This window comes from Podarcis pityusensis (genome assembly GCF_964106645.2).
Source record: "Podarcis pityusensis genome assembly, chromosome: 1".
NCBI classification, from domain to species: domain Eukaryota; kingdom Metazoa; phylum Chordata; class Lepidosauria; order Squamata; family Lacertidae; genus Podarcis; species Podarcis pityusensis.
The window spans coordinates 7,138,115-7,714,830 of record NC_138028.1 but is presented as its reverse complement, the minus strand read 5'-3'; the positions used below and the strand labels follow the sequence as shown (position 1 = coordinate 7,714,830).

Genomic DNA, 576,716 nt, shown 5'->3' with positions numbered 1-576,716 from the left:
AAGTTGTTGACCTTTTTAAAGGAGTAAACCCTACACAATGTCAGTTTGCATTTCTTAGTGCAGAAATGCAGAAAGTATTGATCTGATGTGTAGAGATCGCTCCTATTCTAATTAATTTAAGAGGGTTCTGGAAGCTTCTCTGTGTGAAACAAGCAAGAAGAAGGTTCTGTACATAGTATGTTAGGGTTTAGCCTTATTGTAAGTTACTGTAAGTTTAAGTTAAGTCTGCTGCAACTGGATTTCTTATGGACTGGGCCAATCCTGAATGTATTGGATTTGTGACCGTTATGCTCATTTGCCTTCAGTAGCAGTAAAGCTCTGCTGGATGAAATATTAATTGCCTCTGGTCTATTTTTGGGGGGAATCCTGCAACGTGTTTAAGTTGTAACTCTGCTAACTATACATTGGAGTCTACTCTGGATCAATGCTGAGTAGAATTTCATAACACACAAATCCGGAGTGGAGTCCCTAAGACAGTTGGGACGGTGGCACCTTGTACGATACAATACAATACAATACAGTAATCTTTATTGTCATTGTCCCATACAGAATAACGAAATTGAAAATCTAAAACAGACATTCAGAAACCAACAAGCCTGCTATCCCAGCTATCCCAGCCTGGTTAGCCCCCTAAAAACTCTGATACCCCATAATTAAATTCACTATACTCCCATAGAGACTACCTTACACTGCATTTAAAGCCCAAATCGCATTTTAATAGAAAATGTTTCTCAGGTGGCAAGTCCTAGTCTTTATAACCCTGTACAGTGGTACCTCGGGATGCGAACAGGATCCGTTCCGGAACCCTGTTTGCATCCCAAACAGAAACATAAGACGCGACAGCACGTCTGCACATGTGCGGGTCGCGTTTCGCCGCTTCCGCGCATGCGCATGGTGTCATTTTGTCCATCTGCACACGTGCGAGCGACGAAACCCGGAAGTAACACGCTCTGTTACTTCCGGGTCACCGCAGAGCGCAACCCGAAAGCGCTCAACCTGAAGTGTATTTACCCCGAGGTATGACTGGACCTTCTTCCAGAAGGCAAAAGTTGAAAGAGATCATTTCTGGGGTGAGCACTATCCTGCAGCCTTCTTATGGCACCTGGAAGCATAGATTTGATCCAAGGTAGGGAGAGTGCACCCAATTATTCTCTCCGCAGTCTTTACAACCCTTCTGGTGACTCCTGCAGCCCAGCCAGTGCCAAACGTTTTGCTCTGCTTTCCTTTGGGCGGCCCAGGGCCTCCAGACACACTGCCCAGCCTCACACCCCAGAGAGGTCATTCGGTGCTGCTAATGCAGCGGTTTGACTTCATTCCTGGAGGTGCACTCCACTGCCTCTCAAGACAGACAGATGCCAGCAACTTTTCTGCCCTGCATTTCCTCCAAGGGCCTCCCTCAGGTGATCTGCAGTATGTCTGTGAAGAACGCTTACAATCTGAGTTATGCAGAATTCTATGGGATTCATAATGCAATACAGCAAAATAAATAACTGGAGTGATTAAAATGCAATGAGAATCCATGCAGCACCTAGCACAGCACGTTACAGTTCCTGCAACAGGGAGAAGAAAAACCACAAAGCTGTTAGCCAAGACTCTCAGCAATTTTCACGTGATCTGTGTGTGGGGAGGGGGAAAGCTTGGGAACCACTGATGTGCAGGATTTGCTCTTTCCTGCCCCCTGACCTTTGCAACAACCGTGTAAGGTAGGCTGGGTTGAGAAATAGTGGCAGGTCCAGGTAATCATCCTCTGCCACTTTTGCATGTAACGCAGGCCCCATCTACAACCTCTCAGTCATTTGCCATGCATCAGGTGTACACATGTGTTGTGCTGATTACAAAGACCCAAAATGTTTATAGAACTTTTTTCTCCCCTCAAGTTAGAGCCAAAGACCTTCTTTTCTTTTTTTATTAACATATAAAACACATTCATATATTACACAATGCACATACACAACACACTACCTTATTTTCATAACATAAAACATACCTACATTACTCTATATAATACCTACCTATACTGTACATAGTAACATACCTACACACCTACCCCACACGGACACCCACCAAGTGACTTGACTTCCAGCCGTTCTTGTTAAGCTACTTTATTTTTCCAACTAGCTTAAACACATTTCATTATTTCTTTAATCTCTTCTTCTATCTTGACTTCTCTCTCCTTTCACTCTAATTTTCTGGATTCACTCAATATCTGTCAGAAATTCTACTTTTGGATCTGATTTGATATGTGAATTGGATGTTTTTATTGGAAAATTAATAAACGCTTTAAAAAAAAAAAAAGAAATTCTACTTTTTTCCACATAAATTTTGATGTATTCCTTAAAGATAGCCCACCCCCTTATTCACTTTTTGTATCATATCTCTCCCAAAGACCTTCTGATCCAGGAGCAATTGCGGGAGTGACCTTCCATGCAAAAAGGAGACACAAATACACCCCTGCAAGACCCACTCTGACCATTTTTATTTGCTGTAAATTATTCCTCAAGAGCAAATCCATCCTCTCTAACACACACACACACACACACACCCCTCAAGCCAGGATGCAGCCTGAAGCCAGACACAGATCTGGTGTATCCTCAACAAGCTGGCTCTCGCCTCTTCCAAAAACTGCAACAGAAAAGAGCTTCTTGCCAAGAATTCATTTCTTTGGATCACTCGGATAAAACCTCCCTCAAGACATCAAGGAAGCTGGTATATCCATCTCTCGGAAGCTAAGCACTGGGAAGGACGCCCACGCAATCTTCCCCCATAATCTTCAACCTTCTGTCAGAAGCAGGGGGACTAGCAAAGGGGGTCAGGTTTTTTTCCTGGCTTAATTGCAGCACATTAACTCCTGGCCTGCTAGAGGTGCTTTCGAAAAAGGGGTGGGGGAGAAGCTTCTGCAGCTTTCTGGGAAACAAACCTGACATTCTCAGGTGCGAATGTTGTTACACCCCACCCCTCTCTGTGAGGTCACATCAGCTGCCTGTTCTGGTGGGGGGAAATAATAACAAAGGAAAATAATCCGTACTACTTCCTCCCTCCTCAGAGTTCAGTCTGTTTTTCGCCATGTAGCTGAAGAGGAAGGATGCCTGTTCCGTGCTCTCCTGAGTTTCCACATTTTAGGTTGCAAAGGGTAATTTTGAACCCTGCTAACTAGACGCTGAACTCTCACAAATAGGCAAAAGCAAGGATAAATAATATCCTAACCCCGCCCTCCAAATCCATCCACACAGGCTGGCAATGACTATCTGGGGTTTCAATCAGAAGTCTTTCTCAGACTTACCTGGAGATGATCAGAACTGAACTTGGGATTTTTTTTGCATGCAAACACTGAGCTATGTAGGGTTGCCACCTTTGTTCTGGCAAACTACAGGGTGGGGTGGTTGGGGGGCATTTTTAAAAAAATAAATAAATATGGTGCTGAAGTGACTTCAAAGCAATCCATTACCATCTATTGCACAGGGACACAGGTGGCGCTGTGGGTTAAACCACAGAGCCTAGGACTTGCCGGTCAGAAGGTTGGCGGTTCGAATCCCCGTGACGGGGTGAGCTTCCATTACTCGGTCCCTACTCCTGCCAACCTAGCAGTTCGAAAGCATGTCAAAGTGCAAGTAGATAAATAGGTACTGCTCCTGCCAGAAGGTAAACGGCGTTTCTGTGTGCTGCTCTGGTTCACCAGAAGCGGCTTAGTCATGCTGGCCACATGACCTGGAAGCTGTACGCTGGCTCCCTTGGCCAGTAAAGTGAGATGAGCGCCACAACCCCAGAGTCAGCCACGACTGGACCTAATGGTCGGGGTCCCTTTACCTTTACCATCTATTGCAGCCTAACAGGATGGCCCCTCTGGAATGTGTCACACACACACACACAAATTTGTAAATCTGTCTGTGCTTGGCTACCCTAGAGCTCAAATACATGACCTTTCACACACCTGCATTTGGAGAGGATCCCTAACTTGGCAGAGAGAGAGAGAAGACCTGAAATACAGGACCAAACTCTATCAATATAGGACAGGTGGAGACTCTATGGGCCTTCCACTAAGAACGCAAAGGAAACACAGGCAGGAACTAAGGACCTCTGGGACTTTTAGTTCTTGAGAGCTTGTGGCATGGCAGGAGAGGGGATTCAATGTTCCTCCAGATGTTGATGGCTTCCAGCTCCTATCATTCCTGGCCATTGACCATGCTGGCTGGAGCTGATGGAAGCTGGAGTCCAAGAACATCTAGAGGTCTTCATAAACCTCAGGCACGATCTCTGTTGTTTCCTCATGATGATGGGTTTGCAGTCAGGAACAAAGCCACATAGATCTGATAAAATATAACCTGCTTAACACCCCCCTCCATGCTTGTACCCCAATATTGCTGTTGTATTAGAGTGTAATAAACATGGTTCTTGATTATGACAATGACCCTCTGTCAGGGACTGGCTGGATGAGGAAGAATGGTGGAAGGTGCTCACCCAGGGAAGACACAGAAGACGGTGTCTTAGATCCTGGACCGTGGTGCTGGGACACTGAGGACCAGTCTGGGGAAGGAAGAAGAAGAGGAGGAGGAGGAGGAGGAGGAGGTGGAGGAGGAGGAGGAGGAGGAGTATGGATGTGATATCCAGCTTTATCACTACCCTAAGGAGTCTCAAAGTGGCTAGCAATCTCCTTTCCCTTCCTCCCCCACAACAAACACTCTGTGAGGTGAGTGAGGTTGAGAGACTTCAGAGAAGTGTGAGCAGCCCAAGGTCACCCAGCTGCTACATGTGGAGGAGCGGGGACGCAAACCCAGTTCACCAGATTACGAGTGCACCGCTCTTAACCACTACACCACACAAGACGAGCTGGGAGGTGCTAGAAGCAGGTTGTTGAGCAATCAAGGGGGCAGTCAGGAGAAGGAGGCCCTCCCAGGACAGGCTTAGAGGCTGAGAGTCACAGTGTGAATGCAGTCCTGCTGGGTCTCCTTCCCCCCTGACATCCCAATTAAGGAGAGTCCTGCATGTTGCTGAGAAATGGACCAGACAGTCCCAGAGGAGAAGCCCACCCGCTCGATGCAGCCTTTATTTGCTAGAGGAGGAAGCTGTGAGGCAACATCTCAGCTGGACAAGCCAGGGGACTCTGCTGTGTTGTTATTTTCTGTTAATAAATCACTTTCTGTGCCTCCCATTCTTTCCTGCTCTGTGGATGACCTGGGCTTGCTTGACAGCCCCTTGACACCCTCCAGGCCTAGGTTGCTCTGCAGCCTGGCAGATGATGGTGAATACTGGTTGGTGGCCATTGATGACTGGTAACTATTGCAAACCCCAAGAATCCATACCTCTCTCCATCTTAACCACATAGGGGCTGATACAAATATTGTTGGGAGTTTTAATTGGTGTGAGGACTACAAAATGCACACTACGATCTGAAACATCAAAAAGAAAATCAGCAAAGCCTCATTGCCTGTAATTCCACCATTGTAGGTGTATGAATGACTTTAGCACATTAGCAATAAATGTGAAGGTATTCGTTCAACAAAAAGATTCTTTGTTCCGGGAAGCAACTGCCAATGTTTTGAAGGCTAAGTCAGCCTCCTAGTACCCATCTGTGTCTATCTGAGCAATGAGAATCCATTTGCACTTTAGCATGATGTACCAAACTTTCTTTCAGAATTTCTCAACAGACAGGAGCTCAGATTTATTTTATTTAATTCAAGGTTTGGCAATTGGCCATTTTGGCAGTTTCATTGCATGTGGAGGCACATCTCCTCTCTGAATTTTATAAGTTTACCATGCAAACACTAGAAGACTCTCAGCCTGGTTGCTGGGTGTAAGATGTGGTCACAAAGGGATCTCTCCATATGTCACACTCTTGCTCTGAAATGCTGTAATAAAGAATAAAGGAAGGAGCCATGGACCACATCTAGCTCAGTATTCTCTACACGGGCAGTGACTCTCCAGGGCTTCAGGCAGGGGATATTCCCAGACCTACCTGGAGATGCTGAGGATTGAACCTGAGACCTCCTGCACACGGAGCCAATGCTCTACCACTGAGCCATAGAGAGGAATGCCAGAAGAACAGCTGTGTTGGCCTGCTTTCTGCTGCAGACTGAAAGTGGCAGCACAGTGCCTTGGAGATTAATTGCCTTAGCTGCTAAACCATCTTCTTTCTTGTTAGACCAGCTGCTTAGGAAGTACTCTTGCACTTCCTTGTTGTTTCTTACCTGATGCCAAAAGGGAGAGGCAAATTCTAATGCAATGTGCTCGAATCATCACAAAAAAGATGTCGGCAACGGCCCTCGCAGCAACCCTGAGCATATTTTCTCCACTGTGATGTTGCTAATAGCACCCAGCAATTCACATTTTAAGCCAGTCTTCTATTCCCAAGCACTGATTTCCCCTCCTCTCCCTGGAAAAAACTTGAGCTGTTGAGCTTTAATCAAGGAACATAATGTAAACTAATCTCCCATGTCTACAAGAAAAGGGAGCAATCTTGGGCAATTAAGCGCTCCAGCTGATCCCTTAGACAATGAGAATCTCTTTTGAGATTCTAACCAAGGGAGCCACACCCCTTTGCTCAAACTCTTTGCAGGCAAGCCGCCCAATGCCACTGTGCAAGAAAGCACCCTCCATTCCTGGTTGACAGGCGATGGCTTTGAAATCTGGATTCAAATCGCTTTGGTTCACTGAGAAGAAGAAGAAGAGTTTGGATTTGATAGCCCGCTTTATCACAACCCGAAGGAGTCTCAAAGCGGCTAACATTCTCCTTTCCCTTCCTCCCCCACAACAAACACTCTGTGAGGTGTGTGAGGCTGAGAGACTTCAGAGAAGTGTGACTGGCCCAAGGTCACCCAGCAGCTGCATGTGGAGGAGCGGAGACGTGAACCCGGTTCCCCAGATTACGAATCTACCGCTCTTAAGCACTACACCACACTGGCTCTCGCCAGCTCTTTAACTTAGTTCAATTCCATGCCACAATCTGCATGCCGTAGGAGCAGAAATGGGCATGAATATTCCTGCCTGAGAAAAAGCTGCTTTCTAAGGTGCTTCTAAGGTGTTTTGAGACCCGTGCGTCTTGAAAGCAGGCCCAAAACATTTTGCTGCCTGAGTCAGAGGGCAAGATGCTATGATTCTATTTCCCTGCTGCCAACTGAACCTTACTTCGACGCTGGCAATGGGGCAGTGCTCTCTAGGGCACCTGAGGACAGCAAGCTAGTGTGCAGGATGCATGCCACACACTCAGTTCTCCAACAAAGGGGAGTGGCCAAGGACTCAGGAGGAATGGCTGGGAGGGCAGGGGAACTGCTGCCCATCAGTATCTGTTGCCTGAAGCAATTGCTTCACTCTGCCTTGTGGTCTCGTCGGGAAGGTGTCTCTCTCCAAAACCCTGGAGATCTGCTTCCAGTCATTGTGGACAATGCCAAGTTAGACGGACCAAATGAACTAACTGAGGCCACATTCCCCCCCCCAAAAAAAAAAAATTCCTGGTGAAAAGGGGTTGATTGTTAAACCACTTTGTGTTAAGGGTGCCGCCCCCCCCCCCAGCCCAAAGGAAATGCACAAGACAGAGGGTTAACTCCATATTGCCGAAAATAACACAGTCGTTTCTACAGATCTGGAGACCTATGCACACCGATTCAGTGTTGAGGCAGCTATTCCTAGGTCTGCACTCTATGGAGCAGTTGTAGCGACTGGAGACCACTCTCCCTTCACCTTCCTCCGACAGACTGTGAGCATGTAGCTGGAGACTATGCCTGTGTGGAAATTTCCTCTGCTCTTCCCTCTTCAGTCCCCTCCTGGTTCTGGGAGACAGTAGTTCAGGGGAGGGTGGGGAAGCACCTAGCCCTTCACTTGCCTGACCTGCCTCTTCCTCCAGCTCTGAAGCTTCCCCTGCCTCTGATTCTCGCCTCCTGGCTGGTCCAGATCCCCACAAACCACTGCCCCCCTCTCCCGAGTCAGACTCCAGCCCCGCTTTTCCCAGGGCACACTTGTCAGCATCCTGCCAGTCCCTGATGCTCTGGCAATTGTACCTCTGGGAGGGGAATAGAGGTGTTTCCTAACAACTCTGGGTGCCCATAACAAACTACAGCTCCCAGAATTCTTTGAGGGAAGCCACAACTGTTTAAAGTCACAGTGCTTTAAATGTATTGTGCGAATGTGCCCTCAGTATAAGACAGCTTCCTATGTTCCTAAATTAGGCCAGAAAAATGGAAGGGTGGAAGATTCTTAAAATATCGGTCCTGGGTCAGAAACAAAGGCTGCCAATTTGGAGCAAACTGCAGGAAGAAATTTGCACAGGAAGAGACTCTCAGCAATATCCCTATGGCAAAGGCAGAGAGCTGGCTGCAGTTTGACTCCCTGTCCGCCCAGAATGACAACTTTTTGAAGTTTTGTAAATGACTGCATTGAAATCCAGCTAACTGGAGTGATTGTCTCAGTGCCTCAACTTGCCAGCCCTTTCCGACGGAGCTGTAATTATCTTATTAAGCGGCATTTGAGATGTAATGAACCAAAGGTGCTTATTTTCTCTCTATTACGGCAGGCTCTGCTATCGTTTAATCACCCTGCCACTTAGGTTGTGTTCAGACGTCGCTCACAGGGGAGGTCTACAGTCCTGTGCCCCAAAATCTGTAGTTTTCCACAAAAATGAAATTGGGGAAAGAAAAGGAAGGTATAGTAAGGACGGATCCTCAAATCCACTACTCTCTGTGCACTTGAGAGTAACATCTGTCCAAACTACGTGTTATGTCTCAGTTTATTAATGGTATCCTCAAACACGCCCTTATTGATAACAATCCCCCCCTTAAAGGTATTTATTGATTGTGTGTGCTTTTTGCTGCTGCTTCTTTTTAGACCTGGTTGCATCAATATTCTTTAGCTGCAATGATACATTTTTATCAAACAATCATGCAATGTTAATCAAAGCACAGGAGCCCATAGGTGTGGTAAGCACGTATTGGACAGTGCCCGTAATATCATTGATGATGACAACTCTTCCCTTTGCCCCATAATTTTTGGTAATTTTCAGGTGAGAACTTTTCTGTTGTCTTGCAGAAGACGTAAATTTTTGCAGGTGAAAAAGTGGCAGGAAAAACACGAATCCTGTCAATTTCCCCCCCTGTAGAAATAGCTCGCCGCTTCCCATTTTATTTTCTGCCTGCATATATTTTCCTTAAACATTTAAAGACGGAGACCTTCCCCCTCCGGGAATGTCTGACTCCGTTAAAGAACATGCTGTTTGAGTTGCCTGTGAGGTGCTGTTTGAGTTCTCTCCGTGGTGACAGATCTCTGTGATGGCAAATTCACACAAGCAAATCTTCATCTGATGATCATTTCCGAGTGCCAGCCCAGCCGATGAATGGATTAGAGAGATGTCATTACTTGGAGAGAGGGAAAGTAGATGCATACACAAACTATTATTCTTCTCACATCAGCCTCCTCTTCACAGACCACAGGCTGTGGCAAGGCACCAAATGGGCTGGTTTGCTTTGAAGCCGTCCCAGAAAGCTTACAGACTCCCCTGGTGTCAGAAGTATCTCCTCTGTTGGCTACGTCAGGGTCTCCAGCGACTACAAAGTGCTGATGTTGCCAAGTTTGGGAGGGGGTGCTCCTTCATCTACCACATCAAAGACCGGTTCATCCCACTGTCATTTACAGACACTTATATTATGTGTCTATTTACCTTGCATGTGGTCCCAAAGGCATGCAACTTTATGTTGGCAATTTAAATGAATAGTCCATTTCGGACAGTTTAAAGGAAGAAGCACTTTTGCTTTTTTAACTGTTCCATTCATAGAATTATAGTGCAATGCAAAAATCTTAACTCTGCTGCTGCTGCTGCTGCTTTGGCGATCCCTCATAGCCAAGTAAGATTGTCTTCCATGAACGCAGGATCTTAACAGGGAGTCCGTAAGTGACTGTGGAGGCCAATTCTGGATCCACATGTCCTTCCACAGCGGGGACATAGGTTTCCGGGCAGGAGTTGATCACGGTGAGGGTTTGCCAAGCGTGCCTTCCTCTTAGCACGTTTCTCCCTTTCGTCCTGAGTTTGAGCGTCTTCAAAGTCCATGACACCTTTTGTCAAGGCTGTTCTCCCATTGCAGCTCTCGCAGACCAGTGTTTCCCAGTTGTCGCTGTTTATACTCAAGCATCCATGACAGATGGCTATCCAACCTCTGCTTGAAAACCTCCAAGGAAGGAGAGTCCACCGCCTCCCGAGGGAGACCGTTCCACTGTTGAACAGCTCTTACTGTTTAGTTGGAATCTCCTTTTTTGTAACTTGAAGCCATGGGTTCGAGTCCTACCCTCCACATTTTGATGTGTCACTGAACAGTGTAGCAAATATTAAGCTGATGAAAAGCATAAGGACACAAGAAGAGCCTGCCTGCTGGATCAGGCCGGTGACCCACCTAGTCCAGCATCCTCTTCTCTCAGTGGCCAGGTGGACATCTATGGAGAAACCTTCAAGCAGGATCTGAGCAGAAGAGCTCTCTCCCTTCCTGCCGTTTCCAGCAAATTGGTGTTCAGAAGCATTACGGCATCTGACTGAGCATAGCCAACATGGCTAGTAGCCGTTTATTTGTTTATCACCCCCCCCCAAAAAAAAACAAAACTGTCCAGTTTTTAAAGGATACCTAAAAAGAGGACGCGGGTGGCGCTGTGGGTTAAACCACAGAGCCTAGGACTTGCCGATCAGAAGGTCGGTGGTTTGAATCCCCACGAGAGAGTGAGCTCCCGTTGCTCGGTCCCTGCTCCTGCCAACCTAGCAGTTTGAAAGCACGTCAAAGTGCAAGTAGATAAATAGGTACCACTCTGGCAGGAAGGTAAACAGCGTTTCCGTGCGCTGCTCTGGTTCGCCAGAAGCGGCTTAGTCCTGCTGGCCACATGACCTGGAAGCTGTACACCGGCTCCCTCGGCCAATAAAGCGAGATGAGCGCCGCAACCCCAGAGTCGGCCACGACTGGACCTAATGGTCAGGGGTCCCTTTACCTTTTTAAAAGAGATGGTGAAATGGGAAAAAATTCACCAAATGATATGACATAAATCCTGCCAAATCTTTGGCCCAGATGTCTGCATTTGATTGCTTAGGGAAGAGCAGCACAAGTCAAGGGATCTCCTGTCCAGAATAACTGGGGGCCCCTCCAGACTGAGTTTTGTTTTGTTTTTTGTTTTGTTTGTTTGTTTGCAGTTTATTCTGCAACTTGTCATTGATGCAATAACAGTGCATTTATTTGTGCATTTGTACTGGGCCATCCACACCTAGTTCCCTTTTCTTAGTTGTTCAGCGATGTTTCCCCAACCATCACCACCTTGGAAGATTTGTGCTGTAAGGTAAAAGGTAAAGGACTCCTGGATGGTTAAGTCTAATCAAAGGCAACTATGTGGTTGCGGCGCTCATCTGGCTTTCAGGCCGAGGGAGCCACCGTTTGTCCACAGACAGCTTTCTGGGTCATGTAGCCACCCTGACTAAACCGCTTCCGGCGCAACGGAACACTGTGATGGAAACGCCGTTTAACTTCCCAGTGTGGTGTAGTGGTTAAGAGCGGTGGACTCGGAATCTGGTGAACAGGGTTCGCTTCCCCGCTCCTCCACATGCAGCTGCTGGGTGACCTTGGGCCAGTCACACTTCTCTGAAGTCTCTCAGCCTCACTCACCTCACAGAATGTTTGTTGTGGGAGAGGAAGGGAAAGGAGATTGTTAGCAGCTTTGAGACTCCTTAGGGGAGTGATAAAGCGGGATATCAAATCCAAACTCTTCTTCTACTTCTTTTCCTTCTCCTTCTCCTTCTTCTTCTTCTTCTTCCTCTTCTTCTTCTTCTTCCCCCAGTGCAGCTCCACCTATTTATCTACTAGCACTGGTGCACTTTCGAACTGCTAGGTTGGCAGGAGCAGGGACAGAATGATGGGAGCTTACTCCATCACAGGGATTCGAACCACCGACGTTCTGATCGGCAAGCCCAAGAGGCTCAGTGGTTTAGACCACAGTGCCACCTGTGTCCCTGTAAAAGGTGCATTGCAGGAGGGGGGAAGCCGACAAGACGACGGAGGCGACACTTGCCGGCCGAGGGAGTTTGTAAGAAGCCGATGGAGCCGACCTTCACCATGCCTGGCCCCAATCCCAGTGCCACCAATGTGGGCACCTCCGGCCACTCGCCCAGCAAAACCGTCGCCTCGCAGGCCCCAGGATCCACTGTCAAGCAGAGGAAAAGTGCTAGCTGTGGAACAAGGAGTGCAGGCCATACAACGTCTGCAGGCACTGGAGGGATGTAGAGATTTTATACAGAGGATTCCCCTGGCCTCAAAGTTGGTCCTGTTATGAGTCTCTTTATTACATCTGAATTCATGTTGCATATCTGGGGCAAATATACTCGGTCATGTTGTTGTTGTTGTTGTTGTTGTTGTTGTTGTTGTTGTTTAGTTGTTTAGTCATGTCTGACTCTTCGTGACCCCATGGACCAGAGCACGCCAGGCACTCCTGTCTTCCACTGCCTCCCGCAGTTTGGTCAAACTCATGCTGGTAGCTTCGAGAACACTGTCCAACCATCTTGTCCTCTGTCGTCCCCTTCTCCTTGTGCCCTCCATCTTTCCCAACATCAGGGTCTTTTCCAGGGAGTCTTCTCTTCTCATGAGGTGGTCAAAGTCTTGGAGCCTCAGCTTCAGGATTTGTCCTTCCAGTGAGCACTCAGGGCTGATTTCCTTCAGAATGGATAGGTTTGATCTTCTTGCAGTCCATGGGACTCTCAAGAGTCTCCTCCAGCACCATAATTCAAAAGCATCAATTCTTCGGCGATCAGTCTTCTTTATGGTCCAGCTCTCACTTCCATACATCACTACTGGGAAAACCATAGCTTTAACTATACGGACCTTTGTTCGGTCATAGACTTCACTATATCCTACCTGCCAACTCGAAAACTACGATTTGGACCAAAAGTATGGTAACTTTCAGAGTTTACTTGGAGTAAAGTCATTTGAGCTGTTTCTCTGGATAAAACTTGATTTTTTTTCCTTAATTGGTTTTGCTGTTGAATGGACTCTTAAACTTTCTCTAAGAAGGGTTTTTGATTCCTTTCTGTCAAAGTTTATTGCTATTTCCTATGCATACTTTAAAGTGCAAATTATTTCATTAAAATTTGTCTACATAAAAAAAAAGGTGCATTGCAGTGGGTTGGAGTAGATGACCCTTAGGAACCATCCCAGCTCTAAAATTCTGTGGTTCTTGGGTTTCAGCTGGAACTTCCAGGACACGCACTGATTGGAAGTGAAGCAATAGGCCCAACCCCAAAACCTTTGCAGGAGCAGGCAGTCCTGGAAGTGGGATATGTTACTACCATCATGAGCTCATATTATTCTGAGTAAAGTAGAATTAAAAGGGCCACAATTCTGACATAAGAAGAGATCAGTAAGCCCTGTGGTTCCCACAGAGTCTTACACACACTCATAAAATGAGATTATTATTATTTTTAAAAAAGCAACACTATTTTCAATCAAATGGCAGGTCATTTCCTCATCGGAACAGCTGTGTTTATTCTCCCTGAGTGTGCAGCAGATGTGCTACAGTTTCCCAAGCTTAAGAACTCTCTCCCTTCCCTCGGAAAGCAAAAACCAGGTTGCAAAAAGGCAGGGGTGGGTGGCTTCTGTGCCCCCACCTGACGTTGCGGCAGCCACCAGGAAGATGTTGCCTTTATTTAACGCTCCAGACAAGCAAGTCACGGTTCAAAGATGGAGAATGTGGTTATTTTCAATTCCAGGGCTGAACGCAACCTGTTTTCAGAGCCCAGAGAATCTACCCGTCAAATTGTAGCTGCTCAGGAGAGACAAATGAGTATCGCAGTATTAGCAATGGCAGGGAGAATTGCATACGGTTACTATTCTTTCATCTGTTGCAGGGAGAGCAATAGCAACCGAATGAAAAGATATTAGATAAAGATTCCACATTGCAGATAAAGATGTCTCTGGGCAAGGTTTGCTATGGTAAGAAAGGGTTTAGAGACTGCATAAGTTTGCAGCAAATGGGGGTCCCCCCCCCCCAGTGAGAACCCATAGGTTAAACCATGGGTGTAACCATAGGTTTAAACTATAGGTTTAACCACACGTTAAACCAGAAGGCGTGACCAAGATGTTAATTGTTGTCTCAGGATTTAAACAAAAAAGGAAACACTGGTTTTTCTCCCTCTACCAAACCCCATAAATGCTCAGGACCACAATACCTCAAGAACTGCCTAGGCAATTGTTAAGCGTGTAAGGACAAAAGAAGTAATTATAATTTAACAGTTTTCATGTTATTCTATTTTATGAAAGCAACTAGAAAAAAATATTATGATGGGAAGATCTCACACAGGTGAAAGGAAGCAGTGGGGAGGAAGGGAGGGTTAGGTTGAATTTGGGAAATAAAATAATATATGGGACAGCAAAGGATATAATAGATTCTTATAGAATAGTAATATATTGGGGGGTGTTGTTGTTTTGTTGTTTTTGTTTTAATTATTTCCTAGTGTTTTTATCTTGTATTTTATTCTGTGAACTGCCCAGAGATCTTGTGTTGAAGGGCGCTGCATAAATTTTAAGAATAAGAATAAGAATAAAGATCACCCAACAAATCCAATTTACCCCCATCTGCATTGTTCATTTAAAGTAGTATTAAACCACTTTAAACAGTCACGGCTTCCCCCAAAGAATTCTGGGTGCTGCGGTTTGTTATGGGTGCTGAGGATTGTTAGCAAACCCCTCTTCCCACCCACCCACCCCAGGTACAATTTCCAAAGTGGTTTAATCATCAGTTCATCTTCACAAGGAACTCTGGGACCCCTGTACAGACATACCTCTTGTTACATTTGCTTCAGGTTAAATCTTTTCAGGTTGCGTCCCGCGGCGACCCGGAAGTACCGGAAAGGGTTACTTCCAGGTTTTGCCGCTTGCACATGCGCAGACACTCAACATGACGTCACACGCATGCGCAGAAGCGACAAATCGCGACCCGCGCACGCGCAGACACAGGTTGCATTCTGCTCATGTTGCGAACGGGGCTCTGGAACAGATCCTGTTCACAACCAGAGGTACCACTGTAGTAGAAAACAGCCCAACAGAACAGTTTCTTATTCAAAACAACCTTACTCATCACTCTGTTGTTTTTTAAAAATATTTATTGCATTTGGTTAGAATGTCCCGCAACACAAGACAGAACCCTGCATAGAGAAATGGCTATATATATATATATATATACACAGTGGTACCTCGGGTTAAGTACTTAATTTGTTCCGGAAGTCCGTTCTTAAGCTGAAACTGTTCTTAACCTGAAGCACCACTTTAGCTAATGGGGCCTCCTGCTGCCGCCGCACCGCTGAAGCACGATTTCTGTTCGTATCCTGAAGCAAAGTTCTTAACCTGAAGCACTATTTCTGGGTTAGCGGAGTCTGTAACCTGAAGCGTATGTAACCCGAGGTACCACTGTATGTATGTATATGTGTGTGTGTGTGTGTGTGTGTGTGTGTGTGTGTGTATCATCCACATCTTTGACACCCAATCCTTATTGAAGACCCGGCCTAGGAAAGGTTAGCAGGTCTGCTTAATGCACCCAAGATGCTATCTCTGGTTTGTCTAAAATCCACAGCAAATGCCGGAGATTAAAAGTGCAGGCACCACATCTTTGAACAGCGGTGAACTCCTGAGCTGCATTTGCCCACAAAGAGCTTCTCGCCTGTCAATCACTTTTCCTCTAAGTGCCAGAGGCAGAACGATATAGATCTTTGTTGGGTTTCCACGAAGAGGAGCTTTGATGCTCCGTCTTCCACGGGGGCGGGGGGCGGGGGGAGCCTCCTCTTCTAGGAAACAAAGCAAAGGTCTAGCCAGTTGTCCAGGTATTAGGTTTACTGTACCAGATTTGGGGCAACTTTATCCCCGTGACCTTTAAGCAGTGCCTTCTGTGGTCTTCCATCTGTGCAGCCTCCAACAGAATCCATTTTGGGGGTTTTTTGCAATATGAAAATGCAGCTTTTCCTGGCTCAGTAAAGCACTGGGGGGGAGGGGGGGGGAATACTGTTTCCAAGAGTATCTGGGGCTTGGCATATATCGCTAAGCTAATTTTTAAAACGTTCATCTCAAAATATACCTTTGCTTACAACCCTCCGGAAAACATGGTTGCAAACAGAGATGCTACAACTAGCCTGCATAGATTTGTTCAGTGCTTCAGACAGAGTTCCCAAAATAATAATAATAATAACAATAATAATAAATTTTATTTATACCCCACCCTCCCCGGCCAGAGCCAGGATCAGGGCGGCTAACACCAGTAAAATTACAGTAAAAACATAATAGGGGAAAAAAACCAATTTAAAATACAGGTTAAAATGCAATTTAAAATGCAGCCTCATTTTAAAATTAGCCCATAGATCAAAACCATAAGGGGAGGGAAACATAAGGGTCAGACTGAGTCCAAACCAAAGGCCAGGCGGAACAGCTCTGTCTTGCAGGCTCTGCGGAAAGATGTCAAGTCCCGCAGGGCCCTGGTCTCTTGTGACAGAGCGTTCCACCAAGTCGGGGCCAGTACTGAAAAGGCCCTGACCCTAGTTGAGACCAATCTAACCACCTTGCGACCTGGGTCCTTCAAAATGTTGTCATTTGTGGACCTTAAGGTCCTCCACGGGGCATACCAGGAGAGGCGCTCCTAGGCTGCTAGCAAAGTTGTTATATCACATGCTGAATGCGGAATAGAGAGGAATTATTACTTCTCGTGATCTGAGCACTGTGCTTTGGAGAAGGGCTATAGCATGGATTTGCTGTCACCCATCAGTCTCGGGAGGCAATGCAAGAGTGCATCTTTAGGAAGCTACCGAAATGATTGAGTTGTTTTATTTTACAAACAGGCCAAAACGCCGCAATTTTTCTATTGACTTGCCTAAGATTCAGGACAAAGTGCCGCCTTTCGAATGCTTCTCTCCCAGACGTCAATTACGCCTTTGAAATCCCAGTAAAATCTGGGAAAATCCAGACATGTGGCAGCCCAAGAAAGTTACAGTGCTTACTGTGGCTGTAAAGACTGATATAGGAGAGACATGTTTTGTTGCAGCCTGGAGGAGGCCAGTTGCTTTGCTGCAGGGCGTTTCTTATCTCTGCACTCCTGCCGGAAGACATTCCTTCTCTGGTCACTTCTTTTGAAATGTTTAAGGCTTTTTGTTAACTTTGCTGCGTTGAATGTGCATTCTGTAAGCATAGGGGCCAACGCCCTGGGTGCCCGAGCACCCACAAAATACTCCAGGAAGGGGCCAGACACCCACACATTTCTGTGCCAGGGCCATGCACGCTGCATGGCACCCATGCCCCCGGGCACCCACGGTTACATGTCCAAGATGGCACTCCTGTTCTGTAGTTGATCTTCTTTGCAATGTTTTATTTTGAAATCTTTAAGATATACCGTATTTTTCGCTCTATAAGACGCACTTTTCCCCTCCTAAAAAGTAAGGGGAAATGTATGTGCGTCTTATGGAGCGAATGCAGGCCTGAGGCTCTGTCAGCACTCCCATTAAAGAGCCACGCGAAGCTCTTGGGGGCTTTTCCCGAGGAGGGAAGCACGGCTCTAAGGGGAGCCTTAGCCACGCACAGCCTCTCCCGGGTTGTGCGTGGCTAAAGAGGAAGCCAGGACAGCGAGCAGGATCCACCCCGCTGGCTGTCTTGGCTTCTGCCATAGAAGCCACGCAGCCTCTCCGGCTTCCTCTTTAGCCGCGCACAGCCTCTCCGGCCGGGAGAGGCTGCGCTCAGCTAAAGAAGCCAGGAGAGCCAGCAGGATCCATCCTGCTGGCTGTCTTGGCTTATGCCATAGCCGCGCGCAGCCTCCGCAGGGCAGCAGGGAGCCTTCAGCCCGCTCCCCTGCGGAGGCTTTGTGCGGCTATCCCTGGCTTTTGCAGGAGGTGGGGGAAGGGACAGAGCGTGTGGCTCTATCCCTTCCCCCACCTCCCAGAAAAGCCCCCAAGAGCCGCGCTCCCTTTAAAGAGCGCACGGCTCTTGCGGGAGGAAAGCCGGTAGGCTTGCTTTCGCTGAAGCCAGGAGGGCAAGAGGGATCGGTGTGCACTGATCCCGCTTGCTCTCCTAGCTTCAGGGGTAGCCCCGCAAAGCCTCCTGAGCGAAGAGGGAGGAGCGCTCCCTCTTAGCTCAGGATGCTTTGCGTTCCTTTCTTATTTCTTGTTTTCCTCCCCTAAAAACTAGGTACGTCCAATCGTCCGGTGCATGTAATAGAGCGAAAAATACGGTAATATTTTAGTTTCCTGTTAATTACATTGCTTTGAATGTATATTTTATATTCGACTTTCTTTGGTAATGTTTCATTCGGGTTTATTTTATTTGATGATAAAGAATAATTAGTAATAAAGAAAAGTTAAAAGCAAAAAGAAATGAAAAACATGCGTCAATAGACCATTGTTGGGGATGTACTCTTAACTGCCTACTAAGGCCTGGCAAAATAAAAGTTTTCAGCAGGCGTTTAGAAGTTGGCACAAAAGACACCTGCTGAATCTCCAGTGGCAGGGTGTTCCACAGGACTGGGTTGATGAAATTAAGGCTCACTTTCTCATCCTTTTCAATTGAGGCTCACCAACTCTGGGAACAACCCAAGACACTTTATCATTACAGTGGTACCTCAGGTTACAAACACCTGGGGTTACAAACACTTCGGGTTACAGACTCCGCTAACCCGGTAGTACCTTGGGTTAAGAACTTTGCCCCAGGATGAGAACAGAAATCGTGCTTCGGCGGCGCAGCAGCAGCAGGAGGCCCCATTAGCTAAAGTGGTACCTCAGGTTAAGAACGGTTTCAGGTTAAGAACGGACCTCCAGAACAAATTAAGTTCGTTAACTAGAGGTACCATTGTATAATCATTGTTGCTCCCCTTTTCTCTGTATGCTAATTGCATTACTAACCTGCACTGGATATTAGTGATTTACCTGCACACGGCATGTGGAAAATGAATAAAAAGTTGTTTTGTGTTTTAAACCTCATTAGCCACTCGGAGGATTAATCACTTGCAGAGCAGAATTTTTTTAAAAACCCACAAGAAAATTAAAATCACCAACAGCAAAAACCCAACAACAACAAAAATGCAAAGGACCTTGTCAATTAAATTTCTCTTGCAAAAATTTAATTGCAGGGAGGATAATTTAATGGGCACAGGATACTGGGATGAAAGTCAGATAAGGATGAGAGACAGGGATGGGGCAAAGGTGATGCTTCTCATTTCAAAGGGGGAAGGAAGGCCGCGGCGAAATTTGAGAGCTCTAAGCACTCACAGAGCAGACTGTTATAGATGAGAAAGAGGAAGAGTCAGACAACTTTAATCTAAAATCTCTGGGGGGGAAACGACTGGGACTCACTCTCAGACACAAATTAGTGTCGTAGGGCTATCTGTCAAGTGGTGGGGGAGAGACAGCTAGGGAAAGTCAGGAGTCAGGGAGTGCAGCTTTAACACTCATTTTCGAGATCTAATTAATCTAATTAGTCTCTCATTCCTGAATTCCTGGGGCTGAATAGGTGCTTCAACAGATGTGCACTCAACTCAAGGGCAAAAAAATCCAGTGCTTTCCATCACCGCAAGGAAAGCTCTCCTAGGTGTACATATGAACATCGGAAGCAGACTCCGACAAGGCATTCGCACACCAAACATTTAAAGCACTACGATGCCACTTTAAATAATTCCGGCTTCCCCCAAAGAATTCTGCTATTTGCAGCCTAGGTCTAGATGTCTCTACAGATCTCCTGTTATTGCTCTGATCTCCCAGCCCTTCAGAAACCCCCATAACGTAAAGTTATTTGTTGATGTATGCTCCAAAAAATGGAAACAATGAAAGAAGAGTGGCGGATGAAGATGATGGACTTTGCAGAACCGGCAATGCTGACAGGAAAAATCCGAAACCAGCATGATCAAGTATTCCAAAAGGACTGGAGTAAATTTATATATTTGAAATATTATTGTAAGCAGTTTACATCATTAGCAGGGTTGTCCAAAGACTTGTAATGAGAAATTTTCTACCTTTCTATGTTTATTTAAATTTTGAGTCATTTTGTAATGAATGCAATTATAGAATTGGAAAACGTACAAAATGCAATGATATAAAGGTTTATTTTGATAGCCATGAGGCGGGAGGGAAGGAAGTCAATGACTCTGAAGATCCAGGGTGGTAAAGTGGATAATAATGATGTGAATGTATATAATTAAATGGAAAATAAATTTTAAAATGTACACACACACACACAATTCTGGGAGGTGTTATTGCTGCTGGGGGCTGTTAGAAGACTCCCATTCTTCTCACAGAACTACAATTCTCAGAATTTGCAAGTTGTAGCTCTGTGAGGGGAATGGGGTTCCTAACGAATAATAATAGTAATAATAATAATAATAATAATAATTTTTATTTATATCCCGCCCTCCCCAGCCAAAGCTGATTACCAAAGGAGGGGTCAGACTGCGCCTTGGCCAAAGGCCTGGTGGAACAGCTCTGTCTTGCAGCCCCTGAGGAAAGATGTCAAGTCCCGCAGGGCCCTAGTCTCTTGCACCAGAGCGTTCCACCAGATCGGGGCCACAGCTGAAAAAGCCCTGGCTCTGGTTGAGGCCAGCCTAACCTCCCTGTGGCCCGGGACCTCCAAGATGTTTTTGTTTGAAGACCATAAGGTCCTCCATGGGACGTACCAGGAGAGGCGGTCCCATAGGTACGAGGGTCCTAGGCCGTATAGGGCTTTAAAGGTTAAAACCAGCACCTTAAACTTGATCCTGTACTCCACCGGGAGCCAGTGGTCCTTGTATTCTCTACCACATCACTTTCTACCAGAGATCCTTTTAAATTCGGATTCCAGGGATTACACCTGTGGCCCTCCAGATTTTTCCTGAACTTCAGCTCCCTTCATCCCCAACTGATTTCCTGTGCATTCAGTTCTTTCCTTCTCACGTGCAATCACTATATATGCATCAAGGTATTACTTACTACAAAGATTGTGTGTTTACAAAGCCTTGTACGCTGTTGGGGGGCACCACGGATAAATAATTCCCTATATTTTAAATGTTCAGGAGGCAAGTGCCGATCATTACATATATCAGTAGCTCTGGAAGCACCAGCAGATTTGCAGAAGTGCAGAAATCTTTAGGGAAGAGCTCTACATAGGGGACGCTCCTTAAAACATCCCGATGAAGATGACCGATCACACATTACTGATTGACTTGAGCAGGGTTCGGGGAGGGCATATCCTGAGCAGAAGCAAACCACACTGCAACATTGAGTTGCAGCTCCCACTGATAAAACAAGGCAGCTTCAGCGTCACTTGCAAAAACACCCTTAGCAATGTGTGAATTTATGATCCTGTAAATATTATGTGAATTATGTATGTAGAAAGCTTCTGACCTGTCTGAATTTGCTTGTTCTCCAAACCCTGCTTCCCGCCACTTTCTAAATTCGTAATCCTGTTCAATTGCAAGCCTTTTGGCAAGGACTAGCACCTTTCACGGTCCTCATACAGTGCCCAGAAAACTTTAGGCACCTGACTAATAATAATTTCCACGATACTCCCAAATTTCAGTATTTCTATGAAAATCCAGCCTCACCAAATCTCTGCTGAAGCCGATTTTGGGACACAATTTTGAAGACAATTCTTTTTGTCTTTCTTTAAAAGAACGTTCCACCTTGAAAAGCCTCAGAAACTCATTACTAAGTGGAAGATAAGATCAACAAATCTCACCAACTACCCTTAAAGGACCTAGCAGGGATGTTGCTACTGCTGTCGGCCAATCATTCACTTTTTTTATATATGATGGGGAGATTTGGTTCCTCTTGTCTCCTTATCAAAAAGGCCATTCCTTAAGCTGTTCGGCTTAAGTTGTCTTTAAAGGAGGGCTCAGCCACTTGACAAGGGGGATAAGATGCAATCGCACTGCAATTAGTAGGAATCATTGGAAAATTCCTGATTTATAACTCTTCTTTCCAGTTACAAGGGCAGTAGTTCTTTGTGGCAACGCCTGACACTCCTCTTTGCAGGAGATAAAACTGGGGAATTCCTTGTCCATTGCCGACAGATTTGGTGGTGCAATTAGAAATATCTGGAGGGGTGTACGAACTAGATTACAGAACAAAAGGAAGTCTCCTTCACAGAACACATAGTTAAACTGGGGGATTTGCTCCCAGAAGATTTAAACCAGCTTGGGTGGCTTTAAGAGACAAATTCACGGAGGATCAGCCTTATCAGCTACAAGCTATGATGGCCATGTTCTCCCTTCACTGTCAGAGGCAGTATGTTTCCAACCAGAGACGGAGGTTATGCGCTTCTTATTACAGGGGAGAGACGACCTGGAGCTCACCAAGACAGTAGCTAAGTTCCTCTATTTGATTTTTTGTCCTGTATGCTACAGGATCCTGCCCTTGCTGAAACCCACAGCGATGAGGCGGATTGCTCCCCTCTTCTGCCCTTTGGCGGGTCACTGTGCGGTTGGGGCGGCGACGAGATCGCACTGGCCTATCTATTCTGAATGTATTCTGAATGTTCTTATGTGATGCCAATAAAGGTTACTTGAACTTGAACCTGAGTATGTTTCCAATAACCTGTTTCTGGGAATCATAGGTGGAAACTGTTCATTTAATTTGAAACTGCCCATGGTTTCCCTGTTATGGTTTTCCCAGTAGTGATGTATGGAGCTGGACCATCAAGAAGGCTGATCGCCGAAGAATGGATGCTTTTGAATTATGGTGCTGGAGGAGACTCTGGAGAGTCCCATGGACTGCAAGAAGATCAAACCTATCCATTCTGAAGGAAATCAGCCCTGAGTGCTCACTGGAAGGACAGATCATGAAGCTGAGGCTCCAAGACTTTGACCACCTCATGAGAAAAGAAGACTCCCTGGAAAAGACCCTGATGTTGGGAAAGATTGAGGGCACAAGGAAAAGGGGATGACAGAGGACGAGATGGTTGGATAGTGTTCTTGAAGCTACCAGCATGAGTTTGACCAAACTGTGGGAGGCAGTGGAAGACAGGAGTGCCTGGCGTGCTCTGGCCCATGGGGTCACAAAGAGTCGGACACAACTAAACAACAACAATGGTTTCCCTGCTCCACAACAACCCTGTGAGGTAGGTAGGCAGTGGCCGTATCACCCAATGAACTTCATAGCTACAAAACCCAGTGGCTATGTTCTAGCTCCACTATCTGAGGCAGGAGGAGTCCGAATGCCCATTGCAGGAGGGCAGAGGGCTCTTGCGCTCAGGTGAGGCTTGCGAGCTTCCCATTGGGGCATCTGGTTGGCCACTATGAGAACAGGATGCTGAACTAGGTAGGCCACCAGCCTGATCCAGGTGCCAGGCTCTTTTTACATTCTAACAAATCTTGGCCACAACATGCTTGAGACGACCCTAAGGAGTTGGGTAGTGTACTTAAGAGGAAGGAAAGGAAGGAAGGAAGCCTAAGAGTTTTAATCTTCTTCCTCGGAGGTTTATAAGCAGAGGTTAGATGGCCATCTGCCATGGATGCTTGAGCTGAGAATCCTGCATTGCAGGGGCTGGACTAGGTCAGTATTTCCCAAACTGGGGTCTCCAACTGTTTTTGGACTACAGTTCCCTTCATCCCTGACCACTGGTCCTGCTAGCTAGGGATGATGGGAGTTGTGGTTCAAAAATTTAATTTGTGGGTTTCACTTCATGCGTTCAAACATGTTTCATTCCCCATTTGTGGGGTTTAAATAACAAATTCCTGAAAGTTATTGGGAAACAGGGTAGACTGGATTTTGAATGACACGTGTTCTCTTTATGTCTTGTCGTCAATGTCCTGTGTTTTATTGTATGTTTTATTTTAAAAAAAACACAACTTTAAAAATGGAATGGAAATGGACTCACTCATCCCTAGTCCATCCCTAGTATTTACTAATCTTAAAACCAAAAGGAAGGGTCCATAGCATAACATTCCACCAAGGCAGGTCTGGAGAACCTGTAGTCCTCTAGAGGTTGTTGGGACTTCAGCTCCCATCAGTTCCTAACAGCATGGCAGCCAGGAACAGGTGCCAACAGGTCAGCAATAACTCACATGGTGTAAAGTCTTTATTAGAAGAAACAGGATCTGCTATGGGGAACCTGGTCCAAAGAGCACAGCAACTCTTCTCCGTAGATCTTGCTTCTCTGAGGCAGTTGTGGAGACTGAAGGTTCCCACTTTCCCAGTTGCCCGAGTCTCCTCTTGTTCTGGGTCCTTCCCAAGCAATCTGAGACTACACTGACATGCATGGCTCTGCTCCTCCCTCTTCAACCTCTTCTGGCTCTGGAAGACCAGGTGGGAGGGGAGCTTGTCACAGCAGGAGCAGGAGACGCCCTGGCTTCTTTGCCAGCCTGACTCATCTGTCTCCTGACCCCTTTCCTCTCCTGCCTCTGATTCTGGACCGCTCTCTGCCACAGCCTCTTCCTGCTCACTAAACCCTGTTGCCTCTTCAGCTTCCACCACCTCCTCCTCCAGTCTTCTCCCTCTTACCACTCATTGTTGTCCCACAACCAGTCCCCAGGCTTTGAACCTCGATCCCTTGGGGCCTCCCATTGATCCTCTTCGTCCAACCAGTCCATCTGTCTATAGCAAAGGACAATAGGAGTTGTAGTTCAGCACTTTTTAAAAGTGGAGTTGTAGATCAAAAGCATCATGTGCAACACAGGCTTAAAAGACAACTGTTTATTACAGCATATTGATGCATTATATTAATTTACAAAGCGATATGATTTTTATATAGCTGTAAAACACAGCTGCTTATTGGACAATGACTGAAGTATCAACATGACAGACGCTCATGCTCACAACATGCATATTTGTGTGTGTTTTAAGAAAGTGAATATTATACAATATACTAATTTATTTATTTATTTTTTTAAAAAAACCAAACCTTTCTTGGTTTTCCCCAGAGTTCACAGGGTGGGAAATCAAGAATACTGAATACTGGGTATAGTTCTGGCTGCCGCATCTCAAAAAGGATACTGTGGAACTGGAAGAAGGTTCAGAAATGTTCAAGGAGATGCAGCGAAAAGTTGCATTGTGTGTGTGTGTGTGTGTGTGTGAGAGAGAGAGAGAGAGAGAGAGAGAGAGAGAGAGAGAGAGAGAGAAAATAAGGAAAAATAAGGCCAGGAAGGGGGTGGGCACGTTAAGAGGATTATAAAATCACAGATAGCATGAAGTAGAAATAAAGTTTTTCTCCCTTTACCAAACCCAAGGTCATCCAATAAAGCCAATTTATCCCCATCTGCACTATGCATTTAAAGCACTATCATACCACTTTAAACAGTCATGGCTTGTTGAGAGTTGCTAGGAGGCCCCATTCCCCTCACAGAGCCACAATTTCTAGAGCAATTCAACATCCAATCCCTCTTCCAAGGGAACTTCCCAGTGCATCTGCAGGATCACACCTGACTGTCCTGACAGCATCATGAGCACAAACCATGATGACTAAAAGCACCATAAAAAAAGGGCTGGCTAGTGGGAGCATCTGGGAACTGTAGTTCTTCAAAGAGCACAGGGGGCCTATAGCAATTCTCGGCCATCCTTAACCAACTACAGTTCCCAAGATGCTTAGGTGACTATCTAAAGAGGTATGAGACTGCTTTGTAAGTTGACAGTGCCTAACCAGAGTCCAGGATAGAAGACTTCTTCACGCAGCACAGAATAAATAATGGAATTTGCAATCAAACACGGCGACAGCCAACTTGTGGCCACTTTAAAAGGGGATTAGACAAATTCACGGACGGTAAGGCTATTTATGGTTACCTAGTCAGGGTGCCAGAATAGTACCTCAAGAACCAGAGACACCACATCACTGAATGTCACGTCTCAGGGGAAGAAATGCAAGAGCTTTGAGCTCATGTCCTTTTCGTTGGCTTTCCAAAAGAGGCCTCTGGTTTGTCACTGTGAGAAACAGGATGCTTGGCTAGAAGATGGCGCGTTGGTCTGAACATGCACACAGCTCTTTACACATCCTTAAGACGTGAAGTAGACAGGGCCTGCACAGCATAATCTGAGCCGCAAACGTGGCAATGGAAAGAAACGGCTACACCCTAACTGCACCACATTTTATGCTACGGGATAGTCCCATACAAAGCCCAGGAACATATTAACCAGAGAAGTGCAAGGCTGGATGAAGCACCATGCGACAGAACACAAAGCTCATAATCTCTACTCAAACCGAAGTTCGGACTGGACTGTAAACACCAGGTCTTTTTGTTAGGACACACACTGAACTCGTTCCTCCTCAGCGTCCATTCAGTGTTCCTCAGAGATTGCAAATCTCTGTGTTTCACAGCCGCCTAATGCCCTTATCTGAAGCACCGCCACATAATATTGCCAAGGTTGTTCATTTCCACATGACACAAGAGCAAAGGCTGCTATTTCAACAGCAGGGGATTTTTGTTTATTCCCTAAAGTTAGCCAGACCCGGTGAGCAGAAAGGGTGGAAGGTGTTCAGCCAATGTGGCCCTTCAGGTTTTTCTGTCTGGCCCCTGGAACTCAGCCCCACTCACCTCAGCCTGCCCACTTCACAGAATCACAGACTTGTTGAGTTGGAAGGGACCCTACGGGTCATCTAGTCCAACCCCCTGCAATGCAGGAATCACAGCTAAATCGCCCGCTTCCTCCTCCTTACTCTGCCCTTGCAAAACTCAGCAGGGAGGACAAAGATAGAATTAGCGGTCTCAGCCTATCACACATTATAGATCTGCCATCTGCTGGGCTCCCCACTTTCTGCCCTACCTGCTGTCCCTGCCCCCCCACAGCACCAAGCTCCCTGCTGCCTCTCCTGGCAAGTGGCAGCAGCCCCACAGGAGGGAAGTCAGGTGGGCACCACAGTGAAAACCAACCTCTTGACTGAATGTAAGCCACCTTACAAAAGGTTAAGAACCAACTCTCTGTTGCTCCACCCACTTCCCCTCTGGCTCCACCCACCACTTCCGCAAAGACTTCCGCAAGGCTGTCTAGGAGAGCTTCTCATAGCACATCAGGGGTAAAAATGGCCTATGGAAGCGGTCTTTGGGGGCTATCAACTTTCACAGCCTTCCAAGACTTGGTTCAGGCCAAGGAGAAGGGACTGTCGCTTGGTGGTACAAGTCCATGCTTTGTGCACAGTAAGATCCCTGCTTCAATCCCTGTCATCTCCAGGTAGGGTTGGGAACATACTGTACTTGTGTTCCCCACAGAGCTACTGACAAGTCCTTGTAGACCAGAGGAAACCCACATGGTCTCCTCCAACTATGATTCCCAACGTCTCCATGCTAGTTTTGGCTGGCAGTTCAGCAAGACCACTGGCCTTGGCGGAAGAGAGCGTCGCAACTGGGTAAGGGCACAGGGAGCTGCCTTAAAACAAGACACAGCATAGGCTCATCTAGCTCTATATTGTCTACTCGGACTGGCAGTGGCTCTCCAGGGTTTCAGAAATGTCTCTCTCCTCACCTTACCTGGCGATGCCAAGGGCTGGACCTGGGACCTTCAACATGGAAGGCAGATGTTCTGCCACTCAGCTAGTCCCAACTCTCTCTTGAGTTGTTACAACTAGGCAATGCACATGTATCACGCTGAACAACTGCATCTAAAAGGCTTCTTCCCAACCTATTGGCTGAAACTACAAACGTTTAGGGGAAGAGGAGACCAGGGTGGTTGTTTTGTGCAAAAGGCCTGCAAGTACGTCTTATTTATCTGCATGCCTGTCTCCTGCCACTACTTATCTCTGCTTGGGGTTCTAGTAAAAAACAAGGTAGATGTCAGTAGCCTGATCCCTGCCCACCTGTTCTCTAAAGCATCTCCTCCAATCTGGCAATTCTTATTTTTATGTCATTTTTTATTTAACCCCCCCCCCAAAAAAAACCCCTACTTATCCTTAACAATTAACCCACTTGGAGATTTTGACATTCCAAATTATCTGTTTAGGTGGTTTTGGAATACAAATAATATCTTCACGTATTAAAATCTTGCACGTTGATACTGAACATTACAGAATCTAAGTTGCACGTATATTATTTTGTTTTTTAAGTATCCCCATAGTGTTGAAGTTCAAAACATGTGAAAATCGGTTTGCAATTGGAAACACTAGATTTCAGAATCCAGACCCTTTACTGAATTTCAAGATCTGCGCAATATTTTGTTTCAGTGCCTCATTTGGTGTTTGGAACACAACTTCCAGGTCTTCGTTCTCAGCTGTGAACACTAGAGTTTGTTCTTAAAACAAGGCAAATAATAATAAGCATTTAGAGGGCATGCTCTTGAGATTCCAGGTCATCCAGCAGATTCTGCTACAGGAAACATTGGGCGCTGTGTCCAACCACAGCCAATGAGGTTTTCTGAACCAGGGATGGAAAACTGGGGTGGACCACCTATTTAATATCTGTGGCTCGCAGGGATTTTAAAACAAAAATACAAGACTATGTGCACCTCAGTCTCTGCTATCAAGTAAGAGTGCTTAACATGGGCAGGACTGATGCTGCAACTGGGAAGGGATCGGAAGAGACCAACAGCTCAGAGGTAGAACATGTGCAGAAGGATCTTTGATTCAGCCCCCAGCATCTCAAGGACATCATTTAGCCATGTTCAGAAAGAGGTCCACCTTTGGATTCTGAAGAACTCCCGCTAGACAGACACTGGGTTAGCTGGACCAGTCCCCCTAAGGCAAATTCATATTTCCACAGCTCAATGGCAGAACACCTGAAGGCCACAGGTTCAATCCCCGGGATCTCCAGGTAGATGGATGGCAGGTGGTGGCATGACCGACCTAGACAATGCTGGGCCAGATTGACAAATGATCTGGGATAAGGCAGCCTCTTACGAGATCCTAAAAATGAATTCTAGTTTTATTTTAAAAGATTAAAAACCACATCCAGACAACTCTAGGGATTCTGTTTGGAAAAAAGGGAGGAAAAGGGAGGAAAAGGAAGACCGCAGGAGAGGGAAGTCACGTTGCCCCTGCTCAAAAAAAGCCACCAGTCTTTTTTACATTGTGTGTGTTGCATGCATGTCAATTGTGTGTTTCTGTCTCTGTAAGAAGAGGTAGAGGAGCAACTTTTCTGTATGAAACAAGGATGTTTAGAAGCCAAAGTAAGGTTCAGCATAGGGTCCAGATGTCCTTCGACCCATCCCCGACTAGGAGAGAAATCAACGCTCGCTGCAGACGTTTTTCCCACTCCACTATGCACTTGAAGCCATCACAGCTGAAAAAGTGGTGGTACTGTTCCTTTGTTAAAAACTAGCACAGTGGGTTTTGCCACTTAAAAGGCACTAGTATCCAACAAAAAAGTTGGGAGGTTCAAGTAACATCATTTAAGCAGTCCGTCAAGATTTAAATATGTGCATTTAAGGAACTCAAAACAACAGCATTCTGGGAAAATATTTACAAGAAGCACCTTGTTTCGTGTAAGTAGCGAGAGGAGCGCATACACGCTCGGCACGTCTGCATGAGACCGTCATTTTGGCATATTAGCACACGTCCGGGAAGGAGGGAAGCAGCACCAGAAACCAGGGTGGGTAACGTTTCTGCATAGAGAAAGGCTTTGCTCATTTTTCTGCTCTAGCAGGCTTGCAAATAGCCACTTGCCCGGTCGCCTAGTGACCGACACAGGCGTGTGTGGTCTGGCGGGAGAGTAAATGTTTTGTGAGCTAGACACCTACCCTCTTTGCAAAGCTGTTATTTACTTTGTTTGTTTATTATATCTGTTTGCTGCCCTTCATCTGAAGGTCTCAGGGCAGTCTGTCTCAGGAAGGGCCTTGACCTTGAGATGTACCGGAAGGGGCAGCACTGTAACAAGGCTGATTGCCATAGCCCAAGTTCCATGTTATGTTAAATGCATAATTTGCCATGGCCATTGTTATTGTTATTACTATTATTTAAATAAACAGCTCCTGCAGGGGAGGTACTCATCAGGATCAGGACCACAATGAAAAGATTAAAAACAAAACAAAAAAACTTTTCCCCCAGCGCCATGATCCCACTCAAATTAACTCTCTGAACCCCCCCCCCCTTTTTTCCCATGCCAAACAATAGCTTCTTAGAGGGAGTGGGAAGGGGGATTTTCAGCAACGCAGAAGAAGAGGGTTAACTGCTCGTCTCCCTGTCCATCACAGTCCCAATCCTGATTCTCCCCTGTCCCAATGGCTGGCTATTTAGCGTTAAAAATAATAATAATCACACAGCACCCCGCTTTGCATTTCACAGGATATATATTGCTTGCTCCCTCGGTATCTCAATAAAAAGCTACTAACTTCCCTTCAATGTTTTTCAAAGACTGGAGAGGCAGCCTTGGAAGCTTGAAGCATCTACCTGCAAGCGGATCTGGCAAGCAGCATCCTAGTTTGGTGTTCCGGGCAGGCAACAGGCATGCAAGCCCACAAGAACATCTACTGGCCCCAGCTTAGCATTTCAAAAAGAAGCCAAGAGGAGCTGCTCTCGCTTGCAAGTAGTTCTGGGCTGCTCTTAGTGCAAGTGGACAACCTTTGAGCGTAAGATGACCAAGGAGAGGTCAGCTTGACTGTTGGGCACGTGGTCACAGGGGGGAGAGTCTACTGCAAGCCTCATGGGGCACCAGCTTTCCTACTTGGCTTGCAAAACCCTGCTGCCCAGGACCCTCGTGAGACAAAGGGGCTGCTCAAGTATTCTTGTCCTTGTAGGGAATGCTCTTTGCCTGCCAGAAACACCGATGTGCACAGGTTTTAATACTGCCGAAACATTTTGAATTTGCATCGTTCTCATTTGCTCCATGTTGCGCTTGCGTTATTGTCTTTGTATGCATCTGTTTGTTCTTGGGAGCACTTTTGGCTGGCAGGCGGCATGTATACACAAACAATAACGTAACGCAACATGGCTGCCTCTCTGGAGGGTGGCGGGCTGAGCGCTTTGCTGCTCTCAGCAAAGGGTCCTGTGCCTTCCAGCAGTGAAGCCATGAGGTGACCGGATGAATTCTCTGCTGGGGTGCCTCGCCTCTTGCAAGGGAAGCCCCCCCCCCCGAAAAGTGCATTTTCTCTTGAAGCTGGCTTGTGTTGCTTCTGTGCCCTGAATAAGTGTGCCCAAGACACATCGAAAACTCCCAAATGCAGACATATCCTTACACCACACCTCCCCTATCTGGTGACCTCCAAATGTTTTGGACTACAACTCCCATGAGCCTTGACCACTGCAGTCCCTATGCTCCCCGACCTCTGCAATTCCCATGATTCCCAACCACTGCAGTTTCCCCTGAACCCCGACCTCTGCAACTCCCGTGACCTCCAAACTGCAGCAATATAAAACTGCTAGCACATTTGCAAAGCTAAGCAGGGTCCAGTATGGTTTGAAATTGGATGGGGGACCGCATGCTGAGATTTCGGCATTGCAGTGGAGTTGGACTTGATGACCCTCAGGGGTCCCTTCCAACTCCACAAATGTCAAAGACATTTGGAGGTCACCAACTTCGGGAAGGCTGCCTTAACACACACACTCTTCCCCAGTAGGCATGTCAGTCACCACTGCCGCCATCTTCAGCTACTAGTTATGCGTTTCAGACAGTAGTCATCAGTTTGAGAGAGCCGGACCGAAAGCGGAGGATCTTCTTCTTGAGGTTGTGTGAGGCTTTAATCTTGACGAAGGCTTTGGCTGCGTTTTCATGGAGCTCGGAAGCGGCGGCGACCGCCTGGATGGGGAGCGTCTGCACAAACTGGGACCAGATGAGCCCCCCGCTCTCATCCGAGTCGCTGGTCGTTGTGCTCTCGCCCACAAACTCCACCTCGCTCAGGCTGGACTCGCTGTCCCCAAAGCAGTTCGTGGTGTAGTTGCTCCTCTCGTCCTCGCTGGTGTCCACCACCGTCGAGTGGAAGAGCGACTCGCACTCCGCCGAATACTCCGAGTCGCTCGCGACGTAGGCGTAGGGGCTGGCGTACGGGTGGGGAGCCTGAGGGTAGGCCCCAAGGCCTTCCCTCCGGTTCCGCCTCGCCCTCCTCAGGGCTTCTTCATAGGAGACCTCAGCCGACAGCTTCCAGCGGCGATAGTCGGCCCTCTTGTGCTTCGGTTTCGCCACCACCGGCTCCCGGCTGTGGGGCCTAACCGCCGACTTGAGGACGCCGGGAGGCCGACTCAGGAGGGCGGCCTCCGGCAGCAAGTGGCCGCTTTTCTTCCCTCTCGCGGCGGCCTTCTTCGGCTTCTTATTTGTATCCAGGTCGTCGGGGAAATGGCACTTCTTGCCGGAGGGTTTGGCCTTCTCCCTGCCGGCCTGCGGCCCGTTTTCCAGCACGGTGACGAGGTGGGATCTGTGCTTCACCAGGGAGCTTTTGAGTATCCTGACGCTCCGGCTGCCCTTGTGAAGCCTGACCGTCTGCGGCTGAGCCGGGATGTATTTGGCGTTCACCAGCAGGCCTTCCTCCAGGCCCTGAGAGGACGACCCGTCGCTCTTCAAATCCAGCGGAGGCCTGGTTTCCTGAGGCGGCAAAACACCGTGGACCGCTTGTGCCCCACTGTTTTTGAACAGGATCTTTCGGGGCAGCTGAAGGGTTTTGCTTTCCTTCGGGGGCGTTGTGTTTTGGGGAGGGCTCTCCGCAAAAATCTGGCCACTTTCCTTGGGGACGTCGCCCTTGCTTGCGACCGGACACCGCGGCGGCTCTGGCGGTTTGACGTTCCTCGCCGCCTGCTGGCTTTGAAGTTCGTGGTTAGCATTTGGTGGGAAGACCACGGGCGCAGGAACCTTTTTGCTCTCCAGATGCTCAGTTTCTCTCGAATGCTGCTTCAGAGGGGAGAAGGCGCTGCTGTCAAGCGGTGTGCTGGCTCTGCTGGAATGGGGGAAGACCTGATTTGGGTTCTTGAGAGCAGCGGCCGAGCTGCCGCTTGCAACCCCAGGCGCTTGCCGGACACACAGGCTCCCGTGCCTCAAAATCCCTTTGGCGGGCTCTGCATTCAGATTCGTCCTCAGTTTGTTAGTCCGCACCAAAGGGGTCTTTTTTTGCACAAGGCTCAAGATGTAGCCGTCTATTTTCTTGCTGGCTGGGGGACAGGACTCGGGAGGAGAGCTATGCGGGAGGCAGGAGGCGCCCGCTTTCGCAGAGTCGTGCTCGGGTCCCACGCAAAGGTCCGCAACGTTGTGCTCTGCCTCTTCCCTCGGGGGGTTGTCTGTCACCGGCAAAAGGAACATGGGGCTCTGTACCGCGACGGCGTGTAAAGGGCTGGGGTAGCGGTAAACGTCGTTCCCGTTTTTCGACACCAGGTCACACTGGTATTTTGGATGCACGTCTGCAACCACCTCAAGGGAATTAGAGTGCGGTGTGGACAACACTCGGCAGGCCATCCCCACAGACGGGTCTTCATGCTGGTTCCCTTTGTTATATTCCAGCCAGCCGATGAGATCTGAAAGGAAGAAATGGGGGAAAGTGAGGAAATACTCCACCGTCAAAGGAAACAACAATATCCGTGGATGGTAAATAGGCTGAGAAATTTTAACCTTCCAAAAACCAAAGTTCAAAATCCATATCCAGAAATGCTCAAGGACACAGTTTCCTGTAGAATTCAGATTTCCCAGAATGCTACAGAAACATGGATTTCTCCCGCAAAACAACAACCACCTTAACAAATACTAGATTTTAAATATTGCTCTTCTGGTCATGGCAGGGCTCCCCTGTCTGCAATTTCTTTAAATGTTTCTGGAGATAGGAATGTTCCCACCAAAACTCAAACCTTAAAAGATGGAAACTGAGTCAACTTTCAGAAAGGTTTCGCTTCATCCTTTCACTTTGAACAACAAGAGATCCTTGGCCTAAGCCCAGTACACCTGAAGGAGCGTCTCCACCCCCATCGTTCAGCTCGGACACTGAGGTCCAGATCCAAGGGCCTTCTGGCAGTTCCCTCCCTGTGAGAAGTAAGGTTACAGGGAACCAGGCAGAGGGCCTTCTTGGTAGTGGCACCCGCCCTGTGGAACGCCCTCCCACCAGATGTCAAAGAGAACAACAACTACTAGACTTTTAGAAGACATCTGAAGGCAGCCCTGTCTAGGGAAGTTTTAAATGTTTGATGTTTTATTCGTTCCGGAGGTCGGTTCTTAACCTGAAACCGTTCTTAACCTGAGGAACCACTTTAGCTAATGGGGCCTCCCGCTGCGCTATTTCTGTTCTCATCCTGAGGTAAAGTTCTTAACCTGAGGTACTACTTCCGGGTTAGCAGAGTCTGCAACCCGAAGTGTTTGCAACCCGAGGTGTTTGTAACCCAAGGTACCACTGTATTCTGTTGGGAGCCGCCCAGAGTGGCTGGGGAGGCCTGGCCAGATGGGCGGGCTATAAATTATTATTATTATTATTATTATTATTATTATTATTATTAAGCACACCTGTATAGCTCTTATTAGGAGAAACAAGTCTTCTGTATCAGTAGACTTGATCCCCAAAGTCCAGGTGTGACCCTGATTGACCCAGCAGCCACGATGCATGGAACCAAAAGTTTTGTCCCACAAGCAACCTCCAGTTCCACATGGCTCACTTCCTGCATTCACTTAAAGAATGCAGAGGTGAATGGGGAAAGGTTCACGGTGCTCAAGCCGTCCCCGAAGCCACTCCAGGGAATCCCCCCCCCCTTTCCCATACCTGCAGACATGGGCCGTCCATCAGAGCCACTCAGGGATGTGTCCAAAGGGCTGCAGAAGCAGGTGCTGGAGTGGCAGCTGGACAAACACTCGCTGAAAACAGAGTTGGAGGAGTTGGACAGCGACCCCGAGGCCCCGTCGCTCAGCTCATAGAAGCCTGTTTAAAAAAACACAACACAAAAAACCCCATTAATCATGCGACACCTAGTTGATAGAGAAAGCCAAGGCTCTATCAACCTAGTTGATAGAGAAAGCCACATAACACACGTTACATAATACACCTTACAGCCATGTCAATGAATGAATGAATGGAACTTTATTTGCGTCAGCCATCGGCCATAGCAATAAAACAACAATACGATATACAAAGAATAGAAATAAAAAGTCAGTTATATAAAATACATTTTAAGGTTTTGAATCAATAGTCAAAAAGTGGGTCTTATTCTGATTGTCCCAGCTAAAAACCTTGCACCCTTTGTTGTCGCCTGCTCATCTTGATCTGCCAAGAGAAAGGACACTGGGGCAGAGGTTGGGTGACCCAGAATGGACAATAAAAGAGGGGTGATAATCTCATCCCTCAAGTCTTTATAAAGAGTGCAAGCCAGAAGGGTGTGCGCCACCAATTCAGTACTGCCATCTCCACAGGGACATAAGTGTTTCTCGTGTTCCTGGGAGTGAGAATATACCACTGTACTTCAGCTTGGCAGCTGCAGCTATAAACCGAGGCTGAAATGAACAATACCGTTCTGGCAAATACCATATTTTTCGCTCTATAGGACGCACCGGACCATAGAACGCACCTTGTTTTAGAGGGGAAGAACAGGGGAAAAAAATTCTCCCCCTCTCTGCTCAGCGCCCCTTCAGTGAAGTCTTGCTCTCCTGGCTTCAGCAAAAGGAACCCAAAGCCTTCGGAGCGCAGCACGAGTTCCCGCTGTGCTCCAAAGGCTTCAGGTGGCTATCCCTGAAGCCTGGAGAGCGACACATAGCCTCTGGAGCTTGGAGGGAGCGCACCTTCTGCGCTTCAGAGGCTCTGCGTTGCTATCACTGAAGCCAAGGAGACTGCATTCGCTCCATAGGATGCACACACATTTCCCCTTAATTTTTGGAGGGGAAAATGTGCGTCCTATAGAGCAAAAAATACAGTATTTGAAACGGGCCAAAAAACTGCCGCATTTCCCCACAATGCAACATTGTGAGAAGCCGAGTCCACTTTATGTCTCCTTCGCAGTGTTGCTATCAGCGGCCTTCTCTGCACAAAGCCCTCTGCATGCACAGGTGGAAAAGGAATCGACGCTTAATGTGTAGCACGATTCAACTTTGGAACTCCCTGCCTATTGAAATCAGACAGCCGCCTTCACTGTTCTCTTTTTGGTGCCTGCTGAAAACATTTTTTGCTGGAACTAGTCTATCGAGACTTGCAGATGCTGACATGTTTGCATCTTTTTGGCTGTTGATGTCAATCATGTGTAAATGTTTTCACTCATCTGGTTTTATTGATAATCTTGATATTTCTCGCAAACTGCTTAGATGCTTCCCTACAATGGAAGAAGATTGGAAGAAATTTAAAGACTATTTACAGAAATATTGTAAAATTAATGAATGATAGAATGATGTTGGATAGTAATTAAGCGGTTTCCAGCTGTAATGCTCTAAGAGAATATAAAAAAGGGTTATAAATGGGTTAAAATCTAATGGTAAGGATTTGCTGAACCAAGAAATTGAAGTGGAATACAAAAAAGGGAGGTACAAGGAGGTCCGGGAAACAAGCTAAAGGAAAATAAGTAATAGAAAATATGTGTGTTTTTAACTGTTTTTATTTTGTATTTTTCTTTTTTCTTTTTCATTTTCACTGTAATATTTCAAAAAACCTTAATAAATATCTTATATATATATAAAAAAAAACTGTGTCAAATGTATGTAGGAAATGTAAGGAAAAAGAAGGCACCTTTTATCATATGTGGTGGACATGTAAAGTAGTAAAAGAATTTTGGGAAATGATTTATGATAAATTGAAAAAAATATTTTAAATAACTTTTTCTAAAAAAAACAACAACCCAAAGCTTTTCTTTTAGGAATCCTAGCTGCCGAAATCCAAAGGGAGCAGAAAAAAATACTATTTATGTTTGCGACCACAGCTGCACAGATGTTATTGGCCCAGAGATGGAAAGAAGATAAAGTCCCTACCAGAGGAGAATGGCAGATTAAATTGACGGATTATGCCAAATTGGCAAAAATGACCAGAAGAATCAGAACAGTGAGCTTGGGTAGCTCAGTTGGTTAAAGAGCGGTGCTGATAATGCCAAGGTTGCAGGTTCGATTCTCCATATGGGACAGCTGCATATTCCTGCATTGCAGGGGGTTGGACTAGACGATCCTCAGGGTCCCGTCCAACTCTGCAATTCTCTGATTCCCATAAGAAGAACCTTGCTGGGTCAGGCCAATGGCCCATCTCATCCAGCTTCCCGTTATCACAGTGGCCAACCAGTTGCCCCAATGGGAAACATGCAAGCAAGACCTGACCACAAGAACACTCTCCTCTCCTGTGGTTCCAGAAACAATTCTTTCAATAATAGCCCTGGTTCATTCCTACCTGAGCTGGGGCGGCTGTCCGTCTCGAGCTGCTCATCGGCCGTTTTCTCAACATCCAGCCTCAGGTCGCTGATCTGCTTGTCCAGTTCTTGCAACTGGTTTAACAAACCCGCGTCCCTCCGTCGCAGGCAATTCTAAAAAGCAACGAAAAGACAAAGAGTCTCCTAAGCGATGATGGGTCAGGAAGAGAAAAAAGTGCTGCAATAGCAGAGATCTGCAAACTTAGGACTGGGCTTGGTACTTTGCTTCAGGGACCCAAGTGTCAGGCTTCGGGAAATCGACTTCCTCCCCCGTGGCAGTAAACAAAAGATCAAACGAAAGGAACTTATTACCAGTTAGAATCTTTAATAATCACAATGCAAGAACAAAGAACACGTCTCCTAGAAATGGTGGTGCTCCCAATTAAGGCTTACACCCCCTCCATCCCTATTAAACTACGTCACTCCTATGCCTTGTAATCTGAGCTTGTACCCTCTGCGCTTTCTGTTCTGACACTTTCCGAGCTTTCCGTGTCCTTGGAGAAGGGGGTTGGATGCTTTCCAGGGATTGTGAACCTTTTAACTCTCTCTCTTCCACTGTTTCTTCTGCTAGCTGTTCCCCATGAAGCATTTCCCAGCTTCTGCCTTCTGAACTATGCCCCTCTGCAAACCACTCTTCCAAATCTATGCTGTCCTCCTGTTCCTGGGAAAATTCAGGCCTGGTCTCCTCAATCCTTCCCTTCTGCACTCATCACACACCTGGGATTTATTTGTTTGCAGGTGCGGTGTGGCCATTGTTCGAGGCCTGTGGTACAGTCCTACCCATGATGCTGCCCTCTAAAATCCTGCACGCCTTACTGACCAGGAAGGAGAGTGTTTCCTCTTCCTCCCACCCATGTCGTTGTATCCCATCCAAAGCCATTTTTAAAAGAAACACCTTCTGTGCCCCTTGATCCTGGAAGCTTTATTATAATTATTATTATATTAAAGAATGTTATAACCCCACCTGTCAAAAGTGGCCCCTGGAGGATGCGCCAGTTTTGGACCCAGTCAAACCCAGTTTCCTAACTGGATTCTCGTTGTACTCCCCCCCCCCCCCCGGGCACGTCAACAGAATCGGAGCCCTGTGTGTTTGATCCAATACAGTCTTCAGGAAAGTAAAGGACCCAGGGTCTGAACATGTCAGGCTACGAATGTGTTTTATAATGCAGGCATTGAGTTATAACCTCTGTTGCAATCTATATATGCTTATAAGCATGCAAGCAAGAGAGCTGGATCAACGTTAAAAGGGGGATAAAGGCACACAGTAATTCCCTTCACTATCCTCAGTTACACAAATGCATTACTTTCTCAAAATAACAAGAGAGCTTAAGCAAATTTGCAAAGGTGTTCTTGATGCAAACTGCTATAAAGAATGTATTTAGAATACGATCATTAACCTCCGGGTCAGAGCAATCAGTTTTCCTGCTGAATCTCATAATTATATCTCTCCATCATCTTGCCTGTCTACATTGCTTTGTACGCATCATTGTTTTGCTGCATTTCCTCTGAAGAAAAAAAAAATGTTACAGGGAACGGTGGAAAATTCATTAACTTATCAGGTCTGATCTGATGACAAAAAAATGTCAACGCCTTTGCTTGCGGGATGTTGTCATTCAGGTTCCACACAACGAAAATCAGCTAGCAGTCTCAGGTCAATTCTATGACACTGTGAATATATCCAGCATGTGGCTTAGTGGTTAGAGTGTTGAACTAGGACCTAGGAGGCCGCGGGTTCGAATCCCCACTCAGTCACATGAAGCTCACTGGACAACACTGGGCCAGTTACTATCTCTCAGCCTAACCTAATAATTTAATAATAATAAGTTCATTATTTATATCCCACCCATCTGGCTGGGTTACCCCAGCCACTCCGGGCGGCTTCCAACACATATAAAAACACAACTAAACATCAAACATTTAAAGCTTTCTGATACAGGGTTGCTTTCAGATGTCTTCTAAAAGGTGTGTAGCTCTTTATTTCCTTGACATCTGATGGGAGGGCATTCCACAGAGCAGGTGCCACTACCGAGAAGGCCCTCTGCCTGGTTCCCTGTAACTTCACTTCTTACAGTGAGGGAAACACCAGAAGGCCCTTGGCGCTGGATCTCAGTGTCCGGGCTGAACGATGGGGGTGGAGATGCTCCTTCAGGTATACTGGGCCGAGGCCATTTAGGGCTTTAAAGGTCAGCACCAACACTTTGAATTGTGCTCGGAAACGTACTGGGAGCCAGTGAAGATCCCTTAGCACTGGTGTTATATGGTCGCAGCGGCTGTTCCCAGTCACCAGCCTAGCTGCTGCATTCTGGATTACGACTTTTTGATTCCTGAAATTCATTCTGATTGTACAAATAAAATATCAGACAGAATTCTGAAGACTATGTTGTTAGTGTGTGAAAACAGGTAAGGTCAAAGGATCCCCAGGTATGCGCCTCCAGATGCTGCAGAAACCTAGCTGTCTACTTTTCCCTTTTTTTAAGGGAAAGTCCCTTATTCCGAATAGGATTCCTCGCAAGAAATGGGAAAAGTTGACAGCTATGTAGAAATCAGGTGCCATCATGGCGTCTTCACTTGGTAGCAAGTGGCCGATAGCCAAGTGCAAAATGCACCCAGCAGCTGCTGAATTTCAAACAATGATGTACGACACAAGATTATTATCCCTCCCCGTTTCTGATCTTCAGGCTGTGTATGCTGTTGCATTTGTGTCCAAAATGCACACCCCATGCTCAAGAAGGGGGCATCCGCATGCTTGGAAGAACCTCAAAGGTTTCTAGAAGACAGAAAATCATCTTAAGAAAATTATTGCTGGCTGGCTGTTTGGGGACAGAGATGGAACAAGTGCGGGAGGAGGGAAAATGCAACAGGTGGAATCCTGAACAGCAACATTCCATGCTGCAATATTTGGTTGCAGCTGCTATTTATATTATGCCAAATGCTTTCCAGCACAAAAGAGCTAAATTAAGACTGAAAAGGAACTTCGCGATACAAAGCATCTTGCAAAACGAAGACCTGAATATATTAGATTTCCCAGACTTGAGTTTCTTTTGTAGGCTGTTGGCAAGGCAGGTCTATCGTCTCTCTAATGATGCCAGAATTTCCTTTCTAGTAGTGCCAGTGTCCACTCCAGCAGGCATAAGACCAGGATTACGTGACGGGCAGAGAACTTTGGCAAATCCCACACAGCATCGCTGATGCTTCGTCTAACTGGGACTAGGACGGTGACCAAACTCTTGCTTACTCAAGTAGCGCAAGTCCCAAGATTTGGTGCTTTCTCCGGGACTCCCCAGCTAATAGGATTACATGGTCATGTTCTCAAATCCGATCATGGTGGCCCTTTCTAAGTAAACAGACAACTCTCTGGGAATCTGAGGCAGACAGCGGTGAGAAGAGATGAAGTTCTAGGCCGAACAGACCAAATAAAAGCTGACAAAACGCTGGGTCCAGATAGCCTCTACTCAAAGAGTCCTCAAAGAACTCAAAAGTGAAATTACTACTCTTCTAACAAAATATGCAACTTGTCCCTCAGATCAGCCTCCACACCTGAGGCCTGGAAAGTAGCCAATGTAACACTAATTTTTTAAAAAGGGATCCAGAGGGAAATGGCAGGCTTGCTAGCTTAACGTCCATCCTGGGAAAACTGATGGGATGGGGAGTATTGGCAAAGATAAAAAAGCCAAGCATATGGAAGAACAAGCCTTGCTGAAGCAGAGCCAGCATGGCTTCTGCAAGGAGAAGTCCTGTCTCACAAACCTATTAAGAGTTCATTGAAAGTGTCAACAACTAAGTGAAGATGCCTGGATGGTGCCTGACGTCTCCACCACCTGGAGGTGCGTGCCTGGGGATCACTGGGTCTTGACTGTTTTCACACACTAATACCCCATCCTGTAGAATTCTATCAGTTATATTTTATCTGCACAATCAGAAGGAATCTGAGGAACCAAAATTGTGGTGTTGTTTTTTGGTACAGCCTGAGCAAAAGCAGTGAACAATGTCAGTTATTTTCTGTAGCTTGTCTTCACTTACCCCTCCCCGCTGCCCTGCTCACAGTCGTGAAGAATATTCTTATGTTATGAATGCTTTAAGTTATCATCAAAGCTCTTAACCTAGCTCAGGGTTGTCATCTGAACTAGCCAGGTGTTTAACTGATAAATCAAACGCAGCCAGTCCATCATTTCAAAAATAAGACTTTAGAGCTGTCTTGTCCAAAAATGGCAACTAGACACCCCGTTTTGGTGCCTGTAACCTTGGTTTAATGAGCCATTTGGCGCCTAGCTTGTATACCTGAGTTTCTAACACTGGGTCATCATGTGCTAGTTCTGGCCTTCAACAGAAACTACTGGAGAGGAAAAAAGTTGAGGCTGTCGAGTACAGTGTGGTTAAAAGTGTCAGACAACTATCTGACTTTTAGAAGACATCTGAAGGCAGCCCTGTTTAGGGAAGTTCTTAATGTTTGATGTTTTATCGTGTTTTCAATATTCTGTTGGGAGCCGCCCAGAGTGGCTGGGGAAACCCAGCCAGATGCGCAGGGTATAAATCATCTATTATTATTATTATTATTATTATTATTATTATTATTAGACTAAGACCTGGGTGGCCGTGAGCCTGCCACACCCTCTCAATCTAAAGCACCTCACATGGTTGTTGTGAGAATAAAATAGGAATTATGGATTACCGAACGCACCACCCTTAAGAGCCTTGGATATAAAGGCAAATAATAATAATAAATAATAATAATAAATTTTATTTATATCCCGCCCTCCCCAGCCGAAGCTGGGCTCAGAGCGGCTAACAACAGTAAAATGATAAAACATTCTAAAATCATTTCATTATAAAATTAATTCCAATCAGATTAATGGCAACCATTGGGCTAGAGTTCTGTGAGGATTGCCAAAGGAGGGGGTCAGGCTGTGCCCTGGCCAAAGGCCTGGTGGAACAGCTCTGTCTTGCAGGCCCTGCGGAAAGATGTCAAGTCCCACAGGGCCCTAGTCTCTTGTGACAGAGCGTTCCACCAGATCAGGGCCACGGCTGAAAAAGCCCTGGCTCTGGTTCACTGGTCATGCTAGCTGCAGCTTGTAAGAGTCCAACAACATCTTGAGAGCCAGGAGTTCCCCATCCCTGAAATAATGCACCTTGATTCACTACATGGCAGAGGGTTCCACTAGATGATCCTTTGGGTCCCTTCCAACTCTACGATTCTGCGATGTGCATTAGCACAAAGCACATCCATGCGTTATGTCCCCCTTCCCCCACATGCACACACCACGCTGAGCTGCTGCTCACGAGATTCATTTCCCGTGACGTCCAGATGGCTGGTCCGACTGTGAGCCATACATCAGGCTCCTATCAATGTGACAGGGCTCTTCAGAGTCCTCTGGCATCTATCTGCCTGCTGTCATCTATGCAGCACAGTCAACCTATGAAGAGCTTTGCAGGATTCCTTAAGCAAAAGACACAGGTCTCTGCCTGCAAAGACCTTACAATGCAACATTTGAGAAGACTACGGGGGGGGGGGGGAGAGAATGCCAAAGATTGATGTCCTCTTTGTACAGTTTTCACCGCATGCTGAAGACACGACTCTTTACTCTGGCCTTTTGACAGTTGTTTTGCAGGACTCACCTCTTTTGTTCGAAATTCGCCAGGGACATTTTGCTCCTGGCTAGTGGCCGCTTGCGACCAAGTGAAGATTCCTGGGTGCCAGGATGGTGCCTGATGTCTCCACCATCTGGAGATGATTGGATCTGGACTGTTTTCACACACTAATAGCCCATCCTGTAGAACTGTATCTGTTATCTGTATCTGCACAATCGGAATGAATTTCAGGAACCAAAATGCCATTTTTTCTGTGCAGCCTGAGCAGGAGCAGTGAACAATGTTCTAGTTAATTGCTCCTGCTTGTCTTCACTTCTCCCCACCCCACTGCCCTGCTCCCAGTTGTGAAGAAGATTCTTACACTATGAATGGTCCATGTCAACATTAAGAAAAAGAGGCAGGAATTGGCCAAATATATTTGTGGACTGTCCCTGGGTCAAGTGACTTTCCTTCTTTAAGTTCTCAAAGTTCTTAGCCTAGAGCTCAAGTTGTCGTCTTAACTAGCCAGATGTCTAACCGAGGAGGAGGAGGAGGAGGAGGAGAAGAAGAAGAGGAGGAGGAGGAGGAGGAGGAGGAGGAGGAGGAGGAGGAGTTTGGATTTGATATCCCACTTTATCACTACCCGAAGGAGTCTCAAAGTGGCTAACTTTGAACTCCTTTCCCTTCCTCCCCCACAACAAACACTCTGTGAGGCGAGTGGGGCTGAGAGACTTCAGAGAAGTGTGACTAGCCCAAGGTCACCCAGCAGCTGCATGTGGAGGAGCAGGGAAGCGAACCCGGTTCACCAGATTACGAGTCCACCGCTCTTAACCACTACACCACGCTGGCCATTCCGTCATTTGAAACAAAGCCGTCATTTGAAACAAAACCCTTCCATCATTTGAAAAATAAGACTTTAGAGGTGTTTTGCCCCCAAATAGCAGGTAGAAATTCCGTTTTGGCTACTGTAACCTTGGTTTAAGCAGCCATTTGGCGCCTAGCATATATATCTGAGTTTCTAACACTGGTTCTGTTCCATTTTTATTTTTTGTTTGTGAACTGTGATACAGTCAAACCTTGGTTCCCGAACACCTCTGTTACCGTATGTTTCGGCTCCTGAACGCCGAAAGCCCAGAAGTACAGTAAATGGTCCGATTTTCAAACGTTTTTCAGAACCCGAATGTCCGACGCAGCTTCCGATTTATGGCACCCATGAGACCATCACATTTGTTAAGGAGGCTTCCTTGCCACTTCTGGGCAGGCAGAAGGGAGGCCCCTTTCTGTGCAAAAAGCAGCTGGCTGGAGCAGGTGCAAAACCAGAGGCCAAGCTGATCAGAGCAGCCTGGCAGGTAGGGCAAGGAGAAAAAGTAGGATGAATCACAGAATCAAAAGATGAAGCTAAACGCCATCAGTTGAAGGTGTCTATCTGCTGCCAGGGCAGATTCAAAGTGGGCAAGGCTCAAAGGGGTGTTTCTTATTTTAAAAGTCCAAGGAGATTCCGAATAAACATCAGGAAAAACTTTGGGACAGTAAGAGCTGTTTGACAGTGGAACAGTCTCCCTCGGGAGGTGGTGGACTCTCCTTCCTTGGAGGTTTTTCAGCAGAGGTTGGATGGCCGTCTGGCATGGATGCTTAATTGAAATTCCTGCATTGCAGGGGGTTGGACTAGATGACCCTTGGAGGCCCTTCCAACTGTACAATTCTACGATTTTATTAAACAACTTGGGAATAGGTTACTGGAGAGACTGACTTCCTGGTGGCGTCAACAGTTTCCACCGTTCACTTTGTGTCCACCAGAAGCAGGGCCTTCTGTGTGGTGGCCCCTTTCATTCATTCATTAATCCACTCATTTAGATGCACACTGAAGACATCTATCTATCTATCTATCTATCTATCTATCTATCTATCTATCATCATCATCATCTATCATCATCCAGCTAGCTAGCTAGCTATCCATCCATCCAAGCCTTTTCAGAATGAAATTTCAATCCTGTAGTGTTGAATTGATCCTGTAGTATCAAATTGAATATTTTCAAGCATGCGCCTTCCCTGTCCTCTTTTTGGCACCTCCTAAAACATTCCTGTTCAGACAAGCATACCCAGATGCCCGGAAAACTGAGGCAACTTTATTCTGTTTCAGTATTCTATATCTTGTATGTTTTAAAGTATGGTTGTGAGTCCACCCCCGCCCTCGATTTTATTATTTTACCTTTAATATATACAGTGGTACCTCGGGTTAAGTACTTAATTCGTTCCAGAGGTCTGTTCTTAACCTGAAACTGTTCTTAACCTGAAGCACCACTTTAGCTAATGGGGCCTCCCACTGCCACTGCACGATTTCTGTTCTCATCCTGAAGCAAAGTTCTTAACCCAAGGTAATATTTCTGGGTTAGCGGAGTCTGTAACCTGAAGCATATGTAACCTGAAGCGTATGTAACCCGAGGTACCACTGTATATTAAAATAAATGGAAAGAGGCTGAGTGAGGCTAGGCCCTCATTTCTCAACCTCCCTCCCTCCCTCCCTCCAAAGTCTGCTGAACAGCAGCTCTCATTGGTCATACTGACTGGGGGCTCCAGCAATGTAAGGTTCTGCACTTGGGCAGAAAGAACCAGATTCAAAAAAAGAAGTAGTTACAGGTGTTGGTCTGCCGTAGTAGAAACAAAATTTTAAAAAATCCTTCCAGTAGCACCTGAGAAACCAACTAAGTTTGTTATTGGTATACAACTGAAGAAGTGTGCATGCACACGAAAGCTCAAACCAATAACAAACTTAGTTGGTCTCTAAGGTGCTACTGGAAGGAATTTTTTTATCTTGTTTCAAAATAAGAAGATTAGCCTTTTTTGCTGCTGCATCAAACTGTTGGCTCATGTTCAGCTTGTGGTCCACCAAGACCCCTAGACCCTTTTCACACGCACTGTTGTAAGCCCGGTGGCTTCCAAAGAGGATCAGACCAACTGATGCAGGATACGGCTGTCAATGGCTACCAGTTACAAGGGCGATGTCGTACCACCACTGCAGGAAGAAGTATTCCTCTGAATGCCAGCTGCCTGAATGCGCAGTTGGGCCGAAGGGCAGTTGTGCTCAGGTACCGCTTATGGGCTTCCCATAAGCATCAGGATTACCATTGTGAAAATCAGGTCCTTCTGATGTCTCCCCCCCCCCCCCAGTTCCATCTGCCTTTGAAGGACAGGAGACAGGACCTGTATTCTATTGCTTGCCCACAGCTCTGATTCCTTCCGGTTCCTTCGAGGAATAGCGGGCATAAAAGATGGCATTACAACACAGAGGAAGCTGGCTTGGGATTCTGGAGGAACATAAGCGTGGTTGCTTTCAGCCTGGCATCTACCAAGGAGATCAATGGCAACCATGGAGATCTCCTAAGATGGCCTTCAAAAATATGCCCCCTGGGACAGTGAGGCCCTGACCTGCATCATGCAGGCTGGAGGAGACTCTGGTGCTGATGTGCATGCGCAGAACATCTGGACCCATGGAGCAAGATTATTGCTAGTGCAAAACCTGCCTGCCTTCATAAGAGCCTGGCTAAATGATCCAGCATTCTGTTCTGTAAGACTCTCGATGCTCCGATGCTCGAGTCGGAAGCCCGGGCGCTGGATCCGAGCACAGCAGCCGTCTCCCATCCTGTGGTTTCCATAACACAATCTGCAACATACTGTCAACAAACACTTCTTTGAAACTATGGGCAAGTCTATGTTCCGAATTACTGCCCCCCGCCCCCCCCCCCGGTTCTCTTTCCTGGCTGAACTATCCAATGGCAGTGGTTGCAATGACAGCTGCTAAAAACGCCCGTGAGTTTTCTGCATTCCTTCATCGCCCAGTTCCCAGCTTACACCTGTAAAACAGGTGTTCCACACACACCTGTACCTTGTTGTGCTTATGGTAATAAAGCCCTGGACACAGGGTTTGAAACTAGCAGGGCGCCAGGAGCATTTTGCACCTAAAAATTCTCCATTTGCGAGCACCTCCAAAAGTCCGGGCGCCATTTTTTGCGCTTGGCTGACACTCAAGGATTACTGAAATGTATGTGCTTTGAAGCCTCAAAGTACAGTGGTACCTCGGGTTACGAACTTAATTTGTTCCGGAGGTCTGTTCTTAACCTGAAGCACCACTTTAGCTAATGGGGCCTCCTGCTGCTGCCGCGCCGCCGGAGCCCAATTTCTGTTATCATCCTGAAGCAAAGTTCTTAACCTGAGGTACTACTTCTGGGTTAGCGGAGTCTGTAACCTGAAGCGTCTGTAACCTGAAGCGTCTGTAACCTGAAGCATCTGTAACCCGAGGTACCACTGTATATGTTAAGGATAGACAATACATTAAGGAATTTAACAATAAAGAGTAGAATGTTTTGAAAACTGAAGTATGGTACCAATATTTCTACTGTAAACACCGAATTAAACATGTATTAACCATTTCTGCTAAAAATGTGATATTAACAATGTGTCACTTATGTGAATTAGTCCATGCTTATCAGAATACAAAATAAAAAGTGTTGCCGACCCCGACCCCTCCCCCCCCCGCTTCAGTAGCGACCAGACATTCTGTTTTGGCACCCACAACCCAGGTCCCAGAAGCCATTTGGCTCCTTGCTTTTCTATCCCAGTTTCTAACGCTGCCTGGACACCAGCTGTGTGACGGCACAGAATGTCCACAAACTTTCCAACTGCTCCAGGAACAGAGCTGCTGGAACATGCGCAGTTCAACTCCTGTGAGGGAAGCGAAAGCTGTCCCTTTGGCTGGGACTGGGCATTCAGGTTCTAGATCCTGAAAGAGCTGTTGTATATACTTTAAGAGTTTGAAGGATGGGGAATCTTGCATGCTACTTCTACTGTCGGTGCAACAGTGACCTGGCAAGCGGGGTAAGGGGAACACCAGGACTGATAAAGTGAGGAGTAGAAGCTATTTGAACTGACCATTCTGCTTCCTAGCTGCAGGCTTCTTGTTTGTTCTAGCAAGTGACCGCTACTTGTGGGTCCTTCACTGTCACCCATCACCCAGCCCCTTTTCGGTCCAGTATACCTGAAGAAGCATCTCCACCCCCATCATTCTGCCCAGACACTGAGGTCCAGTGCCGAGGGCCTTCTGGCGGTTCCCTCCCTGCGAGAAGCAAAGCTACAGGGAACCAGGCAGAGGGCCTTCTCGGTAGTGGCACCCGCCCTGTGGAACGCCCTCTCATTAGATGTCAAAGAGAAGAACAACTACCAGACTTTTAGAGGACATCTGAAGGCAGCCCTCTTTAGGGAAGCTTTTAATGTTTAACAGACTACTGTATTTTAATACTTTGTTGGAAGCTGCCCAGAGTGGCTGGGGAAATAAATAAATTATTATTATTATTATTATTATTATTATTATTATTATTTCGTGACCCCCTGTAATGTTCCCCACTGCAGTCCACTCCAATGCTCCTTGCCTACTCTTGCATGCGCAACACACTGCCTTTTAATATCATGTTCAAAATCAAACATACCAATCGAGCACATTGTTGGGCCATAAGCAACATTTCCATCTATTTTTACTGAGGTGGGGTATTCTTGGCTTCACTGACTTTGACTGCAGAAGCTGAGCTGCTTTCGTCCCCCACCCCCCACCCCCGGTGCATAGACCTCGCCTTCCTTGGCAGAGAAAGTCGTGGCACAGAAGACATGAACAGCCTCGCTTAACAAGCTGCCAAGGGCAAGAGACTCAGAGTCTGACAATCCTTTCTTTTTTCATTGTGGCAAAAGTAACAGCTCCCCTGAAACTTCCCTTGCACAAACCTCCGCTGGAACGGAGCACACAGAAAGGCCTTGGGTGCCAGCAGTCGCAAGCCAGCTGGAACCTCTTGCCTTGCAAGCTGCGCACGGGAAAGGAAGGAAAACCCTCCTTCGCTGCAGTGGGCAAAGATCCCTTTGCTCCTGCACCATCCCCACTGGAATGCAGCAGCAGGATCCAGTCTAGGGGAGCACCAGCCAATTCCCATGCCTTTGCTGCCAGTGTATTTCTTAGCGGCGCTGCAGAAGGTGTTCCCGCCGGCTTTACAGAGTGGAAAGCATGCAAAGCAGCGCCGTTCCCACATTTCAGTGAGGCTTGTGCAGGAGAATTTCCCTGGCACCCATTGTTCTCTGCAGGTTCTCCTCCTCCCAGGACAGGCAGGGCTGTAAGCTCAGAGGCACAGCGTCTGCCTTGCATGCAGAAAAGTCCCAAATTCAATCCCCAGCCTGTCCACGAACATCCTTCATCTGAAACCCTGGGGAGCTGCTGCCAGCCAGTGCAAGCGGTACTAAGCTAGATGGGCCAACGTCTGCCTCAATTTAAGGCAAGCTTCCTTTGAGCCAGGCTTAATCCAGGTACCCAGAACCGCGTTCTTGGACCCCTAAGAGTTGACTACAGAAATAGACTACAGTGATCAGGTGATGCTCTAATCATTTCGCCCAGTTCTTCCTAATTCCCCTTTTACGATTCCAACAAAAGCAATCTCCGAAAGGCCCCAGCAAGGACAGAAACTCAATAAGATAAATGCTTCCTTCCTGGCCCTCATGTCCGCTCTTGCCAACACGGACACACAGTCCCTTAACAGCATCTGCAGGAGGCAAATTAATTCCATGCAGCAGGCAATCTAATATTGGAGTCCGTGCCCAAGGAATACAGCGAGCTAGCGATACACTCATTCGCCAAGTGCCCTCCCCAAATCTTCCACGAAAAGACGAAAGGAAAAACACTGAATTTAGGAAGGGAAAAAAGGAAAAGCCATTCCCTAAGGTCACTTTCAGTGCAGTGCGGTGGCAAACACACCCACCCACAGCTCCCTCCCCACCTCATTTGGAAGCTGCAGTAATTAATCACTACATACTAGCAGCTATGGCTGCTATTGTTAGACCCCAAAGAGGATGAGCAAAGGGGAGGCCAGAGAACAGGAGCAGGAGGCTGGCTGTCCTGCCTAGGATAGAGCAGATTTTAAAAATAATTACCATTCTGATTTCTGCACTAGGATACTACCCGGAGATTGCCTCAGACAGAACCATTCGATTCTTTGAGACAGACTGGTGTCTATTCCGCATCCTGCAGCTCTGACGTTTTGGAGCACTGGGAGACGCCAAATCACACAGTGCCCCTGCGTCTCTCATAAACTGATACAAGAAAGGGGGTGTCCCCACATTTTGTATGGGCCACGGATGAGTGCCTAGATCCACACTCCGCTCCCTCAAATCCCCTGCAATGGGGCTGCCTGCCACTGACTTCTAACCGACTGAGACAGTCAGATCGGTTTTATTCTGCATGCACACTCGATCTCACACACACCCTCACCAATGAGCTGGCGCTTGCCCTTTCTTTCCTTCTTCCCCCCACCCATCTAGAGTCACCCCATAAGCTTTTGGGGGGGTGCTAAGAAAGCAAAGGTGTGTCCCTACCCCCGGACTCGCTCTGTATGGAAGTGACCGGTCATTCCGCTCCCAATGGAAAAGCTCTAAAACAAAAAATCTCCAAGTGTATATCCAGCAGGGAAGATTTCTGAAGCGCCCAAGACAAACCTCTTTTTATCCCCAGCAAACCGCCTCTCTCTGAGCCGCTCCTGATCTGCAACCCAACGAATCCGGCGCTAGGACTCTTAATAAAGAGCAGCCGTTACCCGAGGGAAGGCTCAGACAAGGGGGGCCTCCCAAAGGAGACGAAAATAGACACCCGATTGCCAACTCCCAAGTGCGCCCGGATGGAGACGAGGCGCTTTCTGCACGCGCTCAGAAGTCCCCTCGCCGCGCGCCCCGTGCGCTGCAAAGAGGTGCGGGGGCTGGAGGACGGCTGTGCCGGCACCTACTCCTTCCGCCGCAAGGGGGGCTCTCCGCGACCCTCCGCCCCACCCGCCAGGCTGCGCTGCGCCTCCGCCGCGCCCCCGCTGCGCTGCGCTGCGCCCCTGGGCTCACCAGCTGCCTCCGCAGAAGCAGGATGTTCTCCTCCAGGAACTTCTCCTCCAGGCTGCGCGGGGCGGCGGCGGCGACCCCTGGCGCGGCTGCCTCTCCTGCCGCCGTCTCCCCGGAGCCGCTGCCCCCCGGCCGGGCATCGGTGGGCGCGGCGGCCAGCAGCCGCTTGACGCGCAGCTCGTGGCGCTGGCGCAGCAACTCCAGCTCGGCCAGCCCGGCCAGGGTGGCCTCCAGGCGCTCGCGGGTGCGCAGCCGCTCCGCCTCGCTCGCCTCGCTCTTGGCGCCGTCGCGCGGCCACCGGGCCTCGGGCTCCCGCCCCGACGACGCCGGGGGGCCCTGCAGCTGCCCGGGCTCCGCGATCGCCTGCTTCATCCCCGAGCCGGCACTCCCCCGATCAGAGCATGGAGATCCGGGCGCGAGGGCGAACGAGGAAGATGCGCTCCGCAGATCCCCGAGGCGCTCAGCGCGCGGAGCCCCGTGGCACCGGGATCTGGCAGCCCCCCGGCAAGCGCATCCCTGCCCCACCGCCGCCGCCGCCTCTCCCCGGAGCGCCCGGGCTGCCTCCTTCCTCTGCGGCGTCTCGGCTCGCTCTCCTCCCAAGCCCCCTTTTCCCTTCCCGGCTCCTCCCCTCGCCCTCTCCCGGCTGCTCGGGCGCTGCGCCTCCCCGTCTCCCTCCTTCTCTCCCTCCCTCCCTCCGATTCTCCCGCCCCCCGGCGGCGGCGAAGGAAGCCCCCCTGGAGGTCACGCGCGCCAAGCGGCCGCGGCCCAGAGCCAGCCGGCCAGACGCCGCGGCGAGGGGCGCGCGGACGGAGTGGCGGGGGAAGAGAGTCGGCAGAGCAGCTTGGACGTTGGTTAGAATCATGGAATCGCAAAGTTGCAAGGAAGGGACCTCGAGGGTCGTCGAGTCCGACCCGCTGCGATGCAGGGAATCTTTTGCCCAGTGTAGGACTCGAACCCACGACCTTGAAATGGAGAGTCGCTTGCTGCACCAACTTCTTCTCTCACTTGCCCATGTGAGCCTCGCTGTAAACCCTAGGCCACAATTAGTTGACATGCCATGTCAAGGAAACATATATAATATGACATGATATACCATATAACATATAGTAGAATTGGAAGGGACCACGTGGGTCATCTAGTCCAACCCCCTGCAATGAAGGAATCTTTCGCCAGCAATCTTTCCCTGCTCAAGCGTGGCAGCGCTCAAGTCTGTATAGCATCATGAGACACCTAATCTCACGGTTGCAGGTTCGAATCCCACATCGGGCAAAGGATTCCCACTTCATAGTGGGCTGGACTAGATGATCGAACCCCCTGCAATAGGGCGGTATATAAATTCAATAAATAATAATAATAATCTTCATGGTCCCTTCCAACTCCATGATTCCATGAAATCAAGGCACTGCAAGGGGGAACGCTGGAAGCCAAATTACAATAACCGAGGTTCCCACTAAATATTTGGAAGACCTTTCTGATGGTAAGAGGAGTTCAGCAGCAGAATAGACTTGGAAGGTGGTGGGCCCTCATTCAGTGGGGGATTTTAAACAGAAGTTGGTGGGTGGCTCCCACACTGCATGGATTTGGCAGACCATTGATTCGTCTACCTCAAACAAACCATTGTATGCAATCCTTCCTCAGCTTCTGGTCCACGATTCCTCTGAGGCTGTCTACAAATTGCTTATCAACTGGTCACAAACATTTAAAATACATCCATTGTTTGGATCAGGCCAGTGGTCCATTTGGTCCAGCATCCTTGTCTCACAGTGGCCAAATAGATGCTTGTGCAAAACCTGCACACTCGGCCTAAAGGGATGCGGGTGGCGCTGTGGTCTAAACCACTGAGCCTCTTGGGCTTGCCAATCAGCTCCTGCCAACCTAGCAGTTCAAAAGCATGCCAGTGCGTGCGTTCTGGTTTCCATCACGGTGTCCTGTTGCCGCCTTTGACTGGACTTAAGCGTCCAGGGGTCCTTTGCCTTTTTACCTTTTACACTCTCAGTCCACCTGCAATTCCCAACAACTGATATTCAGAGCCATCCTGCTTTCAATAACTCCTCCCCACAAACTGAATTTCAAAAATCAAAATCTGAAAATGTCCAGAATCTAAAAGAGCTCACATTTCTGCCAATATTGATAGGAATAAAAGTAATAAGAAGCTGTCTTGAATTTATCTGTTTGGTTTGGAACACAAAAAAACTTTAATGAAAAGAAGAAGAAGAGGAGGAGGAGTTTGGATTTGATATCCCGCTTTTCACTCCCCTTCAGGAGTCTCAAAGCGGCTAACATTCTCCTTTCCCTTCCTCCCCCACAACAAACACTCTGTGAGGTGAGTGGGGCTGAGAGACTTCAGAGAAGTGTGACTAGCCCAAGGTCACCCAGCAGCTGCATGTGGAGGAGCGGGGAAGCGAACCCGGTTTCCCAGATTATGAGTCTACCACTCTTAACCACGACACCATTTACATTTTTTTTTTAAAGGAAGCTGTCCTTTTGCAATTATTTATTACATTTGTCTACCACCCTTCATCCATAGATCTCAGGGCGGTTCATAACATAAAAATGCATAATAAAAACACAAAATACATAATAAAAACAAGAACAACAACAAAATCACATGTCAATAACCCCCCCCCCGAAAAAAACACATTTAAAAGGGGTATAATATGTTAATCAGCCAAATTAATCAGTTAATATAGCTGGTTTATGTCAATCAGTTAATTTATCAGTTCTAACATCCAATGTGAATGAATGAATGAACCCTGGGCTCCCAGACCAGGACCTGGGAGATCAGGGTTTGACTCTGCCATGAAACTCGCTGGGTGACCTTGGGGGCTAGTCACTGCTTCTCAGCCTAACCTACCTCGCAGGACTGTTGTGGGGATTAAATGAGGCGGGGAGTACCATATACTTGAGCCTTGAGCTCCTGGCAGGGGTAGAGGGGAAAAGGTGGGATATAAATGCAGAAAATAATAAGTGAATGAATGAGTCACAGTCTACTGACTCCAGTTGTGATATTGCTGCGTCTTCCCTTTCCTGCAATTTCCCCCCAGAAACGCACCTAATGGGATGACACTTCGAAAAGATAACTCATGAGCACATGGAATGTTCATAAACATTCCCTTGCACCTCACCTGCGCAGCCAATGGCTGGGAACGTCTGGTTTCAAGAAAGTGCAGCCAGAAGTTTCAAAAAGTGTCGTCCGTGTTCTGCTTTTCTCTCTTGTCAAATTTTATCTGGTTTGGGGAGTCAATTACCCGAATCATTTGCGTCCTTGGCTTTAATGCGATCCCCATCCGTATCCCTGTAACCAGAGGAAAGTTCCTAGCAGACTATTATTATCCCAAATCCGGCTTTGACTTTGCTAATAGGTATATAGGATAATAGATTGGTTTTTTAATAATGGATTTGCCCTTTAGGCTGAGTTTCTCAAGTTACTGTTCTTTGGTGTCTGTTTTAAACCCGCAGTGCTTTTTTTAAAGGATGGGTTCAGATTGCCTAAAATGTGTGTTGCCGCCCCCACCCCCGCTTGCAATCCTTTCTAGTAATGCGAACCATCTTTCCTGTTAGCCCAGCTGTGCAGAGATGGGGAGGTTGCAGGGGAAAGGAATTTCAAGAGCAGAGAACTCCTCGTTTGCCCCACCCCATTCCTTTCTGATGGTCAGCATTTTATGGATGATTCTGCATAATCACTAGCTCCGAGACTCTCTTTAAATCTGCATAACAGATGAGTTTTGTATCCGGATTGCACCTGCCAGCCCCCCCCCCCCCCAAGTTCTGTGCATTCAAGCTCCCGTGCTGCAGAATATCACATTGCATCCCATTTGGTAGAAGACAGAAAGGGCAACCAGAGCATTGGAGTGTACGTTGATGGGCTCCTCTGCAAGCAGGACCCTCAATGGCACACAGCTTGCGTGTGGTGCTGTGGTCTAAACCACTGAGCCTCTTCGGCTTGCCAATCAGAAGGTCAGCGGTTAGAATCCCCGCGACGGAGTGAACTCCCGTTGCTCTGTTCTAGCTCCTGCCAACCTAACAGTTTGAAAGCATGCCAGTGCAAGTAGGTAAACAGGTACCACTGTGGCAGGAAGGTAAACAGTGTTTCCATGCGCTCTGGTTTCTGTCACAGTGTCCCGTTGCACCAGAAGTGGTTTAGTCATGCTGGCCACATGACCTGGAAAGCTGTCTGTGGGCAAACGCCGGCTCCCTCAGCCTGAAAAGAGAGATGAGCACCGCAACCCCATACAGTGGTACCTCGGGTTAAGTACTGAATTTGTTCCGGAGGTCTGTTCTTAACCTGAAGACCACTTTAGCTAATGGGGCCTCCTGCTGCAGTCGCACCGCCAGAGGACGATTTCTGTTCTCATCCTGAAGCAAAGTTCTTAACCTGAAGCACTATTTCTGGCTTAGTGGAGTCTGTAACCTGAAGCATATGTAACATGAAGCTTATGTAACCCAAGGTACCACGGTTTTGTGGGAATGTTCAGGGAGGCAGGAGAGGATATATTGTTTATTAATATCCTTCCTAACTTGTGCTAGCAAGTTCTATAACTTAGCAGAGTTTTACATTCCCCTTTTAGACACACAGCAGATAGCTGGTTGCAGGCTTGTTTAAGCCTCTCAATATTAGATTCCTGGTAAGTTCCCTTATATCCCTCTTAAAATAATAAGCACGCCACAATCTTGTGTAAAGTATATAAAAGAAGTTTACTCACATCATCAGTTCACAGTTGGATCCCTGAAGGCAGACTTAGTTACAAAGTATATACATGTGGATCTATCCCATATGGGGATAATCGCAGTGTCCTCCGTTGACTGAGAGCCAACAGAGCATTTCTAGCTAAAAGGCTGCTCCAACAAGGGAGGAAGTCAAAGAGAGAGGAGGTGCGCTGCGTGACTTCCCTTTTGTTACCTGGACAGGTAACGTCACACCCACCTCCAGTCACATGCAAAAGGAAGGATGCTCCAGCCCAGGAGGAAACAGGAAGTTTCAACTGGCTGGACCAAACAAAATTTCGGGGTAACACACTTACGAAGCTAGTGAGTTCCATGGTTTCGCCATGCGCTGGGTGAAAAAGTTTTTCTGCCCTGAATCTTCCAAGATTCTGCTTCAATGGACATCCATGAGTTTTAATGTTACGAGAGAGAGGTGGGAAGTTTTCACTCTCTTCCTGCATTATTTTAGAAACGTTCATTGTGTCACTTCTTATTCACCTTCTCTTTAAGCGAAAAAGTCTCAAATGCTGCAATCTTCCTTCCTAGGGGAGCTGCTCTACCCCTTGATAATGTTGTCTGCCCTTTTCTGACCCTTTTCCAATTCTATGCCACTTGCATGACATTGCAGTATTTGCACTTATCGTAGAGTAATTATTATTATTATTATTATTATTATTATTATTATTATTTATACCCCGCCCATCTGGCTGGGCTTCCCCAGCCACTCTGGACGACTTCCAACACAATATTAAAATACAGTAATGCCTCAAACATTAAAAGCTTCTCTAAACAGGGCTGCCTTCAGATGTCTTCTAAAAGTCTGGTAGTTGTTTGTTCTCTTTGACATCTGATGGGAGGGTGCTCCACAGGGAAGGTGCCACTACCGAGAAGGCCCTCTGCCTGGTTCCCTGTAACCTCACTTCTCGCAATGAGGGAACCGCCAGAAGGCCCTCAGCACTGGACCTCATTGTCCGGGCTGAACAATGGGGGTGGAGATGCTCCTTCAGCCCCTAAGAGTCATTTAGTCCAACCCCCTGAAGTTTATCTTCACTCACATCATGGTTAGGAAGACCCTGACAATGAAAGAGGAATGAAGACAAAGGCATTAGAGGAAAAGTCATCTCACTGTACAGAGAGAGAGAGAGAGAGAGAGAGAGAGAGAGAGAGAGAGAGAGAGAGCCAGTTTGACTCTTTCCCAAAGAGAACAGCCTCCCTCCCACCCGGCTCTATTGGAATCTCATGACCAAGCAGCTGATTGAGGAAATTGGATCTTCAGCATTTTGCTTGTTGCTGTTTTATGAGTTCCAGATGTGGAACAAGGGGGGGGGAATGCTCTACAGGAAAAGAAAAAAAGAAAAACACCCGCTCTCCCCCAGTCGTCACTCAGCACTCTGGAATGCATTTCATTTTGCTTCAAAGCTCAGGAATGGCCTTCCAGACATTGCTAAACCAATTAATCCCTATCTATTGTCATGAAACATCGCATACTGCCCACCTCAAGAAGGGTTTTTCCCACTGTGCATCCACTTTTGTTGCGGAGGGATGCAAAGGGATGGCTGAGACAGGCTTGCTGGACACACTTGCATGTGTGAATCAGCATCAAGCAGATCAAACCAGACAGAGAGAGAGAAGAAAAAAAATCTCCATATTTCAATACTTTTTGACTTGCACCTTCCAAAGTGCCTGAATCATCAAGATCTGTGATCCAGTGTGAGTAACGCCTTCCAGGATCCAGCATTTGGGGGGGGCTCTTGCACTATTGTTCTGAGATTTTCGCCTAACCAAAAGCTGCCATCTTACTAAAATGAAGTGAACTTGTGTGCAGAACTGTGTGGCTGAGTCTCCTCCTTTGTTTGTTTTGCTCAAGCCCAGGAAAGCACCAGCAATTACAATCATCAAACTTGTTTTTTCTACTTATGAAGTCTAAACTGGCCTCTCTCTTTTTTGAGAAAAATGTCTTGCTTCTCCCTCAACATCCTGCTTTTGCTCCTGGTCTCTGATGAGGACTGAACTCTCTGCAACGCTGAGATTCTAAATGTTATTGCCATGCATTACACATGCCTTCATTTAGTGTCTTTTACCTAGGCATGAGGCTTTGCTGCGTTTCTATGGGGCTTTCCATAGCTCAATCCATGTTCAAGGCAGCTTGCAACATGAAAAACTTTACATCATTGCAAACACAGCAGCGGGAGTCATAAACAACAAATTAAACATCAAAAAGTATGCAACCCGACTGAAACAATTTCCACACAAATCATATTAAGATACAATAGGTAAAGGGTAAAGGGACCCCTGACCATTAGGTCCAGTCGTGGACGACTCTGGGGTTGCGGCGCTCATCTCGCTTTATTGGCCAAGGGAGCCGGCGTACGGCTTCTGGGTCATGTGGCCAGCACGACTAAGCCGCTTCTGGCGAACCAGAGCAGCGCACAGAAATGCCGTTTACCTTCCCGCTGGAGCGGTACCCATTTATCTACTTGCACTAGCATGCTTTCGAACTGCTAGGTTGGCAGGAGCAGGGACCGAGCAATGGGAGCTCACCTCGTCGGGGGGAATAGAACCGCTGACCTTCTGATCAGCAAGTCCTAGGCTCTGTGGTTTAACCCACAGCGCCACCCGCGTCCCACAATACAATATAAAGATACAATATAAATATACAATACAATATAAGATACAATATAACGATACAAATAATTAATAGCAATAATAGCAACAACCCCCCACCCCCACTCCAACAAAAAACTTTGAGCAATCCCCTAGCCCAAAGTCTGTTCAAGAGGCTCAGCTTTTGCAGCTGGAGTCAGTCCGAGCTCCGCCCTCCCAGGGCAGCTGGGAAAAATCCTGCAAGGCAAGGAGCAGGTCTTCCATAGCTGAGATTGCCCAAGACGGTGAAATAATGGGCACACACCCCTTTTACTACTGAAAGCTACATTTGGTCACCTGGCTTGTGAATGCGCTTTGTGATGATGATTGTGATGTAAGCTCATAGCTTCAGTATTGCCATAGTATTGACAAAGGTGTATAGCCAGAGCTTGGTGAGTTTTTATTTCTCATTTCATAGAACTGGAGAGTTGGAAGGGACCCTAAAGATCATCTGGTCCAACCCCCTGCAATGCAGGAATATGCAGTTGTCCCATCATAGCTGTCAACTTTTCCCTTTTCTTGCAAGGAATCCTATTCGGAATAAGGGAATTTCCCTTAAAAAAAGGGAAACGTTGACAGCTATGTGTCCCACACAAGGATCGAACCTGCAGCCTTGGCGTTATCAGCACCATGCAGCGAGAACGTCCGAAAATGCCTTCATCATAGCAGTATTTATACACTAGGCATGGCTTTTTGTTAGCCTTTCTTGAGTTACTGGCCCTGCGTGCCCTTTGCACATTTTCTCTTTGCTTTGCTTTCCTTTTTCGTGGGGGGGAAAAACCCACCATGAAACTCACTGGTCGACCTCAGGCTAGTCACTCGCTCTCTGCTTAACCTACAGGGTTGTTGTGGGGGGAAAAGGAACAAATATAAATTTGTTGTTGTTGTTGAATAGAAATGCAATCAGTAAATAAACCCCAGAGGAAAAATCCAGGAAGGGAATTCTTATGCATAGGGAGAAAATGCACAAATAGTGCTGGCTATTTGTCATCCTTTCCACTTATTAACCTTAAAAAAAAAAAAAAAAATCCTGTGAAGTGTTAATTGCTGTATCCTTTTGTATTGGTGTAATCAAAGGGGTGGGGGGATTATGAAGACTGCAAACAGTAATTAGCATGCAGATTTTCGAGACAGAAGCACATCTGTGTGTGCTCTGGTTGCTTCTGTGTTTACTTAGGCTGATTCGTCTGTGGCTAAACTGCAGATTCACTTAGCCCTGCAATTAGCAGCATAAATATGAATTTGGGATGACACTAATTATTGGATGGAATGGCTTTTTCTTTTCTTTTTTCCCTTTCCCCCTTAAAAGACTGTGACACTCCGGTGCACCCAGAGGGGCCTTGAGCTCTGTGGGTGGCTTCATGGAGGAACTTCTCCAAATAAGAAAGAAAGAAAGAAAGAAAGAAAGAAAGAAAGAAAGAAAATGAAATGAAATCCCCGTTTTAATTAAAAGGCAGAGGCAGGCTTTTCTAAGAAAGGGGGGGGGGGCGTGCCACATAGCAAGCTGTCATCTCTAATGCATACATTACTGTAAAATGCATGGAAATTAATTGGGCTCATTTCAAGGCGAAGCCACAGAGGTAGCTGGGTTCTGATAATTGCTTTTGTTTTACGAAAGCCTTTCGGGAGTGGGAAGGGGGATATGTTAAACAGGCAGCATAGCAGAAGCCTGAGGCGAACAGTTTCAGGAGAGATGAGCTGGGGCCTACAATGCAATTCTGCGGGTGACCTCCAAACCTCCCTTTCCTCACGCCAGTTGTGTGGAGTTTGGATGCGCAGTCCAAGTAGGGAAAAGAGTTCTGAAATTAGCGCTGGAGAAAGGCACTTCAGCTGTGGCAGGCAGGGGGGGAGTGGGCAGTTCCAGTTCCATCACCAACCCCGCTTGCCAAATGTGGCCCCCAAACTGCATTTTGCGTCTGCCTGATCTCATCCTTCTTTCTACAGGAACAGACTGACCGACCAATGAATTGCATGCAGGTAGTTGTCTCATTCCTCAGATAGAAAAGCAATACACTCAGTGTAGTAGGTCTCTGTTCTGCCCATCAAAAGTACTTAGCGGAGCTAATTTCAGGGTACAAAGAACTGACTGTGGAGTAATTGTGCTAATGTCCCAAAAGATGTTTATTGCTTCCCATAACCATTCCATGTGATAGAAGGTTCTAGTCTTCCCACATTTCCCCATGTCCTTTCAAACTTAAATTCTGCTTTCACTTTTAATTTCTTTGCAATCACGTTATCTCCTCTTGCTGGATTTATGCTGGATTTAACTTCATGGGAACCTATGAAGCTGCCTTAAACTGAGCAGGCCATGTTTCTCACTATTGTCTAGTCCAATGGTTCCCAAACTTTTTCAGGCTACTGCCCCCTCGGTTCCATAAACTCATCCCCAGTTGCCCCTACCCTAGCCTGTAAAAAGCATTTTTCAGAAGAGTGGTTTGCACAGCCCACTAAGAAAGATAATAGCACAGTCAAATTCAAAGCAGTAACAATGAATTGCACATTTATTCAAAATCCAATTAAAAAGGTTTAGTTCAATTACTTCAAAATGGATGAACTTGAGTCAGTGACATCAGCTTCTGACAACTACGGCTTCACCCTTTGCATACTTACCCATGAGTAAGTCTCACAGAACTCAGTGGGGACTTACTTCTGAGTAGACACACACAGGATTGCACTAAACAGCAATTTCATTACTATTACCACTTAGCAGCTCCAAAGGGAGAGTTTTCCCTAGTCCTGCACTGGGAAGACGGTAGGGCTGCTGTACGTCCAAGATTTCCCAGACATATCCTGGATTTGTCTGGCAGAAATAGTGTCCGGGTGCAATATCCGTAAAATGGTGAAATGCCCTGGGAAACCCAGGCCGATGTCAGAAGTGTTGACATTTTGGCCAGTTTCCTTAAAAATCCATTTATCTCTTCTTTGGATTTGCTCAACAAATTTTTTGTCCAGATTTCCATTTTTTGGCAGCCCTAGAGAGGACGGGGTATTTTCTACCAAGACCATGGCTGGAGACAGGAGGCTTAAACGTGGCCCCAGCTGTGGGGCTGATGGTTTCCCTTCCCCTCCCAACCCAGCCTGCTATTAAAAAAAAAAGCAAACCAATTATAAGGTTGCTAATCAGGAGGTCATTAACAGAAGTGCAATCAGCCTTAAGGCAGCCTCTAACTCTGGCCTGCACTTTGAGGTAAGGTTACTGGCATATATACATTCGCGATTCATGCCAAACATTAAAGCCCATCTTTAGGCTTGGTAGCACTCCTGCTGTAGCACCCTGCTTGTGGTTAACGCTTAGCTGGAATGAAATATTCAACGCAGCAATAGAGAAATTAAAATAATAATTTATTTGTCAGACAAATAAATGAGAGGCACAGTGGTATATGGTTACCAAGCTCTGGCCTGGTCTCCTGCCATTATGGCCAGCACTTATATTCCCTCAGCCCAGCTCCCTTGCTCCTCCTTTGGCTGCCTCTGTCCAATCAGCCTGGTTGAATTTCCTATTGGCTGATTGCTACAACCAATCCTAAAAGATACACCCATTTCCTATTGCCTTTTATGGGATACAAAAAGCTATATATTCTTCTATCTATAAATGACAAATAAGTAGTCATATATCTTACATTTGTCTCAACAAGAAACCTTAATTACCAGCTCACCTCTTGCCCTCCTTGCCCTATTGCCCTCCAAAACAGATGGTTAATAATTTTAATTTTTTATCTTAAACAGATGTCAGAGATCTTGGGTTCACATTCTCATGCATCATCAATGAAAGATCTCCTTTTTGGAGGTCTTTAAAACAAAGGCCTGACAACCATATATCAGGAGTGCTCGATGGCGTCTCCTGTCTGGCAGGGGGCTGGGCTCGTTTGCCCCTCTGGTCTCCTACAGCAATATGACTCTATGAAATAAGAATTTAACATTTCTTTCTTTCTAGATCCTTTGCATAATTACATTTAAGCCAGTATATTTCATACATTATCATAGATAGCTTTTTAGAAGAATAAATCTTCTCAAAGTAACAGGAAGGAATCAGTTTACAGCCTCAAAATAAAATAGGAAAAAGCCTCTTTTTCTGTTTACACTTCTCCTTCTCCAGCCAGTTGCTCTTGGCCTTTAACCTTAGAAAGATATGGCTCAAGTTTAATGGTTTTTACTATTTACCAACTCTTAATTATGTAGGGTGGTGTAACCTTGCTCTCAGCTTGTAATTCTCTTTTTACGACTTTGAGAATTGTTTTCTGCTATAAATCAGGGGGCCCCCTTGTCCAGGAGGATAAACATCTTGACAAAGTACTTAGGCAGCTGGTCTTCTGCCTGGCATAAAACATTTGAAAATCTTTAAGCTCATTTTAAAATACAGACCCTAATCAAACTATAAGCCTTGATAAAAATGCAGGCTATGATTAGATGCCTCATTCCCCCCTTTCAAGCTCAAGGACCTTCATCCCAAGTGTCCTTGATAGCTTGACCTTCATCATATTCCTGAGGTAAAGCTCTATATAGGGCCATGATATGAGGTAGAGTTTCATTCGAAATCATCTTGCTAATTGTACTTCTAAAACATGAAATGATACATGGCACCATACATAAAACCATTATTACTACCGTCAAGAAAAACAAGCAAGACAATAGTATCCCTTTGAGTCCCGCAACATTAGGTAACCAGTTGGTGAGCCATCCCATATCCCATCCTTCCCATGTTTGTACTGGGACGTGTGCTATACTCTCCATCTTTGTGGCCAACACACGGATTGCCTCACCATTATCAGAAATGTTAAAGCAACAGGCATTCCCTGTCAAGTTCAAGACTCCACATAGGCCTCCCTGCCTGGCAAGTACATAATCCATTCCCATTTTCAGCTGCAAAATGGCGGCTCTACTTTCATCCAGCTGTTGTGCGATAAGTCTCAAACTCTGGGCTGTTGCATTGGTTACAAGTTCCACTACTGCCTGCAATCGAATTATTCTGTTTAGATTATAAATAGGATCCCGTGCCCCTTGTATGAGCTCACCAGGATTCCAGGAGGCAGGCTCATAATAGGCTATAATGCGCTCTGGTGGCCAATCATCAGTATCGCTCCAACTTTGGGTACTTCCTCCTGCTATACGAGAAATATCAGCGTTTCTTCGTGTACGCTTGGCCGAATTAGTGGGCATAATCCACATTGGTGGTAATACCCATCCCAGGAAACAAGTCCCACTCCATTTGGAAGGGAGCTTCTTGTATGCCCATTCTCCACATATCCACCACAACCATCGGGTCTGAGGTTTTTGGTACGTGGAGTGCAGTAGGCGAAATATCAAAAGGGGTACAGAGTTCACAGTGCAGTATGTTAGATTGCCTTTTTCTGTCACAGTTATGTTCCATACCACTTTCCATGCATGAATAAAAGGAGGTGCACAGGGCAAGGTATTCCGAGTTCGATAGGTAGTACCGTTTACCCAGGTTTGACTATTCTTAATATAATCCCAAGTATAGTGACAATGAGAAGAGCCTATCATGGTAGAATCAGCTGCATCTGATAATTTATGTACACAGAATTCCCCTTGCACAGGTATAACTCGTATTGGTTTAGTTGAGTTCCATCCGGGGAAATTCTGTACTTCTGTTTGGTGTGGCATTTCGCTTACCATACCAATGGCATTTAATGGTATCGGTAATAAGGGCATACCTCCTTCTGAATCATCTGGCCCAAGAGAGCAAACAAGGCAATTGGTCCTATTTGCAACATTGGCTACCATCTCAGCTAAGCCTACCCACATATTGTGGTCATGGCGGAATCCATATTTAGTAAATTTGGTCAGATTCAAGGACCCTTCCCCGTCCCAAGGGATCAGGATTAATAATAAAATCATGTTGATGTGTAGTATATGCATTCCTTCCACAAAAGATTACCTTATTGTGATAGCATAAAAATATTAGCCCCAATATAATTCCCCCAGTGACAGAAATGGGGAACCACCAAGACCAAAACATATATCCCAAGGATCCCCAATGAGTAATATCCTTGATAATTGTTCCACAAGGGGGGGGGGCAGTCAATTAATTGTATTAGAGAATCTTCCCGTTCACAATCGCTGGTTTAGACGCTCCTCAAGCTTCAGGCGTGCGCAGGTCAGCCAGCTTCCAGGTTGTGGCTGCAGCAGGCCGGTCGTCTAATGTTGCCCGTGACCTAGCCCGTTCCCCGTAGGGCTAGATACAGGGGTTTTTGGAGAGAGTCAGTTTTAAAGGATTAGAGGGGTCACCTTTGCACGTCCAACTGCCTTCGGACTTCTTCAAACGGGAGTGATGAATCCAGGGGGTCACCTCAGCTACCTTCACCGCTGTTGGAGTAGAGAGCAAGACGGTGTAAGGTCCACGCCACTTAGGTGCAAGTGGATCTCGTTTCCACTCTTTCACCCATACGCTATCGCCAGCCTGGAACTGATGAATCGGCTCGGCAATGCTGCACGGCGTGCGCTCGAGGGCCCACCTGTTAAGAGAAACAAAAACACGGGAGAGAGATTGCACTTGTTCCTGTGTCACATGGTCTCCTATTTGTTTGAGGTCAGCTGGAATATCCTGAACAAAGGAGGGCGGTCTCCCATACAGGAGCTCAAAAGGTGACAACTTAAGTCTTTTTGTGGGTGCACACCGAACACGAAACAGTGTTATGGGTAACACATCCACCCATCCTAATCCCGTTTCCTGGGTTAATTTTGCCAATTGGGTTTTCAGAGTCCGATTCATTCTTTCAGTTTTCCCTGAACTTTGAGGCCTATATGCTGCATGCAGTCTCCATTTCACTTGTAGGACTCGACATACTTCTTGTACTACTTGATCAATGAACGCTGGCCCATTATCACTTCCAATGCATCTAGGTAACCCAAACCTCGGGATCAATTCAGTGAGGAGTCTCTTAGTTACCTCTCGTGCCTTTTCAGTTCGGGTGGGAAAAGCTTCAACCCATCCGGTAAGAGTATCTACAAACACAAGGAGATACTTGAATCCCTTAGAAGGGACCAGCTCTGTGAAGTCCACAATTAGGCTTTCCATGGGGACATATCCCACATGTTGGATTCCAGGAGGTTGTACCGGTCCCTGCCTGGGATTGTTTTTAGCACAAAGAACACATTTCTGTGAAATGCAAGTTGCTAATTGTGATAGGTTAATAATATACAACTTCCGACTGAGACTCTCTCTGGTTGCAGTACCGCCAAGGTGAGTAGATTCATGATAATTTCTTACAATTGTGCCTGCTAGGTGATGAGGTACATAAATCCTATTGTCCGGCAGGATCATCCAACCGTCCTTCACAACCGCTCCTTCCTGTTCAGCCCACTTCCTCTCTTCTGGGGTATAGTGAGGTTTAACTTCTCCTGGAACTACCTCTGGTATGAGGGCTGCTATAAATCCTCCCACAGGCTTTTGGGCTGCCTCTCGGGCTGCTTTGTCAGCAGCATGATTTCCTCTGGTTATTGGATCCCTTCCTCGTCCATGACCTTTGCAGTGCATTACAGCAATCTGTTCTGGAGCCCATACTGCTTCCAACAGGATTTCTACTTCAGGTCCATATTTCAAGGCCTTCCCGTGGGCTCCGATTAGACCTCTTTCTTTCCATAGAGCACCATGTGCATGCAGGGTTAAGAAGGCATATTTAGAATCAGTATAGATGTTTGCCTTACATCCGGCTGCCAATTGCAGAGCTCTAGTTAAACCTATAAGTTCAGCTTTTTGTGCTGAGGTGCCAGCAGGCAAAGCTTCAGCTTCCACAACTTCCTCATTGGTGACCACAGCATATCCTGCTCGTCTGGCACCTTCATGCAGGTAACTGCTACCATCAGTATAATATACAACATCTGGATTTTTCAATGGTTCATCTTTCAGATCGGGTCTACTGGAATAAACTTCATCCATTATTTGGAGACAATCATGTGATTCTTCATCATCTACCTCTGGTAGGGGCAGCAAAGTTGCTGGATTGAGCATATTCACTACTCGTAGATGAATCCTGGGATTTTCACACAATAGGCCTTGGTATCTAGCCATCCTTGGGTTCGTTAGCCAATAACTACCCTTATATTCCATGAGTGTCAGAACAGCATGAGGTACATTCACATACATCATCTGGCCGAAGGTAAATTTATCAGCTTCTTTGACAAGGCTTGCAGTGGCCGCTACTGCCCTTAGGCATGGAGGCCATCCTTTTGCTACTGAGTCCAATTGTTTTGACAAATAAGCTACTGGACGATTCCAACTTCCTAATCTCTGGGTCAGGACTGCCGCTGCAATCCCATTCTGTTCATGTACATACAGCTGAAAGGGTTTTTCCGAATTAGGCAGTCCAAGGGCTGGGGCCTCCATAAGTCGTTGTTTGATAACTAAAAAGGCTTCTTGCTGCTCAGGTCCCCATACGAATGGGTCCTTTTCTGCACCTCGAGTGCTTTCATGTAAGGGCTTGGCCAGACTGCTGAAATCAGGTATCCATAGTCTACAAAACCCTGCTGTTCCCAGGAATCCTCTGAGTTGTTTCCTTGTGGTAGGTTCCTTGATAAGGCAAATAGCTTCTTTCCTCTCTGGCCTCAATGCTCGTTGTTGGTGTGAGATGTCAAAGCCCAAATATTTGACCTTTTCTAAACATAACTGTGCCTTTTTCTGGGAAACTCGGTAGCCAGCTTCCCAGAGCAAGTGGAGCAGTTCCTCTGTCCCTTCTTTACAGGTATCAAAATCCTTTGCTGCTAATATAAGGTCATCTACATATTGCAGAACCACCTTTTCTCCAGGTATTGAGGGGTAACTTGTTAGATCCTTCGCCAAGGCAGTGCCAAATAAAGTTGGGGAATTTTTGAATCCCTGGGGCAATCTCGTCCAGGTTAGCTGGCCTTTTGTTCCTGTTAAAGGGTCTTCCCACTGGAAGGCAAATATAGGTTGGCTCTGTGGTGCCAGCCGGCAACAGAAGAATGCATCTTTCAAGTCCAATACAGTAAAAAATGTTGCTTCTGGTGGGATCAAACTCAGCAGGGTATATGGGTTTGGTACATTTGGGTGCAAGGTCTCGATAGCCTGGTTTACGAGCCTCAAGTCCTGTACTGGCCTGTATTCATCTGTCCCAGGTTTCCGAACAGGCAATAGAGGTGTGTTCCATTCTGATTGGCAGGGCTTAAGCAGACCATATTTTAATAGGCGGTCCAAATGTTTCTGGATGCCCTCTGCTGCTCGCCGGGGTAAAGGATATTGCTTTACAGATACAGGGGTAGCCATAGGTTTTAGGGTTACTACAATTGGAGCTATATTCTTAGCCATTCCTGGTGGGCTATTTTCGGCCCATACTCCTGATGGCACCTGTAGGGTTCGGAGGAGCTTGTTTAACTCTGTATCCAATGTGGGTTGGACTTGCAGGGCTGACATTAGGCGCCATGATTGTTCCTTAGGTACTGAGAGGGAAATTATTCCTGCTGCCTTTGATGGCAGTTTCATTTCTGGACCTCGAGGAGTGAAGGTGATTTGGGCCTGCAATTTGGACAGCATATCTCTACCCAAGAGAGGTATTGGACACTCAGGTATATACAAAAACTGATGGGTTAAACGATGTCCCCCAATCTGGCATTCCAAAGGTTGGAGGAAAGACCTCTTAGCTGACTGACCAGTGGCACTTTTAATGACTACACTTTTGGATGCCTTTTTCTGCAATAGTTCTGGGAGTACTGAGTATTCAGCCCCAGTATCAATCATAAAGTCTATTAAATGGCTCCCTAATTGAATCGTGACCGTGGGCTCCTGGAAGCCTAACTTTATGGAGTCCGGTCGTTCCTAGTCTTGGGTAAAATTCTCCTCTGCCAATCCAATGAAATTGTCCCTACTCCGTCCTTGTCCAGGTCTCTGATATCTTCCATCTCGGATCATTCCCCGTCCCCGTCCCTGGTTTCTTGGGCCGGAGCCTGGGCCTGGGCCTGGGCGTACTTCTTCCAACCTCAGGGGTTCAGGACACTCCCGCTTCCAATGACCCTCCTTCTTGCAATTCGCACATTGATTCCTTCCCAGTGGTGGATTCCTTCCCCGCCCTCTCCCTCCATTTAAGGGGCGGTAGTCTTGCTTTACTGCTGTGGCCAGCATTACCATCTTTTCCTTCTGCCACTTCTTCTTCTCTTGCTTCTCAGCCTCATCCCTATTCCGATAAACTCGGCGTGCAATGGCCATAATTTGGCTCATCAGCATCCCTTCCCATCCTTCTGATTTCTGAATTTTCTTACGAATGTCAGAAGCGCACTGGGCCACAAATGTAGCAGTAATCATTCTGCTGTTTTCAGGGGCTTCAGGGTCAAAAGGAGTCCATATACGATAGGCTTCCTGCAGCCTCTCTAAAAAGTCTCCTGGACTCTCATTTGGTTTCTGTTCTACTTCTGAGACTTTAGACATATTAGTGGGCTTCTGGCATGCCCTGCGGATACCTTGCACAAGCGTCTGGCGGTAGGTGGTAAGCCTGGCCAGATGAATTGCATTGTTTGGATCCCAATTAGGATCTTCCAAGGGAAAGTTGTCCCGGAGATGACGGTCAACATTTAAAATATTTCCCACTCTGGCCTGCTCACGCAAATATATCTGTGCCTTTTCAATTATGTCTCTCCTTTCCTCAGTGGTGAACAGAGTATTCAGGAGCTGGCGGCAATCTGTCCAAGTAGGACTATGAGTATTTATTATTGAAGTCACCAAGTCCATCATAGCCTGAGGTTTTTCTGCGAAAGATGGGGTGTGTGTTTTCCAATTCATCAGATCCGTAGTTGTGAATGGAATGTACTGGAGGGTCGAAGTTCGAGGTGGCCGTGGTCCGAGTTGCCCGTTAACCAGCACAGGCTCCTCAAGTGCATCAAATACTCTTCTGAGAGGGGCTACTACGTGATCTTTCTCTTCGCTTTGCTCTAGGGGCCTCAAATCATAGGGGATGGTATTTGTCCCAAGGCGTTCTTTTAGCAGCCTTATACGCCTGGCTGTATTGCTTGCTGACCGATTAAGGTCTCCCTGTAACTTCTGTAATAATTCTCTAGGACTTGGATGTACAGGGGTTTGGGGTAGGCAATCAGTTGTTCCACTAAAAGAGACTGTAGATGGAGTTCTACTGGGATTCACAGGTGGAATAACCACTTCTGCTTGGGCTTTATTATAGGCCTCCAATGCCTCCTGAAGATATTTATCATAATCTATCAAGGAATCGAGTTCTGTGACTCCAGCCCCATTATTCATTCCACTTTCTTGCCTTGGGGTTACAACTGGTGGAGTGTTTGGATTAGGCTCCCTTCGATGTGGAGCATAGGGTGGAGGTGGAAGCACCTCTTCCTCTGGTCCCTCAAAAATGGGTTTGAGTTTATTTGGCAAGATTCCTTTCCTAGCTTCGGCTTTTACAGCCAATAATTTGCATCGTTTGACTTTGCATTCCCTTATCCATGGAGGATTTTTATTTAATGTGCTCAGCCAAGAATCTATATATGAAAATTGTTCTGGGCACCCTCCAGTTTCTTTGGCGATGTTAGACCAAAGTTTGCTTACTAAATTTATATCAAAGGTTCCCTGAGATGGCCATTCAGTATTTTGTTTCGGCCACTCTAATTCACATAACGTTCTCAAGCGTTCTGGCGTCATTTTGACTCCATATGCCCCTGAGAAGGCTTTCTTAAAATTATTTAACATACATTCAAGAGGTGTATTTTCCCCCTTTGAACCCCCAACTCCCATTGTATGGCCCTGTGAAGTATCCACTCAGTCACTCACACACACGCTTCGTGAGATTCCTTGCCCGGGTGAAGTCGCCTTACCGGGAACCGAAGTACTACCCACTCCACACTCAGGTCAGCTACAAATTGTACTTTCTCACACATACAATGCGCTGGATACTTCACCATACTCTACCTCCCAACCTTTCCTTTCCCTACACCAGATCACCATCTGATGTACCCAACCACCTAGCGTACTCAGTTCCCCTTTACTGAGACGCAGAAGTTTGATCAAGACTTCTCTTCCTCCCAATTAATTGGAGGGCCAAAAACCCCTTAGTGCACTTACCCTTAGTTGGTTGCCTGTTTATTTCTCTGGTTCCCCCCGGTCCGTCGCCGTCGGTGGGCAGGGTATCAGACAGACGAGACTTCTGCGTTCCCCTGGAAAAAAAACTTCCCAGTGCGCGCTGGGTAAGCAGTGAGTGGTCCTCTCTCTTGTACCCTGCCCAGTAAGGCGAAGGGGCTGCGTTCCAGCAGACCACTTATCCGAGTCGCAGGCACCATAAAATGTAGCACCCTGCTTGTGGTTAACGCTTAGCTGGAATGAAATATTCAACGCAGCAATAGAGAAATTAAAATAATAATTTATTTGTCAGACAAATAAATGAGAGGCACAGTGGTATATGGTTACCAAGCTCTGGCCTGGTCTCCTGCCATTATGGCCAGCACTTATATTCCCTCAGCCCAGCTCCCTTGCTCCTCCTTTGGCTGCCTCTGTCCAATCAGCCTGGTTGAATTTCCTATTGGCTGATTGCTACAACCAATCCTAAAAGATACACCCATTTCCTATTGCCTTTTATGGGATACAAAAAGCTATATATTCTTCTATCTATAAATGACAAATAAGTAGTCATATATCTTACATTTGTCTCAACAAGAAACCTTAATTACCAGCTCACCTCTTGCCCTCCTTGCCCTATTGCCCTCCAAAACAGATGGTTAATAATTTTAATTTTTTATCTTAAACAGATGTCAGAGATCTTGGGTTCACATTCTCATGCATCATCAATGAAAGATCTCCTTTTTGGAGGTCTTTAAAACAAAGGCCTGACAACCATATATCAGGAGTGCTCGATGGCGTCTCCTGTCTGGCAGGGGGCTGGGCTCGTTTGCCCCTCTGGTCTCCTACAGCAATATGACTCTATGAAATAAGAATTTAACATTTCTTTCTTTCTAGATCCTTTGCATAATTACATTTAAGCCAGTATATTTCATACATTATCATAGATAGCTTTTTAGAAGAATAAATCTTCTCAAAGTAACAGGAAGGAATCAGTTTACAGCCTCAAAATAAAATAGGAAAAAGCCTCTTTTTCTGTTTACACTTCTCCTTCTCCAGCCAGTTGCTCTTGGCCTTTAACCTTAGAAAGATATGGCTCAAGTTTAATGGTTTTTACTATTTACCAACTCTTAATTATGTAGGGTGGTGTAACCTTGCTCTCAGCTTGTAATTCTCTTTTTACGACTTTGAGAATTGTTTTCTGCTATAAATCAGGGGGCCCCCTTGTCCAGGAGGATAAACATCTTGACAAAGTACTTAGGCAGCTGGTCTTCTGCCTGGCATAAAACATTTGAAAATCTTTAAGCTCATTTTAAAATACAGACCCTAATCAAACTATAAGCCTTGATAAAAATGCAGGCTATGATTAGATGCCTCACTGCGTCTATAAACTGCAATGCCGAAACTCTCCCCAATTAAATGCTTCTCATCCAGGGAAATCTGAATGTGCATCCAAATCAGGGAACCACGGACAGGGACTGCGGAATCTATTAGTGGTTTAATTGCTCATTTGTACACCCTGAGCAGGCTCTCAGTCCTGTGCCGTCCCCTCCAGGAATTAAGACCTGAGTGAGCACAAATGATTCTTATTTATCTATCAATTGCATTTATAGCCCACTTCCCCACCCCAGGAGATCAAGGGGTTCTCCTCCCACCTCATTTAATCCCCCACAACAACCCTGTGAGATAGTTTAGTTGAGAGGCAATGACTGGCCCAAGGTCACCCAGTGAACATCAAGTGGGGATTTGAAGCCTAGTCTCCCAGGTCCTAGTTTGACACTCTAACCGTGACCCCACACTGGCTTCCACCCTAACCTTCTGAATATTTATTAGTTTCTAAGTATTGCCTGTTGTCTTTGTCCATGGGGTTTTCTTGGCAGGGATACTGGAGTGGCTTGCCGGTTCCTGCTCCAAGTGGATCACGTTTGGTCAAAACTCTCCACTATGACCTGTCCATCTTGGGTGGCCCTGCATGGCATAGCTCATAACTTCTCTGAATTATTCATGCCCCTTCGCTACGGCAAGGCAGTGATCCATGAAGGGGAGCCATTGCTGGAGGAGACTCTTGAGAGTCCCATGGACTGCAAGAAGATCAAACCTATCCATTCTGAAGGAAATCAGCCCCGAGTGCTCACTGGAAGGACAGATCGTGAAGCTGAGGCTCCAATACTTTGGCCACCTCATGAGAAGAGAAGACTCCCTGGAAAAGACCCTGATGTTGGGAAAGATGGAGGGCACAAGGAGAAGGGGATGACAGAGGACGAGATGGTTGGACAGTGTTCTCGAAACTACCAGCATGAGTTTGACCAAACTGCGGGAGACAGTGGAAGACAGGAGTGCCTGGCGTGCTCTGGTCCATGGGGTCACGAAGAGTCGGACATGACTAAATGACTGAACAACAACAAAAAAGTATTGTCTTTACCCTGATGTAAATTTATAGAAATGTCATCAGTACATTAGTTGACTAAGGGGGCAATAATGTGGCAAGATCCCCTAGGATGAGAAGCTTAGGGTGCAGAGGAACTTCAGCTCAGCTAGATGATTCCCACCTCAGCCGGGTTCAGCCACCACTAACTTCCCAATCCCAACCTTGGCTGAGCTGAAGATACGTTACCAGAATTTGCTCATCCTGACTCAGTGTCATGGACTGGTTGGACACAGAGGAATGGTGGGAGGAGCCAGCTGGGGAACAGAGCTGTCTTAAGCATATGCGGCGCCAGGGTGCAAAGATCCGCCTGGTGCCCCCCCCCCAGGTTTCCCAGTCCCAGGCGCACAGGAAGGCAGAGCCAGCCGGCCGCCTCAGCATCTCACTAGCTCGGTCACCCCCAAACTCGAGGCGCAGAGCCGCCCACAGCAGAAGAGCCCACCACGGCGCTCCTACCGAGGGATGGGCTCTTCCCCGGACTCAACTCCCGGGTCCCAGACTCTTGGCCTGGCGCCCCTGAGAGCCCAGTGCCCGGGTGCCCCGCACCCCTAGCACCTATGGGTAAGACGGCCCTGCTGGGGAACCCCCGAGGGAGAAGGCTCAGAGCCCAGGGATTGGGGAGTGGTCAGAGGGAGAAGATTGGGAAGAGGAGGTGTCAGAAGCTGAAGAGGTAACAGGACTTAGAGGGAACAGGGAGAGTCTGTGGCAGAGAGCAGTCCAAAATCAGAGGCAGAAACTGAAGCAGGAGAGGAAGGAGGCCAAGAGGCCGAGATGGGTCAGGCTGGTGAAGAGTCACGGGTGTCTCCCCCTCCTGCTGTGACAAGCTCCCCTCCCTGATGGTGTCCTAGAACCAGAAGGGGTATGAAGAGGGCAAAGGAGAGCTTGGCTTCATGTAGGTATAGTCTCCGACTGCTTGGGTAAATTCCTGGGAAGATGGAGCCTTTCGGTTTTGGCAACTAATCCATGGGGCAAGACCTACTGGGGATGAGCTGCTGTGTTCCTTAGCCCGGACACTCAGTCAAGTCTGTGCAGAGCGTGTTCTTGCTAATGAAGAGTTATGGATGCTTGAGCTGAGATTCCTGCATTGCAGGGGGGTTGGACTAGATGACCCTCGGGCCCCTTCCAACTCTACGATTCTATGATTCTATGGTGTGATTTGTTCCTGGCTTGCTCCTGTCACTCAGCCAGGTTGAGCTGGCTGAGCTGAAGGGGTTAAGCAGAGGTCAGTGTAAGTCCCCCCAAAGGGGTATTTCAAGGCTGTCGCAGGAGCAGAGGCAGGAGACATAGGCTGGATCCTAAACCTGTTCAGTCACATGACTTGGCAATGTGACAGAGAGCACTATTTTAAAAGCTAGTTTTTCCTCTGTTAGGCTTAAGCCGGGCCTCAGGAACAGCAGCCCTGATGCTAAACGAGGTTTGGATCTGGTGCAACTTTACAGAAGCCTAACTTACACCTCCTGGCTTTATGTAGTCTCTTGCATACTGGATTCTTCACAGACCATCTTAGTTCAGTATGGGCTTCACAGGCTAGTACTGACTCTCTGCAGGGGTCAGCAAACTTTTTCAGCAGGGGGCCGGTCCACTGTCCCTCAGACCTTGTGGGGGACCGGTCTATATTTTTTGGGGGGTGGAATGAATGAATTCCTATGCCCCACAAATAACGCAGAGATGCATTTTAAATAAAAGGACACATTCTACTCATTTAAAAACATGCTGGTTCCTGGACCGTCCGTGGGCCGGATTTAGAAGGTGATTGGGCCGGATCCGGCCCCCGGGCCTTAGTTTGCCTACCCATGGTCTAGGGTTTCAGGTATGGGGCATTCCCTCCTGTATGCAATGCAGATCCTCCGCTGTGAAGCTCAGCCCTACTTTATTATACAGAAAGCCCCACTGAATACAGCAAGACTTGCCTCTGGGTAAGCGTGTATAAGATTGTGCTGTGAAACTCTTATGATGAACCAGCTACAATTTCCTTAATTAGATTGCATCCCTGATTATGTCATGATTTCGGGTGCCCATTTCCCTCCTGATTGCCCCCAAGGCAATTGCACCTCACCCACAATAGCTACTATACCTGTGGTTTCAAGGTGACATCGACTAGCAGATGAGAGAGTGCTGATGGTGTGAAACTTGCTAGATGCCACAGCAATCAGGCAACCTCACCTTTCTGGAAGGGGTGCTTTCGTGAGTATCGCTTTCTTATCAGCACAGCTCATAGCAGCCCTTAGGATGCTGAACTCCGGGGGAGTTTGCCATTCCCAGCACAAACGTTGCTTGTGCACCTGATCGGAGACACTGAGTTGCGGCAGTGTCTTGAACACACCGCAGCAAAAACCCTGCGCCATCCGGATGAGAATTATATTGCAGCGTGAAGAAGGAAGGAAACTGCACACAAGAGCGTCATCTAAACACAGCTGTGAGGGACGGAACACGCTGTCCTTAACGCCAATTCATACATCCTCCCATCGTTGCAAAACTCATCCATCCATTTGTCCCTTGTGGTTCAGGGTGGTGCATCGGGGCTTTATTAAATCATCACTGCAGGCCTGTGAGGCAGGCTGTTTTATTTGTTGGTTGTATACATTTATCTTCTTCTTCTCTGGCGATCACTCGTGGCCGAGTAAGATTGTCTTCCATAAACACGGTTTTAACAATGAGTCCGTAAGTGACTGTGGAGGCCAATTCTGGATCCACACGTCCTTCCACAGTGGGGACATTGGTTCCCGGGTGGGAGTTGATCATGGTGTGGATTTGCCAAGCATGCCTTCCTCTTAGCATGTTTCTCCCTTACGTCCTGAGTTCAAGTCTCTTTAAAGCCCAGGACACGTTTGGTAAAGGCTGTTCTCCAACTGGAGCGCCCGCAGGCCACTGTTTCCCAATTGTTGGTGCTTATACTACATTTTTTCCCATTTATATCCCACGTTGGATCCTGGGGATGGTCTGAAAGTACATTTGCTAATAAAGCTGAGCAGGATTGGGTTGGATCAGTGCTTGGATGCGAGACTGTTTGGGAATCACGGTTATGACACCTTGGGTTCCATGATGCCAGAAAGGAGGCCTGTTTTTCTTTATAAGATCACAACAGCCCTTTGAGGCAGGCTATTTATTCGTTGATTACACTGGCATTCCACATTTCTTCCAGCACAGCATCTAGAGTTCGCAGCAATTCCAGGAAGTGACCAGATGCAGAGCCGCATCGCTTCAGCAAGATGACTGCAGTGTGTGCCTTGAGAAAGAGATGGGCAAGCCCAGCGCCACCAAAGCAATGGTGGGCATTTGGATCCTGGTTCTTTTGGTGCTCTATACGCACCAAACCTTGAAGGCATATTCAAAGTACATTATTTCCTTCGAAGGATTCTGGGCACTTTAGTTTACCCCTTGCAGATTTGCGATTCCCAGCAACGCTTAACAAACTACAGCGCCCAGAATTCTTTGCGGTTGGGGAACATGCTTTGAATGAGCTATCAAGGCGTAGCCTCTGACTACAGCCAAACCGTACTAACCATCCGTCCTAATGACTGGTTTGAAAGAGAATTGCCTTGGAAACATTTCTGTGCCACTGTGGACAGCTCAAGGAGCCCTGCAAAAGAAAAAAAAAGCTTAAAATAAAAATTAATAACAGCATCTTCAACACAAACATTTCCAGTAACTTTTTTTTTTTGGCCAACTAAGGCTTCAGTCTTTGCATACTTACCCATGAGTAAGTCTCACTGAATTCAATGGGGACTTAATTCTGAGTAGACATGCACAGGATTGCACTGCACAGAAATCTACTACTACTTTATAGAATCATAGAATTGTAGAGTTGGAAGGACACTGAGGGTCATCAAGTCTAACCCTCTGCAATGCAGGTGGCCTGTACAGAGTTCAAACCGGCAACCTTGGGGTTATCTGCACCACACTCTCACCAACTGAGCTGATTTCTCCCCCACCCTTCCACAGGAGCCCAAGAGGGCATCAATCATGAGAAGCTGCTTTATTATTATTTTTAATCCATTTGTTTAGAAGATTTATAAAGAGCTTGGTCAAGTGGTATGCAAATGAAAGTGTAGCTAAACACAGAGCTAAAACCCACAAACCAATTAAAAAGCAAATCTTCAGAAATAATCATCCTTAAAGTGCAGATAAAATCTTTTTTTTTTTTTTAAAGCAACTATAGGAAACTGATTACATATCTAGGGCTGGCACCAACTGAAAACCAAAACAGGCAAGTTTGGGGCAGTTGTCTAGAACAATATAGGCAGGGAGTTCTAAAGCACCCCCAGAGTTTGTGTGGTTTTCCTTTTTTTCAGGTTAAGTCTGAACATGTTTCTCATATCCTGAATCTACCATGACACACTCCTGAACCCCTCCTCTCTTTTCCTATAAGTGTCGCCAGATCCCATACATCTTTACCTGAGAGCCACTCCTGTTGGACAGAATGGTACTCACCCCTTCTGCCTGGACCAAGTTGGTACCCAACTGCCGCCCCAGTGTGAAATATCATCTTGACATTGTCCAGGCCTGCCGAAACAATGGGACCCCGAGACAAGAAAAGCAACAAAGCCAAGCGCCTCAAGACTGCTGGGAAATTTATGGCTCCCTGGGGTGCCCTGCGGTGGACGTATTATGAAGACGGCCTGTTCTTTCGCACGGGAGCCGAGTCAATGGAATCATGCGCTACGGAATCATTAGTGTCAGCACCCTTGGGAGTGATGTGTATTAATGGCCCCGGCGGTTCAATGTGCATGTGCGTTTGTGTGTGTACACCACTGAGCGACAGGGAGCCCAGAAATGTTCCTTTCCCTGTTTGACACCCATGAATAATGGAAGACGTTGCTTAGCATCTGGTACACATGACTAACCTTTCATCCCAAAGCACCCACCGAGCAGAGGCTGAAAGCAGCGACGCCGCCGGGTGTCACATTCTTCAACCTCCGCCATCATTAAGCCACTTGAAAGCCTGGGATGATACGCCGGCTAATTGAAGCCCTTGCCCGACATGGTTTTATTAGCTGGGCGCAGCGAGCATTAAATGGAATTTAAATCTCAGAGCGCCCTGGTGCACTTGTTGGTCTGCGGCGAAAAGGATCGTCAGTAATTAGACGTGTATTTAAGATGCCCGGAGGGGAGAGGGGAGGAGGCCGCAATAGCACCGTGGCAAGTGACAATGGGGAGGGGGGCAGTGATAACATGTGTACATCCAGGAAGGTGATGGGAGGCTCTCAGCATTAATTCATTACACAGAACCCACCCAGGAGCCAGGAAGTCTGAGATCACAGAATCATAGAATCTTAAAAGTTGCCATCAGCATCAGAATCCAAGGTGTAAAGAAGACAAATTCCATGCTGGGTTCCTTTGGAAAGCAACCAATAATAAAGCAGGCAATTTCATCATGCCGCTATTCAAATCTATGGTATATGACCACATTTGGCTACTGTGTTCGGCTCTGCCCATCCCAGCTCAAAAAGGAGATTTGTAGGTTTGCGAAAGGGGCAGGAAAAAGGGCAAACCAGGTGATCAAGGTAATGGAGAGACTCCTCTTCGAAGGAAAAGGGACACCATTTGCGGCTTTGCAATTAAAAAAAAAAGGCAGGTAAGTGGGGGCTCAGCCTGGATAGCTCAGTTGATTAGAGCATGGTGCTGGTAATGCAAAGGTTGCGAATTCAATCCCTGATTATTCCTGCATTGCAGCGGGTCAGACTACATCACACTCTGTGCTTCTATGATTTCACATTTTTCTAAGGTGGCTTTTTCTTACAACCGACTCGTTCTCCCCTGTTCTTCTTCAAGCGGAGACCAGAGAGGAATGCAACATGAAATAAAAATTAAAACCACTGCTGCTATCATTGGTAACGTAACCCTGTCGCTGCACAGGGCAACACAGACAAACAGCCCCTGTCCTGAGAAATTTGCGATCGACTCCAGTTTGACTCTGGATAAGGAAATGCGAATTCATCATGCGAAAGGCTGGACTGGATGAATCCCAAGCCGGAATTAAGATTGCCAGAAGAAATATCAACAACCTCAGATATGCAGATGACACAACCTTGATGGCAGAAAGTGAGGAGGAATTAAAGAACCTTTTAATGAGGGTGAAAGAGGAGAGCGCAAAATATGGTCTGAAGCTCAACTTCAAAAAACCAAAGATCATGGCCACTGGGCCCATCACCTCCTGGCAAATAGAAGGGGAAGAAATGGAGGCAGTGAGAGATTTTACTATCTTGGGCTCCATGATCACTGCAGATGGTGACAGCAGCCACGAAATTAAAAGACGCCTGCTTCTTGGGAGAAAAGCAATGACAAACCTAGACAGCATGTTAAAAAGCAGAGACATCACCTTGCTGACAAAGGTCTGTATTGTTAAAGTTTTGGTTTTCCCAGTAGTGATGTATGGAAGTGAGAGCTGGACCATAAAGAAGGCTGATCCCTGAAGAATTTATGCTTTTGAATTATGGCGCTGGAGGAGATTCTTGAGAGTCCCATGGACTGCAAGAAGATCAAACCTCTCCATTCTGAAGGAAATCAGCCCTGAGTTCTCACTGGAAGGACAGATCCTGAAGCTGAGGCTCCAGTACTTTGGCCACCTCATGAGAAGAGAAGACTCCCTGGAAAAGACCCTGATGTTGGGAAAAATGGAGGGCACAAGGAGAAGGGGATGACAGAGGACGAGATGGTTGGACAGTGTTCTTGAAGCTATGAACATGAGTTTGACCAAACTGCGGGAGGCAGTGGAAGACAGGAGTGCCTGGCGTGCTCTGGTCCAGGGGGTCACGAAGAGTCGGACACAACTAAATGACTAAACAACAACAACAACAAGGAAATGCAGGGGCAAGGGAAGTAAGTGCTGCATTTGAGCAAATGTAGTGATGGCTGGGGAAGGGCAGTGGTTAAAAGACTGAGCTATGAATCAGGAAGGACCTAGTGGGAGTCTCACGTCTGCTGTGATTTCATTAGGCAGTCTTTAGCAAGGCACTCTCAGACTCAGCTACCTGAGATATGGGCGTGATAAATGCTTGCCCACCTTCTGAAGGTGTTGTAAGGATGGTTGTAACCGTATGAACACTAGATCAGATCATTGGTCCATCTAGCTCACTACTGCTGGCACTGACTGGCAGCAGCTCTCCAGGCGGGGGTCTTCCTCGGTGCAACCTGGATTTGAACCCTGGGCCTTTTGCATTCCAAATACCTGCCCTGCTATAGCATTCCCCAAAGGAAGTGCTTTGAACACCTGAACTACGGTCAGTAGTTGGACTTCATTTCCAGGTTTACCTGATCTCTGTTAGGATGGGAAACAGTGTTCATTCACAATACCCTGAGTCGGAGCAAACAGGTGGATTCACTGATGAGAAAGAGGGATGCGGAGGATTCCAAAAGCAGGCACCAATGTTCCCAGAGGAAATCTCCCTCTTTAAAAACCTACAATGGAATCCTATGCATGCCATGCAGACAGATCTTCTGCATATTTCAGAATTCCAGAGATCTTGTCCCGGGGCTATTCCTTCTACTTAACTCAAACAGTCGCTTTTGAGGGGGCTATTCTGTCTATTGTAAGATTTGCCTATAGTGATTTATTTTTAATGATGGATCCATCATCATACCACTTCCCTCATTTGATATTGTCAATTTCAAAGCTGTTCACTAACGCTGCATTTATTTTTTTTTGCAAAAAAAGAAAGGAAAAAAGTTTTTGACGTGCCTATAGAAATGCTCCTTAATTGCTCCTTGGGTGGCTTTTAAACGGCAGGCTTGGCTTTAACAATGAATCATAGCCTTGAGACAAAACTGTTACTGCTGAGAGTGGCTGGGGAAATCACTGGGGAGCAGTTCCCCTGGCAGTCCCTTGGAGAGACTCGGGGGAGACCACGCTTGGCAATTTCAACTATGGATAAGAACAGAGAATATCCCTTGACAAGGCTGGCCAGGTTGAGACCCAGCGCTGAACCCTGAGGGGCTGGGGAATTGTTATCCAGTTGCACCAGGAGGGCACCAGCTTGGAGAAGGCTGCTGCAGAGCCCGTGTAAGATGCTGAGGGTGGAGCCTTGAGGCAGGGGCTCCAGCAGGCTTTCTTCGCTGCCTTTCCAGAGAAAGTTCCAGGTTCGATCCTGGGTGTCTCCAGAAAAGGCAACGACAGGCCCTGAAGCCTTGCAGAGCAGCTGCCAGTCAGTGTTGGCAAGTACAGTGGTACTTCAGGTTACCGACGCTTCAGGTTGCAGACTCTGCTAACCCAGAAATAATACCTCGGGTTAAGAACTTTGCTTTAGGATAAGAACAGAAATCGTGCGGCGGCAGCATGGCAGCAGTGGGGCGGCAGTGGGAGGCCCCATTAGCTAAAGTGGTACCTCAGGTTAAGAACAGTTTCAGGTTAAGAACGGACCTCCAGAACAAATTAAGTTCTTAACCTGAGATACCACTGTACTGGGCAAAATGGACCAATGTTCTGACTCATTTTAGGGAGTGAAACCTAATTTTTGCCAGTTTCTTCAGTCTATTAAAAATACGTATTTGGGTGTGAGCAATTCAAATCTGCTATTATTATTTTTAAAGTGTCCCCCCCCCCCAGACGCAATGAACTAACTTTAGTCTGTCCCCTTAGGCAGAACTCAGCCTCCAGTTTCATTCCCTACCTTCCCTTGGAATAGGAGAAAAAACTGCAGGCCTGTATACTGGTTGACACCTGTCTGTCTCGGGAGACAATGGAAGAGTGTGCCTTCGGGGTGAGGTCAAACAGTTGAAGAGTTACAGCACCTGCTGTGACTGCAAAGACTGATATGGGAGAGACATGTTTTGTTGCAGCCGGGGCAGATAAAGGCGTCAGGCTGTGCTGTTGCAGATGCACCAAGGCATTTCTTCCCTCGGCGCTCCTCCCAGCGGTCATTCCTCCTGTGGTCACTGCTGTGGATACATGATACTGTCAGGTATATAACCCTGTTACACAAACCGTGGTGTTAACAACGCCCTGGAAGAACCCGAACGCTAGGAAGGTTCAGTGGCCAACCTTGTCCATTACAAGCTGTTTGAGCCTGTTCCAAGAAACGGTATTATATTCCAGAGCTGGAAGATTGTCCTGGAGAAAGTGAGCGAGAGGAGAAGACAGCCGATTGCTTAAGATCCAGACATCTGGCAGGCTCGGCTCCATTGCATGCATGTGTGTGTTTTTAAAAACGAGAGGGAAACCAAGTTGGTTGGGAGATCAAAAAAATGTTCATAGAAGAGCCATTGTCAATTCGTTCCGAGGCTCCACCAGCCTATGAAGCAGCCAAAAAACAAAAACAAAACCCTTAAAACCTTTTTGGGTCAGCATCTAAGGAAGATGAAAAAGAGGGAAGATTGAGCTCTTGAAAGCCTGGGCTTATCCAAAGGGTCCTATTCATAATGCCTTGTCGCTTGAGAAGGTGCACAAAGATTTTTATTGCTTTGTAAAAAAAAAGAAGCAGCAATAATCACATGCCAATATATAAAGTTATCCAGACCAACACAGGAAAAGATCAAGGTAGGATTCCTCTAGTTGCTGGCCCACCAGACACACATTGTTTTCTTCCCTTGAGTTCAGCTCTCAAGCTGATGGTTAAAACTAAACAACCACAATCACACGCATGCTCAAAACAAGTCTTTGACGCAAGGACGTTCATGCTATGAAAGGAGACAGGTGTATGTTATGAGTAACGGCGCGAAGGCCACAGACCGACCAGGCTTTTAAAGAGCTGAGATGCCACTTCAAATAGGCATGGCTTCCTGCAAAGAATTCTGGGAGCTGTAGTTTGTTAAGAGAGCTGAGGAGACTCCCTATTCTCCACACAGAGCTATAATTCCCAGCGTTCCTCAGGAAGAGGGATTTGGTTGTTAAGCCGCTCTGGAAATCGTAGCTCTGTGAGGGGCATGGGGAAGATGGGAGAGCCTCCAAGAGTCCCTATTTTGCAGGGACAGTCCCAAATTGACAGAAGCCATCCCAGTTTCTGATTTGACCCCGTCTTGCTCTTTGTTTGGACGTTTCTATTTTCATCAGAGAAGTGTTGGAGGGTATGGGGCGGTCTCTTAACAACTCTCAGTGCCCTTTGCAGACTAAAACTCCCAGAACTCTTTGGAGGAAGCCAGGACCATTTAAAGACTTACGTTTTGGGGTAGAGGGAGCAACTGGAGGGAGGACCAGGAAGCCTTGGGCAAGAAACCAAGGAAGCCAACTGTTAAGTTGTGGGTGAACATATCAGATGACACAGCAATTCTTCAAACAGCTCTTGTTTATTCACAGGCCAGAACAGAACTGAACTGAAGGGTTCAGCCAGCCTGCTTATATAGAGCTCCACTACAACGCTACAGTAGCAACTTTCTGTAACTAGCCAATCACTGAACGTCACTTTCAATCCCCTATTTGCATATGTGGACCTGAGTGAAAACTATTTACAGTATCCCCCTGCTGGCCCAGGGTGAGAACTTCAGTACATAACACCAACCTTCAGCTTGAGGAAGACAGAATTGCTGCACTCCCTACCCGCAAATGCTTTGTGCCAATGAAACATGGCAATGTGGCAGCGATGGTCCATAGGTGAGCTTCTATGTGTTGGGATACTGCTGGGGAGACGGGGGCATCAGACAGGCACCCAGCTGGCTCCAGCCGCTGGCCGGCAGCTGGGCGATCACCGGTCTCCCTTGGAACAGCATCAAAGAGCAACATGAGCCTCAGATACGTTTAGAGACTCGGCACGCTCTATCAGCAGAGTGAATAAATCTTTGCACAGCAGAAGTGGCAGACAGAGAAATGTGTAAGCATATTTACAGCACTTATTCAGCATAGTTCAGGGACAAAGGAAAAAACATGTCTGCTTCCTTTCGTGTTCAGAGCAAACAGCAAGAGCAAAAGCAATATATAAACGGAAGTTCCCAGCAAGCCTGTGCTGGAAGTAAACACGCATGTGACACACAACAGTCATGCCTGTTCCCTTGTAAGGTGGAACAGAACAATATCCTAACACTATGAGGGGGGCAGGATAGGGTGTGCCCACAGAAATGTGATGGCTGTCAGATCTTCTCGGACCCCAGCTTCCTTCACTCCCAGCCACCTTGGCCAATGGTCAGGGTTGATGGGCGTTGCTGGCCAATAACATCTGGAAGGCTTCATGTATTGGCAACCCCAGAGGATGATGATGATGATGATGATGATGATGATGATGATTTAATTCATTTTATTCATTTTAAAACATATTAATTGTCATACATACCACAAAATTTTACATCAGCACCTCTGATGATACCCCATTTTACATTTTACATCAGCACCTCTGATGATACCCCATTTTTACAATTTCTTCTGCATTTCTTAAATTCATATTGCCTTTAATTACCTTAACGAATGTCTTCCTTTTTATTCAATTATGCAATAATTCAAATTATTCACCTCACAAAACTTCTTCCAAACCTACAAATGTAATCTGATCATCACAATTACTTTTCAAATAGTCCGTAAATTTACACCAGTCTTCTGTGAATCTCTGGTCCCGCTGGTTTCGAATTCTTCCTGTCAGTTTGTCTAATTCTGCAGAGTCCATCAATTTCACCCTCCGATCTTCTTTCGTTGGTAATTCTTCTTGCTTCCATTTTTGTGCCAATAATATTCTTGCTGCCGTCATTGCATATAAGAACAGCTTACAATCCTTTCTATTTAGTCAGATGGGCGGGTTACAGTTATTGTTGGTTTTTTTAAAAAAAGAATATTCCTCGAAGCACATGCCCCAGAGTCCCAGGAACTGCTGTAGTTTTTAAAAGGTTGTTGGGAATTGTAGCTCTGATAGATGAAAACTACAGTTCCCTGGGTTCTTTGCAGCGAAGCCATGTGCTTTAAATGTATGGCGCATATACACGCTTTGGGATAAACCTGGCTGCAAGCTTGCATTCCATTAAGCGCCCCTGATTTTATTATTTAAATGTGAGTTTATTATCCCAGTTTACTAGCGCAGTCTGCTTCCGAAGCACTGCAGAGCAAATAAACACATACAGTGTAGATACAGCAAGCTGAGAAGAGCCTGCAGCCATGTGTGGTGAAGAAAGCAAGGCAGTCTCAGTCAGTCAGGCTAGGAATGCTGTGAATACACAAGTGTTGCTATTTCATCTGAGAAGCTTCGGGGGTTGTGAAGCTGCACACCAAGCAAGATGTACCCTGTACCCCTTAAAAATACAGTGGTACCTCGGGTTAAGTACTTAATTCGTTCCAGAGGTCCGTTCTTAACCTGAAACTGTTCTTAACCTGAAGCACCACTTTAGCTAATGGGGCCTCCTGCTGCCGCCTCGCCACCAGAGCACGATTTCTGTTCTCATCCTGAAGCAAAGTTCTTAACCCGAGGTACTATTTCTGGGTTAGCGGAGTCTGTACCCTGAAGCGTCTGTAACCTGAAACGTATGTAACCCAAGGTACCACTGTAACGCACACCCTAATTTCTTCAGCTGGAAATAATGCTCAGCTGACAGTCTGCTTGCACCTATTTATTTGTTTATTATTTGTTGAATTTCTATCCCCTAGGAATTGATAGCTTTCTCCTCCGTTAACGTGTCTGATCCCTTTTTTAAAGCTGTGCAAGCTCTGACTGCAAACTCCATGGTTCACTACATGCTCTCTGAATAAATCCTGCCCTTTTGCCAGCCCTGAATTCCTCAGCTTCACTGAATGGTCCTAGAATCATGGAATCCTAGAGTTGGAAGAGACCACAAGGGCCATCGAGTCCAACCCCCTGCCAAGCAGGAAACACCATCAGAGCACTCCTGACATATGGTTGTCAAGCCTCTGCTTAAAGACCTCCAAAGAAGCAGACTCCACCACACTCCTTGGCAGCAAATTCCACTGTCGAACAGCTCTTACTGTCAGGAAGTTCTTCCTAATGTTTAGGTGGAATCTTCTTTCTTGTAGTTTGGATCCATTGCTCCGTGTCCGCTTCTCTGGAGCAGCAGAAAACAACCTTTCTCCCTCCTCTAGGTGACATCCTTTTATATATTTGAACATGGCTATCATATCACGCCTTAACCTGCTCTTCTCCATTTTGTGGGAGGAGAATCTTTCTAACCACTTTCTCCACACTACGGGTAATTTTACATCTCCATCAGGTGTCTAAAGGGAATCGCTCACCTCTCCACCTCCCTGTTGTTGTTGTTTAGTCATTTAGTCATGTTCGACTCTTCGTGACCCCCTGGACCAGAGCACGCCAGGCACTCCTGTCTTCCACTGCTTCCCGCAGTTTGGTCAAACTCATGCTGGTAGCTTCGAGAACACTGTCCAACCATCTCGTCCTCTGTCATCTCCTTCTCCTTGTGCCCTCCATCTTTCCCAACATCAGGGTCTTTTCCAGGGAGTCTTCTCTTCTCATGAGGTGGCCAAAGTATTGGAGCCTCAGCTTCAGGATCTGTCCTTCCAGTGAGCACTCAGGGCTGGATTTCCTTCAGAATGGAGAGGTTTGATCTTCTTGCAGTCCATGGGACTTTCAAGAGTCTCCTCCAGCACCATAATTCAAAAGCATCAATTCTTTGGCGATCAGCCTTCTTTATGGTCCAGCTCTCATTTCCATACATCACTACTGGTTCCTGCCTACTAAAAACCCCCAAACGCAACCTTTCCTCCTAAGAGAGTTGCTCCACCCCCGTGCCATTTTCAGAACCCTTTTCAGCACCACAATCGCCTTTTTGAGGGACAGCAACCAGAATGAGACACAGTTGTAGAATCACAGAATTGCAGGGTTGGAAGGGACCCCCAGGGGTCATCCAGTCCAACCCACTGCCATGCAGGAATCTCAACTGAAGCACTCGTGACAGATGGCCAACAATGTATTCCAAGTGTGGCAACGCCATAGACTTGTATAAAGCCATTATGGCATTTGCAGTCTAAAACATGGAAGTCACAGCCCCACCCCCACACACAAAGGGGTGGAATCTACACACATATAAAAAACACTGTAAAATTGCTTTAAAAATGTTTTGAAAAATACATTGAATTTTGCATAGCTCACTGTTGCCATCTAGTGTCACATTTCTATATTCACCTTAAAATGTTTTATTTGCAGCTGTGTAGCTGAGTCCGGGGTCAACTTCCTCTATGAGCACCTGTAAGACTGTAAACCTCATCTTCAGAAAGATTGCAGCCCGTATGAAACGAATTGAGCATCACCTTAAACACACAGCATCTCTGACCCATCAGAATTGGGCTTGGGTTTATTTGCCCTCATTTAGTCCATTAGGAGACTCTGAGGCAGCTCAGTGGCAGAGTAGTGTAGTGGTTAGAGTACCAGATGAGGACCAGGGTTCAAATCCCTGCTCAGCCATGAAACTGACTGGGCAACCTTGGGCCAGTCACTGCTTCTCAGCACAGCCTACCTCACAGGGGTGTTGTGGAGATTAAACGTGGAAGGATGAGCCTTGTACTCCACCTTAAGCTCCATGGAGGAAAAGGTGAGATATAAATGCAACATATAATATAAATCTATGGCATGCAGAAGGTCCAAGGTTCAGCCCCAGGGCATCTCCAGGTAGGACTGGGAGAAACGCCCGTCTGAAACTCTGGAGAGCTGCTGCCTGTCCGTGTAGGCAATACTAAACTAGATGGGTCGACAGTCCGGCTTGGTATAAGACAGCTGCCAGCATTCCTGCTCCTGCTCCCAGACACACTGGCTCAGGATCTGCTCCCCCTCAGATGACTCAGATACAAAAGAGGCTCTGCCTGCCTGCTCTTTAATAAAGGAACTGGGCTTGGGTAGCAGGCGCTCAGATCTCGAAGCCATCCGCACATTAGGAAATAATTACAATGTGCAGCTCACTGTTGGAGTTGGCTTTACAAGTTCCCAGTGTAGGCCGTTGGCTCTAATAGGAGGCAGAAGCAAAGAAAGGCTTTAACCAATTTATTTTTTCAGATGTGGAATTTAAAAGCAGATCTTGCGGCTGCATTTTTGGCCTCTGTGCAATCTTCGCGAAGGAAAGTCAAATCCAGTTTGAGGCTACCTCTGTGCCGTACATTTAAAGCATGTGTCAAGAATCGTGGGAACTGTAGTTCACCCCACAGGGATACCATTTTGAACGCCCTCAACAAACTATGGTTCCCGGGATACTTTTGGGGAAAGCCGTGTGCTTTAAATGAATGGTGGGAATGTGACCTTAACACAGGCTCAGCCCGGCCCAGAAAAGGCAGGGAGCCCCGTTTACAGATCAGAGAATTATGGAGCTGAAAGGGACCACGAGGGACATCTAGTCCAACCCCCTGCAATGCAGGAGGTCTTTTGCCCAAAGTGGAACTCGAACCCACAACCCTGAGATTAAGAGTCGTAAGCTCTACCGACTGAGCTATCTCTCTACACAGGCTCATTCAAAAGTTAGAGGCATGTAGGATGAAGGAGCCAGGACAGAGTATAGTATAGTCAGCATAAAATGTGAAAGGGCTACAGCATGGAGACTGTGGTGCATAAAGTGAATAATCGTAGCAATTCTCGATTTCTAAAGCAATTTGAAAAGCTACGCAGAAGACTGTCCCGTAAACCAGCCCTCTGCTTGCTCCCTTTTAAAGAAAAAAAACCGACTGCTTCCTCGCCCACCCCCTGAAACCGCTTCCCTAAGTGTCAAAGAGGAAACAAATCTGAAGAAGAGGGGAGGACAACTAAGGGCTAAATTGTTGCTGAGTTAGGAATAATATGAAACGGGCTTGACTTGCGTTGAGGAGGGCAGCAGAACTCTTTTTATTAGACTCCGTTGGCTCGTTCCAGGGGCTCATTCCTTTCTAACACATGGCCGGGGTTAAGATCTTCCATCTCACATCTCCTCTCGAAGGCCAAAGCATGATTCATTTTAAACCAGACCGTTCCGTTTCCCCCTCTGTGCATCAATCTCCCAGCAGCCAGAGGGAGAGCTGAAACATGCACCATCCAGAACACAACATAATAGCCAGGAAGGTCGCCATCTATTTGCAAATGAACGGGGGCTGGAAGAGAGGCAAGATTTGGCTTGTGGCAGCCCTGCACGGATCCCTGGGGTTCATTCTCAGCAAATTCCAATCCCAAAACACAGGGCAGGAGCATGCGAAGTTATGATATAGGGGAGAGTTGACGAAGCATAGGAAGAATGGAGTATTTACAGCCAGCTTCCATCTAATACAATATGTTCTGTAATTCCTGTTGCGATATGACAGACACTTCTTCACACTATAAGGGAACTATGGAACTCCCTGCCACAGTGACGGCCACCAACTTGGATGGCTTTGAAAGAAGACCGGACAAATTCATGGAGGAGAGAGGCGTTGCTGACTGCTAGTCCTGATGGCTGTGTTCCACCTCAACATTTGGAAGCAGCAAATGCTTCTGTGTACCATTTTCTTGAAAGAGGAAGAGGAGAATGGGATGTTGCTTGTGGGTTTCCTACAGACCTCTTCTTTTGTTCTTATTTGTTGTTGTTTAGTCGTTTAGTCGTGTCCGACTCTTCGTGACCCCATGGACCAGAGCACACCAGGCACTCCTGTCTTCCACTGCCTCCCGCAGTTTGTAGCTTCGAGAACACTGTCCAACCATCTCGTCCTCTGTCGTCCCCTTCTCCTTGTGCCCTCCATCTTTCCCAACATCAGGGTCTTTTCCAGGGAGTCTTCTCTTCTCATGAGGTGGCCAAAGTATTGGAGCCTCAGCTTCAGGATCTCTCCTTCCAGTGAGCACTCAGGGCTGATTTCCTTCAGAATGGAAAGGTTTGTTCTTCTTGCAGTCCATGGGACTCTCAAGAGTCTCCTCCAGCACCATAATTCAAAAGCATCCATTCTTCGGCCATCAGCCTTCTTTATGGTCCAGCTCTCACTTCCACACATCACTACTGGGAAAACCATAGCTTTTACTATACGGACCTTTCTTGACGTTTGTTGATACCTCAGGTTACAGATGCTTCAGGTTACAGACACTTCAGGTTACAGACTCTGCTAACCTAGAAATAGTACCTCAGGTTAAGAACTTTACCTCAGGATGAGAACAGAAACCGTGCGGCAGCAGCGGGAGGCCCCATTAGCTAAAGTGGTACCTCAGGTTAAGAACAGTTTCAGGTTAAGAATGGACCTCTGGAACAAATTAAGTTCTTAACCAGAGGTACCACTGTACTTGTACTTTCTGGACACAACTGAAGACATTTTTGTTTCGAAGAGCTTTTCCAATGGAGGGGGATAAGTTCTCTACCCGGGGTATTTATTTCTTGTGTCACACCCGCCCACTAGTGTGAATGAAACTTAGTGCAACTGCTGGTGTATCAGTCCAAAAAGCCACTTCCATAACGCAAGAGGTTCATGCAATGTGAAAGGAACGTGAGAAAGCACTACCATTATAATGAGGAAAAGTGATGTAATATTCTGGACGTCTGAATGCGCCCTCCGCTGAGATGTAAGCAATGCCCTTCCTTGGCATGGGATGTCGCCACTCCTGGGCTTCTTCCCATAGCTCTGAGCTGGCGCATGCAACCTCTGCCTGTGTTGCTTGGGCTGAGTGTGCAAGAAAGTGATTGCACCACAATTGCAAACAGAGGACAATTGCTTCCAAAGTACAAAATCAGGGATGACCTGAGATAAGTTGGGAGACATACTTAGAGGAGGCAGGAGGACAGAGAAAGGAGATAAATAATGAGACAATGACAATCATTTTTTCTTTTTCTTTTTTGGTAGCATTGTACCAAACTGGTAGGAAAATGGCTTCTTGCAAAGAATTTTTACTTGTGAGCAAAAATCCACTGCTGCACTATAGGGACATAGGAAGTTGAGTTATACAGTGGTACCTCAGGTTACATACGCTTCTGGTTACATATGCTTCAGGTTACAGATTCCACTAAGCCAGAAATAGTGCTTCAGGTTAAGAACTTTGCTTCAGGATGAGAACAGAAATCGTGCTCTGGCGGTGCGGCAGCAGCAGGAGGCCCCATTAGCTAAAGTGGTGCTTCAGGTTAAGAACAGTTTTAGGTTAAGTATGGATCTCCAGAACAAATTAAGTACTTAACCTAAGGTACCACTGTACAGTCGTTCCTTTGTTCTCGAATTTAATCTGTTCCAGGGGTCTGTTCGACTCCGGAGCTTCCTGCAGCCAATTGGAAGCCATGGAAGCTGCGTCGGATGTTCAGCTTCCAAAAAATGTTCGCAAACCAGAACGCACACTTCTGGGTTTGCAATGTCCAGGAGCCTATTTGTTCGACAACTAAGGCGTTGATCAACTACCAAGATATGACTGTACTGGGATACATTCAACTCATTTTTTCGCATCTGTTCTGGAGGACTGTGGACAGATTTAGGGAATGTGTGCTTGGGAGAGAGGAGGAGAATGTTTCATTGCACAAGGCAGCCCCCTGAGTCCGACCATTGGTCCATCTAGCTGAATATTGTCTACTCTGACTGGTAGCAGCTCTCCAGGGGTTCAGGCAGTAGTTTCTCCCAGTCCTATCCAGAGATGCTGCAAACTGAGCATCAAATATCCACCCACTCCAGATCCTGTTCTCACAATGGCCAGCCAGAGACCTCAAAGGGAAGCGGACAAGCTGGACATGAGAGCGACAGCATGCCATCCACATGGAGTTCCCAGCAACCTCTCAATGGTTTCATGTAGATCGGAGGTTTTCAACCTTTTTGAGTCCACGGCTCCCTTGACCAGCTACATTCTTTCTGCGGCGCCCCAGCCCCTTGCCTGCAGAGCTGGCAGCCTCTCACCCTTTTCCCTTTTATTTTTTAAATCATTTTTCTTGATTTTCCAATAAAAAACATCCAATTAATATATCCAATCATAATACTCCAATTAAAATAAAAAACTAAAATAAAAAAAGAACCAAATTATAGTCCAAATTATAATTATTAATTTTTCGGAGCTCCCCACGGTCTGGATCTCTGAAGCATATTTCCACAGCTCAGTTCTGCCCTCCTTGTTGTTTCCAGATTTTCCACATCTCGATTTTGACGCTTTACAATTCTCCATCCCTGAGTCCACGATTCTCAACCATGTCAAACATCATATGCTTTCATCCGTCGAATACAGCTTTATTAGTATGTATTTTTCCAAATGCCTTTTTACCAGTGCAGCTTCCTCTGACTCCATTCCGATCCGGGATGTCATCCAAGTCTGTTATCTGAAGTTTAATGGCGCAGCAACTCCCAATCATTAATTGTCCAAACCTTCCTTTTGAGCTTTATTAAACCAGTACCTTCCAAGTTAATTGTTAGGCAAAACTGTTTGCAATATTGCAATGTAGATAAACTGTATTCCACAAATATCAGTCATTTGGCGATCAATCAGCCTTTGGAGACCACATTCTGCCCCCCTCCGGGCCTGAAATATACTCGGAGTCGAGTGTGAATTTCATGCTCTTTATTCAGCTCATAGTAGTGAGGAATGCCAGTTCCCCCGCTTTATATACATTATTTACACAATGGGCCCCACGTGATTGGCTAATTCCAGGATTCTCCTATAGGCCAATCAGGTTGGGGATTCACTTCCACCTGGAGCTGGATTGGGTGGTTCCTGTGGACCAATCAGACTGCTGCATTCTGTATCCTATTGTTCTAGGACCAATCAGACTGCTGCATTTTGGAGCCTATTGTTCTAGGACCAATCAGACTGCTGCATTTTGGATCCTATTGTTCTAGGACCAATCAGACTGCTGCATTCTGGATCCTATTGTTCTAGGACCAATCAGGCTGCTGCATTCTGGATCCTATTCAACTCAGTACATAACAGGGCCCTTTTTTGAACACCCTCCCTTGTGGGTTGTTCTCTCATCCTCCTCTCCTTGACAGTCCTCTGGGCAGTCCACGGGGGCCGGGGACTTTTCAGTCCATTCCGAACAGCAAGGGCTGGTGGACTAACTGGCTGGGCTCTCTCGCCCGCTTGCTGGCTGGGCATATGCCGACAGCACATCCTGCCCAGTGCAAACTAAGCTGGAGAACAGCTTCTCAGCCTCTCCTCCCCCCCTGTCATGGCCACCTGCCTTCCATAAGCAGCAAAAGGCCTTGCGAGGTTCACAGCCAGATGCCTCATTTGCCACTTGTTGCTTCCTGGACTGGGGTGGCCACCAAGGGCAAGAGACACACCCCTACCCAGAGTGTTGAAGTCGGGGAGGGGGCAGCGATGAATATTTTTGCCCCCTCCAGCAAAATCTGTCGATCTGGCGCCGACTCTTAACGTTGCTTTCCAAAACAAAACGAAAAGAAAGCTTCTTTTAAATGGAATGCCTTTCCTTTCAACACTGTTGTCAGATCCCTCTAGGAATGGATCTCTGCCTTGTTTTGTTCCCTAGGAGCAATTTTTAAATTAAATTCTGCGGCTGTGCTGAGCCTTTCAAGTGCTTCGTGTTAAATTATACTTGTTAGCACCGTGCCGTGGGAAAACCCGGTTCACTTTAAAATGGAGAGTCAACAGACTTGGAGGGAAGTGATATTCTCCCGGGGTCTCTTGACTGATAAGCAGAGAGCAGATATAAAACTACGTGAGGAGAAGCGCCGAGAGCTTAATCTCGCTCGCCGATTCCAAAAGGACACCCAGTGTCGGCTTTGCAAAGGCACGAATTCCAGCACTCAGCAGGGGAAATCGTCTTTCACACAACCGTTCCTGCTCTCAGAAGAGTTCATCGGCCTTGATTTGCAGTGAAGGGGACAAAGCCTTCTTCCTTCAAGAATGTTCTCTCCCCGTACAAATGTTTCAAGTCTCAAATCTGAAGGAATCCCACCTCCATAAGAGCAAAAGAAGAGACGGCTGGTACAAGCCAGTGGTGGCGCTGTGGTCTAAACCACTGAGCCTCTTGGGTTTGCTGATCAGAAGGTTGGTGGTTTGAATCCAGCTCCTGCCAACCTAGCCGTTCAAAAGCATGCCAGTGCAAGTAGATAAATAGGTACCACTGTGGTGGGAAGGTAAACGGCATTTCCATGCGCTCTGATTTCCGTCACGGTGTTCCTTTGCGCCAGAAGTGGTTTAGGATTCAGAATCATGATTACTGGCTGCGACCATATGTGTGTACAGTTGCATACACTTCATTGACTCTGCTGCAAATCTTCTCAGGATCTGCCAGCAGATCCACACCGCACTGGAGCTAAAACAGCCTCAGTAACATCAAACTGTTTAAGAAAATATGCCTGGGATTGCTCTGGAGTGTCATCACTCAACACAGAAGAAGTGAAGCTTTGCAGGGTGGGAAGGCACAGCCTCAAGAAGACCACATATCTCATAATACAGTGAAGTCAAATATTTCAGGATTCATGCTGTCCCGCTATCCAAATGCTCATTCTATGAAAATTAACCTATCCAAACATGAGATTTGAGTACCAAACCCCTTGTAAACAATAAGCAGCCTATGCAAGCCTTACTACTTTTGCAGCTGTTTTGACAGAAGCCATGATTGCAGTGAGGGGAGGGAGAGGGAGAAATCGGACAAATAAGACAGCATCTTTTCCTTCTTTGCCTTTTGCAATGTTTCAGAGGATTTTCCTGGGTTTCCACAGTCCCTTCCATCCCCGGGCATTTTGCACTCAAAATTAGAAATTTCCAGGGTTTGAAATCAGCAGGGCAGCAGTCGCATTTTGCACCTAAAGATTCTCCGTTTGTGAGCACCTCCAAAAGTCTGGGTGCCAATTTTTTGCACCTGGCTGACACTCAAGGATTACTGAAAAGTATGTGCTTTGAAGCCTCAAAGTATATGTTAAAGATAGACAATACGTTAAGGAATTTAACAATAAAAAGTAGAATGTTTTGAAGACTGAAGTATGGTACCAATATTTTTATTGGAAACACCAAATTAAACATGTATGCCCAATTTCTGCTAAAAATGTGATATTAACAGTGTGTCACTTATGTGAATTGTGTATTAGTTCATGCTTATCAAAATAATAAATAAAAAGTGTTGCTGTCCTGTCCCTCTGCTGCCCGTGGCGACTAGACATTCTGTTTTGGCTCCTACAACCCAAGTCTCAGAAGCCATTTGGCCCCCACCTTTCCTATCCCAGTTTCTAACACTGGAAATTTCCCCATAGGACTCACTGGAAATCGTCAGCTTGTTATGCAAACCACCTAACAAACCATTTATTGAGGATGCATTGTGTTCGGATAGCAGGATCTGCGCACACTTCTTCATATAGTGCAGAACTAAACTGTGGAACCACAGGAGAGAGCTTTAAATTCATGCTGGTAGTAGCTGTTGAGAATTCCGTTCCACCTTAAGGAACAGGCATGGGATTGTTACGTGTCACATGTCTGTTTACATTCCAGCACAGCTTGCTGGGAACCTCCGTTTGTGTATAGCTTTTGCTTTTAGCTGTTCTCTCTGAGATGACATGAGAGAGAGACGACATGTTTCTTTGTCCTGATTTATGATTAATAAATCTGTAGTTGTAGTATGCTTCCGCAAGCCTCATGCCTATTCTGTGTGCGCAGTTTGATCTGCTGATGGTGTGCCCTGGCTTTGAAGCCCAGGTCGCTGATTTACGTCGGAGCAGAAGTGATGGTCTTTGCTCCGGGCCGCTGGAAGGGAACGGCCCAGGCGGGGCTAGCCAGCTGGCCTCCCAGCCCTCTGCATGCCGGCAACAGCAATGGCTACCAACCCTAATGGGCTGTGCTCTGCTTACAGTTGCTGGCAGCCTTAGGGGAGAAGAGTTCTCTTGTGCTCAAAATCTGCTTCTAGGTTTCCCACAGGCAGCTGCTTGACCACTGTGAGAACAGGATATTGGACGTGTTGGGCCATTGTTCTGATCCAGAAGGACTCTTCTAACATCCTTATGGTGGTTTGGTTTCTATCATCATCTTTGGTGTTTCCTCAAACTATCTCAGGTGCCACATTCTTAGGCTACGCCATTTCCAGTTATATATTTGGATTTTTTCCCCCTTGGCAAATCAGGAGCAGATGGTTCTACTTTCCCAAGGAGACAGAAGTTGGGCTTAATCAACTTGGCATCCTGTTAAACACGGAGGTTTTTTATTTATTTATTTTAAAAACTCAGATAATACTGAGCTTGGGGAGCTGTTTCATAATTGGGCAGCTTTCTCTCTCCCCGTGGTCGGATGTCCCCTCATCTTAAACGAGCCGTTCCTCCTGTGCGCACATTTTTAGCGAATGGATATTATTATCCACAGTAGGGAAGGGAACATGCCTCGCGATTTTCTGGCCGCATTTTAAAGTCTAAAAACAGCAGCGCACATCAAAGGAAGCGGCGGCTTTGTAGCCTTCAACCAGGCCAAGATTTCATGAGTGCAGAGTTCCTGATCTGGACTTTTTCTTCCTCTCCCAAGCTGAAATGGTTCCCCACCCCTCCTTTTTATTGTTGTTATAGCTGAGCCAAGTTGGAGAAGCAGAAGAGAAAGTGGCCGGGAGGCGATGAGGTGTTCATGTAGCTGTTTTACGCCAAACACCTCTTGAGTTGGCCAAGAAGAAGAAAATAAAGATAGCGTACCACACTGTTTAGGGATGCAGGTGGCACTGTGGGTTAACACCACAGAGCCTAGGACTTGCCAATCAGAAGGTCGGCGGTTCAAATCCCCACGACGGGGTGAGCTCCCGTTGCTCAGTCCCTGCTCCTGCCAACCTAGCAGTTCGAAAGCACGTCAAAGTGCAAGTAGATAAATAGGTGGGAAGGTAAATGGCGTTTCCGTGCGCTGCTCTGGTTTGCCAGAAACAGCTTAGTCATGCTGGCCACATGACCCGGAAGCCGACTCCCTCGGCCAGTAAAGCGAGATGAGCGCCACAATCCCAGAGTCGGCCACGACTGGACCTAATGGTCAGGGGTCCCTTTACCTTTATATTTGACCCAGCGAAATTAGGTCCCTCCCTGCCCTGTATATGTCACCAGAATCAAGTCCAAACCTATGCAGCCAAGCTTTCCCTTTTGAGAATGCATCGCTGGCCATCATTCCATGTTGCTCAGATGTGGGACGGGGTGTGTGTGTGTGGTCAGGGCTGGTGGCTGGGGGAGAGAGTGTCAAGCTGGAAGTGCAGCGGTGTGCTGGTCTACAATTCCCATCATCCCTGACCACCGGTTCTGCTAGCTGGGGATGATGGGAGTTGTAGTCCAAAAACAGCTGGAGACCCAGAGGTTCCCCACTCTCGAAGAAGCTTCTTCTCCCCTATTGGAACATTAACAACATGTCTTGTGAAATGAAAAAAATTATGAATAGTTTAAAAAGATAAAAAGCAAACTAAGTAAAAAACATAAACATGCCTACCCCTATCAAATTACAGTCTTAATTTTTTAAAAAAATCCCTTTTGGCTTTTTGATTCCTGCTTACTAGAACACACACACACACACATGAATTGAGCTAAAGGTTTTTCAACAACATGGTTTTCTCATTATCCAACCAAAATCCCTTCCCTTTCAGGAATGCTGTGGGGACTTCATATTTTTATTTATTTACTTTTGTGTGTGTGAGATGATGATGGATGCTCTCTACCACGTTCGTTTCATGGGAGCTGCTTTTATTCCTTGCCCCCTTTTGTCCTCTTTTGCAGCAGGCGGAGCAGAGCAGCGAAAACATCGTACATCAACAGTAACAAAAAGGATACACCATAGCAGGGAGAGTTGTTCCCTTCAAGGCCAACTATGCAAATTTAGCATCTGGAGAGCAGATGTCGATGATTGTTGTATATTTTCTGTAGCATCCGTCTACCACCCAGTTTCCATTTGGGCAAGTATTTACCTTGCGGTAAATGGAATGCAGTGGATGCACTGGCCACTGCCAACCTGGTGCCCAAAATCTGGAGGGCACAAATTTGGTGAAGCCTGCAGTACACAACTGGCCCCACAGCTGTTCTGTGTCTTACAGATCTAGAAACCAGTTTCAGTCATAGGTGATAGATTGCCAGGTCAGCACAGTCTCCTGTTGTTGTTGTTTAGTCGTTTAGTCGTGTCCGACTCTTTGTGACCCCATGGACCAGAGCACGCCAGGCACTTCTGTCCTCCACTGCCTCCCGCAGTTTGATCAAACTCATGCTGGTGGCTTCAAGAACACCATCCAACCATCTCATTCTCTGTCGTCCCCTTCTCCTTGTGCCCTCCATCTTTCCCAACATCAGGGTCTTTTCCAGAGAGTCTTCTCTTCTCATGAGGTGGCCAAAGTATTGGAGCCTAGACCCACACAACAATGGGGCTGATGCACTCCTATGCCTGTGGCCCACACTTCCCTAAGATCTGTGCTTTTTTCCCTAAAAAAATGTTTAGGGATACTCTCATTTTGACTCAAGAAAATCACCATTTTATAGTTCAAATCGGGGAAAATAAATACAGTAAATGGACAAAAGTACAAAGATTCACAAAAATTTAAAGGGTATGCGTACCCCTGTGCACCCCCAGAAGAAAGCACTGCCTAAGATTATGTGAAATGGTGAAATCATGTGGTTGGATCACATGGGCTGTCTTCATACCATTGCCCTCAACCGACCCCATGTGATGTTGCTAACCCAGTGGTTTCCAAGCTATGTTCTGGGCAATTCCGGAAGGTCAGCAGGAAGATTAAAGATGGGGAAATAGCTTGTCCAAGACGACTATTTTTTTCCTGCAATACACCATTAAAGTTAAGGAGACCCCTGACCATTAGGTCCAGTCGTGACCAACTCTGGGGTTGCGGCGCTCATCTCGCTTTATTGGCCGAGGGAGCCGGCATACAGTTTCCGGGTCATGTGGCCAGCATGACTAAGCCACTTCTGGCAAACCAGAGCAGCACATGGAAAAGCCATTTACCTTCCCGCTGGAGCGGTACCTATTTATCTACTTGCACTTTGACGTGCTTTCGAAGTGCTAGGTTGGCAGGAGCTGGGACCGAGCAATGGGACCTCACCCCGTCGCGGGGATTCGAATCGCCGACCTTCTGATCGGCAAGTCCTAGGCTCTGTGGTTTAACCCACAGCGCCACCCACGTCCCAGTAATACACCATTACAGGAATGTAATATATATTATAGGTATAGGATAATGTAAGATTCTCTCCAGTTTATGTCTCTCTACGTATTTGGATGTGGTACGGAAGCTGTACTACCCAGGACAGGATGGGGTTGTGCAGGGTTGTTAAGGCAGCAGAGAGCATTGTTGGCTGCCCACTCTCTACCTTAGAGCAGATTTATGCCACAAGGTGCCATAGGAAGGCACTGGACATAGTAAAAGATCCATTGCATCCTGGTCACTGTCTCTTCGAGCTCTTGCCGTCGGGACGGAGATACAGGACGATGAAGACAAGAACGAGCCGTCTTAAGAACAGCTTCTTCTCCAGAGCGATCTCGGCCCTGAATGGGAAGCCCGGACTTTGAAAGTCATCTAATCTCCCTTGCTGTATTATACTGTATTGATTAATTAGTGTTTTTATGGAGCAGTCAAGTAATTTCGTTGTCCCCGAAGGGGGCAATGACAATAAAGATATTATTATTATTATTATTATTATTATTATTATTTTAAAGACAAAGACTCTTTTGTTCTCCATGTTGGAGGCAACCAGAAAAGTGAATTGGAAAACTGCTAGAGGGCCATCCCTGAATGGCTAACAAAATGATGGCATTTCACTGTCATTCATTCGTATCCTGCTTCCTTCCCAAAATGGCTTCTGCCTTCCATAAAACGAGCAGCTCGCTTTTAAAAGGAGCTAGTTCTAAGTTGAGCTTTGTTCAGCTGAATGAAATCATTTCAAGCCCTGACGGTAATCTAACAAACCATAGGCATGTTAGAACTAAGGGCGTCACAAAACCAATATTTTTGTAATATCAAGGGAAAGTCCCTTTTCATAATAATTTCATGGTAGCACCAGTTCCTTATTAATTTTTAGTTATGGAATGTTGTCTTTTGGTCTGTGTTATTGTTCAGCACTTTGTCGACATCCAGTTGCTTCGGAAAGAGAATTATTCCAATTCTTATGGAGCAGCCTGCTCCATAACTCACTCGCTGACTCCTCTCTCCATCGTTTCTCGTTTCTTACTCCTGCCTTAATTGTCTCCCCCGCCTCTTGCCAGCAGCATTTATGTTGTCCTTTTGTAATTACTGTGCTCAGAGAGCAGGGTTTTTGACATTGAGGGTTGATTTACTATGTTTGTGTTAAGAGTGTAATATCACCCAAGCCCTAAGGTTATTCTAAGTATACATACATAACATTGGAAACTGCTACCAGAGAGCTGTGCATTTTTAGATATATTACTTTTTCATGTTTGATTTATTTGATGGTGTTTAAATATGTACAAAGTTGCTGTCACTGCGACTAGGTATTTAGTTTGATGTGTTAAGGATATTTAACCAATAAAATATGATAAATGTATGTGTGTGTATTTTACATGTTTGTGTATATAGATATACACACACACATAAAATACACAAATAAATTTTAAATCCAGAAATTACAGCAGCTTTGTTTCAAAAGTTTCTCATTTTTAAATTCACTTATTTAATAAATTTCTTGTCCATGCTTCAGCATGCATGGCCAATCCCAAGGTGGGAATGATTTTAGCAGCTTTCTGATCACGATGCTGTCAGGGAAAGATGTTAATATATCACCTTGTTTTTTTCTGTTCTCTGTACTCTGCTCTTTGCTAATTCTAGACATGCTTGCTTGGGAAATTCTGGGCATCCTTCTGATGTTTCACAGCTTACTATCCTCGGGGCACCTCTATGACGTGTGCCCTTTCCACAATAAAATTGTTGCCTGCAAAACCACAGGGAGGGGAGCAAATCGCTTTTTGTGCACTCACCACCCTCCAATGAACTTAAAAATTGTCTAGTACAAAATTTCCTGGGCCTGTTTGTAATTTGACAGGTTTCCTACCTAGGGACACACTTCTCTGATGTCTCCGTTTTCAGTACAATTGCCCACAAAACACTTGGGGAGATTAAGTGATGCCATTATTATTATTATTATTATTATTATTATTATTATTATTATTCCCATCCCAAACTGTAAAGACTGCCCTTGTGGAAAAATTGCTGCAGCTCCCATTCCAAAACTTGGCCGGCTTCATCCTAACATGCCTGCAATTTTCATCCAATTCTGCAGATGTGGATCTTCAGCCAAAGCAGGCAGCCTCCAAAAGCACTTAGGAAGAAAGCAGGCTCCTTTCTGATTCGCCCAACTGGAGCCTAAACCGAATCTTGTAGTAAGTGCACATCTGTAATGGACCTTTAGAAGATCCAACCTATCCATTCTTAAGGAAATCAGCCCTGAGTGCTCACTGGAAGGACAGATCCTGAAGCTGAGGCTCCAATACTTTGGCCACCTCAGAAGAAGAGAAGACTCCCTGGAAAAGACCCTGATGCTGGGTAAGATGGAGGGCACAAGGAGAAGGGGGCGGCAGAGGACGAGATGGTGGGACAGTGTTCTCGAAGCTACCAGCATGAGTTTGACCAAACTGCGGGAGGCAGTGGAAGACAGGAGTGCCTGGCGTGCTCTGGTCTGTGGGGCCACGAAGAGTCGGACATGACTAAACAACTAAACAACAAAAATATGGACAGACTCCAGTCTTCAAACCCTCCAGTGCTGCTCCAGCACGAGTCAGCAGGTGCTCCCCACAGCTTCAATACACCTGCTGCTGCGTGTACAACTCCCTTTGGAAGATTAATGAGCAAGGACAATTTTTTTTAAAAAAACCTGTATTGTTTTTGGAGGCAGTAAGAAAGAACTCATGGGATTTACACATCCTGCCCTTTCCAGGTTAGGGAGACCCAATGTGGACTCCTTTTGCAAAGGCTCCCAAACTGTGGAACTGGTGCTTACCTACCGCCTTGGCAGAACAAAGAAACCTTTCTGGCGCCAACTGCAGGGAAGGGTCATAACTCAGTGGCAGATGACATGATTTGCACGCTGAAGGTCCCAGGTTCAAATTCAGGCTTCTCCAGATATGGCTGGAGAAGGCCTATGTGTCAAATCCTGCATAACTGCTGCCAATCAGTGTAGGTTATACTGAGCTAGAGGAACGAATGGCCTGATCCCCCTTCCCCTTCCAAACAGCCCGGTATAGTGAATTTTTAAAGGTTTTACTGTTGTTGTTTTTAATATTTTATTGTCTTCTACCGCTGGAAGCCACCCAGAGCAGCTGGGGCAACCTAGTCGGATGGGTGGCATATACATAATAAAATTATTATTATTATAAACATGCAACAACAAGTCAAAAAAAGGAAAGGAAAGGAAACACAGGGCTTGTAAGATACCCAGCAAGGCTGAAATTCATTTTTAAAAATAAAATATTTAATTTGTTAAAAAAATAGTGTACATATTTCACATGTAAGAAACACACACATATAAAAAGTTTCTAGTGATGAAAGGCAAGCCAATTAATTCGATGTCAAAACATGTGGTTGATGCAATTTCTGCACCGTGTATTGTTTCCGCACAAACAGCTGTCAACGCTCCCCTTTCCCAGCTCATGCGTCTGTGTCACAAATACACATGCACACTTCAAAACGTATCTGCCCCTGACGAATCTGCACTGCTGTGGACAGAACTGAAGCTTCGGTCGTCTATGCTGGCAGATGGTACAATTGTAGACATCTTTGCTGGCGAAGGCAGGAAACTTAAATCAGGTGCCATTTCTCCCCCTGAAACAGAGAGAAGATTTAGTCGACTCCAAGCTGAGCCAAGCGAACAAATGCAAGATGTGCTAAAGCTGCCGTCTGATTTCATCATCTTCGTATGTAAAAACGCCATGAGGCCCTGCGCATGCTGTTTGGATCATCCAGCATCGGCACATGGGAAGACAACGCCAGAAGATTTTATGCAGGCAGCTGAATTGTTGACTCAGATTTTCCTGGGTGTGTTCTCTGACATCTGTTAGCCACCCACACTGCTAGTAACCCGGACAAACACTAAACAGGAGAGGGGCTAGTTTCTTCCAAATCCAAAAATAGGAGAAGAAATGTTAAGCTATTCAAACCGGACTGTATGAGGATTACAAGCATCCATGACTATAATCGCTAAAGACCACTCGACCCCCTTAACTCTGCCCATCTCTCTAGTGGGGCCACTTCAAATTGCGGTTTGCAAGTTTGTTTGGGAGGGTAAGTGAAAACCATCGTTTGCCTAGTCTGATGTACTCCATGAACATAGATGAGACAGAGAACGCACACGTGAGTCTTGGGCACACATGTGTGAGCTGGCCCAGGAAATGGCAGCTTCTTATGTTTCTATGATATGATTCCTGTTCTCTGCACACCAGTGTGGCAACCGTCAATTGACACTAATGTGCTCTGGAACTCTCTGCCTGTTGATGTGAAAAGAGTACAGCGATGATGTCTGGTTACAATCCGGTTACATCTGTTTTAAAAATTGTTTTAAAAATTTCATTGTGCATCTTTTAAGATGTCATAAAGAGCTTCTAAGCATTTTTTATTGTACATTTTAAAATCATGAATGTGTCTGCTGCCCTGGGCCCCTTTGGGAAGAAGGACAGGATATGAATTTAGTAAACATTTTAGAGAATCATATATAGTCTTTGGACTTCTTTTCCGACTGCTAATTTGCACAAAGCATAGACTCTCGTCATTCTACTGGATCGATGTGCACAGCAGCTTGAATGTCCACCACATCTGACTTTCATAAGGCAGCCCCCTCAGCCACAAGCTCAACTAACCTCACCTGAAACTGAAATCCAGAGCAGGCAGCTATTGTTATATGAAGAAACCAGGACTGGCTGCGCATCTTGCCCACCCAAGGTGCAAGAAACCAAAAGGAAGTATCAGTTGAGAGCGCCGGGGCCCTGAGTCCTTAGAAGTACGAAACCCAAGTCTCTAGCGCAGTTTGCATTACTACTGAGGCATGCTACATTAATAATCTTGCTTCTTTCACTGACACGCATAGCAACTAACGTTTTCCCTCAACCCTAGAGGGATAATATTTACCAACTCTTCCCCTGCTTAATTATCTACTGTGGCTATGCAACGGCAGCTCAGATTCATATAGTCTGTTCTGTATTGCGCTTCGGAGACTACTAATTAGCAGATCAGCCCTGGCATTGAAGCTGCAGACAAGCAACGGGTATGAGTTTCTAAAGCAGGGGTAGGCAACCTATGGCCCGGGGGCTGGATGTGGCCCAATTGCCTTCTAAATCCGGTCCGCGGACGGTCCGGGAATCAGCATGTTTTTACATGAGTAGAATGTGTCCTTTTATTTAAAATGCATCTCTGGGTTATTTGTGGGGCATCGGAATTTGTTCCTATTTTTTTCCAAAATATAGTCCAGCCCACCACATGGTCTGAGGGATGGTGGACCGGCCCACGGCTGAAAAAGGTTGCTGACCCATTCTAAAGTGACCAGCAAGAGGCCACTTGGCTCTTCCTGCTCCCCTCCCAGGGTCTCCTCGCCACCAGGCCAGCCCAAGTTTCTGATCTAGCAAAGGGAGTCCAAGTTTATTTAGCATGACAGACAGCGAAGCGAACCGTGCCTTTGCACTTTGGTAAGGCTTCTCAAGGAAGGCAGTGAGGTCAACTATCCAAGCTGCTCTTGCTCAAGATGCTAAGAAGTCTGACATTTCAGGTGCTCAGCACAGCCATGGATAAGAATATGGGTTTCTGCTGTCTCTTGGAAAACAGCAGAGGCATGGAGGCAGAGCGTGCCTGTCTCTCCATGGCAATGATATAACATCCTATAAATATAGGAAACGAGAGTCACATGCCATGAAAGGCCGGACTCAATTAAAAAATTCTTACACTGCCTCTGAAAGATGCTGGGGTGCACACCCTGGCGGGTCATGCTACTCCCAGGAGAAAAGGAACAGACACTTTATTAAAAAGAAAAGTCAATGGGCTCTTCTTGGACCAACTATGTGGAAAGTCACAGATCTCAAGGATTTCACAAGGAGAGTATTTGGAGATCTTGCTGCGAAGCTCCTTTCCAGCTGGCCTGCTTCCTCCTTTCTCAGTTGCGTCTTTCCAGAATGAGAGGGTCTCCAACCCTTTAGAGCCTTTCTTTGCAGAGAAGTGGTTTGGTGTCCTGCTTCTTTCGAGCTGCGCTGTTCCTTTTATTTTAAGGTTGAATGAGAACTGCCGGCTGCTGTTGCAAAGGAAAGGAAAGGAAAATCTGGGCCTCGTGATGCACAAGGAGCTGCCTGACTTGTGAAAACGGTTTTCGAAAGCGATGCTTCCAGAAGCACTAATGCGCTACATGTATGCCTAACAGCATTTTCCCAGTGGACCTAAAAGCTGTGGATCTAATGGCTGTTCACAAAAGATAAAGACTGAAGACTGCTGAAAATGCTCACTTGGCTGCAAGTGAAAACAGCATACAATGAAAGGGATCTAACAACAGTCTTAAAATGCTACAAACTACCATGTATTAAACCAGGGGTCAGCAAACTTTTTCAGCAGGGGGCCGGTCCACTGTCCCTCAGACCTTGTGGGGGGCCGGACTATATTTTTTTGGGGGGGGGGGAATGAACGAATTCCTATGCCCCACAAATAACCCAGAAATGCATTTTAAATAAAAGCACGCATTCTACTCATGTAAAAACATGCTGATTCCTGGACCGTCTGCAGGCTGGATTGAGAAGGCAATTGGGTCAGATCCAGCCCCCGGGCCTTAGTTTGCCTACCCATGTATTAAACTTATTACCGTATTTTTCGCTCTATAACACGCACCAGACCATAACATGCACATAGTTTTTAGAGGAGGAAAACAAGAAAAAAAAATTCTAAACGAAATAGTGGATATATGATTTTTGTGGTTCATGCTGTGGCCACACACATGTGATCTGACAGTGAGTTTGGAGTAGCCCAATGCAAAAATCCTGAGGATCCGTGTGGATCCATGCTTTGTAACCACGGAGGAGGGAAGGAAGGGGAACCATGGATCACGACTGCAGCAGATCCCCCCCGCCACCCGCAGGCATTCGCTCCATAACACGCACAGACATTTCCCCTTACTTTCTAGGAGGAAAAAAGTGAGTGTTATGGTGCAAAAAATACGGTAATTTTGGATTATATTCTGGAGAGCCTTGGGTTTCCTCTGAAGTTTATAAGAAGAGAGGCCTCAGGGCCATAGTGCATTTCAGCTCAATGTCCTTTCAGTGTGTGACAGCAGTGGAAAGGGACTGAAACAAAAGGCCCCATGCCACACTGCCATTATATCAGGAAATGCAGAATCTTATGCTCTCAGCTCCCACAGATCAACAGAGAGAGCGGCTCAACAGGCCTGGCTAGCATGAAGCAAATTTGCCCCAGAATCTTCTGCGGTGAGTAGAGAGGAATGTCTTCATGGCAGACAAAAAAGTGGAATTTGAAAGGGTCCCCTGTCACAGATTGGCCGAATGCAGAGGAATGGTGGGCGGCACCAGCTGTGGAACCCCCACGGGAAGAAGGCTCAGAGCTCATTGCTGGTGGGATAACACTGAGTGGTCAGAGGGAGAAGCCTGGGAGGAGGTGTTGGAAGCTGAAGAGGTAACAGGGTTTAGCGAGAAGGAATAGGCTGTGGCAGAGAGAAGTCAAGAGACTGGAGGCTGGAGAGGAGAGGGCCACGAGGCAGAGATGAGGCAGGTGGCTGAAGAAGCCAGGGGGGGTCTCTCTCTCTTGCTGTGACCAGCTCCTCCGACCCACTGGTCTCCTCAGAGGTCTGAAGAGGGTGGAGTAGAGACAGGCAAGATGACAGAGTCTCAGATTGCTTGGGAAGAACCCCCAGGAGGAGGAGACTTAAGAGAGCTGTGGGAAGGCAGGGACCTTTAGTCCTTGCAACTGACTCATTGGGGCAAGACCTACTGGGAAGAGTTGCAGTGCTCACTAGGCACTCTTTGAATAAAGAGTTAGGTTCACTGACACCTTGTGGGTTATTGCTGACATGTTCCTGATGCCCACCCTGACATCCCTGATAGAGAAATGAAAAACACCTTTTGAAGCATCTGGTCCTCTCTCTAACATCACCCCTGTTCTTTGGAGGTACAGGTAAACGACTTTTCCGTGCGCTCTGGTTTCTGTCACGGTGGTCCGTTGCGCCAGAAGCAGTTTAGTCCTGCTGGCCACATGACCCGGAAACCTGTCTGTGGACAAATGCTGGCTCCCTTGGCCTGAAAGTGAGATGAGCACTGCACCCTGCCTTTGACTGGACTTAACTGTCCAAGGGTCCTTTACCTTTCTCATCTGGAATCAGTACATAAGAACCACTGGATCAGGCCCATGGCCCATGTAGCCCAGCTTACTGTTCTCATAGAGGCCAACCAGACGTCTACGGGAACCCCAAAGTCCGATCTGAGCACAAAAGCCCTCTCCTGCCCCACTGCAGTTCCCAGCAACCGGTATTCAGAAGGATGCTGCCTCCAGCTTTGGAGGTAGAGAAAATCCATCGGGGTTATTAGTCACAGAAAGTCACGGAAAGCCTTCACGGCCTAGGACCCTTGTACCTATGGGACCGCCCCATGGAGGACCTTAAGGTCTATAAATAGCAACACCCTAGAGGTCCCGGGCCCTAAGGAAGTCAGATTAGCCTCAACCAGAGGCAATTTGAATCATAGGGGGCGGCAAGGGAGAAAAAAATCTCTGGATGGTGGTTAAACTGGAGCAGCAAAAGATGTTAACGGGACGAATAATGGGGAGGGACCAAGCAACAAAGGTTAAGGTCCAGGCTGGGTGTGGCATGTGGCCCTCAGAAAGCTGCCCATTTGGGAATTTGACCCTTGGACTGACAAAAGTCCCCCCCCCCCCCAGGCATAGTTGAACACTCTAACCAATGCAGCACACAGCTTCTTGGAATTAACTCACGTCTTTCTGCCAGACCAAACCATGTTTGCCACAGGAGATACCTTTTCATTACTCATTTTTGCTTGATGACTATGGCCTGGGCTAACGTAAAACAGAGAAAGTGGGTGACCTTCAGGTCTTATCCAGTCCTTTATATCTAATGCTTAATGGCAATTATCCCTGTGTCCAACACTGCACTCTCCATTGAAGGTCACTGGACCAGTGACTCCAGTTCTCCCAGAGTGGGTACAAGATGGTTCTCTAAAACCACGGCAGAATTTACATGCAGGACCGAGACACGTTCATGATAATGTGAAGAGTTTAATGGTGTGAAAAGGTCCGCACCTCAGCTGCTTTTGCAGCAGTCTGTGGAGAGGCAGTCTACTGGGCTGAGTGCCAGCACTTCCAAAATTACTCGCAAGCATCTGGGACAGTACTGGAGAGAGGGAGCCGTCAATAAGCAAAAGGTTTCCCATTCTCCTTCATGGATCATGCCACACTGAGCTGCAGTGGAGGAGGAGATTTCCTACAAACAGAAATGGGCTGAGAGGGATGGGCCTTTGTACAGATTGAATAGTTCCAAAGGAACAGGAGGCAGAGGGTAGGAATATAGACCTGATTCTTACAGTACACAGAAGAAGCAAAAAGCTGGCTGCTGTCATTTCCCCTACCCAGATTTTTCTTTTGAAACCCAGAATCTAGAGCTCCGCAGAATCCAGAGTTTTTAAAACCTAGACTGAACCCACGGAGCCATTAAAATCATAAGGGAGCTGTTTCCAGAAGAACAGTGAAGGGATAGAGACTTTGACTATCATCATGGGGTGGTTGGGCTCACTTGCGCTGCCCCATCTCCAGCCCAAGGAACCTTCCGAATGGAATTCCTGCCACTGGCATCATGGATATGTGTCTCTTAATGAACTGAATAGAGTGAAAGATTATGAGTCATGGGACAGGGACAGACAGTGTGTGCATGAACTCAGTTGGGTTTGTTTTGTTTTTTGGTTGCTATTTTGTTAATGTTGTTGCTACTGTTTTATAGATGATAAAATGCGGCATTGATTTGTTAACTGTATAATATGGCTTTTGTTGTAATAGTTCAGTTCAGCTTATTTTTTTAGTTGTTTTGTTGATGGTGTTTTATGGATTGTTTTACTGATGATTTGTTCATTGCTCCTATATGCTGTATTTGTGCTGTAATCATGTTACTGTATTGTTATTTTTTTTATTGTAAGCCGCTTTGGGATTCATTTGAATTAAAAGCGGCACAGAAATATAACAAACCAAATCAGTCAAAATTAATCTGTTTTCCTACTGCAGTGCTTTTCAAGATTTCTGGCCTGCCTTTCCATATTGACTAGCTGACTGAAGGATCTCCGCTTGATAACCATGGGACATCTGTTCTGGACAGACTTGTTGGGTTTTAGTCTCACTCCGTGACCCGTGAGAAAGCTCCAAAGCAGAAGATCAGCAGTGGTGGACAAATTTGCCTTCTGGAACCAGGTTCACTGAGGAAGTCTTGAGAGCTACCATGGATCTCTGAGTCCCTTTCAAATACAGGCCATAACCAACTGATGTGCATCATGCCGATCCTGGAAGTACTTTAAAAATGGCAAAAACAACCCTCAAAGAGCCCAGGCACGAAAACAGCACCTAGCCATCCCACAAGCCTTTGCAAGTGCAATCCCAGGAGCTGTGGCTCTGTGGAGAGTTGGTGTTTGAGCAAGGAGGTTTGGAGGGAGCGATTGTGGTGGAGTTTGGCGTCTGGTAAATGCTGCTGTTTTTTTCAAGGCTTTCCAGAGGTTGAGGGGTGTTTGCAGGCTTTTGACTGACGCAGGCGATACCTCGGAACGTAACCCCTGCATAAGTGGGGAGTTGTCTGTACAATTTGAAAGCCGCTGCCGACGTCGTTTCACTGCTAAGCACAAGTTAATGGAGACAACAAAAATGACTTCAATGTCTTCTTTCAGGACCCTTTCCAAAGATGCTTCCTTTCTGTTTGCTTTTTAAAATAACAATAGTGATGTGTTTGCATTGTTTCCCCATCCAGTTTTTCTTGTTGTTGTTTTGGGGGGGGGGGAAACACTGACCCCCCAAGTTCCGGGAAAATCCATTTTCAGTTATTGTTTATTCTGCACTTCTCACACCCCTCCCCTGGCTTTAAATATGAAGCTTTTATCTTTATTACAAATATTTGTAGCTTATATTCAACTTAATGTTTTATACAAAAATGCTATATAAGGGAAGGCTACGAAGAGGGGAAGAAACCGAAACATAAGCAGATGATTAGACTGGGATAAACTGTTTTTATTTTAGTGAAAGGAGATAGCACTGTTGCTATCACTTACTGCCTGGGCTTGGGTCAAAACTATGCAAACAAGGAAAAGTGTTTTCGCTTTAATCTCATCTCTTTCATCTGCAGCCCAGCCCAGGCTGACTAGGAAAGTGGCCCAGATTTTTAACAGAAACTTCTGGGACTGGAAGAAGTGCAGCCAAGTCAAGCATTAAGTCTGCTTCCTTCTCGCTCACACACCCTAATATCTGCACTGAGCTAATACGCAGATTAAGAGAATCCCTCGAATTACTGTTTTGTTCTATCTGTTTTATAAATGTATCTGCCACCCTAAAGCCAGGGCCTCTGAGGGTGGCTTACAAAATATTAACACCGAACCAGCAAGTTAAGCACAAAATAAAATAATGCAATACTACAGAGTGCACAGGGAAACACACATTAGAAAACAAGAAAGAAAAACAGAACAAAAACCAGCTAGCTGGTACTCTGGCAGTCCTGCATTTGATGGGATTTGACCCAGTACCGGAAAGATATCAAAGGCTATGGCAGGTGAACCTTCCTGGGAAGCACATCCCACATTTGCTGAAATGTCCTAAGTCATTTAGGAGTGTTTTCTTTTTAAAGGTTTTCTTTTTAAAGGGTTTTCCCCCCAAGCAATCCGAGACTGTGCCTGCTTGACACTAACCTCTCCTCTGCCCTCTTCATGCCTCTTCTGATTCAGGGGGAAGGGAGCTTGTCACAGTAGGAGGGGGAGACACCCATGACTCTTCACCAGCCATTTCTGCCTCTTGGCCTCCCTCCTCTCCTGCTCTGCTTTTGATTCTGGACTTCTCTCTGCCACAGACTGCCCCCGCTTACTAAGCCCTGTTACCTCTTCAGATTCCGACACCTCCTCTCCCTCCCAGTCTTCTGTCTCTGACCACTTGTTGTCCCACCACCAATCCCTGGGTTCTGAGCCTTCTTCCCTTGGTGGTTTGCCAGCTGGTTCCTCCCATTATTCCCCTGTGTCCAACTAGTCCATGACATTAATTGCACTGAGAAACAGACTGTCAGCCAACGTAGATGCCCGAGTAGAGGACAGCTGAATGTAAACCCAAAATACACAATGTAGGCAATGGCTCTGGGCAGTCAGGCAGAGGGAGGGAGTGCTGTGCTTCCCATCTGCAAACACGTTCCCTAGTAGAAGCCGAAGAACAGCAGTACACATTCCTGCTGTTCCACAGAGGCTTTTAGGTCCAGTTGTCTCATAAACCGTAAAGCATGTTGATGGCCCAGCACAATTCTGTTTCCTCTCTCCAGAGCTCTGGCAAGGCCAACAGATCAGGTGTCTTTATTACCATTTGAGCTACTAGAAGAATTTGTCCGTAGCTAGAAAAGCATCCTAGCATCAAGGCAGTAAACACATGAATTCCAAGGGTCCTGCTGGGGCCAAGTGCGCCAGATGGCAGAGGTATACAACATAACAGTAACCTGAGTAAATATTGTTATTTATTAAACTTATTTGTCGCTTTTCTTACAGAAACTCAGAACGACTTACAACACAAGCCTTTTAACATTCCAGTTTGGTTCCAGCTGATTTTTTAAAAAAATTAAAGTGTTTCTAGACATGTGAGGATAAGCTTAAATGGATGTGCACGATGGCTGGGAAAAACCACGTTTAGGAGGGAAACAACTGGGGCGGCTTGGCTGTCCTGCTTGCGAGTATCAGCAGACGGATTTACTTGCAAGCTTTGTGTTATACTGGAGCAGAGGAAGCCAGCAAGAGAGAAGCTATTTTAGACAATCAGATCTGTTTCTGAAAGTGACAGCGATAAGAATCCTACACGCAACGGGTGCCAGGAGCAAACAAAATTAATGCAGCGTTGAGGAACCCCCCCACCCCCCCATTTTCACATCAGATGGCGTGCTGGCAACTGTAGCGCTGTGGCCTCACGCTGCTCTTCCAGCATTCCTCAAAGCTGTGCAAGAAAATGTGTGTGTGAGAGACAGAGATCGCATCGCCATGCGCGCGCGCACACACACACACACACACACACACTCAAGAGCAATGTCAGAGCCTTCGCCTTCTCAATCTGTCTCTACAGTGAGCACACACACGTGCAATTATAATACACACACACACACACACAAGGCACATCCATCCACACACACATACATAAGGCACATCTCTGCGTTAAAAAGTACAGTAGGAGTAGCGGTAAGTAATCACTGCTCACTAGAAAGCACATCGACTTCGTAATAATATCTGAATAATTGCCAGTGGCAATACCTACTTTTCCACACGTAGACGATGCCCCGGGGGAAAAGAGGATTGTCATATCACAGACCGAAGGAAGCCTCACTAAGGCCAGCTGTGATTTCCAGGGCTTTAATAGGTCCGGCCCAGCCATTCAGAGAAGGCCTATGAACCTTGAGGACCAGATAGCCGTTTTACAATCTAGAAGCAGGGGCTGCCAGGGGTCCCAACTGGGCTGCATGTTAGAAGAAGAAAAATCCTCATGCAGAAAATGCATGAAGCAGCATAAAGTCAGGGTCTGCAAACAGCCCTTGAAGTTTCCTGAATACAAAAGCAACCTTGTGTCCATTGGCAATCCTAAAAGATAAATAAATGACAGTTTGAACAAGCAAATCCTCCTTGTATTGTTCCACACCAACTATTATCTCGAACAATGCCACAGGAAGCGGTCCAAAGGAACATTAAAGGAGGTGCCCCTGGTTTATGTGTTTGTGTGTGTTTTAGAAATTGCAGTTCTCTCAGATGCTTGCAAATTAAAAAGCAAAAACACAACCCTAGAAAGTTTTAGAAAGAAGAGATGGAACTGGGGGCTCCCACTGCTGAATTGCGGGGTTCAGCAGTACGGTATTCTGTTCAGTGTACACACACACACACACACACACACACACACACCACCAATGGGAATAAGAGCCGGTTCAAGTTCTAAGTTGCCATTATTTGGCTAATAGCTTCAAGCTGCCAGGGCACAGCTGCATGGGTCCAGCCAGACAGGCTCTCACAGCAATGCTTTGATAGCGTGGGGGCCCTTAAGTGTCAGGATATAGAAAAGGCAGCAGTTGTTGGCTGTGAAAACAGTCTGATGCAAACCAGATGGTGGCTCGCTTGACGGGCAACACAAAAGGAAAACAATTGGTTCATTCAACAAAAGTCAAGCTACTGCCCAAGAGAGTTAGCAGAACACAACAACAGTCAACCAGAGTGGAAGCAAACAAGAAACGGTTGTGTGGCTCTGGTTAAGAGGGGAAATTGCTCCTCTTTTGTTTAGGCTGAGGAGTTTTTATTTCTAATTCTTACATTCATTAATTTCAGTCCAGATTAGCCTCCCGATCCCCCTTTCCTCCAGAGTGCTTCGAGTGTGTGTGTGTGTGTGTGTGGTTTTTTTTGTGTGTTGCTCATTCTGCTTCTGCCTTAAGGCACCTTAAGAAAACTGTAAAGTATATATTTATTTTACTTGGAATTTCCTCTTGGAAATTTCTAAATAAGGCGGACCTTCTTTTCCTCGAACACCTCCCAGAAGGTGTGGCCATCTCACTGCTTTGACAGTAAAAAATGAGTTATCCACATAGTGACAACATTGGTGAACCCATTTTTATCTAAGTGGGCTTTGTTGTGCTGGAAGCATTCCCTCTTTCAAGAAATCCTGTTCACACCAACTTGCCTACTGAGGAACTCCTGCAGGTATGTGCCACAACAACCCAGCGTGGTCCAGAGGATTCTGGGATATGTTTTTTAGCAGGTGCACACACAGCACATAGCCAGGTCTGCTGGACCTCACTGTGGCCCCTGCATCAACTGAAAGTGCTAACTACAGCAGACACTCTTATGTCTACCGATTGGCAGTATGGAGGCAAGGGAAGATTTCAGGGAGTCTTCTTCACCATTACTGACCATCCAACTGAGGACCATGCATAAGATATCACAGACATCAGGGTTCACTCCTTATGCCAGATACACTATGCAAACTTTTCAGGCACTCAGAACACCTTTAATGGTCCCTTCCATTTGGCTGATTAACATCCTGTACCCTTTTAAATACATTTGTGGGAGGGAGGGTTATTGCTTTATTTTTGTTCTTGTTTTTATTATGCATTTTGTGTTTTTATCTTGTATTTTCATGCTGTGAACCGCCCTGAGTTCTATGGATGAAGGGCAGTATACTTTTTTGAATGTCCCATATTTGCCTGTACTATCTCTCTGGTTCTTACCTTTCCAAATTATCATCACAGGATTAGCATGTCACACTAAACTGTGGCCTAGTGCAAGGGTGGGGAAGCTTTGGTCCTCTGGATATGGCTCATATAATTCTCTTCCATCCCAGCAAGAATGGCTAACTGCCAGGGATTATGGGAATTCAGCAACACTTGAGCAGCACCCCGCGCCTGGCGTAGTGCAACATGCATGAACCACAGCAAGCACGACACTGTGTGCTTCTCTGTTCCCTTTTCTCCTCCTGCGCAGCCGGCAGGAGGAGCTCAGAAGCTTTTGCTCTTACGACAAGCAGAGAACTAGAGAGTCCACACCTGAACCAGAGAGCCAGTGGTGGTTTAGTGGTTAAGAGCCTTGGACTAGGACCTGGGACTGCAGGCTTCGAACCCCCACTCAGCCATGAAGCTCACTAGGTGACCTTGGAGACAGCCATCATCTCTTAGGTCTAACCACCCTCACAAGGTTGTTGTTGTGAGGATGAAATGGGGAGGAGGAGGAGGAGGAGGAGGAGGAGAGCCACATCAACCACCTTGAGATTCTTGCGAGATAAAGGTGGTATATAAATGTGAAAAATAAATAAATTCAAAAGCCAGGCAGCCACGTACATGTGTGGGACACAACAGTGGGAATAAGAAGCATGTTTTCTAAGTAGCATATCACTGTGCTCAAGCAACGGGGAATAGTATTAAATATTCCCTATTTATAATTTTTTCATAAAAATAATAATTCACGACTGCAATCTGCTAAAAGAAACCTTCATTAAGGCCTGCCATCTATGCGCAGCAATCACTTGAACTACAATTATGCTCTTAAGAGAGGGAGAGGGAGAGGGGGAACACTGGCAATTAGGGCGCTACCCAAATAGGCCTGGCTTTTACTTAAAATCTTAAACGGCTTTTCTGAGTTAAGTGCTGTGTTTCATTGAACTAATGTAAACCTATTTGATGTCAGATTATGTACAGAACAACACATGCGCGCAGCCTGGCAACGGTGGAGTGTCACACAAGCAACTAGCCAACATGGTTGGAGTTAAATATATAGTACCGGAACATCCCTCTGCTGCAATCCTAGACATGAGAACCAGGAGATAAGTTACAGTAAGTTCAGGGGTCAGAGGAAGTTCACTGCACCCAGTTCTCATTGAACTCAGTGGGATCCCATAAGCTATGATTGCCATTACCTTTGAGCCTGCTTGGGTTGTGCACCAGAGAGGCAGCCATGACTCCCTGTGACGTTTTCCTCCCTCTGGAACCCTGGGACTGAGTCCAATGAAGGTAGTGCTAAGGGGGGAACCTCAGACCTGGCCCCCAAGCCTCCATCACCTCCTCAGCCACATTCATCACCGACCCTTTAGGGTGGATTGTTTTGTGGCGGAGACCAACAGCCTCTCCTCCCCCCAGCCATGTCCCTCTGCCTCCACATAATTTTTATCATGAATCCCCATCACACCATCTCAACAATTACTCCCAGAAACGAAACAACTGAAATTCCATACATACAGACGCACGCACGCAGCACCAGCTATAACCTGCTCAACTTTTTCAGCCTCTAATTTAGCCCCCAGCTTTCTGCACTGTATATGCCAGGGGGGCAGTTAAGGACAGCTTTATATTTTCTGCTTGGCGCAACTCGGAAGTGACAGGCACCATGCTGCTGCGGCCTTAATTTGCAAGAAGCGTAGGGAAGGGTAACTAAGCGGCTCCTGGGCTAATACAGTCATTAGCATCCCAGCGTGCCCCTTCCTTTAAACATCCATTCATTCTGCTTTTCGGTTCCCTGTTTATGTAAAGGGACGTATGCCTGATGGGGTGAAAGCAGGTCAGCCTCGCCAGCTCAGCATCACCCTCATCTGCTTTTATTCAGGGCCACTCAAGGCGGGTGCCAGCGGGATCCTTGCCCATCTCGCCGTTTCACTTTTCTCAATGAAGGCAGTGGCAATTACTAGTTTCATGAAGTGCACAATGTAGGGCGCTCAGAGCTGTTCCAGCTATATCCTAGAGTAAGTGTCCGGGTCCTGCGAGGGACTGTGAGAAAGACTTGTTTCTGGCAAGAAGCCTTTTGGAGGGGAAAGGAGGAGAGAATAACAATTGTTTTTAAAAGCGTATTTGGCACAGATGACAAAGCAAAGGCCCTACAGGATGAAGTTTCACCAGTAGCATAGGAGTCCAAGGTAGCACCAAGAAGAAAACAATATTAATGTTGATTTCTATTGCAGCAGCTGGTAGCACCTCTCCTTCTCTTCCCCACTTTCCCACTTTATACTGAAAGGCCTCACCAGGCTCCACATTACCTGTCATTTACTTTATGTTACTTCTTTAGAAAAAAATATCGATATACTGCTGTATCACAAAAAAATACCAAAGTGGTTTACAATAATATTTTTATGTACCAATGCCGCGTAGCAATTTAAAACCAGAGATTATTAATTCATTATTACTGAATAGTGCGCTTTTAATTGCCTATGTAAAGCCTGGTGGAATACAAAACTTTTCAGCAGGCCTTTAGAGGTTCAAACAGAAGGTGCCCGATGAATCTCTGTTGGTAGAGGATCCTACAAGACTGGGCCGATGACACTGTTTCGTTCTCCTTCATGCAGAGGTCAGCTGCTCCTTGTCAACTGGGGGATGTTGTCACCACCAACACTCCTGCAGATGATCTCAGTGACTGAGCTGGGATCAGAGTTTAGACAGTTCCCCAGGTATTGCTGGACCTAAGTTGTTCAGGGCTTTGTAAATTGGCAAGGACCTTCATCCTGGTTGGCAGCAAATGGGCAGCCTGTGCAGATGTTCTAACAAGGGTGTTATATATTGTTGGCCACGTGTCACCATCAGCAGTCTGGCTGCTCCAGTCTGCTCCAGCAGGAGCTTCCAAGCCAGGCCCAAGGGCATTCCCACATAGGGTGCATTACAGGAATCCAGACTCAAGGTTACAGAAGCATTTCTGGCCTTTACAGAAGACACAGAGATACAAAATCCTGCAGTAAGACCTACTGTCATAATTGTTTCAGCCCCATGCTTTGACTCAAATTCCTAAAGGTTTTTACTCAAGCAAGCAACAAACCAGAACTGGAAGACCAGGCATTATAAGCTTACCAAACCTTATAACCCAGGTAGCAAAATGTGCTTTGTTAGCTACTCATTTTTCTGAACAGCGGAGTAGCAACTTAGTACAGTGGTACCTCGGGTTAAGTACTTAATTCGTTCCGGAGGTCCGTTCTTAACCTGAAGCACCACTTTAGCTAATGGGGCCTCCTGCTGCCGCCGTGCCGCCGGAGCACAATTTCTGTTCTCATCCTGAAGCAAAGTTCTTAACCTGAGGTACTATTTCTGGGTTAGTGGAGTCTGTAACCTGAAGCGTATGTAACCCCAGGTACCACTGTACTGTAACCAACTCTACTCTGTTGTGACCTGGCCCTAAAACCTCATCAACTTTCTAGGCTCAGAAGGTCTTATGGCTCTGAAATCTACTAGAAGTAGTCTGGTGTGAACCCCTCCAGTGATATCTCAAAGGGGGAGGAGTAATTACTAAACTATGGACCCAGGATTGTTCAGACCTTTCAGATGGAAGTCTGTCCCTGAAAGCTGTCCCAGGTTCTGATTCTGGCCAGCTCTATAATGCCACTTCCTAAAGCCACTTCTGGAACACCAGCAAAAAGACCCCCAAAACCAAGCCAAACCAAACAATCCCATAGCCTTATCATTTTCTTGTCCTGATTTGAGCTCCACAGTTGGCTCCAATATCATCCCTTCCAGCTGAAGCATCTGGTAGGGATTTGCTATACCACAGTAAGTACTGTAATTCATTAGAATAATTTCTGACTAATGAAGAGACGACAGCAAACTATCTTGCAAAGCCAAGTAATGAATCTATTAACCGAGGAAATGAATTCTGTGACACATAATAGCTTCCAAATCTAAGGAAGGAAGATGTTTTGAGTACAGAACACGAACCCCCCTGGAAGCTTTCACAATTGCTCTCCAGACTACCCATTTCCCCGTGGAAGCTGCAGCACTTGCTAGATTGGTTGCGTAAGGGTTGATAAGCATTTTGGTTCCGCCTGTGTATCGCATGCACACACAAAAGATCCAGAATACTCATTTTCAATGCCATGTATTCACTATTATGCATTTTTTGCTTGGTAGGAACTGGACTGGTTCCAATACTTAATTGGCTCCATGACCACAAAGTTTTCAGCGAGTGAGATTTCTGCACAAACCAATAGATAGATAGATAGATAGATAGATAGATAGATAGATAGATAGATAGATATAGATAGATAGATGTGATGGGGAAGTGTTTATAAGTCGAATCCCCTTCTGTGACCCAGAAGAGGGCACATCCCACTGCATAAGGAACACAAATCCTGAGCATTGCATGGAAAAGACAACGATCACTCAAACTCACCCTCTGGTCTATGGGTCAGAAAATACTGGTACTTGTGGCTAGTCCTTTCCCTCCAGTTTTGGGGACTACCAACACTTAGGATTGGGATCACAGGTGATTGCATAGTACAGTGGTGCCCCGCAAGACGAAAAACTCGCTACACGAAAGGGTTTTGCTTTTTTTGAGTCGTTCCGCAAGACGAATTTCCCTATGGGCTTGCTTCGCAAGACAAAACGTCTTGCGAGTTCTTGCGAGTTTGTTTCCTTTTTCTTAAAGCCGCTAAGCCGTTAATAGCCGCTAAGCCGCTAATAGCCGTGCTTCGCAAGACGAAGAGACTCACGGAACGGATTAATTTCGTCTTGCGAGGCACCACTGTAAGTCATATTAAGCAGCTGACTGTTCAGCTAGTCGGGAAGAGGAAGACTAGTATCATATATATTAAATGGATTAGATCTTATCTTTAAGCAAAAAGAATAAACAACAAACTTTGCCCTGTACACCCCTAAAAATGGGGCTTTCCTCCTCCCTGAAAAAAGGTCAACAACTGTGACCTGAACCTCATAAAATCGGGGCATTCCTCCTCCCTTAAAAAAGTGCAACAACTTTGACATAACCCCCCCCCCCCAAATCAGGGCTTTTCTTCCCAAAACGGGGGTAGATCACTGCCAGTTTTTAATTCTGTAAGTAGATCGCAGTCTCTTGGGAGTTGGCCACCCCTGTTCTATGTGAAACCCACCCTTGGCATTCTTCCTTAAAAAAAGAACAGAAGCTGCCACCTTGTGGTCAAGAGCTCATATTTAACAGATTGACTCATTCATACATGATGCAGCAGTAACATGTTCTGTAATGCACATGCAGATACATGTTAGCCACATTCACAACATATGTAGGTACACACTTCTACAAAATATCGTATATTTACAGACCCATAGATTTTCTGACATTAGAATGGCTTACTTTACTCTTTTCAGCTCCTGCTGAAAACATCTTTTGTTTACATACATAGATAATTTTATTTATATGCTGCCTTTCCAAACCATGCTCAAGGTTACTTTGAAAAAGTGGAAAAAACACACTACAACATAACAAAAGTAGTCATAATCAATAAATGAAATATTAAAAAATATACAACTAAACTGAACCATTTCCACAGAAATCACAAGATCCAAAATAAAACCAATATCAAGAACAGCAACAATGCCCCCCAAACAAGACCCCAGCCCAAGAACCTATAAACCTATTCAGACTTACAGATCGTTGACATATGTTTTAAGCTGGTCTTTAGCTTATTGAGGATTTATTTCCTTTAGGTTTTAGGCCATTATTTTAAATTGATAACACTGCTTTGTTTTTTAACAATCAAGCAGTATATAAATTTTATGAAATAAAACAATAGATTTCAACTTGTTTTTTAAAAAAGCAAATAAAACGATTTCACAGAATTGCAGTATTTATATCCTTTTTCTTTAGTTCAAATACCACTACACGAGGCTGCTTCTCACATCTATGCTAAGATTCCCAAGGAAGTATATAAAAGTTTACCTTGAAACCTGAAATATGCTTTTAGCAAAGCACATTTCTGAAATTCAGCCTCAATCTATCGTTTCTCTCAGCTTCTATAACATTCTATTCCAATAAGCTGCCTAGCTTAACTAAATTTCAACATACAAATGGATACGAAAGATGGTACAGTATTATTATAAGATAGAATTATAGCTTATTAATTCAGGATCCGAACAAATTGCTATTATTTTACTTCACTGAAGGTTTTTCATTGAGGTTGAATCCTGACAAGACAGAAGTACTGTTTTTGGGGGACAGGAGGCGGACGGGTGTGGAGGACTCCCTGGTCCTGAATGGGGTAACTGTGCCCCTGAACGATCATTTTGGACTCACAGCTGTCCATGGAGGCGCAGGTCAATTCTGTGTCCAGGACAGCCGTTTACCAGCTCCATCTGGTACGCAGGCTGACACCCTACCTGCCCGCAGACTGTCTTGCCAGAGTGGTGCATGCTCTAGTTATCTCTCGCTTGGACTACTGCAATGCACTCTATGTGGGGCTACCTTTGAAGGTGAGCCAGAAACTACAACTAATCCAGAACACAGCAGCTAGACTGGTGACTAGGAGCGGCCGCCGAGACCACATAACACCGGTCTTGAAAGACCTACACTGGCTCCCAGTATGTTTCCGAGAACAATTCAAAGTGTTGGTGCTGCCCTTTAAAGCCCTAAATGGCCTTAGTCCAGTATATCTGAAGGAGCGTCTCCACCCCCATCGTTCTACCCGGACACTGAGGTCCAGCACCGAGGGCCTTCTGGCGGTTCCCTCCCTGCAAGAAGCCAAGTTACAGGGAACCAGGCAGAGGGTCTTCTCAGTAGTGGCACCCGCCCTGTGGAACACCCTCCCACCAGAAGTCAAAGAGAACAACAACTACCAGACTTTTAGAAGACATCTGAAGGCAGCCTTGTTTAGGGAAGCTTTTAATGTTTGATGGATTACTGCATTTTAATATTTTGTTGGAAGCTGCCCAGAGTTGGAAGTGCTCAGAGAGGGCGAACCGGGCACTCGCTGCTCTCCCCCCGCAAAATTACCTTCATCCTTTTGTCCATTTGCTACCTTGAGCACCTGCACTTCGCCAAATGTGCCATGTGCTGCCGAGTGGCACTGCAGTGCAAGGGGGAGGGGCGGAAATGAACAGAAGGCTATCGTGCCAGTTGGTTTAAAGCAGGCATCCCCCTACTTGGCCCTCCAGCTGTTTTGGGAGTACAACTCCCATCATCCCTAGCTAACAGGACCAGTGGTCAGGGATGGTGGGAATTGTAGTCCCAAAACATCTGGAGGGCCGAGTTTGGGGGTGCCTGGTTTAAAGTGACTATCTGATACCATAAAAAATGCGGACCAGCATATCAGGTCTAAGAGAACATAAAAGAAATAATTTACCTGGCTCTTGTGCGACTTCGGATTTCGGTTTCACACAGATGATTCTGGATTTCATGGGTGCTGCCTGCTGTGGCTCCTGGCGCTCTTTCTGTATGTCAGTTATTAAATGTCATTTTAGACCATCAACTAGACGTTGGAATGTTCAGAACAAACAAAAAACGGCTTAATAGGAACACAAGAAGCTGCCTTATACCAAGTCTGGCCACTGTTCCCCCTAGCTCCCATCAGATGTCAAAGAGATAAACAACTACCTAATTGATGCTTTTGAATTATGGTGCTGGAGGAGACTCTTGAGAGTCCCATGGACTGCAAGAAGATCAAACCTCTCCATTCTTAATCAAATCAGCCCTGAGTGCTCACTGGAAGGACAGATCCTGAAGCTGAGGCTCCAATAGTTTGGCCCCCTCATGAGAAGAGAAGACTCCCTGGAAAAGACCCTGATGTTGGGAAAGATGGAGGGCACAAGGAGAAGGGGACGACAGAGGACGAGATGGTTGGACAGTGTTCTCGAAGCTACAAACATGAGTCTGACCAAACTGCGGGAGGCAGTGGAAGACAGGAGTGCCTGGTGTGCTCTGGTCCAGGGGGTCACAAAGAGTCGGACACGACTAAATGACTAAACAACAAACATATAGAAGACATCTGAAGGCAGCCCTGTTCAGGGAAGTTTTTAATGTGTGACATTTTAATGTATTTTTCATGTTTGTTGGAAGCCGCCCAGAGTGGCTGGGGAAACCCAGCCAGATGGGCGGGGTACAAATAATAAATTATTATTACTACTACTACTACTACTAGCTCAGTATTGTCTACATGGACTGGCAGCGACCTTCCAGGGTTTCAGCAAGGGAATCTTTCTCAGCCCTTCTTGTAGATGCCACTGGAGTTTGAACCAGGGACCTTCTGATTACAGATGCTCTACCACTGAGCTACAGCTGCCCCCCCTTTTTTTAAAAGCTCATTTAAGAAAAAAAGGTGCATTAACTATGCATTTATCTTTTCTTAGAAAAGTGTGGATTGTAATGCATGTCCATCTTTTCAGATAAGACTACAATCAAGAAGTAAAATTGAGCTGATTAGATTTGATTGTCCGTGGTTGTCAAACGTGCTAGCTGGGACAGAGGAAGGCACCGATGGTGTGGACTTAATTCAACAAGAAGGCAGGCACCGTTCCATACCCTTCAACATTTCTCCGATGAAAACAGGGACATCCCATTCTATAACGATAATTTTACTATTTACAACCCCACACATCTTACTGGGTTGCCCCAGCCACTCTGGGCAGCTTTCAACAAATATAAAAACATAATTACACATTAAACATTAAAAAAACCCTTCCCTATACAGGATTGCCTTCAGATGGCTCAGGAGAACGGCATATCCTCCAACGAAAATAGGGACATCCTAAGGAAAAGTGGGAGGGGCGCGGGTGGCACTGTGGGTTAAACCACAGAGACTAGGATTTGTCAATCAGAAGGTTGGTGGTTCGAATCCCCGCGACGGGGTGAGCTCCCGTTGCTCGGTCCCTGCTCCTGCCAACCTAGCAGTTTGAAAGCACATCAAAGTGCAAGTAGATAATTAGGTACCGCTCCGGCGGGAAGGTAAATGGCGTTTCCATGCGCTGCTCTGGTTCGCCATAAGCGGCTTAGTCATGCTGGCCACATGACCTGAAAGCTATCCATTTAGATGCGTGCAAGTTGCAGGTTTACTGTCCTGGTCTACTAAAGATGCATTACCTGGGATGTGCCATCCAAGCGCGGTGCCAAATTGCTATCTCCCTGCGCTGTTGGAGAAACTGGTCGATCCAGCTCAGCCATGGTCATTGGCCCACAAGTAGCAGCAGCGCCTCCAATAGCTTCTCCTGAGAGATTTAAACCAGATTTAAAGCACATAGCAAAACTAAAATTAAAAACAAAATAATACATTACTCCAAAAACAACCCTAATGAATCAAAGCGAGAGGGACCGCCATCATCCCAAGCACCTGGGATTCTCTTGGCTGCGAAGGTGCTATTTAGACTCATTTGTAGGCTACCCTCAAAAGACAAAAAGCAATTATCTTGCCTACTCATCATACTCTGAGCACAACTCCCATGTCAAAAAGTCGGGGGCTCTTTGTACTTCTCTGCGTGCGTACTGGTGATTTTTTTCTGGAACAACTGCAGTGTGGACTTTGCCAAGAGCCTGAGAAAGCTTTGAAACTGAGAAATCCTCAGCTTGTTCTCATTGGCATCACAAAAAGGTTTTAGCCATAAATCTCTTTAATATCACTCTTTTGAAATTTTTGCACATTGGAAAAAAGAAAACCACAGTGAATGTTTTTGAAGAGGGTTGGCACAGACAAAATGAGGCCAATCTTTTAACTGAAGATGGGAGTGTTACGTTTGCTATAACTGTGGTTAACGCTGGTACCTACCAGGTCCCCTGCTTGACTAAAGATTTTGAACTAGTGGCTTTAATCCAGTTAGCTTAAGAGTCCTGGTTAAGTAAGGAATCCATCTAGCTCAAAACTTTGGTTGATGCTGGTGCTGATATATTGCTGAATCACAGCTTAGGGGGAATTTGTGTCGGAGACAGGGAAATGAAGCATTCAATCACATGGTTAAGAGACTAGCTCTGTTGCATCAGCACTGGCCCAGACTGACTTTGTGGAATAATTTATTTTTAAGCAGAGCAGACATTAATGCACAACCTCAGAGCTCCTAAGAATCCAAGCACATGAATTTATGAGCCTTCCAAGCAGATAGGTACATTATAAAGGTTTCCAGCACAGAGAGAAAGTCATTTTATTATGTGAACGAGCAAAATAACCCAGCACACTCTAATTAAAAACAGAGTAATTTGCTGCAAGATCCACAACACATTTGCAGACTCTCTGAAAGGAACAGTATAACCTGTTGCAACATCAACAGCACTGAGCCGACTGCACCTCAACTCAGAGCTGAATTTTTTATAGCTAAGCCATTAGCTACAAAAAACACTGATTTATACTGGAAATGTTGATAGCGCCACAATTATCACTTGGCAGCTCAAGCAGACATGACCAGCTCATAAACTCTTGGAACCACTCACAGAATTTATGACATACAAAGCAAAGGCAGCTTACAAGACTGAAGACATGCTATAGGCCATGAGCCCTGGAATGCTGTACTGTATCAGTTGTCACGTGATTATTCCCCCCCCCCCCAATATCCAAACCGAACCCCCACTTTTAAGCAGAAAGATTAGCATAATATGTATTTCTTCAATACATACACAAGGTCAGACTGGAAATATGTAATATTTTATAAGAAGGTGATGTAATGGGCTATTTGATTGTTAAACTTCTAAATTATAACACAGGAACAAGACTGACATAAAAAACAGCACTTAATCGTAACTGTTGATGGATTGATGCATAGTCTCATGCTGCACCTTATACGTATAATTTTTAAAAAAGGAATTAGCCTCAAAAATGGCAGCCATTCAAAAAATAATTACCAAGAATTTTAGTTTTTCCTGGAAAAGACTCTTGTGTGTTGAATGCGCTATTCTAACTGAGCTGTGTTTTTTCCTGCTTTTGCAAAATAAAAGTGCTACTCATGGAGAAGTTAGAGGTTTTCCTACCAGGTTGTTTTCTGGAAGTGGTTAACAAAGAGATCAGCACAGGAAGGTGCTTTATATATAGCCAGACAATCAGCTATCCTGGAAAAACGTGAAAAGTGGGGTCCCACAGGGTTCTGTCCTGGGCCCATTGTTGTTTAACGTCTTTATAAATGATACAGACAAAGAAATTAAGGGGATGCTCATCAAATTTGCAGATGATACCAAACTCGGAGGGGTAGCTAATGCCACAGAAGAAAGAATTGGGATTCAAAACAATAGATTGAAGAACTGGGCACAAACTAACAAAATGCATTTCAATAGGGACAAATGTAAGGTTCTGCACTTAAGAAGAATCAGATGCATAAATACAGTGGTACCTCAGGTTAAGTACTTAATTCGTTCCAGAGGTCCGTTCTTAACCTGAAACTGTTCTTAACCTGAAGCACCACTTTAGCTAATGGGGCCTCCTGCCGCCGCCGCACCGCCGGAGCACAATTTCTGTTCTCATCCTGAAGCAAAGTTCTTAACCTGAAGCACTATTTCTGGGTTAGCGGAGTCTGTAACCTGAAGCCTATGTAACCCGAGGTACCACTGTATAAGATGGGGGAGACCTGGTTTACTAGCAGTACTTGCGAAAAGGATCTAGGGGTCTTGGTGGACCACAAGCTTAACATGAGTCCACAGTGTGATGCAGCAGCAAAAAATGCTAGCGCTATTCTAGGCTGCATCAACAGAAGTATAGTGTCCAGCTCAAGGGAAGTAATAGCACCACTCTATTCTGCCTTAGTAAGACCACACTTGGAATACTGTGTCCAGTTTGGGGCACAACAATTTAAGAAAGATGTTGACAAGCTGGAACATGTATTGAGGAAGGAAACCAAGATGATCAAGGGTCTGGAAACCAAGCCTTATGAGGAGTGGTTGAAGGAGTTGGGCACATTTAGCCAGGAAAAGAAGGGACTGAGAGGAGATATGCATTACACTGCTAACCAGTAGCAGGGGACAATTTCAAGCATATTCCGTACTCTATTTAGGAAACCTCCAGGAAAAAAAAAATTAAATTTGCACCTGCAACCCTGTCATATTGTCCCGGAGATGTTGCGCGCTGAGGTGGCTTTTTAGAAACCCGGCTGCTAGGCTGGTCCATGTAAACGCCACGTCCCATCAGGATGGTTTCTGCAGCTTCCGTCAGCTTCGGCCGCTGCCCCTCGCTCAGTTCCCCAGCACTGTCACTTGTGTTCTGGAGTAAAAGGGAGAGAAACAGAGGTGAGAGAAGGGAGGAGGCAATATTCCGTCCTTCTAGCAATCATCCAGACTACTATGAGGCAGATTTTCTCCCCACACCCCACCCACTCTGACAAACACCCCACACAGAGTGGAGCATGGGATCACAGGTGTGATCTGTTCTATTTTGAGAAATGAACATACCTCACTCCGACAGATCTCTTCCTGGGAAGCAAGTGGTGCTTGGTTTAGTCTTGAGAAAAGGGAGAGCACTGGGTCCTTGTGGTATCCTCTGTGAGGTCTGTGTAACACTTGTCCTTCGCTTGGAGGATCAAAATCCTGAAAGATGAACAACAGCATACTTTAAAAATAAATAAATGCATAAAACACAGTCAAACCTCGGCTCCCAAACGGCTCGAAAACGCATACGTAAAAGCTGCGGTTTTTTAATGTTTTTGGGAACCCGAACGTCTGATGCGACTTCTGTTTGAGTGCAGGAAGTTCTTGCAACCAATCGGAAGCTGTGCCTTGGTTGTTGAACATTTTGGAAGCCAAATGGGCTTCTGGAATGGATTATGTTTGACAACCAAGGCTTGACTGTAAAAGCATTCATTACTGAGGTCAGTCACTCTTCTGAAGCCTTGGGAGACACTTTCAATGACACAGTAGTTTAGTGCATAGGGGCATCAACACACTCTGTGCTGCTGCAATTATCATCACCATCATCATCATTATTAGTGTTCCACATATGGTCCAAGGTGATGTACAAAATATCCTGAAGGAGTGTTTCCACCCCCATCGTTCAGCCTGGACACTGAGGTCCAGCACTGGGGCCTTCTGGCTGTTCCCTCCCTGTGAGAAGTGAAGCTACAAGGAACCAGGTAGAGGGCCTTCTCGGTAGGGGTGCCATCCTGTGGAATGCCCTCCCATCATATGTTAAGGAGATGAGTAATTATATAACATTTAGGAAACATCTGAACGCAGCCCTGTATAGGGAAGCTTTTTAAGGTTTAATGTTTTACTATGTTTTTATATATGCTGGAAGGTGCCCAGAGTGGCTGGGGCAACCCAGTATGATGGGCGGAGTACAAACAAACAATTATTTTTTCACTGTTTTGTAATAGCTTTTATTATTATTATATAATCTCACTCATCCATTCACTCCTAGCTTTGGTTTGGCTTAGATATACCGTATTTTTTGCTCTATAAGACTCACTTTTTCCCTCCTAAAAAGTAAGGGGAAATGTTTGTGCGTCTTATGGAGCGAATGCAGGCTGCGCAGCTATCCCAGAAGCCAGAACAGCAAGAGGGATTGCTGCTTTCATTGCGCAGCGATCCCTCTTGCTGTTCTGGCTTCTGAGATTCAGAATATTTTTTTTCTCGTTTTCCTCCTCCAAAAACTAGGTGCGTCTTGTGTCTGGTGCGTCTTATAGAGCAAAAAATACGGGTATGTGCAAAACTCAGCCACTGCCTCTGACCAAACCGGCCCATTTGTCTATCTGGACCATTTAGAGATGGCTACCTGGGGGGAAACCCAGTTTTCTGCTGCCGCCACCCTGAAGACCCCATCAATTTTGGCAGTGTCTAGTTAAATGATTTCATTACCATCTCATGGGCATCATGAAGAGTGCTGGTCATACTGTCACTTAGATTTGGAAGAGACAATCCTCCTTCTGCAAAGGCTGGAAGGAAAAACATAATAAGCATGCACTTACGCACGGTAGGCGAAGACACAAATCCATTCCACTTGCAAAATAACGAAATACAGTGGTACCTCGGGTTACAGACGCTTCAGGTTACATACGCTTCAGGTTACAGACTCCGCTAACCCAGAAATAGTACCTCGGGTTAAGAACTTTGCTTCAAGATGAGAACAAAAATCGTGCTTTGGTGGCACGGCAGCAGCAGGAGGCCCCATTAGCTAAAGTGGTGCTTCAAGTTAAGAACAATTTCAGGTTAAGAACGGACCTCCGGAACAAATTAAGTACTTAACCTGAGGTACCACTGTAGGAGGTTAAAAACAAGGACTGAAACAAGTTTTGGCACAGAGGGTTCCAAGCTTTCAGGTGGTAGTGGGGGAGGTTCTCCCTACCTTTCCCCCTCCTGCATTTATTTTCAGGCCACTGTGCAGTTCTTCCACCCCACAACTTCTCTGCTTTCCTTTGGGTGAGGTCACACCATAAATGCAATGACACCACAGCATTACACAGCCAATCAGATCTGGAGGCATGTAGGGCTGGGCGATATCAGCTTTTCAACATCGTGGTGTATCGCCAGCCAAACATCGCGGTTTGGCGATACACTGCGATTTTGAAAAAACAAGATGCATTGGTCTCTGCCTGCAAGACACCGGGTGAAACTGCCCCAGCTCTCACCTTGAGAGGTGAGACAGCTTCACCCAGGCTCGCGGGCTCGGACAATGCAGCTTGTTTGTGCCGCTCAGCTGGGGGGAGGGAATGAAAGCTTACACCAAGAACAAACTTAGTTGGTCTCCAAGGTGCTGCTGGACAATTTTTTCATATATTCCTCCCAGCTGAGACAGCCCCAGTGCTCTTGCCACTCGCGTACGAGCGGGCAGAGCACCAGGGTTCCTTTACCTGATCACTATGGGGAACGGCAATCACGCTCCCCTCACCTGGGCAGTTTCACGGAGCCCCCACACTGCCGCCTATGGGCTGGGGGCTCCTCTAACTGCTTGACTGAGGCAAGAGAAGCTACACCCCCCTCAGTCGAGCAGTTTAAAGGAGGAGGAACAAGCTGCTATCAGCTTTCTATCTCTGCGTCATATGAGGGCAGAGTGGGATGGTGATTCTACACTAGCGATATATCGCTGAGTGGAACCGCTACTGCTCTTGACTCCCTCCAGCAGACGCTGCTAGGAGAGGGACCCAGGAGCACTGACGGTTTCACCAGCGATATAGCACTGAGTGAAGCCAACATCGCGGTCAGCTCCTCATACCGGTCCTGGGCTATAAATTGATATATTGCCCAGGCCTAGTGGCATGAGAGTGTCACTGATGGCAAACAAGGCAAACTGTTTTGCTCCAGCTCTGAAATAGTCAGTGTTGTGGTGTAAGGGAAGAAATAATGCATCCCCATTGCAAAAAGATAATGCTTTGTTTTGCCAAGCTGCAAAAGTTTAATTAATTTAAAGCAGGGGAACGTTTAAAAAAGATAGGCTTCCTCTCCCTTGTAGTAAGGTAAAGGGACCCCTGACCATTAGGTCCAGTCGTGGCCGACTCTGGGGTTGTGGCGCTCATCTCACTTTATTGGCCGAGGGAGCCGGCGTACAGCTTCCGGGTCATGTGGCCAGCATGACTAAGCTGCTTCTGGCAAACCAGAGCAGCGCACGGAAACACCGTTTACCTTCCCGCCGGAGTGGTACCTATTTATCTACTTGCACTTTGACGTACTTTCAAACTGTTAGGTTGGCAGGAGCTGGGACCGAGCGACAGGAGCTCACCTCGTGCATGGGGATTCGAACTGCCCACCTTCTGATCGGCAAGTCCTAGGTTCTGTGGTTTAACCCACAGTGCCACCTGCGTCCCCTCCCTTGTAGTATGTAGTGACTAAGTCCAGAATTCTAACACCTCCACCACCGCTTGATGTGACCCCCAGAAAAAAACACGAGTTGCTGATTATAGGAACAAAGGAAACTGCTGGCTCCCAAATCAGACCAATGATGCACCTAACTCAGCGTTGTTTGAACTCACTGGCAGAGGATGGAACTTGGGACATTTCTGCATGCAAATCAGAATCCCTGGCACTGAGCTATGGGCCCTTCCACATGTTCCATAAATCTTGCAAGGTAACCCTCGGAGCTCTCACACTATTAAGAGGGGATGTGTTCGGTCTTGGAAAAATTAGAAAATCAAAAAGAAAATGCTAAAGAAAGACAAAGAGCTGGAAATAGCCTCACCTTTTGCAGCCAGCAGCTGTCCGTAACTGTACAGAATTTCTCCTTCTGAGATTGGCCTCCCCGTGGTCTCAGTTTCCGTGGCGGTCAGACTGCTCTCCTCTGTGGAAAGGCCAGAACTGGGGGTGTGCACAGAAGGGGATGGAGCCCTGGGCTCCTGCAGGGGCAGTTCGTGGGGCTCAGTTGGCTCAGGAGCTGGCAAGACCAAAGTGTCCGGCTCTTCGTGTTTGGCCACAGACATTATGCTAAAAATGACAAATAATAATAATAATAATAATAATAATAAAAAAGAGCACCATCAAAAACTGATGCCACACATTACTAACATTGCTTAAACCTTCACCAGTTTGTCAAAAATGTATTTTCTGTCTTTAATTTTACTTGTCCACAAAATGGTGGGTTTTTTTACTGATCACACTTGTTTGGGCGACGTTAGAGCATAATCTGTTAGGATATTGATGTTCCGTTCCACCTAAACAGGTATGTGGAGCTGTTGTATGTCACACGTCTGTTTACATTCCAGCACAGCTTGTGTATAGCTTTTGCCTTATGCTTCTTGCTCTTAGACATGAAGGAAAGCTGACATGTTTTCTTTGTATTGATCTATGCTGAATAAACTGCTTGTAAATATGCTTTACATATGCCTCTGTCCGCCCTTCCGTCGCGAAGAGTTAATTACTCTGCTGATTAGAGCGTGCTCCAGCTTCTGAAGAGTTCTGAAGCTGCGGGTCACTGTTTGATGCTGTTCCAAGGACCAGAGATTGCCCGGCTACTGGTCAGGGGCCGGAGCCAGCTGGGGGCCTGCAAATTGCCCCCGTTTCCTTGGATGCATCCCAACATAATCAACAAAACTGAAAAACGGTTTGCTATAAAATGATGCACAACCCACAGACACTCTGGCTGGATTGGGGCAACTCATCTCAGCTCTCTCCCTTCTGCTTCCTTGCCAACCGTACCTGTACCCTCTAAATAACAACTACTCATCACACCCACTTCAGGTAATAGTGCCAAGAGGACAACTCCTTCCTTGGCAAAAAAACCTAGCTAGCTAGCCTCACAGTGCACTGCTTTATGGGTGAATAACTGTTAAAGTGACCCGGAAACTGCAATTAATCCAGAATGCGGCAGCTAGACTGGTGACTGGGAGTGGCCGCCGAGACCACATAAAACCAGTCCTGAGAGATCTGCATTGGCTCCCAGCATGTTTCCGAGTACAATTCAAATTGTTGGTGCTGACCTTTAAAGCCCTAAACGGCCTCGGCCCAGTATATTTGAAGGAGCGTCTCCACCCCCATCATTTAGCCTGGACACTGAGGTCCACCTCCGAGGGCCTTTTGGCGGTTCCCTCATTGCGAGAAGTGAGATTACAGGGAACCAGACAGAGGGCCTTCTCGGTAGTGGCGCCCTCCCCGTGGAACGCCCTCCCAAGAGATGTGAAGGAAATAAGCAGCTATCTTCTCTTTAAAAGACATCTGAAGGCAGCCCTGTTTAGGGAAGTTTTTAATGTTTAATGCTGTATTGTGTTTTTAATATTCAATTGGGAGCCGCCCAGAGTGGCTGGGGAAACTCAGCCAGATGGGCGGGGTATAAATAATAAATTATTATTATATTATTATTATTATAATTACGTTCCAATATTTCACTGAATGTTTCTTGATAGACTCTCTTTTTTACTGATACGTTTCATTTTTATATAAGAATTTAATATTAATAATAGTAACATTTGTTCATCAACTTTCCACAAAAAGGCGACTCAAAATAGGACTTCTAGAGCCATAAAACGCATAAGGCTGACAAACATTTATAAGCAAATGCAGTGGTAAAAAGGATGGAACCTAAACTGCCCAGGTGTGCACCACAAAAAGGCCTCTGAATGCCAGTTGCTGGGTATCACTAGCAGATCAGGTCCTGTTTGCGAGTTCCCAGCTGGGATCTGGCTGGCCATTGTGAGAACAGGATGCTGGACGAGATGGGCCATTGGTCTGATCCGGCAAGCTTTCTTATGTTGTTAATCAACCCAAAGCCAGGGGAAACAAGAGTGTCTGAAAGTTGGCAGTGATGGCTCCAGCAGTGTTAAAATGTTGTAGTTATAGATTTTTCTTTTTCAGCAATCTTATTGCGTTTTATGTAAACCACTACAGGATTTTGCATATTAAGTTGAATATAAATATTAGTAATAAATCAGTACTTCTCTTTATTGTTGCAGCTAAGAAGTTTGCAAGAGGAAGATTAGGAGGTGATTTTTTGTCAAGTGTTACGACTCACAGAGCTGCGGGGCGATAGCTCCCTTCTTCTTCACTCTGCAGGCTGGGCTTCTCTTCTTCCAGAGGAAGCTCTGCATCTCCCCAGGGGTTCGGAGGAGTCTGCCTTTCCACCACTCCTCTGCCTGGGACATGCTCGGATACAGGAGGGCTAGGCGTGGCTACTCTGGGCGGTGAAGCCACAGGGGTGACCACAGGGGTAGCCACTGGGCTGATGGCTGCTCCAGTCTTGGATCCTACAAAAAGAAGGGATAAAGAAATGCCAAGCCAAGCTATGTTGCTACAGCAAAGGAATGTATGATTCTTGCCTGCAAACATTTCGCTTGCTGCATGGAGCAAATATACACTCGACAGTCCAGACTGGTCAAGAACAAACTAATTTCTTTCTGTTTCTATTCCCGATTGCTTTGAAGTTCTGAAAGTTCCCCGAGTATGGTTCCAAAGTATGCCAAATCTGATTTCTGTTTTTGATGGAATTACAAACTTGGGGGATCAGGGAAATGCTGTGGACATGATGTATCTCGATTTCAGTAAGGCTTTTGACAATGTCCCCCATGATATGCTCGAGAGCAAGCTGGTAAAATGTGGGCTGAACATTTCCCGACTCTAAGATTCAATGATTCTACAATTCTATGATTGATCCCTTCCCCAAACCTAGATACACAGAAGAATTACTAGAATAATTTTGATAGTTCATAGCAGAAGAGGCTTGTGTTGTTGTTTTGGAGGGTGGGGTGATGACAACACAACTCCCAATATGCCAATCAATCAAGAAAGCTCTTTCTGGACAATTAAAATACACCATGCTTGAAAACAAAGCTGATGAGTGTAATTAATTTAGCAACTTTTCTAATCTGATAACCTGTTTTGATACCTGCTGCTGTTAGCTGCCTCAGATCAGTATTTCCATCAATTTCAGATACAGACAGAGAGGACTCTGGGGTTTTTACTGGAGACGGTTCTTTTGGAGGAGGAGGGGATGGAGGAGGTGTGGCTTCCGGTGTGGCGAGTGGAGTAGACAGTATTGTTTCCTGGAAAAAACACACACAAAGGCAATTGAAAGAAAGTAGTAAAGCTGTTACAAAATATTCCCTCCACTTTATTTTAAATAATCAAATCTGAGTGGAAGAGAAAGAGCCAGGAATTCAAAGCTTACAGGACGTAGGATTTCTGCGACAGTGCACAGTTCAAGGGGAAGTGAGATGGAATATTGATTGGACTTAGTCTAGCTTGCAAATGTTTCTGAATCTCAAGAAAACCCACAAGCAATAAATAAAGGACACGTGCTTATTCTTATGGTTAATAAAAGCTTACCCTTTAGAATCAAAACATAAATGGAGCATAAATGGTATTGGGCTACATTTACAATTTGCAGCAGCTACATGCAGAATGTGTATGGGTTAGCCTCAAGCAATGCCAAGTATTTTCAGTCTGGGCTGATTTTGGGTGAATGCTATTTATTTTTTTCAGGAGAAGGAGCAGTTTCAGGACAAACTGCAAGAAGTCTGAAATTCTGGGTTTTTAAACAACAGTGGACCGAGGGCCCTATATTTAGCAATTTAGCTGTTAACCAGTTGCCTATAGACCCACCTTGCAGCAAGTCCACTTGCCCAGACAACAATTTCTTCTGGTCAAACAAATGACCAAACTTGTTGCTAAAGTCACTGTCTGATATAGGGAGTGTGCACCCTGGCCCTGGAGCACACACCAGTAATGAAAAGAGTGACTCTGGGAATGTGGAGAGTATATTTCTGGCTCATTTAGTTCCTAGCCAAAAGAGAATTGAAGTCCAGGTCAGGAGATGTAACTTCCAGGCTCGTTTCAGTGCTGGCAACAGATTCAGAAGTTGCACACCATCTTTGCCAAACAGGGGCAGGAAGACCAGAAAGCCTCTTATTTCAAACTTTTTGTCATTGTTGCTTACATGCTGCAAGAAGCAAAATGCCAAGGGTGGTATTCAGCTAAGTTTTACTCAAGAGTAGACCCACTGAAATGAATGAACTTGACTTGGGTCCATTAATTTCATTCGGTCCACTCTGAATAAAACTTAGTTGAATATTATCCAATTACTACAAAATAAATAAATAAATTCCCAATTCTTAATCACAGATCACAAACAAAAAGAAACAAGTCACCTTTTCTGGCAAGGGTGTTGTGGTTTGAGGAACAACAACAGCAGAGGCTGCCTGCTGGCTTTCGCTGTCACCCAGCATGACGGCAACTGTCTCAGCAAGAGCTTCATTCACAAAATGTCTAATAATGTCTGAATCCACTGGGAGACCGGCATCGACAAACAGCTGAAACCCCCCGGTACCTGCTGCTTCAACTAAAGATAAACCAGAACACAGGCAAGAACCAAATATTAAGGCTTGTATACTATTTTTTTTGACAAAGTAATAATCATAAATTAGTAAGAATACAAATGGGCACCCAACCACCAAGACCATTCCCACTGTAACTATCCAGCCTCCCAAAATTTCAACACATCTTGCGATGGTTTGACCCCTTTCTATTTTAACAGTACAAATTCTACAAACACCTTCCATACCTCCTCAAGATCGTTTCTCCTGCATATTCCCCATCTTACCTTAAAGGCACATGTTAATTTATCATTAATAGCTATATCCCATGCCTCTTTATACCATTCTTCCATTTTATATTCTACTTGCCCCTTCCACTTCCTAGCGATAATAATTTGTGCAGCTGTCAATGAATTTGTGAGAAAGTCCTTCATAGCCTGTGAACCTTCCACCCCATCGTAAATTAAAAATAATGCTAAAGGCTTGTATATTAAGAATCAAGAGTCCTGTTGTCCTTGGGCAGCAAGAGCTCCCCCAGCCTCTCTTACCCTCCACCCCCCTTGAAAAATAGATCCAGAGGGTCAGGGGGAGGAGCAGAGAGAAATCAAGACCCTCTGCATAAACTTTAAGCGGATTTTCCTGTTTGTGCTAGAGTGATATCTGGATCCAAGGTGACGTGCCTGTGTGGCAAAAGCAGCCCTTGATTTTCAGATTTCTGGCATGCAGAAAAACTTCCTTTTCTTTAAAAAGTATGCTACTTCAACATAAGGCAAAATCATGTATGATATGGATAGAAGAGAAGGAAGTTATTCTTCCTCTTCTATAATATTTGAACGTGGTGGTCACCCACTGAAACTGATTGGCAGTGCATTCTTTTCTAAAATCAGGAAGTACTTCTTTACAGAATGCCTAACTCACTCATGAAGTACACTACCAAGAGATGTGCTGGTGCCTGGTGGCTTAAGTCAGCCTACCCACAACCTGGTGCACTCCAGATACTTTGAACTTAAAGGTGGCTTTAGGAGGGGGCTCAGACAACCTCAGGAAGAAGCCGTCTCTCTAACAATGGCTCTCACCCAGTTTAGCTAAATGGAGACTCCAGGTTCAGGAGCAGTATCCTTTAGAATAGCAGTTGTTGGGTGATAACGTCAGTGCCAATCTAGCTTCTGACTATCTCAACAACACATGGAAGTCCCAAAGATATGCTGGTCTACCTAGGCCAAAGATGGCCTTTGGAGGCCACCAGAAGCATTCTGAATCCGACCAGGAAACTAACTATATGTCAGCCAGCGGAGTTCTCTTAGTGCTGGAGCAATATGAACCAACACCGTGCTGCTGTGTTCTTGAAGGAGAACTCCAGGCACAGAGAACACGTTTAGTGGACCCTACAATTCCCGCAGGCATTCTTACATTACTATACATAATAAAAATGCTTTGCTGCGTTGAGTTTATCTGAGGGGTAGGGCAGGGAAATTACTTGAAACCTAAAAAGGGGAGGGAGTGTTAAGGTTGAGAACTGTGTGGGTTATTTTTTTTTTTGACCTGGCTTGAGCAAGTGTCTTTAAACACCTTTCTCGGTTGAGCTAAACGAAAGCAAGGCTCTAATCTCAAATCAGGCTATTAAGAACATTCATTTTCCTTGGATCAGTCCACTTTCTGTAAATACTTCCCTCCATCGGGGGTTGGGGAAGTGACAAAGAGAGAAAAATATTGCAGCTTTTGCTTACCGATGTCTGAGGATATATCTTGGTTCTCCTCGCTCTCTGATGAGCTTATGTTGGGCACTGCTTCTTTCTGGGGTGGAAACATCCCACTGATGATTCGTGCCATTACTTCCTGCTCCACCCTGGTGGAATAATGATTTCTATATTTAATGCACCTGCCTTTATGCGGTTTATGCCAAATACAGAAGAGCAGAGTTTGAAGCCTTGGCCTGCAGGCTCCCAGCATCCAAATGAGGCAGCCACCTCCCTCTGCCTAATGGAAGGGCTGGCCCTGCTGCAGCCGATGGGAGTTGCAGGTCAACAATATCTGAATGCATGTGGGGGACACCAGCTTAATCCCTTCCGTTGTGTGGCTAACAAAAACCAGGGCCAAGTGCGTGTAACGGGGTTTACCCATTCCTCCCTCCCTCCATCACGGCCTTCACAGCCCAAATGCAAGACCATGAATTTCTAAGAGCAAGGATCTGTTTTGCACAGGTTGCTCTGTAAAACGCCACATACACGGATGGTCCTATAGAGCTAATGACATTCCATCAGCGCATCACCATTGCACAGCGCCTGCTCTGGGAACTCACCAGCCAACCAGCTTGTTTTCCAGGGTCTCCCGTTTTTCTATGATCTCATCCAGAATGTCTGCTGTGGGCTGAGGAGCAGCAGGTGGAAAAGGAGGGCCACTGTATTTTGGAGAAGCGGTTTCTCCTTGTCTGTCGAAATGTAGGACCGGCTCGGAGAATTCCGGGACACCATCGTCTCCTTCGTCCTAATGACAACAAAGGCTAATTTAACACTGCGCAACCAAGCGGTATTTCAGTACAACTCCATTAGCCATAAATTTCATTGAGTTCAGGGTCCAGCACGCTCGACATTCAGAAATGTTGGCAACAATGCTGTGCTTCACAAGAAGTTGTGCAAATTTCAAAAAATGGCATACGGACTTATTCTGCATAGCAAGGCACAACCACAACATTGTAGAGTGGGTCTGGGGACTCTCTAAGTAGCACTGATGGCAAATTTTTAGAACCAGATTCCCCTCCCTGTAAGCTCCATCACATTTCTTAATCCAATTTCCTATTCCCATCAGCTATCAGGTCTTTGTGTACGTTTCCGAGCACAATTCAAAGTGTTGGTGCTGACCTTTAAAGCCCTAAACGGCCTCGGTCCAGTATACCTGAAGGAGCGTCTCCACCTCCATCGTTCTACCCGGACACTGAGGTCCAGCTCCGAGGGCCTTCTGGCGGTTCCCTCACTGCGAGAAGCCAAGTTACAGGGAACCAGGCAGAGGGCCTTCTCGGTAGTGGCGCCCTCCCTGTGGAACGCCCTCCCACCAGATGTCAAAGAGAACAACAACTACCAGACTTTTAGAAGACATCTGAAGGCAGCCCTGTTTAGGGAAGCTTTTAATGTTTGATGTAACATAGTATTTTAATATTCTTTTGGAAGCCGCCCAGAGTGGCTGGGGAAACCCAGCCAGATGGGCGGGGTATAAATAATAAATTATTATTATTATTATTATTATTATTATTATTATTATTATTATTATGGTAGCTAAGTGCTCTGCCAATCCCATCAGCTACGTTGACACGGGTCCCTTATGAGCAGGGAAGACCATACTTTGAAAACAGATATAGCAAAAACAACTTGGAACAGCATGAACCTGATTCAAGAGGGTATTACAAAAGTAGACTATCCATTTACTTATTTATAGTCCAAGATCCATAAAGGTTCTTTAGGCATGGCCAGAAGAATTTTTGACTTCAACCTTTGACCAGAAGCCCCTTGAAAGCGAAAAGCACCTTAGAAACTCTTTTTGAAAATACTCATTTCAAAAAAAGTGGTTGCCACCTGGCTTTTAATACTCCTGTTCACCAAAACCAACCACCACCACAAGCAAAATCAAGGAACCAAGTCCTCCTAGGCATGTGGTTCTCTGGATCACTGACAAATATTTCTATCCAAATTTTCTGTTCTAACTATGCTTCATTTACTTTTATTCTTTTTTTCGTCCTTTACCTTGATGCAGAGGCTGCCCTATCCCTCAAGCTCACAGCAGGTAATGTTTTTATACTACCTCTGCATTCACAAGCCCTGAAAGGTAGGGTTTACTAGCATTCCCATTTTGCAGATGAAAAATTGAGATGGCGGGCAACTTGCTCCAGGTCATAAATTACTCCATGTCAGAAGCAGAACTCAAATGCCGGTCTCCCACTGGCCTTGACCAAGTTCTGCCATCTCAAGCGTTGCTTCTAGAGCAAGCATCTATTCATATGCTGTGTTGGTGCACACTTTACAATTCAACTGGATTTCTGCAACAAATTGTATTCTGCACATTAAAATTTATGTTGCATGTGAATGTTAGAGTTCAAAAAGTGTGTGTGTGTGTGTGTATTCTACCCAGCAAATTCTACTCAATATCTAATTACTGGACAGCATTTCTCCCCACAGGTTTTGTTTGTGTTTCTATTTCAATGAAACAGTCACTGAAGAATTGAAATATATAACACAGAAGACTACTACCCTTAGTTTATATATTTTTCATAAAGAAAAAGTGAGTATTCTGCCAAACACTTTGTGGGCATTTCCTTTGTGTGCATGTGCTCTCAACAAAGCTGTTATGAGGCTTTTCTTCTGATGTCTCAAGTATTTCTCCCTTCAAGTATTTATATGCTTTCAGATTAAAGTTAATCCTTTCACATCTTCAGGCTCATCGTTTAGGCAAACCCAAGCCAAACATGTGCTAGAGTTGGAATGTTTTTGTGGTCAAACACTAGGCCAAGACTGCCAAGGATGCAGGATGAAAGCAACGCCTGAGAAAATGGGAAAAAGGACAAGGGGCAGGAAAAAAACCCTGCCTCTTGCTCACATCTAAAAAGAAAAAAAGGATGATCCTGGTGTCTTTTATTGCTGCTTCATAAGCACAAGCTGGAAATAAATGACCAGGAGGTTTCACTTTACTTATTAAAAAAGAAAGGAAGCATCTCAAAGGAGAAGCATTCTGGCTTCTGACACAGCTACAGCTTAGGTAAATGAGTAGGAAATATTACAACTCCTTCCCAATTAAGAAAATAAATGAAAAAAAGCAAACTGCATGAATTCAACACTGCAGTTATACAAAGCTAATCTCCAATTTTGCATTGCTGAAACTGTTGTCATGACAATGATGATACAAAGTGAAATTGGATGGCCAATTGGATGATACACAATGAGGTTGGATAGACAGCATCTGTCATGGATGCTTTAGCTGAGATTCCTGCATTGCAGGGGGTTGGACCAGATGACCCTTGGGGTCCCTTCCAACTCTATGAATCCATGAAATACAATTAAGATAGCCTTTTGCATTTATGAATACCAGGATTACAGAAACAGTTTCATTAATCTTAACTCAGGGAACATATTTTGGGGAAAGGAACATGGAAATTCAGTGCTACACAGAAGTTAGGACATTCACTGGATTGTGATTAGTGATGCTTACACGCCGTTGTCGACAAAGGTCTGTATAGTTAAAGCTATGGTTTTCCCAGTAGTGATGGATCGAAGTGAGAGCTGGACCATAAAGAAGGCTGATCGCCGAAGAATGCATACTTTTGAATTATGGTGCTGGAGGAGACTCTTGAGAGTCCCATGGACTGCAAGAAGATCAAACGCATCCATTCTGAAGGAAATCAGCCCCGAGTGCTCGCTGGAAGGACAGATCCTGAAGCTGAGGCTCTGATACTTTGGCCACCTCATGAGAAGAAAAAACTCCCTGGAAAAGACCCTGATGTTGGGAAAGATGGAGGGCACAAGGAGAAGGGGATGACAGAGGACGAGATGGTTGGACAGTGTTCTCAAAGCTACGAACATGAGTTTGACCAAACTGCGGGAGGCAGTGGAAGACAGAAGTGCCTGGTGTGCTCTGATCCAGGGGGTCACGAAGAGTCGGACACGACTAAACAACAACAACAAGGGGCTGTGAAAAAGCAGCCAAGAGAGAAGGAAAAACCAGGGACTTGATTGTGCTCAGCATTGGTCGCCTTCTTTACTCTCTCTTTTCACCCTTGATAGCAAACAGAAAGTAGAGGAGCCTATGCCATGCTTGGGGGCTTCCTCTTCCATTCCAGCCCCTCAGAAAGATCTCCAGATGCACAAATTGCTGAATTTCCAACTACTCTGTGGTTTTTTTGTGATGCTTTTAAGCTCCATGTGGTGCAAAATTAAGTAAGGTGGTTGCAAGCTGCCTGGTACAAGCAGGTCTTGCTGTGCAGATCCTGTGGATTTGGTTGCACAATACCTTTTGTCAAAGTCTCCTTGGCCTCTAATTTCCTTGTTCCCGCCTCAGCCTTAGCAGCAGTTTACACGGAGCGGCAGGCTTTTACAATAAGAGGGAAGCTATACAAAGAAGATTTGAAGTGAAACTCCAAAGAAGCAGTGAAGATATCAATAGGTGCATTGCTACTGGCTGCTATAAATGAGGGCTGATTGTTTCTTTAGAAGTAATTTTCACGTTAGTGAATTAAACATTCATCAAATCAGCTTACTAAGAAGAATGTCCTGCGGGTAGCAATGGTGACCCTTAAAAAATAAATATCACATTTTATCCCCTGCAAAGTGAGAAGCTATTGGAAAACCCACCTGACTGACACCAGTAACATCGATGAAGTCAGCACCAGGAAGTTTCAGTTCTTCGTCCTGGGACAGACTGCTTTCTGCAGTAGCCTAAAAAAATACAGATTAAGTGAACCTTGAGATTTAGTAGAGGAAAAGAATGCAAAAAGCCACAACAACCTTCTTGCGACACTGAAAGAAAGCAGGAAAGTAGAGTGGGGAGGCTTATACCTTGGGACCAGTCACCATCCACCCAACCACCAATATAAATATGAATGGGTGCAAGAGGAGAGGTGCATTTGGAGTCACCACCGGGGTGGGAGACAAGCCTGTTTTCCCCAGCACTGGAGACCCCAACCACTAAGAATCAAGCCTTTCTTGGTCATGGAGGATGGAATGTTGGGAACAAGACAAGGCAATCAAGTTTGCATCCTGCCCTTCCTCTATAGAGTTCTCCCATCCCAACAGCCAATGGGACTTAATATTGACTTTAGAGACTTCCAATCAAGCCTTTATCAAAGTGTGTTCTGAGGGACTGGCAGTGAGACAAGTGTCGGCATACAAAAAAGAACCAAATGACAAAGTGCCCTGCAAAGGTGCCCACAAAATATAAACCAAGTTCTTCAAGTTTAGGCAGTTACAACATTTACTGTGCTATCCTTATTCCTGGTTTCTCAGCTTCCAAGCAAAGCAGCCGTGTGAGGAACTGTCTTGGGGCAGTGCTTGCTTCGCAAGAAATTTGCCACATGTGAAGCGGCCATTCGATGCTAAATGTTCTCAACAACAGCCATTCCAGACCTTTTTCCTGTGATAATAAACTGATATATTTATGTATCAGAAACTAGCAAGGGTGAATTCAAATACCTGTATCACCTCCTTTGGAAAGGAAATCTGGTTGACACTGGGGCTGTCGCTTGAAATACTGTCAATGTCAACATTAGGCAGCACCTGGAAAGTAAAAGTCCACAGATTCAATCTAGTTTCTGTTAGGATATTTCCGTTCCACCTTAAAAGGGAGCAGGCTTTGTGAGTCAGAGTCTGCGCATGTCCTGTTCACAGGATGTTTATGTTTGCTATTGCTTTCGTTTCTCTCTCTGTGTCGTAGACACTAAAGGAGGCAGTCATGTTTTTCTGTGTTCTGATCAACGCTGAATAAACTTGTAAATAATGCTCTCCTGAGTGCAACTTTTGGCTGTGCATTATCTGCTGATAGAGTGTGCATGAGCTCTGGAATGTGGCAAGAAATCTTCTAGAAACTCATGTCGCTAATTGCTGATACTGCGTGCCTACGGGAGATCGATGGATCGTCCGGCAGACGGCTTGGGGCCATGATGGGCTTTGTCTCCCTGGCAGTATCCCAACAGTTTCCCATCTTCTGAAGTATCAGGAGGACACGAACCAAGCTTCCGATGAAGTCTTTGTCCTCCCTATACCATTAAATGCTCAGCCTGTGGCATTCACCTGATTTATTATTTACTCAGTTTCTGGACTGCCCTTCATCAGATTCTGGGGAAACCCAGCCAGATGGGCAGGGTATAAATAATAAAATCATCATCACCATCATTACTGCTTTAACCTAATTTTTTTAAAGAAAAGGATGGAGCCAAACTACTGGGTGTGTGGAAGTAGTACATATTCCAATATTCTTATTTAAGTTGCTGACCCCCTAGCACAAGGATGGGGAACCTGAGCTCCCCCCTTTGTTGCGGGACTTCCAACTCTCATCAGTCCCAACAAACCACCATGGTGAATGGTTGGGAAAGATGGGAACTGTGTAGCCTATGCCTGCTGTACCAGTTTCAGTTTGCAGTCATGAGGGCTAGAGCCTTCGATTTGCAAACTGGACTGTCAGGAAACCAACAAGCTCCCAGGAGTTACTTTAAAAGGTGCGGCTGAAGTTCTGCTTGGCCCCTTGAACCTCATAAGTCGCTGGCTTTTAAGCTCTGATTTAAACAAAAGCAAAAACCCACAATCTATGCAAACACACATTTTTTCTGACCACGAAATAAAACAGATCTCAAAGCTGAAGTAACCGGACACAGAAGATGGAGGGGGATCAGGGTTAAATTCATAGAGGCAGCTCTTGCCCTTCTTGTTCCATACCTGGACAGTCAGTTTGGGAGGGTCTTTTTTCTCCGATTTCATCTCTATTATGCCAATGTTGGGCTTCTTTACCTTTGGCTGTGGTTTCAGGGGAGCAGGAGGAACAGAGGATGTCACAGTAAGAGGGTGAAATTCGCCTATGCTTATTCCTGTAGGCTGAGAAGAGATGCTGTTGATTTGTTTTTGACCTAATGTAAGTGCAAAACAAAAGGAAGCAGGAGAGAACCACCTTTAACAAATCCTGAGCCAGAACGCAAATTATAAACAAAAGAGAAAACTGAACATGTGTGATGATCTATAAATCCAGCCAGCCAGCCATAGACATCCAAATACATACCCTTCTAGTAACTGCAATGCTGTATTTCATACCAGACCAACAGTAAACTGCCTGTAACACCTACCCAACCTGTTACTTTCCTCATTTCTGTCATAAAGATCATACACACACACATGCATGTCGCCTTGGAAAAAATGTGTGAAGTTTTACGGGCCGCCTGCTCATTTACTACAGAGCCAAGCTCAATATCCTTGTATTTATTTGCAAAGCCCTGAACCACGATCTGAACCCTTACGTTTCAGCTTGATCTCTGATATCATCTGTAGGAGCACTGCGGTCATCCCGAGTTGGTGGGGCTCATTTAACAATGACACAAAAACGAGATAGTAGCGTTGTCAGCCCTGTCCTGGGAAATGCCTTGCCAACAGGGATTCAGCAGGCACTTTCTGTCTTAACCTTTCAACATTTGCTGAAAACATTTCTGTGCTGCCAGACATTTCCTGTAACAGTTAGATGGTGATCTGTAATCTTAAATATTCATGTGGTTTTTATTGTGCACTGTATATATGTAATTGCTATAAACTGCTTTGCTTTTTCAAAAATGAAGTTTCAGAATACAGTGGACTTTTGGGTTGCGAACGTGGCAAACCCGGAAGTGTATACTTCCAGGTTTTGCCGTGCGTGCATGTGCAGAAGTGCTCCATTGCTCTGTGCATGCAGAAGCAGTGCCTCTAGATGTGGACTTTTCGGGGTACGTACGGACCGTTGGAACAAATTAAGTTCATATCCGGAGGGTCCACTGTACAACCATTTTTTATAAATAAAAATATAGGCACAGGATGTGGGGGGAAGCATACAAAAGGAATCAGAGACTCCCTCTCTCAGGCCACTGCATATATAGTCATACCTCTTGTTATGTTCAGTTCAGGTTACGTCTTTTCAGGTTGCGTCTCGCGGCAACCCGGAAGTACTGGAAAGGGTTATTTCCAGGTTTCGCCGCTCGTGCATGCGCAGACGCTCAAAATGACATCACATGCATGCGCAGAAGCGGCGAATCGCAACCCGCGCAGTCGCAGGTTGCATTCTGCTCATGTTGTGAACGGGGCTCCGGAACGGATCCTGTTCGCAACCAGAGGTACCACTGTAGAATCATAGAATTGTAGAGCTGGAAGGGATCTAACCCCCTGCAACGCAGGAATATGCAGCTCTCCCATACAGGGATCAAACCTGCAACCTTTGCATTGTCAGCACCACACTCTAAGCAACTGAGCTATCCAAGCATGCCTATACACGAGGATAAAGGGTGAACCAGCTACAGTTTGACTTAAGAACCTAAGAAGAGCCCAGCCGGATCAGACTAAAGGCTCGTTTCCCCGAGCAACTTTGTGGGAAGCCAAAAATCAGGACCAGAGCGTAACAGCACTCTCTCACCCATGCTGCCCTGCAACTGTCTCTGAATCTTGGAGGTACTATATAACATCCTGGTACTGTGCCTTAAGCGTGATTTACCGAACCAAGCATGTTCAGGACTGTGTCTACTATTCTTTCACAAACAGTTTAACAGGCTTCAAACCTGCGGCAGTTTTCCTAGAACTGATTGCTCCTAAAAGCACGAGCCTGAATATCAAACTTCCCCACTGTTTTGTGAGAATTTCGTTTACTACAGTGACATCTAGGGATGGTAAAAATAACTACAGTGAAAATAATAAAAGTTACATAGGGGGCGGGGACTCCATATCTGTATGTACACACATCCCAGTGAAACAGCCTCAAATGAAGGTAACAAGTTCATATATACCCTGATGAAATCTGAATTGGAAGCAACTGCCCAGGGAAGAGATCTTAAGATTAAGATGGAAAGGTTGGAGATAACATCTGTTTTTACAGCATTACGCCCCCGCCTCCCAAAGGTGGTGAGGAGGAAAAATCCATGATAGAATATGAGGAAAAGGAGATGAAAATAGTAATAGTACTGCAATAGCCTCAGACAAACCTATGATGCAGTTACATTTGGAATATGGTCTCTGCATCTCAAAGAGAGAGAGAGAAGACACTGGAGTTGAAAAAGGTGCAGAAGGGGTTTAACCAAAATTATCAGAGTGATGGAGCAAGACTCCTAACTAGGAATGGCTGCAACAGTCTTCACCAAAGCTGGTGCTTTGGGCTACAACTCCCATCAGCCCCAGTCCCCATGGCCATGCTTGCGGAAGCTGGTGAGAGCTGTAGTCTGAAACATCTGGAAGGCATCGGCTTGGGGGAGGCTAAGATCTGGAGTAAAAAGAACCCACTGATGTATCATAACCAAGTAATCATATGCAGAACACACACGCAAATGACTGGCCTCTTTAATTTACGAAAAGGGTGAGGAAGGCAACACACTATGCACAGCATAAGGGGGGGAAATGTTTTCTGTCTCCTATTAATGCTAGAATGTGGGGTGCTCTGGTGAAGCCCAAAAGCAGGAGATTCAGGAAAGACTGAAGTAAGTACCTCTGTGCAACACACATCAATCACACACACACACCCACACACACACACCTACCTGTATAGAATTCATAGGTGGCGGAACTAAAAAGGGATTAGACAAGTTCATGGCAGAGAAAGCCATCAGTGGCTTTTGATATGGTATCAGGACCAGTATCAGCTGCTGGAGAAACAGCAAGGGAGGGCTACTCCCTTTTGTCCTGCTTATGGGCTTCCAAGGGGTATCTGACTGGCTGCCATGGGAAATGGGATGCTCCACTCAATAGGCTTCGGTTTGATAAATAGGCTTTCATCTGATAAATTCAGAAGAGCAGCAGCCCTGCTGTACTTTTACCTAGCCTAACCATTTACTAAGAAAGGGTTCCGATTCCTTGGACTTCATTTTTCTAACAGATCCTCTGCACCTCTCATTTGCAGTATTTTTTTCCTCATTAGGATAATCAGACACACCCATGAATACATTCTGGGGCTAAGAATATAATTAGGGACATGGAGCCTTCCCAAAATCATGAGCTGCCTTGCTCCTGCATCCAGAAAAATCCCATGTGAACCTCTACACGGACAAACAAGGAAGAACAATTTGCGGTGTAGCAGCAGACTTTTTTTCTGAGTGAAGACGGCTCATGTAAGTTGAGCCTCTCTTTTTTCTTTTCCATACCTAATGGAATAGCCATTGGGATGAGATGCCCTTCAAGAGCACCTGAGAGTTCAGAGGTCTCTCTGGTGGGGCTGAAGAGATACTGGAGCTCCTGATGAGAAGCAGATCCTGGAGGTGGCTTCCTAGGACTGCTGCGCAAGTAGGGAGCAGTCTGCGTCCTTGCCGATTTCACTTTCGTACCTGGAAAGAAAGTCCGATAAATTGTGAGTCTCCAGCAGCTCAGTGCAAGAGCATCTGATGCCAGTTTCAGTCCTTGGCATCTTCAGGGAGGAAGAGAAAAATCTCCTGCTGGAAATCCCAGACAGCCACTGCCATTCAGTGTAGAAATGGTCTGACATGATATAAAACAGGTTATTTATTTACAGCATTTATACCTCACCCTTGAGTCAAACAGTCTCTTAGAACAGCTTACAAAAATTAACTCTAAACCTGTCTCCTAGGCTATGAGAAGAGCATGAAGCTTTAGAGCTGTGTTTCCCAAAGTGGGTGAAACTGTCCTCTGGGGGGTGCTGGAATGATCTAGGGGGGCAGCAGTAGCCTCGGATGCAATTGGGAGAGCACTGGATAAAAATAAGGGGGTGGAGGAAGAATAAAGAAGAAAATGTTTCATCTGTTGTGTAATGACGCTTAATGCCAGGTTGGGCGCTGTTGCAGGACAGTGGTGAGGGGTTTTTTCTGGACTTGGGTGAACCCTCTTTGGCTTCACCCAGGCCTGAGAAGTGGATCGCAGCTTGCCTGCCTATTTGGCCAATGACAGGCAGGCTGCGGCGCCAGCCCCGCCACTGGGGCAGATTGGACTGAGCTGGCAGGATGTAGGTGGAAATAGAGATACATGAAAGAACCCAGATTTGTCAATGCATCTTTCTGTTTGTTTGCTTAAAGAAGGTAGATTTCCAGGGAGGTGCCGAGTAATTATTTTTTCTGAAAAGGAGGTGCTAGGCCAATTAAGTTTGGGAACCTCTGCTTTAAGCAAGCTTCAGAGGTCTAAAGCATGGAACCTAAAAATGTAATTTCTCTGGTTGTTACACTGTGGTTTTCTTTGCATCTCAGCTTAAAGAATGGAGGGCCGTCAGCTTTCCATTCATCCAGCTGGGGGGGGGGGAAGCATGCACAGGGCACAAGCACCACTGGCCCCTGGGCTCAGACCCTACATGTTAGGAACTGGTTCAGTGCCATGACCTGCCTAAGTGGAGCTGTCCTTTAATGGAGCCAAAGGAAGCTTGCTCTTCTGAAATTCTGGGAGAATGGAAGGCTCAACAGAGTCTCTCAATCCCATAAACATCCTCAAAATGGATAACAGGGCCCACGCTAATGAGCCCCACCAACCTGCCACTTACCCCAAGCAATGCCAATGAAACTGCCATAAAGACTTCTTAAAAGATCAGGGAGAAAGAACGTTTAAACAGGAAATGAAGGCAGACTGTTTGAAACATTGGTTTTTAGGGTGCGGGTGGAGAAGGCGTTTTACCTACCCTTAACACTCTCTATCAGTTTAGGTCTTGGAGGCTTTGATTTGGGAGAAGGCGAGTTGAACCTCAGGTACGGGGATTTCTTAAGTGTGCTCCTGTGACCCTGGTAAATCGGCCGGCCGTATATCTGAGAGAGATAATCTTCATTTCGTGCTCCCGTCCATCTTTTCAGAGGTCCCTGCAAAAAACAGAAAATGACTCTGAAACTTTTTAATAAAAAAGGCAACATGCTGGCGTAGAGAGAGAGAGAGAGAGAGAGAGAGAGAGAGAGTTGGATCTGGATGGCAGAGATTTGGCCTGAAATACCTGATGGGATGGCCTTGGTCAACATACTCTCTCAACCTAACCACCTCTCAGTGTTGTTGCTAGAATAAAACGGGATTAACTATTCCAAGCATTTCGGAAAAAGGTGGGGTGCAAATGTAGGATACAATTACAGTGGCACCTCGGGTTAAGTATTTAATTAGTTCCGGAGGTCCGTACTTAACCTGAAACGGTTCTTAACCTGAAGCACCACTTTAGCTAATGGGGCCTCCTGCTGCTGCCGCGCCGCCGGAGCACGATTTCTGTTCTCATCCTGAAGCAAAGTTCTTAACCTGAAGCACTATTTCTGGGTTAGCTGAGTCTGTAACCTGAAGCATTTGTAACCTGAAGCGTATGTAACCCGAGGTACCACTAGACTGCTATTTATTTGTGCAGCACCATTGGCAGACATGGTGCTTGAGCAAAAGGGCACCAGCAAATGATGCAAGCGATGCCGCATTTGTTTATAGGGATTTATACCTAGATCTTCAACAAAGCTCTCAGGGTAGCTTATACCACCAGTGGCTTTGTACTCGGCGTTGCCTGGGAATGAAAAGAAAACAAACAAAAAACCCCAGCGCATTTCTGAAATCGGTGATTAAAATCAGCGCAGGTTCAAAAGGTTCAGCCTGCCACCTTGATCCAAAAGCAACCACCATGCAAATTTGGTTACAACAACTTAAGAGGTATCCAAATGCATAACCAAAAAAGAAAAACTCGGCTATATGAGAATCCAGACCTGGAGAATGTGTTCCACAACCCAAGGTCCCTGAAATCAGTTGCCCTGAGCTACGGCAGGGAAAATATACTATTTATTTATTTTTTAGAGAGAGAGAGGAGAGCTAAGAATCCCTGACTGTTCCCAAATTCTGCAGTCTCACCTTATCTGCTAGCACTGGAGTGGGCTTTGCTGCAGGCAAATGCCTTTTAGTTGGGATTCCCGTGGGGTACTGAGATTTTGCATGTGTTTCTCTGCTGGCTTTCATTGTCTTGACAGCCCGTTGTGCCTCGAGGACATCATTCCTTGCCATTTCATCCTAAAGGCAAAATGTAAAAGCAGCTGGTAAGGTTAGAGGACAGCAAGGGAGCAGCTTTCGACCAAAATCACTGATGGACTCTTTCAACTATCTGGCCTTCTATTTTGTAACAACATGCACTTTCTCTTTTGTATAATTTTTCCTTCAATATAGCTTTTAAAAAATGAAGACTTAAGTATCAATAGGTGGGTCTTAAAAGCCATACCTGGATTTCCATGCTGATTGTCTTAATCCACTCATCTACAGACTTTCTGATTCGTATCTCTTCTAGGACATCTCTAGATGAGAGAAGGAAGTGATCTAATTTAGGATGGGTTGGGTTTTTTTACTTGCATCTAGTGAACAAAACTAAAAACTTTGAAACCACCAAGCTTGCCTAATACAGTATTTGCTGCTGGCATTTAGGTATATCAACACAGGATTGAAAACAACTGCCACAGAGCTCTACCTGTCTGCTGTCAACTCATCAATGAAGGCGTGCAGAGCATTCCCATCCTTGGCACGGATAATGGCTTCCAGGTTTTCTTCAAGGAGCTTCTTGTTCTTGCGCACTGCTCTCAGGATCTTTTCAGCATCCCTCAGTATGGATTTGGAAGCCATGGTTGACTGAAGAATGGCTGACTTCGAAAGCTCCTGGAGTTCTGGAAGGCTTGGGGCAACAGGGTATTTTTGCTAAAATCCAAACAAAATGGGATCAGAGGTTCAAATATTCAGGACTGTCCTCAGTGCTGATCAGCCAGATACCCTGATAAGGTCAGCAGTGCTTAATGGAAGCAACTGCCCTCCGTTCGACACCAGTATTGTCAACTCCAGTTAAAACCAAAACAAAGCCTTGGGTATTATTTTGAGGAGACTGGAGGGACATCGCTATGCCTGACAACAAATCCTAATTATTGGATTCTTTTGCCCCATCTTTTTGTGCCTGCCAAACAGCCATGTCACACTTATAATATTTTATTCTCTTGGTAAGTACGCTGTTTATAGGGACGCGGGTGGCGCTGTGGGTAAAACCTCAGTGCCTAGGACTTGCTGATCGTAAGGTCGGTGGTTCGAATCCCCGCGGCGGGGTGAGCTCCCGTCTTTCGGTCCCAGCTCCTGCCCACCTAGCAGTTTGAAAGCACCCTTAAGTGCAAGTAGATAAATAGGTACCGCTTTATAGCGGGAAGGTAAACGGCGTTTCCGTGTGCTGCGCTGGTGCTGGCTCGCCAGATGCAGCTTCGTCACGCTGGCCACGTGACCCGGAAGTGTCTTCGGACGGCGCCGGCTCACGGCCTCTTGAGCGAGATGAGCACGCAACCCTAGAGTCGGACACGACTGGCCCGTACGGGCAGGGATACCTTTACCTTTACCTAAGTATGCTGTTTTAAATGTGCGTTTAATATTTGGCTTCTCTTAGCAATATTGTCGTTTGAAATGTTTAAGATTTCGTTTTTGTTAACTTTGTGTTAAATATGTATTCTGTAATTAACCTCCTTTGTAATGTTTTATTTTGAAATCTTTGAAATTGTATTTTGGTTTCCTGTTAATTGTGTTGCTTTGACTGTGTACTTTATATTTGACTTTTTTCGGAAATGTTTGATTCTGCATTGTTTTATTGACGTTTAATATGCTGTGAACCGCTTTGAGATTTTTCTTAAAAATATAAAGCGGTATAGAAATGATATAAAATAATAATAATAACAATTTACTTTTTCATTTATTGCCGATTCAAACATCCTGGAAAACAGCCACAAAACCGGAAATTTTCATTGTATGAAGATCACTGTGCACACCCGTCTTCTGCAATCTTGTGCATTCCTGATCACACAGCCATGATGGTGGAAGTCCCAAATAGGAACCACCCCTTCCTTTCCTTTCCTTTCCTTTCCTTTCCTTTCCTTTCCTTTCCTTCCCTTCCCTTCCCTTCCCTTCCCTTCCCTTCCCCTCCCTTCCCTTGCCTTTCCACTCTTCCTCCAAGGAGATCAGGGTGGTGAACATGGCTCTCCACCCTTTCCATTTTATCCACATAATCACCCTGTGAGGGTTGGCTAGGCTAAATAAGGCTACTAAAATAATTGTAAGCATGAAATATAATAACCACCCACTATAAAGACAACATGGCAGAAATTTAGAAGCAGCACAAAAAGCCTTCAGCCCAGGGTCAGAAAGTCTGGGGAGATGAGGTCTTTGCCTGGTGCCAGGGACACAGCCCTTGTGGGTATCAGGAGAGCATTCTGCAGAAAGGGCACCCCGATCACCACCCACCACAGTTGTGGGAACCTGTAGAAGCACCTCCGATGATGACGGCCACAACGAACAGACAGACTGATGTGGAGGCAGGCGATCCTTCTGTCGGGTGATGTCTCTGCAGTGCGAGGTTGCCTACAAATTAAAAGGAGAAAGTGTGGCCCTTTGACTCCCAAGGCAATCTTCACAAGTAAATAAAACTACTCGGCCATGCAATACGTGTCTGCAACAGGCAAACACCATTTGCGGTAGGAGAACCCACCCACACCACCCCCAGCTTCCAAGCCCTTTTGGAGAATCTTAGTTCTCATGGTATAGGGAACTGGTACACAAGTTTCAATAGAGGTGGTGGGAGCTTCATAGCACTGCATTGCTGCCAGGCCCTATTCAAACTACAGAACAGGAACATTTAAATGCCTGTAGTTTTACTGAAGGTGCACCCAGGCTGTTGCAGTCTGGCGACCGGCTAGCTTGCCGCTAGTGCATGAAGCCAGATGGAGCCACAGACCAGGAGTGCTGATGGCTTCAAAAACGGAATGAACTACGTGGCAATGAACGGCTGGCAGATGCAAGCATCAGGTCTGCTTTTCTAGTTGTACATGGTCCAGCCCTGCTTTTAAAACCCCACTTTTAAGGTTATGGCAGAATCAAGGTAGGCAGCTGGGTGCTATGGTTTTTAGTGATTTCATTGCTCACACGTCCTGCAGTGGAATGTTTAAAGGAGCCTTTCGCCAACCCTCCAGAAATTATGGACTACAACCTTCATCAGCCCCAGTGTTGTACGTAGACCAAAACCTCTGGGGACCAGCAGGCTGCCGTAAACTGGATTAGAGGTATTTGATTTTAGGGTATTTTATTGCTCCAAGGCACTGTCTCCATAATTTAAAAACAAACAAATTGACGCAGAACCTTCATAATACTATTCATGTCCGACTTCCACTCCTTTGCATCCTGTAAGGCAAGCCGGGAGAAAGAATCTGTTACACTTAAGACAAAGTTCCCTACACAGATATAAAGTACAATATACCAGAATCATGAGGCATCTTAAAGGCTAACAGATTTATTATGACATGAGTTTGTACAGACTCAAGCCCACTTTGTCAGATGCTTGACATGATGATGGGCTAAGCTGTTTTTGCTGCAGGAGACGAGCGCAGCAACTTGTCTGGAAAGCAAGTATGCTAGAACTCTCAGTTAAAATCTCACCAAGGCTATCTGTATGGAGTTCTAATATACACTTGTGTCTTCCTACTGTAGGCCAAAACATCACCACCACCTCTGTGACCCTCAAGTAACGCTAGAAGGCCTAATTTTATCATGTGTTGGGAGAGAGAAAATGTTCTCTTCTTGATTCCATCCTTTAGGTTACCCTCCATGCCCACCAAAGTTCAACTCGACAGGACAGCTGAACAGTTACGAAAGCCTATTGTACTGCAATAAAATGTGGATCCAACTTTTAATAATTAACAATGCCTCCGCAACCCAGGAAAGAAGCAAAAGGAGCTTGGGGCAGGAGTGCACTCAGGCTATTCCACATTGCTCCCTCACAACAGTGCTGTATGGCTCCAAAGAACTACATAGGCTAGCAGAGTGCTGACACCAGGTGCCCCTGGCCCAAATTCAACACTACACTGTATGTGCAGAGAAACATCCACTTTCCTCCAGAAGGCAAGCCCTCTCTCCTAAACCCCAAGTAGCAAAGACTGCTTTTAAGCCAACATGCATCAGTAGTTGTAAGGCGCTCACTGAATTACAGCCATTGCATGCCATTTGCATTATTTATTTTGCTCACAGCTGAGAAGAGTCTGAAAAATGGATTTCCTGGCTGCTACATTTTCATTTGCAGAAATCACCTCTGCAAGTTCAAATTTCAGGCTCCTGCTTGCAAGTATTTCAACTTCTCCCACTATTAAGTTGTTAAGTTGTTGTTAAGCAGCTAGAGGAGAGGACAGAGGGTGAAGAAAGAGCTGTGAGTGGAGAAGGGCCCTCTTCCCATCCTTTGGACCCCCTGGGAAACTCAGCAAATCTGCTGCACCTGGAACTGGGTGGAGAGAGGGCAGCTAGATGGGACACAGGTGTGGGCAGCCGGAGGAAAGACCATGGATCTTGGGCCTGCCCAGAACAAGCAAGTCTAGAATGAGAGACTAGGGCAATATCCGCTGTTTGTAGGATCTCTTCTCATTGTGGGACTTCAGTGAGTGAGCTGAGAGTTTGTTTGGACCCGGAGTTAGAACCCGGAGGCTGAGAGGGAGGTAGTGTCAGAAGGAAAGTGAATTGATTTATATATATTAGTAACTTTGTATTAATTTAACATTTCTACATGTGACTGCATTTTTTTGTAGTATTTAGGCTGGCTGATGTTGCTTCAGATTTTTGTACACCGCTTAGAGATAGTTAAAGCTATGGTTTTCCCAGTAGTGATGTATGGAAGTAAGAGCTGGACCATAAAGAAGGCTGATTGCCGAAGAACGGATGCTTTTGAATTCTGGTGCTGGAGGAGACTCTTGAGAGTCCCATGGACTGCAAGAAGATCCAACCTATCCATTCTTAAGGAAATCAGCCCTGAGTGCTCACTGGAAGGACAGATCCTGAAGCTGAGGCTCCAATACTTTGGCCACCTCATGAGAAGAGAAGACTCCCTGGAAAAGACCCTGATGTTGGGAAAGATGGAGGGCACAAGGAGAAGGGGACGACAGAGGACGAGATGGTGGGACAGTGTTCTCGAAGCTACCAGCATGAGTTTGACCAAACTGCGGGAGGCAGTGGAAGACAGGAGGGCCTGGCGTGCTCTGGTCCAGGGGGTCACGAAGAGTCAGACACGACTAAATGACTAAACAACAACAACAAGCAGCACAGAAATTAACTAGTCAATCAATCAATAATTAATCAAGTTATTTCAGCAGCCTGGTCATATTTTGCTTTACCTGCAAGATGTCATGCATGTCCCGTTTCAGTTGCCCGAGATCGTGAAGCACTGCATCTGCTTTCTTAACTGTTCTCTCAACTGGATTGTGATCTTGAAGCGTGCTTTTAGATGCAGGGAAGGGCTCAGTCTGCTGAATGTTCGATCTGCTACAAAGAATTATTTCAGAGTTCTCAGCACTCCTGCATTTCTTCTTATGAGACTGTCTAGACTACAGACAAGTGCTGAATCAAGGTTGAATGAACCAGCAATTGGCCTTCACCACCTACTACTGAGAATCGGGGAAAATCCCAACCAAATTGTGGGTGTTTATGAATCAAGTTACACAACTCTGGAGAGGGACATATATTCCTATAAGAACAAAAAAGTCCAGAAAGGCAGGGAAACAGATGCTTAAGCAAAGCCATGTTATTGGTCACCAAAGCTGCCATATGTTGGCAGAGCTGGTGTGGGTAAAAACTAATTTTTTTACCCAATTTGACTTAGCCCTTTTCATTTTATTTATTAGACTTATATATGGCCCTTCATCATGAGGTTTCAGGGTGGTTCACAAGACAAAAGTTTTACCCACTTTGAGAATTTCACACTTCTCCATCACTTAAAACAAACACAAGACAATAAAATAGCCATTATCCAAGGTAAATAAAGCAAAACACCTGACCATTGGATGGGAACTGAGAACAAAGTTTACCCCAGGTTTTGCTTGTATGCACTGGTTAACGGATGCAGACACAGCATCACATCTTGTAACGGGAAACTCAGGTGGTGAGTGGATTGTAGCCAAACAAGGCCCACTGAGAAGTAAGAGGAAGTATCAGCATGCTTGGGGTTACCCCAAGATTTGCAGAAGTAGTTTTTAAAAAACAAACCCCATAGGGGGCAGGGCAGCCCTCTCAACAGTCGAATGAGGACTGAGCCTGCTCAGCAGCCATGGACTGTTGACTGTCACCTGGAAAAGGAAAATAGAAGGAGGTGCAAGGGGGTGGAAAGAGGACAAAAAAGCCCTGCTAGGATCAAACGGTGGGGGAAATCATACAAGTGCTCCTTTTAGGAGGGAGTATACACAACCACTTTTTCCTGCGGGTTCCACTTGTCTGATTCTAATTCAGTAGTTCAGGCTAGGTACAAAAGAGGTGGACAAAGTTCAAGGGTCAGTTTGCCCTGTTTAGCACAGTTAAGCTCACAGTATGCAAGTGTACTTTTCAACCTCATGCCTATGCAAACAAGGCTTTTAAAGAAAACAGTCTCTTCCATGAAACACACGTCTCAAGCATGTACGGAGTTCAGCTAGGAATTATGGGAGCAGTGTTATATTAATCACCAAAAATGGAAACCTCTTAATTTTCTATTATTTCCGTTATGTGAACTGAGATTAAGATATCGCTGAAGGTCAAATTTAGTTTCTAGGATATCAAGTATCTACAAGCTGTTCGCTTTTTAACAAGGGAGATGCTTACTGCTCTCTTCCAAAACACCACGGCATCACATTGTCACTTCTGGGGTCGTTCCAAGAAGATGCACTCTGGCTTAATGGGGTTTCTTGAGAATTCAAGATGTGCTCTAGAAGTCTCCCTCCACCTAGATGAGAAAAAAGAGCATGCCATATTATAGCGGAATAGGGCAGAGTATAGTGTGCGCGCACGTTCAAATGTGTGTGTGTGTGCGCCCGCACAGAGACACATATATGGGATAGTTACATTCCTGGTTTCCTTCCCAGAATGAATAGCATTTATGTATTTATAAATTATATCTATGCACATGTCTGAGCAGACATCATATGCTGCCCACTGATTTTTAAAGGTAGGCGTGTAGCAAATTGGCTGTAATAATGTTACTTGTCTGAGCATTAGTAAAATACTGACACAACATGATGAATACTAGAGAATTGTAAAATTCACATATGGGATTGTAAATAATAATAATAATAATAATAATAATAATAATAATAATAATATATTTATACCCCGCCCTTCCCTGTTCAGAAAACTGGGCTCAGGGCAGCTAACAACAAATTTAAAACACTTAATTGATGCAACAAAAAACAGCATAAAATACAGTATAAAACATGAATAACAATAAATTAAAAATTAAAAATCAATTTAGGGGGGAAATCCATCCAATAAACATTAGATGATCACCAGGGATAGCTGGCTAAATTAGTCCTATTTGGGCTAGTGAGGAGACCAGGGGAAAATTAGCTGTGGGATCCCAGAGCAGGTAATCTTCATAAAAAGGGGAGAGGGAGGGAAGGAAGGGGAATAAAAGATCAGGCTAAGTTCAAATTGAAAGCCAGGCGGAATAGCTCTGTCTTACAGACCCTGCGGAAGGAGGTTAAATCCTGCAGGGCCCTGGTCTCATGGGACAGAGCATTCCACCAGGTCGGAGCCATCACTGAGAAGGTCCTGTCCCTGGTGGAGGATAATCTGACTTCCTTAGGGCCCGGGACCTCTAAACTATGATTATTCATGGACCTTAAGGTCCTCTGCGGGGCAGACCAGGAGAGGCGGTCCCGTAAATACGAGGGCCCTAAGCCACAAAGGGCTTTAAAGGTCAAAACCAACACCTTAAACCTGACCTGATACACTTTTTTGATACTCTTTTTGAGCTGTAATGGACAAGTTTATATTATAGCTTACTTACTATAAAAGCCTAATACACATTCAAAGAGTGTGAAATGCTTGAAAACTGTGAAGTCTCGAGTGGTGCTGATAAAAAACAATGATACAGCTAATGCCAACCAGAGCACTGTTGATGTAGGTGGGAATAGTCATGGTTGTGGGAAAACAGCAGCAAGTGGGCAGATCCACATCAACAAGGAGAAAGAGCAGCTCTGAAGCTTCCTAGAGCTCACCCAAAGTTCTTCCACGAGTTGACTGTTGCACATTTTCTTTTTCTCCAACCGGTTGTTCTCTCTTTGCCAGTTTCTGTGAGATTTTAGTATCTTTAGACACCGGCACAGGAGCGTATCTGCGTGGTGCTGGTGTCTTCTGCGAACTAATACCGCGGCTGCTTTCATGTTTCCGGGAACATGCTGGAATGTGGGAAGATAGGTTTGCCCAATTAGAAAAAGGCATATTAAAGAGAGTGAGCAGTGAAAAGCAAATCACCAGAATTATGCCAGCGGTTAAAACAACCTCCTCAAGATAGAACAGCCTCAACTTGTCATATAAAGAGAACACACATTTTGCAAAACGGAGCTGGATATCTGGAAGGAAGCAAGTGGCAGATTATAGTCATGCCCGTCTGTTTCATAAGTACTTAAAACACATGTCATGAGCTACAATACGTGCTTGGTGACTGCTCCAGAGTTATGGACTTGTGGAGATCTGCCCAAACCTGAACATGTTTCAGAAGCGATCTTTCAATTTAAGAAACCTTTCAGTAGTCAGTAGAAACCAACAGAAGGAAGTGGGGATGAAAGAAAGAGATTGCTGAAGTTATGCCCTTTTGTCTCTCCTGTCTTCCAGCTGGGACATTTAACCTATTCACAGGCAGAATATTCACAATTCACTATTCTGTTCATACTAGAACCCAGCTACTATTCAGTAGCTGCAGCTACACAAACCTCTCCATTACTTTTTTCACTACTTTGCATTTCAACACAGGGACTCTGATCCAGAAGTCACAGCAACCCTTGGTTAAGGAGGCATAAGTATTGAGATGTCTCAACTGAAAAACCGTCATTTATGATTGCTGGCAAACCACAAACCGCGATCTGAAGTAGGTTTGGTATTAGGATCGTGGCCATTGCTCTGCCACCATAGGCTGCTACACCATGACGTGAATTTAGGAATCTGAGAAGACAATCATGGTTTAGCCATTCCATGGCTGGAAGCTCACATCACAGTTTGGGTTCTGAACTATGATTAATTTTAACCATGTTTTGGTGTGGTCTTAACTGAGCTGAACAGGCCTCTAAAGGCAAGAATTAGTTTTGCCATTATTGCTTTGGGGCATTAAGCAATCCTAATCTCATGCCTGGTCTACTTTTTATGGAGTCTTAAATTGAAGATGACAAGAGCTAGAAAACACACAATTTTAACTGCTTTGCAGTTCTATATGAATCAGAGCAACCCAAGGCCTCTCACCTTGTGCAGGTATGGCGTTGGAAGGAAAAAACCCATGCTGGTGAGCAGATATAGGGTCAGTAAGAGGCTTGCCTGCATTCATGGCATGTGTTGCCGTTCTTTTGGAAGCTGCTGTGTTGACATCTTGGAAGCCACCCGAGTTCAGTGCAGAGCTAATCAAACGGGACTGGGAGAAAGAGGTTTCAGTTCAAACACAGGAATAGCTTGGCAAGAACTTCCGTGCACAAAAAAGACAGTATCAGTTGCAGAGAAAATATCATAAATACTCGCCTGTAGCTCAGGGGCTCTGCCCACCTCTATGGGCTGCCCACATGGCCTCCAGCTTAGCCCTAGACTCCAAAGACCTCCCTCCCTTTAATCAAGGGTCTTCTTGGAAACATGGGTTGTTAATATGCATAGGTTTTAACGACTGCAGCATAAGGTGAGCAACATAAAGGCACATTAAACCAAAACAAGTTCCCTTAATGCAGTTACATTTAAAAATTGTAGCCAGGGGTGATGTACAGAATATTCTCATTAAATGAAACAAGAGGGATCTACATTTTGACCTCGCCATGGTGATCCATGCGATGGTCACCTCCAGGCTTGACTACTGTAACTAGCTACGGCGAGACTCGTGACGGGGTCCTCGCTGCAGGAACACATTCATCCGGTGCTATACCAGCTGCACTGGCTCCCGGTGGAGTACAGGATCAGGTTTAAGGTGCCGGTTTTAACCTTTAAAGCCCTATATGGCCTAGGACCCTCATACCTATGGGACATCCTCTCCTGGTATGTCCCGCAGAGGAATTTACGGTCTTCAAACAAAAACATCTTGAAGGTCCCAGGCCACAGAGAGGTTAGGCTGGCCTCAACCACAGCCAGAGCCTTTTCGGTCGTGGCCCCGGCCTGGTGGAACGCTCTCTCACAAGAGACTAGGGCCCTGCAGGATTTGACATCTTTTTGCAGGGCCTGCAAGACGGAGCTGTTCCACCAGGCCTTTGGTTGGGGTTCAGTCTGATTCTTCTCTTTCTGTATAAGAACAAGCATTAAAGAGGCCTCCTAGCCCGCTCACAGGTCCTTTATAAGACCAGTGGTACCAGTTGGCTCTGGAGAATATTAACCACTCTCAATTTTACCCATGGACCGCCATCTGTCCAGATTTTGCTCTGAACTAATTTCAAGATGTATTTTAACTAATTGATTGCCTGTTTTTATGTTCTTATGCTCTTTGTATACTGTCTTAGTTTCATGATGTTAGCCGCCCTGAGCCCGGCTCCAGCTGGGGTACAAATAAAACAATAATAATAATGATGATGATGCCAATACCTGAATATTCATTTGCTGCTTCTGCAAATTTTCTAGATGCTGAATTCGCTGTTCCATGAACTGATTCATCTGCTTTTCAAGTTCGCCGACTCTCTGGTGGCAAGGGGGCCCCTCAAGCTGTTGAGCCTTCAAGATGGCTTGCTGGTCTGCAACACGCTGCAGCTGTTTGTCTGTCTCCTGCAACTTGGTAAGCATTTCGGACACAGAGCTCACTTTTGCTTCCAAGTCGCTCTGGACCTGGAGGGAAAGACGCAAGCCAAAAGTTGTGAAGGCCAGAACTTCTCCCCCCCAAGCCTAGATGGTTGTCCTTGGGTTGCAAGAAAAGCTGCCCTTTAACATGGCTGAGTCTGGTCCAAGGAACTGGAGGGCTACCCTCCAATTTCTAAGCGGTCTGTTTGGTAAAAAGGGAATTCAGGTTTTCTGAAAACAAGATCTAAATTCTATTTCCAGCACACACACATGCATGCACCTTTCAACACCCCCCCACCCCCCCAAGAAAAAATCTTGGAGGGTTTAGTTTCTACAGGAAGCTTACAAAGGTTTGTTTACATTTTTTTAAATATTTGCAAGTTGTTTCATGGAGGGGAAAGGCGGGGAATATTTTTTTAAACAAATAAATAATGAAGCCAGTTACATACTTTGAAAAGTGGGGCTGTAGAAGCTATAGCTGCTGCTGTGGCAGCTGCGATGGTTGTAGCTGACTCTATCTCGCTTTGTGTTGACTTGGTACTGTCCTTTTTGTCAGAGCCTACATCATCCAGCAGTTGGACCTTCACCTCTTTAAATACAGGAACAGTCTGAATTCTAAATATACAAAACAGGCATGGAAAAGTGTTATTATTATTTTCTTTTGTAAGAGCCATTCCCCCCCACCCTCTAAAAGTATTTTCAGTGAACTAATGTCACTTCAACCCTGGAACATGAAGAGGCATCCAGTAAGATGTTTTACACCAGGACATACTACTTGTTCATCTTAATTGGGATTCCTGCATTGCAGGGGTTGGACTAGATGATCCTTGGGGTGCTTTCGAACTCTACAATCCGTCTACTTCTTGACGCCTCAAAGTATACCCCTGCCTTTTTTAAAAATTCTGAGTCTGGAGATTGCCTGCTCTTTTTGGCTGTGTTTTATTTTATTTTGAGTGTGTTTGGGCTTCTGTTTGGGGGATGGTTCCTAATATCACAAATTTGACTTCAGTAAAATGGGTATTTTGTAGTGCTCATGCAGTAACCCGCTGCCTTGCAGGACATCTTTGGGAGAAGAAAAAGGGCTCAGGAGTAAACCATGCACAAATACAGAATGGAGCCCATAAGGCAGTTGGGTGACGCCTTGTACACCGCCTTCTGGCAACTCCTGCAACCAAGCTGGCACCAAACAACTTGCTTTCCTTTCCTTTGGACCACATCAGCGAGGCTGAGAAGGGGGGTCTTGTCATCAGGGCAGCTCAGGACCTCCAGACACACTGCCCAGGCTTGCACCCTGGAGAGGCCACTTCATTTTTTTTTTAATACAGTGATACCTCTAGTTGCGGACACGATCCATTCTGGGGTGCCGTTTGCACCCCAAAACGTCCGCAACTAGAGTGGCGCTTCTGCACAAGCACGGAGCGCAATAGACCGCTTCTGCACATGTGCAAAGTGCGCAGAACGCTTCTGCGTGTGCGGCGAAAGCCGGAAGTATACACTTCTGGGTTTGCCGTGTTTGCAAGATGAAAAGACACAGCATGCACCTAACGCAACACGAGGTATGACTGTATTTCCAAATGTGCCCCTGGGCTGCTGCAACTTGGAGGAGCTCTCCAGGGTTCTAGGCAGAAAGTTAATTCCCACCACCTGCATACAAAGCTCAGTGGTACAGCACATAAGAAGATCCCTACATAAGAAGCTTTCAATGCTGCCAGTTTTCTCCAGCGATTCTACCCACTGTGTCCCCAGCATATTAGTAGACAGCAGTAACACTTTTGAGCCATTAAGGAATTCATAGATGGAATCAAGTAAACAGAAGCATTCAACATTTGCTTCCTTACCTCTGCTTGAATACAGCTCTTACAGCCTCCTTCTGCCCAGTATCATACTGGGAAATAAACATGTCAGCTAATGTGGAACAACAAAACAGAAGAAACTATACTCATTAGAATCTAAACAAAGCACAACCTTACAAAAAGAAAACAAAGGCCTGTTCGGATACCACTTATCATCAGAATCTCTACAAAGATGGAGATCAGATCTTGGGCTCACTTGTCACCTTATCACAACCTCGCACAGAACATAACATTTTGCTGTACGCTGCCCTGGGCAACTTTGGGAGGAAGGGCGGGATTTAAAATTCCCATCAACATCATAATACCAGAATTTATGGAGACCAGGCTTTATTTTGAATCTGGAATTTCTCTAACATTGTAACCGAAACCCTGCTTTCAAGCAGATTCCGGACAACTACTGTTAGGCACACAACATTGCAGCACAATCAGAACACTAAGATTTTAACTGTTAACAGCTCAAGTCACACCTAAAAGTTATGGACAAAAATATCACATGAAGCCATTGAATTTTTGCCGCATTGATCGATTATGAAACTTAATTTACATTGTGCCTGAGCGACTGTGGTGTCCATTATGCTGTCCCCCCCCCATCGACATCTGCCCTCCCTCTCTGCCAGCTTCTATAGTAGAGAAAGATGGAAAGAACCCAGAAGTTGCCTCAAAAGAACCTGGAAGTGTTGACTTCTTCCTTTCCCTCATTCACGTCCCCAACACTGCTACCATTGTATACCTTTTGTGTACTTGACTACTTCGATAACTGCTCGTTTTCATCTTCAGTATTTAAAATATACCCCGAAATATGGGGGAAATTGTCCCCAAAGGACAAATAAAACCAGGAACAAAAGTTGCACTCCTATGCACATTTACCTAGTAATAAACACCATTGCTAGTTTCAGAGCGCATTTGCAAAGGAGTGAGTTGCATTACCTTTTTGTTTGCTGCCATCCTCTTTTACTTGTGAAGGAATGTGTACTCCAGTGTCGTGTGAATAAGCCTGCTTGGGGGGGGGGGGAGGGATGAGAAGGTAAGAGAGAAATATAAAATAAGCTTTCATGTATTTTATATTTCTCAAATAAAATCACGCTGTTATTTAATTCCAGAGGGTAGCATTGTGACATCTTAACAACTCAGAAATTTATTATGCCATCTGCTTAAATCACAATAAATCTGTTCATTTTTAAGGTCCTAAGGTCTGTTCATTTTTAAGGTCTGGTTTTATTACTATATAACTGTTCCTTATGTGCCAAATATATAGAATATATAGAAGATATGCTGAATAGGTACATTTAAAGCAGCAATCGACAATATTTGACCTGCAAAGCCTCCAGTACAATTGCCAGGCTGCGAACATCTTAACAGCTCACTTGTTGCTGTTTTTAAAAGCTTCTAAACATGGTTTGCAGAGAAGTTTAAGAAAATGAAACACTAAGGTTATAAAAGGAGAGGGAAACAATGAAGTAAAAAGAAAGGCAGAACAATTTTGTCTCAGCTATCACAAATTACAAGTCCTTAAAAGCACCCAGAAACATTTTCAACATATTTCAGTTTGACAGCAGTAACTTCAGAATTACAATACTGTGAAGCTGATAAAACTCATCTTGGGTGGTGGTTGCAATACAGACACAAAGGAAATATGCAAAAGAGAAATACAAATGGACAGTCTTCTGATATTTGGTAAGCAAGGCGTATGGGAACAAGCATATGAAATATCCTCTGTAGACCGAAGAACAGAATACCACTGTGCTTACCTCTGGAGGTAACTCTGAGGGCTCGCTATCTTTTTTAGTTGACAATAGTTCTGAATGTCTACCGGTATACCTGCTTACAACACCTAGAAGAAATGTCAATTCACTGGGTTATATCTCGATTAACTGTTATCTTGCTTATAGCGCTCATACTTTCAGAGCACTGATCAATCAATCAAACCTTTATTACGGTCATAGAGCAGCATAAGTAGGGTGGGGTACAATCATTTAAAATCTGTAAAACATATTGGAAAGCTAAAATTATTAAAAGAGAAGGTATATATAAAAGACGATAATAATCTAAAAGAAGCTAAAAGAAGGGTTAGGAGCATTAAACGGATGCGGAAGAGCTCAAAAGGTTAGTATATAAAAGGCTATGACTACCAATTTACAAAGCACTCTGATATGGGTGTTCATTAAATCTAGTTTGTGGCGCAGGTCATCAACCAACGAATTTTGAACGCTACTGTGCAGAACCTGGCAACACTGTATGTTGTAGCAGGGTTGGTATCTGAAAGCAGCGGGAGGTATAGAATTGTCTTGTGTGCGCTGGGTACTTATGGAGTAGTGGGGAGATGAGGCTAATACGAATGTCTCTATAATATAGGCACTGGAGAGGCACATGCTCTATTATTTCTATCTGTCCAGAATCACAGGGGCATTGTCTCTCCGAGGAAACAATCTTTCTATAAGCAGACTACTAAAGAGAACTACAGAGCCTGTACATGCCATCAACACATACCACTGTAATGTAGGTTATAATCCTTTAAGCTAAACAGCAAACACCGTCCTGTCTTCACTGAAATCCTCCAGAATCACTCAACCAATCTACACTCACTTGGAGCAACTGAAAAGCCACAGCACGCCTGGCAATACAACTGCAGTTTAACTTAACAATGTTTGCCCATGGACCTAGAAACTCATGATGGCTATGCTCTGCCTCACAGTATTGCTCCTGAATATGAGTTGCTGGAAACCACAGGGGAGTGCTGTTCTTATGTTCAAGTCTTCCAAGGACATAGCTGCCTCATACTAGGAAGTCTCTCTTACCTCAGATAAACCACAGTACAGTGGTACCTTGGGTTAAGAACTTAATTCGTTCTGGAGGTCTGTTCTTAACCTGAAACTGTTCTTAACCTGAAGCACCACTTTAGCTAATGGGGCCTCCTGCTGCTGCCGGGCCGCTGCTGCGCAATTTCTGTTCTCATCCTGAAGCAAAGTTCTTAACCTGAAGCACTATTTCTGGGTTAGCGGAGTCTGTAACCTGAAGCGTCTGTAACCTGAAGCATCTGTAACCCGAGGTACCACTGTAAAGGTGGTCAGAGTGGCTGTAAATCTGTCACCACTCTGACAATGCAAAGGGAAGGTAAGAGAAGACAAAACCAGATGTGATCAAATAGATATGATAGATTTGTTTGTTTGTTTGTTTGTATGTATGTATGCAAGCCCACGTTTAGGGGCGCCTTGTTTTGATTTCACGTAAGCCACTCTGGAAGCATTTTTGGCTGAAGAGAGGGGTACAAATGATCTGAATAAATAAATGTGATGGGGAGTTGACGACCAACATTCATAATTTAGTGGACATTTTCCTCGTCAGCTAAATGAACATATTTGACAGAGTCTGTACTAGTTATGACCTATAGAGAGACAACAGCCTCAGACAAACCACAACCGATAACAAATGAAGTTTTTGACTAACTTCAAAAAAATTAAAACTGCGCAGGGCTACAGACATACCCTCCGTTACATCTCCAGAGGTTGCTGCTGTTGGCTTATGAGATGCAGGTCTGTTGGCCAACAATGCTGGTGGAATATCCGCTGCACCATCAACTGTCAACACAGCACATTCTGGACGACGGGGTGGAGGCACTTCCCGAAGCTTCTTCACAGAAATGCGTATTCTTTTCTTAGTGCAAGCAGCAGGCTTGCTGTCCGCGGACACAGCTGTCCGAGGGTCAATGGGCTTCTTTTTCATGGGGAAGCTGGTGGAGCGGACGAGAATGTCACCAGCAGTGAGGCTATCAGAATAACTCTTGTTCACACCAGATGTCTCTTCCACTTCCATTAACAGCTCACGGCACAGGCGTCAGTTTCTATGAAACAAAGCACAAGATGACCCACAATTTCACACATAGCAAATGGAGAAAAGGGAAACACAGGGGCAAGGATTAGGATATCAATCACTTATTGCTGTGATTATGACAAAATTAAAGGTAAAGGTAAAGGACCCCTGGAAGGTCAAGTCCAGTCAAAAGGGACTATGGGCTGCGGCGCTCATCTCGCTTCAGGCCAAGAGAGCCAGCGTTTGTCCAGCATGACTAAACTGCTTCTGGCGCAATGGAACACCATGAAATTTTATGTACATTTTATGACAAAATGTACAAGATGCTCAAAAGATAACCCCCTTCACCCATTTAAACAAAGGGGTACTGCATGTCATCCTCGCGTGCCAAGGGATGTTTTGTTTACAGATGATCTGAGAAGAAAAACATGCACAGTAGGCAACTGTTAAGTCTATCTGAAATGACATCCTACAGAGAAAAAACTAAACTGTGATCCAACCAACTTGTTTAGAGGGATCGTAAGGCTCTTGTTCACAGAGACACAATTCCCTCTGCCATATCCCTATACGGCAAAGGTTGCAGAGTTAACAGAGATCCTGAAATGGGATGTGGATAGAGTGCAAGAGTCTTATGTTCCTCTACTTCTACATGGGTTACGACAATTTCAGATGGCTTCACAGAAGGCAATAATTACCTCCAAGTTCCTTGGGGAAGGAAGACATGGTATTCATCTATAAAGGCACTCAACCCCTTGAACCACAAGGAAAATGTCATCTCCCCAAGATGAACACAAGGGGTCCTAGGCATGCAAACACTTTAGAATTAAAGAACTGTTCTAGGCTTCACCGGACCTAGTTCTGTCAAATGAAAAATTCTGTTTCTGCCGCCCACACTGCCGTAAATCCAGTGCTGGCTGTATCCAAAGGTATGCCATCTGAAAGTTCGCTTAATTTGTTTGTTCGACTGTCTAATGTACACTTGAAGGAGCATCTCCATCCCCATCGTCCAGCCCAGACACTGAGGTCCAGCTCCGAGGGCCTTCTGGCGGTTCCTTCACTGTGAGAAGTGAAGCTACCTAGAACCAGGGCCCATCCTGTGGAACACTCTCCCATCAGATGTCAAGGAAATAAGTAACTATCTGATTTTTAGAAGACATCTGAAGGCAGCCCTGTTTAGGGAAGTTTTAAATGTTTGAGGCTTTATTATGCTTTGATATTTGTCCGAAGCTGCCCAAGGTGGCTGGGTACAAATAATAAGATGATGATGATGATTCAGGGCTTTTTTCCCCCAGCCAGAACTCGCTGGAACAGTTCCGGACGGCCTGTCAGGTGCGTGCTGTTGCCTTTCTAAGAGAAAAAGAAGGAGGTGTTCCTGATGAGTTCTGGCACCTCTTTTTCTAGAAAAAAATAGGTTATAGATTTGCACACTGCCCCTTCATCCGAGGATCACAGGGCAGTCAGTAGGGATGTATGGAAGTGAGAGCTGGACCATAAAGAAGGCTGATCGCCGAAGAATTGATGCTTTTGAATTATGGTGCTGGAGGAGACTCTGGAGAGTCCCATGGACTGCAAGACGATCAAACCTCTCCATTTGAGGTTTTGATCTCCAAGGAAATCAGCCCTGAGTGCTCACTGGAAGGACAGATCCTGAAGCTGAGGCTCCAATACTTTGGCCACCTCATGAGAAGAGAAGACTCCCTGGAAAAGACCCTGATGTTGGGAAAGATGGAGGGCACAAGGAGAAGGGGACGACAGAAGACGAGATGGTTGGACAGTGTTCTTGAAGCTACCAGCATGAGTTTGACCAAACTGCGGGAGGCAGTGGAAGACAGAAGTGCCTGGCGTGCTCTGGTCCAGGGGGTCACGAAGAGTCGGACACGACTAAACGACTAAACAACAACAACAAATAAAAGCACAAAGAAGCACACAAAGAACACAAAACAATAACCTCCCCCCCCCGGTGCCCCATTTATATTCCATGTATTTAAAAGCGGGTGCAGGGAAAGAGGTGGCGCAGGGGGGTCCCCCTAAAGCTCTGCCTCTCTGGAGCTCACCTTCCATCCTCCCCCCCCCCACTGAAGACCCCCCTCCCTTTCCCTTCCTCCCTCCTCACAGCCACCCACCGGGAAGCACCGCCTGTTGCCATGGTAACAGCAGCACCGCCAACCGGGGCTCCCGCCGCTCCCAAACGGACACATTCAGCCCAGCCCCTTCCTGCGCCTGCAAAACAAATCAGAAAGTCGGACGCTAAGCGCGCGTGCGCCGCTTATTTTAAAAGGAGAAGGGAAACCACGCATGCGCACAACTCACGCCCATCGTCCGCACGCGGCCGCCTCCCTCTCGCGCCTCTTTCCCCGCCCGCCCGCGCTTGGTCTGTGTCACGGGAAGAAGTGTCCGGGTAGAAACTAACCCCACTGCGCAAGCGGCCTCACCCATCTAAACTCTCTCTCATTATCGCGCCTAACCTGCCGAAGCCCTCAGGCCCCGCCCGCTCTCTCGAGTTTGCCAGGCTCGCGTCGCTGGGGTAGGACTTGGGTGTGTGTGGAGGGGGGGGCTGTCTAAAGGGGAGGGCGCGGGGGACCCTTTAGGGCGACGCACCCCGCGCGGCAGATGGAAGGTAAAGCTATCCTAGAGTCCGCCGGCGCTGATTCGTCTCCAGCACGAGGGTAATGTAAGATGGGGCGAAGGAGCATTGGGGAGCCCGGGGAGGGGAGACGGTGCTTGCGGTAAGCGCAGGCTGTGGGGGGAGATGAGTTTGTGGGGAAAGGAAGGGCGTGGGAGACCCTAGGGCCCTAGGCGCTGAACAGGGTTGCCATCTTCTTCAATCAGGACTGCGCCTGTGCCTTTAATAGCGGCTTCCCCATGGTAAATCTGCAAGGTGGAGCTTCTCTTAACAGGGAGAGGAAATCCCGCGCGAGAGCTCTGGTTGCATGGATTTCCAAAGCAACCCGGGGCAGGGTTCTTCTTAGGGGCGTAGTTGGACCCAGGGGTAGGTGGCAACCCTGGGGTGAAAGGGAGAGGGAGAAAGAAGCCAGGAGGGGGCGCCAATGGGTTCCCTGCTTATGAGTTCCCTGCTGGCTTCCAGCGCTGCTCCTCTAAGGAGGAGGGAAGGTTGGAAGCATGACCTTGGCTGGCTCAAAAACTGACACTACATGCCCTTCACTTTGGGGAGGGACCTAAGCAGCCGTGGGGTCGGGGGCTTGCATCTGGGAAGCCTGAACTCAAATCCCACCTTGGCTACGCTGCATATCTCTGTATTTCAAAGCCTCTGCCTTAAAAATAAAGTCAAACATGATATCACTGATTCAGACAATTATGGGTGAAAAATGTGTACCTGCTGCCATATCATAGCTGTGGTTAGGGAGTGTGTGGTGTTGCACATGTGTATTACATTTTTTACATGTAAAGGGAACCACCCCCCCCCAACTTGTGAAAGAACCCATACAGGGCTGCCAGAAGATAAACTTGATAAAGATGATAAGCATTCCCATTTATTTGGCACTTTAAAAATGTATCAATATTTATTTGATATCTCACCTTTTTTCATCATGGAACTCAAGGCAGTATGCATGTGGTTCTCAGGTAGTTACTCATCCAAGCCCGAACCTGCTTTGCTTCAGGAAGGTGGTGGCCTCACATGCCTTGAGGCCACACCCTGAGACCTGACTGACAATTGCTGTCCCACAATTGCACATACTTTTCTTTCTGTGCATAACCGTATATTACAGCAGAGTTCTCCCATTGTATTTCTTAGTTCATTTGGGGTATTTATATTCAATATTTGTATACTGCCTTCCATATATAATAACCAAATTGTGCACAAGAGTACAAGAGGATTACAAAATTTGGAATAAAACAGCAGTTGCTAGGTGGGTAGTTAAAATAATTCAAATGGTATTAGTAGCCAGCAAAGGCTTCCAAGAACATATATTCCCCCCCAAAAATGAACAAGATTTAGGCTGCTGTGTATTACATTTCAGGCATAAACATTTCTGAATGATTGTTGATGTATACATCTTGTGTTCACTTTAGGTGGCAGTTATCTGAGCGCTAAAATATGGCTGGACAAATATCAGAATCTGATCAGATCAAGCAGGTAAATGCTGTAGCTCCAAAGGGTGCTTTTGAAATGTCGGTGTACCTAACACTTTGGCAATTTGTGTGGTTTTAATAGCTGTATGTAATAATGTATTTATCAGCACAGAGCTGATGCTCATTATATGCTATGTTAAGTTCATTTCCCTCGGATGCATGTTGCCCCTGCCTACCCCTTGTGTGCTAATTCTTCAAATAAAGCAGGAGTGAGGAACCTTTTGGGCTCCACAGGCCAGGTCTTTATCAGGATTGGCCTGTCAGACCAAATTTGACAGGTGACTACCCAACTGTCAGTCACATGATATCATTATGCCAGCAAATGATTGACAGGTAAACAGCCCTTGTACACCTGTCAGAATCCCTTGCACCTACTGCTGCTGTAGGGAAAGTGGGAATTAAGTTCTGGTGCTTTGCCAAGTAGCAGAAGGCGTTTGGGAACCCTGCTGGCTTCCTTTTCTACCTTATAAAGTGGGGACAAGACCAGACGCTTTCTCTCTCCCCTGTTGGGAGACAAGAGAGATAGCTCTACCCTGTGGAGGAAGGGAAAGAAAGCCTTTTCCAAGTCTTGCTCCTTCCTCCATTAAGTTCCCCAATATCAGGGACTTGAAGCAGGAGGGGGCAGATGGGGAAAAGGCTTTGCGAGCCTCCCCCTCTTCCCGCTTTTAAGTTTCCAGCATTGGGGACTTGAAGGATTAGATGAGGAGACTTGTAAAGGCTTTTCCAAATCTCCCCCTTCCTTCTCTGTGTCCAGTGTCAGGAACATAATGGAAAAGGGAGGAGACTTGAAAAAAGCTTTAAGATGGCCTTTTAGCAAATAGTAGCTTATGAGCTGTCTTAATGCCTCTGCCAAAAGCCTTTTTGAAGTATCTCCCATGCATGAGCTGCTACAAAAGGTGCTTTTGCACAGGGCTTGAATCACCATTCAGCTGATGAATAGGGATTAAATCCTTCTGCCTTGGCTGTGCAAACCTGTTCCTTGCCAAAAATACTATCAAGCAGCCAATGCAGGATTAAACCTGGTTCTCATGCTCATCTGCTGATGTCACCAGTGATGTCAGCTAATGGGCAGGTGTATATGGTGTGAAGAAAATGGCATCCCAGGCCACGATTGGCCCACAGACAGAGATTCCCCACCCCTAAAATAAAGGATCTGCCTAGTTCTGAAGATCTCTCTTGATTTATTAACAGTTCAAGGAATTTCTTGGGACGTATAACAAATTGACAGAAACCTGCTTCCTGGATTGTGTGAAAGATTTCACCAGCCGAGAAGTCAAGCCAGAAGAGGTATGCAGCTATTCTATGCCCTTTGGACTTGTACCTGGTAGAACTTCAGTGTAAATTTGCACGTTAATCAAGAAAGCTAGCTAAACCAAACATTTCAAAAGAGATGTACAGTGGTGCCCCGCAAGACGAATGCCTCGCAAGACGGAAAACCCACTAGACGAAAGGGTTTTCCGTTTTTGAGTTGCTTCGCAGGACGAATTTCCCTATGGGCTTGCTTCGCAAGACGAAAATGTCTTGCGAGACTTGAGATTTTTTTCCCGCTTCCCCCCCCCCTTTATCTAAGCCGCTAAGCCTTTAATAGCCTTTTAGCAGCTAAGCCGCTAAGCCGATAAGCCTTTAATAGCCGCTAAACCGCTAATAGCGCTAATCCGTTAAGCTGCTAATAGGGTTGCTTCGCAAGACGAAAAAACCGCTAGACGAAGACACTCGCGGAACGGATTAATTTCGTCTTGCGAGGCACCACTGTAGCTCTTCTGTTCGTGTGGCTCTCAGGTCAGATATTAATTGGATTGAATAACAATAAAAGGGCCCTGCTGGATCAGTCCAAGGGTTCATGATATTCACTCACACAGCTCCCTTATTTGTTAAATGCTAGAGTGAATGACAAAAAAGATTCAAAAGATTGAAGCCCTACAAAATTGTTAATGGCACATTGTCATCAAACACTGGAAGGCAAAGAAAGCACTGAACGACAGAGACAGATAAACGTTATGTATTTCCCTAATGTGGGTTTGTTTCGAAACTGAGTCAATGTTGTGTTAAAATTCCAGCTCAGTGGTAAACTAAAAAGGGGAGCTTTGGCAAAGTGGTACATATTTGTGTTCAATTTTCCCAGAGAAGCAGTGTATTTAACCCTCAAAGTTTATTATACATTTTCATTATGTTATTAGTATGTCTTAAAATTGCCATGGGAAGATAACTTCATATAGGGTAAGGTTCAAATGTGAAAACGCAAATGATTTCCATGTTCAAATTACTGATTTTTTTTTAAAATGTGAGTGACTACAGGGTTCTTCTCATCTCTCCCTTCTTGATATAGATGACTTGCTCAGAGCACTGCTTACAGAAGTATTTAAAAATGACCCAGAGGATATCTATGAGGTTTCAGGAGTACCACATTCAGCAGAATGAAGCGCTGGCTGCCAAAGCAGGACTTCTTGGCCAGCCTCGCTAAAAGGCAGGGGCTGCCTTTGTGAAGGAGTGCCAACGTTGATTGCATTGCACACAAAGCTGCACTGGTCCCCACCGTTGCTGCGGCAACATCCACCAGCTCGGAACAGAAGAGCTCAGGAAACAACTGAACTGTGGAAACCACCAGGAGCTGCAGTTGGGGTTGGCAGTGGCTGCAGAGCTGATGGAGTCTGTTCCGAGATTGTCTTCTATTGTGCATTGAAATAATGTTGATAACACCTTTTTTCTGGAGGCTTACAGATTTGCTTCTGACCGTCACTAGGTTAAAGATGGGGAGGGAACAACTACATTTTAGTTTTTGTTGTTTCTTAATGACTTAATTTTTAATACACAAGCGTGTTGTCCAAAAATTATATCCCAAAGTGTCTAAAGCAAGGTTTATTTTTTATTTAATCAAAGTAAAATAAATTGAAATTACTGTTTTCACCGAGAGTCTTTGGAAATGAAGTATCATAGGCTGCCATAAGGTCCTGCCTTAAGAGTAGCCCCTTGTGCGACGCCACATTCTCATTCAACGGTAGGATCCTGGTCACTCAGGGCTGTCTCAAGCCGCTAGCAGAGGGGGGGAAACATGTCAATGGCATAGGTACTTATGTACTTAAGCTTTTGAGTTCTGAAACTTTTAAAATGTTCTCATTTCCCTCCCAAGGACAGATTTATGTCCTTCAATTATTATCTTTCTTCTCACCTTTGCAGCCCCAAGGTGTTGGTACCCTTTGTCTTTTAGCTTATGGGTGATGGTGGACCACTCACAGTAGACTAATGGAAGCAATCTACTTGGATTTAAGCAAGAAGTTCAACATGGACAGCATTCTAATTTAGTTAAAGTGGTGGCAGTGTGGGCCCAGTGAATGACTTGGGAACATCGGAAGCTGCAACACTGCTGAAACTAAGCAAGCGTGCACCTGCTTAGCACCTCAAAAGAGTAGGATTTTAATATTAAAAAAATAAGTAAATTGCAGTGCAAAGTATGGGGCAAAGTTCAGTTCTGAATCGCACAATACAGTGGTACCTTGGTTTACGAACTTAATCCATTCTGGAAGTCTGTTCTTAAACCGAATCCGTTCTTAAACTAAGGCACACTTTCCCTAATGAGGCCTCCTGCTGCCGGTGTCCTTCCACCGTTTGGATTCCGTTCTTAGACCGAGATATAAGTTCGCAAACCAGGACACTACTTCCGGTTTTGTGGAGTTCATAAACCGAATAGTTCGTAAACAGGGCTGTTCTTAAACCGAGGTACCACTGTACTAGTTTTAGCACACAATGCCCTAAAACAGCATTTTTAAACACTTTTGCCACAGTGCAGAGAATGGTAAGTCGCATTGCATTTCTCCCCAAGCTGAGCCAAGGCCTTGCTACTGGGCATGAGTCCCTTCCTGCCAAATTCTTTTTTTAAATAAAAAATAATAAAGCTGAGCCTTTAATTAGCTGCCTGCCTGTGGTAATAATTAAACAAGTCGCAGCATGGCAACGTACAGAAATCTCAAGGTTCTGTACAAGCCACGAATGGCAAATTCTCTTATGTCTGAACACTATTCTGGTTAGACAATGCCTCCTGTACAACATTCACCTGCGTTTCAAAAGTGAACAAAGTCTACCTACTTGCACTGCGTATGGAATGTTGTGCAGCAGCATCTCAAATATATGGGGGGGTAGAGTGTGCTTCAAGACGTGCATTAGCTGGTTTGGATGTGTGCACACGGCAATGGCATTGGCAAGGTGTTCGATGCTCTTGTTGTGTTCTCCTGTAATTGATTCAGACTCCTAAAACTCAGGTATTTGTGATCCTTGGAACTACAGTAAGCATTTGCACTCCATGTACCATCAACCTCTTAGTGCTCCCACAAGCTCAGCTACTAATTGTAGCTATCTGAACCTCTCAAATACTCTGAGGCACAAGACGCTGCAGCCCACCCTCCTCTGCTCCCTTCATCCACCCCATCTACTATGGGACAAAAACATATTCCCTCATAGGGTTGCCATGTTTCAAAAAGTGAAAATCCGGACACAAAAGTTGTTGAGCTTTGAGACATTTAAGTGATTTTCGTTCGGATGCTGTTTGTGGGGGCCAAATCCCGGCTATGTCCAGGAAATTCCGGAGATATGGCTGCCCTATTCCTACATATTGTAGCAGGTGAAAGGATCAGTGGAAGGAAAAAGCACCCTCTTTTTGCTCAGGGTTTTTAAAAATTGCACCAATTTCAGTAAAGGCTTTACTCCAAGTATCAGTAACTGGACGCAACCCACAAGTGGCAGAGGTCATCGGAAATCAATATTGTCCCAAACTATGTATTATGTGCAATTGGAGTCTGCCCTCCACCAAGCAGTCCCAGAATGGATTACATAAATGCAACAAATAAAGGCATTGTCTTTTCTGTAATTCGGAGCTACTTCTGAAGGGAAAGGTCAATTCTCTCAGTTGTGATTTCATGTGCATTTAAATTCTTTATTCTGTACTGTCAAGCCATGAGGGGAAACCAGTGACATCGTAGCAGATCTACCGTATTTTGCTCAGTATTCAGGAACAGAAACTTTCAATTCAGCTTTGTATGGTTAACACAAGATGCCTTTCGCAAACAGCAACAGCAGACAGCTATGAATTTGCCTGAAGTGCATTAAAATGATCATCAGGCTCATCTTTGTTAATGGTATAAACCACTGAGCCTCTTGGGCTTGCTGATTAGAAGGTTGGCAGTTCAAATCCCCGCGACGGGGTGAGCTCCCGTTGCGCTGTCCCAGCTTCTGCCAACCTAACAGTTTGAAAGCACACCAGTTCAACTAGATAAATAGGTACTGCTGTGGCAGGAAGGTAAACTGTGTTTCCATGCACTCTGGCACCTGTCACGGTGTCCCATTGCGCCAGAAGCAGTTTAGTCATGTTGGCCACATGACCTGCAAAGCTGTCTGCGGACAAACGCCGGCTTCCTCAGCCTGAAGCAAAATGCGCAGCACCCCATAGTCGCCTTTGACTGGACTTAACCATCCAGGAGTCCTTTACCTTTATTTTTTATTTTTTTTACTGCCTACCTAAGTGGCAATAGAAATGGATAATTTTCAGGCAATTTATAGTCTCTCTGTGTGTCTACACATATATGCATATTCCACAAAAGCCAGTTCCTCTTGTCCTTACCTCTTGCCAGCCACTCCTGTCCCAACTGTATCTCTTCCAGAAAGAACTCTTGTAGCTTTGCAGTATCTTTCATCTCACATAACTAAGGGTGTAACAAACAAATTTTCAGCTTAACAAAAAGGAGCATTGGCTAATCAGTTTGAGGGCTTATGAGAATGAAGGGTGTAATGTAAAACAAAACAAAATTGTCTTTTTCTAAGATTAAGCGTTAAGTGCTGGGAATCATTTCTGCAGAAGCCCTTATTTTTCTAAGTACGTAAACCCACTGAGTGTAACAGGGCTTCAGTCTTGGAAGACTCCATGTGCACCAGCGTGTAAACAGCCTATGCAGTTGCAGAACTATTTCCAGATTATTCAACCAATATTTCAACATTCAGCAAAATTAATATCATTATCTGAAACTGTCATATGAAACTGAAATATCTACAGGACCAGCCACCATTACAGAAGCACTTGCCATGTATTTGTGACGTGGCCTTCAGAGATTAATACAATTCCCACCCCTGATTTAGAGAATGGGTCAGAATTGGAATTTTTAAAAGCTGTGTAAGACTTTCATTCTTAGCTGAAGGATCACAACTAATATGCATGTTCATTACTTGCATGTCACTGTCAACAAAAATTACAGTGCAAGCCTATGCAGTCTAATCAGAAGTAAAACCCTCCCTTAATTCAGGGAGACTTATTCCTAGGTGTGCAGCCTTAATGTATTTCATAGATCTAAGGGGAATCGATTCCAACCCCCTGCAATGCAGGAATATTTTGCCCAACCCATAACCTTGAGATCACAAGTCTCATGCTTTACTGACTGAACTATCTTTACCCAGACGTTCTATTACATTTCTATTCCAATACTGTTCCCCAAAATCTGGCTGTTTCTAAAAAATTGCTATAGAAATTATGAAAACTGACAAAATGATTCAGACTTCAAATTATCTGCAGTCAAATACAGCGTGTCTAAAAATCCTCTACCCCAATTTTCCATTCCCTACCATATTATCGAACCACAAAGCCTATCACTTTATTAAAAAAATTAAATGCAAAAAGATTCCCAAGGATCTGCTAAGATTCTGCAAAATAAATCCTGTAGCTACTGGGTGCTATTGTCATAGTGAAAATAAAAATTACAGTATACTTTTTATAAAATGGGTTCCCATCCTGTGGCTGGTGGAATTATTTTGATCATACTAGAGTCCAATTTTCACAAGCAATTTTTGTTTTTCAAAAATTAAACTTTTTGAGAGATTGGGGGGGGCGTGTCTGAGAGTGCCGTGGTGCCTACAGGTGCCATGTCGGGGAAACCAAACAATTTTTCACCTCTGCATCCTGCTTTTTTGCCTTTTCACACTCTTTTCTTCTTTCTGTAAGAGTAACATGGAATAGTCAGTATCCACAATTAACAGCCCGGAGCTGTGACATGTTTAAACTCAACTAGCATCATTGCGGCTGCCTGCCTGCCAACCATTGCAAACGTTAAAGCTGATGGGTGCAATTCTGCAGTGCTGATAACCTTCTAGGACAATTATGTGTGCCTTCACTGTAGCATACTGCTGACCAACAAAGCAAAGCAAAGCAAACACTCCCCTTGCTTTACAACCACTGAAAGGCGAACATGGTGATTAGATTAATATGCAAGTCATAGAATGCACCCTTGCATGCCGAATATCCTGGGATCTCCACGTATATCGTGAAAAGACTCTTGCCTGAAACCCTAGAACAGTGGTTCTCAACGTGCATGGCAGGAGAGCGTGGCCAGTGTGGCAGGAAGATTCAAGGACACTTGAAACTGTTAAACATTTCAGTGTATTGAAATAAAAAAATTAAGGTCTTATACAGTGGACACTCAGGTTGCGAATGTGATCCGTGCAGGAGGCACATTCGCAATCCGCAGTGTTCGTAACCCGCAGCGCTGCTTCTGCGCATGCGCCGAAACCCGGAAGTAACCTGTTCCGGTACTTCCGGGTTTCGGCGCGTCCATAACCCGAAAACGCACAACCTCAAGTATCCGTAACCCGAGGCATGACATAATAATAATAATAATAATAATAATAATAATAATAATAATGTTCATAAATGTACCAACCAAGCACATACATAGATGTGTGGACCAAATGTCTGGAGCAGCACAGGAGGACCACCCTGAAACCCACCACCCATATGGGGAAAGGAGTATGCCTTCCACCTCAAATTCCTTGGAGGAAAAGATGTGCTAGGAAATGGAAATAAAAAAATTCCTTCCTGTAGCACCTTAAAGACCAACTAAGTTAGTTCTTGGTATAAGCTTTCGTGTGCATGCACACTTCTTCAGATTCTGTGTATCTGAAGAAGTGTGCATGCACACGAAAGCTTATACCAAGAACTAACTTAGTTGGTCTTTAAGGTGCTACAGGAAGGAACTTTTTTATTTCGACTATGGCAGACCAACACGGCTACCCATCTGTAACTAGGAAATGGAGCCGTAGGACTACCTCGCAGGGAGGGTTTTTTTTTCCAAAAAAATGTTGATTAACACCAGGCATAGGCAACCTCGGCCCTCCAGATGTTTTTGGCCTACAACTCCCATGATCCCTAGCTAACAGGACCAGTGGTCAGGGATGATGGGAACTGTAGTCCCAAAACACCTGGAGGGCCCAGGTTGCCTATGCCTGATTAAGACGGTTGCCTAAAAGGGCCAGGAAGGGTATCTGCGTAAGGCCCAACGCCTTCGCAAGCCCAATTCTCTCCCGAGGCCTCTGGACTACAACTCCCACCCTCCTCCTCCGCTGGCCACACCGGCTGGGGCTGATGGGAGTTGTAGTCCGGCAGCCTCCTCGCCGGGGATGGGCCTAGTTCCCGGTCGCGGCTCCTCCTCCTCCTCCTCCCCTCTTTCCCCTGAGGCGAAGGCGAGGCCTCCCCCGCCACTCACTCTCCCTCAGCCTCCGCTTGAAGTCGGGCGCGCTGCGGCGCCGGTGGTCGAAGTAGAGGCAGTAGCCCAGCACGGCCAGGCCGCAGGCGCCCGCCACCAGCCACGGCAGCGCCCGCCACGCCCAGCGCTCCATGGCCGCCCAGGCGCCCGTTGCCGACCGCAGGGGAGAGAGGGAAGGAGGGAGGCGAAGGGAGGCGGCGGCGGCGTTGGCGCGTCTCTCTCTTTTTCTCTCACACAATTAAGTCTCCTCAGTAGCTTTAAGGCGCTGCGAACCGCTTCGAGGTTTCCCCTTGAATATAGAAAGCGGTTGGTATAGAAAGGAAAGATGGGTAATGGTAATAGCCTTGGGTGATTGATTGATTGATTGATTGATTGGCATTTATGTCCCACCTTCCCTCCATAGAATCCTAGAGTTGGAAGAGACCACAAGGGCCATCGAGTCCAACCCCCTGCCAAGCAGGAAACACCATCAGAGCACTCCTGACATATGGTTGTCAAGCCTCTGCTTAAAGACCTCCAAAGAAGGAGACTCCACCACACTCCTTGGCAGCAAATTCCACTGTCGAACAGCTCTTACTGTCAGGAAGTTCTTCCTAATGTTTAGGTGGAATCTTCTTTCTTGTAGTTTGGATCCATTGCTCCGTGTCCGCTTCTGTGGAGCAGCAGAAAACAACCTTTCTCCCTCCTCTATGTGACATCCTTTTATATATTTGAACATGGCTATCCTATCACCCCTTAACCTCCTCTTCTCCAGGCTAAACATGCCCAGCTCCCTTAGCCGTTCCTCATAAGGCATCGTTTCCAGGCCTTTGACCATTTTGGTTGCCCTCCTCTGGACACATTCCAGTTTGTCAGTGTCCTTCTTGAACTGTGGTGCCCAGAACTGGACACAGTACTCCAGGTGAGGTCTGACCAGAGCAGAATGCAGTGGCACTATTACTTCCCTTGATCTAGATGCTATACTCCTATACTCCAGTCCTGCCGCATTTTACCTTCACAACAACCCTGTGAGGAAGGTCAGGCTGAGAAACTGACCGGCCCAAGGTGGCTGAGGGGGGATTTTGAACCCTGTCCTCGCAGGGCTCGGTCTGCAACTTCTGACCACTAAACTGCACAGGTTTCTCCTTGTGAAAAATACACTCTTGTTTTCCCTTTCAGGAGTTTATTAATTATGGCATTCATAACCTAGCCCTGCCCCCCATCTGAGCTCAAGGCACTTCACTTAATTTCCCACAAGAACCCTGTGAGGCTGGGCCGGATTTAGGTTTGATGAGGCCCTAAGCTATATATATGTCCAGCTGTCCTTTGACAACAACAAATTGTCCCCGCTTTTTGTGTTGAATATATGCTATATGGTCATTTATGGGCCTAATACAGTGATGGCGGAACTTGGCCCTCCAGCTGTTTTGGGACTACAACTCCCATCATCCCTAGCTAATAGGACCAGTGGTCAGGGATGATGGGAACTGTAGTCCCAAAACAGCTGGAGGGCCAAGTTTGGCCATCACTGACCTAATAGGTATGTATCTAAAGCCATTTGCGCATGTTGCCATGCAGCCCATCCATGCAGAATGTAGGCACCCTTTATATAAAAACGAGCAAACCAGTGATACTTTAGGAAGAAAGCTAGCAGGCAGGGCCCATTGCTTACATCAGATGAGCCTACACAACACAAAACACTGTTTTATTTTACAGTCATACCTTGTTACGTTTGCTTCATGTTACGCTTTTTCAGGTTGCGTCCCGTGGCGACCCGGAAGTACTGGAAAGGGTTACTTCCGGGTTTCGCCGCATGCGCAGAAGTGCTAAAGCATGTTTTGCGCATGCACACAAGTGTCAAATCACGCTGCGCACCTGCACAGATACGGCGCTTCAGGTTGCAGGATTTTCATGTTGCGAACGGGCCTTCGGAATGGACCCCATTCGCAACCAGAGGTACCACTGTATTTGTTTTTTACCTTATATTTTGGAAATGTACATCCAGGTTTTTTTTCCTTTAATTTTTTTTGGGGCCCCCCAAGAGTAGGGCCCTGAGCTATAGCTTGTTTAGCTTATATGTAAATCCGGCACAAGGTAGGTTAGGCTGTGACCGGCTCCCATCGCCAGTGAGCTTTGTGGGGTAGGATTTGAACCCTGGACTCTCTCCCAGGTCCCAGTACGGCACTCTAGAACCGCTGCACACCACCACTGGCTCTCAACATGTGGGGCACAACTTTGCCCCTTTTGCACCCCACAAATTATTTTTCTGGAGCCACCACTGATTTGACAAACCTTTGGAAGCAGTGCCTGGATTTCTGGCTGGGGGACAGGGAAGGAGGAGAGGGAAGTGTCAGAACAGGAAGGGAAGCAAGTGTATAAAATAGATTTAACATTTTATTTTGCTTTGTGCTTCTGGATGATGGGGGCTTCTGATGGGCTGGTAGGCCCCTGCACCCTTGCCAAAGTAAATGGCAAGGGGCAGAGGCAGTATACCACTGACTACCAGGGGTCGGGTGGGGAGAAGGAAGCACCCACACCACAGGGCTCTCTAGAGGCAATCCAGTGCACGGATGGACCGATTCTCCAGTTGCACAATCCTTTTAGTCCCAATATAGAATTTTAAGCGCTTTGTGAGTGACAATATAGTATTTAGGCACCGCTGCAGAACTAAACCACCACCTTGCAGAGATGGTGTTGCCAAGAGGGGCACCTTTGCTCTATGAAGTTCAAAGCAGCTTCGTCTTTATCCCTTACGAACCTGGCGAAGTCAAAAGAGCAAGCATTTCACTCTCTCTTGCCTTTTGTTTTCTCTCTCTGGGCTTCCTGGAAGCTTCCATCTGGAATTAAGCACTTGGAGCCACTCTCCACATTGTGTTTGATGGATGCAGGCTGCTCTCTGGTCTATGCTTCCCTCTCCATTTGTTTATCAGCGACTAAACTGAAGTGGGGATCCTGACAGGATGGGTGCTGTAACCTGCTGGTTCCTGGATCTGGTTATTTGTTGCACAGGCTGTTCCGAGTTGCATTGCACACTCCCCCTAAAGTATCCAAAGTACCCAGTTCTGGATCCCACCTTGTCAAAGGGTTCTCAGGTGGCCTCTGTGACACAAGTGCCTCTTGCCAGCTCTTGCTGCTACACCAGCTGCAGCTGTTCCTGGACAGGGAAAGCTTGACCAGTTATTCAAGCCCAGGCCGCTTCTCAATTTGACAGCTGTCATGGGCTCTACCTGAATGTGAAAGCAGGGTGCTAACAGGCCGGCAGCCCAGGTACGTTCAACACTAATTCTGAATCATCTGCCATGTCACAGAGGCCAATTTAAGGTACAGTGGTACCTCAGGTTACATACGCTTCAGGTTACAGACTCCGGTAACCCAGAAATAGTGCTTCAGGTTAAGAACTTTGCTTCAGGTTGAGAACAGAAATCGTGCTCCTGCGATGCGGCAGCAGCAGGAGGCCCCATTAGCTAAAGTGGTGCTTCAGGTTAAGAACAGTTTCAGGTTAAGAACGGACCTCCAGAACGAATTAAGTACTTAACCCGAGGTACCACTGTAATGCAACTTGGGACCCAGCTATGAGCTGTGCATAGTACTTTGTGTCTGTGCTGAATATTCTGAATTTTAAACCATGTTTTAGTTCGGGTATACTGAGTTGTACTCTTGGCTTGCTATAACTTGGCTTGCTATAACCCACCTGAGATGAAGGGCAGGATAAAAATCTTTTAAACAAGGTCTCTGCCCAACACCTTCTCACTCCAACTTAGACTTTTAACTGCAGACTTGGAGGCCTTAATATGATATCCAGTGTTTTCCCCCTCTATTTTATTTAACACTGATCCTGAAGAGCAGTTTTAAATGATTTTGTAGCATACTATGGTTTTGGGCTATTCAGCTAGTTTTTCTTAAAAAGCCAGTTTCAGAAGCACAAAAATACAGCATTTTAAAAATATATCTATATAGCTACCCTGCTTTATCTAGTCCCACAACCAGAGCTTTGTTCAACGTCTAATTGTTTAGAGAAGCAAATTTTTGTAGAGTAGTACCATCCTCTTAAAGCTGTTCACCCAGCTTTGGATAAACTACACACATTAGTAGCGATCCCCAGAGAGGATAAACTTTTTCAGCCCTTTTAGTTGGACTACAACTGTTCAGTTTTACCCAACTTCATTTTCATATTTTCACAACAGCTAAGGTTGACTGTTCTAATGAATTGCTATAACCCAAAGTGTTCGCCAGCACTTTAAAGCATTTTGCAATTTAAATGCATCTACATGGCTCAAGTTATCCGATAAAGGATAAATATTTGAGAATGTGTCTTATGTTTCTTGGCCACTGAAGAACAGGGTAGTAATTTTACAACAAAGTAAAATGGTTTTAGGCTCAGATTAATAGTTGCTGAAAGCAATATTAAGCATGATTACACCTGACCAAGTTTTTATCATAATGATAACTTCTTTTATTATTAAAATATATGATCCAAGTTTGCTTTGAAGAATCTTTACAGCACATTATGAAGCCATTATCTATTGTTTGGACATGATGGCAGTTTTACAAAATCAGTTAAAAATAAAATAAAGCCTATGTTTAAAAACATAACCTTTATTAATGCTCTTCATTGAGCTTCATTTGTATCATACATTGAAATAGCTCTGCTTAAGAAAAAGACAGAAAAAGTGCATTTTTACAAGAGTACTTTTTCCTTTAGATCTCTGTGAAAATGGAAGGAACTGGAATCATAAGTTGAGAAACTGATAAAATGGAACTGCAAGAGACACCAGGCTTTAGCTACATGACCATTTCACTGGAGTCTCTCACTCAAGACCTTCAGGTTTTGTGAACCTTTAATATCCTGACAGTCTAGAGAATCTGAGTTATAACTCTACAGTATATTAACACGGAAAAGGCAGAAAACCCCTTTTCAATGTACAAAGGTGAATTTTAAAAATTGATTAAAAAATCACTTTATACACAATGTATATGCAAACTGTCTTAAATACATGATTTTGGGAAAGTTATTTACAAACTGTTTTCAGTCTGTGGGACAATCCACAGCCGAAACAGTCATTTTAACTCTTCTCAATTATGCTCATCAACTTTGGCAGATAGAAAACTGATTTCAACAGTACAGCAAATAAGAAAGTGTGACAAAAGCATTGTAAGGGTAACCAAAGATTTGTTCCTCAAAAGCAACAGAAGTACTAGGATTGCCAAAGTTTTCAAGACAGGATAGAGTTTAATCCAGATGCCAGATTATAGTTTTACACTGTGGAAGATTGAACAGACAAAACCACTTCACATACAGGTATGGTACATGAAGCCACCTGTATATGATTTTAAGTGACAGGTATATTTTATTGAAAGAGTGAACCTAACTTAGACTTTTTCTCCCCAATTTTATTAATATTTTTTTAAAAATACATAAAAATACAACATCCAATGTCTGAATAAATATATTTAACAAGTTGCAAGATACCTTATTTTACACAAAAAAATTCAGCTTTAGAAATCTTGTTAAATAACTTCATTGTTATATATTTTATTTTTTGCCTTTTTGTAACAAAATAAAAACTCTGAAATTACATAGAAAAAAAGACAAAATACTTTTGTCAAGGGATAAGATAGTCCACTGAAAACCTATTCACGATTCCACTGTAAACATTAAACATTAAAATATTTGCATAATCGTGTGCTCAAAAATCCTATAAAAAGTGGAAGACTCATTACAACGGTAGTTTCCAGTCAACTACGCTTCCTTTCACAATTTATTTTGTCCAATTTACACCATTAAAATTGGGAACATTGCTGAATACACACTTTGGCAGGTCTGTACAGCAAGTGCTTCTCCAAAAAGAAAAGAAAGTGGGGGAAAGGGACTCTCACTCAGGATTAAGATACAGCTTGGTGAAAAAAGTGCAGCAATAATTCCATTTTCTGATTAACCTATTTTGATGACTGTTTGGTGCACTTGCTCCTTAAAAAAAAAAAAAGAATTTCCTAATAGCACTCAAATGCTTCATTGGCTATCCAAGTTTCCAAATTTGATTAAGTGCCCTTTTCTGTTTTAACCAAAACAAACAACAAAAACAAAAAATAAGCACAAAGACAGGTGTCCAAGTGCACCCACAAACCTTCAGTTGCCAATTAGCTTAATTAATATCCACAATAAAGTAAAAAATAAAAATAAAAATCCACAATGACAAGATGGAGGGAGGGGTATGAGGAGAAGAGACAGACACAGTCCAGCAGTGGAAGAGTATACAGAATATACTTGGCAATGTCAAACCAGTTGAGTGCTTTCTATGGTATTTTGGGATTTCTGTCCATGACAGCGACTTGCTGCACAAGGCAGAGGAGACCAGTATCACCTGCATTCAACAGCAAGCACGTTCTGTGGAGGAGAGGAGGACGAAGGGCTCATTCCAGTGTCTGAAGAGGCAGAGGACATGGAAGCTCCTGTGTGAGACACTGTTAAAAAAAATACAAAAAGCATTAACGCACCCTTTTACCAATATATGTAGGTGATCACTGCGCCTTTGGTGAACTATTAAGATCATAGAATCGTCAAGTTGGAAGAGATCCCCATGGTCATCCAGCCCAACCCGCTGCAATGCAGGAATCTCAGCTAAAGCATCCATGACAGATGGCCATCCAACCTCAGCTTAAAAACCTCCAAGGAAGTGGAGTTCAACACCTTCCAAGGGAGACCGTTCCACTGTCAAACAGCTTGGACTGTCAGAGAGTTCTTCCTGATGTTTAGTCGGAATCTCCTTTTGTGTAACCTGAAGCCATTAGTTCAAGTCCTACTTTCCAGAGCGGGAGAAAACAAGCTATCCCCCCAAAGTCACTCATTTGAATACTGCCAGGTACTGCCAACTCTTGAACCAGCTTTTCCCACTGTTAATTGGAATCTAGGCCTGTTAATGCCTAACGGAGATGTGGGAACCTGCTTGGCCTTCCAGCTGTGTACTCCAAACTCCCATCAGCCCCAACCAGTATCGCCAACGGACAGCAGTGGATGTTGTTTTCCAGCAACGTCTGGAAGACTGCAGGACCCTCTGCTCTAAAGCAAGCCCTCAAACTATGACAAACTATGCTGTGCCAAATGGGGCACACATGCAGAGCAGGGGCTGGAAAAAACCTTGTGGGCAAAAAAGTCAAAAAATATCCAAAACTGAAGAAACATGGAAGAAAAAGTTGAGAGGGTACAAATATGCTGTGCTACAAGAGGTGGGAGGGTGCCACCTGCACATTTTGGCTTTTTAGCCCCAACTTTCCCAGAGCAGCCACCAATATCACCCAAAAAGCAGCTCCCGTGAGGTGCTGCCAGTCTCTTTGTGCTCAGATCTTAAGAGCACATCCAGTTCAGCCCCTTCACACATTTCAGTTTCATCCCTCCTTGTTGCAGATGGTATGCCCTTTTTTAAAAACTGACAATGGCCTTGGTCACAATTCCACAATTAAAATGTTATATAAACACTCCAAACATGGAGAGCATGCATGACAATGTCTGGAAAGAGAAACTGCACAAGCCTTCTGACACCACCACTCACCCAAAAGCTTGTATGTCTGACAAAGACTGAACTTGCCTTCTCTGTCTTTCTTTTTTAATCGTTTTCTTCTCCTGTCTATGGTGGCTACTTCAGACTTCAGAGACATGTAGTATTTTCTGATTTCCTGCAGTTTTTCTTGTAGGAAAGAGATTCTCTCTGCACTGCTCATGTTGTCCAATTCATCTTTGGAAAAATAATAATTGAAAAGACTTTGACAATCCAGAAGGAACATCCATGTACTGTTGTAACCCTATTTCCCACCCAAATTATCTACTGTACAAAAGGGGGGGGAGCACTTACTGAGTTGGACACTCCACTTATACACCCTTGGAGAAATGTTTTGATGGTTCTTGTCCCTCTGCTTGTCCTTATCCCCATCTTTGATATTGGGGGATAATACTCTAGCAGGCGACCTAGTGAGCTTCTGCGGCTTGGAGAGACCAATGTGTTTTACTGGAGTACATTTGCTTGAGCTATCCAGTGCAGGAAGATCTTCGCTATCACTGCTTTGTCCTGCAACAACATGACACAGTATTTTGGGTTGTCCCATTCCTACACAGCACTCTTTTATACAACAGTATGCATTCAATATAAAAAACAGTATGTACTTAATAGCATCTATATACCACATTTTAATAGTTCAAAAGTGCTTCAATATATTATTTCAATAATCTTTACAACGGCTCTGCAGAAAGCGGGTGGGGAGGCGAACACAAGAGAAGTCCATCTATGACACACAAGCAATACAGCCAGATAGGCAGGGTATAAAAAATAAAACTATTATTATTATTTATTATTAAGTAGGGCAAACATGGTTGTGCCCAAGTCTTTTACAGGCTTTTCACAGGTATCTGGTTGGCCACTGTGAGAACATGATGTTGGACTAAGTGGGCCTTTGGATTGATCCAGCAGAGCTCTTGTGATGTTCTCAGAATGCAGCAATGTGGGATGTCCATCTCTGCACGTCTAAGCAACCTCAGTTTCCCCTTCCCCGCCCCGCTTTTTTGCAGACACTCAACATATGCATGACTGCAAAATACAAGCTGTCTTTAAGGACATAAGGTTACTACACAATTCAGCTGAGCAGAGAACATTTCCATCTGATCATTAAAACTCATACGGCACACAAATGCTACCATTTAAACCATATTTCCAAATTGGAGTTCTTACGTTTCCTCCTCTAGAGGGAAAATAGCCCTCCACAGAATGTCTTACAAAGTGATGACATGTTTAAGATTACAATTCTGAAGCCTATGTTAGCAAAACAACAGGCCTTTGTATTTCTAGCTCTCATTCTACTGGAAGGCAATCAAGTGAAAAAAGTATTTCATAGAATCAGAGTTGGATGGGACCACGGGGGTCATCTAGTCCAACCCCCTGCAATGCAGGAATCTCAACTAAAGCATCCCTGACAGGTGGCCATCCAACCACTGCTTTAAAACCTCCACAGAAGGAGAGTCCACCACCTCTTGAGGAAGACCGCTCCACTGCAGAAAAGCTCTTTTACCACCCAAAGTTCCTCCTAATGTTTAGTTAGAATCTCCTTTCTTGTAATTTGAATCCATTGGTTCAGGTTTGCCCTCTGGAGCAGCAGAAAACAAGCATGCTCCATTTTCCATGTGACAACCCTTCAGGTATTTAAAGTTCACCTTTACAATTAGATGAGCTGCTTTGTAGCCATACTGTGGAAGAGCAGCCCCCGTCTAGACTCTCTACTTAAAGGTAAAGGTAAAGGTACCCCTGCCCGTACGGGCCAGTCGTGTCCGACTCTAGGGTTGCGTGCTCATCTCGCTCAAGAGGCCGTGAGCTGGCGCTGTCCGAAGACACTTCCAGGTCACGTGGCCAGCGTGACGAAGCTGCTCTGGCGAGCCAGCACCAGCGCCGCACACGGAAACGCCGTTTACCTTCCCACTATAAAGCGGTACCTATTTATCTACTTGCACTTAAGAGTGCTTTCGAACTGCTAGGTGGGCAGGAGCTGGGACCAAACGACGGGAGCTCACCCCGCCGCGGGGATTCGAACCGCCGACCATACAATCGGCAAGTCCTAGGCACTGAGGTTTTACCCACAGCGCCACCCACGTCCCTAGACTCTCTACTTAGTACACTGGAAAACAATGCAAGGAATGCATTCTGTCCTGACAACTTTTCCACTATTGCTAGGGAAAGGTTTCCACTCCACTTTCTGAGTGGAGATCTTTACCCTAGGCCTGCATATATATTAGAACTATTTTAACTGATTTGAATATGTGGGACTGTATTAAATATTTTTTACACTTCACTTGTTTTCTGGCTGTAAATGTTTCATTTGTTTTATAACTATGTATTTTATCGTTCTAACCCATCCTGGTAAGGGACAGTAAGAAATCTAATAAACAAAGGTTGCAACTTAGCATGTTCTGGGTTCAAAAGTAGCTCCTTCTAGGGAAAATAGGCAACGCAGCCCTCCCTAAATCATCTCCCTAACCACAGCATAAACAAGAAGGCTGGACTAAGCAAACAGAGCAAAATCCCTTCCAGAGAAAGATTATGAAACGTACCTGTCCCATTCTTCTCATTTTTGGCTACAGTGCTTGCTCGTTTTGGAGTACGCTTTTGCTTTTTGGCCAGTGAGCTGCTGCTGTTGTCACCAGGCCTTTTTTGACCTGAAAATAAAATGAAAGGTACCTTTTCATTTTATAGTCTTTAATGGTACAACTGATTTGCCACTAAGCTCTTTAAAGTCATAGGACTGGAAGGATCAACCATCCCCATAACGACAAGCCAGACCATGAGGGATGACAAAACACAGTGTGCCGCAAACAGAAACAAAACACGCCCAGTATATTCTTGGGAAGGAATGGAAGTGAGAATGGTATGGGGAGAGAGAAAACAACCAGGAAGAGACCAGAAACAATAAGCAGCCAATGAGAATATTAACGCTACTGCTAATTTATATCCTGCCCTTCCTCTCAAAGAAGCCCAGGGTGCCAAACATGTCACTGGTAAAATACAATTAAAACATACAATTCCAGTAAAAGAAGAAGAATTCTAGTTCTTTCTTTGTGGCCTTCCTGCCGGAGGAGGTTTAATGGCTCTTCACTACACTAGTAACCTCCAAGGATGCATTTCTGTAAAAAACGGTAGATTTCTATAGATCTTTTTGGGCACTCCAGGGCCAAACACCTTTAAATTAATAATAATAACAACAACAAATAGCAATAAATTATTCTGACTTGCAACTCATCAGCTAAACAAGAGGGAGCAGCAACTGTCATTTTGGCAATCGTGGTGCTACAGAAGTCATGATTTGGCTAGCTCCTCTCACCGATACATTTCACCCCTCAAATACAGAATTCTGGCCCTCTGATGTGCATGCCTTAGCTGCCTTTTAAATAACCTCCAGCTGCATGCCTCACAGACTGTGGCTGCATTACTCCCACAAGGGAGGAAGGCTGCAGTTCTAAAGAAGCACGTCCACACAACTCTTGAAATGTACTTGCGTCATATGCGAATTCAGAGCAAACAAGCTGGGCACCGAAGCCTCTGCTTCATCTATGTGAACCAGCTTAGCATAATCTGCTTATTTTTCACAAACATAACAGATTGAGACCCACACATTTTGGCCAGCTTTTGTGGCTGCCTAGGAAGCCACTCCTCCCCCACCCAGAAGGTCTTGTCCCTGACCTTGAACCCGGGGCTCCAAAATTTGGTGCAAGGTCAAGGACACCACCCTGCTTCCCCTCTCTCTGGTTTCTGGGGATTGGCACAGGGACAGAGATGAGTGTTGCCCCAATTGCACTATGGAGATGACACAAGCCTGGTGCAATTGGGGTGATGATCCCTGTGGGCTAGGGATCAATTTTTTTTTTTTGCAATGAACCTCTAAGGAACTGCATGAAAAGGACAGGCCCTTGCTCCCTTCTCCAGCTTGGAATTGGGGTCATCTCCTCAAGCTGTGTCGAACTTCCAGCTGCTCTGAGCATCACTGAAATGCAGGCTGGGCAAAGGGGAACACTTGCCATGGCTAGCAGAATTGGGGACTCCTGATGATGGATAGCGAAGTGTTGCTAGTTTACAAGCAGCAGCCAATTCCAATACTTCTTCTCCCAAACCCCCATTTTATTCTTAGCTGCCTCGATGGGATAAAAATAAATGACTAAGCAACAAAAACGGAATGGCAGGATAAATTACTAAATTATATCGAATTGGCTAGATTAACAAGAGGTAATTAGGGGACTCCCCAGACAAGAATTTCAAAAAGAATGTAAAGAATACTTGTAAATGTAAAGAATACTTTACAAAACAGTGCCCTAAAATACACACCTGGACTTGTTTCAGAAGTCATAATTTGAAAAAAATCATAATAATAATAATTCATAAAGGAAACCGTTTATAAGAAGTAAATACAGAGGCCATGTACAGGATAAAAGAAGATTTTTATTTTGTCGTTTGTTTTATGTTTATTTTATGTTATGTTCATGTCTAATGGTGGTGGATTTGTCTATTTGAGTTGTGGTGGATTTATGTTGCAAATAAAATTAGAATAATGAATGAATGAATGAATGAATGACTGACTAAGCAAAATGTGACTCCTTGCTTCTAATCCTTCAGTGTATTTGCAAGTCATGCTTTCAGCATGTTTAGGAAGAGAGGGATTTTACTTTATTTAACAAAAATTATATTTTGCTTGATTGTAAGCAAACCTCCATGTGGATTACAAAAACCACTTTATGGAAGCATCAAAATGAAGTTCCGATTTAGAAGCTGGCACTTACCCCTCTCCCCGATCTCCCTTTCTGGGATGGCGATGCTACAATTGCTTGAAGTAGTAGTGAAAGCCTCAAACCCATTGGCAGACTCGCTCTCACAGAGACCTTCCTGAGACTCTTCAGCCACGCTGTCCACTTCAATGGTGATGTCACTTTCACTCTTGATGCTCCGTGATTCATCCTGACTTAAGGTGAGAGGAGAGGCCACAGAGAAGTTCGGCTGGACCACGGGAGGTAAGGCAGGCGGGTTCGAAGTGGGGTGGCTGGAGTCCGGTTTCTCTGCTATGAACTTTTCAGGCCCGATCTTGTCCTTTTCGTCCACGTCATCCAAGTCCACTTCGTGGCAGAGGAGAGTTTCGGGCCCGATCTGAGGCATGGAATCGTCCTCGTCTTTCAGTGCGGGGTTGCGGTTTTCCTCGGAACAATCGAAGTGTTCGCCTCCCCGACCCTGAAGACGCTGATCGGATTCTGCCACCAGTGACGGCATTTCTTCGTTCTCGTTTCTGAGTGAGTCATCTGCACCAAAGTCCTTACATTCTTCTGTCCCAGAACATTCATTTGTCCTCCCCTCGGACACGATATTTGGCACTTCCATCTCGCCCACCAGCCGGACCCGCTTGTCGGGGGATGGCTGCTCCGCCGTCTTCCTTTTCGAAAGCTTCTTATCTTTTGCACAAGGATCTGTTTCATTCTCAGAAGGGGTGCTCAGTCCTTTACTGTCCAAGGACGACGTGTCTAATCTTTCAGAATCTGAGAGATGTTCGCTTGCTGCCTCTTCCTGGTTTAGTGGCGTGCTCTTTACATTCTCCAGGGAGGGGTCTCTTGTTCTGTTCCGCCGTCCTTTTGCTCTAGGTGATTTTTCCATCTCTCTCTTGATATCTTCTACTTGGTCACTTTTGTTTCCAAAAATCTGAACCACTTGTTCGTTTTCTTCAACTTCTAGTTTCAAAGGTTCCAAAGGGTGGAGCTGATTCCTGTCATTCTCTTTCAGCACAAGTGAGATCTTTGGGATTTCTTCATCAGGTTTTTCAACTGTTCGTTTCTCATCTTTTTCTGGGTCGGAATTGGCTGGAGAAAACTCTTCATTCACATTCTTTTCAGAAGCTTCATCCGCATCACTGTCAGATGAAATCGAATCTACAAAAAAATACATAGCACAGAACAAGTAGTCAAGGCACAACTTCATATGAAAGTTGGTATCAGCACTTAAGTCATTCAAAGTCCATTGATTTCAATCATTCTATTCTTATGACTGAGGCCAATTCCCAGAGTAGTTTAGCAATCCCTCTTTCACAGGGAACTCTGGAAAATGTAGCTCTGTGAAGGGAATACGTCTCCACTCAGAACTTTTAATGAACTATGGCTCCCAGAATGGCTACTTAAATTGGTATCATAGTGCTTTAAACGTATTGTGTGAATGTCACCTTAGTTGGATACCCCCCATAAGCTAAAGAGAAATATTATTTCAATAAAGCTACAAAGAAAGTAGGCTAGAACAAAGGTACAGTTTGAAAGTGTCTATAAAAGCACAGCTCCTCTCTCGTTGCTAATGATGGCTGGGGAGATGGGAGTATTCAGAAAGTTAAACTTCTGTAAAGTGTGAGTATTTCATACCTAATGACGCAGCTGCATTTCACCCTCTGCTCTCTGTCTCAAGAGTACAATAGGTCTCATTAGAAGCATGAAGAATCTGTTTATGAGTTTCACATTGTTTTACACCATGAAAGGCTGTAATCAAGAGCCAATGGAAGCAATAGGTATTGCTCCTCTCCCCAACTGCAGGTAGTGTCCTGTCTCAATCCTCTTGCCGTACATCCCCCCTCCCCAGATTTCATAATACATCTTCCCACAACATATGAAAAAAAAAATCTACTCACCATTTGACCCTCTGTCAGAATCCAACATTCCTGAGCTACGTCTTGTTTGCCTGCGAGACATTCCTAAAAATTAAAGGAAGAGAGTGTATCAGTGATTGGGAGCAAGAACACTATAAAGAAAAGGTTTTATTTATTCTCCAAGTGTGTGTGTGTGTGTGTGTGTGTCTGTCTCCATTACTTGTGGAACGCCCTTCCATCAGATGTCAAAGAGATAAACAACTACCTGACATTTAGAAGACATCTGACGGCAGTCCTGTTCAGCGAAGTTTTTAATGTGTGACATTTTAATGTATTCTTAATCTTTGTTGGAAGCCACTCAGAGTGGCTGGGGAAACCCAGCCAGATGGGCGGGGTACAAATAATAAATTATTATTATTATTATTATTATTATTATTATTCGCACATTATGCTTTACACCTCATGCCTTTTAAATCAGAAGAAAAGATTTGCCATCCTAAAGAGCATCATTAGCTGCTTGTTCAAGAGCCTTTGTAAAAAACCATGCACCAAAAATACCAGTCCTGAACTGGAAATACCTTCAGTCCCATTAGGCAAGGGTGAGCAATCTGGCAGGCTGCCGCGCGAGTTTCGGGCTCCTGGTTTACTTTCGCTATTAGGAGTTTTGGGCAGACCACACGACAGGTTTGAGAGAAGAGTCGATTTCAGAGGAGGGCGCCCCCGTTTCACCTTTTGCTTCTCCTCTTCTCTCTTCTCATCTTTTTCACTCTCTTCTTTACTCTGAACACAGATACATACGAATAGTCATTTTACTACTGTGCAACATATCTTAAAAGGATTTACAGAAAGAAAGGGTAATCAGAAAGGGAAAAGTCCCATTTTTGAAAATAAAAAGGTTGTTTAGAAAAATAAGGCTTATGAATAATGCTACATACTTTTGCTTTTTTCTTTTGTTTCTTCTTTGAGCCTCCCTTCTCCACAGGCCAAATAATCCTATCAGCTTTCACCCATTCATCGTATCTACGGAAAACATACCATGCAGAATTATTACTCCTGTTAAAAATGGCTTTAGAGCAAAGGCTAATTGTAAAAAGAACCTCACCCAAAAAAGCATCCCCACCCCTAGATTTCAAGCCTACAAAGGAAGTCTTGCACCATACCCCCAAAAATGTTTTTAATTTTAAAGGGTTAGTTAGTAGGTGAACTATAAACAGCACATCCCAACATTTCCAGTAAGTCAGTAGTCATTTCAGATATTGAATGCTTCTAGGTGTAAAATAAATTTCTTTTTTTCCAAAATGAAGAAACTGTCCAATGACGTGTGTGTGTGTGTGTGTGTGTGTGTGTGTGTGTGTGTGTATATATATATATATATATATATATATATATATATATATATATATGTATCTCAACTTATTTCTTGCTTTACAGATTTTCCCTTGCCCTGTGCCCCATACCTCCCCAAATCTGCTCCAGAAGGTTGGAGAACACTCCAGAACAGTGGGTGTGTGGCAGAAAGAGAGGGGGAGTTCCACTGCGCAAGCAGAAACCCTTGCACTGGTAACAGAATTATAGAATTGTACAGTATAGATAACCCCAAGGGTTATCTAGTCCAACCCCCTGCAATGCAGGGATTCTGCCACAGCCGTCCCTAGGTGGGCTCAAACCACCAACCTTCTGGTTAACAACCAGACCCACTGTGTCACCTGCTCCTGCATATTGCCCTTAGTGTTCAATTGTGCCCATAAAGAAAAGGGAAACCATCAAAGGTTTGCCATGTCTTCGTTTAACATTGCTGAGTAAACAAGAGGCCATCCATCAAATCTTACCATGTGCTGGCACTCTTGACAGTATCATTTCCCTAAGCGAACCTTTTTGGGGCACACTGACTCATCCCAAGTTGACTTTTAAAAATGGCTGCATGAAGCAGCTCCTAATACAGCCCAGGCAAAACACTTGACGATGCTCACGCCTGATCAAAGCACACCAGCATAAAAGAGGAGGATCGGCAGGACTGAAGGCACCTGCCTGCAGGGCCTCAAGTAGTCCACCTGAACGTTTATTTGCCACTACAATATGACTGCAAAACAAGATTACAAGGATGACTTTCTTCTCTCCTCACCTTACATTCCAGCCATAATAATGCACCAAATACAAAACCTCTCCGTCATCATTCTCTGTACTTTTAATACTGGCTTCGTAAATTTTCTGAGTTTTGCCACGGCCGTATTTTACTTTCACTTTGGTTCCCGTTAGGCAAGGCTCTGTGTCTTCGTCGCCCTCCTCTCCTTCCGATTCTCCTCGGTTTTCAAGTTCTTCCCTGCAGCAAGACAGGTAACAGGATGCAAACTAATTAGAGGCCAGACGTGGGCAGCAGCTGTGATCCTCCTCACTTACATTATGCTTGCATGGCGGCAATGCAGCAGTGCCAACCTCTGCCTTGAATGAAAGTGACTCAGCAACTGAATCCAGGCAAAAGTGCACTTTTCCAAGTAATGAATCTTGTGCAAGCACCTAATCAATCCCACAGAGCCACAGTGGAGCTGATGGGAAGCGCTCAAGTCAATCCCAATGCAAGCCGCGATTAGCCTTTCATGACATTCATTTTAATTTGTTACTGCTGAGTACTTTTCTCAAGTGACTGCCTACTAGTTAAAGAAAGGCTTTTCACGAACAAGTGAACCTGCCTCATCTCTTTCCCTACACCACCTTTAGCTAGATTGCTGCACCCCATACAAAGTTCAGGAGGAAAACCTCAAGGCAGAGAACACCCATGGAGCCAGGCAAAAACGCTCCTCTTCACCCAGGCCTTTGGCTGATCAATATCCTACAGCATTTTAAATGTGTTTGTGGGAGGTGGGGATATTGTTTTGTTGTTTGTTTTAACTATTTATTTGTGCTTTTGTCTTGTATTTTTATCTTGTGAACTGCCCTGAGATCTTCTGATGAAAGGCAGTATAGAAATCTAAACAACAACAGGTATTTGCCTCTCAGATAATCACTTACATGTAGGAAAATATACACACAGTGTAAAATAAAGCATGTGCTTGCATTCAGCTGCCCACAGAGACACAGCACTCACCAGGACTCCAGGTACAGGTACATGCAGCAAAAGTATGTACAGTACATGTACAGGTACATGCAGCAAAAGTAAGAGGATAAGATGAGCCCATTGGATCAGGCCCATCTAGTCTAGTATCCTGTGGGAAGCCTGCAAGGAGGACCCGAGTGCAGCTGCTCCTTGCCCACCTGCAGTTCCAAGCAGCTGGTATTCAGATGCATGCTGTCTCTGACACTGGAGGTGGAACGCGGCCTTGGAGGTCAGTAACTTCATTTAATGTCCTTCCCAGAATCAGAAACCCAGGGCCCTTAAGGCAGAACCCCACCTGGTCTGCAGGAGCGCCTTGGTCACAGGTGAGGACGCGCGTGCCGGGTATGTGCAATTTCCCACACAAAAGCGGAGCGGCCCCAAGAAAAGGGCATTTGTGCATTAAACAGATCTGTGCTGCGCGTGCCTATATGCACCACTGATGTTACTCAAGAGACAGGCACAGCAAACGGTACGGGAGCATTAATGAGTGCAGCACTGCAGAAGCTAAAGCAGATGTGGATCTGCGTGAAGCTGCTCTGTAACAAGGCAGGCTTGCTGGTCTATGTATCCCAGTAATGTATGGTAATCCTCCGATGAAGGGTGGTCTATAAATTTAATAAATAATAACAACAATAATAATACTCCTGATTAGCAGCAGCAGCTTGCAATATTTCAGGTCACCGTTTTTCAGATTCCGGCCACCAGAGATTTAAAATGGGGAATTCAGGGACTGTAACTAGGATATTTTATATGCAAAATGTGTGCTCCACCCACGGCTCCTCTCCTCATGGTCCCTTGCAAAGGAGTTATTGAAAGAATAATATTCAGAAGATTTGGGGGCATTAAGTTTCTTGCATAACTTGTTATTCTGATGTACCATGACATTTCCAGATGAATGACTGGAGGTAATGCAATATTTAAACAACTGGCTCATTTCTGTCAGCTTCCATTGAAAATTATGCATTGTTATTGTGGATTTTTAATTCTCTTCCTCAGACTTTTCAAAGCAGTCTTGCCTGCTCCTCAATTTGCCTTTGCTCTATTTAGCCTATCACCTCCAGCCCTCCAGAATGCACTTCAGTGAAAACAGCAAATATCCTAGGTTCCAGCCTATTCTGTTTGCTAACCTGCTCTGCAAACCTCTCTGTGCCAATGAGCCATGAGCCAATGGCTCATTCAGTTTTAACTGCATGGTGTTCTAATGCCACCTTGCATTTGTACCCAAACAATTATCTGAGAAACCAAAGGATGCACAGGACTTAGAGCAGCAACCCACTCAAATCAAATCATCATGTGTTTTAGTCAATCAATTAAAACCTGAATATAGGTAAAAGAAGTATATTTTCTTAGAAGAGTTATTTCTCCTGTGTATGCGGGGAAGGAGAAATGGCTCCTTAGGTGGTGCTTGCTACCTTCAGTTTTTATTACGTATTTTGTAAATAAATAAATCCCAATAAAACCAGGCGTACCTTTTTATCAACTCAAAGTTTTAAAAATAAAATAAATCTAACTGGATTAAACAGGGCAATCCTAATAGCTACATCAACTTGAATATTACATCTTACAGAACTCTGCACACAAATATATTACTGTTATACAAGAAGCTCTTTCAAAGTGCCTTCTGTAAATGCCTAGTACAGCCCAGCACCACAACAGCACTTCTTATCCATATTCTAAAAAAAGTTCCCTTCTGATGGAACTGATGAATAAGCTGTGCTCAAGCACAGATTATGCTGCCGGAAGTCACCTTAGATAGGGATTCTTTTTTGCTAAAGCTGAACACCCCAGGATTTTGCTTTAAGGCAGCCTAGATTCATGCTTTTGAATCATGGTGCTGGAGGAGACTATTGAGAGTCCATGGACTGCAAGAAGATCAAACCTATCCATTCTGAAGGAAATCAGCCCTGAGTGCTCACTGGATGGACAAATCGTGAAGCTGAGGCTCCAATACTTCGGTCACCTCTTGAGAAGAGAAGACTCCCTGGAAAAGACCCTGATGCTGGGAAAGATGGAGGGCACAAGGAGAAGGGGACAGCAGAGGACGAGATGGTTGGATAGTGTTCTCGAAGCTACCAACATGAGTTTGACCAAGCTGCGGGAGATAGTGGAAGACAGGAGTGCCTAGCGTGCTCTGGTCCATGGGGTCAGGAAGAGTCGGACATGACTAAACTACAACAAAGATTCATAGGCTACGGGTAATGGGAAACTATGGAAATTGGCATATATTTATTTCGCCAAAGAAAAGGCAGGAATTTTGTGTAGAGCTACTGCAGGAACTTGTGGCCCCTTCAGGTATTGCTGGACTCCAACTCCCACTGGTCCCAGCTGCCATGGCCAATATTCAGGGATGGTGGGAGTTGTAGTCCAACATCTTGAGGTGCACAGATTCCTGAACCCTGGCACTGAAGCCTCCTATAACCTTTTTCCTCTTGGAGCCATCGTACTACCAAGCTCTTTGTTAGCCGCAAGCTTTTTAAAAAGGATGAAGCCTTTGTCCATTTACATTCTTATAGTGAGCCTGCCCTATAAAATGACGCCATTTGAGATGCAATTTAACATGGATTAAGGGTCATTTTCACCGGGTGTCCAATTTCAAGACTTTACACTCGCGTGTTACAGCATCAGACAAAAAGTAGAAGAAGTAAAGACATATTTCTTGCCTCCTGTCCTCCTCTTCATCTGACTCCTTGTCAGATTCCTCTTCCTTTTTTGCTTTCTTTTCCTTTTGCTTTGGTGTGGTCTTTCTGCTTCCAAGTGGCAGCTCATTTTCCCTTTTTTCTGCATTACTGGACATGTCTTCTACATCTTTGTTCTCCTTGTTGCTGTCTCTTAGTTTGTCCGGCATTTTATCATCTTCGCCTTCCTTTTTAGCGACAGTGACATCACGAACAAGTCTCCTTCGTCCCTATGATAGTTGGGTTTGGGGGAGAGGGGGAAGAAAGCATGCTGTTTAAACTGCGTTGCTGCCTTCAAGGCAATAGGATTACACAGTGCATTGCTGCAGTATTAAGTTAAAGCTTTTTTCCTTGACTAGTGGCGCATCAGGGAATTCACGGACAAGCAAAATATATAACTGAAAGCCACCATCACAGCTTTATGAATAGGTATCTAAAAACATGGATTCTGTTACCACGTAAGCAGCATGAGCAGCAAAAGGAACAACCATGAGGAAAACAGGACTGAGAAAACGTAGGAGGAAATGAGCTGCCAACTTTTTCCAGAATAAACATTAGCTTACTCTCATTGGCCTATAGCTGGTTAATTAAACCCCTGCTGGGAAAGCAAGAGCAGGAACCTCCTTTTTTACTGTACTTTTTCTTTCTTTCCATTTATTTTTAACCAAGCAAGGTATAACAGATGTCAGATAAAATAAAAGTAGAAAGAGATATCTAGAACTAATCATATAGGAACACATTTCCATTCCAAAGTTGAACATAACAAATTAATATCACAAGGTTCTAAGTGATGGACCTTACCCTAGGAGACCTCTGCTCAATTTCTTCTTTTTCACTTTCACTGCTGCAATCGTTTTCATCCTCCTCATTGCGAACCTCTATGGGGAACATCTCTGGCTCTTCTTTTACACTCTCCTCCATTGGCTCTTCTGGTTTCTGTACTGCTTCTATTATTTTTGGTTCATTGTGGTGGATGGTTCTAAACTGAATGTTCGCAGACCGGCAGTACTCTTCAAAACCATAAAGATACCTACAGGTTTCGGAAAAGGAATTTATTGGCAATGTAAAAATAAAATAAGGCTTTTTCCATCACCTAGGAAGCACAGAGGGAGAACGCGCACTCCTTTAACACCCTCAAGTTCTGCTCTAACTCAGGAGGAGGTTCTGATCTACAGAATAATTCTCCCAACAATTGCAGCGCTATCATTCCCCCACGCCACCCTCTCATTTTAATCCTCAGTCATAGTGGGAAGAAGGTTTCTCTCTGTCTTCCTGGTGTCCTGACATATGGCTGCTCAGTGCACAGAGGACTCTTGGAAATGTGATTCTTATTAGGCTGGCTCGGGTGGCCGTATCCTAGGGTAATAAGCAGAGATACGAATGAACCTTGTGGTCACGCATGCAGCTCCTTCGCTTGAGATGACAAATAAGGATTGCCTCTCCCAGTACGAACCGGCCCAGATCCTGTACTTGTCACCTGAGGCCCTTCTTTGTCTGCCCCCCCCCCCCCCCGAGAGGTACAAGAAAAGGGGCTTTTTCTGAGGTGGCTCCCGGACTGTGGGATGCTCTCTCCAGAGAGGTCAGCCTGGCACCATCCTTACATGTTTTTAAGTGCTAGGCAAAAACATTCCTCTTTACACAATCTATGGCATTTTAAATGTGGGGAGAATTGTTGATACGCTTTTTTCTGCAATTGTTTTAAAGGTTTTTTTATTGTTATTAAGCTATGTATATTATGTTTTTAATGTTGTACACTGCCCTGGGATTGTCGGATAAAGGGCGGTTTATGAATAAATAAGTCAAGAGGAAGTCTTCAGTTAGCTACAATTTCCCCATGTCATTCGTACTGATTTCCTTATTTCTACGATCTATATACCACTTAATTACAATAGTTTCTAAGCAGGGTACAAGAAGCTCAACACTTAAAAAAAGAGAAAAAGGCCAAACTATAAAATTTCAAACCATGGCTTAATATCCTGTTTTGTTCTGAAGCCATTTAATCACCATTTCCTAGTATGGACAAAATGCAAAACTCTAAGTTAAGTTGAAGTCTCTCTCCTAGTTTGCTTGCTCGCTTCTGTAAAGGGAGGAGCAGAGGGATTATAGGAGGAGATGCAAGCCTTGTTTGTACTTAGGGCTTAACTAAGCAGAAATATGATTGCCCAAATGAGGCCATAAATTCTAGCTGCCGCCAACTTACCATTTTGCTTTTAAATGTAATATTACATTTGGAAGTTTAAGTTGTTAGCCACAGCAGAAAGCAGTTGGCACTGCCGAGTTAGCAAGACAGAAAAATGTACAGTAGCTAAAAACCTGTACAGCACCATGAAGTTATTGTTAGTGATATTCCCCCTTGCTATTGTCTATATTGCCTCCTCCCCCTGCCAAATCCTACTTATGATTTCCTTCGGGTCTAAGTAAGTTTTGAGCAGTTGTACCTTAAATAAAAAGAGAGACTACTTACTTTCTATAAGCAGTTTTTACATTGTAGGAAGCAGCAGAGTTCAAAATAGGAATGCCAAGGTCCATATAAATTTGCTTCCATACGGCTCCACTATCAATCTGTGCGGGAGGTAGAGAAGTATTTTAGGAGTGCAGTAGTGCACATATATAAATTAAATAGAAAACTAAAACAATGTTAGCTTGAAATTAAAGGCTAGCTTTAAGAAATGCCATACTTACATTGTCACACCCACCCTGCTGATATACCAGTCTGAAAAGTTTGAAGAGGTTAAGATCCTTATAGCCCAGAACAGGTGGCTTATTGATAGGAGTTCCTAATTAATATAAAAGAGATATCAAAAGAAGCATTTATTACACAGGCTTTGCACTTTTACTCTAAAGCACGTATCTACACTTTACAGCTTATAAATAGCCACTTGCCTGATATCATCTCCAGGCACCCAGACTGGTCCCATTATTCCCCTCCAGCCTACTAGACCACAATCAATCAACAAATATTGGGAAGTGAATTATTATTATTATTATTTGGCTGGTAAGTTATTTGCATGGCTACATTATAGGCTTCTTCTTCTAACTGCTTGGCTGTGAGCATCTCGAAGCAGAAGTTGATACCTGGTGCCTGCTTTGTAAAACAGATTCTTCTAAATAGGATACAGACTGGCTTTGAGATAATGATGTGTCAAGTTAAATGTCACCTTTAAAGGTAATGGAAATTCCAACCTCTTCTCCCTTCCGGAGTGGGGCATAAATAGACTCAACAATCAATTAGTAATTTGACAGAATCATTTTTTGCAAATAAGGAATAATTTTTTTAAGAGTTGAGGATACAAGCAGCAAAAAATGGAGGGGGAAATGACCATTAAGAGCTTAAAAGCACAATGTTAACAGTCTACTCAGAACCAAATCCTCCTGAACTCAATGGGGCTTACTTCTAGGAAAGTGGAATCAGGATTGTAGCCTAGTATTTTATTAGGTTCAATTAGGACCAAGGCTCAACTATAGAAAACCACTCAAATTGGTGGAAAACACTGTGGATGGTAGATTGGGACAGGCAATCCCCAGCACCGAGTCCTTCAGAACTCAGAAGGTCACACTGGTTGCCCATATGATGCTGGGACAGGTTCAAAGTCTTGTAATAATTTACAAGGCCCTAAATAAGGCCCTTGTATCTATGCTTGATCACCAAAGTCTTCAGTGGAGTCACTGTTGGTGGTCATAGAATTGTACAGTAAGGTGGGACCCAAAGGGTCATCTAGGGTCCAACCTCCTGCAATGCAAGAATCTCAGCACGGTCCCCCAGGGCTCATAGCCATAAGGATCTGCATGCTCAGTATTTTGTGGAACTCTCTATTAGCTGGTGTCAGACAGGCCTTCTTCCTAATGAACTTCCAGCGCTTACCGAATCCTTTTAAAAAAGAATTTTAGAAGGTATTTTCATTCAATTCTTATTTTATGTTTTAACTCATTTTTAGTCTCATTGCATTGTGTCTCCTGTATGCTGCTTAGAGACAACTGCAATTAGCAGTATACAAACTGGAAAAATAAATACAGTCCCCCCCCACCCCACTGCAAAAATATAATCTGCAATCCAGGATTTATTATAGAAAATGAAAATATGCAGTGGCCCCATGAAGTCGACCACCCTTAAATATGTGCATGCTGTTATTATGGATGGTTACTGGTAATTGAGATTTTAAGATTTTCAGAGCATAATGCCAGGAAATTAAATGTCAAATCCAAATGAGAAATCTCCAGAAGTCATTTTCATTTCCATCATTTACCAGCAGAGAGCATCCAAAGCAAGCATTCCTAGACATATCCTGTTTTGTAGCAGGGATCTCTCTAGGCAGTTGATCAATGCTACCCTCAGCAAGACATTAATATATGAGCAGACAGGAAGTTGCCTTATACACAGAGCACAGATTCATCTAGTCCAGCACTGTGTTACCAGAAATCTTTTAAACAGAAGCTGCTACAGATTGAACCAGGAACCTCCCACAAACAAAAATGAACTGGGGCTTCTCCTCCCATGAGGTACTAGATTAGTTCAGCAACAGTAATTAGTTGCCCAGTATTTTACACTGTATTGGACACAGATGTTACATGAGACAGCAACATCAGCCAAGCACTGTTGCCAAGGTTTAAAAATGATCAATTTTATGCATTTCAGAATTTGTAGCTGTGCAAGGCAAGAGATTTTTGAAGCCTTGGCTAATGCTAATAAGCTAAGTTCTATGAGCCTGGAAATACAAGCAAGTTTCTCTTCATCATCCTGGTGATGAACAGACAACAATTTGCACTGAGGAAGGCAATTCAATGTCTTATCTGTCCTTTTCAACCAATCTTAAGATGGTTTAGTTGGAAACCAACCAGCCAACCTCAGAATCCCAGGCAAACTGAAACACTAATATTGTAAACCGCCCAGTGATCCTCAGATGAAGGGCAGTAGAAATTTAAATAAAAACAATTTTAATAATAATAATAAAATGATAATAATATCCCTTTTTCAATGTGGGAACCATTCATGCGAATTAAACCCCTTGACCTTGGATCAGTTCAACGCAAACATATGATAACAAGTTTAAATCGGCTAACAACATGATGGCAAACAATCATGCTCACTTGCTGCTTTCACAGCATATAGCGCTTTAGTTTGCTATCACTCTGCCTGGGACTTCAAGTTGCAGTGAATATAAGGAGTATTTCATTGATACTGCAATGGATTTGGACCTGACAAGCCAGCCTTTAATCTTTTGTATTCTTGAACCTAGACTACCCACAGCAAACTTGATAGAAGCCTGGCCCTTGAAAAGGTGAAGCCACAACATGCACCAAGCACAGTAGATCAAGTTTGGAAGAACTGGTCACTGGGAGCACATTACAGCGTGTTTTTTTTTTTTTTTAATCCAAATACAAATAATTTGTATTGGTTTTCATGTAAATACAAGATCAACATATAACACGTTTCTATACTTGGCTTTCTATAACCTTCTGGGTATACTTCAAGATGTTGGTGCACACATATAGGGGGTTTTCAGATGCTTGCTATTCTCAGGTGGGACTCTGTCAGATACCGGCAAATTCAGGTTGTGCAACTATAGCTGGTTGAGAGGTCCTGCACAACAAACCCACTTCCCCCAAAGATTGAAATTTTGCAGTAAGGAAAGACACGGGAAAATGTAGGATAACACTTGCTTTGATGCAATGTCTTATAACCTCCCTGCAAACAAGTCAGGATGAATGCTCAATAAATTGGTCATCTGGCAGTGCCCATGTTCCACCCAAAAAAGGGTCCCACATACCTGCAGATACCTATGCCTCGCTTCTCTCGCATGCTGCTGCAAACTCATTACTGCAGTAAGATTGCTTAAGAGGATTCGTTTTAGGTGATGGTGATGCTTAACGTTTGTAAACACCAGCCCAAATGCCTTGCACATCTACTCTGAAGTAAATGTCTCCAAGTTCAATGGGACTTCCCCTCGAATGCACAGGAATGTGGTCTCAATAGCATTCAGAGCACATCACAAGCATTCGGCACAATCAGTAAATATAGCACTGTTAAAATGCACTTCCACACTAGGTTCAGAGCTTCCATCATTCTAAAAGGCAGTCAAGTCTTACCTCTGTCTTCCATAAACTTGTAAAGCTGTTGGAGGAAATTGTCCCTCTCTTCAGGATCAAGCTCTTCCTCAGGCTGCCAAAAGAAAAGAAAAAAGGAGACACATTTTTTTTAAAAAAAGTATATGCTTTTGCCTTAATTGCAGCATCATAAACATTTGCATACGGAGAGCCGAGTTCGACAAATTTCAGATCTGCAAAAAAACAGTATTATAAAATTGGCAAGAGGGAACTATTCACCAAAATACGTTATATGGTATCCAAGCAACTTGATAGAAAGTGTCTTGCATGTTGACGTCTGATGGAGATTTGACAGGATCTGGAGCTGCCGTTAAATGCAAGTGGTCAGTCTTCATTTTGAAGGGACCCTGATGCCTGGCCTCATCCCCAAGAGACCACTGCCCCTGAAAATATACAGGGATTGGCTTATTAACCTGAAAAGCAGCTGAAGTTAGGTCTCTATTAGAGTCACTAATCTCTGTTCAGTTTCAGCTGGAAAGTCATGGAACCACAAGCAGCATTACTTCAAATCTCAACTCACAAAGTATACCCTTCTCTCTTAGCAGAAGTGCTCTGGGTTCAGGGTTCTTTCCAGCCAACTACACCCTTCTGCAGGATTCTGTGAGCTGTCAGGAAGCAGCAGGGAGCCCTTTGCACAACAAGGGCCACGTTTCCTTCCAGACAATCTTCTGAGGGCCACAGGCCAGCAGATGGAGGGGCCAGAATAAAAGCAAACAGAGCAAATAATGTGAATTTTACCTTTGCACAGCAGACTGCTTTCTTCACACACACACCCATCTCTCCTCTATCCTGACAAGGAAGAGGAACGATCAAAGTTCAAGTGAAACAGGGCCAATAAGGGATGTGGCCCGGGAAGTGTTCCAAGGGCCAGATAAGAGGCCTGGAGGGCCACTTCCTTGCCCCTGCTTTAAGAGGCCCCAGCAGGACCACTGCCTCCTTCTCCCACCCCCAGGTTTCAACTGACAAGACACATTCTCTGGCTACTGAACATGCTCAGTCCCCGCTGGGCTCTTCGGCCTCTGCATAGTTTAAGGTGCTTGTACTTCTGAAAACCTGGGGTTCCCCCAATAATGCCAGTATCTCTCTCATGTTTCCGCTCAATTTCAGGTGGCCGAGTTCCCTATTAAGCGATCTATGCCAAGAATGAAGCTTTCACTCCTGCAGCACGTTTGCCGACAGATTTTTAAATCTCATCCAAGCACGGGAGACACATGACTCTGCTGCTGCAGCATCACACCTCTTGCGGGACAGCTACCAATCCCAGTCTCCCTCCAAGGAACGCAGGACCAGAATACATTGTTCCCACCCCGCTGTGTCCTGATAGCTACCCTGCGGTAGCAGGCGACGCTGGAAGAGGGCTGTTGGCCCAAGGTCACCAAGCAGGCTTCTAGGATGAATGGGACAGTTGCATCTGAGATACATAGGTAACTCCTCTCCAGAAGTGACTCTTGCATCTATCTACATGCCCATGGGGGGGGGGGGGGGATAGATGGCAGATAACACCATTAATGACAGAAATATTCCTGGAAAGGAGATTATTTCCATGGGGGAGTTATTCTCCCCTCTAGACACCCTACAAACCATGATCTTGGAAAAAAAACCATTTCTACTGACAATCATAATTATTCTTGAGTATTTATTGTGGTATTCTTTCTCTAAAGGAGCTTTTTGTTCTGAACAAAAAATTAAGTTGTGTCACCCAAGTGCTTATTTGGAGAGTATTTGGGGGCTGAGAGTCAGTTAGTGTTCATATTCTTTCACTTTTTGTGGTAGGAGAGGGAAGGAAAGCCAAATATATCTATTCCACAGTGCTGCAGGGGCCATTCTTTTCAATGTTTATTTCTCAGACAGGCTCCAGTAGCATCACATGAATCCTTAAGACTTTGCAATTTCTTGTTTTCTGACAGACTGTGTGCACCAGCCTTTATGTTAAATTTTACAGCATCACAATAAAATGCTTCAGAAGTACTTCAGGAGTTTAACACATGTGTGTCAGGTGTAACTGAGCAAAATGTTAAATATTACACCAAGGTGATCCTGTAGCAGCAAAACAGTTAAAAGTAATCTTAAGGATTTCTTTTATGCATGTTTGCTTTTACTGGGAGCAAAGTGCTGAATGGAGTTCTGAATATGCACCATTTGATTTAACCTGCTTCACATAAATGGGGATTGGACTGGAAAGGGTGGATGATGCTTGGTGTCAAATCATATGCTTTATGCATACAGGGACAGAAATTCAATCCCAAAATCCCTTAGGAGCACTGGGAAAACACCTTAGCCTTAAACCTACTAATCTGTAAACAAAGCTATAAGCCCCTATAGATTCCTCTTTGGAAGCAGGACTCTTATTTTTTCATATTTGATGATTGCCAAATTCATTCAGTGATGCTATGGGATACAGTTTTAAATAAAATGGGAGAGTTGTTTCCCCCAAACTCAGGAGCTTGACTTGCACTTTTGTGCTTCTTACATCAGCATGGAAAAAGAAATATAATGAAAGTTCATCGCAGTTTTCTTAATTTAATTATTTAGTATTGCGGGCCATGCTCTGCATAGAATAAAATATTGAAATCTCAAACGCATAGGACAACCTTATGCATGTCTACCCAAGGTTTAAGCCCCACTGTGTAGATTGGGTGTTACTCCCAAGTAACTTGAACTAAATTGCAGGCACTGTGTGCTACTAAGGAACTTGTGGAATATTACGGGCTCTCTTTAGTAACTACAATCTTTTAAAATGGTTTTATCAGTGATAAAGGAAGTACAGCAAGTGACCCAAGTTTGATTTGTTGCCAGAGAAGTAAACAGGAGCCCTTGTTCAGACTGGTGAGGAGTGGTTCCTGCTCCACACATATAGCCGGCACCTGCAGAAATCAACAGCCAAATCAAGTGTTGGTTTGTGCTGACCTTTAAAGCCTTAAACGGCCTCGGTCCAGTATACCTGAAGTAGCGTCTCTACCCCCATCGTTCTGCCCGGACCCTGAGATCCAGTGCCGAGGGCCTTCTGTTGGTTCCCTCACTGCAAGAAGTCAAGTTACAGGGAACCAGGCAGAGGGTCTTCTCAGTAGTGGCACCCGCCCTGAGGAACGCCCTCCCACCAGATGTCAAAGAGAAAAACAACTACCAGACTTTTAGAAGACATCTGAAGGCAGCCCTGTCTAGGGAAGCTTTTAATGTTTAATAGACTACTGTATTTTAATATTTTGTTGGAAGCCGCCCAGAGTTGCTGTGGAAACCCAGCCAGATGGGCGGGGTAAAAATAACAAATTATTATTATTATAAATACTAAGGAAATGTTAATGGCACTGGGGAAGACCTCTCATTCCTAGTTCTGCCTTAAATATTAAAAGGGTTTTAAATAGCAAGAAAATTTAATAGTTTGTTATTCTTCAAAAGGAGATAAACACAGAATTTGCTTTTGATGTGCAGTTTCTAGAACCTCCCAACCATCTTTTTATAGCCTCAGAGGAATGTGTATATTTAGTGAGAATTCTAAATATGAGTATAGAGCATTTATGCAAAAGGTTTATAATGGCAGCTGAAGTTACCACACTCTGTCAGTATCAAGGTGTTGAAACATGCTGCAAAGGTTTTAATTAGGTTTTTGCATTCCAAATAAACAAGAGCGCCACAAATGTCTATTTTATTTTACTGCATTATTTTATCAAAGTACTACGAAATTGCTGGAAAGAGAGTCAAGTCCATTCTGCGCAGGAAACGTTATGCGCCTTCCAACAAGGACACAGGAGTCAAATGGCTATTGTAATTATTATGCTGCAGTAGGTATAGATGTTGTCAGTCACACGGGCGCTGAATATGTTCAGCCGAAAGGAAATTTATGTTTACAAGGTTAAGGAATTTCAGAACATGAAAGTCCTGCACACTTTTGAAAGTTATCATTAAACAAACGTGTATTTTTTTGCAGACGCAGCTGTCTCCAAGCTTTGGGGAACAATCTGATCTCCCAATAAAATTCTGTAATAATATGAATAAAGAACAGTACTAAAAGCTACCAATCATCTACAGGAACCCTGGTTTCAATCTTAATCTAGGGGTTTCATCAGATTCTATGACCACCTCCACCCCACTTTCCAAACTCTTTGAACCGAATGCATGTAGTGTGTGTAAGCCCAGCTTTAGAACTGAATTTAGCATGGAGACCGGGGTAATCCATATGGTGCCCCTTCTGGGTGTTGGGACTCCCAACTCCCTCCAGACCTATCAATCATAGTCAATGGTCAGGGATTCTGGGAGCTGGTCCAACAACACTTGGAGAACCAAAGGTTAGCCAATCCTGATCTAGGCTCTTGACTAAGGCAGATCTCCAATAACTATAAAAAGCAAGAAAAAGAGAAAACAAAAATCTGAAGAAAGTCAAAATGGCTGCTTTTGGTGTTTCTGCCTCCTCTGAGATAAACCGTCTGAACCTCTGTAAATGTCCTTCAAGATCACGAAGTCCAGAGGACATGGTCCCCATTTTTGGACACACCAGAGGATCCAAGGGGTACAATGTCTGAGGAAAGAAAGTGCCTCCTGCTATTTTACTGAGTTGCATACGGATTTGGCCTTTTTGGCCAAATCTGAAATCACCTCCTCACCTGCTGGGGAATGGGATAGGTATGGATCTGAGCTAAGTGAAAAAGAGCAAGAGAATAATAACTGGAGTGGCTTTCAACCTGATAAAATCTCAATACAAAAGCTTTCAATTGTAACTCAAGAGCAACTCATTAAAGCTCAGGATTAACAAGCAGTATTTTGGGACAACTGAAAAAAACAAAACAAAAAAAGAACCTGATCACCTGGATAATGGTACCTTGATGCACTGTTGCACATGGCGGTAATAACAAAGCCAGAAACCAGGCTTTGGGAAGAAGAATGGCAAAGCCACATCACACGCACCATTTCTACAAGTCGCTTCAGATAAATTGCTAACTTGCTACAAGGGCTAGGAAGACATTTCCTGGGTCGAAACTCAGTACTTGAATGGTTCAAGGGACTTATAGTACTGTCAGGGGAAAAAATCAGAGAATAAATAAATATGTAAGAATAAGAATAGTTGACGTATTAACATATCCATGTGGGAAAGGGGTAGTACAGGGGTAAGCAACCTAAGGCCCATGGGCCACAAGTGGCCCACGGGGGTCGTTTAACCGGCCCATGAGCCGCCCCCAGAGCTGCCCATTCAGTGAGTCCCCGCGTGCTGCGCTAAACAAGCGCAGCGCAGGGACTCGCTTTCCTGGTGTTGGAAATCGCGTCTGCGCATGCTCAGATGCAGGAAATCGCATCTGCACAGGTGCAGGAAATCGCGACTGCGCGATCCGGCCCACGGAGGGATCTCCGCTGGAGTCAACCAGCCCAGGCGAGGTAAACCTTGCTGACCCCTGGGGTAGTATGTTGCAATGGGGGAACTGGTTTCTTTTCACTGACCGAGTTCTGGGTTCAAATTCCTACACAGGTACAGTGAAAACTGCATGCAGAAAAGGGGAGCAACAACAATAAGCTGCACACCAAGCACTGCTGAGGCTACACAGGCGCCATCCATTTCAATAGGGCATGGGTTTGAGCCTCAATCAGTCTCCACTGGAGCAAGTGAAGCCGTGGCTGGTGGATTGGACCCAGCGTGTCCTTTATCCAGAGGTGGCTTACCAGTCCCAAGGCCCATTCCACTGCCAGAACTGCAAGAAAAACCACCAGGTGACAAAATCTCAGCACAAAAGCAGGTTTATAAAAAATCGCAGCCCGTTTCGAACAGAACTCCACCCCAGTTATTTTAAATATTACATTATTTTAAATGTAAAAGATTTTACATAGCAGGAAGAGAAGCCGGATGAAGTGCCCCTTCTTAGGACTGCATTTTACTTCTGAATCAAACCACTAAAGAAAAGAAAAAACCTGACATAATAACATAATATGCTTGAATATTTCCTTGTGGGGGGACTGGGGGGGGGGGGAGGAGGAGGAAAGGACTGGACTAGGTTTTAAGGAGATACATATATAACACTTTGACTTAATGATCCAGTAAGAATGATTTCTGCTGACAATATAAAAAGCAAATGCCAGTGTTCCACCAGCCAGACTAATCTCCATATCTTCACTTTTATATAAAGGTTCTCTCCTGCCACATGAAACAATAGATTCTGCATTTCCCCCCTATGCTAATCTCTCTTTCTGGTGTACTTTACCTTCCAGTCTCTACCAACATTTTAATTCCAAGTTAGGTTTAAAAAGAAATGCACAGGAATGCATTTTTATTTAAAAAAAGAAAAAACAAAGCTCCCCCCTCCCTCCTCTTTTGTTTGAAAGGCAGCAGCTCTTTAGGAGCCAAGTATCAGTTGTAAGCAACGACATATAAAAATATTACCCAGGGGTTAAAAGAAGGGGGATCGCCCTTCATTCACTTACCTGCGACAACGGTGTATTTACAAATGCTAACACACACAGACACACACAAAAAAAACCCTAGCGCAGATTGCAACAGTTCACACCCTGCAAAATGTGGCCTATTCACTCTGTATAACAACATGAGGGAGGGGGAGGGGGGAGGAGGAGAGAGAATCCACATTCCACAAACGATCAAGCCCTTACACTTTGCTCAGTATTAAGGCATGTTTGCATGGAAAGTGACTCCATTTTGTTTAAAAAGCCACTCTTTTTTCTGGCACAGGAACAAAAAATATCTATACATGCATTTTTAAATTATTTTATTTTGCAAGGGGGGAGAGGGGAAGGAAAAAAAGAGAGGATTACATGCATGGCCGCATGCATTGCTGAAGAGATCAGAAAACTTAAAAAAAAAGAAAAGTAAACCCCACCCCTCACCAAAAAAAGAAAAGAAGAAAAAGCCACCCCCACCCACAGGGGCCGAAATGGATTAATGCTACACCTACTGAACGCGCGAGGAGTCCTTACCCGGGTGCTGCGTTTTCCTCCCAAGTGCAAACTGGTGTTTTTTTTTTTTAAATATATATATATTTATTTGCTTTTTCTACCTAATCTGCTCGCGGTGCCTCGCTGTACTTCAGCCTAACTTGCAAATATTTGCGTCCCTTTCTCTCGCTGCACCGAAGCCGCCGCCGCCGCCGCTCTGCAGCATTGCTCCTCACATCCTCTCCCCCGGTCCGTTCAAATAAATAGGTAAATAAATAGATAAATAGGTAAATGCAAGGAAAGGGAGGAATCGGACATTACATGAGAGGAGGAGGAGGAGGAGAAGAAGAAAGGAGACAGCCCATTTCAAAGCATCTGGTAAGCCTCCCCGGGCAGCCTGCCAAAAGCCTCGGCTCAATCGTCCCCTCGCCCCCGAGCATGCGCACTCGCAGCCAACAGTGCGTCGCCATGGCAACCCCGCAGGCAGCCTCGAAGCATGAACAGCCATTCTGTTTGCAGCCTCGCAAGGCCGCAGACGACGAGGGGGAAGCGAAAGGGAAACACGGCCGCGTCGCCGCGCTTTCAGCCCGGCCAAGTTTCCTCCTCGTCCAACAGGCTCAAGAGCCGACCCCCCCCCCCACAAAGTCCACATTGCTTGTCCTACATAAACCCCCCCCCCCACAAAGAACGACCCATTAAAAAGCAAACAAACCACCACCACCACCCTGTACTTGGATTTAAAACAAACGCACACCCAAAAGCATGTAACTGCAGGATTTTGGCCAGGCGAAGTAAAACAAGCTCTTCCTCAGGGGCGGCGCAATGCTTTGCCGCTGCTTCCCTCGGAAAAAACCATGCACTGAGGGCTCTCGACGTTTCCTAACTTTTTTAAAAGAAAAGAACTGAAATCGAGAAATTAAGAAGCACCTGCGAGTTTTCTTAAGCACACCCAATGAACCTCTGGGGCTTCTCTTGCCTTAAACAAAGACAAATGGGGTTAGGCCCCAAAAGGGCACGACAGTGCTTGCCTGCCATGTGCTTTTAAAAAGGCCCACCAAGGATGGGGCATGGAAGAACGCCGTGAATAACGGGTCTCACAAACCATTGTTTCCTCCGAAATACAGTGGTACCTCGAGTTACAGACGCTTCAGGTTACAGATGCTTCAGGTTACAGACGCCGCTAACCCAGAAATATTACCTCGGGTTAAGAACTTTGCTTCAGGATGAGAACAGAAATTGCGCAGCAGCAGCAGCACAGCAGCAGCGGAAGGCCCCATTAGCTAAAGTGGTGCTTCAGGTTAAGAACAGTTTCAGGTTAAGAACGAACCTCCGGAACGAATTAAGTACTTAACCCGAGGTACACTGTAGTCCCCACTCCCCCATCCACAAAAGGCAGTCAGGCCAGGGATTCGGGCTGCTAACCTATGTTTATAAACTGGGCCCGCTCCTATGCCAGATGTGCCCATTTGTAGCAGGTGAAGCCACACGGGCTGCTCACTCTCCAAACTGCCTCCTCAGAAATCCCGCTTCAGGCTTGAAGCCCTAAAAGCAGGACCCACAAGCTACAGAAAAGGACTGGATAATTAATATGTTGCTCTCCAGATGCAGCTGGACCTCCATCTCCCATCAACCTCAATAAGCATGGCCGACGGTTAGGGTCCAAGAATGTCTGGGGTCACAGGTTCCCCATCACTGTTACAGGAGGAGACCCAAGAGAGCAGCAGAACCACCGTCAAGAGAAACATTTGATTGGCAAGCCGAATGAAGCCTTAATTTGTTCTTCCAGTTTTTATTAAAATCACTTAATGCCCTTGAAGGGTGGACTTTGTGAAGGGAGGCCAAACATTGCTACTTATTTCTAAGGAAATAAAAATATTCCTTCCAGTAGCACCTTAGAGACCAACTAAGTTTGTTCTTGGTATGAGCTTTCGTGTGCATGGTATCTGAAGAAGTGTGCATACACACGAAAGCTCATACCAAGAACAAACTTAGTTGGTCTCTAAGGTGCTACTGGAAGGAATATTTTTATTTTGTTTCGACTACGGCAGACCAACACGGCTACCTATCTGTAACTATTTCTAAGGAGTGTGCAATGAGGTTGCAAGAGGAATAAATGTTAAGATTAACCAGGGAGCCAGGAAAGCTTAAATAAAGAAATAATCGCTCATGGGGGGAGGAAGAGGAGCAGGCCTTTTGACTTCAGCCAGGAGTGAATTTCACAGAATGACTATCCAAGGGGAAACCAGCTTGCTAAAGGCTCTGTTCATGAACGCACAGGTAACACTGAACCTGAGATGCACAAAATTGGTCTTTTCAAAGAAAAAAACCAACATGGCTACATTAGTAGGCAGTCCCCTCTTTCAGTATTTATGTTCTCTGATAAAGTAGACGGTGCCCCACATACCTAAGGCAGAAGCATTAATGGTTCATTTTCCCACAAGGCCTGGCCTCTGGCACCCTGCCAGAGAGATCCAATATAGCAAATGGTGCTCCTGTTTTCAGATGAACTTCAGATGATGTTGGATCCCAACCCTCGTTGACTTGAGTCATCATGGCCAACAGTCGGAGGTGATGGGAGCTGAGGTCCAACAACATTTGGAGGGCCACAAAATCCCCATCCGTTCTAGGACTTTGCAGCTGGTTAACATCCAGTTTAGACTATTCACAACTCGGTGTGCATGCGTGCTACCTTTAAAGACACCCCAGAAACTGCAGTTGGTTCAAAACAGAAGCATTAGGGTTCTTGGCGGAGAATTTGATCATTTTATGCCAGTGCTTTAGAAGTAACTTACATAGTCTTGGCACATTTTTTTTTTTAATTTCGCATTTTACATTTCAGGAATGAAGCTTCTATTAAGCCAGAAAGTGTTATTTTGTAAAGAAGGGAGAAGATTGCATAGCACTACAGGAATGTGAATAAGTTATGAGGTGTTTCATCTCTTGCTTTATTATGCAAAAAACGAGTAAGGCTCACCTCTCAATAAGTTTATTTTCATGATTGTAATATATAGTGTTCCTTTTGTAAACTAATTTTATCATCAGGATGGTCTCCCAGGTTTTTCTCACACATTCTATCAGTGTCGGAAGATTTTTATTTTTCCCACTGCTAAGCTATACAAAGCGTTGCTGCTATCAGAACAGTTATTTACCAATTAGAGATTGTTGTTTATAACTTCAGACCAAGGCATGCATATGAGAGCAGTTTTTGAATTCCTTGAAAGTGTATAATCAATGCTTTCATATATCATTTTCAAAATTGTTGCCCCCAGAGTCTTTATTTTTATGCAGTTCCAAAAAAATTCTGTATTTGTATTTTTACAACTCCCACAATGTGTATTTTGACTATATTTTGCTCAGGCTATAAGGAGTAAGATACTATTGAACGAGTGTCTTGAAATAGTTTTCTTTCAGATTAACACTTAGTAGTGTTGTTGGGATATTTTAGACCATCCAGACCCATTCTGCTTGTGACTAAGTTAACAAGTCCATTGACCACTTTCTTTTATACATATAATGGGTGCAAGTGTTCTCTCTTTTGAAAGTAATTTTTATTAAAGATTTTCTTTGATTACAAAAGCATGTGCATTGCTTTTATTTAATTGTTTTCTTTAAAACAGGGAAAGTGTAAATATATTTTGTAATTTCCTTATTTTTACCAGACTGTAATAGAATTCCATACATCATCCGTAAATGTCCCACTGTATATCTTAGCTGAAAGTGGTCTAATGGTGGTCACCTTTGAATTAAGGCTGTTGCCACCTGTTCATAGGAGAAAATATGCTCTTGTTCAAGCCAACAACTAAGGTTTAACAGGTTATTCCAAATAGTCAGGTCAGTAGTTTGCTATACTTGGTTATTGGTCATTTTTTAAAATTGTGGTTAACCGAGACAAATAATTGCTCTAAAACAAGATTGCAAACAAGCAAGGTGATAACGGGCAACCTTAATGTGCTCCTTGCTGCACATAAATATTGATAAGTACTCTGACAGTAGGTCTTTGGTATAATAAATCTATCCAAGTTTTGAACTTTCCTCCCATATTAGTTTATTACCCTAGAATATTGTTTGTTGATGTTTGTGATTGCATGGTCAATTTGCTTTTTGACATTATGCTGTAATTTCCTGTTTAATTAACCTGTTTGATCCTGTTTTACATATTTGTAGAAGATGTTGTTTATTCACTTTGCAATTAGGAAGGACCCTATTTTAACAACTTGATTTAGCAGAGAAATCAGTCTGTATGGCTGAGGTACCATAGGATCTTTGTCATGTTTTGGTATAACTTTCACTATTGCTTCAGACCATGACCTTGGTAGTAATTGTTAACTGCAAAGATCATTTTTCTATAGTACTATATGATTTATACAAACAATTTGTATAATTCACTGGCATCTATGTTTACATCTGTGTTCTTAATTTTGGCTGTGTGGTAATATTTGTTCTTGTTGTATTTATGCAGCTATTTTGTGTCTTTTATTGTATATTTACATTGTTTTTTGTTTACTGTAAACCACTGAGAGACCTTTGTTCTGGCACAGCATCCAAATGACAGAAACAAGCAACTACTAAATCACCTGTTGCACTGCAGCCCTGTAGCTAGGAGGAGGCAAACTGGTGTACTGTTGCCCTCCACCCTCAAAAGAGTGAGACAATTCAACAGATTAAACTTAATTTATACCCAAAGAACAGTGAGGGCCATAATTTCCGACAAGAATGGTTCCAGAAATATGAATGGTTATGGAGTATTATCTATCAGCTAATGTATGGTATAGCTTTCTGCTGTGTTTGCTGAAAACTCCAACCAAATATGTTAAAACAATGTGTCTTAATTTAAGAGGTCTGAAGGACTGGAAGGAAGCACTTGGAAGTATTTTAGCAATGTCTATGCAGCACGAAAAAGAACACTTTGGTATCCCCCTGTTAACTGCATCCTTAACATTTTTTTCCTTCTGAAACAAAAATATGCCGTCAAAATAATAATAATAATAATTAGTCTGGTAGCACCTTACAGACCAACTAAGTTTGTTCTGGTATAAGCTTTCGTATCTGTATGCTGCTACTGGACAATTTTTTATTTCGACTGCGTCAGGCCAACACAGCTACCTACCTGAATCTAAAAATATGCCAGTCATTTAATTCCTGGTGTTCATACTAGATTTTATTTTAACCTAACCTCCGGGCACATTCTGGGCCCAGCCTTCCCATACTTTCCAACAGTGAGCGCGGGGACTGTCTAGCACTATGCTCCTGCTCTTAAATTCCCCATCTAGAAATGCAGCTGCCCAAGTTAACAAAGGTTGACTTCAGGGCCCAATTCTGTAGCGCTGGATTTAATCTAAACAGCATGGGGCCAGGTTACCTGAAAAATCACTTCCTCTCGCATATATCTCTCCAAACCTTAAGATCCTCCTCCATATGCCTCTGCCAAGAGAAGAGAGGGAGGGGGCTGCAAAGGAGCAGACCTTCTCAGTACTGGTACCGTTATGAAATCACTTTCCAAGGGAAGCTCACCTGACGTCTTCTTATACCCACAGAGGCCTTCCTTGGCACCTGCAGTGTTCGCTCCCTGCTTAAATTAGACTTGAAAGAAGCATTTATTGCTGCCCATAGAAAAGGTTCTGGTGTGTGCTTGAAATCCACAATGGTTTCTCTGGGTTGCAAATGTGCCCACAGGTCCCAAAAGGTTGGTGACCCCCATGGTAACTATCCCATTTACTCCACCAGTCAGCTCCTCCACTGCACTTTTCAAAAAATCAGAGGGGATGTGAGGAGAGATCTCTCAATGAAAACCTTTTTTTTTATTTTATTTTTTGCTTGCATCTTTCTATCTCATTCATCCTGAATTGCTGTGTGCTGCTGTTTTGTTACTCTGATATTGGTTGTCTTGTAGTTTTATTTTAGGATCTAAACATTGTGCACTGTATTCCTTTTAATTGTAATTTTTTTGTAACCCACCCTGGGACCCTCTGGTGAAGAGTGGGCTAAAAGTATGTACAAAAAATAAGGGAAATAAACAAAATATGTGAAAAGGAGATCAAGAACACAGTGGTAGATTTAAGCTGCATATACACAACAAATTTAAAGTATTTCCCTCCCATCTAAGAACCATCACTCTTAATATATAGTTCCCATAATTCTTTTTTTTGGGGGGGTGTCAGGGGAGAATGTGTTTTAAATGTATTATGTGGATGCAGCCTTAAAGAGCTCTTCTAAGCCATGATATAAGAGCAACATTATGATTTGCTGGGGGGGGGGGGACCCAAGCAGCTTTATTTGAAGATGCCAAGTCCACTCTGTGTGCATTCAGAAAGAAAGAGTTAGAGGAACTCAAGTTTACCCTGAAGTTTATACCTTCAGTATACCCTGAAGATTGATTCCTTCACTGCTGGAAAGAGTACTGAGAGAAACCACAATTGCTTGGAGTCCTCAGGCTTCATCACTGATGGCTGGGATAGGCGATAATGTAAATATAACCACATAAAATTAAGAGGAACAATAGCTATAACTGGTGAGGTGGGGGATAGCTGATTCTAGGGAGTAAGGTTGGGGAACGAACATGTGATCTGAACCTTGGGAACTTGAGTATGGAAATGCCTGCCTCCTTCTTGAAGCACAATGACTCTCGAGCATATCAGGATAGAAATCCTGCCTTCAATTGTCTGCAATATTTGTATTTTAGCTCTTCAGACTACACATATTTTGCATTAATGTGAAAATAATCTGCATCTCGTCTGCAGAAACTTCAGTGATGCGCAGCTGAGAGTTAGTTAAGTAGCCTTCGAGTGTTCTAATGCTGTCCCAAACTAAAATGAGGTTCAACTAAAAAGCCACAGACATCTCCTAGGATTCCACCCGGTTGGAAGATTCAGGAAAGACAAAAGAAAATACATTGTACGTTGTAAAACTATGGAATTCGTTCCCACAGTGATGACCAACTTCAGTGGTTTTAAAAGATTAGCCAAGTTCATGGGTCAGGCTACCAAAGACTACTTGCCGCAATTACTCTATACCTGGGGATCATAAGTGAGTGCTGTTTCACTCAGGTCCTGCTTTCAGACTTCACGTAGGGATCAAGGTGGCCATTGTGAGAAAAGGATTGGCCTGATCCAGCAGGCTGTTCTTATGTACCATCATTATTACATGCAGAAGAAACATTTTAAAAAGTCTATCTCCATCCCCCCAATCCTGTTGCCATTGTCTACTACGTATAACACAGGGGTGGCCAAGTCCCAAGAGACTGCGATCTACTCAGAATTAAAAACTGGGGTTGAGTTGTTGAGCTTTTTTTAGGGGGAGCCAGTGATCTACCACAGATGTCCAATGATCTGCCAGTAGATCACGATCTACCTGTTGGAAGTGCCTGCTATAACACACACATGCATTTTCCTCCTGGTTCTGCATCCCAGGAGTGCAAAATAATGCAACTATTAAGAAAATTATGTGCAGTATAATAATAATATGTCACAGGAAAAAGCATGCTTCAGTGTTGCTCACTCAAAATCGCCTTCAGTGTTTTTTTTAAAGGAATTTCAATTTCCTGAAATAGTAACTCTCTGAAATTAAGATTTTCAAGCCTAGTATTTATCAAAATGTGCCCTCATCTAACCAACATTAATGTTCCTATGGAAAGTAACCTGGAAAGAAATTGCTCAAAGTAACAAATGGAATCCTCTTTCGCAGGAACCTGTGAAAAAGCTAAGAACATTCCTCTTGTGTTCAGTATCTGTTAGGCCAGTTTCTACAGTCTCCAGCTGCAGTGGGGACACCATCCAAAGATGGACTGAAATCTTCCCCTGCTACTCTCTCTGATCTCTCTCACATGATCAAATTAGGATATTATTTGCTTTTTATTCCTGCTAGCTAGGCAGCACTTACTCCCCCAAACAGTTTTGGGACAGGGAGAAGTCATACACCTCACAGCTCTTAAAAGGCAGAAACAGCCAGCCACCAAAAGGAGACATGCTTCTTAGAGTGGGGGCATGGGAATGTGGAACTTTCATTGGCTCCTTCCACTGACTGTGTCACCAGCCATTCTGTAGCTCCGTCTAGGAGCAAACACAGCAGAAAATATTGGTATTTGCTTCCATTTAAGTATCTATAGCTGGAATAGGAAACTTGTGGTCCTCCAGATGTTGCTAGACTGTAAATCCCTTATCCCTGACAACTGGCCACGCTAGCTGTCACATCTGGAGGACCACAGGATCAAGCTAATTTTTTTCCTTGAAATTATTTTCAAACATGACATTTGAGGAGCTCTGTTATATGTGGAGCATATTAAGTTACACGTGTGTACAAAGGAAAGCCAACCCACTCACCACTACTTCTTCCTCCTTATGTTCTCTTTTGTCTTCCTCTTCATCACTCCCAGGCTCACCGCCATCTTCTTCATCACTGCTGGAGGATTCCAAGATTTCCCGCATATCCATCTTCCAATTCGAAGGTATAACTTTCAGACTGAAGAAGGAGCTCGCCTCTTGTAACCCTTCGGAGGAAAACGTCCCGTGCTTACTCATTCAAGGTACTAAGAATCAAAACTGCATTATTACCAATTGGCGCTATCCTTGCTCCTTTTTCAGCCATACGTTAAGGTCACAAATTCAATATTGGGTTATCAAGAGGAAGGTGAGAAACTAATGCCAAAATAAAATAATAAAATAAAGGGGCACTTCCAAGGGGCATATACCAAATTAATTCTTCAGTTCCTACAATGTGGAATATGTAACCCTCAGCATTCCTTTAATCATCTTGATGTTTACAAGGCTTAGTTAAAACACAACCAAAGCTCTCACACCATAATGCGGGTTTATGCTTATTCCAGACTAGAAGAACATATTCCACACCATATAAAGCTGCCTCAAATGAAGATCGACTATTGGTTCAGTAATGCCGATTTTGAATGGCAGCATTCCTTCCTGTTTTGGGGTGCAGATCTTTTCAAGGCCCAAAACGAAGATTCTTTCAACTGGAGATACTATAGATTGAATTTAGGACTTTCTACATGCAACAAGTGAGCTCTGCCACTAAGCTACAGCCTTCCTAACCAGATGGAATCAACTCTCCACTGACTTTCCCCCCCCAAAGAGCAGGATTTGTCCTCCCCGCATCACACATCAACTAAAATGTGGGAATAGTTACACCAACATTTGACAAAGTAGCCCTGGACCTCAAAGCTAATACTAGAATAAATGTTTGTCCTTGGAGTTCCAAAAGCCTGTCATGTTCTTGAGAGCATCCTATTAATTGTGTCACTGTACAAACTTGGCTCACATGCATATAGATACATACATCTCTGCCCTATAAGCCCCTATAGTATTTTTACACTTCTATCTGATTTCACTCATAACTCGCCGCTTTCAATATATGACATCCAAGATGTCTATACACCCTAAACCTAGGCATTTGTTACCAGGGTATCTACTGGTAATACTAGCCTAACATCTTAAATAATGCTCACCTTCTGCAAAGAGTCAAACTATTAGCATCCCACTATAACATTCATTATCTTAGAAGTATAATGCTCTGAAATTGCAAATCAAGTACCCGTGATAACCAGAAAATTGTACAGTGGTACCTCAGTTCTCGAATGCAATCCATTCTGGAAGACTCTTCAAGTTCTGAAACGTTTGAAAATCGAGGCGCAAAGGGATGTTTGCAAATTCAACCGAGAAAATTGAAAAACACGCAGTGAAAGCCGTTCGACTTATGAGGCGCGTTCGAAAATGGAAGCATTTACTTCCAGGTTTTCAGTGTTCGGGTTCCGAAATGTTCGTCAACAGAGACGTTCGAGAACCAAGGTACCACTGTATATTGCTTGACAGGGAAGATTCCTTCAGAAAATCTGCTGCAAGAATGGCCACATTCCTGCATTTTCCTTTCCAACTGTTTCAATGTGGGCTGGAAACAGAAATATATGCAGCCTAACTGTTATGGCCTGATTTATGGGCTCTGCTGCTCACACCCAGGTGTGCCACAAATCCTTGATTCTTGGGACGCTTCTGCTGCACACTGGCCACCAAATAACCACATGGACATTTCCATTCTTTTAGGAATTCTACTCCTTGCAATCTATATGAACTGCCTACAACACTTATGTGCTTCATTATCCTGATGGAACCTAACTACAGATTAGATGCAAACAACTTTTAATTAAACAGACATGGCCCATTATCAAGAAAAGCAGCTATGAGTGGGGACAGATAAGCAGGGTCAGGTGGGAGGAGCTTTTCACTGGATATCATTTTTCAGCTGCAACTATCCTTTTTGTTCTCACAACACCCATGCTTCCTGACATCCGTTTCCCCCTTGCCAACACACCAGAGAAAGGCTGTTGGGCAAGAGGAATAAAAAGGGGAAAGTAGCAAGCGGAGAAAGTATTAAGCACCTGCCCCTCACTGCTTCAGCCCTTCAGATGTCTCCCTACCCAGGCTGCTTTTCATGTCAGAAATTGTCCATTAGGGTACACACGTTTGTATGTCATTAAACCCATAGGGACGTGGGTGGCGCTGTGGTGTAAACCACTGAGCCTTGGGCTTGCCGATCAGAAGGTCGGCGGTTCAAATCCCCGCGACGGGGTGAGCTCCCATTGCTCGGTCCCTGCTCCTGCCAACCTAGCAGTTCAAAAGCACATCAAAGTGAAAGATCAATAGGTACCGCTCCGGCCAAAAGGTAAATGGCGTTTCCATGCGCTGCTCTGGTTTCGCCAGAAGCGGCTTGGTCATGCTGGCCACATGACCTGGAAAAACTGTCTGCGGACAAACGTCGGCTCCCTTGGCCAGTAAAGCGAGATGAGCGCTGCAACCCCAGAGTTGTTCGCGACTGGACTTAACTGTCAGGGGTCCTTTACCTTTAAAATCATAATCAATAACCTGTACTTTGTGGACAGGCCTGTCTTCTGGTCTCTGCCTCCCTTCTGCAAGTGCATTACCAGTTTATGTTCCATTTCTATGCTTGTACAAGACTATTGTCCACGTAACACTGGATGGACCTGCCCGGGACCATGTGGATTCTGTCTCTATGACTAGTTGCATAACTATAATTGCATAACTAATTTGCTTTTGTAAACAGTTTATACAGTAACTTTTGAAATTTACCTTTTCTAGAAGACAACTCGGATTTTGTAACGTTTACGATGTCTAATTCCTCAATGTCCTTTCTTGCTACTGAATAACTGCAAGAGAATTGTTTAATTGGATTAAATATGCCACATTCATTTTCCCGAAGCTTCTCATTTTAAAAAAGTTATACCTCTGTGTATACTCTGTCTTTGATACCATGCATTTGCACCAATCTTCATTTTTAAACAGCTGAACAGGTTATCTCAATGCTTAAATTTACTAAAGTTAACCTATGGGCAGGGACCATCCATCTATATGAAGATGTTTCTGCATGAATTATTGCAGATGATACAGTGCTTCTGTCTGAATAATCTGAAATACATGCCATACTCCTGTATGGCTCTCTCGCACCACTAATTAATGAGTTATAGGGATACATATTATAGTTGCAAGCCTTTATCAGTAAAGGAACTAGAACTAGGTGAACAGTCCATGAGGTTGCAAGTTAAGAACACTGTATTTTCCAATGCAATCTTGTATCTGGTATGCAATAATTAAATACAGAAAGTAAAATATTATTCATTTTGTTTTCATTTGTGCCCTTTTTTCTGCCAAAAGGAAATCCAAAGCAGCAGACAGTAAGTGCAATCAATGGAAAAACTTTGATACAGATACAAAAATGTCAATTATAATCTTTCATTCTAACAAGCAGTAGCTTTTATTGAACTGTAACTTATCTTCATCGATGAACTCAAAGGGCAGCTGTATTTAACTTTTGGTGACATGCATTTTTTAAAATTAAAAACAAAAATAAATCATTTGATAAAAAGCCATGTACTGAAACAAAATTTTTATATGTGCAATCCATATAAAGGACAGCATCCTTCAATGTATTTCCTTTCTTTACTTGCAGTCTCACAGTACGGAAGAGTTCAGATGTTCAGGCCAGGGAAATAACTGTTCACCTGAGGACAGCTTCACCAAACTAAGTACCCAAATACCAACAAGGAAGTAATAAGGTGCTCTGAGCATGGAAGTCAGCATCAGTGTAACTTAATCTGACATAGCTAATCATCATCATCTTCTTCATCAGCATAGTTCTTAAAATTTTTGTTGTTTTAAAAATAAGGCAAAAAGACAAATGTGCAATATCTTGTAACTGTATTGGTAAGCCTGTACCCTTAATTGGTTCTTTTCCAATGGGAAGCCTTTCTGAACGAGGGGTTGGGGCAAGAAGTCTTGCGAAAATTCCATCGCATATTGTATGAAGTAGGAAAAATATAAGCAGGAAATGGATTGTGAGTTTTAAACACACTTCCAAAATTATTTTGGTAGCTCCACAGCTAATAGCTTACAGCTGAAAATTTGCAAGCCACACAGGCAAGATAGTGTTTTATTTTAAACTTTAACACAAAATTGATCATCCTAGTGAAGAATGAAAATCTTCCACAAGATTCATGCTTACCTTTTGGAATACCCTAATTAAGAATATCCTGTTAAATTCCATGATCACTGGTGGAATATAGTCTGCTACCTTAATTATGTCCTTCCTGCATTAACTCTTGACAATAGGATTATGTAGAAAAGGTTCTGACTTTGGAGGAGGCCTAAATTAAACCATTGAACTTTAAACCATTTCAGTTGATTATGTATTTATTTTGCAACACACCAAACCTGAGAGATAGAGAGATGTCTAGAAAAACTACTCACAATTTGGAATCTGAAAAAGATCTCACTAAACACTGGTCCTTTTTCACTGCAATGTCATCGCTGCAGCTGGGAGATAAGACCTGAAGTTTCAAAAAGAACACATGGCATTGAGGATTTTTAAAAATTCCTCCTACTAAGGGGGTGGAGGGAAAGGTTTCATACATCATGTTTCAGCTCTGTTATGGCAACTCCTAATAGCAGCATTTTATTTTCCAGAACAAATCCACTAGGTAATGACACTGTGGGGAGGTAATTTTTACTTCCATCTCTCGTAATGCTGGAGATCACCCAGTTAAAATAGAAGTAAGCTCAGGACAGAGAAAGCATTTCACACCATGAGCAATAAAGATTTAAGAGGAAGTAACAGCCTCAATATTATTTCTTTAAAAATTAGCAAATTCCTTGAGGACAGATGCCACACTGGTTATGAGCTATGATGGCTAAATATAATCAGAGACCATATGCAATATATCAGATGCTGCCAACAAACTTGAGGAAAGGCCACCAGCTGTACAATTTATGTGGCATTTTGTTAGTTACTGTCAGAAAGGCAATGAGACCAAAAGGAGCCTGATCTGATCCCTAAAGACAATTATTATATTTTTAAAGTATTGCGAACTCCCCACAAAACAAGACAAGACAATCCAGTAAGTTTCCATCATTAAAATCATGTGTATAGAACAACTGCAGCCAAGATCTCTGCCCTTCCACCCGCACAACAAGCCCAACTATGGGATTACATATGCGTATGTACTCCCAAGATCAAACTTGCTCAGGTTCACAGTTAAAAGAAGTTTGATTGGGGAAGGGTCATAGCTCAGTGGCAGAGGACCTGCTCTGCGTGCATCAGGTCTAATCCCAGCACTTCCAGGTAGAGCTCGGAAAGACTGGCTGCATTAAACCCTGATGAGTCACTGCCAGTCAGTGTTGACAATACAGGGCTAGATAGGACAGCGGTATAAAGCAACTTTCTATACTCTTGGTTATCCTGATCTACTTCTTCAGTGCCAAGCTCTTCATCATAAATAATTTGTTAACCTTAATGTGCACCAGGAGACTCAAGCCTATAAGTCTGAGAAGTGAAGCTTATTCATAGAGTAAAATCTTCCTACTTTATTGAGGGTGTTGTCGTTTGCCAGTCATGCATCCTAAATGCACACCAGCACCACATGATCGGGCAGCTCATTCCCACTGTTTTGAGAGGCTGAAAGGACTGTACTAAGTAAACCCTCGTCTCAGAAGAGGGGGATGCACGCATGTTAAACAACACCGGGGGCTATGGGAACTACTAAATATAGCTGCTTCCTGTGACAATGCCACAGAACCCTACTGCTTTTAAATCTTTAACTTATTCCGATTTTGCACACATTATACATGCTCCTCCTCCTGCAACCATCTTGAGGAACTCCATGCATTCCAGCGCATTTTCCCAATTAGGAAAGTTATACCAGTAAGAAAAATTTCACTGCCATAAAGGCAGGAGCTCCAGGGATTAGCAATGCGCTATTGACAGTGATCCCTAAATCCTCACGCTTGTCTATTCATATACATATTTATATACAAATCCAGATATTTAACTAAAAGAAGCCTGACTCCCATTTGGCTCCCCTTCTCCTCAACTATCATCAGGTTGCAGCAGAAGGAGGGATAGAGAGTGGGTCCATTCCATCAGGCTGCTCTAGTTCCTGAACTATTTCTACTCAAACGGAGCACTTTAATAACAACTCTGTATATTTAAGAATTGGTGCCCAGGTTGGCTTGTTTTCCCTCCCCATCCCTTTCTTGCCTATTGTTTTGTGGCTTGCAAGCCTCCAGGTAGGACTTTGAATAAAGCATTTATATCCTGCTCTTCAGCTGAATAGATTCTGTCCTGTTTTTAATCTGTCGCAAGTGACATAAATCAGGATGATGATTAAAAAACCCAGTCCAAATGACTGCATAGTGAGCTCTGCAAATGCAAAAAAGGAAAATCCTAGTGCATGCACGCGTATTTTACATGTACCTAAAAGAGGAATCATAGTAAATCTAAATAAAAAGGCTGCTTTCACACAAAAAAACCACCTATGAAAAGAATGACCATGGCAAATCAAATGAGTAACACAGTAAGATTTCATCTAAAGCTACATTTTCTCCAACTTAATCATGAGTCCGAAGTCTCAACCTAAACAGGTATATCTTTCTTCTGAAACATGCTAAGAAATGAAAGCGTTTAAGTGCCCACAATGCATGCTTGTTTTAGCTAAAAATAATTTATATGTCTAATTGCATTTGACGCGAACAGCATTCAAACCACATGGGCATGCACACACAGAAACCACAATTGGGTTTCATCATGCTGAACTTTGTAGCAGGCAGGAGGAGCAATAGCTACAGAATTTTCCTTCAGAAGATGTATCTCCCACTGGGTTGAGTAGGGTCCCCACCAGCCAAGTAGGATTTCAGAGACTTCTATTCAAAGTACTTAAATTATGATAATGGGCAAGGTGGGAACTAGAGGAGCCAGCCATGATGGGAACTAGAGGAAGCAGCCATGAACTTATAGCAGGATCTCAGTGAAGATGCAGATGTCATAGAAACAAGTTCCATAGGAAACAACGTTTCCCCCACCAAACGTATTTACCAGGAAGGTTTATATTCTATGTAGTCAGTTAGCAGAACCTGCCTTTGTGCAGGAACTGACTGAGCAAGAGTTGCACTACCAAGAATGTAAAAAAACATTTTCAATATGGACAATGCATTAATTTTTCTCCCACCCCCCTCAAAAAAAGAAGCATTTCCTTAAACTTGGGAGACCCAGGAGCATTATTTATTTATTGCTTTATTTATTGTCACCTTTCTCAGAACAAGATCTCAAAGCCGTTTTACACTCAAATCTGGTTTCAAAAGGCGTTTGCCCCGTTGAAGTTCCTCCCCTTTGAAAAGCACCTGGCTTTTGTGCCCTATTATAAAAGCCCCTAAATATTTCTCACTCACCAAAGCTGGATACCACTCAGCCTCCTCAGAGCTGGGAGTCACGCTGACAACTTTACCAAGCAATTCATCGTTAAGACGCCTCTTATCATCATCATCCTCTTCACTACTTTCTTCCTCTTTTTCATCTTCATTACTAGGGGGTTAAACATACAGAGATTTTAGACAGCCCGAATGTGGAGATTAACAGGAGCACATAACCTCGTCGCAGCCTTGATACCTCAACAGCTCTTGCTTTGCAACCTTCTTCCTTTTTGCGGGAAATGGCTTAACACAAAGCAGAATGCAGCACGCTAAAGATTCGTCCTGTGCTACCATACGTGCATTGTGCTGTCGAGAGGTGCTGGGGCTAGAATCAAGAACTCTTGCATGTGTGGTGCTGCCATGGCTGCAAGCCAGAGGGCTCATGGGGCTGGGCTCTGCTCTTATTCTCAAAAGTGTCTCAACCAACCCACGTAGCCTACCGGTCCCCTTACACCCGGAAGGATTCCAAGTCAGCGTGGGCTTTATTTGGTGACCCAGAAAAGACAGCTTCTCTGTGTCCACAGTTAGTTCTGAAATTCAGCACTTCCAAGAATAAACCACCAATATTTATTGTTGCCAGGGAAGCTTGAATCAAGGCTTGAATGGAGCTCCTTAAAACACTAGTCCTTCTTTTAAAGCACTTATGTGCTTCAACCTTATCTCCTCCTTGTCCTCTCTTATGCCCTAATTCTTGTTCTTTCCACTCCAGCTTATATTCTGCCAATTTTTGTCTTTTTCTACCACTCTCATATCCATGCCTTTTCTATTCTCGAAACAGCCTCCTCCTACACAGCTAGAACAAGGCGTGCATCTATCTAATTTTAATAAGGAAGATTTAAATGCAGCTTGGCTTCCATTGCCTGTTACTTTAGGCATGTTTCTTCACATACATACTTCTATATACTTCCAAACATTTTTCTGTTGTTATTTTAGGCTTTGTACTGAAATACAGTGTGTGTGTGTGTGTGTGTGTATACACATTTTAAAATTTAAAAACCGAAAGCCCTGTGTACCAAAAATAGTCCAAGTCCTACACCAAGACAAGCCAGTATGCATACAAATTATTAAAAAGTGTGAAATAGTTTTGTATAATTAATTCAGCTTCTGTTAGTCCCTAAATGGCAAGGAGCTTTTGCAGGGTCCTGTCCTCTGATAACTCCAGCACATTTTCAAGTCTGACTTCACAGCAACAGAAGAAAGAAAGTTAAAGAAGAAAAGGCTTCCAGGATGCAGAATTCCATGCAGCACCACACTTCTGCAGAATCCTAAAACCCAAGTTCCAGATGCTTCCTGTCACTGCGTTTCTCAGCCACTTCTGCAACTCCACCAAACAGCGAGGTCTCCAAGGCTATTTCAATGGGAAGTGTGCTTTCCATTTCAGAAGAGACTTGACGCAAGAAGGGAGACAGGAAGCCCAAGACACTTCTCCACCTCAGAAGCCATTTATGCACTTTGTCCAAAGGCTGTCACCTTCTGGACTGCATCAGAAGAAATGGGTAGCCTATCCTTCTGAGGAAACGTTGTCCTCTGAGTGGGGCATTTTTTGTGATTTGTATGGTGAAAGGCAAATCTCTTGAAAATTAGGGGATTTCAGGAAACAGTGTGTGGTATGATTGTGGGTGGAAAGAAGGAAAGTAAACTGTAATTGCACAATATTATGCTCCTTGCAAAGGAGGCACACTTCTTCTAAGCTCATCACTGAAGACCAAACCTGCCTTCCTCGTTCCAATGCAAGGGAAAGATTAAGTCTGAGAAAAGCCCAGTAATACTATTAGAAGCAAGGCATCACAAAGCACACTCACACAGGAAGAGAGGATCTCCTTCCTCTGTTGGATTTCTTCCCAATCACCGGCGTTCCAAAGTGCTCCGGGTTTGTTAGTGGCAGTTGGTCAAGTGTCTGGGAGAGGAAGGGGAAAGTATGACAACTTGACAACTTGCTAATTTTCCAGTTAAAAGAAGAGTGTTACGTTTACAGCTTCAGAGTGAAACAGCCTTACCTCACTTTCTGCAAAGTGCCTCTCTCCCTTCAGACACAACGATGTCCGTCTCAAAGTCCTTTCATCACCGTCATCAAAAACTAAACAAAGCCAAACCAATAAAATTACATAAAAGGAAAAACCACTTTATTTGCAAAGGCAAGTAAATGGAAACTGCAAATTATTCTTGTTATGTGAATATATTTAGTGCCCCCAATAGTCTCATTTTTGAGCTGCTGTTACACCATTGTTTGCATTCCATCATACACATTTTCTGCTCATTTTTTCTTATGGAATATTCCAACTAGTGATGAAAGCTTTCTTGCAGTGGAACAGCATGTGAAGGACATATGCTTAGATGTTGTAAAGCCAGAGAGAAAGCACGCATGTACAAACTGAAGATCAATATGCAACGATCACCTCAAGCAGCCTATTGGAAGCAATGCTTCACCATTCCAGCATAGCGCGACAGATCAATGCATTATAAATGTGCAGCCAGCCAGTGTGGGATAGTGGTTAGAGTGTAGACTAGGACCTGGGAGACCAGGATTCAAACCCCCACTTCCCCATGACATTCACTGTGTGGCCTTGGGTCAGTCACTGACTTTCAGCCTAACCTACCTCATAGGGTTGTTGTGGCATTAAATGAGGAGGTGGAGAACTGTGTATGTGGTTCTTGGAGGAAACAGTGAAATATAAAAACTATAAATAAATAAACATTAATTCTCCCAAGCATGCTGGGGTCAAAAATCATCTAAGCTGCAATGCATAATCATTCTTTTTTTTTAATGTTGCCAGCATAAAATTGCTTGATGCATTTTTTATACAACCACTCAGGGTGGACCTACTGAAAATAACTGACATTACTAAATTAGGCCCATTAATTTCAATGGGCCTACTCTGAGGAGAACTTGTTTGGATAAACTGCGTATTTAATCTTGTGCTGAGCCAAGGGCTGTATCTCATACATAATTGCACATAGGGAATACAGGAGAGTGAATGTCAACTATCCAACTGTTGGAATTGCCTTTCCACTCCTAACTGAGCCCCTAACCAAAGTCTACAACCTAAATGTTACACTTTAAAACACACAGGCACCTTCTTTCAAAGCACAGGAATGCTCTTTACCAGAAAACCAGCAACATGAACAAATCTACCACAGCCTAGGCTACAATCCCCAGCTGCCGGAGGTGGGGGAAGAGGAGAATGTGAACTGCAAGCAGCAAAGAATGCCCACAATAAGGACAGCAGGGGAAAAAAGAATGGGGTAGGTGCTGAGGGCAACTTGGTTATGATCCAGTGGAAGAAACAGTGAAAAAACTGAGCCCTCTGGGCATTTCCTCAGTATTGCTGCACATTTGTTCAGGATCGAACAGAAACCACTTCCAGTTTCTAAGTTGTAGCAGCCAAGGCAATTGGCTTAAAGGTTAAGCAAGGATGGAAAATCTCTCTTCAGCAGCCACATGGGATTTTTATTTCTGCCTAGGGGCAGAGGAAATGCACCACTGATCTTGGAATTGCATGATCTCTTCATTTAATCAAAGTCCCGATTTTTGACACGTGAAGAGCTGCTGGGGTGAAGTGTTATGTCACTGATGTTCCGAGCTGGTGCAGGGCTAAGTCTTCAAATCAGAAAGATTAGTTAAATGAAAGATAAGCCAAACAATGTGTTAAATCTGCTTTGATCCTGCCTTGAAGGAGCTGCAGTCTACTTTTGGATCTCAAGGCTACTTCACACACTAAAATTGGAATCTGCACTATGAGTAAGCTGTGTGTTGCCAGGTAAATAACTTTCTCCCTATGCAGGTGTGACTCTTGGGAATGCCTCATAAGATGGAAGTGTTTTGCTAGTGACCCTCCTGCAGCAGCACCCCAAACAAACAACTCCCTGCTGCCACAAACTAACTTTCTAAGCAGAATTGGGTGTATCAAAAACCACTGACGTTTCTAAGGGCACAGGAAAGGATAATGGTGCATTATGATCAAGTCATAGAATCACAGAACTGTATAGAGTTGGAATGGGACACTGAGGGTTATCAAGTCTAACCCCCTCTAGACTAGAAAGTTTCCTTACAAACAAGAAAGTATGTCACTGCAAATTCAACTTTAAAAAAAAAAAGAATTAAACTTGTTGGACTCCCAACTCCCATCATCCTTGACCACTGGCCGTGCCGACTACAGCCGACAGGACTTGGAGATCAACAACATCTGGAGAGCCACTGGATCCCCACCCCTGGTGCAGGTTATGAGGGCAAAGAGCCAAAAGGTAACCAAGCACCACCACTATATTCAAGCCAACATTTATTCAAATACTGGCTCTAATTTCGCCTGAAAGCTTGTTCCCAGCCTGTTTCCCTCGTCTCAGCTGACAGCACAACACACCATACTAAACAAAAATAAAAACAAAAATACAGAATTGGAACACTTAGTTCTTCAAATATATGACTTTTAGATTTTTTAAAAAATTTAAGGTTTGGCTCTTTTTATGAATTAGAATAGTAAAGGATGAATGATGAGAAATACTGCCGTTTCCTGAGTCAGACATATATGGAAAAAGCAACAGATCTAATCCTTTATCAGAAAGGATTTGAAATGGGAAGGGACATTCCTTTGATCATGGCTCCCATTGCTGGCTGTTTCTTTATGTGGGGTCCACACTGAGCAATGAGGAAAGGAAGAGGTGTTGGACCACTGGCTATCTCAATATGTGACTCTGGAGTCACTTCACACTTGGTCCCTCTAAGTGCAGTTTATGGGCGACAGTGTTCCATGCCACACACAGAACACAACATGCAGGGCCTGTTCCCCTGATCTGCCCATCACTACTGGAGACAGGTCACATGCCTGGGCTATTTTCAAACGTTACGCTTGGAGGAGAGGCAAGGACTGCACATATACAACAGGGGTCATGTGTGTAGTAAAAACTGCTTCCGCACAGCCCTCCTGCTGCTGCAAGGAACTACAGGGTAGGAACCCATCACTCTTCTACTGCATCAGTTTTCCCTATTCCAGCCAGCACTCCAGAGACACTGCAGTAGAGAAAAGGAGTGCTTTCCGATGGTATTTAATCCACTTCTGTTTTAAAAAGGAAGTTCTACTTCTATCGGACATAGTGAAATCAAGCGACAGAAATTTAGTAATTTAGCATTATGTCACAGATATAGTATCTTCCATCCAATTAAATGTTCTCTTTCTACCAGTCTCACTGGTACTGCGAAGAGGGTGTTCAAGCATCTGGCTCCACACTCCTTTTTATTAAAAAAACCCCGCACTTCCATTGTATCACCACCCACTCTTTCCTCCCAGCTAAGTATTCCTTGCTGTTCTAAATCTCCTTTCTTTTTAATCTACTTCACATGCAGCCTACTTCAAATTAAAGCCTCCCTGAGCATGACCTTTTCAATACACTTAACTGTTCTTAAAAGAGTACATTGTCAAGGAGCCATGAAAATTAAAGATTCCTAGAAGAACAACTGACAAGAGCTCAGCGCCGCTGTTTTGCTCTCTTATTAACTGCTAGTGCAGATCCAGCAGAATCCGGCCATATTTTTCCCACCAAAAAACACACATCAAAGATAGTAAATGCTACTCTGCTTCCAGGCTGCATCCTTACAATTTGCAAAGCACTTCATACCTATACACCTGTAAGTTAGCTCAGTAGCATCACCATTTCTACAACATTTCCCTTACTGAAACATACAAAATGGAAAGTGCAACAAAACACAGGAGAACAAGAAATGAGAGAACCGAATAAGCATTCTTATTAAACTTAATTTGTCCCCTTGTTTAGAAGTTTTATGATTAGAGCAAGAGTGGACAACGTAGTCCTCAACTACAATTCCCATCATCCCTGACCACTGACCATGCTGGCTAGGGCTATTAATAATAATAATTTATACCCCGCCCATCTGGCTGGGTTTCCCCAGCCACTCTGGGCGGCTTCCAAACGAATATTAAAAACAATACAGCGTCAGACATTAAAAACCTCCCTAAACAGAGCCACCTTCAGTTGTCTTTTAATAGTAAAATAGTTGTTTATTGCCTTGACATCTGCTGGGAGGGCGTTTCATGGGACAGGTGCCACTACCGAGAAGGCCCTCTGCCTGGTTCCCCGTAACCTTACTTCTCGCAGCGAGGGAACAGCCAGAACGCCCTTGGCGCTGGGCCTCAGTGATGGGAGCTAGTGCCCAAGGACACCTGGAGGGCACCAAGTTGGCAAGCCCTGAGATCTCAAAAGGACATTTTATTCTTATCACCATTTCTATACTGTACCACCAAGGCGCTCAAGGCTGTATAAAAGCCCCATGGCACAAAAACACACACAAAACCAAACAAACCCTCACACAATGACACACAAAATCCCCGCAGCAATGCTTTAAAGCTAGTCTAAGAGACAGCAACTGGATCATAGTTAACACATTGAGCTTTATGGTTAAGTGGGGTTTTAAACACAAATCTCCCTATTCCCAATTCAGCCTTCTAACCACTACAACACTCTGGTTTATGTGTGACAATTAGGGGACATGGGTACACATTTCAGAAAAATGTTGAGTACACTCCTGACTACAACTATCAGTCCCATATAACAGATGATGAGACTGAGAGGCTGAGGGGACACCTTTCATGTTCATGGTTGAGGGAAGAACTGAATTCAATCTCTTCAAGTCTGAATCTGTTGCCTTCCAGAGATTGTTGGGCTCCATCCCGCTCCCATCTTTCCTGACCATTGGCCATTCTGGCTGGTGCTGATGCAAGTTGGGAGTCACCAACATCGGGGAGGGACAGCTTCCCCCCTCCTCTCCCATAGCACTCACTTCAGACAAGCATGCAGCTGTAGCCAGTTATGCCTCCTAACAATCAGCAACAATTTCCCCCAAAAGATAGAAAGTTGGATATGGCAAATTCATGCTGGAGAGAGAGATGAGAGCTCCAAAATTGAAGCCCACTAACACAACTACTTCCTTAACAAGGAAGAAACAATTCAATTGCCACACAGAGTCTGAGGGCCAGTCTCTGGCAAAATTAAAAGACGTTTATCAATGTATGATAACACTGGTGCCCTGCTAACAACAGCTGGCTTAAATGCTGGCTCCAGCTACCTGCAGTTAACAAATGAAGGTTTGTTCTTAATAAGGAACAAGCGTTGCCTTCGCACCGGTCCCGTGTGAGGCAGGCCCAGAAGAGTTAATAGGGAAGACCTAAGATTTTCTTTTCCTTTAACAGTGTTTGCAGACTGAGAAAAAAGCAATTGACACGAATCTACAACATTGAGTTAAAGGTGCTTAGGGTGTCAATAGCTCACTCCATATTTTGTAGCTTTCCCCCATCCCTATGTATGTATGTATGTATGTATGTATGTATATAGTTTGACTGATTTATACTATGCAGCAGTTGCATCTGGTCAATACACTAACCCATGTTTTAAGGAAGGGTAAGCAAGATGGAGACATCCGGGTGTTCTATGACTCCTAACTCCTCTTAGCCGCAGGCAGCGTGGCTAAAGGTCAGGGATTATAGGAGCTGTACCATCACATCTGGAAGGCACTATGTTGGCTACCCGTATTTTGAGAGATAGCAGCTTAAATTTCCATTCAGTTACTGTATAGAACTGCTTTCTGTCTGTCAGCAATCAGGAGACCTGTCAAATCTTTGACCAGTGGTCCTTATAGCTTTTATTCTCTCTTTCAATAATAAAGAACTATGAACTGCTTGCCTCCCTATCTGTCTTCCATTTCGGAGATTTTGCCACCCAAGTGCTCACAAGCAGGGCATGAAGATGATCAATCACCCCTTATTTGGTATTTAAAGGTATATTGCTGCTGTCCATCTTGTAGTCGTGAATTCCATTTGAACTATGTAAACGTTACTCCAAGTCAAGTGAGAGTGACCCAAATGTCAGCATCTCTTGCAGTGTGGAGGCTGGGCTGCGGCTAAAATAGAAAATTTAAGTTCCACAGATCTTGCAGCATTCATCTTTGGGCCACAGCCAATATTTTTTAGAACTTGCTTACCAGAAGGAATGATTCTGGCTTGGATCCTAAGTTAGCCTTTTCCCAACCTTCTAAAACAGGTTTTCGGAGAGTGCAAGAGATTGCAGGCAGAAATCGAGGAAAGTCTCCTCCCACTTCTGCCTGCAGAAGCATCACCTGAGCAGAACTCCACTCAGGGGAAGATCCCACCAGCCACAACAAACTCTGAGACACTGATTTCCCCTTGCATACATGTGTCACCACAAAAAGGGTACATTCATTCCTCAATGCTTTCCTTAGCATTTTCTTACTCTCACTACAACCAAACCACCTTTGTTCAGGTGAAGACAATTATTCATTGAGGCATAAGGCTACAATTCTATCCACGTGTATTCCAGCTTAGGACAAGAACCTAGGTATCCACCTGGAAACCAGAGACCAGCTGTTAAATAGAGAAAATGCTGGTCTATTCAAGAAGCTCCTGGCCCTGCTCAATATGACAGCAAACATGGACCAGAGTGAAATTAACCAAACCAGAACCTTCATATTCCACATAAAGCAGTGTCAGTATCTGCTTAAAGGCACACACACAAGCTATTTCCAGAGGCAGGTAATATTTTAATGCATATCCCTGCAGCCGGGCAAAGTACAGATACACTTTCCTGGAGCTTTTGTAAAGGGGGACAAAAGCCAAACAATTTAACACATGAAACCCTGTGAAGTTTAGTTAATACATTAAGGCTTACCAAAACAAACTTTCCAGTTATAAGTCAATTTTCAATTCTTAATGCAGTGCTGGAAGCCAAAATTTGACTGCCACTACATTCTTGTCCTTGACACTTGCATGAAACAGCCCTAGAACACTTTTAAGCCATTCTTCCAGAGAATAATATTTACTCAAGAATTAAGTATGCAAAGGACTTGCAGAACTTCTTGAAAGAAGCAACTTACAAATAAGCCTTTGTTCAAATGGGATAAAGTTTGTTTAAAATCCATGCAGTTATCTCAACAACAATATATCGGGCATTCTAAACTTACAAATCCTCTTTATTAAAAACAACAACATTACAACTTAATTTAAAGTCCAGTGACAAATATTTAAAATACTGTTATGTTTTATTTTACAAGACACTGTTAACAATTCTCAGGTGGCAGAGGGCAATATGAATAAGTAAAGTTATCCAGTACCAGATCAGACCACGAACCCATCTAACTCAGTATGATCTACCATAACTGGCAGCAGTTCCCCAAAATCTTGGTCTCTCAGGCTAGGAACTCTTTATTCCTTCATCTCCCCAAGAATAAGAAATGCTAGAGAAGGCATTTAGGGTCCCTGAAACAATTTCTAAGCTCCTGGGCCACAATTATCAGTCCAAAGGCACAGAAATGCAAACATGCCAAAACCAATTCTGCAATTTTTTTTAACTTTAGGAGTGATGCTCAGGGCAGCCAAAGGAATTATGTTCTCCAATATTTTGTTGCTATGTAAACACAATTACACTTGAAAAACACTGTCATACAGCAAACTGTTCTCAGCTTGTTAACTTATTTTAACACAGAAGTTAAAAGAAAATCCACTGCCTTGGCCTTTATCCCTTCCAGAAGCCTTGCTAGTGCCACACAAATTACTAGTCTCTCTGCTCATACATACGTATGTTTATTATTTGTGACCTACAAGGGGAAATCCCAAAAGCAATCCTTAGCCCCAATGACAAGAAGGCAAATGTTTATGAGGCTAAGCTATATCAGGAAAGACAAAACTCGCAACAATCCATCCCTTCTCTTGTCTCTCCTATTCAAAAGTATCTCCTACAGTATGAAGGTACAGCCATTAAGCATGACACTAATGGAGGTGCTTAGTGTAGCTGGTAAAGATGAGCCCTAGGGAAGTAGTTTACACTTAACTTTTCTAAACTTGTTTGCTCACTTTATACACATAGCCTGGTTTTTCCTAAGAGGCTGAGCTCCTAACTCAAAGCCTGGCATCCTCAGACCAGGGGTGGGGAACCTGTAGCCCTCCAGATGTTGGGAAAACTCCCAACAACCCCAGCCAGCACAGCCAATTGTCGGGAATGATGGGAATAGTACTCTAGCAACATCTGGAGGACCAGAGGTTCTCCATCCCTTGCAAAACAGAGCAGCTCCACATGAAGCATCTGTTGCTTAACCACACCATTTCAGTCTGCAGGCAGGAGAAATCTAAAAGTTGATAGTCTGGTACATTTTGGGGAGCTGTTTTTAGCATAATTGGGCATTTGTACAACGGATCCACAAGTACAATCTGAAGTAGTACAGTCCATCTACTGATCATGGATTAACTCAACAACCCAGCAGACACTTTTGATGTATTGCTTTCTAATCCTGAAGAGACCACTATGTAAGCAGCATGGACCTTTTCTAGCCCAAGGGTCACATTCCCCTCTGGGCAACCTTATGAGAGCCACACGGCAGTGACAGGCAGAGCGGAGGCAATACTAGGTGCAGAAATAAATTTTTGCTTCTGCAGAGTTGGTTAGTGTCTTCACACTCAGACATCCCTCTCTATCCAAGAAAGCAAGTATTACTATCACCATCAGAGTTCAAGGACACATTACAGCCAGGCAAAAGGACTCACGCAGGTATTTAGTTGGCTCCATGTCCTTCCCCCGCAGTTCTAAGTCATTGTTAAACATTTGGCAATATTCCTTCTATACAGACACAGATATTTTATTGGGAAGTTTAAAAAGTCATAAGAGATCTGCTCAAAAAACGCTGTGTATCTGGGACAGAGAAGAAATTATGTACATCTTAGTGCCAGTGAAATCTAGTGTGGCACAGAAATCTACTTACCTACAGTATACCAGCTTGCATCTGTCAGTTTACTGACAGTGGCCTCTTGAAACGATCCATCAGACATCTTGGTTTCAACAGTTGCACCAACCTATAATGTTAGAAATCACATTCAGTTCCTCGTACAGATCAACACCCTAAATTTAAGCCCAACAGTGCCTAAGTGTTCCTCAACCTTTTGACAACTACGGCACTAGTTTTGCTCTCCTAGATTTGAATTTGGGGCATGCTTACATGTACTTCTTTTCGATTTGCTTTCAGAACGACAAGTCAGCATCCTGCACTTAAGTGTGGGATAGCCGCCTGTATACTTGCCTTCCTTTGCCCATTCAGTCAGAGTTAAGGGTGTGGCTCTTGCTGTGTGGGATTATCAGCTGCTGTGCAGTTTGTGTCTCCTTATGCCCTCCATCAGGATGATACCACTGCTCATCGAGCAACATAGGGAATAATAGTTGTTTGGGGCCTTCCCACTTCACACAGAGCAATGGATGCATCCAACACACTTTTTTCTTAGCAGACATTGACTCTCCTCTCAGCAGTAAAGAAGCTAATGCCCTTGGATGTTGCACTTAAAGGCTTTTTATTTCAATGGCAATTAAGTGTGTAATGACTGTCCTCTGAAGTGGGACATGGATGTGTTTCATTGTCAGCTGCATAGTCTGTACTATCATGGAACCAAGACTGAACATTATCCCTGAAAATTATCCCATGGAAGGCCAAGCCTTTGGACCCATAAACTTTGTATCAAGTTTCTGAAGTGAGGAATGGTTACATAAACATTGCACTGAAATATTCTACTTTATGCAGTTTTCCTTTCGTAGATAATTTCTTCCTCTGTTTTTTGACTGAACTATTTATAGATCTTCACTTTAATATTTCAGCGAAAAAATATATATGCATGAATGTGAGAACTAAAGTCAAACAGGAATGTTGCTGTCATTTGGCTTACTCTGAATCAGGCATTTAAATGCAGTTTTTTGAATTTACTGATAACTTTTGAAGAAAACATGCATACATACCCTTAAAGGTCCTTTCACTTGGTCATCTTGCACCAACTGTGTTGAATTATCCTGTTTTAAGATCACCTGCATATTTTGAGAGGGATTTTAAAGAAAACAATTTTACTTGCAAAGGACTTGAGCAATGGACTTTCATGTGGGCACACAAGACTTTTATGCGCCAGTAGGTTGCTCCCTAAAGTATGCCCCAGCAGCTATGGGGACTTTCCAGATCCGACTGGGGGTGGGGACAGAAGAGGAGGAAATCCCAACATGCACATTGTTGTGACATCAGATCTCACCCTATATGCCAGCACGCAGAGAAGAACATTATTCTAAGTAAGATTTTTCAAACATGGAAGTTTGCTTTTATTAAAAGCATTCAAATAAAACGGCAGCACAACTATGGAAGCAATTGCAAGAAATTTAATTTCACGTTATCAATTGAGTATATGGTATTTGTCTGGTTGCCAAGTCAGGTCAATAAATGATCTGGGGACGGGGGACTCTAGTGATGTTTCCTTAGTAAATTCATTTTTTACATACAGTGCAGTACATTGAAACTCTTGACACGAATCAAAGAAGAACACGTTTTAGATGACTGATGTTTATGCCACAATAACAGGACAATCATACACAGGATGTCCCATTATGGTCACAGGGACTTGAAAGTGGGCACAAGACTGCAGTCTAAATCTGTGAGTCTTTTGAAAGGTGCCATGAGACTATTAATTGTGAGGCAAAATACCAACATGATCATGGCTTCACATGCAACTGATCCATTACAGATTTGCTTTCTCTTGATCAATGACTGAGCAAATCACAATTCCTGCTACACCAGCAACTTAGCCATAAGTCTGTCTTTTTGATAACACAGCAGATTACACCAATTAGAAAGCTCTCTTAACGATCCAGTGACTGTAGACCCATGCACTCCATTGCTAGAAGATACCCTTAATGGAAACACTTCAGAAATGAATGTATTTTTAAAGCTGAATTTCTAGATATCATACAGGTGAAGCCTATGAAGGGCTCGCCTTAATCCTTACCCATTTCAGCACTTACAAAAAAAGCCCCATCAAATTTATAGTAAGGACAAATTGTTATTGATTTTTCTTTTTTTAAACAAAAACCCTGCTCTTCAACAAAGATAGAATCCTAAAATGAAGCTGCACACATCCAAGGAGAAATACAGGGTTTTCCTGATTCTCTCCCCAACCCCAATGCCGCAACACTTATTTGGCCCAGAAGAGAGAAAATAAGTGGGGTTTCTTACTGCTGGAAAATAAATGATGCTACCTTACATTTTGGCTTTTTATTTCCGCAGGGTGCCCTATTGGGTCTCTAGCTAAAAGTATCTAAGGAAATAGGTGATGTGAAAGACCTGTGGCTAATGCACTGGCATTAGTGCTCTCTCTTACCTTGACTTTCACCAGCCTTTTTACTGTCTTAATTTTTGCCTCGCAGAAGGCACCCCGGTATTTGGCACTGACATCAGTCCCAACTGTCAGGTAGGCAGGCTCATCTGCTGCCTGAAGAGAGATAAAAAATGGTCAAAGGGTGGAAGTGTTTAAGCACACTTCTCAAGGTTCATATGGCACAATTTTAAGCTTAATCGTAACAAAACCACGATGAAAAACTTTTAAGTCTCCAGAAAGTAACTGACAGACTAAGACCTGCCACTGGCAATCAGTGGAGTTGCATATACACACAGGTTTACTCTGACCCAACAAGTCTTTAGAATCTATTGCGATTTATTTAGTTTATCCATTCAGAAAAAACTCTAGTCACCAAAAAGAGGAAGGACCTGGTTCTTTTGTTTTGCTTTTACTAAGATAGCATATAGATTAATCCAAATCTTAATACCATTTGTAATCTACTAATTGGACAGCATCTTACAGTGACCAATACTTAACAGTACACACTGGAAACACTAAAAATAATCCTACAAGAATGTGTATTTTTGCAAGATGGATTGTACGCTCTGAAGTCTTTGAAGAAGTGCACGGTACTCAAACATTGCAGTTGTAAACAAAAAATTTGACAGCTGCTGCTTCAGCCAATGTATTTTAAGTCTTACTGGCCACAAGTGGTTTCTCAGGCAGACATACCAACAGTCAAACTTTTTGTTTCGGAATACATTTCTCATATACAGTTGAAAGAAAGAGAAACAAGCCCAGTTGTTGTTTAATGAGGATAGAATGCAACACTAATTTTCCTTAGTTTCCTGTTCACTTTTTCCAAAAGCTGCACCCCCACAAAAAACAAGCACCTGGATACAGAACAGCAGAGGTTAACAAAGTTTTAACTGCTGATACAACACTGGATCATTTGCCAGCTTAACAGCCCATTTATTAGAGAATACTTTAACAGAACATTTCAACAGGGTAGTTCCCAGGTAAGTGTGCATTAGATTGCAGCCTTAGTCCAACAATTAGGACTTAATTCATTAGAAAATAAGTATAAGGCAGTGTCTTATGTACTTTCACTTTGATCAACTTTGACCACACTTCTGTTCAATGAATTAGCATCATTGAATAGTGACCTTTTTAATGACAAGTAATAACTAACGAACAAGTAGCACTGAATAGTGATGTTTTTAACAGCAAGTAATAACTAGCGAACAATCTTACAATCCAGCAAATGAGTGGGCAGGGATACAATTTCACTTCTCATTCCCAATACACCGTAGTGGAAAACAGCAATTTCAACTTTTCAGAGAAACATGTGAAACACAATGTAAGCAAGAATTTTAGCACTGATGTTACGGATATATAAGTTCTTGAATGTAAAGAACCAGAAGAGGAATGCCTCATTTCTTTCCAGAGGTGGAAAGTAGCTTCCCAGTGACTACACATAAGTAAAACAAAATTCTTGCCACCATTTTGGAACTGCAAAGCCTATGTAAGTTATAAACATTTTCTTCCATGCTTTGCATGCAGAAGGTCCCAACTTCAATTTCCAGCATCAGGTAGCATGAAACAGAAATGACCTCTGCCTGAGATAGTGGAGAGCTAGTACTAGCCTAGATGAATCAATAATTTGACCTGGTGTGAGGCAGCATTCTATTTTATGCTATTGTATTTCTATACTGCAATATTAAATTGTTCACTGGGTTTGCAGACATATGTGGCTGTTTAGCAAAAGGGAAGCTTCCTTAGCAGTGGCATATGAACCATATTTCACTAAATATGTATTCAACAGGATGATGTACTTTTAACATTGAAGGAAATTAATACATTGAAGGGAAAACTGAGAAGTTGAGAAACAGGTTTACCTTCATCTTTGAAGGTTATTTGAGGGATTCCAGCTCAAAAGTTTTCTTTTTACCACAGTTGAAGAAAAATCTAGAAAATAAGGAGAAAATGGTAATATTCATACATGTAATTATAAAAAAGTGACAGAACTCAAGAGCAAGAAATTAAACTATGAAGTCAGTGGTCAATTATGAAAACACAATCCTCTCCTTAGTGTACACAACACAGAACTTCTGCATCTGTAGAACACTCACTCCAGGCCTCATACTGTCAAGGAGAAGGAAAGTGCTGAAAAGTAGTAAGTGGGCAATTTGGAGTTCTGGTTGAGAAGTAGCTGGTGCTGCTACCTTCTCTCTATTTCAGCTCCCTCTTGCTCATCTCTGCATCCCCCGTCAGTAACTGTCATCCATCCTTTTCTCTTCAGCCTGTCAATAAAAGAAACTCTAAGGCCACGGAGACGACATTCACTTAAAGGAAGCAAGAGGATGATCAAGAAACAGGAGGAATCCCAAGTAGCCAGGATCTTCAGCCCCCTTAGTTTCTTAAATCTGAAAAGACAGACAAGAATACATCTGAAGGTAAAAATGCTGCCTGGCAAAGGGGAGGCTGACAGGCCAGTCAAATGCAGACACACCCTCCATTTACGACTTCCAGCTTGATCCTCTGTATGTTTACTCAAAAGTATGTACTCAAGTGGGACTTGCACCCAAGGGTGCACAGGGCTGCGGCAAGTTGTCGGCAACATCCCCTCGATCGCTTAGCAAAATCACTCTTTTGCTTTTCCTGGCTGAAAAGCACCTCAGACCTTCTTTCCCCACCCCCTGCACTTAGTTCCCACTCCGATTCACATCCAGGCCTCGCTCGAAACAAGCCCCATTCCTTTTAAACGCACTTCCCCATATGCCGAAGCCCTCCTCCTTCCGCCCCCCAGAGTGAAAACAAAATTCGTGCCGTGTTTTGGGAAACCTTCTCCACTCCGAAAGGAAACACATTCCCCCCTTTCCCACCCACCCGATTAAAAAAACTCACCCCTCTTCTAGGCCTTTGCCTCTGTGAACCCCCCTCGCCTCCCGGCCCACCCCGACTGCCCCCCAAGACACAAGCCCCTCGGACCCCCAGCCAAGGCGATGGCAAGCGGGGGGGGGCAAGAACCCCTCCAACCCCCCCTCTGAGGAAGGCCAAGGCAACTGACGAAGGGCTTTATCTGAGGGGGGAGAAGGGAAAAGAGAAGTAATGGGAAGGAGGCCCGCCCCGAGCTGAAGGGGCCTCATCCAGATGTGGCGGGGAAAGAGAGGCTGCTCAAAGTGTGGCAAGAGGAAGGAGGACTTGGCCGGTGTGTTGTGGCTCCTCCGTGAGGGGAAGGAGGCAGAAGGCGGCAGCGCTTCTCCGCCTCCCCGGCCAGGCGTTAGAGAAGCAGGTTCCCGCCCGGGCCTCCCGCACCCTCCGGAGGGGATCCCGAGTTCCAGCGCAGGGTCCCCTGCCTTCCCTCCAAGCCCGGCCAGGCCCCCTCAGCCCCGCCACCAACTCACCGCCGACGAGGATCCGGCGGCGGCGGCGGCTGCCCCGTTTCCTTCCTCCGGTGTAAGACGTGGGCGCGTCTCCGCCGTCCGACCCCGAGCAGGAAAGAAGCGGCGGCGGCGGCGGCGAAGGACGACGACGACGACGACGGAGCGAGCGAGCGAGCGGCGGCAGCGGGGAGGGAGGGAGGGAGGTGGGGAAGGAGGACGGGCCTGTGGTCTCGCGCCTCGGCTCCGCCTCTTCCCCGCCCCCGGCAGCCCGGGCTGCCTCTGGCTCGCGCGCTCTGGCTCCCTGACGGGCGGCGGGCGGGACTCCCTGGCCCAGCGCTGCTGCTGCTGCTGCCTTGCGCAGCTCAACACCCAAATAACAAGCTGTTGAGCAGGATCTGCGCGGCGCGGCCTCCCATTGGCTCCTCCCCGCCCGTGACGCTCGAGGGGGCGCTCTGCCCCGCCCTGATCGGGCGCCGCGCGCAGCTCCCGCCTTTCATTGGACTGCGGAAGGGCAGCTCTCCGCCACGCGATTGGGCGGCCGCTTTCCTCCGCCCCCGCCCGCGCTCGACTTCTTCTTCTTCGTTTCCCCGCCCCCCCCATCATCAAAGACTTTTCATTGGTCCAAACCGAGGAAGGGCGAAGCGCCGTTGGACGGCCGGGGGCTTAAAAAGGGAGTTAAGTCAAAGTTTCCACCCGCCCCGCCTCCCTGGGCTCAGCAGGGGAAGCGAGCGAGAGGCCTGCAGGGGCCGGATGTGAAGCGCCGCGAGGCGATTGGAGGAGGACTTGGAGGGGCAGGAATCTGAGGAGCGGGTGGGCGGGGCGGGGGAAAATGAGGAGGAGGAATGGCGAGAAGTGATTGGCTGCCCGCGCCTGTCTCATGGAAACGGAAAGGTGGAGGGCGGGGCCAACAGAAGCTTGCGGAGGCGGCGAAGGGAAAGCCGAGTCCTAACGCGCATGCGTCCTCCGGCCGTCAGGGTTTCATTATTTTTTTCCTCCCCATCGCCTTCGCCTGGCGCCATTTTGTGCGCTCTTCAGTCACGTCTCGGTCCCATTTCGTTGAGAGGGCTGGAGGTGAAGGGGTGCTGAGGAGCGGCTCCGGCGGAGGCCTGAGGTAAACGAAGCCAAGGTAGGTGTGGGTGCGGTGAGGCCTTTTAATGTGTGTGGCGGGGGAGAATGCGACCTCCGTCCGTTGGCTTAAAAACAGCCGTATTTTGTGTGGAGAACGTCGAGGGGCGAGGAGGGCCGCGAGCCCCGCGACCGTTACCGCGGAAAACTGCCTCAGCGGCCCGAGGTAAACGTTGCGTAGTGGGGCGGGGCTGCGGACCGGAAGCCGAGTGTGACGTCAGGACTTGCGCAGCCGCCAATAAGTGGGCGGGGCTTCCTTTTCCGGGTTTCCCTCCTTGCTCTTCCTTTTGATAGAACAGGGGAGTGAAGTTTACCCCCGCGAGGGTCTGGGACGCGGCATATTTTTCTCCCACCCTCGTATTACTTGAAAGTGCTTAATGGCTGTACCTTCCTCGTGAAAAGGGCCTTGTCGTAGCCCTACTTGGCTATAACGTTTTCAAATTTTTTTTGCTCCAGTAGCTACCCGCAAACGCCCAACTATCCTGCGACGCCTCAAGGGATATGGGGCGCCGTCGTGAGATCTGCCCAGAGATCTGCGCGTGGAGGCTGTCCATAAAGCAGCTGGGCCCTGCTCCATTATTCAGCCCCGCTGGCTGTTAGCTTACTCTCCACAATCCATGTATGTCTGCACCTTTCAACCTAGAATAGTACTTCTGTTGTCTGATGAAGAGGGGCTCTAGCCCACAAAAAGCTTCGGCTGTTGCCTTTCTTCAACTGTGCAGAATTAAAACATTTTCTATTAAAGACTAACTTGACTTCCTCTGCAGGATTAATGTTGTGTATTAGCTTTAATAGCACTCTCCTAGTCATGTTTACTCATAAGTATGTGTGGTTAGCCCTGCAGCCGAAAAATTGTCCCAAGCAAAGGAATACTCTCAAGTCTAAATGCTGTATGCTTCTCTCTCCCTTCCCTCCCATACAGATAGATATATAGGTATCCATATCTCATACCTTCAGCATGCCATCTGTGAGCCACTGCTCAATGTGGATTAAGAGATGTTTGTGCTGCAAGGGGAGCAAGCTGTGCTTTCTTGTAGTGCAGACTTTTTGTGCCTGTGTTCTGTTTCTAGTAAATGCAAGTTGCTCAGACATCCTTGTTTTTTTTAAATGATAAGTAGTTTCTGGTAGCCTGAAGAGAAGATCTGCAAAAGTCCTTCCACCTTGTCAAAAGGACCATTCTTTATAAACATGAAGAAGAGTTAGGAATTTTGTCCTCTCCATCAACTTGCCAAGTGATGAAAAGAAGGTAGCTTCATAAGAGAGCGCTTTTTTGTCATCAGTAGAGCGGAAACTTCTGCCATGATTATGAGTAGAGCTTTTTACTGAGGATTACAAGAGAATAAAATAAAATTTCACGAGGGCCTTGCAAGTACTAACTCTTGTCTTAGGATTCATGCTTCTTAAATCACTTAAGCCCATCTTTTATGTGCTTGTATGCTTTGCACTCCAGATGTCCTTATGAATGCACTGGTGGTTCAGGATGGTAATTATGGAACTAGGGGCAGTGTTCGAAACTCCCATTGTTCTAGGCACATTTTGCGACAGAGAATTTCATAAGCACAAGCAGGTTCTGACCTCTTGGCCCAGTACTGTGCCTAAGTTTTCAGATTAAAACTTTGTACTTCCAGCAGTTTGAACTCCATCTTGTACCCCACTTTCAAGAAGCACTTGTTTGATATTTGCAGGGGAAAGTATGCCGGCACCTCCTTCACAGTATTTAAATTGTTTCAGTTAAGAAGGATTTGCATATTTGCAAGCAACATAATTTTACACCAGTTTTCAAATCAACACAAAATTAAACAGTTGTGACATTTACAGAGCATGAGGTAGATATTCATCATGCTTTAGGCCGCATAGTCATCTTGTCATCTGTGACACACAAGTTGGAATGGGGTGGGGAGAGGATGTCCTTCCTCCTCTGTAATTTATCTTCATTTTGCCACCTGTGGCTAACTTGCTTGGTGTTTCTTTCTACAGGTTGGATACAGAAAATACAGGACTGTTCATGAGAATTTTAAGCAGGGCTCCACAAATTATTGCTGGCCTTAGTAGTGAGCCATTTGTATTGGCCACTGGCTCCTCTCCTACACAGAATCCTCTGGCACACATGGGGAAGAGCTGGGTCAGCTTTTCACTTACCCTGGGCTTTCAACACACTAGGAAACAGCAAGAGAGATGCTTGGTATATCTTCTAAATGAGGCACTAAAAGAGGCAGGCTCCGTCTTTGTGTGTGTCAGAGAACTTGGACAGAGAGAGAGTAGTCTCTCTAACCTGTTATGAAGAAAGAGCCTTCCCCTTGGGTTGTCTGCAAATCATGCAATAATTTGAGAAATGAGGTACTGTATCTTGCTTTGTCCAGGACATCTAGGAATTGCCAGAAAGAGACCATTAGTAACTGCTGGTCACACCTGACTGTATTTATTACGGATGTTTGCACTTAACTACCCAGGACAGTGGTTTTCAAACAGTAGGGCAGTCTCCCTTTAACACGTGGAAGGAGAATTCAAAGTCAAAAAGAGATAGAACCTTAAGCCATGTAGAACCATCCTCCCTAGCAGGCCAAGACATGATGGGCTGAACACCCCAGCAGAAAATCTTCATTGATTCATACTGAGTTTAAGTGGATGGGTGAGCTCGCACCTAATTTGGCAGGAACTTCTCCCCTTTTCTAAAACTCTTACCTTGTTGGAATAGTGTCCCACATGCAAAGACCTTTGCGTGCCATGAGCAGAGTGTTGGTTCTGATTTGACAAGGGGGATAATAGGACAGAATTGATTGAGAAGGGGGTGACAAGCTCATACTGAGCTGGGGCCTATAATCTCTTGCACAAAATGCTGACACTTTGTATCTCTTATTCCAGCAGCAATTTCTTTCTTTGAAACTTAACCCAATGAGGCATCAGAGGGACGTGTTCGGCATGGTGATGACAAATAAACTTGGAGCACCTTGCAAAGGACCTTGTGGTGCCAAAAGCCATGGGGTGGAGGATGCTGCTGCCGTTTTGAAGCTGGGCTATCTAACTCAAGAGGAAGATAATTTGCACGGAACATAGGATGAGTGGGACAGCTGAGCCACGGCTGCTGCACTTCATATGTTGATGCCGGAGACAAGATGGCTGTAAACTACGACTGAGACGGTGGGTCTTAACCCTGGCTCTGAATAGTTGATCCCGACACACACAGTACAGTGTATATTTTGCATTGTGATTGCAGTTGGGAGAGGAAACACAGCTGCACTGTAGGTAGACCAAATACTCCAGCCATAGACGTTGCCTCCTAGTAGACTGCTATTATTAAAGTGATCCTGCTAGGGTGATGGGTGGGAAATGGGTGTGAACTTCAATCCTTACAGAATGAAAATAATAAAGACCAAACTATCACAAGATTGGGACGCGGGTGGTGCTGTGGGTTAAACCACAGAGCCTAGGACTTGCCAATCAGAAGGTTGACGGTTCGAATCCCGGCGGGGTGAGCTCCTGTTGCTCTGTCCCTGCTCCTGCCAACCTAGCAGTTCGAAAGCACGTCAGAGTGCAAGTAGATAAATAGGTACTGCTCCGGCAGGAAGGTAAACGGCGTTTCCGTGCGCTGCTCTGGTTTGCCAGAAGCGGCTTAGTCATGCTGGCCACAACCCGGAAGATGTACGCCGGCTCCCTCGGCCAATAAGGCGAGATGAGCGCCGCAACCCCAGAGTCAGTCACTACTGGACCTAATGGTCAGGGGTCCCTTTACCTTTTTTATCACAAGATTATTCTGTGTCTTTGCAAAATAAACTTAGCCATGTACAGATATTGTGATGATGACTATTAACTATGTTTCACATAGCAAATTAGTACTTCATATCGTAGCTCACATGCTGTCCTTTATGTGGTGAATGCTGTTTGATGTCTCTGTTGGGAGACTCAGTTCTGATGCTTTTGTTTTTGTTACGCATGAGCTGTTAAGCAATTAGGGCTTGACTTAGTGAGGTTATTTGTTCTAGCATGTATCTGAATAGGTCTTCATAAACCTGGGAACCAAGAAGGGAAGGAAATGGATGTAGCTGCGTTTTTATTTTCCTTTATTTGCCTTTTGTCCCAGTTCTTAAATGAAACAAGGTGTGAGTGTCTGATTTTATTTTAGGGAGGGGGAAGCTAGCTGGGTTGTACACTTCAAAGGAAGTAATTATCCTTAGAAGCTCAGATGTTCAACTTGGGCAGTTGCCACTGTAGGTTTATTAGAAAGAAACCTTGGACATTGTACTAACTCACAGAGTTTGTGGTACAGAAAGTGGCTACAGCTGAATACACAAATCCATGCTATTAACATATGTGTAAAGGTCTTTTTTTTTTTTTTTAAAGAAACACAGTGAACACAATGGGAGGAATGAATGGCTTGGTTCACATGTTGGGTTGAATTTTTGTTTGATGTTATATGAATGAGGCTTGAGCTTATGTGCTGCCCCCTCACTTTGCAGGCTTTGATTTCAACCTCCTTATGTCAAACCTTGATTTACTGTTACATTCAGACCAGCAAACTAGTAGATGTGTTTTCCCTCGTATTCAAACCACAATGCCTGAGAGCCCAAGAATCTCTCACAATGCAAAAGCATTAACTGATGTTGTGTTAGAAGTGAGCCAATTCAATGTGAATCAGCTCCCATGCTGCATTTCATCACAAGACTGCTTCTATTATCATAGATTGAAAGTAATATCCAAGAGTAGGCTACAGTTCTTGCTGCTTTGTGGCACAAAAATATATTGGGAAAGGCTGCTAAGACTTCATAGAGTAACACTTTTAATCTGCAAAACTTGAGTGTGTCCCACTGTGTGCTAAGGTGAGAAGGAAGCAGCTGAATACATTCCTGTTGCTTGCACACTCCACCATTGCCGCCTGCCTTTTTTCCTGCTGTCTGCTCACTGCTTTTCTTCTGCCCATAAGAGCTACTAACAATGATGTTTCCAAAGAAAGGAAAAGCAGTTCAGCTTCATAGCAGCTGTTAAATATTTTTGTCAGGCGAGGCTCTCCATGGCTACTTGAGATGGAGATGAACAGTGATTAGAGAATCCTGGAAAAGCTATGGGTGTTCTTCCAGTTACTGATCTGGCTAAACTGGGTATTACAGTTTTTAGAAACTTGGAAGTGTAGTTTGATCAGATGCCTGCTTTTAAAATGCATTTTAAATTAATACATCATAAATAATTTACATGCTGCTGTTAATGTTTGGATTATGATAATGTCAAAGGTATAATACTTGTTCTAGCCTTAGCGTTCCACCCCTGGGAAAACAATCTGTCTTGCAAACAGTGATTCAGGCACCTTCCTCCTGTTTTTCCCCAGGTTCTGGTCTCTCAATTGTTCCTGCCTCTCCGGAACGGTATTCTAGCTCCATAAAGCCACAACTAGAAGAAAACTTTATACTACCAGTTGATGCCCTTTAATGCTGAAAGCAATAATGTGCACATTGATAATAGAATTGTAGAGAAGTGACCACGAGGATCATCTAGCCGAACCCTGTAAGGCAGGGATCTAAGATTAAGAGCCTCACACTCTACTGACTGAGCTATGAGGGTCTAGACTGATAATGACAGCAGTATAGAGAAGGAATAGGCACTGTCAGCTGGAGCATTTTACTGTAATTTATTGAACCAGGCAACTTAGAATACAGATATTGCCATTTGTGCAGAAGTGTTGGAGCAGAGGGAATGCCTAGGAGGGAAAAACAGCCAGGCTTTCTAGAAATGTAACTTCTTTTTGCTATTTGCCAGGTGCCTTTCAAGTTGCTTACATCCCGTTCCAGAGAGCATTTGGAAATCAGTGCTTTGTTTAATCACCAAGCCATCCAGAAAGGTAAGACAATTTCTCAATATTTGCTAGCTATGTAGTGTGAAGGTTTTTCCCTCTTAATTTTCATGTTGCCTTTTGTGCTTTGTTGTGTCAGAATTGCATAATCATATATGCTGATAGTGAACTCATTCTCCAAGTGCTAATCCTTATGGAGCTAGTCCAACGCACAAATAAAATCCAATCATAGGCATCTCAGTGTGTTTTTCCTCTGTAAAGCTCTGCCTGTGTAGAATAAAGACACTTATTCTTCCATTTTCACCGCAAGTAGCAGCAAATGAAAATGCAGCTAATTGATTTTCATTGCTGGTTTTTTGTTTTGTTTTTTGCTTGTTGGCTGAAACTGGTCTACTCACCTGGCTTCCTGCTTTCATTGTTGGAGTCTAAGAAAGCAGTTTTCTATGTGTGGTAATAAGCTTTAGCAATGTGGAATGGTCTTTGTAAGGAAGTCCCTGGATGCGTCAGTGGAATGGATAGCTAAGAGCCTGGTCAGGCAAAGTTGCTAATATTTTTCTGCTTAAATGAGAAACCAGGCATTTTGCACAGAAAAAGAATGCCATCTCAGAAGTAGCTTTGCATAGGGTGATTTAAGTTTGGTTGACATCCTTCTGGAGGGAGATGTGGCTGCTTAATCCCATGCTGCTTGGGAAACAAATACCGCATTGTATAGCTTTGTCTACTGCCTTGGTTCAGGTGATTCCTTCCTACACTCATAGCTATACAGGACAACCACCAATGGGGATTTGGGGGGGGGGGGGGGCAGAAGGGCAGAGAAAAGTTATGACAGCTGGTTCTGTTCATACAGCCCTTTGATCTGTAGCTGTCTACTTGGGTATTAGTATGTAAAATATGCAATTTGCTAGTTTTCACCTCCCTGGATATAATTACTATTTTAGGATGACAACTTGTTTCACTTTGATGTTACAAGTCAATATAGCCTTTATTCTTTCTAACTCATGTTAAGATTACAAATAGTAATGGTGTATTGCAGAAGCAAATGTTTACTTTTGGCTCCCACCGAAGCTCAGTAACTCTTTTCTGTATTCTCAGCTTATGCTTTCTATTATGTGCAAATAATTCCTTTAATTGTATGGTGTTAGCTATGTACACTTTTGATTTCTCTCTCTCTAAAGGTGACAGATTTTATTTTATCTATCAGTTGGACACAGTATCTTCAAAACACTTGTGTGATTTGCCTCTTCCCCTTGGATGAGAACATATAGCTTTCCCCAATATTTGTATGTTTGTGTCATTTTAATCTTTTCCTTCAACAGAATTCTGACCGTGAACATACGGATCCCTGCAGAAAATTCTTCCCAAGGCACAGAACTGTGTGAGCTTGTGTGTATGGCTGGAACCATGATGAAACATCAGCTATCTTGCTTGTGAGATTCAGTACATTTGTACCGACTGCTTATAATCTGTTCCGAGTCATCTTCGTTAAGCAGAGAACTTTCATTGTATCCAAGCACTGACAGAATGTCTCAAGATGAACAGATACTTTAAACACTGATTTATGGAATAAAAGCCTATTTTATGATTACATTTGGCATCTTTTGTTTACTTGCACTAGCTAGGAGCTTGGACAAACATGCTTTGTGGATATTTTAAGACTCTTTTCTAAGGGTTGTGCATTTGGGTCCTGGTGTGAGCACCACAGCTTCTTCTGGTCTTGGTTGCGGCTGAGGAGCTGTTTATGGATAAACAAGAGAGTACCCATTGAAAGGAGACTAATTGTCTGCTGCGCATGTAGAAGACCCCTGGCTCCCAATAAAAAACCTGTGCATTGCATCTTAAGTCCTAATAAGAAAGTTCTGTCTTGCCTGTTTTACTTGCTGAAGGGCCACTATTGGTAATAGTTGCACCTCTTAATTTAGGAGAACTAGAGCTCCTCCTTTTTCAATGAGACCTTGGGTCTCTAGCTGTTTTTGGACTACAGTTCCCATCCCTGACCACTGGTCCTGCAAGCTAGGGATGATGGGAGTTGCAGTCCAAAACCAGTTGGAGACCCAAGTTTGGGAAACGCTGGCCTAGACCATCGTTCACTGGCCCTGCTCAGCTTTTGCCTGTTTGGAAGGTATCACTGAATTGTGCTGATGCTGCTTATTGTCTGGCTGTGTGTGAATCTGAAGAATATAATCTACTCTACAAAATTAAGAGTCCCATCTATTGCTGTGACTATTTTACCGCTGATCTCTACTACTGGCATGTGTCTCCTGCACTTGAGTGAATGTGGGTTCTTGGGGTGAAGTTTCCCCATTCACAGAGGTAGGAGAAGCTTGCCCTACATTTGTAAAGAGGTTTCTCATACCTGCTGGATTGCACCTAACTACTCCCCTCCTTTCCTACATTGTGGTGTGAATCACACAGTGCTGGTTTGCATGTGCTTGCTTCCTGCTTAGTCACACTAATTTATGACGTAAGCAGGGCTGTAGTTTGGGGATGCCATGACTGACATGAGAAAGTGGAAACATGGTCTTGAGTACATTACTGTAAATACACTGAGAAACTTTTTTTTTAAGGAACAGGAAGTAGTAGTGAGTCAAGTGACACTGCCACTGGTCATCTGAACTATCATTAATATTGTATGGTTCAGCATCTTCCCAGTAGGAAGCTGCAATCATTATTCTACCATAAATTCATAAGTAGAAGTATGGTAACTCTTAATTGGTGAAAATGTTTCCTTTCACCTTACTTTTTTATCAATAGATGTAGGAAAGTAGGCAAAAATATTCCACTACTGGCAGCTCTTTCAAAACTAGTGCTCCTTCAAGAACTTCAGTACTAAATTATTCAACACTAAACAGGATCATGCAAGAAATGCTCCAGTTCATGTACTGATTTGTGTAAATGGTGGCAGAAAGCTGCTGTGGGAGAGGAGAATGTTAAAATAATCCTGTTATTCACAGGGGCAGCTGAGTACACAAGTTGGATTTGACTGTAGACAAAGTAGATGGATGAACATGAGGAGATACTTAGCATCCCATGCCCCACTTATGGCCTCAAGGGCATGTGGCTGGCTGCTGGACCACCTCCATCTATGGTCAGTGTAAGCAATTGGCTAAGTGTCTGAAATATTCATGAATGCCAAGATTGTCACAAAATAGTGAGCAAGCGTTTGTATTTTGTGCAGATGTTAATCAAAAGTGGGTGAAATGGTGGCTTAATGTGCTGACTATGGGCTGAAAACAACTTTCTGGACAGGAAATGCTAGGCTTCTCCCAAATTTGCCCTGGAGGGTTCTGAGGTAAAAAAAAAAATATTTTTTTCATACAAGCATCCTTGTGTAAGCATTGCCATCTAAACAAGTGCAATAAATTGGAAAGTTAAGTAGTTTCTGAACAACAGCAATCTCATCTGAGCACAAAGTTCTGGTTTCTCTCTTAAGAATCCGGTGTGAAAATCTCACTGTAAAACCATAGCATTTTCCAGCCACTGCAAAAATTAGTTAAAAGTGATCACCACACTAAAGCACAGCACTACACAAAATACTGCAACAATTTTCTTCTCCCAACTAGGGCTCAGATTATGTTTTCACAACCACCACTCTGTTACATGAAGCCACAAATCAATATCCAACAGCATTAGTCAGATCTCCTCTGTTCAAGCATGACCAAGCTTCAGGCTCACTATTTGCCCTCAAGCCATCCCACCTCCTGAATTGGAAGAGGAAAGATAAAGCTTGAGTGTGACACCTTACTATATATATTACTTTTCAGACAGATACATACTGTTCATGCTTTACACAAGCTTTTTACAAACTGCATCTCAAAGCAGCAGTAATCATATTTACTATAATCCAATCCAGACAACAGGAAGATTGGACTGCTAGGTACGGAGGTTGAATCATAAACTTGTCCAGTTGTAGGATACAGCCCTGATATTCTTTGTATGACCAGGTATCTGGGCTGCTACCTTCTGACAGGAGGGAGCAGGTGTTTTACCATTTCTTTAAGGCCTGGATTCAACAGGGCTGGGGAGTGTAGTTCTCTTAGTAGTGGGTGCGATCTAGCATGCTACATCAGCGTGCTCAATGTGATTTTAAACATTTTTCTTTCAACAACATACTTTCTCCACACCACCACCCATGCAACAACCAAGTTGCTTTTGGAAATTTCAAAAGGGTTTGCTATGTAGCACCGAGGAGGGAAAAGATCCTCATCAGTGCACAAAGTTTCTTTGGCTCCTAGTCAGGAATATCTTCCTGTTTTCATTACGTTTCTCCATCAAGCCCTTGCTCTCACTGTACAGTTACCCTGTCCTAGCCTTTGGAAAAATAATTGATACTCAAATATAAACAGTAATTGGAATTTTTTTTAGTGCAAGTTGGTCACTCAAAAGTCTTCCAGAACATACATCATGTCAAATACATACACAGGCCTGTGGTACGGATTAAAACATTTGTTTTAAAGTAACAATGTGTTACATATTTTCATCATCTGATTCATCTTCTTCTTTCAGAGATTCCTGTAGAAATTAAGAGAAAAGATCAGGTCCTACTGCTTCCGTGCTAACAGACAGCACCCCACATGTTATACATACACCAGGAATCTAGCTGTGTGCACAATTTGTGGAATTAAAATAGCTGACATTTTATACCTACTTTACATAAAAGTACACAAATTCTACAGCAGCCTGCATCATCACTTCTCCACTTAAAGGTAACTGGTATTTTAAGATTTATGGACCAGATTATCTTTTGTAAACCAAAATTACTTAAGAGGAATTGGAAGAGATGTTTTCCTCCCAGGAATGTAAGCAGAAGGTCCCCATTTCAATCCCTGGCACATCCAGGCAGGGCTGGGACCATTCCCCGCCTGAAATCTGGACAGCTACTGCCAGCTGGAATAGACTACTGAGCAAGATGTACCAATGTATGATGTTCCAGCACTTACCTTAGCGTATTTCTCTGCTTCTTCCTTAATGTCTTTTGGGACAATTTCATGTTTTCCCTTGGTTACTATGAATTAAAGAGGAAATGTTTATTTTATTTTTTTAGAATGCAAACCTATCTTCTAAGTTTGAAGCAAAGGCAACGTCATATACAAATGTGCCACAAACTCATTTTGTGGTACTGTTATCTGAAAAACAGTATGGGCTATAGTCATACAGTAGACTCATTAAAACCAACAGACTTAAGTCACGGCTTCTGATTTCAATGGATCTACTCCTGAGCAGACTTGTTGTATACAGCCATGGTATTTAGATTATGTACCCCCAATACAAGGGCACATGTCTTCAATTTTAAGTCAAGGGTGGGGAACCAGAGACCCGAAAGATGTTGTTGGCCTCCAACCTCCAACAACCCCTGCCAATAGTCACGGATGGTGCGAGTTGGAGGCTGGCAGCATCTGGAGGGACACAGGTTCATTATTTTAACTATGATGTTAAAGGTAAAGGGACCCCTGACCATTAGGTCCAGTCGTGGCCGACTCTGGGGTTGCGGCGCTCATCTCACTCTATGGGCCGAGGGAGCCGGCGTACAGCTTTCGGGTCATGTGGCCAGCATGACTAAGCAGCTTCTGGCGAACCAGAGCAGCGCACAGAAACGCCGTTTACCTTCCCACCGAAGCGGTACCTATTTATCTACTTGCATTTTTACGTGCTTTCGAACTGCTAGGTTGGCAGGAGAAGGGACCGAGCAATGGGAGCTCACCCCGTTGCGGGGATTCGAACCGCCGACCTTCTGATCAGCAAGTCCTAGGCTCTGTGGTTTAACCCACAGTGCCACCCGCATCCCTTAGCTATGCTGTTAATTAAAGATAAATCACAACAAGTTACAAAAATAACTATTTTCGTAAAGCAGCAAACAGTAATGAAGGAAGAGAAGATTTGAACGATACATTACTTTCTCCAACCCAACTGAGTTCAAGTTCAAAAGCTTTGTCTTTTACTTCATCATGGACTATGTAGATTCTAGAAAAAATAAACACAGAAAAAGTAGTTACTCCAAGTATATCTCAAGAAGTATAGTAGGAACCCACTTACAGCTTTGGGAAGGGAGGAACTCAATAGTAAACAGTTTTTACATACATTCAGAAGAGAGCATATACTCAGAAACATGCATGTCACAATTTCAGGACACCTAAAAATCACATGAAAACTGGCTCTTTTGTTACTTACTGGAGATAAAATGCTTCTAAAAGGGTCCTCTTTTAGAATTATTTGACATGATTTAATTGGATGTTAGTGTTTAAAGAAAGCTGTACACAATTGCCTCTTCATACCTCCCTTTGCACAAGCAGTAAAATAAGCCAGGATTCAGCACTTGAAACATAGCTTCCAATGGCTTGTAAACAAGTCAGGATTAGATGGGAGCTTTCAGCAAGGGAGGAGTGAAGCAATAAGCCAGGATTTTGGTTTAACATTACACGTGAAATCAATCACCTATCAAAAGTTGAATCCACCCTCCAAATAGAAAGTTCACTCACACTTTCAACATCTAAATAATTAATCCCTTAGCTATGTAGACTTTCACACAAAGATATGAAATTATGAGTATGAAATGCATAGCCTTAAAGTAGTTTGAAATCAAATAGGGTCATAATATGGATGTAAACAGAAAGTCCATTTTATCTGAACTGCTGGATCCCAGCCCATCATCCAAAGACAAATCAATATAAGAACTGCCCCAGTGAATCAACCCAAACCAACATTGTAAGAAACTTACATTTTTGCAACTTCTTTAACAACATCACGGCAAGTCATATCTTTCATCTGTGGATATACAAATACAGTGAGCATTTTAATCACATACTATTGTGTGTACTGTGTTCTCAAATAAAGCTCACAAACCCAATGCACTATAGTTAAGTGTGAAATAAATTCTACCTAGATTCTCAGGAAGCTCATTTCTGCACCAATCTAATTCCTGAAGAACTGAGATTATATCTACACACATCCTTTGTTATTCACAAAGCTCTTGGAAGGTCAAGTTTGAACTGGTGGCAGCAGTCCAGTATTTTACTGAGAAGGCAACACTTCTAGATACCTGGATTAATAAGCCAAAAGAATTCCTGCCCTGTGGAAAAATTGTTTCAGAGACACCTGGGATGTTTGTTTAGAAGCTAAGTCATAAGGCAATGCCTTACCTGGAGCTTTTCAATCTCTGTCTTTGCAGCTTGTCTTGCTTTTCCAATGGCACATCCCCAATAACCCTGTAAATGCAACAGGAACAACTTTAAACCAAACAATATCTGTAATTATTGCAAACGTTTTACATAGTGTTGGAATGTCACAAACAAATGCATGCATGTGCCTTATCAAACAGCAGTGCAGTCCTAACCTTAATTCAGACGAAGTTCATACTGTGTCAGTCCCATTCCAGAGACCTGCACAAGTACAGTGGTACCTCTAGATACGAACGGGATCCGTTCCGGAGCCCCGTTCGCATCTAGAAGCAAACGTAACTAGCGACAGCACGTCTGCGCACGTGCACGTCGCTTTTTGCCGCTTCTGTACATGACGTCATTTTGAGCGTCTGCGCATGTGGCGAAACCCGGAAGTAATGCGCTCCATTACTTCCCGGTTGCCGTGGAGCGCAACTTAAATGCACTCAACTCGAAGCGTATTCAACCCGAGGTATGACTGTATACTGAACATCTGGTGATCTTCTGGACTAGGGATCAGTAAGCAGCCCAATACCAACCGCCAGCTGCTCCCTGCTGCCCCAATCACTTTAAACTAAAGGACTTCAGTGGATGAGCAAGAGTCTCAGAACTGCCTATCTACTAACTGTTCCCCACCTATGAAGATTTAACTCACGTATGAAACGCCTGATGGGTCTATCATGTATAGCTGAGCGCCTTCATCATCACCATCATAGGAACCCAACATGAAGCTGGAAATGTGAAAGATTTTGTTGAAGAAGAACTGCCAGACAGAGAATAAATGACAAAAGGTCTGCAATCCTACAAACACTTAATGGGAAGTACCACTGAGCTCAATGAGGCCTACTTCCAAGTAAGCAATTTGGGGAAGTTTCACTGAAATCAGCTGCACAACTGGGAAACTTCTGTCCTTGCCACCCTATTTTGTAATGTACCATTGGGTTCATATTTAACTACTATAACTTGCCTACCATAGGCATCACCTTGCCAAATGGTAAATATAGTTCTGCCACACTTCCCTTCACTCAGATAACACTTACTGGAAAAGCTCTGTTTGTAGCAAATATCTTCCCAAATTATTACATGTGGACTATGTCAAGCTGAGAATGGTTGCTTAAGAACATGGGATGTTCTTAAGGTATGTTTTGCTGACCCATGGATACTTGTTAAGATTCCCAAAATTTTTTAGCTTCTAGCATACCCAGAAAATTAATAGAAAGATTAAGATGTCCAATATTTGTTATTCCAAATCAGAAATTATAAGGGCAATCCTTTTTATTCAGCTAATTTAAATAACGTAGGAATATACTTCTAGGTCACATACTGCGGAGAGAATAATAATAATAATAATAATAATAATTTTTTATTTATACCCCACCCTCCCCAGCCAAGACCGGGCTCAGGGCAGCTAACAACCAATAATAAAAACAAGTTGATTAAAATACAATTTAAAAAGATTAAAATACAACATTAAAACATTAGAATGCAGCCTCTTCATAGAAGGAGAAAGGAAAAAGAAAGGGGGGGGGGGGGAATCAAACTGATTCTAAGCCGAAGGCCAGGTGGAACAACTCTGTCTTACAGGCCCTGCGGAAAGAAATCAGATCCTGCAGGGCCCTGGTCTCATGAGACAGAGCGTTCCACCAGGCCGGAGCCAGTGTTGAGAAGGCCCTGGCTCTGGTTGAGGCTAATCTAACTTCCTTAGGGCCTGGGACCTCTAGAATAGGATTTAACCTATTCTTACTAGTGAACTGTGGGTATATTGGGTTGGACGTGGATCCAGAATTGCATGGAGTGGAACTCTGCTAACTGAATGCTCCCTTGGGCAGAGGAAAGACAGGCATTTTCTGACAATTCCCCTCACCATGCAGTCCCTCAATGCCTCCAAAAGTCTGCTCTGGAAGGTTGGCAAGCCCTCAAAAATAATGTGAGAGAAGAAACTGGGCAGTAATCATTTTTAAAGCCTTAAAAAAAAAAAACTGCTCTTCAGCCAAAAGAGACTTTCAGAGAAGCTTCAAAAGAGTCATCCAAAAAAATATCTCCATCCAGGAGGAGTTTCAGTTGGATCCAATGCACACAAACAGAAAGAGTGGAACAGCAGGTCTGGATCCAAGCCACTGAATATTCTTAGTAATGCTGATAGGAAAGAATTTAGATAAAACACACCGCGACACATTTTGAATATAATCCAACAGAACCCAGAGGACGCACCTTTTTGAAAGCAGAACTTAATTATTTTCCCTTGAGGAAGGACTCTGTCAAAACATGCCTGCCTAAACTCTCCATCTAGCACCAGGTTGTGTTTTTCCTGCCTCCCTCCTTGCCCCTCCCCTTTTGGCTGATGTCTTCCTTTTCTTTTTCACTCCTAAGCAGTCTTGGTGGATTTTTTAAGAGGCTGTGTTAAGTAAGCAATCCAGATTTCCAAGTTCAAGCAGCAAGAGTGCATTCCTTAGATCTGGAGATCTTGCCTTCTGAAACTTGCAAGAATCCAGCAGAGCATCTTCACTTGATTATTATCCTTGTTTGTGCATTTAGCACTCAAGAGATAAAGGCTTTTAAATTGTGTTTTACAAATGTATTTTTCTCATATACAAACACACATTTTAAGTAACTATCTGGTCTGAACTCTGGTTGGCAAGTGTGTTGTGAATTGCAGTATAAATGAATAAAAGCTCTTACCTGCAACCAAAAGGTCTGACAGCACTGTACAGAGTATAGGCGTGGACATACATAGCCACTCTGTCTGCAAGATGCTGTTGGGGAGGAGGGAAGAAAGAAGAATGGTAAGAGCACGGGAAATATTTTTAAATAAGTTTCCTGCAAAGCATCTGAAGCATGCTGTGCTTTTGATAAGTTGCATACGGATAGAAGCAAAAAGAAACAAAGCCCCTTACTTTCAATGGAATATTATAGCCATAGTTGGATCTGAAGTTAGAAGCTTCTTCCCTTGCTATGTCAGCCAAAGAACGGGCATCAGCCAGGAGTCCTGCAACTGCCTGAAATAAACATCAGCCATCTTACAACAAAAATCAAAACAGAAATTTGAGTCAACATACCACACTCCCCGTGTATCTCTCTGGCATTATCCTTTACAACAGACACATGATTGCCAGGCACATGTTTCCAGAACTCGTCAAACTAGCATTTCCACCCTTGCAAGTTGACGCCTCCAGCTTTCCTTCCTGGTTACAAGCTAAAAGTTACCAGTGGCGTATCCAAGAGGCCATTTGACAGGGGGATAAGCCTCAGCACATGCTAAACGGCAATGAATGCTCTACGATACTGAGGACCAACTCACCATTCCAACATGTCGATCGACATTAAAGAGGCGTTTATTGGATCCTTCTTCGTACAGTTTGGACAGAACTAATTTTTCGACTCCAAAGACTACACCATCTTTACACCGTATCCCAATTGCTGTACTGAAAAAAAAGTTACGATACAGTAATCAGTTAAAAGTATTTCTTGCTAGGATTTTTCAGTTGAATTTTCAATCAGAAGGTGCTCTAGGAAAAACAGGTTAACAATTCTTTTTAAAACATCAATTAAAAACCAACCTAATTAATTTAAAAAACAAACAACATGACTAATCTACAATAAACGGTATCTGCAACTGATGAAAACTAGGCCATTTCAGGAAAGGCCTGCACACGACGCTTATAAGAGAACCACAAGGTATATTATATGGCTTTGGAACTAAAATATTACAGTTTTAGTATTTAATCAAATTTTCATCTTTTTAGGACAGTACTGGATCAAGATAAAAAGCTACTACAGTGGTACCTCTGGTTATGTACTTAATTCGTTCTGGAGCTCTGTTCTTAACCTGAAACTGTTCTTAACTTGAAGCACCACTTTAGCTAATGGGGCCTACCGCTGCTGCCACACCGCCGCTGCGCGATTTCTGTTCTCATCCTGAAGCAAAGTTCTTAACCCGAGGTACTATTTCTGGGTTAGCAGAGTCTGTAACCTGAAGCGTCTGTAACCTGAAGCGTCTGTAACCCGAGGTACCACTGTACTATCAAATATAGTCGAGAAAACATACACATGTACTGTGGGAGGAATTCAACATCAAGCTAAGGCAATTAGAGTTCTGCTAGGTCACACACGTTGACTTTCCAGTCAGAACACCCAACCCTCTCATTACCCCCCCCCCCACTGTTCTGGGGGTTCAAACAACTCCCACAGAGCTAATAGGGTGGGGGCACAAGCAGAGGAAAGAGGGAAAGCCTGGTTAAACAAGTTGAAGTCCTGGAGCAGGGCTTCCACTGATGGGACACATTACTTGAATCCTATCCATTTTGACAGAACTTCAACTTAGTACTGTATAGCACTAACATTTTGAACCACCAATGCAGCCTGTGTTAGCTTGCCTACTATGTGCAACCTCACTGCACTGTTTTAAAAAAGCTTCCTCCTTATGGCATGAATATAGCCTGAATGAAACAATACATTTCAAAGACATTGATTTTCTAAGAAAATCATATGTGTATACACTGATTTCAACAATATCCAAACTTTTTAAAGCTAAAGTTTTACGCCATCATGCAACTTTTAAAAAAATCATCGAACCAAATGAATTTTATAGCTGTCAGCTGCAGTCCTAGGCACACTTCCATGTGAGTAAGTATCTCTGAGGAAACATGCACAGACTGGGCTTTAGATGAAAGTAGATTTGACTGAAATTAGTTTGACTAGCTGCTATCACATCATGTATCTGCCAAGGTGGAACAATGAAAAAGCAGCAGTCCTGTTCCCACAGAGGTTCAGAGCAAAACATTGGTTGATTTTAATGAAAACAGAGGCTTCACATTGTGACTTACCTCTGAGTAAAAATGCATGATGGCAGGCTGTAAGGCTAAAACCCAACTTCACTTAATGATGTCACTTCCAAATGGGACTTACTCCCAAGTAAGCAAGGTACAAGAATGAGTTCACAGAATTCAAGAGGTCAGAACACATACAAATAAAAGCAGGTAAAGGTAGGTAAAGAACCACTGGATGGTGTAGTCCAGTTAAAGGTGACTATGGGGGACACAGGTGGCGCTGTGGTCAAAACCACTGAGCCTCTTGGGCAAATAAAAGGACCTGCAGTTCTGTGGAGAAACCCATACTTTGCATGCAGAACTAGGTAGCAGCATGTAATAGAAATATGTTTGTCTGACGCTATACAACCAGGAGTGGGGAAGTGTACATGGCTAGTGGGCTGGATCTTTCAGTACTGCACGCCCCGTAAATCAACTTTGACCTATCAATCACATGTCAGAGTAATGTCACGATGACAACGTCAGAGGTGCTCAGTGTAACTGCCAATCAGCTGCTGCAGCAAGCCCTTCTGAAGTTCATTTGTGGGTGCAGTTAAGGTTCAAAATGTGTTGCGAACAAAGCAGGGCTTGCACAAATAGCACTCATTTTCAGCCAATTATTGCCTTGGATCTGTGCTCTTACCTGTTTATACCCATCATACATGATAGCAGAGGGTCACCATTTGTGGACGATTGTCTCAGCGACCACATGCCAGGCCTAATTAGGCCTGTGAGCTGGAAACCTCCCAACCCACTAAAGGGAATCCACTGCCAGTCAAAGGAGGCTATACTGGGGTATATTGTCTAGTGGTATGATGCAGTATAAAGCAATTTCATTTGTAAATTCTACTGTTTAGTCTCTGCAAAAATGTTCTTTTTAACATTAAGTTTTATATCAGGGTTTTGGTCATTTAAAAAAAGGGTTTTTAAAATAAATAAATAACAGGTCTTACTCTTACCTGCTATTCTCCACAGCTTTCATAGCATATTCTACTTGAAACACTCTGCCATCTGGAGAAAATGTAGATGCCGACAAGTCATACTGCAAAAGAGAAGCATACATTTGTAGCTTTTTTTCAAAGAACAGCAAGTGGCAGTGGAACTGGGATTCCTTAGTCAATTTCACTGCATACCCACTGTATGCTGTATAAATAAGGTTTGTTGCTCTCCTACTATAAAAACAATCTCTAAATTTGCACATTTCTCAAACTATAAATATTTGTTTTATTTACCGTATTTTTTGCTCTATAAGACTCATTTTTTCCCTCCTAAAAAGTAAGGGGAAATGTGTGTGCGTCTTATGGAGGGAATGCAGGCTGCACAGCTATCCCAGAGGCCAGAAGAGCAAGAGTGATTGTTGCTTTCACTGCGTAGCAATCCCTTTTGCTGTTCTGGCTTCTGAGATTCAGAATATATTTTTTCTTGTTTTCCTCCTCCAAAAACTAGGTGCGTCTTGCGGTCTGGTGTGTCTTATAGAGCGAAAAATACGGTAATTTAAACAACATATATACTGCTTAACTACAATAGATAGACTACAGAATAAAAATCAGTTAAAACTATGTATTTTATGATTTACACATGAAACAAATGCAATAATAGAAGAAATCATTCTGCCCAATAATTTAAAATCTGGGGGCAACGGCCTATAGAAAGCCAACTTCTAATTCCAAGCACATTTACTGAGCACTGAGTCCCACACAGTTCAAAATTAGGGTTGCAGCCTTAGAGAACTAAGCTCCTATGTAGCTAACAATTGCTGGGTCTGACCATCAGTTTAACATTTGTAGGCTCTCTACAAATGTTGGAAAGAGAAAGAAAAAGATGTTTGAAATATATGCATACTGAACCAAATAAATATTCATGTTTGACATAAAAATAGAACGTATGTTTTGTGTAACTAATTTTTTGTTGTAACTCTCACATAAATTAAGAGCAAGCAATAATTATTAAGTGCACTTACCGTGCACTATTTTCTGAATCTGCAAAGCATTTTATATATGGGGGGGGGGGACATACCCTTAGAAGTGGCACAATATATAATTCAAGCAATTCATTACATACCGTATTTTTCGCCCCATAGGACGCACCTAGTTTTTTGGGGGGGAAATAAAGGGGGGGGAATCATTTCCCCCCCAGGCGCGGGGCTGGGGAGGGGGATGCCCGAGCTTCCCCCGACCCCAGCACAGTCTGCTATCCGCAAGCCTAGGGAGCCCGGCGGGAAGTCGCGCCGGTCTCCCCAGGCTTGCGGATACCTGTCTCCCGAAGCTGTGGGGCTGGCGGTGCGGAGAAGCGCGCTTCTCCCCAGCGCCAGCCTCCAAACCAGGTCGGGGAACAGCGGGATGGCGGCGCTGCGCCTCCCCGCTGTCCCCCGAGCTTGTGGGGCTGCCCGATATCTGCACAAAGCCCGGGGTGCGCTGCGCAGCGCTCCCCGGGCTTCGGGCTGCAATCCGCAAGCCTTCGGAGCGTGGTGGGCACTCCCACCGCGCTCCGAAGGCTTGCGGATAGCTTCCTGAAGCCTGGAGAGCGAGAGGGTCGGTGCGCACCGACCCCTCTCGCTCTCCAGGCTTCAGCGAAAGCCTGCATTCGCCCCATAGGACGCACACACACTTCCCCTTCATTTTTGGAGGGGAAAAAGTGCGTCCTATAGGGCGAAAAATACGGTACTTTGTATATTTAGGAAATATCTGAAAATGCCAATTCAAAAAAATGATTTAAGTTGTGTCTTCTCATGTTGTCATTTATAAACTACGTTGATTTTATTAAAACAATCCACACTGTACTATTACCAATAGCCTTCCAGTACAGCCAGGGAAGCACAACAAGCTGCTCTACATTAACATCTAGTCACATTGGACAGTTTGCATCACCTCATGCTTCAAGAACCCCATCACCACAAAAGTGAGTTCCTGAAGCAGAGTGAAAACTTGCAGTGCAATAACACTGGTCTGCATCTGACATTACAGGGAAGAAAAACAGGCAGTATGGGGCTGCTGTTTTCTGCTGCAGCCCAAGGCCTAATTTCAGTCTTAAGAGAATCACTGAGGCAAATACCTCAGTTGTCATCTTAGACACTTCACAGTATAGTACAGAAATCAGGCATTTGTTTGAAGGGTGTTTATTCCTCCTTTGTTTGAGACCTATCAATTATTGGGTGACAAAATAAATATATTGTCTGTTCACCCGTCTTCAGCAAGCATCATAGCAGACCACCAACATTTTACCAACCAGCCTATGCTATAGTTTATGCCACAATGCATACAAACACAGGGTTTTCAGGTGAGTAAGGCTGCCTCCTGGGTTTTGGTATTTGGAAATAAATGCATTTTGTTTTAATTAATTATATTTATAATATGCATGTATTGTTGCCTTTGTGAGCTCCATTCTCTTTTTCTTCTGCGGAGCTAATTTGGTTCTTGGTACCAGGTGTAGAAACTTCACAGTGACTTGGACGAGTCAACAGCTACCTCTCCTGGCCAACCAAGAACTGCAGTGACTTTCTTTTGTTTCAACTTTTCATCTTAAAAGACCATTTCGCACATTATACAATGGAAAATCCAGGTCATTATTTCAGGTGTTGGGTGTGGATGTTAATTCATATTTTTCTTAAGCCCATAGGCCTCTGGCTGGCCCAGCCTAAAAGCTAATGTACAAGCTTCTAAGAAAGAATTGCAGTGCTAAACATTGAAGTTTGCAGCAGCAGACAAAGTCTGTTCTAATGAAAGCTTGCTTAAAGTTTGAGACAGTGGCAGAGTTTGCACATCACACCATGGTCCTCATGACTTTATAGCTCAATGGGGTGGGGAGGCCAAACAAATCTTAGTGCCAGAGCGCATGTGCCAGTACCTTCCCACTGCAGCAGTACTTATTTATCTACTTGCACAGGTATGCTTTCGAACTGCTAGGTTGGCATGAGCTGGGGCAGAGCAAAGGAGCTCACCAAGAAGCTCAATGGTTTAGACTACAGCGCCACCCACTGCCTCCAAGCAACCCATGTGTAGACCACCCCACAGTTTGGTACGTTTCCACCCACTTCAAGAAAGCCAGATCCTTAATGATCCTTTAACGTTATATAAAATACAAAAATATACTTAACAGGTTAGCCATCTACTTTCCTATTCTTAAAACAATTCCGGGTAAGGGTTGTGTCGGCACTGATCAGCACCAAAGGCAACCCCTGCTTTTGGCCAGGATAGACTGCAGTCCAGGACCCTTGATTAGGAACTCTGCCAAAGTGACCAATCCCAGGTGTTATAGCTGATGTTGCCATTTGCAACCTGCATTTTCTGCAGGGATCAGTTGTACTTTGAGGTGCCCAATTGGAACTTAAAAGGCACCCGGCTTGCCAGGAAACAATCAAATGAGCACTTTAAGGCTCCTGGTTGATGTCAGACAGTCCCCCTCCCTGTTGAACTTCCCAAATACTTAAATTTTAAAAAAAAAATCCAGGGAAGTTTTACCTGACTTCTGATTTTTATGTTCATCGAGGGTTTTTTTGGTACACCGTTTAGAGACATTTGTGATTAAGCGGTTTATAAATTGATGATGACAATAGTAATTTTAATTACTCCACACAAGGTCTTGTGCATACAAGTTTGATTATATTTCTGCGCCTCTTTCCGAAGACATGAATCCCAAAGCGGCTTACAAAGAAACAACAACATAACAAAACATCACAAGAACAGCATAAATCATAATCAACGAAACATCAATAAAACAATTACAATCTATAAAACACTTAGCAAAGCAGCAACTAAGAAATAGGCTAAACATCTCAATTATAGCGTTAAGCCCTATGATATAAACATTTATAATCCATAAAACGATATGACATTTTGTATGGAGCAGGTTGGCGTTTGGTGGGGGGGGGGATGGACTTAGCGGGCCAAATTAGACCCTTGCCAGGGGAACACTGGCCCACAAACCAGAGAGTCTCCCTGCCGCTAATTTAAAGCATGCGTAGGCAAACTAAGGCCTGGGGGCCAGATCCAGCCCAATCGCCTGCTCAATCCGGCCTGCGGTCCAGGAATCAGTGTTTTTTACTTGAGTAGAATGTGTCCTTTTATTTAAAATGCATCTCTGGGTTATTTGTGGGTCCTGCCTGGTGTTTTCACATGAGTAGAATGTGTGCTTTTATTTAAAATGCATCTCTGGGGTATAGGAATTCATTCTTTTTTTCCAAAATACAGTCTGGCCCTCCACAGGGTCTGAGGGACAGTGGACAGGCCCCCTGTTGAAAAAGTTTGCTGACCCTTGATTTAAAGGATGCACATCTTTTAATCAAGTTCCATGTTTCCCCTCCTCTCCCAGCTTCTCCCCCAAAGGCCTTTTGCTTTCGGTTTCCCCAAAGTGACTCAGCAGCAGTAGCACAGTGTCTCCCACCCCGCGCGCGCGTGTGACGTCACACGCCTTTCCTCACAGACCCCCTTCCGCGATAGAGTCCGCTGAGGGGAAAGAAGGCCGCCCTTTCTTCCTGCCTCGCCCGCATTCCGAGCCCCCCGAGCCCCTCAGGGGCTTCGCCCAGAGACAGCGCTCCCCCGCCGCCGCCGCCTGCTGCTGCTTCCCTTTCCCCTCAGGGGACACTCACCCCGGTGCCGATGGAACTCATGGCGGCGGAGAGCCGAAAGCCGAAACAACCGTTTCCTCCGCCTCCTCGCCAGCCGGCCTGCTTGCCTTTCCCCTTCGCCTCCCCAGACCCCCTCAGGCAGCCACCCGCTCGCGCTTCTCACCCACCGCTCAACAACGCGCCCGCCCGTTGGACGGGCACTCCGCGCTCCTGGCCAATGGCCTTTCACGCTGGTCTTTTGCGGCCGGAGGGCGGAGCCACGGACGCCTTGCGTGCGCGCTCGTGGAGAGACCGCCGAGTCACTGCAGGAAAGGGCGGGGCGAGCACGCTCGTCAGAAGCGGGGGAGAAACAGATGGAGCACGCACGCGTAGCTCAAGTAGACCAACAAACCTTCTGGGAAGCAGTTTTACGTAGTGCCCGGCTAGCTCAGTCGGTAGAGCATGGGACTCTTAATCCCAGGGTCGTGGGTTCGAGCCCCACGTTGGGCGCAGTTGGTTTTTTCCTTTTCCGGTGGTTTGTTAGTTTATCTACAAAATAAATGCATGCAAAATAAAACCCCTACAGCAAAACGAATCGCTTATTCTCTCAAGAGTTAAAAGAAGAGTCAACTCTCTCTCTCTCTCTCTCTCTCTCTCTCTCTCACACACACACACACACACACACACACACAGAGTACTCCCTGGGGACTGCATCTATTCGTTTCTACAGCTGGGATTCATCCATCCAAGGGTGTGTTGTAAATGTACTCAGCTCATTATACCCCGAAACCGATTGCAGAGCACCTTAATCAGTTAACGAGTTATTTCTGCACAATTTTTCAGTTTAGCCTAAAGAACGAGGGAAAGCATGCTTCGTTTTTAAATGACAGGCATTGCAATAGGTGTCCCCCCCAAGAGAGCTGTTCTTGCTACTGAGAATCTCTCTGACAAAACAGAACTTGACGTCTACTCCTACTCCCAGGTAAACCTACATAAAAGAGAAGCACATGGGGTGAAAGAGATTAAGTAAAATGTGCTTTGAATCAATAACGATTTGAATTTATAGGAATTCATAGGGGAGACGGGAAAAGTAACACATATACTTCATTCACACCAAACTGTGCTATAAAGGATGGGTACTGTTCTTCAATATATCCCATTATTTGTATAATCAATGCAACCACACCAAATGGCATAAATGCTGTGTTTCTTTTAGCCCAGGCTTCCTCAAACTCGGACCTCCTGATGTTTTGAGACTACAATTCCCATCATCCCTGACCACTGGTCCTGCTAGCTAGGGATCATGGGAGTTATAGGCCAAAAACATCTGGCGGGCCAAGTTTGAGGAAGCCTGTTTTAGCCTCTTGCTACTTGTATTTTTTGTGTCAGTTTCCCCAATAATGCAGTTTGCCAAATTCACAGGGTGAAAAAAGGTTCCCCACCCCGGTTTAACATATTTTTGTGGCTGTTTTCCATAGCTCAGAGCATATTGTGAAAATGAAATTAATGTAATACCCATTGAAACACAAACAAAAATAAAACTAACAAAAACCAAAGCTACAAAACCACAGAACTAATTGTCCATGGAGTGATCTAGTGCCCAGCCTGCCACTCTAAAAAGCTGGTCAAAGCCATAAATATGCCTGGCAGCCCTTTAGAAAGGCAAGTAAGCAAATGGAACTATATTAATTCCTGCCTGTTGCAAATTCACTTGGCTGGACGAAGAGAAGCAGAGCTGGGAATATTTAAAGTGTGACCCCAGCACATGGGAAGGATGAGCTTGAGGCTTCCCATCAATCCCACACCATGGATGCTTCCTTTCTGTTCCTCCCTGTGGGAACTTTGCACATTCCAGTGGAAGAAAGGTAGAGTTACATTACATCATGGATTGTGATTTCCCAACACACAAACACAGAGACAAAATCTCATTCTTCCTGCAGATGCCAAGTTTCTCTGTACAGTGCATTGACAGAAGAGGGAGCTATTTTCCTTTGAAAGTGGTCAAAACAAAGCAGAAATGTGTCTTCAGGGTTAGGGACCCATTGAAAGAGATGAAACAGGAGTGGACAGGTAGGCAGAAGCAGCACATTCTTCTCACAGGGATTGGTGAGTAAACCAAAGGAGCAGCCTTTGGACATGTGCTTTCTTATTAATCATCCAACGAAAAGTGTGACCACTGCAGTGGGAAAATGCAATAGTCACCTATTACACCCCAAACATGCTGTGATGAGCTCCGTATACCTGGAAGACTGGGGAGAACCAGGTTCAAATTTTCCTCTCAACCGCAAAGCTCACTGGGTAACCTTGGGCCATTCATTTTTTCTTGGCCTAACCTACTTCACACGATTCTTGTGACGATAAAATGTGGAGAAAAGGACCAACGTGAAGCACTGCAGGAAAGACCCTTGCAGGAAAGCCAGCATAGAAAGGTGTTAACTATACATTTTCACTCATTTCACCTACATTATTTTCATAATTTGTAGAGTTGGAAGGGATGACCAGGGCCATCTACTCCAACCCACTGCAATGCAGGAATCATACATGACAGGTGCCCATCCAGTCTCTGCTTAAAAACCTCCAAGAGAGTCTACAACCTCCCGAGGGAGTCCGTTCCACTGTCAAACAGCTCTTATTGTCAGAAAGTTTCCCCATGTTTAGCTGGAATCTCCTTTCTTGTAACTTGAAGCCATTGGTTCGTGTCCTACCCTATTGAAGTAGATGACAGAACTTTATGGTAGATGACAGAACATGTGTGGTACGGAGAAAGTGGATAAGAAAGATTTTCTTCCTGCTTCATATGTTAGAGCTCAGGGTCATCCATCCTGGGAGTGACGAGGTGGGGGTTATTGTTTTTGTTGGATACTACATTGTGTATTTTTGTGTTTTTATATTTTAAACTTCCCTGCGAACTTTGGATAACAGGCAATATAGAAATTAAATAAATCAATATCCGATGGAGCTGAAGGGTGGGAGGTTCAGGACAGACAAAAAGGAAATAAATTATCTGACAAGGGTGCAGTTAAAACTATGGCATTTGCAGCCACAGAGGATAAAGTTATCAGAATCAGCATGACTCTGAATACCAGTAGCTTCCCAGAGGCAACTACAGCAGTTGCTCGCTGTGGAACAGGGTGCTGGACCAGGTAGGCATTTGGTCTGATCCATCAGTGCTCTCATGTTCTTACCATTGTACGTAATTCATTTATCAATCTTAAAGCATACTGGTGTGTGGAGTATGTGTGTGTGTGCGTGCGCGCTTTTAAGAATTATGTTTGTTTCATTCAATTTTCATTACTGTTTGCCAGCTGCCTCAAACCTCTTTGGAGAAATAGGTTAGGATAGAATTATATATATATATATTTGTGGGGTGGGAGGGGGTAGCTGTTGTACACAGAATCATAGAACTGTGGAGTAGGAATGGACCCCAAGAGTCATCTAGTCCAACCCTCTGCAATGCAGGAATCTTTGGCCCAACAACTCTGAGATTAAGACTCTCGGCCCCACATCACTGGAACTGATTTTACTGGGGAACATGGCATTTGAGGAGGCGACACGAAAGTGTTCTGTTTATTCTTTGGATCACATCAATGAGGCCGAGTGGAGGCGGGGAGGGTCTTGTCTTCTGGGCAGCCTAGGACCACTCTGCAGTTTCATCCCCAGAGACGCACTCCACTGTCTCTCAGGGACAGATGGATGCCAATAATAAAGGCACAGCAGCAGCACATGTGCTAGTCACCTCTTAGAATCATCAAACTGTAGAGTTGGAAGGGATCCCAAGGGTCATCTAGTGTGGCGCTGATAACACCAAGGTTGCGGGTTCGATTCCCCCGTATGGGACAATGGCATATTCCTGCATTGCAGGGGGCTGGACTAGATGGTCCTCAGGACCCCCTCCAACTCTACAGTTCTATGACAGGTGAACTGTCATAGGACGCTGCCTTATCCTGAGACAGACTCAGGGCACAGGAAGCCAGATGAAGCCACCGTCTCAGGAGGCAGATTCCACAGGGGCAGCAGATCCCAGATGCGGATCTCTATCCCCCTCACTCACCCCTTCTTCCCTGGTGGGAAGGCGGGGCACCATTTTGTGGCTTGCCCTGGGGGGGGGGGGGCGGTTGGCCAAATCATTTGGCCCGTGTACCTCAGTGCTGCCTACACGGACGGGCAGCAGCATCTCTCCCGGGCTCCAGCCACCCAGGGACGGAAGATGCACGTGGGAACCAGCCCCGGGCGACCCGACCTCATCCACGGAGGCTGGATCCAGCAGAAAGCGGCGGGCAGCGGGGGGGGGGGAGGCGGCGCGCTCTGCACGTCCTCAGAGGCACTCTTTCCCTCACGCGCGGCGCTGCGAAACAGGCGCCCCTGAGGATGTGCAGAGCGCCGTGAGGGCAACCCGAAACCATGAGGGACCACGGGGGTCAAAGTGCCGCCTCTACCCACCTCCCAGAGAAACTCGGGCGAGGTTGGATCCAGCGAAAAGAGGCGGCGGCGAGGCGAGCAGCTGAGGAGGGGGAGCGAGGAAGCGGCGCGCTCTGCACGTCCTCAGAGGCACGCTTTCCCTTACGCTGCGAAACAGGCGCCCCTGAGGATGTGCAGAGCGCCGTGAGGCGCGGGGCGGCGGCAACCCGAAACCATGAGGGACTACGGGGGCCAAAGTGCCGCCGCCGCCGCCACCGCCGCCCCTTTAACGGGCGGGGAGGCGGTGGGCGTCTGCCTGCCTGGATGAAAGGCCGGGCCGACGCCGCGGACGTGCCGGTGCCGCCTCTCCCGCCCTCTCCGCCCCGAAGGCCCGTCGCCGTGTGAGGAGGAGCCGTCGCCGCCTGCTCACGGCTGCCGCCGCTCCGCCTCCTCCTGCTGCCGCTGCCGCCGCCGCCGCCGCTGCCCTTCCTCCTTCCCTCGCTTCCCCTTTCCTGACAAGCCGCCGGCCGGGCTCCCGCTTCCCCCTCAGGTACGTCGCGCTCCGGCTTCTTCCTCCTCCTCGTCGTTCTCCTTCTCCGCCGCCGCCTCTCCTCTCCCTCGGCCCGCGAGGCCGGCGCCTTAGTCAGCAGCCGGGCCCGCCCGGGTGCCTCGGCCTCGGCCCGCTAGGCCGGCGGGCCCTGCGGGGCTCCGTGAGGGGAAAGAGCGGCGGGTTGGCGGGGTCTCCCGGCCGCGCGGATCAGGGGTCGCCTCGTGGAAGAGGAAGGGGGGCTCGGAAGAAGCCCCCCCCACTCCTGTGCAGGCCTCGCGGGGTTATTTGGGGGGGCCCATAAGGGCGGAGAGGGGGAGACGGGCGGCACTCTCGGACGTCTGCTGCTTCTGCCGCTCAGGAACAAGGAATGGGGGGCTGGGGGGTGAAGGAGAGGGGGGACCCCCAAAATAATTAAGTGGGAAGTAGTTTGCTCCAGAGTCGGGGAATCCTGTTCTCAGACTGTCTCCCCCCCCTTTTTAATAGGAGAAATATTCCCCCCACCCACAAATGCACCCCCAGAAGACCCCACACTTCTGGTTAGGAAATCCTGCGGAGATGTAAGGAAGGGTTGCTTCCCTTTCTCTAACCTGCGCTGAAGGAATATAGGGAACCCCCCCCTTAATTGTTTGGCCTTTTTAGTCTGCATAAAAAAACCCCCTGACAATCCCAAGTTGGGGCGCACCTGGGCTTGAGCTCTCACACCTGAGAGTGTGTCCTGTTGAGCTCAGTGGGACTTGCTTCTGAGTAGGCATTGCTTTGCGCTGGGAGCGGGACAAGAAACCTCTTGCACGCTGGCAGGGAAATGCCAGCCTGTCTGTGGGTGTAGCTGAAGGTGTGTCCCTTCCAGGAAATGTCTCTCCTCCAGCCCCATGATAAGAAATCTGGGGTGCTAAACCTGTGGTCCCCAAGGGTATGCGTTAATGTGCTGGATCCTCTCACTGTTACCCCGCTGCCCCTCCGTTCATAAAAGCTAGGGGTCCCTAAGTGTGCCTTCAAATCCCTGCTGATAAAATAGTTTGGGGTGGAGTCTTCTGTTTCATAGAAGAAAGAGTACTAAAGTTGTAAGAAGACCTTCTGTTAGCCAACAGTGGGAGGCTGAGGCTAATTCAAGACTAAAGGATATGCTCTTACCTATGGAGCTGTGTGTTTTAAAATTTATATTTTATTTCATTGATGTCCTGCTTTTCTCCCAAGGAGCTCAAGGTAGAAAACATAGCTGTCCACACACCCCATTTTATCCTCACAACAACACTCTGGTGTTGCTTTTGAGCTGCCCAGGGTCACCCAGCAAGCCTCCTGATTTGAACCCTGATCTCTGGTCATCATCCAATACTCCTAACCATCGCTGCACACCAAAGTTCATTTTATCTAAAAGATAAACTTCCTAGGAATGACCAGGTGAAGGAGATGGCAGTCTTTGGAAGAAAGTCCCGTGGGAATATGGAGGGTGAATTCTGAGTGACATGGTGTAATTAATGAGAATCTGATTAGAGTGCAATATCTTGGGGAGATGTGTAGTATTTATGAGGAGGGATAGGCTGAGGTGTGGACTCCTAATTTTTGAAGAGCTCAAGGAAATGGAATTCATGCCTCGCAAGGGGAAGATGATCCAGTGCTTGCGGCTCTATGCTCCCAGTGCTATGGTTTCTTTGTTGGTCCTGAATGTGTTGGAATTTCTCCAGGAGTTCATTGCAGGTTCGTCTAATTATCAGTGCTCCCTCGTGACATTCTCATTGTGGACTTGAAGGATCTTGATGATAGAGTGAGATGTAGACTTTGCATCCAAGACTCGAAGCAGACTTTTCTCTGCCTTGCTTTAACTTATTTACATTTGGATCAAGTTCTCAGAGTGCTGGTTTAAGTTTAAGAAATGAAATGTCAGCGTTCAAAAGGAAAATCGGCTGCGGATTTTGCCCTTCACAGGAAATAAGAAATTCTATGTTGGTGGGCCCACTTTGGAAAATAGTTCTCATTGTGCTGTTCAAATATGGTTCCTGGAAGATTAAGGAAATGTTCTTGTGCTATAGCTAAGGTAGACTTTAGGTGGTTTCTTAGGTATGTTGGCTCAAGCCTTGGTGTGAATTCTTCTTGGAAGGCTGTTCATCTGTGCTTGGCTGAACATGGGTGGGGGAAACAAAGACTTGGTTCAGGCAGGCTAATGCCTAGCAGTACAGGAACGAACTGGCACAAGCCTTGCGCTTGCATTCCCTTTCTCCCCTTTCTCCATGTTAAAAAACGTCCACTTCAGAGCTAATCACAGTTTCTCATGATGTCAGAGCACAAGGAACTGTGTTCAGATCCAGAACAGAAACTTTCTATTGGCTCTTGTGTGATAGGGAAAGGAAGGGAGGAGACGTGCACATAGCTTTGTCTAAGCCTGGCTGTCAGTCTTCCTCTAAATTCGTAATGCTTTAGAGTTTTTCTAGCGATGACTTGGCTGAAATTTACTTCCAGTTAATGCCATAGTTGACCAAGTGAATTGTGAAAGCACATTGCCACAAATTAAAACATTTGAGGGAGGAGAGGCATTCAAGCAAGTGAACTAAATGAAATAGTTCGTATAATAAAAGAAATGTAACTGCTGAAACAGATCAATTTCGTCACTTATTCTAAGACATTTCTCTCTTCCCCCCACCCCATTTTACTTTATTGCAAGCATTTAGTACTGCACTGCAATGTGTAAGTGAGGCCAGTCCTTCAATTGCAGTGAAAAGTGAACATCGTTTTGCTCTTTATAAATTCTGGAGCAGTACTTGAAAAGCTTATGTTGGAGAAAGTAGAAGTGTACTACGGTAATAGGTTCTAGGCATAACTATTTCTATAAGGGTACCCCCTTCACTCTTGCATGACAGTTGCAGGAGTCTGCTTTATACAGTATGCATCATGGCTTAATCATCAGGTTTAGCTTGATAAAACAGTTTCAGTAATAGATTCTCTGGGTTTCCTTTACTGCTTGCTGGGAATGTTGCAGGGACTTGGCATCTTGCATTTCTTCAAAAGATGCGGCGTACTTTCTTCAGATGACACTGACTTTAGGGAAGCAGTAGCTGTTAATAGAGCAGCAAATGAAGTCTTAACCCTCCAGTCCTAAATATACTTCTCTTGGACCCTGTCCCATTGATTTCAGTCAACTTCCAAATATGTATGTGCTTAGACTACAGCCTAAAACCAATGGATCGTGTAGTTCTGTTTCCCTTGTATGTTAAAATTACAATAGTCATCTGCATCTTAAAGTAATGGAAAAGGTGAATATGAAGTTAAGGCATTTGTGTGGAAACTGCGGGTAGCTCTAATTACTACTCAGCCTACAGCCTCCCTTTCAGGCTATGATAAAGCCTCAGGGATATGATTCTGAAGCTGCCTCCCCCCCCCCCCCGGTATATACCAGTATGTGGGCAAATGTGTGAAGAAATGAGCAATGAGCTTTCATTGCTTTGCTTTTCTGTTCACCAACCTTGGATTGTTTTTATTTTGATTATGTATTTTGTGTTTCTGTAGTGTGATTTTATCCTGTGAACTGCCCTGAGACCTGCAGGTATAGGGCTGTATACAAATTTAATAATTAATAATAATAATAATAATAACCTTGCAATTCAAACTCCAGTACAGTCCAGTGGTCAGGGATGGTGGGAACTGTAGTCTGAAAACATCTGGAGGGTCGAGGTTGAGGAAGCCTGCTCTAGTAGTTTATTTCTTGCCTGTGTGTGCTATAATAATAATTAAATGGTCCTTAAATTTATGGACTTTAAAAATGAGCTGTTAGGATTTCTAAGGTGATGTCCTAGTAATAATGGAACTCTCCCCCTAACCTGTTAGATGTGGAGTCCAAACTTATGCATGTTTACTCACAACATAAGAACATAAGAGTTCTGCTGAATCAGGCCAAGGGCCAATGTAGTCCAGCATCCTGGTTTTCACAGTGGCCAACCAGATGCCTGTGGGAAACAGGCGAGCCCTGAGCGCAACAGCTCCCAAGTCCTGCTATTTCCAGCAACTGGTATTAATTCAGAAGCAGCGTACTGCCAGCAACGGTGGAGGTGGAACATAGTCTGTCAATGGCTACTAACTATGATGGCTATCATCCATTGATTAGTCTAACCTGCTTTTAAAGCTATCCAGGTAAGTGGCCATCAGTGCCTTTTATGGGAGTGAATTATATAGTTCAGCTATTTGCTATGTGAAGAAGCAGATTCTTTCGAGTCCTCCAACATTCATGTCCACCAGATGTCTACAAGTATGAGTGTTTATGGGAATAAACCTCACTCTTACGTGTGTACAGGAGTGCAATTTTTAGTTTGTATTCTGGAGCTAAATAATTGTATGAGTAGAACGTGTTCTGCTTGTGCAGCAGGCTCTCCCCCTTCTGCCCTTGCACCCCCCCCCCCACCAAATCTGCTCTGGCGGATTAGGGGAATCTGCAGAACAAATTTAGAGAGTATGTTGGGGCAGGAAGGAGAGAGCATTCTGTTGCACAAGGAGAAATCTTTGTGCTGACAGAACATTCCCCTTAGCTCTATGTTGAATGCATCCCGAAGTATTCTAAAAGCCAGATAAAATCCCCACCTACAAAAAAAAGTTGAGATTCCTGTCTCTTTTAAAATGTAATGAAGGATAAGACCTAAAATGTGAAGGTGTTCTTGAGGAATCAGATGAATACGCCAGATACTGTAAACAGGCTACAGAACTGGTGACACTGGAAACAACTTTGGCATGGTAACCTTTTAATCTAACTAGCTGATCCTTTTTCTATACGCAGGATTTTCTCAACGTAAGGTGTTTAGCAGCGGGTGGCTCGGAAGAAGACTCTTACAAGGGCCAGGAGTAGATGCTTAAAGCAGTGAAAATATTGGTAACGCTTCTTGTCCTATGCAGATTTAGTTGGGATCAACAGGCTTGGGAATGCCTGACATTGCGAAGGAACAGGCTGAGGGTGCCAGCAGTACTTAACTGAAAATCATGCTGAAGATTGGTTATTTAAAGGAATAAAGTGAAGCACTCAGAATAGCATATACATAAATAGTGCCTACAGGACAAGTATGTTGAAGTATGGTACTAACTCCTAGTAATGGGATAATACTTGGTTTCATTGCAATATCTTGCCATCTAAAGAATGTGTATTTTAATGGGATTATTGGTTAGTAAGAGTTGGTAAGAACAGTAAGCAGGAAGCTGGCCCTTGAGGATTGTGTGAACTGTTTAACAGTGAAATCAATTGCTAGATGGGGATTTCCACACACACACTGCTAAATATAATAATTTAAATTTCTTGGTCCTTCAGCTTCAGAACTTTAATGAAAAGAAAGCTGTTGCACCTGCAACACATTGGAAAGGGCACTGTTTAGATATAACATGCTTGCTTGTTGTAAATGCTGTCATTCAAGCTGTGCACGATGCAAGTGGCTTTTTGTTTTGTTTTTCCATTTGCTGTGTGCTCCAGTTGAACTGCAAGAGCAGCTTACTGGAGGTCAATCAGTCAGTCTGTGACTAATACGGTTCTTGTAGGCTACACTAGCTAGCTTCCTAAACCAAGTTACTGGAAAGCCAGTGCAATCAGAAAATGGCTCCTCCTCCTCTATTAGGTTTGGCAGCTTGGTGATCCACTAAGCGTAACACAGGGATTGTCAGTAGCTGTGAAGGGTGCAGAATGTAGCCAGTAGGCTGCATCTGACTTGACAGATCAGAAGTAGTGTATACCTGACCAATATATGGCAGTGATAATGAAAACTTTATAGGGTTGTCATCAAGATAAATAAGTGGGAAATGTTGATGCTAGCTCTGAGCCTTAAGGAGAAGGTAGAACGCCAATTTAAATAACCTTAATAACTGTGAAGAAAGACAGTAGTAACTCCGTTCTATAAAAACATGAGCCACCGTGGCCCTTCCCTCTGTTAAGTGGTGCAGTAAATAGCATGCCTTTGGTCATGAATTACCGTATTTCTATTGAAGATTGCAAACAAAAGAGTTTAGCATGCAGGCTGCAATTGTGAACCCACTTACCTAAGAGTAAGCCCCACTGAATCTGTGTTGCAGCCATAATTGTTCCAAATAGTTTCAACAGAGGAAAAGAAAGCACAACTTTCCTCTTGAAAAACCTTTGCTGCTTCCTATGGAAGGAATTATAAAAGCATAAGAAGTTTGTTTGGATCAAGGTTGGCTCTGTTTTGGGGTTCTCAGCTAGAATCTCTCAATTCTCTGTGTGGCTGTTAAGCTTGCAGGCTTCCCACAGGCAGCTTACTGGCCACTGGGAGAACAGGATGCTGAACTAGACGGGCTAAACGTTGTCCTTGTGAGTTGAAGATATTCCAGCATTCTGAGTCCTCGGGCAACCAGATGGAATGATCAGGAAACAGCTGCACCTCGGAGTGCCGGGGCCCATAGTTCATTTGTTTATAGCATTTTTACCTTGCTCTTTGGTCAAAAAGGCTCCCCCAGCAACTTACAAGAACAGCAGCCAGACGGTCCCTGCACTCAGGTTTAACAGTCTGAACAGACTGTACTGTTTGGATGCTGTGCTCTGTCTCCATGGTTAAAGGCAGTACGTATGCATCCAAACACCAGACACTGGAAATTCTAAGAGGGCAGAGTCCAGTTGTGCCCAGGTCCTGCTCACAGGTTTCCCACGGGCCTCTGGTTGGCCACTGTTCCCTCAGGTGGCACAAGGAGTCAGTGCATCTGGCTGTTAAAACGGGAGGTTGGTGGTTTGAGGCCACCCAGGGATGGCTGTGGGCAGGATTCCTGCATTGCTGGGGGTTGGACTAGATGACCCTCGGGATCCCTTCCAACTCTTAAGATTCCATGATTCTATGTGAGCAGGGTGCTGGACTAGAGGGGGCATTGAATGGATCCAGTAGGCTCTTCTTACACTATGCTCTTCATAATTAAAATATTTCCCCCTTTTCTGCATAAAAAGGTGGGGAAACTGGTTTTTGGAGGCGATAGCAAATCCACATTTATGTAAATGTGTGTAAATGGTATCGCTGTTCTCACAGTAAACACTCCGGGTTCTCAATTAGTCTCTTAAGATGTTTTAATAGCATTTGCGGAACTTCCTTAATGCTTGTCTGTTAACAATTCTACTTCATGTGTCTGAAGGCCGAAGCCTTGGAGAGCTCTTGCTTCAAAGATCACAATGCTCAGGCTTCTTTAAGAGTGCATCTGGTATTCTCTCTTCCTCTTCAGAGAGTAATATTGGGAGCTGTGCCACGTTTCATACCATGTAAAAGGAAGAGCTAGACTTGCTCCAGCTTGCAGAGGGCGGCGTGATTATGCAGCTATAGCTGTGTGGCAGCTCTCTCCCCTGCCCCATTTACACTCTTCCTGTGCTCCACCTTTTTCTACTTCGGAGATTAGATTATTGTAGGTCAAAGTACTTCTGGTCGCTGTTTGAACCAGATTACAGTATGGGCGCTGGGAAAACTGAGCAGTTTGTCTTGGGGAACTTTAGTAAAAGCAGTAAAGTTTTCGTTCCTCCATTCGGGCAAAATGATTTGGGGAGAGGGTGGGGAAGCTTTTCTGTGCCTGGGGTAGTAGATAAGGGGTTGCTGAAGCATCTTCCCCATGGAAGTCATAAACACATCACAGTGAAGATAATGAAATTGTGGTTTTGGTTCTGGAAAGATTTTTAAAAGTCCCCATTGCAGTGAACAGATTGAAGTCCTACTGCTCACTGCTGTTTCACGAAGTGGAACTAACTCATTTTTTCCCCTTTGCCCTCTTTCACGTATGCTCAGATTTAGACAAAATACTTCAAATTCCTAAGAGTCAAAAGCAAATATTTAGGGCTTGGTTTGTAGAACGTTGAAAGAGAGACCCAATTAAATATTAGAATGCCAGCCCAACATTTTTAGAAGCCTAGGGAATCAGGCACCCAGGGTTTTTGACACTGTGTTACTCTGACATGCATATTTGACAGCCCTTTGAAAGTTATATTAATCACTTTCTTGCAAGTAACATAATTTGCTCTTAAATAACGTTCCGGGTGGGTGGTATTCAATGTGAGTTTAACCCACTGAAATTAATGAAAGTGACTAAGTTAGGTCCCTTAATTTCAGTGAGCCTGCTCTGAGGAAAACTTAGTTGAATACCACCCAGTGTTGTTAAATAATTTGATGGAATAGCACTGAAGTTTCGTAGCTGTCAGTTGATGGTACTTTAGAACCCACCGAAAGGTCACGCAGCGCCTTGAAAGCACATGGTGTTTACAGGGTAACATGAGCAAAAGCCAGGCCCCTGCCCTGAAGAGCTTACAATCTAAATATATACTGTGGTGTGCTGAGAGGTGGGGAAAGAGATGCAAGGATAAAAAAGGGATGATTGTAAGCAAATGCAATTATGCATCTTTAGAGTTTGTTACTGTTGGGGATTATGACTAACGGGATGAGCCAAAGTACTCGGTGTTTAGGATCTGCTTTTTCCTGTTCAGGTTTTAATAAACCTTAGGAGTTGTTTTGATATGTCCTTTGCTCCCATATCAAGTGATGTTATGAACAGTATGTTTTCCTGTTGAAACTGCAGGCGGTCTGTGGAAGTCTTTAAACCAGATTAAACCAGTGTCTGCCTTTCCCTGCCCCAGTTTTCATGAAGTTGGAAGTAGTCTCTGCACTCCTTTTTCCTAACTCTTTTTATTTTAATGGAGGAATATAGAAAGCTGACTAGGAAACGTTTGCATTCCTTCTTTTTAAAGTATTTCTTTCTCCGTTGTGCTGGGTGATTGCTCAACATTTGAAACGTGGAACTGTGTGCCACAGTCCACGTGAAAAAAGTTTGTGTAACACTCGGTGCCCATCTCTGTCCCATTATGAGTTTGTTTTGCAAGAGCTGAAAGTAAACACTTCAGCACACAATTCATAATTGCTCTGCTGCAACTAGCTGGACTTAATGAGTACTGTAGCTTAATTAGATTATATTTGAATGAATACATAAATTCTTCAAAATGAGCTTGAAGAGATATTAGTACATCAAATAAAGATGGAGAGATTTCAAATTTGCCTCGGTGGAAGCCTTCAATGAAAACCATTGTGGGGCAGCGACTATCCAAGGCCATCATGACTTGTGGTATTGGGCTTTATGCAACCCAACAGCCATACAGGACCACCTCCAGGTTTAAGGAGGCTCTGGTGCCCTTTCACGGACCCCTCTGGTGGAGCTGTAGACAGATGCCTACGTGAAGCCCATAAGCGGAAAATGCTTATGGGCATCATTCTCCTGCCCATGAAAACCCCCAGTAATTGGTCTTCAGAGGCACACCATCTCTGATACTGGAAGCAGACTACTTGATTAATGGCCATTGATAGACTTACCCTTCATGAATTTGTCTAATTCCCATTTAAAAGCTGTCCAAGTTTATGACCATCACTGCATCATGTGGTAGCATACTCAGTAGTTTGCCTACGCACTGTGCAAAGAAGTCCTTTCTTTTGGCTGTCCTGATTCCTGAATCACCTACCATTTAACTTTACCGGATGTCCTAGGGTTCTAGTATTGAAAGAGAGGGAGAGATAAGCTTCTCCCTATCCACTTTCTCTACACCATGTTTAATTTTATACACCTCTGTCATCTCCCTGCTTCACACATCTTTTTTTTGCTGAGCTAAGCAGCCCCAAACCTTTAACCTTTCCTTACAGGGGAGTTGCTGTAGCCATTGATCATTTCGGCTGTACTTTTCTGCGCTTTCCCCCAGCTCTACAATATACTTTTCGAGGTGTAGCGAACACCGTTTTGTACACAGTATCCCAAGTAATATTTCCAGTCCCTTTTCTACTAATCACTAACAGGCAATTCACCTTTTTCATAGCTGCCTTGCATTGGGTATTAGCAAGTTATCCACCACAGCCCCAATATCTTTTTTGCCCTAGTTAGTCACCACAGGTTCAGACCTCAGTAGTGTATATATGTGAAGTTAGGGATTCCTTCTTCTTCTCCCAAATGGAATCAGTTAACACTTCCTTACACTGAATGGCACTTGCCATTCTGCTGCCAATTCACCCAGTTTGGAGAGATGCTTTTGGAATTATTTGCGTTCTTCTTTTGTCTTTCCCACCCTGAATAATTAGGTATCATCAGCAAATTCAGAGGGACTTATTCCCAGATAATAACGCATAGGATTGCAGGCTGAAGTTGGAATTTTTCCACTTGGCAAATTGGCACTGGCCCCTTGGTTTTTGCCTACCTTGTAGCAATCGTCACAACTTTGTTAGGGTTGCGGTTAGGCATTGTTTGACCTTCTTTGTGTGGGAGGGGAGGTGTGGCCATCCCCTGCCCCTCCATGCTTAAGGGTATTCCGCTAAAAGAACCCAGGGGTGTTGATCTAGTCTGAAGCCCGACTGGGGGGCTAAGGCCTTGACACGACCCCGATGGGAACGCCAGGGGGAGCTTGAGTTGGTTCGCATCGACATGGCTCCCCCTACCGGTGGCTTACCCTTACTGGACTTCCTGCACAATGGGCAGGAGTCAGATATAGTCAGGTCCAATCAATGCCTAAGCCAATACCGCTCACATTCTGTAATTTCAATAAAGTTGTGGCCAAAATTTGCCTAATAACATAAACCTAATATCCGTGTCCTTGTGTAAGTTATTTCCAACGAGGGGGTGGCTGCGGGGTTTCAACACGCAAGCTGAAGTTGCCGAATCAATGTCTACTCAGACGTTAGTCCTTTTGAATTCTCTGAGGCTTACTCTTAGGTAAGTGGGGATAGTATTGCAGCCTTGGTATCGGAAGGGATTGTGGGTTACTGATCCAGCCCTGGTTTTAAGGAAATGTACTTGATACATAAACCTTTCATGGAAGGTGTTGCTTGTTTTAGCTTGGCTGGCATTTGTTGTTTGTGTGTCATACTTTCTCTTCAGTGTCGCTTGGTTGTCTTTCCTGACTCAGCCAGAGCTATTTTCTTTTTTTCTTTTCTTTTTTTCTTCCATTTTTCTTTCTGTTTTATTTTGCAATATTTCATTCAATAACATTAATCATTCTTTGCAACACATACTATGCATATCTATCTATCTATTTTCCATAGTACCATTATGAGCAGTGAGATGGGCTAAATTTACATCAGGTCACTTCCGTCTATCATCCCATCATTCACTTCCTCACTCCAAGCATACAGTGAGATGATTTTCCGTAGCAGTGCACATCACGGGGGTAGAGAAGGCAGAATGTGACATGAGAGGCTGTTTCAATAATACATAGGCTCTAAAGTGAAATAACTGTAGTCTCATGAACAGACAGATGAGTTACAGATAGATACAGATGAGTATCTGAAGAAGTGTGCTTGCACACGAAAGCTCATACCAAGAACTAACTTAGTTGGTCTTAAAGGTGCTACTGGAAGGATTTTTTTATTTAGACAGATGAGTGTAATTGAGGATCCATTCCAGTCATGCATCCAATGCAGTGGACTGTGGTCCTCAAAAGTTATGTCATAATAAATTTGTTAGCTTTGAAGTGGTTGCTTTTTGGGTGGGTGTGATTTATTTTTTGTTTGTTTGTTTGTTTGCAGCAACAGGGCCGCTGGAAATTGCCCCTGTATAACAAAATTGCATGCAGCTGTTGAAAACCAGCTGCAGCCATTACATTAACTCTTAAGGAATTTGTGTGTCCAGGCTAGAACTGAGATGGAACAGAAGCAGGGAAGCAATGGAAAGGGGAGGCTCAAAAAAGCAGGGAAACAGCAGGGTGGAGCTGGATTTTAAGACGGATTTGGCATTTTGCAGTGGGAAGGAAGTGATTCACAAGTCTGTCCATTTTTGCAAACAAATCCACAAAAATTAGAAGCTGAAACATTTTTACTAGCATTTGACAGAAAGCAAATCATTTGGCTCATTGGCGTATGTCTGCTGAAAGCAGGGGAGAACAGACTCTCCTACAGAAGTTTCCTCTCTGTCTCTTCAAGCAAACAACTGAGTGGGTTTTTCATAGCTGCCTCATTTATATTGATAAAGAGTCTCCAGTGCACTGGATTGGGATGACCCTTCAGACCTATTGCTGATTTCTTTTTCTCCCCCTAGCTGTAGCCTAACCTCAGGATATAGGAAGGAAGCTTTTATAACTTGTCATGCGTCACTAGTAGAGAAATATGTCTCTCCTTAGATTTGTGGTGCTTGATTTCCACCCCCCCTTCCTTTCACAATCGTTCTACCAGATGCCTGGGAGTTTTATCAGCAGCACTGGGTTGCTTGCAGAATGATTTGAGCCTAGTCACAGCTTATTTCTGATAGTTTTGACCCTGGGAAGATGACTAAGCAGTTGTGTGCTAATATAAATCCTTCTGACATGGCTGTAGGCAGGACTTGGACTTGCTGGTGACTGATGGGGATGGCAAAATGTCCTTAAAAGCTTGGATTCATCTTTGATCCCAACTGAAGACCTTCTTCACCACCACCCCAAATGACTTTAAAGAAAAGTTTTAAAATGGAAACAGCAAGTGACAAACTCCAGAATTTCATGCAGTGTGTAAAAACTGCAAGTACTGGTGGCATTTAAATTTGATGAGGAATTTGGAGTTGAAGGATGAACAGTGAAGGAACCAAATTTTCAAGTGAAATTGAGTTATTCAGAATGGGCACTGTCATAACTGGTTGGCCAGCCAGCAGAATGGCAAAGGAGGTCTAACTGTAAATGGGCAGAACAATACATATTGTGTGATGAGTCATCCCGATTCTGTGTGTGCTTTTGTGATTACTTGTGAAAGTGATCTTGGTTATATTGGAAAGGTCTCTGCAATCTCAAGCGCAGTGATGTAGCAGTGAAAAAAAGGCAGAAATAAGGAATAAGGAAAGGGCTGGCGCTAATACCAATGGTGCTGTATAATTGTTTGCATGGCCATGAGTAGAATGCAGTGTATAGTTTTGGGTTCCTCACCTTGAATGCGACAGCTCAGTGAGCATAAGAAGCTGTTTTCTACTGGGCCAGACCATAGGTCTGTTTATCCCAGTATTGTTGACTCTTGCTGACAGTGACTCTCCAGAATCTCAGGCAAAGTTATTTCCTGTTGCTGCATTCTCTTTTCTGTCTAGAGACAGGCAGGGATGTTTGGCTTTACAAAGCATGTGCTCTGCCATGGAGCTATGCCCCCCACCCCCGCCATTCAAATATTACCTTCGTGTGGGAAGTGCTGTGTCTCTCTCTGATCCCAGTGACACTCTGTGTAAGATATCCTACCTCTCTGGTGTTGTCACTGACTTTGCATGAGAAGTCCTTGCAAAGTAGAAAGCTGGCACATTAAGCAAAAGGCTGGGCTAGAGTCTCCTGTGACCCGCTAGCTTTCTGCATAATCACTTTCTGCATGCAGAAGTCTTGAGAAAATACAATCCTCTGTGTGTGTTTCTAAATTGGGCAGACCTGGGAGGGTTTAACACATCCTCCATCCCACCCCAAGCAGCAGAATTTCATGACTTTGTCATGAAAATAGAACTAGGCTTAAAATCTCCTTTTTTCATTGCGCATGTGGTATGACTTAAACTGAAAGGGCAGGTTTGCCCTACTTCCTATTATATCAAAACCAAATTTAAGCAATTACTGGTGCAACACTTGATGATCCAAGAAAATGTCTCTTAAGATTTATTTTGGAGCTTTGGTACAAAATTGTGACTAAAGTTGCAATCCTAACCTCACTAACTTCAGAGTAAGTCTCATGTAATTCACTGGGATGTATTTCCAAGTAGACATGGTTTGTTGTTTAGTCGTTTAGTCGTGTCCGACTCTTCGTGACCCCATGGACCAGAGCACGCCAGGTACTTCTGTCTTCCACTGCCTCCCGCAGTTTCGTCAAAAGACATGGTTAGGATTGTACTGTAAAACTGCTAGCACTCCTATTTGCTTTGGAATTGCTATGGTCTATGTAAGAAACGTCCCTTGGAGCCAAGCAGTACCTAGCAACGTGTTCATGAAGGTTCTCAGCTTTCTGAAGCTTTAGTTCTAAATGGAAAACTCAAAGATTGGTTTCTAGAGCCAAATTGTACTGGAGTATTGGCAGAGTTATTTACCAACAATTCTGGTTGCACCATTGTAAAGATAAGGACAGCATGCAAGATGCTGAACTGGTCTTCTGAAGCCAATGCGTATACAGACTCTTGTTTGTGTCTAGAAACCAAAAACATTCCTGTAGTTCTTACTGGTAATAGAGCATTGAACATGAAAGATGCAAGTTTTGCTTCTGTTTAGCCCATCCTTGCACCTCCACTATATCTGGTGCCACAAGTGGGCTTCCTTTGAAGGGTATGTAAAAGCAAAATACTTGTAAGTTTCCTCTAAATGTTCTAATGCTAGTAAATTTGTTGGGGAAATTAAAAGTAATGTGTGTAGTTCTGAATTCTCATGGGACTAGGTAATTTTCATAGATAAAACCCTTATGATACATTACTGGTATAAGGTTACGTGCTAAACTTAGTACCCTGCTTTTGGCATGGCAAGTACACAAGAGCAGTAGCAGTCCTTATCTTTTCAATGCTAGTCTTCACAATACGGAATCATTTGTTTCCTAAACTGAAGCTTGTATGGGTGCTATTCTCTGACCTTGAATAATACTGTCTTAAAAACCCCCACATTTAAACAGAAACTCTTAAAACACATACGGAGAATTGGTGGGATAAAGAATGATATTTGAGGGGGGGGTGTTGGTTAAATTTTATGTGATTTGGTTAGAGCAAATATATTAACTGTGTAGAGCAAGTGTATTAACTGAGCAGCATTTTTTAAAAGCCATACTGCCTATGGAACAAATGTGTGCAGGTGGGTGAGAGAGACTCGTTCAGTGCATTAAAACGCTGTTCCCTTGATAGAACTTTCTTCATCCTTATGTGTCTTGATGAGAAGCCTTTTCTCATTTTCCATGTCCTGATCTTGTGTGATGCTTGAACTGAGCCACTCAGAAAGGCAAATTTAACCATACAGTACTTCAAGTAGCTGAGGGCAAAATCCTTTCTAGAGTAATCTTCCAAGTCTCACTGAAGCAGGCAGAAGATTTGCTAGAGCACAGCTCAGCTCCTGCTATGCTTATACTTGTTTTGTCTAAAGTCACGCAGGTCTATCCACGAGCACTGCATTGGTGGAAGAATGCCTGAGAAATCACATGGAAGCTGCTTAAAACTCCTCTGGGGAAAAGCTGGGCCAGAGAGTGGCATGTTAAGTATTGAGCTGGGCTAGTTGAAATGCCCCTGGTAGATTGTCACTGTCTCAAAGCTACCCTAACTCAATTTAGAATCTTGTGTGCTGGCTCATGTGTAACCCTTTTCCTCTTTTGGAAAATTATTCCATGCAGTCCACGTGTATTACCAGAACTGCATATACATGTTATATGGTGTACAGACGATGAAAGCAGCAGTGACAAACAGACCACTCGAACAATAACTATTACAAAAACACAGCTGCATGTAAAATGTTGCATTAATGCAAAACTACTAGCAATCACAAAGCAGTTATCAATTCCAAGACACCTCCTCTTTCATGCTCCTGGCTTTCACCCAGGACTCCACCCATCCATCTTGGCTCTTACTTAGGGCCAAGACAAACTCACAGCCTCTCCCAAAGAGGAGAATTCCTGGAACCTGCTGACATCACCTTAGTACAGTGGACCCTCCGGATACGAACTTAATTCGTTCCTGGGGTCCGTTCACACCCCAAAAATTATATAAATAGAGGCGCGCTTCTGCGCATGCGCACAGTGAAACCCGGAAGTATACACTTCTGGGTTTGCCGTGGCCATAACCCAAAGATTCCATATCCAGAGGGATACGTAAGTAGAGGTACGACTGTAGTCTCTCACTCTAGGCTAGCTTTTCATGGGCATACCCAAGGTAGATGGGGCATCCTCAGGCTGCCCCCAGCTGTGGCTCATTCATTCTCTGCACCTTAACCCAGGTATAGCAAATTGGAAGCGTTTTCCATGGGGTCCCAAGGAAAGACTAGAAAGACACTCCTCCCAGTTCTTTCTCTAACCTCTGCTCAATAATTATAATAATTACACAGGTTTGGAAAAGCAGGGTAAGCAATATATTAATGTTAGTGTGCTCTGTCTCTGCTTGGTATGTGTCTGATTACTGATGCCTACAGCTTTTGATGAACATACTTTGGCATGTGTGTAGAGATACCCTCTTCAGACTAATTTGCTAGGTTGGAATGGGTCGTTCCTCCTTCAGTTCCACACTATCAGTAACTCCTTTCATTCCTCCTACTTAACAATAGGGCTATTGAATCTGCGGAAGGTTAACGAAGCGTTTTTCTTCGTCAGCTGCACAGTCTCTTTGTATGTGTGAACAGAAGACTGAATAGAAATAACAGACAAAATGTTACCGGGTCGCTGTGATGTGCGGCTTTAAGTTGAAGGCCTGTTTGGGTTTCCAGATTGCTAGCTCCCTTGAGGTTTTGTTTCAGGAACCTGAAGTACTCCATAACATCTTTTTTCCATTTTGTTTTGTTATGTCAAAACATAGGAGTATGCTTCACCAGGCAGACTTCAGTTTCCAGTTTAGAATTCTTCTTAATCGCTTCCTCCTCTTTCCCCCCAGCCTCAGATTATGGCGGTCCTCCAGGATGGAGCTCAATATCATTCTGCATCAGTTACAAGTCTAGGGAGGTGTGATGTCTATCCCATCTCTGGGTAGCAGAAATGGTTGTGAACTGTCCCGAGACTGCATGCTTGGGACCAGACTACATGCATCTTTGTGTATGTGTGTGTGGTTTTTAAATAGGAGCCGCAGCTGGGGAGGGGGAAGAAACATTAGGATCAGGGCCGTGCTGTGCTTGATTTTTGTTGGGAAAGAAGCATGAATCAGGAGCCCCTGCTGCTGCTATTAAAAAATATACACCAATGAACCCACCCATACAACTGTATGCAAACATGTCTTTGATTTAAAGTATACTTTGGGGGGGGGGGCAGGAAATGAAGACTCAAAAACATAAGAGCAGCCCTTCTAGATCAGATTGATGTATAGTTATAGCATCTATATAGAACCTTCAGGTCCAAGAGCAATATGCCTCTGAATAACAGGGGGTGTTTTTTGGGGGGGGGAGGAGGAGGCACTTGGGATAGTAGTGAGAGATCTGGAGGTGTGCTGAATAGGCATGCAGGATTTTCCTGGTCAGGCTGCTTAGGGGAGGTTTGGGACGAATACAGGAACCTGCCAGTTTAGTGTTAAAATGCTAGACAAAAAGCACAGGAAACTCTTTTTCAGGCAGCCCATAGGAGTGGATAGAATGTTTATAGGCTGCAGGTTGGGGAAAACCCTCCACCTATGTGGGCATCTGTTCTCACTGAAATTTCTGTTCTCGTCTGGCACTTGGAGAAATATGTTCACTACTCATAACTTCCTCTGCCGTATTCCTGCTAACAACTCTTAGTAGCTTATGTTCTACCAAAAAAAGCACAGAGATCTCACACATACACTGCTCTTTTCAAGCTTCCCCCCCCCCACCTCACCCCAGTATAGAGGTGAGATTGATTTTATAGAGCTGGAATCCTGTTCTGACCCAAGGTGGATTTTAAAATTCATGTGCTTTTTATCCGGGAGTAGTGAGGACACTGATTCCTCCATCCTTTCTCTTGTTCCTCTAAAGAAATGATGTTAATAGAGGGTGAATGTTCTTTTTAGTGGTGCATAGAATTGAGCCAGCCCTCTGGCTTGTCTCTGAAGAATAGCTGAACTCACAATTGTCCAGGGTATTATTGTACTGTGGTGTTGGCTAGTAAGTGTAAGAATTGCAGCTATTCCCTCTCTTCCCTCCCTCCCCTGATCCCAAGGCCTTGGAGCTTTGCCAAACAGCATTTTTCTGTGCATGTATGTGGAAGATAGGAATGCAGTGCATCCTACTTGCTCACTGGTTAAAATTTGGTCATTGTTTCGCATGAAGGACGTTGACTCTGCTCTGTTCTCAGACGTATGTTATGGGCAGCTCAGTCTTTGCACAGTCTTCCAGCATAACCCTTGGAACCCTCAGATTTATCCTGGTGCTGCACATCCGGTCAAATCAAACACCTTCTGTCTATATCATTTGCTAGGGTAACCCAAGGGTTGCGTGAGCAAGGGTACTTACTGTAAGCCCACAACTTCGGTGCATTTAACTTGTACAGTTACCAGCTATACACACAAGAGGGTTCTGGGAGAAGCGACTTTGGGAATCCCATTGAACCCAGTGTATTTTGACTATACATGATTTTGGTTTTAGACACGATCCCTGAAACATAACTTATGTGAAAATAGCACGCCAGGATCTGAAGAGTAGTTGGACAAGACATTCAAGGCTTGATTACTGCAATACGCTCTTTTGGGGGCTACCACTGGAGACTCTGAAACATATTATCAGTTGCTGGGGTACATTCACATTTCCCCCCCTCCTCTGGCCAGTTACACAGGTTGCTAATTTGCTTTTGGGCAAATACAAAGTGCTGGTTCTAAGCTTTTCAGCCTTGGACGCATACAGTGGATCATTATAGTAATGGCTAGAAGCAAGAGCTCCACAGTTATGACACCACAAGCATTGGAACCTCCTTCCTGAATAAGATAGGAAATGGCAGAAGCAGTTGCCTGATTTAAGTAGATACATATGTAATGCTGGTGGTGGATTTGAGTATTTATGGAGAAAAGCCTCTGTACATGTAAAACACCTTGTTTGTTATGACTGAGGAAGTGATGTGGCTGTTTTTAGAGAGAGCTGGCAACATAATTTAAAGTCATGACTTCAACCTGTCTTATCACCGCAACAAGTTATAACAAGTTGGGAGAGGGACACAAATTGTGAGCAAGTTACTAAAGCTGTGGATTAGTATACTGGAGAGGAGATTACTACTGCTAAGAACAAAGTTCTTATCCATTTGCTTTTAAACTTCTACAAAGCTAATTTTTGAAGTGTAGTTTTGCCATTAAAATGGATTCTGTAAAACTGCGTGTCCTTTCTCCTGGGTGGATAGAAGAATATAATCTTATTTAAACCAACTGGCTTTTGAAATAAATCCAACTTCATAATGGATCTTGAATTAAATATAAACATGTCTAAATTCATCATCACTCAAAATGGAATGCATGCTCTGCTATACTGCAAGTTACTTTTGTCGTGCTGCCTAGGTCTAGAACCTCACAAGGGGGTACTACTTATAAAATAAACCAGGATGGTGCGATTGTACCAGCTGAACTTGCCTTATAGTGAATCAGACCATTGGTCGACCTGACCCAGCCATGTCAATGTTGATTGGCTGTGGCTCTCCAGGATTTCAGGCTGGAATCTTTCCCAGCTCTGCCTGGGGATGCCAGGGATTGAAAGTGGGGCATTCGTCATGCAAAGCGGATGCTGTACGACTGAGCCATGGCCCTTCCTTTCAGGAATGGTTAGATGCCAAACAAGCCAATTGGTTTATTTAGCAGTTAACCATGGTTCATTGTTTACCAAGGTCCTTGGTTATTACCTAACATGAAGCTGAGATTCTTTGAAACTGAATTCAAGGGGAATGGGGAGGCCTTAGCCTGACGCTTAGTTCATGCTCATTCCATCATGGTTTACTACTCCACATGTACTGGGTCAGTATTCGCAAAAGCCTTTGAAGTTCCCCCCTCCATAGAATCATCTCCTCTGTGTTATTGCCAAGCTGGCTTGAAGTGGAACAGTCTCCCTCGGGAGGTTGTGGACTCTCATTCCTTGGAGGTTTTAAAGCAGAGGTTGGATGGTTGTCTGTCATGGGTGCTTTAGCTGAGATTCCTGCAGTGCAGGAGGTTGGAATAGATCCCTTTCAACTCTGTGATTCTATGAAGTATTGCTAAGCTTACAGTGGCTGAGGTCAGCCCTTGCTGAATAATAGTCAAGTTTAGGATGGGACGAAACACGAAAGGGAAGAATATCAGTCAAGAAATGCTTAAGAACATAAATGAGACCCGGACCCTTGTCCGTGCAGAAGTCTTTTTCTTTTTCCTTGAGCTCTTTGGAGCTCTTAGTTCAGGCATGCATTGATAATGTTTGTAGGCTTGGAAACCTAGAAGTACCATAGAATGAGCTTCCTGTTAGCTGCCTTGCAAAGCTTGCATGGTGCCTGGACTTAGTTGGCAATCCTTTCCTCCCTTTGCCAAAACATTGCAGCCAGAATAAATTGCACCTACAGTATGATGACGGTAAAGCAGCAGAATTGAACAGAATTCCATCTTTGTAAGAAGCTGTGTAATTCCACTCCTTCCCAGGCTTGGAAAAATCCTAGACATCGAAAAGCTGGTGCTGATGCCTAAGAATGTCTCCTCTCTACTCTCCCTGCATGGAACTGGAAAAAAGAGGGGAAGGGGGGGGGAATTCCCAAACCCCTGATTCTGGCGCCTGGAACTCTTCCATAATAACAGCCCACCAGTCTGCAAGTCTATGTTTGCCTTCTTTAAACCACTTTAACAGTGTGAGGTAGGGGGAAGAAGTGCAGTTGGAAAGCCTTTGGGAGGGACAAAAATGGAGGAAATGAGGTAGGGTTGTGACTTGGTGGTAGAACACACGGCTTGCATGCAAAAAGTCTGTTTCATTGCCTGGCATCTCTGACTTGGGCTGGGGATTCCTCCTGTTTAAAACCCTGGAGAGCCACAACAAGTCGTTGTAGGTCAGAGGTAGACAATGTGATGTTCTCAAGATGTTGTTGGCGTCCAGCTCCATTCAGCCCCAGCCTGTGTGGTCAGGGATAATGCAAATGAGAGTCCAACAACTTCTGGAGAGAGCGCACCACTCTGGCTACCGTTGGTGGAGATGATGACCAGGCTGCCTGGAGTTCCCTATGTTCTGCTTCTTAGAGAATCTTATTCATTCATTCTGTGCAGAGTCCTCTCACCAAATGATATAAGAGAATACTGCTGCTGCCTCCTTCTCCTCCAAGTTATCTGCCAGTGCACTTTATGCCATTGACAGTCATTGCTTCAGTCTTTTTAGACTGGGATCTCCATGTCTCACTCCCCTTGTATGGGGGCTCCGCACAATGTTGTCCATTTGTGTCTTTCCCAGTGCAACTTCCGTATTTTTTTTCCTTGCTGCCCATGGTGTGATTTACTTTATTATGTTTGCGAAGAATGGTTGCGCTGCACAATATCTCCACAGATAGAGGAGTAATGCTAAGGGCCCCTACATCTTTTTAAAGAGGTGTTGTTTTGGTGTGTGCAGTGATCTGTTGGACAGGGTAGGCTCACAGCTCACTACATGTTCACTATAACCTTTGTGCAGGGTACCCTGTTTATTTTTGTTTAATTGTGCTCTTAAGTAGTGCTTTTAAACGCTTCCAATCGACGCTTCCAGCCTGAAAGAAACATTAAAGCACTTTTTTTTGGGGGGGGGTTGCGGGTATTATTTTTTGCCTTTCATGGATAATAATGAGTGGCCATGCATAAATGAATATCTACTTTGCACTAAATAAATTGTTTTTATTTTTTAAGGATCTCTTGGAATTTTTCTCCCTTAAATGACTGTTCAAGTGAATTTGACTTCTCCACTTATATAGCAACTGTGTCCCTTCCACAGGTGTGGATGGAATATAGGAGGGTGAAGGCACAGAATAAGTGCCTTATCCTCCACCATGTTGAAAGCCATTTGCAGTTCTTAATGCAGGTGACATTGGAAGAAGCATGATTATTAGTACTAGGAGCCATGCATCTGGAAACAGCCCTTAGCATAGGATTGGAAGTGAAAATGTTGGGAAAGGAATTCAGGCATGCAGAGATGAGCATAAATTGGCACAGCTGCTCCATGTAGACCAGCGTTAGAAACTGAGATATGAAAGCTAGGAGCTAAATGGCACCTTAAACCTAGGTTGTGGGGCCCAACAACAGAATGTCTAGGCGTGCTTTTCTTATAACAAGAATACAAATCTGAAAATGAATGAACTGCAGCTAAAATATTATGTTCATTTTTTACATGGCCTAGTCCTTCCCCTGCCCACCCCCCTAATATTCTCAAGAGGATCTCTTCTCCAGTCTTCAGTTAGTAGCTGGATGTGGGGAGGCAGATAAAGGTCCTCTTTACCTTCCACTCTGAAGTTTTAATCTGAAATCTTAGCCGCAATACTAGCGCCCAGAGCTCAGAAACTGCTCACGCTAAAGAAATTCCCTGTTGCAAAATGCACCTAGAACAATGGGAGTTTCAAACACAGATGTGGCCTTCTACTAGAGCTCAATTTCACTGGAAAGCTGCTGTATGTGTTCTTGCCCTTCCTTAAACTACCAAGATCTGCAGGTTATGCTGCAGAGCCTAGACTGCAAGTCAGAAGCAGAGCACCGAGGTCAGTATAATAGCTTGATGACATCTGAGGGTAGCTCACCAGATGGTACAGATTCCCTGGTATGGTTGGAATGGGAGGCATTTACCTAGAGGATATTTGGAGGGCTGAGATTATTGTGTTCAGCAAATGGCTTCATTGGATCAGTTTAATTGAGAGAAGAACAAGAAGATTTGAGTGAGTCTCTTGTCTGTCGGCTGTCGTCTTTTTCTATGTTTAAAAGCAAACCAAAGGAAGAACCCTTAAAAACTGTATTCCATTAAAGCTTCTCTCTGAGATGTTAAGGACCAAACAGACACTAGCAGAAATTCAGCAGGCTCTTTCTGTCAAAAGTAAAATTACCTTAGTTTATTTGGGGGATTTGCAGCGAGGGCTTTTGTGTGTGTGTGTCTTCTAATCATGGAGCAATTTCAGCACCAATAAATCTTAAAATTGACCATCTAGTGCTTTTGACATCTGACCATGGCAGAGAGGTTTGCATTTGGCGCCAAATTTAATCTGTGCCTAATGCAAGCTGAGCTTGCCTGGGAACATGCCACTGTATGTTGCCTCCCCTTTGTCAGTTTCCTTAAGCTTGAGATGATTCTGGGCAAAGCAGGGCGTTGTCTGTGCAGACGTATTTTTGTACTTTAAAGCTGTACTTCTCAGGTTCTGGAGCTTCTGGTGTCATGGAATATACACTGTGTGGAAGGGGGGACCTACACAGAGAACAGAAAGGATTCAATTTAGTGCCATTCTTTATTTTCATCTTCTGTTTTTAAACCCTTCATCACTTACACCACTTATATAAATAAATAACAAGCTATCAATATAGCAACAACAATACTCATCATATTTACCTAAACCTTGCACACTCAATTACATGTAAAAGCCTGGATGAAAATATGTCTTTTCTAGATGCCCGTAATGAACATCCATTAATTTTCCCCAGAGTTGCCATAATACATGGCTAGGCAAACTAAGGCCCGGGGGCCGGATGTGGCCCAATCGCCTTCTAAATCCAGCCCACGGAGGGTCCGGGAATCAGCGTGTTTTTACATGTGTAGAATGTGCACTTTTATTTAAAATGCATCTCTGGGTTATTTGTGGGGCCTGCCTGGTGTTTTTACATGGGTAGAATGTGTGCTTTTATTTAAAATGCATCTCTGGGTTATTTGTGGGGCATAGGAATTCGTTCTCCCCCCCCCCCCAAAAAAAATATAGTCCAGCCCCCCACAAGGTCTGAGGGACAGTGGACCGGGCCCCTGCTGTAAACATTTGCTCACCGCTGCCATAGTATAAAACTTGAGTTTTCAGGTTTGTCTAAATGTAAACAACTGTTTCAGACCTCCCAGGTTGTAATCATAGAATTGTAGAATTGGAAGGGACCCCAAGGGTCATCCAGTCCAACCCCCTGCAATGCAGAAATCTCAGCTAAAGCATCCATGACAGACGGCCATCCAACCACTGCTTAAAAACCTCCAAGGAAGGAGCTCTTCCTTCTCCTTGTAATGCGGGCCTCCAAATCCCATAGCTGCAGGGCTGGAAAAGAAGCTCTGTTAGGGCCCAACCGAAGAATCAATACAGTGGTACCTCGGGTTAAGTACTTAATTCGTTCTGGAGGTCCATTCTTAACCTGAAACTGTTCTCAACCTGAAGCACCACTTTAGCTAATGGGGCCTCCTGCTGCTGAGTACGATTTCTATTCTCATCCTGAAGCAAAGTTCTTTACCTGAAGCACTATTTCTGGGTTAGTGGAGTCTGTAACCTGAAGCGTATGTAACCTGAAGCGTATGTAACCTGAAGCGTATGTAACCCGAGGTACCACTGTAATCTCTGTTCATTTAGCTTTCACATCAGGGCTTGGGAGCAGTTTTCACAAAACAAATATGTGAAGTGGATCAGCAGTGGGTATTGTTCTGCAAGAGCAGCTGATTTCCTATATCTGTTGGGCGAGGCGGGGGAGCCAACTGTCTTTAGCTTCGTAGAGAAAGTGGTAAGTGAGGTATAAAAAAATATTAAAATAAATTCTCAGTGATTTGGGCATATTGTCAAGCCTAACCAGTAGGCACTGTGGCTCCGCCTTCCAGGGGGGCCTTAAAAGCACATTGACTGCAGATCCAAAGATGGTCTTTCGCTTCCCTTCTCCTTTCCTCCCCCCACTCTAAAACCCTGAGGTGGGGCTTGTTTTGGTACCAGGCAGCCAGTGTGCTTGAAGCACCCCATCCACCCTGTGCCCAGATAGTCAGCTGTAGCCTCTCTCTCCAGATGTAGTTCTGCCCTCCAAATCTCAGCGCAACTAGGGGGGTGAAGCTTGCTGCCTACCTTTGCCCTAAGCTGCAGCAGAAGGCCGAGCCTCCTCAGAGTAGTGACTTCTCCAGAGGCCATGGTGTGCAGAATTGTTGGGCCACTGCTCATTATGTGACTTCAGCAACTCTTTTATGTATCGGTCCCAGGTCTTGGAGTTGTAAACCCCTGCAGTGCTTTGCAGAGCAAGGCCTGCTGAATTGCAGGTGAGGCTTTGCCGCTCAATGGCAGATCATGGGCCTGTCTGATGCAAATGCATTGCAAAGGCTCAATAACCCCCTGGTGCTCTCTTATCACACAAGGTATTCTGCCCATATTGCCCGCTTGCTTTTTTGTAAATTACAGTAAAAAGGTTGGCCTTTTCTGGAAAAACCATGGCAGAAATGGTGGCGAAGTGAGCCCACATATTGCAAGGGTGGGCAGTTTTAAACCTGAGTAAGTGAGTAGGGACGTGGGTGGCGCTGTGGGTTAAACCACAGAGCCTAGGACTTGCCGATCAGAAGGTCGGTGGTTCGAATCCCCGTGACGGGGTGAGCTCCCATTGCTCGGTCCCTGCTCCTGCCAACCTAGCAGTTCAAAAGCACGTCAAAGTGCAAGCTCCAGCAGGAAGGTAAACAGCGTTTCCGTGCGCTGCTCTGGTTCGCCAGAAGCAGCTTAGTCATGCTGGCCACATGACCCGGAAGCTGTACGCCGGCTCCCTCAGCCAGTAAAGCGAGATGAGCGCCACAACCCCAGAGTCGGTCACGACTGGACCTAATGGTCAGGGGTCCCTTTAACCTTCACCTTTAAGTGAGGCTAGCAAAATAAGATTCCTGATAACATTTATTACAAAAAATGTATTTTAAGAAGAACCCTAGTGAGTGGCTAACCAAATAACTGAAATTGTGCCTAGGCCTCCCTCTCCCCTCTGCTTCCTGGTGAAAAACCAGAATTTCAACAGATGGGTTTCCCAAGAGATCTGGGGCGATATATGTTGGCATGCAAAAATTCTGGGGCCACACCCTAAATTGCAAGTAGCTAGGAGTGGCTGGGAGAGAGTAGCTCTTCCGTGACTTGCCACCATACTGGAGACAAAACTGCTGCTGGGCCCAATGGACTGGTGGTTGGACTGCTAATAACCATGTCTGTTCTGGCAGCTTTAAAACCTAAGAGGAGGTTTGTTGGATCTTCAGAGCAGATATTCAGCCAGTCCAGCACCCTTTCTTTCCCAGCAGCGACCAGCTGGCTCATCCAGCAGACCTCACAAGCTGAGCATGAAGGCAATCGTTTTTGTCCCCAACTCTAAATATTTTTTGGGGGGGGGGTGTACTTCCTTTCAACACCGAGGTTCCATTTAGCGATTCTGGCAGATAGATTCATCAACTGTTGTTTCCAGTGAATCTGTCTGATCCTTTTTTGAGAAGTTAGCGAAGACGCTAGTTGCCACAGCCGCCACACCTTGAAGTGAATTCCATTACACTTCATTAGAAGTGCTTCATTACCCATCAGTTCTGCCCTGAACATCAACTCATTACTGAGTTTTAGTGTTATGGGAGAGAGGAGTGTTTACTCTTCCCCAATATTATATAATTATATACCGTATTTTTTGCCCTATAGGACGCACTTTTCCCCCTCCAAAAATGAAGGGGAAATGTGTGTGTGTCCTATGGGGCAAATGCAGGCTTTCGCTGAAGCCTGGAGAGCGAGAGGGGTCGGTGCGCACCGACCCCTCTCGCTCTCCAGGCTTCAGGAAGCTATCTGCAAGCCTTGGAAGCTCCGCAGGAGTTCCCGTCGGGCTCCCAAGGCTTGCGGATATCAGCCTGCATCCCGAAGCCTGGGGGGTGCTGCACAGCGCCCCCGGGCTTCGTGCAGATATTGGGCAGCCCCACAAGCTTGGGGGACAGCGGGGAGGCGGAGCACCACCATCCCGCTGTTCCCCGACCTGGTTTGCGGAGTTGCCTGCAACCCGAAGCCTTCGGGCAGATATCCACAAGCCTGGGGAGACTGGCGCGACTTCCCGCGGGCTTCCTAGGCTTGCGGATAACAGCCTGTTCTGGGGGCTGGGGTCGGGGGAAGCTTGGGCTTCCCCCGCCCCAGCCCTGCACCTAGGGGGGAAATATATTTTTTTCCTTTATTTCCCCCCCCCCAAAAAAAAACTAGGTGCGCCCTATGGGCCGGTGCGCCCTATGGGGCGAAAAATATGGTAAACTTCTATTGTGTACTTTCTCAGTTGTATACCCCCCTAAAAAAAAAAAAAAAAAGAATTAGAGTGGCTGCTCTAATTACAATTTGCTGCCTTGATCCTAAAGCCAAACGTTGATTGCAGAAAGTACAGACAACAAGGAAACATCCTCTTTTTAAATTGTACCTTTGGATTCAAAGCAGCAAGCAAATAAATAGTTATCATGGCTTATTTATACATTATTTTATTGGAGAAAGGATCCACAAAGAGAGTGCACAGCATTCAAATTCTCCAATTTGAAGTCTTAAAACAGAGCATTAAAACTGAGAACAAATAGCAGGGAGGAATTTAAAGCTGCCCCTCAAAGCATGCCAGAACATTAAAAGTTTTAACAACTCGCCTACAGAAACCTGCATAAATGAGAGAGCCAAGCTCTGGGGTGTTGCAACCAAGAGGGCCCTGCCCCTCATTCCAGCAAAAGGCACATCTGCCAGTGCAGAGCCAGGCCTCAGTTGAACACAGTAAATGGGATGCATTCACGTGGAAGAAAGCAGCCCTTCGAATATTCTGGGCTGTGTGATATGTAGGGGTGTGAATGTGTTGGTTGTAAATACATAGAAGGACCTTGGACTATCTTTAGGGTTGGGCAGATGCCTATGAGTGGTGGTGTTGTGGTTTGTAGAAAAATAAAAAGAAGGGAATGAGTGTAAAAGGTTTCGTTTTGCTAAACACTTTGAAGCAGAATCAAACTCTCTGATGATTATTGACATGCAAATTCTGCAGACCACCCACATTTCTTGAAAGCATGAGATGACTGCGCTTCCGGAAGCCTTTTCCGGTTATAGATTCCCAGATACGTGTTTGCTATGTGTGTGTTCAGGGACACACCTGATCTCTAAACAATGGAGAGAGTGGTTGAGCTGCCGTGAAAGCTTATGGATTTAAAGCTGCCCCCATAACTTTGCTGTGGATTCCGATACTTTTCCGCACTTTGCATTTCCGACTTGTTGAGTAGTGTTGCTCTTCAATCTCTCTGGAGCTGTGCCCTGGGGGGTAGCTGGTCTTGGCACCAGATGGCCCTGAACTGTGTGAACTTGAATGGGGGACAAGGAAGCCTGTGCATTCTGAACTTGGGTGTGTGTCAGATGTGAGCAGCGTCACAGCCTGCGGGGACTCTGCTTTTGGCCCACAGGAGGAAAAATGAGGGCAGCGCCCATTCAAAACCAACTTTGCAAACAATGGGCTGTAAATTTCACGATAAGACTCTCATTGCCAGTTTGTTTGAAAATAGCATTCAGGTGTGTGAGAGAGAGAGATTTCCCTAGGTTAAAGAAACGTAATTACAAACAAATTGGTCCAGGGGTTTTTGTGCTAAGTTCTTGGGTGTAGGGGAAGAACCAAAAGGGATTTGCTTCCCTCCCTTGCATTTTGGGGGCATCAATTTTTGGAGGGGATTTAAAAAATGAAAATGGTGTACTACAACATAGAAGTGCTCCTAGGAAATAACCAGCAAAAATTCAGAAGGATGCCCAGCATTTTCCAACTAAGCACCACTAGCAAGGAGCAGCTTCTAGTCAGAAAACCTTGTCCACTACTGATAGTTTTCATGTCATGACTCCCTTTTAAGGAATCCCTCTTCTTCCTGTATTGCTTCTTTAAAAATGGACTTTAAAAAATGTTTTCTTAAGTAGTTTGCTTATTAACATCTTTCTCTATTTCTTTGCAGATTTATTCTTATAGGCAGTAGTGAAGAAAAGCACAATGGAATTCTACGAGTCGACCTATTTCATTGTCCTCGTCCCCTCTGTCGTGATTGCCGTCATCTTCCTCTTCTTCTGGCTTTTTATGAAGGAAACTCTGTACGATGAAGCCCTCGCGAAACAAAAGAGGGACCAAAAGTTTCCGCCTGCTAAGGCTGATAAAAAGAAGGCAGAGAAGAAGAAGAGCAAGAAGAAAGAGGCTCAGAATGGGAACCTCCACGAGTCTGACTCGGAGAGCACCCCTCGAGATTTCAAGCTATCTGATGCTTTGGGGGCAGAAGAGGAGCCTATCCCTACTGCCCCTTTGGGTGTGACAGAGGCCCCCAGTGGCCTCCGAGAGAGGAAGAAGAAGGAGAAGAAACGTAAAGGTAGCCCAGAGGAACAGGCGCCCAAAGACCCGGACAGCAGCAAGTCTGGAGGGAAGAAAGTGGAGCCAGTACCTGTTACGAAACAGCCCACCCCACCGTCTGATGGAGCTGGGTCAAAGAAGAAGGCGGGACAAAAGAAGCAGAAGAATGGAATAGGTATCTTCCTGCTAGAATTTGGGGGCAGGGGCTTGGTTTAGCCAACTCGGGTTCCTAAGCTGTTGGGATGGATTAAAATACAAAATGGCACAATACAACTTTACTGCTTTCTCTCACCTCCACAAGCGTTTCCCTAAGTAAAGCTTTGCTCCTGGTTTAAAATACAAAGGGTGCTTCCAGACTGCCAGTGTTTTACAGATAGGCCTTGACTGATGATAAATTCAGGCTGTGCAAGCAGAGTGGGTTTGGCGCTCTTGCACAGCAAACCCACATCCCCCAAATTAGACACTTTTGCCATAAGGAAAACTAATCTGGAAATGCTTTGGAAAGTGTGTGATAACACTAATTCCGTGATGTGGTGTCATATAGTCTTCCTGCAGACTTTGGGCTCAATAAGCAGGTTGTCTGAAAGTAGCTTAAGTGTCTTGTTGCAGAATGCTTCCAAAAGAGGTTTGGGGTTATTTTCAGCCCCTGTGGAACTGCTAGCTAACTCCTGCTGCCTTCATAGAATTGGACTCATTTATTTCTGCTCCCCACCCAATAAATCCCACACTTTTTGGTGCTGTATTGTAGTAAGCCACCGTTTTATCTAAGGATAGCAAAGATGGAAATATAAAAGGAGTGGAGAATAGTTTCAGCATGAGGCACTTTCTTCACCCTGCATTTGATCACTACTGTTAAGATATAGTAAAAGACTTTCCAGTATGCTTGAAGGCTAGCTGGTGTCACAGTTTCAGCATAAAAGTTCTCGTCAAAGCATGCAGTCTTTCCTCATTTCCAGATTACTTCTGCACCAGCATTCTGTGTTGCAATTGCTTGATGTTCTTGCATTATACCAGATTGTTATCTCTCTACCAGGCCCCTTCCACCCTGTTCTCTCTTCTCTTTATTTTTTACAATAAAAACGTGCTGCTTTTTATGTGCACATTTGATGATTGCTACTGAGGTGCTGCTGCAAGATGCTCTACATGCTGCAGTTTTTAGGTTTTCTTTACTTTTTAAAAAAAAAAACTGCAGTGATTCAATATTCTGAAGTGTAGTTAACTGCTCTCATGGCTAATCTCCCTAGACCTGAGTCTTAGCAGCTCTGTGGTCTGAGCACAATACAAGTGAGGCAATGTTTTGCAAAACTTAGTTTCAAAATCAGATGTGGAATAAGGATATGGACCTTGCTGCTTAACAACCCCATGACTTCCATGAAGAAGTGGCTCTTTAGTATTTCAGTAAATGCTTTGCTATGTAAAGTTTCATATTGGCATGTAAAAGTTTGCCTGCTACCTCTTGTATCGGGAGGCTGAACCCCTGATAGTTTTGTACCTCCTGGTGTTCTTAGAGCAGAGTTTTGCCTCGTATCTGTGGAATGCAGCTTCAAAAACAGGCATATTCTGTTGGTCCAAGCAAGCTTTTGGGCTATTCAGAACTTGTCCCCAGACCCAGATGTTCAGAGTAACAAAAGCAAAAAGCAGTTGTGGTATTACTAATCCACTGTTCATTCTTGGTTGCAGTTCTGTGTTGACTCTTCTGGCCTATATTTAAAACCTTCCGCACAGGTGCTTCTGATAAATAACAGTTATAACTACTTCTGTTTCTTTAAATATTAGCAAAATGTTTGTCATTATGATAGGAGAGGGTATGTACAGAGACAGAGCTTGTATATTGTAAGGATCATGGTATTATTATTGATGTTTGTGTGTAAGTGTGTCTCACTTTGGCACAGTGACACAGCATCCTTGGTGTGGGTGTATATATGTATATATAATCTATGGCACCTAGCACAGGACAGTCTCTAGATTATTTACAATTGAATTTTAAAACATACAAAATTGTTTGTAGGCTTCCTGTTGAGTGGAGTCACCCATTTTTGGGTGCTGGGCAAATTTTCCTCTGCATTGTTCCCAAGTGCAGTGTGTACCTTCTGGCTTCCCTACAGGGGTGAATTCAGTTTCATAATTAAGTAAAGGTGAAGACTTGGAAACCGATGGAGCTCAGCATTTATACCATTCCCCTGTATCTTGAGAGCCCAACCATTAACAGTTGAGGCTGTTCTTCCTTGCATAGCCTCAGTCTGTGTTCCGTTTCTTAGTCATGTTAAGAGTGTGGCAGAATGTTGAGGTCTATCTTGACAGTGTCTAAATACATACATATATGCATGCACACATACCATGTTAGATCACTCTAAAACCTGATGTGTCTTGTCTTTTATAGATGACCAGGATGCCAAGACTGATTCATTTTTGTCCCCGACTAAAAAGCAGGACCCTCTCCTGTTGCATCATGAGATAAAACAAGAAAGTGTATCGGGCAAGAAGAAAGTTTCTGCAAAGAAACAAAAGACAGATAATGGTAATATACAGATTTCTCTTTCTCACTCTTCTTTTAAGATCCTTTCATCGTCAGTGGGGATGGAGTAACTGCCATGAGTTTAATTTTCAGGATTTGTCCTCTTCATTCCAAGACACTATTCAAAAATGTTTGGGAAAATAGGGTACTCACCAGGCCAGTTCAGAAAGGGGAAGGAGTAGAGAGCCTGTTGTAACCCCTTGCTGAACAGTACAGTCGCCCAGGGCGTTTTGCTTTTGACCTCAAGGTTGCTCTACTCAAACAAAACGTCTTTAGGGGCAGAGGCTGGAGGCTGCAGAACAGGAGTTCATTGACATATTTGATGTGATTTTGTCAGGGCTGATTCAGAATATAATTTTCCAAGTTTCTATTAGATCTATCTAAATCTAATGACGTTTTGACCTGTTCATACAGGATCTTGTTAACTTTGATTGATAGACTTACGTATGCTATTGCTGTTCTCATTTCATTTTTCTCTCTCCTTTCCCTGTGTGTGCTCATTTTTGATGTCGCATTACAAAACAGTTCCTCCCTGCGTTGATTCTGTGTGCATGTACATGCATGTAAGCACATTTACAGAATGACACTTTTTTAAATGTATGTGTGTAGTGTGATTGTTTTATTTATTTAAGTTTCTATTCTTCCTTTCCTCCAAGGACCCTCAAGGCAGCTTGTATAATTCTCTCTCTTCTCTATCCGCTGCTTCCAATTTTATACTCCTATTACCCCTGTAGTGTACGTTAGACAGATAGAAGGTGACAGGTCCCAGTGAGCTTCACAACTAGTGTTAGAAACTCAGATATATAAGCTAGATGCCAAACGGAATGTCTACTTAGCATTTGGGAGCCAGAAGGCTCAAAAGTCGTATTTTTCGAGAAAACCTTTTGGTTCCTGAAATTCATTCTGGTTGTGCAGATAAAATATCACAGATAGAATTCTACAGGGTGTGTTGTGAGTGTGTGAAAACAGGCAGGATCCGAGGATCCCCAGGCATGTGCCTCCAGAGGTTGGAGACATCAGGCGCCACCCTGGGGCTGGGCATATTCAGTGGGTTGCAAGTGGCCAGTAGCCAGATGCAAGATGTGCCTGGCGAATTTCGACCGCTGCTCACATCTGAGTGGGGTTTAGAACCCTAGACTCTCTACTCAGCCACAATGCCACACTGACCCAGTCAATCATTTCATGCAACCTGATGAAGCAGGCGCTGCTTCCCTATGAAGCTTTATTCACAATAAACTTCTTAGCAAGCAGATCATTTCATCTGCTCTATATCTGCTCTTAGTGCTTTAAAGCTCATTCCTTTCAGGAATGTGCCTAGGTCACTTTTATAACAAAAATGAACATCAGATTCTGGTCCATCAGTATTTATCTGTCTCTGAAATCTTTATTCTGTCTTCCTGTAAACCGCTCAAGGCAGTAGGGTTTGACACATGGGTCAAGCAATGGTATGTCAAGAATCCAGGCAGTAACTCTATGTCTGATTTAATAGCAAGCACTGCACAATATTTGCTTCTTGCTGTCCTCTTGGTCCAGGTGAGTGGCATGGAGGTGCTCAAGTGATTCTCTTGAAGGGGCTGAAACAAGTCTATGTGGAACAGCTACTCTGTGAGGTTACAGTGGTGCCTCGCAAGACGAAATTAATCCGTTCCGTGAGTCTCTTCGTCTTGCGGTTTTTTCATCTTGCGAAGCACGGCTATTAGCGGCTTAGCGGCTATTAGCGGCTTAGCGGCTATTAACTGCTTAGTGGCTTAGCGGCTATTAATGGCTTAGCGGCTTTAAGAAAAAGGAAACAAACCCGCAAGTACTCACAAGACGTTTCGTCTTGCGAAGCAAGCCCATAGAGAAATTCGTCTTGCGGAACGACTCAAAAAACGGAAAACACTTTCGTCTTGCGAGGCATTCGTCTTGCGGGGCACCACTGTACTTGCTCTCATGGGTGCAGAGGAGCCTAGTTCAGATGTTATTGGCCAGACCATAGTTTGTGACTACCCCGTGGTTCACCCCTTCTCTCGCATAGAGTTCCTTCTCCCTTGATCAGGTTGAAAGTTTGTAAGAATGAAAAAACGTTTTCCAGTGGCATCAGAATTAACCTCATTGTGCAGGGCAGCTAATTCTCCTGGGCAGGGAGTTTCACAGCCTGGGTGCTGCACATATTCCACCCAACAGCATCCTGGAAGATGGCAGGATATGCACAGGGGTTTTCCCAGTTAATCTTGGTGAAGTGACAGGATTCATATGGGGAGAGATGGTTTTTGTGAATGTGCTGGTTCCAAATCAATAAGGCTTTAATGGTAATGGCCAGCACTTTCCATTGAGAGTAGTCTGCAATCCATGAGCCTGCAAATTGCTAACGACTTGCAACCTCATGACTTGGCTACATCCAAAAACAGGCCAGGGAGAACACAGGCAGCATCTGTGACCTGCCCTGAGCAGGAGTTTGAACCCTACATTAGGGACACCCCGCCCCCGAAAAACTCTAGCTCTCAGGATAAATTAATGGTTCAATTAATGCTTTCAAATCATTTTTCTAAAAATTAAGAGTACTGTAGTGTCATTGGGCGTATCTTCCACTTCCCTAAAGCTTGTACCCTATACCCTTGAAACTATACTACATCATGTGATTAGAAAAAACTCAGAAAGTTTCGTCAAATGGTTGAGGGGTGGGTGAGAAAGAGACGTCTGTGCTGAATGGCAAGCCTAGACATGGAAGGGTTATGCAATGGGGAAGGGAAATCTGATGACTAGTTCTCTTGGTGCCTAGGTGTGGATGTGGATGGCAGTTCCTGTATCAAGGCCTGTTGGTGCAGTCAGAAGAACTGTTCTGTGTGTCTGTAGGTTGTCCAAGACCCAAGGAATGGGGTTGGTGGAAGGAGTGTTCAGGCATGCTCTGTTCCCACCCCTGCAGCCCGAAGGGGTCAAAGAGGAAGCACAGCTAATGTTGGCCACATAAGCAATAATTGTTGCTTGGATTATTAGACTTGCTTATGTGGATGAAAGATGCAAGGTGAATATTTAAGGTGGTTGCAGCACCATCTGCTGGAACTGTGGCAAGGATTCAGCAACCGATGGCCTAAGCTTTTTGTGTTTGTGTGCATGTCAGGTATGCAACAATGCATTCACTGGTACATGCGCAGCTTCTCATGCCTTGGTGTACTGAACCAGGGTGTAGAGAGTTGTGGGACTTGCAATGCAAGGAGCCAGGCTTGCAGCTCCACAGTCTCCGTTGATGGTGCCACATCTGATAACCATGTGGTTGCCCAGCCATACTCTACAATTAAAGCTTTTCAGTTGTTCTCTTCCGTGCATATTTTTTTGTGTGTGTGTGTGTTTGGTTACACTCAGGTCTATGCCACCTATGAACTCCAGTGGTGTTGCATAATAAATTGTGAGCTGTGATCTTTAGTAGTGTTGCATAATGACTTCTGATGGCAAAGTGAGAGCCAAAGTTCTTACTCCATTCTTAATTAAAGTTAAAATAACCTGGAATCCTTTAGGGTTTTCTTACCCTGATACAGTGTGTGTTGGGGCTGGTCGAGATCTGGTTTTCAACATCGCAATATATGACGAAGTCTGAAATAAGGATGGAATAAGGCATTGGCTGGCTTCATGGCTTTCCCCACATTGTGGTTTTTGCACAGAGCTGGTGTGTGTAAGAGCGTGCGCACACACACACACCATGATTCACGATACGTTGCCAGGTCAAAAATTATGAAACTGATAAATTTCTGAATAATTGAAGCACCTTTTGCCTGTGTTCCCTTTGTTCCCTAAAACTCCAGTCATGACATTGGTAGACGAGCCTTTGATTCATGCAACGACTTATATCCCTTTGATGGATAATGCTGACCAGAACTTGGCAGGGGAAAAGAGAGAAGCGGCTGACTTGGTGAAACAAGATGGGATTGAAGCGCTGCAGAAAAGCAACTCCAAGAAGCTGAAGAATGAAACCGACAAAGGTACTGCGGTCGAGGACATGGCAGGGCCAAGGGAGGCCTGTGGGGTTCTGCTGCAGAGCGTGGAAATGCGGTCAGTGCGGCGAGAGCTGAGGTTTCCTTTCCATCATGTTTCTCTCCTTCACGGTTGAGGAGAGATGTGGGCAGATGTGCAATTTCCTGTAAATGGGCAGGAAGTAGAGGGAATCTTTCGGTGTTTTAGTCTTGCAATATAATTAGCTTCGCTCAGTCGCCGCCTTCCCCTTCCCCACCAGATGTGCCTCTCTAAATGACATTTGAATCTCATTAGCTGTAGAGTTGCAAACCTGAGGCTTGGATGGCAGTATGGCCCTCCAAGCCTATCTGTCTGGCCCCAGGAGCTCTCACCAGGCTGCACTCATGCTAATCCTGCTTTGCCCTCTCCTTGTGTGTGTTTGCCTTGCTGGAATATGCCTTTGAACTTGCTTGCCTGGATGGGAGGGTAGAGGGGGTGGGTGTACCTAGGAACTAGCCTACATCAGAAAGGTGAAATTTGCATCCATTGCCCCACCCACTTTTGCCACTGGCCACGCCCACCTTCGCATGCCCCCACCTTGGAAAGTCGCCCAGAAGAGAATGTGACACTCGGCATGAAAATGGTTCTCCCCGCTTCTGAGTTAGCTGAGTGCTGTAGCTATGAGAGACAAAGCAGGTTTCGCTGAAGGTTTTTACTACTGGTTAAATCAGGTTTTCCCAAACTTGGGTCTCCAGCTGTTTTTGGACTACAACTCCCATCATCCCTAGCTAGCAAGACCAGTGGTCAGGGATGATGGCCCTGGAGACCCCAGTTTGGGAAACACTGGGTTAAATGGTACCAGAAGCACACGTGAGCATTGGTGCGGGTGGCAGATAATATGGACTGAGTGCAGTCCTGCATGTTACAATTGCAGCAGGACATACTGGCCAGTCTTTTTGGCACAGGATCCTTTTAGCAGGCAATGCCAATGAAGCAAAGCTTGTGTATACACACACACATCTCTTGCAAAAGACCCTTGTGTGAACAGTAACAAATCGATGTGTCCTGCAGCAGTCATAACATGTGGCTGGCTCCGAAGCCTAGACCTGGCAAACGTGCGCATTGGTAATTGCGCCACAGTTTTTCCGGTGTTGCCTCTGCTCTCCCTTCCCCTGCCCCACTCCCCATTCCTCTAGTCCGGCTTCCTTATGCTGTTGATACCATAATTTGCAACCTTACTATTATTATTAACGTTTAATTTCAAGTACACAAGGAAAACAGAGCTTAGTGGCTGCACAGAAAAGAAAGATAAATAGCGACCGATGGTTGTAGTTTTAGACATTCCCCATAATCTGTAGCCTTATCCAAATGTAGCTCATTCTTTTCCTGTGAGGCCTGGGATTTGCCGACCCAAATTAGAAACACTCCCATCTGCAGATCAGTAAGCTGCTTCTTGGGGGACATCAGAAAAGGTTTTTCCTGTCTTTACTGGGAGCTCTGATGACACTTGCTTTGAGCCAAGCTTTCCCCTTGTCAGGGCCTGGTGATGTTTGCATTGGGCTAGCCTCTTTGCTTAAGGTTTGATACTGCCTTGCTTTAGGGCAGAGGCCTGTCGTTGTTCCAGAGAGGGCATTATTGCGTTGCTCTAGCAGTAATCTGGGACTGACATAATCCTGCATGGATTTTTTAAAATTAGTTTTTATTAAATATTTTCCTGTGTTACAGTTAAACAGTTAAACAAGGAAAAGTATGAATAGCATCTCTACTGGCAACTCATAGTCTTTTCACAGTTCGTTTACAATTCAGTATGAGACACTATTGTAATAGACATTGTGCAGTAGAGGGAAAAGAGAGGGGAGGGAGATTTGGGGAATTAAATGATATTTTGTTCTATTGCATGGTGTTTGTGCAGGGTTTTTTTGGCTGGTTGCAGTGTGATTTGTTTGTATGTGTGAAGTGGGGAGCTGTTGGGTCACATTCTGTACCATAAAAGAACACACTTCCCTGGTCCTAAATGGCTTGTTGGGTATGGAGAGCATGTTCTCTGATAGTGTACCACAAATCAGACTCCCTCAACCTGGTGTCCCCCAGAAGCTGTGGACTACAACTCCCATCATCCTGGCCAGCACATCGTTGAATTCCTCCTGTAACAAACATGCCCCTGTATGTTAAATGTTGCTGTTGGGTTTTATTGCAGAAAACGCTGAGGTAAAATTTAAGGACTTTCTCTTGGCTATGAAGAATATGATCTTCACAGAAGAGGAGGCCTTGAGTGTGGTGGAGTTGCTGAAGGAGAAATCGAATGTGATTCAGGATGTTCTCCAGAAAGTAAGTGCTACTTCGGGTCACAGCACTTGACTGGAAAGGAGGGTGTTGGGTTTGCTAGAGCACTTGAGGCTAACACTTCTGGGCAAGGACTATTTCTGTGACCTGTCAGTATTTCTAGTTTTAATCATGATTTTATACTGATGCTTTTACTGTCTTCTCTTATGCCATCCTGATAGATTTACTGAAAGGTGGCCTAGAAGCCTTGCATACAAAATAAACACTAGAACAGAGACAGTGGTTCTCATACTACGTGCTTCGTGCCTTTTCTGACACTGGTGTCATAAGTATTGATCCTCAGAAGTTATTTTCTGAAGGTTCCCTCCTGTGGCACGGCTGCAAGAGAAGCTTTCTCTTCTATCTTTGACTAATGGCAGCTTGTCAGAAAACTGACAAACGTAATAAAGATTAACCACAGTTTGTTGAAACAGCCGAGCTTCAAACCATGGGTTATGAAGTTTGTTTGTTTATAATAATAATAATAATTTATTATTTCTACCCCACCCATCTGGCAGGGTTTCCCCAGCCACTCTGGGCGGCTTTCAACAGAACATTAAAAACAGACATAAAAAACTTCCCTAAACAGGGCCAGACCATAGTTATGATTAGTCACTTTTTCGGGTTTGGATGTAATGCCAAACTGTAGTTGATTTTAAAAAAACAAAACCTAGCTGTGGCTGTGCTAGAAGGGGAGAGGGGACATATGTGAGCCTGAGGCTCAAGGCTCATTCCTGTCATGATAAGCTATAGTCCAGCCTGGCTCTTCCTGCCTTTCATTGTTTTGCTCTTGGTTGTTGCAGGCCAGTAAGGGTGACTCGGCAGCAGCCCTGCATCAGCTTCAAGAAAAGGACAAACTGCTTGCTGCTGTGAAAGAAGAAGCTGCCACTGCAAAGGAGCAGTGCAAACAGCTCTCACAGGTACAGTGGCTCACAGGGCACGTAGGTGCGTCAGTTTGGGTCTATGATGTTTGGCTTCTTTTGCCATCTTTTCAGCAGGGGAGAAGGGAATGTAAGTAAAATGCTACAATGGGGTAAGAAGAAGGCATCAGGGAAACCTGCATAACCGTCTCGACACTCTCCTAACCCCCATCCCTTTCTGCTTATAATCAACAAACTGAGTTTCAAGATTGTCATCTTTCTACTCTCAGCTTCCATATTTAGCTGTATCATGATTTTTCCTCCTCCAGCTCTCCTACTCCGAGTTGCCCAACCATTTAGTGCTCTTTAAAATGACCCCATTGCTTCCCATGTACCCCCCCTCCAAATTTCATTCCCAAAACTTGAAGGCTTTGGCTTAAAAACCTTACTCCTGTTCCTAATATTAAGAGAAAATGATGTACAGATACCTGCTCTTGCTGTCATTCTGTCTTTGTCCATCCGTTGCATTTGTTGAAGTTTGCTTGTAGAAGTGAGGCATCATTTTTTCCCTCCTAGGAGCTAGTTTCAGAGAAGGAAAGAAGCAGCTTAGTGGCAGCAAAGCTGAGAGAAAAAATTGGCACCCTGGAAAAGGACCATGGAGTCTTTCAAAACAAGATCCATGTGGGCTACCAAGAAAACCAGCAGATGAAGATGAAGGTAAAAACTTCCCACTTCTGCTTGGCTGAGCAGATGCTTTGGGTGGTGACAATTCCTTTTGCAGAGGACATTGCGTTTTGCTTGTCAAAGTGCCAGCGAGTGAAATTCAGTGTAGGATTTATATCTCTTCTGTGGAGCCTCTCAGGGGCATTTTCACTCTTGAGGCTTAAAATGGTTCCTGCTGCTTTGCAATACTGTACTAATGCAGAAATGTCGCAGGTGCGCCTTCACAATACAAAAGCCTTCCCTTGACATTAGTACAGAGCAGAAAGCGCACGATTTTGAGCTGACTTTCCGTCTCATATGTGAAAGCACCTCTGGAGGTGGTCTAAGAAGGCTCTGCAGGACATTTGGCCAGCCCCTGCACTGCAGAATCTTGTGGTTTGTCTTCTGGGCCAAGAGAGTACATAGATTTTATTAGGTATATATTTTAAAGCAGATTTTAATAGATGGGGTGATTTTGTATAACCGTGCCTCTAAAAGTCGTGGAAGAAGAAGGGCAGTGAGGCATGTGGGCTGCTGGAATTCCACATCACTGGAAGTTCCCAGGCTCTTTTCTTCTCCCTGCCTCTCAGCTTCTGAGATTACATCAGACTTTGCCCTCACACTTAAAAGTCTGCCTATGCCAGGGGTGGGGCAAAAGTAGATTAGAGTTTGCTGGTAGATCTCTGGCTGATCATCAAGCACTTTTCTGATTTTCAGTTGTTTAATAGCAGCTGCAGCAGTGCAACTTTTCATAGCACTTAGGCTGCTGAAAGAAAGCTAACCGGGGTGGACTTTGTCAAAGGATTAGGAGTTCAGCTCACTACAGTTCTGGGACTGCAAACCAATCACTAGGCTCAGAACCTGCTCAGAGGCACCTTGTTCTTTCATTCTGTCTGTTAGTCTGTTGCACATGGCTCTGGTTCATAGATCTTGGGGTTCTAGGTTTTTTGTGGTTTTTTAAAAGTAGATCTTACCAGCCTGAAGTCTACCCACAAGTGATCTACACAGCTTTAACAACTAGAATCTGCAATTCTTGGGATGCTAAACGATATATTCCTTTTAAAAATCTGTCTTGCATGAAATGCAGTCCTGCCTCTTTCTGAACTAAGGAAGTTGGCTGTTGCTTTTTCTTCTCCCTGTGTAGTTTCAGCAAGTTCGTGAGCAGATGGAGGCAGAGATTAATCGCCTGAAGCAAGAGAATGGTATCTTGAGAGACGCTGTCAGTACTTCCACCAACCAAATGGAAAGCAAGTACGCTACTGGTGATTCCACTAAAACACAAGTTTTGTAGCTTTTGCCCTAAAATTATGATTATGAAGTGCCTGGCGCAACGTTTTCTTGAAGGCTGTGGACTTTAGTTATGCCTGATCTAGTGCTAGCTAAGGATACCTCTATTAGACCTATTGCAATGTATTGAGGAACTCAGGTTATTGAGGAAAAGGTACCAGCCACATCATTTTGTGTATCGGGCCATGGCTGTTTGCTTTTCCAAAATGTACAGAGGATCAGTTTGGTGTGAAGTCTGCTGGTACTCATCATTCATTAAAGGCTCAGTGTTAATTTTCTATTGTTTTAAGTCTTCTTCAGCTGTTATATCTGCACAAGGTCAGTGTTAGTTTGTTTTGTAATTTGGTGCCAAACAGGAAAGGTTTGGCATGAGAACTCGCTCTCCTAAGCAGATGGACTATGCTCACGTAGTGCTGATGACTACGGCAGTGGAAAGCTGGGATGCCAGAATGGGGCTGGGGAGTGGGTGGGTGTGGAGTTTGACCAACTTTAGCCAACTCTTTCACCCACCCACCCCCGATAGCTTTCAAGAAACAGTAGCTTGGAGGACAGGGTCTTCACAAATGTTAGGGGTATGCATCCCCCTTAATTCAAGCAGTGGCACTGTTAATGCCAATACAAGAGCAGATGAAAGACTGGAACAGAGTGCCAGTCTTTTGTCTCTTGGTCGTCTGTTGCTCATACAGTGGTACCTCGGTTTTCGAACGCTTCCGTAGTCGAACGTTTTGGAACTCGAACGCCAAAAACCCGGACGTTAAATGCCTCAGGTTTTGAACGCGCCTCTGTAGTTGAACAGGAAATGCGGCTTCCGTTTTGAGTTTTGGTTTTCGAACGTTTCAGAACTCGAACGGACTTCAGGAATGGATTACATTCGAAAACCGAGGTACCACTGTATTGATCTAACATAATGGCTGCCCAGGACTAGAGTTATATCTTCAGGAGTTTGTGTGTTTCCTTCTGCTGAGTTAATGTACACTTTTTACCATTGGCCGTGCCTTGTAAGTTGGGCGTGTGTGATCCTTTCTGTTCTCTCAAAGTCACCTGCGGGGGGGTTGTTCTTCAGGAGCAGTGGAGGAGGGTGTCTTCCTTGAAAACTTGGCATGTGTGCTCCATACATCCTGTTTCTTACCCTTTTGATGAAATCTGTAGTTGCAACACATGTGGAAATTCATGCTCATGGGGTAACTGTGTGTGTGTGTGTAAGAGAGAGAATGGTACAAATTTTTCTCAGCTGTTTTTAATACTTGGAAGCATGAACACATAGAACAGCAAAACTCACTTCAACAAAAGATTGCTTCACTAGATTCTGTAGTTTATAACTGGGACCTCAGTCTTATCAGTGAATGTGGAATTTTCACAGCAGAAGAATTGACCAGTTCCAATAATTTTATGATAACATATTTCAGAGTAGGGTTTTTTTTAAGCACTCAAAATACTACCTTATGCTCAACTGCCAATGGCAACCGTCTGGCTTTCTGCAGATGCACATTCCCACTGCCAAATACTGCCTTGTAATGTGAAAAACAACCTTCTTTCTTTGTATCTAGACAGTCGTCAGAGCTCAACAAATTGCGCCAAGATTGTGCTAGGCTTGTGAATGAGTTGACAGAAAAGAACAACAAATTGCAGCAGGAGGAACTCCTTAAGAAGAATACAGAACAAGCTGTCAATCAACTAAAGGTGAGCTCCATCGTGCCTTCTGTGGTTGAGGTAACACCATCTGTCCCCAAACGTGCCTGTCAGACATGATCAAAGCTGCAAACAGAACTGTGCTTTCGCAAACCCTCTAGTTGGATAGTTAGCAACAGGGTGCTACATTCTTATTGTACAGCCCTCATTTATCGGCAGAGGCAAAATGTGGACATACGCAAATATGTCCTAAATGCTGAGAAATCTGCATAGGAAAATTGAAGTTCTGTGACCCCTTCCTTCCTTGGCCAATCACTTGGCTACATTCCAGGCAGCATGAGGCTGTTGCCTTTGCTTGTGCAAGGTGACCCTGAAAGGTCCATCCTAAAGTTTGGGGGATCCCCTGGAAGGGCTTTTCAGAGCCTCTGAGAGGCTTCAGCTGTTCCATGGAGGATATGTTACCTTAACTGTATCTTCTACCTTCTCTATTTCAGGGCTGGCAAACCTCCAGCCCATGGGCCAGATTAGGCCTGATACAGCTCCCACTTTCTCCTCTGAAGCTATTTCCCCCAAAACTGTGCCAACCTACCCTACCCCGGACATCATTTGTGATGTCGGCTGTGCGGTGCCGCTGGATCATCAACCTGTGGGCATCTCCCACCAAGCAGCTGATCCTTGGAGAAAGCAGCTTTTCCAGCCCTGTGCTTGCCACTTGAGAAGTGAGAAGTCTTGCCCTGTGCATTGTCCCATGGAGGTGGGGACAGATAAAAAGATCTGGCTCACTGGGCCAGAAAGGTTTCCCATCCTTTCCTATGGAGTCTCCATGTTAAGAGGTCAACAAAGGGCACTTTGACCCCAAAGGGACTCATGGGCAAGTAATGTGCTATTTGTCCAGACAGACAGAATATACAAGTGGTATAGACTTTTCTTTTAATAAGTTACCAGCTACAGAAGCTTTGTGACCTGTACAATTGATGAGTTCCAGCAATAGATTTAAAAAAAGCATTTTGTAGCCAAGTAGTAGACCCAGCCACCCACTACAGTGTCTTAACTGGATGTGGAGCCAGCACACCAAGGACACTTCTAAATCTAATAATAAGATCAAACTATAAATTATGTAAGTGTCCCAAATCTATTTTTCCGATTGGTTGTATGCAGGTAAGAGACTGATTGGTATGTATAATTTTTCACCTGTGCTTTCAGAACATAAGTGTTCCCCAACCAATTCACAACAAAATAATAATATACTCTGGTTTCTCTTGAGGTGGCATAAATATTAAAATATGAACAATGGGGTGGGTGGAAGAACCCTCATAAATCTGCAGGACCACAGGATGAAACAGCAGATGCAGTGGATTATAAGACAATAGAAAATACTTTTACACAGGAACTTAAAAGCTTTTTTAAAATAAAAAATGGAATAAAAAGGTCTTGACTTTGTGTAGGAATCAAAAGCAGGTGCCAGGTAAGCTTTCCTAGGAAGAACATCCCAATGTCTTAGGGAAAGCACCCGAAAAATACTACAGTCATACCTCAGGTTACAGCCGCTTTAGGTTGCGTTTTTTCGGGTTACAGACCACCGAAACCCAGAAGTACAGGAACAGGTTACTTCTGGGTTTCAGCGGTCACGCATGCACAGAAGCGCTAAATCGCGCTTTGTGCATGCGCCGAATTGCAACCCGCATGTTCACAGATGCGACGCTGCGGGTTGCGAACGTGCATCCCACATGGATCACGTTCGCAACCCGAGCGTCCACTGTATTGTAATGTTGCTGGGACGAGCCAATCCCTCTACAGTTAACAATTGCGCAGTTAACAACAATAATAAACTGCCTAACTCATTATAAAATTATGTAAACGTTATGCTCAATGTCAGGACCACCTAGGGAGCAGGTGTCAAAAGGTGATTGGAAGAAACGATGAGAATTCATTAGTAATATTTAGAAGGGGTCCTTGGCTGACAATGTAAACTCGGGGTTACATTAAATGTAGAATCTGGATGCACTTGCTAAAGTAGTCTAGTAATATGGACTATTGGGGGGGGGGGTTAATTATTGTTTTCCTTCACATACCCTTGTGCTGAGTACAATAGCCACAGGGGGATGCTGGTAGACGTGCTGTGAAGTGCAAGGTTCACAGCAAGGTAGAGCAAGGTTCAGCACTGGGGGGTTGCTGGTGAATCCAAGCCAGTAGTTTACTGCTATGGAAGGTGAATGCCACTGCTATCTGCTCTTGGTTTCTGAATTCTTTGGCACTCCAAATGATGTGCTCTGGGTACCTAGGGCAGATGAAGCCAGTTCATGCAAAAAGGCATCAGGTGGGATGTTTCATTCTCAGTCTCTCTCCCCCTTCTTGCACATTCATCTTGGGCTATCTGTTCCACTTTCATTACCCTGAATCACGTATTCAGAGGATGAAATAAAAATGTTAGGGTTGAGCACTCTTCCCTTAGCAAATGTTGGACTTGAGAGCTGCTCAGAAATGACAAAAGCAACAAGAGACATGTGAGGCTCTCTCTTTATCTCGTGTGTGTGTGTGTGTGTGTCTTTGAGAGGTGATGCAATAACATGATCAGAGATGTATATTGTTCTCTGTTCTCTTAACATCCAGGCGCAACTACAGGAAGCTGAGCGAAGATGGGAGGAAATGCAGAGCTATCTCAGGAAACGAACGGCAGAACATGAAGCAGCCCAGCAAGGTGCATTATTCAGTTTCCCCTTTTATCCTTTTCCCATCAGTGGGAAGAAATCCCTCCACGGGATCCCGTAGAAGCCTCTTTAAAGATGTTGGGTTGCATCCGGTGGTGGCTTTGTGCTAGTGTCAGGGACTGGCTGGACTCGGAGGAGTGGTGGCTGGATACTGAGGAGGGGGGACCGGGAGAAGCGGAGTTTGGAGACTGACTTGGAAGAAGTAGTCTGTGATCTGGGAGATCCTGTAATGTCCAGAAGACAAGAGGCAGAGGCAGGAGAAGCTGCAGGATTGAAGAACGGGAGGAGGGAGAGAGAGGTCAGGCTGTTGTAGAATCAGAGGCTTCCACACCTCTTCCTCCTGCCTCTCCTGTTCTCTTGTCTCCCAGGACCAGGAGAGGACTGAAGAGGGAGGAGCAGAAGCAGGTTATACTTGGGCATAGTCTGCCTGATTGGGTGGGGGAGATACATAAGCTGGGGTCAGGGTCGGGCAGCTACCTTATTGGATACACACCTAGGAGTACCTGAGAGATGTAGGACTGGGAGGCATGCCTTTTCCTATCTTATAAACCTTCTTTCTCCTTACATTGCCAGCACCTTTTTGATTTATACATTTTGGCTAACTTACATTTCAAGAATTCCCAAAACACGAAGTCTTACTTAATATATAACATGTGCAACTCAATATCTCAAAGCCAAACACTCCAAATATTTCTGAAATAAGTCCATGAGAACAACTCTCGCTATGTGTACTTGTGCTGGTTTGATCCCAACAGAACTCTCAACAATGAGATACCTGAATTTCAATCTCTCTCTCTTCTGGTTGGCCTGCAAAGGAACACTACAATGGCGATTCATTTCTCCACTAAATAAGTCTGCTCCAACCTCAGAATGGCACTCTGCTCTTTTTTTGAAAAGGCCTTTGTTGTTGTTCTCATGGATGTATTTCAGAAATATTTGGGACTGTACTGTTTAAAACAAGGGTGGGCAACCTCATTTCTGAAGAGGGCCACACTTCTTTGGAGTAAAGGGCTGTGGCTGCAGCCCGGTGGTGGGTGAACTTGCTTTAAAATGGAAAAATTGGTGAAGGGCAGGGCAAGAGGAAGGGACCTTGCCCCATTGATCCCCTTCTTAGGGGCTTCCCAGAGGGATTTGGCTAACCACTGCGGGAAGCAGAATACTGGAAGAGTCGGACCCTTAGTCCAATCCTGCAAGGCCAACATTTTATCTTACTTACACTGAGTAGCCAGCCTGGGTTTGTCGCCATCAGATGCCCTTCAGTCCAGAGGAAGAAAAAAGTAAACGTAACTTTTGCTAAGTCTTCACTTGCCTATCAGTCCCTATATTGTTCTTCTCGTGGCAGATGTGCAGAACAAGATTGTGGCTAAGGACAATGAGATCCAGAGTCTGCACAGCAAGCTCACCGATACGATGGTATCAAAGCAACAGCTGGAGCAAAGGATGATGCAGTTAATGGACGCAGAACAAAAGAGGGCGACGGCGGAAGATTCAATACAGAGGCAGCTTCAGGTATGGTTCTATCTCACCCACTCAATGCGTCTTCTAGTTTCTCAGGTTTTTCTTTACTACATCAGAGTGGTGGAACTCCTTTCCGCCTTACAGGCAGATAGCTTGTGTTTCCACGGTTAACCCATGTTGCTGTTCAGTCGTTTAGTCGTGTCCGACTCTTCGTGACCCCATGGACCAGAGCACACCAGGCACTCCTGTCTTCCACTGCCTCCTGCAGTTTGGTCAAACTCATGCTGGTAGCTTCGAGAACTTTGTCCCACCACCTCGTCCTCTGTCGTCCCCTTCTCCTTGTGCCCTCAATCTTTCCCAGCATCAGGGTCTTTTCCAGGGAGTCTTCTCTTCTCATGAGGTGGCCAAAGTACTGGAGCCTCAGCTTCAGGATCTGTCCTTCCAGTGAGCACTCAGGGCTGATTTCCTTCAGAATGAATAGTTTTGATATTCTTGCAGTCCAGAGTCTCCTCCAGCACCATAATTCAAAAGCACCAATTCTTCGGCGATCAGCCTTCTTTATGGTCCAGCTCTCACTTCCATACATCACTACTGGGAAAACCATAGCTTTTACTATGGTTTACTATGGTTAACCCATAGCAGTGCAGAAATCCAAGTGCGCCTCCTGGCTTTGGGGATATCCATCGGCCGCTTCCTTCCAAGCTCAGCAAGATGCCTCCTGCAGGATTAGAACACCAGAGGTTCTGAGCTTGTGACAGATTTTGCGCTTTAGCATGCGTTCTGTTTCCACCTTCTAGAGACCATTCTAGTGACCGTTTCACTGGTCAAGCTATGTGCCACCCCCTCCAACAAAAGCGGCTTGCAGCAAACCTTAGCTAGGTGCTCTTTCACGCCCACCCCTGTTTTATCATGAAGTGCAAGATGACACAACACCATCTACTTCTAACATCCCTATATCTTGCTAATCTAGTGTGAAGACATCATTGCAATAGCTTACAGACAACTGAATTCAACATAGGTGAACTTAAGTGGCAGTGGCAGCACAGCGTCATGTTCCAGCCACCCAGCTGCTGGCTCAAAATATATATTTTCTAAATATATTTTCTAAATAAATACATGTTCTCTGCCTGAGTGAGGCCAGTTGAAGGGCAGGGGCAGGCTGGCCTTCCTGGGCAAGGTGTTCTCAGAAACACCAGGTACCACCTGGTTGCTGCCTGTGCCCTCTATTGACTCTGTATGACCTGGAGGTGTGTAGGTGACACGTTTTGAAAAGGGCTTGGGTGGAAACTACTCCTAAGGCAACATTAAACAATGCAATATCGGGTACAATGCCAATTATTCAGAATCCAGTAAGCATCCTTCAAACAGCTTATGATAGCTTCAGCAGCTTGGATTTTGTTTTCAATCTCTCCCTTTCTTTTTCTGTAACCACGATGCAGACTGGGGCAACTTCACGATACATCCAGGTTTAACCATTTAAGCAGAATAATCCTAGTGGGGCTGGGGGGAACAGTCCTGTGTTATCCTTTTTCCTGTACAAAGCCATTTCAGAACAAAACGTTCCTAAAGGTGCTACCTGCTTGACCTTTTGCATCTCTTTTTCCAAAAGGAGCTGATGGAACAGAACGAGGCTTTAAAAGCTCAGCTTCAGAAGTTCCATTCCCAGATGGCAGTCCAGGTATGGAAGCATCGGAATGGCCCGTAGCTGTCATTGCCGCCTCTTCCTTCTCCTTTGCGTTCAGAGCTAATGCCAAGTACCTTGGAACTGAACTGGTATGGCAAGGAATGCCAAGAGCAGCTCAGTGCCATAGTCTACGCTACAATGACACACAGCACGTTCGTGCATTCATGTGGGGTGGAATTCAGCATCGCAGTATGACAAATGCTCCATCTGCACAAGCATTTCCACTTGACAGACAGAACACCTCTTGCAGCCTCCTGACACCCTCTCCCGCAGCTGGGTGTCCTTGCAGAACTTGCTAGGTAAAGGCTGTTCATGGTGCCTGGCAGAGTTTCATAGGTAAAAATTGATGGTGCCCCAAGTCTACAGTTGGGAATTTTGGGTAAGGTGATGAGACAAAGGCCACTGGGAAAAGGAGGGGGTTTAAAGGCAGGGAGATATGAAGAGCCCCTCTGTTCTTGGAGACCTGGAACAACTGTATCACGATTGCACAGTCAGGTCCTGGTTGGGCTTGCTTGGAGTAAGACTGGTGTTGAGCAGGGTGGCTCCATTTTTACCTAAAGAGATCCATTTACGATGGATCGAAGCCTCCTTTTCGATCTGATTTCTAGCTTTGAAATACGAAGCTTGCAAAGACCCTAAAAGCCCTTAAACGTGGTGATGCCTGATCAAGTGTTCAGTTCAGAATACCAATTTCATCCGCATCTTGTGTCTTTCAGAGTTCAGCATCAGCCCTTGCAGAAGAATTGCACAAGGTGTAAGTATTATTTCATTCCTGGGTTTGTTATTTGCTTTGGTGTGTAGGCACTTCAGTTATATAGAAGAGATTTTTTCTTGGAGGAAATGTTGTCATTTCCAAAAATCATACCCGCCATTGTTACAGATTCCCCTAAGAAGCCATAACCATCTTCCTAAGGATTTCCCCTCCGTGCTTAACATTTGCAGTACATTGTATTGTGTGTTGTTTTAGCAGGAGAAATTAACTCAGGCCCCTCATTTAAAAAAATAATAAAACAAAATACCCTCTTGTTGTAAGATTCAGTTGAGTGACCATGAGATTTCTGAGTGTGGCGGTGGGTGAGGCAGGCTGTGGGTGTGGTTAGAATAGTTCTTGTGTATGGAAGCTTTTTGTAGCCTGTTGCACAAAACCCTAAACCATGCATGAAACTGCCTTATATGAGATTCAGATTTTGGGCCCATCTCAGCCGGCCTCTCTGCTCTGATTAGCATCAGCTCTCCTAGTATTCTGGCAGGGGGAGGTCTTTTATGGGAATTTAGATTTTTAATTGGGTATCTCTCTGAGGCGCTTGAAGAGATTGTGGAGCAGGGCTGATGAGTCCAGTAAGAAGAGACTCTTGGGGAGAATCGTGAGGACTAAATAGAGAGTCCTGGATGCTGATATCTAGTTATTGATGTGCTGATTTCCTTTTTACAAAAATACTCCAGCTCTGGTTCTCCCCACCCCCGTTTGCATTGATCTTCTTTCTTTCCTCACATCTGTATGATTAACTTCCCTGTTGCAATATGTTAGTGTAAACCTGACACCACTTCAGTTATGCAACATGGTAGGTGAGTTTCGGCCCTGGGCAGAGGCCAGTGGTTCAGAGGGGAAGCTCAAGCTTTTCTGGGGCAGGTTAGTCAGACCTGCCTTGCTTTTGCCCTCTGAGAAGGAAGGTCAGAAGCAGAGACTAAGAGAAATGGGGGCACAATGACCTCACAGGGTTCACTAAAGTCACCATGGGAGTGGCGGTGGAAGGACACTGTCCTATGAGCTGCCCTGCTTCCGCAGCGGCCTTGAGCTTCTGCTCTTGACAGTGGAAATAGGGCCTGTGCTGATAGCCATGGATTGACTCTCTGCTCTCTGGCACCATCAAGGTGCTGGTTTTGGTGAGCTGGGAACTGTCTTGACCTCTCACATTGCGGATTGCTAATGCAAATCCAGAACATACAGTGGTGCCCCGCAAGACGAATGCCTCGCAAGACGGAAAACCCGCTAGACGAAAGGGTTTTCCGTTTTTGAGTTGCTTCGCAGGACGAATTTCCCTATGGGCTTGCTTCGCAAGACGAAAATGTCTTGCGAGTCTTGAGATTTTTTTTTTGCTCCCCCCCCCCTTTATCTAAGCCGCTAAGCCTTTAATAGCCTTTTAGCTGCTAATCCGCTAAGCCGATAAGCCTTTAATAGCCGCTAAACCGCTAATAGCGCTAATCTGTTAAGCCGCTAATAGGGTTGCTTCGCAAGACGAAAAAACCGCTAGACGAAGACACTCGCGGAACGGATTAATTTCGTCTTGCGAGGCACCACTGTATCTCCTCCCACCCCAACATACATCAGTATTAGGTTCTGTAGCAGTCCTTAAAGGACTGGATCTTGCGGTATCATCACCCTGGTCATCAGAAGCTGAAGTGCAGAATTTTGGACAAGTCATGCCGGGTGTACAGCTGCAAGCTGTGTGCATTTTCTTTTCGTTTACGGAGGCCCTGCTGCTTGCATTTCTAAAACCAATAACTTACTGATCGTCAACTGCAGTTGAGCAGATTCTCATTACCTCTTTGTCGGCTCTGCTTGTTGTGATGATAACATTGCTAATGGAGAGATGCCCTTTGATTTTGTTTTTGTTTTTTTATTGCAGGATTGCAGAAAAGGATAAACAGATAAACCAGGCTGAGGACTCGTTAGCCAACGAACGCATCAAGCTAACCAGCAAGGAGGAGGATCTCATGGTATAGCAAAAGCTCAAGTGTTGCGTGTGAAATGTGGAGGCTTTGATGATGGAGGATTTCATTTCTATACTGCCCTTAGTCCGAAGATCACAGGATGGTTTGCAGTATAAAAACACAAAACCACATACCACAATAACACAATAACCCCCCCCCCTGAAAAAATAGTTGTTATTGAACCTGATGTAGCATGTGTATTTTAATCCTGGCACGGTAGATTAAAATAGTGGCTGCAAAGATGTTATATATTTATCTGAATAAACTGTTTGCCTTCCATGCAAAAAGGAGACCACCTTGCTCCTTCCTCTCCCTTTGCCAAACACCACAGACATTGTGACTGAGTCGTGGTGGGGTATGGCTTTTCTCCTTTCCCTCCTGTGCTTGCACATCTCAGTCTTGCAGTTTTCAGCAAGGCAAGAAGTGGCCAGAGGCAATTGCCTGCCCTTGCTGCTGGTTCTGCTTTGGTTCCAAGACTCCCAACATTTCCTACTCCCTTGCTTCCAAGGGCAGAGATTTGCCCGAGCAAGTGCAACTGAAGTGATGAAGAGGGAACGAGTTGCAGCAGATCTAAGATGGCTGGAGCAAACCTCTCCTAAACTGTTACAGTGTGATCTGTTTCCTCTGAGGTTGTAGTACCTCCTAGTCCTCAGCCTCAAAAGTCAGATCATACCTGTGGGTGTGAAGTGGGGCAGGGTGGGAAATTGCTTAATTTCCAGGGTCTGGGCAACCCTTTTACAGTGTCATTTTAAAGGACGTGGTACTGAATAATCTGTTCGTTTGCAAGTGCACAAGTGGAATGGGTATTGCAAAGGCACCAAAGGAAACGCATGCAGGGAGAACTAAGATCTGTGGCGGCAGCAACCCTGCAAGCTCAAACTCTGCAAAGATCTCTTGGGAACTCAGCAAGCCCTTCCAAACTCCAGAAGTCCCTCTTTGCCCTCCCCTGCAAAGGGGAGTAGCAGAATGAGGTGGTTGAAGCCTGGGGAGATGATCTGTGCCCCTGCAGAGGGATATGTTGTTTTCGAATGCTTCCTCGTGGTGTTAAGTTATTGTATTTTTAATATTTTGTTGGACACCACCCAGAGTGGCTGGGGAAACACAGCCAGATGGGTGGGGTATTATTATTATTATTATTATTATTACTACTATCATCATCATCGTCATTAACTCCCTGCATGTGTAAATGAACAAACAATGTTGCACATTGGAGCAAGCCCATCTTGTTCCATTCTGGGCTAGTTTTCCGGAGGGTGTCCTATTTGTTTTTTGACATGCAAGGGAGCATTCAGATATATTTGGGTTAGGATATATTGGTCATCTGTCTACAGAAGAAATCAATAACTAAAGTGGTCTTTCTTAAAAATATATACATACAGTATTTGAAGGATGCACTAAACGTTGCATCGAGTTTGCTGTTTTTAAACTGTGTGAAATAAACAAGTAGCAGCATAACCACAGAAATCTGCCCAATGTTGGGAAAGTAGGGGAGAAGATGGAATTTTAACCTGCCTGTGGAAGGAGATGAGATGAGGCTGTTTCTTAGCAGGTACTTGGAATGTATGTTTTGATTGCTGCAGATGAGAAGCCCAAACTGAGATTGGTGCAGTTGAAAATGTAGAATTGGTCTTCATGGCTGGGACTTTCTGGCCGCATCCTGTAATGTGAAACCTCTTTCTCCCCTCTCCAGGTTGTACAGAACATGAACATGTCCCTCAAAGCAGAAGTGCAGAAGTTGCAGGCGCTCACCAACGAGCAGGTTAACAAACCCATATTCATATCTTGACAAGTACTGTGTTGTGCCATTCCACTGACAACACTTGAGTATTATTTGTGCTGAGTAATATTTGTGCTTAGCATAAGTTAAGGCTCCAAATGTAAAAGGTGGGATCATTCAGTGCCACTTGGGAATGATCTAAACTCAAAAGTACTTAAGGTGTGCTCAGTTAGCAGCACACCTCAGGGGAGAGTGAGTTTCATCTCTTATCTGCTGTTCTTTGCACAAAATCTTGAGAAGAAAAGTTTTGGCTCACAGCTGACCTCACACATGGAAGCCCATTTTCCCCTGCAGTCAGAAACTTAGAGGCTGGTTAGAGTTGATCGTTAGTGATAGGGGCATTTTGCACATGCTCTAGAGCCGTAGCTCAGATTTTGTGCTGCACATTCAGCCCAAATGTGTATTTAAGCATAGTATATAAATGCAACAATTCTTTATCCAGCCTAGGCCTACATTCTGCTTACCTAAACTTCTTAAACAAGAGCTACTGGTTTTTGACTGCCTGGAAAAAGCTAGTGATTTTTGTTGCGTAGGATGATCCACCTTTGCCCTGGACCCTCCTCTCTTCCTCAATTCCAAACATCTGCACAATTTTTTGTTTTGTAATTAATCCACTGCTACTGCTAACAAGTTGTGATAAGAAATCGTGCTTGCCCTGCCTAAACAGATGAGACAATTTGAGATCTAGGACTTTCGAGGGAAACGTGAAGGAAACAGTGGACTATTTAGTCAAGAAAACAAAAAGCAGGAGTGGAGAAAACCTAGCCCTCCATATGTTGCTAGACTTCAGTTCCCATCAGTCTCAGCCAGAATGGCCAGTAGCCAGGAATGATGGGAGTTGTAGTTCGGCGACATTTGGAGGGCATCTCCTTCCCCACCCCTGAAATAAAGTGTTGCACAATGGGAGACTCTTGTTCTCTGTCCTTGTGGGCTTGAACAGAGGATGGTTCATGCTAAGGCCACGTGTAGCAGACTAAGGAGACCCAGGTCTAGATCATCTCTCTGCCCTGGAGCACGCTGAGCGATGGCGCACCTCTCACTGTTTCTCAGCCAAAAATAACTCGCAAGGTTACACATACTTTCCATCACAGTTGTGCTTGCTGCGTCTGGTGCACAGAGTATAAAAGACAAATGTGCTCCTCATTCACCTATGGGCACGTGCCGGCAAGCTGCAGCCCAGTCGGGTTCCAAGCACATGTCTTACTGATGCTAAAGGGCATGTGTCTTATCGTTCATGCTTTCACATCTTTGCAGACAGAATCTGCGTTAACTGCAGCAAATGCAAGTGCCGTACAAAGCGTTGAGCCGCCATGGGGAATTAAGCACCTGTTTGTGGATTGTTTCATTGCAGGCGGAAGTTTTACTGTGTTCGTGGCTTCAGCCTGCTTTGAAGCTCCTCCAGCTTAAGGGGGAAATCCTCCTTTTTCTAGATTGCAGCTTGAAGGCATTTTCATAATATCAGAGTAATGGAGTTGGTGCCCCCACACTGGAATGACTCTCTGCCCGTTCGTGGGCAGATATCTTCTTCCCCGCCCCCTAGCTCTGTGGCATTTCCTTTAATGCAGGCATATACATCATTATCCAGAGCAACGGTGCCCTGAGCATTTTCACTTCCTAGCCTGTTACCTAATATAAAGTGCTTTCTTTCCTAGATTTGAAAGCATCGCTTCAGAGCACAGTCTGATGAGCAGATTACTGAGCATGTGGCGGTGCCTTTTTCGGAGATGTGCAAAACATGTGTCTCCCCACCCCTTTTTCCTTTTTTGCTTGTGGCAGAAAATGAGAGGCACAGCAAGAAGCTAAATTTCATGGGCTCAATCCTGGCTTTTTAATGTTGGATGTAGCCGTGTTTGCTGACTCTTGCTCGGATGCAACACACTAAATATTGCTAATCCTCTTTCTATCTAGGCCGCTGCTGCGCATGAGCTGGAAAGGATGCAGAAAAGGTAAATAAACAAAGAGTGCCGTCTGATAAGCCATTGTTCTTTGATTGTTATGCGCTTGCTTTGGAGTGGGCTGGGCCTTGTAAGCAGGGAGGGGGGCTTTTTTCCTTTTTAACCTTTTGCCCTGTTTTTCAGTACTCAGGCCAGAGATGAAAAAATCAGAGCACTGGAGGAGCAGCTTCAGGGACACCATGCCAAAGCTTCAAGTGCAAAAGAGGAACTTCAGGTAGTGTGTGTGTGTGTGTGTGTGTGTGTGTGTATTGCCTAGAGCAGCCTTACTCACAACAGGACAGCTGACAACTTGGCAGCAGGACTTGGGAAGGCACAGGAAAAAGTGCTGGATGGTAGCGTAGCAGCACAGCGTCCCAAAAACAAATGGAGATGCGGCTTGAAAAAAATTGCTGTCAGTGATGCAGGAAAGAAGAGCGAGGTGTCTCATCACAGAATTGTGGCTCAGCATGAAGCGAGCAGAGGGGCACTGCAGTGTCTATGCGGACCCCAGTGCTAAGGAGCTTCTGAAACGAGTGGGGATTTCAATATGAACAAAAGTATGCACTCATACTTATCGTCTCTCCCCCCCCCCCATTCTTTTACTCCACATCAACTGTTTTTCCTTATTTTTATTTTTAATCAGGGGACTTGAGGTCTAAACCACATGTTACGATATTCAGTATTTTTAAAAGTGTGCTTAAACTGAACTCTTTTATCTGGGGGGGGGAAAGTAGCTGCAGGACATGTGATCTAGAATATGCTCTGATCCAGATCAGGCCTGCAGGGTTCCCTGCTGGAGAATGATCATAGCCAGAGGTGCTGTTCACAGCAGTGCTGCTAACAGAGGCAAGGTTTTCCCAAATGCTAGATTTGCTTCCAGTTGCTAGACCTTTAGGGTTTTTTTTGGGGGGGGGTCCTAGTCTACCCCCTTCCCTGGTTCCCCAGTTTATTCTAGTTCTTCCTTTGAGCATCCCTCCCTTCCAGCTCAATGCTGTTGAAATGTGATTTCCTGCATTCAGGAAGAAGGGCCCAGAGCTCAGTGGTGGATCATCTGTTTGGCATTCAGAAGGTCCTTGCTTCAATTCCTGGCATCTCCAGGTCCAGGACCTGTTCCTTCCCCTTCGGAAGCAGTTCTCCAGGAGTTCAGAAGTGCAAGCAATACTGAGCTAGACAGACCCAGTGGTCTGATTTTTCATAAGGCAGCTTCATGTGTTCAGTGTCTCTTCCCATCCCACCCCCCAAGATCAAATTTGTACTTCCTCCCCTTATTCCTTCTGTTCCATCAAAGCGCTTTCCTCTGTGTTCAATGCACTTCACATAGGCTATTCCAGTAAATCTGTGCCCCTTGGGATCGCCTGGAGCAAGCTGGTATCGCCATAAGTGGGTTAAAGCGAAGACCCTTCCCAGAAGTGCTATCATTATAATCATGGTGGCGATCCACCCTTTTCAATTCAACGGATAGATAACCAACCCAAACAGGGATCAGGACTCTCTTAACATTTCTGCCAATTGCTGTTCATCAGAACCACCGTTTCTCTTCCAATAACACAAAGAAGATTGCAGGAGCAATGTCTGGGTACAGAATTCCGAACTGACAGCGCCGTCTGGTGATTTCATTTCAGGTTCTAAAGGATCAGAACAAAGGGCTGCAGTTGGAAGTTCAGAAGCTGCAGGCTCTCTTGTCTGAGCAGGTATGGCAGACAAATTGCTGCTAATAATACTACCTTTGTTCAGAAACGACTGTTGATGTAGATGCAGCTGATTTGAGGGTTGGATGTGGGAGCCAGCAGAGGGTTAAAGGATGTTTATCCTGTGTCTTCTAGTTGCTTATAGAGCTGGGTTTGGAACTACTTCTAGGTAGGATGCCCTGCTCACCCCCCCCCCCCCCAACAACATCACACCTGAGAAGGGAGGTTATATGCTCAGAAATCTAGTATCTAATTCGAATTCCGGAGCTGTCTTTGGTGGTGGACAATACTTGCTTGGTTAAGTGAGCTCCACTCCCCAGTTAACTTCTTCAGTATTTCAGGAGGATAGGATGCAGATCCGCACCCAACTCACATTTAAAACGCATGACTTCCTCCAAAGAATCCCGGGAAACAGTAGTTTGCCAAGGGTGCTGGGAATTGTAGCTCTGGGTAAAGCTGCAGTTCTCAGGATTCCTTGGGGGAAGTCATGTACTTTAAATACATGGTGCAGATCTGCCAGATAGTTAAGCTTCAAAAATCATTTAATTTTTTTTGAAAAAGTGGGGCATAAATGTTTGTGCCTGCTCTTGTCCTTTGCTTTTGTATCTAGATTGGTATTATTTGCTGCATGTTTATGCATGGTGTTTGGAATAGACTGAAAACAGGTGCAAGATCTTGACGATTTCACCATTTATTGACAATATTTTATGCTCCTTAATATGCACGATCCATAAGCCTTTTATGTAATGCTGTATATTCATGTTAATTATATGAGACATTAATTGGAAAATAAGATTCCGGTCCTCCATGGGCATGGTTAGAATGCATGCAGCAAAAAGCACCCCCTTATAATATCCAGTCTTCTTCTCTTAATCATACAACTTCAGGGCAGGAAGCAGCCAAACGGATCCCCCACTTCATTTGGCCACTATTTCTTCAATTGGCCACTGTTATGTTTCCAAGGGGTTGCTCGGGAGCAAGCAGGCAAATATCTCACTACTTGGCTGTGAAGATTTGGCTTTGCTGCCAAAATAAACTTTATCTGTCCGGAGCGCCACTCTCCCATGGCTGACTCAATCGCTGGCAGAATCCGTCAGTGGGCGGTTCTTAAACTTTCCCCAGCAAAGCAGCTTCTTGACGCCCAGTCTGCGCCTCCCCTCTCTGCGCGAATGCTTTCTGCGCAAAGAGGGCGTGGGCAGCGGAGGACCCGTTCCCTCCCCGCTTCTCCCAGGCAAGGAGTCCTGGGACCGCCTCGCCACTTCCGACTCCTGCACCTCCTCTCCACTGGAGCCGCGTTTACTCTCTTCCGTTGAAGAGGAGCTACTTCCCACGATCCCTGGAGGCTCTCCATAATCCATTTGGCTTTTGCTCTCTCCCTCCTGCACTGATGGCAGTTCCCTGACAGCCACTAATTCCTGCATTGGAAGGGGTTGGACTAGATGACTCTTGGGGTGTCTTCCAACTCTACGATTCTATGATTCTTATCCTCTCACTATACCGTTATGTCTTGCTGGGGGGCGGGGCGCGGAGTTGGAGTAGACAATCTGAAATACACAAAAACGATGCTTGCACGTTGAGAACATGCAGGCCCAACAACTCTTTGGAACACACTTAATAGGCTTTTCCTGCTTCATGAATGCCAGTGGTGCTCTAGGTGACGTTTTCAGTAAGGGATGCCTTTAATTGCTTATGCCTCTGGCAGTACAGTATTACAATATTCAGATGGGTGAACAATGCTTTGATAATCAGGGTTGCTGTTCCCCTGGCCAAGGTGGAGAGCACCAGCTGCTTGTGTTATCTACTAGATCTTGCTGAGTAGACCAGACATCAGTGGTAGGCCTTCGGTACAAACCTTAGCTTTTTCTCTTTGCTTGGATAATGAGAGGGTTTGGTTTGCGTTTGAGACTCAGGGGCTGGGAATGGAGATGTTGGGGTCGCCATTTGCCTTCCCTGCTCCAGATGGCAGAGCATATAAGCCCCTCTGATCTCTGACCTAGAAATGGTTGTTTTGGTGCAGCTCCTGGAAAAAGGGAATCCACAAAGGACTAGAAGGGCTGCCGCCACCATCGGCTAGCTTGAAAGGGAGCATTTTGGAAGCAACAATTTGCTTAGCTACTTCGGCTTCTTTGATGTCTTTGCCCTTTACTTCTTGCCACTAAGGAGCAGCCACATTTGAGTGCACAGATCCTGCAAATGCAGCCGACCAAGTTGGCTCTTGCCAACGTCTGTGGAACACTATCTCATTGTAAGTAACTGGGAGATGTCTCCAACATAGTCTTATTCAGAGCAGACCCATTCAAATTACTGGACCCAAGTTGCCCGTCTCCATCAATTCCAATGGGTCTTCCTTGATCTGCCGCAGAGCTCATCGTTTTATTTGCTACAATAGTTTAACTCGGGTTGGCAAAGTTTTTGTGGCTTGGGCCAGTTCACGGTCCCTCAGACTCCACGGTGGGCCGAAGTGCACGCGCACACGCATGCGCAAATGCTATTTCCAGCATGGAGGATGCGTGTGCAGCTTCCCATTTGCTGCAGGAGCTTCCTGCAGCCAATGGGAAGCCAGCCAGCCAGCGTCGCGGATGGTGGTCTCCGCTCTGCTCTGCGCCGGTTTAGCACGGCGCACGGGAGCTGACTGAGTTGGCGGCGGGGGTCCATGGGCTGCTTAAATGATCCCGATGGGCCGCTTGTGGCCCATGGGTCTTAGGTTGCCGACCCCTGGTTTAACTAATAGAACTTGCACTGAGGAAGTTATGCCAGGAGCAGGGGGAATGTAATTTTGGGGTTATAAGGAGCTGCCGTGCAGCAAGTCAGTTGCAGGCAGAGGTCATTCGCAGCCACCCTCTCTGAGGTGTTTTGACCCAGGGGAAGCCAGCAAGGTGCCTTCAGATGTTTTCGGCTACATCTCATATCCCTATTCAGGAATTACGGGAGCTGCAGTCCAACATCCGTAGGGTACCACATTGCCTACCCTTGGTTTAACTGGACATTTGTTGTTGTTTAGTCGTGTCCGACTCTTCGTGACCCCATGGACCAGAGCACGCCAGGCACTCCTGTCTTCCACTGCCTCCCGCAGTTTGGTCAAACTCATGCTGGTAGCTTCGAGAACACTGTCCAACCATCTCATCCCCTTCTCCTTGTGCCCTCCATCTTTCCCAACATCAGGGTCTTTTCCAGGGACTCTTCTCACGAGGTGGCCAAAGTATTGGAGCCTCAGCTTCAGGATCTGTCCTTCCAGTGAGCACTCAGGGCTGATTTCCTTCAGAATGGAGAGGTTTGATCTTCTTGCAGTCCATGGGACTCTCAAGAGTCTCCTCCAGCACCATAATTCAAAAGCATCCATTCTTCAGCGATCAGCCTTCTTTATGGTCCAGCTCTCACTTCCATACATCACTACTGGGAAAACCATAGCTTGAACTGGACATGGCGAGGATCAAATCTGGAACCTCCTGTGTCAACAGAAAAGTGGGAGGGGGAAGAGTCTCTTACAGATCACTAAACATGGCAGACAGACACCTAGCATTCTTTTGGCAAGATTGCTTAAAGCTCCAGAGGCTACAGAGCTGATGAAGGAATACTTCAGTAGTTCTGCAAGAAAATTGAAGAATAATGTGGAAAAATGGAATCTGACCAAAAAACTTGGCACTAGGGACAAATTTCTAGGAAGCTGGGACTGTAAGAGGCTGAGATAATTCCTCTAATTGAAGCTCCTGTGGATGGGAAGAGTAGCAGAACATCAGTTGCATAAAGATAATACCTCAACTTGGAAGAAGTAACAGACAGAAGGGATGGTTTATATGTGTTTCCTAGGATTGTGCAGAAATTGCTGAAACAGAAACTGGTACTGCTTGAGAATGTGAAATCTTGAGAACTGAAAAGGGGGGTTTTGCTGAACAGGATCTCCAGCACTTAAGAAATAGCCCGGGAGGGAGCTTCACTGCATTGTGTAACTCCTTAGCCGTTCATAAGTCCAGCAGAAGCAGAATAAATCATGCAAAGCTCTGCTAATTGGTTAGATTTCAATTAATTTTCTAGTGTCTCTTAGTGCAGAGTATACAGAGTTCTGGTTGAAGGAAGGGCAGGATTCTGGGAATGGGGGAAAGAGCAGGAAGGTTGCAACATCTTGCGTTCACGCTATATTGGTTTAGCCAGGAGGGCAAGGGACCAAATCAGAATTGCTTAATTTATTTAAGTAATAAAGGATGTTTTAAAAATTCATTTTTCTTTGGCTAGTGGCTCTTATGTGGAGGCAATAACCTTACATTATTACAGAAAAGGGGGGCTTTTACGTCTTAACAAAGAGAAGTAGGTGATGTTGCTTACAAGTAAACTTTTTTTAAACTGTAGACTATCTTATTAAATGAATCAAAGCTTATTCTGTCAAAATGACAAAATAGTGTAATGATTACAAGGTGAGGAGAAAAGTCGTTCAGAGGGTTTTGGTGGCTAGTATCTAAGGTAGGCATAGGCAAACTCAGCCCTCCAGATGCTTTGGTACTACAACTCCCATCATCCCTGACCACTGTTCCTGTTAGCTAGGGATGATGGGAGTTGTAGTCCCAAAACATCTGGAGGGCCGAGTTTGCCTATGCCTGATCTAAGGGTACAGAGACTGGGGTGAGGTATGTTAGGGAGTAGGAAAGCATCTCCTTGGCTCCAGGAAGCCCTTTTCTGTCCCCTCGTTCTCAAGCTATCTTTAGCATAATGGGCCACTTTGCTTTGAAATATTAACTGTAACGGTGAGAGCTGGGAACATGTTCTATTTGGCTTGGATAAAAGTGGCAGTTCCAGAATTCCTGCTTAATAGGAGTCAGGATATCTGGGCCATTTGCACTGCTAGGCAACGCATGGCAGTTTTGGAGCATCGTTGAAAGAAATCTAATCACCTTTTAACATGATTATTATCATGGCTGGGGAGGGGGATTTTCAGCTTCAGACTTTCTAACGTTTGATGGCTTTTCTGCATCGGCGCTTCAGATAATCAGCAGAAATGCAAACAGCCGGATTCTGAGCAGCTGTCTTGCTCACTAGAGCTGCAATCCAGCATTAAGCATGACTTTTCTCTCTTTCTCTCCTGCTTTCAGACGAATAAGGATTTGTTGGAGCAAATGGAAAGAAGGTAAGAGATGGGGCAGTAGGTAGCCTCTCGTTTATTTCACAAGCAAACTCCCCCCCCCAAGCAAAAAGAACAGCTAATCTTATTAAGAATAATAAATCTGTAGGTGTTTTGTGCTAAGTACCTGCAGCCTAGCAGGGGGTGTCAGGAGCTCAGCCTACACTCAAGTAGGACCCTGGCAGAGACACATGCCCGACTGGGATGTTCCCTCCCTCCTGGTCTTTCGTTCGGGAGCTTCAAAAGCTTTCTTCTGCCCGAACATCACAGCGACCGATGCCAACAGACACCAGCACACTTAGGGATCCGCAGAGTCTGCGCAGTTCATGTAACAGACCTCAGCAACTCAGCATTTTGGCTAATCTACTTTATTTACATATAAACACACACGGAGCACTGCAACATGCCCGCCCGCCCCCCCCCCCCCAGCATCAGACAGCAAAGAGAAAAAGAACAAAGGACTACAGTCCCACTTCACGGAACACAGTAACACAAACATCCTGTCTCCATCACTTCCCACTCTGTGGAGTCAAAACATATAACGTCATGTGATAGACAACAATCCCATGACTGCAATCATGGAGCAGGAATTCTAACGGGGAAGGACCCCATACCTCTGTGCTAAGGTGCATGCTTGACATGGAGAGGGTCCCAGGTTCCATCCCTAACATTTCCAGTTACAAGATTTTCAGTAACTGGACTGGGAACAACTGCTCTGCTGAAGACACCCTGAGAACCGTTGTCTGCTAATGAGACAGTCCTGGCCTAAACGAACTAGTGGTCTGGCTCTTATTTTAAGGCTGCTTCGTATGTTCTTGCTTGCTCGCCACCAATGCCCACTGGCTTCAGCAGGAAATACACCCAAACAAATGAACATAGGATTGTCGTCCTGGTAGCACCAGTTGATTTTGAGTTGAAGTTCATCACATCCTTTTCAACTCCTCCTCAGCATGACAGACAAGGATGACAAAATAAAGACGGTTGAGGAACTCCTTGAAGCTGGACTCATAGAGATGGCAAATAAAGAAGACGAGCTGAAGGTAAACTCTCTTCTTAAGAGTCAGGCATGCCCAGTGCATGAACAGTGTGGCATTGGGTGCTAATACAGTGTGTCTCGCTCCACCACAGGGTAGTTACATGCCCGGATTGTAGCAACAGCAGCTGCTGTTTCACTTTTGTCCCAAGCTCCCCTTTTTCTCTGTTCTGTCTCTCCATAGCTGTCCTGCCTCAGTTGCTCTGTTCTCCTCCCCACTCTCTGGAAAAATAATGGGCTAATCCAGCAACTCAGCTTAGGTTGAGGGACAGTGAAAGACTGGCAAAGGAAGACGACTTCCTCAGCCCCATCCTGAGTCCAGCCACAGAACTAGTTAAATATCTTGTACAGCAGTTAGCAGCAGGAGGTGAAGTCAGCAACTGAAGATCTTACTGAATGTGACAGTGGCACACCCATGTTTTGTAGTCTATAAAGGGAGGGGACCATGATGGAGCACCCCAGCTGCACCAAATTCCAGATACAGTCGTACCTTGGAAGTTGAATGGAATCCGTTCCACTTCCAAAACTTTCGGAAACCAAAGCGCAGCTCCTCATTGGCTGCAGGAAGCTCCTGCAGCCAATCGGAAGGCCTGTTGGACATTCAGGTTCCAAAGAACGTTCACAAACTGGAACACTCACTTCTGGGTTTGCAGCGTTTGGGAGCCAAAACGTCTGAGTAACAAGGCGTTTGGGATCCAAGGTACCTTGGGATCCAAGGTACGTCCCTGTCTGAAAAGCAGCACAAGCTTTTCCCAGTTGCAGTCCCTTTAAGAATGTAGTTATGGACTTGAATCTTACAGGGCAAGCTTTTTTCCTTTGGCTTTCTTCTTTCTACACTTGAGAAAAGTGAAAGCCTTCAGCGTAAGGTAACAGCCATACATTCAGACTCTCCCGCCTGCCCCATTGGTACTTGTCTACCGGCCAAGCTTGAAGGAGCATGTGATGCTTAGATCTTGGGTGTGAAGCTCTTCCTTTGACCTGCTTATTCTGTTTGGGTAAATGTTGCTGAGCTCCTTGCAGGCTAAAACCCAAGGGTACGTATCAGTGGATAGGAGGACCAGGACAGACTTTTTCTGAGATGTTTCACAGGGTGAGAACCACCACTTTAAAGGTTTTATTCTTGAGGAGAGATGCTAGGGTACAAAACAAAGATTATGTCAGGAAAGGGACCCAAGCCATGTAAACCGTGACTTCCACACGTCAAAAATGTTGTCAGATAAGTCAGCAGCGATAATAGATTGTTGTTCTTCGCAAATGTATCATCTTCCCTTTTGTGGTTACAATTAACAGTACTGTGTGGAAAATGTTTTCCTCTTAAAAGGCACTGAGAACAGAGAACGCATCCTTGAAAAGTGAAGTTGAAAATCTGCAGAGGGTACAAACAGAGCAGGTATGTTGCCTTGGTTTTGTTTTGTTTTGTTTTGTTAAGAAAGGTTTTCAAATTGGTTGCTGTTAACTCAATCCCTGTCGGAGGATTTCGCCTGAAATTGCTGCTTTCATTTTGCAATGTGCCTCACTGCTTTTGCCTTGCGCTTTTCGTTTAGTTGGATTTCAAAGAATTGGGTCCTTGAAGAGTTAACTGCTGACAATCCTGCAGTCTGCTAACCCCTGTAAATAAATGCCTGCACAAATGTCTTATTCCACACGAGCAGAAGAATAGTGTAAAGAGACGCTCTCAGAAGATCTCCGTGGCCTACTTCCATGATTAGAAAGATTGCATGTGAGCTGTTGTTTATGCATAAACGGCAGTTGCAGTTATGTCTGCATTAGCCCTCGTGGGACACGTGATGCAAATATTGCTGCTGCTTAATCCAATCTAAAAATATAATTGACCAACATTCTGATCTGTGGGTACCCTTTCCATCAGCAAAGCTAGCGAGAGGTGATGCCATCTGTCCTGAGTTCAGCCCTTGATCCTTTGAAGCCCATTCAAAGCAAGGTGAAGCTTTTTCTAAACTTGAAAGTAGTTGCTGTGACTTTCTGCAAGTCCTACCCCAGCTCTGCTGGCCCTGGAGCAGCCATTGACTCTTGATGGTTTCCCTGCAGTTCTGCTTGCAGGGTTTGCCCGTGTTGACAAAGGGAGATGGGGTTTAATGTTGAAAACTTGTCAACAACTTTGGAGAAGTCAAGCAAGTGAGCCAAGTCACATGCAGGAAAATAGGCAGCCCTCCCAAGTCATTTACCCAGTTGGGCTTGCGGAAAGGTTGCATTCAACCTTGAGCTGGGTTGTTGGCTGTCTTCAGAGTGTAAGCAGAACTTGTCGGTCAAGCCATGCAAAGGTAAAACCTTTGGCCATGAATACATTCGACATGCGGAGGGGCCGAGAGGCCAGCTGGCAAGCCCTGCTCAGATGTCTCCTTCCATCAGCCCGTGCTCTGACGTAAATTAGTGACCCGGACTTTAGAAGCCAGGGCACGCAATTAGTGTACCGCGCACACAGAAGTATGCGTGAGGCGTATGAAGTCATGCTACAACTACAGATTTATTGAACATAAATCAGAACAAAGAAACATGTCGTCTCTTTCGCATGTCGTCTCGGAGAGAACAGCAAAAGCTATACAGAAACGGAAGTTCCCAGCATACTGTGCTGGAATGTGAACAGACCTGTGACGTGCAACAATCTCACGCCTCTTCCTTAAGGTGGAATGGAAATGTCAACAGCATTCAACCTTGAGCTGGTGAGGCATTCCCAAAGTAAAGGAAGGATTGAACTCTGATTAATAAGAATACATATAGAGGCTTGAACCAGCAAGACTCTGGGAAGAGTGCTTATAATAATTTCTCTGTTCCTCTCTACCCCTCAGCCCAGGTCGTTTTATTCACAAAAGAGCTTTTTTCAGAGTGTTTGTAAGAACCAATCAGATTTCTTCTAAGCATTTCAACAAACCCACTGGGGACAAGTTAAACTACTAAAACTAATTAAGCACGGGGTAAACAAAGAACAGAACTACAAAGGAGTACATTTGGCAACCCTGGAGGTGATAAACAAGCAATATACATGATAAGGAGGATGGCCAGGAGAACAGCGATCATTATCACCTTCATGTGAGATCTGTTTCCTGGCCCTAAGATTAACATCCTAAGATTAACATATTAGAAAGCTACTTCAAAGAAGCTTGCCCACTATCTTTGATGACCCAGGAGCCTGCATGGGTAAGCAACTGGCAGTGTACGTGATTGGTGAAGATAGAGAAATGGAACAGGGATGCAGAGGTGTGGATTGATCAAGAATCATATCAAAATAGTTTAAACCCAGTCAACGCAATGCTTTCATTGCTGACACAGATGGCTTACTGTATATTTGTTATAATTCCTCATAGCAATCCCACCTGGGTTGTTGACTATCTTCAGACTGTAAGCCGAACTTGTCGGTCAAGCCATGCAAAGGTAAAACCTTTGGCCATGCAGCCAAGTTCCACACTTTCCAAGTGCCCTCCCAAGGTACAGTAGTTTCTAGCATTGCAGAAGGAGGGAAATTGTGGGTCTCAGTGAGATTCCATTAGAACAGGAGCTTGCAAAGTATCCTTCATAAAGCTGCCCTACCTCTGTTTGGTGAGGACACCTGTATTCCTCAAGTTTACTCTTAAATTTTGCAAAGAACTAATTGCAGGTGCTGCAAAATGCTACAGTTTAGTCCGATTAAAAAAAAATAGGACTGATTAGCTTTCCAAAACGAATTCCATCAGCAAAGTTGGTGAGAGCTGGTACCATCTGCTAACTTCAGTATTCTGACTTTCTCTCTAAACATCCGTCCTCCTTGCTTTTGTTCCCCAAGGTTTCCTTTGCAACGTTGGTGGAAGAATTACAAAGAGTGTAAGTAGAAGCACTTTTCCTCCTCTTCAGTTTGAAAGCCCTCTTTACCCTTACGTTTCTGTTATCCACGAAGCCTGTGTGGGCAGGCTTTTACTACAGAAGTGCCCAGACTTTAGAATGTAATCTGTGCAGTGGGATGTTCGAAGTTGCTGCATTTGACTCTTCAGAAGAAACCATGATTGTGAAATGAAAGGCTTCAGGGTGCAGCCTAAATTCAGGCTGCTGCCCAGCAGGGCTTAACAGAGCAGCGGGGCCATCACTGCATCTGTAGTCCTGCCAAGCTTGACAACAGGGGTGGAAGGGAGGAGGACAGGTAGATCACTTCATCCATTCTGGAGCTAGTACAGTAGTCAGAACCGGAGCAGACCCAATGCTGTCATGTGACCATAATGGAGCCAACTTGGGATCCAGCTGATTCTGGGCCAGCTCAGCCCCCCTCCCCAACCTAAATAAAACAAAAATATCATCTGCTTGTGTGTTGAAACAAAATTTCCCCCCTGTATGCTTGCTCGGGTCACACCAGTGCACACAGAATAAAGTTGGATTGCTTGCAGGAGATTTATAAATTTTGGGGTTTCCTTTTTAAAGTCCCAGGGAGTTTTCAAGTCAGGTGCCAATAGCTGCACTGGCATTGGGTGAAAACCCAACCTTGTTTTAAAAGCAGAAAGAATGTCCTGCAGTAATAGTAAAAAGGTAAAGGTACCCCTTCCCGTACAGGCCAGTCTTGACAGACTCTAGGGTTGTGCGCCCATCTCACTTAAGAGGCCGGGGGCCAGCGCTGTCCGGAGACACTTCCGGGTCACGTGGCCAGCGTGACAAAGCTGCATCTGGCGAGCCAGCGCAGCACACAGAAACACCGTTTACCTTCCCGCCAGTAAGCGGTCCCTATTTATCTACTTGCACCCGGGGGTGCTTTCGAACTGATAGGTTGGCAGGCGCTGGGACCGAACGACGGGAGCACACCCCGCCGCGGGGCTTCGAACCGCCGACCTTTCGATCGGCAAGCCCTAGGCGCTGAGGCTTTTACCCACAGTGCCACCCGCGTCCCGCAGTAATAGTTGCAGTGCTGCATTCTTTGAAGAAGATTAATTGAAGAAATTGCTTTTCTTTAAGCAGAAGCTTCTCTACCAGCAGATGCCACCCTACTCTTTCAGTTGTGAATCAGTTTACTTTATACCTAAAAATACCAACTTCTTGATGCTTGCTCTGATTCATTTGGGCAGTATTGCATTATATTCTTCAGCAACTTCCTGAAGCATTTCTTTCCCATCTTGCGCAAATGCCTCCCCTTCCAATGCTGTACCACTGAGTTTCTTAACCTCTCTACTCTTTTCTCTCTCTCTCTTTGCTAAAGAATTAGTGAGAAGGATGGGAAAATCAAGTCTGTGGAAGAACTGCTCCAGGCTGAGGTCCTTAAAGTTGCCACCAAGGAAAAAACTGTCCAGGTAGGTGCTGGATCTGTCGTTCGCTGCCTTTCTTGTGTGTTTGTGTGTTTGTCATTGCATTGCCCTGTTTGTGGCCGAATTTTTCGCACCCTTCTTTTTCTCATTTTTGTGGGATGTGTTGTCTCCATTGTACAACCTTGTCTGTTTTGTCATTGAAAAGGGTTTGGCACAGGAAATAGAGGCTCTGAAAGAAGAAATAGGGAAGGCCCAGCTTGGAAAGGACACACAGGTAAAGTGGTATTGAGCCGGCAGCTGGAGGGAGTCCTTTGCTTTGCAGTCTTCCTCTTCCTGCAACATGGCTCCTCCTTTCCTATCTGTTGGCGGGGGAGGGAGGGGCTCTTGTTTGGAGAGGCCTGGCACTTTCATGCATTGCCATTGAACCCAGAGGAGGCTGGGCCACTAGGTGAAGGGGGTGCTGCCCCACCAACATCAGCCAGCCCCTGCCTGCCTGCCTGCCTTCTGACTTACATCCAGTCCAGGAGGTGGCATTGGCTGTCATCTTAGCCTCAGTGTTGCCCTTGCAGAACTGAGCATTAGGAAGGATGGGGACAAGACCAGAATTTGCTTACTCTGCCTGCCATTGGCTGTTAGCTGCCCTTACTTTTTGTGCCCCCTGCCTTGTGCCCCGTTAGTCCCTGGTGGGCGCCAGCTGCCGCTGATTGAACCGTGAGATATATGTCTAATCAATTAAACATTCAGATTAACGATTAAAAGCCTATCGCTCGGCGAAAGAGGCATTCTCAAACAATCCGTCAGGCGACTTGTTAAAAGGAAATCAAAATTTACGAGCCCATAATAAAACTGCGAGTGATTTGTTTCACAGTTCGGTTTGAAAGCCTCTGCACCCGCGTTTAAGCAGCCTCCTCCGCCTGGTTGCATGCCAGAGGAGGAAGGGGGGGAATGCACAAGCCTGAAGGTCTTCCTGCAGTGGGAAACTGATTTCACATTGCGTCCGAAACAGTCCCAGGAGTTTGCTTTGCTTAGAGTAAGGACTGCAGTCTTACACACACCCTTGGGGAGTCAGCTCTGTTTAAGTTCCTGGGAGTGACTTCAGAGCATACAAGTCATCTACCTCAGTATTGTCCACTCACTATCTGGGATCTCCACCTGTTACCTAATTATTTATCTGAAGAGACCAGAGTTCAAACCTGTCCCCGCCCGCAACCTGTGAAGCATATGGCCTACTGCTGAACTGCCACAGCACCCCCTTCCCTTCATGCACAGCCCTGCAATCCATAGCCAGGCAGTTGCTGTATTCTTACCTTACACTGAGCACTTGCAAAGTCGTCTTGGCACCTGTCAGGAGCTGAGCAAAGCACCCTGGGACATTGCCTAGAATTCCCTGCCATGTGCAGAGAGCCTCGTGGCAGGGATACACATCTATGTGGAAAGGGTTTCAGGAGGAAGAAGCTTTCAAAAATTTATTTTTATTATGTACAGTCGTACCTTGGATCCCGAACGCCTTGCGACTCGAACGTTTTGGCTCCCGGACACTGCAAACCCGGAAGTGAGTGTTCCGGTTTGCAAACGTTCTTTGGAACCCAAACGTCCGACACAGCTTCTGTGGCTTCCGATTGGCTGCAGGAACTTCCTGCAGCCAATCGGAAGCTACGCCTTGGTTGTCGGAACATTTTTGGAAGTCAAAACGGACTTCTGGAACGGATTCCGTTTGACAACCAAGGTACGACTGTATTAAATTTGTACACTGCCCTGTACCTGTAGACCTCAGGGTGGTTCGAAACCACTGGAGTTACGTGTCCAAGAGTATAGCACCCTCTTAGAATCATAGCATTGGAAGGGACCCTAGGAGTCATCTAGTCCAACCCCCTGTAAAGCAGGAATCGCTCGTCTACCTAAATAATCTAAGTGCCTGGCACAGGAGGTTACCAGACAGCTGTGTGCTGCTATACATTTTGTCTGGAGCTCAACTTTATTACAGGGGTACCTCGGGTTACATACGCTTCAGGTTACAGACTCCGCTAACCCAGAAATAGTGCTTCAGGTTAAGAACTTTGCTTCAGGATGAGAACAGAAATCGTGCTCTGGCGGCGCAGCGGCAGCAGGAGGCCCCATTAGCTAAAGTGGTGCTTCAGGTTAAGAACAGTTTCAGGTTAAGAACGGACCTCCGGAACGAATTAAGTACTTAACCTGAGGTACCACTGTGTCTTTTTGGAGGGGGAATGTATTGGGCTACATGGAGCATATTTTGTCTCGCCATGAAATGTTGCTCTCTTAATTTGTTATGGAAGAGGGCACCTGTGAGAGATGAGCTTGGCTTCTCTGAAAGCGAGGCCTGGGGGGGGGGGGCTTAGCTTCCAGATTATGCCCCATTTTCCTTGGGGGAGCTTGATCTTTTCTGCCTCACTGTGTGCTGTAAGGTCTACACCTGGAAAATGTTCACAGGTACGCAGGTTTAGGACCATAGGAGGCATGCCACATGAGGCATTATATATATTTAGGGGTAAACAAATGTAATAATTTAAAAATTAAAATAAATGACAGGCGGCACATTTAGTTTGGGTGGTGGCACATGAGGGCATAAAGCATGGGAGAGTTCAATGGGGCAAGTGCATGAGCAAGGGGCCTCTGACATCTAGCTGAGCCTGTAGCATTAAAACACCCTTGCTCCTCCTTCTGAACTGCCTGGATTCCTTGTCATCCCAGGAGTTGTCTTCGCTATTACAGTGGTACCTCTGGATGTGAACAGGATCCGTTCTGGAGCCCCGTTCGCATCCTGAGCAGAACGCAACTCGCGTCTGCGGGTCGCGATTTGCCACTTCTGTGCATGACGTCATTTTGAGCGCGTGCACAAGCGGCGAAACCCGGAAGTAACGCGCTCCGTTACTTCTGGGTCGCTGTGGAGCGTAATCTGAAAACGCTCAACCTGAACCACATTTAACCCGAGGTATGACTGTACTTACTCTTCCGTCTTAGGCAGTGTGAACTCTTGTTCTCTCTGCAGCGTTTGAACAGATGCAGCTAAGGGCCTAGAAGCCACATGGTGGCATTTATTGGGCGGCCAACACAAGTGTTGCACTTGCGGTCTTAAGATTGCTTTGTGGGAAATCCTGACATACTGCATCTTCTCCCTTGGCCATTCTAGCTCTTCATCTTGGGATTAAAATCCAGAGAAGGGGGAGAAATAGATACTCTAGTCCTGGGTTTCCCAAACTTGGGTCCCCAGCTGTGTTTGGACTACAGTTCCCATCATCCCACTGGTCCTGCTAGCTAGGGTTGATGGGAATTGTAGTCCAACAACAACCAGAGACCCAGGTTTGGGACTTTGCCCCAGTCCCTTTCTTCCATCAACCCCAAGCTGGACTTTGTTCTGTTACTATAAAAGCCCTTTTGAGCCAAACCTGGGTCTGGCATAGTCATCTCACTAAAAGTTTTTAATTGTGTTAGCGAGATAAAACTTAACCTTGATTTCAGATGTGTCAATGCATGCCGGTGGTTAAAGCAGCCTTTCTCAACCTTGGGTCCCCAGGTGTTATTGAGCTACAACTCACTTCATCTCCGACCACTGGTCATACTAGCTGTGGACGATGGGGGGTTGTAGTCCTACAGCTTCTGCAATATCCAAGACTGGGAAGGGATGAGTTAGAGTGTGATGCTTTTAACTTTCAAACCTTAATTCCTTCAAGCTGGTCTTAGCCTCTGGATGGCCTTAAAGCAAGCCATTATCTCTCTGGCCTGCAGATCCTCCAGACTGTGGGACTGGAAGGACAGTGGCTAATCTCCTGGCATTTGGGAATAGGAATAGCAAGTTAAAGATGTGTTGATTTAATGCGTTTAAACTATTTGTGCATTCAAAATAGCTTACAGAAACAAGAGCTTTTCCTAATAGTGATTTGAAATGTGAAAGAAAAGATATAGGCAGATTATTGGACCATAGAAGTTAACGCCTTTCAGCTACTTCTAGAAATTCTCATTTCTTCTTCTTCAGGGGCTGCTTCTTTTTTTGCATCTTTCTTGGTAAATGGGCCATTGGTTTGTTATCCTCAAATTTGATACTTTTGAGGGGTGTAGGGGCATTACTGTTTACATATACTTAGTGCTTCTTTTCAGAATAACTCTGTGTTGTGTACTCTTTCTGTAGATATCAGCCGCCCAAGAAGTCAGAGATCTTCAGAATCTGTAAGTGGTTTTTGCTGGTTTATAAAACTGCAGGTGTCCTTGTTAACATGATAATGGTTGTTTTTTTCTACAGGTGCCTTTTTGTGACTGATCTTGATTTATGAGCAAACAGCTCTAGAATCTGAGAACTCCTTAACCTGCCTTAAATCTCTGAATTGGATTGTGCACTTTGATGTTAATCTAAGGCTAAGACTTTAAAAGCAAGGGGAAAGCACTTAGATAATTTTGACATAAGATAAATTACCATTTTCTGTAACAAAGAGCGCCAGTACATGGAGATGTTGCACCCAACTTAGGGAGTTGGATCAAGAGGTTCAGAATGCCGTTAACTATTTCAGTTGGTTTCTGATAATGTGGATTGCGGTCGGTGCTGCATAAGCAGAGAGTCATCCTGTTGAGTAATTGCCGATTCCAGTTAAAAGGATCTCGGGTTGCTGAGCTGGCGAAAGATCCTGCAGCTTTGTGCATTAGTATGAGCTTCAAGGGGTAGTGAGTAAAGGTAAAGGGACCCCTGACCATTAGGCCCAGTCGTGACCGACTCTGGGGTTGCAGCGCTCATCTCACTTTGATGGCCGAGGGAGCCGGCGTACAGCTTCCGGGTCATGTGGCCAGCATGACTAAGCTGCTTCTGGCGAACCAGAGCAGCGCACGGAAACGCTGTTTACCTTTCCGCCGGAGCAGTACCTATTTATCTACTTGCGCTTTGACGTGCTTTCGAACTTTAGGTTGGCAGGAGCAGGGACCGAACAACGGGAGCTCACCCCGTTGCGGGGATTCGAACCGCCGACGTTCTGATCAGCAAGTCCTAGGCTCTGTGGTTTAACCCACAACGCCACCTGCGTCCCTGGTAGTAGCATCATAATAAACCGCAAACAACATATGGCTATACATTTTCTTTGCACTTATTGTTCCAAAGCATGAACAGCAACAAACAGCACCCACGTGCCTCATAGATTTATTGAGTTAGTCTGCCGGCATTTTCTTGTAATAAGTTAATTTGATAATTGTCATGATATACCATTTCCACCCCCCAATCCATTCAAAAGGGGCTGTTTAAAATAAAAATAAATTGATAGCTGCTGCAAAAAAATAGCAATGGCAAAAAACGGGGGGTTGGGGGGTTGGAGAACACAACCCCTTTCCACTTTTTTAAAAAACAAACCAAATTCTAGCTAACAATCCAGAGTCATAAAAATTCCAAAGCATAACCTCCTAAATTCAATTCAGCATAAACCAATAAAATCAAAATGCCCAGCAGCACAAATAAAATAAGCCATATCACTGCATAAGGTCATAAGAAGAACCTGCCGGATCAGGGCAATGGCTCATTTAATCCGGCATCCTGTTCTCGCAGTGGCTGAGCAGATGCCCCAAAGCAGGATTCAAGCACCGGCGCCTCTCCTCCTCCTGCAGTTTCCGGTAACTGGCATTCAGGGGCATTTCTGCCTCCAGCTGTCGAGGCAGACCATAGCCGCCATGACTGGTAGCTCTCGATAGCCCCCTCCTCCATAAATTTCTCTCATCTTCTTTAAAGTCATCTAAGGTGGTGGTCCGGGACGCGGGTGGTGCTGTGGGTTAAACCACAGAGCCTAGGACTTGCAGATCGGAAGCTCAGTGGTTCGAATCCCCGCGACAGGGTGAGCTCCCATTGCTCGGTCCCAGCTCCTGCCAACCTAGCAGTTCGAAAGCACGTCAAAGTGCAAGTAGATAAATAGGTACCACTCCGGCGGGAAGGTAAACAGCGTTTCCGTGCGCTGCTCTAGTTCGCCAGAAGCGGCTTAGTCATGCTGGCCACATGATCCAGAAGCTGTACGCCGGCTCCATCAGCCAATAAAGCGAGATGAGCACCGCAACTCCAGAGTTGGCCACGACTGGACCTAATGGTCAGGGGTCCCTTTACCTTTAAGGTGGTGGTCCTCACTGCCTCCTGTGGGAGCAAGTTCCATAGTTCCAACTTGGTGCTGTGTGAAGCAGTGCTTCGTTTTATCTGCCCGTAATTGTCCAACGTTCAATTTTGCCGGATGTCTGCAAGTTCTAGTGTTAGAACTTAGGAAATGCTTACCTCTCAAAATGCTTTCCAGGGACAGGAATATTTTGGCCCGTTCCTAAAGAAGAAAGCGGAGAGTGCCAGCCAGACAACAAGGCCTTTAAAACCACAAGAGTTCTGTTTTGGCACATAATTTTGTTGTTGTTGTACTTCTGCTTCTATCCATCAAACTCCTGCATGCTGTGGGCCTGATTTATGTCTATGCTGTGCCTCCACAGTCAGAGGCAGTAATGCATCTGGGTATCAGTTGCTACAAACTGCAGAAGGGGGAAATGTTCTTGCAGGTTTCCCGCTGGCATCTCGGTGGCCAGTCCGAGAACAGGGTGCTGGTCTAGCTGGGCCACTAGCCCAATCCAGCAGGCACTTCTTGTGTTCTTATGGGCACACAGAACAAAAGACGTTGACCCAGGTTATAAATGCTGGCCAGTTTCAAGGCAACACCGCAGTGACACAGTAGCGGCACACCAAAATCTTCTAATCGCCCTCGGTCCAGTATACCTGAAGGAGCGTCTCCACCCCCATCGTTCTGCCTGGACATTGAGGTCCAGAGCCGAGGGCCTTCTGGCGGTTCCCTCATTGCGAGAAGCCAAGTTACAGGGAACCAGGCAGAGGGCCTTCTCGGTAGTGGCACCTACCCTGTGGAACACCTTCCCACCAGATGTCAAAGAGAGGAACAACTACCAGACTTTTAGAAGACATCTGAAGGCAGCCCTGTTTAGGGAAGCTTTTAATGTTTAACAGACCACTGTGTTTTAATACTTTGTTGGAAGCCGCCCAGGGTGGCTGGGGAGACCCAGCCAGATGGGCGGGGTACAAATACATCTTTTGACTATTGTTTGTCAGTGTTAAATCTGCATTTTTTAAAAAATGAGACTTGACTTCTCTTGTGCTTCCTCTTGCAGATTGAAGAGGAAAGAGGAGCAGGTGACAAGTATGGAGGTGTCGTTGAGAGAAAAGGAGAGTGAGATTGCCAAGAAAGGAGAGTGGCTTCAGGTAAGGTCTTGTGGAGTGCTGAAAGCTCTCTTGGAGCCTTCAAGAGTGCAGAACTTGCATGTCTGATCTGCTTTTCTTTCTCCCTTTTTAAAAATGCCCATAGGGACAACAGGATACACTGCAGCACTTGAACAACAAAGTCAAGGAACTCGAACAGCTGAACTCTCAGCAGGTGGGGGCTACTTGCTGTGCTTCCTGTCCCTCCTTTCAGAGTTTGTTTAATGCATCCTAAAGCTTTTGCTAGGAAAGGCAACACCTTAGTGACAGAGTACCTGTGCTGTGTTCAGAAGGTCCCAATATCTTTACTCCCCAATATCTTCAGGTGGGAACAAGAGACACTACCTGGAACCCCGGAGAGCCTCTTGCAGTCAGTGTTCACGATACTGAGCTACATGAATCAAGGGTCTGACTCGGTATAAGGCAGCTTCTTGCATTCCTATCCCTTGCCCTATCTAAGCAGTCATAACCAGGCAGGGGTCATGACATTGTTAGCCGAACTGCCACAATGAAAGCAAATCCTTTCTTCCCTGTTAGGTTTCTGCTTCTTCGTCGATCAAGGACCTTGAGGCTCTGTAAGTAAACTGAGTGGAGCATCTACCGCAGTTACTTTGCTCTTTCATCCAGCTGTGTGTGATGGCTATACTCTTTGGGGGGGGGGGTGAGAGAGAGAGAGAAAGAGAGAGCACACTCATGACCACATTTCAATTAATACAGTGGTACCTCTGGTTGTGAACGGAGGCCTGTTCGCAACATGAGCAGAATGCAACCCGCAGTGGGCGCGTCTGCGCACGCGCAGGTTGTGATTCGCCACATCTGTGCAAGTGCATGACGTCATTTTGCACGCATGCGCGAGCGGCGAAACCCAGAAGTAACCCTTTCCAGTACTTCCGGGTTGCTATGGGACGCAACCTGAAAAAATGTATCAGGAAGCAAACGTAACATGAGGTATGACTGTATTTGGCATTGTCTAGAGTAGCATTCTGCACCTTCCCAAAGAGCTGCTTCTCTCTGATCTCCTTCAAATGTGCAGTGAAAGTTGGGCACATCATTTGTTGCCAGGCAGATGAACAAAAGCAGCAGTCATTAGTTACTTGGGGAAAAAATGTCCATGCAAAACTGTTTCCACACAACTCAGCCCAAACTTTGCTCCCTGGTCATGTAGAGTAAAACTATTCTATCTTGGGCAGTGTGTCAAATAATTCAGTATCTGCTTGCCAGTTCACATGTCTGCCACAACACAGACTGGCAAGAATTATCATCTGAGCACTTATGCAGAGAAATCTGGGAGGTTCTGTAAATACTGTGATCCTTCCTTAACTTACATAAAACCAGCATGTTACCTGCTCTGTGAACCACTTTTGGCTTATTTCGGTAAAGAGAATTAGGATGCACATAACAAAAGCAACCTCAATAAATGGAGTAAATAAACTGCAGATCTGCAAGAAAGCAATGTGAATAACTTTTAAATTGTGTCCACAGACTGAAAACGAAGCAAGAAGAAATGCAAAAGATGGAGATCTTATTAGATGAGAGGGGAAAAGAAGTCTCTCACCAAAGAAAAGAATTGCAGGTGACAGCATAGGGGCCTTAGGAGGAGGAGAAGAGGGACAAGAGAGATGAATGGGCAGCCATGTCTAACACATCATCCTCTCTTGCAGGTTGTACAGGAGGAGAATCGGTTACTAAGAGCACAGATTCAGGAAATAAAGCAGGAAAATGGTGAACAGGTATTTCTCCTGATTGCTGATTTGCGGTGCGCATAGAGAGAGATGGGATGCTATGTTGTATTTGTACATGCCAGAATTTTAAATAATTTTGGTTGAAAACGTTCAGGAGGCAAAATCTACGGGGAAGGAAGATCTAAATCACTCGCAGTAACTGCTTCCTGTGTTCTGTTGAGGGAGGGAGGACACATTTTCCTGCATGATTTCTTGGTGGATTCTCGGGGAGGGAGAGGCTTTGGCTGCCTCTCCCTTTGCATTGATCCTTCTGCAGGCCTCACCTGTGACCTGCCACTGCAGCCTCTGCGTTTGAGCCTTGAGAAGCTGCTTGGAAGAGAGACGTACTGACAAAGGGGCTCAAACGCCCTCTCTGCAGCTTATGCGTATCCCTTGCCTATTGACTATGAACTGATTGTGCAAACCAGGTGGCAATGTGGCAAACCAACTTTTGGATGCTGCAGCCGAAAGCAACATATTGCTGCATAATTAATCTTGATAAAAGCCAGTCATCTGCCAGGCACCTACCTGCTTCTGTTTAAATAAGGTGTCCTGATCTCTTTCAGGAATCTCTGGCCATCAGGAATGAACAGCTTCTACAGCTGTAAGTATTGGTAGTCAATTAGAAGCCATTTTAGCAAGTAAGCAGCAATGTAAATCAATCTGTAATAATACTGTTACCCCAATTAAACTGTAATATTCCCTTTTCACGGGTGAAGGCAAATATGTTTCCTTTGGATGGAATGGATAATACTGCATTCCTAATTCTCTTCCCTAGCTGGTCTTCCCCGCTTAAATTGCCTCCCCGCTCCTGTTTTCTCTCCCATCAGAAGTGCCTTTTTCGCTTCCTAAATATGCTAGCCAGGCTGCCATTAAACACCATCAAGTGTAATGTGCAGTTGAGTCCTAGGCTCTCACATTTCTAAACTCTGCAAGCTTCTAGCCTTCATGGCCCAAGGGAGAACCTTGACATTTTTCTGAGCATATTTTCCATGGAAGGGGACAAATGGGGTGGGGTGAGGTGGGAATTCCTGCAGAATCACAGAGCCATGTTCTTGCGTGGAGGGGGGATTCTCAGGGTTCAATGAAATGCGTGTTTCTGACGCTTTCTGTTTCGTATGGATTCAGCATCACAGGGAAAGAGGGGGAGATCGCCAGCCTCCAGAAGGAGCTGGGCTCATTGAAACATGCGGTGGAGCAACAGAGGCAAAAGAACAACGTGAGTAGCCTGGAATTCACTGGGGGAGCTTGATTCTGCTTTAAGGTGCTTCTTGCCCGTCATGTGGGTACTGAGCAGGAAGCGCTCTGTCTCCTTCCTGTAACAGCCAGAGCAGCCTGGCTTTCCCAGTAGCCAGAGACGGATCCTGCTCTGCGTGGTAAGAGACTGATGCACGCAGACTACTGGGGCAAGTTGAGCTCTGGTTTGCGGGCGAAACCTCAGAAGGCCAGAACCGAGCTTTGCATGCCTAGGTGTGTGAGTCTATGGAATACGACGAAGGGGAAGGATTTTGGGAGGCCATATCCAAACGTGGGCAGACCTGAGCTACAGAAGCTTGGGAAGTACTTGCTCAGTCCAAGAAAGCAAGCTCTTGTCACCTTGTTGTGTGCCTTCATTTCACCTGTTCCAGAGATCCTTTGGCTTGGCTTGGTTTCCTTCTTAAATTTGGGCAGGGGAGCCTGTGCCTCTCCACATGGTGTTGGTCTGACACGTCCATCATCCCTGATCGTTAGTGGCTGGGGCTGATGGGAGCTAAAGTCCATCATCATTTGGCGTGGCTACAGGCTCTCCACCACTGCTTTAAATCCTTGTGTTTTCATTTAACCAAGGCTGAAATGTTCCGGGCAATCAAATACTCTTTTCTAAGGTGGGCATTGTGTGGTGCCTGACTGTGTCCTTTTGAACTTGCCTTTCAGCCAGCCTTTTTTCCTTGGCAAGTGGAGTACAAATAACTAAATGAAATAGAAACAGACTTTCTGGGTCTCCTACCTAAAATTCATGGGATCCAGCAACACACTGGAACAGAAGGGTGTTTTTGATTAGTGTTTGCAGACACTTTGTACCCTTGTTGGGAATGAGTGGAAGCAGAACTGATGCATGGAACCAAACTTCTCAGGGAGCTGTGTTATCCTTTCAAGCTTTCAGTACCTGTGCAAAAAATATCCCCCACTCTAAATTTGGGATGGACATTATACCTGGGTTCTTTTTTTCAGTAGCTAGAACTTCTTAGGAAGTTTTCTAGCGGACGCCAGCTTAGCTAGAAAACGAGAAGCAGAACACAGCCCTCAAAAGAAACGGCTGAATATTCTCTGGGCGACTAAAGGCCACTTCAGCCCTCTAGTCCACTCATTATTTGTTTAGAGCAGTGTTGGCTTGTGCTGCTTATTCTGCATGTGTCTCCAGAAGTCTGCTCCATCTGTTGCTTCCTCTATCCCAGGAGCATTTGGAAACGCTGAAATAAATCGAACAGTTACATTTGCAGACGGCACTTTTCATCCTACAACCATGATCTTAAATTTTCTGTGTTATTTCGTATCAGTGAGAGTTGAGATTTCCCCGAAGAGCTGAGCTTGTGCGCCTGGGTGTCTTCAGGCCCTCCCAGCCTGTGCGTTGAAGCCCTTTGAACATGTTACAGTGCTACATGTCTACATTGCAGGGGGTTGGACCAGGTGACCCTTCCAACTCAACAATGGGCATTTATAGAATTGCAAACTAGTGAAGTAGCACAGCTGCAAAAAAAGAGAATAAATAAGCTGACGTATCACACCCCTGAAATGCTTTTCCTGTCCCTAAGCTTCCTTTAAGCCCAACCATCCCACAATATAAATAATATAAAAAATAACTTTAAAAAATATTAGATGTGTCCCTCTTCAAGCTAATTTAAACACACATAAACTACATGCACACATTTCTAGTTGTGGGTAGTGCAGTTGGGTTGAGGCATGGCTAAACCAGGCCCTCATTGAAGCCTGCCTTGTGCCAATAGGAACCCCCCCCCCCAAAAAAAATCATGCAGTCCTAGGCAGGCAGCAAAAAAACCCTGAAGGAGCGTCTCTGCCCCCATTGTTCAGCCCGGACACTGAGATCCAGTGCCGAGGGCCTTCTGGCGGTTCCCTCATTGCGAGAAGTGAGGTTACAGGGAACCAGGCAGAGCGCCTTCTCGGTGGTGGCGCCCTCCCTGTGGAACGCCCTCCCACCAGATGTGAAGGAAATAAGCAGCTATCTTCTCTTTAAAAGACATCTGAAGGCAGCCCTGTTCAGGGAAGTTTTTAATATTTAATGCTGTACTGTTTTTAACACTCGATTGGAAGCTGCCCAGAGTGGCTGGGGTATAAATAAATTATTATTATTATTATTATTATTATTATTATTATTATTATTAATTAGGTTTATAAAGCCCTTGGTGGGCCATCCTATTCTGAAGTCAGCTTGGTGGAGCAGAAGTTGCATAGCCTGGTGTACTAGATCCCTCATTCCACCACAGTTGCTAGTGGAGATCTGCCTCCACTCTCAGAGGCAATATGCTGGGGTTCACCTGGGGAGAACCCTGTTGGACCCAGGTCCTGGCTGGCCACTCTGGGAGCAGGATTCTGGACCCAATGTACCTGTGGCCTGGTTGAGCAGAACTGCTCTCAGGTTCTTATAAGAAGCCGGCATAGAGTAGCAGGAAATGCCCTTGCCCTGGGTTCAGGGGCAGGTGGGTGAAATGCAACAGAGAAAAAGGGGTCCTCTCCCCCCAACAGTTGCTAATTTCAGGAGTCAACATGGCGGGGGGAGTAAAGCCCTTCTAGTAGAATGGCTGAGAAAAGCATAGAAATGATACGATTTGACTTACTTCATTAAGATGCTGCTTTGTTTGCTCTCTTTAAAATGCAACATTTTTGACGCCGACAAAAAAAGTTAGTCCTCTAGTCTGCCTCGTGGTCCAGCCAACGCAGCACGAATTGGAGAAGGACTTTCACCTTCTCTTGGAAGCCACCTGCAGTTTGGTAGGAGGGTGAACATCTGACGCTACCTTCATATTGAGTCAGATCATTGGTCTTCCTAGCCTAGCTCTGTTTACCTTAACTGGCTGAGCTCTCCAGATTCTCAGTCAAGTGAGTCCTTTTGTAATTGAAGCTACTAGGGATTCAACCTGAGACCATGGCTGGATCTACACAGATATAAAAAAACCGCTATAAAAACCTTATTGGAAAAATTAGCTCCCAATGCAATTTACCATTGGCTTCGGATTGCAGCTCCACACCGGCCCTCTGGTGTCACATTTGTATAATGCATTTATAACGTAATAATTGACCTGTGTAGCGGAGTCCCTTCTGTATGCAAAGGATCCCATCTGTTTCTGAGCTATGCACCCTCTCTAGGCTGATGGCCTTGACTGCTGCAGGTGACACTGAATTTCTATTGATTTCTGGGTTATGCAGGTGAATTAAAGCTTGGTTGGTCCCAGGGTGCGTGTGTGTGTATTGCTGAATACTCCTCCTCCTCCTCCTTCCTCACAAATGCAGTCAAGGGGGATAGGTTCCTAGTAGTGATGCTGCAGGCAGAGCCAGGAAATAGAATGGCAGGACACTGGGGAAGAACTAGCCTTTTTTATTATTACTTTGCTTTTGAAAAATTCCCCCCAGACAAATTCTCTTTCCCTTTTTAACATCACACTTGGGTTTTTTTTTGCTAGCGTGCCTCATCTTAATTGACCACCCAAATCATTTTGCAGTAACCTGCGCTTAAATGCAAGCGCTCTCTCGCTCTCTGAAGTGAAAGCAAGACACCGTTTGATTATTGGCTGAACTGAAACCATATCTTTCTAAAAACGATTAGGACCTTCGAGAGAAAAACTGGAAAGCCATGGAAGCATTGGCCTCAACTGAAAAATTGCTGCAGGACAAAGTGAACAAGACTGCTAAGGTTGTAATACTAACTGCTAGAAACAACTGCATTGAAACTAGAAGTGATTCGGCAGCCGCCTTTTAGAATCAAATGGAAGCATTTAGCTTTTACTGCAGTTTTAAATACACTCTGTTCTGAATGCTCTCTCTTTCTCTCTCTCTCTCTCTCATACTGCACTATCCACCTCTGCTTCTGCATGTCATCTTAAACCTTCTCTTTATGTTATGTCCCCCTCCCCTTTTGATTTGTGAGCATGCTGTGTACTCTGGATTTGCTTGGAACAGTTGCTAGAGCTATAGGGCTGTGTTCTCCCTCTCTCCGCCCCCCTGGAGTTGGGAATCAAACCTGCCAGCATCTTGTTGGTCACCCAAACATCCTCTCACTTTTGTGCCCAATGAAACCTGTCCATCATGTAAGGGCTGTCACACTTGGTGCCCTTAAAAGAATGGTGAAATTAAACACGCAGGCCATGATTCAAGCTGATTTAAAAAAACCAAAACTAAAAACTTCCCCTATTTATTTTGACAGAAGAATGAAGCACAAGCTGCGCACCCTCTCACTTCATTGGTCTCAGCTGTGCATTTTGGAGTGTTTCCTTACGGGCCTGCAAGGGCTGCTTTTGCTTTTCATGCACACAGTCCATGAAATGGCTAAGATTTGGAAGCGTTCAAGCCGGGCTGGGATTGCAACGAAATTGGGATACCTGCTGCTGCCGCCACGGCATCTCCTAGTGAAGTGTCATTGGCCCACTTTAAGTTTTGCAGACGAAAGGAAACAGCATAAACGAAATGTATAGATAGGTTAAACAAAATTCTAAGTCGCAAAATAGCCTCAGATGTGGACTATGGTGTGAAGTTTTGACTTATGGTGTGAATTTAGATGTGGCAACCCGGATCTGGCAAGTTAAGGAAAATTCTAAATTTGAAAAGTTAAGTGTTTAATATAAATGAACAAAATACAAAAAAAAAATATGGGGGAAATGCTTATCAGTGGTCTACAAGGAGTAAATATTGACACACAGGCAGCTAATGGTGTGCCAGTTTTGAGCTGTATCCAGTGGGGTTCTACTGCCACGAGAGCACTTCTGTTTCCTCTCTTTTCCCTGTATACCCCCAAAATCCACTCTAGAGGGTCCTTAACCTTCCAGAGCTAATTTTGAGGGTGCACAATGGTCTGGGGTGGACTAGAAAGAGAGAGGAAGTTCCTTTGCACCAGCAGAACTAGAGTGCTGGGATACAACCCATTATATGGTGTTATATGAACAGATTATAAGGTCTGCTGGTATTATTATTCTGTTTCGGCTTGCATGTTTTCTTCATTTTAAGTGCTGTTTTGTGATTTAGGACTCCCAGTTTAAATCTCGACAGATTCAGGTTGCTGCATCTTAATTCTCACTATGGTTAAAACTTCACTCAGTCTCAATTCAAGGTGCATGTTGACTTGGGGGTGGGGTGGGGGTTAAAACCTAAAATCTACCCAGTCAGATCTCCACAGGGTTCAGTAACTTACAAATACCTGATTTTTTAAATAATAAATCTGAGAATGTGAAATCTTTTAAAATGCTTAAGAGAAACAGGTATGTAGTTTAAACTACACAAATAAAAATAGCCCCTGTCTTCCTGCCCATTACATTTGCAGCCCTTTATGCACATGGAATCTTTCCCCCAGCCAAACTGACAATTCACTTCCCTGACAGAAGCGCTACTATTTAAGCTTATTTTAAAAATCATATCTTATATTTTTAAAAAAACTAACTGAAAAAACGTAATATAATCGTATCACCAACTTACTGAAATTACACAGAATTTGGATAGGATATGAACGCCATTTAGCTGAAGAATAAGCTGCTTTGGGGCATGGGGCTGTAGAATCTCCCTCCTGGAAGTGTTTCATAGAATCATAGAATCATAGAGTTGGAAGAGACCACAAGGGCCATCGAGTCCAACGCCCTGCCAAGCAGGAAACACCATCAGAGCACTCCTGACATATGGTTGTCAAGCCTCTGCTTAAAGACCTCCAAAGAAGGAGACTCCACCACACTCCTTGGCAGCCAATTCCACTGTCGAACAGCTCTTACTGTCAGGAAGTTCTTCCTAATGTTTAGGTGGAATCTTCTTTCTTGTAGTTTGGATCCATTGCTCTGTGTCCGCTTCTCTGGAGCAGCAGAAAACAACCTTTCTCCCTCCTCTATGTGACATCCTTTTATATATTTGAACATGGCTATCATATCACCCCTTAACCTCCTCTTCTCCAGGCTAAACATGCTAAACATGTTTCAAGAAAGGGTTTTTCACTGGTGTTTGCTGCCGTGCTCTACAGAGCCAGGAGTTTGAACTACGACAACGGACTTGAACAATCTGCCTGCTCCATTGGAGTTCCTTCAGGCTTTGACTCAGCAACTTTTGTGAAGAGCCCCAACTTCCCCTCCCCCAACAAACAAATTTAAATAAAAGAAAATTGCAGTGGAGATGGTTTCAACCTCTGGCAAATCTTGGGGGAAATGAAGTTCATTGCTTTATAGAACCTATATATTTAAACTCCTCTACCCTGGCCTCAAGGGATGCGGGTGGCACTGTGGTCTAAACCACAGAGCCTAGGACTTGCTGATCAGAAGGTTGGCAGTTCGAATCCCCATGACGGGATGAGCTCCCGTTGTTCGGTCCCAGCTGCTGCCCACCTAGCAGTTTGAAAGCACGTCAAAGTGCAAGTAGATAAATAGATACCTCTCCAGTGGGAAGGTAAATGGTGTTTCCGTGCACTGCTCTGGTTTCACCAGAAGTGGCTTAGTCATGCTGGCCACATGGCCTAGAAGCTGTCTGCAGACAAACGCTGGCTCCCTCGGCCTATAGAGCGAGATGAGCGCGCAACCCCAGTGTCATCTGTGACCGGACTTAACGGTCAGGGGCACCTTTACCTTTACCCTGGCCTCAAAGACTGAGGATTTTTTGCTGGGGGTTCCCCCCCCCTTAAGTTTATCCACAGACCTATACCTCCACAACAGGTTAAATTCTTACTACTGAAACTAGGAGGGCAATAAAGCAAAGGGGGTTTCTGCCCTGTCTCTTTTGGCATATCGGAGTCTGCAGTCATGGGGAAGGGATGCATACAAGATTCCCTTGTTGCCTTGATCACTGGAGGCCGTGAGCGTTCACGTTTGCTGGATCGATGATGGTGAGAGGAACACGCTGCCCAGCTCTATCAATTGGTTTCCGTTTTGCTCTGTATTCTGGGGAGAGAAAAGGCATGGTGCGGGTGGAGATTGCCTCTTGGGGATTGTTCCGCAGCATTTTTGAAAGGGGCAAACCTTTCCAAAGTCCTTAAATCAGGGCTCGGAAACCTGTGGTCCTCCCAGACATTGCCAGGCTCTGAGCTCCCCTGCCCAGCCGGCATGGCAAAAGGTCAAGGGTTAAGAGGAGCTAGAGTCCAGCAACTTCTGAAGCGCCACAGGTTCCCAACACCTGTCTTAAAATTCCTGGATTTAAGAGGCTGTGCCTTTCCTAAAGTCCCATCATTGGGAGAGACATCTCTGGTTTGCCAAAATTTCTTCCTGGTCTGATTCTTGGGGGGGGGGGGAGAGAGTTTGATTGTGAGCAGCTAGATCAGCAAAGGGGAACTGAGATCATCTCCAGGTGATGATGCACTACACTTGTGATTGGATTTTGCACTGTATTGTGCTCCCAGACATGCAGAAAGCACCCCAGTCGCCAGATGGGTGTCCTGGGATCTGCTGTAGGCTTTGAGAACCCTGGACTAAATAAGTCTCAAGAGCATGTCCTGAGATGGGCTTCATATACGGCAAATGGTGAAGGGTCCGTTGCAACAAGAGATGCTTGAGTGAACTAGCTACCTGCCCCAACACCCCTAGGCGAATGCTTAGTGCACTGTAAAAATACTTAGTTATAGAGATGTAGAATAGCTGCCTTGCATTCTCTCCCAGGATGCAAGAGCCAGAGGGAATAATGGGCAGTACATACATGCATATCCATCATTTGATGACTTGGGACACCCGAAGGTACCATCTCCCAACAGAGATCAGTACTTTTTCATAGTTCTTACCTGGGGTCACCGCAAAGGAAGGAACTCTTTTAGTGGAGATGATTCACACGCTCAGCTGAAGTTCAAGTGATAGGAAAACAAGGGGAGTGCATGCATGTGTGAACTAGCCCTAACTCCTTCCATTTGACATGTAACTCTCCACTTACAAAGTGAGCTTTCCAGACGGCAGTTTTAGTTGCTGTACAATGTTGAACTGAGTTTCCACCCCCTGTTGACAGAAAGGGGATAAAATGGGGATATGGGAAAAGCACACCCACAAGAAATCTCACTTTGATGCCCACTTCAGTACAGAACATTGTTTTCTTGTGATGGCTTAATGGCCAGGAAAATAAGATGCTTTGCATCTGATCCCATAATTACTTGGGCCTTGCAGAATTTGCAGTCCATATTACTTTCATGGCCTAATTCAAATGGAAATCAAGGATCAAGGCCAGAACTTCAGACTGTATTATTTTGAGTGTGTATTCACTGGAGATGGGGGAAGTACCATGTATTTAAAAGTCAAGGGCAACAAAGGATGAGCAATATAAGGGGGAGGGGGAAGGTGGTGACCCTCAGAAAATTTCTAGGAAAAAACCAGTCATAATGTGTGGAGGGGGGGCGTATACCACAGAATAACTTGACAGTCATCGCCCCTTGATAAAGATTTCATCAAAATGTGTTGGGCTTTGTAATATTATTTCTTCCTGGCGCCTCCTTGAGGAATGCTTCAAAAGTGAAGAGCAGGAACCTGTGATCTGGGCCTCTAAGAGTGTGGGTTGACATAGCTGCCAACCCCCCCCCCCGTGCCCCTCACCCCGTTGTGCCCGCATTCTGCCTCCCCAAACCCCTTAAGGGAGGGAAAGAAATGAACAGACTCTGCGGAGGCTTCTTTTGAGAACTTGTTGAAAGTACAAAACGACACGAAGGCCGAGCCCTGAAGCGTTTTCTGCGGTGTTAATGCAAGGGTCGATGGGTGAAACTGTTTCTGGCCCCTCGGAAACAGTAGCGCTCAATTAGGCAAGGAACGTTTAGGCCAAGGAAGGAAATTTTTATCTTGCCATCTGGTGGAAATTTTGCATTGACTTGGCCCTTCCTCCTTTCACTCTGTCAATCCAGGAGCGGCAGCAGTATGTGGAGGCTGTTGAAGCGGAGACGAGAAGCACACTGCAGAAGCTGTTCCCCATAGTGTCTCTTCCTTCCACCTTGGTAAGATGTGCCACAGTTCTGTGCCTCTCCAGCTGCCAGCTGGCGACAGTGGAAGCAAAGCTGTTCGCTTTGTAGATGCTGCTGAAGAGTGGAGTGACTGGGCTTCCAGGCTCAGAGCTGCTGGTGTGCACCTCCAGGGGCTCCTACTAATTGATTTGTTTTGCACTACTTGCTTTTATGATCTCATGGCATTGCGCATTTAAAGGCTGCTTAGTTTTGTATCCCTGTTTTATGCATAAGACTCCAAGCAAATTGGTGGTGTTTCCTTATCTCTTCCATGCAAGCGTAAGAGCTGAATCGGACATTGGTGGATGGTCTAACTTGGGCTGTAGTTCAGTGGTAGAGCAACTGAAGGTCTGGGTTCAATCCTTGGCATCTCAAGATGGATCTGGTCTTGAAGAGCCATTGCCAATCAGTGTGGACAATACTGAGCTAGATGGACCTAGTGGTCTGACTCAGTATAAGGAAGCTTTCTGTGTTCTGCTCTCCCGGAAAGTCAGGCAGAGACTGAACATCTGAACAGTCTTCTTTGGCGATCACTTGTAGCCAAGTAAGATTGTCTTCCATGAACACAGTCTTAACAGTGAGTCTGTAAGTGACCGTGGAGGCCAGTTCTGGATCTACACCTCCTTCCACAGTGGGGGCATAGGCTTCTAGGCAGAAGTTGATCGCGGTGAGGGCTTGCCAAGCGTGCCTTCCTCTTAGCACGTTTATCCCTTGCATCCTGAGTTCGAGTGTCTTCAAAGCCCATGACACCTTTGGTAAAGGCTGTTCTCCAACTGGAGCTCTTGCAGGCCAGTGTTTCCCAGTTATCAGTGTTATTTGCCTCTTCCAGATACTGTGTCTGGATGGAGGGTAGGGAGTGTGAGTAGAAACCAGCCTAGCTTACAGAGGTAAATTTTACACCCAGATGGAAGGGCAGCTCTAGCTAGCTGGTTTTTGTCATTCTCGGGATACCAAAAAGATTATCCTCTCTTGCACAGAGCCACAGCGACTGGATGCGTGGGTTTGAAAAGGCAGTAAGAGAACATACAAAAGATACATCTCGACCAGAGGAAATTAAGGTTGGTATAAGTGGTATGTGTTTTAAAAAGCCTTAAAGGAAGCTCTGCTCAGGTGAGCCAAAATTATTCTTAAATTTGCCATATACAGTCGTGCCTTGGATCCTGAACGCCTTGCGAGTCGAACGTTTCGGCTCCCGAGCGCCAAAAACCCGGAAGTGAGTGTTCCGGTTTGCGAACGTTCTTTGGAACCCAAACGTCCGACACAGCTCCCGCAGGTTCCAATTGGCTGCAGGAGCTTCCTGCAGCCAGTCGGAAACAGTGCCTTGGATTCCGAATATTTTGGAAGTCGAACGGACTTCTGGAACGGATTCCGTTCGACTTCCGAGGTACGACTGTAATGGGAAACTCCCTGGCTGATTTATCAATAGCTTCAGCTCTGGCTATTCTTCAGGAATTCTGGACGATGCATCTCTAGAAAAGTGACCATTTAGTTACAAATAGAGAAACTGGTTCCCTCTTCAAGGTCTCCTCAAAATTAAAACCTACTTTGGAGTGTGATACTGTTGCTGTTTAAAAGTAGCTCAGTTGGTTAGAGCACGGTGCTGATAACACCGAGGTTGCAGGTTCAAGTCCCCATGTGGGACAGCTGCATATTCAGGTTGGACTAGATGATCCTCAGGGTCCCTTCCAAACTCTGATTGTATGATGAGGGTTTTGCACAACCAGCAGCTGCTGAATCTGGAGACCTCCTCAGACTCTTGCACCTTCAATCCTGGCTGCTGACCTGAAGGGATCACGAGAAACAAGAGAAGCTCTTCTACGTAGAAGAAAGGATATGGCTAATACAGGAACAAGCACACAGACCTGTTCTTGCCTTTGCTGGAATAAGCCTGGAAATTGGAGGGAGGTTGTCGGTGGCTGAAGAGGGGAGGTGGGGAGGGCAAATGTTCCATCCATGAATTCTGTTATCAACGACTTGGATGATGGACTCAAGGGCATCCTGATCAAATTTGCAGATGACACCAAACTGGGAGGGGTGGCTAACACCCCAGAAGGCAGGATCACACTTCAAAATGACCTTGACAGATTAGAGAACTGGGCCAAAACAAACAAGATGAATTTTAACAGGGAGAAATGTAAAGTATTGCACTTGGGCAAAAAAAATGAGAGGCACAAATACAAGATGGGGGACACCTGGCTTGAGAGCAGTACATGTGAAAAGGATCTAGGAGTCTTGGTTGACCACAAACTTGACATGAGCCAACAGTGTGACGCGGCAGCTAAAAAAGCCAATGCAATTCTGGGCTGCATCAATAGGAGTATAGCATCTAGATCAAGGGAAGTAATAGTGCCACTGTATTCTGCTCTGGTCAGACCTCACCTGGAGTACTGTGTCCAGTTCTGGGCACCACAGTTCAAGAAGGACACTGACAAACTGGAACGTGTCCAGAGGAGCGCAACCAAAATGGTCCAAGGCCTGGAAACGATGCCTTATGAGGAACGGCTAAGGGAGCTGGGCATGTTTAGCCTGGAGAAGAGGAGGTTAAGGGGTGATATGATAGCCATGTTGAAATATATAAAAGGATGTCACATAGAGGAGGGAGAAAGGTTGTTTTCTGCTGCTCCAGAGAAGCGGACACGGAGCAATGGATCCAAACTACAAGAAAGAAGATTCCACCTAAACATTAGGAAGAACTTCCTGACAGTAAGAGCTGTTCGACAGTGGAATTGGCTGCCAAGGAGTGTGGTGGAGTCTCCTTCTTTGGAGGTCTTTAAGCAGAGGCTTGACAACCATATGTCAGGAGTGCTCTGATGGTGTTTCCTGCTTGGCAGGGGGTTGGACTCGATGGCCCTTGTGGTCTCTTCCAACTCTAGGATTCTATGATTCTATAGGTTTAACTTAGCTTAGGATCCAAGCCATCGGTCTCCCCTCACCCTAGGCCAATAAGAGCAAACCGGTTGCTCTTTCTTACCAACCTGCAAGATATCTATATGAGATTTATTTTTTCCCTTCACAGGCCATGGAGCAGAAGTTGAAGGAGGCAGAGGAGATGCATGTCATGTTGCAGCAGGAGTGCGAGAAGTATAAAGTGGTCCTTGCAGAGACGGTAGGAATGTGTCCTGTGAAATTTACACACACACACACCACAATTTTCCTATGGGTGTTTGGTAACTGAAATTCTGTGTTGCTAGGAGGGAATCTTGCAAAGACTACAGAGGAGCGTGGAAGAGGAGGAGAGCAAATGGAAAATAAAAATCGAAGAATTGCAGAAGGAACTTCAACAGGTACTGTGGGGGAGCTCCTGCTCCCAGAGCTTCGCTCTTCAGTTTCTCCTCTCTGCCCCTCTAACCTCTGGGGGTGCTCCATTTCCAGCACCAAGGGGCAGATTTTGGGGGAACACTAAAAGTCTGCTCAGGATTAGAAGATGGCTCCACTGGCTGCTCCACTTCATGTAATTTTACCTGTGTATAAAATCTAAAGCTTGCTTTTCAGTATAACGGTCCTTAAAGTGAGGAACAAAAGTAGAAATGCAGTTTGAAACATCAGTGCAACCCCCAATATGAAGAGGATGAGATAGGTAGCGATGGCTCATTTGTCATCGACACGAAATAAGAGACTGTGGTGTCATCAGCCCAGTCCTGTGGATGCCCTGCTAATAGAGATTGAGCAGGGACCTTCTGTTTCAGCTTTTAAAAGCTTTCCGAAAATGTTTCTATGCCAAAAGGCATATGCCAGCAATTAGGAATACCTGTTTCCATAATGGTTATGGATAGCTGAGGGTCTCTGGTTTTCCTTTGCTATGTGTGTTTTTATTATATATAGATACCCTAACGGATCAGCAACTTGAGGCAAGTTCACTGAGGATGCTCACAGCATGTCATTATACTGGAATCAAAACAATGGCTTGTGGTTCTTTCCACCAGTGGAGGCAGGGAAGGCGTTCCTTAGATCAGGTGTGGGGAAACTTTGGCCCTCCAGATGTTGCTGAACTGCAACTCCCATTTTCCCTGGCCATGGGCCAGGCTTGCCAGGGGTGAGGGAATTGAAGTTCAGCAACATCTGGCAGCCCAAAGGTTCCCCACGCCTGCCTTAGATGCAGAGAACATGCTTTGGATGTGAACAGTTCAAGGTTTAGTCTCTGTCATCTCAGTTTCAAAGATCCTATGCTAGAGCCCGGGGACGCGGGTGGCGCTGTGGGTTAAACCACAGAGCCTAGGACTTGCTGATCAGAAGGTCGGTAGTTCAAATCCCCGCGACGGGGTGAGCTCCCATTGCTCGGTCCCTGCTCCTGCCTACCAAGCAGTTCAAAAGCACGTCAAAGTGCAAGTAGATAAATAGGTACCACTCTGATGGGAAGGTAAACGGTGTTTCTGTGCTCTGCTCTGGTTCGCCAGAAGCGGCTTAGTCATGCTGGCCACATGACCCGGAAGCTGTACGCCGGCTCCCTCGGCCACTAAAGCGAGATGAGCGCCACAACCCCAGAGTCAGTCACGACTGGACCTAATGGTCAGGGGTCCTATGCTAGAGCCCATGTCTATCAGGACTGTGTGGTGGGGCTTCTGTTCCTAGCTAGAGGAGACAGTTCCAGGCTGGAGGGGCTGAATGTTCTGATTTGAGGAGCCTCATATATTTAGTCTATGGCCCGAGTTAGTTAGTTGCAAGCAAGGGTCAGTCATGTCTCCTGAAAACAGCATACTGAAGTAATCAGCCTCTTGTACATTAGCTGGCAAATCTGCGATCGTGTATAAAAATAGCAGCACATTCTCAAAGTAATATCAGGGGGCTTAATCCTGTTTTTGAAAAGCAAAAAGGGAAAACGCACCACCAGTGTTGTACTTCTGTGGCTTTCCTTTGCTTTCATCAAAATAAATTAATCTCTCTAAAATGATTCGGATTATGCATCCAGCAAGTGCTTACTGAAGCAGACTTGATGCAAATGGGGAGAATGTCTGCGCAGCCCCACCCGCTGGCAGCAGGAGACCAGCAGTATTTCATTGTTAACTGGGAAAGACCATCTGCCACTGCCTTCCGCAGAGTTAAATGATCTGGGTTTAGTAATCTCTGGTTCACGGATGGGAGCTGTCTTTGCCACCTAGATGAAGGAGGTTTGTTAGCCCTCTCTGGTGTTCAGAGTGCTACGCATAACATTGGTAGCAACCTTTGTGGGTCACAAAGGCCAAAGAAATGAAAAACAACGGGTAGTAGCCAATGGACGCTTCCCGTCAGTGCAAGGATTTCCACTTGGGGCTTCCCTCCTCCTCCTTCCCCCGTATGCTGCAAAGGGTTGGGGGAGTCCCTGGAACCTATTTAGGAAAGCAAGGAGAGTGCTACTGCACAAGTGAAAATCTCTGCACGGACAAATCTTTGCAACAAATCTTTCAACAAAAGATTGGGAGGCCATCTAATTATTCGCAATTTGCAGAGTGTAGATGGGAGAAACGTCTTCCTCTCCTGTAGCGTAGGAACTCTGTGTCGCTTGGCAGAATTGATTGAAAGGAGATTCAGAACAGGCAAAAGGAAGCTTTTCTCATAACAGTAATTGTGAACAGCCACAGCAACCTGAAGCCAGTTGGAGTCTTGTGAAATCAGCAGCCCCTGATCATCCATTTCACAGTCTTGAAGAGTAAGAAGTTTGTCATTTAAATAATAATAATAATAATAATAATAATAATAATAATAATAGTGTATATTTTGTCTGATTGCAGATGCGCTCATCGGTCGCTCCTTTGGAGCAGGCGGTAGAAAGATTAAAGGAAGAAGTCAAAGAAGTTGATTCTGTATGTTTCGTTTAATCTGTACATGAAGGGTTACTTCATCCCAAACCTTCTTGGGGTGTTTGTGTAAAACAGGCCCAGTTCAGACATAATGATCCCAGTTTGAGAAACTGGACTTGGAATGAGCAGTGTGCCCACATGGCGCTCCTTGCCCTGACCCCTCCCTCACCTCACGCACCTGTCTTGGGCATCTGGACTTGGGGCAGGGGTGCTGTCACAAAAGGGGACCCATAGGAGTGGTCAACGTATTTTTATTTAAAAGCTAATTTTTAAAATGACAAATTTGGGGGGCAGGAAGCCAAATCTTTCCATACTGGCCATGGGTTAGTCACCCCCAGCCGCAGATTAAATTGCAGCCGTTTTGTCTAGAACTTTTAAATGTAGCCGTTATGATTTAAACGCTAGTTGCTAAACACCTAGTTTTAAGTTGCCGTGGCTGGGTTTTTCAATTCATGCCCACTGAACCACCAGGGACATTACTGAAAGATAGGTCAGATCAGGGTATGAAATCTGACTAGCATTTCAGGAATTGGTGAAGCTGGTGATTAATGCAGTTTATGGTTAGCGCTGGAAGAATGACTTTCAGCTTGGTGGTAACGGATGAAAACGTCTGGAAGCAGAGCAGACACCTTAGTAACTTCATGACTTCTTTGCCCCTTTTTTTGCAGCTTAAAAAGGAACGAGAACATCTGGAACATGAACTGGAGAAGGCAGAAATAGAGCGATCAACGTATGTTTCAGAAGTCCGGGAGGTAAGCTGCCTGTCCAAATGCAGCAGTTATTTTTGCTCTCTGTTGCACTCAGCGCATGGCTCTGGTTGGCCCAAAGACGAAATGCTTGCTCCCCTCAGGGGCGTTTGCTGTTTGTGACTTCTAACCACGGAGCCAGAACAGGGGGGAAGGGGGTGGCTGAAGGAGATGCGTCTTAAAGCCTCTGAAAACTTCATTTCAGCTCAAAGATCTGTTGACTGAATTGCAGAAAAAACTTGATGACTCATATTCTGAAGCAGTAAGGCAGAATGAAGAGTTAAATTTGGTAAGAGGCCTGTCCTCCTCCCTCCGCTGAATACAACTTACTCCAAAGCGGAGGGAACCTTTCTGAATCCTGTCTTGTCTGCTAACCCCTCCAGCTCAGACTTTGTCTGCTTCAACCACTTTTACAGCCCTTTCCCTGCCTCTTAATAACAACATTAAGTGTGTTTGCTGCTCCCTCTGGCCCTTGTCGCTTAAAGCCTTAACGTTTGGGATGGTTTGTGAATTCAGAAGCCTGCTTTCTCGGAACGCAGGGGGTCTTGGCTACAGGTGTGGAAAGTGCTGCTTTGCCTCAATTCGGTGCTAGGTGGAGTTGTGAGACCAGAACGGGAGTGTCTGCTTTTAGGCTGCACCTTTTCCATTGAGGGAAGTCCCAGTTTCTGGAAGGTGAAACTGGACAGTTTTTGTATTTGCATACAAGGAGATTAAAGCAGGCAAGGGGTACAGAATGTGGCATAATGCAGCCTGCTGACTTAAGGAAGGCGTAGTCTTTCTGCCCTTCGAGTGCAATGTATGTTCTTAAAGGCAGAAGAGGGAAGCACTAGGTGCCCCAGACAGAGACTGGTCAGTCCCATACTGGTTGTATGAGCCACTGCCTGTTGGGCATCGAAAAGAAACCAGACCAGCCTTGCTTTGCTGAAGCTTCTGGCATTATGGAATTGATTCATATAACTAACTCTCAAGCTGAACTGCCTCCAGCTGGGTCGCTGTGAGTTTTCCAGAACCCAGAACGAAAGTTTGAGCATCACAGAGGGTCACGTAGAATACGAAAATGTCATTACAAACAGTGACTTCCCCCCATCCTGTCCTTTTTGGGTGAAGGTGGTTTCACCTTTATGTCTCTCCACATGCAAAAACCTGTATTAGGTCTCATATTTGAAAAACTCTGAAAATTACCAGGTACTTAATTATTACAATTTTTTGGGGGTACTGCTTTTTTGGCGAGAACAAGCTACAGTCATACCTTGAGTTGAATGAGCTTCAGGTTGAGCGTTTTCGGGTTGCGCTCTGCAGCAACCCGTAAGTAACGGAGCGCATTACTTACGGGTTTCGCCGCATGCGCAGACGTTCAAAATGACGTCACACGCATGCGCGGAAGCGGCAAAACGCAACACACAGATGCGCCGTCGCGTCTTACATTCCATTCAGGATGCGAACGGGGCTCCGGAACGGATCCCGTTCGCATCCCAAGGTACCACTGTATTTTGGATGCTTGTGAGTAAAATTATGAAGATATCAGATGTTTTGGCTAGCTCAGAGGGGTAGCCTGTGAGTTCCCTGGAAGAAAATGGGTGAGAGGCTGTGTGTCAATGGCTTAAATCGACTTGCCGTTCCTCAGTTCTTTTAACTGCTCCCAACTGGTGGCTTCCAGATGTTTTGGTTTAAGGCTTCCTTAAACGAAACACTGATGATGATTGGAACTGATCTGTGGAGCAGATACTCACTTGTGAAAAGCTTCGTGCAAATGCCCTGATAAGGCTGGGGAGGCTTGGATAACATCCATTTAGAATTTTCTCACTGGTTCTAACCTCTATAGCTACCTGTAGCTTTCTGTAGTTGTTCTTTTTCATCTGTCTTGCAGATGGACTCACTTTGCTGCCCAACTCTCCTTGTAGTACATGTTTGATGACTAATCTTCACTCTTCCTTCTCATGTGTGTGTGTGTTTATACTTGTAGCCACCTCTTATTCCCTTGCTCTCACCCAAGAGGGATGTGCTCAACTGGCTTTGTCTTATCTGTTGCAGCTGAAAACCCAGTTGAACGAGACTTTATCCAAACTCAAAATTGATCAGAGCGAGAGGCAGAAACTAGCAGTTGACTTGCCTAAGGTAAGGAATGGGTCTAAGTGGTCTAGGGGGAATCAAAGATACAGTGCTTTGTAGCTTGAGGCCCAACTGCAGCCTGTGTCACACAGTGTTTTCCTCTAGCTTAAGTTACTGTGCCAGTTATGGCTCCCTCGCTGACAGAGAAGTCCCGGTCACAGTTATCTATCCTTTGCCAACCTCTAGGCTGCGCTGTTGCCGTGTGTTTCCTGTGGGGCTTCCTTTTTAAGGCTATTCAGAAAAGCCTTTCCAAAATGCTGCTTCGAGGTTGTGAACAAGGGACAGGCTGTTGGGAACACAGCTCACCTGTTCTCCAACAGCTTCCCTAGTCCCAGGTCTGTTTCTCAGTTGGTTAGAGCATGGTGCTGATAATGCCAAGGTTGCAGGTTCGATCCTCGTATGGACAGCTGCATATTCCTGCATTTCAGGGGGTTGGACTAGATGATCCTCGGGGTCCCTTTATGATTCCATTCCATTCTAAGTAAAAGCCATTGTGCTTATTTTTAAAGCCCTGTTTTGTCCCCTTCTGCCATGTCAAACTTTCTGTGGATTAGGATGGTGTCTTGAAATGCTTATCTGGTGTGCGTCTCCCTTTCAGAAATTAGGCGGGATGTGACTGTAAGACTGTGTTGTGGAGCCATCCCCTCTGTCTTTCCAGCATCAGGCAAAGACTTTTTAATCTCTGGCTATTTATGGGTTTATCTGGCTGCTGTGATCTTAGGCTGCTTGTGATGCCATTTTGCTTACTTCTTTGGCTGCCTCGAGAGCGTTTGTGAAGAAGGGTGAAAGCATCGCCTAGAGCACATCACTTTCAGATGCCCAGATGGACACTTGCATCGCCCTGTATTCGTGCAGCTCGTGAGATTGTGTCTCACAGAAAGTGCTTGCCCAGGGATGCTCAAGAGGGAGTCATAGCTACTCCTGGATTCCTGATTGAAGTGAGCCCACGTGACGCCTGTGTCTGGAAGCACATCTGTTGCATCCATGCTTCGTATTTTCAAATACTGTATTACAAGGCCCCACCCCACAAAAACAGTCCTCAGCATTCTGGGTTTTTTATCCTGACCTGGACATTCTCTGTTTCCCAACCTTAGTAGCTCACAGTGATATCTGGTGTTTTACTATTTCAACTGGGACGCCGGTGGTGCTGTGGTCTAAACCACAGAGCCTAGGACTTGCCGATCAGAAGGTCGGCAGTTCGAATCCCTGCGACGGGGTGAGGTCCCATTGCTCGGTCCCAGCTCCTGCCAACCTAGCAGTTCGAAAGCACGTCAAGTGCAAGTAGATAAATAGGTACCACTCCAGCGGGAAGGTAAACGGCGTTTCCGTGCGCTGCTCTGGTTCACCAGAAGCGGCTTAGGCATGCTGGCCACATGACCCGGAAGCTGTACGCCGGCTCCCTCGGCCAGTAAAGTGAGAGGAGTGCCGCAACCCCAGAGTCGTCCACGACTGGATCTAACGGTCAAGGGTCCCTTTACCTTTTACTATTTCAACAAGCCTTCCACACAGAGGTCTTTATCGCAGTTGGTGTCCTTGTTGAATTGAGTTGATTTTATGTATGTGCTGTTCTTGTCTACACACACACACACAAAAAAAACAAACAGTGTTTATACATGCAATTGTTTTACCTGCTTTTATATGTGTATCTGTTTTTTAGATGCTTTCATTATATGGTTAATCACTTTGGGGCGCCTAACAACAGGAAGCAATTCCTAAATGAAACACACAATAATACTCAAAAGTATTTCCTCTGTTGCTTCTTCCTTAAGGCCCAGGAATCGCTCGTTACTCTAGAAAGGGAAATAGGAAAAGCCGCAGGGGACACCAATGTGATTGAGAACAGTGACGTCTCCTCACAGACGGTGAGTGTTACCTTGGGCATAAAAAAGCCATATGATGTGCAGGCATTACCAGAATCCTTCAGCAGCAGCTTCACTGGTGTGTGTGTCTATGTATGTGTGTGTGGCCAAATGGCTGTATTTGGCTACCAGCCGGAATGAATTGTTGCTTAATCCGGCTCTGCACAGTCCTGCCTGCACGGCACTTTTGCAGAGATCCTGGAAGACGTAATATTCATTAAGCAGATAAGCAAAAGGGCAGAGCCAATTAGCCATGGGTTCAGATCACCTCTTCGCACTCCTCTCTGCCTAGACATTGCCCACGTTTTCCTCAATCGAGACCTAGACTACTTTCTGCTTTTGAACGGCTGCTAATGGGGAATCCTAGTCCCAGCCTGTTCCGCGTCACTTTTACAACTGGGTGGCCCAGCACAGTAGAAGAGTTTGGACTTGATATCCTGCTTTATCACTACCCTAAGGAGTCTCAAAGCGGCTAACAATCTCCTTTCCCTTCCTCCGCCACAACAAACACTCTGTGAAGTGAGTGGGGCTGAGAGACTTCAGAGAAGTGTGACTAGCCCAAGGTCACCCAGCAGCTGCATGTGGAGGAGCAGGGAAGCAAACCCAGTTCACCAGATTACGAGTCTACCGCTCTGAACCACTACACCACTGCGGCTCCCAGTGTGTTTGTGTCAGGCTGTTGAGGCCCGTGGTGGTTGGAGGGCCACTTTTAGAGATCTGAAGATGTCACGCAGCACTGTTGTTTTCCCTCACCCCCCTTGTATTTGTGTGTGTGTGTGGTTTGCAACTCTGGATGAATGGAACGAAGGCCCAGCGCTGCTCTGTCCCACCAGCAGGTGGCAGGGCGGCTGCGTATTGGCAGGCCCAACTCATTTCCAACCAAAGGTAGAAATGACATTCTTATTAAAAATCTGATGGATCTGCACCTTTCTTTTACCATCTGTGACTGGATTAAAGACTTTTTGAGGGATCGGACACAAACAGTGAGGATTGGGACTGTTATATCTACTTCCCTGAAGCTTAGCACTGACACCCCACAGGGATGTGTGCAAAGCCTCTACCTGTACTCATTGCACACATATGACTGCAAATCATCTAATCCATCCACAGTAATTATTAAGTTTGCTGATGATACTACCATAATGGGCCTAATTGCAGGCAGAGATGCAACAGCGTACAGGGGGGAGGTTTGAAAAGTATCTACATGGTGACGCGGCAGCTAAAAAAGCCAATGCAATTCTGGGCTGCATCAATAGGAGTATAGCATCTAGATCAAGGGAAGTAATAGTGCCACTGTATTCTGCTCTGGTCAGACCTCACCTGGAGTACTGTGTCCAGTTCTGGGCACCACAGTTCAAGAAGGACACTGACAAACTGGAACGTGTCCAGAGGAGGGCAACCAAAATGGTCAAAGGCCTGGAAACGATGCCTTATGAGGAACGGCTAAGGGAGCTGGGCATGTTTAGCCTGGAGAAGAGGAGGTTAAGGGGTGATATGATAGCCATGTTCCAATATATAAAAGGATGTCACATAGAGGAGGGAGAAAGGTTGTTTTCTGCTGCTCCAGAGAAGCGGACACGGAGCAATGGATCCAAACTACAAGAAAGAAGATTCCACCTAAACATTAGGAAGAACTTCCTGACAGTAAGAGCTGTTCGACAGTGGAATTTGCTGCCAAGGAGTGTGGTGGAGTCTCCTTCTTTGGAGGTCTTTAAGCAGAGGCTTGACAACCATATGTCAGGAGTGCTCTGATGGTGTTTCCTGCTTGGCAGGGGGTTGGACTCGATGGCCCTTGTGGTCTCTTCCAACTCTATGATTCTGTGATTCTATGGTGCTTAGAGAATAACTTGCACCTAAATGTTAGTAAGACAAAGGAGATGGTGTTGAATTTCCAGAGGAAGAGAGGGGAACCTGCCCCGTTGTATATTATAAGGGGGGCCTGTGTGGAGAGAGTCTCCCCCTTTAAGTTCCTGGGAGTTTACCTTAGTGAGGACCTCACTTGGAAAATCATCATAACTCAGGTGGTCAGAAAGGCCCAACAGAGAATCCATTTCCTCAGGTTCTTGCGAAAGAATAATGTTAAACAACAACTGATGAACTCCTTTTACCGGTCCACAATAGAAATTGTCCTTTCATATTGTATCACAGTGTGGTATTGCCTGACAGCCACGGACAGAAAGTCTCAACAGAGGGTAGTGAATACAGCACATGATATCATGGGCTGTCCCTTGATTCCGCTAGATGACATTGCAAGGGATCGTTGCCTTAGGAGAGCGAGAAAAATTCTCAGGGATGACTCGCACCCCAGCCATCACCTCTTTAATCTTCTACCCTCGGGCAGGAGATACAGTAGTATAATCAGCCATACCAACAGGCTAAAAAATAGCTTCTATCCGTGGGTTGTTAGGCTGTTGAACGAAAAATAACCTAGCAAAACTGACTTGTGAGGTTGTGTGTTGTTTGATAAGAGATTGAGTGTTTGGGGAGGGGGGGAGCCAGTGTGGTGTAGTGGTTAAGAGCAGTAGTCTCCTAATCTGGTGAACCGGGTTCGCTTCCCCGCTCCTCCACATGCAGCTGCTGGGTGACCTTGGGCCAGTCACACTTCTTTGAAGTCTCTCATCCCCACTCATCTCACAGAGTGTTTGTTGTGGGGGAGGAAGGGAAAGGAGAATGTTAGCCGCTTTGAGACTCCTTAAGGGGAGTGAAAGGCCGGATATCAAATCCAAACTCCTCTTCTTCTTCTTCTTCTTCTTCTTCTTCTTCTTCTTAATTTCATTGTACACAGGTTGTACAATGACAATAAAGGTATTATTATTATTATTATTATTATTATTATTATTATTATTATTTTCCCCTCCCGGTTGCAAATTCTACCAAGCCGGAACCTAACATGAAGGCCCCTGGGGGCCTTTTACCCTGGGGCGTCTGCATCAAGGCCTACTTCTTGCTGCGCCTGGGCTGTTCCACTTGCAGGGGTGGTTGTGGTGGTTACAGGAGCGAATGACCCTCCATTAAAAACAATCCAATCCACGCACATAGAATAGTAGCACGCCAGGGGAGAGCAGTTTTTATCCCATCCTTCTCCCCTGGCGTGCTAGTTCTTGGTGCAGAGGGATTTTTTATTTTCATTTTATTTTTTGTGCAGTGGACCTGAGAGCGTCCTTGCCCTGCTGTGTCCTGGGGATCACTTGGGGAACAGAAGGGAGACCAGCAGCCTGCCTTGCTCTTCGTTCTGTTCCAAAGGAGGGGCTTCACCCTTTCGTTCGAGATGTCTGAGTGGTGCAGCCTTGGGCATGGCAAGCCCCTTCGGCCTCTGGCTGATTGCCTACCCTGCACTCTAAAATTCAGTGTTAAATCTCCCCACCTGCCCACTCTCAAGCTGTTCCTTCCGCCACAACTCCTCTTTGCTAACTGCTTTCTCTCCCCTCCTTTCCCCTCTAGGCAGGGCCCGATAAAAGCCTCAACGTAGCCATGAGCCAGGACGTTGCCCATCTCAAGAAACTGCTTGCGTCAGTCAGCCAACTGCTTGCGAAAGGAAAAGAACACTACCAGCTACTAGGTAGGAGAGTTCCAGGGAGGGTCACCAGCTGCATTTCCTGGGGATGGGCAAAAAGCAGGGCTGGCCCACTCATGAGGCGGAGTGAAGCAGCTGCCTCGGGCGGTGGAATACAACAGGGTGGTACCGCTGCAGGTACCCCGCCTGAGACTGTTGCTACTGAGGTTTTGTGGTGGTGGTAGCTTCCAGCGAGATTTTGTGAGATTTCATGGAACTCTTGCGAGATATACCGTATTTTTTGCGCCATAAGACGCACCTGACCATAAGACGCACCTAGTTTTTAGAGGGGCAATACAAGAAAAAAAATATTTTTAAAGGGAGCGCTGAGCAGAGCCTGTATGCATCCCAAATAAATTCAACCAAAGAGGTAGGGCCCACAAAATTAAATAGCTCTGCTGCAATAAGGAGGCGTTCCTTTAGAATATGGTGTTGCCTCTGTTGGCTTTTCAGTGCCTACTAAAGACCTTCCTCTTCCAGGAAGCCTTTTTAAGTAGAGACCTTTTCAGGGTCTCCATCTGTATTGCATATTTTTTTGTTTTGTTTTTTAGGTGCTTTATGGTTTGTGTGTTTGCTGCCCTGGGTTCCATTGGGCGAAAGGGTGGGAATATAAATTTAATAAATAAATGAAATAATATGGCAAAAGCTGTACTGTGAAGATGTTGGGTGCCCCTCTTTGGGGAAGGAGTTCCACTGTTTATGAACTGGCACAGTGAAAGCCTGGGCTGCCATTTCCCGCTTTATTTTTCTTCTATCTGGAGGAATTACATATAACCCTACTTTACCCTAAAGTTGTAGGACTCCTTTTTCAGTGTATAAAAACAATTTTTTAAAAAAGTATTTTGCAATAGCTACTTTCTCATGCACCCCCCAGGCTTACCTTACCTTACCTTACCTTTCTTTTCTTTTGTTTCTTCTTCTTTTGCAGAATGAAATCATGGGGAGACCGTTAATTTGGGGGTAGCAGAAGGCACTGTATTTTATATTTTGCCAAATTAAAGCCTTATTTATGTGTTCACAACCCTTTCTACTTCGTCAAACACTGAACAGAGTTTTGTCTTTTCTACTCCTTGTTAGACTACTGATTTAAACAAGATGATGAAGAAGAAGACTCTGCAGACACCTCCAGAGTTTAGTTTTATAATAAATAAACAAATAAACAAAACAGTTTGGATAAATTAGAGCTTTACATTCCTGGAGCCTACAGTGAACGTATAACCTCTTGTCTTTACTATGCTCAGTAAAACTTGTTCAGACACACCCACCTGACATGGTAACAGCAGCAGTAAACAGTAATGTTTTAATACTGACAGTCTACACTGTTTTACTTAGATACATTTTGGGGAGTAGCGGCCTCTGACTTCCACCTTCAATTAAACACTCCTCCCCTCCCCTTCTCTCCCCTGCCCCCTTTTTTTGGTTGCTAATGTAATCAGTTTTTGTAATGGTGTCGGCGAATAAAGGGATGCTTATTACTCAGACTGTAGCGTTGCGTGTTTGATTTGTGACTCGAGTGAGCCAGCAATAAATCACACTGCCCAAGTTGGCGTTAACCCTGTATTGGCAAAAACACGATCTGTACAGGATCAGGCCTAATGAGCACAACAACTCATTTCCGGCGGGTCTTGCCCCCATGAAGCAGTTGCTGAGACTGAAGGTCCGCACCTCCCCACAGCTGCCTAAGTCCCCTCCTCTCCAGGGTTTCCCCAAGCAATCTGAGACTGCCTATGTGAAGCTAACTTCACCTCTGCCCTGTTCACTCCTCTGCTGGTTCTGGGAAACCAGGGGGAGGGGAGCTTGTCGCAGCAGGAGGGGGGAGCATAGCTGTCAACTTACAGATTTGAAAATAAGGGACCAGCAGCCTCAAAAATAAGGGATCAGCAGCCAAAATAAGGGATTTTAGTCAACCAGCGGCCAAACAAAGCCTCAAGCGGTGGTTCCCACAGCACAGCAACCCGGCAAAGGGGATGCAGCAAGGAAAACCACTGTTACCTCTCCGCTGGGAAGCGCTGAGCAAAGGCGAGTCCCCAGGCAACGCGGCCACAAGGCATGCAAGCTCCACCCCCCAGTCGTTCTTAGACTCCTTATTAGGTGAGCAACGCAGCCAAGCAACACAGTTGGAGCCTCCCTCCTCCCTGGCCGGCAGGGAGGGAGGGAGATGAGCTGCTTCCTTTGAAACCCGGGAAATTTAAGGGACATCATCAATAAGGGACAGCAGCGGGACATGGCGCTGGGATAAGGGACTGTCCCGCCAAATAAGGGACGCTTGACAGCTATGAGGGGGAGACACCTGGGCCTCTTCCCCAGTTGGACTCATCTCTGCCACTTTGTCAGCTTCGCCTTTGAGCCAGCGGCACCAATGACTGGGTTCAACCTCTTCAGCCCCGACTGGGCCAGGCGAGCTGGGAGAGCACTTCCAGAGACCTTCCACTGCAGGGAAGCAGGTCTAAGTGCAATGGACTCACAACTTTGAGCTGTGAGCACCAAACTCAGTGCCAAAGTTAGCAGAGCACAGGAGAGTATGAACTACACGAACGACGGCTCTGAAGCATAACTTCTTTATTCTTTTACAACTACTGAAAAACTAAAATACAAACTAGATACTAAAGACTGTCGGAGTCTACTGGACTGCATGAGTGTTACAGTTGCTTAAGCAGTCATCTTATCTCTACACAGATAACACTCAGACTCCCACAGAGTCAGGCTGGAGCTGAAGAAGCAGATTCCGCCCCCTCCTTTCTGAAAACATTGTCAGGAGATTCTTGCAATGGGAGGGGTGAAACATCTACACACATGACCTCCTCTCCAGCTTCTGCCCCTGAATCTGGACTTCTCTTTTTAACCACAGACTTCCCATGCTCACTCAGCCCTGTTACCTCCTGGAACTTTCCCAAGCCATCTGAGACTATGCCAGTGTGCCTGCCTTTGCTCCTATCACTTCATACCTCTCCTGGTCTTGGGAGACTAGGGGGAGGGGAGCTTAGAAGGAAGACACCTCTGCTTCTTCACCAGTCTGACTCATCTCTGCCTCTTGGCCTCCCTCCTCTCCTGCTTTAGCTTCTGCATCCAATTCTGGAGTCTCTGCCAGACTCTCCCTGCCTATTAAACCTCTTCGGCTTCTGACACCTCCTCTTCCCAAATCTTCTCCCTCTGACCACTCATCACTCTCCCACCACCAATCCCCTGGCTCTGAGCCTTCTTCCCTTGGTGCTTCCCCACCTGGTTCCTCCCACCTTTCCTCTGCGTCCAACCAGTCTGGGATTTCCTGGAGGAAGTTGGCATCTGCCAAGTTGCAGTGAGCATAAGAACATCAGAAGACAGCCCTTCTGGACCAGGTCAGTGGTCCATCTAGAAGAGCAAACCACATGCCTGTGGGAATCCATCAAGCAGAACCTGAGCACAAGACAACTCCCTCCTCTTGTGGCTCCCAGCAGCTGGAATTCAGAAGCATTGCTGCCTTCAACCATGGATGAGTGCAGAGAGCACCACAGGTTCATGGGGAACCCATTTGTAGACGACCTGATTCTGGGTCAAGGTTTCGTACGTAGCAGAGCAGCTCCCTTGCGGCGATCTACGGAAAGTCAGCCCTCAACACAAGTGATTGTTTATTCAACACACAAATAAACTTGCAGTGAACCTTGGTTAAGCTGATGCCATGACAACGTCGGGAGCAGCTCTGCTGGATCAGCCAAAGGACCTATTTAGTTCAGCATCTTCTTTTCCCCAGTGGCCAGCCAGATGCCGAAATCTGGAATGGCCAAACAGGACATGAATTCAACAGCCGTCTCTGTGTTTCTTCAGCTGCTGCTGTTCCAAGTCATGCTGGCTGTTCGCAGCCTTCATGACTAGAAGCCAGATGTATGTAGTTTTATCCTCCATGTGTTTAATCCTCTTCTAAAGCCATCTAACCCAGGGTTGCCCAAACCTGGGTCTCCAGCTGTTTTTGGACTACAACTCCCATCATCTCCAGCTTGCAGTGGTCAAGGCTGATGGGAACTGTATTCTCCTTCACGAGAGGTCCAGAGGGTGGCAACACGAGAATGGGGCCTTCTCTGCAGTGGCTCCCCATTCATGGAATGCTCGTCCCAGGGAGGTTCACCTGGCGCCTTCATGATACACCATTAGGTGCCAGGCAGAAACGTTCCTCTTTAACCAGGCCTTGGGCTGACTGACATTCAGTGCCCTTTTAGAATGTGTGTGTGTGTTTTATTAGGTTGTTCTTGTTTTTATTTTGATTATGTATTTTGTGTTTTTATATTGGGATTTTATCCTGCGAACTGCCCTGAGACCTGCGGGTATAGGGCGGTAAACGAATTTAATTAATAATTATAATAATAATACTAATAATAGTCTAAAAACAGCTGGAAACCCAGGTTTAGAAAGCCCTGATCTAACCCAACAGCAAGCACCATGACTTGCGATTGCAAATTCCGTAGTTCAGCTGCGTGAAAAAGACTTGCTTCTGCCTCTCCTGTGGGTCTAAGGTTTTTTGAGGGAGGGAGAAGAAAAACTTATCACCACTTTCTCTTTTCTCTACACATCACAGACCACATTTCCCCCCACAAACTAACCCCACTTAAACATATGGGTAACCTTTCCTCATAGGGCAGTTTCTCCATCCTGCTGATCACTTCACTTGGACCTTTTCCAGCTCTACGGTAGCCCTTTTGAGGTGAGGCAGCCAGAACAGAACACAGTACAGTCATACCTTGTGTTGCGTTTGCTTCAGGTTGAGTGTTTTCGGGTTGACTCCTGCGGCGACCCGGAAGTACCGGAAAGGGTTACCTCCGGGTTTCGCCGCATGCGCAGATGCTCAAAATGATGTCATGCGCAGAAGCAGCGAATCGCGACCCGCACAGACGCAGGTTACGTTCTGCTCAGGTTGCGAACGGGGCTCCGGAACGGATCGCATTCGTAACCAGAGGTACCACTGTACAGTGGAACCTTGGGTTGCGAACCTGATCCATGCGGGAGGCACGTTCGCAACCCGCAGCGCCGCGTCTGTGCACGCGTGGGTCACGATTCGGCGCTTCTGCGCATGCGCAAAATGTGATTTAGCGCTTCTGCGCGGGCGCCGAAACCCGGAAGTAACCCGTTCTGGTATTTCTGGGTTCAGTGCGGTGCGCAACCCGAAAACGCGTAACCTGAAGCGTCTGTAACCCGAGGTACCACTGTATCACAAGTTGTTACATTTGTGCAGATCAGTCCTTCCCAAACTTAACACCCACCCCACCCACCTAGATCACTTGAAAATGGCTGAGGGTCTTAGCGACTTAATGAGTTTTCTCCCTGTTGTAGCAGCTGCAATAAATAGGCTGCGCTAGATACTGTATGATTTCTAATTGCATTTTTATTGCTTCTTTTATTTCCGATAGACGTTCTTATATAATGCATTCCAAATTCTTATAGGGTAGCATAACAACATAAGAAATAAAAGAAGCAATTAAAATACAATTGAAAACCGCCATGGATATTAAATGCGATGGGTGCGTTGTCTTCTGTCTTCAACCCCAAATCCATAAGCATGCCACAGAGACATGATATCGGCAGCTTCGTTTTTAAAATCCGTTTCCTAATAATTTCTAGGGTGCAATTTGACAATATGACGTTGCAGCACCCTCTTCTCTCATCCCAGTGTGGTGTAGCGGTTACCTTACAGAGTGTTTGTTGTGGGGGAGGAAGGGAAAGGAGATTGTTAGCTGCTTTGAGACTCCTTTGGGTAGTGATAAAGCGGGATATCAAATCCAAACTCCTCCTCCTCCTCCTCTTCCTCTCTATATAGTTGAGAGTTCCAATGTCCAAAAGCCCAGGATGGCAGTTATAGCAAACGGCACCCCACTTCCTTTGCCCATATTGCTGCAATAAAGTTGTGACATCAGGAATTGGGAAGAGGACTAACAGTGTGATTGAAAAAGGAAACATGCTAAATCTCCTCACCTTTCTCTCCCCCCCCCCATCAAATCAAGCCCATATACTCTCACACCACATCATGCTTGCACACCTGTAGGAATCTTAACTTGCTCCTCGTGTTTTGGGAACGGTTTAGGTACCTTGTACCTGTGCTCAGTGTAAGGTACGTAAAAGCCTACAGTTTTTAATAGGAACGGGAAAGTACCAATTCCCTAGAAAGGAAGGGGGATCTAACGCCCAGTGCGGCCAGGAAGAAAACTTGCCTCACCTACTGCCCCCCCCCGACTGAGATCTCTCTGTAAAAAATAAAATAAAAGTACTTACACTTTTCAGGTTTATACATTTCACCAATTTCACAATCATTTTAACATTTCAAAACTTGACTTCCTTCCTCCTCCCTCTTTCTACAGTTCCTTGAATTTATTTTTAGTATCTTCTGCATATCCAAATTAACTTAATTTGCTCATTTATTCATCTACTTTAAATACATACTCTTATAAAACTGCAGGTTATTACAATAATCCTGCCAATGTTCTTAACCTGTTTACAATTTATCTGTAAATGTTCAACAAACCATTTCCATTCTTTTATAAGCAGTTTGTTGTCTTGATTTCTTACTCTTCTGGTAAGTTTTGGTATCCATTCTTCCTTTGCTGGGACTTCTGCTTCTTTCCATTTTGGGGCGAGTAACATTCTTGCCGCTGTAGTAGCATACATGAATAAGTTTCTATACAGTTTAGGTCGTTCTGTCCCTATAATTATGTCCCCTATAGTACTTTGGGGAATTTGAGATCTCTCTCTCCAAGCTCTCTTTGAGCCATACCATTAGTTACCGTATTTTTCGCTCTATAAGACGCACCAGACCAAAAGACGCACCTAGTTTTTGGAGGAGGAAAACAAGAAAAAAAATATTCTGAATCTCAGAAGCCAGAACAGCAAGAGGGATCGCTGCGCAGTGAAAGCAGCAATCCCTCTTGCTGTTCTGGCTTCTGGGATAGCTGCGCAGCCTGCATTCGCTCCATAAGACGCACACACATTTCCCATTACTTTTTAGGAGGGAAAAAGTGAGTCTTATAGAGCAAAAAATACGGTACTTTCAGTCATGCAACCAGGCCAGCAAAAGATGTCCTTAACAAGTAGGTTCTGGGGCTGAATTGGGGTTCATCTCTCTTGCCTACCCTGTAGTTTAAACTTGCCCCCGATCTTTCTGCTTTTGGGGGATAAGCTTCAAAGCCCTGTGCATCCTTTGCGCCTGTAGATTTCTTTTTCCTCCATGGCGAGAGGTCAGCAGGGACCTTCCTCCTCCTCCTCCAGGCCCACCAAGAGTTTGTAGTATTTTTTGTAAAGTATGTGTATGCTTTGGATTAAACTGCTCTGCTGAGCCAAAGAGGCGGCTTTTGTGTGGGGCCCGGATCATACAGAGGGGTGTTATCCCCGTTGCCACAGCAACGCGCATTTGAATTCAGAACAGTTGACTTGGCACCGTTTCCAGGCACAAGGCCTGGTTCGAAAGCCCTCGTAACCTGCCTCAATAGGCCTGGTTGTTAATGCGCCCCCGACACCGACGTAATCATTAACTGCGCGGTTGTGGCAGCTTGCATTTCTCTGTCCTCCTCCTGAACTGTGAAATTCACGGGGCGCAGAGCCGCACCGTGTGGGAGATGCTAACCCTTTGCCTCCTCCGGGAGACATATCTCGCCCGTCCTGCCCTTTTCGGCAGAAACCAAAGTTTGCATTTCAGGCACACAGGTCGCTGCACAAAACCATCTGTATCCGCAGGGTGGTGGCGCTGCAGAGAGAGATGCGTTCCTCGTCGTCTCATTAGAAGTGCACAGATGGTTTTGCTCAGGAGGAGGTTGCCCCCTTCTCTGCGAGGGCCTGTTAACGTGGGGTTTATTTTGCACTTTCTGTGACCTGTCTCAATAATAGTGGTTTGGTAAGGCTGGAAAAATCGTTTTGCTAAGTGTAGGGTTCTGGGCAAATTGGGAACCAACCGCTTAAGTAATGCCCTTACCTTTGGGACGGTCCTAATGGGCAGGTTTGCAACCTCAGGCTCAGAGGCATCTGGTGCGTCCTGGCTTTTGAGAAGGAAAAAAACTATTTACAGTCAGAGTCTGTGTGCCACATCTAATGTGCTGACTGGAGTACCAGTGGGGCACAAATGGGTCTGTGTGGTCCATTTTACCCCATGGATTCCACACTGTGTGTTTGTCTGAACCCCTGACCACTCATTTCTTAGTGGTGTTGCTAATAAAGTTATTTACAGTGGACGTTCAGGTTGCAAACGTGATTCGAGTGGGATGCACGTCCGCAACCCGCAGCGTCCACAACCTGCAGCGGTGCATCTGCACACACGCGGGTTGCAATTTGGCACATTTGCGCATGCACAAAGAGCGATTTAGCACTTCTGCGCATGCACGGCCGCCGAAACCCGAAAGTAACCCATTCCAGTACTTCTGGGTTTCAGTGGTCCGCAACCCAAAAAAACGCAACCTGAAGCATCTGTAACCCGAGGTATGACTGTAGTAGCATTATTTAGTAGCTGAGATTCCTGCGTTTCAGAGGGTTGGACTAGATGACCCCTGGACCCCTTTCAACTCTATAGTTCTATGATTATTTACAGCTCCCCAGCAGGCAGTGCCGGATTCATGTATAAGCTAAACAAGCTATAGTTTAGGGCTCCAGTCTCTTAGGGCCCCCCCAAAAAATTAAAGAAAAAAACCTGGATGTACATTTCCAAAATATAGGATAAAAAACAAATAAAATAAAACCTACATACAGCAACAGTGTTTTGTGTTGTGTAGGCTCCTGTGATTTAAGTCATGGGCCCCGCCTGCTAGCCTCCTCCCTGGTTTGCTCATTTCTATCACTGGTTTGCTCATTTCTAACAGTGACAATTTGTTGTTGACAAAGGACAGCTGGACGTATAAAGGGCCCCATTACCTTCAGTAGCTCAGGGCCTCATCAAACCTAAATCCAGCCCTGCCAGCAGGGAACTAAATACGAGCCTGCAGAAAATGATTGTGTTTAGTCCAGGGTTGTCAAGGTTCACCTGGACTACAACTAGGAATGCCAGAGAATTTCATCGGAAGTGGAAGTGAGTGGAAATTGCCAGGGTTTGCTAAATTTTCACATATCCACAATGCAAACCGGTCCTGCGGCTGTTGTACCTTTCGGCCCATAAAACGTTAGGTAATTGATTACATTTCCCACACCCATCCAAACGCATTGCATTTCCTTGAAAGAAATGAGGTGGAATAACGACATAATGACCGTCTCGTCATGTAAGTTATGTAATTTTGCCACATAGGACAGTGAGGCAAATAATGTAGTGGGGAGACTTTCCTCCCAGGGGCCACATCCAGTTCTGGGCAATCTTCCGAGGGCCACCTGGCAGTAGTGGACGAGGCCGGAAGCAAAATGGGTGCAGCAATGTGTAAATTTTAGCTTTGTATGGTGGGCTGCTTTCTGTACTCGCCTTTCATCTGTCATGAATGCTTTAGCTGAGATTCCTGCATCAACCGGCACAATGTTGACTAGTTGGACTACATAACCCTTGGGTCCCTGCCAGCTCTAAGATTCAATGATTCTGTATCCTCCATGCAGGCAAGGCAAGGGTATTATCAGAGGTCAAGGACACAATCCAGCCAGACAAAGCCCAGTGAGAGGTGTGGTCTGGGCAGACTTCCAAGGGCCAGATGGAGAGGCTTGGAGGGCCACATTCAGGTCCAGCGTCTGAGGTTCCTCACCCCTTCATATGTCCAGGGCGGGTGCCAGGAGCAGGCCACACGGTTACCGTGAAGTTAACTCTTTATTCGAAGAAACGCACAGCTCAGGAGGCCAGGCCATGTGAGAACAGCAACTCTTCCAAGAAGGTCTTGCCCCAATGAGGCAGTTGCGAGGCCTGAAGGTCGCTGCCTCCCCACAGCTCCCTAAGCCTCCTCCTCCCCCAATTTCTTCCCAAGTGATCTGAGGCTCAACTGTCTTGCCTGTCTTTGCTCCACCCTCTTCATGCCTTTTCTGGTTCTGGGAGACTGAGGGGAAGAGGCAGTTGTGGGGGAGGAAGGTCCCTGCCTTCCCATCGCTCTTTTAAGGCTCCTTCGTCTTGTTTCTCTACGCTTTGCCCTCTTCATTTCTCTCCATGTTATGGGAGATCAGGGTGGAGGGGAGCTGGTTGTACAGGAGGGGGAGACTCCCTGGCTTCTTCAGCAGCAACAGCAACAGAATAATAATAATAATAGTAATAATAATAATAATAATAATAATAATAATTTATTTATACCCCGCCCATCTGGCTGGGTTTCCCCAGCCACTCTGGTCAGCTTCCAACAAAATATTAAAAAATACAATGAAACATCAGACATTAAAAACTTCCCTAAACAGGGCTGCCTTCAGATGTCTTCTAAAAGTCAGGTAGTTGTTTATTTCCTTGACATCTGCTGGGAGGGCGTTCCACAGGGCGGGCGCCACTACCGAGAAAGCCCTCTGACTGGTTCCCTGTAACTTCCCTTCTGTTAGTGAGGGAACCGCCAGAAGGCCCTCGGAGCTGGACCTCAATGTCCAGGCTGAACGATGGGGGTGGAGACGCTCCTCCAGTTATACCACATGCCTCGTCCCTGTCTCCTGGCCCCTCTCTTCTTCTGCTTCTGAGTCTGAACTGCTCTCTGCCATAGGCTCTTCCTGCTCACTAAGCCCTGTCACCTCCTCGGCTTCCAACACCACCTCTTTCTGGTCTGCTCCCTCTTCTCCCTTTGACCACTGGTCACCGGTGCCCTTGGGGGTTCCCCAGCTGGTGCCTCCCACCAGTTCGTGACACACAACCCCATTCTATCTCTGAGCACTTTGTGTTCAAGCTGCTTGATGTCCGTTGACTCATCACAAATATTAAAACAACCCTGCAAGATGGGTCAATATTATCCCTATACTGTGCAGGGGGTGGGGCCTCAGATTGAGAGATTCCTAAATTTCCAGCACCTCCCATTTCCAAAACCCGGAGCACAAAATTTGGCTGCCTCTGAAACACGCCGTAAGCATTGCACAAAGGAACACACTGCCCTATCCCGCCCGACCAAGTCCTTTCCGGCCTTCTCCTAAAAATAGGCCGTCTGCCTCGTAAGGGGCTGTGTGTCCAATTTTCCCTCAGACAAATTACGATGCAGTTCGACGGGATGGTGGCAGCTGGCTCCATTTGAGCTGCCCCATTGTTCTGCGTTAATTTGATTTCCATTGTGTGCGTGCCGGTATCGATAAACTCAGTTACAATTCCTGTGGCCACCACATGCCCTCCTTTCAGAAGGGCTGAATTGCAGCCGCACACTCATTATTATGCCAAGCGGGATCCGGGCCAGCCAATCGGGTAAATGCGTGTGCATGGGGGGGGGGGTATTCAGTGCCAAAATAAATAACCCTTTTGTCCAATTGGAAAGCAGCTTGTTTATAGAAGCTCGGAGCTGTTCGAAAACACGATTGTCCGCAGACGAGACGATAATACACACATCCGTGGTATGCACAGGGCCTCTAGGTGAATATTGCAACGTAAAACGCAGAGCACCTACATCTCTCACAAGGAACGGTTAAATTTGCATCAGTCCTCAGATGTAACAGGGACAATGGGTGCCTTGCAGTCACTCCTGCTATGATGTGTCCACATTCAATGGATGTCCATTAGCACTGTTAATAGAATGAGGGTCCGTGATTTATTCCTTTTTCAAAAATGCTGGGGTCTCACCAGCAGAGGAAGCCATTTATAGGGCAAACGGTGGCTTGCTCCTGAGCTCTTACTCCTTAGCTGAACGTAAATTAACATTTTCCACAGGGAGGGGGAATTCCTTGCATGCAAAGCAAAATCCATGTGTGACATTTGGAACGGTGAGGTATGAAATAATTGTTTTGGTACTGGACCGCAGATCTGTTTAGGGCCGCCACTTTTTATAGGAGGAGGAGGAGGAGGAGGAGGAGGAGGAGGAAGAAGAAGAAGAAGAAGAAGAAGAAGAAGAAGAAGAAGAAGAAGAAGAAGAAGAGGAGGAGGAGGAGGAGGAGGAGGAGGAGGAGTTTGGATTTGATATCCCGCTTTATCACTACCCTAAGGAGTCTCAAGGGATGCGGGTGGCGCTGTGGGTTAAACCACAGAGCCTAGGACTTGCCGATCAGAAGGTCGGCGGTTCGAATCCCTGCGATGGGGTGAGCTTCCCTTGCTCAGTCCCTGCTCCTGCCAACCTAGCAGTTCGAAAGCATGTCAAAGTGCAAGTAGATAAATAGGTACCACTCCGCTGGGAAAGTAAACGGCATTTCCTTGCACTGCTCTGGTTTGCCAGAAGTGGCTTAGTCATGCTGGCCACATGACCCGGAAGCTGTACGCTGGCTCCCTCGGCCAATAAAGCGAGATGAGCGCCGCAACCCCAGAGTCGGCCACAACTGGACCTAATGGTCAGGGGTCCCTTTACCTTTACCTTTAAGGAGTCTCAAAGCAGCTAACAATCTCCTTTCCCTTCCTCCCCCCAACAAACACTCTGTGAGGTGAGTGGGGCTGAGAGACTTCAGAGAAGTGTGACTGGCCCAAGGTCACCCAGCAGCTGCATGTGGAGGAGCAGGGAATCGAACCCGGTTCACCAGATTACGAGACTACCTCTCTTAACCACTACACCACACTGGTTCCCGACTAGGCAGTAATGGCCACCAATCTAGAGGGCTTTAAAAGAAGGTTAATGCAAATTCATGGAGGGGAGGGCTATCAATGGCTGCCAGCCGCGATGGCTACACTCTGCCACTCCACAGAATGTCTTCACACAGCGCGTAGTTAAACTGTGGAACTCCCTTGTGCAAGAGGCAGTGATGGCCAAGTCAAATGGATTAGACAACTACATGGAGGAGAGGGCTATCAGTGGCTATCTTTGTGTCCACGGTCCAGCTTGCAGGCTTCCCACTGGGGCATCTGGTTAGCCCTTCTGAGCATGGATCCATAGAATCATAGAACTGTAGAGTTGAAAGGGACCCCGGGGGCCATCTAGTCCAACCACCTGTAATGCAGTGCTCGTCTTATTTTCCCATGTATAATAATAATAATAATAATAATAATAATAATAATAATAATAAATAATTATATTTATACCCCGCCCTCCCCAGCCAAGACCGGGCTCAGGGCGGCTAACACCCGATATAAAAACAATTGATTGAAATACAGCTTAAAAAACTAGATTAAAATACAACATTAAAACATTAAAATGCAGCCTCATTTCAGTGGAAACTCAATCAAAAACTTTTTGGGGGATGAAAACGTCAAGTCTTCACCAAGGCTAACTATCCAGACTGGTCCTACGTGGGCCAGAAAAAAGCCAGGGAAGTCCACAAATAGGAGTTCCATCACAGAAAGAGAAAGAAAAAAGGAAAGAGGGGGAGGGGATCAAGTTGATTCCAAGCCAAAGGCCAGGCAGAACAACTCTGTCTTACAGGCCCTGCAGAAAGAAATCAGATCCCGCAGGGCCCTGGTCTCATGAGGCAGAGCGTTCCACCAGGCCGGGGCCAGTGTTGAAAAGGCCCTGGCTCTGGTTGAGGCTAATCTGACTTCCTTAGGGCCCTAGGGTGTTGCTGTTTATGGACCTTAAGGTCCTCCGTGGGGCATACCGGGAGAGACGGCCCCGTAGGTATGAGGGTCCTTAGCAGAGACACTGGGGTCTGGTGGGGGAGTCCCTAGGGGGCCACATCCAGCCTATGGGCTGGTGATTCATGCTCGGCTCACCTCACGAGGCAGTTGCAAAGATAAGAAGTCTGGTGGCTGGCAGAACCCTCGCTCTTCTCTGAGCTCCCTGAAGGAAGAGCAAGGTGGGACTGCCATAAATTCTTACCTTCTGCCTTTCGGAACTGTGAACTAGCATGCAGCCCCTTTAATGCAATCCAGTAAATCAGCAATTTTCCTCTCGGAAGGTGGCGGTGTCATTGCCACCTCTTTGGCTCTGCGTGAAGCAAACTGCTGAGAGCTGTAACTTATCCCTTGCTTTTCCTGTTCATACAAGCATGAATGGAAATCAAGCCCGTCGGAGTGGATGAACAGCTATAGATTTCTCTTCCTCCAAGGGAGGGAAGACAAAGAGATGGAAAGCACCCTAAAAGCTATCTAATGTGAATAATAAAGTATTTAGGCAAGCTAGAGCCTCCCCTGCCCTCCCCAAAAAATTGTACCCAGAATATAGCATTACTGTTTGTGTTTCCAGATGGAGAGTAATGTGGGTAATAAAGGAACATTTCCAAGGGGAAATGGGAAGCAATCAGGATCCAGGTGTAGACAGCAGGTTGTGGGAGAGAGTTTTCCACTTAGGCGAGCCACTTACGCATTGCCCAAAAAGAGGGCGCAAATTTGCATATACTAATATACCGCACTGGTGCAAAGTTAGAAACAGGGACTGTAATTTAAACGGGAAAATGCATCTCTCTGTAGTGAGGAACTCTGTGACCAGGTGTGTGTGCACCTGCTCAATCCGCTGTCAAGGTGCTCACCATTGATGGGCCTCTGAAGGTCTCTGTTCTTGGGTGTCAGGAGCCAGAGTCAGCAGTAAGGTAAAAGTAAAGGGACCCCTGACCATTAGGTCCAGTCGTGACCGACTCTGGGGTTGTGGCGCTCATCTCGCTTAACTGGCCGAGGGAGCCGGCGTACAGATTCTGGGGCATGTGGCCAGCATGACTAAGCTGCTTCTGGCGAACCAGAGCAGTGCACGGAAACGCCGTTTACCTTCCCGTCAGAGCGGTACCTATTTATCTACTTGCACTTTGACGTGCTTTTGAACTGCTAGGTTGGCAGGAGCAGGGACCGAGCAACGGGAGCTCATCCCGTCATGGGGATTCGAACCGCCGACCTTCTGATCGGCAAGTCCTAGGCTCTGTGGTTTAACCCACAGTGCCACCCGTGTCCCAGGTCAGCAGTAAAATGGATCTAAAGCCGATGTTTCCTCCAGAAACCTACCAAGCTGTTCAGCCCAAATAGGACTAATTTAGCCAGCTAGCCCTGGTGATCATCTAATGTTTATTGCATGCATTTTCCCCCTAAACTGATTTTTGAATTCTGAATTTATTGTTATTCACGTTTTATACTGTATTTTATGCTGTTTTTTGTTGCATCAATTAAGTGTTTTAAATTTGTTGTTAGCCACCCTGAACCCGGTTTTCTGAATCAGGAAGGGCGGGGTATAAATAAAAAATTATTATTATTATTATTATTATTATTATTATTATTATTAAATGCCCCAGTGTTATTCAAAGGAACCAAAGCAGCTCAGTCCTAGTGATCACAGCAACTCTCCCCAGTAGGCTTTGTCCCATGAGGCAGTTGGGAGGATGGAAGGTCGCTGCCTCTCCATCACTCTCTAAGGCTTCTCCTTCCCCAGCAGCTAAGGCTCCTTCGTCTCATCTCTCTTTGCTCCAACTTCTTCATTTCTCAGCCTGTTCTGGGAGATCAGGGTGGAGGGGAGCTGGTTGCAACAGGAGGGGGAGACTCCCTGGGTTCTTCAGCAGCTGCCTCTTGGCCCCACTCCTCACCAGCCTCTGATTCTGCCTCTGATTCTGGACTGCTCTCTGCCACAGACTCTCCCAGCTCACTAAGCCCTGTTGCCTCTTCAGCCTCCTATGCCTCCTCCTCCCAGTCTTCTCCCTCTATTCTCTCTGACCACACATCGTCGTCCCACCACCAATCCCCAGGCTCTGAGCCTTCTTCCCTTGGGGGTTCCCCAACTGATGTCTCCCACAAGTCCTCTGCATCCAGCTAGTCTATGACATTGAGTTGCATAGAATTATAGAACTGTCACGTTAGGAGGGACCCTGAGGGTAATCTAGTCCAACCCCCTGCAATGCAGGAATCTCAACTAAAGCACCCAGGACTGGTGGCCACCCAACCTCTGCTTAAAACAGGCTTCCCCAACCTCCGCCCTCCATGATCCCTAGCTAGCAGGACCAGTGGTCAGGGATGATGGGAATTGTAGTCTCCAAACATCTGGAGGGCCAAGGTTGAGGAAGCTTCCAAGGAAGGAGAGTCCATCGCTTTCTAAGGGAGACTGTTCCACTGTTTTACCACCAGAAAGTTCTTCCTTTAACCTGGACTTGGATCAGGCCATCCAGCAAACAGAGGACACCTTCAAACAGTGAGCAGGTATCTGACAGCCTTTCAAACAGGTGTGGAATTTCTGTTATGCTTTTCGTGACCTCTCTGAACAATTCCGGCGGTTAGGGCTGGAGTAACCATTCAGCGCCATGGTAGGATTCTAAGCTAATTGTGAGCAGCTTAGACAGCGCAGCCTCCTTATCTTTAAAGCACATTTGGACCGGGCAGGCCTTCAAACACAGGATGCTTTCAGATCTTCTCTGCAAAGTAGGGCACATGGACACCCTACTTCTCGTTTCACAGCTCACCTTTTCTCCAAAGAGAGCAGTAATTTGGTTTTTGTGCTGCAGCTGGATTTATGGAGGGAGACAAAAATTTCGGGCTCTTTATGCTATTTATATCGTTTTCCGCATTTCATGTTGAGCATGCCTTCATTTGATGATGGAGATGAGGGGCGGAGCAGAGAATTCAGCCCAGGTTTCAATACTTTCCACAACAAGAAGCAAACACAGCTATCCTTTTGCGTGCCTCTGAATTTTGTGGCACGGTTCTCCACCCCAACCATGTTTCCAAGAATGTTTTATGTTAGGGGTAAGCATGCAACCGATGCATATATCATTGAAAGTAACGTTTAAAATGCATTGCACGGAGGAAAAATGCTTGCAAAAGTATATAGGCCAGGAAAACTGCGTACAAAAATGTATTTTTAAGAGAAATCCACCATTCAAATGGTGATGAATTTTCATGAGGACTCTTCCTCTCTCTCCCTCTCTCTCTCTCTCACTCACTCACACACACACACACACACACACCACAAACTGATGCAAAACTGAACCTGAGACCAGAGAGATGAGAAATTGGGAGAAACCAAAATTGGCAGATTCCTCTATTCCTGCTTGATGATGAACCCAGGCACTTAAAGCAATTATTCAAGAGCAGCAATTGCTTCAGGGTTTACTGAAACATTATTTATTTATTTTCTATCCAATACTTATAGACTGCTTTTTACCCTAGACGGTTACAAAGCGGCTTACACAACAATCAGCCCAAACCAGTGGATTTGAGTAAAGAGAAGGGAGATTCCGACTAAACACCAGGAAGAACTTTCTGACAGTAAGAGCTGTTTGACAGTGAAATAGTCTCCCTCCTTCCTTGGAGGTTTTCAAGCAGAGGTTGGATGGCCATCTGTCCTGGATACCTTAGCTGAGATTCCTGCATTGCAAGGGGTTGGTCTAGATGACCCTTGGGGTCCCTTCCAACTCTACCATTCCACGATTCTTACCCTTGCATATTATCCCACCTGTTTTAGCATAAAGCTGTGTGCACCCCATCCATTTAAAGCACATTTTATTCCCAGGATCCTGGGAACCGTAGTTTATTAAGGGTGCTGGGAACTGTAGCTCTTGGAGAGCTAAACTACAGTTCCAGAGATTATTTTTGGGTGTCTGTGGATGTGCTTCAAATGTATGGCACGTATAAAGTCTATAGTGTGTGGATTTGGGTGTGCATGTGTCATTTTTGTCAAGGGCAAGCTAACACTCCCTTCAGTGCAGCTCCCAGCTCAGTGGCAGTGCTGCTATTTAAAAAAAATACATAGATTTTTTAAAAAGAAATGAATAATTTGTATTTTGTTCAATGCGTTTTATTGGTTGTTCCTTACTGTTGAAGCAATGATTCTTCAGCATCAACTTCGTTGGACTGGTCCTGTTGTGCGGATGCCTGATGATCATCTTCCAAAGCAACTACTCTATTCCAAAGCGTCATGCTGGTGGTCAACAAAAGAGGTTTAAAGACTGTCTCAAGGCAAATCTTTAAAAATGTAGTATAAACACTGACAACTGGGAAACACTGGCCTGCGAGTGCTCCAGTTGGAGAACAGCCTTTACCAAAGGTGTCCTGGGCTTTGAAGATACTCGAACTCAGGACGCAAGGGAGAAATGTGCTAAGAGGAAGGCACGCTTGGCAAATCCACACCGTGATCAGCTCCCACCCGGAAACCGATGTCCCCGCTGTGGAAGGAGGTGTGGATCCAGAACTGGCCTCCACAGTCACTTACAGACTCACTGTTAAAACCGTGTTTATGGAAGACAATCTTACTCGGCTACGAGTGATCGCCAAAGAAGATTGGTTGTTCCACCAATCTTGGAAACAGTCCCGGTGAGTTCCAAAAAGATCCTTAACGCATACAGCATAGCAAACATATTTCACTCTCTCCAAAGTCTCTCCAAAGTTCCCCATGTGATCTTTTCGTTTTGTCGTCCCTACGAGGTGAAAGCTTGCCAGGTTTCGTAGGACCAGCGATGGCCTCCCGTTCCCCTTTTGGCAGCATGCAGCCGTGCTACTAAACGAGTGGCAGAATACTAGCCTCTGGCTGTTGGTGGCGCTGGGCCTCCGGCCAGCGAAACCGTAACAGGAATGCTCTTTCCCAGGCAAGAGGATTAATGAGACGCGACTTTCCGGAGCTAATGTGCTCTCTGTGGCTGAACTGTTCTTTTTGCCAGATGAGCCTGACTTTGCACCCAGCTGTGAAGGCTTCCTCCGGGGACGCTTCTCCCGGTGTTTGAGAGAGCGCCACACTTGCCTTGCGCATTACTTACAGCTGGCCGGAGGGGCGAGGAAGATTCCCCTTCTCTCCGCCATGTGCAATTGCCATGGAAATGAAAAGAGGGGCTTGCATGGGGGGGAGGCAGGACTTTTGGTGTTACCAGCTGACACTGTTTATTTATTTTAAACCTTTCCCAATGCCTTCCCCCGGTATTGCCCCATTGGAAGAATTTAGAGCAGCAAAATGGGCAGATTTCTCCATTTGGTTATTTGCTATTTTATATTCTTTTGATTACTTGCAGTGCCAGATTTACGTATAAGCTAAACAAGCTATAGCTTAGGGCCCCCAAAAGGAAGAAAAAAACCCCACTGGACGTACATTTCCAAAATATAAGATAAAAAACAAATAAAATAAAACCTATATACAGCAATAGTGTTCAGTGTTGTGTAGGCTTCTATGATGTAAGTCATGGGCCCCACCTGCTAGCCTGCTCTCTACAATATCACTGGTTTGCTCATTTCTATATATAGGGTGCCTACATTCTGCATGGACTGGTTGTAACAATTACTTTGATAACATACATATTTTGTTATGTGCAAATGGCTTTAGATACCTCTTAGGTCCATCAATTACCACATAGCATATATTCAACACAAAAAAACAGCGACAATTTGTTGTTGACAAAGGACAGCTGGACATATAAAGGGCCCCAATACCTTCAGTAGCTTAGGGCCTCATCAAACCTAAATCCATAGCTGCCAACGTTTCCCTTTTTTAAAGGGAAATTTCCTTATTCCAAATAGGATTCCTTGCAAGAAAAGGGAAAAGTTGACAGCTATGCCTAAATCCGGCCCTGATTACTTCGTGGTTGTTGGCATCCGCCCATCTCGGGAGACAACGGAGGAGTGTTCCTTTGGGGGTGAAGTCAATTCACAGCAGCTGCTGTGGCTGTAGAGACCGATACAGGAGAGACATGTTTTGTTGCAGCCGGGGCAGAGGAAGACGTCCCGTTGTGCTGCTGAAGATGCACCATGGCGTTTCTTCTCTGCAATGAATGTCATAATTTAATTAGGCACTCTGTGAAGAAATACTTAGTTTTGTCTGTCCAGAGTCCCACGTTGGATTTCCCTGAGTCATAGAACCATAGAATGACACCAAGGGTCATCTAGTCCAACCCTCTGCGATGCAGGAATCTCAGCTAAAGCATCCATGACAGATGATCATCCAACCTCTGCTTATAAACCTCCAAGGAAGGAGAGCCCACAACCTCTCATGGGAGTCTGTTCCACTGCCAAACAGTTCTTATTGTCAGAAAGTTTTTCCTGATGTTTAGTTGGAATCTCCTTTCTTGCAACCTGAAGCCATGGGTTTGAGTCCTACCCTCCAGAGCAGGAGAAAACAAGTATGTTCCCTCTTCTATGTGACAGCCCTTAAGATATTTGGAGATAGCTATCATGACTCCTTTCAGTCTCTCTTTTCCAGGCTAAACATACCTAGCTCCTTCAACCATTCCTCATAAGGCTTGGTTTCCAGACCCTGGTATCATCTTGGTTTCCCTCCTCTGCACACACTTTCCAGCTTGTCAACATCTTTCTTAAATCGTGGTGCCCAGAATTGGACACAGTATTCCAGGTGTGGTCTGACCAAGGCAGAATTATACCTCTGTTGATGAAGCCTAGAATAGCCTTTTTTGCTGCTGCATCACGCTGTGGACTCACGTTAAGCTTGTGGTCCACCAAGAATCATAAAGGTAAAGGGACTCCTGACCATTAGGTCCAGTCGTGACCAACTCTGGGGTTGTGGCGCTCATCTCGCTTTATTGGCCGAGGGAGCCGGCATACAGCTTCCGGGTCATGTGGCCAGCATGACTAAGCCACTTCTGGTGAACCAGAGCAGCACACAGAAACACCGTTTACCTTCCCGCCGGAGCAGTACCTATTTATCTACTTGCACTTTGACGTGCTTTCGAAATGCTAGGTTGGCAGGAGCAGGGACTGAGCAACGGGAGCTCACCCCATTGCGGGGATTCGAACCACCGACCTTCTGATTGGCAAGCCCAAGAGTCTCTGTGTTTTAACCCACAGCGCCACCCGCGTCCCAGACCAAGAATCATAGAAACTTATAATTGTAGAGTTGGCAGGGACCCCAAGGGTCTCACCTAGTCTAACTAGGGTCATCTAGTCCTCTAGTCCTAGAATATAACGAGGGCAAAGAACTCCCTTCCATCCACTTGCCCTATACCACACAACATAATCTTACACATTCATGATGTGTCCCTCCCCCTCCACATCCCAATATTTACTGCCAAAGCAAAGGGTTAATGAGAGTAGCCCAAGCAGTCAGGAATGTATTTTGTTTTCCATCCATTTATACAGATTTTTAAAAAAGTGGCGGTGGAAGGAAGTGGGTGTTTTTGCCGTTTTGTCCCATGGGAAAATAGCAAACGGGGGAAGGGAGGAACACAATGTGGTTCATCTTTCCTGAAGCCCTGGCAAGGCATTGTTTTTACAGCAAACGTGATTTCCACCCCTCCCAGCGGCAATAACACTACACAGTTATCTCTTCTGGAAATCCCATAATAGTACCAGGCGGTGGCTGGATCCAGCTGTGGTTTGCGATGTGCTGGAGCCAAGGGCCTGATTAAGTTGCTGAGGAACTGCAGGTGCTCAGCAGTTATGGAAAATTGGGGGCAGCGGGGCTGGGGGGCTGCCATAGTCACGGCTGTGAGCATCTTTCTGCCTGGGTCTTGGCTGTGCAGAGGACGGGTGGCTCCCAGGCCCTCTCTCGTCCTCCCAGATCTCTCCCCCCGCTGCCAAATCAGGGCCTAACGACGCATGAATAGCAATGGTGTTCTGGGTCTTTAAAAATTAAAAACCCACGGAGGAATTGTAATTGGTGTTCAGGGAGGGGAGGTTAAAGCTATATCTCCCTAGCCGAGATTTCACAAGCACTGTCATCCTGAGCCTGCCCTGTGAATCCTGTGAAACAATTGTTGTTGTTGTTTAGTTGTTTAGTCGTGTCCGACTCTTCGTGACCCCATGGACCAGAGCATGCCAGGCACTCCGGTCTTCCACTGCTTCCTGCAGTTTGGTCAAACTCATGTTCGTAGCTTCGAGAGCACTGCCCAACTATCTCATCCTCTGTCGTCCCCTTCTCCTTGTGCCCTCCATCTTTCCCAACATCAGGTTCTTTTCCAGGGAGTCTTCTCTTCTTATGAGGTGGCCAAAGTATTAGAGTCTCAGCTTCACGATCTGTCCTTCCAGTGAGCACTCAGGGCTGATTTCCTTAAGAATGGATAGGTTTGACCTTCTTGCAGTCCATGGGACTCTCGAGAGTCTCCCCTCCAGCACCATAATTCAAAAGCATCACTTCTTTGGCGATCAGCCTTCTTGATGGTCCAGCTCTCACTTCCATACATCACTACTGGGAAAACCATAGGTAAAGGTAAAGGTACCCCTGCCCGTACGGGCCAGTCGTGACCGACTCTGGGGTTGCGTGCTCATCTTGCTTAAGAGGCCGGGAGCCAGCGCTGTCCGAAGACACTTCCGGGTCACGTGGCCAGCGTGACGAAGCTGCTCTGGCGAGCCTGCACCAGCGCAGCACACGGAAACGCCGTTACCTTCCCGCTATAAAGTGGTACCTATTTATCTTCTTGCACTTAGGGGTGCTTTCGAACTGCTAGGTGGGCAGGAGCTGGGACCGAACAATGGGAGCTCACCCCGCCGCAGGGATTCGAACCGCCGACCATACGATCGGCAAGTCCTAGGCACTGAGGTTTTACCCACAGCGCCACCCGCGTCCCCGGGAAAACCATAGCTTTAACTATATCAACCTTTGTTGGCAAGGTGATGTCTCTGCTTTTTAAGATGCTGGTGCAGCAATTAGCATCAGGAGGAAAAAGAAACTAAGCTCCCTTGGTCATGCCTGAGGAGGGAAAGCTTAAATCTCACCTCCTTCCAGCCTGCAGTGCCAATGACAGGCCCCCTGCCCCACGCTGGGAACTTAATGACAAATCATAGAATTGTAGAGTTGCAAAAAAACCCCAGGGTCATCTAGTGCAACCCGCTGCAATGCAGGAATCTCAGCTAAAGCATCCATGACAGATGGCTATCCATACACTGCTTAAAAGCCTCCAAGGAAGGAGAGTCCACCACCTCTCATGGGAGACCGGTCCACTGCCGAACAGCTCTTACCGTCAGAAAGTTTTTCTGAATGTTTAGTCGGAATCTTCTTTCTTGTAACTTGAAGCCATGGGTTCGAGTCCTGCCCTCCAGAGCAAGAGAAAACAAGCATGCTCCCTCCTCCATGTGACAGCCCTTGAGATATTTGAAGATGGCTATAGGATCCCTCTTTAATTTAATAGCTATTTCCCCAGTGGCACATTGGGTTAGTGCGTCTGGCTGTTAATCAGAAGTTTTTTGGTTCGAGCCCACCTAGGGATGGCTGTGGGCAGGGCTTTGGGCCAAATACAGTGGTACCTCGGGTTAAGAACTTAATTTGTTCCGGAGATCCGTTCTTAACCTGACACTGTTCTTAACCTGAAGCACCACTTTAGCTAATGGGGCCTCCTGCTGCTGCAGTGCCACAGGAGCACGATTTCTGTTCTCATCCTGAAGCAAAGTTCTTAACCCGAGGTACTATTTCTGGGTTAGCAGAGTCTTTAACCTGAAGCGTCTGTAACCTGAAGCGTATGTAACCCAAGGTACCACTGTAGCCCTCAGGGTCCCTTCCAACTTTACGATTCTAGGGTTCTATGGCTCTCATATCGTCTCTCAATCTCCTCTTTTCCAGGCTAAACACACCCAGCTCCTTCAACTGTTCCTCATAAGGCTTGGTTTCCAGACCCTTGATCATCTTGGTCGCCCTCTTTTGCGCGCGTTCCAACTGACGTACATCGTGCTTAGTCAGGACCTTGAACCAGGGATGGAGTTCATAGAAGACGAACCAGCCACCCCACAGGTCAGGGACCCTGAGGAGCAAGCAGGGGCCCCTGACTCAAATGCAGAGGTTTCCCTTGAGGGGCCGTCAGGGTTGGATCAGGCCAATAGCCCACCTAGCCCAGCATCCTGTTCTTACAGTGGCCAGCCAGAAGCCTGTGGGAAGCCTGCAAGCAGGATTCGAACACAACCCCCAGCGGTTTCCAGCAACTGATGCTCAGAAGCATTGATGCTGCTGACTGCAGAGGGAGATTGTACACCTTGTGGCTAGTAGTGAGATCTACTAGCCCCTAGTTTTCCAGAGCTGGTGCACTGAATGCGACACACACACACCCCAACACACAACAAGGAAGAGCTTTTTTGTGTGCCAAGAGGACTCAGCACAAAAAGAGGCTTTGAGCTCCCTGCCTTGCTTGCGTTGCAAGGCCTGCTCAGTGAGTATATAGACGATTCCCTCCCCACCTGCAAGTTGTGGGGCGGTGCCAAGGCTCTTGCAGCTACGACCCACATACCTACCGGACCGCCTCTCCTGGTATGTCCCGCAGAGGACCTTAAGGTCCACAAATAACAACACTTTGGAGGTCCCGAGCCTCAAGGAGGTTAGATTGGTTTCAACTAGGGCCAGGGCCTTTCCAGCACTGGCCCCGATGTGGTGGAACGCTCTGTCACAAGAGACTAAGTCAGTTCTGCCTGGCCTTTGGTTTGGACTCAGTCTGACCCTTATGTTTCCCTCTCCTTATGGTCTTGATTTATCAGCTACTTTAAAATGAGGCTGCATTTTAAACTGCATTTTAACCTGTATTTTAAATTGGGTCCCACCCCCTTTCCCCCCTCTTATGTTTTTACTGTGATTTGATTGATGTTAGCTTTGGCTGGGGAGAGCGGGGTAGAAATAAAATGTATTATTATTATTATCATCATCATTATTATTATTATTATTATTAATGGTGCCATTCTGGTTTACATTAAGACCCATACTCAGGGAACAAATTTGCTATTGTTACATAGGATAAAATCAATCCATGCACTGTCTGAAGGTTGAAATGAGTGGGTGATTTTTGACCACTGGTGATCTTCAGCAGCTAGATAAACCTAGATAAAATTCAATCTTGCTGCTGCTGCTTCAAGCTGCATGTGATTTTCGAAGCCGTATGCAACCCGGAGGCAGACTCCCCACCCCAGAACTCCACCTCCTCTATAGACCTGTCCAGTCGTCCATATCTGCCTGGGAGGCGCTCTTGACTGTAGGGAGTTGGGGATAAATTCTGTTCAGTTTGCATTCAGAGTTGAATCCCCCACAGTCTGTGCTTCCCAAAACAATATGTGAACTGAGACACAGCTATCCTTTGCAATTCAAACTCCAAGTAATGTGTCCAAAAAAAGCGCATATACTAGTATATCGGGAAAAAAGCTTATAAAATGTATTATATTAGGCAAAATTTGAAAATGCTTCTGTTGGTGAAAATAACCCACAAATATGCAGTACATTCAGAAAAATGACTCACAAAGATGTTTATATTCAGAGAAATTCACTTTAAAATGATAATGACTTTACATTAGGAAAATCTTAAAGGGTGTCCCATGGAGGAGGGAGCATGCTTGTTTTCTCCTGCTCTGGAGGGTAGGACTCGAACCCATGGCTTCAAGCTGCAAGAAAGGAGATTCCAACTAAACATTCGGAAAACTTTCTGACAGTAAGAAGTGTTCAGCAGTGGAACAGACTCCCACAAGAGGTGGTGGACTCTCCTTCCTTGGAGGTTTTTAAACAGGTTGGATGGCCACCTGTCATGGATGCTTTAGCTGAGATTCCTGCATTGCAGTGGGCTGGACTAGATGACCCTCGGGTCCCTTCCAACTCTAAGATTCTATGATAGATTTGACTATCCTTTTTTGGGCTGGGAAAAGCCTCCTTGGTGGTGGCACTCCAGTTGTGGAACTCCCTCAATGGCGGGCACCTGCTCTTTAAAGTTTTAGGCACCGGCTGAATACAGTGTCTCTTGCCTAGCCTTAGAGCGGAATCTGATGCCAGTATGGATGTTGTCGGTTTCACTGTTGGTGACTTGGCTGCCTTGCTTCCAGTAACTTTATTGTGGGTTTACAGCTCTTTTAATTATAACCTGCTCTGAAATTGCTGCGCTGTGAAGAGAAGGCAAGGAATATTTTAAATAAAATATGCCCCTAAGTGCTGGTAATCGGACTATGGTTTTTACCTGCTACTCTAGCTCTAAGAAGGGTTTGCAATGCCTCCTTCCACCAGGGGTCAAGGGAGAAAGGAAAGGAGAGCAAGAAATCAGTTGCATCATTGCAAAATTCCTGCCATATCAACAACCACAGAACAAACTGCAGTGATGACGGGAGCAAATTTCTTTCTTTCAAAAAGGAAAAATCTGTATTTGCACAGAAAGCTTAGCCCGATTCACAGGTGAGATCGCTAGCAGCTGAGCAGTCTTATCTCAGCATGCCCTGAATTAATGATGGCTCTGCCATCTGGGAGAACTTAACCCTGTCTAGCAAGAGTTTGGCTGGTTTAATTGGACATGTTCGGCAAAGGCAGCCCGGGAGAAACACCTCTCTCTGCACACACACAGAGAGAGACTGTTTGCATTTGAAAGCGGGAAGAGTCTGATCAGAGGCAATGTAGAGATCAAAACTGACTTTATCCTGAATTTTCCTTCCCAAGGAAAAGACTCTGTAAGCTATAAGAACAGAACAGAAGATCTTCCGTGGAGATACGAGAAGCTAGCTGTGATCTGGGAAGGGGACCTCTGCCTTTCTTGAGAACAGCACCTCATCTTTCTACGGCTGCAAAAAGTAAAAAAAAGGATTGCAAGAAAGACCTGACAGTGGTGCTTGAATTGTGGTGATGATGATATTTCTGGGTTGCCCCAGCCACTTTGGGCAGCTTCCAACAATTTAGAAAACCGCTGTAAAACCTCAATGACTTTGACACATGGGCACGGTGGAATCCACAACACACAGGTGGATGTAGAGAGGCTTTCCAAAGTGATCCAGCTAGATCTCTTATATACCATTGACCAGGGTTGGCTCAAGACATTCGCTCCCTAAAGTCAGATCCGCAGATGTTCCCATCCCTCACGGCCTCTCCACAGTCAGGGTGCATATAACACCCAAGGCTGGTTGAGTTTATTTTGTCACCTGTGGCAGAGAATCCCTCATGGGCCTTTCTGTCTCCCCGGCAGTAAAAACACAATAAAAAATAAATTGAATAGCTAACAATTTGCTGCCCTGTCGTGACACGTCAAAACATTTTCGTGAGGCGACAGTCTCACTCTGTCTAATGCTGCGGCCAGCCCTGCCACTCAAGACAATTGCACTCGGTCTGAGGTAAAACAGTCTGGCTTAAGGAGTCAGAATAACCTCTATTTTCCCTCAGAGGTTTCTCAAGACTCGCCAACCCCATGATTGCTCATGGGCCGAATGCACCCAGCATCTGGGGGTGGAGAGGCAAATAACTGACCAAGAGCATCATTTAAAAGCTTTATTTTTTTTAAAAAAAAAAGCTTGCACAGAGTCGCATTAAATGAAACTTTAGTTTCCCCCCAAGGCCCGGTGCTTTGGTCAGAGTAGTAAGTTGTCAGAATGAATATTCCCCCAGGAGCCATTCGAACCGTATGCAGGGGCCTATTTAGGTTCTGACCTCATCTGTTCCCCTATTTATCACTTTGGTTTGCTGCTAAGAAAACGTGTCGAGAAAGAATAGGTTTTGCCTAACACAGGCAGCAGCCAAGAATGAAGGCAAAAAATAAAGAGAGGTTGCAACAGGTTGCCAAACCAGCCAAGTTTAGAGCAGGGCTCTCCGACTATTGCTGGACTCGAACTCCCATCAGCCCCAGGTAACAGGGCCAATGTTCAAGGATGATGGGATTTGTAGTTCAGGAACTTCTGGCATTCTATAGGTTCCTCAGCCCTATAGATTGCAGGGGGAATACTCTTCCCATATTGCAACCAGGGATTTCCCTTTTAACTTTAAATCTACTACTTACTTGTATGGACACCCCCCCCCAAACAAAAAAATCCTGTTTGCTACAGACAGTGGAGGGAGCAAGTTAAAAGTTTCTTTGGGGTGGTGGTGCAGAAAACTGCTAACACATTTGCAAAGCTAAGCAGGGTCTGGTACGGTTTCAAATTGGATGGGAGACCGCGTGCTGAGATTGCGGCAATGCAGGGGGTTGGACTAGATGAACCTCAGGGTCCCTTCCGGCCCTATGATTCTAAGACATGGGAAATCTTGAGTCCTGATTTAAAGGCGCAAGCCAAATACCTGGGTTGAAACCTGGACACCCTCAAGAATTCTAAAATGAAGCGATGACTCATTATATCTGGGCACCTTTACTTACTGTCTTAAAAAAAAAAATCTTACTTTTAAGTGTCTGTCACAGTCGCACACCCCATTGCTCACAGAGCCGTCTAGCCACCTGCTCTGATGTGAGCAAATAATTGTTTAATTATACTTTTATATCCCCTGGGCCTCAGGTGTCAGGTTTTCTTAATGTGGCCTGTTGCCAAACATACATCAGCCTTCCGTGACAGGCGCACGTGATCGGCGGGCGGAGAGGAAATTAAATGGAAACAACCTGATCTGGGGTTGACAGGCCGGCCTTTTCTATATTGATTCTGTCCAATCCCAGGCCTGCTTGAAAGGCTGGAGGTGTTTTTAATTACCAGCGAGCCAAGTCTAGGTCTGCCTTCGAGCAACGCTTTAACCTAAAGAAGAAAGGAATCGGAGTAGGCTGCAGAAATTTCTAAAGAGTTCTGATCTGAAAGTCACGTTGAGGTTGCTCCCTTTCGCTCAGCCAAGGCTCCTAGCACAGATCTCTGATCCCGGCAGTGTAAGAGCTTGTCCCATGGCTAGAAAGCATTAGCAAAATTCCAGGGGTTCCTGAGGCTTATTCAAGGTGCGCCTTTGCTTTTCTGAATGAGGCATAGCAGAGACTGTGGTGTCTTTAAGACAGGCATAGGCAAACGCCGGCTCTCCAGATGTTTAGGACTACAATTCCCATCATCCCTAGCTAACAGGACCAGTGGTCAGGGATGATGGGAATTATAGTCACAAACATCTGGAGGGCTGGAGTTTGTCTATGCCTGCTTTAAGATATAGGGTTACTCATACCTATATGCAGAGGGATGCGGGTGGCGCTGTGGGTTAAACCACAGAGCCTAGGACTTGCCGATCAGAAGGTCGCCGGTTCGAATCCCCGCGACGGGGTGAGCTCCCGTTGCTCTGTCCCAGCTCCTGCCAACCTAGCAGTTCGAAAGCATGTCAAAGTGCAAGTAGATAAATAGGTACCGCTCCGGCGGGAAGGTAAACGGTGTTTCCGTGCACTGCTCTGGTTCGCCAGAAGTGGCTTAGTCATGCTGGCCACATGACCTGGAAGCTGTATGCTGGCTCCCTCGGCCAATAAAGCGAGATGAGCGCCGCAATCCCAGAGTCGGTCACGACTGGACCTAATGGTCAGGGGTCCTTTTACCTTTACCTTTACACCTATATGCAACCTGAGCCTACGATTGGAGGGGTTCACAGCATTAACACCCCAAAGGGGTCTTGTGTCTCCCATAGCTGCAGCCGTGGATTCAAAGAGAAACCAAACATTGCTCTGACTCTGTCCAGCTTGCTGCTTTTTTCCCTTTAGCTCACATCACGGCAAACGCTCTGCTCTTGGCTCTTGCTGTGTCCTTCCAGCTAGCTAGAGTTGAGGGGCCCCAACCCATTTACCAAGGGGATCTCTCACAGAGCCCCTGAGGAGATTTCACCCCTCCCATATCCAAGAATCTCCTGAGGAGTCTGCTGATTCTCCAGAGAGGAGGCGTGTTCTGCTCTCTACTTATTCTGCTCCAGCACCAAGTCAGTCAGTGTCAGGGGAGAGAGAGAGAGAGACTGAGTGTTAGAGATCGTGTGTAGAGATAAGGTTGCTGCTAAGAGCAGCTGCAGACACTCAGTGCAGTGCAGCATTCATTTACGCTTAGACCTATTAAGCTCTGTATATAGTTTGTATAGTTGTAGTTATAGAATAAAGTAGATAGTCTACAGAGCTGCTCTCCGAGTTGTTTATATACTCTGCTAGACTCTGCTGTGCAACGACTGTCTTCTTGTTGGAGTAAATCCGGTGCTCACAACTCTAAGCTGTGAGTCCACAGCACTTTGACCTGTTCCTGTGCAGAAGGTGGTCTCTGGAAGTGCTACCCAGCTCGCCTAGCCCAGTCGGGGCTGAAGTGGATGAGTCCGGTTGGTGGCACTGGCTCAAGGGCGATGCTGACAGCCCCTTAGAATCATAGAATCATAGAATCATAGAGTTGGAAGAGACCACAAGGGCCATCGAGTCCAACCCCCTGCCAAGCAGTTAACACCATCAGAGCACTCCTGACATATGGTTGTCAAGCCTCTGCTTAAAGACCTCCAAAGAAGGAGACTCCACCACACTCCTTGGCAGCAAATTCCACTGTCGAACAGCTCTTACTGTCAGGAAGTTCTTCCTAATGTTTAGGTGGAATCTTCTTTCTTGTAGTTTGGATCCATTGCTCCGTGTCCGCTTCTCTGGAGCAGCAGAAAACAACCTTTCTCCCTCCTCTATGTGACATCCTTTTATATATTTGAACATGGCTATCATATCACCCCTTAACCTCCTCTTCTTCCTTAACAGTTGCTGGATCCAGGGAGTGGAAGGGTCTTGGCCTAAAGCCTAACACCCCAAACTCATGACAATGCATTTAGAGTGTTGAATAGTGGAAGAGATAGACGAAGGACACAGCTCTGTTGGATTCCCAGCTCTTTATTGCAGCAGTTAGAACTGCTCCTGGAATCAGACTGACTGCAGCCTATATATAATACTAAGTAACTTGAAACAGTATCTACTCACAACAGGCTAACCAATCAGGAGTGACAGTTTTCAATCCTTCATTTACATACTGGTGGCCCTGAGTGAGAACTGCAACTTAATCTTAATACATATCATAGAGCACATCTGTATGGCTCTCAGTTTGAACAAGAGCAATGGTTGTATATGCACCACTGGCCAGGTGGTCCCCTTTCCTTTAGGATGGACCAGAGAAGGCTCAGAAAAGAGATGGAGAATGACATTATACCAAGGAGGATTGCATGGGGGGAAAGTTATCACCATGGTTCTCCGCTCTACAGAGCAAGGACATCAGGATTGCACCTGAGGTCTCCACAGTGAATGGTACAGTGGTACCTTGGGTTAAGTACTTAATTCGTTCCAGAGGTCCGTTCTTAACCTGAAACTGTTCTTAACCTGAAGCACCACTTTAGCTAATGGGGCCTCCCACTGCTGCTGCACCACCGCCGCGCAATTTCTGTTCTCATCCTGAAGCAAAGTTCTTAACCTGAGGTACAATTTCTGGGTTAGCAGAGTCTGTAACTTGAAGTGTCTGTAACCTGAAGCTTCTGTAACCCGAGGTACCACTGTACTTCCAGTATCTGCCTCTAAAGGCAGGGGAGGAATATACAGTACCAGAGATCTGGGAGAATTGAGTCACTGCGGCAAAATCCTAAAGGTGACTATTTTGCCTTAAGAGCAGATCTATGCTGGTATTGTAAACTTTTTATACACGTTAATAAGGCGGACGCGATACACTGTAAACTTTGCAGGCTCCTTCCTCGTGGGTGTGTCGAGGAGGGACTTTTGCGCTCAGAGAAAGGAGAAATTGCTTGTTATTTCCTGAACCAGGAGTGTCTGCATTGGTCCCCCATCTTGCAATGATGTTTTCCTTTCAATAAACTTCTGCTGCTTCACCAATTTGACCAGCACTTATTTAAAAGGATCCTGGGACTTTAAGTCTTAGGAACCAGTGTTTTTATCTCTTACACATTCATGCCCCTATTCCTTCCATAGAGTTACAGTTCTCAGAGTGCCATGTAAAGTGGAATTTATTGTTAAACCACTTTAGAAATTGTAGCTGTGAGAGGGGTTGGGGGTCTCCTAACAGCTCCCCGCACCTTTAACAAACTACACTTCCCAGAATTCTTCAGGGAAAGCTGTTTAAAGTGGCATAATGCTGCTCTCTAAATGTCTAGCGCCTTTGATCTAATCCAGCAACCCGACATTTTTCTCAGTCTGGATAGGTTGGATCTTCTTGCAGCCCATGGGACTCTCAAGAGTCTCCTCCAGCACCATAATTCAAAAGCATCCATTCTTCGGCGATCAGCCTTCTTTATGGTCCAGCTCTCGCTTCCATACATTATTACTGGGAAAACCATAGCTTTAACTATACGGACCTTTGTTGGCAAGGTGATGCCTCTGCTTTTTAAGATGCTGTCTAGGTTTGTTATTGCTTTTCTCCCAAGAAGCAGGTGTCTTTTAATTTTGTGACTGCTGGAACCAATGTAGCACTAGATAAATTCTTCCATCAACACAAGGATTTATGCTTGTGCAAATTGTGCTGGGCTTTCCCCCACTTCTCCTGAGCAGATTTGGGGAGAGCATGTGGGAAGGAGAGCAGGGCAAGTCTGCGTCCTTCCACTAATGGAATGAGCACATTGAATGCTATGTATTGTTTAGATTCTCCTGAATTGTACCGCAAGGCGGGAAAAGGCTTTTCTAGCAATCCCTAATCCCACCAGCAGAACTAAGGTTACTGTGTTCAAATATGGGCCTTGAATACTCAGTCGCTGATTTAACAACACTCCTGGGGATGTTTGCATGTACAACTACCACACCAATTATTAGAATTGGGCTGGCAATTACTGAACAGCATGAATGCATGTTTCCACCCAAATGTTTGCAGTCCTGGTGTGCTGGTGGGCAGGCCAGTGCGCTCCCACCTGGGCATAATGCGCTGCCTTTGTGCCCCATTATGAGGCTTCCTCAGGAGGGACAGTTTCATCTTAACTGTAACCAGAGAGGCAGCAAATGGGCTCTTTCAGGAATCATGTAATTAAGCTCCAAGGAAACAATTAGGGTGAATGTGCCGATTAGCAGCTAATTGCGCCCGTAGACCATTAGCAGGTGCCAGATCTGCCTTGAGGGGGACCCAAATCTCCCTCTGGAGAAGCAGGATGGAGATTACAGCTCAGGATAAATGCTTCATGGTGTGTGTATGTGTGTGGGGAGATCTGCCTTTTTGACAGTAATGTGTCAACCTTGCGTTAAACTAAATCAACGTAAGGTTGACACATTACTGTGTCAATATGCAAAAAGCCAAAGAAAAACACATGTCAACATTTTGCATGCCCAGATAGGCTTCTCTGAACAAAAATGCTTTTAGCCGAAAAGAGTACAGTGAAGGCGTCTGCCTGCTGTCAATAGGCAGGGAGTTCCACAGTGCGGGTGCTGTTGCTGTGCTAGAAATATGGAACGAGTTCTATTCTTTATGCTATTATTTACTAAATTTCTATACGGCGCTTCAGCTGAGGAGCACAGGGCGGTTTACAATAGAAAATAGCAAAAATACATACTCTGGTAACAGGTAATAACAATACTGCCCCCCCCCCCCCCCCCCGTTTAAAAGGTCATCAATTGTTTAATTAGCCAAAATCCAGGGAGAAGAGGAATGTTTTTGCCTGGCGCCTGAAGATGTGCAAATTGCAACAGTGCCATTTCTGTGCATCATTGTACGTTAGACGGGTTGTTATAAAGAAGAGGAAGAAAGTGAGCCCTGGACTGCTGTCTCTCGGGACTTTTTATCTCCATCCTTAAACAAACCTAAAGCCTTTGTCAAAACTGGTCGACACATTGCTGACTGGGCTGTTGCCTTCCCAGAAAACTCAATTGCCAAAGATAAACAGAAACGGGATTAAGAAGAAACCCTAACCCCAGAGGCTTTATTTAACCAAGAAAACCGAAACCCTATTTTAGCAAACGCTTGGAGTTTTACGGTGTGTTTAGGATCCAGTCCAGATACCCAGATCTTTGCCATGCACTGGGAGACTGGGGCTTTAAAAAAAACATAGTATTATCTGCTCTGTCAGCCATCCTTTCGCCTCTTCACTTGCTTTTCTGCAAATCGAAAACTTTCTTAAACGACCGCCGATGTGAGTTAAACGGTGCTTCAAGAACATATCGACCACCTGCGTCTTCATAAAGATTAAATTGATGTGGTCCACGGGCTGGGCATATCGAGAAGGGCCGTGGGGTGTTTGCGTGCCATGCATGGAAATGTGAGATGCCAGGAACTCAGAGGCTGGAAACTTAAGAGAAATAAGAGGATGGCTGGCACTCTTTACTAAGCTTGTGCCCTCTAAGGGGTTGGAACTACAACTCCCAACAGCCCCAGCTAGCAAGGCCCAAGTCCAAAACAACTGATTGGCACCAGGTTGGTGAAGATGGTGCTGTAGGGGTGGGCATTAATAAGACGTTCTCCAATCGGGGCTGCACATCTCTTCCTTCTCGTCCCCCTGACTTACAGATCAGATTGACTGACAGGTTGTTGTTGTTGTTTAGTCGTTTAGTCGTGTCCGACTCTTCGTGATCCCATGGACCAGAGCACGCCAGGCACTCGTCTTCCACTGCCTCCCGCAGTTTGGTCAAACTCATGCTGGTAGCTTCAAGAACACTGTCCAACCATCTCATCCTCTGTCGTCCCCTTCTCCTTGTGCCCTCAATCTTTCCTAGCATCAGGGTTTTTTACAGGGAGTCTTCTCTTCTCACGAGGTGCCCAAAGTATTGGAGCCTCAGCTTCACGATCTGTCCTTCCAGGGAGCACTCAGGGCTGATTTCCTTCAGAATGGAGAGGTTTGATCTTCTTGCAGTCCACGGGACTCTCAAGAGTCTCAAATCAATTTGCTGCCCTTTCTTAATTTTCCAAGTTTTAATTTCAGATCTCCACATTTCCAAGTCTGCTTTAAAAAAAAAAAAGTGCTCATGAACGTTCATCAGTGATTTGGTATGAATTTAGCTTATTTTAATTATTATGCATTTTGTGTTTTTTATATTGTAATTTTATTTTGTGAACTGCCCTGAGATCTACAGATAAAGAGTTGTAGACAAATGTTGTTGTTGTTATTGTTAATATAATGCCATTTTGTATGTTATCTTCACTAACATATGCATTTCCCCCCATATATGCATAATATAGTTTTGCCTAATATAATGCATTTTTGCATGCCAATTTTGACAAATATATGCATTTGTATGCACACTTTACCCTAGTATATATGGACTTTTGCACATGTTGCCTAGTTGGAGAACTGTGCTGCAAAAATTCAGAGAAGTACAGATGTTGAAGGACGGCTGTTTCAGTTTGTGTATCATTTCAGAAATCACGAAATAGGTGGGTTCACCTTTAAATGCAAACTGAATTGGATTCCGCTCCCCCCCCCCAAAAAAATCCCAAAATGGAGCTGGGCAACTGGTAATATTCTCTGTTCAGGTCCACCACTCCACCCCCTGCCTCTCCTGTAAAAATATTTTATTATTATTATTATTTGTAACACCCAACATGCACTTTGCTAGTACCACAGCAAAAGCCTTAGTCTTGCACTCTTCCAGGTGTTCCTGCATTTTTCTGTTTTAATCACAGGCTTCACTGGATTATAGTAAAAGCATTGCTGCTAGGCATACGCTGAGGAGTATTTGGGTTAAGCCAAATGGTAGAGTTGTTGTCTTTTTAAGGTAGCAGCTCTCAAATAATTAGTATGCTGACTCTCTCGGATCCCCCCCCCCCATATGGTGTCCAAATGTTATGTAGAAGGAAGGGCTGGCAAAATTATCTTTACAGTAAAATTGTAGAATAAGTTAGGCTGGAAGGTGCTCAGATGTGGGAGCATGAAAAGCTGCCCATGATGAGTTGGATCCTTGCTCCATCTAGCTCCGTATTGTCTACACTGACTGGCAGGTCGTGGTTCTCTGGGGTTTCAGCAAAGGTCTTTCACTGGAGATGCCCAGAATTGAACTTGGAAACTTGTGCACACAGACAGATCCTGTCCTGCTGAGCTGGGGGAGAGTGGAGGGCGGTTGCATATTTCTTTTGCAGAGGACGTTAAATGAGCATGTCGGGGAAATACTGGGCTCTGCTCATTCAAGAGAAGCACAGAATCATATCTCCAAGTGGATAACTCAGTTGGTTAGAGCGTGGTGCTGATGACGGCAAGGTTGCAGGTTCGATCCCTGCATGGGGCATCTGCACGTTCCTGCATTGCGGGGGGTTGGACTGGATGATGCTCAGGGTCCCCACAATTCTATGATATCGTTTGAGCCCATCTAGTGCAAAATTCGCTCCATAGGTGGGGGACCCTTTTCAGCGTCTTCAGGTAGAGATAGGAGAGATTGCGTGCTTGAAACCCGCGAAGAGCTGCTGCCAGTCAGCGCAGGCAGCACTAAACTAGATAGACCAATGGTCTTAGCTGGCATATGGCAGCTTCCTAGGTTTCCAGTTCATAGAATCACAGAATTGTAGAGTTGGAAGGGATTCTGAGGATCATCGAGTCCAACCTCCTACAATGCAGGAATATGCAGCGGTCCCATAGGGGGATCGAACCTGCAACCTTGGCATTATCAGCACCAGGAAAGGATTGTTATCCCAGTTGCAGAGCACCTGCCTTGCATGCAGAAGATCCCAGGATCAATCTCCCAGGCGGAACTGGGAGAGACTCCCTGCCTGAAATCTTGGAGAGCTGCTGCCAGTCAGTGTCGACCACACTGGGCTGGATGGACCAATGATCTGACTCAGAATAAGCCAGCATGCTCAGCCTGTGCAGAATGATAGTTCCCGGAGGAGGAAAGAATGGCTAGCTCAAACCTGATTATGTTTGGAGTGTGGAAATGCCCTCCCTTTGTGCTTTGCAGAGCTTATGCAAATGTACACATACATAAAAATCTAATTACTCTGAAGAGCAGAGATGGCAGAACAGAGCCGCAAAAAGGATCTCTCTCCCCCATGGCCAAACTGCTTTTGGCAGGTAAGGAAACTCTGGAAGTGGTGAGGGTCAAAAGGCAGGTGTGGGATTTACAGGTCACTGACAGGTGTCAAAGGGGAGAGCAGGTATCGCCCACATCAGAGATTAGAATCCAGCTGTTTTGCATCAGGAGAAGATGAAGCCACAACTGCGGACACTGAAGGGCAGAAACTGACAGGAGGAAGGGTGTGTGTGTGTGTGTGGGTGGGTGGGAGAGAGAGAGAGAGAGAGAGAGAGAGAGAGAGAGAGAGAGAGAGAACGAACCAGGTTGAAGCAAGATCACAAGTTCCTTCCTTATGTGGCACTTTGAAGGCCACCAAATTTCTTGGGAGGAAAGAAGAAGAAGAAATGTTTGGATTTGATATCCCACTTTATCACTACCCGAAGAAGTCTCAAAGCGGCTAACATTCTCCTTTCCCTTCCTCTCCCACAACAAACACTCTGTGAGGTGAGTGGGGCTGAGAGACTTCAGAGAAGTGTGACTAGCCCAAGGTCACCCAGCAGCTGCATGTGGAGGAGCGGAGACGCGAACCCGGTTCCCCAGATTACGAGACTATTGCTCTTAACCGCTACACCACACTGGCAATGACAAACCTAGACAGCATCTTAAAAAGCAGAGACATCACCTTGCTAACAAAGGTCTGCATAGTTAAAGCTATGCTTTTCCCAGTAGTGATGTATGGAAGTGAAAACTGGACCATAAAGAAGGCTGATCAGCAAAGAATTGATGCTTTTGAATTATGGTGCTGGAGGAGACTCTTGAGAGTCCCACGGACTGCAAGAAGATCAAACCTATCCATTCTGAAGGAAATCAGCCCTGAGTGCTCACTGGAAGGACAGATCGTGAAGCTGAGTCTCCAATATTTTGGCCACCTCATGAGAAGAGAAGACTCCCTGGAAAAGACCCTGATGTTGGGAAAGATGGAGGCCACAAGGAGAAGGGGATGACAGAGGACAAGATGGTTGGACAGTGTTTTCAAAGCTACCAGCATGAGTTTGAGCAAACTGTGGGAGGCAGTGGAAGGCAGGAGTGCCTGGCATGCTCTGGTCCATGGGGTCACGAAGAGTCGGACACGACTAAACAACAAATTTGTTACAGCATAAGCTTTTGTGGACTACTACATCAGATGAATGAAGTGTTATCCTGACTTACAGGGGTAGGTCAAAAATTTTGGGGAGGGGATTGTAAACATTGAGGTCAGAGGGAAATGGTGCTTGCTGTGTCATTCCAGCTTGTCTGAAGTGTTGCTGCAAATAGAGAGAGATGGGGAAGAGGAATTCCTGGATGTCAAGATCCAAGTTTGGGGCAAGTATCCTTTGGTGACTGAACCCTAGCACAAAACATGTCACAAAACCTGCAGCAAGTCACAAAACCTGCAGCAGAGTATAGTGTGGAAATATAGGCTGTTAGACTTTTAAAATTTGCCCTTCCAAGTGAGATCCAAAATTTCCCCAGCGCAGGAAAAGACCACATGTCTGGAAAGTTAAAAACTGGTTTACTTACGAACTCTTCAAAAGTCGAGTTCATGTGCTTTCCAATAAATCAGTCAGAAAAGTTGTAATGCTTAGCTTAGGTTGTAATGCTTAGCTTAGTTACGAAGCAGTAAAAGAACCACCTCCCAAGAGAGACCGTTCCACTGCCAAACAGCTCTTACTGTCAGAAAGTTCTTCCTGATGTTTAGTTGGAATCTCCTTCCTTGTAACTTGAGGTCCATTGGTTTGAGTCCTACCCTCTGGAGCAGCAGAAAACAAGATTCAATATGGCTATCATATCTCCTCTCACAGTCTTCTCTTCTCCAGGCTAAACATACCTAGCTCCTTCAACTGTTCCTCATATGGCTTGGTTTCCAGACCCTTGATCATCTTGGTCACCCTCCTCTGCACATGTTCCAACTTGTCAATATCCTTCTTAAATTGTGGTGCCTAGAACTAAACACAGTATTCCAGGTGTGGTCTGACCAGGGTAGAATAGAGTCCCTTTGGCCTTGCCACAGAGACAGATTTAGTGAAGCAGGACCGGTTCACCTGCACTGGGCTTCAAGCTGAGAAGATGCACCCCCCCATTCTAAGATGCCTTAGAATGGAAGGCAAGAGGCAGAGGGCATCAGATTTTGGGGCTGCCCAGAGCACTGCTTAAATTTGAAAGCCCAAAGTCTGCCACTGCTTACCCTAACAGATATTTGGGCAGGTCAGCTCCTGCCAACCTAGCAGTTCAAAAGCACGTCAAAGTGCAAGTAGATAAATAGGTACCACTCTGGCGGGAAGGTAAACGGTGTTTCCGTGTGCTGCTCTGGTTTCGGTGTTCCATTGTGTCAGAAGCTGCTTAGTCATGCTGGCCACATGACCCAGAAAAACTGTCTGCGGACGAACGCCGGCTCCCTCGGCCTGTAAAGCGAGATGAGTGCCGCAACCCCAGAGTCAGTCACGACTGGACTTAACGGTCAGGGGTCCTTTACCTTTACTTTACCTTTAAGATACAAACAGACCCCTCACAGGCTCTCTCCAGAGAGTCCTCCTGGATATCAGAGAGGCAGATAACGTGTGTGCCATCGCACGAAAACACAAACCCAAAGATCTGTGAGCAAGCTCCCAGCACGAGCGTTCAGAAAAGGCCGCAAAGGAGCAGAAGTACTTCCTGCCAAATAAAATTATTGCCTGGCTAAGCTGGGAATAAAGTCACTTTGTCACAGTGTGCGGGCTGGGTCTGTTTGGCAGGCGATCAGAAGGGATGATTGTTTTCCATCTCAGGGGAAGGTTATATTGAAACATCCTTCACAGCGCATTGAAGCAGTTCCCTGACCCCAGATGCACAGAGGCAGCCGGGACTGAGAGGGAGAGGGGAAAGTTGTGTCACGTTATTAAAACTTCAGCTGGATCACGCTGCTGCCGGAGGAACCGCAGTACCGGAAAGAGCCTGGAATGTCAAAAATTCCTCCCCGCTCTCAAATCCTGGCTCAGCACATCCTGCTGACGTGAGGTGGGAGAGTCTTGGGTGTGTTTACAGTTAGAAGGGACTGTCCTACTTCAGATTAGAGGTGTAGAATCAGCACAAACACACCCCTCTTCAGGGATTTCAATATCTGTAGAATCACAGAACTGTAGAGTCGGAAGGGACCCTGAGGGTCATCTAGTCCAACCCCCAGGAATCTTTTGCCCCATGTGGGACTCGAAGCCACGGCCCTGAAATCAAGAGTCTCATGCTCTACTGACTGAGCTATCTCAGTAGCTCCGGTGTTAGTGGTTAGAGTGTTGGACCAGGACCAGGGAGACCAGGGTTCGAATCTCCACTCGACCATGGAGCTCAGTGGGTGATCCAGGACCAGTCACTCCCTCTCAGCCTGGCCTACCTCACAGGGTTGTTATCGGGATTAACTGAGGAGGTGGGGAGCAATGTACATGACCTTCAGCTCCTTGGAAAAATTGTGGAATATAAATGAAATGAAGAAATAATACATGGCAAATTTGACACACACTGCATTTTTGGCCCAAAACAGTGAACAAAGTATTAGTACAGAAATAATCAAACAAGGCTGGCAAGTTCAGCCCCGCTCTGTGGGGATTCCTTGCACATGACCGCAGTGCCTGGAGACAGACCATCAGGCCATGCATCCATAGCAGTGACCAGAGGAGGAATGACCCCTGGGAGGAGAGCATAGAGAAGAAACGCCATGGGGCATCTGCAGCAGCACAAGCAGACGCCTTCCTCTGCCCCAGCTGCAACAAAACATTTCTCTCCTGTATCGGCTTCTACAGCCACAGCTGGCGCTGTAACTCTTCAACAGTTTGACTTCACCCCCAAAGGCACACTCCTCCATTGTCTCCCGAGACAGACGGATGCCAACCAACCAACCAACCAACCAACTAATGTAAAGGATATAAAATAGCAAATAACCAAATATGCAGCAATAGGGATGCAGAAATCGGACTCTAATTCTTCCAATGGGGCGATAAAGGTGGGTGCTGCAACAGGTGCGCTCTTACAGTGGAAGCCACAGGTTTTGCTTCCTGCAGAGGGAAGCGCAACTGCTCCGCTCACACTTTGCGCCGAGCCAGCACAGCAGGGGGATGCTGCAACAATGATGATCGGCGGAAGGCAAGAGGTGGGGAGGCGCACCGATTTGGGGCATTGCGCAGAGCACCGCTGGAATTTTCAAGCCACTGCTTTCTGCGTGTAGCCACATCGCACCTGCCTCTCACGACTCTCCCTACAGGCAAGCAAGAGTCTTGATCGCAGCTCCAAGACCCATCCCAGGAACTAAAGCACTTGGGTCAGGCCATTGAGGGGAGTAGGCGGTGGGGGGCATGGCCTAGGAAGGGGTGTGGCCTGGGAGGAGCCCAAAAGACCAGATGGAGAGACCTGGACAGCTACACCTGGGTTCTCTTCCCCTGCAGCAGAGCATAGGTGCCAATTTTTTACTGTGGGTGTGACCCAATGCATCGCATGCTGTGCCGGGGTGCTCCATTGGGCCCTCCCGCTGTGGCGGCAACGTGTGATGGTATACATGTGCATCAGACCCCCACGAGGTTGGGTGGAACTCTGCACACCTGTAGCACAGCCTCTGGTAGTAGCATCCAAAGACTCGGCTGTGTTAGCCAATCAGCCAAGGTGTCGCTGGCTTTGCCCAGAATTCCTGCACCGTGCGAACAAGTGCATATCATTTATTGTTCTAAGTCATGCAAAGAGAGAGAGAGAGAGAGAGAGAGAGAGAGAGAAGACTCAGCGCTCAGATAAATTTGTTAATTCCTGCTGGGGCTTGCCAGAGCCTCCGAGATGGATCTGTCTCATTAAAAGCGCCAACAACTGGAATTTCTGGAATAACATCTGCCATCCTCGTAAAAGAGGCATTCCCAGAGCTTTTGGGATGCCATCCCTTTGATTTCATCCTGACTCTTTTGGGAAGGGCTGGGGAAGCATGGAGGGAATCCTTCTGCGAGAAAGATGGCAGGGTGACTTATAAATGAGCTTTTAATCAACAGATTTAATATTAATTAATAATGCATAAACAGCTCGGAGGAGAAAGCAGCATAATTACGGCGCGTCTTCGGAGCCCAAAGTGTCCATTGCAGGCTGCATTAAATGTTAATTAGCATAAAATGCAATAAGGAGAAGCCTCTTTTAATTATGTAATGGAGCTCATTACAATGCATAATCAACAAAGCCGCCAAATGAGACCCGGCAGCGGCGTTTATCTACCCCTCTCCCCGTGTGGGTGGATCTATGTATGTGTGTATATATAGCAAATAAAGTTTTGTTTGATGAAGGAAATCTGTTTGAATGGACAGGTTTTTAATTGCCTTTCGCCCATTACTCTGTCTCCGTCTCCAGGAACGGAGCGAAAACGACGAGGGTTTCTTTTGTTTCAGACCGAAAGCTTTTGAAGCTGTGGAAATAATTGGCAAGTGGGGGAGGGGGAAATTAATAAGTATTGGCTTTGTTTAGGTATCTCAGTTTCTCATTGTTATTGGCGAGCAACCCAGCCCTCCCTGTCTCTCTCGGCAAACTCTCTAGCATGAACAGTGCCATAAGAACAGAAGAAGAAGCTCTGTTGAATCAGGCCAGTGGTCCATCTATTCCTGCATCCTGTTCCTACAGTAGCCACCAGATGCCTATGGGAAACCTGCAAGTAGGATTTGAGCCCAACAGCCCTCTCCCTTCGTGGGGATTCCAGCAACTGGCATTCAGAAGCATCGCTGCCTCAAACTGTGTTGGCAAAGCAAAACCATCATGGCTAATAGCCACCATTGCTTTGCTGTTTTGTTTGCCTGGGCTCCTTTGGGGGAAAGGGGCAGGAAAGAAACTTTAAAATAAATCATAGAAGTGTCGAGTTGGAAGTGTTATGGAAAAATCTAGGTGCCAGGCTGCTCAGTCACCCAGCTCGTCGGGCAGAGCCCGCGGGTCCCTGCGGAATAAAGGAAGGAGTCCAGCCACCAACCGGAGCAAATAGCTGTAGACCAAAGTTTATTTCGCAACAGGTTCAAAGAGGAGTTTTGATCCCCAAGGATGGGGTGACAAGGCCTTCTAAAAATTTCTATCTTATTCCAGCATACAGTTCATTAAGCATCATCACTACATCATTGCTACATCAGAAAAGGGGAGGGTTATACATGATTGGGACGCGGGTGGCGCTGTGGGTTAAACCACAGAGCCTAGGACTTGCCGATCAGAAGGTCGGCGGTTCGAATCCCCGCGACGGGGTGGCCTCCCGTTGCTCGGTCCCTGCTCCTGCCAACCTAGCAGTTCAAAAGCACGTCAAAGTGCAAGTAGATAAAGAGGTACCGCTCTGGCGGGAAGGTAAACAGCGTTTCCGTGCGCTGCTCTGGTTCGCCAGAAGCGGCTTAGTCATGCTGGCCACATGACCCGGAAGCTGTACGCCGGCTCCCTCGGCCAATAAAGCGAGATGAGCGCCGCAACCGCAGAATCGGTCACGACTGGACCTAATGGTCAGGGGTCCGTTTACCTTTACCTTTATACATGATTAACATAGGAAGAATGTGTTGGGGCAACAGGCGGATATAGGATATGTATTGGGAAGTACATTCTAAGCACCTACTACAAAGGGACAATAGAACTTTGGTTTGCATAGTCTGCCACCTGGGCAAGTCCGGAGGAGTGCCTTTGCCCAGTGATTGACACCTATGAGTACCTTTCTGTGAGTACATGACCTCCCACTTCAGGAATTATGGCAGAGGCCGAGTGGTTTCCAAGTCCTTGGCCAATGAAGCAAATTGGCGGTGGAATGAAGGAAACTGGCAAAGGAGTTGATTTTATATGATTTTTTAAAGCTAGGTAACTTCCCTGAGCTGTCAAGTCGAAAGGATATACATTTATGCATGATATTTGTAACAATTAACAACTTTAAAGATGTGCCCCCCCCTGGTAATTTCCGTAACCCTAGGGGCCATCTAGTCCAACCCCCTACAATGCAGGAATCTCAACTAAAGCATCCATGACAGATGGCCGTCCAACCTCTGCGAAATAAACAACCGAACCCTGCTGGTCCAGCAGGAAGTGGGGCAACCATCCCCCCCCCCCGTGAGCCTGCTGCCTGAAGAAATTTTCTCTATTTGCCTCGTGCTTGGGCTGGCCGTACTCTGGACCGTGGGGTTGGGGCTTTCTCCAGGGCCCAAGAATGCTGACTCCGTACCCGGGGCCCACTTCCTGCAGGCTGCCATTTCCTGTTTTGCAGAATCAATCTCAGATGGATGCAATGACGTACAGGGGCATTCTTGGTGAACCTCTGTGTGCTTGCACCACAGAAAAGTTGACCTCAAAGGAAGATGGGTGTATTGCAGTTGGGTTGGACTAGATGAACCTTGGGTACCTTCCAACTCCACAATTCTTTGAAGGGGAGCAATTTCCACCCCTCCCTCCATTTTTGAGCTGATCTCAGCTGAGTCCTTTAAGCTCATCCCCTTCTTTGCAGCAGACTCCTCCTGTCTATGCTTCCAATCAGGTCAACAGCCTCTTAAGCTTCAGAAATTGTTTCCAAACTGCTCCCTGGGTCCAGAATGAAGGTCTTGTGATGGCTGTGCATAGGTCTTCCCCACCCTCCTTTCTCCCTGCATGACTTGTGGCTCCTCATAACTCCACATTAAAACCCGGCCCCACCACACATTTCAAAAACGAAATAAATCTTGGCTCTTCTCTTCAGCGAGTTTTGCCAGCTCCCATTCGACGTCTCAGACTGGATTATTAATTTAGATTAGAAGCAGCAGAACTCCAATTATCCCCATCCTCTGGGGTCCACCTTTAAATACTCCTTTTAGCATCCTTGACAGAAGTCCTCTCAGGGGAATCTCAGCCTTCTAGCTTAACTCTATCCTTGCTGGTACTGGCTTACCTACACGGCTGATCTTGCTAGCTTCCACGGAGACGTTTGCTTGCATTGTAGTGATTTTTTAAAAAAATACTGTTGGCAGCCGTCTGTCTTGAGAGACCATGGACTGTGCCTCCAGGGGTGAAGTCACACCAATGGAGGATCACAGCGCCTGCTGTGGCTGCAGAGACTGGTAACCCATAACGGCTGCTTCCCACATTGCTTTTTTTGCATTAACAGCGTCAAAGTGCATTCTGCACGGATTTCATTTTGCAGGGTGGGTGGGCATGCACATATCTTCTGCTCCCACCGGAGCTCACAAGCAAAGATCCTTCTGGAAAGGGGCAGGGCATGACTCAAGCATTGTCACCAGCAGGAGTGCCAACTTGGCCCCTTCAACTGTGGGTGCCCATGGCTATGGGTGCCATGAAGCATGCATGGTCCTGGCACCAAAATTTGTGCCTTCATGGGGACTTTTGTGGGTGCTTGGGCACCCAGGGCATCAACACCTATGTTCAACAGTCTCCGCCAATGGCATTCATTCCAAGGAAACCAACCCAGGGTATGTGCAAGAACTGGGGTGTGCCTAAAGATATTGTAAGGCGAATGAGCAGCACTGCTCTTCTGACTATTGCTTAAATAGACCAGAAGTGTGGGAATGTTCAGGGAGGCAGGAGAGGATATATTGTTTATTAATATCCTTCCCACGTTCTATAACGTAGCAGAGTTTTAAACGTTCCCCTTTAAATGCACAGTGGGTAGCTGGTTGCAAGCTTGTTTAAGCTTCTCAATACAGATTCCTGGTAAGATCCCTTATTTTCCCTCTTAAAAGAATAAACACACCACAATCTTATTTAAGATATATAAAAGTAGTTTACTCACAGCATCATCAGCACACAGTTGGATCCCTGAAGGCAGACGTAGTTACAGATATATACATGTGAGTCTATCCCATATGGAGATAGTTTCTTTGTCCTCTGAAAGCCAACAGGGCATCTCTGGCTAAAAAGCTGCTCCAACGACGAGAGGAAGTCAAAGAAGGGGGAGATGGCTGCGTGCCTAGTGCTTTTGTGTTAGCTGCACAGGTAAGGTCATGCCCACCTCTAGTCCACATGCAAGAGGAAGGATGCTCCAGGCCAGGAGGAAACAGGAAGTTTTCATCTGGCTGGCACAAACATCCCCTTCGCATGTCCACTCTAGGCAAACAAGGAATGTTGTACTTGACTGCTACTTGTGTGTCACATCCCACAAGAAGGAGGAAGAGGAGGAGCTGATGGAAGATGTGGCAGCGAAAGAAGAACCCCATAGGAGGCCACCACCGTGCTGAAGCTAAGCAGGTCTGGGTCTGGTCAGTGTCTGGAAGGGAGACCACCTTAGAAGCTTGAGTGCCATGCTGGAAGAAAGGTGATTGGAATACTCTGCAAGTGGTAACATGCCAACTTCCCCCAACTTGATAACCTCTATATCTTGTTGGACTCCAACCCCCATCAGCTCCAGTCAATGGCCAGGACAGTGGGAATTGTAGTCCAACGACATCTGGAAGACACCGGCCGAGAAAAGCTGTGTGCTTCTCTGAAATGATGCAAACTCTGGGCTTGTAAAATGCAGAGATTCTGATGGAATCTTCAATGGCAAAGTATCATTTTTCTTGAACGGGAGCCAGATCTTACAAGTCGCTGAGGGGAAGCGAAGTTCTGGGGAGTGAGTTGGGTGACAGCTGCGTGCAATTTATGACATATATATATATATATATATATATATATATATATATATATAAATACCTGGTTTCTGGGTTGTAAAATATCTACTTTGATGTTAATATTTCAAACCCAATTCCAAGCTTATTTATCTCTGCTGTGTGGTGGGAGATAAACAGAATGAGAGGCAGGTTTCAAGCGGAAGGCTAACCCATTTGCAACAAGAGAACTTCTATATAAATTCTGTGTGCAAATTCACCGCTTTGGCGTGGAAATATGCAGCAGAGCAGACCCCCAAAACCACAAGTTGCAATTTTACCTCTGCTTACAGATAGGAGTCTGAACGTGTTAATCAACTTTTGCTGTTTTGCTTCAGGCGACAAGTTCTTTATAGGCATCAGAACTTGCAGGATTTAATTTATACCTGGGCTCAGACCCAGAATCTCTCCCCCCGCCCCCATTTCCACAGTATCTGAGCATAAACAAAGTTGACTTTCCCTCATGACGGAGTGAACACAATTATCCCCCCCCCCCGCACACCCGGTCTCACCTATCAGGAGTCGTAAGGTGTGACCTCTAAAGGGGTACTTGAGGCTTGAAACATCGCGTTTTGCGACCAAGTTTAACTAAAAACCTGAGAATTTAAACGCCAAACTTTGAAACCCAAAATTTGAATTTCTGGATTGAAATGCACATAAATCCCATGGCAACAGCACATAAATCCCATGGCAATAAGTCCCAAAGAGTTACTTAGATAGGCCTCAGCAAACTTCGAAAAGGAACTGGGTGGGCAGGTCCCAGGACCTGAGAGGAACAACATTATCAGTCAAAGTGGGCAGTCTAAGAAGAGGCTGCTGGATCAGGGGGGAACCTGCAAGCGGGACCTGCCCACCTGTGATTTCCAGGCAACTGGGACTCAGAAGCGTTCCTTCCTCCAGCTGTGGAAGCAGAGCTTAAGCCACCATGGCTAGGAGCCACTGGCACGCCCGCCAACATTTCTCAGATGAAAATAGAGGCATCCTATTCTACACCAGGAAGCTGCTCCCGCTTTTGATCTCGCCGCACACACAGACAGCATATACACATATAAAGTAAAGTAAAGGGACCCCTGACCATTAGGTCCAGTCGTGGCCGACTCTGGGGTTGCGGTGCTCATGTCCCTTTACTGGCCGAGGGAGCCGGTGTTCAGCTTCCGGGTCATGTGGCCAGCAGGACTAAGCCGCTTCTGGCGAACCAGAGCAGTGCATGGAAACGCCATTTACCTTCCCGCCGGAGCAGTACCTATTTATCTACTTGCACTTTAATGTGCTTTCGAACTGCTAGGTTGGCAGGAGCTGGGACCGAGCAACGGGAGCTCACAGATTTGAACCGCCGATCGGAAGGTTGGCAAGTCCAAGGCTCAGTGGTTTAGACCACTGCGCCACCCACGTCCCATCAGGAACATACCAGACAGTAAATCCTATTGAACTCAGTGGGCCGTTCTGAGAAAAAAATAATTTGGTTTGCAGTGCAAGGCTGCACAGTCTTTACCCAGTTACCTGGGAGTAAGCTCCATTGAATACAGTGGAACATACTTCTGAGTAGACACGTAAAGGCTTGCTGTGTAAGGCTCAATTTACAATAAAGTGATAAACACTCCACATATTTCCTAAAAAATGGCTGTTTGCTGAAGCATTGCGATTAAAGAATTTAAAGCACGTTGGTGACCTTTTCCTTCAAAATTATAGGAAGGTTTTCGTACGCCAGCTTCACCGTTTCTTTCACTTGGTGCTGGTATTTTATTTTCAGTATAAACAGGACTCTTTTTTTGGCAACTACACCCCCACTTTTAATTCTTCTCCAAGACGTGGGGGGGGGGGGAGGAAAAAGGGAAACCAGGACTTTCTGGGATCAAATCATAAACTGTAATTCTGTAATTCTAGGGCTGTCCGTGGAAAATATAGACAATTAATGATAGCCTTACTTTCCTCCATGAATCTGCTGAATCTGCTTTTAAAGCCATGCAACTTGGTGACCATCATGTGGGGGTGAGTTCCGTAGTCCAACAATGCATCGTGTGAAGAAGTAATTTCGTTTGTCTGTCCCGGACCGCCCAACATTCAGCTCCAGTGCATGTGAGGGAGTTCTAGTGCTATGTTTTCACGCACGAAATCTCTCTCTCGTCCCATATCTCCCCATTAGCATTTGCTATGGGCCAGGAATGGGGCACCAGTGTCCCACCAGCCGTTACCAGACTCTGACTGCCATCAGCCTCAGCCAGCAAAGCTGGGGGGTTCCCTCTCCCTGCCATGGGCCCAGCTCTTGTGGAGGCCCCTTGAAAACCCAGTCCATCATTTTCAGACCTTTGAGCCAGTTAACATAACCGGCGCTTGCAATCCCAGTGCTAATCTTAAAAGCTTCCCTCCTGCTCTTCGTCCATTAATCTTAGTTCGGGCTCTGGGTTCCTCCGGCGGCGGAGCATGTTCAGGTATTCAGGAAATGGAGCTTATAATTGTGACAGAGTGGGGAAATGGGCACCGGCGAGGGTGGGAAAGCCCAAGACGAGGGGGTGAGGAGCAGAAAAGGAAGCGAAAGAAGACCTTCATGAGAAACAGTACTTAGGGTAAGTTGGAGGCTATTCCAGGAATTGAATCTGTGCTGGATCCAGGAATTCGAAGGGGCTCAGGCATGGAGCTTATTATGGGCATAGTCAAGGAGGGGGGCTCCTGTCCCCCTCCTTCCACAAATATTATTGAAAAGCACTGAAAGTATTCAATTATCTGAGGTTCTGCCCCCACAGCAAAAGCCTGTCCTATTTACGGGGGCATTTTAACCGGTGATTGCCCAAGGAAAGCTCAACAACTTTGGTTTCCTAAAAAGTTTTGGCTGGCCCCCCCCAACAAAAACCCTGGCTATGCCCATGCTGCCTACCACAGCTATGGAGCAAGCCGATCGGATGCCTGGGGCGGTGCATGTGCTCTGAGCCAAGCGGTGGGGCCAGCTGCCCGTGGGGCGGGGCGAGCCGGGGCAGGACGCTCCGTGGGGCCTCCGAGGAGTCTGCCTGCCTCCTCCCACTCAGCTGCCCTACAGCTGAGGGGGAGGCGGTGGGCGAACCGTTTGGGGCAGTGCAGAGCCTGCGGGTGCCCAAGCCGCCGTGTCACTCCCAGGAGAGACGCTTGGCTTGGGCGCACTGCAGGCCCCGTGGTGAGTGCTACCCAGCATTTTGTCACCCCCCTCAGTCGTGATACCCAGGGTGGCCCGCCCTCACTGCACCCCTCTTCTTCCGCCCCTGGCTTACCACCCCACCAAACACTATGATAACATCAGGAAAGGGGAAACATGCAGGGAAGGGAGAAGGGGGCCTGAGTGGCAAAGCAGATCCTTTTGAAATCCTCCCCCCTCCATTCATCCCTCTCCCCCCACAAAGATCAATCTTATTTCTGGATGCCCCTGGTACCTGGCAGTAACGTGGGAAGTGGCGGCAGAATGCGGCAGCCAGACTGGTGACTGGGAGCGGCCGCCGATACCATATAACACCGGTCTTGAAAGACCTATACTGGCTCCCAATACGTTTCCAAGAACAATTCAAAGTGTGGGTGCTGACCTTTAAAGCCCTAAACAGCCTCGGCCCAGTATACTAGAAGGAGCAATTCCACCCCCATCGTTCTGCCCAGACACTGAGATCCAGCGCCGAGGGCCTTCTGGTGGTTCCCTCACTGCGATAAGCCAAGTTACAAGGAACCAGGCAGAGGGCCTTCTCAGTAGTGGCGCCCTCCCTGTGGAACGCCCTCCCACCAGATGTCAAAGAGAACAACAACTACCAAACTTTTCGAAGACATCTGAAGGCAGCCCTGTTTAGGGAAGGTTTTAATGTTTGATGTATTACAGTATTTTAATTTTTTCTGGAAGCCGCCCAGTGTGGCTGGGGAAGCCCAGCCAGATGGGCAGGGTATAAATAAATAATAATAATAATAATAATAATTATTATTATTATTATTTCCAATTTGCACACGCAAGCCTTTTCTTCTCTGGGTGAGAAGGAAGACAGACCCGGGCTGGGTAAGCCATTTTTTGGAAACGCATGGGCAACCGGGATCAGGGTGCCAACCTTTAAATTAAGAAATGGCGGTGCCTACGATGGCAGTCCAAGCAAAGGCGCTGCCAAGAGAAGGTGGCAAATGCTTTGCACAAGATGAGTGGTTTCTCCACAAAAGGACCACCAGAGGAGAGGAGGATTTTGCTAAAGGAATGAAACCACCCGCAGGTAACACAATGGCACTGGGCTGATCCAGAAGGCTCTTATTCTTATATTCTTATTGCTTATTCCCTTCTCTGGCAGAGACAACTCTTGCATACCTCTCAAGGCTGCCCCCCAAGTCCCCCTCGACTTGTTCAGCCTTCAAAATAGCCAGCATTTCCCTATGGCTTCCATGAACACTTTGCCATCCATCTTGTGCTCCCCACACCCCCCTCCCAGCTTTGCCAAGCTTACAAAATCCGAAAAGATAGCATCACAAGTACTTGGGCTGATAACAGAACTAACAAGAGATTTTCTTTTCTTTTCCTCCTTTCCAGATGAAAGGTGTTATATGTTTTCAGGCCTGAAATAATGTTTTTCCACGTGAGCTGAAGGAAATCAGATAGAGAACGCGCAGAAACAAAATTAATGTGTCTGCCTGGTGTTCTTCCCCACGGTCTGTTCGCTGCATTTTTTCCTCCTTGCTGGAAGATTCACGTCAGATAATAGAATCATAGAATTGTGGGGTTGGAAGAGACCCTGAGCATCGTCTAGTCCAACGCCCTGCAATGCAGGAATCTCAGCTAAGACGTATGCCAGTCCAAGACATAGGCTCAGCATCGTACAACATATGAAATAATTCCAACAGACCTCGAAGCAAAGGTCTGTCTCTCCCCACAGCCTGCACCCTGCCCTAGGCTCTGAGGATTCTGGAAAGTCATTTACATCCTTCCTTTCACAGAGTCTGCAAACAAAAATCTCCAGCCACTACCCTTCCAAGATGGCAAATTTGCAATTCAATACTTTTCGTGTGATCTAAGGTTAAACACAACGGTGAGAGCTACCTGAGAACAATAACAGTTAATTATCAACCCGTCAAGGCAGCTCAGAGAGCCCTTTTGCTCTTAATTTAGCTTCAGTGGAGTCTTCCAGTTAAACCCTTTCACCAATGCACATGTTGTTGTTGTTGTTGTTGTTGTTTAGTCGTTTAGTCGTGTCCGACTCTTTGTGACCCCATGGACCAGAGCACACCAGGCACTCCTGTCTTCCACTGCCTCCCGCAGTTTGGTCAAACTCATGCTGGTAGCTTCGAGAACACTTTCCAAACATCTCGTCCTCTGTCGTCCCCTTCTCCTTGTGCCCTCCATCTTTCCCAGCATCAGGGTCTTTTCCAGGGAGTCTTCTCTTTGAAATTCACCAGCCCTCACTTGTGCAACGCTAGTGCTAAATGGCCTCAGGGAAGTTTGGATTAATGCAATATTTATAAAGCATTTAGTAAGGCATAGTCCATCTTGCATTTTTAAAATCCAGGGAGGTGGAGAATCTGTGGTTCTCTGGTGGTTGTTCACTCACAGCTCCTGCATCCACCACCCCTGACCATTGGTCATAATGCCTCAACATCTGGAGGCAAACAGGTTCCTCGTCTCTGGTTTCATAAAACCGCTATGGAAAAGGTTCATTAACCCGCTAAACTAATGTTTGTAGAGAATTCACAAAGGTGTATGGGTATTTTTATGCGGCACTTAGCGAGATCAATACTTGCGAAGAGTTCAATGAGAAATCAGAGCCAATAAAACGATAGACAAATAATTCAGAGTTTTGTAAAGGTAAAGGGACCCCTGACCATTAGGTCCAGTTGTGGCCGACTCCGGGGTTGTGGCGCTCATCTCGCTTTATTGGCTGAGGGAGCCGGCATACAGCTTCCGGGTCATGTGGCCAGCATGACTAAGCCGCTTCTGGCGAACCAGAGCAGCGCACGGAAATGCCGTTTACCTTCCCGCTGGAGTGGTACCTATTTATCTACTTGCACTTTGACGTGCTTTCGAACTGCTAGGTTGGCAGGAGCAGGGACCGAGCAACGGGAGCTCACCCCGTGGCGGGGATTCGAACCACTGACCTTCTGATCAGCAAATTCTAGGCTCTGTGGTTTAACCCACAGCGCCACCTGCGTCCCTGTGTTTTGTACAGGGCTCTTTAAAACAATTCATTCCAATGAGAAGTTGCATGAATAGCCTAACAGGCTGAAAGATGCATCAGTGGTGATGGGTTCAAAATGTAGTGTGTTCCAGAAATGTCCTTTCACCACTGGGGCCTTGGGAGGGCATCATCCTGGGAGGATGGAAGGATTTCCTCTCGAAGAATTGGGGCTGGAAAAGTGCCATAGCTCTGTGGTGGAGCGCCTGCTTTGCAAACAGAAGGTCCCAGATTCATTCCCTGGCATCTGCAGGTAGGGCTGAGAATGTCTCACCTGAAACCCCGGAGAGCTGCTGCCAGTCAGTGTTGACAATACTGAGCTAGATGGGCCGATGGTCTGATGCAGTAGAAGGCAGCTCCCTGCATTCCTGTGTGTGCCCTGTTTTGCAGAAGGCCTTGGAGTTGCCCACCAGCTGTGAGCACCCAGACAGCAGAATGAAGAGGCCAGAAATATTACAGTGGTACCTCGGGTCACATACGCTTCAGGTTACAGACTCCGCTAACCCAGAAATAGTGCTTCAGGTTAAGAACTTTGCTTCAGGATGAGAACAGAAATCGTGCTCCGGTGGTGCGGCAGCAGCAGGAGGCCCCATTAGCTAAAGTGGTGCTTCAGGTTAAGAACAGTTTCAGGTTAAGAACGGGCCTCGGGAACCAATTAAGTACTTAACCCGAGGTACCACTGTATTATTATTTTGGGAAGTTTTTAATGTTTGATGTTTTATTGCATTCTTCTTCTTCTTCTTCTTCTTCTTCTTCTTCTTCTTCTTCTTCTTCTTCTTCTGTTGGGAGCCACCCAGAGTAGCTGGGGAAACCCAGCCAGATGGGCAAGATATAAATAATAAATTATTGTTATTGTTATTTAGATCACGATGGTGCTTCTCTTTCAGCTGTGGGAAGCATTTCTAAGTTTGCATCTATACATGTCAGGAGCCAGAAGCAGGCGTAGGTCAGCAATAAAACAATAAATCGCCCGATGCCCATGAAGTTAACTCTTTAGTCAAAGAAACGAAAACAGCTCAGGCCTAGTGGTCACAGCAACCCTTCCCAGTAGGTCTTGCCCCAAGTTGTGAGGGCTGGAGATCCCCACCTTCCCATCACTTTTTAAGGCTCCTTCCCTCGTCCGTCCGTCCCCAGCAACCTCATGCTCTGTCATCTTGTCTCTCTTTCTGCCGCCCTCTTCATTTATCTGGGTGTTCTGGGATACCAGGGGGGAAGAGGGGAGCTGGTCGCAGCAGGAGGGGGAGACTCCCTGGATTCTTCAGCAGTCTGCCTCATCTCTGTCTCCTGGCCTCCCTCCTCTCCTGCCTCTGACTCTGGACTGCTGTCTGCCACAAACTCTCCCTGCTCACTAAGCCCTGTTGTCTCTTCAGTTTCTGACACCTCCTTCTCCCAGTCTTCTCCCTCTTCTCTCACTGTCGCTCATTGTCATCCCACCACCAATCCCCTGGCTCTGAGCCTTTCCCCCCTTGCGGGTTCCCCAGCTGGTTCCTCCCACCATTCCTCTGCCCCCAGCCAACCCATTGCAAGACATATACATCATCGAATACAAAGGGTATGCAAATTTGCATCCTCTCTTGACCTGTCTTTGGTGTGTGTGTGTGTGTGTGTGTGTGTGTGTGTGTTTGTGTGTGTGATGCATTTCTTCCTTTGGGAGCAATGCATACGAGGCCACCTTCATGGTAGGGGGTGTCCACCTCTATCCCGCCCCCCTGAGCATTCTTTCACTCTCTGTTGCGTTCTGAAAACAAATGGAAAAATCGATGGAAAAGGGAGAGCCTTTAGAATGCAGGAGAGAGAGAAATCAAACAGTGGTGAGCCATTTTATTGAGCGCTCGTGCAAAATATATACCCAGGCAGCAACACTGCGCATGAACCACCCGGTTTGCAATGAAATAAGTTTTTGAACTAAAGCATGGTACCTTATATGCTTATCATCTATGGCGACAGTCACACAAGGCATTTCTGAGGCACAGGCTGGGGTGGAGACAGAGGGGTTGGGATCCGGACATGGAAATTATCTCCATTCATAAAAACTTGGGGGGGGGGTGCCCTCAGTTTGATTTTTAGCTTTGGAAACCTCCCAGCTCTTTAGCTCAACTGACCACAGCAGTCCCCCAGCTGGTGAGGAGTGCATAAATAAATCACAGAAAAGACCCACAACGCCTTCACACATCCCCCCACCCACCAAAGAACCATTAAGAACATCTGCTGCTTTGTAGGACATCTGCTGCCTGTCACCAGGGAGGTGAAAGAGGTGTCAGAAAGAGGGTCCTGAGGTCAGAAGCAAAATAACATTTTCTAGAATAGCAGTCCCACATTTGCTGTAAAGCTTTGCGGCAGGTTTGCTGCAGGGACTGAGGAGGCCTTCCTTAAACCCATCGTTCAATTGAGATAGCTTTTAAAGGGGATCAGAAAAAATCATGGAGGAGGGGACTATTGATGGCTACCAGCCACAATGGCTATTGCTCTGTGTCCACAGTTGGAGGCAGCAAAAAACCTTCTGAAAACCAGTTGCTGGGAAAGGTAAAGGTAAAGGACCCCTGGACAGTTAAGTCCAGTCAAAGTTGACTATGGGGTTGTGGCACTTATCTCGCTTTCAGGCCGAGGGAGACAGCGTTTGTCCACAGACAGTTTCCCGGGTCATGTGGCCAGCAGGACTAAACTGCTACTGGTGCACGGAGGACCATGGCAGAAACCAGAGCGCATAATGGGAAATTAAAAGAAACTTTATTGGATGTCAATGACAATATGAATTAAAATGTAAAATACAATCAAGGTAACTAATTGTATCTGTAAATGAATATAGACAAACAACAAGACATGTACATCCAGAAAGATTTATTTGTATATAGACAGATAAAGTTGAAAGAAGAACAACAATATGCAAAATCGATAAAGACAATGCGAAAAACTTAGAGACAACATTAAAAAGCTAGAAGAAGGAAGGAGGGAAGTCAACTCTTAGGAGTGAATGTAAATGTAAAGTAAATTACATATGTATAGTATGTAATTATAAAATCAATAAAGATTGTCTTCAAAAAAAGAGAAAAAAAACCCAGAGTGCACGGAAACGCCGTTTACCTTCCCGCCGGAGTGGTACCTATTTATCTACTTGCACTGGTCTGCTTTCGAACTGCTAGGTTGGCAGGAACTGGGACAGAGCAACAGGAGCTCGCCCCGTCGCAGGGATTCACAGGAGGGGAGAGGGCTCATGGGCTCATGTCCTGCTTGTAGGTTCTCTCCAGGCATCTGCCTGGTCACTCTAAGAGCAGGATGCTGGACGAGATGGGCCATTGGTCTGATCCAGCAGGCTCTGCTTATGATCTTATGATCCAACCCTTCAATAGGGACAAATGTCAGGTTCTGCACTTAGGCAGGAAGAACCAGCTGCATAAATATGAGATGGGGGACACCTGGCTTACTAGCAGTACATGTCAAAAGGATCTGGGGGTCTTAGTGGACCACAAGCTGAACATGAATCCATCGTGTGATGCAGCAGCAAAAAAAGCTAATGCTATTCCAGCGGGGTAGCTAGCCGCTTGCTTTTTCAGGCAGCGCAGAGCCTGCAGATGCCTGAGCCCTGGAGAGACGCATAGCTCGGGCACACTGCAGGCCCCACGGTAAGTGCAGCCCCCTGTGGTGTGGCACCCAGTGCCCCCTGCCCCCCCCCAGCTACGTGTCTGTGCTATTCTAGGCTGCATCAACAGAAGAATACCATCTGAGCAGGGAAAATAAGAGTCTCACACTATTCTTCCTTGGCCAGACCACATCTCAAATACTGTGTCCAATTCTGGCCACCACAATTTAAGGAAGAAGAAGAAGAGTTTGGATTTGATATCCCGCTTTATTGCTACCCTAAGGAGTCTCAAAGCGGCTAACAATCTCCTTTCCCTTCCTCCCCCACAACAAACACTCTGTGAGGTGAGTGGGGCTGAGAGACTTCAAAGAAGTGTGACTGGCCCAAGGTCACCCAGCAGCTGCATGTGGAGGAGCGGAGACGCAAACCCGGTTCACCAGATTACGAGTCCACCGCTCTTAACCACTACACCACACTGGCTCTCATAAGGATATTGACAAGCTGGAACATGTGCAGAGGAGGGCAACCAAGATGATCAAGGGTCTGGAAACCAAGCCTTATGAGGAGCAGTTGAAGGAGCCAGGTATGTGTTATGTACTGAGTTGAATAGGATCCAAACTGTAGCAGTCTGATTGGTCCTAGAACAATAGGATCCAAAAGGCAGCAGTCTGATTGGTCCTAGAACAATAGGATTCAGAATGCAGCAGTCTGATTGGTCCTAGAACAATGCAGCAGTATGATTGGTTGGCAGGAACCACCCAATCCTGCTCCAGATAGAAGTGAATCCACAACCTGATTGGCTTACAGTAGAATTCCAGAATTAGCCAATCATGTGCAGCCCATTGTGTAAATAATGTATATAAAGCAGATACTGTGAGGGGACATTTATTCATTCCTCCTCACCACTATGAGCTGAATAAAGAGCATGAAATCACTTTGCGACTCTGAGTATATTTCACTGGCGACGAAGGTGGGATCCCGCTGAGCTGACTGCCACGCACAGCACCGCAGCACCGCCAACTGCCGCACCGCTGCCTCGCACCGTGTATCCAGGCTTCAGCTCCGGGGCACAAGGAACTCAGAATGGCAGCCAACAGCAGCTTCTCGCCATTCAACCCAGCATCTGGAGACTGGGAAGCGTACGCCTCCCGTTTCACCTTCCTCCTAGAAGCCAAAGGGGTCACCGACGAAGAAGACGCCAAGAAGAGGGCGATATTCTTCAGCGTCTGCGGAGAGGAGACGTTTGAAATCGCCCGGGCTCTCCTTGCGCCTGAAGACGTCGCTACTGTTCCATACAAAACAATAATGGAACAGCTGAAGGGGCACTTTTCGCCGCAGCCCTCAGTGGTGGCTCGTCGAAATGCCTTCTACGCAAAGCGGCAAGCCCCTGGGGAAACCATAACTGGGTTTGTGACCTCTCTCCGCCAAGCCGCCCGGTTCTGCAACTTCTCAGAGCTGGAGAACATGCTTCGTGACCGCCTCGTCGGTGGCCTGAAGGATGAGAAGCTGCAACGACGCCTCTACGCTAAGAAGGACCTAACGTTCCAGGTCGCTCTGGAGGAGGCCCTGGCAACAGAAGCTGCCGAGAGATCGACCCAAGAGGCACGGCCGAGCCTGCCATCCCAACCGAGGGTCCACCATGAAGACCTCACCGACGACTCAGGATCCGACAGGGAGGAGGTGCACCGAGTACAGCAGCGCACTCAAGCAGCGCACAGACCACAGCTGCCTCGACGAGAAGGAGGGAACTGCGCAAGCTGCGGGGAGAGTCACGAGAGGAGGACCTGCCGTTTCCGCAACGCAGAGTGCAGGCAGTGCAGAAAATCGGGACACATCGCCCGGGTGTGTCGGGCTCGGCCCACCCGACACCAGGCATCAGATGACCAATCCAAGAGCCCCAGGTCCCGGGGCCCAACGCACCAAGGCAACTCGACGGAGCTCACGGACTTCCAGGTATACCAGTTGCCCCACCCCAACGTAGAGAAAATTTATGTAGAGGTACAGATAGAGGGGGCCCCATGCCGCATGGAGCTTGACACGGGTTCAACTCTATCCATAATCTCGGCAAGGACCTTAAGGAAACTGTGTCCCACTGGGGGTCCCAAACTCAGGCCGGCCCCATTCACCCTCCGGGACTTCCAGAAACGTAAGGTCCCCACAATGGGGGTGGGGACCTTCAGGGTGCAATACCGAGGGCGGACGCGGCAACTGGACTTGCTTGTGGTCAAGGGCCCCTACATTAGCTTACTGGGATTGGCATGGTTTGGACCACTGGGGCTAGCTGTCACCGGGGTGAACCACACTAGCTTACAAGTGGACGTGGACGCCATATGCAAGGAATTTCCAGGGGTTTTCGATGGGAAATTGGGACAGTATACGGGCCCCCCCATTGCGCTACAGCTTGACCCCGCAGTACGACCGGTCAGGCTCAAGGCCCGCCGGGTCCCGTTCGCCTTGAAACCCCGTATAGACGAGGAATTGGACCGACTCGTAGAGCAAAGAGTGCTGGAGCCGGTGCCTAATGCTCCCTGGGAAACCCCAATCGTCACACCCGTCAAGCCTAATGGTTCGGTCCGCATCTGCGCAGACTACAAATGTACCATAAACAAGGCCCTCACGGCCCACGCATACCCAGTGCCAGTGGTCAGCCATGTCCTTGCCACCCTGGCTGGGTCGAAAATTTTTGGCAAGCTGGACTTGGCCCAAGCATATCAACAGCTGCCAGTAGATGAGGCCACAGCAGAGGCACAGACGATTGTGACGCACAGAGGAGCGTTCAGGGTAAAGCGGCTGCAATTCGGTGTCAGCGTGGCACCAGGCATATTCCAGAATATAATGGACTCTCTCCTTAAAGGGATTCCTGGCGTCACCCCCTTCTTCGATGATGTGTTGATTGCCGGCCCCACACCAGAGGAGTTTGAGGACCGCCTCCGCACCGTTCTGCACCGTTTCCAGACGGCGGGTCTCAAGGTGAAGCGGGAAAAATGTCTACTAGGAGTGCCTCAGGTGGACTTTCTGGGATTTATGGTGGACGCAGAAGGGGTCCACCCGACTGGGGACAAGGTACGGGCCATTTGTGATGCCCCAGCGCCCAAGAGCAAGACTGAACTTCAGGCCTTCTTGGGACTATTGAACTTTTACCATTCCTTCCTTCCCCACAAGGCGGCGGTAGCGGAGCCCCTACACAGACTCCTGGACAAGCGGGCCCCTTGGGTGTGGGGCCAGCGCCAGGAGGCCGCATTCCAGGCAGTCAAGGACTTGCTTGTCTCAAACTCGGTCTTGGCACACTTCGACGAGAGGCTGCCGGTGGTGCTAGCATGCGACGCCTCACCCTATGGCATTGGAGCTGTCCTGGGGCACCAACTCCCGGATGGAAGAGAGGTACCGGTGGCGTACTTTTCCCAGACACTCAACACAACCGAGCGGAACTACTCGCAAATCGACAAGGAGGGTCTGGCAATCGTAAAGGGAGTAAAAAAATTCCATGATTTCTTGTACGGGCGGCCCTTCACCGTGGTGACTGACCACAAGCCGTTGCTTGGCTTGTTTGCCCCCGAAAAGCAGACCCCCCAAGTGCTGTCTCCTCGCGTCCTCAGGTGGTCAATTTTCCTTGCCAGCTACCAGTATGCACTGATTCACCGACCTGGGAAAGCGATGGGCCATGCGGACGCCCTCAGCAGGCTACCACTACCGGAAACAGGCCCTGACCCAGCACCTGCACAAGAGGTTATGAGCCTGGAGCTGCTTCCCGACCGCCCCATTCAGGCACAAGAAGTTGCACACCATTCCAAGAAAGATAGGGTCATCTCCCGGGTCCTGGACTGGGTGTGGAGGGGATGGCCCAGCAGCAGCCCCGGGCCAGAATTCGCCGGCTACACAACCCGCAAACATGAACTGTCGGCCCACAAGGGGTGCCTGTTATGGGGAAGCAGAGTCGTTGTTCCCCAGCCCCTCTGCAAAAGGGTCCTCACAGCCCTACACAAGACACATCCAGGGGTAGTAAGAATGAAGGCCCTTGCCAGGAGTTATGTGTGGTGGCCGGGGATCGATGGAGAGATAGAGGCCTGGGTCAAACACTGCCAGGCCTGCCAAGAATCCCGCCCAGATCCCCCAAGGGCCCCAGTCCAGTCCTGGGAGTCCGCCCGAGCACCATGGTCACGCCTGCATGTGGATTTCGCTGGCCCCTTTCAGGGGAAAACATTCTTCATAGTGGTGGACTCCTACACCAAATGGCTGGAAGTCGCACTGGTACCGTCCACTTCCACGTCCGCAGCCATCCGGGTACTACGCAGGCTGTTTGCAACCCACGGGCTCCCTGACACTCTCGTCTCAGACAACGGGACTGCATTTACGTCAGGAGAATTCCAAACCTTCACAGCGCAGAACGCCATCCGCCACATCCGTTCGGCGCCGTTCCACCCTGCCACCAATGGCCAAGCAGAACGCATGGTGCGGACCACCAAGGACACCCTTCGCCGCATGACGCAAGGGGACTGGGAGTACCGCCTTGCCACATTCCTTCTAGCACAGCACAGCACCCCCAGCTCAACGACTGGCCGGAGCCCCGCTGAACTACTAATGGGTCGGCGCCTTGCAATCAGATTGGACCGCCTTCACCCCGATAGAGCTCAGGATGAGGTAGTGGTGGGGGAAGGCAGGAACCCCCGGACCTTCGAGGCCCAGGACCCAGTGTACGCAAAGAATTTTGGGGCAGGCCCAGCATGGGTACCCGCCACAATCACCAGGGTCACTGGCCCCGTGTCGTACGAGGTGCTAACGGATGGGGGGCAATGCTGGCGCCGCCACTGCGACCAGATACGGCGACGATTCCCGGGAGAAAACCAGGAGGAGGACAGGTCAGAGGAGTCCCAAGGGAACAGCGGGGCAGTGAGGCCCATAGAGCAGGAGGGGCCAGCAGGAGAGGCAGAATCAGTAAATACAGAGAGGACCCGTGAGGCCGAAAGGACACCGGAACCAGAACCACGACTGAGCGAGCCGGTTGCACCAGACCAAACAGCCGCATCACAGCCAGCATCCTTGGAACACGAGCCAGAACCCGGAGCCCGGACCAGGGAACACCCCAGGCCACAACGCACACGTAGGCCGCCGGCATACCTTGAGGACTATGAATGCGACCTCCCGGGCAGGACTGGAACTTAGAGGGGAGGGGTGTTATGTACTGAGTTGAATAGGATCCAAACTGTAGCAGTCTGATTGGTCCTAGAACAATAGGATCCAAAAGGCAGCAGTCTGATTGGTCCTAGAACAATAGGATTCAGAATGCAGCAGTCTGATTGGTCCTAGAACAATGCAGCAGTATGATTGGTTGGCAGGAACCACCCAATCCTGCTCCAGATAGAAGTGAATCCACAACCTGATTGGCTTACAGTAGAATTCCAGAATTAGCCAATCATGTGCAGCCCATTGTGTAAATAATGTATATAAAGCAGATACTGTGAGGGGACATTTATTCATTCCTCCTCACCACTATGAGCTGAATAAAGAGCATGAAATCACTTTGCGACTCTGAGTATATTTCAGTATGTTTAGCCTGGAAAAGAGGAGATTGGAAGGAGATATGATAGCCATCACCAAATGTCCCATGGAAGAAGGAACAAGTTTTCTCCTGCTCCAGAGGCTATGACCCGAACCAATGGCTTCAAGTTGCAAGAAAGGAGATTCTGACTAAACACCAGGAAGAGCTTTCTGACAGTAAGAGCTGTTCAAAATGGCACCGAACCAGCACACAACATGAGCTCCCATTTGCAGTCAATCAGAGGAGGTTGGGCTCTTGGCCATTTACTTGTGACCCCGGTTTGAGTGGAAATTACTCAGTTTGGGGGGGGGCAGCACAAGACGCAGGGTTTGCAGCACAAAACTAGCCCTAACCTTTGGCTAGTGCTGGGGGGGGGGGATCTGAAATGTTGGGGTCATATGTTAATGGAGCAACTATAGCAAATCCTAGCAGCCACGCCAAAAGGACTGACTCGGAGCCGCCCTGCCAAAGGTCTCAGAAACAGCCTGACTCACCTTATATTCCACGGATTAGGATCATCATTGTCATTATCCTGTCGTTAAAGATCAGGTGTGTCTGGAGCATTAAAGGCAGCTATTACCGAATCTATTGGGTAGTGTATCAGAGCGTGCCATTTAATTAAAAACCTCATTTATCTGTGCATGAATAATATTTAAGGATTGCTGTGGTACATTACTTCCCTTAGTTTAAAAAACCCACTCTCAGACACTTCACCCATCTGCTCCAGAAGATGATGATAGCGCAGACTCTCCAAGTGCCCCTATTTTCCAGGGACAGTCCCGCATTTACAGAAGCCATCCCAGTTTCTGATTTGATCCCGGCGTTCCTATTTTGACTGAAGAAATGTTGGAGGGTATGGAGTTTTGCGACCACCGAGCCAAGGAGATAAGGCACTATACAACCTTCGGAAGACATCGGAAGGCAGCCCTGTATAAGGGAGGTTTTTTTTTTTTACTGTTTAATGTTTTATTATGTTTTCATATATGTAGGAAGCCACCCAGAGCGGCTGAGGCAACCCAGTCAGATGGGTAGGGTATAAATAATAAAATTGTTGTTGCTGTTATTATGGAATGAAAAAAGGTAAAGGACCTCTGACAGGTAAGTCCAGTCACGAACGATTCTAGGGTTGCGGCACTTATTTCGCTTTTACTGGCTGAGGGAGCCGACGTTTGTCCGCAGACAGTTTTTCCAGGTCATGTGGCCAGCATGACTAAGCCGCTTCTGGCGAACCAGAGCAGTGCATGGAAATGCCATTTACCTTCCCGCCGGAGCGGTACCTATTTATCTACTTGCACTTGATGTGCTTTCGAACTGCTAGGTTGGCAGGAGCAGGGGTGGAGCAACGGGAGCTCAACCCGTTGTGGGTATACAAACTGCCGACCTTCCAATCGGCAAGCCCTAGGCTCAGTGGTTCAGACCACAGCACCACCCATGTCCCTACTTTCATTGGAGGAATGTTGGAGGGTATGATACCACACTGCTATCCATTTCCCCCACAAAGGAGATCTGCGGGATACTTTGCTATTAAAGAGATGGGGGGGGGGGGGAAATCCACAAACCAGAGGAGGACAATTGTCAGAGATTTATGGGGCAAATTTCCTGAGTTGGAAGAAAACCATGTCTGTCTGTCTTTATTTCATGAAATCTATAAACCTCTCCATTCTTAAGGAAATCAGCCCTGAGTGATCACTGGAAGGGCAGATCCTGAAGCTGAGGCTCCAAGACTTTGGCCGCCTCATGAGAAGAGAAGACTCCCTGGAAAAGACCCTGATGTTGGGAAAGATGGAGGGCACAAGGAGAAGGGGGCGACAGAGGACGAGATGGTTGGACAGTGTTCTGGAAGCTACCAGCATGAGTTTGACCAAACTGCGGGAGGCAGTGGAAGACAGGAGTGCCTGGCGTGCTCTGGTCCATGGGGTCATGAAGAGTCGGACACGACTAAACGACTAAACAACAACAACATACACCGCTTGCTAAAAACAAAAAACAGCTCTCAAAGTGGTTTACAATAAAGTCGGGGAGGGGATCACATTGTGTTAAAACATGCAAAAGTTAAAATACTAAAACATATAAAAATTACTTCAACTTTCTCAGCATCTGTGTTGTTGTTGACATCCGTCTCTCTTGAGAGGCAATGGAGTGTACTTCCAGGGGTAAAGTCAAGCAGCTGCATTAGCAGCACTGAAGTGACCTCCCGGGGCGCAAACTGGGGCAGTGTGCATGGAGGTCCTGGGCTGCCCAGACGACAAGACCCCTCTCTTGGCTTCACTGATGCGGCCCAAAGGAAAGCAGAGCAAGACGTTTGGCACCAGCTGGGCTGCAGGAGTTGCAGGAAGGAGGCATAGAAGGTGCCATTCCACTGTCTTAGGGACCCCACGCCAGATTTGTGTTGGGTTTACTCCTTAGCCCAAAGATATCCCACAAGGCAGCGGAGGTTTGGAATCAGAGTGTTCCTTCTGTTAGATGGGCTCCCTCCCTTCCCAAGTTGATGAGCCCCATCTGCCCCTCACTTTCCTCTACAGCATGGGCAGAAACTGGGTTGTCTAAACAAGGATGTTTCCAGCAGGCAGCAAAAAGAAGGTGCCCGTTTGATATCAACAGGCAGGGAATTCCAAAATGTTGCTGCTGCCACACTAAATGATGGGTTCATACAAATGTGGAACCAGGAGCGCCATGGGGGGGGGGCAGAGGAGTCAGAGTCCTCCCCAATATTTTCTAGAAGGGTGCTGGGCCACCCCAAAATTTTGCAGCAATCCTCAAAAGGACGTGCTTTGATGTGCTCAGAGTGCCCCTCCTGTCCCTTCCACAAGGCAAGGCGGCTGGCGGTGGGTGGGGGATGGACTGGGGTGGGGCGTTGTGTGTGTGACATCATGCACATATGACAGGCCCCCCTCCAATGTTGGGCACAACTCGGCGCGCCTGTGTGGAACGGTTGTTACGTGGCACCTTTATTTATCAAGCCCAAACTCTGTCCATTAATTTCGATGTTGCTTGCACAGAACTCGGGTCTGGCAGAGTTTGGTGCCAGGAAAACCTCTGGAAGGGCCATGGCTTAGTGGCGGAACATCTGTTTTGCATGCAGAAGGTCTCTGGTTCAATCCTGACATCTCCAGTCAGGACTGACAGTCATTGTAGACAATTCTGAGCTAGATAGACCAATGGTGTCCCTTGGTTTAGCCGAGTTTCCTCTGCTCCTCCGCTCCATTGAACTGAATGGGGGAAGTATTAGGAAACGCCATCTCCAAAATATGGGGCAAAATTCTATGCAGTGTACAGATAATTACAATAGAAATTTGCCCAAATGGACCCACCTGCATTGCTTGTAGGGCTTATTCAAACTTACCTCTCCTCTGTGCTTTCCAGGCAGTAAAGGTAAAGGTAAAGGTAAAGGTAAAGGTACCCCTGACCGTTAGGTCCACTCGTGGACAACTCTGGGGTTGCGGCACTCATCTCGCTTTATTGGCCGAGGGAGCCGGCGTACAGCTTCCGGGTCATGTGGCCAGCATGACTAAGCCGCTTCTGGCCAACCAGAGCAGCGCACGGAAACACCGTATACCTTCCCGCCAGAGTGGTACCTATTTATCTACTTGCACTTTGAGGTGCTTTCGAACTGCTAGGTTGGCAGGAGCAAGGACTGAGCAACGGGAGCTCACCCCGTGGCGGGGATTCGAACTGCCGACCTTCTGATCGGCAAGCCCTAGGCTCTGTGGTTTAACCCACAGCGCCACTCATGTCCTCTGTGTTGGGACAACTGCAGTTTCTGAATGCACTTCAAGTCTTGCCCCTTGTGCAGTGTGTTCCAGTTGTCTGGCCTAGAAGCCACCTGTCCCAAAGCACGCATGCCTGTGGCCAGGCCAGAACTGAACAGCAGCATAGGCTACAGTGGGAAGCTGTGTTCAGGAGGCTCCACTGGGATTAGGTCTCTGAAGGAATGGGTGGGCCACTGTTGCTAAAGCAGCTCACTTTGTCAGCTCTCCTGTTCCCCCAGCCTGGTGGGAAACCGGACAGAAGGATTATTGTGAGGCTTTGGAAAGACAAAAAGTCCCTTTGAAACGAATGGCAGAGGAACGGAGCTGTTGAAAGAGGAACATTTGTGTGCATCAAAGCAAAAGATACACACGGCAATGTCCCTTTTTAATATCTGAAGCCCGTAAGAAAGCAAACTTCCACTGCGGCAGCATGGAGAAGGAGGCCCAGCAGAGAGAGAATCGGCGCCTTTGTTTAGAGCAAGCGTGCGAGGCCAGAGGTCCTTCTCCGGTGGTGTAAATCAGTGTGCGCACGCACACACAAAGAGTGCGTTCTGAAGCTTGTGCAACTCCTTTTGGGAATCAGCTCATGAATGTGTTTGAAGGATACAGATTAGGAGCCACAGAATTTCTGTGATAGCATTTGGCTCTCCTGAGAATTCAGAACTGAAAAAGAGAGTTCTAAAAGGGAGGAGGGGGAGGAAAGAAGAGAAGAGGAAAAGCATTTATCTGCTCTTTCGCCCTTTGCAAAGGCCACTTCCCCTGCCCCTGCCAGATAGAAACGCCATGGCGCGTCTGCAACAGCACAGCCAGATGCCTTCATCTGCCCCGGCTGCAACAAAACATGTCTCTCTCGCATAGGTCTCTGCAGCCCTAGCAGGCGCTGTTCACCCCAAAGGCACACTCCTCCATCCGAGACAGAGCGATGCCAACCAACAAAGAAAATATTCAGACACAAACAGGCAAAGGAGGCAATTGTTGAACTGAGATGCAGAAAAAGACAAAAAGACCTTCTGAGTGGGTCTCATCCCATGCAGGCAAGAGAGGACTTAGGGGCCGGCTAGCCCGACCCCCACCAAGGGCACATGCCCAGGAAGGTGCAAATACCACACCTTTCCACCTTGGCTCAGAGTGGCAAGGATCCTGCCCGCTTGCTCCCTGGGTGGCTCCTCCGCTGCTCTGGGTGGTTGTGCAAGGCATGCAGGCTCCTCTGGGCTCCTTGCGGAGTCGCTGCCATGGGCTGTGTGGCCCCCTCAGCTGGTCGTGCTATAAGAAGTGTTGGTGGAGAGCTCAGTGGGGCTTGGAGGAAGAAAGATGGAGACAGCGGGTGAGAGTTGCAGGAGGAGGAGGGAAAAGGAGGGGAGGGAGAAAGGAAGGAAGCAGAATCATAGAACTGTAGTTGGAAGGGACCCCAGGGGTCATCCAGTCTAACCCACTGCAATGCAGGAATCTCAGCTTAAGCATCCATGACAGACAACCATCCAACCTCTGCTTATAAAACTCCAAGGAAGGAGAGTCCACAACCTCCTAAGGAAGACCTTTCCATTGCTGAACAGCTCTCACCATCAGAACAACAACAACAACAACAACAACAACAACAACAACAACAATTTATTATTTATACCCTGCCCATCTGGCTGGGCTTCCCCAGCCACTCTGGGCGGCTTTCAACAAAATATTAAAATACAGTAATGCATCAAACATTAAAAGCTTCCCTAAACAGGGCTGCCTTCAGATGTCTTCTAAAAGTCTCGTAGTTGTTGTTCTCTTTAAGATCTGATGGGAGGGAGTTCCACAGGGCGGGTGCCACCACCAAGAAGGCCCTCTGCCTGGTTCCCTATAACTTGGCTTCTCTTAGTGAGGGAACCGCCAGAAGTCCCTCGGCACTGGACCTCAGTGTCCAGGTAGAACGGTGGGGGTGGAGAATGTTTTTCCGTATGTTTAGTCAGAATCTCCTTTCTTGTAACTTGAAGCCATGGGTTCGAGTCCTACCCTCCAGAGCAGGAGAAAACAAGCTTGCTCCCTCTTCCATGGGACAGCTCTTCAGATATTTGAAGATGGCCATCATATCTCCTCTCAGTCTCCTCTTTTCCAAGCTAAACATACCTAGCTCCTTCAACCGTTCCTCATAATTGGCAGAGGAGACCTGACCCTGATGGAGACAAAGGAAGTCACTGGCAAAGTGCAAAAGATGACGAAGAGGAAACTTTTTGAGTTTCTGGTCCATGGTGTCTCCAATCTTCGGAGGTACCATGCACCTCTGCATGCAGGGCTGGATTTACAATAATGCAGGGTATCAACAGGCGTTTTTTTCTGGGCCCAGCACTGTGCACGCAGCCTCTAAGCACACTGAACCTCCCTTGGAAGGATGTTTGGGGAAATGGAGGCTAAGGAGCTCCCCTTTCATACTGATTGGGCAGCATTGGACTCCGGAAACAGGATCCCTGCTGCAGAAATAACAACAACAGATCTTTGATTTCTCCAACCCCCCCCCCCACTGCAACTCCACATCATTACACCGCTGGCCATAACTCTGCCACGCACCCAAGGTAAAGGTAAAGGGACCCCTGACCATTAGGTCCAGTCGTGGCCAACTCTGGGGCTGCGGCGCTCATCTCGCTTTATTGGCTGAGGGAGCCAGCGTACAGCTTCTGGGTCACGTGGCCAGCATGACTAAGCCGTTTACCTTCCCGCCAGAGCGGTACCTATTTATCTACTGTATTTTTCGCTCTATAACACGCACCCGACCATAACACGCACATAGTTTTTAGAGGAGGAAAACAAGAAAAAAAATATTCTAAACGAAACAGTGGATGTATGATTTTTGTGGTTCATGCTGTGGCCACAGACATGTGATCTGACAGTGAGTTTGGAGTAGCCCAATGCAAAAATCCTGAGGATCCATGTGGATCCATGCTTTGTAACCATGTTTTTGCACCACTGCGGCCCCAGGCAACAGTGGGTGCGTGATTTTTTGGGTGCAAGATGTAGCCATGGACATGCTATGTGATCTGATGGTGAATTTGGGGTGACCCAGTGCAAAAATCCTGAGGATCCATGTGGATCCGTGCTTTGTAACCACGTTTTAAGTGGGGAGGGAAGGAAAAGCACTCAAGGGACAAGGAGCACGCGTGGGGTGTGTGGAGAAGGATGCTGCTAATAATGCAGAAGAGGGGTTTAAGGGGAGAAGGAGCACGCGTGCGGTGTGTGGAGAAGGATGCTGCTAATAATGAAGAAGAGGGGTATAAGGGGAGAAGGCTCCTCTCCTCTCCCACTTTGCTCCTTTAAAGCAAGCAGGCTCTGGTTTTCTCTCTCCTCCCCGCTCATCCCCGGCTTAGCGAGCTGAAAAACTTTGCTGCTATGTAGCGAGCTGAGTGGGGAGGAGAGAGGGACAGAGAGCCTGCTTGCTTTAAAGGAACCAACCGGACAGGAGCCGCTTACACTCGTGCTCCTTTTCTCTCCCGCTTTGCTCCTATTAAAGAAGCAGGCTCTCTGTCCCTCTCTCCTCCCCACTCAGCGGCTCTTCTCCCGCTTTGCTGTTTCAAAGTGAGCCATGGAGGAGGGAAGGAAGGGGAACCATGGATCCTCTGCTCACAACTGCAGCAGACCCCCCCCCCCCGCCACCCGTAGGCATTCCCTCCATAATATGCACAGACATTTCCCCTTACTTTCTAGGAGGAAAAAAGTGAGTGTTATGGTGCAAAAAATACGGTACTTGCCCTTTGACGTGCTTTCGAACTGCTAGGTTGGCAGGAGCAGGGACCGAGCAACTGGAGCTCACCCCGTCGTGGGGATTCGAACCGGCGACCTTCTGATCGGCAAGTCCTAGGCTCTGTGGTTTAACCCACAGCGCCACCCGGCCACACACCCTAGGTGTATCTATTTCCATTTCTCTCAGGGCACTGCCATACTGCCCCTTATTTTGGGGTTAGATGCAGATCACTTTAGCTGTGATTCATGTGTTGCAGGGGGTTTGATGAAATGACCATTTGGGTCCCTTCCAACCCTATAACTCTATTATTCTATGAGTGGAAAACAGTGACTCTGGCATGTGCAAAGGCTCCCCCCCACTTTTTTTTTTTTTGCCTGGCCACTAAATAGCAGCATCGCACCACACCTGGGATGAGTAACCTGGGCTGCTGAGTCAGACAGGTGTGGCCTTCAGGCACTCCTCAACCCCAGCACCTCTCCTTTTAGGAACGATAACAATGTGAGAAGGGGTCACACTCTTTTGTTTGCTGTGCTCAGAGCTCATGGTTGCTCAGGCTGGCTGTGAGTGGGCAAAGCCATTCTGGCTCCTCGCAACGTTCCTTGGCTACGGAATGTGAGCAATGCTTTTCGCTGGGCACCTCACCTACACGGCCTGACTCAGCGACTCGGTTTCTGAATGGGAATTCGTTTTTCAGAGCTGCAGGGGAGGCACTGTCGAGTTTTGTCATTGCTCCTCCCACGACACAAATTCATGGGCATCCCACCATGAAAATCATGAAGCTGTCTTTAAGAAAAGGAAAAGAGTGTGTTTTGTGTGCGCAAGTGAAATTGACTAGACCAGAAGTTCCTTTGACGGGGTCCAGTCAATTTCACGACTCCATCCACCCGCATGTGTTACGGGGGAGAAGGTGCCATTTGGATTGGGAAAATGAAGGGAACAGGCTCTTCCCTCTCCTGTTTGAAGATTTTTTTTAAAAGATGAGAAAGAGAGAGAGTGAGAGGTGATTTAAGGGAGAAAGTTGGAGAGTTGGTTCTGGGTAGAAACATCCACTCTGAAGAAAATACCGTATCTACAGGTAGAGAAAGGAGTCTCTGAGCTTAGATAGCAAGATAGTATTTAGTGCATAGGTAGGCAAACTAAGGCCCGGGGATTGGATCTGGCCCAATCGCCTTCTAAATTTGGCCCATGGACGGTCCAGGAATCAGCGTGTTTTTACAGGAGTAGAATGTGTGCTTTTATTTAAAATGCATCTCTGGGTTATTTGTGGGGCATCGGAATTTGTTCCTATTTTTTTCCAAAATATAGTCCAGCCCCCCACAAGGTCTGAGGGACAGTGGACCGGCCGCCTACTGAAAAAGTTTGCTGACCCCTGGCTTAGTGTCTTGGGAGATTATTTAGACAGGAGTTAACTAAAGGGCTGAGTTTGAGCAAGGAGCAGTAGAGTTGTGAAGACACAGTCTACTCCTGAGGCAGACAGATGCCAATGTTTCAACGTATTTGTGTACTGCTGCACCATAAAAATATCTCAAAGCAGTTTACGACAACGAAAACATAGAACCATACAATAAAAAGCATTTTAAAAAATTATAAATGCACGATAGATTTACATAGGAAGCTGCCTTATGCAGAGTCAGATGACTGGGCCCCCTGGCTCGCAAACCAGCCTTTGCCAACCTTGTGCCCCCCAGATCTGGTTGTGCTACAGCTCCCATCATCCCCAACCAGGCTGGCAACGGGTGGTGTACGCTGACAGTGGCGGCTCTCAGGCAGGGGGAAATTTCAAGCCCCTCTAGCTGGAGATGTCAGGATTTGAACCTAGGACCTTCTGGGTGCAAAACAAGATGCTCAACCACAGAGCCGCAGGAGGCAGGCAACTGAACGCATTATTTGGGAACGATCCAGCCCCCTCCACAACCCCTGTTTCCCTCCCGCAGCCCTTGACCTTATTTAACAAGATCCTTGTGCACATCGGGATCAATGGGGTTTGTTGTAATCTAATCAAAGAGCTGCTTTGTTGTCCTTAATTTCGGCTGCATTCTCCGCATTCCCCTACCTACTCGGGAGACACCCGCAGGGAAACAACAGCAGACTCTCTCTTTCTCTCCCCCCCCCCCCCAATGCCAGGGAAATCAACCCAGCAAACCAACTGGTATTACAGCTGGCCCTCCTTGCCTTTGAGCAAACAAACCCTTCCAAAACTCGCGCGCGCATTGCACATCAAACGCAGCAGCGGGTCCAATGAGAATTGCCACCATTAAACTAATCGCTTTCCCAGCTTCGAGGTGGGAGGCAAGCAGGGTGCTCCTCTTTCGGGGGCAGCCTGCTATTTGCTTGCCGGGGGGGGCGCGGGGGGGGGGCTTTTTGCATCCACCTCGCAGCAGACCAGCCTTTTCCATTCTGGCAGGCCTGCTCTAGCTTCAGCAGCTGCGCGGGGAAATGGAAGTTCAACAGGTAGAACTTTCTGCAGCAGTGGGAGTAAAACCCACACCTAGAGGATATCTGCCTATCATATTTACATCCTGTCTATCTGTCTGTTTATCACATTTAGATAATAATATGGGGGGGCGTTATAGTTTTTGTTTGTTACTATGGTATACCAAAAAAAAAAAAAAGCAAAAAAAGCAGAGGCATCACCTTGCCAACAAAGGTCCGTATAGTTAAAGCTATGGTTTTCCCAGTAGTGATGTATGGAAGTGAGAGCTGGACCATAAAGAAGGCTGATCGCCGAAGAATGGATGCTTTTGAATTATGGTGCTGGAGGAGACTCTTGAGAGTCCCATGGACTGCAAGAAGATCAAACCTATCCATTCTGAAGGAAATCAGCCCTGAGTGCTCACTGGAAGGACAGATCCTGAAGCTGAGGCTCCAATACTTTGGCCACCTCCTGAGAAGAGAAGACTCCCTGGAAAAGACCCTGATGCTGGGAAAGATGGAGGGCACAAGGAGAAGGGGACGACAGAGGACGAGATGGTGGGACAGTGTTCTCGAAGCTACCAGTATGAGTTTGACCAAACTGCAGGAGGCAGTGGAAGACAGGAGTGCCTGGCATGCTCTGGTCCATGGGGTCACGAAGAGTCGGACACAACTACACGACTAAACAACAACATCAACATGGTATACATTTGTGTGTGTTTTTATATTGCAAATTGCCCTGTGATCCTTGGATGAAGGGTGGTATATAAATTTAATAAATAAAATAAAACTCCACCTTTCGTTCAAAGAACTCAAGGGGGCATGCATTTTATCTTCACAAGAACCCTGTGAGGTAGGCTTAGGTTGAGAGGCAGCAACTGGACCAACTCAAGGCGACCTGTTGATTTTCACGGCTGAGCAGGGGTTTGAACCCTGTTCTCCCAGCCCCCATGGCAAAAATTTGGAAAAGTGCAACTTGTGAAGGATGGCAGTTTATGTTTGTTCATGGTTTCAGAAACAGCGAACTAGGTAGGTTCACCTTTAAATGTGAACTGGATCAGATTGTTCACCGCTTCTGATGCAGCGTAAACAGGAGTGTGTTCCCAGCCAGAGTGTGGCCATCCCTAATCCATGGCACACTGTGTCGCAGCTTTCTAGGGTTTTTTGGGGGGGTGTGTGCTTATCCCCCGCCCCCCCTTCTGGTACTGCCCATGGGCACACAGCATGTTCACAGAGAACTTTGTGCTGAAACACAAAAGCTGAGAAATCATTTCTACTCGCAAGTTCAAAAACTCCAAGAACATTTAAGTGCAAACTTCCTGTTCCAAAGTTGCTTCTACGAAGGGTGGGTACCAAAAAAACCAAGCAAACGTGGTGGTGGGGAGTTTGCCGAGGAAGTCGTGTGGTACGTGTGTGTCTCCTCTTCTGGCTGCAATGTCCCCTTTCCTCCGCCACTTCATGATATCATGCTAATTGGATTAAGAGAGAGGTGCTCATTATCAAAGGAAATAGCTAAGCGACCGAGGCGGTCCCAATTACTTCTCTGCAAAATCTCCGATAATTTAATAGTGGTGTTAATGGTTACAACACCAGCTTCATTAATTGGAAGGGTCACCACCGGCCCACAGTGATGCTTGACTCCCCCTCCCTCTTTATGGCAAGGTGCTAATGGGGGATAAGGCTGTTTTTCAAGCTGAGCATCCTTGAGGGAATTGACCCGTCTCTCTGAGGCTCCTGTCAAAGACAGCACAGGAAGCCAAGATGGGCATATTTCTTGCATTCTTCACCCGCTGTGTGTGTTTTCTGTTTTTCTTCCAAGAGGTCTCAATAGCTTCGGATGAATGTGAAAAACTGGCTGCAAGGCCACTTTCAGTTTTTCAAATCATGGGACTCCATCCAGGAAGAGAGAGTCACACGCACAGAAGGGGCTTCCAAAGGAATATGCAACCAACACGGGCTTGATGCACACCTGAACAATTATTGTGATGGTTCTAGACCAGTGCTTCCCAATCTTTTTTTTGGCCATGCCCCACCTAAGCATCTCTAAAATCCTGATGCACCCCCCCCCCCGTGACATATAATTCTTATTATTCAAAAAGTGAAGTCCTATTCACGTGGAGAAAGCCTAAAAGACCATTAACTTGGTCTAACTCATTCTCAAATTGTCCCCCTTAAAAATCAAATTGCCCCTCTGTGGGGCATGTGCCCCACATTGGGAACCATGGTTCTAGACACTCCAAGTGTCCATATTTTCCAGGGACAGTCCCGGATTTACAGAAAGCGTCCCTGTTTCTGAATTGATCCTGGAATGTCCCACTTTCCCTTAAAGGTAAAGGGACCCCTGACCATTAGGTCCAGTCGTGGCTGACTCTGGGGTTGCAGCGCTCATCTCGCTTTACTGACCGAGGGAGCCGGCATACAGCTTCCGGGTCATGTGGCCAGCATGACTAAGCCGCTTCTGGCGAACCAGAGCAGCGCATGGAAACGCCGTTTACCTTCCCGCTGGAGCGGTTTAACCCACAGCGCCATCCACATCCCTCACTTTCCCTTACGGTGTCCCTATTTTCATCAGAGGATAAGGAGTTATACAACCCCTGAGCCAAGGAGACAAGTAACTACGCAACCTTTAGAAGACATCTGAAGGCAGCCCTGTATAGAGAAGTTTTTTAGTTTAACATTATATTGTTAAACATGAGTGCCATTCCTTTCATTTCATTTCATTTTATATTGTTAAACGTGAGTGCCATTCGTTTCATTTTATTTTACTCCTCAGAGCCGCCTTTCCCATAGGGTTTAGTGGTGCGTTGCGCCAGGGCGCCGGCCTCTCAGAGGCGCCCAGTGAGTGGGGGAGCCGTGCAGCTTTGCCGGCGGCCTCCCCTTTCCCTGCATGCCCGCCAGCTGTGCCCCGCCAACCATAAGGCTGGTGGGCATGCAGCTTCCCTCCCAAGCCTCTGCGGGGATCGCTCTCCCGTAGTGGCATGGAGGAGAGTTGCACCTCCCTGATGGTTGGCAGTGCGCAACTTCGGCCCCCTACTATCCATGGTAATTTGGGGGCACTGGGTGGATATTTTCACCCTGGCGCCGCATCTGCTAAAGACGGTCCTGTTACTCCCTCAACCTGTTTGGAAGTGCGTAAAAGGAGCAATTCAACTCTCCGAACAGAACGGTGACTCTCAAGCTGTCGGGGAAACCTCCCCTTGTCCCTCACCTTCTAGGACATTTGCCAAGTTCAGACCCTTTTTCGTCTCTGCCGCTGGCCTTCCCGCTCTGCTGTGATCTCCCCTCCAGGTCTCTCTCATCCATCACAACCTCACACAGGCTGGCTCCTGCTCCCAACCGCTCGTGCTTCCGCTTCAGAAAGAGTGATCTTTGCATCGATTGCTTCCAAAGGTGCAGGAACGCTCCTGGCAGAACTGTTAGCCTGCTAAACCTCTCTCCTGGCAGGGCCAATTGGTATGGCCCGGGGAGAGTGAAAATAACCCTCGCTGTCGATTTAGCTGAGTTGGAAAACCTTAAAGCGGAATCATTTGCAAGCTCAGCTTAAGCAGGCCAAATCCTGTTATCAATATGACCCCAATTCTGCATCGTAGAATCATAGAATTGTCATCTACTGCAATGCAGTCCAGATAACTGGACTGGGAGATGAATCTTAGGCTCTGTGCATGTTATCAGCTTAACATGCATCTAGATCAGTGGTTCCCAATTAGCTAATTACTAAGGACCCCCTATTTTCCAAAAGCCAAGCCAGGGAGCCCCAACTTTTGAAAATTTAGATAACTCTATAGTCGTTACCTGCACAAAGCAATTTTTGGGAGAAAATGTGGGGTGGCCACTGATAAGCAAGGGATTTTAGGCATACTAAAAACAGACCATAAAATTTGTGATATTACCACAAATTGCCTCTCTCCAGACTTGTGGAAACAACATTGCAGGGGGTTGGACTAGATGACCCTCAGGGTCCCTTCCAACTCTACAGAATCTCTGTGATTCTTTACTCCGGTTTGGCTTTCCATGCGTTTCCCGGGCTCATCAGGAACTAAACAGTGTTGGCGGGACATGAGGGCGTGGGGGGAGCACACAATAAAGAAAGGCAGCCCTTTTAAAGCCAGCCCACGGCGCCTTGTCAATCAAAGAAGAAAGGAAGGCGAGTGAAGGACTCTGGGGGACTCTGCACAGTATTCCTTGTCAGAAAGTCCTTGCGAAGACAAAAATCAGCTTCCCACAAACTGTGGCATACAAGCAAGCGGAGGGTGGGGGTGGAGATGCTTGCACAAATAAAATAATGAGAGAGAGAGAGAGAGAGAGAGAGAGAGAGAGAGAGAGAGAGAGAGAGCAGTCTCTTGCTCCTCTAGGACCCTCTCAGATGATCCAGGCCACATTGAATCTCTGTAGGTACCCTGAAAATGTGGAAGAAATTTGGAGAATGTGAAAGAGGACAGGTTTTCCCTTCCTTCTCTGATCATGCTAGAACCCAGAGCCATTCAATGAAGCTGAATGTTGGATAATTCAGGAAGGACCAAAGGTACATTTTTCACGCAGCGCATCGTGCTGTGATCCCTATAGCACGATGCTGAACTCCTTCCAGTAACAGTAAATCCTGACTAAATGGGAGCATGGTGAAATATGAGATAGCATTTTGAGGGGGGGCGAAGTTGTGCAGAGGCTGCCAAAAACTTGTGTGGATGTGTGCAGAGTCCACAATCACCTGCCATGTGGGCCTGGGTGGCCCAGTCTGGGGGCCAAGAATGGTGCCCGCCTCAAGTGGCAGGATCTACCAGGTAGCAGATCCCAATGTCAATCTTTCATCCCCCCCCCCCCGTTCCTGATATAGATCTTCCCTCACCCCTTCTTTGGCAGGGAGGGGGGATTCTGGGGTCCATCTCAGGTGCCAAAATGTATTGTGCCAGCCCTGATATGGGAATCAACTGAGTGCCTAGATTCAAAATGCGGGGCTTTGCACACTGTCCAGCGAGAGAGACCCCCCAGCAGCAGAGTTTAAACTCACAAAGTCAGGCAGCAGTATAGTGTGGGAATCTAGGCCATTAAACCCTTTTCATATCCTGTTTAGTTAGATATAGCACTCCCAGTTTTTTACCCCTCTTGCAATGAACAAACCAGACACCGTTAAGTAAGTTTAAAATGCTTTCCTTACAAAATGTTCCAAAGGTCAGATTCATGCATTCATTCAAAACAGCAGCAAGGAGAACACAGGCAGAATACTCCTGAGCAGAAAAATAGAAAAAATAGTTTCCAATGTGTGCTTCATTTCCTATCTCACGGGGGCAGGAGGGGGTGTGACTTAACTGAGTCTAGGAAACACAGCTCTATTGTCTTAACCCCTTCATGCACTAGCTAGCCCTATGCTTGCTAGTTGTGTTTGACTGCAATTTCCCACGAGCACCTCAGTAAGCATCTTATACCAAGCAGAGTGGGCAGCCTGGCAGAGCATGGAGTGGCATTTGGGTCTGCCATGGGGGCAGTGTGTGCATGCGTCTCTGTGCATGTGCGCATGCAACAGAATAAAGGAATGATTGAGCTAACAAATGAATTTGTGAATGAATGCTAGATTGACAGGGAGAGCTGCTGTTGCTTTTCACAGGGAACATAATTTACTCAAAAGAGCTCTCCCGCGTGGCCTTCCCCACTTCTTCTCAGTGTTGTTTTCTTAATGACAGAGTCATAGTCTTTTCATGGAGTGCTAGGGAGGGAGACGTACCATGAATGGGCGGCACTCGCAGGATGCGATGATAACGGTAGAATCCCATCTTTGCTGGCGATTCATAGATAATCACTAATGTTCCGTGGAGATAATAGCAGGGCATTCGGTCTTCACACTGAATTTTGCAGGAAGTTGAAAGCTCTGGTACTTCTTTGAGCTCTTTGTAGCATCAGTGATGAGGTAAAAAAACCCACAACCTTTATCAGCTTTTCCTTTATCATCCATGCTAACATCTTAGCAGGCTTATTGGTGGACTCAAAATACCTTTGTTTTACCCATTTGATTTTATTTTCTGCTTCCTTATTTAATATGCTAGAGATATGGGATTGCAATATCTTTATTTTTTGTAATATTTCACGACTTTTTGGATTTTTGATCAATTCTTTGATAAGAATAATGATCTGTTGTGACCTTGACGGAAGCGTAAGTTTTGGCTCATTTCCCCCTTCCCTTTTTTCCTTCCTTCTCCTTCTCCTTTCCTTTTTCTTTTTTCTTTCCCATAATGGCTTATGTTCTATGCCATGTCCTTTGATATTTTTTGTAGGTTTTTTTAGCCTTTTCCATTATTATTATTATTATTATTATTATTATTATTATTAAGGATTTTTCTTTTTGTAATTTTGGTTGCTTATATTTATCTGTATTTGTTTAAAGCAAAATAAAAAATACTTTAAAAACAACAACAACAACCCCATATGTACCCTGCCCCACAATCACAACCTTCCACTGTCCTAGTTGAAGGACACATTTCAGCTGATCAACGGCACTTGAGGAGGAGGCGGAGCAGGGCTGGTGAGGGGTGGGGCCTGAAGACAGAGGGACAGGTAGACTCAATGAATTGTACCATTGGAAGGGACCACGAGGGTCATCTAGTCCAACCCCTGCAATGCAGGAATCTTTTGCCCAACTTGGGGCTCGAAGCCACGACCTTGAGATTAAGAGTCTCACGCTCTACTGACTGAGCTATCCCAGGCCCAACTGGAACACTGGATTCGCTCTCTAGGTCTGGGGTTCATCGCCCCTGAATGGAAGCCAGCCCATGCCTCTAGCTTGCCAAAAGAGTCATTTGCATTTCCTTATCAGAAACAGCATGCAAGGCAAAAAACGTCCCTCTTCAACCAGGCCTTTGGCTGATTGACACCCGGTGCCCTTTCAGAATGTGTTGTGGAAGCAGGGATTACCGGATCGTCTTTGCTTTTGCTTTTATTATGTACTCTGTGTTTTTTATATTGTGATTTTTTATAGGATTCTAATGGATATTGCTTTATTTGATATAAATTGTTTGTTTTGCAGTTATTGTGACTTTTTATATTGGGTCTGATTGTTACTATGAATGTTTGCTTTTTTAAAATTATTTTTACGTGTTGGAAGCCACCCAGAGTGGCAGGGGAAACCCAGCCAGATGGTTGGGGTATTATTATTATTGTTGTTGTTCTTAATTGTTGTTGTTGTTGTTGTTGTTAGTTGTGAGCTGCCCTGAGATCTACAGGTATAGGGCAGTACAGTGGTACCTCAGGTTAAGTACTTAATTCGTTCCGGAGGTCCGTACTTAACCTGAAACTGTTCTTAACCTGAAGCACCACCTTAGCTAATGGGGCCTCCTGCTGCCGCCGCGCCGCCGAAGCACGATATCTGTTCTCATCCTGAAGCAAAGTTCTTAACCTGAAGCACTATTTCTGGGTTAGCGGAGTCTGTAACCTGAAGCGTATGTAACCTGAAGCGTATGTAACCCGAGGTACCACTGTATACAAATTTAAACAGTAATAGTAATAGTAATGTGAGTCATTATAGGTCAGGCGGTGGTTACATGGATTTAATGTGCATTGAAAGCACATGACTGTAGTTTGTTAAGGGTGCTGGGAAATGTAACTCTGGTGGGTGAACTACAGACCCCAGGATTCTCTGGGAGAAGCCGTGTGCTTAAAACGTGCTTGAAATGCATTGTGTGGATGTGACCGACATGCGCATAGTTCAACGAGTAATGCTTAAATCTGTGTTAGATCTGAGTGAACCGTCTAGGAGTTAAGCTACCCTCCTTTCCATCTGCATTTTTGGGCACCATCTGGCCCTTCCTACGGAGCAGGGAGGGAGGCACTTGTTTCGCACGCTCCTCTTGTCAGCATCATCCAGTGATCTGTAAATCAGTCTCTAAATATTTACCAAGTGCTCTTCCTTGGAGTTAAGAGGGAGTTTTCCCTCTCTCTCAGCTCTCATCTGTGCAGGCATATGGTAGCTTTGCAGAAGCGACAGCGAGTCATGGAGCGTGAAGCAGATGCCCCAGTTAGTAAGAATGAACTAACAGACCGAGGCTAAACAGGTATTTACGAGACGTCTTTGGCAGCGCAGCTCCTGCAGTCCGCAGAGCGCACATCACAGAGCATCATGCAAGGTTTTGCTGGATTAATGCTAGCAGAGCCATCCAGGGTCATCTGTCTGTGAGTCGAGCAGCCCCACCAGGGCCCTTGCCAATTGAGGCTTGAAGGGCAGAAGGCAGAGAGTTAAATAACAGGCAGAGCCAATTTGTTCCAGTTTTACCCCCACTCCTCCCCGCTGAGTTCTGCAAGGGCAACACTGAGACCAAGGGGGAGGGAGGTGGCTGTCAGTGGGGACTGGCTGAGGGCAGAGTGAGGTTGGTGGGGCAGCGTTCCACCGCCAAGAGCTACCTATGAGGCCAGGTTTATTACCGGTCAGGAGCGAGCCAGCAGGAAATCACACTGTGCAAGCTGGAGTTAACTCTTTATTAGCAAGAACATGATCTGCACAGACTTAGCGGGAGTGTCAGGCCTCATGAGCACAGCAGCTGATCTCCGGTAGGTCTCACCCCATGGATCAATTGCCAAGACTAAGTGCCTTTCCCCTCCACACAGTTCCCTCCTCTCCAGGGCTTTTTCCAAGCAATTGGAGACTGTGCCTGCGTGAAACCAACCTTTCCTCCACCCTTTTCATGCCTCTCCTAGTTCTGGCAGACAAGGGGAGCTTGTCACAGCAGGAGGGGGAGGCAGCTTTGCTTCTTCACCAGACTCATCTCTGCCTCTTGGCCTCCTTCCTCCTTCCTGGTATGCAGGCTGAGACCCTACTGCCTGCGGACTGCCTTGCCAGAGTGGTGCATGCTCTAGTTATCTTCCGCTTGGACTACTGCAATGCGCTCTGCGTGGGGCTACCTTTGAAGGTGACCCGGTAACTGCAATTAATCCAGAATGTGGCAGCTAGACTGGTGACTGGGAGTGGCCACCTGTCCTGAGAGATCTGCATTGGCTCCCAGTACATTTCAGAGCACAATTCAAAGTGTTGGTGCTGACCTTTAAAGCCCTAAACAGCCTCGTCCTGTATACCTGTAGGAGCGTCTCCACCCCCATCGTTCAGCCCGGACACTGAGATCCAGCACCGAGGGCCTTCTGGTGGTTCCCTCATTGTGAGAAGTGAGGTTACAGGGAACCAGACAGAGGGCCTTCTTGGTAGTGGCCAAGTCCCTGTGGAACGCCCTCCCTTCAGATGTGAAGGAAATAAGCAGCTATCTTCTCTTTAAAAGACACCTGAAGGCAGCCCTGTTCAGGGAAGTTTTTAATATTTAATGCTGTATTGTTTTTAACACTCGATTGGGAGCCGCCCAGAGTGGCTGGGGAAACTCAGCCAGATGGGCGGGGTATAAATAATAAATTATTATTATTATTATTATTATTATTATTATTATTATTATTCCTCTCCTGCTTCAGCTTCTGCCTCTGATTCTGGGCTTCTCTCTGCCACAGACTCTTGCAGCTCACTAAGCCTTGTTGCCTCTTCAGCTTCCGACACCTCCTCCTCCCTGTCTTCTCCCTTTTCTCTCTCTGACCACTCATAGTCATCCCGGCACCAATCGCTGGGCTCTGAACCTTCTTCCTTTGAGGGTTTCCCAGCTTATTCCTCTGTACCCAACCAACCCATGACATTATCTGAGACTCTGGGGAGTCTCAGAGGGCAAAGCTCTTTTTTCTGCAGTTCCAACTGGTGGAGAATGATTTTCTGTTGTGCATTGCTATGGACTGGGACCTACGTACAGCAGGGATGGGGAACATGTGGCATCCCCCACTCCATATGTGGCTGGACTACAACTCCCATTATCCTTGATCATTGGGCATGCTGACTGGTGCTGATGGGAGTTCAAACCTGGCAACACATGCAGGATCTCAGGCTGGCCCATCATTGAACACATGGACTGCACACTTTCCTCCTGACCAGGCTGCTGTGTATTGCATTTCTAGTTAAACTGCAATAATTGCCTCTACACACCCTGTATCCTTCTTTTCTCTCTCTCTTTTTTTGGGGGGGTGATGCATAACTGGCTGACCAGTTGAAGTTCTGTGCCGCTGCATGAATACTTGAATCCTCTTGTTGGTGTCTGTCTATCTCAAGGGACAATGGAGTGTGCCTCTGGGGGTGAAGCCAAAGTGCTGGAGAATCACAGCGCCTGCTGTGGCTGCAGAAACCGGTAACTCGTAACTGCCGCATGCCGTGTTGTTTTTGCTGCGCTAGTAGCACAGAAGTGACCCCTCCAGGCTACAAGCATGGGCAGTCTGTATGGAGGTCCTGGGCTGCCCAGACGACAAGACCCTTGCCTTTCTGCCTTGCTGATGGGGGTCCAAAGGAAAGCAGAGCAAGACGTTTGGCACCAGCTTAGCTGAAGGAGTTGTCAGAAGGAGGCATACAAGGCACCATCCCATTGTCTTACAGACTCCACTATGGATTTGTGTAGAGTTTACTCCTTGGTCTTTACTTCTCCCAAAGATATCCCGCAAGGCAACTGGTACAGACTTTTCCTTTTCCTTACTCCCAAAGCCTTTCTAATGAATGTCAGACTTCGGAGAATTGGTTTCCTCCCCTGTGGCAGTAAATAAGAAGAGATCAAATGAAAGGAACGTCATACCAATTAGATTCTTTAATAATCACAGTGAGAGACAAAGCACCCGTCTACTTCGAATGGCGGTGCTCCCAACTAAGGCTTACACCCCCTCCGTCCCTATTATTCCACGTCACTCCTGCGTCTTGTAAGTCTGAGCTAGTATCCTCTGTGCTTTCTGTTCTGAGACTTTCTGAGCTCTTCTCGACCTTGGGGAGGGCGCTTGAGGAATGCTGTCCAAAGACTATGAACCTGTTAACCCTCTCTCTTCCACTGTTTCTTCTCTTAGCTGTTCCCCATCCAGAATTCCCCAGCTACTGCCTTCTGAACTATGCCCCTCTGCAAACCACTGTTCCAAATCTATACTGTTCTCCTGCTCCTGGGAAGATTCAGGAGCAGGGGGAGTGGGGGCTCCCACTATTCCTCTTCAGTGCAGCCCTGCTCAGCACGGTCCCTGACATGAATGAACAGCGGAGGTAAGGCAGCGAAGCTCTGGGATCAGAGTTTTCCTTCTCCTATTTGAATTTGCTTACATGGAAACTAAACCTCTACACACCAGCACCGCCCCACAGAGGCGAAGAGCTGATGGGTTTTTCTGTGCCCCCTACAGCCTTGTCTGCACCTTTGAATTAGGCCTGAATCCATTTTGTTCCATGTCGTTCTCAGTGGATGATTGAGCAGAGAGCAGTCTTGTCCTTCCTGACTCTGTCGCAGGACTCCCTCGGCAAACATCATTTCACAAGCAATTTGCTGTGCATTTGTTGAAAGTAGAAAAGCAAACAATGGGCATTAGTAGATCAATTAGCTTGTGACGATTATATATTTTTAGAAACCCCCCAATTGATTTTTCTGAAGGAGCCGACAAAAAGGCGAGCCCTGAATTATTTACTAGGCTGAGCTTATATGTAATGTCTGAATCAACAAAGCTCCTGTTTGCTTATTGAAGATTCAAACAAGGGCAACAATGAGCGATATATCCTTTCCAAAATCTCCGGGATTCAGTGGCTGGGTGGAGATTTCTGCACAGATACTTAAAGGGGAGGACTTGGTTTGACATGGGGGGAAAACATGCAGGAATTGATAGAATCCTTTGGAGTGGAAACTATATCTTGCCAAGGTTTGGATCAATAGAGGCATGATGCATAAGGACTGTCTTCTGCAAACAGAACCACCTCAAGACATTACGTTGTCTGAGGCAGAGAAGAAAGTTCACCCCCACTAGGGATGGGGGAGTACAGTGTCATGTGATTTGCATTTAAAGGTCAACCTACAAAACTCCCACTTTTCAAAACAATGTGTCGACCGAAAACATAGCCATCCTAAGAAATTCACAGGTCTCTGAATTTTGCAATGCAGCTCTCTAACCAAGCAGTGCTTACAAAAACACACATCCCTCCCCCACCCCAAATAACAGTCAGAAATGCATTTATATAAGGGGAAATCACCTAAATGCATACATACACATATGTGTGTATTTGCACTGGAATGCAAATGGTTGTTAAAATGTGGGGAACGGAATTTAAGAATGGAAAAATGAAATATATGAAATAGAAGGGTGGAATATTTATTAGAATGCAGTATGTAAATGGATTGGGATTAAGAACAGCATGGAGGGAAAGGCAGGAAGTTTAAGGAGAAATGTATAACAAATTTGAAATCTGGAGGTTATATGTAAAGATATATGCTGTAAGCCGCCCAGAGTGGCTGGGGAAACCCAGCCAGATGGGCAGGGTATAAATAATAAAACTAGGGTTGTTGTTTTTATTTTTATTATGTATTTTGTGGTTTTATATCTTGATTTTATTCTGTGAACAGCCCTGAGACCCCAGTTATACCTCAGTTCCCGAACAACTCCATTTTGGAAAGTTTCGGCTCCTGAATGCTGAAAACCTGGAATTAACTGTTCCAGTTTTGGAACGATTTTTGGAAGTCAAACGTGCTACACGGCTTCCGTTTTGAGTTTCTCTATTGTATTGAGGCTTCTGCTTTCAGTTTTCGGTTGTTGAACATTTCGGAAATTGAATGGTCTTCCTGAACGGATTACGTTTGACAACCGAGGTTTCACTGTATTAAGACTTGAAGAGGGGAAAAACAAACAAAACCCTTGAGAGAAAGCGAAGTTGGAGGATTCGCTCTTCCCTATCCCTCATCTCCTGCCTGCCAGATTATTTTGACACTTGAGGTTGGCGTTCCCACAGGTATCTCTCCTGCTCCGTGGAGGTAAAAAAATATCTCAATAATAACTTGATGAGCAATTCCCTGCCCTTTCTTGACACCCCAGAGCAGCTTCCTCTGGTGACTTTGGCACTTTGCCTAATGTTAGGGCCGGCCTTCATTATCTGAGCACAAGATGGCCAAGTGATACTCTGCCAGAAAGGAGGATGGGCATAGCTGGTGATGAAACCCAGGCTGGGAGAACAGGGCAGTGCCTGCCGCCCAGATCTTTCCTCAGATGGCTTGGCAGAGGCACCTCAAGGGTGTCAGAACAGGAGAAGGTTACGTCCTTCAAATTGCTGAGCCAACACCTTCGCCATCACTTGCACACACTTAGTGCTGTTTGCTCATTAAAGCAGTCGTTTACCTTTGGAAGCAAGAGGTTGTTTGTTTCTGATGACTCCTAAAAGTTGGCAGCACTTTGAAAAAGTGGATGCTTAGCCATGTGGAGAGCCCAGCTTGGGAGAAGATTGCTTGGCAGCACAGACTATGACAAGGTAGGGAGATGGTTGAAGGACATCAGAAAGGCCCATTTGGTCCAGCGTGCTGCTTCCCGCAGTAGCTAATCAGATGCCCACAAAAAGCCACAGGCAGGGCATGGAGGCAAGAGCCCCTTCTTTTGCTGTTGTTCCTCAGTGACTGGCATTCAGAGAGGTACATGACCCCCAAATGTGTGGGTTCCAGCTCGCCATTGTGAGTAGCGTGAAGCTATGAAGTTGGATCAACTGCCCTGTGAGGACAGGGTGCAACATCTCCCTCGGGAGACCGTGGACTCTCCTTCCTTGGAGGTTTTCAAGCAGAGGTTGGATGGCCATCTGCCGGGAATGCTTTAGCTGAGATTCCTGCCTTGCAGGGGGTTGGATTAGATGATCCCTTGGGGTCCCTTCCACTCCTCACCATAATGACCACATAACCCTTTCCCTGTTAAAGCTTTGGTTTTCCCAGTAGTAATGTATGGAAGTGAGAGCTGGACCATCAAGAAGGCTGATCGCTGAAGAATTGATGTTTTTGAATTATGGTGCCGGAGGAGACTCTTGAGAGTCCCAACCTCTCCATTCTGAAGGAAATCAGTCCTGAGTGCTCACTGGAAGGACAGATCCTGAAGCTGAGGCTCCAATACTTTGGCCACCTCATGAGAAGAGAAGACTCCCTGGAAAAGACCCTGATGTTGGGAAAGATGGAGGGCACAAGGAGAAGGGGACGACAGAGGACGAGATGGTTGGACAGTGTTCTCGAAGCTACCAGCATGAGTTTGAACAAACTGCGGGAGGCAGTGGAAGACAGGAGTGCCTGGTGTGCTCTGCAGCCTCATTTTAAAAGTCCAAACCATAAGGGGAGGAAAACATAAGGGTCAGACTGAGTCCAAACCAAAGGCCAGGCAGAACAGCTCTGTCTTGCAGGCTCTGCGGAAAGATGTCAAGTGCCGCAGGGCCCTAGTCTCTTGTGACAGAGCGTTCCACCAAGTCGGGGCCAGTACTGAAAAGGCCCTGGCCCTAGTTGAGACCAACCTAACCACCTTGTGACTTGGGACCTCCAAAATGTTGTCATTTGTGGACCTTAAGGTCCTCTGTGGGGCATACCAGGAAAGGCGGTACGTGATAATGGTGGTATATAAATGCAATGAAATGAATACCACTCAATAAATAAAAATTCTCCGCCATACAACCATGAACCTCCTACAATCTCCCAAGCACAAATTCATACTAGTTCAGGTAGAATCTGACTGTATTCCACCCCCCTCCATGTAAACCCCCCCCCCCAATGGGTGGGCTATGCATTCATTCTGCCATTGAATCCCAATAAGATGCGTGTGGGTGTTTAAACACAAACCCAGAACTGTTTCTGTTCTGCTGAGCTTTGCTTTCAGGACAAAGATGTGTTTTCCCATCTGTGTGTGGGGAACACAGTTTCCTTCTCTGTTTCAGTTGTTCGACAGAAGCAAACAACTTTGTTGCTTTATCCCCTTGAGGCAGCATCCACAAAAACGGATCAAAACTTCGCTTTTGCTTTTCATCTGGATCAAACGGAAGGCAGCGGCTGCTGTCAGAGTCAGAAGCATCGTTCGCAGAATCAGAGGAAGCTGTTTGGTGTTGGGTCAGACCACAGGCCCACAGAGCTCAGTGTTGCTTATATCCTGACTGCCAGCAGCCCTCCAGGATTTGGGGCACGGTGCCTCTCCCAACCTTATCTGGGGATGCCAGGGATTGAAGCTGGAACCTTCTGCACTCAAAGCAGATGATATGCGATTGAGCTATGTCCCTTTTCTCCCAAACAGCACAGGAAACAAATAAGCACACTGGTGGTTTCCCCACCTTTCCAATAAATAAGATAAACTGTGCTTTACAATGACACAGTGTAGGGTTGAATGAATGTGAAGATGTCACCTGTGTTTTTTGACCCCATACTCTCAAGAAGTCCACAGTCTCTTTCAGATTTGGCACATTTCTCCCACTGCCGACGAACAGGTCAAGCCTCCAAACTCCAGGAATTATGCTTATCACTTATCGAGAGGGAGGGTTCGTCTTTGGTAATTGCTCAGGCAGGAATCTGGCAGAAAGAGGTACTTCTCATCTCCTGAGGAATTAAGACACTATTTTTACACGGACTTGAAAAAGGCCTGGTGCTGAAACAGGCTTTTGCCATTGTTCACAGTATTTATTGGATGCATGATACTATAATAATAGGGAGTGTTAAGATGTCTGCAAACGGGACATGAAGGCTGGCAACATCCATCCTGCTGGGTGGGAATGCCTTGCAGACGACTGCAGTGTCTGGAGATGGACAGTCAGGTTGTGCATTTGTAGCAGTGAGCAGAGGAGGAAGGACCACTGGGAGGAGCACAGAGAGAAGGAACGCCATGGTGCATCGGGAGTAGCACAACTGGATGCCTTCATCTGCCCAGCTCCAACATCTATGACAGAGGGTCATCCAATCTCTGCTTAAAAACCTCCAAGGTAGGAGAGTCCACCACTTTCCAAGGAAGTCCGCTCCTCTGTTGAACAGTTCAAAGTTATTCCTGATGTTTAGTCCTTTCTGTGATGGCCTGGGACTTGGGCTCGGACTCGGACTAGAACCAGAGGAGTCTCAGTCTACACCAGATCCTTTGCCTCAGGCATCACCTGAACCAAGTCTGGGGCCTGATTCTGAAGAGTCCCAGTCTGCACAGGTTCCCCTGCAACAAGCACCAGCTGGGCCAAGTCAGGGGCCTGAGCTTGCCCTGGCTCCAGATGCGGGGATGACCTCGTTGCCTTCAGCTGGGCCATCACTTACAGCTGCTCCACTACCGGCTGGGTCAGGGGAGGCTGAGGCAGCCCCTGGGTCTAGTAACCCACCAACGTCACCTGAGCTGCAGAGACTGAGGTCTGAGAGAAGGAGAGACCTGAGTACTCGCAAGAGGAGTGCTCGCCTTTGGGCGAAACAGGGAGGTGAGTCGCCGGGGGATCAGGACCGCCCGTTACCCTGACAGAGAGAAAAGGCAGACCGACCCTGTCCCAGGTTGCGGGAGCAACATTGCTGTATGCTAGTTCCTGCCTAAGATCCTGTACCTGCCCTTGCCTGGTTTCCTGCCTCGTAGTCTGCCTTGGCCCTGTCAGACTGACTCCTAGCGGAACCTCTGGATTCTGGACTGGTCCTGGACCGCGTTTCAAGGGTTACCCCCGGGCCCAGCACACTTTCCCATAACTTGAATCCATTGATTCAGGTCCTACCCTCTGGAGCAGGAGAAAGCAAGCTCGCTCCATCTTCCATATGACAGTCCTTGAGATATTTGAAGATGGCTCTCATATCTCCTCTCGGTCTCCTCTTTTCCAGGCTAAACATATCCAGCTCCTTCAACTGTTCAGAATAAGGCTTGGCTTCTAGACCCTTGATCATCTTGGTTGCCCTCCTCTGCACACATTCCAGATTGTCAATATCCCTCTTAAATTGTGGTGCCCAGAACTGGACACAGTATTCCAGGTGTGGTCTGACCAAGGCAGAATACAGTGGTACCTCAGGTTAAGAACTTAATTTGTTCTGGAGGTCTGTTCTTAACCTGAAACTGTTCTTAACCTTAAGTACCACTTTAGCTAATGGGGCCTCCCGCCGCCCCTGCCACCGCGCTGCCGCTGCCCGATTTCTGTTCTCATCCTGAGGCAAAGTTCTTAACCCGTGGTACTATTTCTGGGTTAGCGGAGTCTTTAACCTGAAGCATCTGTAACCTGAAGCATCTGTAACCTGAGGTACCACTGTAGAGTGGGTCCATTACTTCCCTTGATCTAGACCAGTGTTTCCCAAACTTTGGTCTCCAGCTGTTTTTGGACTTCAATTCCCATCATGCCTGACCACTGGTCCTGCTAGCTAGGGATGATGGGAGTTGTAGTCCAAAACCAGCTGGAGACCCAAGTTTGGGAAACACCGATCTAGTCACTAGAATTCTGTTGAGGTATGAGTTCCTTCACTTCAAAACTTCCTACTACACCACTGAAGTACATCCCTTACTTGTTAATTTCTACATTAGAAAAGGCTTTAAAAGGACCAGACAAGTTCATGGATGATAAGACTACCATGGCCATTGGCTAGCAAGGGCTATGTTCTCTCTCCACTGTCGGACTCTGAGAGTGTTGTTGTGCTCTGATTCTGCTTATGGGCTTTCCATGGGCCCCTGGCTCCCCACTGTGAGGTGCCAGACTGGTTGGGCCTTTGGCCTGATCCAGCAGGGCTCTTGCTATAGTCTTACAAAGCATGGATTTCAACCAGGTGGCCCCAGACCAGCTCTGTGGTCCTTCCAGCCTCGTTGGTTACAGTCCAGATTTTGCTCTGCGAGTCCTTTAGCGTACAGGTTGGTGGTGGGAAGAAGCAGTGATTTCAGGAGCTTCAAAGAAAGGTCTAATTCACTGATGGGAACAGCATGCTCCGCTTTTAAAATACCCTGCTCTAAACACAAAACAACTTAAGAAGAAGCTGCCACTAAGGGGGGGGGGGAGCAAAGTCAGAAAACCAAACACCTCCCCGATTCGGGCAGATGGGGGGCTATTTAAAGGCTGTTTCCACCAGCAGTATTTTGATGCCGTTTCAGGAAAGGATGTAGACATAAACAGGTGATTACATTTCTAGGTAGCAATACAAAGGGACGCTGTTCTGTTCGGGGAACTGCCTAGGGAGGGAGAGAGAGAGGGCTGCAAAATAAACAGGTCCGGTTTCAGTGATGTGGCAGCAGGCAAGTTCTTTTCTCTACCCCCTCCTCATTTTCCCAGGCGGTTTCCTGTTTGGGGAATGCAAGCTCAACATTGGCATTTAAAAGAATCTGGAGTTGCTGGTGACTCAGCAACAAGCACGACTCGCCTTCGCTGCTCTTGGGTGTCACATAGCATCGCCTGTTTTCCTTCAAGGCGGCTCCAGGCCCTGCAAACCTGTTCTGATAACGCTTTGCTGCTCGCTCACTTACGCTCTGTGCCCAGGTCAAAGGTAGCCTCCTTTGTGTGGCTCAACATTGCAGCCCAGGGGATGCTTCTCCCAAGGGATGCTAGGGTCAGGGCCGTCTTTAGCAGATGTGGCGGCTGGGTGCAAATATCCGCTCAGCGCCACCAAATTACCACAGATAGTGTGTGTGCGAAGCTGCACACTGTCCGCCATTGGGTGTGTGTGCGCGCAACTCTCCCCCATGCTGCTGTGGGAGAGCAATACCTGCAGAGGCTTGGGAGAGAAGTTGCTCACCCGCCATATAGTTGCCGGGGCACAGCTTCCATCCTAAGCCTCTGCAGGGATCGCCCTCCTCCTGCGGAGGCTTGGGAGGCAAGCTGCACGCCCGCCAGCCATATGTTTGACGGGGAGCAGCTGGCGGGCATGCAGGGAAAGGGGAGGCCACCGGCAAAGCTGCACAGCTCCCCCACCCACTGGGGTGCCCCTTAGAGTCCGGCGCCCTGGCGCAACGCACCACTACGCCGTATGGGAAAGGCGGCTCCGACTAGGGTGCCGGCAGCCAAGGGAGAGCCCTGCCAGAGTCCACGCAAGCCAGCATTGTGAGGGAGCTCAAGAAACCATCAGGGCAACCGTAATACAGACCCTCCAAGTGTCCCCAATTTCCAGGAAAATTCCCAGATTTACAGAAGCCGTCCCTGTTTCTGATCTGATCCTGGAATGTCCCGCTTTTCCTTAGGACATCCCTAATTTCATCGGAGAAATGTTGGAGGGTATGGAGTGATGTGACAACAGAGCCAAGGAAATGAGTAACAATATATCTTTTAGAAGAGACCTGAAGGCAGCCCTATGTAGGGAAGTTTGCTGAATGCTTAAAGTTTTATTATGTTTTTATAAGTAGAGACATCACCTTGCCAACAAAGGTCCGTATAGTAAAAGCTATGGTTTTCCCAGTAGTAATGTATGGAAGTGAGAGCAGGACCATAAAGAAGGCTGATAGCCGAAGAATGGATGCTTTTGAATTCTGGTGCTGGAGGAGACTCTTGAGAGTCCCATGGACTGCAAGAAGATCCAACCTCTCCATTCTGAAGGAAATCAGCCCTGAGGGCTCACTAGAAGGACAGATCCTGAAGCTGAGGCTCCAAGACTTTGGCCACCTCATGAGAAGAGAAGACTCCCTGGAAAAGACCCTGATATTGGGAAAGATGGAGGGCACAAGGAGAAAGGGACGACAGAGGACGAGATGGTTGGACAATGTTCTCGAGGCTACCAGCATGAGTTTGACTAAACTGCGGGAGGCAGTGGAAGACAGCCTGGCGTGCTCTGGTCCATGGGGTCACGAAGAGTCAGTCGGACACGACTAAACGACTAAACAACAACAACAATACATGTTGGAAGCCGTCCAGAGTGACTGGGGCAACCCAGTCAGATAGGTGGGGTACAAATAACATCATCATCATCATCATCATTGAATAGGACGTCCTTATTTTCAATGGAGAAATGTTGGAGGGTGTGTGTCCTGTTCTGCAGTATTGCATTTCTCCATCTGTATTCTTTGTATTCCAGAATGGGAGAGGGAGGGGAGTCAGTCAGTCAGATTCTTCTCCTTCTTTTCTATACACTTCGAGAAGGAAAGCCAAACACCGTCAAACTGCAGACCCTTTAGAAGCCTCTTCCTTTACGGATGTCTTCTGGATTTGGAAAGGACGTTGTTGCGTCTGTCCTCTCCAAAAATGTTCTGGCCCTGCAGCCCTTTTGGAACAGGCCCAAAGTCACTAATTAGATGTTAGACACGGTGGAGGGCCTGTTCCGGAGACTTCCGCGGGCCTCCGCTCTGTGCAGTTGGCAAGCTGTAATTTTAGCCGAGGAGCCTGCAGTGCCGTCCATGCGCTTGATGTCAATGCAGCCTATTTAAAAGCAAAGATAAACAGAGATGTCCCAAATAACCCAGTTATTTACCAGCGGCTTGGAGTGTATTTTTAATCAACGTGATGCAAAGGGAGAGAGGGAGGAGAGAGAGAGAGAGAGAGAGGGAGGGAGGGAGGGAGGGAGACCAACTCCATGCTGGGGTGTTTGAAAAAGGAAGGCAGTGAAATGCAATCTGCTCCAGATTGGAATACAATTGCAGGATTATTTCAGTTTAAACCCCAGGACAAAGTACTGGAAAACATATACCTGCTTTCCAAATGTGACTCAGAAGGAGGATGGCTTTTGTGTCACAGTTGATGCTGCCAGGGTTTAGGGTCCCAGTTAGAGGATATATAAGGGGTTTTCACCAAAGGAGGCACCAGCAAGGCGAGGGCTGCAGTCAGATGCACCACAGACTCCACCTCCCAGACTGGTACTCTCAAACCAGATCCAAAATCTCCCATTGGCTGAGGATGCTTCCTCACTTTGGCTTATGGGCAGCTCTACAGAATCCCTTGTGAGATAATGGAGCCGCCACAATCCACATCAAATCCATCTGGTTGAATTCCTTGCGAAAGCAGATTTTATGTTTAAATTTCAAGGGAAATGGGAGAGTTTCTTTTCAAAGGGGGCGGCATCGAATGTGGATGTTTAAACTGGAGTGGGGGGTGGGGAAAGCTAGCTAAAAATTGCCTTCCAGCAAAAGTCAGCCCACTTTGCCCAAATCCCAATAATGTATTCAGCCCCATTTAGATGCCTACAAATCCTTATTTGTATGTTAATAGGTTTCAAATTAATGCTGAGTCGCTAGCTAAGAATTAGTGCTGAGTCGTCACACACCTCTTCACCACATCTGATTACGAGGTGCCCCTCCCCGCCCCCCCGCCCGGATAATCTCAGCTCATCTGTGGGCTAGACAGCACCAACACAATTTCACTTGCCAGCTAATCTTCCACTTGGGCCTGGCAATCCATGAGCCACAAAAAAATGAGCCTCACAAAGGGCAAAAGGGCTTTCAGGATGCCTGTGAAGCAGTGGTCAGTTTGGTGGCTGCTCTCTAGTGATGAACAGTACTGGAGAACTGAGGGTGGTAGCCTACAGCTCTCTATTAAGTGCCTTCTTTGAAGATAGCTCAGTTGGGTAGAGCATGGTGCTGATAACGCCAAGGTTGCAGGTTTGATCCCTGTATGGGACAGTTGTCTATTCTATTCTATAATATTAATACCCAAGATCCCATTGGTGAGGGGGTATAGCTCAGTGGTGATTTGCATTCAGCCCCCCCCCCATCCCCAGAGAGCTGCTGCCAGTCAGTGCAAACAATACTAAGCTTGATGGACAAAGGGCCATCTAGGCAGTGTTATGTACTAAGCTTGGATCCTAGAACAATAAGCAAGTAGGATCCTAGAATGCAACAACTGATTGGCTTGCAGGAGAAGACCAATCAGGCTCCAGGAGGAAGTTAATCAGCCTGTTAGGCTGGTAGGATCCTAGAATGCAACAACTAATTGGCCTGCAGGAAAAGACCAATCAGGCTCCAAGAGGGAAGCAGAATCAGCCAATCAGACGGGACTCATTGTGTAAATAATGTATATAAAAGCCTGAGGTTTGGGGGGCAACTAAACCACTGTTTTGCAAGCTGCAATAAAGAGCATGAAATCACTACAGGACTCAAGAGTATATTTCAGCAGCTAACTTTGTCCCATCCATTGTCGGTTTGCTTGCTTGTTTATTTGCATGCTGCTTTCCCATCAAGATTGTGAGTGAGCTGCTCTCCTTCTCTCATGATGCCAGAATCCAGGGGCATCCGATGAGCGCTGGAAGATTCAGGGCAGAGTGAACAAAAAGGGACCCCAAGGGGCATCTAGTCCAACCCCCTGCAATGCAGGGATCTCAGCTAAAGCATCCAGGACAGATGGCCATCCAACCTCTTGTCCTGCTGCTTTGTCCTGGGGGAAACCGCTCCTTAGTGTTCAATTAGTTCAAATGGCAATGTTATTATGATTATCTTATTATTGGGGGTGGGGATCTCAAAGCAGTTTGCAACCTACATTAAAAAATCAAATAGAACAATCCACAATAAAACATTACTGAAGAAACTCAAATATAGAGTATATATTTAAAGACAATTAACATTCCTTCAAACGTAAGTAACAGGAAACCAAAATGATCGCCTAAGAATTGATGCTTTTGAATTATGGTGCTGGAGGAGACTCTTGAGAGTCCCATGGACTGCAAGAAGGTCAAACCTATCCATTCTGAAGAAAACCAGCCCTGAGTGCTCACTGGAAGGACAGATCGTGAAGCTGAGGCTCTAATACTTTTTGGCCACCTCATGAGAAGAGAAGACTCCCTGGAAAAGACCCTGATGTTGGGAAAGATGGAGGGCACAAGGAGAAGGGGACGACAGAGGACGAGATGGTTGGACAGTGTTCTCGAAGATACCAGCATGAGTTTGACCAAACTGCGGGAGGCACTATCCTAAACATTTAAAAACAAAACAAAACAAAACAAAACAAAACAAAACAAAACAAAACAAAACAAAACAAAACAGAGGTCAACAGCAGAATGCATATTTAGCAGAGCAACATTAACAAAAAAAATTATCTTAAACATTTCAGAAGAAGGCATTACTAAGTGAAGTCAAATATAAAAGGCACATTTGAAACAGCGTAACTAGCAAAAGAATAAAATATGGGGTTTCTCCTAGATGGGCCACCTTCCCAAGTGGACGAGCCCCATGTGCCCCTCGCTTCCCTCTACAACACATGCAGAAACCGCCTTCTTGACTGTTGGACCCCCTCTTGGGTCTCTTCTGCCAGAGCCTGTCTTCGCATGCGTGGGGCATGCAACAACAGCCACAGAAGCTGCTCAGTCTCCCCTTTCCTTGCTAATGGAGTTTTGTTGTGGGAGACAGCAGGCGGCGATGTGATATGCCAGGGCAGGGGCAAGAGAGTTGTGCAGGGCTGAGACACGACCCATTCTTGTCCCTGTTGGCAAGGACAAAAGATGCCCTTGTGTTCTCTCTCGCCCCCCCCTCGCCCCCCCCACGCCACCTCTGCATATGCATCAGGGTGAATGGACAGAGGGCAAGTCAGAAAGATCCTGGGCTCCGGGGTTAAAGGAGCTTTATCAGCACAGAGGGACCCCTGAAAAGGTTGCGCTTTGTCTACTGCTGGAGAAAGTCCCTCTTGGGAGAAGGGCTTTGCTATCCCGCCTTTGCTATTACACTGACATGTCAGAGGGGAGCGAAGTTGGCTTCGTATTTAACCCTCTGCGGTCACAGATAGAGGTAATGTTTTTAAGAGGAACCTGATATGGGTTTGTGGCTTGCTGTGCCAGACCAACTCCACATTGCAGAGGTAAATTCTTGCAAGCAGATCAAGGAGAGGAATGCGAACCAATCTAATCCTCATTTGGCGAAACAAGACACAAGTCGAAACGTAGCCGTCCCTTGAAATTCTTTGGATTTTGCAGTTGACTTCTCCAGCAAATAACATGTATAGCAGTGCATATGCTAGGGTAAAGAGTGCACTTTAAAAAAATCGCATATATCTGGGGAAATAACACACATGTGTCTCCTCTTAGGCAAAATTGCTCTGTAAAACTGTGTATATTTGGCAAAATTGTATACCGACCTGTGCATATTGGGAGAAATTTGCACTTAAATGCTGATGAATCCCTGGGAAAGGTGATGCCGCATTACTACGACTAATAATAATAATATTTATGCCCCCCGCCCTCCCAGCTGGGTTTCCCCAGCCACTCTAATACAGTCGTACCTTGGTTCTCGAACAGAATCTGTTCCGGAGGTCCATTCAATTTCCAAAAAGTTCAAAAACCAAGGCGCAGCTTCTGATTGGCTGTAGGAGCTTCCTGCACTCAATCGGAAGCCGTGTTGGATGTTCGGCTTCCCCAAAAAAAAAAGGCCGCAAACCAGACCACTCACTTCCAGGTTTACGGCATTCGGGAGCCAAAACGTTCAAGTCACAAGGTGTTTGAGAACCAAGGTAGGACTGCACAGGAATGGGGAACCTATGACTCTCCGGCTCCCATGTTCTCTTACCATTGGCTGGGGCTGATGGGCGTTGGAGTCCAACCACATCTGTAGGATCACAGGGTCCCTATTCCTGTTAAAACAGAAGGAAACTGAAGCTTTCTGCATTTGCTGTGGCCAACACAGGTAGTCCAGTCTCATGGCTGCTTGGTCCTATATCTTCAGGATGGAGTCTTTGTGAGCTGGCAAAGAAAAGGGTGACTATTGACCCCTGCAGATGTTGCTGAACTGTAACTCCCATCTGCCGAAAAAGCATGGCCAATGGTAGGGGTGATGGGAGCTGTGAGTTCAGCCATGCTCCTGAGCAAGCGCATGAAATATACATGCCCGCCACATCCCCAGGGCAGACAACGTATGAGCAGCAGCATGTTTAGAAACAGAATATAGCCATGAACCCTAACCAACGGCTTCAGGTTACAAGAAAGGAGATTCCAACTAAACATCAGGGAAGAGCTGTTTGACAGTGGAGCAAACTCCCTCAAGAGATGGTGGGCTCTCCTTCCTTGGAGGTTTAATAATAATAATAATAATAATAATAATAATAATAATATCTTTATTGTCATTGCTGCCTTCGGGGACAACGAAATTACTTGACTGCTCCATAAAAACACTAATTAATCAATACAGTATAATACAGCAAGGGAGATTAGATGACTTTCAAAGTCCGGGCTTCCCATTCAGGGCTGAGATCGCTCTGGAGAAGAAGCTGTTCTTAAGACGGCTCGTTCTTGTCTTCATCGTCCTGTATCTCCGTCCCGACGGCAAGAGCTCGAAGAGACAGTGACCAGGATGCGATGGATCTTTTACTATGTCCAGTGCCTTCCTATGGCACCTTGTGGCATAAATCTGCTCTAAGGTGGAGAGTGGGCAGCCAACAATGCTCTCTGCTGCCTTAACAACCCTGCACAACCCCATCCTGTCCTGGGTAGTACAGCTTCCGTACCACACACATAAGCCATAAGTGAGCACGCTCTCAATGGCACAGTGATAGAAGGCAAGCAACAGTTTCTGCGGAAGATGGTTTTTCCTTAGTATTCTCAAAAAGTACAGTCTCTGCTGCGCCTTTCTAAGCAGAGGTTGGATAGCCATTTCTAACCTCTTTCTAAGCAGAGGTTGGATAGCCATCTGTCAGGGATGCTTTAGGTGAGATTCCTGCATTGCAGGGAGGTTTGACTAGACGACCCTTGTGGTCCCTTCCAACTCTAAGCTTCTATGATTCTAAGGGACGCGGGTGGCACTGTGGTCTAAACCACTGAGCCCCTTGGGCTTGCCAATCAGAAGGTCAGTGGTTTGAATCCCCGTGATTGAATGAGCTCCCATTGCTCTGTCCTAGCTCCTGCCTACCTAGCAATTCGAAAGCACACCACTGCAAGTAGATAAATAGGTACCGCTGTGGCAGGAAGGTAAACGGCATTTCCGTGCGCTCTGGTTTCCGTTACAGTGTTCTGTTGCGCCAGAAGCAGTTTAGTCCTGCTGGCCACATGACCCGGAAAGCTGTCTGTGGACAAACGCCGGCTCTGCAATTCTATGATTCTATGACTATCGAAATAAATGGTGCCGTGGTGGAAGTTTTACAATGGCTGCACGTACATCACTTTTTTAAAAAAAAATACCTGAAGGCGCATGAGAGCAATCACGTGAAGATTTTACGCAGATTGACGAAATCATGTATGGCATAGAGAAAGCAGAAGGATAGGTTTTCCCCGCTCCCTGTCCTGTAAATTCTACAGCTCAGGGTCACGCAATAAAATTGACTGGCAGTAGATCTCAGATAGACCAAGGAAAACCCTTCACAGAATGGATGGCTTGCGTAATTCACTGCCATGTGGTGATGTGATGGCTGCTGGCTTAAATGGGTGGAAAGTGAGCTAAGACAAATGCATGGTGGGTGCATCTATCAACAGTCTATAAGAGCCAAACAGCCACAGGGGAATTGCTGTAGCTCTGTGAGAGAGTATCAGTTTTGCATGCAGAAGATCGCAGATCAAGTCCCCGGCATGTCTGAGTAAGGGCCATAGGTTGGTAGAACATCTGTCTAGTACACAGAAGGACCTACATAAGCACATGAGAACAGCCCTTCTGGATCAGGCCAGTGGTCCATCTAGCTCAGCATCCTGTCCTCACAGTGGTCAACTAGGTGCCTCCCCACTTCTGACCCCCAGCAACTGGTGTTCAGAAGTGTTATGCACTGAAGTTCTCACCCTGGGCCAGCAGGGGGATACTGTAGATAGTTTTCACTCAGGTCCACATATGCAAATAAGGGATTGAAAGTGACGTTCAGTGATTGGATAGTTACAGAAAATGGTTACTGTTGCGTTCTAGTGGAGCTCTATATAAGCAGGCTGGCTGAACCCTTCAGTTCAGTTCTGTTCTGGCCTGTGAATAAACAAGAGCTGTCTGAAGAATCGCTGTGTCGTCTGATATGTTCACTCACAACTTAACAAGAAGGAACCCTGGAGAGCAATCCCTTTGTACCTGCTGCATTGCAGGACATTTTTGGGAGAAAAAAAGGCTAAGGAGTAAACCCTACACAAATCCAGAATGAAGTCCCTAAGATGGTTGGATGGCGCCTTGTGCGTCTCCTTCCGGCAACTCCTGCAGCCAAGCTAGTGCCAAACACATTGCTCTGCTTTCTTTGGTCCACAGCAAGACCGAGAAGGGGGTCTTGTTGTCTGGGCAGCCCAGGACCTCCAGACACACTGCCCAGGCTCACTTGCGCTCTGGGAAGCTCACTTCGGTACTGCAAACACTGGTGTTCAAGTAGTGGACCTTGGGGATTTCAGCGGATCCCTGTGTGATGCCAGAATTCGGCACCCCCGCCTCTCACCTTCCATTCTACAGGGGCACCCTTTGCAGCGCTCCCAAGGCTCTGCACCCGGTGCAACCCAACTGATTGTTGTTGTTTAGTCGTTTAGTTGTGTCTGGCTCTTCGTGACCCCATGGACCAGAGCACGCCAGGCACTCCTGTCTTCCACTGCCTCCTGCAGTTTGGTCAAACTCATGCTGGTAGCTTCGAGAACACTGTCTAACCATCTCATCCTCTGTCATCCCCTTCTCCTTGTGCCCTCCATCTTTCCAAACATCAGGGTCTTTTCCAGAGAGTCTTCTCTTCTCATGAGGTGGCCAAAGTATTGGAGCCTCAGCTTCAGGATTTGTCCTTCCAGTGAGCACTCAGGGCTGATTTCCTTAAGAATGGAGAGGTTTGATCTTCTTGCAGTCCATGGGACTCTCAAGAGTCTCCTCCAGCACCATAATTCAAAAGCATCAATCCTTCGGCGATCAGCCTTCTTGATGGTCCAGCTCTCACTTCCATACATCACTACTGGGAAAACCATGGCTTTAACTATACGGACCTTTGTCTGCAAGGTGATGTCTCTGCTTTTTAAGATGCTGTCTAGGTTTGTCATTGCTTTTCTCCCAAGACCAAACTGATTGCGCGCCCCTAAATCCACCTCTGTTCAGAAGCTGGTGCTTCTGAACGTGGAGGCAGAGTATAGCCATCATGACTAGGCCCAGCTCTGTGTGTCTCTGTTGTCACTGAGAAAACCAGTACAGCAAACCCTAATAATAATAATAATTTTATTTATTTATAACCCACCCATCTGGCTGGCTTTCCTCAGCCACTCTTTGAGTTTTTACCTGATGCTGAGCTAACATGCATAGATTGTACAACTTGCATGCAAGGCAGCTGGCTCCCACGTAAGCCGGTGTGCATCAAGTTGTGCTGCAGACATATATTTCTCTCAAGCACACAAAAAGTACGCAACTTATCCTGGATTGTTTATCGATGTGCACTTTGCGATTGCAAAGACCCACACAAACTGTTGCTCATCCAAATGGAGAGGACTCTTTAGCTGTGACTCAGTCAGTCAGTCAGTCAGAGTCAGTTTTATTGCACATAGCCAAAGGCTGCCACAATGTACACAGAATCATTCAACAATTAAAAGAAAATATGCTGGATTAATACAAAAAACTTAAAACATTTATATTACCGAGACATTACCTACTCTAAACAAAGCTATAAAAGTACCTTAGTATACAGGTTAAGACATTAAACAATAAAATTTATAGACTAAAATCGTCACATGGCCACTAATATATTAAAAAATAATGCTAATTAATACAACGTGCAATTATATCCGGAGTTTGGTGATAAAGATAGAATATGGCTTGATGTAGATAGGGTCAAATAAATTCATCTCCTTTACAGTTGGTGGCTATCTTGGCTATATAATTTGCTCTAATTTTCCTAGCGGCAGTTGCAAAGAGTTCTACACGCCAGGTCACATACTTATCTGAGATATAAAATCATGTCAGAGGGGTTCTGGCCAGGGGACCTTGTCATTATAGGTGCTGGGACGCTTTTCTTGGCAGGCATTGGGTATGCAGGTTGTGGTGGTGCTATTAGGCTGGGATTTGTTTTTGCTGCCAACTTCCTAATGCACCTGTACCTCATTGCTGCTGGCACCTTGCTGAGCCAAGACTGGGAAGCTCTGCTTTGCCTTCTTTCTTCCTGGTGTGCATGTCAAGTGAGCATCTCTGGGAGATACCAAGCGAGCTTTTCTCCAGAGTGGTTTGTTTATGGGGTAGGAGGGGGTGACTCATTAACAGGAACTTGAGCAGAAACACACCGCTGGCAGGTGGAAGACAAATGCCGTGACGACTGTGTCATTTATCAAACCAAGGGGGAATGACCTTTGCTATCCATTTAGAAGGGAACGGAAAGCTTTGAGGTTTTTCAACTTGCCTGGAGTGGAGGCAGGATGCTCCCGTCGCGACACCTCCAATTGGTGCGTTGCCCAGATTAATCAGAGAATACACTTTGCAAGCATTTAACTAGAGGTTGTCCTTAGGGATGGGCTGATCTGTAAATTTCAGTATTTCTATAGTTTTTCCTTTTCCCAGCCTTAAATCCCGCTCTTCACATTTCCACATCATTTTTTTAAAAAAAAGTCTTCATGCAAATTCGTCAGCATTCCAGTGCAAATTTCTCCTTATTTTTTTTGCATGAGTTTGCCTAATAGACACATTTTTGCAAAGCAATTTCCCCCGAAGGTACCACATTTTTGCATCCCATTTTCAATTTAGTTATGCATTTTCTGCAGACTTTATCCCAGCCAGTACTTTTTTTCCTTTTACACATCACTTGGCTGGGGAACTACACTGAAAAAATTGGAGAACTGCAGATTTCAAAGGTTGGTTGTGCATATTGTTTCAGAATGTGTGAATTAGGTAGGTTTGCTTTTAAAAGCAATATGGAATTGAATGTCTCCCCCAGAACACGCTATTTTTAAAAGAAGCCTTCAGAAGCACTGCTGTTATTTGAAAGTCTCTCTTCCCCAACAACTGTAATTTATCTGAATGCATATTGAGTGTTGTAATGGTCAGATTCATTGATTAATGGGGTGCAATACAACAAAGCCCACACAATGAATTCTGCTAACACAATAGGGTTTCTCTCCCCTCCTTCCACGCACCTCCCCGCCCAAAAGGGTGTGCAACAGATCTATAAATCTAAGTTAGCTCCACGTATATTACCAATCGATCAAACCTATCCATTCTTAAGGAAATCAGCCCTGAGTGCTCACTGGAAGGACAGATCCTGAAGCTGAGACTCCAATACTTTGGCCACCTCAGGAGAAGAGAAGACTCTCTGGAAAAGACCCTGATGTTGGGAAAGATGGAGGGCACAAGGAGAAGGGGACGACAGAGGACGAGATGGTTGGACAGTGTTCTCGAAGCTACCAGCATGAGTTTGACCAAACTGCGGGAGGCAGTGGAAGACAGGAGTGCCTGGCATGCTCTGGTCCATGGGGTCACGAAGAGTCGGACATGACTAAACAACTAAACAACAACAACAAATATTACCAATCGCATCAGGAATGGATGGTGGGAAATTTAATCTAGGAAAATTGGGCACATTTGTGATCTGGAGAAGAAATGATTGGAGCTTTATCAAGATTGGGCACAAGTTCAAGCCTATGAAAAAGCAATGCAGAAAGTTCAATGTGATTCCTACCCCCCTCCAGGTTATACAGATAAAAGGCCTGTTTAAATAGATTAGACCAAAGGCAAACGATAACATAGAGAACAAGTTGAATTTGGGAAACTGTTAACAGAGAACAAACAAAAAATGTTCTCAAGGTTATGTAAAATTTTATCTGATGTAAAAATAAAAATTTCGCAAGGCAATATGTGATAGGGGATGGCAGAGAAAATTGCAATATACCGGCACAAGTTTGGAGCTTTTTATTTAACAGAGGTTCTACGTTTCTGGTTTCGAGCAGTTATAAAGAAAACTGTTTTAAAATGATGCAACAGTGTCACTGGACTCTTTAGAAGTCTTTTAAAGTTGGAAGAAGAGGTGGCGGTAAGTGTTGGCACCGTGGAGCAGATCATGAAGGTGACATTTCTCACCTTTGCTGGAGATGCAATAAAGTGAAAGTCTTTGGGCAGGTGGTTATTACTATGTGTAATGAAATCTTTGGACACCAGATTCTAGCGGACCATCTTCTGTGCTCGCTAAACTACGCGGAAGGTCATGCAAGAAGATGCCATTCAAACCAAGTGTTATATATTGCAAGGCAGGTTGGAATATTAGATGCTAAGTCATGGGGAAATAACCGAAAACCTAGTAAAATAGAACTGGCAAGGAAGAAGTCAAAACGTCTAAATGTTGCTAAATTAATTAAGGAGCGAAGTTTAGAGAAGTTATCGGCCAGAAGAATCTGGTAATGCAATTAATGATTGATGTCACGCAATCTGTAAAAAGAGAGTTGGGAGTCCCAGGACAGGGAATATAACATGTACCCATGAAGTTAAATAATGTTAACTGTTTTGGGTAAACAATAGTGTGAGTTTTTAAAAAGTAGAATCAGGAACTAGTCAACCAGTTAGATTACCCACCTTATATTAAGTAACTGCATTGCAAATGCATCTCTTTGTATTTCGTGAACTTTGAAAGGTTTCTCCCCCTCCTTCTGCTGGGTGGTATCCAGCAAACACGTCCATCAGTGCAAGGATTTCCACTTGTGCTACTGAACTCCTTCCTATTCTCCCCTGACATATGCCACCCGCCCTCCCCAAATCTGCTCCAGAAGGCTGGGAGAACCCTTACAACAGATTTCGGGGAAATGTGGGGGAGGGAAGAGGGTGGGAAAGTTCTGTCACGCAAACAGAAATCCTTACGCTGATGGAACAAGTCACGACTTGCTACTTCGGATTCAGTCTGCTGTTTAGATCTTCATGCCATGCTTTGTATTGATTATATGGCATAAATATTAAATAAATAAATAATAATAACATTCTTTTATTTATACCCCGCCCTTCTCAGTTCAACAACCAGGCTCAGGGCGGCTAACAACAAATTTAAAACACTTAATTATAAAAGCAGCATAAAATACAATATAAAAACATGAATAACAATAAAAATCAAAAAGCAATTAGATAATTTCCAGGACTAGCTGGCTGAATTGGTCCTACTTGGGCCAGCGAGGAGGCCAGGGGGAAATTAGCTGTGGGGTCTCAGAGCGGGTGATCTTCATAAAAGGGGAGGGGGAAGGAGGAGAAGGGAAATAAAAGATCAGGCTGAATTCAAATTAAAGGCCAGGTGGAATAGCTCTGTTTTCTAGGCCCAACGGAAGGAGGTTAAATCCTGAAGGGCCCTAGTCTCATGGGACAGAGCATTCCACCAGGACGGAGCCATCACTGAAAAGGCCCTGGCCCTGGTGGAGGATAGTCTGACTTCCTTAGGGCCCGGAACCTCTAAACTATGGTTATTCATGGACCTTAAGGTCCTCTGCGGGGCAGACCAGGAGAGGCGGTCCCATAAATACGAGGGCCCTAAGCAACAAAGGGCTTAAATAAAGGATCAGACCGGCCTTCCTCAAACCTGGGTTCCAGGATGTTGTTGGGCTACAACTCCCATCATCCCTGACCACTGGTCGTGGTAGCTAGGGATGATGGGAGTTGTAGTCCAACAACATTGGGGGGATTCAAGTTTGAGGAAGGCTGGATGAGACAACTCTATCCATGGCTATTTGTCGCAATGGCTGTATGGCACCTCCAGGCTGAGAGGCAGTAGACCACTGAATGTTGGGGACTAACACTGGGAGAAGTCTCTGGCCTTATTGCCCTTCTTGGGGTCTTCTTGGAGACATCAAATTGGCCTCTGTGGGAACAGGGTGGTGTCTCAGCAGCGCTCTTCTTATGTTCTTCACCCTGGATATGAGATGCATCTACCCCCTTTGGCTCAGAGATTTTAATTCTAGGAAGAATGGGTGGGGGAGGGGGTTGAGCAAGGTCTCAAAGGCATCTTTCAGACAAAGATTGCGCATGGATGCATATAATGATATTTGGAACGTATTTACTGAAACAATAGTGACATGTGAACTGATGTATACTAGAGGGAAATGAGAAGCTCATCTATTTACATATATACTACATAGTTTTGTAACCTTAATTACATTTTATTGTCATATCAATGTTGGTATTTTCCTCTGCTTTCTTTATGTATTTTTACATACCTCTAACCAGGCCTTTGGCTGATTGATATCCTATTCCCTTTTAAAATGTGTTGGGGAGGGGAGATTATTGGGTTGTTCTTGTTCTTGTTTTTATTATGTATATTGTGTTTTTATGTTGTGTTGTGAAATGCCCTGAGAGCTGTATTTACAGGGTAGTATACAATTTTAATAATAATAATAATAATAATAATAATAATAATAATGCTTTCCTTTACTTAAATTCACTGCAAAACTCTCAATTTTTAAAGAAGGCACCTCAAATTCTCCTGCAAAGGCAGAAAAGGGACACCAAGTTGCCAGGAAGAAATAATTAGGAAACAGAATCGTAGAATGTAGAGCTGGAAGGGATCACAAGAGTGATCTAATCCAACCTCTTGCAATGCAGGAATCTTTTGCCCAACATTGACTATGAGATTAAGAATCTCACACGCTACCGACTCATCTATGAGACGCTTGCAGAATATGGAGAAAGTCGGAACCACTTTGTTGCTATTTTCAGGCGGAATTCGATTGCACACTTGAAAATTCAGGATGCGCAATTAAGGCGGAGTCCATGCTCTCTTCCAAGAAACCCCGAACTTTTTGCTGTAAGGAAAGTGACAGGAACATGCACTGGGAAGTGATAACATGAGCTCGACACAATGTTGTCTAGCCTCCCTACAAACAGATCGGGACGGATGCTCGTTGAACAGTGACTGAAGAGTGCGCAAATTTCATTCCTGTGAACCCAGACATCATTTCCGGGCAAATGAGAAGTTCCGTTTCTGCAGGGTGTGTGTGCACACACCTTCATTTCAAATCCTTCTTTGCTGTCTTTTGCAATGCCTGTGACCTCTGCTGCAGAGAACTTGATACTCCCCCCTTCCCTCCTCCTGGAGCTGAGCAATGGCTGGTTTCCAAGACCTGGTGCAGAGATCTCACTTCGGCAATAATGGAGCAGCGATGCCTCCTTCAACCCTCCGGTAGCAAATTAAACACAACTTTGTGGCTTTGGTGGTTTGCTGGGAAGCAGCAGCGCGGAGCTCCCTATTAATAGTTCATGACAGAGTTCCTCTAGAGTTTCCTTGGCAGCCAGGAATGCCTTGGCCTTAAATCCACTTGTGGCAAAAAAATAAACAACAGAAGCATTTTAGGAAATAAAAGCCATCTTTGGGGGTCAAGTGAACTGGGTAGGGGGCTGCGTGGGTCTGTGACTCCCTGCCCATCTCCTGGGCTTTGCCTCCTAACTAGGAAGGTCCAAAGGAGGACTTTAACCACGTTCAGTTGAACGTGGTTGGAATCCTCCCACAACCAGGAACTCCTGTGCAGTTTTTATATCTTTATTCATTCCTTCAACAAGGTTTATATACCGCTTAATCATATTGCTTGTCAGCAGGTAACACCTTTGCTCAGAGGTCTGCACTGGCTGCTGACTTCCTATGGGGCCAAGTTCAAGGTGTGTGTGTGTATAGTGCGCCAATTGGAGAACAGCCTTTACCAAAGGTGTTATGGGCTTTGAAGACACTCGAACTCAGGACGCAAGGGATAAACGTGCTAAGAGGAAGGCACGCTTGGCAAATCCACACTGTGATCAACTCACACCACAAATGTCCCCACTGTGGAAGGACGTGTGGATCCAGAATTGGCCTCCACAGTCACTAACGGACTCATTGTTAAAACAGTGTTTATGGAAGACAATCTTACTCGGCTACCAGGCATCGCCAGAGAAGAAGATTGGTATATAAACAACTTTTTCTCTAAGGAGCTCGAGGTGGAACACATAGTTCTCCCTCTGAATAAGAGTCACAGCTCCTTACAAGATGGTGTAGTTTGGCATCTCATCACGCCATTTTGGTTCTAAGATGGCAGCGGCGGCAGCTTCCCAGTTGGCGACTGAGGCAGGGAGTTTTGGCACCCTCCCCCAATAGCACTGCTGCTGCCCATAGATAAATCACCACTGTTCCAAGAGCAGTTAGCTGGAGTTTAGGCCGGGCTGCGGCGTCCGCTATTAGCCCTGGCCAGGAGGTCTCCCTGGAGGTTGCGCCGAGTAATCTTTCTTCTCTTGGCCATCATGCCTGGCTGCCTTGCAGCCGCTCGGATGTCAAGTGAAACCAAACGGGCTTTGACGACAGGGCAAGAGAAAACAGATTCCTGGGATGAACTAAAAAAAAACAAAAAACCACACACCCGGGGGGGATTAAAGCCATTTATTTTCACAGCCGCCCTCCTGGTTTCAGGATGAAATGTGAAGATTGAGTTCGTTGGTGTTTTCTTTCCGTTCTGTGTGCTGGTTTTCTATACGCAAGGCACAGATCTATCACAGACTTTGCCTGCCTCTTCCAAGATGGTGGCGCAGGCCTGGTCTGTAGTCATATAAGAAAATTTGGGGGTGAAGCCCTGAGGTGGCAGCAGGCCGAGCCCACCACCCAGACTTTCCTGCCAGTCTTCTACCTCTGGCCCATTCTCAGTGTCCCACCCCTAGTCCCCTGGCTCTGAACCTTCTTCCTCTGGGGGTTCCCTTGGGGCAGGGACACCATCTTGGGGGGCCAAGGGTCCCCAAACATTTTTCAAAGAGGGGACCAGGCCCCTTCAATATTTCTCGGCCTGCAGTGGGTCCCACTGGGCTTTCCTACGGCTGCAACGGGCCCCACTGGGTCTACCCACAGCTAGCAGGTTGCACCGGGAGACACGTGTGATATCACGCATCACACATTTTATATCACATGTGAGTGCTGGGCCCCTTCGATCTTGGACGCATCCTGGCACCTGTGCCCTGGGGGTTCCCCGGATGGTGCCTCCCACCGCTCCTGACTTTTGGCCTCACACAGGGCACTGCTGAAATTTGAAAGACCGAAGTCTGCCCCTGATATATCCTAAAGGCATCACAGTCTCTGTTGACCTTCATTCCAAGGGACCCTGGAGAAGGACTTGGAACTCCCAGAGTCTCCCAGACTGGATTATTGTAACTCACTCTACGTGGGGCTGCCCTTGAGACTGACCCAGAAACTCCAGCAGGTGCAGAATGCTGAGATGAGACTCCTTATGGGGTCCTCTCCGCGGGATCACATTCACCCAGTGCTATACCAGCTGCACTGGCTCCCGGTGGAGTACAGGGTCAGGTTTAAGGTGCTGGTTTTGACCTTTAAAGCCCTATACAGCCTAGGACCCTTTTATCTACAGGACCGCCTCTCATGGTATGTCCAATGGAGGACCTTGCGGTCTTCAAACAAAAATATCTTGGAGGTCCCGGGCCACAGGGAGGTTAGGCGGGCCTTAACCAGAGCCAGGGCTTTTTCGGTTGTGGCTCCGATCTGGTGGAACGCTCTGTCACAAGAGACTAGGACCCTGCGGGACTTGACATCTTTCCGCAGGGCCTGCAAGATGGAGCTGTTCCACCAGGCCTTTGGCCAGGGCACAGTCTGACCCCCTCCTTTGGCAATCCTCACAGAACTCTAGCCCAATGGTTGCCATTACTTTGATTTGAACTGATTTTATAATGAAATGATTCTAGAATGTTGTATTATTTTACTGTTTTTAGCTGCTCTGAGCCTGGCTTTGGCTGGGGAGGGCGGGATATAAATTATTATTATTATTATTACTATCACTATTACTATCACTCATAGATTGGGGTGTTAGACAAATAATCTTGGTTATTTTATTTATTTATTAAAAAGACGATCCCATGCTAGAAGGCAAGCAAGATAGAAGCGGCCAGGGTAGAACGACATTCATGCAGTGGGGGGCAAGGAAAGGGGGTGGCAAGGCTGGAACAAATCTGGGTTCATCGTCTCTGAGTCCAGCACAGCCATCGCTTTTGTGCTTCCCACCTCTGTGCTCAAAGTGTTCCTTGTTAACAGTGGCGCGTTTCAAGAAGCAGAAGGAGAGAGAGGGAAAAGGAGAAGCTTTGTCTCTGCAGCCTGACGGTGCCAGCCATGCTCTGTGGGCGAAGGGCATAGGGGCGGGGGAAGCCCAAGAGGCAACCCACCCCCTTTGGCACCACCGAGTGCCTATTGATCCGTCCATCAGCACAAACAATGGGGGAGCAAGCAGGCTGGAGACCGGTGGCTGCTGCTGCTAGGAAGTGGCGGCGCTTATTGGATCCGGCAGATGTGCTTATCTGATGCTGCAGAAGGAATATGGTTCAGGCTGGCTGGAGATGCTGCAGACTTTCTGGGCAGGACAGCATGTTGCACAGAACTTGGGACGCCTGCCTAAAGTGGCAGGCTCGAGTCAACAATTCATGTCCCCACATCTTCCTGCACTTACGCAGGAAGAACCAGGTGCACAAATATAAGCTGGGGGACACTTGGTTTACTAGCAGTACATGTGAACAGGATCTAGGGGTCTTGGTGGACCGCAAGCTTAACATGAGTCCGCAGTGTGACTCAGCAGCAAAAAAGGCTAATGCTATTCTAGCATTAGGGATGTGGGTGGCGCTGTGGGTTAAACCACAGAGCCTAGGACTTGCCGATCAGAAGGATGGCGGTTTGAATCCCCCTATGGGGTGAGCTCCCGTTGCTCGGTCCCTGCTCCTGCCAACCTAGCAGTTCAAAAGCACGTCAAAGTGCAAGTAGATAAATAGGTACTGCTCCGGCGGGAAGGTAAACAGCGTTTCCGTGCGCTGCTCTGGTTCGCCAGAAGCGGCTTGGTCATGCTGGACACATGACCCAGAAGCTGTACGTCGGCTCCCTCGGCCAATAAAGTGAGATGAGCGCCGCAACCCCTGAGTCGGTCACGACTGGACCTAATGGTGAGGAGTCCCTTTACCTTTATTCTAGCATTAGCTAGAAGAATATTATCCAGCTCAAGGGAAGTAATAGCCCCACTCCATTCTGCCTTGGTCTGGCCACACCTGGAATACTGTGTCCAGTTCTGGGTGCCACAATTTAAGAAGGATGTTGACAAGCTGGAGGGCCAACCAAGATGATCAAGGGTCTGGAAACCAAGCCATACGAAGAACACTTGAGGGAGCTGGGGATGTTTAGCCTGGAAAAGAGGAGACTGAGAGGAGATATGAAAGCCATCTTCAAATATCTCAAGAGCTGTCACATGGAAGAGGGAGCAAGTTGTTTTCTCCTGCTCTGGAGGGTAAGACTCAAACCCGTATCATCTCCGAATCTCCTCTTTTCCAGACTAAACATCAGGGGTGCCAACTTGAATAAAATATTTGGGGGCCCCAGTAAGTCCCACCCTGCATAACTGATCACAGGATGCGGTGCACACATGCCATTTGAGTTGCAATGCCCATCAATTTGGGGGGCAGCCTCCTCAAATATTATTTATTGGGGGGTAGCGGCAAAGGGAACTCGACCCCCAGAAATTGGCTCCTATGCTAAGCATCCCCAATTCCATCAACTGTTCCTCATAAGGCAAATCCCTCCCATTACGTATACACATTCTGTATTTTGGGTAGGAGAACACACAGGGAGGCCAGCCAAAAATAAAATTAAAATGCAGATATGATAAAGGGGAGGAAAAATAAAAACCTCCTCCAGTTCCATCTGTAGGCAGTGACCTTTGCATAATTGGGGACTTGTTCCTCGTGGTAAAAGTGGCGGGTGGCTGCATTGCTTTGGTTGCTCTCAGTCTTCTCTCGGTGGACTGGAATTCCGAAAATGATTGATTGGCTGCACATTTTTAACATTTCAGGATTTATAAGCAGTGCGTGTTAGCCAGAGGCCCTGGGAAGGAAGAGCTGCAAGGGCTTTTGGATCACAACTGCAGATGGAATGGGAACAGGACGGAAGTCACTGTAGCATGTTCAGTGCAGCTAGTAAGAAGTGCATCACCTTCAGGCTCCTTCAGAAGGGTGGGGTGTTTTTGGGTGGTTGCATTCCGCAATATGTAATTGATGCTTTTGTGGTGGATTTATGCTGGACCGTGCGCACGTCATTGGGCTTTGTTATCATTGCTTCATTGCATTTGCATCCCACCATTTCCCTCCGAGGAGCTCAAGGTGGCATATCCACGGTTCTCGCTCTCCCCATTTTATCCTCACAAAAACCCTGTGAGGTAGGCTAGGCTGAGAGACAGTCAATGGCCCAAGGTCACACAGTGTCATGGACTGGTTGGACAAAGAGGAATGGTGGGAGGAACCAGCTGGGGAATCCCTAAGATAGTGGTCAGAGGGAAAATAATAATAATAATAATAATAATAATAATAATAATAATATAATAATAATTTATTTGTACCCAGCCCATCTGGCTGGGTTTCCCCAGCCACTCTGGGCGGCTTCCAACAAAAAATAAAAATACATTAAAATGTCACACATCAAAAACTTCCCTAAAGACTGGGAGGAGGAGGCATTGGAAGTGGAAGGAGTAACAGGACTTAGGGAGCAGGGAGAATCAGTGGCAGAAAGTCTAAAATCAGAGGGAGAGGCTGAAGCAGGGAAGGAGGGAGGCCAGGAGGCAGGGATGAGTTGGGCTGGTGGAAGAAGCACAGAGATCTCCCCCTCCTGGTGAGACAAGCTCCCCTCCTCTCAAGTCTCCCAGAATCAGAAGAGGGCTGAAATGGGCAGAGCAGTTACAGACTGCACACAGACGCAGTCTCTGATTGCTTGGGGACTTAGACAGCTCTGAGGAGGAAGGAACTTTCAGTCTCAGCAACTGATTTCATGGAGCAAGACTACAGAGAATGAGCTGCTGTTGCTAATTAGGCCTGACACTCAGCCAAGTCTTCGCTCATAAAGAGTTAACGTCAACCGTGAACTGAGTGACTCTGTGACACCCAGTGAGCTTCAGGGATTTGAGCTCTGGTCTCCTTGATCCTAGCCTGACACTCTAACCACCACAGCACACTAGCAGTGCTTCCCCTGGTATTACTCCATTATTGCCATCTGGGGAGGCAACAACGGCAGGACAGAAAATAAACTGGAACATTTGTGGTGTAAGAATTACAGTGGTACCTCGGGTTACATACGCTTCAGGTTACAGATGCTTCAGGTTACAGACTCACTAACCCAGAAATAGTATCTTGGGTTAAGAACTTTGCTTCAGGATGAGAACAGAAATCATGCTCCGGTGGCATGGCACCAGCAGGAGGCCCCATCAGCTAAAGTGGTGCTTCAGGTTAAGAACAGTTTCAGGTTAAGAACAGACCTCTGGAATGAATTAAGTTCTTAACCCGAGGTACCACTGTTCAGTATTTTGGCAGGAAGTTATAGGACAAGCCCTGCTTGGAAACAAAGCAATCTTTCTGCCCCAAAAACCTTTGCAGGCGCTATCTGTACTGAAAACAGGATCACATATTACTGCCCTGATAACCATGATAGGCAAAAACAATCATGAATGCACAATGAAAAACGTCTTCGTTAGCAGCAAATTCTGTCTGATGCACAGGGCAAAACACATTCAGTGGAATCTGTGGGCTTGTTTTTTTGTGGTTTATCCCTAAACAGGGTTTGGATCTGGGTGCCTAAATATCACCACTATAGGACAGTTTGCGTCTTTCTCATCTCTCCCAGCAAAGGAAGTGAATGCAACAGGTCAAATTCAAATGAGAAAGAAAGGAAAGCTTGCGTCCCTGTGCGAGTAATTAATCACCGCCAAGAGTCCACCCAAGGAGACTCTGGCTTCGCCGTGGTTTGCATTCTTCAAATCAAGATTTAATTCACTTGCAGAAAGGTGTGCTTTTGGCCAAACTCTGCAGCTCGATGGAGGAGCAGGGGAGGAAATTCTGACACAGCGAGGCTCTCGCTGGGTGCTTCTGGTTTTTAAATTCAAGGCTCGGCCAAGGCAAATTAGGAGCACTGCCAACTGAAGGCTTTGAACTTGCATGTAGGTTGAGAGTGCGAGCACACCAGGAATCCCTCCTCGCCCTTATCCATACAGATGTGCAAACCACCGCCTTGCATTCTGCTTGGGAGAAGCAGGTTCTTCCAATCTGCAAGAGCCTGGCTATGCAGAGTGCTGATTGGCGGGCTCAGCGGCAGGAGGTCTCAGGTTCAAACCCAGGTAGGCAGATGACAGAGTCTCCTGCCTGAAACCCTGGAGTGCTACTGCCAGCCGGTGTAGGCAGTACTGAGCTAGATGGACCAATGGCTCTGACTTGGCAGCTTCCGAAGTAAGATCTAGTTCATGCAGCATGAAGAAGCCCAAAGTTCGCTGTCCGTGTCAGATGAGGAAGAGCAGCCACCCAAAGCAGCCTCAAAAGCTCCAGGCCAAAGAGCAGTGACAGCGTGCATCTACAGACCCAGAGTGATTGTGTGGCTTGTGAGTATGGGGTCTACTCATGAGTAAAGAAGTCCCTGAAACTCCTTGACTAGCATTGGCTGGGTTAGGGTGTGAACTAGTATGTTGAGCCTTCTAGCTGATAGAAAAATAAAAATAATAATAATAATAATAATAATAATTTTATTTATACCCCGCCCTCCCCAGCCAAGACCGGGCTCAGGGCGGCTAACACCCGATATAAAAACAATTGATTGAAATACAACTTAAAATCTTACAATCTTTAAATAATGCTGCAACTCTCCACCTCCAGGCCAAGGGATCTCTTCACTCTGCCTTTTCTCTCTCTGTTTCCCTTCTCGACCCCTCCCATTGACCTTTGACCCCTCCCTTCACAGCACTGAAGCAGTTCGGCCAATGGTAGCTGCCCTGTCACTCTGTGACATAAGGGCAGCTCAGCCAATCACCATCAGAGGCTTTCTCACCAGCAGTGATGAGCATCAGTATCGATGAGCACATGGACGGTGGCTGGGCCATGAGATGTCAACCCTAAACATAGCCCTTCCTTGCTCTGTCAAAACAAGAAGCCAGATTTTTATTTTTGCATTTTTTTGTAACCACTGCAACGATGCCAATGGCAAAACAGAAAAAGGGGGAGGCGGGGCGGAAAAAGAGAGGCACTTTTGCCAGAGCTATTTGTAAATGTCAGTACGGAGGAAAACTTCAACAATAGGCCTCCTTCACCACTTTAGGAAGTCAGCATGAGTAATCCCAAAAGCACAAACCACGAGATATTTAAAGTTCTTGCCGATAATTGACTGCAGCTGTGAGAACACTCCTAAGCAACTGCTGCAGTTGTTGCTTCAGTTACAAGGAGGAATTTTCTGCAACTGCTGGAAATCAGGGTTACTGTTCCTCCTTGCAGGAGGCCATGCTGGGAGGACAAGCTGACCCACAACGCATGAGAGACACAGATTGGGACTTTCTGTTTCCAACCTGACTAGCCACAGCAACGAGAGAGTTTTCACGTCAAACAGACCTGACATCCACAGAGTGGCCTGATAGGGCTTCAGAAAGACAGGGGAGCTGGGGTTGTTTATACACCACAATTTCATAATCACATAGCAAAGCAAGAATATAGTCACAATTTCATAAGAACATAGCAAAACAATAGTAAATGTAATAACACAAACCCCACTTTTCAATGCTATAAATGTAAGATTACTTAAACAACATGCAGCATGCGATAGCAAAAATAACCAGGGAGCGTCACAGTTTTACCTTAGTCCTGCCAAGCAGGAAACACCATCAGAGCACTCCTGACATATGGTTGTCAAGCCTCTGCTTAAAGACCTCCAAAGAAGGAGACTACACCACACTCCTTGGCAGCAAATTCCACTGTCGAACAGCTCTTACTGTCAGGAAGTTCTTCCTAATGTTTAGGTGGAATCTTCTTTCTTGTAGTTTGGATCCATTGCTCCGTGTCCGCTTCTCTGGAGCAGCAGAAAACAACCTTTCTCCCTCCTCTATGTGACATCCTTTTATATATTGGAACATGGCTATCATATCACCCCTTAACCTCCTCTTCTCCAGGCTAAACACGCCCCGCTCCCTTAGCCGTTCCTCATAAGGCATCGTTTCCAGGCCTTGGACCATTTTGGTTGCCCTCCTCTGGACACGTTCCAGTTTGTCAGTGTCCTTCTTGAACTGTGGTGCCCAGAACTGGACACAGTACTCCAGGTGAGGTCTGACCAGATTGGCTAATTCTTGGATTCTCCTGTAGGCCAACCAGGTTGTGGATTCACTTCCACCTGGAGCTGGATTGGGTGGTGCCTGCGGACCAATCAGACTGCTGCATTCTGAATCCTATTGTTCTAGGACCAATCCGACTGCTGCATTTTGGATCCTATTCAACTCAGTACATAACAGTACAATTGCTTTTTATGGATCTTCTCAGTAAGTACGGTACCTGTATACATGTAGGTATGATGATGATGATGATGATGATGATGCACCCCCTCACTTTGGTGCCCTGTGCGGGGGAACTGCCCATACCGCCCAAAAACCAGCATTGTCAGGGTTCATTGTAGTGCACGAACGCCATTCATGTAGAGAACTGGCCTATTAAGCCTTCACTTGCCTCTGCTTACAGCAAACTCTGGAACAAGGGCTAGATAGAAGGGAGGTCATGGTTGGGTGGTGGGTGGACCCCTAGCCAATTTCTAGTTGTCCACTTCGTGTTTTCCAGCTGTTGCAATTCTTGCTGGGCAAGATGAACTTTGTCTTGGCCTGATCCGTCCGGGCACTTGTGCTTCAGCCATTAAGAGGTCTCGAGTACGCACTCCTATTTTGCAAATGTACAGCACTCTGGTGGACCACAGGTATGCAAACAAAGAAGTCAGCCTGCCCCTGCCTTACAATGGCTGAATCAGAGCAAGATCAAAGCGCAGCTTGGAATGTAATTCCACACAAACTCTTAATGCTCTCTTTTCCATTCCTGCAGACTGGGTAGGTCTCAGACTCTCTCTGTTTATTTAGCAATGGCAACAACAAAATGCCTTTTGGAGTTTCCATCTCCTTCTAAGTCGGGGTGCTGAAATAAAGGAAGTTCTGGGGGAAATCAAGAGTGGAATTTTTATTTATTTATTATTTTTTGCAAAAGGGGTAAGCAATCGGTTCTGGTACAGTCAAACCTCGGTTGTCGAACGTAATCCTTTCCTGAAGCTCATTGGACTTCCAAAATGTTCGACAACCGAGACACGGCTTCTGATTGGTTGCAAGAGCTTCCTGCACTCAAGCGGAAGCCGCGTCAGACGTTCGGCTTCCGAAAAGCGTTTGAAAACCGGAGCATTTACTTCCGGGTTTTCGGGATTCGGGAGCCGAAACGTTCGAAAACGGAGCCGTTTTGGAACTGAGGTTTGACTGCAATGGAAAAAAATTCCCTGGACTGTGCGTGTGCTCAGAGGCACTCTGTTCCTGCGTATTTGCCCCCACCTTTCTGATCTACTGTTTTCTTGATGGACCTTGGTGTTATAGACAACCCTCCCCCCAAACATAGCCCACAAGTCTGACATTTACCCATTCGTGCCCTAGATTATAAGCCTGTAGACAAGACCTTGTTCTGTTCTCTTTGTAGACTAGCTCGCTTTTTTTAAAGCACTTGATTATTCATATTATTAATGCCCTTGGACCAGGTCCAGAAGCACCAGCTGGTGTAAAATGCTGCAGCTAGACTGTTGGCCGGGGCAAAGTACCTCTGCTCCAGCAACTTATGGGCTTAAGAGCTTGCATAGGATTCCCGCCTGTTACTGGGCCAAGTTCAAAGCGTATTAATTTACAGGGCCCCTAACAACTCGGGTCCAGGGTACCTTAATGTACAAGCATGGCTCCTTATATCGCTGCCTGATCACTTCAGTCTCAACCTTAAGTGATATGTAAATTGTTAAGACCGATCAATAATCAATCGAATTAATGCAATACTGTACTTGGTTATACTTAACATTATCCCTAAAACAAACAAATGTCTGGTGCCTCTCCAGCCGCTCCTTCCATTGCTTATTTCTATTTTCTGGATGTGAGGCTGCCTCTTGTCTCTCTGCCTTCTCCTCCCTCACCCCCCGCCCCTCTGCTCTGAAGTAGAGAAAATGTAATTTAAAGATGAAGAGGCTATTATTCCGCCTCACCCTCTTCGCTGCCCCAGCTCCGTAGCAGAGACAGTTCCACATAAGTCACTGTCAAAACAACAGACAAAAGCTTTTCGAAAACAAAAAACCACATTAACCCAGTGCTGGGCTCCTGAGGTTATCTCTGAGGTAGATTCTGCAAGTAATGAGAAGAATACAAGCCTTTAACTCTTCTTTTTTTAGCCAAGCCAGCTCTGATCCAAAAGGGTGGAGTTTCCAGATGTGTTGGCTTCTAACAACAGGCTTGTATTTTGCAACACGAGTTTCCAACAACAGCAACAACAAAAAGACGCCCCTTTGCAATAACCCTGGTTCTGAGGCCACCACATCAATGTCACTGTTCTGACTTGACCAGACATGTCCCTTTGTGATTACTCGCATATTCTCTAATATTTCACAGCTGGAAACAGGGACACCCTCATTCAATTGTATCAACCCCCCCCCCGATAGGAACAGCACATCTGGATATCTGATTTAAATTAAAGAGTGTTATTTCGTTCAATAATGTACACCAGAAAACTGGGATTGTCCTAAAATATGTTACTGGTTTTAGCAGCTCTAAGGGAATCTCCCCAGCTGGAATGTGTTAAATGGCTACTTGGTTCCTTAGTATGGGAAGCACTCAAAAACTAGATTCCGTCTCTAGAAAATCAAGGGAGAAGAAGAGAACTGAAATCCTGAGGATGGAAACATCAGCAATCCGTACCTAAGAAATTTAAAGAAGGACTCTCCAGTCATTCAGTTCACCTGAATGTATCTGTGATGGCCTGGGATTCGGACTCAGAGGCTGAACCTGAGGAATCCCAGCCTGCACAGGAGTCCCTGCCTCCAGAACCAGCTGAGCCGGGGCTGGGGCTTGAGCCTGAAGGGTCCTCACCTCAGAGTCTGCTCTGGCTCCTGAGGTGATGGAGGACCCATTGCCTGCAGGTGCTCCTCTCCCAGCCCTGTCAGGGGAAGCTGAGGTTGCCTCTGGGTCCAGTAACCCTCCAGCCTCTCCTGAGCTGCAGAGGCTCAGGGCAGAGAGGCAGAGGGAACTAAGTTCCTGCAGGAGGAATGCTCGCCTCCAGGCCAGGAAAGGTGAGTCACCTGAGGACCAGGGCCCCCCTATGCCTCGGGGCAGATAAAAGCCCGCCAGCCCCAGTCCCAGGTTGTGGGAGCAGCGTTGTTGGTAGCCTGTTCCTGCCTGCACCCTGTCCTGCTTTTCTGCCAGAGTTCCTGACCTCACCTGACTCCCTGCCTTGGACCCAGCTTCAGCCTTGACGGACAGCCTCCATACCGCACCCTCGACCTCGACCTCGGACTGGACTCGGACCTCACCACATGGTTAACCCTTGGGACCAGCACAGTATCTGAAATTTTATTTGCTCAAACAACGTGAATTAAAGTGCTCTGCTGCCCCAATGCAACAAATCCACCTAAAATGCAATGGACTTTTTGTGGTTAGGAAAGTGATGGGGAAAACGCACTGGAGAGTACGGGATGAATGAATCATCAGCAACCCCATTAGCAACTCAAGAAGAATCCCCATAGTCATATAACTGTCCCTCAAACAAATCAGGACAAATGCTCAATTAAACACCAGGCATAGTCTAACCCCCGTGTAAGTCTTGTGCAAGCAAAACAGGACGAAGGCTCAGTAAGTAGGTCATCTGCAAGCGCCCACAAAAGCAGAATATGAATCAAATTGGGACAATGATTTAGCAGCAGCATGTATTGCAGAAGAAGATTTCTGTCCAGTAAATCAGGATAGTTGTAGCAAGCGTAAATTTGTGTGCGTAGCAGGGCTCGCCCCGGGTGTTAGGGCTGAGCCATAGGCAGCTACTAGAGTGAAGCCAGGGCCAAGTAATAGCACCAAAGAGCAGAAACGCACCAGAGGGAGGACGACCGTTGTTGCCCAGGAAGAGTCCCCATCCACACGGGAAGCTGTTTATAGCTCTTCCTGCCCAGGAGAGCCCAACAGCCAACATGGGAGCTACAATGGAGACTGAGAAAACTTGACTGAAGAAGAAGAAGAAGAAGAAGAAGAGGAGGAGGAGTTTGGATTTGATATCCCGCTTTATCACTACCCAAAGGAGTCTCAAAGCAGCTAACATTCCCTTCCTCCCCCACAACAAACACTCTGTGAGGTGAGTGGGGCTGAGAGACTTCAGAGAAGTGTGACTGGCCGAAGGTCACCCAGCAGCTGCATGTGGAGGAGTGGGGAAGCGAACCCGGTTCACCAGATTACGAGTCTACCGCTCCTAACCACTACACCACACTGTGGATCAAGGTATCCAGGTCTCTCCCTCTCTGGACCTCAGGACTTGCCCTCATCAACCTTGTTCTCCACCCTCCTTTGGTGTTTCTGGCTGGCTGGAACAAGTCCATGGACTGTAGGAACATAGGAAGTTGCCTAATACCAAATCAGACAATTGGTGCATCTCATACGCCTCAACTGTCTTGGTAAAATTGGGTCACCCCGTTTCTCCACACGAGAGCACGGTGACCATTTGGGGCGCTGTGACCTCATCCTGAAAAGGTGCTTCTTCTGGAGCTACGATCTCACGAGGTGCCCCAAAATGGCTCAGGTGTGGGAAACAACAACAATTGCCAACAGTAGAAGAGTGGCAGCACAAGGTCATGGAATATGCGGAAATAGCCAAATTAACGGGGGAAATTCTACAACAGGGTGATGAAACATTTCAAAAAGAATGGGGAAAATTTATGTTATACATAGGATAAGGTGAAATGGTGAAATCAGTAGAATGGAAATAAACCTCATAATGGGAAAATAAAAGAAACTTTATTGGATGTTAATGACAATATGAATTAAAATGTAAAATACAATCAAGGTAACTAATTGTATCTGTAAATGAATATAGACAAACAACAAGACGTGTATATACAGAAAAGTTTATTTGTATATAGACACTGTACGGATAAAGTTGAAAGAAGAACAACAATATACAAAATTGATAAAGACAATGTGAAAAACTTAGAGACAACATAAAAAAGCCAGAAGAAGGAAGGAGGGAAGTCAACTCTTAGGAGTAAATGTAAATGTAAAGTAATGTGTATATGTATAGTATGTAACCATAAAATCAATAAAGATTATCTTCAAAATGTGCGGTTTTGGGTGCTGTGCTCTCGTCAGAGAGCCCAGCCATCCAAAAGTATGACTTTTGGGGCCGCGATCTTGCATGGGTCATGTGACTCACATGGGAACCGAGCCACAGAAGACGCGTGTCCTGGTTTTTTGTGCATTCCGGTTGGAGGGAATTCCGGTTGGAGCTCAGCACAGTTGACACTGGCCAGCAGTAGCTCTTGGGAGTTTAAGGCAGGAAAATTTCCCAGCGCTATCTGGGGATACTAGGGATTGAACCTGTAACCTGCATGGCAAGCATTCTTTCTGCCCCTGAGCTAAGGCTCCTGCTTCTGTATTAATGCCCCTCAAGGCCTAGGACCCTCATACCTACGGGACCGCCTCTCCCAGTATGCCCCATGGAGGACCTTAAGGTCCATAAATAGCAACACCCTAGAGGTCCCGGGCCCTAAGGAAGTCAGATTAGCCTCAACCAGAGCCAGGGCCTTTTCAACACTGGCCCCGGCCTGATGGAACGCTCTGTCTCATGAGACCAGGGCCCTGCAGGATGTGATTTCTTTCCGCAGGGCCTGTTTGACAGAGTTGTTCCGCCTGGCCTTTGGCTTGGAATCAACTTGATCCCCTCCCCCTCTTTCCTTTTTCCTTTCTCCTTCTATGATGGAACTCCTATTTGGCGACTTCCCTGGCTTTTTTCGTGGTCCACGTAGGACCAGTCTGGATAGTTGGCCTTGGTGAAGATTTGACGTTTGCATCCCCCAAAAAGTTTTTGATTTGAGTTTCTACTGAAATGAGGCTGCATTTTAATGTTGTATTTTAATCTTGTTTTTAAGTTGTATTTCAATCAATTGTTTTTATATCGGGTGTTAGCCGCCCTGAGGGAGGGCGGGGTATAAATAAAATTAATTATTATTATTATTATTATTATTAGTCACATATCACAGAATCATAGAATTGTAGAGTTGGAATGAACCCCAAGGTCATCTAGTCCAACCCCCTGCGATGCAATGTTTCTCCGCCCACTTTTACCTCATCTACACACCCCACCCAGACAAGAGGGTGCAAAGTGGGGCTGGTGAAGAGTGTGACCTTGGAAGAGGGGGCATGGTCTGTATAGTGTCCTGGGGGCCAGGCTGAGGCACGTGGAGGGCCGTGTAGGAGCCCCTGGGGGCTGAGGTTCCCCACTCCTTGCTCTAGGGACAGCCTGTGGGACATGGAAAGTGAGACTGATTTTGAGGAGGCAGAAGTGGGATGCGAACTCTGAGGTGTTTGCGTTTGGAGTAAAACGTGGGGATGCTCAATGAAGGCTGGCTGGTTTGATTTCTCACGTTGCTTGCCAAAACGTGTTTGCTTTCTCTGACAGCGAGTTACAGGCACAGCTTTCTTCAGCGCTATCATGGCCTAATAAAGAAGATAAATCTGTAATAATTCAGCTCCTGGTTTTTAATAAAATCTCATCTTTCTCCCTTCTCCCTGGAAGACGCCAGAAAAACCCTCAGTGTTTTTAAGATTAGCTGCTTTCCCCCACATTTCCTTATCTCTGGAAATGACAGGGGCATGTCTGCACCAGGGAAATGAATAGCTGGAGATTATTTCAGTCAAGGAAAGCCAAAACCCCTCAGTTAAGCGGGCTAGTCCTTTGGGTTCCTGAAGTCTTTGCACCAGCCTGAAAGTCCATAACTCACAGAGGGTTTGAGACCCATCGGCTACCCTCACCTGGTTTTGCTGGCCAGTTGAGGCCATTTCCCAGAGTGTGGCTGCTGTTGCAGGCTGACAGCTTCTAGGAGCCACAGGTGAGAGCTGAGAGCAGGGTGGGGACTAAAATTCTACGATTCTATGAAAGGTGGACAAACTATCCCAGAAGGAGCTAAAGCCCCTCCCCTCCCATCCTATGCAAACCTCCAGCCAAGTAATGTGTACATAAATGCTTATGCATCAGGGTTAAGTGTGCATCTATTAGTGAAAACAATATAGCAAAATGTGTTATATTAGGGGGAAGTTGTGCTGCAAAAATGTGTACGTTAGGGGAAATTGCATATAAATGTGTGCTGTATTAGGAGGAATTTGCATTGAAACGATGGGGAATTTTCACAAGGACATCTTGTTGTTGCAGCAAACTGATGTGGAAATGTGGACCAAACTCAAGTGGAAAAATTAGAAATGGAGAGAACCCAAAATGGACAGATTCACTAATATTCAAAATAGTAACCATGAACTCAGGTCTTAAGTCCTACTTGGTGTAGACCCACCGAAATTATTGAATCCGAGTTACTCGTGTCCATTAATTTTAGTGGCAGGAGAGGTTGTGTCAGCATATTTACAAGCAGTTTATTCAGCATACATCAGGACAAAAGGAAAAACATGTCTTCTCCCTTTTCATGTCCAAGCAAGCAGCATAAGCAATGTTGTTGTTTAGTCATTTAGTCGTGTCCGACTCTTCGTGACCCCATGGACCAGAGCACGCCAGGCACTCCTGTCTTCCACTGCCTCCCGCAGTTGGGTCAAACTCATGCTGGTAGCTTCGAGAACACTGTCCAACCATCTCGTCCTCTGTCGTCCCCTTCTCCTTGTGCCCTCCATCTTTCCCAACATCAGGGTCTTTTCCAGGGAGTCTTCTCTTCTCATGAGGTGGCCATAGTCTTGGAGCCTCCGCTTCAAGATCTGCCCTTCCAGTGAGCACTCAGGATTGATTTCCTTCACAATGGATAGGTTTGATCCTCTTGCAGTCCACGGGATTCTCAAGAGTCTCCTCCAGCACCATAATTCAAAAGCATCAATTCTTCGGTGATCAGCCTTTTTTATGGTGCAGCTCTCACTTCCATACATCACTCCTGGGAAAACCATAGCTTTAACTATACAGACCTTTGTCGGTAAGGTGATGTCTCTGCTTTTTAAGATGTTGTCTTGGTTTGTCATTGCTTTTCTCCCAAGAAGCAGGTGTCTTTTAATTTCGTGACTGGTGTCACCACCTGCAGTGATCAGGGAGCCCAAGAAGGTAATATCTCTCACTGCCTCCATTTCTTCCCCTTCTCCTTCATGGATCACTGCCTTGCCGTGGCGAAGGGGCTTGAATAACTCAGAGAGCTATGCCGTGCAGGGTCACTCAAGATGGACAGGTCATAGTGGAGAGTTTTGGCCAAAACGTGATCCACCTGGAGCAGGAACCGGCAAGCCACTCCAGTACCCCTGCCAAGAAAACCCCATGGACAAAGACAACAAGCACAAGCAATAGCTATACACAAAACGGACGTTCCCAGCAATCAGTGCTGGAGTGTAAACAGACATGTGACATACAACAATCCACACATCTATTCTTAAGGTGGAATGGAATATTCTAACAGTGGACTCTCCTTCCTTGGAGGTTCTGAAGCAGAGGTTGGATGGACATCTGTCATGGATGCTTTAGTTGCAATTCCTGCATTGCAGGTGGTTGGACTCGATGACTCTTGGGCTCCACCCAACTTTACAATTCTATGATTCCTAAGTGGTAGCAGGGAGCAAGGGCTGAATGTAACCACCCTGATTTGAAAGCTAACCAGGGATCAGGTATGCCATAAATAAGCCAAACAAGCCAAATGTTCCCATCCCAGATGCTCAAGGCAGGAAAATAAACTTGGCTTGGGATATCTACTTGTCTGTCACGTAGCCCAACAGACATTAATAATTTGATCAACTGCTTTTATCCACAAGTCTAAACCAAAAAATGAGAGAGAAGGATGGAGAAAAATGTTCCTTTACATAACAAAGAGAGAAAAGAATGATATAATAACCCTGCTCAGCTCCCTAAAGAGAAAGAGCTGTAAAGCTCAGGATACTTGTTAAGGCTGGAAAGATAAAACAGCATATACATGACTCCAAAGAGGGAACATGGACTTTAAACATTTTCACTTTAAATTCTTCATTTAAAAAGTGTGTGTGTTTTTCTAAAAAAAAAATAAAACTCCCTGAAGAACAAAGAATCCAGCAGTTAAGACAATTTATTTTCGTCTCAGAAGATGAAACAGAATGGAAGCGGTTGAGACCAGAGAATTTAAAACTGTCGTTTCCAATTGCTGATAAATTAAAGCCCAGAGAAGAAAAGTCACTTACCTCAGCTGCACACCGAACTTCTTGATCCCCCAAACAAGGCACACTGGATTTAAACCGGCACTTCTTCTCTGCCTTTGATGCCCTTCTTAGGGCAGACTCCAGGTTACACGCAGCTGGATATTTCTTTCCCTTGATTTTTCTGTATACTCTATTGAAAAACAGGCTTGGTGGCTGACATCCTGAGCAGAAGAGTGGTGGCGGCGGAAGAAAGTTTGCTTAAATCCTGTATCCGCTGTAGGTCAGAAAGCAGTCTGTGGTGGTGGGGTTTATGCTGATAGCCAAACACTACTGCTATTCTAAACAGGTGCACAAAACTTTTCTTCTGCGTACACATTACCAACTTAAAAAACACAGCTAGGTTGTTCCTTTTCTCAGTTTGGATCAAAGCTGGTTTGGGGAAAAGCACAGAATCACAGAGTTGAAAATTGGCCATGTGCTCCTTGGATAAAGGTTGGTATATAAATTTAATAAATAAAACAAATAAAATTAAATGTGGACACTGCTTTCCAAACCAGCACAAACCAGAGTCAATGGGAGAATGTGTAAACAGCTATTTTACTTTTAAAAGACAACTGAAGGTGGCCCTGTTTAGGGGAGTTTTTAATGTCTGACGCTGTATTGTTTTTAATATTCGGTTGGAAGCCGCCCAGAGTGGCTGGGGAAACCCAACCAGACGGGCGAGGTATAAATAATAAATTATTCTTATTATATATATTACACAGCCTAAATCTTTGAAGGAAAGCTATTCTGACACAAGTCAATATTTCCTCTTATGCGGCAGTGTGCACTCAGTAGCCCTAGAGCAATGCCTTCCTTGCTGGCATTAGCTCTACAGTTTTAATGAAAGGCCTGGTGCTGTGCTGTTTTTAATTGTAATAATTTGTATGGATTTGCATAGATTTTTTATGTGTGTGTACATGATCCTGTTGAAATTCCTGCATTGCGGGGGGTTGGAATACGTGACCCTCAGCATCCTTTCCAACTCTACAGTTTTTTATTCTATGATTCTATACCATTTATTGCTTTGCTTTCTTTTTTGTTGTGTATTTTGAGTTTTTATCTTGTATTTTTCTGCCATGAACTGCTCTGACGTCTATGGATGAAGTGTTTCATATGAGTTTTATGAATAATAAAAATAAGATAACAATGATGATGATGATGATAATAATAATAATATATACACATAATCAGGTGACATATATATCTATAAAAAGGTAAAGGGACCTCTGACCATTAGGTCCAGTCGTGACCGACTCTGGGGTTGCGGCGCTCATCTCGTTTTATTGGCTGAGGGAGCCGGCATACAGCTTCCGGGTCATGTGGCCAGCTCCTGCATTCACCACCCCTGACCATTGGTCATGATGCCTCAACATCTGGAGGCAAACAGGTTCCTCGTCTCTGGTTTCATAAAACCGCTATGGAAAAGGTTCATTAACCCGCTAAACTAATGTTTTGTAGAGAATTCACAAAGGTGTACGGGTATTTTTATGCGGCACTTAGCGAGATCAATACTTGCGAAGAGTTCAATGAGAAATCAGAGCCAATAAAACGATAGACAAATAATTCAGTGTTTTGTAAAGGTAAAGGGACCCCTGACCCTTAGGTCCAGTCGTGGCCGACTCCGGGGTTGTGGCGCACATCTCGTTTTATTGGCTGAGGGAGCCGGCATACAGCTTTTGGGTCATGTGGCCAGCATGGCTAAGCCGCTTCTGGCGAACCAGAGCAGTGCACGGAAACGCTGTTTACCTTCCCACAGGAGTGGTACCTATTCATCTACTTGCACTTTGATGTGCTTTCGAACTGCTAGGTTGGCAGGAGCAGGGACCGAGCAACGGGAGCTCACCCCGTCACGGGGATTCGAACCTCCGACCTTCTGATCAGCAAGTCCTAGGCTCTGTGGTTTAACCCACAGCGCCACCCACATATATATAGATATATATCTATATCTAGTTTTAATTCTATAAATTTCCAATTTGATGGCTATTTCCACACCTGTGTTTTTAGCTGTTCCTATTCTTGTCTACAAGGCGCCTTGAGCCAGGTGGAGTAGAGATAATAATAATAATAATAATAATAATTTCATGCAGTTTCCAACGTCGCCCCTAGGGGGCGCTCCTCCTCCTCGCCCACTCCCAATCCTATCCCTCTGGTTTATGAAAGGCGGCATTGACTTTCAGAGGCGGCGGGCCCTTTAAGCGCCTCCCCCTCCCTTCCCCTTTACTCCTCTGTTTACATAACAGAGCGGACGATACCATCGCGGCTTTTGGGACGGGAACGGAGGGGGGTGTCGAAGGAGAGCCGAGGGGGTGGGGCCATTCCACGCCTCCTCCCCCTCCCCCTCTTGGGAGGCGGCGCTTACTGACTTGGTCTCTCCCGACCTCCCCCTCTGGCAGTTGGGGGCTGTTGTCGCTGGGCGCTCGCCGAGGAGGGAAGAGCGAGGAGTCCGCGGCGGGCGGGCGCGCGAAGAGTGGGGGGAAACGGGGGACGATTTCGACCGACCGAGCGACTGGCTGAGGGAAGAAAGAGAGAAAGAAAGAAAAAAGAAAGAGGGCCGGGAAGCGGAGGGGAAGAAAGAGACGCCGGACGGACTTCTTTTTTATATAGATAAATAAGAATAAAATATTATTCTTCATCTGACCCGCCCCCCGTCAGGTTTTGTTGTTGTTGTTGTTGTTGTGGTTGTTGTTGCCCCGCATGGGATTATAGCGGCGGCTGAGGCGGCGGCGGCGGCCCCATGTTTTCTCCCAGCCAGGAGGAGCACTGCGCGCCCAACAAGGAGCCCGTCAAATATGGGGAGCTCGTGGTGCTCGGGTGAGTCGACGCGCGCGCGCGCGCAAACCTCTGTGTCTGTGTGTGTGTCTCGTGTGGACGCGCGTTCACGTGTGTGCGCGTGTTTCGCGAGGAATCCCGCCGGTGGTGCCGTTGCGATGGTGTGTGTGTGTGTGTATATGTGTGTGTGCGGACCCTTGTTTGTTTGTTTGTGGCCCCCTCCTCTATTGTGTGTGTGTGTCTCGTGTGGACGCGCGTTCACGTGTGTGCGCGTGTTTCCTGAGGAATCCTGCCTGGTGGTCGTGTGTGGGTTTTTTTTTAAGAGAGAGGCTTGTTTGTGGGGAGACCCCCATTGTGTATGTGTGTGTGTGTGTGTATGATAGAAAGGGGGGGGGGCAAATTCGAGAGGGGGGCGGCTGTCCTTTTTGAGGGGTGGGTGACTCATTTACTATGGGGGTGCCTGTTGTGATTGATCGGCCTTGTTGAGAGATCCCCCTCTTGTGAATTCACAATGGGTGAAAGTGTGTTGTTCTGTTGTGTCGGTGGGGTTTTGTTCAGAGATTGGGGTCTCTCTCCTCTTTTTTGAAGGGTGTGTTGAGAAACGGGGGGGGGACGTGGTGCTGGAAGTGGGGTGTCCCTTGGTGCCTCCCCTTGGGGGGGGGAGGGAAACCCTTGGTGTTGGCCTGGGTGTGGGGGTGTTGATAAAGTGGAGAGATACTTGGGGGGTCTTGTTTGTCTTGGAGAAAACTGGGGGGGGGGTCTGTTGGGCGAGGGCTGCTGGCACCCCCACAAGGTTTTTTTTTGGGGGGGGGGGGATTGTTCAGAGAAAGTGCCCAGGAGGGGAGCCAGGACCCGTGTGTGTTTGTGTGGAGAAGTAAGTAATATATTGGGCGGGTGAGGTCTTATTGGGGATCCCTTTCTCCCCAATTAAGGGAGATGAGGAACGTGCAGGGGGGAGGGAAGAGAAGAAGGGTTTCCCCTGGGAAGTGACTCTGGAGTGGGACCCAGACGTGCCCCATGAGAGAGACCCCTGAAGTGATGGGGAGCGTTGGGCGTGCAAGGGAGGATATGTGTTAATCTCCTGTGTTCTTTCCCACCCATCTATAGCATAAAATAGTAGTAATATATCTTGTTACTACGACTGTTCGTTTGCTTTGAGATACAAATGGATCTTGGGAAAGGATGGTTGGAAAAGATTCTGTTTAGCTCTTGGGGTGAGGTTGCTTTCCCTTGGAAAATTACATCTTTCTCCCTAGCCCCCCCCCTTAATTTTTTGGAAGCAGGAAAGCCTCTGGGGGCTGTTGGTGGGGTGGAAAGACATCTGCCAGGAGTGTGTGTGTGTTCGTTGTGGGGAGAGGAGTCTTGTGTGTCAGCTGGCAGGGAGGAGGTAAAGAGGAGTTTGGTGGCTGGAGGAAGACCCCCTGCAAAGGGAAAGAAGCTGAAGGGGGTCTAGTCTGTGTGAGAAGTAAGCAGAGGGGGGAGGCAGGAGGATTAGTGAGTGTGCTTGAGGGGTAGGAGTAGTTTGCATGTGGGAGGGGTGGAAAGGGTGCAGAGGGAGGGGCAGGCAGGTGCTAGCACGCCTGGGGCCCTGTATGCTTTGTGCTTGAAGTTAACAGATAGAGACAGATCCTAAAGTTGATTCGTTCATGTTTGGCTTTAGAAGAGGAGCCCCCATTCATTAACAGGGGGGTTGACCCTCCAGCTGCCTGCTCCTCATTTTCTCCGTTTACTCCTGGGATGCAAGGGTGTGGGAGGGTGCACTGTTCAGGAAGAAAACACCCCCAGGGTGAAGTGAGGAGGGGATTCAGTGGACTTCTTAAACTTTGGTCAATAAGCATGGCTTTTGTGCTTTTGCGTGTGTGTTGGGGTTGGGGACCGGTTGTGTGGCCCTACAATTGTCGGGGGGGGGGGCTTGCTTTCTGCAGACGTTAGTCACAGCTTGTCAGGAGGACATGTGCTTTGGTTAATCCTTGACCCACAGCTTAGTCAGTTCCCTTGGAGCTTGTGTTTCCCTCTGGCCTAATATGTATCTAGGACTGAATTCCCCCTCCTATCTTGGCTGAGCCTGCAGGATTGCCAGGCATAATAGCTTGGCTTGTTCCATGGGAGCAGTAGAGCTGAGGGCTGTGTGCTTAGCCCTCTCAGGCATGCCACTGTTTCAGGGCAAGGGAGAAAGCTATCAGTGTCGTAAGATACAGGAGCTGCTTCCAGCTTGGACGGATCTCAAAGAAAACTTGCAACGTTCCCAAGTATGCAATATGACAGCAGCAGAGATGGTGACAGACTCTCTTTTTCTAAGTTCGTCACATACAGAGGAATGTGCAAAAGGAGATTATCCATCTCTGCACAGATCCTAGTCTGCAGATGGCTACTCCCTGCCTTTATGATGCTCTTTGTAATTAAAGGCTTCGTGCCATCCACTTCCTGACTCCTGGCAGTGTATTATTTACTGTGATAGACATTGTTTTGTTTCCCCAGATGCTATGTGGTGTTGCTGATGCATAGTGGATGGCAGATGTGGGGGGGGGGGAGGGATATATAAGAGATGGACAACACTCCTCCTTCACTGCCAGTTCATGGGGAGGGGGTTATTTGTGTAATCCGCTTGGTGTTATGCTTCAGCCCTGCTGTTCTAGCTTGGAGCCTCGCTGCTGAGTGCCACAGAAACTGATGCTGAACGTAAGGCATCTAAGCCCATATTCACTGAGCCCCAGCGAGCCCTGCAAGTGTGTTTAATCTCGATAGCCGAGCGTGCATATGATGTACAGCGGGCAAGTGAACTTGTTTGATCGAATAAACAAAGCATGAAACACTCTGTGAGGCATAGTCCTCTGCATGGAAAACCCACCCCGTCTATGAAATAAGGCTCTGGAGTACACTCCAGTAAGCATTAGCTGTTTTTGGACATATCCGAAAGGATACAGGATCAGTGGGCTTGAAACAAAGCCAGCAGCAGAAAACTGCTCTTACTTTAGCCTTCTGTTCTTGGTAAACCTTTGTAGCCTGTGGTGTGAGTTTCTTAACGCTATTCTGTGTTTGGCAGCACAAGGAATCTGTCAAAATCTGGTTACTAAGGAATGGATTATTTTAGCAATCGCTGTGAAAATGTAACACGACTTCAAATACTTGAAAGGCTTGAGATGTGGCAAAGCTGTTTATCTCAGCAGTTTCAGGTGGAAAAATCCATGTTAAGTTGCTAACAGCAGAGAGTGGTTTACTTGGAGTGGTGGCATGCTGAAAGCAGAGGGGGGACCTCAGCTGTGCTGTTCAGGTTGTGTCATTTCTGGAACTCCCATTTAATGTCAAATTCTTAATTTAATTAGGTAGGACAGATTCATTTTGTGCTGCAGCTGCTTGCTTGGTCACAGCTGGAATGGAAAGGAATTAGCTGTTGTGGTTTTTAATAGTAATTGAAAGTACAGAGGTGCAGGACATTTTGGTTGCAATTTGAACTTTGGTTTAGTTTCAAAACGTTTGTTAAGGGATATTCTTACTGATTGCTTTCTATGAACAAATGTATCCTGTAGCTGTATTTTACTGCATTGTGAAATAATAAAAACAATGTGTGGCCCCTTTCTCAGTAGTCTGCAGTGTTGGATTTAGGGGTTTGTGTTGTGTGCCCCCCCCGAAAGCCCACCTCCCCCAGCTGTGTGTTGTGAAGCATTTGAGATTTTAAACTATATCTACGTAACTGATACACAATTTTAATTATTTTATAAAAGTACCAGCCACCAATATTAATAACACTGATATTAAAGAAGATTTATGCTTTTTACTGAAGCAGTTCTTCAGCTATGCCAGTGATACATCTAATCCTCTCCTGGCTGGATTGTAGCAAACCACGTTTTGAAACACAAGGTGCCATTAGGGCTAGAATATCTGGACAACAAAAATCTGTTGAGTGGACTGAGGGTGAGGTTTTCTGCTTGAGCCTGAACCAATTTATAGTAGTCTATTTTGGAAAAAGAAGAGGAGATTTTAAGTTGTTGTTTTACTCAAAACATCTTCCTCTCTTCTTTTTTCAAGATGCTTAATCATTCAGTACAGTGCTACAAATAGCATTTTGCTATTTTTTCCCCAGAATTGGATCATTAGTAGGAAATAATCACAGAACAGCTTGAACATCTGTTCAGCATTCTTTAAAAAAAAATACAGAATAAGTAATCTTTGTGTAATCTTATGCTATTACCAGTGCCTTAAAATGAAGAACTCCAGGTAACAAGGTTTTGAATGAGATAATCACATCCTTGGAGGATTAGAAATAACTTGAATGGTTTGTGGTTTAGAGGTGTTAATGTAATCATAACAGTGCGTCTTGTTGTGACAATTGCTGAACTGTAGATATAGTAAAGTGATCTGTTTAATAATAAACAAACAAGCAAAGAAACAAATAAAACTAGCTAATTTCCCTTACATAGCAAAGATGGGTTGTGCTGGAAGTAACTTTAAAAATATAAGAAGACTGAAGTGAGTCATTAGTAATACTAAAGGAAATAATTTCGGACCTTCTGTCTGATTGAGTTTTCTCTACCCTTCAGTGACTGCTTCACATTCAGACATGTCTGTATAGGGATAGTTCTCTGTACAAATGTAAACTTGGGAAAAATTAATTGCACTGGAAGAACTGTGCACACTTGCCAAAAATAGCATGTTATTGCTGCTGTAAATGCATTTTAATGACCTTTCCCCAGTAGCCTAGCTTGAATTCTTTGTAAATATAAGTAATGTGGTAGTAAATGTGTGGGAAAGGCTTTCTTGTATACTTTTATGTGGCTAATACTGTGATGAAGAAAATGCTTGCTCCTGTAAATTAAGCCAGACCAGTAAAACAACTAGTTGAGAAGGACCATCTTTGTGATTTGTAAGAATATCCAGCAGAGTTGCCTATTCCTGATAATATATATAATACATTGGTCCACTAATTGGGAAGCAGAGCAGCCTGCCTCAGATATGAGGTGCAAGAGACTTAGCCAGTCAGCAAGTCTGTATCCATGTACTGTATGTGTGTTCATGCACGTTTCTAAAACATATATAACTTTGGGTGAATAGGCACAGGCACCAGTATCAATCCCTAGGGATAGCACTGAACTGTTGATTTTTTTCCTACTCTGTTTCCTGTTTCTTAACCACAGGACTTCTTTTGTTCCATAACTGTTAAAGTTACTCAGAAGTCTTTTGCAAGGTACTAAGACTTTTAAAATGCTTCTGACAAAGTACACAGTGTCAGTTGAATACTTGATTTTAGTAAGTATTAAGGATGGTTGAATCTGTCCAGTTTGGTTTCTCTCAGTTTCTCATTTTTCCAATCTTAAGTTCAGTTATACACACGTTCACATCAGTTTGCTTAAAAAAAAAAAAGTCATGAAATTTCACCAGCTTTTTCATGCAAATTTGTCATAATATACATATGTTTGCAAAGCAATTGCCCTCCCAATACAATGCCATTTTTAAAATTTATTATTAAAATAATTATATGCATTTTAATGCACACTTTACCTCACTATATTTTTGTATGCATTATTTGGTTGGAGAACTGCATTGCAAGATTTGGAGAAGGAGTGGAAATTTCAAAGGATGACTGTTTCAGTTTCTGTATGGTTTCAGAATGTGTGAATTAGGTAGGTTTGCCTTTAAATGTGGATCTATTTCCCCTTGCTTATCCTTGAGAAGGATGGAAAAGCATTTTTATAAGTACAGGGTGCAAGAATCAAAATGGGTGGTGAGTTTAAGATTGCTGTTTGAGTGTGCATGCTTACTTTTACTTCTGGCATGATGTTGCTGATGCAAAACAATCTCTGTCCTCATATAGTAATCACTGGTTTAAAGTCAGTAGGATGTACCGTGGTACCTCTGATTATGTACTTAATTCATTCCGGAGGTCCGTTCTTAACCTGAAACTGTTCTTAACCTGAAGCACCACTTTAGCTAATGGGGCCTCCCGCTGTTGCTGTGCCGCTGCTGCACAATTTCTGTTCTCATCCTGAAGCAAAGTTCTTAACCCGAGGTGCTATTTCTGGGTTAGCAGAGTCTGTAGCCTGAAGTGTACGTAACCAGAAGCGTATGTAATCCGAGGTACCACTGTATAAGTAACAGAAGCATGGAAGCCCAGGTTTCTCTGCCGTAAGGGAAGGCAGAAAAGAAGCTCAGGCCTGGACATCAGCTCCTGAAGTCAGCCTCAAAATGTTTTGTACCATTTGTTTGTTTAACATTTTAATTGTAAACCACCTTGGGTTCCTCAGCAGAAAGGCAGTATGTAAATGCAATAAAATAAGTAAGCAGCAACTAATAGTTTGCCTCTGTAGTATATATAAATGTTTAAAATAGACTGCATACCTTTAGGTGCTTTGCTTTTAGAAAAAGAAAAAGGGAGGGGGAGAGCTAAAGGTACTGATGGTGGCCTATTGCTCTGAAAGAGTTCTCATACTTTGAGGATACTGAAATATTTAGGTGACAAACACACTTTCAAACTGCCATAGCACTCTGCATCCTGTCCTCTTCAAATAATCAATTTTTATGGAAGATACAGTATATTAAAAGGGCACTTGAAAAGCTTCTCCTTAGGATTGACTTTGTTCCTCAGGTGTAATACTTTGATGCAGCGCACATGTATTTCAAGGGATTTAGAATCTGCCTTAGAGCTACAGTCCAGCTAAAATGGGAATTGTTGTGCCCCTGGTTACATTAGTACAGTGGTACCTCTGGTTATGAACTTACGGTATTTTTCGCTCTATAACACGCACCAGACCATAACACGCACGTAGTTTTTAGAGGAGGAAAACAAGTAAAAAAATATTCTAAACGAAATAGTGGATATATGATTTTTGTGGTTCATGCTGTGGCCACAGACATGTGATCTGACAGTGAGTTTGGAGTAGCCCAATGCAAAAATCGTGAGGATCCATGTGGATCCTTGCTTTGTAACCACGGAGGAGGGAAGGAAGGGGAACCATGGATCCTCTGCTCACGACTGCAGCAGATCCCCCACGCCACCCGCAGGCATTCGCTCCATAACACGCACAGACATTTCCCCTTACTTTCTAGGAGGAAAAAAGTGAGTGTTATGGTGCAAAAAATACGGTAATTCGTTCCGGAGGTCCGTTCTTAAGTTGAAACGGTTCTTATCCTGAGGTGCCATTAGTGAAAGTGCGCCTCCGGCGTGCGACTTCCACTCGCATCCCGGGGCAAAGTTCTCAACCGGGAGCAACTACTTCCGGGTTAGTGGAGCTCGTAACCCAAAGCGTGCGTAAACAGAAGCGTGCGTAACCAGAGGTACCACTGTACCAGTATCCTGTGCTCAGCCAGCACCATCTTGCCCACTCCTCCACCTAAAAATACAAAGTTAAACATCATAATGGAAGAACTGAAACATGCCCACTAGAGTCCAGTGCCACTGCACATTACTGCACAGTCTGCCAGTCATGCTTGCCATACCTGGACACAATCCCTAACACCAGCACCAGTCAGGATGCCGAAAGATAATTCTATGTTGCTGCTAACACCTCACCTTTTGTTTTCCCTTTCCTCACTTCCTTCTGGACTGCTGTGTTGAAATGGTTCTTTAACTTGTGTTCTTGTTATTGCTGATGTTTTAACTCCCTTGAACACCTTTTGGTTGATAGGCAGGATACAAATGTAACGAAGATGCAAATAAATAAATAAATAAATAGGTCTTCAGGGGTAAGAAATATTCTTAATTATTCTTCTCAGCCTGGAGCTGAGAAGCTATAACATATGAAGGTAGACCCATAAAAGCTTTGCCCAGCTGTGGATTTTGGAATTCTTATTTCTAGTGGACCGTGGTCTACTTTTGCTATTTATGGTTTCTTTTCTTTTCTGTATGAAGTTTTCCGAAGGAAAAGAAAATCTATATAGTGAATGAATATAAATGAATAAGTCTGTATTGATGGGTTGGGTTTGTGTGAGTACGTTCATGAAGATGCTTGGGAGCAGTAGGTGTTGATAGAAATTAGTGTTTTATTGAACTGTTACACGGTGCATTTTTACTGACTGGATAGGTCACTAACAGAGGCAAAGCTCTGTTTTCCTGCAAGTCAAACACCTGTATTATCCAACTGAGTTGTCTGTATTTCGTTTTTAGTTTATTTCTTTGTTTGGTCCATTGTTTTCTCCCTAGCATTTATTGTACTACTTGCATCTTTGATGAAACTCATTAAAAACACAGGTGTTCTTATTTTATTTGTGCAGTGTTGTTACCTATTCAGTACATTTGCATGTATTCATACAAGGCAGCCATGTGACGAAACCTTGACTGGCTGACTTGACAGTATGATGGTTTTATTCCCGGGTCAGTGGGAGTGCAATTTTGTGGTGAGCGTATATGCTGGTAATGTCCTTCCTAATAGTAATAGCTAACTGTTCTCTCTTTTCACCCCCCCAACACTGAGACATTCTACTTCCTCTTTGCTTCTGCAAGTCTGATTAATTGATCTGGAAAGAGAACAGAGGCCATCGAATCAGTCTCCTGTTTGGTTTCATCTACCACCTGTGCCCTCCCCCTCCTAAAAATACCCCCTATAGTTTGTATGCCAAAACCAGAAAGCTGGTATGCTGCAGGAAAGTACTATTTGGTTGTGGTTTCAAAGACATTTACACTTAAGGTCTTAGTAAAGAATGCAGATTCTTCAGATATGCTGACTAGCCGCACTTCCTGTCTCTCCCCCATCTGCAGTGACAAAATATTCAGTCTACTTGGATGTTTTGAAAGAGCTCCTCTTCTCCCTGCTCAGGATTTGCTTCTCAAGTTATTTAGTTTAAGAAATAGTGTACATTTACATCAGTCAGTCTGAGGATAGATGGGAATTGCAAGACCTCCAGCTGATTCCAAGAAAAGAATCTATGTGTATGGCAGGACTTTTTGCTCTCAAGGTTTCTTTTTGCTCAGACAGATGTAATAATAGTATGTGTGTATTATACTTCTGGCATGACACAATAAATTGCTTTTAGATCATAACGCGCCTTGTAAGAATTTATCTTTTTTTTAAAAAGTGAGAACTGACCCTGAGCAGACAAAAATGGTTTAGGTTTTTTCCCCAAGCATGGTCTGGTTCTTATTTTCTTTCTTGGGCCCATAAATGAATCTATCAATGACTTGCCCTTTTTTACCAGTCCTGTGTCCTAGAAGGGAAAAGTGGGGTCCATAATGCAACACCACAGCTTTGAATTTTTTTTTTTAATGGTAATAAGAATCATTCTGGGCATGATCCCAGATTTTCTTCTCAGTGGACATGTAGAGGATTACATTGAACTCACTATGGACTTGCTCCTGGCTAAATGCAGACTATACCTTTGTAAAGTTACCTGGAAAATTAATTTTATTTCAAAAACGGAATTTACTTCAGAGTAAACATACATAGAACCATAGAATTGTAGAGCTAGAAGGGATCCGAGGATCATCTAGTCCAACCCCCTGCAGTGCAGGAATCCTGCCCACAGCCATCCCTGGGTGGGCTTGAACAACCAATCTTCTGGTTAAGAGCCAGACACACTGACCCATTGCACCACAGAAGACCATAGGATTGTGCTGCACATGTCTTATTTGCCTTTGCTTCCTTTGCTGTAGCTTATCTGAACTTAAATTGCCAGACTTCTACCCTGATGTGGCTGCACTAGGGAAAATAAATATTAAATGAAACAGAGCCTTTTAAATTTAAACATTATTCTAGCAGTTCACTCCTCTTGAACTGTGATTTAGAATTTTTGAAGAGATCTGAGAATGGATTTAAACTGAACATTGCCTCTGGGCAGAAAATGACAGCATTGTTTTCACACACACTTGGCTTGAACAGCCTTCTACAAGTTGTAGCCCTGAGGCTGTATTTTGGATAGGAGGAGTCCCGGAGGCTTCACTGAAATTTGCAATCAGCCCAGCCCGTCTGAAAAGTTCCTTGCAACTCTGTTACACTTAGATATTTGTGGACTTCTCCTCTTTAAGTTTAATTTTATTACGTATAGCAATGGCCTGGTTGGCACACAATGCTAAGCTAAACTATGATTTAGCATGAAGGAGCAAGTGAACAGTAAGAAAGTCACATCCACTTTACTCCTCCCTCAATCCTCCTGCTGCTGCACTAAGTCACGGTTTGTTCTTAGCATTGTATGTGTTCCATACTCTGGGTTGCATCAAAGTAATGACAAGCTGTAGCCAGGGTTTGTTCTTGGCTTCAAACTTCAAAGTGAGTTTTCCATTATTCTTCAGTACAAATGGGGATACAGTTGTACCTTGGATCTCAAATGCCTTGGCTCCCAAACAAATTGGCTCCTGAACGATCGAAACCCGGAAGTGAGTGTTCCGGTTTTTGAACGATTTTCAGAAGCCGAACATCCGGCGAACTCCCGGAATGCATTCTGTTCAAGAACCAAGGTACAACTGTATTATATACTACACCACACAGATAAGTATATACCTTCAAGGCAACTCATTGGTGAGCTCTTTCCTAACTTGTTGAGATGCTCAAAGGACCCGACTGATTTCTCTGCCTTATCTTTGATAGAACTGCATAATGCATTTCTACTGCTCTCTTGGTTTATGCAATAACTGAGTTAGACATTACTACTGTAGTAGCTGCCTTGGGCAGCATTGCATATGAGTAGTTGTTCTCCCTGATTTGTGAATTTAGTATACACCTCATTGTACTCCAGATGTGTGGAACTGATGTGTGTTTTAATCTGTAATTTTAGGTTATACTTTTAGCACTATATCTTAATCATTATGCTTTTTATTACTTGCTTTTAACATTGGTTTTCCTGACATTTCTAATGCACGTTTTATGTTCTATGTAAACTGCTTAGAGGTTTTCATTACAGTTAAGCAGTATACAAATTTTGTTAAATAAACAAATTGTAGTCACCTACCAAGAAAAAATAAAAAAAATCCTTCCAGTAGCACCTTTAAGACCAACTAAGTTAGTTCTTGGTATGAGCTTTCGTGTGCAAGCACACTTCTTCAGGTATCTGAAGAAGTGTGCTTGCACACAAAAGCTCATACCAAGAACTAACTTAGTTGGTCTTAAAGGTGCTACTGGAAGGATTTTTTTTATTTTGACTATGGCAGACCAACACGGCTACCTATCTGTAACTGCTACCAAGAAAAGTCAAACTTAGCTGCTGCTTAAGTAAAATTAAATATGATAGTAAAATATGCACTGTAGACCTTTCTGATAATGCTAGTCAGCTAGTGACTTCTGATAACAGCAAACTATGAGCATAAATTTTGCAATTCATATACATAGTGGAAAGTTTCTCAGCTGTTTTTAAAACCATGTGGTTGGTTTTTCTTCACTTACCTTGCCATAGTGAGCCCCTTAAGAGGAAAAAAAGTTTTGTTAGCTTTCATCTTAATTCAGCTTAATTTAGAAAAAAGTTGACATTCCTTCCTTGCAGGTAGGCAGGCCTTTCCTCCACCCCCAACCCCCTTTATCTTCCTTTCTGCCATTGTGTATGTGGTTTCCTATGGCGGGGTGTGTACATGTGAGAGGGATGGGAAAGATGTGCAAGGTGGATAGAGTGAGACAAGATAGAGTGGGTCTTCTGGTCTCTGCTACCTATTTTCCCCTAGGTTTGGGAACTCATGAGCCGTAACCACATTAGGTTTCTGGCCTGTTGTCTGTATTGAATTACTAATGCAATAACTGGAGTAGAATGTCACACTTTCTCCCTGCTCTGCCTCAAGCCAAAAAGAGCATAACCTGAGTTTCAAGTTCTGAAAGGATTTGAGGCTTCCAAAATGTACTGTAAGAGGAAAGTTTTTCAGCAGACCTAAAAATTACTGAGTTGGTATGTTGCTAATATAACTTAGTAGGTTTTCCAGGATTACTTCAGGACATTTCATGTCTACTGATATATAATAATGCCCAATATCTTTAGCTCTCTTCTAGTGTCAAGAGAAAAATGAGGACTCAAATTGTGTAGGGGGTGCATATGCCCTGCCTGTGGATGGGGGCCTTATGTCCTCCTAATTCACAAAGAACTGAAGAGGAATTGTTGTCTCCAAACCTCGCTGCCTGCTCCATGCCTGTCACATGTAATGCCGGGTTTGGGGATGATTGTAAGATAACAATTGGGACTCTCAAAATGTGCTCTTGATTGTTCCTTGGCAAGTGAGGATTGCTGTCAGTGCCAATGAGACTTGCAGTAAGCTCTGGAGGGATTTGCTGTGCTACAGGAGTCCTGCTCAGGAACTCCATAGGGAAGCTGATCCCTTCCCACAGTGGGGCTTGCTGTAAGCACAAATATTCCTTTTTATCACCAGCTCAAATTCAAGGAGGTTATGCAAAAGTGTGGTTTGAGGTGTGCCTGCATCTGAAAAAAAAATGTATTCTGGCATCACCTAATAGATTGTGGCACTACATGATTGACAGGTGGGCGTCCTGTCAAAATGACCCATGTTGGGTGGGGCAGGTCAGATTCCCCCACCTCTGGCTTGGATCCTCAGGGTGTGAACTCTAGTTTCAGTAGGGGAAGGGGATTAAAGCCATGCATATGGGCTAAATAAATAATATTCAGTGTACCTTAGAAGTCCCCCCCCCCCCCATTTTTTCTGTTTTGGTGTCATCTTTATTCTTTTTTGCTTCTGAGAGTAAAACCTAGGACTGTGTCTGTCTGTCTGCATGCCTCTACATTTCCTCTGTCTTTCCTCTGCCTTAAGGATTATGGGCCCTTTTTAGTGGGAAAGAACTTTTAAAGGCAGGTGTACAGATTGATACAGTGGTGCCAAGTCCCAGCGTGCAGCTGCTGGAAATACAGCAGGTGTTTCGATCATTTGGCAGGACTTTTGCCTTCTCTAACCCTCCAGCAGTGGCTCCCATGGTTGTCTTTGCCTTCTGGCGCAAGGCTGAGGTGGCAGCCCTTCCCAGCTTTCTGCTTTAGCAGGAAGGCAGGGAAAGACCTGCTTGCTTAGGAAACTTCCAGACATGAGTTTATTGTGGAATTGTGTGCTTCTGGTGCTTGGAAGTTTTTGCACTGTCCACAGGATCTCATAATCATCTAAATGCCAGCTCATACTTTATTTAACAGCCAACCCAGCTTTTTCCCTACTGAGGAAAATTTGACAAGCACAATGGGTTTTTTTCATCTTCAGAAGCTGCTAGTGTGAAAGCCCATTGACATGTTCTGTTTGTTTGTTTGTTTAGGGTGTTTGTTGTGTGGATTAATGCTTCGGTGGGTGGCCTTTTTTTGCTACACCCTGCTTCCATTTATTCTTCACCTGAACATAGCCTAGCCATGGTTTTATAGTGGCACCAATCTACATGAAATTGGTAGGAGTGGCCATTATGAGATTCAGGGAGATGTGTCACTAGAGTGCTGATGATACTGAGCTCTATTTCTCTGGAATATCTGAATTGAGAGAAGCCGTGCAAGCCCTGGGCCAGTGGTGGGCTGAATGAGGGCCAGATAACAACAGCAGCAACAACAACAACAACAACACACTTATTATTAATGCCACCCATCTGACTGGGCTGTCCTGAACCCTTTCAGAGTATTTGAGACAGATTCCTTTTCCAGTAAGATAAAAACTATAAATAAGAAATAAAGAATAATACACAAAACAACCATGCTGATTACCCGATGCTTGTTTTTAAAATTAAAAGCCATGTTTGGTAAGAACTCAGGTGCTGGAAGAGGGTGTTTCCACCCCTTTCTGCTCATTTTTTTGACCCCAATCAAAATCATCCTCATGCTGTCATTTGTCTTGTGGGGGTAAATACTGTTATCTTTTAAAAGATGTCCAAAAATGTTGGCTTAGCTTGCTAGGCACTTGTTGTGTTTGGTTGACATTAAGAAACAGCAGGAGTCTCTCCTTGCTTTGAGGGGGCTCCTGCTGTTTCTCACCAGTTTAAAAACTGTAATGAAATGAGGTCTCAAATATAGGGATCTGTGTGGTGTCAGATGTCCTTCTTCACAGAGAGTGGCTGTGTGGATGCTTGTCCTTGTTCCTTGGGGCAGAACAGTAGCTGAGGTGTGCGACCTTTGACTCTGAAAACCATGTTAGGAAATGGGGAAGTATTGAACACCTTTCACACAGCACTATGTCTAATCAAATTGGCAACCCCATTACTGCATTTCACTAAAAAGAAGTTGGTAGATCAAATTCTGGATCTTTCGTGTAACATATAGATGGAGGTTTTAGGGGCGTAGTTTTGCTTTGCATTATATTTATTTTCAGGGTCTCTTATTTTTGTGTGTCTCTTTAATACAGTGGTACCTCGGGTTAAGTACTTAATTCGTTCTGGAGTGCCGTTCTTAACTGAAACTGTTCTTAACCTGAAGCACTACTTTAGCTAATGGGGCCTCCTGCTGCCACCGCACCGCCAGAGCACAATTTCTGTTCTCATCCTGAAGCAAAGTTCTTAACCCGAGGTACTATTTCTGGGTTAGCGGAGTCTGTAACCTGAAGCGTATGTAACCTGAAGCGTATGTAACCTGAGGTACCACTGTAGTGGTGTTTTCATAGGTGTGTTGTTGTTTTTTGCAGTCATAATCATTTTGCCCGCACAAGTTTTAAACATATATTTGTAACTATAAGGGCTAAAATACTTCTTAAAAAAGAAAGCTGAGATATTAAATACATTACATTTCTACCAGTTCTGTAGTCACCATTTTGTGCTTACACAGAAACATGGAACATGTGCTGCATCTTTTTTTTGTCTCATGCCATACAGAGGGTGAGAGAGGGTTTATTTCCAAGGGCAGAGTTTGAAACTACCAGCAAAGCCCAAAACAAAGGCAAAATTGTGTTTGTGGACTTAGTAAACCTTTGGGCATAGTTGGTCTAAGAGATTACTGTTAAGTCTAAGAAGCATATCATGTGATGGAAATTTTTTGAACCCAGTAGCTGTGGATTTTTTTCTTCTCAAAGTTCAAAGGGGATTTTTTTTTTTTTGCAAGCCCTCTCATAAGAAAAGTTATCACTGCTTTCTAATCTGTAAGAGTGTGTGATGCAATATTCCTTGGAGCAAAGAATGGCTGTGTCCTAGTCCATTAATGCTTCTGCGGTGCACAGTCATCTTTTCGGATACCCTCAGGAATGAGAGCCGTATTGTTGAAAGCAACTTGAAAGCACCCTAAATAGGGATGAGAAGCTTCTTTTCCAGACAGACTTCTATTCTTTTTGAAAAGGAGAAATACAACAGCTGAAGATTTCTGGAGATACAATATGGAAAAAGTTTCACTTGCTGAATTTTTGTCTTTTAAAAGCATAGGAAGCTGCAACCATAAACTCTCTTGTATATTCTTGGCAATCTATTGTCTGTTTTGCTGCTTCTGCCTTTCCAAAGCTGGGGAGATCCCTTGCCCACCTTTCACAATGTGCTGAAGTTTTGAGCTGACATAATCTTCTGCATTTTCTGCATGCCCAGTGTGGCATGAGATTCCCCTGCCCATATTCTCTTCGTTTCATGGGGAATTGAGGGCAAGGAATTTGCTTGGCATCCTGGCCAGAGGCTATTGCTCTCAGTGATCAAATTTGTGGAGGTCTTTTGGGATTACACAGATGATGTGGTGCTTGTAGCACCAGAAAGTGCACCAGTTTTACAGTACTGCTAAGAGGGTGGTGGCGGAAAGGCAGCTGAAGGAACCTTGTTCTTGAATACAGAAGAAAAAGAGCCTCGAGGCTTGTTCATTAAACACAATGAATATGTAATCGTGCTTGTTTTTCAAAGCCCCAGAAAGGCTTGTGGGAGGAAAACTGCTTACATTGAGGAACAACTCATTCAAAAAGTGGGTGGGCAGAACATGGATTGCAGGCTGATTTCAGGTTGACTGTCTTTAGCACCTTGCGTCTGGCTATGGCTATTGAGGCTTCCTGGTGCTCAGAATGCTTGCTACCTGGTCTTTCATGCGCCTTTCTGAGCTACTGAAACAGATGGGGTGGAGCTCATTGGCCTAGTGAGGGGTAAATACATGAAGTGCCTTTGTGGAGATTGGCTGAGGAAATCAGTGCGTCAGTCTAGAGTTGGGGAAGGTAGAGATGGTTGATCATGTAATAGATATGGAGCAACTGCAGATGGCTAGGAGATGACAGTGGCAAAATTCTAGGTGTGCCACACAGAGCTTGATAATATTGTGGTCAGTGCCATAGGAAACTACCTTCTATTGGATTATATTATTTGTTAACTGAGGTTTGAACCTAGGACCTTCTGCATGCATAAACCGAGCTCGCTCCCACAGCAAAAATTATGGGTCAGGTGGCCTTAAGAGAGTTGTGTTGGGTGGGTGAGTTGTGCATTTCCTGGGGAAATGAGCAAGGTGTTCTGAGCCATCTTGGGTTCCTCTCTACTGCCTGTTTTATGTGACTTGAAGTGGAGAGCTTCGCAGACGTATTTGTCCTCTCTTCTCTATGCTAGATGAAAAACCTAGATGATTTATCTTTCCATTGGACACATTGTATGATTTTCATTTCTAATGCAAAGAACCAACACGGGTAGCTCACGTTAATAGCGCCCAGTTGAACTTGAAATATTATTTACCATAGTAAAGAATCTCCAACTTTTCTGAAGCTATTTTAGCTCTGGTGTGTTACTGGAATATTCAGGTTTTCCATCCTGAATACCCCCCAAGTGTGACTGTATTTTATTTACAACAAGTAATAGCTTTTGCTCATTAAACTAAATTACTTTATACTCAGTAAGATTGTCCTCTGAATATATAAATTAACTTACACTTAGTCTTCTAATTTTAAAAACTTGCTTCTACTTTTTAAAAGTTGTGTTTCATTATGTATTATATGTCCTTCTGGATACACCCAGATATTCTTTCAATGGTGAGCTTGCTGTGGAAGCACTCTTCCTGCATTTTGGACTGACCTACAGTTTTTTGTCAGATGTAGCTGGAGTGGGAAACTGTTCTTCCTGTTTGGGGCTGAAGAGACTGCACAGTGCAGATTGTCCATCACAATAAGCAGTTAGGAAACCATCTATTCCCTCTCACATTTCCTCATCCCGTCCTTGAGATTTCAGAATGCTGATTTAAATGAATAAAGCTCCCCCCTCCCCAAATTTGACTGGATAAAAATGCTTTGTTCACGGTGGGAGACAAAGTAGACAGCCCTCTCTGCAGCACGAGAAGAGTTGTGAAGCAGTAGCAGCAATGAATATATACATATCCAAAGGAGAAGGTAAGTAATGCATCACTTGAGTGTGGCATTCCTTCTTCCTTTGCGTAAAAGCTTATAAAAGGGCAAAAATAATGAATTATGCGTTAGATCTTCCCTATAGCAGTGTGAGAAAACTGGGATAGGAAAGCTGTTTGGCCACAAGGTACCTGGAACCTGGGTTTTGGGCGCCAAAACGGAATGTTTGCTCAAAATGAAAAGGCACACGTGGAGCCAGGTGGAGAAATTAGGTATCAAACCTTGCACCCGGACATCTCCACATTCTTCCAAAAGGCCGGTTGCCAGTTGTAAAATGTGACTGATGCCTGACCTGTTTAAAATGCTGCCCTACAGCAACCCAGAACTTAAGTTTTAGTGTTGGACACACTTTCACACGGCTAACAAGTTTCTTCACCTCAGCAAATCTATAGGCAGCAGACGCTGTGGCAGTTAAGTCTCCAAGGACTTTCAAGCCCACTCTGATATGAATGGAGGATGTTTTGAGGTTATATAGCATCAGTGATTGGTGATTATCTGTTGTGTATATTCCATCTGGTATGCAAAATGAAGTTGCTGCTTCTGTTTACAGTTGCACAAATACTTCATTTACTTAATTGCTCTTACAATTAATACTGCATTAATTAGAATTAATACTTAGAAATAAAACAGGGTGGGAAACCTATCCTTCCCTAATCTACAGTTCCTGCTAATAAGGCTTCAGCTGTGCATGCTACCTTTACTTCCTGACTGAGATATAATATTGTAATTAATGGAAACCGTTAGCTTGAGAATGGCATCAGATAAAACTGAGCAAGGTGGGCTGGTGTTTCCAACCATATCATACTGTCAGGCTTCAAGGTTTTTGTTTTCAACGAGTTGCCTAAAATGTAGCCTCCTGGGTGCTCAGATTAGTTTGTGGCTACAGCAGAGCAGTCAGATAGGGAAACCAATGGCTTCCTTGGGAGCAGGCACTGAGTTTAAAGACACTTCATGCAGCCTTTTTATTTCCACAGGCGCTTATTATGAAGATCTTTTCATTGTTTTCCAATCCCTCTAAGATGTAAACACAGTAAATATTGGTGGTGGAGGAGGAAGTGCAAATGCAAATCATGATGTAAACATTCCTGGCAGTTAAATGCATACCACAAGATACTGTATTGCCCAGAAGGTAATCAGGCTAAGGTTCAGGTTCAACTAAGCTTTGGGGGGAAATGGTTTAGAGTTGGGGCGGTGAGCCTTGAGTGCTCCTTTTTTTGGTATGCACCATTTGTATGTTGCACTCATAAAGTGAGAGATTATAAGCAGGACTGTTTCTCATCTCACCTTCTGAAGACTCAGTATAGTCTAGTGAATGATACCCCGTATTTGAAGCTATGGGAAAATGTAATATGAGGCAGTAAAAGATCTGTGTCTGAGACCTGCGTGTGACAAGACACTAGAAGCTGGGCGTCTTTTTCCACAGTTTATACCTGTAACATTCACATGCCTGGACTCTGATGTTTCCCAACTTGCTCGCCCGCCCTTGTGGTTTTGGATTTCCCTAAGCAGAGATAATGATGAAGGAATAGATGACTGACTGTTCAGGCTTCAAGTTTCTTAGGCCTTCAAGTTAAAACCACAGCTTGAATTGTACCTCAGCAACTAGGAAAGGTGGGTTCAAGTTCCAACCCCTCTCCTATCTTTTTGTTATTGTTATGGTTATTATTATTATTAAAATTATTATTAAAAACAGCATAAACTAGATAAACACCATCATGGGCAGTCATGGTTTAGTAGGAATGGTGATCATCCTCATCAAAGGGGCCACCATTGTGTAATGATTCCAAATTAAGGCAGGACACGAGCTTGCTTGTTGGTTCAGTAATTCCTCTGAATGGAGCTGCCTTCTATTTACTAAGTTGTTGTTTGCCGTTGTTGGCATTTATTTCACAGACGTTATGCACTGCTTGATTGTAAACAACAACAACCCTCAAAGCAGTTTACAAAGTAGTTTATTTATTCAATTTAGAAGTCGCTTACTGCGTACAGACTCTCCAAGTCACTTGCACAATTGTTGTTGTTGTTTAGTCGTTTAGTCGTGTCCGACTCTTTGTGACCCCCTGGACCAGAGCACGCCAGGCACTCCTGTCTTCCACTGCCTCCCGCAGTTTGGTCAAACTCATGCTGGTAGCTTCGAGAACACTATCCAACCATCTCGTCCTCTGTCGTCCCCTTCTCCTTGTGCCCTCCATCTTTCCCAACATCAGGGACTTTTCCAGGGAACTTGCACAATTAGAGGAATGTAAAACAACGAAAAAGAACAATACAATACCATATAGATGCCCCTTGTTGCGACCTTTGCCCCGGGATGCTAGCGGAAATTGCACTCCGGCGGCGCGGCAGCAGAGGGAGGCGCCATTAGAGAAAGCACGCCTCATGTTACGAGCAGTTTCAGAACGGATTAAGTACATAACACGAGGTGCCACTGTATTTTACCTGATACCTGAAGGATGTTAATTATGGTGCACAAGAGGGGAGCTACAACTGAAAAGGCCCTCTCTCTCTTTTGCCATCTTCTACACTTCCCTCGGCTGAAGACTAAAGGGCCTTGGTAGGTTCATATCAGAAGATGCATTTTGGAATACTGAGCTTTACAAGGTTTTATAGGTCAAAACCATCACTTTGGACTGGACCTGAAAATAGGCATGCATCCAGTGCAGCTGTGGCAGGGTCAGTGTTATATTTGGCTTGCCTAGAGACTTGGCAGTTGGGTGGTTGCATTCTGTACTAGCTGCAGTTTCTGGACAGTCTTCAAAGGCAGCCTCACGTAAAGCACCCTGCAGTAATCCAATCATTACGTTACCATAACACAGATTACTGCTGTCAGAAATCCTTACCCAGATAGTGTTGTAGTTGGGTCATCAGCCTAAACTGATGGAATGTACTTTGTGTCCCCCGGCTGTCTGTGCCTCAGGTAAAAGCAGTGGATTCATGTATTTTAATCTTTTGTTGGAAGCTGCCCAGAGTGGCTGGGGAAACCTAGCCAGATGGGCAGGGTATAAATAATAAATTATTATTATTATTATTATTATTATTATTATTATTATTATTATGGATCCAGGAGGAACCCTAAACTACAGACCCTCTCTGTCATAGGGCTTGTGACCCCAACTAGAGCAGGCTGAATAATATCATGGTCAATGGTACTGAAAGCTGCTGAGAATTTGTTTGCTTATGATACTCAAACCCTCCCATTTCCCCCACCCAGTCCATAGCACCAGGGTTTGAATTAAACATAGAATGTTACCATTTGTGAGCATGGTTCTTTCTGGTGGCTGCTTGATTTTCATGGGAAGAATCTGATGCACGTGCCAGTTGCCCTGTCTGGACCGGTGCACTTTCTGGGTTAAGTGATGAAATAGTGACAGCGCAGTGCTGTCACTATGCAGAAGTGAGTGAAGTTCAGAGTTCTGTGAAGATACTTAGGACAGCTTCTTGTACTTAGGTCTTCTGCATGTACTTCCACTATCAATGCTGAAAAATGCAATGGCACAATTCAGGCCACCGGGCGAGCAGCACCCACGTGTGAAGGGGGTGAAGGGAGCTTGAGTTTTATTGGAGATCTGTTTCCCACACTTGTGTGTATGCCGACATCCTGCAGTTGCATGGGCCAGTGGTGCACTGCCTTGTCTCCAAAGCCTGTGTTCCAGATCATTTTGTTTTTAAAATGTGAATGCTTATGAAGGATGTTGCTGAGACTCTGGCGTTCCTTGTTGATGTGGAGTGGTCAAGACTTTTACTTTTTATTCCACAAATAGCCTCCATTGTTTACCACAGTTATCAGTTGCCTTTTGCACAGTCTCTTTTCCTTTTATAATTAACCACGATGGGAAGCACCAGCTCTTCAGATTACAGCTTCCTGTGGTGGGAGCAGAGCCTTGCCAAAGTAGTTCAGTTAAATGGTTTTAAATCCCCTCTTCCCTGCTCTTTTTCTCTACAGTGCATAGAGTGACGGAGAAGGGTGTTTTCCTACAGTAATTATCTGCCTTATCTTAGAGATGTGTGCATTCATAGTCCCTCTTCAGACTATGGAAATGCTTTTAGAACCCTGCTGTGTTAATTTCTGAAACGAATTTATTTCTTAGACACAGCTCATTGGCAGAGCATCTGCTTTGCCTGCAGAAGGCCCCTGGTTCATTCCCCAGCATCTCCAGGTAGGACTGGGAGACAGCCTCTGCCTGAAACCCTGGAGAGCTGCTGCTGGTCAGTGTAGACAATACTCAGCTAGATATATCCAGTGGTCTAACTTAGTATAAGTTAGCTTCTTGTGCTCCTGAGTATCCTGTCAGTCACAAAACCTTGAACTTGTTAGCTAATATGCAGCCAGTGCCAATCTTTCAACACCAGTGTAAAATGTGTAAAACTGGGGGTGTCTAGCAGCTGCATTTTCTACTTGCTGCAGCTCCTAAATCAGGTGCAAGGGTACCTCCACATACAGATCATTACAGTTGTCTGATCATGAGGATACCAATATATGAATGACCATGAGAAGTCTGTCGCTGCCCAGTAATGGTTATAGTTTGTGCACCAGCCAGAAGTTGGTAATGAGCTCTCGATGCTGTTGTATAATAATAATAATAATAATAATAATAATAATAATAATTTATTTATACCCCGCCCATCTGGCTGGGTTTCCCCAGCCACTCTGGGCGGTTTCCAACAAAATATTAAAATACAATAGTCTGTTAAACATTAAAAGCTTCCCTAAACAGGACTGCCTTCAGATGTCTTTTAAAAGTCTGGTACAGTGGTACCTCGGGTTACATACGCTTCAGGTTACATACACTTCAGGTTACAGACTCCGCTAACCCAGAAATATTACCTCTGGTATTAGGAGAATCTCTCATGTACAGTCATACCTCATGTTACGTTTGCTTCATGTTACGTTTTTTCAGGTTGCCTCCCGCGGCGACCTGGAAGTACCGAAAAGGTTTACTTCCGGGTTTTGCTGCTCGCGCATGCACAGTAGTGCTAAATCACACTTCGTGCATGCGCACAAGCACTGTGCACCTGTGCAGATATGGCGCTTCAGGTTGCGGGCTTTTCATGTTGCGAATAGGTCTCCGGAACGGATCTCGTTCGCAACCAGAGGTACCACTGTATTCTCAAAGGTTATTTAGAGGCATGGCTGCTTCTCTTGTCCCTTACTTGCAATGTCATATTTATTCCACAACTATGCAACTAAACTACCTGATCCATCCTGCCACCCCTTGTAAAATGCTACACTTTGGACATGAAAGCGGCAGATATAGTCAGTGATAGAGCCAAACTCAGCAGTATGTTTTCCTGTTCAAGGCTTCCGCTGCAGGGTTGCCATCCTGTATTATGTTGCCTCTCAAAAAGATGTTGATGAAGAAAATGCAGTTTGCTCATTACCAACTTACATCACAAACCCACTCTCCATCTCTGTTGCTAGCACCTCCCATGTTTACAAGGGGTATTCCTGTGGTGGTCATGAAGGAATGCAACAGAAACTTCCTACCTCTTGAGGAGGAAAAGTTTCCTCTTGAGGGAAGAAGCCTGAGTGCTAGCTCCTCAGCTTGAGTGCTAGGTAGGTTGCAAAGGACAGTCAGCATAAGAGCAGTATCCCGATCTGTGTGACTTCACAGACGACCCTTTAAAGAACATCACATACAGGTGAAAAACCTCCTTTCTCCAATCATTATTTCGCTGATTGGAATCTGTAGTCAGAATAATATTTTTAAAAAGCTATAATAAATAAACTGGCATTTCCCATTACTACAGGGGGTGATTAAAAACCTCTCAGGAGTTTTCATAGTAGTGTGGGCAAATTTAAAAAGCGGGATTTTATAAATCCAACTTTTAACAGAACACATAGCAATAAGGTAATTGATCAGATGCATTTAGGTCTATCTGCAGTGCAAATGGAACATGCCTAAGTTTCTACAGAGTGATGTGTGCACATTGGGAGGTGGTTTAGAAAAGGGTCAGAAGATACTAATGTTCCTCTTCTAAGAATGTGTGGACACATTATTCATATGCTTAAACCTCACTCAGAACAACAGTTTCACCCAAACTTGTTGGGCTGCCATAGATCTTTATATATAGGGACTAATGATGGACACAATACAACAATGTTATGGCCTTCCATTACTGATTTGCTGCATAACAAACTAGAGTTTGATCTTTTGAAATGGTGAACAGAGTATCCCTTCCTATAAATAGCTGGGCATAGCCTCAAATGGTTGTGAATTTTAAAAGCCTTGCATAATTGAACGCTTAAACGCTTTTAGTAGTTCTTTAAATTATAAGCTAGATAGATGTCATTCCAACATTAATGACATATGAAAGCCAGCAGTAGGGTGTTTTGTTGTACTGCTATTTTTTAAAACCACTCCACAAAGGACCAAATGTTAAAGCTTGCTAGCAGCTGCAGGCCTTCCAGACAACTTTTTTTATAAAAAAATCTGTAGCTTGTACTGATAAAAAGAAGACATCAATGTCAATAAAGACTCTAAGTAGAATTGAGAATACTTGGGCTTTAGGGAGTAAGAAGAATTCAAAATGGGGTGGTTTCATTGCTCCAGTTACTGCAAAAAAAAAAGTAGTGTGCTCAGATTAAGAATTACTACTATATATAAAAGATTGGTTGTGCTAACTTTTCTGCAGAACAGGTATAGCAAAAAGGTAAGCTTAAAATGTTAGTTATGGGATCTTTTGTGTATTTCACTTACATCTGTATTTACCTATAGTGTGGGGCTGAATTCAGAGTTTACAGAATGTTGTCCTAATCAGTAAGTGGAATGTTCAGAAGCTTCAGTTTTGGGTTGAGTTGAAATATCAGATTGACTTTTTTCTTTTTGCAAGCTGAAACCTGCCTGCATATTTTGCAGGGGCTGCTGGGTTTTTTGGTTTGTTTTTTGTTGTTTTTTTGTAGACTTCCCGTCTATAACTACTTTAATCAAAAATTATTCAAATGATTTCATATGATTTTTCACAACTCAAGGCATTATCTAACCAGTTGATGCCTGGAGTTGTTGTTTCATACCTTTCTGGTTTTGAATGTGAAATGTCGTCAGCAATGGCATTACTTGCAAAGTGGTTTTTGATAGCTCAGTTAAGTGATATTTTATTTAGAATACTAATCTGCTTTGCAGCCTCAAGAGGCACTCTCATAGCAGCTTACGAAATGTTCTCAAAGTAAAATCATGCTAAAATCTAGCACAGTGGAGATGGGAAAACTGCGACCCTCTGGATGTTGTTGGCCCATCAACATCGTATCCAGCCTAATGGTCAGGGCTAATGGAATTAAAGTCCAGCAACATCTGGAGGGGCCACAGGTTCTTCAATTTTGTAGTGTAGTAACAGAAATTACAAGGTTTCCCTATAGGATTAAGATTATTCATGCAGCATTTCCTGCCTTCATTGTCCTTTCCTGGTCATACCAGGCAGCAGCTCCCACCAGATTGTCTTAAATTGCAGGATATCACTCAGCTGATAATGGAAGCAGTCTTTCCTTCCTGGCAATTGCCAAACAGCGTGTCTTCTGAGGCAAGGGAGTTGGGGCCAAGGAGATGGAACTTGCTTTGCCTAAGTATAATTCTGAGTCCTGTATTGTTTTAGGGAATCATAGCTAGACCAACATCAAAGTATGTGGAAAGCAAGTGGAAAACTTTCATAGTTTGAGCCCATATCTCATTGCCTTTTTTCTCATGCTGCTATAGTGACTTGTGAAGGGATGCGGGTGGCGCTGTGGGTTAAACCACAGAGCCTAGGACTTGCGGATCAGAAGGTCAGCAGTTCGAATCCCCGCAACGGGGTGAGCTCCCGTTGCTTGGTCCCTGCTCCTGCCAACCTAGCAGTTTGAAAGCACGTCAAAGTGCAAGTAGATAAATAGGTACCGCTCTGGTGGGAAGGTAAACAGTGTTTCCGTGCGCTGCTCTGGTTCGCCAGAAGCAGCTTAGTCATGCTGGCCACATGATTGTACGCCGGCTCCCTCAGCCAATAAAGCGAGATGAGCGCTGCAACCCCAGAGTCGGTCACGACTGGACCTAATGGTCAGGGGTCCCTTTACCTTTACTTTTATAGTGACTTGCATATCTTGGAAATACAAGACTAGGACCAGTCCTATAGTTCTTTTCTACCCTGAATATTGTCTTCTCCCAGTCCATCAATATTTGAATGGGAAGTGATGATTCAGTTGACCCTATCCACATATTACCAGAGCGGTGTGGGAAGAATCTCTTGGGAAGGAGCACATCCACATTGAAAAAACAGTCTGGCCTTAAGTCTGAATGTCACAGTCAGAACCATGGCTATTTAAGAAGGTATTAGTGTCAAATCTGTTTTGCTGCTCTGTGGTATGGGTTATTCTCTGTTCTACTTCATGGTTTTGGTGTGGTCATACATGTTGATTCTGTGCCTACATAGTTCCTTATTTGGGAACATTCTCAGCCCGGGCTGTGTGCCCCCATCGGCCCACCATCCAATTTTGTTTTGACTGTCACTGCAGAATCCTTGTAGGAAACTGCTGTCTGATAATTACCTCAGGGGACAACATTTTCATTCTTTCTTTGTATATTTCCACTTACATTTCTCTGTACTTGTCCATGTTTTAGTATTAGTCACCCTTTGGTCATCGTCCAGTTGGCTACAGTTACTACGCCTTTGGTGGGGAAAGAGTTCCTCTTTGAAGAACTATTTATTTTACATTCTTCCACTGTGTGTCTCTTGGTCTATCTGATGATTAAAAACAAATGCTTTGTTAGCCACTTTGACTTTTACGATAAAGCAGGATACACACACACACACTAAGAAATGGATAAAGTGGGAATTTGCAGCAATGAAAGATGGCTGTGAATCAGTTGTTCGAATGTTGGAGGATTCAAGATAGATAAAATGAAGTACTGTATTTTTCCATGTATAAGACGCCCCCATGTATAAGACACCCCCTATTTTGGGGGACTCAGATTTAAGAAAATGGGGGAGGTGGCCCAGAGTATAAGACGCCTCCTAATTTTTGACATTCTTTTTAAGGAAAAAAACCCAGTCTTATACACGGAAAAATATGGTACTTCTTCATGCAGCACATGAACTATGGGCTATAGAACTCCCTCCCACAGGAGGCCATAATGACTACCAACCCGGGTGACTTTAAAAGAGGTTTAGACAAAATCACAGAGCACAAGTCTGTCAGTAACTACTAGCCATAATAGCAGTGTTCTAACCTCATGGTCAAGGGATGCAGGTGACACTGTGGGTTAAACCACAGAGCCTAGGACTTGCTGATCAGAAGGTCGGCAGTTCGAATCCCCACGATGGGGTGAGCTCCCATTGCTCGGTCCCAGCTCCTGCCAACCTAGCAGTTCAAAAGCACGGCAAAGTGCAAGTAGATAAATAGGTACCGCTCCGGCGGGAAGGTAAACGGCGTTTCTGTGCGCTGCTCTGGTTCACCGGAAGCGGCTTAGTCATGCTGGCCACATGACCCGGAAGCTGTACGCCGGCCAATAAAGCGAGATGAGCGCCACAACCCCGGAGTCGGCCACGACTGGACCTAATGGTCAGGGGTCCCTTTACCCTTTACCTTTACCCTCATGGTCAGAGGCAGCATTCCTCTTTTATACCAGTTGCTGGGAATCACAAGTCGGCAGAGTGCTTTTGTCCTGCTTGTAGATGTGTCATTGGTTGGCCTGATCTAAAGGGCTCTTCTTACGTTCTTAGGTTGTGTTCTTCAGCACTCCATTCAGTTTAACTTGCTTCTTTTATGGAAATACTGTGAAGGTCCTTTAAGTGCTAAATGCATCATCTTGTTTCTCTTAATAATTTTTCTGCCTGATGCAGTGGAGCTTTTTATCTACATTCCCTGAATAACTGCTGCAGAGTGAAAGACAAAAAGAAGAAGCATTGAACATCTTACTGTGTGTAAACACAGTTCATTTGTGTGCAAGGCTATGAGTTGAGGATAAATTTAGGGCTACTTTTTATTTTAATATGACACAGCAAGGGCTAATTCATAAATAGTGTTTACATTTAGCATCACTGTGTTTTGACAGTTGTTGTTTTTTGTAAGAACTGGGTTGTAGGATGAGTGAAGGGGAGTGAAAGTGACATAATTGTCTACACTCTTCCTATAGTAAAGAGTGATGAAATTGTGCGAATATAATAATAGACAGGGCTAAACTAGCAGACTGTTGATGGGCAGGATGGTTTACATGCGGGTAATATGTGCCAGCTTCAGCAGCCCCATTTATTCCAATGAGTGGCTCGATTTGTGTTTTGTTGCTGGGACATGGTGTGTGTATAAATATGAATGTAGAATTTCCACTGGTAATTACTCCTTTCAGGACTGAATGCTAGGATTCTATCATTACATAGCTAAGTTTACACTTTGTTGTTACGGGGGACTTGAGTCATATTGGGTTACTGGGTTGTTGTTTTTATTTTGATTATATATTTTGTGGTTTTATATTTTGATTTTGTTCCGTGAACTGCCCTGAGACCTCCGGGTTTAGGGTGGTATATAAATTCAAATAATAATAAGAACAACAACAACAAGGTTTTGTGCTTATTGAAATCAGCTCCTGTGCTTAAAATTCATAATAAAAACTGAATGTTATTCAAGAACTAAGGGAATGTGCGGTTTTAAAAACTCTACTGCAAAGTGTTGGTTCTAAGTAATTTATAGCGTGGAGTTCTCAGCACAAAGCAGCAAAGTCATATTTCTCTTGAAATTGGGTTATTCTTGGGCTATATCTGAGCTGGTGTCAGACAGATGAGTGCCTGTGGGAGATTTTGGAAACATTATTCCATGATGAGCTTTCGATTAGCTAAACAGATATGGCTAAATCAGCATGTCATGAGCTTTCATATTGGTATGGCTGGCTGGGCAATTTTGAAGCCTTTTGTTGGCAAGCATTAGCTGTCTCCTGCAACTTCTGCTCTGTTTTAACTAGACACAGTACTTGAATTAAGCAAAATCTTGTACTTAGAATAGCAACAACCTTTGTGAACAGTAGTCTGTACGATCCTGAATGCCAACCAGCTTAACAAATGGCTTGAAAATGGAAGGAGTACTTCCATTTCCATAGAAGCAGACCAGTGGTTCCCAGGCTTGTTCTTCATGGGCCATTGAACATTGCTGAGGCTCTTGGTGGACCACGTAATGATTTTTCTGCCCGCTGTAGCAAATGTAATGTACTTTGCTGGATCCTGTATAATTTTTAATTGCATTTTTATTACTTGTTTTATTTCTCATGTATTACCATTTCAAATTTATAGAATTCAGATTGTAATACAACAAAAGAAGCAGCAAAAATGCAATTTAAAATCTATATAAATAGTTAATACTCTGGATATGCCATCTCCCATCCCCTAGCCACAAACCCACAAACATACCATGAGCCATCTGAATGAAGTTTGCATGCATACCACAGGTGGTCCACAGTCCACACTTTAGGAATCTATGATTTAGACCAGGCTTCCTCAGCCTTGGCCCTCCAGATGTTTTTGGCCTACAACTCCCATGATCCCTAGCTAGCAGGACCAGTGGTCAGGGATGATGGAACCTGTAGTCTCAAAACATCTGGAGGGCCAAGGGTTGAGGAAGCCTGACTTAGACCATGCATCTCTCACTGCCGTCTTTATGATTTTCAGCTTCCTTTTCCACTACACGTAAAACAGTCTCTCAAATAACTTTTGCATTTGTCTTCCTAGGTACAATGGCTCCCTCCCTAATGGTGATAGGGGGCGTAGGAAAAGCAGGTTTGCTCTCTATAAGAGACCCAAAGCAAACGGCGTCAAACCCAGCACAGTTCATGTGATTTCAACACCTCAAGCATCTAAGGTAAGCACTTAAGTCTCTGAGACTACAAAAGGATGCTGATCTTGCAGAGTATTGGTGATTAGGGATGGAATTCAATCGCAGTCTTCCAATCATTTGAGATCACTGCAGTTTGCCCAATGGAATGATTCCCTTCTCCTCCCACTGCATGCTTTTCTTGGATTTCTCTCTCTCTCTCTCTCTTTTATGGAGAAGGGAGCTCTGTTGAATAAGCAGAAGTCCTTGTACAGGGCTTCTGCTGATGGGGCTGGTTAGATGAATCCCTCTCTCCTGTGTTTTTCTGCCTTGCCATTTGCTTGCCTTTCTAGATATGTACTGTATCTTCTTTTGCAGTTGTTCATTGAGAAGATGTTTTCGGTTCCATCAAGAATAGTGTTCTGCATTCTCTCATAGCAAATCGTTAACCAAAGCCAGACCCCACTCCTCTTACTGAAAACCCAATTCATGGTTAATTTTTTTGTTTGACAAGATATAGAATTTACTTAGTTATACAGTTTATATTTCTCTTCCCTGTCATGCGCTACTTAGCTAATATATCACTACTGTAAACTAAGGAATATTTTTCTTTCTTTCTGATATATCTTTTTGCAAGACCAGTTCATCAGTGTAGTTGAGTTTTATGTTTTCTCTTTAAAATCCTGCCCAAGTCTCTGATACCCAAGGCAAAAGCCATGTGGACAGGGACTTGGAAAGCTGATTGTGTTTGGTTGTGTCTGAATGACAGTGGATAGTGGACTGGAAAAATCCAAAATACCTTGTTGCCCAGACACACAGAATTTGATTATAGTATCCCCAAATCTGAAATACTCTCAATCCATCTGCTAGGCAACTATATTGCATTAAGAGAGGATCACCGCAGATTTAAGGACACATAAAGATAGTCTAAATGAAGGAACAATGTGGATGTGAAACTGAGTACACAAATTAAGCTATTCACTCTTATACCGTGATGGCAATTTAATAATAGCTATTGGAATGTTACGAGTCCATGCAACAGCCAGCTGTACTTCATAAATTTTGAATGTTTTTCACAATAAAATTCAAATGCTGGATCTAAACATGTTTGCAAGTATTTTTTATTTCTCATCTTACTAAGAGCAGACAGGAAAGGTGGGCTCCTTCTTAGAAGGTGCAGAGGAGTTTAGAGGTCTGTCCCGCTGTCTGTTTGTGTAATGCCATTGGGAGGAGTTTAGATTAAAACTGAAAGGCTCAAGAAAAAAAATAGCTGTCTAAACATGATCTGGCATGGTATTCTGCAGTCACTGGAAGACACTGCTCTTCTGTTGAAAGGATGAGCTGAAATAGGGGAATCCTCAGTTCCTCTGCTGTAGGGGTTTAGCAGATGACTAACTATTGTTGGTTTATTCTTATATTCATATCCTGCTTTTCTTAATACCTACTTGCTTAACGAAAAGGAACTTTGCAGTGTCCGCCTTCATCTTTAGAAACCTTATCTGGTAATTTTGTTAAGACATAGATGATGCCATGAGCAGAATTTTTCTCCATGGGACGTTGCCTATACTTCCGTAATGATGTCACAGTTGAGGAACGACTGGAGAGTTTCTGGGTTTCCCCTAGTGCAGACTGCATTATAGCTGACTGGTGTGAGGAAATTCACAATATGGCCGAGCAGCTTGAATCTAAAGCATACCTCCTCTTTCCCCATGCGTACTTGCTGAACTTGGCCATTCCTAATGTAAGATGTTATTTTAGTTTGCTTTTCAATAAAACAAGACCTCCAAAGAGCCAAATAATAGCAAACTATTTATGGAACATACACAGTGGTTCTGTATGATATTCACTCTGTAGAGGAACCATGTTTGCGATGGAAATGCCGATATCTGCATCCTGGAAAGAAAAAAAATACTGATGATCTGAAATCTGTGATATGTAAACTGTATGTACATTTGTGAATTCAGATAGAAGAAAATATAGATTTCCAGAATTGATGGAATGTTCTTTATAAAGAATAAATCTTTGTGATGTTATGGGAAATGATATATTTTTTAGCAGTTCTGATATAAGGCGAATGCACCAGAAAACCTACTCTCACAGATAAAAGGCTATTATTATTATTATTATTATTAATAATACTCTGCCGTTTTCCCTGACTCAGAGCAACTTACAGCTAAAAACATGCAGAAGGAGAATAATTAAAAAACAATTAAACATTAATAGAATTATCTATATCTATCATCTATCTATCTATCTATCAATCATCTATCTATATCTCATACAAATAATTACAATAAAAACAGCATGGAACCAGCCCTTTCATGAAAAGCAGTCTCTTCCCCAAACAGTGTTGGAACAAGAAAGTCTTCTCCTGCTGGCAGAAGGACAGCAAGGAAGGAGAAAATCCATTGCGCATGAATGAGAGCCCAAAATGTGGTGCCTGTTTGAAATCCAGTTGGTTCTCTTCTCCCCACACCCCTGGACGACTCTACACCTTTCACTTCCTAGCTTCGCCATGCTTATATAGGGACAATTACACCAGGAAATCTCATCCTTATTGGACTCTGGGTTCTTTCTGACATTCTGTTAACAGAATTTGCTAGATTGATGCATAATAATAATAAATTATTATTATGTCAAAGAGAAAAATAACTATCAAACTTTTAGAAGACATCTGAAGGCAGCCCTGTTTAGGGAAGCTTTTAATATTTAAGAGGTTATTGTATTTTAGTGTTTTGTTGGAAGCTGCCCAGAGTGGCTGGGGAAACCCAGCCAGATGGGTGGGGTATAAATAATAAATAATAAATTATTATTATTATGTAAGTCCAAGACCATCTTGCAGTCTGCTTAGGAGTTCAAGTGATGGAATATTGTCTGAAAGGGAGTGGAGGAAGCAAGAAGAAAGAATGAAAAGTACCACAAAAAAATTAAAGAACTGGTTAAGAGAACTAGAAATCCTTTGGGATGTGTACATATGAAGCAAATGGCAATAAGCTTATTGTGGATTTCCCGTTTCAAGTGTGAGTACTGTTCAGAGTGAGTGGGTGTATTTTTTGGGGGGGGGGGTAGAGGGGGTAGAGTCTTAATAGTGAACAGGCACTGATTACAACTTGACCCCTGAAGAGCACATTTGAGGATCCAGTAATTTCTGAGGAAATGGGAGTTGTATATAAAGAAGTTCCTTGCCTGATATACTGTATCCCCCCCAAATTCCTACCGTGAAAAGCTAAAGTGCGGCTTAAACTCGTGACATTACAAAAATTGGCTTTTACGATATCGCTGCTGAAATAGTCATACGGTAAAACGGAACGGGTGTGAGTGCCTGCACTATTTTAAGGGAGCGGTTTATATTTGGGTATTGTCTCCCCCCCCCTTCAATTTTAAAGGTGTGGCTTATATTCGGGTGCGGCTTATATTCAGACCAATACGGTAAATGTTTCTGATGTTATCAGGTGATTTGGATAGATGCTGCTGCTGCATTAATATTTCTTACTCAAGTTCTTTGCTGCACGCTTTTAGGTGGAGTGCACAGCTCTCTGAGAACACAGCATTCTTCATGTATAACTACTTGGGGTGATTTTTTTTTCATATCCACAGTTCCATGTTGTAGGGTTATTCTCTTGGGAATCAGATACAACAAATTCTACTCTTTTGTACATGTGTATTGTCAAAATGAGGAATTAAGATGATAATAATAATAATAATAATAATTTATTATTTGTACCCCGCCCATCTGGCTGGGTTTCCCCAGCCACTCTGGGCGGCTTCCATAGAAACAAAAAATACAGTAAAATATCACAGATTAAAAGCTTCCCTGAACAGGGCTGCCTTAAGATGCCTTCTAAATGTCAGGTAGTTATTTATTGCTTTGACATCTGATGGGAGGGCGTTCCACAGGGCGGGCGCCACTACCGAGAAGGCCCTCTGTCTGGTTCCCTGTAGCTTTGCTTCTCGCAATGAGGGAACCGCCAGAAGGCCCTCGGTGCTGGACCTCAGCGTCCGGGCAGAACGATGGGGGTGGAGACGCTCCTTCAGGTATACTGGGCCGAGGCTGTTTAGGGCTTTAAAGGTCAACACCAACACTTTGAATTGTGCTCGGAAACGTACTGGGAGCCAATGTAGGTCTTTCAAGACCGGTGTTACGTGGTCTCGGCGGCCGCCCCCAGTCACCAGTCTAGCTGCCGCATTCTGGATTAATTTTAGGAAAATTAAGAAGATCAGAGGAAAATTAACATTTCTGTGCACAAGCCTTGCTTGTTTGCACTCTCAGTTTTCATGAGGGTAACAGAAAGGGGAAATTGCCTCCAATACCATATTTTCTAACATCTGGATTTCACAATAGCTAATCACTTTGCCAAAAGCCTGTTGAGAGTGCCAGAGGCACCTTGTTACCTAAAAACAGCTTCAACCTGATTACATATCATGCACCTTGAATTTAATATGCAGAATACTGGCTTTTGTGAGTACAAAGACAATAAAAGTTAAGTGAGATATGGTAATTAAAATCCTTTATTATTTTGCATTTCAGTGGAAATTGATGCCAGGTTCAACATAATTCTCTTGCACTTTCTTTGAACCCTTATGAAAGAGCTTTTGTGCTTTTTAAATCGCTGTGTAAGGTATGGTTTCTGGATGTCTGCCCAGAGAACAGTGATGAAATGGGTTACAGCTATTGCTGTTTCCAAAGTGCAAAAGCAGATTTGAATTAAAAAAAATAAATAATAAAATAAATTGAAAGATTTTTTCAGATAGCTTTTCTTGGAGCTTATGGAGCCTGAAACTAAATCAAGAGGGCCAGGAATTATTTTTGCATGTTCTATAGTCATATGATTTCCAAACTCAAATACAAAAGAACAAGAAACATGCTTTGTTCTTAGAAATAATTTCCAGACTAACATTAAAACTTTCGGTTCTGCTCTAGCTCTTTCAGCATTGACCTTTAGCATCTGCAAGAGACTAAATGCAATTCTCACTTTACAGAATACTGTATTAATGCATTCTGGCCTCTGTGTCATGTTTCTTTCTTAATGTCCGGCATGTATTTCTGAGTTGTTTGCCAAAACAAAAATTGCACTTTTCTGTTTATTCTGTCCTTAATCACCCGAAACTGCAAGACCTGATTATTGCAATGTGCTCTGTGTGGTGCTAACCTTGGGCCTGATCCAGAGGCTCTAGCTGGTGCAAATTGTTGCAGCTGAACTGTTGATGAAGACAGACTATCACCAGCACATAACCCAGGCACTCAAAATCTTGCACCAGCTGTTCATATGCAACTGGTCAAGATGGTTCTTGTATTAATTTACAAGACCCTAGCAACTTGGGTCCAGGATACCTCAGGGACCACCTGATAACTTATATCTCTGCTCCAGTATAGAGGTATCTGGGGGAGTCACTGTTAGTGCTCCCCCATGACTCAGATGCACAGCTTGTAACTACAAGTAGCCATGCATTCAGTATTGTGGACCCAGTTTTGTGGAACTCTCTTCCAGTTGAACTTCAGAAAGCAGAACCTACATACACAGTGCTCTGTATTAATTAATTATCAAATTTCTATCCTTTTTGTCATTCTGTTCAATGCACAGACATTAGGGACTGTTGGGAGTGGTGCTGGCCGCTGCAGTTCTCCTCCATGCATGTGGTAGATGTGCAGAAGCAAACAAGTCTGCACTTTTCTTTGTAGGTTCTAAAATGTGTGTGAGCGCAAAAACACATGCCTGGATTTGGAGTAAACATATATTGTTACCGGGTGTTGGTAGTTGCTTGTCAGAAGTCAGTGTAGTGTAACCCAGTGCTTAGGTTAGTGCACAGCGGTGAGTGAAAGATAAAGGCTCATGCACTCTTGTATTATCTTTTTGATAATGTCAGCCCATCAACTGTGGTGAATGTTTAGGAATGTAAACAACAAGGGCTGTTTTGATAATGTCTTGTGGATAGTTGAACTTACAACTATCCACAAGACATTATCTTGTGGATCATGAAATGTGATGTGTTGGCTCAGATATTGAAATTGACCTAACTGAAAATGGGGTCTTCCTTCCAGATGGGTAGGACTCATTCTAAAAGCACGTAATGCGGCCGTCTTGATATGAAGCTAAACAGGTCTGAGTCTAGTCAAAGTCTGGATGGGAGACTGCTTCAGAACACTGTATGTGCTACATTTTTAAGTTTTGAGGAAGCATGGAATATAAACAAAATCTAGATAGAAAGAACCTGTTGGATTTATATTTTGAATTATTGCATTTATTCTGCTTTCCGGACTCATGAGAGGCACCTGGAGAGCAATGTCTTGGATATGTACCCTCTTAGGAAGATTGTGATCAGAGGGAATATCTCTGGTGTGCAGAATCATGATGCTGACCACCATCTTATGATTATATATAAGTGTAGATATGGTGGGGCTATATGCTTCCACCAGTTTTTGCATTCTGCACCAGCTGGAGCTTCAGAACCAGACGCAAGGGCAGCCCCATATGGAGAACATTGCAGTGATCCAGCCTAAAGGTTACTAAGACATAGGCTACAATGGTCAAGCTATCCCTGTCCAGGAACAGCCATAGCTGGTGAACCAGACAAAGGTGGTCCTTTCTCCTTCAGAGGAAGTGCAACCCCATTCAGAACAGGCAACTTGCCTGTCTTCTAAACATGGGAGCTAGCCAACTCAAAGAGGCTCCATTTTCCCAGGATTTAAGCGCAGATTATTGGCCCTCATCTGGTCCATCACTTCATTCATACACCGATCCAGAGCTTTCACACCTCCTGATTCAGTTGTTATGGAGAAGTGGAGATGCGTGCCATCAGTGCACTGGTGACATCTTGCTCCAAAACTCCTAATGACTTCTCCCAGTGTCTTCATATAGATGTTAAATAGCACTGAGAGGAGGATAGTTCTTTGCAGAAAACCAGAGGGGACCGAGGAGCACTCACCCAGTCCTACTATCTGGATACAGCCCTGAAGATATGAACAGAACCACCATAAAACTGTGCCTCTGATACCCATCCTACCGCGTCAGTCCAGGAGGAGAGAGACCATGGTCCATGGTATCAAAAGCCACTGAGAGACTGAGTGGAAGTAACAGGGTTGCACTCCCTCTGCCCCTCTAACGATAAAGGTAATCCATCAGGGCGACCAAGGCTGATTAAGTTCCGAAGCTGGGTCTGAACCCAGATTGTAGTGGATTTAGATAATCAGTGTCATCCAGGAATACCTGCAATTATTGAAATACATGTAAATGGGGGGTGGGGGGTGTCTGTGGTGTCAAACCATGAAATCAGAAGAAAATAGGCTTTACTTAAAAATAGGCTTTACTTACTTTTAAAAAGGAGAAACAAGCCCTAGCCATTAGAAATTAACTCACAATTTTGTGTTGAATATACATTTCAGAAAACAGATGTGGCTGAGGCAAAGAGTGACACCAAGGCAGTAAGGTGCAAGATAGATCTCTCTGACTTTTCACTCTTCTATCATGTCATCAGTCACTGTCAGCAGTGTTTTTCTTGGGTTGAGATGAGAAGCTGCCGTCGGTTTCTTACTTATGTGAGCCGCTTGGGGCATCACAATAGTTTCCTTTGATCTGTATTTAAAGGGCTAAGTAAGTTATTTCTGCTGGTCTCCAATATCTTATTGTACTCTAGCATAACCAAGAAACTGAAGGCAACATGGGGCGGCCTAAATCTGATTGACTGGGTTGATAGGGGCAGGAAGCTGCTTAGTCCTCACCCCAACAGGTTTTCATAGTTGCCCACTTCTCTTTTCTTCCATGAACATGAATCACAATAGTTGTGATTCACTTGTGTTTCATTTAGTGATGTCCCTTTGGTGAAAACAAAATCTGCTTCCCACCCAGGTAACTGGACATTCCATTCTATGGAGTGTGGTATGTCTGCATGTGTCTTTGTGCACAGGTAAATTCTATGTGGCCCATCTATCAAAATGATGAATGTTTCCAAGTATAAAAGCTAACATCAAGAACTCTCATAGGAAATTGCTTTATAGCAGATAGGGGTGCTTGAACAGTTAAGTTTTGTGAATTCTGAGACAAATCGACCTGATCTGCGCCTGGACTAAAGTACATAAGGGAACTTAGTTATTTACTGGCTTTTTCACTTTCTGAATGTTTCAAAGGAATTCTTGGCTTTAAAAAAAGTATCAAATACACTTAAAATGAATAAATGGAGAGAGAATATGTTTAGACATGTATGTTTTGAGAAAAATACATTTTAAGATAAGTATTCAAATACAATGCAAATGTTCATGTGGATTTAAAAAACCCCACACAGTTAGTATGAAAATGGGAATATTGAGGAACACATGCAAAAGTAACATGGACTGGAAATAGATTTACCTTCCTAATACCAGGTCAGCCTATTTGTCCTTCTAGCCTTTTCTTGCATTGCCTACTCTGACTGGCAGCACCTTTCCATATTCTTAGGCAGAGGTGGGACTTCACACAGAGCAGGTGCTCTACCACTGGCCCATGGCCCCTTCCATAAACTGTTATCATTCAAGTCATTAAGAGTAGAAAGGAGAGGTTATGTCCACAAGGTTGGGTGGGGGAAGAAAGAAACAGCCATCAAATTGGCTCTTACTGTAAGTGTGCAGGAGCTCTTTCAGTCTTCACTCTTTTCCAAATCCTGAAGAACAAATTTGTAGAGGCTGTGGCCTCCCTGAGTAAAAGCACACAGGTTGTACATTTTGTAGGTATTGATTGCAATTAGCAACATCAAACTCTAGGCAGATCTTCCCAAAGAGTGTTGTGGAAGGAGCAGCATGTGTGGCAGTAGAAATTATGAGTTGCCATGGACAGGACACAAAGGAATGATGGGAGGCACCAGCTGGTGAACTCCCAAGGGAAGAAGGCTTAGAGCCTGGGGATTGGTGGTGGGACAATGATGAGTGATCAGAGGGAGAAGACTTGGGAAGAGGAGGAGTCAGAAGCCGAAGAGATAGTAAGGTTTAATGGGCAAGGAGAATCTGGCAGAGAGAAGTCCAGAATTGGGTGCAGAAGCTAAAGCAGGAGAGGAGGGAGGCCAAGAGGCAAAGATGAATCAGACTGGTAAAGAAGCAGAGGTGTCTTGCCTTCTAAGCTCCCCTCCCCCTAGTCTCTCAAGACCAGGAGAGGTATGAAGTGATAGGAGCAAAGGCAGGCACACTGGCATAGTCTCAGATGGCTTGGGAAAGTTCCAGGAGAGGAGGAGACTTAGGCTGTTGTGGGAAGGCGGGGGCCTCCTGTCTCCACAACTGCCTCATAGGAGCAAGATCTACCAAAGAAGAGTTGCTGTTCTCATTAGGCCTGGCACTCCTGAGCAGAGCCTGTTTCTTCTAATACAGATTTAATTTCACTTACTTTGTGTGATTTATTGCTGGCTCACACCTGGCACTAGTAAGCTAGTCTGTTTGATTGGGTTTGGAACCAGGGCCCCCCCATCCCCTTTTCATTTACAGAGTGCTCCTGTAGGAAAACTATTAAATGAGCCAAAATCAAAACAAATAATCTTTGGCATTGGTTAATTAAGTTAAACTGAAATCGGGACCTTTCAGTACCAATATTTCTGGTTATATTTCCTTCCTGTTTATGAAAGAAACTAAAAATGAGTAGATAAATTGAAGAGGCGTGGGAGAGAAGAAAAACAGTTTTTTTTTCAAGTGTCCCTCTTGAGAGGCAGTGTGAGGAGGGCAATGTTTAGCTTCCAAAGTCCTTAAAATACACTTTGCTCTGTATTTCCCATTATTTGCTGGTGAAGATTGCATTTTTTCCCAGTGACAAAATATTGTTGTGTTTAAATGCTGGCCAAATGTGATACTGCTGCCATAGGAACATCATCCTTCAGGGAGAATGTCCTTTTTTCTTGCAATAATTAAGTAACAGCGGCACATTTATTCCAACAGTACATGAAGCATGCTTCTTAATATTTAAACCAATAAAATATCAGGTAAAGGTGTTCTCAGTGGCTTTTCCCGCATTGCTGTTCTGCCAGATATGGGCCAGTGCTGGTGTGTTTCAGTTCTCAGATGGATTTTGCTCAGCTCAGGAGAAACAGAAATACAGTGGCTTTAGATCCATGCTCTTGGGTTGCTCGCAGAGGTGGTGGTGGATACAGTGGTACCTTGGTTCTCAAACGACTTAGTTGTCAAACAAATCAGCTCCTGATTGCTGCAAACTTGGAAGTAAGTGTTCTGGTTTGCGAACGTTTTTCGGAAGCCTAACGTCCAATGCGGTTTCCGATTGAGTGCAGGAAGCTCCTGCAGCCAATTGGAAGCCATGCCTTGGTTTTTGAACAGTTCCGGGAGTCAAAAGGACTCCGGGAACGGATTAAGTTCAAGAACCAAGGTCCCACTGTACTTGAAATTCCAACCGCATTTTTGGATTCTCAGGCCTTGCTTTATCCTACAAAGGGTGCATTCATCATCCAGTTGGAAATCAATGGTGGAACTCTTTACTGAGATGTCTCAATGAAAATTACATTCAACACCATTCTCATGTAATTGTTTCACTTCTCTTAGCATTCACAGTGCCTTGAAGTTTTTATATGTGCAGTTTTTTATTATGTATTTCCATTTAGGCATTCTATAGTGAGGCACTATCGGTCTTCCTCTTGTCTTAAATAAAACAGCTGGAAATGGCACTTAAGGCTTTTCTGACACCCCCCCCCCTTCACTGTGCTTCACTTGATCAAAGTGTGTTTGGAGGTCATCTATATTCTCAGTTTCTTCATCTTCCTGAACTTTCCTGATTGAAAGCGAACCTGTTGGTAAAATGTCATAATCTTTGGCCTCTTACATGTGCATTAAACAACTCTTGAACTTGGAGAGGTTAAGAGCCAAACTAGATGTTTCCTTAGTACATAGTAGGTAGGCACTCATTTTGTCCTCAAAGAATTACAGGCCTTGAGGAACAGGATTCTTTCTAATAAGCCGATATACAAGAAAGGGAGACTTCTTCTTTACTCCCCCTTTATGATCAAAACGGAGATTCCCACCCCTCACCTCGGGACTAGAAGTTACAGAGAAAGGTCCCAATTTTTCTTTGCTGAGAAAAATGCTACAGTGTTTGTAGATGCACTTCTGCAACTTTAACATGTCGATCTAATTATTATTATTACTATTATTATTATTATTATTATTATTTATACCCCACCCATCTGTCTGGCTTTCCCCACTCACTCTGGGTGGCCTACAGCAAATAAATAATTGTAAAACATTAGACATAAACAATTTCCTGATACAGGGTTGCCTTCGGATGTCTTCTAAAAGTCAGATACAGTGGTACCTCGGGTTACATACGCTTCAGGTTACAGACTCCGCTAACCCAGAAATATTACCTCGGGTTAAGAACTTTGCTTCAGGATGAGAACAGAAATCGTGCTCCGGTGGCGCAGCGGCAGCAGGAGGCCCTTCACTTCTTGCTGGACCTTAGTGTCGAGACTGAACGATGAGGTTGAAGATGCTCCTTCGGGTATACTGTGCCAAGGCTATCTTTTAAGTTTTCCTCTACCAATTTATTGTACTTTGGAAGTTCTAGTAACAGGAAAAGCAAAGCAATCTTATATCAGTGACCCAAAGAGATTTTATTAGGTTTGAATACTATGTACTGTGCTTGTGCAGGAGTCCAACAGTGCAACATAAATAGCAAGCACAGTTGTATATACAGTCATAATCTTAGGCCCTTCTTAATGGGCCTCCTCCACAAGAGGTCTGGAGGGTAGCAACATGAGAATGGGCCATTTCTATGGTGGCTCCCTTTGTGGAATGCTCTCACCAGGGAGGCTTGCCTGGTGCCCTCATTACATATTTTGTGTTCATTTTGTATTTTGTGTTGTGAACTGCCCTGTGATCTTGGGATGAAGGATGGTATACAGATTTAATAAACAAAGAAACCACAGCATAACTACATTTTGGCTCAATGGACTCCATTGCCGTGAACATCAAATTAAAACAAGTCAACAATGAATGAATGAATCAAAACAATATAAAATTGCAAGATTGCCAATAAACACCAATTACGCTAGATTTGTATTTGTGATCTGCACTTGTCCTCTTATTACAGAGCAGCTTTGTAGAGCTGAGACCAGAAAACTGTTTTATGTGTGTGATGCCTTTTGAATGTAATAAAATTATGTCTAAAGCAGTCTGTGCTTGAAACTCTCTTTTTCTGAACCAGAACCTATAGTTTGTGTCAAGTGAAGAAAAGTGGGTTAAATTCCAAAAGCTTTTCTGTACAAAATTTGAACATAGGCAAGAAATCTTGGGGAAAGGATTATCCGTTGGTGGGTCATCTCCAGGTATGAGCAAAAACTGCTCATCATGGAAGTTTCCTCTGCAGTCATGTGAGCTAAAATGTATGTGTGTTTATCCTTTCCCGATATCCATAGTGTATGCAGTTATTGCACTGTGTGGGTGTGCTGTATCTAAGTGGCAAGTTCTACTTCTAATCTCTCTCTCTCTCTCTCTCTCTCTCTCTATATATATATATATATATAGTAAAACCCACACACATATGATTGTTCTCAAAGAGGGTTTCCAACTGCGCAGAAAGTATTCTGTGTAATTATACTTGTATGCATGGGGTATTCTTTGACCTTACTGTGAACACATGTATGTGGGGTGATGGAACCTGCTGTAATGCTGCCCCCCACATTAATTATTATAGGCAAACTTGTTTTATGCTATATTGTGAAATCTCTTTGAGATGCTTCATGGGAAGTGATTTATAAAGAAATATAATAATGAACATTTGAAATGGGCTTTGATTTCAACTCTGTTGGCATTGTGAAAGGCAAATGGCCGCTCTCCAATGGATTTCACATTTCATAGTCTGCAGCCTTCTTGTGGTCATGCAGATTTCTGGATGTAGAGAGGGAATAATACTTGGGCGCTTAATAATTTTATTTATTATTTCTTTCTGGCTTCTTGTATCCCTTTGCTTAAAATAGAAACCAGAAGGCTGTCTCTTTCTCTAAAAGATCACAACTAAGCATGAGAAACTAGCTTGAGTAAAAAGGCATGTAACATGTAACACCAATGGTTCCTCATGGGTTGATTGGGAGTCAACAGTGGAAAGTTCTGAGCAGAATATGATAGGAGCTAGAACCCAGGAAGGCCCAGGCAACAGCTTGCCACATTGCATTAAAAACCACTTTCTGGTTAATTGAACAGAACTAGACATTTTAATTGAGGTCTCCTAGAATACAGCGGTGCCAACAAAGGTCCGTATAGTAAAAGCTATGGTTTTCCCAGTAGTGATGTATGTAAGTGAGAGCTGGACCATAAAGAAGGCCGATCACCGAAGAATGGATGCTTTTGAATTATGGTGCTGGAGGAGACTCTTGAGAGTCCCATGGACTGCAAGAAGATAAAACCTCTCCATTCTTAAGGAAATCAGCCCCGAGTGCTCACTGGAAGGACAGATCCTGAAGCTGAGGCTCCAAGACTTTGGCCACCTCATGAGAAGAGAAGACTCCCTGGAAAAGACCCTGATGTTGGGAAAGATGGAGGGCACAAGGAGAAGGGGACAACAGAGGACGAGATGGTTGGATAGTGTTCTCGAAGCTACCAGCATGAGTTTGACCAAACTGCAGGAGGCAGTGGAAGACAGGAGTGCCTGGTGTGCTCTGGTCCATGGGGTCACAAAGAGTCGGACACGACTAAATGACTAAACAACAACAACAGAATACAGCGGTACCTCGGAAATTTGGGGACCAATCGGATGATGGGAATTGTAGTTTCAAAACATCTGGAGGGCCGAGGTTGAGGAAGCCTGTTATAGAAGAACCAAAGCACCCCACAGAACTAGTGTTGGTGCAACTGGATCATAGTTTGGAATTGCTTGGTGCCAGATTTGTGGCACTCTTGAGTTGGCCTCTTCATATATGAAACTGAGATGGCATCATAAGAACTTTGGCCTTGGGCAGATAGGTTAGTGAGACTGGACTAACCCTTGCAGAATCCATGCTGGTTCCGCTCTAGCAAGACTTATTCTATCTTTAATAATGTTTCCACCAATTTCCTTGATCCCTTTTAAAATTCAGTGTTAATTTAGCCACTGGCCAACCCTTGGATATAGAACTTATTTTATTAGAAGACCAGCAATTTCTTCTTCTTCTTTAATTCTTTAAGAACTCCTGGGTGAATGTCTTCTGGATTTGGTTCCCCTCGCCCTGCTGTTATTAATTTGCCAGCTCAGGGCAGTGTTAGAAATTAGCCAGGCACTAGGCGCAGGTCCATTTGTGACCATGTGGAGATCTCTGGATGCCAAGCGACTGATGTCTCCATCAAGCAGAAGAGCTTATTTATTGCATTTATCTCCCACATTTTCTTCAAGGAGCACATGGTTCACCCCTGCCTCTCAGTTAATCCCTCCAACGACCCTGTGAGGTAGGTTAGGAGACTGCTACTGACTCCAAGGTCACCCAGTTGACCGAGGGGGGATTTGAGCCCCAATCTCCCCGTTCCTAGTCTGACACTCTTGAGTTTAACCCACTGGCTTCCTAGCAGTTGAATAAATATGGGAAAAGCAGAATGTCACTTTGAGAAGGATTGGAAATCTTTTCCTGGAAGCTTGAATTTGTTTTCTTCTGGATTGTTTTATTTGATGTTTTAATGTGCTGTCAACTGCAGTATAGAAATGCAGATGATGATGATGTTGATAAGCCCCAGTGAGGTGGAAATGGCACCTAGACATACCGTTGTGGCAACCGCAAGCCAGGTTTAAGGTGCCATTTGTCAATTAGCTAACTGTATATATCAGCGTTTCTTAACAGTGGCTCATGGTATTACTTCACAAATTCCCAGGTTCAGTCTGGCATCAGCAGTTATCTACTCCCTGAGACTCTGGAGACATAGCTGCTAGTCATTGTCAGCAGTACTGAGCTAACGGGACAATGATAGGCTAGCTTGACTTAGTATAGGGTATCAATATGTGTAAGTAGAATATTTTCGAAAGAACTAGTAGGCTGAAGGTCTATATAAAAATTTACTTCAGATGACTATATTGAAGCATCCGACCTCCCAGTTTGCTGAGATTATTTAGATTTTGACGTTGCTTCACTTAAGGAGACGAGTGTAGTATGCATGCTGTGCTTTATAGCTGCCATTGCTCAAAACTATCATTTTTTCTGTCATATTTTTCTTCTAATTCTAGCTTCCAGCCAGATAAGTCATCTGTATGATAAATGGCAGAGAGCTCCCTTTACTGATACACATTGCTACAAATAAAATAAATCCACTCTTTGGGGTTGGGGGGGGCAGGCGGTGAACGGAGGGAAGAATCCAAACCATTATTTACATTTGCAGTCTTACTGTACTATAAAATGTCTTCAACCTAGGCTGTAACTATCTTTTACTGAATTGCTTTTTGCTCTGGGGTTGTTGTTGTTTTCCATTTCTACTCTATGCACTAGAGATATACAACGTCTTTGGGGCTCGGTTCATGAAGAAAAGTAACAGGTTCTGAATGCTGGTACCAGATAACTAGAGTAAAAAATAAGCACTCTTGTAGCTTAGCTATTCCTGACACCACTAAACCATTATTTTAAATTTGATTACAGAAGCAGCTTCTTATCAAGAATCTCTCCACTCACAAAGCTGGCCAGGTTTTTTGTAGGATGCAGAAAAATCCAAAAGGGGAGAAATAGGCTGCCATCATAAAAGGGACGGGGTGGGGGAGGTTTAGATTTGAAAGAAAAGGGGAATTATGCTACAAAATTTGGGGAGACAAGAAAAGAAGGGGCCGTTACATTTGAACATAGGGACGAAGGAAGGAGGAGAGAGCAGAATGGTTTCTTGCAGAGAGACAGGATCCAAACAGAGAACACTGCCCCTTTAGGAAGAATGCATGGGGTGGTCAGAAGGGAAGAAATTGAGGGGCAGGGGGGATAGCCAGACAGTAAAAAGGAGAATAATCTGGTGGAGGTGGAAAGGAAGAGGTCAAGGGAAGGTTGTGTGGCACTTCCGTTTCTTGGTCATCCTTGAACTACTTCTGGAACATTTGATGTTCCTCAGAGACTGAGGAGCCACAATACTTCAGTGAATTGATGGGACTGTTTGAAAATTAGCTGAGTGAGCAAGTGGAGGAATCTCTCTGGCTGTGGAGCAATGATTTTGACCAGCTTCTCCTCTTCTCTAGATGTGCAGTATTTGTGCCTCTTTCCATCCTCAGATCAGTTTGCATGTCTGCTGACACCGATACACCTTTTCTAGGTCAGGAGAGGGTGGAGGCAGGTTCTCCTGTGTTGGACATAGACCTTTTTGCACCTTCTTTTCTCTGACAGGAATCAGTGTGTGCTGTGTAAAGCTTATTTCAGGCAAAGACCCAATTGGCTATATACTGGTAGAAAATAAATGAAGAAGCTCTTAATGCTTTAATTTGTCTCTTTCTCCTGAAGGGCTTTGTTATGTAAAGTCATGCCAGTGCTGTCGCCTCCTCTCCTAACCTTCAGAAATCCTGGAAAGCACAGTATGTGTGGGTTGCGGATGGCAACCTGCTTGTGAAGTGGCAAATAATCATGTTTACATTTCGTTTTCTTCTTGTTGATGATTTATGTATGTCCTTCTTTTCTATTTTAAAAAGGGGAGACTTCAGCCATAAAGAACCCGCCTACAAACAGTTATTGGAATACACCAGGGGTGTCTAACCGGTCGACCGCGATCGGCAGGTTGATTCCCGGATGAGTGTCTTTTTTTTTTTTTTAAATTCTGCATATTCACTTTTTAAAAATAGTTCAACAACTTTGACTTGCCCCCCCCCCTAAAAAAACTCAACAACTCTGAACTCCCCCCCCCCCCCGATGGGTAGATCACTGCCAGTTTTTCCCCCTGGGAGTAGATCACAGTCCCTTGGGAGTTGGACGTCCCTGGAATACACTCATCAGACATGTTTAGCAAATGGCGGTAGTGACCTATGAGAATAAGAAATGCCTTGCTGGATTGAACCGGGGCACACCTAGTCATGCATTCTGTTCTTGTGGTGGCTAACCAGATGTGTATGGAAAATCCATACACAGGACCTGAGTACAAGAACTCCCTCCAGCTAGTGATTCCTAGCAGCTGGCATTTGGAGGCATGCTGTCTTTGATACCAGATGAAGTATATAGTCATCAAAGTTAGCAGCTGTTGATAGCCTTCTGTGTCATTAATTTGTCCAATTTCCTTTAAAAGCCATCCAAGTCGTGTGTGAAGAAGTACCTTCTTTTGTCTGCCGTGAGTCTTCCAGCATTCGGTTTCATTGGATGACCCCTGGTTCCAGTATTATGTAAGAGAGAGGAAAAATTCTCTATCCACATCCCCCTCACTATGCATAGTTGAATACACCTCTATCCTGTCCCCCACCTCCACTCACCTTTTTCATAAATGAAAAAGCTCCAAATGTTCTTAATAAGAGAAATGCTTCAGCCCTTTGTTTTGTTGCCCTTTGTGGACTCAGTAATATCCTCCTCAAGCTGCGATGACCCAAACAGTACACAGTATTCCAAGTGTGATCCCTAACATGGAGTTTGCCTTTTATCACAGCTGCTGCGCACTGGGTTGGCATTTTCATTGAGCTTCCTGCCACAACTTCCAATATATCTCTTCTGGCCACCATCAGTTCAGATAAACAACTCACAGGATGCAGTTTTGGTGTTGTACAAATAGGTTCATTGAAACAAGATTAAGTACAACTTGTGCCAAATGAACAGTTATTTTAGAAGCACAGGGCACCCATTATCTGTTATTATGAACTAAAGGCAATCTGAAGTTATGTGTGTAGAAGAACATGTGTATTAAGCTACCTAGTGAGAATTAAAACTTGGAAATTATTAGTATTAAAGGATATCTGAGATGCTTCTATTAAACTGGGTTTGCCTTGTATTCCCTTTATAAATGGGCTGTTTCCAGATACCTCTATAACTTTGAGATGAGAAATTCCATTTTTCTTTTTGAGCATGGCTCTGTGATTTATTTTTTTGTGTGTGGTTACACAAAGGTAAATAAAAATACTTATGGCTTACTCATGAGCAAGGCTAAGCACCTGTGTAGATGCTACATTGAATGATATTCAAGAGACATCTTGCTATGCTATATTGTAATGAGAGCATAATTAACTCAGTGACATGGGTAATAGTGTAAACAGCTGCTGCAAAGTTCTGGGAGCTTCAGCCATAGTAATTTTTCTTGAGAATTTGCTTACTGTGGTTCAGATTAAATTCTTAACTAGAATTTAGATATCATATTTAATGCATAATCCTACAAAATCCCCACAAAACAGCCAGACAGCTCTTCTACTGATTCATTCTAATACCCATTCATTGGTATATACTGGGCAAATTACTTGCCTAGTAATACCAGCTCTTTTAGTCCATGTACTTGCCTGAAGTGTTGAAACAGCTCTGAAGCACTGTTAATTAATCGTGCTTGTTTTGGTCGCCAACTGCATAGGTTTCTTACCTATGTCTTTGACACCTCTACAATTTTTGTCACGTTCATAGTAACAGTGTTTACTTCTGTAAATACTTTACCACCTCAGACTGCCAAATCAAGGAAGTCCAAATTATGGGGGAAGACTATATGTTGTAAGAAAAGTTACATATAGGTTGAATGTATTTTCTTTCAAATTTGTCAGAAACTACCCTTGTTCTCAAGATTTCAGATGTACTGTTCCTCAGATTTTATAGATGTGCACACTAGCTACGCCTGATGAATGTCCCCTTTGTTAACAATCGGAATTTGTCTTGCTTTATTGATGTTGGGCTTTAACTGTTTTCAGCAGAATAAGATGGTTATCCTATGTTTGAGAGAAGCAGTGACATTATGCTGGAGGAAATGTTTCCTCTCAAAATACGTAGAGCGGACGAAAAGTTTCTGAGTGGCTGCCAACTCACTTGGTTTTTAAAAAGGATTGGGAAATGAATTGACTGTAGGTATATAAAAATGGCTATTATCCATGAAAGACAAATTGACCCCTTAGTATAGTAGTAGTAGGAGTTGTATCCTGTTCTGCTGTTTAACTCAAACATCTACTTGTGCAACAAGGCTTCTCCTCTCTTTCATTCCCTTGTGCACCTTCAAAATCTACTCCAGAGGATTGGGGGTAGGCTCTCCGGAGATTTTGGGTGCACGCAGGGGAGATGAGAGGAAGACTACATCCAGTTGTGCCAGCAGAGTGACATTTTCGCTCAGAACTCAAGAATTTCCTTGCCGCATCTGTTCAAGGTCTACCTTGCTCGACATTCTGTTTCCTAAAAGTGGCCAACCAAATGTCTTTGAAACCTCATGAACAGGCACTTCAGTGGTGAATTTATGGCTAGGCAGTACATTTAATGTTCATTATGCATTACTTTACTTGTTGTTCAATGTAACCAGACATTTCAAAATAGGTATATTATATCAGCCGATATTGCAGAGTTAACAAAGCCTGGGGATAGCACAACGTAAGACTTAACTTCAAGAACATTAAGTGGCTTTGAAAACCTATTCCGAGCATGATGATTTATGGGCAAGTCACTTTGACATAAGCACAAATGAGTTTTCGGTCTATTTTTGAGCAGCAGAACCGAGGGCTTTCTTTCAGCATCAGTGACATTTAGAGACTTTTTCAAAGGCATTTGTTTGTCCCACACCAGCATGTCTTCTCATACGACGTCTTTTTACTTCAACTTAGAAGACCTTTTATCTGTACTCCATAAAGATTTTAACTCTACATCATTACAGCTAAATTGTTCCGATTATAAAATTATTTAGTACAATAATATTAAATAAGTTTTGGTTGTATTGCGCAGGCATAGCCAAAATCATTTAACGACAGATAATGGTAAATTGTACCAAGGGCAAAGAGGAAGGCTTACATTATCATGCATAGCCCCAAAAATGTTAGGAGTGTGTTGGGTTACCCAAAGCAAGGACTATAGAGAGATGTTAGTAGTGCTAACTTTATGTTATAAAATGACATAATTTTAAGGGTTTTGGTTGTTGTTTTCGTTTTCCTTAAAAAAAGATGAAGAGGCTACCCAAGACCTGCTGCAGAGTGAATTTAAGGAAAGGCTTCCCCTTCTGAGCACTTTACAGTGGTACCTCGGGTTACATACACTTCAGGTTACATACGCTTCAGGTTACAGACTGAAATAAACCCAGAAATAGTGCTTCAGGTTAAGAACTTTGCTTCAGGATAGGAACAGAAATCGTGCTCTGGCGGCGCGGCAGCAGCAGGAGGCCCCATTAGCTAAAGTGGTGCTTCAGGTTAAGAACAGACCTCCGGAACGAATTAAGTACTTAACCTGAGGTACCACTGTACTAATGTATTAGCAGACAGCCTAGCTGAGTGCTAGAGTTTCTGTTGCATTTCGGATGTTTGTGCCTGAGAGCAGATACATAAAGCTATAGGAAGCAGGGTGGACTAATTTTATATCAAGACCACTTAATTGGTCTTCAGCTGGTAGAACTGTGGCAGAGAATTGACATCCCAGTGCCACTCTCCTTTTTGTTTATATTGCTTAATACGAGGACAAGTAGGATGGGGGAGAAGGACAGAGTGGGTCATGATGGGGGGGGGGGAATCCCGAGTCTGAAAAGCTTGAAGACTGCTGATTTAAATGTTTTCCTATTTGTATTTTAGATACTTCCTAGACAAAACCACATAGAAATCAATTACTTTCACCATTAAAGCATGATTACACAACCTAATGTGGTAATTCAAAACTTGTGCTCACATGTCATGTGAAGAGAGAGTTGAGAACATCTGCAAAATTAATGGACTTCTGGTTGACCCTCTATAATTACATTTGAATCTCTTGAACAAGAGTTGAAGATATAAGTACACAAGGCTATAAGTACACTAGGTGCTAATGGGGATATAGGTCACATCCTCACCATACGTTTAAATCGCTTGGCTTCCCCCAAAGAATCCTGAGAATTGGAGGTTGTTTAGGGTGCTGGAAATTGTAGCTCTGTGAGGGGTAAACTAAATTTTTCAGGATTCTTTGATGGAAACTGTGTGTTAAATGTGTGGTGTGGATGTTCCCTATGGCACTATTTTCCATGGGACAGAAAGTAAATGTTCTGTTTGGCTGACAGATAGTCATAAATATTTGAGAAAGGAAACATTGAGCTCAAGATGTTCAGTGGGTTGTATAGCAGCCTTCCTGATGGGATGATGTACTCCAGACATCTGAAGGGCACCAGATTGGGGAGGGCTGGCATATACAGTATGAGAACACTCAAGCTTCCTCTGTGAATGAATGACCCTGTTGAGATACAGAGAGATGTTTCCTGGAATACCTGTGATAGGTCCCTGCAGCTGCTGTTTCAAGCCCCTCATAGTAATCAGTTTATGGCTGTTTTGTGCTAAATTGCAGTGCTTGGCAGTCAAAAGGCAGATATCTTTCCCCATTGTTTTTTTTTCTTCTCATGGAAAAGCAGCCTTCAACCAGCTGCCCCCCCCCGCTCCCCCCCCATTGTGTTTTGCTATTGCACAGCATTAAGTGATGCCAGTTGCGTGCGTAATCGATAGCATTTTGGCAAGGGTTAAATTCTTGTCTCTGCTCATTTCTCACGAGAGAGATTGGGAAGCTGTTTAAAGGTCTCTCTCAAAGTGCCTATCGAGAGTATCTTTGGCTGTCGATACAAAATAGATTTGTGTCAGATTCAGTTTGTAGTGTCCGAAAATAATGGAGTTATTTGATGGGTCTTATCTCATTAGCGTGCTATACCAATGAGAGAGTGTGCTGTTTACCCACTCAGACTCTGAACTTCTTGGAAGAATTATTACAGAACTTACAAACCATCACTTTATTTTTCCTGCTCTGATCCCAATTTACAGTGGAATGTATGTATATTCATAGCTATAATGTTCTAGCTCTAATGAAGGATTTGGCATTATAGCTATTTGGGCTCAATAATATGAAATCTAATCTGACATGTTTGGTCTTGATTGTTACCAGCTATGAGAGTCTCTTTCAGTGAGTTAAAGGAAGTGAATATTGATAGTTGCACTATGCTGGTTTTGACACCTATCCAAAATTGACTCTCTTAGTTTTGCATGAAACCATGTGTTGTAGTGAGAGGACTCAACAGACAACATTTGCGATGTACCTTGTGGTGACTGCAATTAATTTTTCACTATCTCTCTCTGCCTGATGGTGCAATGAATTGGTTGGGGATCAATTGTTACTGGAATAATTGATCAATCTTCTCTGGATTTAAGTCAGACATTTATGGGCAAGTAAAGTATAAATTTTATAAATTATTTCCTTTGAAGTTTTCTGTGCAGCCATTCCAAAGGGGCAAGCCACTTTACCTGTTCAGAACAACTGCATGGTGTACCTCAGCAATGTTGGCGGTTGGGGACAAGTACAGTTCAGACTGGTGGAGAATTGTACATAAAAATCAAACTTCCTATATGTAGAAATTGAGCACACCCTAAAGTGTGCTCCCAAACTCTTTTTTTCTCAATTGAAAATAAAAGTGCAATTTAGAACTAATATGAATATCACTGTAATGGATGTGCTCTCTCCCATTTTCAACCACAAATTCATACACACCGCATAAATAAATAAATTTGGCTGTGTTGTTGTGAGCAGGTGAGAGCAATTTAAATGTATATGGACATTTTCACCAGAAGTGCAGAAAAACTCTCAAGGGAAGGAGATTTTGTGGGGTGGGGGTGAAGGCACTGCCAAAATGTTTTTTAAAATAATGAGTAGTTTTGACTTGGTGCTACTTTAAAAAATATTTTTCACCTTTATGTTCTGCAGCATTAAATTCTCAGTGGGATTCAAAGTGTTTTAAGCGCTTCCAAAATGCACATGCTTAGCTGAGTTATTTTTTAAAGACCTTATCTTGCAAGAAAAAACACTGAAGATGGCCAGGTGTGTGGTTAAAAGCATGTGGGAATTCTTTTAAAAAAGGTTTCTAATATTCTGCTTCAGATGGGCTTCCTTCTTGGCACTCAAAGCTCATGAGGTTTCCATGGCAATGTTCTCTTTTGCTAAAGGTTACCAGAAAATTACACTTAATGGCTTTATTGGCAATACAGATCAATTTCACTTCCCAGATTTACTGTTGTCTTACAACATAGAAGCAGTAATTCTGGCCAATTAATTTTCATCTGGTGTGTGTTTAACAAAGTAGCAGTCTTCTCTTACATATAAAGTGGTGGCAGTCCAAAGACAGATGGTGACATCCCTCGTGTGTCCATTTCACCGCCCTCCCATTTCCAACGACTGCTGTTTAGCAAGAGGACTAGACTTGATAATGCCAGGGCCAACCCAACCATAAGGCACACTGCACACTTAGGTGGTGGAACCCCAATGGAGTGGCAGCTCATGGGCACTCCACCATAGCTGTCAAGCGTCCCTTATTTGGCGGGACAGTCCCTTATCCCAGCGCCATGTCCCGCTGCAGTCTCTTATTGATGATGTCCCTTAAATTTCCCGGGTTTCAAAGGAAGCAGCTCCTGTCCCTCCCTCCCTGCCGGCCAGGGAGGAGGGAGGCTCCAACTGTGTTGCTTGGCTGCGTTGCTCACCCAATAAGGAGTCTAAGAACGACTGGGGGGTGGAGCTTGCATGCCTTGTGCCGATCAAATCGGCCGCGTTGCCTGGGGACTCGCCTTTGCTCAGCGCTTCCCAGCGGAGAGGTGACGGTGGTTTTCCTTGCTGCATCCCCTTTGCCGGGTTGCTGCGCTGTGGGAACCACCGCTTGAGGCTTCGTTTGGCTGCTGGTTGACTAAAATCCCTTATTTTGGCTGCTGATCCCTTAATTTGAGGCTGCTGGTCCCTTATTTTCAAATCTGTAAGTTGACAGCTATGCACCCCACCTGCCACCACCAGATTAAAGGAGCAGCGGCGGTGGGGGGGACGGCAATCTCTTGCTGGTGCTGGGATAGCAGTGGGAAGGCTTCTGCAGTGGCACTGGAGACTCCCAAGTAAAACGTGCATGGATTGGGGGCCTCATTGACTAAAGCTGCGTGTGCGTGATTAAGGCTAGGGTGAAAGGGCTGCTTTTGTTATAAAAGTAGCACTGTTTAAACTAAGTTTAAATCCAGCACAATACTTTACATAACGCGTCCTACACACACATATGCTGGTATTTGAAAATATTCATTATTCTCATGACTTTGGGTTTTGGCGGCCATTGCAGGGGCTGAGCCCCATTTATGTCTGTGGTGTCCAATTAAGAATTGCTGTTGAAAATATGATATTAACCATGTGTCACTGATGTGAATAGTGAATTGCCGTATTTTTTGCTCTATAAGACTCACTTTTTCCCTCCTAAAAAGTAAGGGGGAATGTGTGTGCGTCTTATGGAGCGAATGCAGGCTGCGCAGCTATCACAGAAGCCAGAACAGCAAGAGGGATTGCTGCTTTCACTGCGCAGCGATCCCTCTTGCTGTTCTGGCTTCTGAGATTCAGAATATTTTTTTTCTTGTTTTCCTCCTCCAAAAACCAGGTGCGTCTTATAGAGCGAAAAATAACGGTAGTTCATGCATTTCGAAAGAATAAATAGAAAGTGCTGCTGAACGGGGGTGGGGGTGGGGAATGGCAACTAGCTATTCTGTTTTTGCTTCCGTAACCTAGGTTCCAGAAGCCATTTCTATTCCCAGTTTCTAACACAGGCATGTGCCCACTCCACCCCCCACTGGTAGAAGTGGCTCCTCAGGAAGAACAAGGCCTAAGAAAAACAGGGCATAGACCTTGATTTTTGATTAGTAGGAATCTTGTAGCCATAAATGCATAATGTAACAAAATTCTTGGTGAACTTAATTGGCTTTTTTTGGTTGAACTTTGAGCAGTTTTCTTTCTGCATGATGGGGTACCATATACTCTTAATTCCATTAGTCCTGTATTTTGTTACAAAAATCAACCATTTTTAGTTCAAGTTGTTATACAGGTCTGCTCATAATTCAGTTTTAATGATTCCAAATACCACAGCTTTCTTATCTGTTAAGCAAAATGACCAGTTGAACAACATCTGTTAGTAATCGTTAACAATAAATCTATACAGTTGGTCTAGAGAACCAACAGACATATAAAGGGTTTAGGAAAATAGCAAAAGTAAATCTGCGAGTGGTTATTTTAACAAGAACCAAATATTCATTTAAGAAGTGGAGTTTGAACATTAGCAATATGCTATAGGATATTTAGAATAAATGAGAAGTTTTCACCAGGTCTTAAATGTCATCTACTGCATCAGTTGGATTTGTGTGGAAGTCTGCCATGGCCTTTCACAAGCTAATGAGGACAGAATTCCACTCGCGTACCCTAGGCAGCAGAGCTAAAAATAACTTATTAGGAATATCCTGCCCCAATTAGTTCCCTAGAGGAAAAGGAATCAAATTTGCTTGAACAATTGTCATTCATATTAATGATTCCAAATTCTCAGTTTAAATGGGATGGGGGCATTAGAAAAATAAAAATGGATTTGTTTCACCGAAGCAGCATTTTGTGCCAGACTTTCGCTTAGCGTCTTATTTTGTTTTCCAGTTGTGTATAGCATTGGGCTGCTCGTTTTCTACTGTGCTGCCCTTATTCTTAAGCATGTTCAGCCTAGGATCCAGAGTTTGTAATGATTACAGCACTTTGGCAGTTCACTCCTAACAAGCCACCTGAGTCCTTGACTATGTAAATCAGGCTACTATGCCTGGTAAAGCTGCACTGACCCCTTTTCTAATTATAAGCAGGTGTCTCGTTGCAGTTTGCCCTTCCATGTGGGCTAGTAGCTTCTGTAGACACAAAGGTCTTTTAACTAGTCTCCCAGTCCCTTGCACCCTTTATCAAGCCAAGTCATCTGTAAAGCCTTCATCAAAGTGAAGTCTGTTTCTGACCAGTACAGATGGTAACCCTTTATTGTTCCCAATTTATTACTGCAGCAGAAATCAAAAGGGCACAGTCTTAGGGAGGAGAGAACCCCTTAAAAAAATAAAAATAAAATTGAACTTAAAGCTAAGGCATGTTCAGATGCACTCACCGTTCTCTACTTTTGATGCATTTTTTACTCAGTACCACACACAAATTCAGTAACATTCTGAAACCTCTGAAAGAGGAGCTTCTGGTACTATCTTGGAGCATCTCAGAATATTATGTTAAGACTTTTCATTGAGCAAGGATGCCAACTTGAATAAAATATGGGGGGGGCAGGTAAGCCCCGCCCTGCAAAACCCATCAGAAGATGCAGCAAACACATACCGTTTGAGTGTCCATTAACTTTGGGGGCCCCCGTTCACCTCAGATATGGGGGTGGGGGCTGAAGAGACCTCCGAGCCTAGGAGTTGGCTCCTATGTCTTTGAATATTTCACAGTTTCTTGTGTGAACTCCAGTCCTAAACAATCCTTTCATTGTTTGCATAGCCACTTGGGGCCATTTAGAATATTACTCAGCAACAGAATTGGTTTGTCACAATGTACGTGCTCAACAAGAAGACAGTCGTGGTTTTATGACTGTTGTGTCAGTGTGTTGTGCCAGTGTGGTGTAGTGGTTAAGAGCGGTAGACTCGTAATCTGGTGAACCGGGTTCGCTTCCCCGCTCCTCCACATGCAGCTGCTGGGAGACCTTGGGCTAGTCACACTTCTCTGAAGTCTCTCAGCCTCACTCACCTCACAGGGTGTTTGTTGCGGGGGAGGAAGGGAAAGGAGAATGTTAGCCGCTTTGAGACTCCTTCGGGTAGTGATAAAGCGGGATATCAAATCCAAACTCTTCTTCTTCTTCTTGTGCTTGAAGCGTGTGTTTCTCTTAACTATTTGGGGTTTTTTGCAGTTGTACTTTACATTGTTAGGTGTATGCTTAATGCATCTTAGGTGTGCACCCAAACAAATAAAAATCAGTGAAATGGCCCTTATCATCCAATAGCTGAGAAGCCCTGAGAGTTGACTGATATTCTTTCAACTTTCTTCCACTTCTAATCAAATATCTTAACAGACAGAGACAGAACAGAATTTAGGGTCATTTACCTCTAGTGAACCGGCCGCCAGACTCTATTCTCTTTTATGGAAAGTTCCAGCTTTTGAAGCATATCTGTCACCACTGTGGGTTCATCTTTCCCCTTTATTATGGGAGGGTCCTTAGCTCAGTGTCAGAGACTGGTCATTGAATGCCAGCTGACTGCTTTTTATTTAACTGTGCTTCAGAGAAGCTGCCTTAGTAAAATTGCTTTCAAAAATCATTTCTGCTTTTCATAGGCACTGTTGCTTTAATTTCATGACCCTGGTATTTCTGGATAAAAGCCAAAGGAGAAAAGGGTGGGATTCAACTAATGGGTTCCATCAGTGGAAGTCCTATGAGAAGATTTTCTCTTGTGCAATGGGGCTCCCCCCCCCCCCACTATGGGGGGGGGCTTTGGAAAAATCCCTGCAACAGCATGCGGGAGGAGAAAGGGGAAATAGTTCTGTCTGGTAAGCCATAATGCTTGCCCTCCCAGAACATAGTTAAAAGCTATGGGTGGTAGTCAGTTAAGTTTTACTCATAGTAGACCAATTGAACTTAATGAACATTGGTTTCAATAAGTTTACTCTGAATAAAACATAGCAGACTGCTATCCCAAGTTATTTGTTTATAATTTTTTAAAAAGTTAATTTCATTTGTGATTAGCTCAGCTATCAAGCAAGTTGATGAAAATACCCTTTTGTTCTAAAAATGCTTTTAAAATATCTGGCCAGTATTTGGCAAATTTTACAAATCTGTTTTCACCTGTCACTCAGTACATGGATGCTTTTCAGTTTGGTCCCTGATATCTCTAGTTAAAGACTCTCTAGAAGCAGAATAGGCCTGGGAAAGATACAGTACCTGCCTTTGAAAGTCACTGCTCCTTCAAGGCATCTGGGTTAGATTTGGTAGACATGGTAAAGAAAAGCTTCACAGGCTGTTTTTCTTTTTTGATTATGGAAGTGGGTCATTTGAAAAAATTGTGTGCCCAAAAGAGAGAAAGTGTGAAAAGTGAAACTTGCATGGTTGCATCCAAGATTCATTTGTCTTGATTCTAGCTTGGTTGTTTTTTAAAGGACAGATCTTCGTAATTTTCTGTCCATAAGCAAGAGCTTTGCTCGTGGGTGGGGTGGGGTGGGGTGTCACACCTTGCATGGGAAGTACCTTAGCAATGAATGCTCTTTGTTGTGATCCAGAGTTGCGGCTGAGCCACACTTGCTGCAAACCGCATAAACAAATTGAATTAGCCAGGGTAGGGAGAAACTCGGTAATGGCTGTAACAGCATTTACAAATGTTGAAGTGATGTGCTTTTCCCTGACTCAGGCGTTACTTAAATAAAACAGGAACTGTCTTATTCCACAGGCCATCAGTTGTAAAGGGCAGCACAGTATATCCTACACGTTGTCAAGAAGCCAGACGGTGGTAGTGGAATATACACACGACAAAGATACAGATATGTTTCAGGTAAGTGCATTTGCATGACCTAAAACCAGCTGTTTGTGGGCTTTTATAGCGTATTTCCTGTGTGAAGATGTCCTGAAATGGCTTACAGAAATGGTGTCCTGGAGTACAGGGTTTATTCTCAGGTGTTGCTCTCTCTGAAGGAAGGGTCTTACCTGCTGGTTCCTACATGGGCAGGTTGCACATTGGTTTTCGAAGTGCACACTGGGAAGCTTTGGTACAAGTACATGCAGCAAAGTTTGTGCTTTGTGTGTCATATGTGACTGCACACTAACTACTTGCATGCTTGTTTTTCTGACACTGATAAGCTTTCCCACTATCTCACTCTGAACTGTCACAGCTCTTTTTTTGCTCAGTGTGTCATCCTTTCAAAATCCACTACTGGCTTTTGTTGTTGGCAAAAGTGTAAAGGCATTCTACAGGCCTTTCAATAATAATCTTGAGCCTGGACTGTGTCCCACTCTTGCTCTTTTGAAAGCACTCCCAGTGGGAACTGGTGGTGGCTGCATTATTTATACTTTCATTTAGTGATGCTCTCTAGGTCTTTCCAATGACATATTCATTCAGCAGTAAATATACTGAGTTACAGATGCTCAAAAATAGGTTGTTGGTTTTCTTCCAGGAGCACAAACAAAGCCATTACTTAAACGCATTGTTTCAGATTTTCATTCATGGCAGAGGTAGTTCTGGAGCGTTTAGACAGTGGGTGGGTTCATCAGTTTTTCTTTGTTCCTGCATGTACCTAGATTCAGTTAAAATACTTTCTGCCACATCCCTATGTGCTTCACAGCGATGAGAGGTCTCTTGTGCTTTCAAAACACAGTGCATACTAGAATATTGTTTGTTAATTTGAAAACCTGCCTGTCTTTTGGAAAACCCAGCATATTACATGGAGCTCCCAGTGTTGTCCTATTCTTCCACCATGCGGGTCCATTTCTCTTTAGATTCACTAGTGTTAGGGGATTAGATGCTCCTTGGTCCATTCACAGTCATGATGTATACAGTACTATCTTATGCCACACAAAATACTGTATTTCTATGCTGTGAACCATCCTGAGATCTATGGATAAAGGGCAGTATACAAATTTTATTAATTTATTTATTAGTAATATGCGATCCTATACATATCTAAGGGGACGTGGGTGGTGCTGTGGTGTAAACCACTGAGCCTTGGGCTTGCCGATCAGAAGGTTGGTGGTTCGAATCCCCGCGACGCGGTGAACTCCTGTTGTTCCGTCCCAGCTCCTGCCAACCTAGCAGTTCAAAAGCTCATTAGAGTGCAAGTAGATAAATAGGTCCTGCTCCGGCAGGAAGGTAAAACGGCGTTTCCGTGCGCTGCTCTGGTTTCGCCAGAAGCAGTTTAGTCATGCTGGCCACATGACCCGGAAAAACTGTCTGCGGAGAAACGTCGGCTCCCCCGGCCAGTAAAGCGAGATGAGCGCCACAACCCCAGAGTCGTTCGTGACTGGACTTAACTGTCAGGAGTCCTTTACCTTTATACATATCTGGGCTTTCTGAGAATGCCATTTTGTACTGAAAATGCAAGGCTTATGTTTGGGATAAATATGTCTAAAATGAGTTGACAGTTCATCGGTTCATAAACTGTAGGATTTTCAGCTGGGTTCGATTTGTTTTGGGGCAGGGAGAAATCCAGGGTGAGTCCTTTAAAAGAGGCCCCATGGATACAGAGTACACATGTTCCACGGGGCATTTTTTAAAAGACTCACCATGTACAATGTTCCACATTGGCTCCCTTTCCTCCAGCACCCTGTGGTCTTGCTTTGATCACCCCACTTGAGCCAAAGTTGTTGAATATCTTCAAGGAGTGAAGTGGTTGTGTTATGCTAGATCGAATAGCAGACAATGTGTGAAGCTTTCTAGGCGATTTATCTTACAAATGTTGGACTATTACAGTTGGCCTTTAGACATAGAGGGGCTGGTAATTCCTTAACTGTTGAACTAAGAACATAAGAAGAACTTGCTGGATCTGCCAGTGGCCCATATAGTCCTACCCTGTTCTCACAGCCGCCAGCCAGTTTCCCCCCCGAATCCTGCAAGCATTTTTTTTAAAGAAAAAGGGGGTGGAAAGGGACAGGCACCCAGGAATAAAAACTTTGGCAATCCCACCCACCATTGAACCCGATGTGTTTTGACAATACACAATTTTGGCTTTATGCGCTATTCCTGGACCATAATCCCAGCGTAAATTGAAAGTCACCTGTACTATATTTTCATCTTTTCTACAGAGGTGCTTGATTAGCATTTTAGTAGAATAAAGTAAGAAGGCTTATCTTCTCTACCCTGTCTTCCGCAGCAAATATTTCTAGCAAATAATAAATCCGGCAGAATTTTGCAGTTAGAATGTTTCCTAAACTCAAATGACACAGCAAAACAGCACAACCCTGTACCTTGGTAGTCAATGTCAAATATTAGAAGACAGCTTTAAATAGAATTCTCTTTTTTGGAAGAAAGAATCCATGCGATTCAGATATTTAATCTGATATTTAATTTGCTGCATGTTTCTTTCCAAATCTTAGATGCACAGAGACTCAACTTAAAATCTGTTGATTTCCTTGCTGTTGTCTAGGAAGTTCATAATTCTGGTTTATGGCATAGCTCCAAGAAGCAACATTAGTCTCTTCAAGAGCAAGACAAATATATATTACTTTTACTGCAGTTAAAGCAGTAACAGAAATTCAGGGCTTGCCACGTTCATTTTCACCCATCACAGTGTTTCTGCAGCTGAGCAATCTGTAATAGTTTTTATGCCATAACACACCACTAATACCTCTTCTTTTAATAAGTGAAACATTCAAGTGCAGCCGTTGACATCTTGATGCCAAAAGGAGTCAAGTAATACCAATGAAGCAGAAAATTTGGGGAGGACTTAAGCTCAGTGGTAGAGCATCTGCCCTGTGTGTGCCAGTGTGGTGTAGTGGTTAAGAGCGGTAGTCTCGTAATCTAGGGAACCGGGTTCGCGTCTCCGCTCCTCCACATGCAGCTGCTGGATGACCTTGGGCTAGTCACACTTCTTTGAAGTCTCTCGGCCCCACTCACCTCACAGAGTGTGTGTTGTGGGGGAGGAAGGGAAAGGAGAATGTTAGCCGCTTTGAGACTCCTTAGGGTAGTGATAAAGCGGGATATCAGATCCAAACTCTGTGTGCAGAAGGTCCCAAATTCAGTTCCTAGTAACTCCAGGGCTGGAAGGGACTCCAGCCTGAAACCCTGGAGAGCCACTTCCAGTTAGTGTAGACAGTACTGAGCAAGATTGTGCAGTGTTCTGACTCAGTATAAGGCAGCTTCTTACATTTCTGTGCTCCTAAAATATTTCATAGAAAGGTGGAGCCATGAGCACGTATGCATGCTACAATATAGCTCCCTCTCTGTGTGAAATGATTTCCTCCTTAGCATTTAGTGAAAGGCGCTGTGGCCTAAACCACAGAGCCTAGTACTTGCCAATCGAAAGGTCGGTGGTTCGAATCCCCATGACGGGGTGAGCTCCCGTTGCTCGGTCCCTGCTCCTGCTAACCTAGCAGTTCAAATCACATCAAAGTGCAAGTAGATAAATAGGTACCGCTCTGGCGGGAAGGTAAACGGCATTTCTGTGCACTGCTCTGGTTTCGCCAGAAGCAGCTTAGTCATCCTGGCCACACGAACTGGAAATACTGTCTGTGGACAAACGTCGGCTCCCTCGGCCAGTAAAGCAAGATGAGCGCCAGGGTCCTTCGCGACTGGACTGTCAGGGGTCCTTTACCTTTACCTTTTAAAAGACGTTAGGAGAAATTCATTCTTGTGCTAAGATATTGTTCTACCATGGCAAGCAATTTCAGCTTGTCAGATAGAGTGACCCCCCACCCACCAATGAACCATGCTGTTCTGGGCGTTCTCCCCCCAAAAGACCAGAAACTATTTTGGGGGGAGCCATGCGAGGAGAGGAGGAGGAAAGTCCCACTGAGAAGGCCTTCTGCTAATGGAATTCATTAATTGAACCCATTGTGTTATAATTTGTATACTAGGGTGTCTTAAAAGTAATTCAGGATCACTTAACATTGGTTTGTAGAATGGATCTTTTAAATCTAAAAACAGACATAAGCTTTTATACATTTTTGTGGGGAGTGGGGGGATCTTCTGAGGGGCTTGGTTTTATTACAAGCCATTCAAATTTTGAAGGTACCCCATGTAACTAAAACAGTTTTAGAATGAGAGCAAGATGCCTACTTACGTTAATTGTTGATTTGTGGATAATACTTGAATCTACCTGAATGTACAAGTTACCCATAGATTTTGCTTATTTAAGGTTTCACATGCTCTCACATTGCATAGTTCTCCAAAGAGTCAGTCAGTCAGTTTATTGTGTTTTAGCAAACAACCTTTCTAGACATAATGTATAATGTAACAGTATCATCTAAGGTATTTCTCTAAAATATGTTTTCAATGTCTTCAGGTTGGCAGATCGACAGAGAGCCCCATAGATTTTGTTGTAACAGATACAATTTCTGGCAGTCAAAATGGTGATGAAACTCAGATCACCCAAAGCACCATCTCCAGGTTTGCTTGCCGCATTGTCTGTGATAGGAACACACCATACACTGCCAGAATCTTTGCAGCAGGATTTGACTCTTCTAAAAACATATTCCTTGGGGTAAGTACACCTAGTTTCTCTGCAAGCCTCTCTGTCATGATAACTTGTTGCATAAACCAGCCCTCTTATCACAACATGATGGCTGTTTGCTGGCATTCAACTGCAGATTATTTTTTCTTAATATTAACACATAGTACATAGGAAACTGTCAGATTATTTTCCATCTAGCCCAGCATAGTCTACTCTGAGTGGCAGCAGCTCCGCAGTGTCTCAGTCCAAAATCTTTCCTATCACTTGCTACTTGATCTTTTTAACTGGATATTCCAGAATATCAATTTGGGATCTTCTCCATGCAAGACTATGTGCTGCATCATGAGCTAATGTTACCATAGTAAATCTGGAAGTAGGATTGATTTATCTCACCCTTTGCTTCCTCATTGCAATGTGGAATCAAGTGCCCAGTTGGGCAAAATTGACGATAGAGGAGGTGATGGAATGCTAGTGGAATTGCAGAAAGGCCCATCCTTCCATATGCTTGAGAGGTGCTGGAACTGCTATCTGTAAGCTTGGTTACCATGCTAAAAGAAGAGGTCCAGCAACTTGAGGCCCACCTGTCCACACTTCAAGCCACCGGGTAACATGAGGACATTCTTGCTAGACTAGAGTGGACTGTCCTGGAACAGAGATGTAGGCAGAGTACCCCTAGGGAGGAGGAAGATTGCCCAATTCAGGAGACAATCCTCTGGAGGAACATGACACAAAAAGTAGGACTATCAGGAGCATGCTGTGTCTCTGGAGCTACAAAATTGATTCTATGCCCTCACCTCGGACACTGATTCTTGGCCAGAGAAGCAAGAACAGTGGTTGCAGACCTCAGAACACATCAAGGTGGCAGCAGAAGGTACAGCATACAGAACGATTCCTGCTACTTCCCAGAGAAGGAAGAGACGTGTGGTGGTGGTGGCGGCAGGTGACTCCTTATTGAGTGTTATAGAGGCAGCAGCAGTGTGTTTCGTGGTTTCAGTTGTCTCTACACAAATGCACAGAGTATGAGAAACAAGCAAGAAGAATTCGGAATTTATGTGATGTGATTTAATTTGATTTGATTGGCCGGTTAATAAAAATTATTTTTTTTAAAAAAAAGAGAAACAAGCAAGAAGAACTTGAGCTCTTAATACAGGATGGCACATGTAGGCTGCTGTGGTGAGACTCATGAATGGAATGTAGAAATTGAAGGGTACAATCTGCTCAGATGGAATAGATCAAACAAGAAGGGCGGAAGAGTAGCAATATATGTAAATGATGTGTACACTTGTGAAGAGATCCATGGCTTGGAACATGGGAGGCTGATTGAGAGTAGGGAAGGAGGCAGTTTTTTCAGATAGTTGGGGCTAGGCTGTTTAGGACTTTAAACACTAATGTGATTTTCTTTCTGTCCCTTCTGATATAGAGGCAAGCTGTTTTTTCAGCCAAACTATTAGTAATAGTTGTAATTGTGTGCAGATGTTTACTTTGCTGTTCTGTGCTAAATGTTGAGTTTAGAATTCGAAGCAACCCTTCCTTTATTACCTTACTTGTGGTTGCAACCTTGAATACCGTTACAAGTTTTGAATGTGGAAAGGCTGAGTAATTTATCTTTTATTTCTTCCTGTGGCCTTCTGTATAGGAAAAAGCAGCAAAATGGAAGAATCCCGACGGACACATGGATGGATTAACAACCAATGGCGTTCTAGTCATGCATCCAAAAGGAGGGTTCACTGAAGAATCAAAACCGGGAGTCTGGCGGGAAATTTCAGTTTGTGGTGATGTGTATACTCTGCGTGAAACAAGATCTGCTCAGCAAAGAGGCAAACTAGTAAGTTGGGAAGTTCATGATAGCGGTTTTATTTCAAAACTTTCTAGCCATATTTCTCCATATTACTCAAATTGGCTTCCATATGAAAAGAAACCATAATTAAAAATGCAACCTAGATAGCATAAGGAGTAAAGCAACAGAAACAATACAGCAAACAAAGCACTAATCCTCTAGTCCTAAAGATCTCCTAAATAAAAGTGTCAGCACCAGGAAAAAGGGGCCAGACAGACCTAGCTGACAATCCTTGAAAGTGTGGTAGCACAGTTAATTATTGAGATAACAGCCCTTAAGATATAATAATAATAATTGAATAATTATTATGCTGCCCGTCTGGGTTGCCCCAGCCACTCTGGCCAGCTTCTAACAAACTGTAAAACTACAGTAAAAATATACTGATCCTAGGCCTAAAGCTCAGTGCTGCCATTTTCAATTAAGTATAGAAGTACCTAATAAGCCACTGAAGTTGGGGTAATAATTCTGTTGGGTGCCCTCACACCAGCTTCCAGCTAGGACTCTTGATGTTTTGTACTACTTGTAGCCTCAGTGGCAGCCCCAATAGAGCATGTTGCAGTAATCTCACCTTGATGTTACGAAAGTGTACATGATGGTAGCCAGGTCTTTCCATACCACTGGGAATTGTGCCTTGCTGGGCTCACAGTGGTTGCCTTGTGGTATGTTGCAGGTTAACTTGAATGGTGGCTTAATGTTTTGTCCTATCCTGTGGCCTTATAAGGGAGGGAAAAAATCCATCTTGCTCCAAAAATGGAATGTCTCCTGAATGCTAGGCAGAAAATGCTGCTTTACATTCTTCTCAGCCTGCAGTTTCTGTGATGGATGGTTCTGACCATGACTGTGAGAGTCTGCAGTATGACCTTTCTGCTTCATTTAAATCCAAACTTGTTGCTGATGAATTGTGTGCCAAAAGAACAAAAGTTTTAGAAGAGTTTTAGTTTTGAACACAAAGCGCGTGACAATCTTGAAGTAATTCTGGCCTTGTCTCCTAATAAGCTGAATGTGTGAAGACATGGCTGTTGGCGATCTCTTGCACTTTTTGGCCACAGTGTGTACAATTGTGGCCAGACTCACTGTGCATGCATATATAGTGATATCTCAGGTTACAGACGCTTCAGGTTACAGACTCCGCTAACCCAGAAATAGTACCTCGGGTTAAGAACTTTGCTTCAGGATGAGAACAGAAATCGCATGGCAGTGGCACAGCGGCAGCAGGAGGCCCCATTAGCTAAAGTGGTACCTCAGGTTAAGAACAGTTTCAGGTTAAAAACGGACCTCCAGAACGAATTAAATTCTTAACCCGAGGTACCACTGTACTCTTGCCAACTTGCCATGTCATTCCTCTGACAAAGTGGGCTTTGTTACAGTAAATGTGTTTAGACTTATAAGAGGCCACAAGACCCTTGCCACAACAACATAGTATCATGGCTATCCTGCAGGATCTGTCAAAAGATATTACTCTTGTTTATGCAGTTACATCAGTTTACATGACACATTGAGTGACATGTGCATTGTAAGTTCCATTACTTTTGCCTAATTTAGCAGTAAGCAAGACAACAACAGTTGAGGAGGAAATGGAGATACCAGGACAGAAAGGAATTTGGATTTGCTTTTTTTGTTTAATCTGTAGCAGCTTGCTGTAGAGGAGGGGCTATTGCATCAACATTTCTACATAAAATCCATGTAGGAGAACAGAAGGAAGCTGAACGCTACATTGGATGTACAAGAGGCTGACAGAAAAGGGGTGTGTGTGTGTGGAAAATTCATTGTGTGGAGTGGGGTCACTTCGCTTCAGAGTGAATTAGCTGTCAAACCGTTCTCCATCTCCGTCTGCCCTTTTAGGTGGAAAATGAAACCAACGTCCTGCAAGATGGTTCTCTCATTGATCTGTGTGGAGCCACACTCCTGTGGAGAACAGCAGATGGTTTATTTCATACACCGACTCAGAAACACATAGAGGCTCTGCGGCAAGAGATCAATGCAGCGAGACCCCAGTGCCCCGTGGGGCTGAACACGCTGGCGTTTCCCAGCATCAACCGCAAGGAAGTGGTGGAAGAGAAACAGCCCTGGGCTTACCTCAGCTGTGGCCACGTCCATGGCTATCACAACTGGGGGCACCGTAGCGACACAGAAGCCAACGAGCGTGAGTGTCCTATGTGCAGAACCGTTGGTCCCTATGTGCCTCTCTGGCTCGGGTGCGAGGCAGGCTTTTATGTTGATGCTGGTCCGCCAACGTATGCTTTCACCCCTTGTGGGCATGTGTGCTCCGAGAAGTCTGCCAAATACTGGTCCCAGATCCCACTGCCACATGGTACTCATGCGTTCCATGCTGCCTGCCCTTTCTGCGCTACCCAGCTGTCCGGAGATCAGAACTGTGTCAAACTCATTTTTCAGGGTCCAATTGACTGACGACACCATTTTACAGATGACCACGATAAAGCTCACATGGTTAACAATTTACTGTGAAGATAAAAGAATTTGCCACTAACTCTAGATTTTACCTTTTTATAGGATTGTTATTAATGAGGGCTTTTCGGGGGCGGGTTGGGGGGAGAAACCAGCTGGGAGTAATGTGGAGTGTGGTGATACACTGATACCTGGAACCAAACAGATATCAGTGGCATTGCATGCTCAACAGAAGCATGTTCATGATGACATCTTCTTGGTAAAATTGTAGTATATTTGTAATATTTTTTTCTTAGTACCCTTGATCAGAAGAAGAAAAAAAAAAGATACCAATGTCTTAATGATTTTTTAATCTTGGATTTTTTAACAGAAATGCTTTTCTTCTAAACTTTGACAAGCCTTTAAGACACATATTTTTTCAAGCTAAAAGGAGCATACAGAATGTAATTTGTCTGTCCTTTTCTCTCTCTCTCTCTCTCTCTCTCTCTCTCTTTTTTTAATTTGCAATATAATTAACTTGAATAGTTCATTCTCAAAGAGGATGTACTGAATGTGTGAGCAAACCTGGGTGAATGTTCACTAGATACATGCATTAAACAAGCCGTGAACACGAAAGGTTGGCTTCATAAACAATAGCACAAAAATATTATGGAATTCTGCAGTGTGGTGTTAATGCAGCTGTCCAAAAAGAAAGAAAAAACACTCAAAATTACTTGAAATTTGGAGATCGCTGTCACTTCACATATTAATGTCTTTTTGACACAGAAGTTACCCTTGCATGTTCTTCCTGTATTTAGCATTACGCGTGAAACATAATGTGGGAAGATTTAAGATACGGGTTATCTGGTCCAACAGATGTGTTAGGTCACGTTTTTTTATGTGCAAAAAGATTAGTTTGCTTCTGACTTTCCTGGGGCAGCACAACTCTCTGACAGCCACTGTACCACCATCCTGCCCTGTGTTTTATAGATTTCGCACCAACATTAAGCTAATTTGTGACCAACCTTGAGCCCCTTCATACATTGTCATAGTGTTGCAAGAGCCACTTTTCTGTGACTTCATCCTGTGCCCTTACTGTGTGTTGGAATGACTTTGTTATATGGCTGTGCCGTGTTGTGCATGCCCTTCCCATCAAGGCTGGTCTTGCCTATATGGCTCCATCATTTTCTGGTGTTGCTACAGCACCAGGGGTTGAAGCCAATGAAAACTGGCTCCTTCACCAATGTGGGAACACGGGGATTTGTGATAACATGAAAACAGCTTTCATGAAAACCCAGGGGTGGTAAGGCACAATATGTTATCAGCCCTTTTCAGCTTTGCATCTGATGCAATTTGTGTTACTTTTTACATATATGCAGTTACATTCGCCATGTTCACAGTTTTCTGTCCGTTTCTAATTCTGCCTTTTTGGCTTTATTGCCACTTGATATAGTTTCCCCTTGCATGTCTTGGCCCTGTGAGCAAACTGACTTGTTATAAATCTAGTTATTTAAGTGGCTGCTTTGCTACATCAGCAAGAAGGTTTCAATCTGCTCTCTTGCAAAACGTAAGACACGTTGGCCATGATGTGATGGCTGGTTTTGGGATACTCTTTGAGTCTTAAACATGCGAGTCACCAAGAATCCTCCTACAGATGGTTAAATATTTGGTAGCTATTTTGAAATCAGTAATTAAAAATAAGCTGTTTTGCTGAGCTTCCTTCTATGATGCTGTCCAATGTGCAAACATCCTGCAATAGTTTAACACAGTTTATTAACTTTTCAGTTTGCCATCTGTCCTCCCCACCCCCCTTTTCTCTATTTTGAGATTCAGAGACACACCAAATGTTACTATTAAATACCCAGAATTAATTCATCCCCTATGTGGTTTGAAATTCCTGGTTTGAAGTGGGCGGGTGGAGTTGTGGGAAAGGAGGCAACTCAGTGCTCATTGTGAACTGACTGGGATTTCATGTACTATAATGCCCTTACCATATTCGCATTTTCATCTGCTTGGGGTATTTTTATGCTTCTCCACCCCCCACCACCACCACCGTATTTGTGGTATCAGAGGTATTCGTTCTTCAATGTTGACATGAAAAAAGAACCCACAGGGAAAAATTAATTGCACATCTGAAGTGATTCTGGCAGTTTGGATCTCCATTTTGTTAAATTCACAGCAACCCCTTGCTATGTGTGTGCCCTTTGTATAAATATATAATTTATATGATTTTAATATATTGTGTATATACTTGAACTGGCCTGTTCATATTTTGGATGTAATATTGTTTTATAGTTAACCTTTTAAACATTTTCAGATGTTCATTGCCCACTGGGTGATGGGGCATGTTGTTTTTATCTGCTGCTGTTTAATACAATTTTGCTGTATAAAAAAGTTCAGCATTTTAAGTTGATGCACCAATTTCTTTTGTTTGGGAAGGTTTCACTCACTCTGCTGCATTTTCTGTCAAATGCCATACTCCGTAGCTTGCCTGCCCCACTCAGTAGGTTGGGAAATAGGGCCAATTGTTTTATAAACACTTTGTCCTAGTGCCTTTTTAAAATGAGTGCTCCTCACCTTTGATATTCCTCAAGACAAATGTGTAGCTCAAATTCTGACGATAACCCTGTTTTTGTGTCACGGTTTGTAACCCCATCCTGATCTTTTATCATAGGTGCCTCAGACCCCTCCTTTATTCTGTCTGCTGCTCCCCAGGCTCTGTTATCAAGAGGCCTTTTGCCGACTGGCAAAATATCATAAAATCAGAGTTTTAAAATCTGCCTTGCTTGCCAACTTCAAGGGCAGACAAACACAGTAGCGATGACTCAGGCCCTGCTCAGGTGTAGAATATTCCCACAATTAGGTTTCCTTCCATGTGTGAATGTATACCTAGAGATTGTTCCCACTTCAGTTGTGGATTACATTGAAGCTACTCCGGACTCTTTCAAGAAGGATCCATTGGACAGTCCAACCTGTGATTCTGAATCCATTTTTGTGACCTAGGTTCCGCACGGTGACAGGTGCACCTAGTGGGTGGATTGCTAGTGGGCCGCTTTGAGAAACAAGAAGAACTGATTTACTGTAACATTAATGTCAAAAGTGTTGGATTCACCCCTGTTTTCATTGCATTTTTGTGAGAAAGAGAATGATGTTGGAACAGTTGGAAGATTTCCCAGGTTTCCATAATGCTCAGGCTGTGTTCAGTAGCTCTGAAGCACTGACTTCTCTGTCATGCTCATTTCCATAAAGTTTTCCGGTGTTCTGTATATCCAAAGAGTTGTCCAAATTGCATTGCTTTTCGCTCTTCCCGTAGTTCCTATACTTCCTAGTTGAAGTTTAGATTATCCCAGACTTTACCGTGAATGGCAAAACTAGTGTATAAGATCGCTGTTGTGCTGCCATGATTGTCAGTGTTTGAGAGCACATTGAATCCGGACCCATGCTCCAATGCTGATTAGCACGAGAAACACTGAAGTCAGAGGAGTTAAGTTCTCTCTGAAACAATCCAGATTTTGTTGAACAAAGTCTCATTGTGGCTAACACGAGCAAGTGATACTGCTGGTGTGTAGGACATAGGTAGACTTCACAATTTTTTGCCATTGAAAGCTTTCATACCTCCATGTTGTAAGACATCTGACTGGTTTAGTAAACAATAGTTTTACCTATGTTGTGTGCATCTGTCTCCAAAAGCATCATAACAATATGAAATCTGGTTTTTTCCCCACTGAACTGTTCTTGTTTAGCTGCTTCCAAACAAGCTTTGACTAAACTCCAACTTCTGGCTCTAAACGTCTTTTCCTGCTGATGCTTGTATGTCTTTCTCACTATTTCTGGGTAGAAAGTACAGGAGCAGTTAATGTCTGTAGAGAGGAAGTTCATTTTGAACTATCATATTGCCTAAGATTGATTTATGATGGCTACACGTTCCATGGAAGTTGGCTCTCCAGTTCCGGATAACCCTTTTTGGTGCACCTGTTTTTAGAGAATAGCCTAATTTAGAAAATCCATAATAACTTACTCTTCTAGCCCCTGCTCTCCTTTTTGCCCCAAATTTGATTTTAAATGGGCGTGCCTTAACCAGTCATATCAACCCCATGATCCAAACGACTCTGGAAAATAATTTGAGCCCAGCAGCAACTTTGGTCCCTTAAAAATTCAGTGAACAGTCCTAAATTGTTCTTGAGATGTAACTTTCCCTTGCAGAGATCAGCAAACCATTTCCCTTTAAAATAAGCAAAACAAAAAACAAAAATCCCTATCGATCCCAAGTTGCTTATGCAAATTTCTCCTTGGCTTCACTGAGAAGCTTGCTTGGGGGGGAAAAAGAGCATTCATTGTTTTGAGAGAGGTGGTTGCTTTGCAGCAAAGCAAGCAAGGAGTCTTGTGGCACCTTAAAGAATATCAAATTTATTGCGGCATCAGCTTTCAGAGACTCAAACACACTTTGTCAGGCTTGATGAGCCCATGAAAGCTTATGCCGCGATAAATTAACTGGTATTTAATTTGCCCAAGACTTTGTGTTGTTTAGGGCACTTTCTAGTTTTTGATAGCTGTTGATCTTGCTGGCACAGAAGATGCACGTGATAATTGTTTGAAGGGCAATCTGGAAGGAAGAGCAAAGCAGGGCAGTGGGTAGTTGTGGAATCTGAGTGATTTGGGATTTTAACCTAGCCAACCTGTGCTGTTTCTTGATCAGAATGGTGGTGGTGTTTAACTTTGTCAGAAAAGCCTATTTCAGAGAAAGAAAAGCGATCAAAGTACTTGATCTGCTCTGAGCCATAAACAGGAGGTGACTGAGGGGTGAGATGGTCACCCAGAAGTCGTGAAAAGCATTTATTTTATTTTATTTTGCCACATCTCTTCCCCAACAATGGCAATACCATTTCAGTCTTGTTTCAGACCATAGCACACAGGCTCTGATGTAAGTTTCCAGATACCTGCTGAGTACTGTCTTGAACTCTGTGTGTGGCTCTGCCCTCTGATGCCCCCTGCCCAGCCTGATCTTCAAGGTTCTTTCAACGAAGGTGCCAGGGATGGAATCTGAGACTGTTTGCCTGCAAAGCCATGCCTTTGCCAATGAGCTATGGATTTTCCTGAGACTCCTATGGTAGTTTGCCATGTATCTGAGAGAGATTTCAGCAGCAAGCCCTCTGCAAACGCATTTCAAGGCACACATGACTTTTTGACATTCTCCTTGTGAACTCGGCACCTGGATAAAATTGTAGCATGATCCAACAAGTAAAAGTATATTTTTGCTATGCTCTAAATACATTTCTTAAAAACAAAACAAAAACCCAAGCCCAAATTTCAGAACTGCATCTCATTCCCATGAGCCCACTGGGAATGGGGGTAATGGCAATGTTTACTTCAAAAGTGTTACCAGCTGTTGAACGTTCTGAGTTATGTTTGTGAAAGCTGGCCTTTTATATACATCAATGTGAATGGATATTAACACAATTTAACTGTTGTACGTTTTGGAAGTACAAGCCATTTTACAGGAGGGGGGGAATAAAAGGTATTCGAGTATTACCACCTGACTCCTTTTGATTCTTTTTCACTCTTCAGAGCTATCAGAGGAATTCAGTGTTTGCTTTGTGAATAATGCTTAAAGGCAGCGCCGCATTGTGTGACCAGTTGAATAAATATTTGTGTGAGAGTGAAAGAGCAAGTGAGAACGCCCTCTTACTAGATCTGAGTAGTTATGCTCTTTAGTGGACCCTAATTCATTTAAAATGCTGGCAACGATATTTGAATGACACAAATTTAGGTATTTTGACATAAGATTTCAAAGGAAAACAAAAATGAAAGCTACTCTAGACTATGGTTAATATGGTGAAAATTGAGCATTGGGTCAAGCGAAGGAGCAAGAAGGCTAATGTGGTCTGTCTCTAACTGCCTCTTCTATTTGGGAACCACTTGGCTGCAGTTCAACTCCCTGTGCCTAAGTGCTAAGTCCTGCTGCGGTAACCTGGTGGGAGGGGCTGATCAGGTGGGTCTTTCCTAGCTGGGTGTCAGTTGGGTAGAAATTACCCCTACAAGTGCACACATTTACAAACACCCAGAAATACTAGCAGTCAAATCTTGGTCAAATGAGGAATAGAGGTGTCTGGAAAGTTTGATGTAAAACTGAAGTCTGTGTGGCATAATTTGGACAAATCCAGTTTCATGGGAATTAGGTGTTGTGAAACTCTGCATTGTTAACTTTCTTCTTGTGCAAAAGAGGAAGCCTTACGTCAGATGAGTTCCCAGAGTATATGCCATCCTTGGGCTGCCTTTGTTGGCCCAGATAAAAAACAACACTAAGCCATACTTTATTAAACCCTGCCCAGCCACTTAGCTATTGATCTGTTTAACATTGTCTGAAACCATGGTATCTTGTTTTACAAAACTTTGTTTGCTTTAAGTACGGCTGGTATTGCATGTGAACACAGCATCCTTCCTTAAGTTTGTGTTTTTTTGGCCACTGCACCCCTAATGCTTACCAAGCTACAAAGGCAGTAGGTAAGAGCAGTTAGAAAACAAGCTAAATAATGCAGAAACAAGCCATGGTTTGTTTTTTTCGTCTGTGGGGCAACTCATGGTCAAACCATGGCTTAGCATAATGTGTGAACCAGGCCATTGGCAATATATATTGGTGCAGCTTTGCTTGCTAGCTGTTCCCTGTCTTCATGTAAGGAGATTGAAAGGGAATGGCTGGATGATGAGGAATGGAAAATGTCGAAGGAGAAAGATTCAGCAGGAGAGGAATCCAGGGCTTTAGGAAATCCACTTTTCTGACAATTCTTCCTGAAAACTTAGCGCAGCAGCTTGGACGCAGCTTCCACCAATTCTCAGCTCAGAGCTTTTCTTTTTATTTCAATAACTTAACACATACAAGTAGAAAGGGATGGAGGGTGGGCAGATCCTCTAGGACAGGGCGTCCCAACTTTTCATACCAAGTGAGCTGTAAGAATACTTTGACACGGAATCTGTGAGCCGCACACTGCCTAGTTGCAAGGGGAAGCAAGACCAAAACCTGACTCCCAACCCCCAGCCCTCATGCTGCCTTTCCAAAGCCATGTAAGTGAGACACTGGGCTTTGGGAAATAAGGCACGAGGCCTCTGACAGGTTCTTAGATATCATATCAGTAGTATTTGCCAATTTTAGCAAAACTTGAATGTTCACATTCTGTTCTAAGAAGCCCAGCTAAGAGATGTGAATGAAACACACATCTTTATGGCCACTGCAGCTACATCCTCTTCTGGCTTATCACAGAATCATAGATTTGGAAGGGACCCTGAGGATCATCTAGTCCAACCCCCTGCAATGCAGGAATGGCCAATGCGGGGATCAAATCTGCAACCTTGGAGTTAATCAGCTCCATGGTCTAACCAACTGAGCTAACTCTGGCAGGTATTCAGTTTCTGAGCTTCTCGGTTTTCAAGACTTGCAGTCTATTCCCTCCCTGCTCCCCACCAAGTTGGTATTAAAAAAACTCCCTAAGGACTAGAAACTTTGTGGGTTTAAAAAAATATAGGGGTGGAAAATACAAAGATTCTGAAGATACTAAAGTCTGCCTCATATCCAATGCTTATGAAAAGGACCTTTGAAGTTCCTTCCAACTCTTGACTGCTCTGTCAACTTCACACACAGAATCAATCTGGCTTGGCTGCCATCACTGTTACAACGGCAACTTGCTCTGAATCTCTCACAATAGCCTATATTCTGTTTCTCTTGGCTCCCCTCCTATGAAATATTCCTGGCTTGATCAGGTAGGAGCTTTTAGAGTGTGGCAAATCTCTTTCTCTGATCAAAGTCCTCATTTTCTCTCTTCTGGTGATTAACTAATACCAGTCTCACTCTTCTAGTGTGGGTGACCTCACACTGCGTTAAGCTGCCTATCACTTCTATTAATAGGATTATTATGTAAAATGCTCAATAATACCCCAAAGAGATCAAACGGGAACACGGGGAGAAATTATTATACTGGCTCGCTTCGCTGCTTTAATTTCTGCAGCCCTGTGAGAACAGCAAGCCAAGCGGCAGCAAAAACAAAGCACCCTTCTGGATGGGGTGAGGGTGCAGTTTAAAAGGCTGTGTAGGGGTGCCTGTGGGGTGGAGATCCTGAAGCCTTAACGCAATGAGTGGAGTAGTGGACGTCAGTGGGCCAGGTTAGCAAAGGTACAAGTGTAGTGAAATGATGAACGTTTGGTCTATGGAGAACCTGATGCATGCTCTTTTGATGTTCTTGGACTCGCAGCTTCCATCAGCCGCAGCCAATATGGCTCATGGGGCAGGGCTAATGGAGGTTAGGAAACCTGTGGCCCTCCACATGTAGGAGTCTATCCCCGGCTTAACCCTTTAATGCTCAGCCCCAGCTGAAATGAAACATGGGGAAGGGAGAGTGATGGGCCAGAGCATCAGCTTTGCATGCAGAAGGCCTCAGGTTCAATATCCAGGTAGGTATTGTGTGATTTTATATCACAGAATTGTAGAGTCAGAAGGGACCCTAAGGTTCATCTAGGCCAATCCCCTGCTATGCAGGACTATACAGCTGTCCCATACAGGGATCGAACCTGCAACCTTGGTGTTAATCAGCACCCCGCTCTAACCAGCTGAGCTTGGGGAATAAATAAAATAAATTAAAAAATGCCCAGTAGCACCTTGGAGACCAACTAAGTTTGTTCTGGGTATAAGCTTTTGTGTGCATGCACACTTCTTCAGATACACAGTGTATCTGAAGAAGTGCGCTGGCACACAAAAGCTTTGTTGTTGTTTAGTCGTGTCCGACTCTTCGTGACCCCATGGACCAGAGCATGCCAGGCACTCCTGTCTTCAGAATAAACTTAGTTGGTCTCTAAGGTGCTACTGGACAATTTTTTAATTTATTTCGACTACATCAGACCAACACAGCTACCTACCTGAGCTTGGGGAATTTTTTTTTTTTTTAAAAAAAAGGCTAACTCCAGCCTTGTTATACAGAAAGGGATGGAGATAAAACAGACTAGAAACTTAAGGTGCATGTGTTGGGCTGTTGTCGCATTATCTGTTTTCAATTCTTAGAGCAGGGTGGAATTTACAGTATATGGAAGCCTTAAAATAATGCTCACTTGCTTTGCTTTCTGGATATAAGGGCCAGGTGGAAGGTGGGTGTTCTCAGTATCTGACGGAACAGGGGTGAGTGATTCATGAGGTTTGGTGGGCCCTTGTCATTAAATATAGGCAAAAGAGGCCTCTTGAAGATTATGTTCATTATCTACATGTTAATAGGCATGCGCCAAATAGCTGCTTGTAGACCCTAGAGCTTCTGCTGCTTTGATTTTCAGGGAATGTGTTTTGCCATATTACATGTCAGGGCTCTTGTGCATATGCATATATATTGGCTCTCAGTTATCACCTGTGGTGCAGACACCTGCCACACAGCCTTGCACCAGCTGGCCACGCAAAGATTGCCAGGTTATCAACTGGACCGTGAAGGGCAAGATCTCTGTATGGAAGGAGTTAACCCGGTTCCAACAGCCATGAGCTTTCCCAAGGACCATATGGCTTGCAGCATCTCTCAGGCTTTAGGCAGCGTACGACTTGTCTGGGAAGCTACGGGTGGCTGGCTGCCTCATCCTGATGATGAGACAACAAAGCTTTATCCTAAAATAACTGAGCTTTCAGAGCCTGGTATTCAAGGAACACCACCTCCACAGCACTGGCATTTGAGAAATGACTAAGTCAGTGTACTTGGCGTGATTTTGGGTGGTAAGGAGCTTCTGAGCTGTGGTCAGCCCTATCCTTTTTGATAATCCTGATAATGTGCAAATTCAGGAGTGCAGGGTCCCTTAATGATAGCCACAACCCTGCTAATATTATACGCTAATACTATAATTAGATAATAATTAGGGATGCGCTGCAATGATGGATGCGGATCTCTGTTCGTTGCCTTTTTGCTAGGTGTACTCTTTTTTCTGTGCACGTATGTGGGCAAGTGATTTGGAGTGCTGCAATATATTCTTTCGGAGTCGCTTCAGGAGTGTTTTCCTCCAATTTCCATGGTATATAACAGAACTTGCACACCGTTCTCTTGGAACTGAAGCACGTTCCGTTTTCAGTGTTCCTAAATGCTTAGCTTTGGGACGCACAGTGGCTAAAAAGCTGCCCTTCCATGCTTATTGGGTGGCTCTCGTACCCTGGAAACAGGGACCCTGCTGCAGAAATAGTATTAGGTCATTATTGGAAGCCCCCAAAGAAATCATTGGAGTGCTTTTAAAAAAACTGGGTAAATGTGAAAAGTGGAGCTACTAAAATAAGATCAGCTTGTTCATCTTGAGAAAATGCTCGTTGTCCTTCTTTTGCACGCTACAAGCACACGCAGATCAACTCACATGTGCTTTTTCTTGAAGCTTTTCTAGGCATGTGAAGAGCTGTCCTTTCTCCATCCATCTATCCACCCCCAAACCCTACACAGAGCAGGTGCAGCCATCCAACCCCTGCCTCAAAAAAATTCAAAAACTTATGCAAATATTGACTGGGGAGGGATGCCCGGGGTCATTGGGCTGCGTCTTCCATCAGGGTTGCCCAAGACAATTTGGTACCCAAGTGGCAAAACCCAAGTGGCATAATATTTTCAAAAAGTTGGGGTATTTTTGGGGGGGGGATCACTAGCCCAAGAAAACTGGTAGATTCTATCCAGAAATGTGTGATAGAACTCTTAATTTTTGCATGCATGTTACCTGTTGATTTAGTAATTTTGTAACTTCCCGTGGTGGGATTGGCTAGTGATCTCAAGGGTCAGATGTGTCCACCGCCCTCTTTATGTTTAAGCACCAGTCAAAGACTTTCCTCTTTCCCCAGCCTCTTGGCCTTTCGTTCAAAGGGTGGCATTTTGGCCTCTTTTAATGGGGCGGGATTTGTTAGTCCTGCCTTTTAATTGTATAGCTGTGTTTTCAGGGTTTTTGTTGGTTCTTAATTGTTTTTAATGCAAGTAATATCAATAATATCAATAATATAGTATGGTAGCTTGCCCGTCAGATCCACGGAGGGCTCATCATGCAAACATATTGACAGCATGGGGATAAGTTCCTGGAGGAACAGGACGGGATGATGAATTCGGTGAGGTCTACTTGTGGCTCCTTTAACCATCTCCCAGATCCAATCTTCTTGCAATACTTCAACAGCAGCTATTTAGTTATTTTAAAACAAGGTGGTTCTGTTTTTAAATGCACTGAATACCCAGCCATGCATTGAGCTAAATCTCCCTGGATAAAGTCCAAATATACCATGCTAATTAATTTCTAATAGAGAAGCTACACTTAGTTTCGACTGATCCCATTGCTGTCCTTTTGTTGCAATGTATGGCAGTCACCAAGAGCAATAATAGATCAATTCTGTTTTCAACATCCTCTTATAGGGCCAATTCCATTTAGACAAAACCTAGGGCAGCTTTTCAATTAGGAGTATTCTTGACTTTGTGTCTCCAGTTCTTATCAAAGAAAAATTAGTTATCAATGTGCTGGATGAGGCGAAAGGTTTATTAGTAATCAGTTTGTTAAACTGGCCAGATCTTTGCTTAGCAGCTTATATAAAGCATTGGACTACCAAACAGCATGTGTGATAAATTAAGCTGTCAGTATTCACTCTGGCCAGAGAGGAGACAACATCTCCTAAGCAATTGGCACAATAAATCAAAAGCACAGAAATCTCCAAATGGGCAGCAAGAGTCCTTCGCCTTGCACAGTGTCTGTGCATGTGTGATATGCACCCAGAAAATATATCTGGTTGCCTTGGGATGGGGAGGGACAACAGTGGATAGAGCCACATGTACAACAACAACAACATGCATTGATGTCACGGGTCTTCTTAAAATATATAAATAACTATCATATTTCTCGCACTTCAACACATGCACACTCCACACAGGAGTGCTGCAAATGGTGTCCCATGATAGAAGTGGCAAATGGGTTTCCAAATGCACTGGAAGCAAAAAGAGACACGAACCCCAACTGAGTGGAAGAGATGTCGGTGGAGGACAAAGGCATACTAAGCTCCTACTTGGGAAAGCGTTGCAAAAAAGGTAAGTGATGAAATATTTGCAAGATAGTCTTAAGCGTATTCGTATTGGGCTGTATTGAAGTAGAACAGGTGTGTGGAAGCTTTGGTCTTCCAGATGTTGTTGAAACACACCTCCCATCATTCTTGGCTATTGGCCATGCTTCCTGTAGGTGATGGGAATTGTACTTCTGCAATATGAACCTATACAGACCCTGCAATCATCACCAGAGGCTCCCCTTCATGTGCCTCCTCCACGAGCGGCCCAGAGGGTCCGGCAAAAGAACGGGCCTTTTCTGCAGTGGCTCCCCCATTGGTGGCGTGCCCTCCCCATGGAAGCTCACTTGGCACCTTGATATCTTTAGTCACCAAGCAAACACATTTCCTTGAGATTCCTGCATTGCAGGAGGTTGAACTAGAAGCCCCTCAGGGTCCCTTCCAACTCTACAATTCTATGATTCCATT

At 45.3% G+C, this 576,716-nt stretch overlaps 8 protein-coding genes, 4 long non-coding RNA genes and 1 pseudogene across 33 annotated transcripts; 6 read left to right on the top strand and 7 right to left on the bottom strand.

Annotated features, from left to right (window-relative positions):
* Nucleotides 1–12,059: 12,059 nt before the first annotated feature.
* LOC308463104 (protein transport protein Sec61 subunit beta pseudogene) lies at nucleotides 12,060–13,209 on the top strand (annotated as a pseudogene). The gene is made up of 2 exons: nucleotides 12,060–12,328; nucleotides 13,185–13,209. The product of its transcript is annotated as a protein transport protein Sec61 subunit beta pseudogene (transcript).
* Nucleotides 13,210–29,523: 16,314 nt separating this feature from the next.
* DACT1 (dishevelled binding antagonist of beta catenin 1) lies at nucleotides 29,524–51,158 on the bottom strand. The gene is made up of 4 exons (XM_081020480.1): nucleotides 50,586–51,158; nucleotides 37,091–37,223; nucleotides 34,502–34,657; nucleotides 29,524–33,275 (listed from the first exon to the last, which is right to left on the bottom strand). The coding sequence occupies exons 1-4, from the start codon at nucleotides 50,952–50,954 to the stop codon at nucleotides 31,444–31,446; spliced, it is 2,490 nt and encodes an 829-aa protein (XP_080876606.1). The 5' UTR covers nucleotides 50,955–51,158; the 3' UTR covers nucleotides 29,524–31,443.
* An 18,197-nt stretch (nucleotides 51,159–69,355) lies between these two features.
* LOC308472943 lies at nucleotides 69,356–70,707 on the bottom strand. The gene is made up of 2 exons (XR_013983804.1): nucleotides 69,724–70,707; nucleotides 69,356–69,692 (listed from the first exon to the last, which is right to left on the bottom strand). It is a non-coding gene; the product is annotated as an uncharacterized lncRNA (long non-coding RNA).
* Nucleotides 70,708–101,482: 30,775 nt separating this feature from the next.
* Nucleotides 101,483–167,420, bottom strand: KIAA0586. 7 transcript variants are annotated; one of them, XM_081005297.1, is made up of 33 exons: nucleotides 167,247–167,420; nucleotides 164,799–165,154; nucleotides 163,065–163,147; nucleotides 162,244–162,313; nucleotides 161,302–161,368; nucleotides 159,913–160,078; nucleotides 159,275–159,511; nucleotides 157,967–158,132; nucleotides 156,730–156,909; nucleotides 155,336–155,456; nucleotides 153,880–154,030; nucleotides 151,865–151,906; nucleotides 150,974–151,090; nucleotides 149,178–149,401; nucleotides 148,935–149,007; nucleotides 148,574–148,729; nucleotides 147,393–147,567; nucleotides 145,921–146,100; nucleotides 142,502–142,689; nucleotides 141,263–141,346; nucleotides 140,426–140,509; nucleotides 136,393–136,577; nucleotides 135,821–135,939; nucleotides 133,929–134,119; nucleotides 132,668–132,824; nucleotides 131,798–132,029; nucleotides 129,536–129,777; nucleotides 127,222–127,298; nucleotides 125,821–125,955; nucleotides 125,461–125,632; nucleotides 122,545–122,669; nucleotides 120,812–120,899; nucleotides 101,483–101,854 (listed from the first exon to the last, which is right to left on the bottom strand). In XM_081005297.1, exons 2-33 carry the CDS (start codon nucleotides 165,124–165,126, stop codon nucleotides 101,715–101,717), a joined length of 4,755 nt encoding a protein of 1,584 aa, XP_080861423.1. In that variant the 5' UTR covers nucleotides 165,127–165,154; nucleotides 167,247–167,420; the 3' UTR covers nucleotides 101,483–101,714. The 7 variants fall into 7 exon arrangements, with proteins under 7 accessions (XP_080861423.1, XP_080861426.1, XP_080861427.1 ...); XM_081005300.1 differs by having other exon boundaries at nucleotides 150,989–151,090; XM_081005301.1 differs by having other exon boundaries at nucleotides 151,001–151,090.
* Nucleotides 110,736–116,981, bottom strand: LOC308470470. Its single transcript, XR_013982434.1, has 2 exons — nucleotides 116,861–116,981; nucleotides 110,736–116,649 (listed from the first exon to the last, which is right to left on the bottom strand). It is a non-coding gene; the product is annotated as an uncharacterized lncRNA (long non-coding RNA).
* Nucleotides 167,421–167,533: 113 nt separating the features above from the next.
* TIMM9 (translocase of inner mitochondrial membrane 9) lies at nucleotides 167,534–172,119 on the top strand. 5 transcript variants are annotated; one of them, XM_080993360.1, is made up of 4 exons: nucleotides 167,534–167,647; nucleotides 169,156–169,219; nucleotides 170,407–170,502; nucleotides 171,542–172,119. In XM_080993360.1, the coding sequence occupies exons 2-4, from the start codon at nucleotides 169,181–169,183 to the stop codon at nucleotides 171,674–171,676; spliced, it is 270 nt and encodes an 89-aa protein (XP_080849486.1). In that variant the 5' UTR covers nucleotides 167,534–167,647; nucleotides 169,156–169,180; the 3' UTR covers nucleotides 171,677–172,119. The 5 variants fall into 5 exon arrangements, with proteins under 5 accessions (XP_080849486.1, XP_080849483.1, XP_080849487.1 ...); XM_080993357.1 differs by lacking the exon at nucleotides 167,534–167,647 and adding an exon at nucleotides 167,690–167,789; XM_080993361.1 differs by lacking the exon at nucleotides 167,534–167,647 and adding an exon at nucleotides 167,729–167,794.
* Nucleotides 172,057–177,890, bottom strand: TOMM20L (translocase of outer mitochondrial membrane 20 like). Its single transcript, XM_080993254.1, has 5 exons — nucleotides 177,729–177,890; nucleotides 176,141–176,184; nucleotides 174,824–174,905; nucleotides 173,296–173,438; nucleotides 172,057–172,245 (listed from the first exon to the last, which is right to left on the bottom strand). Exons 1-5 carry the CDS (start codon nucleotides 177,859–177,861, stop codon nucleotides 172,201–172,203), a joined length of 447 nt encoding a protein of 148 aa, XP_080849380.1. The 5' UTR covers nucleotides 177,862–177,890; the 3' UTR covers nucleotides 172,057–172,200.
* A 27-nt stretch (nucleotides 177,891–177,917) lies between these two features.
* LOC308470726 lies at nucleotides 177,918–183,694 on the top strand. The gene is made up of 2 exons (XR_013982603.1): nucleotides 177,918–178,063; nucleotides 179,464–183,694. It is a non-coding gene; the product is annotated as an uncharacterized lncRNA (long non-coding RNA).
* Nucleotides 183,695–183,877: 183 nt separating this feature from the next.
* Nucleotides 183,878–243,037, bottom strand: ARID4A (AT-rich interaction domain 4A). Of its 5 annotated transcripts, XM_081008808.1 has the most exons (26): nucleotides 242,892–243,037; nucleotides 241,710–241,787; nucleotides 241,383–241,452; nucleotides 239,527–239,637; nucleotides 238,127–238,192; nucleotides 237,108–237,198; nucleotides 228,331–228,410; nucleotides 228,136–228,230; nucleotides 226,313–226,445; nucleotides 223,340–223,419; nucleotides 221,666–221,742; nucleotides 218,891–219,057; nucleotides 203,691–203,763; nucleotides 200,289–200,383; nucleotides 200,071–200,168; nucleotides 198,408–198,636; nucleotides 197,592–197,836; nucleotides 193,963–194,160; nucleotides 192,776–192,860; nucleotides 192,419–192,620; nucleotides 191,883–191,945; nucleotides 190,012–191,142; nucleotides 187,795–187,899; nucleotides 185,555–185,767; nucleotides 185,255–185,437; nucleotides 183,878–184,169 (listed from the first exon to the last, which is right to left on the bottom strand). In XM_081008808.1, the coding sequence occupies exons 3-26, from the start codon at nucleotides 241,386–241,388 to the stop codon at nucleotides 184,066–184,068; spliced, it is 3,930 nt and encodes a 1,309-aa protein (XP_080864934.1). In that variant the 5' UTR covers nucleotides 241,389–241,452; nucleotides 241,710–241,787; nucleotides 242,892–243,037; the 3' UTR covers nucleotides 183,878–184,065. The 5 variants fall into 5 exon arrangements, with proteins under 5 accessions (XP_080864934.1, XP_080864932.1, XP_080864936.1 ...); XM_081008806.1 differs by lacking the exon at nucleotides 241,710–241,787 and having other exon boundaries at nucleotides 242,892–243,030; XM_081008810.1 differs by lacking the exon at nucleotides 241,710–241,787 and having other exon boundaries at nucleotides 185,291–185,437; nucleotides 242,892–243,030.
* Nucleotides 243,038–243,380: 343 nt separating this feature from the next.
* On the top strand, nucleotides 243,381–253,962 carry LOC308470303. 2 transcript variants are annotated; one of them, XR_013982353.1, is made up of 5 exons: nucleotides 243,381–243,996; nucleotides 246,858–247,133; nucleotides 249,741–249,822; nucleotides 251,091–252,859; nucleotides 252,950–253,962. It is a non-coding gene; the product is annotated as an uncharacterized lncRNA (long non-coding RNA). The 2 variants fall into 2 exon arrangements; XR_013982354.1 differs by lacking the exon at nucleotides 252,950–253,962 and having other exon boundaries at nucleotides 243,732–243,996; nucleotides 246,861–247,133; nucleotides 251,091–251,359.
* A 148-nt stretch (nucleotides 253,963–254,110) lies between these two features.
* Nucleotides 254,111–267,475, bottom strand: PSMA3 (proteasome 20S subunit alpha 3). Its single transcript, XM_080992781.1, has 11 exons — nucleotides 267,315–267,475; nucleotides 262,690–262,772; nucleotides 260,224–260,347; nucleotides 259,820–259,921; nucleotides 259,605–259,678; nucleotides 257,581–257,656; nucleotides 256,908–256,973; nucleotides 256,487–256,533; nucleotides 255,665–255,732; nucleotides 254,712–254,776; nucleotides 254,111–254,283 (listed from the first exon to the last, which is right to left on the bottom strand). Exons 1-11 carry the CDS (start codon nucleotides 267,333–267,335, stop codon nucleotides 254,239–254,241), a joined length of 771 nt encoding a protein of 256 aa, XP_080848907.1. The 5' UTR covers nucleotides 267,336–267,475; the 3' UTR covers nucleotides 254,111–254,238.
* Nucleotides 267,476–272,052: 4,577 nt separating this feature from the next.
* KTN1 (kinectin 1) lies at nucleotides 272,053–374,143 on the top strand. Of its 5 annotated transcripts, XM_081007660.1 has the most exons (44): nucleotides 272,053–272,220; nucleotides 300,602–301,159; nucleotides 303,365–303,502; nucleotides 307,279–307,455; nucleotides 309,624–309,754; nucleotides 310,552–310,668; nucleotides 311,185–311,325; nucleotides 312,455–312,561; nucleotides 314,145–314,277; nucleotides 316,837–316,924; nucleotides 318,277–318,443; nucleotides 320,002–320,070; nucleotides 320,793–320,830; nucleotides 322,704–322,794; nucleotides 324,479–324,547; nucleotides 326,474–326,511; nucleotides 326,644–326,734; nucleotides 328,122–328,190; nucleotides 333,269–333,303; nucleotides 334,247–334,337; nucleotides 335,652–335,720; nucleotides 338,106–338,143; nucleotides 339,498–339,588; nucleotides 339,749–339,817; nucleotides 343,688–343,725; nucleotides 346,675–346,765; nucleotides 346,869–346,937; nucleotides 347,300–347,337; nucleotides 348,245–348,335; nucleotides 348,424–348,492; nucleotides 349,050–349,087; nucleotides 349,612–349,702; nucleotides 353,303–353,389; nucleotides 358,526–358,615; nucleotides 359,599–359,679; nucleotides 361,638–361,727; nucleotides 361,813–361,905; nucleotides 364,327–364,398; nucleotides 365,064–365,147; nucleotides 365,347–365,430; nucleotides 367,173–367,256; nucleotides 369,020–369,112; nucleotides 372,551–372,668; nucleotides 373,591–374,143. In XM_081007660.1, the coding sequence occupies exons 2-44, from the start codon at nucleotides 300,637–300,639 to the stop codon at nucleotides 373,593–373,595; spliced, it is 4,086 nt and encodes a 1,361-aa protein (XP_080863786.1). In that variant the 5' UTR covers nucleotides 272,053–272,220; nucleotides 300,602–300,636; the 3' UTR covers nucleotides 373,596–374,143. The 5 variants fall into 5 exon arrangements, with proteins under 5 accessions (XP_080863786.1, XP_080863787.1, XP_080863789.1 ...); XM_081007661.1 differs by lacking the exon at nucleotides 339,749–339,817; XM_081007663.1 differs by lacking the exon at nucleotides 353,303–353,389.
* A 123,631-nt stretch (nucleotides 374,144–497,774) lies between these two features.
* PELI2 (pellino E3 ubiquitin protein ligase family member 2) lies at nucleotides 497,775–569,764 on the top strand. Of its 2 annotated transcripts, XM_080990108.1 has the most exons (6): nucleotides 497,775–498,199; nucleotides 526,977–527,106; nucleotides 555,303–555,404; nucleotides 559,846–560,043; nucleotides 561,650–561,838; nucleotides 563,693–569,764. In XM_080990108.1, exons 1-6 carry the CDS (start codon nucleotides 498,123–498,125, stop codon nucleotides 564,257–564,259), a joined length of 1,263 nt encoding a protein of 420 aa, XP_080846234.1. In that variant the 5' UTR covers nucleotides 497,775–498,122; the 3' UTR covers nucleotides 564,260–569,764. The 2 variants fall into 2 exon arrangements, with proteins under 2 accessions (XP_080846234.1, XP_080846235.1); XM_080990109.1 differs by lacking the exons at nucleotides 497,775–498,199; nucleotides 526,977–527,106 and adding an exon at nucleotides 528,710–528,799.
* Nucleotides 569,765–576,716: the final 6,952 nt, after the last annotated feature.

What these genes read in the sequence shown, in the direction of transcription:
- DACT1 (XM_081020480.1), bottom strand. Translation starts at nt 50,954, where the DNA reads ATGAAGCAGGCGATCGCGGAGCCCGGGCAGCTGCAGGGCCCCCCGGCG. An exon ending in TGCTTCTGCGGAGGCAGCTG is followed by an intron (nt 37,224 to 50,585) that starts GTGAGCCCAGGG and finishes GTTGCTTTTTAG; the next exon opens with AATTGCCTGCGACGGAGGGA. An exon ending in GGACAGCCGCCCCAGCTCAG is followed by an intron (nt 34,658 to 37,090) that starts GTAGGAATGAAC and finishes TTTTTTAAACAG; the next exon opens with GCTTCTATGAGCTGAGCGAC.
- KIAA0586 (XM_081005297.1), bottom strand. Translation starts at nt 165,126, where the DNA reads ATGGAAGTGGAAGAGACATCTGGTGTGAACAAGAGTTATTCTGATAGC. An exon ending in GATGAGTTGACAGCAGACAG is followed by an intron (nt 149,008 to 149,177) that starts GTAGAGCTCTGT and finishes TCTCTCATCTAG; the next exon opens with AGATGTCCTAGAAGAGATAC. An exon ending in TTCCAAAGGAGGTGATACAG is followed by an intron (nt 140,510 to 141,262) that starts GTATTTGAATTC and finishes GTATTTTTTTAG; the next exon opens with GCTACTGCAGAAAGCAGTCT.
- TIMM9 (XM_080993360.1), top strand. Translation starts at nt 169,181, where the DNA reads ATGGCTGGACAAATATCAGAATCTGATCAGATCAAGCAG. An exon ending in AATCTGATCAGATCAAGCAG is followed by an intron (nt 169,220 to 170,406) that starts GTAAATGCTGTA and finishes ATTTATTAACAG; the next exon opens with TTCAAGGAATTTCTTGGGAC. An exon ending in GAGAAGTCAAGCCAGAAGAG is followed by an intron (nt 170,503 to 171,541) that starts GTATGCAGCTAT and finishes TTCTTGATATAG; the next exon opens with ATGACTTGCTCAGAGCACTG.
- TOMM20L (XM_080993254.1), bottom strand. Translation starts at nt 177,861, where the DNA reads ATGGAGCGCTGGGCGTGGCGGGCGCTGCCGTGGCTGGTGGCGGGCGCC. An exon ending in CAAAAAAGCAGGATGCAGAG is followed by an intron (nt 174,906 to 176,140) that starts GTGAAAAATTGT and finishes TTACACCCTTAG; the next exon opens with TTATGTGAGATGAAAGATAC. An exon ending in ACATTCCATACGCAGTGCAA is followed by an intron (nt 172,246 to 173,295) that starts GTAGGTAGACTT and finishes CCCCTCTGCTAG; the next exon opens with CGGCTTGAGACAGCCCTGAG.
- ARID4A (XM_081008808.1), bottom strand. An exon ending in AACAAAAGAAAAAAGCAAAA is followed by an intron (nt 192,621 to 192,775) that starts GTATGTAGCATT and finishes ATCTGTGTTCAG; the next exon opens with AGTAAAGAAGAGAGTGAAAA. An exon ending in TAAGTGGAGTGTCCAACTCA is followed by an intron (nt 185,438 to 185,554) that starts GTAAGTGCTCCC and finishes ATTTTTCCAAAG; the next exon opens with ATGAATTGGACAACATGAGC.
- PSMA3 (XM_080992781.1), bottom strand. Translation starts at nt 267,335, where the DNA reads ATGAGTTCCATCGGCACCGGG. An exon ending in TCGATCGACATGTTGGAATG is followed by an intron (nt 259,922 to 260,223) that starts GTGAGTTGGTCC and finishes TGTTTATTTCAG; the next exon opens with GCAGTTGCAGGACTCCTGGC. An exon ending in CAGAGATTGAAAAGCTCCAG is followed by an intron (nt 256,534 to 256,907) that starts GTAAGGCATTGC and finishes GTATATCCACAG; the next exon opens with ATGAAAGATATGACTTGCCG.
- KTN1 (XM_081007660.1), top strand. Translation starts at nt 300,637, where the DNA reads ATGGAATTCTACGAGTCGACCTATTTCATTGTCCTCGTCCCCTCTGTC. An exon ending in GCAGAAGAATTGCACAAGGT is followed by an intron (nt 320,831 to 322,703) that starts GTAAGTATTATT and finishes TTTTTATTGCAG; the next exon opens with GATTGCAGAAAAGGATAAAC. An exon ending in TTGGAGCAAATGGAAAGAAG is followed by an intron (nt 333,304 to 334,246) that starts GTAAGAGATGGG and finishes ACTCCTCCTCAG; the next exon opens with CATGACAGACAAGGATGACA.
- PELI2 (XM_080990108.1), top strand. Translation starts at nt 498,123, where the DNA reads ATGTTTTCTCCCAGCCAGGAGGAGCACTGCGCGCCCAACAAGGAGCCC. An exon ending in CAACACCTCAAGCATCTAAG is followed by an intron (nt 527,107 to 555,302) that starts GTAAGCACTTAA and finishes CTTATTCCACAG; the next exon opens with GCCATCAGTTGTAAAGGGCA. An exon ending in AAGATACAGATATGTTTCAG is followed by an intron (nt 555,405 to 559,845) that starts GTAAGTGCATTT and finishes CAATGTCTTCAG; the next exon opens with GTTGGCAGATCGACAGAGAG.